Source organism: Amblyomma americanum, chromosome 11 (assembly GCF_052857255.1).
Source record: "Amblyomma americanum isolate KBUSLIRL-KWMA chromosome 11, ASM5285725v1, whole genome shotgun sequence".
Taxonomy (NCBI): domain Eukaryota; kingdom Metazoa; phylum Arthropoda; class Arachnida; order Ixodida; family Ixodidae; genus Amblyomma; species Amblyomma americanum.
The window spans coordinates 119,730,979-120,307,694 of record NC_135507.1 but is presented as its reverse complement, the minus strand read 5'-3'; the positions used below and the strand labels follow the sequence as shown (position 1 = coordinate 120,307,694).

The following is a 576,716-nucleotide window of genomic DNA, read 5'->3' as shown; positions in this document are numbered from 1 at the left end:
GTTTGTACATTTGGAGGTGAACTTACAGTTAATCGCATTTTATTTTCACGCTCGCAACTGGAAAAGCAAAGGAAAGCGTGCTTTTCTTCATTCTATAACCAATGTATCCCTTTTCACCCAGCACTGCTCTCAGGTGAAAATGCAATTGTCGACATGTCCGGCGTTTTTAGATTTTTAACAGAAGTTGGTGTTCTTAAAAAGATTTAAAACATGACCCAGTGCTTCGCCGATGCACCTCAGCCACTTTTTCATCCCCAAGAAAAGGGCTGAGGTTTTGTATTGATTGTTTGGGGGCCTCGAGTCCTTGCACAGCCAAGGACGGCTGACGAGGTTACCCGACCTCCTTTGAAACTTTCAATAATAGCTATGTATCAATATTGTTTTTATCTCAATACTAGGTAGAAGGAAATAACTTTTTCAGCTCTCCACACCGCCAAATTTTATATATTTCTAAAAATGTCCAGAAAACAAAACTTTATACCTTGAGCTTGGCGCATGATAGCCTTAATTGCTTATGCGCCATTAAACCCAACACAACAACATCATCAGCCTGACGGCGTCAACAGTAGGGCAAAGGCCTCTCCGATACCTCTCAAATTTATCCTTTCCTCTGCCGGCTGCGGCCACCTTATCCCCGCGAAGTTCTTTGTCTCATCGGCCCATATAACTTTCTGCCGCCCACTGCTGCGCTTCCCTTTTCTTGGTATGCAGTCCGTTACCCTTAACGACAATTGGTTACCCTGCGTTCGCATCATATGCCCTGCCCAAGCCCATTTTTTCTTTTTGATTTCGACTAGAATTTCATTAACCCTCGTTTCTTCCCTGACCAAATCTCCCTTTTACCTGTCCCTTGACAGTGCACAATTAGTATCGCGATAGCGTTAAGTAGGTGATGACACAAAAAATTCGGTGTCGGCGGGTTCTTTGATCGTAAGCGAAGAATCTACCAAAAATCCTTGACGAAGGAGCCTAGGAGGCAAGTGGGCCAGCTAGACCGCGTGACCTTGTGTCGTCATCACAACCTGACCACCAGATTGTAGGCAAACTGCCCCCCCCCCCCCCCCATGGTAGGTGGTAGTGCAATTAATGATTGGTCGCTCGGGAGAGGGAAGCTGGGTGGCACACAGACCACCGGTGGCAGCACCTGCCATCCCAGGGCAGTGGCGCATAGCTTGACCACTGCACCAGGAGTGGTGTGAGGAGTTTCAGGAACCTATGAATGTACAGTACAGAATGACCAATTCAGCATATGCTGCAAATTAACCCATTGCATATATGCAAATGAACCACATCATACCCTTAAGGAGGAGCTTAAGTGTCCTCCCTTAATTTTTCTTTCCTGTCCATAGCTCACTGCGTTGTCCTCAATTTGAGGTTAACCCTTTTCGTTGGCCTCCAGGCTTCAGCCCCAAATGTGAGTACCGGTAAGATAGCGCTGTTATATACTTTTTTGTTTAGAGATACTGAAAGGCGCTTTTATAGAAATAAGGCTTCTTTTTTTACAGCTACTGCTTTTGAAAGCCCATTCCCTGCGTTTCGCACCGTTGTACGTAGTAGTGTGTAACCTGAGGGTGATTGCCGCTGGTGCCACTCGGAGCGAGGCTACCATAGAAGGGGGTGGGTATGACGGAGGTGGGTATAGAAGGAGGTGGGTATATAGTGGGTATCAAGATGAATTGCTGGGCACGTTGGTGAGACATTCTGTGGGAAAAACAGGGGCAATAAACACAGGGCTAAGAAATACAGACAGACCCAAGCGCTTGAGTCTGTCTCCTACGAACCGCAAAAAATTTGAGCAAAGAATGGACAGAAAGTCGCAGTGGTCCTTTACGTTCACCAGTTCTCACACACACTTAAGTGAGTTGCGCGCAGAGTGGGAGTACGTGTGATGTTTAGTGCCCCATGCAAACTGCAGCGCCTGTGTAAAAGGGTAAACGCGTATGGCCCCCGAAGGGTTGTATGCCGCCAAAGGCATGAAAAGCATTTTGTTGATTGCTGTACCCACGAAGCTTATGAAGTGTCCTTTTCTTGCGGAGCCTCGTATGTTGGTCAGACGGGGCGCTGTAAAAATGATCGCCTCAGGGAGCACGTTTCATCCTTGGAGGACATTGTGACCAAAAGCAACCTGGTCGAACACTACAAATCGTGTGAGAACTGCGTCCCCTTTTTGTACCAGTGCAAGATTCTCAGATGCTACCCTGAGCAACGCACTAGGGAAATCTATGAAGCCCTTGTCATCGCGCGCAAGGGATCTTCATGTGCCAGCAAACCTGTTTCGTTATCATGCCACGAGCTGAACTTCCTTTACTGAGACTGACGTGCTTGGTGCCGTTGCCTTTCGTTGTTGTTTTTTTCTTTTCCGCGCCGGCGCATCAGTCATTTCTTCCGTGTATATATTTCGCTGGTAAATACAAGGGGGGTGGTACTGCGCACAAAAAGACAAGGACAAGAAGATAACACAATATGGTATTTACCATGATTGACCGACTAGCCCAACAACCTACGCTCTTAAAATATATTTCGCTCTCGCACTAAATAAACTCTGTTGTTAGTCATCATCATCATCGTCATTTATTATCCCTTAAGGGCCCTGGGTTGGGCGTTACATAAGGAGAGGGGGTAACAAGTACAGTATTTACGTGGTCATATAATTATAAAGCGAAATAAAAGGCAGAGAGGCAAGTAACGTTAAAGCGCTCGAGTCTGTCGGTCTTTCTTAGTCCTGTGTTTTTTGAGCTGTTTTCCTACAGAATGTCTCTCAAACTTGCCCAATAATACACCTTGATGCTATTGACTTTATTTCTGCACGTGGGGGAGCAAGTATGGAAGCAGCAGATGCCATATCTTGAAGCACTGTAGCCCAGGGCGTGCGCTATTAGCTTTTGCAGCGAATGCTACATTGGCCAAGAACTCGCAGTTTCGCCGTGCTCGCATTCCAGCTGTGGTCGCACCGCACCACGTGAGCAGCCTCGTGACCAACCACGTGACGAACCACGTGACAACAACTAGCCAAACAACGAGACTAACCTGGACTTGCAATCATGATGAACCAGGGCTAACCAAGCTACGCCTTAGCTTTCGCTACTTATATCCTGGCATAGCCGAGCTAAGCCACTGCAATTTTTTTCTAACTGACAAAGGCATCAACTGTTTTGTGTTGTAGAGCAGGCGTGCGGTGCAGCGAATTCTCTTACACTCATGCGCCATGTGTGTATTCCAAGACAGGTCATTATATATTTATATCAATGCCGAGGTATTTCAACACAAGGGACGCAGATAACAGGAGAACAAGAACAAGGTTAACAATTATATGCATGAAAAAAAAAAATGGAGCAATCTGGCAGCACTGTTCTGTGAGGGTTGTGAAAACAAACAAGCCCCGTTTTAGCGGGGCTAATTTGTATTAAATTGGAATCACACCAATCGGATAGCCTAATAGCATCATCGTGAAGCTTTGAAACGGCAGTGAAACAATTTACATCATTTGAAACAAGCAACGTATCGTCAGCACAATGATGCAGCTGAGAACAGGAGATAACATTGCACACATCATTAACATTAAAGTTGAAAAGAAGAGGAGCTGAAATTAAACCTTGAAATTAAAGCCATTCATCTCTGCGGTCTTACTATACTTAAGGCTAAGGATAATGCTGAAAAGGTCAGCTTCAGTCAACACAGGAAGAAAGAGAGATGGCAATACTTGACAAGGTGGCAGAGTTGTGCGGGCATTTACCACTTTGATGCGCTGTTCTGTTGAAAAATATTTGTTAAAGCTTATGTTAAGGAGGGCGTTATAGATCTAAAGTTACGCTCACTTGAATCCATCATAGGCAAGCGTTGGTTTCCTCGGAGCTTGTAGACTGTAGACCACGTCTTGACCATAATATTCCGCGAATCGTGAAATCTGTTTGCGAAGAATTTTTTTTCCATAGGCGAATTAATGCAGTAATTCTGTTTTTCACTGTACGAAATTTTTTCTGATCTTTTCGTTTTCGTTGCTTGGCGTCATTTTTGCCTTAGAGCTTCCTTTTATTTAATCAGCGATAGCACGTCGGCCGTGAGCCACTGATAAGCGGCGTTGCGTTTTTTATGATTACTTTCTTTTTACCCTCTTCTTTGAAGCCTTTGAACGTTAAGACAAAGCTGTCGTAGGCTACGAGTATGCTGTTATAAGGTATGAAAAAATCCCAGTCAAAAGAGGCTATTTTCTCATCGACTCGAATCTTATCAAGAATTGTGATACCATACTTTGCAAACCCGACTTTCAGTCGCCGCCGTTCGTCATGTGACATACAGTAAAATAGTGGTCTGCAATCTTTTGTATGATGATAGCGGCTGTGGCAGAAGAAAGATTCGATGCACAAATATTGATGTCATCAATACAAGCACTGGTCAGGTTGTCGTTGATAAATTCTTCTCTTGTTGGCTTCTAAATAAGGGCTTCAATACCGGAACCTTGAAGCATGAAGAAGTAATTTGCAGCAGCAGATCGCTCTCGTTTAAGTAGATTCGTTTAGATATCCTATTATACACAAGTAAGCGACAGTGTACTTGTCTGTAATGGCATCACGCAACTCTTTAACAAAAGTAGGCGAACTCTAGTGGTGGACGGCAAACAATTAGCGAATGGGATGATATATTGCTAACCCTGACCTCAAATGCTAAAGCTTCTGCAGCAGTAAAATTGGCGTTGACCGCAGGAACAGACATATATTAGTTAAAATAACCACCAATGCCGCCGCCTTTGCTACTTTTACGCGTGACAAGATAATGCGAAAATTTACGAAGCTGGAAATTATTTGTACAGTCGTCACAAACATTTATTTCGGTAAATGCAAATAAATCTATAGCATCGATGAGATTCTGAGCGAATATTTTAAACTGGTAACAGTGTTTTCTAATACTACGATCGTTAACGTGCAAAATGGTGACTCAGCCACTGGGTTCTGGTTGGAATGTCTGAGCAAACGTTTCTAAATCCGGAAATGACGCCATTTGAACTGAACAGCTCTTGTCATATTATCGATATCTGATAGTGAAATGATTTTCAAGAGTGAAGCGAGCTCTGTCTTCTTAGTAAAAATATCATTTGAAGAACTTTTCTTTTGCCATTTTCTTTTCGCAAAAACTAAAAACCAATTTTCAGTACTTTCACTAAAAGTTAGCTACACACGTGTCAGATTCTCATTCAAAAAATTTATCCGTTATTTCATCTGCATTTCTCAGGTCTTTGAGCTTGTTTCTTGCTTGCAACCATCTTTCTCGTATAAGTCGATAGGAGAACTGAACTAGCACAAGTGGAAACTTCGTCTACCGCGATGAGAGACGATGAATGGCTTTTATGTCATTCTCAGAATGGTAAAGAATTTTTAGCTTTTCCATGTTGCATGATCGACTATGTTGTTAGAGAGTGTTCACGTTAGACTGCACACAATTGATCTTTTCTGCTTGTTCGGTTACAGTTGCCTTCAGACGCACGATCTTTTTGTTCTGTTCTTTCGTTGCTCGTGAGTTTTCATTACATATTTGAAGCCGCTTGTGGTACTCATCTGCAATGAATTCCAAAGAAGTCTGGAACTCCGTGGTTTTAGTCTGAAGACCCTGGACAGTTAGCCTAAACGTTTCCACTTGCGCAGGTAGCATAAGAAGACTACCAGTGCTTGTCTTCAGACCCAGCAGGCACGTTGAGTTCCGCCTCGAGAGCAGCTAGCTTATCAACTATTTCTGTTGATTCGGTCTGTGACCGGGCGCCACTGACCGATGGCAAAAGAGAGTTCGCACGACATGCCCGACAGCGCCACTTTTCTCGTTTACCGACACCCATAGACACAAAGGTGGTTTCCGCAATGACAGAAAAATCTTCAGTGAGACGAAATCCCATGCGACAATCAGAGCAAAACATGTGCTTGTCATAAATGGAAATGGCATTGTTACAGAGCCACAGCTCTTGAAACAGTGCCAATGGGTGTTATTAGGAAGATTAAATAATTTTTAAACATAGGATTTTTCAAGCAAAAATATTGCTTTTGCGGCATGGTATTGCCCGGCTTAGCGGACGCCAGAAAACCGGTGAATCATCTTAACTACTCAGATGGTTAAATAACATCCAGTAATTTACTTTTTAACTATTAGAGTTCGGCGTCTAGTTTCAATCAGAGATTTGTAGCCGCCCTTTAGTATCCGCCATATCTGTTTTTGAAATTTCTAAAACGCGGTAACCATCGCCGCTGTGGCTCGACAAAATTTGGCTTTTGCGACTAGTTACCTGAACTGGAGGGGATGACTTGCCTTCTTGCTTCCTAAACAGTGTGTATTTCCGCACGACGCAGCCAAATGCAGTTGCGTTTTTCAAATTCCAAAAACTGATATCGTGGTTACCACCGGACCGACCACGCTGCCTCAGTGGTTAAGGCGCTCGTCTTCTGAGCCGAAGTACCCGGGTGCGAACTCGACCTCGGCGGCCGCGTTTCAATGGAGTCGAAATGCACAACACGCCGTTGTGCGGTGCAATGTCAGTGAATGTTAAAATAACCAGTTGGTGGAAATTATTCCGGAGACCTCCACTACGGCACCTCTTTCTTCCTTTCTTCTTTTACTCCCTCCTTTATCCTTTCTCTTATGGCGCGGTTCAGGTCTCCGCCAATATTGTGAGAGTTACAAGCGCCATTTTCTTTTCGCAAAAACTAAAAACCAATTTTCAGTACTTTCACTAAAAGTTAGCTACACACCTCCAATTGAAACTAAGACGCCTAACTCTAGTAGTTTAAAGGGCAATTATTGAAAATTAGTTACCCGTCTTAGTAGTGACGATTAACGGTTTTCTGACATCCGTCAACACTGGCAAGGCCATGCCGCGAAAGGAATACTTTAGGAGCGTTAGCTCTTCCTACTCGCATTCGACAATTACTTGTCAGTCCGAGATTTCAAGATGACGGATCATGTAATGAAACTGCTGTAGCATCGTGCAAAATATGTCCACCCATCATGTGAGCGCGTGTGCAGAAGCCGAGCTGGCTCGGCGGGCGGTTTACGCAAGTGCTGGCGTCCACTATATATATGTACCATCTTCGCTCAGTGGCCTGCGGCGCCGGTGTGCACCGGGTTCCGACGGTATCACCAACTAAATGCTGCATAATCTCCCCCTAGAGCTCAGGAAGGGGCTCCTAAACTTCATCAATCGAGTTTGGCAGACTGGCGATGTTCCTCCGTCATGGAAGGCGGCATATGTAGTTCCACTACTGAAGTTTGGCAAAGATATGACGGACCTTTCCTCGTATCGACCTGTGTCATTGATCTCCTGTGTAGCTAAGTTGATGCAGAAGCTGGTAAATGAACGCTAATCGTGGTAGCTTGAGGACAGCAAGGCACTGCCAACATGTATGACAGGATTCCGCCGAGGCCTTAGTTCCCAAGATAGCGTCTTAGACTTGGTGAGTCACTTTGAACACCAGAGAGCTTTCGGCCTTTCCACCTTAGTCATTCTTCTTGACGTTGCAAAAGCTTTTGACAACGTGCTTCAGAGCTCAATTCTGAACAGTTTGCAAGGCATGGGCATACAGGGCCATATGTTCAGATTCATTTGCACACTTATCAGTGATCATGCGGTTCGTGTACGGTTAGAGAGTACCTAAAGCTCCGAAAGGGTTCTATCACGAGGTGTGATTCAAAGAAGTGTTTTTCTCCACGCTCTTTAACGTCGTAATGGCTGGCCTTCCAGATTCGCTGCAAAAAAGAGTTGCAGGCAAGTGCGTACGTCAATATATGATGAGGACATCCGTATTTGGATTACTGGCTACCAACACAAGCGATTAGTCCTGATAGCTTGACAGGCTGCACTTTCGGCACAAGCTTACCTTCACGTTGTGGGATTGTCTCTATCAGAGAGGAAACCATCCTTCTTCAAAAGCCCAACTTCATGAAGCGCTGGTAGTCTGTCGCATAATGCATCAATTACCTTTAATTTCCCCTTCGGCATCACAGCTTAAATGTCCCGAACTTTTCCATAGAGAGGGCCTAAGAAGAGCCATTGGAGTTCCTCAGGCGGCTGCGAACAAGGCAGTACTTCATGAGTCTCTATCGAAACCTCTTAGCCTTGTCGCTTCTCAGAGACGGTAGCTGGACAATCCCTTCTCCAGTGGCTCTACAAGAGTAGCGGTGAAGCGTGTGTGCACTTCGCTAAGTCTTCTGCTTCATCGCAGGGCACATCCGGTCCAACGCCCGTGCGATCATCGGCTTTCCAGATACCAGGAGGCGTAATCGCTGGCTACGTACGCCTGCTACTTGCTGCTTCGTCTGCGCCTGCGTAGTCGTCTTCGACTGGACCCTACAAAAGGAGCCCGTTCATCCCCACAGCCTTCACTTGGCAGTAGCGGTGAAGCGTGTGTGCACTTCGCTAAGTCTTCTGCTTCATCGCAGGGCACATCCGGTCCAACGCCCGTGCGATCATCGGCTTTCCAGATACCAGGAGGCGTAATCGCTGGCTACGTACGCCTGCTACTTGCTGCTTCGTCTGCGCCTGCGTAGTCGTCTTCGACTGGACCCTACAAAAGGAGCCCCTTCATCCCCACAGCCTTCACTTGGCAGTAGCGGTGAAGCGTGTGTGCACTTCGCTAAGTCTTCTGCTTCATCGCAGGTTAGTGCTAAAAAAAAAATTTTTACACTTCCACTGGACTACTGTTCTACGCTTCGTCGCTGCTGCCAATCTAGAAACCGCTCATTACGAGTCAAGTTACGGGTTTACAGTGCATTGTTTCCATTTCGTGTTTCTGTGTGCCGGTCTTTCTCTTTTTTTTTTGGTTTTGTGCAAAGAAACTAGCCACCTTGATCATGAGTAAAGAAATAGGCAAACTAAAGGAAGACATGAGAACTGAATTGGCTAAATTAAAGGAGGAACTGAAACAAGAAGTCAAAGCTTTTCGTAAGTCCCTTGAACGAGACTTGCGAAGTGAAATCCGAGAACTGAAAAATGAGCAGAAAAATATAACCCAGAGTATGGAATTCACACATCAAACGATTGAGGACCTGGAAAAAAAGCTGGACGATGAGGCAGCAAAAAATACGAAGCTAAGAGTTGCAAATGAAGCTCTCCACACAAAGTGTTCATCCCTGGAAATCAAAATAGACGATCTCGAATACAGGCTTGTTCAGTCTGAGCAATATTCCAGAAAAAGCAACCTCGAAATTCAAGGCGTAATCAAGAAGGAAACTGAATCACTCCCCGAAATACTGTCCCACATTGGCAGCTTGATAAGTGAGCCTATTGAGGAAAGCGACATTGACATCTGCCATCGCGTCCCGACAAAGAAAAACGTCAACAAGACCAACATCGTCGTCCAGTTTAGATCACGAGCGAAGCGTGATGCTGTTTTGAGAAAGGCTAGGAAGGAACGGTTCACAAACACTGACCGTGGTTTCGAAGATACAACCCCAGTTTATGTAAATGAACATCTTTGCCCAGCGCTAAAAAAGCTTCTTGGAATGACCGTGAAAAGGAAATACGAACACAGCTGGAAATCAGTTTGGACGAACAACGGAAAGATTTTCGCGAAGCAAGCAGATAATACGCCTATCATTCAGATAGCGAGGGAGTGTGATGTCGAGAAGATTGTTTCCAGGCAGATAGGCGACACATCGGCTCGTAACGAGAGTGGGCAGGAATGATGACTCCACAAAGCCAGAACATAAGTTGCACAATGAATTATCAAGAGCTCGCTTTACCTACCGAAGTCAAATGTGATTTCCCCTTGTGCGAATCTGTTATTCATATAAACGCCCGCTCAGTTGGTAATAAGGAGGATGATATTGCTCTGCTTTTGGATCAGTTTCGCTTCAAAGTTGACATTCTTATGATTTCTGAGACATGGTATTCAACTGATTGTAAAATGGTAAATATATATGGCTACGATAATTTTTTTCTTAATCGTCCAGTAAGACGAGGTGGTGGCGTGGCAGTTCTTGTCAAGAAAACAAAGAATTGTTGCCTGGTGTCGGATTTTAGCACTGTAACGGATGACTATGAAATCGTGACCGTCAAAACTAGGAGCGATGTCATCTCTGTGCTATATCGCCCTCCGAGTGGTAATATTGCACGCTTTATGGAATTTTATGAATCTTTTTTGGACTATGTTTGTGATAATAACCTTCGCCTGATCTGCGCTGGAGATATTAATATTAACATGCTTGAAGAATGCAATTCTGTTTTCGAGTTTAATGACATTTTGGTTTCATCTGGTTTCAAAAATTTAATAATCACGCCAACTGGTATCACAAGAACTACATCATCAGTACTTGACCTCCTTGTAACTAATATCGATACCACTGTTTACTATTCTGGCACTATTGCGTCCGACATAAGTGATCATTGTCCAGTTTTCATGGCATATTCTACCCACTCACCCAAATCTATCAAACAAAAACAGTCCTTTATTGCTCAGCACATCACCCAGAATGGTTTACAGGCATTTCAGCAGGACATTCTTTCACAAGACTGGTCACCTGTGACCAATAAAATGGATGTTAACGATGCCTATAATGAATTCATTACACATTTTGTGTGTGTGTACGCTAGGCATTTTCCATTGAAGATGCACAAACCTTCAAAAAAAGCCAGGAAACCATGGGTAACTCGTGACCATTTAAAGAAAATTACAAACAAAAACCGCCTCTACCATTCTTTCTTGAAGACACGCTTAGAAACAACCTTAAAAGAATTTAAGAAAGTCAGAAACGAAGTGAACAGTGAACTTAGACGGGCAAAGTGTGCATATTACGAGCATCTGTTTGCACATGTTGCCCGGCAGAGCCCAGACATTGCTTGGAAGGCTATGAACGACGTCCTCGGTCGTGAGAGCAAAAATTATATGCCAGATACTGTAATGGTAGATGGTAATGAATTACGGGACAAAGCTCTAGTAGAACACTTCAATCATCAGTTTGTAAACGCTGCTGCCGCATGTAATGGCACCCCCTCCACAAATTCGCACCATAGTGTTGTCACTGAAACCATATTCCTCCAGCCAACTGATGAATCTGAGATATACAGTACTTTTATGTGCCTGCGGAACAGTAAAGCATTAGATATTCACGACCTGCAGATAAGACCGGTTAAGTACGTTTTACCGATAATTAGTCCTGTACTTGCACATATCTTTAATTTAATTCTAGAGTCTGGAACCTTTCCTGAGCAAATGAAAACAGCCAGAGTATCTGTTATTTTTAAAGGTGGCGAACGTAACTTGTCCACTAACTACCGCCCGATATCTGTGCTGCCTATCTTCTCCAAGGGAATTGAAAAAATCATTTTCACTCGGATAACACAATTTTTCGATAAAGAAAACGTTATCACAGCTGCACAATACGGATTTAGGAAAGGCAGATCAACGGAATCAGCTTTGTTAGCACTTAAAGAAAATATCTTGCAGAATATTGAAAATAATTTGTTAACTGCTGCCCTTTTTATAGATTTCAGCAAGGCATTTGATTGCTTACATCATAAAGTACTCCTTAGTAAGCTGCAGTCATATGGCATTCGCGGTAATTGTTTGGCCCTGCTGGAGTCCTACCTCAGCCACAGGACTCAGTGTGTATATGTAAACGGTTATATGTCCTCCCTCCTACCAATTACTCACGGCGTTCCACAAGGTAGCATATTAGGACCGTTATTATTCAATAGTTATATAAATGATCTTGTAAACATAGATACCACAGTTCAATTTATAATATATGCTGACGACAGTACCATACTTATTCCCGAGTACAATGTGGACCGACTAATAATAAAATGCAATGAAGTCCTCCAGAAGTTATCCATATTGTCTCAGCTCAACGTAATTAAAATAAATACAATGAAAACAAAAGCAATGATATTCCGTGCCCGAAATAAACCTGTTGAAATACATCAGTCTATTGATTTTCAGTGCCATAACATCGAAATTGTGGACGTTCATAAAATCCTCGGTGTACATTTTTCTCAGAACTTAAGCTGGGATGCACACACTCACTATCTTAGGAAAAAACTATCCTCAGTTGCAGGCATGATATCGCGTTGTCGGAGACTGCTTCCAGTAAAAGCTAAACTTCAAGTCTATAATGCTTTATTCAATTCCTATTTAAATTACTGTTCGTTGGTATGGGCCACAACAACAAAGACAAACTTAGACAAACTCCATTTGTTACAAAAGAAGGTTATCCGCTACATTCGAAATATCGATCCAACAGCCAGTACTAAAGATGCGTTTGTTTCCTTTAACATCATAAGGGTTGATAACTTATACAAATATCGATTACTCCAAACATTCTTTTTTTCCTCTACTGAAGTCAAGAACTTACTCTCATCTCTGGCATTTTTAACACTACGTAGCACAGATATACACACAAGAAGTAAAGATGTCTGGGAAATCCCCCACTTCCGCACTTATTATAAACATCAATCATTAGCACATAACCTGCCATCAATGCTTAATATGTACCAAAACACAACTCGTCTGAATCCCAAGAAATTCCGCACGTACTTCATAACATTGTGAACCACATTTGATGTTATACTTAGTTTTTTTCTACTGTGCTTCCTTTGTTTACAATTTCGTACTGTTATTTATGTCAACTTGTACTATTTTTAACTATTTTTAGCTCATTTTGGCGAATATGATGCATTACATACTGTATTATGTTGCCGCAACAAGTTTTGCGTATGGTGTACATTGCTTTATATTCACATTATTTTTTTTCTCAACTTCACTGTTTCTGCCATGTAACGGTCTCCTGGGCCTCGTCAAGCTGCTCACCCAGCTTTTAGCCCAGGAGACCATTCCAGTTCTTCCTGGGAAAAATAAAGAATGATTGATTGATTGATTGATTGATTGATATGAGTCGAAGGCCTACTTGGCACTTCATGCTCTTAGCGGTTTAGGCCTTAATGTTCGAAGACAAAGGAAACGGTCGAAACCCGCTGATCATTTTCGACCCTCGACTGTAAGCTCACAATTCCCCGTGTGAGCGCTATGCGCAGCTCTCCTTTGGCAGCAATGCTTTTGCTTGTACTTGAACATTTTGAAACAGAGTATGCCCACCACTTTCAAACTTTCACAGATGGTTCTGTGGGCAAGGTCAAACAAGCTAGCTCAACGGCTTTTTACATTCCTTCTTTGGACTGTAAGTTGTCTGTACGCTTTACTGTTGTCGTATCCTCTAAAACGGCCCAAAGCGTTGCTATTGAGCCGGCTTTACGGAATCTAGGGTCTTGTTCGGCTCAACCTGTTGTCATCCTGATTCAAAATCTGCCCTTCAGAGGTTAGAGCGCGGTTTCCCTACTGATGCCTTGTCTATAAGCTCTCTACGCTTGGTGCAGAATCTGCACAGCGGAGGCTTTACTCTATACTTCCAATGGGTTTTACTCTATACTTCCAATGGATTAGATATAAATACAGATTCAAGAATAATAGCGCTAATATGATAAAATGAATGACCTGGGAGCTGAACATGTCTTGATAGGGGCAGGTTTGGGAGGGATTTAACATGCGTTCTGCGGTTATTGAAGCGTAATCTCAAGGGGGTTTCTGTCTGGCCTACATACTGAAGATTACATATGGTACACTGGAGCAGGTAAATGCCGTTCGCACTATCGCAGGTGAAGTCACCCTGAATTTTTAAATGAAAGTTAGAACCCGTACTGCTAACGCTCTGAGACGTATTCATATGCGGACAAACTTTACAGCGGCTCTTGTTGCAAGGGTGACAGCCTGTGGGTTGCGGAGCAGTAGTTTTTGAAGAAGTTAGTATGTCCCGTAGATTTCTAGATCTTCTCTAAACAGCCCTTGGTGGCTCTACAAATATTTCCTTCAGGCGACAAATTTGCATTAGAATATTATAGGGCTTTATTAAGATTGCCGAAACTTTTGGTGCGGATGCAGAATGAGTGAGGACAAGGTTGGTATTCGAGTAGGAAGTATCTGGTTTTTCTTTCGCGAGTAGAATCCTTCGGGATTGTGTATCTGCGAACTCTATGGCGTCATCGATCAGCTGAAGGGGGTAATTTTGTTTAATGAGCGCGCTACGAAGTGTGGCGCCGTTGCTTTTAAAGTCAGATTGTTTCGAGCATATACGTTTGAACCGAAGTGTTTGACTGTAGGGGATGCTGGTTTTAACATGTTTGACATGGCTACTATCAAAGTGCAAATATTGTCGGTCAGTAGGTTTTCGGTACACCGTTGTAGTCAATCGGTCTTCGTGAAGCGAAACTGTGATCAAGAAAATTCACTTTACATCTAGATTACGTATGGGAAAATGAGATGGAATGATGCAGGTTGTTGAAATCGGCTATAAATATAAGCAGCTCAGCTTCGCCATAGGGCCAAACAAGAAATATGTCATCAATGTAACGCCTATAGTAAAATAATACTAATGGCCGTCTTTTCAACATAATCACTCTTGTTCATTACAACCACAGCTCCATCCTTGTTAGCAGGCTTAATGATGATTTCATTATCACATGCTAACTGTTCCATTGCTTTAGTTTCTGGAGCTGAAAGATTACGGTGGAAAGGTGCTTTACTCTTGTACAGTTGTAGAATATCTTTTTGCACCAATATGCAACTCTAGGCACTTGTCCCGCTGTGTTGGGGGAGCCCAGTACTTGTAAGACGGCAATGAATTTCGCGGGGCGTTAGAGTTTGTCGTAAAAAAAAAATCTCTAAGGCGCAGGTTGCGGACAAAATTGTCCAAATATTTCAGCAGCTGGAACTCGCTGTAGCCGCCTACAGAGGGGCAAAAGCTAAGGCCACGGGACAACACGTTGTTTTCTTCCAAGGTTTATTTGTACACAGAGATTTATAACGGCCGAATTATCTTGAATATTATGTTCTTTGTTGATGGCGGGCACTTCCGAGAAAGCAGAGGGGCAATCTGCGGCTGTTGAATGAGAACCGAATTCATAACCATTAAGTTGTTGCTGGGGAAAAGAGCCCTTCACGTAGTCACGAAGTAACTTTCTTGTTTTTACGGCGCTAAGTTTATTTAGATTTTGGTTTCATATTTTTCTAATGCAGCTGATTCTACACAACCGAGTTTTTAATGAGAGCTCATTAGGTGCTCTTTGTTAACAAGCACTTTCATGGAAGAAGCATAATGGTCTAAGACAACACTGGTTAGTTCAAGTGAAGCGGTCATTAATATTGTGTTCCACTTTGTTTTATTTCTGACGGACCTTTCACGTAGAGCTGGTTTTACGGTTAACCGAGGGCCCTTCGAGGCGATTGAAGCTACCAAGTAGGTGCTAAGGGTTGAAAGGTGCTAATTATGACGAATACGTTTTTCAGCAAGCCACTATTTTCGCAGCCCATTCTGGTCTCCGTACTGCAGTCACCGCTTCATGACATCTGGTAAAGGTGCTGGGTAGCCTTCCATGTTCCGGATGCGCCCTTGAATTCGTGACACCAGCCTTCTGCACATCGCACCGGAGGACACGCCAGCAGTTGATCGAGCCAGCAGACGTCTTCAGGGAGAGAAGCCTGAGTTCGGGGCCTAGCCGGACTGCATCTAACCACGAAAATACGCTGCTACGAGCACCAAATCCTCGCCAAAGCTGTCGACCCCGATCATACTGCAACAGCCGCGGGTGCCGCCAACATTCAATGAACCCCTAGGCTAAGACTCCGAAGAATAGTCTGACCAATTTGAGCGCGTGGCATCATAAAACAAGTGCGATGATGCGGGAAAAATCGGACACGTATTTTTCTCACTGGAAGGCTCAGTAAGTACTTGGTACAAAAACCAAAAGTCATCCCTAACGACATGGAAGATATTCAAGAAGGAGCTTAAAAGTTAATCAACATTGCAGCGAGGAAAAAAAGACTCGAACGACTCCTCCAGTCTAGATTCAAGCTTCCAAACAAGCCAGTCCACGGTTACGTTGAAGATATGAAGCGTCTCTTTCGCCGCGCTGACCCCGAGATGAGCGAGGAAAAGAAAGTTAGCTTTTAATGCTAGGCGTAAAAGAACAACTCTTTGCCAGCCTCGGCCGCCAACCGCCAAAGACCGTCGATGAATTCATGCAAGAAGCCTGCACGATCAAGAAGATCCTCGACGTCCGGGCTGGGCCGTACAGCCGCCCTTCCTCTTTCTGTGCACTCCGTCCGGACACGACGACAAACACGAGCGACAACCAACCGGAAGTTATCAACGAAATCGTCCGCGAAAAGCTTCTCCGGTTACTGCCAACCTCACCGCAGCCCCAAGCAGCGACTCCCATGGATATGGTACAGGTAGAAGTGCAACAGGCACTTGGCACCCCGACGGCAACAGAACCCCAGGCCATGAACTACGCCGCTGCAGTACACACTCCGCAGCCCCAACAACAACCCCTACGCCCTCTCTGACATAAAAAACTTGTTCCCGATCACCACCTCTCTGCCCCCGCCCTGCCCAGCCTATGAGCGACGCTGAAGCCCCAGGACATGCGACGCCTGGAGGACTTCCGACAACCGGCCGTTATGCTTCCATTGAGGTAAGGCCGGCCATATTCTTCGCCACTGCCCGTACAGACGCATCGGTCTTGGAGGATTTGCTGCTAACGCCCCACGACCAGGCTTTGGCCAACGTCCGCAGGAAATCGAGGAGCACCTGCGTCGAGAGGAGTACGCACCGAACCGCATTTCGCGATCACCATTGTCGTCAACACCGCGCTCTGCGTCGTCACGCCGCAGCTACTCAGCCGCGCTACGAGGAAGATCTCCCAGCCCCCGTAGGGGAAACAAAGGACAGCAACCTCTGGAGGTGAGGTTGTTCCCGATTGAAACACCTAAGATTCTCCAACGAGCATGCCGCACGAAGACGCCGCCCCCGACACGCCGACGCCGAATAAAATGACAACATCGACTACGACGCGAACAGCCTTCAGAACAACGCCGCTACCGAGAAAAGCTTCTACGACACGCTCTACACACAATTCTCATACCCGACGCCCAGGACGACGTGACGGACGAGAGCCAGGCCGTACGAAGTAGAAGTAGTTATCGACGGCCGGAAAGTTACCGCTCTAGTCGACACAATAGCCGATTACTCGGTGATGAATGGAACATTCGCTGCGCAGCTGAGTAAAATCACGATCACTAGGGACGGCCCACGAATTCGTACCGCAGGGGTCCACCTTATTACGCCATCAAGACGATGCTCAGCGCGATTGAATGTCAAAGGACATAGCTATCTTAAGACCTTCAGTTTCCTATGGCAATGTTCCAGCGAAGTGATCTTGGGCAAGTATTTTCTTACCGAGCATCAGGCGAACATCGACCTGCGATCCAAACTGATCACGCTTACGTTGGATGAGGCCATCCCTTCGATGAGAGCTCTGGAAAATCACGTTGCCCTGAGTATCCTGGTAGAAGAAGGGAGCATCGCACTCCGTTCAAGCGTTATCGTGACCAAGAAGTACTTGCAACTGGGCTTGTTGGTGCATATTCGTGAAAGACATAAGAGCGCAAACTGGCAACACGGACAAGGAAGGGAACAGGACGAGCGCTCGTCCTGTTCCCTTCCTTGTCCGTGTTGCCAGTTTGCGCTCTTATGTTTTTCACGATTATCGTGACCGTAGGCGCCAAGAAAGCCATTAACGCTGAAGCCATCATCGAGGGGTGCATGCAGTTGCTTCTAGACCGAGGAATCAGCATCGCAAGAGGTATCGCACATTTCTGCAATAGCTATCGTTACCGTGACCAAGAAGTACTTGCAACTGGGCTTGTTGGTGCATATTCGTGAAAGACATAAGAGCGCAAACTGGCAACACGGACAAGGAAGGGAACAGGACGAGCGCTCGTCCTGTTCCCTTCCTTGTCCGTGTTGCCAGTTTGCGCTCTTATGTCTTTCACGATTATCGTGACCGTAGGCGCCACGAAAGCCATTAACGCTCAAGCTATCATCGAGGGAAACATACAGTTGCTTCTAGACCGAGGAATCAGCATCGCAAGAGGTATCGCACATTTCTGCAATAGCTATGCAGAAGTACTGCTGACTAACTTCAGCGCAGAATACGGGCACATTAACAGAGGAACGACGAATACTTTTGTCGGCGAAATATCCGACGTACGTGCCTCCTTCACCCTCTCCGACCCATCTGCAGAAGATTCGCCTGACCAAGAGAACTTGCACAATTTCGACATCAACCCAGCACTGCACCGGAACAGACAAGACCAGATCCGCAATCTGCTTCAAAGTTACAGTGAGTGTTTTTCGTCATCGCCGAAGGTCCGACAGACGCCAATTGCCAAACATCGCAATATGACCGATCACCATGCCCGACCTCTCTGTTAAAGCCCCTACCGCGTGTCGCCGCGTGAACGACAAGACATCCTGTACCAAGTGGAAGAAGTGCTACGCTACGGCGTCCTCCAGTCTTCAAACACCTCATGGGCGGCACCCGTTGCTTTAGTCAGAAATACGGCGCACTTCGATTCTGAGTTGATTACCGCTGCTTGAACAACATAACAAAGAAGGATGTCTACCTCCTCCCCTGCATCGACGACTCACTGAACCGCCTCTGCAATGCAAAGCATTCCTCACCAATAGACCTCAATAGCGGCTATTGGTAAATTGAGGTCGATAAAAAGATCGCGAGAAGACGGCATTCATCACTCCGGATGGGCTCTTTGAGTTCAAGGTGATGCGATTTGGTCTCTGTCCCGCACTAGGGATGCTTCAGCGAGTAATGGATACAGTGCTGGCAGGCCTAAAGTCAAAAATATGTCTGGTATACTTAGATGACGCCGTTGTCATCGCCTCGAACTTTGAAGAGCACCTCAAAAGACTTCGAACAGTACTAAAGGCAATCAGGTCGTCTGGCCGAACCTTGAAAGCAGGGAAGTGCCACTTTGCCTACGAAGAGCTGCAGTTTCTAGGCCACATTGTTGGCAAGGAGGGAGTACGCCTAGACCCGCTGAAAACAGCTGCTATGGAACAGTTTTCACCGCCGGCCAATTAGAAAGCAGAGCGCAGATTTCTCGCACTGTGCGCATATTACCGGCGATTTGTGAAAAACTTTTCGCGCATCGCCGATCCCCTGACCCAACTGACGAAGGCAGACGTGCCGTTTAAATGGGAAGCGCCGCAAGCAGAAGCCTTCAAGGAACTTCAGCGTCGTTTACACTACCCACCGATCCTCGCGCAATTTGATCAAAATGCCGATACTGAAGTTCATACCGACGCAAGCAACGTGTCACATATATTAGGGAGACTAAATAAAATTTAAAGCAAAAAGGTCTGAAGAAGACGACGCGAATTAACCGAAGAATAAAGAAGAGGAAGAAGAAGCATTCGGTGAGGTGGAGGAAGATGATTGGTGGAGAAGCATTCGGTGAGGTGGAGAGAGATGTTTAGTGGAGAAGAGAAGAAGACGACGACAAGGCATACGTGGACTAACACCGAGGCTATAAAAGGGCGAGTGAGAGCGAGGCCTAGGGGGAACAGCAGAGAAGCGGAGGCTCCGGCGGGTCAGGGACACTTTGGCTGGAAGAGAGCGACGCCGGCTACTGCTCCGGTGAGCTGGCGTTCTACGACATCGCATCGTGGACCTCCTGCCGTGCCTGAGCCCGTTCCGGGGAGTCAGTAGAGGACGCTACCACCTGCTACGGCCAGGGGTGTCTCCAGCGCTGTTGCTACCCACGCCAACAACACCGGCATCATCTCCACGGGCGCTTGGACCTGGAGCTTATACGACGCAGCCAGAGACGCCGCCACCAAAGCCAACACCGGCATCATCTCCACGGGCGCTTGGACCTGGAGCTTGTACGACGCAGCCAGCGACGCCAGCCCGAGCACGTCGAACACCGCCAGCGACACCAGCCCAAGCACGGCGAACGCCGCCTTGACGCCGCCTACTGGATCCATACAACGCCGTAGCCACACCGAACCAACCGTGAGCACGATCGCCGACCGCTAATAGTAGAACATAGTAGTAGACGCTAGTTGCAATGTGTCCGGGTCGTGTGTATTTATAGTCTTTGTGTTTTGTGTTAGTTTTGTTAGTTTTGTGTTCAAGTGTGTGTGTCACGTAGGGTGTATTAAATGTGCGTTTGTATAGGTACACCCGTCGCCTAGTCCATTCTTTCGGTCCGAGTGTTCTACGGAGTGATAAGTGACAAAGATAAGTGGCGAGCCTGTGCCAGGATACATTTCCTTTTTCTTTTTTTTGCTTTGTCTCGAATTTTTCCGATCTCTCGACGGCAGAAAGGATGGATTTGGCAAGAACGCTAGAACTGGCGCTCATGCTAGGGTTAAGCAACGAAGAGGCGATGCATCTCTATGAGGAGGAGGGAAAGAGGCAGAGAGAGGAAAGGGCGCAAGCACGCGCAGACACGCGCAAGGCAGAAGAGCGAGAAGAGAAAAGAGCTCGTGAATCAGAAGAGCGCGAGGCGAAAAGAGCTCGCGAAGCAGAAGGGCGCGAGGCGAAAAGAGCTCGCGGGGCAGAAGAGCGAGAAGAGAAAAGAGCTCGCGAGGCAGAGATAAGAGCTCGCGAGGCGGAAGAGGGAGATGTGAAGAGAACTCGGGAGGCAGAAGAACAGGAGAAAAGGAGGATAGAACGGGAGAAGGAGTTTATTTTGTGGAAACAGGCGCATGTCGCGGGAGGATATGAGAAGATCACGGACAATGATCAGCGTTCCTTAGCGGGTACAGAATCTCCTAGACCATCCAGAGTTTGCCCACGGAAGCTGATGGCTCATTTTGATGACAAGAGAGATGATTTGGATGCATATCAAAAACGAATCGAGCGGATAGCTTTGGGGCAAGGCTGGGAGCGCAGTGAATGGGCCACGGCTTTGAGCATGTGTTTAGTCGGAGAGGCGCTGAATGTGTTTGGAAGGATGCCTGCTGCTGATTCCATGGACTACGAGAAAGTCAAAAAGGCACTCCTCCAAAGATTCAGGCTTACGGCAGAGGGTTTTCGTGACAGATTTCGCACCGCAAAACCTGAGGATTCGGAAACCGCTAAGCAGTTTTCCTGCAGGCTATCCAACTATTTTGATAGGTGGCTTGATATGTCAAACACAGAAAAGAGTTTTGAAGGGGTGCGTGACAAGCTGGTCACAGAGCAATTTTTAGCGTGTTGCAGCTCAAAGCTGGCGCTATTCCTGAAGGAAAGAAAGTTGTGTTCATTAGAAGAGTTCGCCGACACTGCAGACCAATTCCTCGAGGCTCAAGGGCTAAGAAATTTGAGTAAGGCAAAGAAGGCCCTAGAGACAGATGCGGCAAAACCAAGAACTTATGGCGGTGCGTCTAAGGCGCCAGTGAGGTGTTTTCTCTGCGGCAAGGTGGGACACCGTGCAGCTGACTGTCGGACTAGTAGCGCTGCCCAGAAAACACAGGTTGTGTGTCAAGGTTGTAAGAGGAGGGGTCATACTTTGGATGAGTGCCGATACAGAACGCAGGACCGAGCTGCATGAGTTGTCGTCTCAAAGGTAGAACGTGTCACGGCATCCGAAGTTCCATCGCTGAAAGGAGAGGAAACGCCGCTAGAAAATGAGGCAGTGAGTGGAACACCCAAGTCGAAAGACGCAATGCCAGTGGTGGTTGGGCAAATAGGGGACCGTCCTATATTGGTTCTTAGAGACAGCGGAGCTAATACAGTCTTGGTTCGTAGAAGCCTGGTGAAGGACGATGATCTTACAGGGGAAGCGTCGGCCGTCACTCTGGTAGAATAAGGTACCTTCCTGAACTCAGGATTTTAGTGTCCACGCCATATTATACTGGGCAGGTAGTGGCAAAATGCGTAGACCTACCCATCTACGATCTCATCTTGGGGAACATTACGGGTGCAAGAGGTGTCGAATACCCCGATCCCGAGTGGAGGATGCTCGACGTTGAGGAACATCCAAAGGAGGAAAGGCCTGCGACAGCTCAGACGGGTGCAGTCAGTTTCTCGTCGGCAGTGGAGACAAGAGCATGCGACAGCCCGAGCAACGCAGCGTCCGCTCTTTACTTCTAGTGCGATGTGCTTGAGCTTAACACCGGGAGAAATTGCAATTAGGCAAAAAGAAGACCCGAGCCTGAAGACCTGCTTAAAAGAGTCGGGGAAAAAGTGAAAAGAAAGAAGAGTCGCACGTCCTTCGAATATCGATTGGTAAATGGTCTTCTTCACAGGAAGTGCATATTTAGTTCAGGAAGGCGGGTCCAACATCTGGTGTTACCGAGAGATATGCGAGAGGCCGTGCTGCGCTTAGGACATGACGCCATTATGGCCGGACACCAAGGTGTTCAAAAAACTGCGTCTAGGATCACCGAGGAGTTCTTTTGGCCAGGGGTTCAGAGTGACGTTAAGCGCTTTGTTCGCTCATGTAATGTGTGCCAGTGCACAGTTCCGAAGGGAAGAGTTGGTCCCGTACCTCTGGGCAAGATGCCAGCCATCGACCTACCGTTTCAGCGAGTGGTGGTTGGCATTGTGGGGCCAATCTCTCCAGTATCCGCCAAAGGCAATAGATATGTGCTTACTCTCGTGGACGTGGCCACTCGTTATCCTGACGCTATTCCACTGAGAACTATTGACAGTATCCAAGTGGCGGAGGGTCTCGTGGAAATGTTTTCGCGTTATGGGTTCCCGAGGAAAATTTTGAGTGACCGGGGCTCGAACTTCACATCGGAACTAATGAAGGAGGTTAACCGCCTTTTGTCAGTGAGGCGATTACTGACAACGCCTTACCATCCCATGTGTAACGGGCTTGTAGAGCGGTTCGACGGCACCCTCAAAAACATGATCAAGAAAATGTGCCAGGAGAGACCTACTGATTGGGATAGATATCTCCCAGCTCTTTTGTTCGCTTACCGCGAAGTACCATAAACGAGTATTGGTTTCTCGCCGTTCGAGATGTTATATGGGAGAAACGTTAGGAGCGCACTTGCAGCACTCAAAGAGCTGTGGGCTAATAAAAAGATTGCATCAGATCTCAAGACAACATACACGTACGTTCTTGAGTTGCGGGACAGGTTAAAGGAAACATGCAGGCTTGCACACCAAGGCCTGGAAAGGCGCGCCAACGCCATAAGGGATACTATGAAAAGAGCGCCGTTCACAGGAATCTGAATCCGGGCGACAGGGTTCTCGTCCTGCTACCCACGGACCATAATAAGTTACTGATGCAATGGAAGGGCCCGTACCTTGTGACGCGGAAGAAAAGAAAAAGGATATGGATTATGAATTCCCGATAGATGACACTAAGGAGGTTTTCCCTATAAATATGTTGAAGAAATACGAAGAAAGGGGTCCCGTACCGTACGTGCTTAAGGTAGCATGCTCGGTAGTGGCCGAGAACACAGATCATCTATCCGAGGTGCCTTCTTGCAGTGGGAAGAAAAACGCAGGAGGGTAGGAGGTACTGAAGAAGCCCAATTTGAATGCAGATAAAGGATTACAGCTCTACTCCAAATCAAGAGGGAGATATTTTCGGATGGGCCAGACAAAGCGGAGGTAATATGTTACAAATTAGACTTGTATAGAGATACAGCTAACTGAACAGCTCTAGGTATCTCTGGCATGTGTCTTGTTGTTGTGTTAATGTATCTCTAGGATTTATCTTGTGGTTGTTGTTTCTGTTGTTGGTGTTATGTGATTATACAAGGGAGTGTGTTGTGGACACGAACATGTTTATTAAGGACTCTGTGCGGACAGTGGCAGCGGTGTGTTAGTGTTCTGGAAACGCAATTTGGTGTGCTGTGTTAGTGGTGTGCGTTTGGTGTGTGCTGGACATCTGCGGTGTGGTGTGTGCTGGGTTCAGAATCGCCACACAAGATGGTCGGTTGGCTGGATGGCTTGAAGATGATGATGTCGTGAGCAGTTTTTCATGGAGAAACTCTTGAGAAAGGGGGCCCTTGTCACATATATTATGTAGCCTAAATTAAATTTAAAGCAAAAAGGTGTGAAGAAGACGACGCGAATTAACCGAAGAATAAAGAAGAGGAATAAGAAGCATTCGGTGAGGTGGAGGGAGATGATTGGTGGAGAAGCATTCGGTGAGGTGGAGAGAGATGATTGGTGGAGAAGAGAAGACGACGACAAGGCATACGTGGACTAACACCGAGGCTATAAAAGGGCGAGTGAGAGCGAGGCCCGGTGGGGAACAGCAGAAGAGGAGGCTCCGGCGGGTCAAGGACACTTTGACTGGAAGAGTGCGACGCCGGCTACTGCTCCGGTGAGCTGGCGTTCTACGACATCGCATCGTGGACCTCCTGCCGTGCCTGAGCCCGTTCCGGGAAGTCAACAGAGGACGCTACCACCTGCTACGGCCAGGGGTGTCTCCAGGGCTGTTGCCACCCACGCCAACAACACCGGCATCATCTGCACGGGCGCTTGGACCTGGAGCTTATACGACGCAGCCAGCGACGCCGCCACCAAAGCCAACACCGGCATCATCTCCACGGGCGCTTGGACCTGGAGCTTGTACGACGCAGCCAGCGACGCCAGCCCGAGCACGTCGAACACCGCCAGCGACGCCAGCCCAAGCACGGCGAACGCCGCCTCGACGCCGCCTACTGGATCCATACAACGCCGCAGCCACACCGAACCAACCGTGAGCACGAACGCCGACCGCTAATAGTAGAACATAATAGTAGACGCTAGTAGCAATGTGTCCGGGTCGTGTGTATTTATAGTCTTTGTGTTTTGTGTTAGTTTTGTTAGTTTTGTGTTCCAGTGTGTGTGTCGCGTAGGGTGTATTAAATGTGCGTCTGTGTGGGTACACCCATCGCCTAGTCCATTCTTTCCGTCCGAGTGTTCTCCGGAGAGATGCGTGACACAACGTGGGACTAGGCGCCCTCCTCGTTCTAAAAGGCGACGGGCTGGAGAAAGTCATCGCATGCGCTAGCCGTTCCCGTTCCAACACAGAGGCTAACTACTCGACGACTGAGAAGGAGTGCCTTGCCATCATCTGGTCTACGTCGAAATTACGCCTCAACCGGTATGGACGACCGTTCAAGGTAGTCAGCGATGACCACGCACTGTGTTGGTGTGCCAGTTTGAAGGACCCCTCAGGCCGCCTCGCTCGATGGAGTTTGCACCCCCAGAAGTTTGACGTCACCGTCGTTTACAAGTCGGGACGCAAACGCGCTGATGCCGATTGCCTCTCACTAACGCATGTAGATGCACCGCCGCCGGATGACGATGAGGATGCCTTGCTGTGATCCATCAGCCCCATTTTGCACAACAACGCTCAGACCCCGACCTAAAACGCCTCATATAGTACTTGGAAGGCAAGGTTTCTTCACCAACGCCTTATTCATTTCTGAACATTCATTTCTTGCCCCACCTTGCAGGGTAGGAAATCGGTTTATTCTTCCGGTTAACCTCTCTGCCTTTCGTTCTCCTCTTCTTCCTCCTCCAGCATGAATACGAGCGCATTATTCGCATTCGAACTGTAATTACTCTACAAAGGTAAGAGAAAGGCAAATTTTTTTCTTCGTCCTCTCGACAGGTTATTCTTGTCACGAATTTTCGACTTCCGTGCAGAAGTAAAAAGAGAGTTGACTCTTATGTTCAAACTGCATATTTCCTTTTATTTTGGAGCTACCTGCATCGTGAAACCAAGGCTGGAGAATGACATAGAACACTACGCGGCTCCTGTTATGCAAGCTTAATGCAGGTTAAGGAATTCTTGAAATCTGCGGCCAGATTTGAACGGGAAATTCCCGTCCCAAAGCTATCTACACGCAGCCGTTCACTGTAAACACTTCGTTCCTCAACGATCGAATGAGAGGGGGAGAATCGTGCGTGCAGGCGGTCAATGACAAAACGAAGACGCCACGAGTTCCCTTCAATTTCTCTTTTTTTTCGGAGTCCCCTTGCCACCCACAGACAGTGAAATGGTTATTCCAGTCCGCTTCGGCGCCCACAAAATCGATCCTCGATATTTTATATTGACCCTACCGACGAGTAAATTCAGAGAACGTGCACTCACTCGACAGCTCCTTAATGTAAGCCTAGGGCGGTCATGGCGGACATGACCGCGGTGGTCATATCTGTCTTATCTCCTGATCATTCAAAACAAATGACTAAAAACGGCTGGATGACGTCCGTGGACAGCCATCCGACAGTGAATCCGCTGCTTTTATTGGCTCGTCACATTTGCATCGCATTGGACAGCAAATAAAACGCATAACGCAAACTTCTGCCCAGTATCTATGGGCTTTGCATCAAATTTTATTTCGTATGCCTGCAATCTGCGGCGCATCTAACAAATGGCTGTTGAGCTTTACCCTGTATCATCACGCTCAATTTCGCATATTATGGCGCAGTTGACGGCTGTTTCAATATCTGAAATAAGATTGCGTGTTTAACAAGCCCAAAGCTGTAAGCAAGGCTGCAGGGTGTGTTATTCATTATTTGTCAAAGCCCAAATTGAAAACTGCTCTAAGTCCAGGAAGCGAGAATCGATTGCCTCAACAAGTTGAGAGCGCCGTCAAGAATTGTTGGGCAAACTCTGTTGTGTTTGCTAACTATTGCTCGTCTATCTTTGGCGCCTTGTTGTGCTATGACACGGTTTTGCTGCCCTAGTCGTGTATTCTTCCGCTGTTTTGTGGAAGATCGCTTAAACTGCATTCCACATGCATCACAATATACGCTTTGTGCTAAAACTATCTGCCTGTGTCCTAACTGTGTTTATTGCGGAGTGTGCAGGCTATCTTAAACGGTAAGTACAAACAACCGTTTAAACACGACAGCGTTAAGGGCCTCGTGTCGCAGAAAAGCTGGGGTCTTCGTCGGCGTCGGAGGCATTAGCCGTGAGCGAAAAATCGAAGAAGCATTAATAAGTAAAAGGGAGCAGGAAATTCGTCGACTCGGGGAATCGAACTAGGGCCTCCGGAGTGCGCGACGAGCACGCCAACCACTCCGCCACGCCAGTTCAATGGTTTGGAATGAACGAAGACGCTCATATTGAATTCGGCGTTGTCTTGGAAGGGCGCTTTAGAGGCATGTACTGTGGTGTATGTTAGAAATTATGAGTATCGAAATTACAGAAGTCGCAGTTGAGCGAGGAGCAAAGTAAGTTTCCGCTACTTTTCCTCTTCGCTTGGCGCGCACGTGGCGCCATCAGGCGGCGCCCACTAAAACCACTCCCTCCTTCTGCTCCTCGCAATGTAGCGCCTCCCGCTCGTCAGCAATCACGCGGTGAGCGGCGAACGCAGCGCACATGGAAGGCGCGTTCACGACGAAGCTTGCGGCTTGGTGCCCGTTCGTTCGGCACGGAGGCTATGCTGGCGTTCGTGGAACCGAGTTTGTCAAGAACGATGTGCCGACGAACTACGACTGCGACTTGAGTACCGCGCTTTTCGGCGGTTATGAGAACTCCGAGGGATCTATGAATGTAGAGAATGACCTTATGCATATGTGGGAATTAACCCTTTATGCTGTGGTGTCATGCCTTCAAGGCGGAGCTTGAGTGTCCCCTCCGATTTTTATTATTGCACTGAAGCAACTACATGCTCTTTGTTGCCCTGCGTTGCAAATGGACCCAGGACTAGCTTAGTAGAAACATTCGTGGCAATGTATATGCATGTGTGGCGAACGGAGGAAAAGGCCCGCAAAACCCGCTCAGGCAACTTGCAGTGCTCACTATGCTCGCGGGCAACAAACATCGCCAGCTTTGCTGTGTATGTTGTTCTCAATGCCATCCTTTTCAGCACGATTGATTGTCGTAGCGGCGGCGGACATTGTGAGATTCACGCACATTAAGCGGAACAGTGCGTGCAGCATACAATCATCGCTTCTCTTCTACCGCCTGGCATGCACTTTGTCGTCAGAGTGCTTGAAATCACTTTCAGTATGAGGCCGTGGTAATGCGCCCTGTTAATTCTGTCGCACTTGCAAAAAGCTGCGGACGGGCCGGTCACCAAATAGCTGCACGCGGTGACAGCCAGACGCGGCGAGAGTTGCAGCGTGTTTGCAATGCCGATTGCCTGAGCGGCGTCCAGCGTGGCGGCGCCCCTCATTTGGGTTAAGCGGCGTGAGGGCATTAGCGCCACCGGGCGGGCCCCATTTGCTCCCACTGGCAGCTGCTCTCCGTGGAGCCAGACGCGCACTCCAGCTTCGAGGATGCTACAGCCCGGAGCGAATAGCGTAGCCCCATAGAAGCAGTCTGCCTTTTCTCTGCGCTCGGCTTCTATTGAGCTTTCCAATGCGTGGCTGCAGTTTGGATAATGTTACACGACACACACCAGTTTTCGTATCTGGTGTTTCGCGCAAAATGTTCTGCAAGTTTTAAAAATGGGCTTTTTGAGTTAGAAGAGCGCTTTTTTGATGCAGCACTGTAAGCGGTGCAGCGCATCCGAATACAGCTAATATATGCTAATTTGCAGCCGACTGTTCGCAGCTCACGCATTGTTGTTTCATTTTCATAGGCTCTGACAATTTCGAGAAGCAAGCTACCAAGCGACGACACGAAGATTGTGGCGCTCCAAGCTGATAGCTGGTCATCGGACCACCTGCCGAGCTGCCTCGTGGCTACAGCCTGATCGCCTTCCATCGCGCAGGCGATCTGCGCCCCTACCCAGGCAGAAGCGGCTGACATCGCACGCAGCGCCCTCCACTCAGTCGCCTACAAAAGGGATCGTCCACAAGCACCGAACGGGATTTGCAGCCGACTGTTCGCAGCTCACGCATTGTTGTTTCATTTTCATAGGCTCTGACAATTTCGAGAAGCAAGCGACCAAGCGACGACACGAAGATTGTGGCGCTCCAAGCTGATAGCTGGTCATCGGACCACCTGCCGAGCTGCCTCGTGGCTACAGCCTGATCGCCTTCCATCGCGCAGGCGATCTGCGCCCCTACCCAGGCAGAAGCGGCTGACATCGCACGCAGCGCCCTCCACTCAGTCGCCTACAAAAGGGATCGTCCACAAGCACCGAACAGGATTTGCAGCCGACTGTTCGCAGCTCACGCATTGTTGTTTCATTTTCATAGGTGAGTGGGTTGTGACAACAGCTTCTTCCACTTCGGTACTGTTTAGGCTGCAAATCCCGAGTGTCGTTTGATTCACCATGGGCATTGATCTGTGTACTTACCGTGCGCGGATAGGCCGCTTTGTAGCGCATGGCCATTTTGCCAGTGGTTGTTCGCCAATATGGCTTAGGCCTGCCTTGGCTACTAGTTGCTGGCGCATGGGTGGACGCTGTTCCTTGGTTTTGTTTTGTATTGCTCATTTGATACTCTGCGCTGGCGACGTAGAGACCAACCCAGGCCCGGATAAGGTGGACCAAGTTCTCGCGCTTCTTAAAGAGTTAACGTTGTCAAATGAAAAATTTCAGAAAGACGCTTCAAACAAACTAAAGGATATTCAAACGAGCGTCACTGACATCAAAAGGCGACTCAGTGGTGTCGAAGAGCGACTAAAAGCAGTTGATAACCTGTGTCATGACGTCAGCACCGTTAACTCAGTCGTTCAGGAATCGCAAGAGCAGCTGAAGATCATAGAAACTAAACAGTTGGAGCAGGCCAATCTGGTTGTTGATGACCTAAATAACCGTATGCGCAGAAATAACCTAATATTTAAGGGAATCCCGGAAGAACCAAAAGAAACATGGGTTGACACTGAACGCATCATCAACCAGTTCGTGTTAACTAAGCTAGGCTTCAATGCAGGCGAAATAGAGCGAGCCCACAGAATAGGTCGACCTAAAGCAGGTCACATCCGACCAATTGTCGTGAAATTTCTGAATTTTAAAGACAAGAGCATCATTTTAAGAAATGCTTCCAAATTGAAGGACCTGCAGAAGCCACGCGTGTGGATTGAAGAAGATTTCTCGGCCCGTATGCAGCTCATCAGGAAAAAACTCAGAGATTTCGTTCGCGAAGCACGTAAGCCTAACGAAAAATATACTGTGGTCTACGATAAACTCCTTCTTGGAAGCAAATGTTACACCCTTGATTCATCACAAAATAAAGTAACCTGTCTTTCAACGCGCAATGAAGCCGAAGTATGTCGCCTGAGTGCGCAACCTACTGTTGGCGCACGAGGGGACGAAACAAACCAGAATGATTGACACAGTCATGCTAATCAAGGTGATTCCTTGTCACTCCTGTTGTGCAACTTTCGAAGCATGTTTCACAAACAAGACCAGCTATGTGCATTTATTGAGGCTTGTTCTGTAGATATTGTTCTTGGGACAGAAACTTGGCTTACACCCGATATTGGGGACAACGAGCTGTCGCTCTCTAGAAATTTTACTATATTTAGAAATAATAGGGTGGGCGCACGGGGAGGCGGTGTTGTAGTTGCCGTGCAATCTAATCTATGTGCTCGCGTTGTTGACACACAGTCAAATATTGAAATTTTGTGGATTTCACTTCAGGTCTGTCCCTCTGTGACTTGCGCAGTCGGAGTCTGTTACCGTCCGCCTGATGCTACTTCTGAATTCATCGAGAGTCTTAATCATTCCCTAACTTTAATCCAAGACAAGTATCCAACTTCACCTATAATACTTGCTGGCGATTTTAACTACCCCACAATAAATTGGCAGAGGTGTACGCCCCTAGGTTGCGCAAAGAAGAGCGAATGCAAGGAATTTCTCGATGTTCTTTGTTCATTTGATCTGCATCAAATAGTTTGCAAACCAACACGTGGAAAAGCTATTCTAGATCTAGTCCTCACAACCAATCCGGAAAATATGCTTGTTCACGTCCTTGAATGTATTAGCGACCACAACGCAGTACACTGTGAATACCAATTACAAAGTAGTAAACCAGAAAAGGCAACGAAATCAATTTACGATTACTCCCGTGCAAATATCGACGCGATTCTTACAGAGCTGTCATATTTTTCTGTGTGGTTCTTGGAAACCATGGCTTATCGCAATACAAATGATAACTGGCTCGCTATCCGAAGGAAGCTTATTGAACTGAAACAAAAGCACGTTCCCAAAATTAGAATAACGTCATCAACACAGAGCACATGGTTCACGTCCCAAGTGAAGAGAGCAATAAATAAAAAGAAACGCCTTTACTCTAAAGCTAAGTTGTCCCACTCAGATGGTGATTGGCAGCGATACCAAGAACAATCAAATAAATGTAAAGCTGAAATTGAAGCATCTAAAGACAAGTTTTTTAACGGTGACATCGTCAGCATGATAATGAACAATCCGAAAAAGTTTTGGAAAGTAATTAACCCTAAACACTCTTCTCAATCCACTATACCAATCGTTAATAACGGTGTGCTACTCTCACCATCTGAAGCTGCGACTGAATTAAACTCGTTTTTCAGCTCTGTATTCACATACGAAAATCCAATTCCACCTGACCTTACGTTTCCTTCAATTGACTCATCTATGAATGATCTCATAATTACATCAGAGGGAATAGAATCGGCCATCGATCGACTTTCTAATAACTCAGCGCCAGGTCCAGACGGCATCTGCGCAAAGATGCTTAAAATGACTAAACCTATATTATCTCCCGTATTAGCCACCCTTTTCCAGCAATCAATAGATACAGGAATCGTACCAGATGACTGGAAGGTCGGTCGTATCACTCCCATTTACAAATCAGGTGACCGTTCAGTGCCCTCAAACTATAGACCTATATCCTTAACTAGTATTCCATGTAAATTACTTGAGCATATCATATCTTCCACAGTTATGAAATATTTATCTGAACATAACTTCTTTTCTAACAATCAACATGGATTTCAGAAAGGACGCTCTTGTGAAACACAGCTTTTTGAACTTATAACTGATCTTCATCAAGCTGTTCACGATTCCATAATAATCGATGCTATATTTATTGACTTCAAGAAAGCATTCGATAAAGTTCCCCATTCTCGCTTAATGACGAAACTTAGCCGGCTTAACATACATGAAAAAATTGTTAATTGGATCTCAAGTTTTTTAACCGATCGCTACCAATTTGTTTCCGTAAATGATCACTTTTCCGCTTTAGCACAAGTTAAATCTGGCGTTCCCCAGGGATCCGTACTTGGCCCAATCTTATTCTTAATTTACATTAATGACATCAGTAACAACCTGACCTCAACAGTTCGATTGTTTGCAGATGACTGCGTGCTTTACAGACAAATTATTACCTCTGAAGACGCTAATATTTTACAGGCCGACCTAAACAAAATTTCACTTTGGTGCGAGCAATGGCAAATGGAAATTAATGTTTCTAAAACAAAAACTATGACATTTACCAGAGCCAGTAACGTTCACTTAAGTTCATATTTTATGAACAGCATATGCATAGAGAATGTGTATACATTAAAATATTTGGGAGTCCATTTAACTTCTAACCTTACATGGAATGATCACATTGATGAAATAATTTCGAAAGCAAATAAAACACTTGGTTTCATTAGGCGAAATTTATATTTAGCAAATCAGTCAACTAAATTATTAGCTTACACAGCTCTAGTTCGCTCAAAGATTGAATACGCTTCCATAATATGGAATCCAAATCAGACTTACCTAATAAACAAGCTGGAATCTTTACAAAATAAAGCAGCACGCTTCATCACTAAAACATACTCTAGAACATCCAGCATCACGGCTATCAAAAAGTCCCTCCAATTACCGTCTCTAGAAACACGACGACTGTTAGCACTACTTTCCCACTTCCACAGATTGTATCATGTCCCGTCATCCTTTACAGCATCCCATATCAAACCCCCACAAAAAATTTTCCCCCGCCTCGACCATCCCTTCAAAGTGCGTCCCATGTTTGCGCGTACGAATCTCCTGCGACAATCACCGCTCTTTCTAGCTACTCATCACTGGAATAAGCTGCCAAAAGAAATTGCTTCTATACGTGATCATGACTCATTTGTAAGTAATTTGAAACGCAGTTTTACGCATGATGGGTAAAAGCAGAATTTTATGCCTTTGACGCATTGTAAGTGTATCTACATGCTTTGTACGGAGTGTTGTTGTTGTTCTTTTTTTTTTGTATGCATGTATGCAATTCTCTCTCCTTTTTTTCTTATATTTTCTTGTTGTATTCGGTGATCCTTACCGCGATGTTCTATATTGCCTTGCCCCCCCCCCCCTAATTGTGTTTGAAATATCCTGTTGTTAACCCCCCCCCCCCCCCCCCCCCTATGTAATGCCCATAAGGGCCTTTAGGGTATCTGAATAAAAAAACTGTGTCTCCTGATATACTGAATAATTGCGGCCCACCGTAAATAATACCCATATCATCTCTTAGAATTGCGAAAGCACTTTTACCGCCGATGCTGTCGCCGAATAAATTTTTGCTATTCCCAAGACATACGCGAGCTGCAGAGGTTCCTTTGTCTTCAAGCTTTTCGAAAGGGCGAGTACTTTGACACCATGTGGTCAAAATTAATTGGCCCGCAGCGCCAAGGGTAATCGCGTTTTATAAATTTTTAAAAGTGATATGGTTGTTAGTTACGGTAAACATGCATATCAGTAAACAAGGTGATTAACCAATTTGGGACCACTATACACTTCGAAAATTACAGCTACAATTCCATTTATTTATAATTGAGAAATGAGTATTTCTTTTTCAGTAGATCGCAATTCCATCAGCAAGCAGACAGGCAATACTCCTAAATCAAGCAGGCGCGTTCTTAGCGCTCCGAAGAGTATACGTCTACGATCAACTATTGGCAAACTGCATTCCCGCCAACCGCCCAGGTAAGCGCTTCGTAAACTTGTTCTCCTGGTTACAATAATCAATATTTCATGAAAACTCTTTCTATATAGCTTCAAGAAGAGTGTGAGTAAACTCTGAGTGTTGTGAAAGATACATACCTTTCAATCTTTTTGTGCAATATAAGAGTAAACCTTACTGTACCATCTGTTGTACGCCGGTACTTCGTGTGTGCACAATGGCAGTCGCTCTTCCAGGCAGCCAATACTATGAATCCGGATGCTTTCTTCGGCAAGAAACCGTTCTGTCGACTCAGCGAAGCACTAGAGGCTGCAGCAGATATTGCACAGAATGCTGCAGAAGACGTTGCTGTGGTCATGATTCCTTCAGACCCATCAGCAGAAACAGATGAAGAGAAAGGCAACGAGGAGTGCTATGCCAGTGAATGACGTTTTTGGCAAGAACTGCTTTTCTGTTTAGTGTTTTAGGGTGGCAGCATTTACTTAGGCGCCTTGTGTATTCTACGTGTTCGGCGTCAATGACCGCGACACCAAGAAATCACTATTTTTGTTTGTTATTTTCATCCGTAGTAGCTTCTACGGTATGTAGTGGGTCTGAAGCGGGGAGGATCGGACAGGGCTGGGAATGCACTTAGGTTGGTGATCCAGTGAGGGAAGGGAGGCAATGTGCACTGTGAATGTTTGTATCAGTTTGCGCAGATGTCTCCGAGTGTTCTGCGATTCACCATCGAAGTGCAGTTCACCCCGCGCGGAAGCAGGTCCTTTGCGTGATTCTTACCGATGTTATTGCTTCTTGTTTTGAGCGAAACAGACTATTAGGCATTGACTTCGAAGCCGTGTAAATCCTGTACACCAAACCTTTTTTTTTTCATGCAAGCTCGAAGTTCATTGGTGTCGCAATGACGAAGAAGATGACGAGTGCGCTCTTGCGTTGAAGCGCGCAAGGGTTCCTGCCGTGAACTGGACCAGGGATCAACCGGAGTATAGCTGGGAGAATTCAACTGACGGGGCAGCGGAGCGCAATGCGATGTTGAGATCTCTCTGGAGCGGTTATACCCCAGTCAAATATTCAGCACCATTCTTGATGGCTAAATACTCCCTCATATAATAATACAAACTGGCAACTATGCAAAGCAAAAAAAATGAGCACGGTTTTTCTCTCGATTTGGATGATCTGAAGAGGTTCATCGGTATTCTTTTATTGCCTTGCTACCATAGCCTCCCATGTCAGAGGCTTTATCGGTGCGTTGATGAAGATTTTGGAGTGCCATATGTAGCTAATTGCATGGGTCGAAATCGGTTTATTAAGATTTAAAAAATTTGCACCTAGCCAATAATGACTTGATTGGGGAGACGACTCGTCGGATGTTCAAGATACGTCCCCTCGTGAACCTACTGAACGAGCGTTTTGAGCAGCATGGTATCTTTCGCCGAAACATTTCTTTAGACGAGTCTATGACAAAATATTCTGCACACCATCCTTCCAAACAATTTATACGTGGCAAGCCAGTTCGTTTTGGGTACAAGAGCTCGATGATGTGAAGTTTTGACGGCTACTATTATGCTTTGGTACCTACTGTGGAAAATCTGCAAACTCAGGTAAGAATCTGCTGGGAACTCACGTTGTTCTCTCTCTGCTTGGGCAACTTCTGATCCTAGTGACCACATTATCTTTTTCGGCAATTTTTTTTTCCAGGTAGGAATCTCCTCGTTACTCTGCGTTACAAGGGGTTTAGGACAACAGGCACTCTTTGCGAGATCAGGCATACGAATTCCCCTCTTCCAACTAAAAAAGAGATGAAAAAAGCAAAGAGGACAATTTTTTCATTCTTTCGACCGCGTCGGTAAGATTCTTCTCGTAAAGTGGAAAGACAGCATGTGTTTAACGATGGCTACGAGCTACGATGACATTTAACCCATGTCCTTTGTAAAGCGGTGGTCGTCTGCTGTGCACGAAAGGGGGAAAATTCCGCAGCCAAAACTGTTTAGCAGCTACAACAGTGGCATTAGAGGCGTAGACCTCTTATAAGGATCAAGCCGTAAACAACTATAGAGTTGGCATTCTTAGCAAAAAGTGGTGGCGGCCTTTGTTTACACGAATGCGAAACGTAACCGTGGTGAATGCCTGGAAAATTCATCAAGTGGTTGCAGACGAGCCAATCGTCCTCTTTGCGTTTCTGAGAATTATCACGCCGTATTGCCTGCGTCTCGGCAGAAAACATAACACCACCCGCAAACGGCCAGCCTCGATTGTAGATGACATTGTTCTTGCAGGGGAGTCGACTTTCCAAACAAAGTAGTAAAGCAACCGCGATGCCAATATTGCCACAAGAAGTCGGCATGCGCATGTGTGGGGTGCAGTATAACGCTTTCTTTAAAATATAAATACTTCAACAAGTTTCATGCGTCTAAGTAACAAAATGGAGCAAGTGTTTGTTTTGCAATGAGAAGAAACCAGCTTACTATAAAAACTACACCTCTGTAACTTTTGCAGGAATAAACATATTTTCTTGATACTCACTCAATTTCATCTCCCCACTAATGAGACATTGTGCAGAAAAATTAAGAGAATTCGTCGCATACATTTTTCTTAGTTCCTAATGGGTTAACAGAAATTTGCGCTGCCTTTTCGATCCGACCTACAACGAAGCAATGTGGATGTTAAAGGTGTTTAATCGTTGAAGAGTTAAATAATCAATATTAGTAAACCAGCCTACTAGTTAGCACGTCTTAGCTGTATTGTGATATGCTACACCGGTGACAATGGTATGCAGAAAAAGGCACTCGTCTTAATCAAAAAGCCTACTAATAAACTTTGCATTATGGGGAAACACATGCTAGAGAGAGGATTTAGAGGTTCAATGACATCTGCTGTAGAATTTTGTTCTGAGGAAAACCTGTATTCACAGGTCTTTCTGCATATGCGGATATTGTTTGCAGGAGCAGAAGATGAATTTGTTGTTGAGAAAAATCGCCATCATCAACGTTATCAGCCTGAGTACACCCTCTGCAGGGCAAAGGGTTCTCCAATATATCTCCAATTAACCCTGTCCTTTGCAAGCTGCTACCACCATATCTCCGCAAATTTGTTCATCCCAGCCACCCACCTAACTTTCTCCCGCCCTCTGCTACGCTTGCGATAATTTGGAATCTACGCTGTTCCTATTTTGCCATCTTGCCTTCCCATTACGTGCGCTGCCCAAGCCCATTTCTACCTCTTGACTAGGACTAGGATATCATAAACCCGCATTTCTTCTCTCATCCCCTCTGCCCGCTAATATTCTCTTAACACTACACCTGTAATTTTTCTTTCCATAGATCATTGCGCTGTCCTTAACTTACGCTGAACGCTTTTTGTTAGGCTCCACTTTTCTGTCCCGTAGGTGACTATCGGTAAGAAACAGCTATTGCATACTGTTATCTTTATGGATATTGGTTAACTGCCATTCATGATCAGAGAGAACCTACCATGTGCGCTCACCCCATTTTTATTATTCTATTTATTTCACTCTCATGATGAGGATCGGCGGTCACTACCTGCCCTAAGTAGACCTTTACCACTTCCAGCACCTCACTGCCAATCGGGAGCTCCTCTTCCCTTGCAACACTGTTGAGCTTTACTTTGGTTTTCTTCATGTTCATTTTTAGACCCACCGTACTGCTCTGTCTCTATAACTCACTGATCGTGCTTTGCAGTTCACCCCCGAATGTCTTAACCAGGCAATTTCTTCAGCGAATCGCTGATTACAAAGGTATTCTGCACTATCTCTTATCTCCAACTGTTCCCGGTTCAAGCCTCGAAATACCTAATTTAAATAGATCGTGTCTCCCTTCTTGACAAGATTTCTTATAAAATTTATTCCTGATTTTATGACGGACTATGGCAGCTGTGCGGTCGCTATAGATAACTGCCAGTATCATCAGCAAAGTCTTTTCTACACACTGATTCCGCAATGCCTGCATGACTGCTGCGGTTTCCACTGAGTCAAATGCTTTATCATAATCAATGAAGGCTATATAAACGGGTTGGATATATTGTGCGAGTATGCTCTATTGTGGAGTAGCCTTTACGAATGCCCGCATGACCTTTTTTTTTTATCTTTTCGGTTGTCGCGATTCTATTAAGCATTTCCTAAGTAAATACCTTGTAATCAACGGACAGTAAGCAGATCAGTCTAATTTGTCTAGTCCTTGTCGTCCACTTTCATATGAATTCAGATATTACCGTTCTTCCAAGTTTCTGGTACGAGATATGAGAAGGCATTGCGTACACAGGACGGCTATTGTTTTTTACTAGAATCTTCCCTCCGTCCTTCAGCAGATATGCTGTTACCTGATCCTTTCCAGCTGCTTTCTCCCTTTGTCTTGCTGCTAAGCCTTTCTATACTTTCTCTTTCGTTGCTGGCTGGATGCACCATTGCTGTCTCCTGCTGCCTCAATCATTAACGTTCTGATTACGTTGACGACTGTATAGATTTGTGTAAAACTCTCCGGCTACTTTTACTATCTTATCCATATTGCCAATGTCATTGCCCTCTTTGTGTCTTAACGCGTATGCGTATCGTTTTTATCTATGCCTAGTTTCCTCTTCGTCGCTTTTAGGCTACCTGCGTTCTTTGGAGAATGCTCATCAGTTCAGCAGCCGAGCGATATAACCACCGGGCCACCACGGCGGCCTAAAGTTTATTTCACTTTTTAGTCTTTGTATTGAGGCTCTCCGTCGTGCATTTCTGTTCTGTTATTGGCGGAAAAGGTATCCATAATCCGCAAATAATTTCTCTCTGAAAAGTCTGATATTTCCCCCCCCTTTTATTCTTCCAGCTTATGCCATGGTCGGCAAGCGCCTAGCCTCCGGCCTACCTTTTCCTACATTCCCATTAAATTCGCCCATCAGTATAGTGTACTGTGATTTTACTTTGCTCATTGCCGATTCCACGTCTTCATAGAAGCTTTCAACGATCTGGTCGTCGTTGTTGGACGTAGGTTCGTAGGCCTGCTACACCTCAAGCTTGTGCCTCTTATTAATGTTATTTACGATAGCTGCCACCCCTCCTTAATATTGTAGAACTCCTGTATGTTGCCTATATATCCTGATTGATGAGGAATCCCACACCTAGTTCTCGTCTGTACGCAATCTATCCACTATGCCCCACTGGTTAATAATATTGTGGCGACACACTCTGCGCACATTTCGCGCAGCCTCCACCTTGTTATCATCAGGCCCAGCGTAACACGGCCACACGCTGGACTGCGTTGCTGAAAAGACACAGCGCCGCCGCTGCGTTACCCGAGGCATGCGTCACCGACGGTGGCTAAAAAAACAAGCTGCCCGGCTGGGAAGAGCGCTAGCCTACCTTCCGCTACCGAGACGAGCGTAGTGTCGGTATGCTCGTCCGCTGCCAAAGGCAATCGAATAAACCCTTGTTACGTTTTTATGTTGGGGTTCGTCCTTCTACAGAATGCCATCCTACATCTGGTGACCCGGACGCCGGCATCCTTCCACATCTGGTGACCCGTCAAGCCGCAGCTTCTCCCTCAGCTGCGTTCCTGGATGGCTTACTGGCAGGACCCAACCCACGATCCGCCGCTTCCGGCGTTCCGTCCTCAAGACATCGGCGGGTGGTTCACTCAGTTCGAGGCTGCGCTGTACCTGAGTGACATCACCATCCAGCCGTTCAAACACGCAGACCTCTGCGATATCCTCCCGAAAGACCTGTTGCGCCGAATCTCCTGCCCTCCCTTGGGCAGCCGCCCGTACGACGAGTTGCGCGCTGCCATTATGGCGGAATTCGGCGTCTCCTACCACCCGCTGCCGCTCTACGACACTGCAGACCCGCTGTCGCCGCCGCGAGCAGCTGTCCCAGCCTCGATCTCTGACCCGACCGTCCCTCTTCAAGACACACAAGAGGCACATTCGGCGCTCCCGGCACCCCCGGACCTCCCTTCGTCATCGGCTCCCCCGGCGCCGCCAGCCCTGCCGGCGTCTCCTGCCCTCCTGTAGCCTCGGCCCTCCCGGCAGCCTCGGCACCCTGCGCCCACAGCCATCCTCGCGGTCTCGGCTCTCTCGGCAGCCCCGGCCCTCTCGGCGGCCCCGGCTCTCCCGGTGCCTACGGCTCACTCGGCGGCCCCGGCCCCGGCTCACTCGGGGGCCCCGGCTCTACCAGCGGTCTAGATTCTCCCGGCAGCTTCGCCACTTCAGGCGCCTCCGAAAGCCGCTACCTCGCCGGCGTCCTCCTACGTGCACGGCTCGGCGCCAGTGGCAAGGGCGCCACTCGTGCGGCCGCCCATTACGCTCTAGCCAATCGTTCCAAGGTTGGCTGTGAGTGCGTCCCAGCGGCCCCATGCAGTCCACCACAGCAACTCCTTTGCCTAGAATCTCGCTGCGTCTGCCGTAGCCGCCCCTCTGGGTACCGGGCAGCTCGGCCCGGCATCATCTGCGCTAATCTGGCGACCCGCAACACACCTCGCACCCTCTGCTGCCCCACCCCTCATGCGCAGGCCGTCAGCTGCTGCACCTCAACCACCGACACTGGGTCCACTTCGCAGGCTGACCCATCTTCACCTGCCACTCCACGTCCCTCAATGCCCCATGAAACCTCGGCCGCAGTGCCATAGCCAGAGTCACCCGCCTGAGCCGCGTCTTCGGACCCTGGACGGCCCGCACGACTCTTGACAGATTCGACTGATCGAACGTTTCCACCGAGAGTTCAATGCTGCCACCATGTGCCAACCGGACTCAAACTGGCTCGAAGGCATCCCTGTGCTGCCCTAGGTCCTCGCGCAACCTTCAAGCCGAACATTCAGGCTGCACCCACTGGCGTCCACCCACGACCTCCGACATAGCAGCCTGCTTCTGTCACTACACGCTATGGACGTCGGGTACGCCGCACAGATTTTTACAAACACTGAGGGCTCCCCACTCCGCGGGGTGGAGACAGGGCGACACTATCTGCGCTCATTTCCGCGCAGCCTCCACCTTGTTATCATCCGGCCCAGTGTAACACGGCCACACGCTGGACCGCATTCCCGATAAAACCCAGCACCACCGCTGCGTCCCGACGGCGGCTACAAAAACAGGCTGCCCGGCTGGGAAGAGCGCTAGCCTAACTTCCGCTACCGACACGAGCGTAGCGTCAGTATGCTCGTCCACTGCCTTCGGCAATCGAATAAACTCTTCTTACGCTTTTGTGTTGGGATTCGACTTTCTACCTAATGGCATCCCACAGTATAATAGGTTCTAGCGTTACAATTTTCCAGGTTCCGTTTCCAATGATGGCTAGTCCAAAGTCAGATTCTTAGCACCCTCCGCTGCGACTGGTCTGACAGCTAAATATGTGCAGTTCTTCGCAGCCGCTGGGGACTGAGGGCCGATGGTTAATTGGTTTGTTCATAAAAGGTTGCGGCCAAGTACTGCACCAAGGTGGGCAGATCGTGCTCTGGTGATTGAGTGCGTTGTCGGTTGTGCTCAGAGAGATCAGGCTGCACCCCAAGCCTGGTTACGTAATTCCATCCACACGCAGAGATTTTTTTTTTCAAACCCGGTGGAGAACTTCGAGCCCAAGTATTCGAACCCCGGTCCTCTTGCACGCGTGGCGGATGCTCTACATCTATGCCATGGTTTCACTGTTGGCGGAAAAATGTATATTTACGTCCACTTTTTGCATAGAAATTAAAATAAACGTAAACAGTACATTTTTTTTCTACACCTCCCTTCAAGCTCCTGGCGTCAAGTCCAAAAATCTCTGTCAGCTACATTCTGGACCCAATAGCGACGGAGCTCACCCTTAGGGGTTTGCCGAAACAACTGTCTTTAAGTCGCCACAGATTTCGTTTGCAAAGAACCGATAGTGAATACGCCTGTATCTTTTTTTTTACTTTTAAAGCATGTTAAGGTTCATTAACGGCGAAAAGAGCATATGCTTTACTAGAAAGCGATCATCTTTCCTCACGGGCATGCATTGATGAGCTTTTTGTGCCCAAGTTTTCCTTTTACACGCAATGTACTGTGCACAACTATCTATAAAGCAAGCCCGAGGCTTCTTCTGTTAAAGGGCTGGACCTAACTGTCATTCCTTTGCTTCATGTGAATCTTGTACCGTTCGTCTTGCAAATGGGTTAGTTTTTGTGCCATTTATAGTCAACGCATAATTAATATTTCGTGAAACAGTGAATAGTTTAGCACGTCGGCCGCCAATTGTGCTCAGACCACATGTTCTAACATAGTTTTCTTTTCACAGTTTCAAGCGTTTTGTGCTGCTTCGAAAGAACAAAGATATTTACGATCCTTTCGATGTTTACATGACAAGTCGCGGCCTTTTATTTTGCTATTTTCGTCAATTATGATATATGTGCTAAATTTTGCACATTGAGAAATTACCATTTTGCCCTTGAAAGCAAACTAATTGCCGTTGTTAAGGCCCGAATATACTGCTAAGGTGGAAAAATATCTTATTTCCATGGAAAGAAAACGGCTAACAAGGAGTTGAAAGTACAGAACGGAGGACATTTCTTAAAGGGTTCGTACCCTGGGAAAACGCACAATGCACTGCGCTGCCTCTTCCCATCCCGCGCGGTTTTCTCCATTGAACAGGCCGACTTTAAGTCACACGCGAGGATTCCTTCGTGCACGCTTTCTCTCATACCGCAGCGGACAATAGACAATGTGAGATAATCCATAACAGCTACACAGACGGGACAGAGAAGAGAGGGCACAACACAGAGCGCTGACTCACAACTAAAACGTTTATTTGCCGCCAGCCAGTATAAATACTGCCCTGGTGGCCGGGAAAGATGCAAGCACGCTTGACTTGCGTGAAATTCAAAATCGCCAGTACATCAGACACGTGTCAACAGGTAAGAGTCATACGTGGGAAATATCACCGCTACAGCAGGCACAAAATTTGCATTCAGAATCAAGGTAACGGTTTTCTTTATCTGACAGTGCTACAGAGGGAGTACTGATACATTGGTCTGAGGTATTAGCTATCAGGTGGGCTTCTACTATTTCTCTAGCTAGCGAGTCTCGGTTCTTTGCTATCGCAGAGCATGTATTGTAGAGTGGAACACAAACTTTTGAGTCGTCATCGTCTTCGTCGTCTTCGTCATCTTTGCAGTGTCTGAATGTTTTGCTACGTGGCCAGTGATGGCGACACGAGAGACATTGTACTCGTGCTCCTTCACTCTTTCGTTAACAAATCGGCCAGTTTGGCCGATGTAACACTTGCCACATGACACAGGCAGAGATTAAACAACTCCTTGCTGGCAAGGCACGAATTGTTCCTCATGCCTTATCAAGCAGCTGGATGGTTTTCTTTCCACTGCATTTACTTTTCTGGCCAGGCTAGACAGTCGCTTAGGCGCCGAGAAGACCACTTCAAAGCCAGCATGTTTCCCAATTCTTTCTAAGTTGTGCGACACTTGGTGCAGATATGGTACCATGGCAATCCTTTTCTTTTCCTCTTGTCTCGCTTCACCTATCCTTTCAAATCCGAGCTTTTTATTTAGTTTTTCTGCTACGGATCTTAAAACGTCTGCATGGTACCCAGCCTTTGTCAGGCGGAAAAGTTGGTTACAGAAGCTGTGCTCCAACTTGTGCACACAAGATTTTCCTAACATCGTTATAAAGCACAGTATAAGCGATGGCTCTCTTCACCAGCTTTGAATGAGCTGATAAAAAAGGCAAAATAGTCTTTGCAGCACGGGGCTATAAAGCCCGGCAAACATGAGATGAAGGGAAATGAAGCGAAAGATTTAAAAAACCTAATAAAATCATTCACTGGTACATCGTGTGTTAAAATCAATGTATTAAGGCACTCTGAGAATACCGAAAAAACATCATCCAACTGCTGCTCGAAATTGAGGTTGTCACAGTCTAAAAACACGAAGTAGTCGTCCACAAACCTAAAATTGCGACAAACACTCGACCTGTAAAAACGCTCTTTCAACATTCTGTCGTGTGCAGCTAGGAACACATCGCTAAGAAAAGGTGCTAAGCACGAACAAATACAAGTTCCCTCTTTTTGAATAAACATCTCGCCTTCCCATTCGGCAAACGTCGAGACAAGATAGAGTGAAAGCAATTCGAGGAAGCCGCCAGTGGAAATTCCGCAATCATTTTGAAACGCTATAGCACCAAGGTGGTCAATGAGGTCATTTACAGATGACAGAATTTCTGCGTGAGGCAGGGTGTAGCACTGATCCTTAACATCAACTGAATAAACACGGAGCTTCTCATTCTAGTTGACTTTCAAGAAATAGATCATGTCGTCCGAGTTACTTATTTTAAAAGGATCATCAATTAACCAAACATTCAGTTTCTTCTGCAGGAATTTGGCTACATGGTGCTGCCATGTTCCAATTTCGGAGACTATTAAGCGGAACGGCCACTCTGGTTTATGGGTGTTTCGCTGTGAAAAACAATTCCAACAAGGATTTAGAGCTGCTGTTTATCTTACTTGACAGCGTATTTAAGTTCAGCTTATTGGCGAGTTTTTTTTTGCCTTGCTCCTGACCTTGGCAAATGAAACATCATCGCGTTTGTCAAACACAGCAAGAACAGCTTCCGATGCTTTTGACATATACACATTCCTGTCCAGAACAATGAAACCTCCGTCCTTGTCAGCAATAAGGAGCGATAATGAGTTATCTTTCAACCAGCTAAATATCTTCTGCAGAGGTAGCTTCTTCCCTGACGATCAATACCTTGTTAACACGTCTAGGCCTTCAGAAATACATCTTGAGAAAACGAAGCAGCACGAAAAAACGGGGACGAAAAAGACACACATACGACAGGACGAATGCTGCACTTCCAACTGATTTTTATTGAGAATACCAAGCTTAAGTACAGCGCTACTATCGCCTCGTGGTAATCAACCGCAATGATTCAAAAAACGCCATTTCATTATCAAGAAGAGACAAGGAAGCGGTGCTGACACACTGACCACCTGCTTTTCTGATGTGATATGCTTCAGAAATACATCGGTCCACCTCAGTTTTGTCTGCCTGCTTAGCAACTTGCCTAACCATGGCCAAAAGTTTAGGTCTCGATCTCTTTGGCTCCACTGCAAACTTGGGCACCAGGCTCAGGACTTTCCTGACGTACGCAGGAAACGGGACGCTCTAAGTGGTGTAGATCTGTTGTGCGGCAGGTGCATCCTTCTTCGGCAGCAGCGCACGAAGGCCGGAAAGCGCTTGCTGTCAAAGGAACTCTGTGGTGCGGTCTATACACCATGACAGCTGATGCTATTGGCGGCTTGAGTGGACCGGCCCCACGGATAGCTGCTTCCGAAGCTTGAGATGCTCCCTGTACACTCGCACCCGTTGCTGCCATTCCGCTCTGAGCAACTTGCGCAGTCTTCTTCCGTGGCCGGCACAAGGCTGAACACCACCACCCAAAAAAACCAAGACTCCGGGCGGGAGGACTTTCTTACAGATGCAAAAACCGAGCCTTCTTGCTGTGCACGACGCAGCAGCGATGACAGGCACAAACCGAATAGGGTCATTGTCACAAACAAAAGAGACCTTTGTACGAGAAATGAAGTTAGACAATACCATTTGTAGCGCGAGTTGGTGCTCAGGATAATCCATAACAGCGCGACAGACGGGACAGAGAAAAATATAAAAGCATAATATATGCAGATGATATCACAGTGCTGGTTTCAGGCAAGGACCTTTCGGAAAAAATAGATCTAGCAGATACTTTCTGTTATGGGCTTCAGGAATGGTGCCATATAAATAGATTAATTCTGAATGAATCTAAAACATTATGCATTATTTTCCGCACACCAGGAATCCCAATTACACCACCTGAGAATATTCACTTAGGGCTCTACTGCATATAATCAGCAAAACATATAAAAACACTGGAAGAATCTTTTCTGAAAATAAGACTTGCAACGAACACATTAAGAGGATTTCATTGAAGTTATGCAGGTCGTAGGTATGTTGAACCGATGTCGCCAAATTCTTCCCAGTAACAATAAAAAACCTTTATACAACGCTCTATTCAATTCACAAATATACTACTGCGCCTTAGTGTGAGCAAACACCTGCGGAACTAACATTACCAAATTTTATTACTCCAGAGGAAAGAAATCTGTGCAATAGAAAAGAAATCTAGGCGTGAACATACACAACCACTTTTCCGAAAACACAAGGTTATGACAGCAATTAATATTTACACACACAAGTTCCTATGTGCCTACATAAAAGCAGTGCTAGTAAGATCAGAAACAATTTTAAATTTAGGACGTACACCATACAAAAAATACAAAAACCTACTCTTTTCGGTACCAGCCACAATGGTTTGTTCCCTTTTCGCGTACTGGCTACGGCACCGAAAGAAGTAGGCAGTCATTACCATCCATTTTAAATGATTTCGACTTCCTGAGCGTGGATGTCATTAAAATCCCGCATAGACACATCGCCAACCTCTTTGTCGGGTGAACCATGTTGGTGTTGTTTTTCATGTTCGTTTTCCCTTTCTGTTTCAGTCTTTCAGTGCTATTTCATCATCTCTGTGTTGTGCACATGTGTAACAATGAATCCTTTTTTTCCTTTTGCCTCTTCGTTTTACATGTGCAGTTGTACTTCAAGAAAGGCCTGTGAAAAAAAAACAATAGTGCTTCAGATGTGCACTGTATTCCTCGCCATTGCTCCTGATGTAAAGGTGACTGGAGCGCCGTCAAGCTCCCGATAGAGCAGCCTTTTCTCCAGCCACCTATTTTCGCTCCTCTGTATTCAGTGGCGAAAATAAACGTGACTATTATTATTATTTTTATTATTATCAGATGGGCTTCTACGATTTCTTTGGCTAGCGAGTAGCGGTTTTTTGCTATCACAGAGCATTTATAGTAGATTCGAATACAGGCTTTTGAGTCGTCATCGTCTTCCTCGTCTTTGTCATATTTCCAGTGTCTGCAATGTTTTGCTACGTGGCCTGTGATGGCGACACGAGAGACATTGTATTCGTACTCCTTCAATCTTTCGTTAACACATCGGCCAGTTTCGCCGATGTAACACTAGCTACATGACACAGGCAGATAAAAAACAACTCCTTCCTGGCAAGGCACGAATTGTTTCGCGTGCCTTATCAAGCAGCTGCCTGGTTTTCTTTTGTTGTGTGTTAACGAAAAATTGAAGGAGCGCGAATATAATCTCTCTCGTGTCGCCACCACAGGCCACGTCGCAAAACATTGCAGACACTGAAAAGATGAGAAAGACGACGAAGACGATGACGACTCAAAAGTTTCTGTTCCACTCTACAATAAATGCTCTGTGATAGCAAAGAACCGTGACTCGCTGGCTGGAGAAATAGTGGAAGCCCACCTGATAGCTAAGACATCAGACCAATGTATGAGTACTCCCTCTTTAGCACTGTCAGATAAGGAAAACCGTTGCCTTGATTGTGAATGCTAACATGTGGATGCAAATTTTGTGCCTGCTGTAGTGGTGATATTTCCCACGTATGGCTCTTACCTGTTGACACGTGCCTCATGTACTGGCGATTTTGAATTTCAAGCAATTCAAGCGTGTTTGCATCTTTCCCGGCCACCAGGGCAGTATTTATACTGGCTGGCGGCCAATAAACATTTTAGTTGTAAGTCAGTGCTCTGTGTTGTGTCCGCTCTTCTCTGTCCCGTCTTTCGCACTGTTACGAACTATCGTGAGCACCAACTCGCCGAACAAATGGTACTGTCCAGCCAATGTGAGGCAACAGCTTTTTCACGAAGGGACTCCTGCGGCACCATCTGCAGCCGGCTGCAGTCCTCTCGCACCGTCCTCTATTACATGCCGTCTTTGTGGTGCTGTTAAACTTCGCTCCAATTTGCGCGGTTTTCGTTGACCATATTCGGAATAAGGCATTTGCCTTACGGCTGGTGTGCTGGGTGGTTGTCACTTCCTCGCCGTCTATGCGAGACAGTCACTAAAAGTGACTCCACAGGCCAGCGCTCAGAAAGAAGTTAATTACTTACCATCGAGACCTCGAGCATTTTAAAGCCCGCGTACCGAGCGTGGAGGGTACCACAATTTGATATGTGAAGCTGATTTAAGTTTGAACTTCGTGTAGGAGGAACGCTTTGCCATGTGTGCGTTATAAAAATTGCGCCGCAGAATCTTTTGAAATGAATGCACGCGTGAAGGCTACTTGGTGCATGGTACTGGTATACCATGATAGTAAACATTTGCGTGTCTATTTATTTTTTTCGCCTTCCTGTGATTGGTTACCAGTAGAAAAAATTATAGGTTTTCTAAGCACCATTAACAGGTTGTAAACAAACGCGTACGATGTGCATGTGAGTGGTTTGGAGCCATGTCTGCATGCATGTACGCAATACAATGACCTGCACTGCTTAAGCATTTGCAAGCGCCTGCCTCCTATCATGCGCGGCGCTGAATCCTGCATTTATTTTCAAATACTGTATTTGCACCATAGCGCATATTACCCCCTATCCCTATTATTTCTTACTATCACTACGCCCTTTCTTCCCTCTCCCTGTCCTCTCCCTCTCCTTTTATCCCGCTAGCCGCAGCTCAGATGCTTCAGCTTTCGATGGCAGATGCTGAGGCTATAGCAACATATTTTCCTTCCATTGTTATTTTATTAACAAATAGCCGCTAACAACATAACAATACCCTATGCTGCCACAGGAGCGCTAAACCTTGCCGTTTTAGATAATAACAATAAAATAAACTTCAGCAAAGCCTTCAGCGGATGCAAAGACGAGCACTGAGGCGATCCATCCCTTGGCTCGAAGAGGGAGAGCTGAGCGGTTATCCGCTACATGAAGCACGATCACGTCTTCACGCCTCAATGGATAACACTAGCGTTCTCACATGTCCCTGGAAGCTTTCGCCGAACCATAGTGCCGTCTTCCCACTCCTTTACAACCGTATCAGCCGAAACACTGCCTTTCGGAACCGAATCATCAGGCGCACAAGCCGTCGCGACGAGGCGAGCGCCGAGCAGTCAGGAGGAGTGATATGGCGGCGTGATCACGTGACCAAAGATGGGAGCCCCCATGATACGGCGCTGTAAAGCGTCTATGGCTGGATCTCCTCAATTTTTGACTAAGCAAGCTTTATTAATTAATATTATTAATGCTATTCAAAATGATGGCTTTTTTGCATCACTCATAATACACAATGCCGCCGGCCGGGAGAAATTCTTCCACTTCGAGAGCCTGAAGAAGCCACAGGCCTCCGCACTGGCAACATTTGGTGTTAATGAATTATTGAAAAATTGCTATTAAGATTTGCACAGGTCTTGTTTGTTTTTGTTCACTGTGTCCTATTACCCATATGTTAATTTTATTAGATGTAATTTGCTGCTTTTCTCTTATGTATTTTTGCCCCTCCTGTTTGGACCTATCTTAGGTCTCCAGTATACTGTAAATAAAAATAAATGAAAATTCACGTGTACTTTAGTATGCTTATGAGCGGAAATGCGAAAGCCTGTCCTTGTCCTTTTCTTTTTCTCTTCATTCTCATTTCTTATTCTTATTTGCGTATTTTTCTTTTATTTACATTGTTTGTTCTTTATTTCACATTTATTTTTATTATTTGTTTTTGGCATTTATTTAAATTTTGGTTTTTATTCCTTTCTGTTTTTAATTTTCATTCATTGTTCTATCTGTTTTTCTGTAATGTAATCATTTCATTTGAAAGGTAGAGCGGATGATTCTTGCACACGTTTCCTGCGGACATGTCTTGCACGCACTCATAAGCCAAGAAAGGCTTTCGCCTTAAAGACATTGCACATATACATAAAAAATAGCAATCACTGAAAGGTTGGTGAATACGACGACGGAAACAGGAATGCATTACATTTCAAGGCGCAATGTTACAACGTAAGCGAATTTCTTGTTGGGGTATTTGGCAATTGATCATTGTAATTTAAAGGCGTCAAAACCACACATTCACACGCACGAGAGAAGAGAACGGGACAGAGCGCTGCTCACAATTCGTTTAACTAAGAATTGTGAATGGCGCTCTGTCCCGTTCTTTTCTCTCTCTCGTGTGTGTGTGTGTGCGTGTGCGACTGCGAGTGTGTGTGTGTGTGTGTGTGTGTGTGTGTGTGTGTGTGTGTGTGTGTGTGTGTGTGTGTGTGTGTGTGTGTGTGTGTGTGTGTGTGTGTGTGTGTGTGTGTGTGTGTGTGTGTGTGTGTGTGTGTGTGTGTGTGTGTGTGTGTGTGTGTGTGTATGTGTGTGTATGTGTGTTTCGCGCCTTTAAATAGCAATGAACAATGTTACAAAGGACAGAGGATGAATTACAGTCATTCAAATATAGAGACATCACCTTACAAAGTTTACGGTCAGCATGAACAAACATAGAAAGTATTATACAACTGTGGTGAAAAAAGCGACAGGAAAACTTGGCTCAAATATGAAAGCAGAAGTGTTTCCCAAGGATTTATTTCACGTAGCGAACGTACTGTGCAACGAGTGTCAGTAGGCATGATTATTTGGAGCCAAGTGGTGGACTAAGCCAGTTCTCCCAGTACTCGGAGCGTATTTATCTAGGTTTAAATCACAAAGTCTTTTTCGGCGCCTTGGATGTGCCGGCACTCCCAAAGCTTGTGCTTATTGTTTTGATGTGCACTGCAGTGTGTGAAAGTTGTTTCCCATGGTGTCATGGGTCGTAGTCTTATGGGCAGAGGTAGGGAAGTCAATGATATATACCTGATTACTGCAATGAAACTACAAAATCTAGAACATTAACGGTTCTAGTTTATGATCTTTTATATATTTCTTCTCTAGGTATTTAGTAGTGTCTAATTTTCTGGAAAGTATTGGGAGCGCATTGGTTGTTTTTATTGCTCAAAGTATTTGATACTTATATTGACGTTCTCCCACATGTCCCTGATTCCATCATCGCTCAGTGTGTCGCGTGTTATTTGTGGCAGAGTGAAATTTTTTGCGTCCTAACTGGCGAAAAAAACTGGTATCGTTTTCATCTCACGTTTATACTAATTGCATAGGCCACCCCTATTTATAGCAATCATTGATTACGAGAAAGCACTTCACTCAGTGCAAACCTCAGCACTCGTGCAGGCATTGAAGAATCAGGGTGCAGAAGAATTGTACGCGAAAATACTGGAAGAATGACTGAGTGCGACAGATGTACACCGAACAACAGGCTCACTTGGGCATGTCCTGTCCCGGCAGCGTTGAGAAAACGTTTGCCCACGTATACCTGTTCCACTACTCAATGTTCCCATGCTTACCTGAGGTGCGCACCGCACTTAAGGACAAGAACTCTACATTTCGTCTGGCCACAGTGTCGGCAATGTCGTGCTCTGCGGTGAAGAGGAGTTAAGAGACGGCGCAACTTGCAGTGCGACAGCTTAACTTCAAAAATTCTTTTTTAACTTCAAACAAAAATGATCTATATAAACATTTCATAAATGAAAGGAAATGAATTTCTCTACGTAACCCGCTATGTTTTAAGTTTTACTTGAACCACCTCAGGGTGAAATTAACGAGTGTTTTTGCTTTAAAGCGCACTTTTTGCAACTTCAGTATTTTTTTTTTGCCTCGATGTACGCAGTTTCATCACGTGTTACATTTGTTATCGGTACTAGACATCTGGAAAAACAAAACGATTTTGTCACAATTTTCGCGATAAAGTTCGTATTTAAAACAAAAAACCGCACAAATATTACATTTAACATACTTTTTTCGATTTTTCTAAACTATTTATGCCGTATGAAGCTGATTGCTCTGAATTATACCGAAAGCCAGAATCTGCAAATGTCAACGAAAAAATTGCGAAGTGTTTTCTAAAGATCTTAATTTTTTTCTTGATTGTTGAGCAGTGCCTCGTTCCTCGCTTTTTCTAAATATCCAAACTGCCCTCACCTCACAAGTAATTTTTTTTTCGGCAAAAATATTTCATGCTTTTATTACGCGTTATTAAGGTAAGTTTCCATGGTTTTTTTTTTAACCATTGGAGATGATCGACCGCAACGTCTGGGACGTTTCGCGTGGAATGACCCAACTAAGTTGATTTAGGCACCTTCGTCTCTCGGTGCCTGGGTAGCTGCGAAGTGGCAATACAAACCGTGCAAATGACGGCGGGGGAGGTCCTCAATTGGCGAATTTTTGTGTGATCGGTGTGTTGCAAGTACTCGTTTCCTTAACGTGGCTGCCGGCTGAGCTGTGGCGTGGAGAAACTCGTGTTGGCCATTTTTTATTTTGTATGGACAGTGTAATTATATTTGGCCAGGCTCATCGACTGTTGATCTTTAACGGTAAGAGACTGGCTTCCAACAGAAGAGAAGCGTAGCAAGCGCGGCTGATGATTTATTTATTTATTTATTTATTTATTTATTTATTTATTTATTTATTTATTTATTTATTTATTTATTTATTGCAACCTGAAAGGCGCCATTAAAGGAGTTTTGCATGAGGAAGTGCAGTTCAGCGCAAATGGCTGATTCGTTAGATGACCTGAATGATGGTGGGTCGGAATGAAGTACTACGGCGTTGGGCAAGTCATTCCAGTCCTTCGCAGTACCGATAAAAATGATGACAGATGAGCACATGTTCGGGCAGGGGGAGGGTAAACGGCCTTCTGGTGGGTCGTGTGGCTAGAGATGCGGTGGACAAGGCTAATAAGAGAGTTAATCATGGGGTGATAGCAAAACTTATGAAAAAGGCATAATCTTGCAATAGCACGGCGGCCTGCTGAGTATGTCAGATGAGCATAACTTTTTAGTTCAGAGACACTTCTATAATTGAAACAGGTTGAAATGAATAATATTGCTGCGGGGTTCTGTGTTGCTTCCAGTAAGTTAGAAAGTTTACTTTGATAGGTGTTCCATGCTCGTATTCCTATTTCGTGCGAATGAAGGTTATATAAGCTAATAACTTTGCTGATGGGGGTGCTAGGTGAAGGGTTCGGCAAAAATAACCGAGAACGCGATTAGCATCGTTAATAATCTGCAGTCAATGCAGAGCCAATGCTGCTCAACGCAGACCGCAGTCAATGCAGAGTGGACGGCTTTCCTTGGAGAGGATTACTCCAGCACTGACCGGCAAGCGAGCAACTGTTTTCATTCCGTAGGCATGCAGGGCGGCAGATGAAGACAAACAAGGCTTCGTTCCAATATTGCCATAGGCATAGACGGCAGAGTGGTTTAAAATGAGAATCGGTATGGCGGAGATCTCAAAAAAATTTTATGCGAACTTGCGTCGACAAGGAGCAAATATTTCGGGAGCGGCCTGCGAGTGCCCTCCGTTGTTATTTACAGAACAAAAATCTTGGTCTAAGTCAAGTTCCATTTAAACATCGCAGCAGACTGGCGAGATCTGGTGCCTGAAAAGTGAGAGCAATTTCGACCTGCTTAGAAAATGCGCCTGATCATGATTGTTGGGCAGCGCTTTGGGCTAACCACCGCGTATATTCGTAGGGATTTGGATGCAGTGATGTGCAATGGTTGCGTGCGCGATAAGAAGAGATGCTGCGTGGCTGCCGAGTGTTCCTCTGTAATCACTCTCTTGTGGCGAAAAAGGAAATGAGCATGGCTGTCGACTGGCGTGCTTACGCCGAATACGAAGTAGGAGCGCTAGCAGTTCGGTTTTCACATCATGCAGTTTCAGTGTTCAGGTAAAGTGTTTACGGATGGTAGTGGATTGACATTATTCAAAGATCCCTGGGAGTCTTGCCACCCCCTAAAGCGCCCGAGTCGGGCCGCTCATGAGAACCCATGACGAGTGTTGGTTGTTTAAGACAGCAGGACGGTGGCCATGGAAGTTGTAATCCGCTAAAGAATGTGTAACACCTCACCTGCCGAAGGAACTAGCCCCGAAAATGGACGGCGCTCTATAGTGTCGCGCATATCCTCGGCCGTCGTTGGCTGAGCATCACGATCAGCGGGGGTGCTAGGCCGCCACGAGTTGGAGGGCCGCAGTGGTGGGCGTTGAATGTGTCGGGCGTGAGCCGGCCTGGCGCCGCCGCTGGTGCAGATATTGGAGGTAGTAGCAAAGCTCCTTGCACAGTGGGATAGAATTCGAGTGATGCGCCACTATACCTTTTATGGTAGGTGCTGCCATCGGTAGGATTTCGGTTGGTTGTGCTGGGCTGTGATCCAGGTTGCTCAGCCTCGCATGCTTAATTGAGCTGCCACCTGACACGATGGCCAGGTTAAGAGCCTGCCACAAAACCGGCTTCAGACAGACACACACACAAAAACTAAATGCGAGGAATGGCCTTTGGAAGTGCTAGCGCACTAATACTTTGTTGCCCACTTCTTATGTTACGGGGCTTAGCAGTGATTGCTGTCCCTACCCCCACCATCCTTCACTGCACGTGCTCTGCACACACAATTGATGGCGAATGGGAGAGCGAAAGGAAAACTTCTATTAACATTTAAGATCCGCCTCATGCATATGACGCAACGCTGTTCACGGGTCCGGGCAGCGACCTGGGTTCCTATTTGCGCATCAGTTTGGTGACCCGGTCAATCTCTACTTTCATAGATCGCGGGGGTCCACATACCCCCTCTTTGGAGCAGTGATGCCGCGGTTAAGCGAGGCGCTGCTGCCCTGGATGGTGGATGCTTCAAACATAGCCACCGGTGGGTCTTTCGAGTCCCGGGTTAGGCAGTAAGGGCAACCTCTACGACCAATCTATAACTTAACTGCCATCTGCCACGGTGGGACGGTTGTGATGACGTCACAAGGTCACGTGACGTAGGTGGCAAGTAGGCCACCTGCTTTTTCGCTCGCAACCCCGTAACATGAACTGGAAGCTGCTACTGGCACTTATATGGATGCGGCGTTGGTTCCCGTCGTCCCCTTTTCGTAAAAGCGACGCCCAGTAGAATCTGGCACGAACTTCTCTATTTTATTTGAACTGCGACAAAAGCCTATTGATGGACGCGTAGTTATTGCTATTAACCTTAAAAATGTTCACATGGCGTTTTCTTTCTTTCTTTCTTTCCTTCTTTCTTCCTTTCTTTCTTTCTTTCTTTCTTTCTTTCTTTCTTTCTTTCTTTCTTTCTTTCTTTCTTTCTTTCTTTATTGTTTCCTTAGACACAGTCTAAGAGGGGGTCGAGGCTAAAGGCGTCCACGCATCGGCATCGGCACTGGTTCCCGGAGTACAGCCGTTCGCGTGAAAAGGTGGTTTTACCTTTGCTCCTGCCTAAAAGCTGCCGTGCCTGATTTACGCGACAAATGCCTGCTGACTTTGTTTTGCTTAACCTTAGGAAGCTTTTTTCGGTGGTAGGGATTTTTAGAAAGCGTATGTAGAGGTTCAACACACCTAGACTGAAGTTTCCTCGAGAGTGGCGACAGGGAAAACGGGAATAATCTTTACGAAGTTGGTTGCCACGTGTAGGGCCTAACTTCTGGAAAACTAGATTAGGTCTTTTGTGCTCTTCGCCTTTCGTAACAGCATTTTCATTCACTTGGAGACGGATAAGGTCTGCATAGCCCCATGCGTTTCTTTTCGGTCTTTTTTCTGTGTATCCGAGCGAAAATGTTCGGAGTCATGGTTAACATTTCAGGTTCCTTTTTTTTTCTTCCTACTACATCAGCATAAAGCGAAACCACTCGCCTAGAAAAGCAATATCTGGGAGGCCATATGATTAGTTTGTGCTATAATGATTGCTTTTTTAAGGGGAGGACGAAGGTAGAACAACAAAAGGAAAGCAAGAAGGAATTTCCGTGATTAAATTCTACTTCAAACTTCGGTAACCCTGGGCAGAACCAAATCACGTCAGAGCTGGTGTCAGACTTTTCTGTAGCACTTTTTTGGGGACTGAGCTGGTCGTTTATCTTGTTATTACATTACTACTTTTATCTTTCTTGGCGCTTGATTGGCTCGTTTGTTCCCGCTACAGTTCTGCGGTAAATTGTATTCTCTTCTTATATTTCTTCCATCAGCGCCCGATTACTTTACGAGTCATGGTCAAAAGCCGCTACAGCTCTTAAATTCTCATTTTTTCTCAACTTCATCCTCCGGAAAGAAAATAAGTTTTTCCTCTTGCTGCTCTCAACATTATTTCTTTTTCATGAAAAAAACCAGCTCAGTAAAGGGCACTTAGCTTTATTTTTGATGATTACTTGTGCCTAATTTCTGTTCCTTATGATTTTCTCTGCACTGCCATGTTTCGCTCGTTGACCTCTTCTGCAGCTCCACTGAACTGTAGCTCGTCTCTGATATTTAAAAAGAAAAAAAATTGCCCGATGGCAGTGGTCGAACAGAAAAGATTCCGGTCCATTAACGATAAGCAGAGAGCCCGGAGAATTCCTTCCTTAAATTTGTCCTTTTTTTTATCAACGAGTGATCCGAGTGAAGTTCTCCTCTTCCAGTTTTCGGACAGCTATTTTTTTTTTTGCTTTCAGACTTCCTGATGTGCTCATTCAGTGTTTTTGGAAGATTATTTACAACTTCGCGGGGTGCCTTCTTTACGGCAGTACATCGCCGAGTACCATCACAGTTAAAGTAGAAAGTGAAACCGTGAATTATAGTGGGTACTCCATGTGAATGTCAGAAATAAGGGATAGAGAACATTAATTTCCGCAAAAAGGGTTCACAGAGCATAACGCAAAATTACAATCAAGCGGCTCTACTTTAAAGAGATTCGCACAGCTTGCCGGACAGACCATTTTCTTTTAAAGCGAGCACACTTTTTCAAAAGAAAGTGATGGTGCATAGAAAAACACACTAAAAGGCCAAAAAATAGAATTTCCTGTTGGGCCAATAAAATAATAATGAAGAAAAATTATAACATTTCCGCAGAGCAGCATGGTAGGTCTTAAAATTAACATGCACAAAACCGAAATAATGTTCAATAGTCTCGCAAGGGAAAAGATCTTCAAAACCGGTAGCGAGCTTATGAAGTGGTAAGGGAATACGTTACTTAGGGCAGGACGTGGCGGCTGATCTGGATCAAGAGAAGGAAATAACTAAAAGAATAAGAATGCGGTGGAGCGCTTATCGCAGGTTCTCTCACATCATGAATGGCAGTTTACCAATATCTCTGAAGAGAAAAGTGTAAAACAGCTGTATGTTACCCGCATTCACCTACGGGACATAAAAGTGGAAGCTAACGAAAAGGGTTCAGCTCAAGTTAAGGACAACACAGCGAGCCATGGAAAGGAAAATTATAGGTATAACGTTAAAGAAACGGCACGGGCAAAATGGGTGAGGGAACAAACGCGGATTAATGATATCCTAGACGAAATAAAGAGGAAGAAATGGGCTTGGGCAGGGCTTGTAATGCGAACGCAAGATAACCGCTGATCCTTAAGGGTTACGGAGTGGATCGATTCAAAGAGAAGGCAAGCGTTGCAGGGGGCGGCAGAAAGTTAGGTAGGCGGATGAGATTAAGAAGTTTGCTGGGATGCGGTGGCCGCAGCTGGCAAAGCAAACGATTAATTGGAGAGACATGGCAGAGGCCTTTGCTTCTGCAGTGGGCGTAGTCAGGCAGGTGATGATAGTGATGATGATGATGATGGCGTCCTCAACTAAGCACAAGATTTCTCAGAACTGTGATCCAGCTAGCTCGCAAAGCAGTGTTACATTAGCAATAAACCCTTCTCTTGTTTCTTCATTCCAGTGATCTTCGTCGTCGCGTATTCTTGGTGTATTAGGGCGCGTTTTACTCCACAGAATATTTAGAATGCATATGCAGTGCTTTGAAAGTGTAAAGCAACTGGATTACTCCTTCTGCGTGTTCTCCACTTTTTAAAGAGTGAAGTGCTCTCACAAGTCCTATCGCCATGATCGGCCAGTTGCCCCAGAGGACTATTTCAGACTATCACAGGCTGTAGATGCTGTGGATGCTGTGTTTGACTGCTAAAATTTTCCCGAATGAGAGCAAATTCAAAAGCAAAGAAACTGTTTAATAGGCTCAGTCTGACAGGGATTGTGACCCGCATCGACAAGAGTGAGAATTTGTCCTTACAAGTGTTTTTTGCTGCGAAGACGCACAAGACAGAGTGCCGTTGCAGGGTCATAGTGCCGGAACGTGGAACGTGGCAAAAGAGCATTGGAATCTTCTTGCAGGCTGAGCAAGCTGAGCAACCAGCTGAGCAAGCTTACTGTAGATGACCCGTTCCTAATCAGAAATTCAAATGAAATTTCTAACTATCTGAATTCAATAGATGGAAATTCAGTGACGGCGTTTTCAATTGACATAAAGGATTTGTTTTATTCACTCCCGCATGACAGATTAATGTCGTGCGTAGGAACGTGTGTCGATAAGACAGGAGCTGTTACATTCCAGAATGAGTGGGGTATAGATGTTTGCGGCTTTTTGGAACTATTGCACCTTTATCTGACATCTACATGAGTAGAATGGGGAAATAACACGTTTCTCCAAAAACAAGGTGTGTGTGTGTGTATAGGCTCATGTAATGCGCCCTTGTTGAGCGATATATTTTTGGCTGAGTGTGACAATGTGTTGTTAGCACGTCTGGGCGGCTGCCATGTTGTAAACTTGGCGCGATATCTAGACGGCTTTCTAATTATAGTATAAAAGACAGGCCGACCTGTTGACGAAACAATCGGGACTATTGTAAGAATATTCGAAGAGTGTTTAAACCCCCTAACTTTGACCGATGAACTGCCTCTGGATGAGAGCATCCGTTTTTTAAATCCAACAGATACAACCATACCTTTTGGATTTATGATCCCAGGGAAAGAAGCCACTTCTTCCGTACGATTCGGCACACTCAAAATTAGTGAAAAGGGGTACTGCAAAGCTTTGCTTTCCTAATGCATTGAACAGGTCGTGTTTTCACACAGTTGAGGAAAGCCTAATGAAACAAACTGCCCGTCTTGGCGCGGCTGGCCACCCCAGTGATTTGCTAGTGTCCCTGGCGGAAAGTATTCTGGAAGAGAAAAAGGCGCAAGGTCTAACGTGTACCAATCAACAAAAGGGAGAAAGAGATGAGAAACAAAAAGTTGTGGTCATCCCTTATATGCATATGATCTCGCACAACCTTAAGCAAATCGCCAAGAAGGCCACTGTAAAGGTGGTGTTTTCAGCCCCAGTAAAACTTATTAAACTGCTATGCGACAAATCCAATGAAACAGCCGCGTCCTGGATGCAAAATCAACCATCAGAATCATTTTGTTGCATGTGATCAGGGCGTTCTTTATGAGATTAAGTTACCGTGTTGAAACAGATACATCGGCCAGACCGGTCGTTGTCTGAACAAAAGGTTACTCGAGCATAATAACAATGTAAGTTCCACTGCTTCATCAGGATTTCTGGCAAAGCATTGCCACCGTTGTAATCACAAACCTGTCTGCATACCCAAACTTCACGGCTGCAAAATCCTGTCACGAAACAAGTGCACAATAACGAGAGACATCATCAAGGCCAGGGCGATAGCACAAGCAAGGGATTCAAGCGTCAGCATCTCGTCTATTCTTATTTCAGAAAAAGAGATGGAATTCTTGGATTTGCGAAGTCAAGCGGTGATTATCCGCCTTTTATGTGGAATTTTGTATGCTTTTATTTGGTATGCTCGTGTGCTGTGCTGTGTATATTCCGACATGCTTCTCAATCAAATTTCAGTTCCTACTTCAGCGCTTGTCCCCTTCTCTCTGTCTGTGTTTCCTTGAGCGCTGTCATTTCATTAAGATGCGAAACCAACTAGCCCAGTCTGCCGATTTATGAGGGGTGTGCCAGATCCTGATTTCGGTTAAACAGCTTTGGCATGCCGTTATAACGGAAGGCCTGCTGTGGCGAGGAGCCTAAGTTATCGGTTTTATTAGAGGCATGCCTGTAACACGACGCCTGCTCAAAATGAAGAAGTTGTCGCATGTCGCAAATATGTCTTGCCTTCTGAGCCCATTGAAACGTGTCTGTGCTTTTCATATGATTGAGATTATAGGCTAGAAAAGCTGCTCTTATAAAAGCAGCTTGCGCTCATCTCGCCGACGGAACGGAAATGCCTAAATCTGAAAATAGGTCAACACCTGGAGACGTGGAAGAAATTATGCTGGTAATGTCTTGGTTCTCTTTTCTATTAATTTTGTGCCCCTTAGGTTTGTATTACCAGTTAAAAGCTCAACAAAAAATTTTCTCTCGCGACAACAGATCTTCTGTGTTGTTTTTTCTATGAATTTGCAGTAAAATAAGCTTTTTGTAGTAACTTGAGAATATTGCATAGTCCCTACAGAAAAGTAGTAGAAAAATTTACAGTAGTACAGCAAACTACTACAAAACAACAGAAAACTTTGCCGTTACGACAAAACTTTTTCGTTGTTTTTTTTGTTATGGTTGTGCAATTTTTCTGGACCGGGTATAATGAAATCTCAGAAATATTAGTTGACCAATGACTTTAGCTCACCGGGAACTGCATTTCGTTAGTCCGCTATAAAATATGCAGCGCCTCTGAATTAGACTTTGTGTGGTCCTATTATTCGTGTACTTCATTTTGCGTAAACTTTGAATTAGTTTTATGGGGTTTACCGGACCAAACGCCTCAGGCTATGAGGGATGCGGTGCTGTAGAGATCCGGACGATTTCAACCACCCGGGGGCCGCCGCGGTGGTTAAGTAGTCATGGCGCTCGGCTGCTGGCCGAAAATACGCGGCTTCGATCCCGGCCGCGGCGGTCGAATTTCGATGGAGGCGATATTCCAGAGGCCCGTGTATTGTGCGATGTCAGTGCACGTCAATGAACCCCAGGTGGTCGAAATTTCCGAAGCCCTTCACTACGGCGTCCCTCATTGCCTCATAAACCATAAAAACCAATGAACCACTCATGGTTCTTTAATATGCATTGACACGGCACAGTACACGGGCCTTTAGTATCAGCATACATCGAAATGCGACTGCCGTGGCCAGGATTGAACCTGAGTATTTAGCGTCAGTAGCCGAGCACGCTGACCGCTGAGCGACCCTGTAAAATTGGCTTTTGAGGAAGGACAATGGCGCAGTATGTACGTATCTCATCAGTGGACACCTGAACCTGGAATGCAATTCAGCGTTTGGCCGTGTTACGCTGGGCCGGATGATAACAAGGTAAAGGCTGTGCGGAAATGTGCGCAGAGTGTGTCGCCACATCACACCCCTGCGGAGTGGACAGCCCTCAGGGCGTGTAAAAATCTGTGCAAGCGTACCCGACGTTCTGTAGTGACAGAAGCAGGCTGCGATGTGGGGGGGTCGTGGATGGACGCCTGTTGGTGCACTGGTATTTCCTGGTTCGTCGATGTAGATCTAGGCTGGCTTCAGCCGCTCGATAGAGACGCGGAAGTTGTTCCCGTTAACGCAGAGGGTCAAGGTTTTGTCGTTGCGACGGAGAACTGGGTAGGGGCCGCTGTAAAGTGGCTGAAAAAGCCTGCGGATGGTGTCTTCGCGGAGAAAACTGTGCGTGCACGTTGCCAGATCCTTGAAGACGAGAGGGGCTGTCTTACAGTGGTGAGCTGCAGGTGACGGGCGGAGGGCAGCGATGGTGCGTCGGAGCCGGGCGACAAAATCGGTGGGATCTGACGTCGCGGTTGTGGACGGCAGTGCAGCAAGAAATTCGCCTGGGAGACGGAGTGGTTCCCCGTAGACGAGCTCTGCGGGTGTAGCCTTAATGTCCGGCCTGAGGGTGGCGCGAAGACCTAGGGCGACGGCTGGGATGGCTTCGAGCCAGGTTGAGTCAGGATGGCACATGATGGATGCTCTGAACTGTCGGTGAAAACGCTAAATCATCCTGTTGGCGCACGGGTGGTAGCTGGTGGTCCTCGAGCGCTCGAACACGATGGTCAGCCCGAGGTGCCTGAAAAAGTGCTATGCGAACTGTCGTCTCTGGTCGGTGGTGGCGCGGCGAGGGGGCCCGAAGCGAGCAATCCAACCGGCGAAGAAGGCCAAGGCGACGTCTTCCGCGGTGATTCCCTTGAGGGGCCATGCCTCAGGCCATCGAGTATACCGATCGATGTCGGTGAGGCAGTAGCGATAGGGTCCAGCTTTAGGAAAGGGCCATATGATATCATTGAGGACGTGTTGAAACCGACCAGAGGGCTGGGGAAATTCTCCGAGCGGTGAAGTTACATGCCTGGTGAATTTAGCGCGCTGGCATTGAATGCAGGAGCGCGCCCAGGTGCGGCAATCCCGCTGCATGGAGGGCCAGGCATAGCTGTCGGCCAGAGGCGTGTAGAGGAGCGTATGCAGGGATGGCTGAGATTATGCAGCTAGCTGAAGAGGCGACGGCCCACATAGGGGATTAGCAAAGAATTGGGGGGGGGGGGGCAGAGATAGTTTTTCAGATAAATATTTCCTGGACGAAAATAAAATGACTGATGAAGAAGGAAGAAGAAAACAAAGAGGAACAGCGAAATGAACAACCAACCCAATTCCCAACCGATTTCTTAACCGAACGGTCATGTTTCTTTTGTCATGAGCTGAGCACGTGCATTTTTCCTTCGCCATCTTTTTGCGCAGCAAGTTGAATTTGTTTTTCTTGATGGCGAGGTTGCGGTATGTATGTGTCTGTATTTCTGTAATAAACGCCAGTTGATAGTGTATGTGTGGTGTTCTCGTTCCGTGCTGTGTCAGCGCTGTTCCCAAAAATGATCGTAAATCAACAAGCCCTACTCTCCACTCTTCTGAACCCCAGGTGGTCAAAATTATTCCGAAGCCCTCCACTACAGCCCATATGTATCCATTTCGTCTTTTACCCCCCGCTTTCCTTCTTCCCCGGTGCCCATCGTGAAGTGAGACACCGTGCTGTGCCCTTTCCTTTTCTCACAAACCACAACTTTTATGCAACAGTATTTTCAATTTAGTGCGACAGTACCAACAAAAACATTCTGATAAAAATAACTCGATTACATACATAGGCACATATAAAGTAACAAAATTATTTTGGCCGGTGAATTTAAGCTTCCGGAGCTAGACTGGAACTCCGAAATTGCGAGACCACTGCATAGTAATGCTCTGTCAGTAGTTATATTCACATCTAACATTAATCAGCTCATCCGCACAATCACTCGCTTTCGAGGTCTTTCCTGCTCGATACTTGATCTGGTTTTCGTTAATGACTTTTTTTCATCCCCAGCAGATATTAAAATACTGGAAGGATTGTCGTACCATAAATTTGTGTCATGTACACTTCCTTTCGCTGTTTTTTTTTAAATCAAAATGTGACAGAACAGAGATACTAGCACTTGAGAAGGCAAATGATGCAGCCATTATGACATATCTTGTTCAAGGATACCCGTGCTTCTTCTTTAAAATGTGCTGTGATGAATCCTTAACCGTTGATTAGATATGGATGCAGTTTAGGGCCGTATCAGATATTGCATTGATAACTGCAACCATATCATAACAAAACACACTAAGAAGCAGAATCCACGCATTACACGCGAAGCCTTTCAAATAAAAAGTAAACTCCAACGACTAAGGAAATCGAATAAGATAGATTTAATTCCGGACTATCGCTTTCGTCTGCAGACCCGAACCCTGCATTAAAAAGTAAAATAAAGCCTGCTAAACTACTCAAGTACCACGCTGAGTGGGTTCATTAATACCTCGGCTCAAAAGTTCTGGAGGCGTATAAGTTCACAACGCCCCAGCCGCAAGACCAAATGCACTGAAGAAATAGATGCAGACACCTTTAACAGACACTTCCAGTCAGTGTTTCCATGTGACAATGGCTCTAATAACATCCCCACTGTAAATGCGTGTAAAAACCTACTGACAGATTCTCCACCAATATCCTAAGAGGGAGGGTGTAGGATGTTGTTAAACATAGGATGTTGTTAAACCAGATGGAATTCCCAACCGATTTCTTAAACGGTATGCGGAGCACATAAATAAATACATGTGCCTAATATATAAAAAATCAATAGACGAATGTTGTCTTCCTGCTGAGTGGAAATTCTCAAAAGTTATCCCAGTGCATAAGTCGGCCAATATTTCATCTACAGCAAATTATCGACTCTTATCCCTTACATTCACATGTTGCAATTTACTTGAGCACAATATTTTAAAATTTTGAGAAATTTCTTTGAAGCCAATGGGATACTCCACATAAACCAACACGGATTTTGTTGTGGCTTGTCGAAAACTATAAAACAAGTATAAATTCTTCATGATTTTACACATTGTCTAAAATACAGTCCCTAATTGATGCCATTTTCTTAGGTTTATCTAAAGCCTTTCTTCGCGACTCTCATGTGAAACTCAAATATAAGCTAATAAATATATTTGGCGTTGCACCCTTGGTACTGTGGACATATATTTATTGCTGTGGTGGCTATAAATTTGTGCGATATCGCCGCTATACCTCTGTGGCCCCTTATTTTAAAATAGGGTTATGTGACGTCCGAGGTAAAGGATTTTATATCACATAAAAAACCAGCAATGACATTTTTCCATCAAAATGTTCGATCGCTCCCAAATAAGACAGTTGAACTGACCATGTTAATACATATCTTCGGAATACCGATTACAGTCATAATGTTAACCGAAACTTGGTTAACACCCACATCACAATTGTTCCTGTTTTCTGGTTATCAGTCGTTCTTCTGTAGTCGACAGGATAAGCGAGGAGGCGGTGTAGCGCTTTTGCTCAAAGATATTGTTGCTGAACCAGTCGACGATTTCACTGGTATAACTTCTGATTATGAAGTTCTAACACTACAAAACCGTACAAACTTGTTCTCTGTTGTGTAGAGGCCACACTCAGGCGATGCCACCCGCTTTCTTGGTTTCGTTGAAAAGATTTTCAGTTACGCAACTGAAGAAAAAATGAATATAGTTTTAGGAGGTGACGTCAATATAAACATGCTGTCATCTTCTCCGCTGCAAAAGGATTTCCAGACTAATTACAAATTGCGGTTTTTCAAATACAATTTCGACAGCAACACCCGTGACTGTTGACTGCGCCTCCTTATGAGATGTTATATCAAACATAAATATTCATTAATTTGAGGCCGACGTTCTGTACACTGATATCAGTGACCATCTAGGTATCATTTTACTCGTGAGTAAAATAAATCATGTGACTAAGAAAACTAAGGAAGCAGTTTATGTTCAGTCAATCACCCCATCAAATCTGGAGGTTTTTCACCATGCCATTGCTCAGCAAATTTGGGATAGCGTTTATCGTGCACAAGACAGCGACTCTGCATATTCCGCTTTTATTAATATTGTGAGCCACCGCTTGCACAGGTGGCTTTTATTCAGGAACAGCCGGGCACACCGCACGCGCTCCCCGGAGCCCAGGCAAGCGACGATGATGATGATGGGGATATACAGATGAAAGAGGTGAAAGTTCGCGCAAAGCGCTCACACAAATAGTTCCCCGGCAGGAAAGCGGCCATCCTGGCCGCGGATTAAATAGAAGAGGGGCGACGGGTGTAGAGTTTCATCCGCGATGCATGAACCACTTCTTGAGAGCGGCGACGGCGGTCGATGACGGGGTGCGAGGGAACAACGGCGTAGTTGACCGGAGATGTTTGCTGGACGACAAGATAAGGTCCGATAAAGTCCAGGCATGCGGACGGCTGTCCAGAGGAGGACCTCATCTCCGGGTCGGAAGGAGACCGTTCGGTGGTGCAGGTCATAGCGGTGTTTGCGGTCTTGCTGAGTGGCTTCGGTGTTGACGCGGGCGAGGTGGCGACAATATGCCATCCGAGAAGCGAACTCTTCGCCCACAGACGCATACGGAGATGCGGGAGCAGAAAAGAAAGCGATATCGAACAATGAGGATGCGACACGGCCATAAACCAAGAACCAGGGCTGTAGCCAGTGGTGTGTTGAACTGCGGAATTGTAGGCAAAGGTGACAAAGGGCAAAATGTCCCAGTTCTTATGGTCAGGCCAAATGTACAGAGATATCATGTCAGACAGGGTACGGTGAAAGCGCTCGATGAGACCGTTGGTTTGAGGATGGTAGCTAGAACATGTCTTGTGGACAGTGTTGGTTGCGCGGAGGACCTCTTCAAGCACATGGGACAAAAATGTCTTCCCACGGTCGCTGATCAAAAAGAGGAGCACCATGGCGCAACACTATCGCATGCAAGAAAAAGTCGGCGACTTCAGAAGCGGCACCGGAGTGAAGCTGGGATGTTTCAGCATACCGCGTCAGGTGGTCAATGGCGGTGACAACCCAACGGTGGCCAGCTGGCGTAAGGGGAAAGGGACCAAACAAGTCAATGGCGACGGTGTCGAAAGGCACGGATGGGCAAGGAAGAGGCTGTAGGAGGCCGGCAGGAACGGATGTTGACCGCTCGCGAAGCTGGAAAGACGCACAGGAGGATATGTATTTGGCGACACTTGTAGAGAGCCCAGGCCAGAAGTATCGGCTCTTGATACGGTCATACATCTTCAGGTGACCCAAATGACCGGCAGAGGAGTCGTCGTGGTAAGCCTGCAAAACTTGAAGACGAAGGAAGCGAGGCACAACGGGAACCCACCGGTGACCCGTAGGGTGGTAGGTGTAGCGGTAGAGTGTGCCGTGCTGAAATTTGAACTGGTGAAGCTGGAGGCGCGAGCGACTGTTGGGTGCCGATGATTGGCCTCGGAGACGATCGATGATAGTACGGCAGATCAGCCAGCTGATGAGAGGGCAAATCGGCGTGGACGTCGACTGGTGCAACAACAATGGGTACACAATCCAGAGGGAGGTCGGACGCCTGAGGTGAAGGGCACGTTGTTCAGGGGGCCGCAGCGTGAGTCCAGGAGTCAGGCAACAGGCATCGAGAAAGGGCGTCAGCGTCGAGGTGTTTTCTCCCGGATTTGTAGGTGATAGTGAAGGTGTACTCCTGAAGACGTAGCACCCAGCGACCCAAACGGCCGGACAAGTTCTTCAGTGTCGACAGCCAACAGAGCGCGTGATAATCGGTGACAATGGCGAAGTGACGGTCGTACAAGAAGGGGCGAAATTTCTGGATTGCCCAAACAACGGCGAGACACTCTTGCTCTGTTATGGTTTAGTTACGCTCAGCTGTAGTAAGAGAACGGCTGGCGTAAGCTACAACCTGCTCTTGGTTGGCATCGTTGCGTTGTAAGAGAACAGCGCCAAGGCCTGGTCCACTGTCGTCGGTATGGAGAATGGTGGGGGCTGCCTCATCAAAATGGCGAAGCACAGGCGTTGAAGTGAGCGCCTGCTTGAAGGCTTGAAAGGCCTCTTCGCATTCAGTGGACCACAGATAAAGCGTCTCAGAAGTCAATAGTTTATGGAGGGGGGACACTATGGATGCAAAGTTACGTATGAAAGGTCAGAAGTAGGGCGCTAAGACCAGGAAGCTGCGAAGTTCTTTCAGGCTCTGGGGGCGAGGAAAACTGAGGACAGCGGCAATGTTTTCAGGATCGGGTCGCATTCCGGCCTTACTAACGATGTGGCCGATTACTTTGATGCTTTTGCTGGCAAAGTGTCACTTTTTGGTATTTAATTGAAGACCGGCTTTCGCAAGGCACGTGAGAACTGCGTTGAGACGGTGCAAGTGCTGGGAGAATTCGGACGAAAAGATGATAATGTCGTCCAGATAGCAAAAGGCAGATCTTCCATTTCATGCCCCGTAGCACGGTGTCAATCATGCGCTCAAATGTGGCCGGGGCATTGCACAGTCCGAAAGGCATCGCATTGAATTCGTAAAGACCGTCCGGGGTAACAAATGCGGTCTTCTCCTTGTCTGATTCGTGCATGGGGATGTGCCAATAGCCCGAGCGGAGGTCGAGGGTTGAAAAGTACTCAGCGCCTTGGAGGCAGTCCAACGCGTCGTGGATGCGAGGAAGCGGGTAGACATCTTTATGGGTTATCTTGTTAAGGGCACGGTAATCCACACAGAAACGAATTGAGCCATTTTTATTGCGGACGAGAACAACAGCAGATTACCAGGAGCTTGTAGACGGTCGAATGATGTGGCGCGAAAGCATGTCTGCAACCTGGTCCTCAATGATCTTGCGCTCAGATGCGGAAACGCGGTACGGACGGCGCCGTACAATATAGCTGAGCCGTCCGTCTCTATGCGATGGGACGTTACAGAAGTCTGGCCTAAAGCGGACGTGCACACATAAAAGGAGTTCTGGTGGGTCATAAGAACTTCTAGTAAGGCTGTCGACTGCTCAGACATAAGGTCAGCGCTGATGGCGGCTGCGAGCGCAGAGGAAGAACACGGCGGAGCGGGAGGATCAGCTGGTAGCACAGCACATGAAATCGGGTCGGTGTCGATAGGGACAGGTTTACCCTCGAACCGGAAAACAATATTAGCGCCTTTGGGTAGTAACATGGACTGGCTGGTAGTGTTCAGCGCCGTGATGACCGCGCAACCACGGACGAAAGATGCGAGGCAAAAGGCAAAAGCGATGCCTTGGGAGGTCCAGCGTGGCGAAGGCATGACTAAGGCATCGCCGTCAAAAGCGAAGTCTAAAGTTGCAAGGATGAGCTGTTCACGGCCAGGGGGCAGGGCGAAGTCGACAGCAGCGACCACACGTGGTGGCGAACAGTCAGACCAGGGTGCCGTCTGGATCTGCTATGTGGATGAGGCGGTCGTTGAAAGAGATGAGGGCAGAAGACGACGACAAAAAGTCCCGCCCCAGGATTATCGGATGAACGCAGGATGGGAGGATAACGAATTCAATGTGATAGCGCTGGTTAGCGATGAAAACACGCACAGTGCATTGGCCAGTGGGGTGGATGAGCGTGCCGTTGGCTCCACGGAGAGGCGAACCGGTGTATGGAGTTGTGACTTTGCGCAGACGGGAACACAGGGCAAGGTGAATGACGGAGAAAGCGGCACCCGTGTCTATGAGAGCTTGAGTCCACACCCCTTCAACACACACTGTCAACATATTCGACGGGCGCTAAGGAGGAATTTTAGAGTTCGCACGGCAAGCAGCTTTCCCTCCAAAAACTGCTTCGTTTAGTTTTCCGGGCTAGGAGCGAAGGGCTGCGATGCGGGACGAAGGGGCGATGAGCGGCGAAAAGGGGAAGGGAAGCGGCGGCGGCGAGTAGAACGGGAGGACCGAGTGATATCCTGGGAGTTTGGAGGCGAGGGGGAGCGACGGTAAATTTGGGAGAACGGCGAGGTGGAAGTATCAGCTGGCGCACAGGTGCACGTTCGAAAGCAGCATAACCGCGTCGTTCATCTTGCTGTCGCCGGCGACAGACGAGTGAGACAAGACCGCGGATCCCGCAGTAGTAGCAAGTAGGACGGGGAGTACGCCAGGCTGGAGCATAAGGCGTTGCTGGAGGACACGGAGACACGGCAGCCACGTGATCGCCGACAGGCGTGGGAGTAGACGTAGGGACCGGGGCGGGTGGCCTCGAGGCAATGTCGGCATAGGTGGGCGGGCGAGAAGGTGTCTGAGGGGTGGCAGGGGCTACGGCGCAGGTGAAAGCGGCCAGCTCATCTTTGATGACGCTCCGCAAGTCAGGTGTAGCAGGCGCGATATTAAAGGTGGGAGGGCCGAGAGAGGTGGGCTGCCCGTAGAGTTCCTCGCGTATCAGAGCACGGATGACGGAACGGAGGTTCCCATCGACGAGGACGCTGCCACCACTGGGGTCTGGCTGAAGGCGGCATGACTGCAGCTCATCCAGGCGCTGGCATGTGGAGGTAATGGCAGATACGCTGGAGGGGTTCTGGGCTATCAACGCGTTGAAAGCAACGGTCCCAATGCCCTTAACAATGTGCCGAACGCGCTCCGACTCAGGCATGTCAGCACTAACGCGGCGGCAAAGAGCAAGAACGTCCTCGATGTAAGAGGTGTAGGACTCCCCAGGCTGCTGAAGCCGCGCGGCAAGCTTCTTCTTGGCTAGCTCAGAGCGGCCTGTCGGCGTGCCGAAAATTTGCCGCAGCTGCTGTGTGAATGTAGGCCAGTCGGCGATGTCATCTTCGTGATTAAGAAACAACGTCTTTGCGACGTCAGTCAAGTAAAAGACAACATTCAGCAGCTTGTGGGAGTCATCCCACCGGTTGAACGTACTGACCCTGGTGTAGTTGTCGAGCCAGTCGTCGACGTCGTCGCCACGAAGTCCGGCGAAGACCTGAGGGTCGCGTTGACGGCTGGTGATGGTCCAGGCTGGGGCAGCCGCAGCAGCCGGGGAAGGCGGCGGGGTGAGCGCGTTCCGTTGCCTTCCTCCATACCTGAGGGCCGCAGACGCAAAAGACGGCCTGATTGAAGCTCCAGGGAGAGCGAAAGACGGGTCCGAAGCGAGAGGTAGGGGATACGAATAGCACCTCCGCCACTTGTGAGCCACCGCTTGCACAGGCGTCTTTTATTCGGGAACAGCCGGGCACACAGCGCGCGCTCCCCGGAGTTCAGGCAAGCGACGATGATGATGATGGGGATATACAGATGAAAGAGGTGAAAGTTCGCGCAAAGCGCTCACAATATTTTTAAACCATTATATAATGCACAATTTACACGCAAAGTAATGATGAGGCCATCTAAAGCGCGGAAACCTTGGCTGACCCGTGAGCTTCTTGACATGATTAAAAAAAAGCATGTTTATATGCCAAATTTGTTAAATCTAGGGATGAAGCCTTGCTTAAGAAGTTTAAGAAATATAGAAACAGTTTAACAAATAAACTTAGTGCTGCCAAAGATGCTTATTTTTTAGGAATATTTAGTGACCCTGCTAACCAACGAAGTGACGTACTTTGGCGCAAATTGAATGCGTTGTTGCAGCCTATTTCCTACTCAGCTATTCCTGATATATTGGAACATGATGGGCAGCAAATTTCCAGAGATGCAGTGCCAAATGCATTTAATGAAGTCTTTACTCTAGCACCGCAACAGGACGTAGAACCCAGCTTCACTAACTATGCTCAGTTTCTTCCAGTAAACAGGAATGGAGCATCACTTTTCCTTGCTCCAACTACCTCTCGTGAAGTTTTTTCATGTATCAGAGCTACAAGCAATAGCAAGTCACTAGATGCCGACGGTATCCAGATTCGTCCTGTAAAGCATGTGCTCGATATTATAAGCCCTAGTTCTCGCCCATGCTTATAACATAATATTATCAACAGGTGCCTTTACTAAGAGAATGCAAATTACCCGCGTTATTCCCATCTTCAAGCGCGGTGATAAAACTGCATTAAATAATTATCAGCCTATATCAATAGTTCCACTATTTTCCAAGGGCATTGAGAAATTTATGCGTGTGCGATTACTGTCATTCATAACCGTCACCATTTGAATGCATCTGACTTTCAACATGGTTTTAGAAAGCACCGCTCTACGAAAACAGACGTGTTGAGCCAAAAAGAAATAATTTTAGACGCATTCAGCAGTAAGCATATGGCACTAGGCATGCACATAAATTTCTCTAAGGCTTTTGGTTTAATTAATCATTCCATCCTTCTTAACAAATTAGAAATGTATGGTGTACGTGGAACCGCCCACTCGCTTTTGACATCTTATCTGTCTCACAAGTCACAGTTCGTAGGTGCCAATAATGCAATATCTTCAAGAAAGCCAGTTACCACTGGTGTGCCGCAAGGAAGCATTTTGGGCCCACTTTTATTTTTGATTTACATAAATGGCATTGTATGCTGCACAGATAAAGCTAAATTCGTTTCGTATGCCGATGACACAACCCTTTTTATTACAGGCAACGTGGAAACAGATACAGAAATAAACCCAAATAAGACGCTGTCTGACTTAGAACGCTAGTCCGCAATAAACTGCTTAAAAACAACCCTAAGAAAACAAAAAGTAACCTTGTACACGCTTAGAGTTAAGTTGTTGACAACTAATATGAATTTGTCTCTGGGCAGCGAACAGTTCGAGATAATCGATTCCGTTAATATCCTTGGGGTGCGTTATTCAAAGCACCTTACCTGGAATGAGCATGTTGATCACCTCCAATCAAAACTGTTATCTGCCATTGATGTCATTGCTCGTCTGCGTCGTATTCCCCCGACGAAGGTAACGCTAATGTTGTACAATGCTCTGGTGGTATCTGTCATGCAGTACTGCATCATGTTGTGGGGCACAACTGGTGTGAGAAACCTTCAAAAACTACATTTGCTACAAGAAAGAACTGTGCGTTACGTAGCTGATGTCCATTATACGTACTCCACACAACTACTTTATTCTAAATATGAAATTCTTCCTGTATTTTGTTTTTATAATTATAGGTTGATGTTGTGCTACAAAAGTTTCGTAAAATTTGGCATTGATGATACAATTCATCTGGCGAAACTCCGAGAGAATACAAATATTCGTCAGACCCGACATAAAGAAATATGGTTCGTACCCACCCCGAGAACCTCCTATGATGAACAATCTTTATCTTGTACATTACCTTCGCTGTTAAACTTATCAGAGCGACAAAATTTTGATCCCTCCAGAAACCGAAACTCTCGCATTAAACGTTTTCGTCAACTTATTTATTTGCATGACTAGACCATGCCTTTTGATTCTCCTAATTTATTCACCACTGTTGCCTATGTGTGTTGATTATTTGCATTACCTTTTTTTGTCTGATTGCTTTCCGTGTTGTTTCACTCTGTATTACCTGTTGCTTTGTGATGCTTTTTTTATTTCTTGTGGTTGACTGGCCGTCATGTTGCTGTCATGCCAACTTGCAAGGGGTCGGGACCTTGTCAAGCTATCCGAGCTTTTAGTACCGTACTCCTCCTTTTCTAAAGAAATAAAATTGATTGATTGATTGATTGATTGATTGATTGATTGATTGATTGATTGATTGATTGATTGATTGATTGATTGAATTAGTTCCGGTGCTTTCAGGAGGCCCTCAAGGCACAGTTGTTGCTCCGCTGTTTTTCTTACTCTATACAAACGACATACCAAACGATAATGCAGTGAAAATATGGCTGTTCCCTGACGATTGCGTGCTGTAAAATGAACAAAAGGAGGCTATTGAACAGGTAAAACTGAACAACGCAGAAGAAAAAGCGCAGAGTGGTGCAAAAAATGGCACATGACAATTAATTTAGACAAAACACTTTCTATGTCGATTATAAGAGAAACTTGTAAATCAGAGTATGCCTACTCGGTGCATAATAGTAATGTACAAAGTATCACTGCATATCGGTACTTGTGTGTTCTGATCACTTCTGACTTAAATTGGACTGCACATGTTCAAAGCATCACCGGTAAAACAATGACCAAGTTGCTCTTCCTTAAAAGGGCCCTGCGGAATTCACATGTAGTATGAAACACCTAGCTTATGGCACGCTCATACGAAGTCTTGGAATACCCAAGAAGCCGCGGTGGCTGAGTGGTTACGGCGCTCGGCTGCCGGCCCGAAAGATGCGGGTTCGATCTTGGCAGCGGCGGTCGATTTTCGATGTAGGCGAAATTCTAGAGGTCCATGTACTGTGCGATGTCAGTGCATGTTAATGAACCCCAGGTGGTCGAAATTTCCGGAGCCCTTCACTACGGCGTCTCTCATAGTTTGAGTCGCTTTGGGACGTTAAACCCCCATAAACCAAACCATCTTGGAATACCCCAACATAGCCTGGTTCTCTTACACAAAAGATAACATTAGAACACTCGAAGTGGTGCAAGAAAACGCTGGGCGCTTCATCTTCAACTGCTATCGCGGTACACATTCACCCACAGAACTTTTGGAATCAGCAGGCCTTCACATGCTGTCGAGCCGTGCTAAGTTACAGTCTCAAATTGTTTTATTTGTTACTTGACAACTCATCAATGATGTCCTCTGCAGACTTTATTCCTATTAACCATTCAAGACCTACTCGCCACAAACATGCACTCACCCTTGCATTATGAGTGTGCGTTAGAGAACCCCAGGTGGTCACTGTTATCCGGAGCCCTTCACTACAGCGTTCCTCATAGACTGAGTCGCTTTCGGACGTTAAACCCCATGAAACCAAAACTGCTATATAGAGTATAAAAAACGTAAAATTACACTTTTGAGCATAATTTTGGAGCGGTCACTGAAGCACCAGACTGTCTTCACTGCCTTTTAAAAATTATATGCGCCATTTATCTTACTGCCCAAAACCAGTTCCGCAATATAATGTTATTCCGTATATAATTACCACAATTCCATCAATAGAACAGCAACGCACAGTATTTTTAAATGAGAGGATTTTTTACAAAGTGAATTGGACTAGGTTTTGTTGCTATCTGTGACTGCGACTGGAATTTCAGACTTCTCGAGGGCTACACTTCTCGCAGTCCTAGTGATTTTCGTGATCCGTATTATTTTATTCAATGCACTCCTGGCTTCATATAATTAGCAGCTCGCCAAGTGGCAAGATACACGATCATTTTAACTTTCTAGTCACTACTTGACAATTCGTAATAAAACGTAAATCGTTGGTGCTTTTGAAATATTGCCACGTTGTGGAGACGGCACTCTTAAATACAGCAAAAAGGTCTTAAAAAACTGTTTATTCCGCACATCTACGCCCAAAATAAACTCAATCAATCGGCGGCGGCAAAATATATTTTAATCTCTTATAAGATAATAATATTATAATATCTCTGAATGAAGAAAATATTTTCGAGCACGTTTTGAAGAAAGTGGCTTCAGCATTGCAATGGTACCTGCAGTGCTTCCGAAATATGCATCGGAATCAAAATTCCGATGCACGCACAGCGAAAGGGCAACATTAACGGCTAAAGCAGATGTCCATAGTTGAAAAATATGCAACCCAACAAAAGATGGCTTATTCCACAACAGGAATTATCAAAAGAAAGAACTCACATCGTCCAGTCATGCGGAAAGCTATAATCTTCTAGTTTTCCCCGTGAGACAGAGTTAAATGCCGCTTTATTTGATTTCTTTTATTTAGCTGTAAAGCACGTTTACAAACCTGTTTACCCGAGATTGTCCTTTCGGGGACTTGCTCAGTTGCATGCAGTTCTCCAGCATCAGTGCTAGAGACCAGGGGACAGGAAGCGAGTGGCCTCTAAACAAAAAGGAAAGAAAATTGTTTTGGGAAAGAAGTGGCTGGCCCCTACACGATAAAACAGGCGCCGTTCATTTATTCTGAGGAGAGAAGCATGAAATTGCTTTGGCTGTTGATTTTCTCTCTTTTCTATTTTCTTCCCTCATTGAAAGCATCAAAATTCCTTTCTTCCTTCCTTCCTTTTTATTATTATCTTAATAGAAACCACTTACTTTTCTTCCTTTCTGCCGCTTTTGTCGCTTCCCCTCTATTTCTTTCTATTTGTGTTGGGCAATAATAATAACAAAAATGCATCAGTGCGTTGTTCTGAAGGAATTGAGCAAGAAGCATTAGCTCATGAAACAAGAGGAACAAGAGGCCGGCCTGAGTGTACCAGATGAGAACATGCAGCCGAGAGATTATTCCAAAAGCAACGGTAAAGGCGGCAAAAGTACACAGTCTACGTAGAAATCAATGAAAGAAAACGCCTGAACTGCTGAAAAACTGGAGTGTAGAGCTAGCTCGGGCACACAACGACTCGCACGACTACATGCGCCGTGCAATTTCTGGCGCAACCAAGTGTTAGGCTTGAAGGAAGGAGGGCGACAGGAACAAAAAGCACCCTGGAAAGAAAATTTGGATGTCCGATAGCAACAGCCATAAAAGGCGACAAGACCCGCGAACCTTGATCGCTCGGCGGGTGTACGCAAGAAGCGTGTTGCCTGCTCTGGGTGCCCTCATGATGAATGCGAGGCAATTTTCGAGTCGCTCGAGCAAAGTACTCAGACCTGTTTCCACACATGAAAGCTGCCAGTGCTCATTTCCAGCATCGGGAGTGACCGGTCGTTTTCGCGGGCAAACAGGGCGATATTAGAGAGGCATGGGGGGCGCTTCTTTTTACCTTAAGTTTTGGCTTTTCACTCGCATGATTTTGCACAGCCATCCGCGAAGTTCCCGTCATGCGGCATTCGCTTTTCTTGCTTCCACACTTGCCTTGAGGGAGTTTCTCTTGCCCTCCCTTGAAGAAGCGCTTGCCCAAAAGCAAAAATGTGAGACGTAGAACACGCACGTATTTAACGCAATAGCGTCAAGGGTCCCGTGTCGAAGAAAAGCCGGTGTCGCCGTCGTCGGTGTGCTTGGCACTGAGCGAAAAACTCAATGAATTAAAACATAGCTAGCGGTTTAGCACGGAGCAGTGGGGAGTATCATGAAATAGCCCTAGATCCGAACGGCACTTAACGTCCTCATTTGTAGAAAGCATTTGGCATAGAAGCCTTTATACGAAAGGCATTCAGTACGATGGCCTTCAACCTAAAGGCTCATACACTGAAGCAATTTACCTTCAAGTCCTTCAACCAGGTGCACCGTTCAGCCAACCTTCACCAAGGTGAACGCCTGCCAGGTGTACGCACATGGCAGGTTGCCCACAACCCGGTAAGCAGGTGGGCCGCCTGCCAGAAAGCAGACTTGAGGGGCCGTCACACGTATACCCGAAATCAGAAAATGCACATAGTAGTCACATCAAATTATTCTGGAGAAAAAGCATTTTTGAATGCGAAAGAGTATATTTTAACATTTCACATTATTCAATATATACGCAGATCTCCCGTCCACGACCTTCCATTTTTTTCCAGCTATAAACGCTTTATTTCGACCGTCAAAAGCGTTACCCATTTATTTTCTATGCCAGTCTTAACTGCTTCGTACGAGGGATGGAAGGAGCGCTGTATTGAGCGATCTATGGATCATTACCTTCAATATTTCCATATTGCCGCGAATATTTGCAGTGTTTGTTCTTTCTTCAAATCTTGCGCCACACCAATTTATCGCTTTGTTTGCCACGCAAGACTGGACTAGATTTATCTCGATGGATGGCAGCCAGGCAGAGCTGATTCTACGTTGTTCCGGAATGTTATAGTAACTTTGTACGCTTTATCTTGAAAGTTCGCTATCAGATTTAAATTGAGCACGGCCGACAGCGGCGGGCATTCTGTTCGACGACCGCCGAGCACGATTGTCGCTTCGCCGCCGACGTATGATTCAGTTCATTGTCGGCGCAAATCAGCCCAATAAACAGTTTTCTTTTAGAAGACCTTTTGTCCGTTTTCATCGCTCCTTCGACTGCCGTCACCACTACGTCACATCTGGTGGAGGTGATGGATAGCCTTCCATGTTCCGGACGCCCCCTTCAAGTCGTGACGCCAGCCCTCAGCGCTACGCACCCGAGGACGAGCCAACAGCTCAGCGAGCCAGCCGACGTATTCAGGGAGAGGAGCCTGAGTTCGGGACCCTGCCGGACCGCACCAGACAGCGAAAAGACCCCGCTACGAGCCCCGCAACCTAGCCGAAGATGTCGACACCGATCATATTGCAGCAACCGCGGGTGCCGCCAAATTTCAATGAATCCCTAGGCGAAGACCCCGAAGAATGGTTGGAACAATTTGAGCTCATGGCGTCATTCAACAAGTGGGATGATGCGGCAAAAATTGGACATTTTTCTCATTGGATGGCTCCGCCCACACGTGGTACGAAAGCCCCGAGTCGTCCCTTACGACATGGGAGTTATTCAAGAGAGAAATATTGAAGGCATTCGCCAGTGTCGTGAGGAAAGAAAGAGCCAAACGACTCCTCGAGTCCAGGATCCAGCTTCCGAATGAGCCCTTTCGTGGTTACGCCGAGGAGATGAAGTGCCTATTTCGCCGCGCCGACCACGAGGTGACCGAGGAAAAGAAAGTTCAATTATTAATGCGCGGCGTAAAAGAACAACTCTTTGCCAGCCTTGTCCGCCAGCCGCCAAAAACAGTCTACGAATTCATGCAAGAAGCCTGCACGATTGAGAAGACCCTCGACTTCCGAGCTCGGCAGTACAATCGCCCTTCCTCTGCCTGCGCAATCCGTTCGGACACGACGGCCACCACCAGCGACAGCTTCCGGGATATCTGCGAAATCTTCCTAGAGGAGCTACGCCGATTACTGCCATCCTCCCCACAGCCACAAGCATCGACTCTGATGGATGTGGTACGGGAAGAAGTGCAACAGGCACTTGGCACCCCGACGGACACAGAACCACAGGCCATGTCCTACGCCACTGCAGTAAGGACTCCTCAGCCCCAACGACAACCCCTGCATCCTGTCTCACATGAACAACTTGTTCCCGAATGCCACCTCTCTGCCCCCGCCTGCCCAGCCTACGATTGACGCTCAAGCCCCGGAAAATGCGACGCCTAGAGGTCTTGCGACAACCGGCCATTGTGCTTCCATTGCGGTAAGGCCGGCCATATTCTTCATCACTTCCCTTACCGGCGTATCGGTCTCCAAGGATTTGCCGCTAACGCCCCACGATCACGCTTCGGACAACGTCCGCGGGAAATCGACGAGTACCTGCGTCAAGAGGAGTACTTGCCGAACCACTTTTCGCGCTCACCATCGCCGTCAACCTCGCGCTTTGCGCCGCCACGCCGCAGATACGCAGCCATGGTACGAGGAAGGTCTCCCAGCCCCCGTAGGGGAAACTAAAGGCAGCAACCTCTAAAGGCGAGGTTGCTCACGAGCGAAACGCCGAAGATCATCCACCGACCACACCCCATGAAGACGCTGCACCCGCGAAGCCGCATGAAGAACCGACACTCGCTGCACCGACGCCGCACACAATGAGAACCCCGACCACGACGCAAACTGCCTTCAAAACGACGACGCCACCTAGAAAAGCTTCCACCACACGTTACACCCGCGACTCGCATACGCGACGAATCCGTGACCCGAAGCCGAGAGCGACATGCAATGCAAGAGCCAGGACTTCCGAGTTAGAAGTGACTATCGACGGTCGGAAAATTACCGCTGTAGTCGACACAGGAGCCGATAACTCGGTGATGAATGGAAAGTCACACCTTACGACGGCCCACAAATTCGCACCGCAGGAGGCTACCTCATTACGCCATCAGGACGATGCACAGCGCGAGTGACTGTCAAAGGACATACCTATCCTGCGACCTTTGTTGTGCTACCGCAATGCTCCCGAGAAATGATCTTGGGTGTGGATTTTCTTAATGAGCATCACGCGATCATCGACCTGCTATCCAAGCTGATCACGCTTTCCACGGACGAAGACCTCGCTTCGATGAAACCTCGGTAGCATCACGTTGCCCTGAGTGTCCTAGAGGAAGAACTGAGCGTCCCACCCCGATCAAGCATTATCGTGACCATAGGCGCCACGAAAGCTATTAACGCTGAAGCCATCATCGAGGGGAACATGCAGTTGCTTCTAGACCGAGGAATCAGCATCGCAAGAATCATCGCACATTTCCGCAATGGCCATGTCGAAGTACTGCTGACTAACTTCAGCGAAGAATACCGGCACATTAACAGAGGAACGACGATTACTTTCTTCGACGAAATATCTGACGTACAAGAATCATTCGCCCTCTCCGGCCCCTCCGCAGAAGATTCGCCTGACCAAGAGAACTCGCCCACTTTCGACATCAACTCAGCTCTGCCCGGAACAGACTTGACCAGATCCGCAATCTGCTTCGAAGCTACAGTGAGTGTTTTTTGAAATCGCCGAAGGTCCGAGAAACGCCAATTGAAAAGCATCGCATTAAAATGGACCAACACGTCCAAACTCTCCGTCAAAGCCCCTACCATGTGTCACCGCGAGAACGACAACCCATCCGGGACCAAGTCGAAGAAATGCTTCGCGACGACGTCATCCAGCCTTCAAACAGCCCATGGGCGGCACCGGTTGTTCTAGTGAGAAAGAACGACGGCTCACTTCGATTCTGCGCTGATTACCGCCGCTTGGACAACATAACAAAGAAGGACGTCTACCCCCTCCCCCGCATCGACGACACACTGGACCGCCTCTGCAACGCCAAATATTTCTCATCGATGGACCTCAAGAGCGGCTACTGGCAAATTGAGGTCGACGAAAGAGATCGCGAGAAGACAGCATTCATCACTCCGGATGGGCTGTTTGAGTTCAAGGTGATGCCATTTGGTCTCTGTTTCATACCAGCGACGTTTCAGCGAGTAATGGATACAGTGCTGGCAGGCATTAAGTGGAAAATTTGTCTGGTGTATTAAGATGACGTCGTTGTCGAACAGTACTAGACGCCATCAAGTCGTCTAGCCTAACCTTGAAAGCAGAGAAGTGCCACTTTGCCTACGAAGAGCTACTATTTCTATAGCCACATTGTTGGCAAGGAGGGCGTACGCCCAGACCCGCTGAAAACAGCTGCTATTGAACAGTTTTCACCGCCGGTCGATAAGAAAGCACTGCGCAGATCTCTCGGACTGTGCGCATCTTACCGACGATTTGTGAAAAACTTTTCGCGCATCGCCGAGCCCCTGACCCTACTGAAGAAGGCAGACGTGCCGTTTAATTGGAAAGCGCCTTCAGGAGTGCCTTGCCTTCATCTGGGCTACGTCAAAATTCCACCCCTACCTGTAAGTACGACCGTTCAAGGTTGTCAGCGATCACCACGCGCTGTGCTGGCTTGCCAATTTGAAGAACCCCTCTGGCCGACTCGCTCTATGAAGTCTGAGTCACCAGGAGTTTGACGTCACCATCTTTTACATGTCCGGACGCAAGCACTCTGACGCCGATTGCCTCCCACGAGCCCCTGTAGATACACCGCCGACGGACGATGATGAGGACGCCTTCCTGGGACCCATTAGCCCCAGCTCTTTTGCTCAGGAGCAACGCTCGGACGCGACCTAAAACGCCTCATCGAGTACCTGGAAGGCAAGGTTGCTTCACCCTCCGCTTCATTCAAGCGAGGACTGTCTTCCTTCTGTGTACACAATGATGTCCTTGTGAAGAACTTTGCAGCGAGCAAAACAGCCTACATCCTTGTTGTACACGCTTGTCTCCGCGAAGGAGTTCTGTACGCTTCACACGACCAGTCGAAAGCTGGGCATCTCGATTTTATTCGCACCCTCCGGATGCATTCATGACAAGTATCACTGGCCCCGACTGTCTGCCGACGTCACACATTATGTGAAAATCTTCCGAGATTGTCAGCGACGAAAGACTCCTCCCACACGAACAGCAGGATTTCTGATCCCCATTGAACCTCCCTCAAGTCCCTTTCAGCAGACCGGCATGGACTTGCTTGGCCCTTCCCCAACGTCAACGTCTGGCAGAACTTTTTGCTGGGCTAGTTGGTCCATTCTGACAATAGTGAAAACAGCGCTAAAGAAGAAGCCGGAAGGCGAAACGAGGAAGTGACAGGAAAGAGCGCTGACTGACAACTGAATTTATTGAGCGAAACTCGCGCAATATATAGGAAGGCAGTGGCAAAGATAGTCAGATGCAGTCAACGTCACATGATGCAAAGAGCCAAAAAGCGATAAAAAACAAAACAAGGTGATAAAGCCAACAGTGAACTGAATCTCAAAAGGGGTGGTAATTAAAAGGAAACTACACTCAATGACTATACACAGTTAATGTCCCATGGTGTAAAGAGCCATAAAAGCGATAAAACCACAACAGGGTGAAAAGGCTAAAAGTCCGCAGAAACCCAAAGGGATGGTAACAAAAACTACATGTTGACTTAAACAGTTATTGTCACAAGGTGTAAAGAGCCATAAAAACGATAAAACATACATAGCAGATAATAAGGGTAAAACCGATAAAAAACTGAAGAAATGGAATTGTGGAAAGAATAAAAATTGACAGAATGTAACAACGTAAGGCTAAAAAATCCACAGACCTTAACAAAAAACGATGCAACAGTGACACTCAACGATTGAAACACGCGTAGTTAACAATAAAAATTTTAGCAATGTTGTTCCAAAAAGGCAAGTTCACTTCCGTACAAGGATTTAGACGCGCCACTGACACATTCCAAGCCCTTTCTTTTTATAAAGAAAGCTTCCTTCAATTCCCGGGCTACACTGTCTCTACTCCTATCAAGAACTACAGTTTCGCGTAAACGAGGCATGCATTTACACTCCTTGCAATGAAGCGCTAGATTAGAGCCAGTGCCTTTTTCAAGTGAGCGCTCATGTTCCCTTAAACGTTCGTTCAAGCACCTTCCAGTTTGTCCAATATAAACTTTGTCGCATGTAAGCGGTATCTGGTAAATCGCCCCTACCCTACACGTGACGAACATGTTGGCATGCTTTACGCCACAGGTTTGCTGTCTCGGCTTTTCGTTATTTATCCTGTGACACAACGTAGCTAGCTTGCAAGGGGCAGAAAAGACTACGGGAATCTCATATTTATTCGCAACCTTTTTCAAATTATGTGCTACCCGGTGGGAATACGGGATAACGGCTGGCCTCACCCTCCTATTGCTTTCCTGAGTAACTTTATTCTCCTTGCCTTTAACTTTTTGAAGCAGAGTTTCAGTCACTGCCGAAATCACAGTCTGCGGAAAACCTGCCTGCAGTAACCGTGCGGTCAGCAGTTGGAAGCTCTCTTGCATGCAATGCTCGCATGATTTTGTTAGTGCAGATCCTAATCCGGATGTGGCTATGGCTCGCTTAACTGTTTTTGAGTGAGCTGACTCGTAGGACAACAGCTCTTTTTGACTTCGAGGCTTGTACATCCAACAGTATCTATCTCGTACCAAGGATAGTTCCAAGTCCAAAAACTGTAACTTGTTGTTCTGAGGAAATTCACAAGTGAATTCCAAACCATGGCTCAGTTCATTAAATGTATCTAGAATTTCATTTACAGTGGCTCTATAAGCTGGTGCGTCTTGCTTGGCTAACACAACTAAAAAATCATCGACATACCTGAGAACCTTTAAAACTTTGCTCTTGTCGAACCTATCGTCCAGATTTTTGTCAACTGCTGCGAGAAAAATATTACTTAACACTGGCGCTACACAGGACCCTATACAAATTCCTTTCTTCTGTATGTACACCTGATTGTCAAACTCGACCACAGTAGCACTAAGATAGAATTCCAACAAAGAAAGAAAACTCTCCATTGAGATACCCGCTGAATTTTGAAACAACACACCTTTCTGTTCAATGCAAGACTGAACAGCTGAGAACAACTCTTTGTGTGGAATGGAATAGAAAAGGTCCTTGGCATCTACCGAAAACATGTTTCCAATGCTTTGCAGGATTGAAAGAAAGCTATAATTTCCGTCGAGTTCTTCGTACCGAAGGGATCATCAACGACAAGAGAGTTTAAATGCCTTAACAGGTATTGGCTAATAAGCCTTTGGTAAGTGTAGCGCTCACTAACAATACACCGGAACGGAACCTCCTCTTTGTGAGTCTTTACAGAAAAAAACATGCTAAGAGTCTTTTCTCTGCACTTACTTATAGTGTTTGCCAACTGCACCAGTTCCAAGTTATTGCAGAGGGCAAGCCGGCGCAAGTCAGCCCAAAGAACACTTTCCTTTTAGAAGACCTTTTGTCTGTTTTCATCGCTCCTTCGACTACCGGCCCTCACCACTACGTGACAATATTACCCTGCAATTTCTCAAATATCAAATTTTTGTCTAAAAATGTTGAACATGGCTACTGCACTAATAAAATCCAGCTGCAAAGAAAATTGCGTTAGCTTGGGATTTGGTGGGAATTGCACCAAGGATCTTCCGATTGCGAGATAGATGCGCTACCCATAAGGCACGAATCCTGCTTTCTTCATTGCATGGGAGCACAACACTGCCAGGCTTGTAGCCTTACTTAACCAGGCCGCATCCCGCAAAGCAGTAATACACAGTCACTGCAGCATCCTGCTATCACTCTGCCAGCACGTCAAAATTCCGGGATACACGCACATGCATCGAGTAAAGGCAGCAAGACAGCTGTTCGATCCTGTGTAGCACGTACCCCCCGCAGCAAAGCAGACTGGTTTCTGAACATCGACGTGGCGGCTGTCCTTAGCGAGCTATCATGCGGCTTTCCACAGACTAAGCAGGCCCATGAGCACAAAACGACCACATGGAACCTCGAAACCTTCCACTTCAGGCATAATTATTATAGTATTGGACATGAAGCCAATTCCCTTTGTTGTAGGTCCGTTGAAGAATGTCTCAAAAGAAGATTGCATCACGAAAATGCACAAAGCAATGATTCGTAGTCTCTGGCTGCTGACACAAGCTACTTTTCACTGAACATGGCACGAATGCATCCTCAGCATGAAGCCACGCCTTGATATGTATGGGCGGCGTGTGAGGTTCAAAAGATCTTTACGGCCGATTGAGCGCACATCCGTGGCCCCCTCTTCAATACACTGTTGTCTAAATAGCCGAGGTAAGGTAACCAATACATCGGTAAAGGAAATAACATCTGAACCATAACCATAACTCAAAGGAAAAACGTACAGTGAGTAAATGGACCGTGTTGCCAACTTCCTTAATAAGACCCCACAAAGGCCCCTCACCACTATGACCCGCGGACGCAAACAGATTAGGCAAATATGCACTTAATCGTTTTTTAAGCAATGGTTTCCCGTTTTAAGAAGGAAATACCTTGAATAGGCTGAATGACAAACAAATGCTAAAGAACAGCTGCACCAGATTCCGGTGAGAGGAACAAATTTTCTCGAAGCATAGGCTACCACTGAGAGCACCACACAAAAGTGGCAAAAATTATATGCATAGCGGGTACTTTTATTTCTTCTACAATACAGGACTTGCATTACATATATTAGCTTCATAACCAATAAGGTATTGCATACTTATGCTTCTGCATACACAGACATCTGCATACCCATTCAACTCTGTCGTGTGAGAGACAAGATTTCAGAATCCCAGTGAGGCTTAATATTCTGATACTGATGCTAGGGAACGCTCAAATACTGTATAACACGAAAACGACATCTGGCATAGATTCATTAAAGCTATTGTGTTCTGCCCTTCAAGCGGAACTTCAATATCCCCTCAAGTTTTTTTTTTCAAATCAAATGAAATCAAATTCATTTAAACATCACAATGGTACATATGCAATGCTGTGGGTGAAGGCACAAAGCCTTCTTGAGGCTTGTCGAAACCTACATCCTACTGCGTGAAACATGGCAGAAACAGCAGTGATGAACACATATTTAGGAAAGAGCACAAAACGGTGACGAAACTTCGGTGGAAAAAATGCTTTAAAAAGAATTTTTAAAATTGATATCTTCAAAAAAATGAATAATCGGTGCAATCTGTTTTCACAATAATGATGTACATTCCGAGTTAAGGGTGGTTGGTAAAGAGTATTTTAACATTTGTCGTCCGTAATTTGTTCGGGTGCGAAGTACTACACAGCTGCCAGCGTTAGCCGTGTTGTATAGACTGGTTCGTAATGTTAATGATGCAGGGTCTTTGAGATATGTGTCATTTTTCGATATGTCGGCGCAGTAGCGTTAGGCAAGTACTGATTTTTGCAAGGCGCTAACAAGTATATGGTTTAATTGATCGAAGTTCGCCTTTGCATGAGCGTCAAATTTACCTTTGACAATGATGCGTATTGCCTTTTTTCTATAATCTAAGCAGAATACTAATGTTTGCGCAGTAGTGCCCCAAATTAGGAAGCAGTAACTCTAGGTGGAAAACAATAATGAGTAATAGAGTAAGAATTTACTGCTTTGAGGCAAAAGAAACCGTAATCGCGACATCACGCAGACTGCGCGAGCAACCTAGGAGAGAATGTGGCTAATGTGCGAGTTCCAACCACCATATCGCGGAAAACAACTCTTTAGCTTTTTACTTGTATTTCAGAGGAGCCAGTATATATGTTGATATGTGCATGTATGATATTCTTTCTTGTATATGAATTAAAGGGGTGTGATTGGAGCCACAAATCGGAAAAAAACGTACTGTAATTTCCGCCCTATTAGCATTTTGCGCAAAAGTAGTTTTAAAGTTGAGGTGTAGAATGCAGAGTTTATGTATATATCAAAAGTACCATTAGCGCGATTAATAACGTGATTAATGTTTAGACGTCATGTTTAATTCTTTGTTATGCGTACACCCAAGCATGTATAGGGTGTCAGTGTATCAAAACGTGATCCATTAAGATATTCAAGACGACTGGTGTTGGAACTCTGACGTATTCGTATTTCTTCAGATTTTGCAACATTTGGCTCCTTTAGTGACTCAACACGCTAGTAAAATGTTATGTCTAAGTCTCATTGAAGGGTTGAGCTTCACTATCATTTCTATATTTCTCGGAACACTGCACAGGTATCGGCGAATAAATCGCTGAGTAAAGGTGCAAAATGAGACTTATCATTCGTTTATAATGCTACCCAAAAGTTCAGATAATTTAAACAGCCCGTCCGAACTCACTGAAAGAGACAGAGCAGCATGCTCTGTCTGTAAATGTTCCGAAACCCGTGCACCTTAGAGGCGACATTGTTTTGTTCTGTTCGATTTTTTAAGGTTGTGCTTCTATTATTCGTTACATTTCACGTGATTTCAAATGGCGGATGATTTTAAAAGTAAATAACCTGCGTGAAATTCGTCTACTTCAGAAACCCATCATATGGTACACAAGGCTTTCGGAGCTACTTCCGTGATCCACGGCAAGATGCTTTTCTGGTACAAAAGCTTCAAAGAGGGCCGCACGTCTGTCGACGGCGGTCAGCGTTCAGGACCACAGCCAAAAACAATAATACCGAAAACAATAGAAGTCTCTCCCCCCTGACTATCCCCGGTGTGATTGACGTTGCAGCAAAGCCATACCGAACCGCTCTGGGAGAATTTCGTGGACAAACGCCCACATAAGTGGGAGAGCACCAATTGGCTGCTCCATAATGACAGTCCGCCCACTGACTGATCACTAAACTGTAATGCAGGAATGCATTTAACGGTTACATTTTCAACTCCGACTGACTTTATTTTTTCGTTCTTTTTATGGTCCCACAATAGTTTTAGTCCGTCATGGTTCCGTCCACCAAGGCTACAGGTCATTTTTAAGTGCCCTACTGAGGCTCAGGGGAATTTCAAAAATTCTCGTGTGTTGTTGTATTGCTTCAAATATCGTCAAGTGGAGAGGTACTAATTGCGAATGAGATTGCGAAGGCACAAGATTTTTAGTGTGGTAAAGTTTCTAGCGCGTGCGCCTCGGAGCGATTGCCGCCGCGGCGTGGCACACAGCCGTCCAAAACAAAAATCGCGGTGGTGGCGCCAGACGGCGCCACTTCTCCGCGAGGTACCTCTGGACCAATGAGCGCGCGTGCACTGGTTGCTCAAAATTCTGTAACCAGCTCCGGCGCTCGTGCGTGAACGACCATTTTCGTTCTGAATATCCCACTCGACAACTGCGAACTGTGCTGCTAAGACGCTATGACCTCATGCCGTAACTCGCCGTCCGGTGCAACAGCACAGAGCACGCACTTGTTTAAAATTAAGTTTCCCCACAAACTGTACTTTGTTTATGGCACCAGAAAGTGGATCAGCACGCATAATTCCTATAATGAAATAGTCTAGGCGCAGCACCGATTAGACCGCTAATTTTTCGCCCGTTCCTGGCTTTCAAAACCATCGAAAGGCTTTCGCACGGGCCCCATCCACTTCATCTTCTACCGTGACTTTTTATTTCATCTTTCAATAAAATGGAAGCCTAAAAGGCGTCGGTTTAACAGAGCAATGAGGTCCAGTCGATGTTTGGAATCATGCGAGAAATGCTTGGATCGGTTTCTGCATGCTCAAGGTGGCCACTTCGAAGGAAAGATGGGCCCTAAGCGGAAGCATAAGGTATTTTTTAAAAATTGTGCTGGATATCAGTGGAGATTATTAGTGAATATTTTATAGCCTAAAGGGAAGCTGAAACGGTTTTCCAATTCCATTAAACGCTGCGGATCGGAAGTCGGGACCTTGGAAGCTATGATTACCAATTTTTCCTCGATTCTGTTCGCAAAAACTGTTGTAATCATTCACAAATACCCGCTGCCGACACGCCCTAGTTGCTTCCGGAAGCGCCATGTTGGGAGACGGCAACAAAGGAGTACTGGCGGAAGTTACGCCATTCCCGGAGAGTCGGCCGGCAGTCCTGTTCTGGTTGATTCTTTGCGGCCCGCGCTTTGGGGAACAACACTATCTACTGCCAGTGCCGTTTGCTTTGCCTAGTTCAGGTTTTCTGTGTAATGCTTGCAGCCTGTATATAAACAAGTCTTGGCATGGTCCTTCTTTCGAACTGCGCTCAGCACACAGCGTGGTAGAATCCGTCGGTTGTTCTCCTCTAGCCTCTTCCACCTTAACCACGCAAGCTGGCAGTACACAGCATACTGAAACTGCCTGCACAAGATATGTTTATTGCACCAATATTTCTCTTTTGCTTATAATACTTTCTTACCTGTTTGTAAACTTTCTGCCTTATGCATGCCGCTGGTTCACATCCATGCTGAGTTAAAGCCACTTCCAGCACTGCCTTACGAGGTACATGGTCTCTTTTTCAGCGCGTTACGCAGTGAGCACCTTTTTGCTTTTTTCCCAAGTCCTTGCACTTCCTGGCAGCTCAAGCAATCCTCTTAATCTTTCATCAGCGCGAAGCACATGCAGCTGCATCTAACTGAACAAAAACAAATGTTGCCATTGCTTGGAAGACATTGAAATAACAAGCGTTAGCCGTTGGGTTTACTAAACAAAGAAAGCGAAGAACGCGCCTCTCGTCTAGAGAAACGGAATGTATTACCATTTGAAACGGGGTGGATTGCCACCATCCTCAGCTATGCGCGCACGCACGCCGTCGAGCGAAGCGATCCCCTCCTAGAGCCATTTATCACAGAAATTACGGTGTACGTCTACCCGTAGTCGAGTTACACCCCCTCAAAATACGTCCCAAACGGAATTTGCAGCGTTTGGGGGGTCAATGTGGGCCTAGAATTCGGCTTGCGGTGCGATATGGTAACGCTTCACTTAGTAATTGCACGTATACAATGTCTATCTATTATTTAGTTGTGATGTTATTTCTATACCATAACCCATAGGGTTTCATTTGCCTACAAAATTCGCTACACAACTGTCCCCAGATGGGTTCCCCTTGTTGCCGGAGTATATATATAGCGGAACGAATGTATACACGAATGGAGGACCGGTAACGGGACAATTTTTGATTAGTGTGGGAAAGGGATGGGAGTACACAACTAATTTCAATGGCAGCCATCTTGGATTTCAGAAACGGAAACTACGCTGCCTTTTTGTCCGCTGACGTCATACATAGTTCCACCTCTACCATATTGTACCCTGACGTCATCATTGGCACGAGGCAGGTAGTTGTTTCTACAATGCTATTGTAGATGGCACTACAAGTCTCAATGCGAGATGTGCTCGTTTCTAGTTGCTTCCACAGATTGCGCTGTGATCTCTGGATGTTTGGAGACCCCACTAAATCTCGAAACGTGATGAGTAAGAGCTAACGCTCTTAAAACTGATTAAACAAACCTAGTATACTTGAGCAATGCAAACATTTGCATTCATGAACGCCTGGTCATGGCTGATGATCGGCGGTACGCATATATTTCCCACAAGTAATTCTGCTGGTTATCTCGATACGCAACAGCAGTAACTATATATCTCGCAGCACACTAGTTTTGATGAGCCGCACTGCGAGCTCCGAAACGCAGCCATAATTATTGTTCAAAGCGTGTTCAGCACGGAAGGAAAAAAATAACCTACGGGATATGTGCAGAAGTTTCGTGGTTTAACCGTAGCTCGATCATGCAACGGAAGGAATAGCGCACACGAGAGCTTCCTCCGTTTCTCGTCTCTTCGAGCTGCAGTGCAGCAGTGAACCTTCTCCAACTCGTCCAGTTTCGCTTTCTTTTGTAGTTCTAAAACGTCTTCGGGTGTAATTAAGCGGGTCACTTTCAATAAATCAACACAAATTCTTTACATCGCGCGACTTGTGCAAGCATGCTGCCGATTTGAATTCGATCATATTTATAGGCGTTACAAAAAGTTGGTTGTCCTGCTTTTATGCAGAAGCGATGCAGAACAACGCTTCGACGCGATTTCATTTTTTTTGCCCCTACGGTTTCATTTTTATGCCCCTACTTGCCCCTACGCAAAAAATATGCACGCGCATGCACCTCCGCCAAACATACGTATCAGTCGAGATTTCCAGCACATGAAAATGTCACGGCTTGACTCTCGCTGCCGGCGCACTCCACCGCGTCGCCGGCTCCGTTGTTTTCTGAAGCTGGTGATCAATGGCTCGAACATGTACTCTGAGAGTCCGAACTGTGCAACGCTCCACTAATTATTCATAATTTCCAAGACGTAGTTCTTAAGCCAGCCGAAGCAACGCGCTACGCAGCAACGCCGTCGGTGCTGCCCGGAAATCCTAGTGGATGAAGTCACGACGTACTCTGCCAATCGCGGGCAGCAGCGGCGTTTGCTCGGCAACCTGAGGCCGTGGGGCGCGTTTTCTTGTAACAAACAGCTTTTTGCGTTTATTTCCGCCCTTTTTGAATGAGATATTTTTTAGCAGCAGACTAAAATCAGTAAAATTCCACAGGGAACTAATTTTTTTTTCGAAGAGTGCTTCAGATTCCATTTAAAATTAATTGATCAGGAAGCAGAAGAAAAAACAACAACATCCCACCTGTTGGATCCAAACCCAAGACCTCCGAATTGCGCGTCCGGTGCTCTACCAACTGAGCTACGGCGAATGCTCTCACTGTATATCTATCTATCTAAAGTCTTAAGTGATACACTTTGTATATATATACTGTTACTACCAGGGGTTTATTCAGATCATGAAGAGACGATGCCTAGTCTGTTTGGTCGGCATCGCTGAGTACGCAGAAGAGGAGGAGAACGAGGTGGTTGGTTGCGTCTCGTGCTCCGCAAGCGGACCCAGCTGGTTTCGGTCCCCCGTTGTGCTCTGAGTAAACCCCTGGTCGTAACTATATACTCGTATAACCGACGGCTTAAAATAGTCTGCTGTGTTTCGCCAGATTAAATCGTTATTAAGAAGGAGCTGTAATCATTAGTTTATGCATGCTGTGTGCGATTAATGGGAGAACCTGCAATCACCAATTGGACATAATGGTCAACTGTACACAGTAGCAATAGCAGTTTGTGACATAACTTGTCAACAGACTTTGAAATATCTAGGACTATGACGTCTGCGTATGAATAGTTACGAATAGCAGTGATCTTATGCGTGAAAACTAAAAGCTGGGTTTCATGGAAAGCGGTTTTTTGCACCCTTGCTGAGAGGAACGGATAATTTGGTTGACTAAAGTGTAAGGTTGCCCTGACTCTATTAGCGATTACCTAATAAATACCTTGTAGGCAACGTACAGTTGCCTAAAAGGCCTGTAATTTTTCAAGTCCTTGGCGTCTCCTTTCGTATAAATTAAGGTTATGTTTTCGTTCTTCCAAGCTTCTGGCACGGCCGAGGTCTTATAGTATTTCGTATACAGGGTGGCTAGTTGTTCTACCACAATCTCCCCTCCGTCCTTCGACAGATCTGCTGTTACCTGATCCTCACCAAATGATCAGGCGGCCTTTCCTAAAGGATATTCTACAATAGATCATATTCACACTTTGAATTAGCCCCTCTATATAGCCTTTATTGATTACGAGGAAACATTTGAATCAGTGGAAGCCTCATCAGTCACACAAGTATTGCGTAAGCAGGGTATAGAAGAGCCTTAGGTGAAAATACTGGACGACTCCAGAGAAGGTGAAGCAGGGGATTCATCTTCGGGGAACCAGTATAGCCCACACCTCCACCAGGATGTTACAACCGGGGGTTTATTCAGACCACAACAGGCGATTGAAACGAGCTGGGGTCCGCTTGCCGAGCGCGAGACGCATCCACTTCCGTCTCCTCATTTTCTATGTAGTCGGCAGGAGATGACCTGCACATCATAATCAATGAGTTTGACAGACCGACCAGACCGGTGGATCTAAAATCTACACTCAGAAAACCAAAATAATTTTCAACAATCTAGCAAGGGAACAACAGTTCACAATTCGCAGCGAGGTGCTGGAAGTGGTAAAGGAATACTTCTATACTTACGGCAGGTATGGATAGATGATCCCGATCATGAGAGTTAGATAAGTAGAAGGTGGAGAATGGGGTGGAGCTCCTATGGCAGGTTCGGGGCAGAAACGTGGAGCCTAACGAATAGGGTTCAGCTTAAGTCAAGGACAACACAGCGAGTCATGGAAAGAAAAATGATAAGTGTAACGTTAAGAGACCGGAAGCGGGCAGAGTGGGTGAGGGAACAAAAGCGTGTTAATGAGAAGTACTTTGATTTGGTCTCGTTGGTTCATACCTCTAAATGATGTTGGCGCCTGTCCTGTTGTGTTCTTGTGCCTCTATCGTCCTTGTTGCTTTCGCGCCGTCCTGACATCACTTAAATAATGTTAATGACATCCTGGTCAAGATAAAGAGGAATAAATGGGTCTTGGGCCGGTCATGTGATTCGAAGGCAAGACATTCGCTGGTCCTTAAGGGTAACGAAGTGAATTCCAAGAGAAGGCAAGCGTAGCAGGGGGCGGCAGAAGGTTAGGTGGGAGGATGAGATTAGGAAGGTTGCAGTCATAGGGTAGGTGCAGCTGGCAAATGACTGGGTTAATTGGAGAGACATGGGAGAAGCCTTTGCCCTGCAGTGGGTGTAGTCAGGCTGATGATGATGATGATGTTGAGTGGAACTAAAAAATGAAATCGCCCGTCAAGTTAGAAAAAATCATATGCTCTGAAATATTACAAGGGATGCACGCAGACCCAACCTGTGATAACTCCCAGACACGCGGATCCCGCGGCCCAGGATACTTAACGCTCCTGCGGGGCGATCGTGAGGCGCCCAGCATCTGACCATGTCCATTAAAGCCGAATATCTGTTCTGAAGTGATATTCTCAATTCTTCTTCTTTTCCTCTTACCAATAACTCGTTAACGGACTTCCGTTCCCTCTTCAAGTCTAAACTAATTCACGATCTCACCTTCCCGTTGTCGCTACAACGCAGTTTCCAAGGATTTCCACATCCTGCACGATGCCAGGGTGAGTGCAAAGGGGGGGGGGGCGGCAATGCTTCCACCCAAAGCACCGTGTCCACAAGCCATATCGACTGGGGATGGCGCACGTTCTGGCTGCCGAAAAGAAGTTATTAATGTGAAAGCACTTATGTCCCAATGTCATAAACGCTTGCGCCAATCGACGTGCAAGGCGCGAAATTTGGTCACAGAACACAGGTGCGCGAGGTCACAACGCAGGTGTAGTCATGAATTGCGAAATGTAACTTATCGGAATCATGACTCATAGTTATTGTGCAACCTAGCACGGCTCAGCAATTTCCAAGTAACGTCAAGTAAGATATGTAGAAAGAGATAGAGAGAAAGACAGAAAGGCAGGGAGGTTAACTAGGCAGCGCCCAGCATGCTACCCTACACGTCGTGGGAAGGGGAATGGAGGGAGAGATAGAAAGAGGAGAGAACAAAGGCAGATGATCACTTTTGCACATGTCCGTTGGCCGTTAATTGAAGGGTACACAGGGCACACACTGATAGCTCGCAATCTTGCACTCACCCCTGAGTCCTTCAAGAACTTGACAAGTGCCTTCAAAGCTGTCCTCTTCGATGAAGGCTTACTCCAAGGACCCAGAACCTTGGCTTCAGTAAGGGGCCGAGGATCTAAACGGCGGAGTGTTGCAGCCAGGAGCGCACGCTCACGCTGAAACCTAGGGCGATTACAAAGGTGTTCTATAGTTTCGTCGCACCCAAAAATCTCACACGCAGGAGAGTCTGACATTCCGATTAAGTGGGAGTAGGAATTTGTGAACGCCACTCCCAGCCACAGGCGACACAACAGCGTAGCATCGCAGCGGGAGAGGCCGGACGGAGGACTGAGTTGGAGTAAGGGGTCTAGGCGGTGCAGACTGCATGTGGAGCTGTTAGTAGAAGACCATGACGCTATAAGCTCTCTTCGGCCAAGCATTCGCAGATGTCTTACCGCGTCGGCTCTTGTCAACAGTATCTGGACAATGTTGGCACTGCCGTGAGCCGCTCGAGCTGCAGCGTCAGCTGCGTCGTTTCCAACAATGCCAGAGTGTCCCGGTATCTACTGGAAGACGATGTCATGACCCTCTTCCTGCGCCTGGTGTTGGAGATGTCTTAATTCAGCTACGAGTTGATCGTGAACGCCATGGCGTAAAGCAGAATCAAGATACTGTAAGGCTGCTTTTCAGCCACAGAACACAGCCCATTTGTGGGGTGTTTGTGCGCCGATGTACTGCACAGCCGTACGAAGTGCGACCAATTCTGATCCGGTAGAGGTTGTCCGATGAGGAGTATGCTGCTTAATACTGGTCTGTCTCGCAGGAATGACCACTGCGTAGGTTGAACTTGTACCTGAGACCTAACCATCTGTACACAAATGAGTGCGGTTACTATATACGGCGTGGAGTAGGCAGATTGTCAACTGTTTAATGGCCGGTGCGAGAAGTTCGATTTTTTTGTTATCCCCGGAATTGTAAGGTGCACGCATGGCACCCGCAGACACTACAGCGCAGAGATGGGCCGTGCTGCCGCTGTGAACTGTGATGGGATGGACGACTGGTGGGCTGCTATAATCTTTGAGAACGCTGCGTGTGGTCTTTGATTCGCCACTGACACAAGGTGGTGCTGGGAATCCTTGTTAGATGCCGTATGTGGGTCCGCAGGGTGTCAAGGGTTATATACGTAAAGAGTGGGCAGTCCTGGGCGATTGCAATGGTAGCAACTGTTGATGCGCTGCGAGGGAGACCCAGGCATGTGCGAAGAGCCTGACCTTGTATAGCTTGGAGGGCACGCAAATTCGTCTTGCATTTGTTTGAAAGCACTGGAGCACTATGTCGCAAAAATCCCAAAAAGAGTGCTCTGTAGAGTTGCAGCATTGATAGAATCGACAATCCCCATGATTTTCCGCCAAGAAATCTGAGCAGGTGTGTGATAGAGATTAGTTTTTTCTTTACAATGCTGCAATGCGGGCTCCATAGTAAGTTCCGATCTGTAACAATTCCTAAAAAAAAAGATGAGATGCACGATAGGCAGTGACATGGCCGTCAAAAGTTAGCAGATAACGAGTCATACTTTTTCGCGTAAATTCCACTATAGCGCACTTCTCGGCTGACACGCTCAGACATTGCTCTCGGAGATAGGAAGAAGTTATGGTTGCTGCCCTCTGAAGTATTGCTCGCACCTGGAGACGCGTCACAGAGGAGGCCCAGATGCAAATCTCATCGGCATACATAGAGATATGGACGGTATTAGGCAGGTTCGCCTGGAGTCTTATAAGTTTTAGATTAAACAAAATAGGACTGAGTACTCCGTCCTGGGGCACGCCCCGGTAGGTCAATGCCCGGGTTTGGAGCCATCTTCACACGTAATAAAAAAGGACCTTTTGGTCAGATGGCTTCGGATCCACCTATACACCTGTCCACTGATTCCAACAGCCTCTAGCGCATCAAGGATGGCTCCAAGTGTCACGTTATCGTATGCACCTTTGATATCAAGGAAAAGTGCTTCTGGCGTTTCTGTTGCATGCTGTGGACACGAGATCAATGACTTTGTCAATAGAGGAGCGACCCCGTCGGAAACTGGTCATGGCATTAGGATACATGTTAGTGTGCTCAAGGTACCACACAAGATGCGCCCGGAGCATCCTTTTCATGACTTTTCCCACACAACTGGCCAAAGCTATTGGCCTGTATGATGGCAGGTCGAGCGTGGATTTCCCTTATTTTAGTAATGGTATCATGCGACTGGATTTCCACTGGGGAGGGAAAACTCCCTCTTGCCGCGAGTGGTTTAAAGGCTGAGTGGCTCTCTAGACGCGTCGTGGCGAAGGTGGTTCAGCGCAGCATATTTAATGCCGTCTGGACCTGGTGCAGACGAACGCTTAAATTCTGTAAGGGCAGCATCAAGTTGCTCGAGAGTAAAAACAACATCCATCGCTGAATCCCGTGATGCAGGAGGAACACGCTGGGAACCCGAGGTAGTCACTGCACCCGCGATCTTCCTGCAGAAGTCAGTTTTAACTTCAATATGTGACGGTTTTGATGTAGAGCCAACGCATAGAAAGGCTGTCTTTGCTGTGGAAGCGTTCGAAGCCCCCGCACTGTCCGCCAAATGAGAGACATTTGCTTTCGAGGATCCAGAAATTGACAGAATACTTCTAGCGCTGTTCCGCCAGCGTGTCCATTCGTCGCTTGATTTTCCTCTGCACACGACGCGCCTCTCTCAGGTCCCTTACGCATTTGGTCCGCCTGTAACGTCTTTCTGGACGCCGACGAATAGCACGCAGGCGGTCTAATTCTGCATCACATTTTTTGCGCATTCTAGTTGACGTGAGGAAACCTCTAGCAGCCTTCATTGCTGTTGCTATAATGTCCTCCTAACGGGAAGTGCGGGCTTCTTTGCACGCCTTTTTCATTCGGGTTTTAAATGTCGTCCAACCAATGTGCGCGTGCTTAGCTGGGCCGGACGCCCAAAGACCTGGAATTTTTTTCATTTCATTTCATTTCATTTATTTACCTTAAAGGCCCCTTTCGGGGTATTACATAAGGGGTGGGGTAATCAAAAATTGGTACGTTTTTTCACGTTGACATATGAAGTTCAATATTAGCGTTGAAGAGTGACGGGCAGGTGATAGCAGCAGCGGAGTGGGAGAGGCCGTTCCAGTCTGACGCGGCTCGTGGAAAGAAAGAGGTGGAGAAGGTTACAGTACGGGCACGTGGACGAGTAACTTGAAGGGGGTGACCAGTGCGATGTGATATGCGCGGCGGAGGTGCGCAGATGTATGGTTCAAGGCCAAGTGAGCTGTAATAAAATATATGAAAAAGAGATAGGGTTGCGACGCGACGACGGCAAGAAAGACTTCGTAAGTTGGACAGTGATTTCAGGGATGTCACACTGACCTCGTATGAATATTGGGAGTGAATGAAACGGGCGACGCGATTTTGCATGGCTTCAAGTGCATCGATTAGATATGCTTGATGGGGGCTCCAAATGGGGGATGCGTATTCTAGTTTTGGTCTTACCAATGATGTGTAAGCGAGTAATTTGACCTCTTTTGTTGCGTGACGTAAATGGCGCTTCAGATAGCCAAGGGTTCTGTTTGCAGATGAAATAACATTAGTAACATGCTCCCGCCAAGTTAGATCATGACACACAGTGATACCTAAGTATTTGTATGAATGAATGTCCATATTGGATTGTTAGAAATTCTATAGGAAAAGGACAACGGATTAAGTCTGCGGTGAAACGAAATAAGCTTGCATTTGTTATGGTTAAGTGTCATTAGCCAATCATCGCACCATTTTTCAATGCGGTTAAGATCATCCTAAAGGGCTTTTTGGTCGGAAGTGTTAGTTATTGAGTGGTAGATAACGCAGTCGTCGGCGAATAAACGGATATTGCATGATAGGTGCTCTGGCAAGTCATTTATGTATATTAAGAAGAAAATGGGACCTAGGACCGAGCCCTGAGGTACGCCTGAGGTTACGGGGGCAGAAGGGGATGACTGGTTGTTAACAGCAACTGAGTGAAAGCGACACGTTGGAAATGCTTCAATCCATTTTAAGATGTTAGGATGCAAGTTCAGCTGCGAAAGTTTTAGCATCAAACGTCGGTGAGCAACCTTGTCGAAGGCTTTAGCAAAGTCTAAAAAAATTGCGTCAGTCTGGATATTTAAGTCGAGGTTCGCATGCAGATCGTGAAGAAAGAGTGCTAATTGTGTGTTACAGGAATAGTTTTTGCGAAATTCATGTTGTGCAGGATGAAAGAATTTGTTACCATCCAGGAACTGCATGATTTCTGAGTAGATGATATGCTCCATGATTTTACACGACACACTTGTGAGCGAGATAGGACGGTAATTTAATGGTGAATTTTTGTTACCGGATTTGTAGACTGGAACGACCTTTCCCTTCTTCCAATCATCAGGTATGGTGCCTGTGGAAAGTGACTGAGCAAACAGTAACAATAAACATTCGGCAGAAATGCACTTTGTGTTTTTTAAAAGTTTAGAGTTTATTTCGTCCATGCCTGCTGCAGATGAAAGTTTAATTTTATCTATTAAGGACATTATTCCATTAGCAGAAACATTGGTTACAGGCATGGTGTGCGGAATGGTTGTAGGCAGAATCTCGAGGTAGGTGGCTATGTGGTCACTCCCGTGGGTCTCCACATCACAAAAAGCACTGGACACGCCAGCGCAGAGACCGCGAAACTAGCGTCAGGTTTAGCCAACTGCTGTATGAACTGCCTCGCAGGTTTGTCGGGCTGCCGTCATTCATTACGTAAAGTTCAGTTTCTGAAGCAAATAAGGCCAAATTCCTCCCTCTGGCGTTAACTATAGGACCTTCCCACAGTTGGTGATGGGCGTGGAAATCTCCGCTAATAATCCAAGGAGCCCGGGTTTCCTCCATAATTGCCTTCAACCTCTCGCAGTCCAATTGAGAGGAGGGGGAGACATGCGCCGCAACCAGTGTGAACTCTTTGGATCCTTTTTCGACTATGAAACACACGTACTTATTGTGATTGCGGGGTTGAACTGGGCAGCAAACGTACGTTATGTCGGTGCGGATGTAGACCTGAACTTTGCTGCACTCCCCGCATGTCGGAGCAAATAAGGGCTCGTACACGGAAAGCCTGATTACTTGGGATAAGTTCGGTTCACAGATGACTTATATCGGCAAGTACTTGTTGAAAACATATTGCCGAGAACTTACGATTCGAGACTTTAGGCCTCTTGCGTTCCACTGGAAGACCGCAGCGCCACTGACTTCCTCACGAAACGTGGGAAGCTGGGCAGCCATTCTGTTTTAAAGATCTTATAGTGCTGGAACCAGAGAGTCCAGAACCAGTAAGACGCTTCGGGCGGTTGACGATTGCGGGGCCTGTATCAGAGGGCGAATGGCGTAGACTACCGTCCTGAGGAGCACGATAGCTTGGCGATCTCGCTCTGGGAGCCCTTCTCTAACGACAGGTGAGCTCGCCGATGGGAGCTTGCGCTGAGGAGACTCAGCAGGACGCAACGGCGGAAGCGCTGGCCAAGCATCCGCACACGAAGAGGTCTGATTATCCTTGGCGATATTTCACGGACTGGACACACTTGTACGTGGCGGCACGGGAGGAGGTTGAGAAGGAGGCGCCGTGGGCGCGTCGGTGTGGCTGATTTTCAATAGACTTTCTTGAGTTCTTCTTGCGGCGAGAACGCCTTTTCAGAACAGTCACGGCAGCTTCATGGTGCGGTGAATTGTCCCGAACCATTTGCTTCAGAACGGCACGCTCGTTTTTTAAACGGGGACCATTCTTAGATGAGGCGTCAAGAGGCCCGTTGCAGTTGGAACACTTAAGCACTTATGCATTACAGGAATCAGCGCTGTGAGCTCCGGTACAACGCAGACACACTCTCGTGTTGTCGCAGACTGCGCTCACATGACCCAGTTTCAAACATTTGTGACATTGCAGGGGTTTCGGAATAAATGGCCGCAGGTCATGACGGAAATGGCCCACCTTCACGTGTGATGTAAGGCTGTCACCTTGGTACAAAATCTTCACACAACGGCAATTGCAGAGACGTGATAACCGTGGAAATACGGTGCCTTCATTTACCGGCTTCACTTGTATGGGCAAATCATTTCGCGTGATAGCCTCGTCAACATCGTAGATTATGCCGGAAGAGGACTCATTCCCGCCGAGTGGGATATCAGTATGTACTGATAAACCGCCGAGCTCAGTTATGGCCCGCAGTGGTTCCAGCGCCGCCGCATGGCCTGTATCAACGGCTACGTTGTCATTCCGCGCATTCACTCGAACGCATTTGATTTCGTTAGGCACGAGGGCCTCGAGTTCTACAGAGACGACTTGCCTGTTAAGCCGCCTCATGCTGTCGGTTGGCTGCACAGGAAGGACGAGGATAGTGTGGGCCGGTGTGTTGCCACCAGTGGACTCATTGGATGACGATCCGGCTCTTAGCCGTCTTCTCTTGGTTCTCCAGCTGATGTAAGTCTCAAAGCCGTCCTCACTGCTGGCCTCGCTGAGGTACTCGATGGCGTCATCGCTGTCGGGGTCGCTCGGACGGCTGCACCGCTTCCTCGACGAGCTCGAGGAGGAGGCCGCCAGGCCATTCGGATGCCCCGGAAGGTTTAGATCCATCGCCGTATGACGGAGGATGGCGTCCCCACAGTATACACGCAAAAACAAAGAAAAAAGCTGGAGACTGACTGAAAACGTTCCACGAGGATGCACTTCGAAGATATGTAGAGTTTGTACTAGGTATCCATTGTCATGCTTTGCCATGATAGTAATGACTCATTAGTCATAGTCATTGTGCAACACGGCATGACTCAGAAGTTCAGTGTCTTCGCATTCTCAAATGTAACCAGTCTAAATAGTCTGCCGAATTTTTTCCTTGCTTGCACCTGCAATCATTAACGAATCAAAAAACAAGTTGAAAACTGTGCTGAGCTATAGAAATGGAACCTCTGTCTTCGTATGCTCCGTGCGGCCTATATTTATCATCATCAACCTGACTACACCCACTGCAGAGCTAAAGCCTCTCCCATGTCTCTCCAATTAACTCTGTCCTTTGCGAGCTGCGGCCACCATATCCCCGCAAACTTCTTAAACCTCATCCGCCCGCCTAACTTTCTGCTGACGCCTGCTGCGCTTACCTTCTCTTGGAATCCACTCCGTCTCCCTTGAGGATCCATGTTCACACGTATTTGAAGCGCCTAACATAGCTGTTTTTAGGATCCCGCACAGGATCCGGAACGATGTTTTATGAGTTAGCAGTACAACGCCCATTATTTCTCATGGTGTCCAGCGTTGGCATGTTTTTGACGTATGAAGCCTGGGATGGCAAATCGCAAAGTGGAGCGAGGGAAGTCCCCTCATATGTAAAGGAAAGGGGGGAATAGAGGTTACCCTATTAAAAATTCTTTATAATAAAATAAAATGTTATGATTTAACAAGATAATAAAATAATTGGCCTTTAAGGCTCACATTTATTGAGACCAGAAATATTTCAAATGTATTAAAACATCCAATACGTGTTTTGTTCTCGGTGAGTGTTGATAATACAGATGATCGATGTGCGCAACACATTAGAACATTAGACGAACCACGTACACGAGAAAAACACAAGGACAGGCGCAACACCTACAACTACTTTATTATTCTGAAACCAAAGCATATATATACATTTTGCCACACCTGCGCAAGCGAACAAAAATAAAAACCCAGTCATGTGAGATTACTGGCAACGACGCGGGCACAAAAACTTCAATTCTGCTGAGTAAAGTATATGGAAGTAACGGTGACGCATCCTTCAGCTTTTTTCTTAATATGGAATGCTTTGAGAGCCAGCCGCGCATGTTCATTTCTGCTCCTGCCCAGAATCGCCGTCTCTTGGAATCGTGGTGCACAATTGCTGCAGCTAATAATGCGCGACACAAGATGTGTCACTTTTATTCCTTACAATTAGCACATGCTCCCTGAGTCGCTCATTTATGCAGCGCCCTGTTTGCCCGATATGTACGTCTTTCCAAACGAGAGTGGGAAAGCATGCACGACTCCGGTGGTGCAAGGGACGAAGACTGTCCCATGCCTGATTCGGCAGCCATGCCTTCCATCACCGCACGTGCGGGAGCACGGCTTGGAAAGCTTGTTCGAGGCAGAAAACTCCAGAGGGACTCCATGCCTGCTAGCTACTCTCTTGAGCTGTTGGGAGACCTTGCATATGCAAGGCATCACCACTGGCCTGTAAATTTCTTATTCGGCCGCCCTCTATTCTTTTGCGCTCTGGCTTTATGCTTCCGGATCAGGGCCTCAGCCACAGCTGTCAAAGGCGACACAGGGTAACGTGCTGCCAAAATCCGGGGCGCCTGATCATCAAAACTTGTTTGCAATTTATGCACATACGATTTTTTGAGGGCCGATTCCATACATGAAGATGCTATGCCCCTTTTCACGATCTTTGAGTGAGCAGACTTAAAAGGCGAGAGTTCCTTCTTTGCTCGTGGTAGGTATTCCCAGCATGACTCTTGGCTTGCTTCATGTGTCACACTCTCGAGTTCTTTTGCAACATTTTAAAAACTTTCTAAGGCTGGTGCAAAGAAATGCGTTAGCGTTAGAACGCCCATAGTCACCACGAATGCACAAGTGGCTTATAATAAGAAATTCCGTTATTTGGCGTGAGCAATATGCCTCGCACATTTGGAGAGATATGGAGAGATATGGTTAATTGGAGATATATGGGAGAGGCCTTCATCCTGCAGTGGACGTAGTTAAAGCCCCTCCATGACGTTTTCTGCCGACCAGGTTTAATAGCACCAACTTCCCCTCCATCACTGCTCTTCCTCCTCACATAGCTTTTCAACTTCCAGTTTTGAGCGGAAGGAAGCGTTGCCATTTTGCTTCTCGGTTCTCCGGGCGAGTCTGTGGCGGCGTTGCATCGCTGCTATTTTCATCCATCGCCATATTTCTGTTTGGGTGCTATTTTTTCAAACAGTGTCGGAAAAAGAAGCACATCTATCGCGCTAGTGGTTCTTGTTCCTATGGGATGATTACACCGTGTGAAAAGCGTCGAAATTTCAGAGCGTTCAAGCCACGAAGTTCAACGACGCCGAGGGACAGGGATCACAGCTGCTCCTTGCTGATGCTGCGGTGCGCCTTCGCACCTCGCTGATAACACCGGCGTTCTCCAATTATGTGCCTGCATCGCAGACCTGTATTCTGTGGATGAACGTCTCGGCAAAACGGTGTGCGCGATCGTGATTAACCTGTGCGACGGATAACGACTTGACTGATTCTGATGTCTGGAGGAGAGTAGAATTTTTTTGTCTTGCCTGGACCTATGCTGCTACATCGATATTACACATTTGTTTCAGGTACGGCAGCAAAACGTATTTCGCTGCCAGCTCAAGCCACTGACGTCGTGCTACTCTGCTAGTTGTTCATCAGTTTGCTCGAGTGAGGGCGCGGACCGAGCTTACGCCCAGCGCGAAACAAGTCGGTTGGTATTTTAGAGACTGAGAAACAGCGTAGCAGCGTGATCACTCAAGGTTTGCTCGAACGTTGAAGTGCGCTACACCAAGGCGATTGAAGTTCCTAGCCGAACCGACATTTTTTCCTCCCTCCGAGCAGATACAAAATGGACGCCGACTTCCGACAAAAAAACGGAACTGGAAAATCCATATGCGGATACGAAAATAAGGCAGCGGTGCACTTCAAAGTTTGGCGTTACTTAAAAATGCGCCAGCGACAATAAAGGGCCTCTAGACGTAGGCTGAAGAGAATGAATCACTTGGGAATTGGGTGCTTCTCACACTAACACTGAATACTGCATCATGAGGGGAGATTTATATGTAAGGCTGATTGTGAATAAAATCGACGAGGAAGGAATAAGTAGTATTAGGAGCGGCCACAACTCGTTCATCGCAATGTTAGGGTCTAGGGGGAAGAGTGAAGCTGGACCACAAGAACCTCGGAATTCGGTAAGTTAATAAGAATCGTTTGATGACCTACTCAGAAGCTGTAGAAAAGTGTAAACGATAAGGCGAAAATGTATCAAGTACGGAAGGCAGCAATGTGGGCTAGTTGGTTGTACATTTGGTTTCAATAACGCGCTACACACTAACAAAACGACAACTGGAATGGGGGAGACAGGACAAGCGCGCTTGTCACAGGACAAGATCGCGCTTGTACTGTGTCCCCCGTTCCAGTTGTCGTTTTGTTAGTGTGCAGCGCGTTATTCAAACCAAAAGTATCAAGTACGTGTGATGAAGTTCTGTATGTATTTCAGAACGGCATATTTGGCAACGAAAAGGTCCTGGTGAGGCAACAAGAGGCAAAATTGATGGCTTGAAGAGGATGTTAACGATGCAATATCAAGCTGGCAAGCAGCTTACAGGGCATACTGAAAAAAAAGCACGAAAGCAGACCATTACCAGGAATGAAGACAAATAGGGCGAGCAGAGAACGCAGATGAGCCGTGCCCAAAATATGGTCCAGGAAAAGGTTAAGGCTATAACTGTATCGCAGATATTCGAAGGAGGAATAAGAAGACTCGCAGAAAGTTCTGGAGCCATCTGAGGGCACTTGGTTCAAATGCCGTAGAAACGCGTTGCCACGCGTGTACATGATGACGTAACTTATTGGGAAATGAAACGGTCGCGAGATCTATTCGCGAAAAGACAGGGGAGTCTTTTAAAGTGTGTAACGGTGCCAGCTGTACGCTGCTTGAAGCAGGCTACTACCAGAAAAGGCTTTTGGTACAAACATATACGAGTTAGTCTGCAGAAAAGCGCATAAAAGGACTCTGTGCACGCAGTAAGAGGTTTGAACAAAATGCCAATGACACTAATTGCATTGCTTGATAAGGAAACAAGAAAGGCTTCGCATGATGCTTTGAGGGAAGCACTGAAAACTAATGAAACCTCAGCAAGCTGGCAAGAGAGTGGAATGAGCCTGTTATACAAAGGCAAACGTGAAAATGGCCGCATTACGTCCTAAATTCATCTAACGGTGACAGCGATATTGTATAGAATAGCTGAAAGCCATCAAGGTTTAGCTGGTGGGTTGGGCTGAAGAAGGGGAGGTATTGTGAGAGCTTTAGAACAGCTTCAGGCAACATCGCAAATTAGACAGCTTGTTCGCAGTCACCCAATGCATCCAAATCGCTGCAAGTGAACAGCGACCACTATAGATGGATGTTTGGATGCCCAAAGACTTTAGCACAGCGTAAACCATACCCTGTTGCGGAAAAAGTTGCGAAAAGAAGGTTTGTGAAGAAAACATTGTTTATTGAAAAAGGTAGAAGGGCAAGACTGTTGCATTGAAATGGCAATGAATGTTTGCAAGAGTTGTCGTTAGAAACGAAGTTAGACAGGGGTGTCCTGTAACGCCACTCCCATTTCTCGTCTACATCAAAGAGGTTCAACGTAAGTTAGAATTCAGCTGAATACGATTTTCTGGGTTTGCTGGGATTGCTGGGATCAGAAATCACTCTACAGAAGACAAGCTGGAAAACGCTGAATCATATATACCGATGGTATCGTGCTTTTAGCAAATCTTCAAGACTTCGCAGACATTTTCGGAAAAGAGGCGACGCCTCTAGGACTGAAATTTATCTCAGAAAAATCTGTAGTCAAGGTTTAAAGCGATGAGCCCGGAATACCACGCTACAGAACTTCCAGTTTTTAGCTAGGGTGTACAAGCATATTAGCATATGGACAAGTGATGGCAGAGGCTACAGGCGAGGCGATAGGCAGGAAATAAGACAGCAAGCGAGAGAAACGCAGTTGGTCTGGAGGACTGTGCAATTGAAAGATTTTACAATTATATGTTATTGGGGGGATCTGGGAAGACGCAATTTGAGTGGGCTTGACGTTTGCAAAAGCTCTGGTGCACTTGTGATCTGTTCTAACTTCTGCTGGTGTAATAAAGACGGGTCCAGTCGGTAGGCTGTCCTTGAAGGCACATAAAAACACTGATAATAAGGCAGTTCAAGGTGATATGGAGTGCACAACATTCGACGCGCGTGATGCGGAAAGAGAGGTGCAGTGTGAAGAACGTTTGAGGGAGGTGAATGAGAAACAAAAGGTGGAAAACTCATTCAACTGCTCATACCTATGGAGTATCGAAACCACATCGAGAAGAACAACTACATGGCTTCGTAATAAATGTAAATCTCAAAGGAAAGAAAACAACAGAATGACAACTGTCTCACAGAAAGTACGATCGTCCGAAAATACTCATCACAAAAAAAAATATTGCTGGAAAAGCAGATGTTGGAGCGCTACAGGGCGGCTAAGGCGAACATTAAACGAGAACACTTTTTTGACAAATTCCAAAGGGAATGGTTTGCTTTTCGTTGAGAGGACCGGTTGCTTGGTGACGAAATGTACCGGCGAAAATTTCACACCGCGGATAATATTTTCTGCTTTTGTATGCAAGACAGAGAAACAATGGAACGCTTTCTTAACCAATATATGGCCCTATAACCCTCCGTGCACGATACCGCTGCGCGAATCTGAGGTCAGCTTGGTTTCGAAACAGCCAGGGCGTTATCAGTTATCAGAATGTAGAAACAAGTAAAATGCTACTAAAGGATTTGTAGAAAAGTGGGGAGCTGTTTAGAAATTGGAAGCGAATTGGCAGATAATACGAAGATATTTGACGAGTATAAATATTAATTTATGATTAGGTGGCACTTTTCACCATCCCTATAACACGGAGATATTAATATAAATGTATGTAAGTACACATATATCCATTTATGCGTCGGTCCGTAAGTCCACCGCACGACCGACTGTATAGGTCGTGGTCCATCCATACAGCCATATCTCCATCCAGAACCCTCTCTGCCGACAAGGCAAAGCAGGCATTTTCTTGTGGCTATGAAAGGTTGACTGAACTTCATCATCATCATCAGCCTGACTATTACCACTGCAGGGCAAAGCCTTCTCTCATATCTCTCTAATTATCCCTGTCTTTTGCCAGCTGCGGCAACCCTATGCTTGCACATTACTCAATCTCATCCGCCGACCTACCTTTCTGCCACCCGTTGCTACGCTTACCTTCTACGCTTGCCACAAGGCGGTGCTGCGAACGGTCCCAAATCTTTCGAGCGTTGTCGGAAACTGGTGGGAAACGGCAGCTTTTTCGAAGAGCATTGCTCGCCTGGCTCCAGAGGCTTTGCGATTGAGGTGCATCGAGGAATGTATGGATGTGCTGATGAACACTGACAACGTGAAAAGAAACAGTGGCAACACGATAGAGGTCATGCACTTCCTGATGAAAATAGTCTCAGGTTTATAACGAATGATAAGGAGGCCTGTCGAGAGGGTTCCTTTGCCTAGAAGGCGTCCGAAACGCTCGAGAACATCATTGAGGTGACCTTTGATGGACCCATGGTAAAGAGGGAGGCAGTGGTGCTTCTGCTCGCCATGAGCCAAAAAAAAATCTGAATAAATAACATTGAATAAATTATGAGATCAGTACCGCACCTGCATTGGAGGAATGCGTAAGCATTGAAGCTTCCTCGCCCATCTTTGCCTGTCTTTGCCTAAATTGATCAAGTTCCATCATCGCCCCTTTTGAGTTTTCAAACTTGGCACTACGCTTCGTTTTAAAATTTGGCGCAACGGTTCGCTCCGACCACACTTGCTATTTTTCAAATTTAGCGCTACGCTTTAGCTCCGCCCACTTCCGGCGTTTTCAAATTTGGTGCCACTTTTGTCCGGCCCCGCCCATTGTGGACATATTTGCCTGTAACTATATAACTAATTAGCACCACATGCACCTCATGACTTCCCCTGCGAGATTTTTTGATGCTTAATGTAATGCAACCATTCTTTTTCTTTAAACTCCATTCGTTCGAAAGTTATTGTGATGACAAGTACGTGATGACACAAAACCGCAAACAGCCATACAATGCTTACGCACCAATAAGCAGAAGGGGACGCGCCTCGAGGTATTTTTCAACGTCAAAACGCATAAGCTGGGAATTGCTATCCGCCCCATCGTTTCCGGACGTGACACACGGCAGCATGCTGTGTCGGGCTACCAAACGACACTTCTTGCGCCGCTGGAGGTGCATGACCGTTTTTTTGTACACACTTCTGAAGTACTGACGGATTGAATATGCAGGAAATTTCATATTCTTCAGCATTGATGTGGTAGACCTATATTATTCCTTTTTGACACCGCTAATTGTTGAACGCTATGAATGGGTTCATTACCCAAGATAATGATGAATATGCCTTTATCGAAAAATGCGAACTGTGTGTTGAAAGGCTTTCAACGATTCAATCGTTTTACTTGTCGACGACCCTGGCTGAATAGCAGGGAAAGTCATATGCGCCAGCATGCGGTGTTTGCATCGCATCCAGTGTTCCAGCAATTCTGTCCAACGTCTTGCTTAGCAGTGTTTGCTGAGGCGTAAACTATGCGTCAGATGATTTGGTCATTCGTATTTTTAGGTGCATAGATGATTACCTGGTTGTCACGCATGCAGGCAGCTTGCAAGGAAGGCTGATTGATGTATTCGAGGTTTTCAAAGAATACAGACGCAGCCTCAAGTTCACAACCGATGTTCCCAGTGACAGTCCGCTTGAGTTTTTAGATCTGGATCTGTTTCTTGAATGTGAACATTTTTATTGGTGTTATCACTGGAGGTGTGCTAAACCTTTGATGAAGTTTTGATCCGATCACTCCAAGGTAATTAAAGACGGCATAGCACTATCTTGCCTGAGCTGCGCTCTCAAAAAGCATTGTGTCTAGAGGACTGCTCACAGCATTGGACGCAAGTCTACAGGTTATGCGCTAATGGTTACTTGCTCAAATTATTTCTAGAGCTTCAGAAAAGCTCATTGATAGTGTGAAGTGTGGTCAGGCCAATGTGCAAAAGAAAAGACCGTCCTTTGTCATTTATGCACATGGCATGTCGCATGACCTTAAGAAGGTTGCGGGAGATACGATGCCGATGTCGACTTTTCCGCTCCTAGCAATCCGAGTGCTATGTGCAAACAGGTCATGCAAGAAAAAAAATGAAGGGTGGCTTCCAGTCAAGACATGTGTTTTCCCACGTTCCTTGTGAAGAATTCGTTATATACCGAATTCCCTTCACGTGTGGTGCCGTTTACGTCTGACAATTAGGGCTATGCCTGACGATGGGGCGAAGGGGGCATGAAAATGCAAGAAAAATGACCCTCTTTGCCACGTTGCTGCTCAGTGAACTAAGTAAGCTGCAAGCATGAAAGGAGGCAAGAATTAAAGTTTGAAAGTGGCCGCCGGGTTCCTAGCACAAAGTTCTGTTGCGAAACCTGCAAATGTGCACTGATCTACAGAAAGACACAGTGCATTTCCGTCACAAGAACAGGGTGACGCGCGAAATTATGGAAGCATTTTACCCCCATAAACACGGCCTAAAATGAGTCAGCAATCCTTCTCCAGCACTAAATGACAAGAAAATAGGATATCTTGCCTTTCACTTGACATACATACCATATTTTTTTTTTTGGCTGAGCTTCCAACCCTGCTTTTAATATCTGCTTGGTACATATTCGTATACCAAACTCACTGTATATATCACTGCATATATCTACCTTTCCGTCTTTAAGTATGATGATGATGATGTTGAGATTTTTTTTTTGGCGCAATGGTATCCAGGGCCGAAGAGTGCCAAGAACAAGGTTTTAGGTTAGCTCAGACTACAATATGTTCAGATGTTAATATCAGCGCCGGGTGTGTAGGGCCAAAGGGTAGGACGTGCTTGATTATAGTGTGCCTTTAGGGTGTATAAGTTCGAGAGGAAGGCCGTCCTTCAATAAATGCATCTGTTAGTGGGCGCTGTCCCGCCGTTCTTGCGCTGCTCCCCTGCAATGAATGCATAATTCGCTTAAATTTAATCTTAACTCGTAATGCATATGACATGAGGTGCACATTCAGTATCGCTGTCCAAACTCGTTTTTCTGAAGACTGGTTTTTGCCGCTGCATTGCCGTGAACGAACGTGTCCAGAAACGTGATGGTCGGACTACTTTTTAGCTAATTATAAGCTGTACTCCGCTACATGATTAGATTCCACATTCACGAGAAAAGCACTGAAGAGGAGAAACAGTAATAAATTTTACCCAGCGTGTTATCTCAACGTCTCAACCGTGTCCAGTAGTCGCAATCCATTTAGTCGCTGCTCTCTGAGATAGCTGGAGAGTGGATACGGCGTGCGATGCACATTCACTATCGATGTCCTGGTGCAGAGTCCTCATTGTTGTCTTCGCATTTCGCTCACATCTAAACTACTGTTCATTAGTATGGGGTACTGCTGCACGAACGAGTCTGAAAAAACTTGTTGTTCTTGAAAACAGGGCCCTCAGAATTGTTCATAACCTGCCACATAGATTCTCAACTAAAAACTTATTTTCCAGGCACACGATTATTAATGTTTTCAACCTGTATGCTTATAAACTATTGCGCACCTATAAAGTAGAACAAAGAAGATGCATAACAAATATATCTGACTTAGCCCCGATTCAGTTATTTCAGTGCACATACCCACGCCGTCGCAAACCACACTGTGTAGTACCTGTAGTGAGAACAAACTATGGACGCCAAATGGTAACATTTCAACTTCCCTCAGTTCTGACCTCCTCGACTACTTTATTTTTGAAGCCACATTTTCCTAGTATTCATACTTTGAAGATTTTTGTTGCTCTTCTTACAATCTTTATAACAGCGCTCTTTGTTTCTTTTTTGTTGCTTTTCTTGTTATTGCTTTAACCCTTATTGATTTTCTACACACATTGGTGATTGTGTTGTTTTTGTTGTCACAGTGAAGTGCCGTCGCATGCCACTGCCCACTTGCTGTACGGGGGTGGGGACCTTGTCAAGCGTTAACCGCTTTTATCCCCATCCCCTCCAACACTGCATGGTGATGGAAATAAACTATTATTAATATTATTATTATTATTATTATTATTATTATTATTATTATTATTATTATTATTATTATTATTATTATTATTATTATTATTATTATTATTATTATTATTATTATTATTATTATTATATGCTCTCCATATGCTTGCCGCTTTTGGAATATGCGTCTGTTGTTTGGAACGGCACTTGCCAGTCGAACTGTGAAAAAATCGACAGAGTTCAGCTAAAGTTTTTACGCATATTTCAACATCGGTTCATCGGTTTCTTGCAAAACTTCCAGCTCTCGTCCCAGACGGAGTAACTCACTGCAGCTTCCTTCTCTTAGCTGCCGTCGCGTGAGGGCAGATATAATTTTCTTGTATAAACTTCTTCATGGTCACTTTCTATGCCCTCAGCTCCTAGCGCGTATCCTTTTGCGTGTACCGCGAAAGAGCATAAGGGAATTCAGACCATTCCAAGTTTCTGCGCTCCTGCACTCCCTCTCCCCTCTGGACAGAATGCAAAAGTTGTTTAATTCTCTTTGTCCTCACCTAGATATATTTGAAAATTCTCTCCCTTCCTTTATATTGGATGTCCGTGACGTTCCACTTTGAGCACTCTTTTTCTCATACATAACTTCCCCTTTCATGCATTTTGTCTTTACTACACTTGTGCGTTTGCACCGGTATTATATTGTTTTTTTCTCTCCTTAATTGTTCATCACGTGTACTTGTTTTCATTAATATTATTTCTTTAATACTGTATACTCACGCCTGATTGTCTGTAACGCGTTCACTAATTACGTTTCTTATTGTGTATGATTGTATTTCTAGCTTGTATTTCAGAGATTTCTTATTCGTTCTTATGAGTATTGGCTTTATTCTTGTTTGTATTTTGCTATATGCTGTACTTGGCTGTTATCGGTCGTTCATTCTCTTTGTTTATTGTTTCATTAGTTATTTATATGTCTGTTGCCTGTTCTAGCTGTTTTCATTTACCGCTGTTCTCGCTGTTTTCTTGTTTTCGCTTTTTTGCTTCATGCTTGCTGTCACGCCTAGTTTATGTGTCTTTTTTTTCTATCGCCTTGACTGCTGCATTACCTCCCCTGAGTGTCTTCCTTTGTAGTGAAATAAATTTACATTTTGTGCGTGTGAATGGTGTACCAGCACCAAGACCTATGGGTTGTTCCTGGGCACCGAAAAATAAAGATTGATTATTATTATTATTATTATTAATAATAATAATAATAATAATAATAATAATAATAATAATAATAATAATAATAATAATAATAATAATAATAATAATAATAATAATAATAATAATAATAATAATAATATTGTTATAATAATGTCGCTGACGGCTTTGCTCAACACTTTTCCTCCGTGTACAAATCTCCACGTTGCGACTCCGTGTGCCTTCCAGCAGGCGCACATAATTCCGTTCTTCTCGACGAGAAGTTAGTAAGTGAGAGTCTTAAGTGTTTGAAACCATCTTTGTCCCCTGGACCTGATGGCATTCCAGCCGCCATAATAAAAGCCTTCAATAGTACCTTCGTCCCAGTTTTAACCACGATATTTAATAACTGTTTGAAAAATTCTGCCTTTCCCCGCGTGTGGAAAACGGCGCGTGTTTTCCCTGTCTTCAAATCAGGAAACAAATCTGATGTTTCGAACTACCGCCCCATTTCTCTTCTTTGTGCAACCTCTAAGCTTTTTGAATTAGCTTTACACAAAGTACTTTCCTTCCACCTCAAAAATGTAATCATTCATAATCAGCATGGTTTCATAAAAGGTCGTTCTACTACAACTAACCTTGTGACTTTTATGACGTATACATCAGCTGAAGTCCTTCAGAGGAGTCAGGTAGACGCTGTGTACTGCGATTTGAGCAAAGCTTTCGACGTTGTTACTCACTCATTACTTCTTCAAAAGCTTCTGCTGTTTGAGATCGACGTTTCAATTGTAGCCCTCCTACGCAACTATCTTCTTGATCGGTCCTGCTTTGTCAGTGTAAATGGACAGACCTCATTTGTTTACACTCCAACCAGCGGAGTTCCTCAGGGCTCGATATTAGGCCCGCTTCTGTTCTCTGTTTTTATCAATGACGTTTCCTCCGTGGTCAAAAACTCCTCATTTCTACTTTATGCGGACGATATAAAAATGTTCAAGGCAATACATACTCTTCACGATTGCTTGTCATTGCAATCTGACATATCCGCCTTCTCTGATTGGTGCTTGAAGAATGGGCTCACTCTCAATTCATCTAAAACCAAGGTTGTCTCATTTACGCGTAAAACGCACAGTCTTCTCTACTCTTATTCTGTGAATGGTAGGCCGCTGCCCAGGGTTGATGAAATTAATGACCTCGGCGTACTTTTCGACCGTAGCCTCAGCTTCTCCTCTCATACAAAACGCATTGCTCTACGGGCTATGCGTACACTCGGCTTCATCTGTAGGCTTTCGAGAGAGTTTCGATCCCCACTTCCTTTCTTAAAGCTCTACCTCTCCATATGCTTGCCGCTTTTGGAATATGCGTCTGTTGTTTGGAACGGCACTTGCCAGTCGAACTGTGAAAAAATCGATAGAGTTCAGCTAAAGTTTTTACGCATATTTCAACATCGGTTTTCTTGCAAAACTTCCAGCTCTCGTCCCAGACGGAGTAACTCACTGCAGCTTCCTTCTCTTAGCTGCCGTCGCGTGAGGGCAGATATAATTTTCTTGTATAAACTTCTTCATGGTCACATTCTATGCCCTCAGCTCCTAGCGCGTATCCTTTTGCGTGTACCGCGAAAGAGCATAAGGGAATTCAGACCATTCCAAGTTTCTGCGCTCCTACACTCCCTCTCCCCTCTGGACAGAATGCAAAAGTTGTTTAATTCTCTTTGTCCTCACCTTGATATATTCGAAAATTCTCTCCCTTCCTTTATATTGGATGTCCGTGACGTTCCACTTTGAGCACTCTTTTTCTCATACATAACTTCCCCTTTCATGCATTTTGTCTTTACTACACTTGTGCGTTTGCACCGGTATTATATTGCTTTTTTCTCTCCTTAATTGTTCATCACGTGTACTTGTTGTCATTAATATTATTTCTTTAATACTGTATACTCACGCCTGATTGTCTGTAACGCGTTCACTAATTACGTTTCTTATTGTGTATGATTGTATTTCTAGTTTGTATTTCAGAGGTTTCATATTCGTTCATATTAGTATTGGCTTTATTCTTGTTTGTATTTTGCTATATGCTGTACTTGGCTGTTATCGGTCGTTCATTCTCTTTGTTTATTGTTTCATTAGTTATTTATATGTCTGTTGCCTGTTCTAGCTGTTTTCATTTACCGCTGTTTTCGCCTTTTTTGCTTCATGCTTGCTGTCACGCCTAGTTTATATGTCTTTTTTTTTTTCTATCGCCTTGACTGCTGCATTACCTCCCCTGAGTGTCTTCCTTTGTAGTGAAATACATTTACATTTTGTGCGTGTGAATGGTGTACCAGCACCAAGACCTTTGGGTTGTTCCTGGGCACCGAAAAATAAAGATTGATTGATTGATTGATTGATTGATTGATTGATTATTATTATTATTATTATTATTATTATTATTATTATTATTATTATTATTATTATTATTATTATTATTATTATTATTATTATTATTATTATTATTATTATTATTATTATTATATAAGTGAAGGAACTTGGCAGAGAAAGTAGTGGTCGGTCCACTTTAAATACAATAAAGGGTTCTCCACTTCCGATGTAGGTTCCGCGTTCAAGAAAACTTCAGCCCGGAAGTAGATTAGATTTTTCAGGCGCAAGGCACTCTGCCGCACCCATTTTAGTTCATCAAATAGTGTCCCTGCTGAGTCCGGTATTGTCACGTAAGCTAAGTCTAGAACTTCTACGTTATAAACACATGAACTGCAATAAGTAATTGTTGCATTTAAAAATACAGTGACATCATTTGGTCATTACAAAACCCGAGAAAGAAGACATACGGGTTTTTAAAAGCTTTATTCTAACATTCCATGTGTGTAGCCACAACGCCGATCGAGGAATTCTAAAATCAGAACTCGCCGTAGTTATATACGATCCTTGATTTCGCACCGTAATCTTACGCCATAAGTTCAAAAATACAATGTTGATTTTGTAATATAGTTGTAGCAGGCCAGCACGATCCCAGTGCAGGCAACTGACGCAGTGGAGAAAGACGGTTTTGTCCAGTGCGCGAAACCTGCCTGCTGAACCGCCTTTCTGAACTAACTCAACGTCGCGCTGCCTCCGCTTGGATCGCTGCCTTGCTGCTGCCTTCTGGTTTTCGCCCAGAACTCCCGAGCTCGCTTACATTTGATGGAGGTGCGACTGGGTCCCCTTCCTGGAACTTCGTAACATAACCTTGCCGCCGCCGCCCACTATGCCTGACGAGCCCAGACACACCGCACCCACCACTCACGCTACCGTCATCTGTTCCAGTACTACACGGCAGCGCAACCCCATACTCTTCCGCCGCCACGCCGTTGAAGACGTCGACGACTGGCTCTCCATGTATGACAGCGTGAGCCGCTATAATATCTAAGACGACTTCTTTAAACTGCCGTGTGTCATCTTCTACCTGGCGGATGTTGCCCATCAATCGATCGTTCCGAAACCACGACGCGATCCTTCCGACTTCATCGGCGTTTAAGACTGCCTAGGCGAACGCATTTGGCCGGCCTGCCGCACGTAAGCTTCGTGCCGAACAACGGCTCCGTGGTCACGCCCAGCAAACCAGCGAGACATTCACTCGCTACATCAAGGACTTTGTGGATCTGTGCCACCGTCTCAACCCGTCGATGTCCGAAGCAGAAAAATTCACCGCATCATAAAGGGCATCGAGGACGACGCCTTCTAGATGCTGTTGGCGGAAAATCCTTAGACCGTTGCCAAGGTGACTGCCCTTTGCCTCAGGTATGACCAACTGCGTCGGCAACCCTGTGGAGCCCCTCGCTGGTTTGCCGTCTGGCCGTCTGAACTGAAGGATTTCATTCGTGAAGAGGTTGCCCGCCAGCAGTCCCTCCTGTCATCTCCCAGCCTCCCCCCCCATTGGGTTGCTCCGTCAATCCACCGAGTCATACAAGAGCAGATCACTGAGGCGATTCCCCCAACTTCGCCTGTCCGGCAGACGAGTGCGGCGCTCACGTCCTCAGAGGTGATTCCTCCTTCACCTACCACGCAGGTGAGTGCGTCGCTCACGTACGCATAAGCTCTGGAACAACCGCGGCGCTCTCCCATCCCTGCCACCTACGCTTCTCTGAGCGCCTATTCTTCTCGTTCCCCAACATTTACTGGACTGTCGCCGCCACCTCCTCGATTGGTGCCTGGGCTCACTCTCCCGCTCTTAACCCGTGGCGCACATCGGATAACCGCCCCATCTGCTACGCCTGTGGTATGCCAGGACACGTGGCCAGGCAGTGCCGCCAGCAGCTGCCTATGCCTTACTTTCGGGCTCCTGCAGGCCCATACGGCTACGATGCACCAGCGCCAGCATTCTCTGACCCTCCTCCGGTGTTTCCCTCCTGGGACCATATCTCTTGCGCCACACGCCGGTCACCTTCGCCTCGCCGCAGATCACTTTTTCCCATGATCCTTCAACCCTATTAGCTGCTGAGGAAAACTAAGAGCAACAGAGCCAACGGCAAGCTGCCTGTGCATTCATCGCCTTGTCTCCGCTTTATGACCCACCTCCGTGCGCCGTCTCTCTGCACTCCGCCAAACTAATCGTCGCTGCCAACCCCAAAATTCTTCTGTTCCCATCCGCCCTCGTGCCTGTGTCTTCTACTTCTGCAGCTGATTGCACATTTCATTCTTCATCACCTCATCCTTCCCCCTGGCGCACGCAAGGAATTTCTTAGTGAGCATGACTGCGTCTTTCTTTCGGAAGTCGTCGAGACAGTACTCAAGCAATTTCAAATTAGTCATCGCACTACCTTCACTTACCATCCCCAAACCAATGGCTTAGTTGAGCGTTTGGATCTCACTCTAGCAGACATGCTAAGTATGTGAACCGCCACCATTCTAATTGTGAGAGAATCCTTCCCTTTTTTTGCATACACGTACAATACCGCCATGACAGCTACCACCGGGATTTCATCCTTTTTCCTTCTCTACTGTCGGGACCCTACGTACGCATTGGACACAATTTTCCCTTACCGCCCTGACTCTTCCGAGTCCATACCACTTTCTGAAGCTGCTGAGTACGCAAGCAGTGCCGCCAGCTTTCCCGTTACCCTCCTCCACCCCTGTCCTCTGCCCGAAACTTCTATCTAGCTATAACGGGCTCTATACCGCGTCATTGAGCAAACTTCTCCGGTCGACTACCTCGTCGAGCCGCTTGCCCCCTCATCGGATCAGCGTCCTCATGGGTGTGAAATTGTCCATGCCAACCGCCGAAAGCCTTACTACGACCTCCAGGTTGTCTGCTCGCTCTGAGTCGCCAGGATGGCTCTTTTTTGCCGGAGGGTAATTGCAATATAGCAGGCCAGCATGGTCCCAGTGCAGGCAACTGCCGAAGAGAAAATGGTGGTTGTGGCCAATGCGTGAGGCCTCTCTGCTGAACCGCCTTTTTGAACTAACTCGACGTCGCGCTGACTCCGCCTTGATCGCTGCCTTACCGCTGCCTTCTGGTCTTCGCCCAGAACTCCCGACCCGCTTTACAATTTCTTTTAGGTATTATTTTATTCCTCATGTTGCACCTAAATAACGACCGCCCGGTGGGCAGCCAACATGCACATACCGCAGCGACGAATATTTCATGTGTCTTAAGAGAATTTTTTAAAAATTTAGAAACGCCTTTCAAGCAAACTTTGATACAGCAGTCAAAGAGGTGAGATTTTACAGTAAATTTCCTCTGGTGCTAAGCAGCAGTCCTGTGTTGTGCGTTGTTTCTCCTCTTGGAGGTGGCGGGTGGTGGGGGGGGGGGGGGGGGGGGGGGAGCTTGAAACCAGGCACATCGACCAACTTGCTGCAACAAAATCAGTGTTGCTGAAAACACATTTCATGACACAAGTTCATTTCTCTTCCATTTCTAGCTTTAGTAACGTATGTAGGCGGGCTAGTCGGCTCTTATGTTAACTTGTGAAACTATTGGCGCTACACTGACACACACGCGCACGCACACACACACACACGCAAACACACGCCAACAAGCACAGAAGGCTTGTGTTTTTATTGTACGCGTGTCAATGTAGCGCCTTGTTTCGCAAGTAAACATGTCTAGCTTGTTTGATTTAAGGCTCACTGCAAGCGGTATTTCTCTCGGAAGGTCAGACAACAAACAAATCAGGTTTTAAGTCTAGGCAGAGCTTTGTAATTGGCTTATGCTCACCATTGCTAACCGTTTTTTTAAACAACATTTGAGCATCTCTGTCCACAAAATCGTGGGGGTTGAATTGGCTTATCGTTTTATTTTTAGAGCTCTTCATTTGGTACACACGAAGGGTTATGTGATCCGCGAGCAGACGTTTCAGATATCAGGTTTTATGCTGAGGAAAGTGCTATTTTTATTTTGCAGCAGAGCCTTTGTTTGTCTCAATTATTTTTTTCACCTCGCTTTTGGTCGGTAGCAAAAGCATTGGGAGCCAGGAAAATGAGATAAGTCGGCGGTAATTTGCAAGGTGCGCCCCGAAATTAAAGCGAAGCTTGATTCGAGGGACCGCACAACAGTTATAAAAAATGAAAATGAGGCGAGGTGGTCTGCATGGCGTGGAAGTTATTCACTCTGTAAGGAAATGGCACTGAAGCGAGAAAGCCATTAGTTAAGTCCGGAGTTCAGCGAAGAAACCCTTCACGATGCTACTGAACAGCTTTCGGCAATGGCGCTGTGCGCAGGTGGCAACCTAATTGTGGGCAAGCGCGCTTTTATACTTTTCGCTCGTGATTTCAGGCGTCGGTTGCGCTTGAAGGGGTCTTGGTAAAAACTGAGTGCGGTGCCCCCAATTGTGATTAAGCCAGGAATTGATAAAGATGCTATGGCGATTCTTGATTTATACCTTGTAAGTATGATGCTTTAGGCTGCAATTATTTCGCTCCAAATGGCCTTAAGTGGGTTCGATTACCGCGGTTTCTGCAGTGCGTCTACTTTAGATTTCCTTACGCTACGACGCGAAGAATAGTATAGGCAGGTGAGTGAAAAAAAAAGAGGAGCTTGAATATTAATCTAAGGAGTCAATAAACGGGGCACAATTTTGAAATGTGGGGATGCCCGTGTAACAATATGGAGGGTGGGTATTCCTTCATTGCGGCAGAAAGGATATTCCATGCAGCTATCAGGTGAGCATAATTTCCCCCTTCCCCATTTGGCTGCAAAATGGTAAGAACCAAAACCAAACTACAAGGATTTCGACCTCGCGTACTGGTCCGAGCAGTTTAATCTGCAGAAGTTGCCCAAAGCTCCCGATGTGCGAAGTTAGTGGTTTGATCATTGATGTAAAACGTGTAGTTGTAGTAACTTCGCACACCTTATCTGGAATGTTCGCTATGAGCTTTCAAATTGAGCAGGGTCGAGACGGAGGGCATTCTGTTCGAGTGCCGCCGAGCACGTCTCTTGCTATGCCGCCGCCAGGCTCTTTTTGGGTGCAAGTCAGCCTAAGAAAGAGCTTCGTTTGAAAGCCCTTTTCGTTGTCTTCCAGCAAGCCTTACTGCCGTCACCACTACGTGACAGTGATGGGGCCGGTCATATCTTGCGAATTTTTCTATCACCTGAGCAATAATGTGAATGTGGTCTGTTGTGTATCCATTACGAAAAGCTGCCTGATCGTTGGTTTTTGTAAGTCTATGTTTGTCCCGACTCTATTGTCGATTAGCTTAGTAAATGCATTATACGAAACGAACAGCAAGCTGATCGGCCTGTATTTTTGCAAGTCCTTGGCGTCTCCCTTCTTATGAATTAAGATGATGCGAGCATACTTTCAAGCTTTTGGTACAGCCGAGGTCAGAAGTCATTGCGTATACAGGGTTGCCAGTGTTTTCTAGCACAATCTCTCCTCCGTCCTTCAACAGATCGCTGTTACCCGAACCTCCCCAGCTGTTCTTCCGCTTTCAATTGCTCCTAAAGCTCTTTTTCTCTTTCGTTACTGGCGGGATGTCTCAGTGCACTGTGCAACTGGTTGCCTCTTTAAAGTACTGATTACACTGGCTACTTTATAGATATGTGTAGACTTCCTCGACTTCTGTAGCTATCTTATCCATATTACTAATGGCATTGCTTACCTTATCTGTTAACGCGCACTTCTGATTTTCCCACGCCTGCTTTCCGCTTCACAACATTTAGGCTACCTACATTCCTTAGAGCATGCGCGATTCACTCCACAACAATACTCCTAATACGCTAATGCTAACAGGCGCCAGAAATTGCGCGGCGGAATGAAATGCCGTTATGGTGCTTCATTTTACTCATACAAATGCTCAATGTGTGCGAGTATGCACTGGCGTAGTATTTCGTGCAGTGTACTTCAGATACTGATTGGTATTTTGTATTTTCTAAGAGTAGGCGCTGTCGCGTCTACTCCTAAGGCGAAGCTTAAGTATTATGCAAATATTTTTGTCGAGTAAATATTAACAATTTCATGCATATTTCCTCATAAAACAGCGCTACGGACACAGGACAGCGAAGAAAAGGACGCACACTGCGCTGAATTTCAACTGGCTTTTAAAGGGAACATTATGCTTGCAGTTAAAGAAAAACATCAAGCTTTAAAGCATGCGCACGGTCAAACAATTACAGGTATATGCACTTTTCACATCTAAAAATTGTCTCGCGGACGCACGTGTGACTACTTTTCTAGTTCGTTCCTGGTTAACAAGCCCATTTCTTTGGATGCCAATGCTACGGATGAATGACTAACACATCCAATTCTTTTCCTTAAAATATGGAAAGCTTCCGCCTCTTCTCTAGTTTTCAGTCGTTGTGTACAAACAAGACTTCATTGGCAACAAAGAACGGTGCACACTGGCACTAGAAATAATGCTTTGCCAGGTTTGCAGACTTCATTTTGAAAGAATTTAGGTCCTGCAACAGCCTTACATTGATGCACCTGCCTGTCTGTCCTATATACCTACGGCCACAGGACAAATGATGCTCGCATGCTCGCATGATGGCAATGCTCGCATGATTGCACGCAAGAGAGCTTCCAACCGCAGACCGCACGGCTACTGCAGGCAGGTTTTCCACAGACTGTGATTTCGGCAGTGACTGAAACTCTGCTTCAAAAAGTTAAAGGCAAGGAGAAGAAAGTTACTCAGGAAAGCAATAGGAGGGTGAGGCCAGCCGTTATCCCGTATTCCCACCGGGTAGCACATAATTTGAAAAAGGTTGCGAATAAATATGAGATTCCCGTAGTCTTTTCTGCCCCTTGCAAGCTAGCTACGTTGTGTCACAGGCTAAATAACGATAAGCCGAGACAGCAAACCTGTGGCGTAAAGCATGCCAACATGTTCGTCAGGTGTAGGGTAGGGGTGATTTACCAGATACCGCTTACATGCGACAAAGTTTATATTGGACAAACTGGAAGGTGCTTGAACGAACGTTTAAGGAACATGAGCGCTCACTTGAAAAAGGCACTGGCTCTAATCTAGCGCTTCATTGCAAGGAGTGTAAATGCAAGCCTCGTTTACGCGAAACTGTAGTTCTTGGTAGGAGTAGAGACAGTGTAGCCCGAGAATTGAAGGAAGCTTTCTTTATAAAAAGAAAGGGCTTGGAATGTGTCAGTGACGCGTCTAAATCCTTATACGGAAGTGAACTTGCCTTTTTGGAACAACATTGCTAAAATTTTTATTGTTAACTACGCGTGTTTCAATCGTTGAGTGTCACTGTTGCATCGTTTTTTTGTTAAGGCCTGTGAATTTTTTAGCCTTACGTTGCTACATTCTGTCAATTTTTATTCTTTCCACAATTCCATTTCTTTAGTTTTTTATCGGTTTTACTCTTTTTATCAGCTATGGATGTTTTATCGGTTTTTATGGCTCTTTACACCTTGTGACATTAACTGTTTAAGTCAACATGTAGTTTTTATTACCATCCCTTTGAGTTTCTGCGGACTTTTAGCCTTTTCACCCTGGTGTGGTTTTATCGCTTTTATGGCTCTTTACACCATGTGACATTAACTGTGTATAGTCATTGAGTGTAGTTTCCTTTTTGTCACCACCCCTTTTGAGATTCAGTTCACTGTTGGCTTTATCACTTTGTTTTGTTTTTTATCACTTTTTTGGCTCTTTGCATCATGTGACGTTGACTGCATCTGACTATCTTTGCCACTGCCTTCCTATATATTGCGCGAGTTTCGCTCAATAAATTCAGTTGTCAGTCAGCGCTCTTTCCTGTCACTTCCTCGTTTCGCCTTCCGGCTTCTTCTTTAGCGCTGTTTTCACTATTGTTAGCTACCAAGACATCAACGAGGCATTCCTCGGAAATATAAGATTAGGAAAGAAGGGCTTCCGACTTGCAGGCTGGGGCAGGGGTGCGACTTAGGCGGCGACCGTTTGTAGGCGCCGACAATGGCGGCCGGGTTTTCCCGTGCGTGCCGCATTCTTGGGGCAAAACTATCCCCGAGCATCGGCTGGCGAAGAGGTCGTTTTGTTGACTGGAACCAGAAGTCCAGCGGCAGGGCACATCGGATCTCCGTGCGCCTGCAGCGGAAGGTGACGAGAGCGTGCGGCTGCAACCGCTCGTGACGCTGGCAGGATCTCGAAGAGACTCTCAACGGCTCTGCGGAGTCCCGCCTATCTTTCGAGGTGGCGCTCCCGTCGCTGTCTCCGCTTCCCCCATGAGGGAGACTTCCTTCCTCGCAATGCCGGTGCTACCCTGACGCACGATGATGAAAGCAGTGAAGAGAGACAAAAACGACAAAGAGATGAATTGCGAAGTGAGAAACTGAGAGCGAAACTGAAAATTCATGCTCAGTCAAATTGCATGCACGACCAAGGGCTTACTTCCGGGACAAGGCCACTTTCGATGTCTTCACGTTTAGGCGATGTCTCCACGATCGATGTCTTCACGTTCGATGTATTCACGATCGATGCGCAATCCAGCCTATATAGTTTCTCGGTAATACATAGAGGCATAACTAGCGCCACGGTTTACGCGAGCGTCTTAAAGAGCACTTCATCTATCACAAGAATGACGGGAAGACGAGATTTAGTGTTTGGCTTTGCTAGTGTTGCCCCCGAAAACGTACACCGTCCCTTATGATCGTAGCTGATCTGCGCGCAGATGAAATCATTTAGAATTGAACGCTTTTCTCTCGTTCAAAACATGCAACGGAGATGAAAGTTGTGTGTTAGGCTCGTATGGAACCTTGCCCAGCATTTCTTCGAGGCTTGCTTCGAGAGTGGCCTTGCTGTGAAATCTGAATCCATTTCTTGCGCCCAACAGCCACATTGCGAAACCTCCTCTCGCATTCCGGCGCCCCTCTGTTGTGGATGGATTGCCGCTTTGCCAGCTTTCCCTCCATGCAACGCTGAGAAACTATGATGCGTGCAGCCGCCTCGTTTAGGTGGAATGTTCTGGCCATTGTCCGAGATTTGAACAGCGTTAAGCAGCTCGTGTCGCAGAACAGCCAGTGTCGGCGTTGTCGGCGCTGTAACACTAAACACGACAATCTCCAAATGAAAAAAATCTTCTGGAGATACGGGCAATTGCAGTAATGTCTTTCAGAATGCGAGGCAAGCACGCGCAAAACATGCTTCGAAGGCTTGTTGGTTCGAACTGAACTAAAAGTGGACCTAGCGACAGCTTTGTGATCTTTGGCTTCGTCAAGTGTCTTTGTGTACTGATGCGTTCAGGAATAATTATGGGGATGCAAATTTTGATGTGGAACCCGATAGAAATCGCGTTGTACTTTATAAAGCATTCCAAATGACTGACATGACCACTAGCAACGCCGCGCCATCTAAGTTGTGCGATTAGCGAGCGCTGAGGTACGATAGGTGGTGTTTTAACCGTGTTCGGTTTGAGTTTGTACTTATGGGGTTCTACGTTCCAAAGCGACTCAGGCTATGAGGGACGCCATAGTGGAGGGTTTCGGTAATTTCGGCGATCTGGGGTTCTTTAACGTGCACTGACATCAGACAGGGACTGTGGACTTGAATTTCAAGGACTGGCAGGCAAAATCTTCTAACATGTCAACTGGTCCAAACACGGATCCTGGAGATAACACGACGACTTCGCCCATGCGAGCGGTAGCGTGGATACAACCCTTCGCGATCTCTTCGGGCTTCAGACGGGCACGCAGCGGAGATCGGACCTGTGTGCGTCATGTTTTGGGCGGGGGTCAACCATTGCAATGTCCCAGAACCCGTACCACACGAGCGCCTGTAATGAACGCATCTGTGTGTTGTTGTGGTCAACTAACCGACGGCAACGGAGACGCAGACCTCCACTGCGGCCTGTCTTTTTCTCTTTTCTCTTTCACTACAAGCTTCCTCACTTCCCTGACGGCGTGGTTAAGGTGTCCACCGATATGTGAGACAGAAAGTGTTGTGTTGAAAGAGGTAGGTCCCTGGGTGGCTCAAGAGCAAGAGAGGCGAATGAGAATTTTTCATTTTGAAGTGAAAAGCTTCAGTACGCTACCTAAAGAGGTTATCGCGTAGGCTGGAGAATGACCTTAAACGACCTTCAGCCCAACCACGTTAATCGTGTATGATGATATTTGGCCGTTATGGTGTCGAACCCTTGACCCTGACCTCGACAATGACCTTTAGTTGACTTCTGGCCTTGAGTTGACGTCTGACGTTTCACAGTGGGTGACCTTTGGGTTCACCTTTTACCTTAAGAACATCCGATGGCGTGATGTGTAGCCACGTGATGACATCCGAGGGGGGTATCGTAAGACTATGTGATGCCACGTCATAGCCACGTGGTGATGTGGGTATATATATAGCGGCTGTCGCGAGCGTGTAGTGGAGCTGCCGTGGACGAGCCTGAGACACTTAGCAAGTGCCCTTGCTTTTCGCTAAATTCCAGGGTTAGCCAAGTTAAGATACTAGCAATTGGTGTTTTATCCGCGCGCTCCTTCATACCCAGTTCGGAATTACATCTACAATTTCTATGGCATTCTCGCAAAGGCACAAAAATTAAGTCACCAGCATATATAAGCCTTAACACCGTCTTTCACGGAAGCTAACTGATAATCATCAGCCTGACTACGCCCACTGCAGAAGCAAAGGTCTCTCCCATGTCTCTCCAATTAATCCTTTGCTTTGCCAGCTGCGGCCACCGTATCCCAGCAAACTTCTTAATCTCCTCCGCCCATCTAACTTTCTGCCGCCCCCTGGTACGCTTGCCTTTTGTTGGAATCCACTGCGTTACCGTTAAGAACCAACGGTTATCATGCCTTCGAATTGCACTACTTCAAAGTAAACTAGTTCTAGGTCAAACACGCACTATCCCGTCCAAAATATTACGAGACGTGTGTTCTTGGAAAGAACTTTATTGAACATCTAGCTGGCATCCCATCCGCGCAGTGTTTGCGCCAACAGATAAGATATATTTCCCTACCCTACCTGGACACATTTCAGGTGAATTAATCACGTGACTGTGTCGAAAATTATTGTCTGCGGTACACTCGCGTCCCCTGAACTTTTGATCGCGACAGTAAAAACAGGCAAAAACTTTATTGCCTGAAGCGATTGTACACAGTCGTAATTTTGCAAACATTCTGTGCATGCGTTCTAAAAAAATATCAATATTTTCCGCTCTCTTTTTTCTCGGTTAGTTTGCACCGTGTTGCGCTGTGCCTTACATTTCAAGCATTGTGCATCACTTGTAGAGCGTTATTGAATGTGCGCTTTTTTATATACCCTCCCTGTGTGGGCTGCTGCAGGTCCGCAGTATTATGCAATAAAAAAATGAAACATTTTTGCTTCTAACGTATACATTCCTCCTCCTCACGCTAAAAACTATACTTTCGAGACAGCGCTTCATTCCATGCTTTCTTTCTGCGTGATTGGTTACTTTCCGCACATGATAAGGTAAAATTACGACCTCGGCTTCTTAAAGTTATGACTCGGTGCAACATAACTTTTCAACCCTGAGTGCATGCTGCGCAAATGCACTGACGTCCTGAATTTACGTTTTTGACGGCCACTTCAATTCTGTATTTTTTTTCGTACCTTTTGACCTATTTCTTTTCCTCCTCACAGTGCAAGAAACTCATCCGTAATGCTCTTTTAGGGTCAGATTACGCAACTGTGACAAATTATGTCACAACTTGTTTTCAGTGACGTCAAAATGACGACACGATGAGACGACACCACGTGACGAAACGAGGAATCAGCCAATTAAAGCAGGGCGGCGCCCCGATAGCATTCGAGGGACCGTCTGCTTATTTTTTGTAAAAAGAAATAAGAAATAAGCAACGATAAAAACAACAAATATTTTATGTTGCCAAACCATTGTGTTTGAAGTCGAAAATAATAAGCAACACAAAAAGTGTTCGAAGTTGTGCTAATAAATTGGCTGGTGGGTAACATTTGCTGCCGCGGGGATGCGCTGACGGCGGTAAAACGTCAAGCCGATTTGCACGAAAGCAGCCGATTCTATGCCGTGTTTATTTTTACGCGGCGTCTGAAGTCAAGCTACTGTGCAGTTGACCGAAGTGCGCAGATTAATTTGAACGAATGCCGGGAAGCCTACCTGCCTGCCGAGCGAACTTGCAAGAAGCGCTTGGTACGAAATCGTATAAGACAACTTGTTGAAGCCTATGTTGTTCGGCTCTTTCGATCGATGACAAAAACGCCAAAAGGTGAGGTGTTGCAGTATGTGGCGGGTGGTTGTCTGTTTCTTTTCCCTTGTGAAACAGAAGACTACCACAAAGTGCCATTTGCTGGGAAAAATAAAGTGCTTTGCCAGCATAAGCGTATTTTATTTATATATCTGTGGCACAGAGGTGACCGCGGGAACCCACCCCTTCTGCGCACTAACTTTACAAACTGCGTCCAACACCCGCTGTACGCATTTGCTCACCGCCGGTTGTGCGATGCAGACGTGCGCCTCATTACCAACGGCAGCTTGAAAACCGCCGGTAGCAAATAACCGCAGTCCACACAGCACCTGCCGCCGCACCGACATCGCACTCGCACGCAAACCTCCCAGTTCATCGGCGAGTTTGTCGCACAGCCTCTCCACAGTCTCCTTCTCCAGTCCAAAAAGGCGTCGAAACAGCTCGTCCGTCAAGTCAAGCGTAGTCAAACGCGTATTCGTGCGCCCTCCTTCGCCGTTGCTCGCGCTGGCGCAGCCGGCTCAGTCGTATCGCCACGTACACCGCCGCCATTTTCTGTCACAAAGACAATGGTCAAGTTGACGGCCTCAAAACTGTGACAAAAAACTGTCAGATAGCGGCTGCATAATTAGGTGTGCAACGTCATCACTTCTGCCACATCCATGACGTCATCTGCAGCCGTCCATGATGCAAAAAAGCAATATGGCCGCCGGCCACGACCGACCAATAGGAGCGAGGCTTATTGACACCTTTGTGACAAGTTGTTGACAATTTTCCTAATTGACAGTTACGTAATCTGGCCCCTCGTTAGCCACCTCACCATTTCCCTACCTCTGCAGAGCCTCGTATGCAGCGGCCAATATTTTTTTCACTCGCAAAATGAATTACGCCGTTCACAACGCTGTTTTAACTAATCTAGCTTTCACGGTCACCAAGAAACCGCAGCTGCTACCACCTTCGCTGTGGAGAAGTTTTTCCTTGCCGCGTAACCGGATTGCACATTCTGTTTTAATATCGCACTTCGCTCTTTGTTACCTTCAAACTTCTTATGCTTTCCGCCAGATTTCTAACCATACACTGACAGGAAACAACTGTATTTGTCAGTTTACCACACCTCCGTAGGGACACGTATCCAACACCAATCCAACTTTAGCGACTGAGCTGCTGTACCGGTGAGGGCAACGAGCCCTACCCGCGGATTTAGGATGAAATGCTTGTGATGCTGGGTCAGAAATTGCACCAAAAACGACCCTAAGGTGGGCTGCCGTCTGTTCAAAGCGTAAGAAGGTGCACATATTGCCATGTATAGCGAAATTCCATCAGCACTTAGTGGGGTCTGTGCGCTCCTGATAAGATAACGGCCCAAACTTTTGCATCAAATAACATAATAAAAGCAAAAAAAACTTTTTGGGTAGTCACACGTATGTAATGTGAATATTCGAGCGTTCGCTTAAATGTGAGCGCAAAACATTTTTTAGCAGGTATGTTTAGTACTGGAAGTTTCTTTTAATATAAAGTAGCGATGACGACGTTGTGACTGGTAAAGTTGTTATATGCTGAATGTTTTGGATTAAATCATATTTTAACCTTATCTCCTTAATCACCTGCAATTATCCTGTGATACTGCCTCAGGCGGAAGAATTCGCTCGGTGGAACAAGGACCATGTGCAGAATTGCTCAACCGCCTTGGGGCAATGCACGAGGAATCACAAAGCTACTCGACTCAGTATTCTGGCAACCAGTTAGTTTAGCAAGAAGACTGGCTCAGGGATGGCGCACAAGTCCGCACAGGCCCGTCGCCAGGCGACAATTGCTTTCTCATGAAGCTGGCCGCCCAAACCTCAAAATTTCTGTAGCAGCTTAATCGCATGAACGTTCAAGAGAAAAGTGGTCTCTCTAAGCGCGGGTTCCTGTTTGCGTTCGCATTTTATTTTCTCAGTGCTAATTTCTAGGCCTCCCTCCTGGGGTCCTCTTATTCCAAAGGGCCATTCATCATCGACGCTTTCGCAGAGGCGCGCACAGCCAAGGTAGCGGGCCCCGCGATTTTGTGGCAGCGGGTTGATGTGGCGCCAGTTTTCCCAGAAAGCGGAGTATTGTGAGCGAAGTAGAATGCACTGCGCTTCTGAAGTACTCAAGAATGAAGCCAACAGTCACCGAACCAAGGGAATGTTTTTGTCTTTTTATATATATTGTGGTTGTGAGCAAGAAGAAATCAATGCGTAATTATTTTATTGCTGAAAGATATTTCATTAGAAAGTAGAAGAAAAAACCGCCACCTGCCGCCGGTGGTATCTAAGTCCACGACCTGCGAATTTCACGTCTGGTACTTCACCAAATAAGCTACGCTGGCCACTGCCTGATTTACTTTCAGAGCTCTTTAGGTTCGAAACCCACCGCCAGGTGCTCACTGGATGTGCACAGCCGCTCTCCTAGTGGAGACCGGTTCTCTCAGGGGGCGGAGGCCCTGGGGAGGCTCGCATATCGCGCAGCGCCCTCCCGGACACTAACCCTGTTTCAAACAGGAGCCTCAAAATGGGCCACAAAGAGTTTTACCGCACAAAGCGGATTTCGGTCCCTCGAGGATATACTTTGCATCGACGGCGGGTTCAGTGACTAAAGACCATTGACCAAGCATTCTACCCTAAAGAGTTGAGCACATGGCCGGGAGAATCTCGTCACCATTAGAAAACCGGAGGGTACTCGGACGTGGTTAGCGAATACGTCTACTTAGAACAGGTAGAGCAGAACAGACCCGGATCACGAGAGTGAAATAACTAAAAGAATAAAAATGGGTGCAGCGCAGTTGGCACGTTTTCTGGGATCACGATTGGCAGTCTACCAAAACCCTTCAAGGGAAATGTATATAACAGTGCTTTCTTACCGGCACTCACCTATAGGGCTGAAACGTGGAGGCTAACGAAAAAGCTTCAGTCTAAGTTGAGGACAACGCAGCGAGCTGTGGAAGGATAAATGGTAGGTGTAATGTTAAGAAACCGCAAGAGTGGGTCAGGGAAGAAACGCGAGTTAATGGCATCTTAGTCTCAATCAAGAAAACAAATGGGGTTGAGCAGGGCATGTAATCCAAAATGCAAGATAACCGCTCGCCCTTAAGAATAGCCGACTGGACTCCGAGAGAAGACAGAGAAGACAGCAGGGACGGCAGAAAGTTAGGTGGAATGATGAAGTTAAGACGTTTGCGGGGATATGATTACTGCAGCTTGCACTGGACAGGGTTAACTGTAGAGGTGCGAGAGCGGCCTTTGTACTGCAGAGGGCGCAACCAGATAGATGATGTTGGTGACTGTTTATTGAATAGAGTGAAGCGAAACAAGAGCGGCACTTATCCAATAACTGTCGTCTGATAATGCTGCGAGTGCGTTATCACGAAGTGGGTTGTGGACAAAGGCACATTGCAGGAGAATGAGCGCACAGCTTGTTTAAAGATTTCAATGTCTGCTTATGCATGACAAGCCTACACACTGTAACAGCGAGACGACCGCAGGTAAACAACCAGCCGTGGCTCTTCCGGCAGCTCTTTCCCCATGAAGCCTAAAATGGACCATTAATTGTTATGGTGCTCTCGCTTCAGTTTCACATAAAATAATAAAAAAGGGAAACAACAGCGCAAGAGTGAAAATAAGTTATTCTGGTGAAACCATACCGAACGGAGCCATCGTGGTCTACTGTTCGCGCCTTCGAAGCGAGTGGCGGCGGCCCTAGCGGCTGCGTAGTTTCATGACCATTAGGTGTATGGAAGGACCCTGGTAGAACTGCTAGCTTGGGGTCATCATCATCAACGTTCATACGCAGCAAGACAAGGGCATCTCCCACTAATGCCCAATTACATCGGCGCTTCCCTGTCGCGGCTACGTATGCCTTCGAACTTCCCAACCTGATCGATTCGCGTAATCACTCTTCGCCTCTGACTGCGCTTCGCTTCTCTTCGAGGCACTCAATCGATCCGACAGTTGGCCAGTTACGTGTTTGTCATAATGTATCTGGTCAAATTCGCCTTTCGGGCTGTCAAGTTAGGCTGCATTATCTATGCGTTTTCCTAATAGGAAGCACATAGCCTTCGTCCTGAGAGTTAACGTTGCCTTCTTATTTCCTCACCATCCCTCGATACACCTTCTGTACTCGTAATTCAAGCTTTCTGCATACTTTTGGTTTGGATCACATAGGCAAACTTGGCATAGAGAACCGGTTAATAGGCAGCCTTAGAATACTACGTACCGCGTTACCGTTACTGCAGTAACGGGAGCCCGCCCGCCGCAAGTGCACCCGCCTGATTGGTCTGATGCGTCATGCGTCCGCGCAGCTGTCGGGTACCTGGCGCCGTCTGGGGCTTTCAAGGCGACTTGCCCATGCGCACTGACGGTGCGTGGATTCTGGCACACCACCGACGGTAACGGTGACATGGTACACGGTATGCTAAAGGTGCCTAATTTTTTGCTTTCGAAAAGGCGACGAAGCTTGCGTTCATAACATAGCAGTAACTGCCCAATATGCCATCTACCGAATTTTCCTCAACCTGATTTATCTACTGTTCAGAACCTGAGTGTACTACAGCGCAATTGTCGTACAAAATAGCATTTTCGTCGGGCCTTATCGAGCGTACAAATTATTTTAGTCATTATTTTAACACTACAGTCTTCCTTTTTTTTCTTCACTTCCTGACTCATATCATGTTGTTCTCTTGCTTTTAGTATAAAAGTAATTTTTGTGCGTCTAGATCGCTCCTTAGCTTTTCCCCGTACATGATTACGTACGTCAATCGGGAATTCCACCAGTTTTCCAGAAAAGGGCAAATACGGGCTGGTTGGTACATTTCTGAAGAACTGGATAAAACAGCTCTTCGGAAGGTGAGACAACACAAGGACGAACACCAGCGCTGCCTAACAACCAAATGGTTTATTGTTACCTCTCAGGCAGCATGTAAATGGAATGGCATGAGTAAAAACAACGAAAAACATGAAAAAAAGATACCGCACAACCACACAACCTGACTGAAAAAAGGCGCGTCACTGATTAAGACACGCATGTTCCTTAGGTAATACATTTATTGACGGGCTGCTGATACAGGTGTTACCTAGATTTTTTATATGATAGGCCTCCGAAATGTGCCTCGGGGTCTCATTTTTATATAGGGCGATGATAGCGGTCCGATTGAGATGCACCTCGTAATCTTTACACTCTGCGCAATGCAATATAAGATGGTTTCTGCCTGACTTGTTCTCTATATTTTTGCGTGTTCACGTAGTCGATCGTTTATGCAGCGTCCCGCCTCACCGATGTAGAAATTACCACATGAGATCGGGGTCTCGTAAACAACACCAACACGACAGTTGACAAATTTCGGCTTATGCTACATCTGGAAGGCTTTTTTTCTGCTTCCAGCCTCGTTTACACGTTTGCACAATGTGCTAAATTTATTCCTGGCAGAAAAAACAACCGGCCTAATGGCTTCTTTCCTCAATGTTTTCTTTGGATTGTGCGAAAATTTTTGCACATACGGGAGGCACGCTGTTTTCTTTCTTTCTGCCTGCCTGCACCGCATCAGTGCGCTTGCTCTTTCGCTGACTACATTCAGCAAGCAAGGACTCAGCACCACTCGACGCAATCTGCTTTGGGTATCCCGCTGTAGATAGCCCATTCACCTGTGCGTAGAAACTGCCTTTTGTCTGATGCACACGTGATCTTTGCAGTGCGGATCTTAGGTGTGTCTTGGCGATACCGCGGCGAGTATGCCCAACAAACCTGGTTGTTAGAACCGCGGTCCAGGAAGAGCCTTCTCTCTTTCCGGTCGGCTCACTCCAATATTGTTAAGCGCGGTATCGGCAAGACACACCTAAGAGCCGCACTGCAAAGATTATGAATGCATCAGACAAAGTTGCTGTGCCCTGCATTCTGAAGCGCAAAGTGGATGTGTAAGCAAAATTCCTCCGTCCTCTACAATGAACTGCGAAAGTGGCAGTTGGCGCAAAGTTCCTCTGCCCTCCACCGTGGACAAGAAAAGTGGCTGTGGAAGAACAGCTCCCCTGCACTCAACCATGGACCGCGAAAGTGGCTGTCGAGGAAAAGTTCCTCCACCCTAGACCGCGAAAGTGCCTGTCGAAGAAAAGTTCCTTAACCTTGCACTGTGGACCACAAAACTGGCCCTTCAGGCAAAGTTACTGCACCTTCCACAATAGACACCAAAAGTGGCTGTTGAGGCGAAATTATTCCACCCTGAACCGTGCACACCGGAAGTGGCTCCCGAAGCAAGTTTCCTACACACTACAGCAACAGACTGTAAAAGTGGCTATTGAGACAAAGTGCCTCCGCCATTGAGCGCGAAACTGGCTGTCGAGGCAAAGTGCTTCCGCCCCCACTGTGGACAGCGAGAGTAGCTGGCAAGGCAAAGCTACCGTCCCTCCACAGCGCTGCAAAAGTAGCTGTCGAGGATATTCCCTACTCTCCACCATGGGCCACAAAAGTGGCTGTCGAGGATAAATGCTTCCCCCTCCACAACGCACTGAAAAAGTGCCTGTCGAGGAATAGTGCCTAAACCCTCCTCCGTGGACCATGAAAGTGGCTGGCGGGAGATAGTTCCTCCAACCTCCACAATGCACCACAAAGTGGGTGTCGAAGCAATGTTCCTCCCTCCCCTGTACATTGCAAAAATTGCCTGCCGAGGCAAAGTTCTTCTGCCCGCCACAGTGAACCACGAAAGTGACTCTCGAGGCAAAGTTCCTCCAGCCTTCACCGTGGAACGCAAAAGTAGGCGGTCGAGGCTATGTTCCTCCACCCTCCACTATGAACTGTAAAAGTGGCTGTCGAGGCAAAGTGCTGCCGCCCTCCACCGGGAAGCACGGAAGTTGCTGTCGAGGCAAAGTTACACCCTCTATCGTGGACCGCAAAAGTGGCTGTTGAGGCTAAGCCCCCCCCCCCCCCCCGAATGTGCACTGCAAAAGTGGCTGTCGAGGCTAAGTGCCTCGGCCCTCCATCGTGGATCGTAATATTTGCTGTTGAGGCCAAGTTCCACCGCCCTCCACCTTGGACTGCAAAAGTAGCTGTCGAAGCAAAGTTCCTCCACCATTTTTAGAGGAACGCAAATGTGGCTGTCCAAGCAAAGTGCGTACGCCCACCACCGTGGACCGCAAAAGTAGCTGTCTAAACAAAGCTCCTCCACCCCGTACCGTGAAGTGCAAGAGTGGTTGTCGGTGCAAAATTAGACCGTCCCCCACAAAGGACCACAAAAGTGGCTGTTTAGGCAAAGTTCCTATGCCCTTCACCGTGGGCAGCAAAAGTGGCTGCGGATGCAATGCCCTTCTTCCCAACCGTGGACCTCTTGCAAAAGTGGCTGCCGAGGCAATGTTCCTCCACGCCTGAGCCCTGAACTGCCAAAGTGCCTGTCAAGGCAAATTCCCTCTACCCAGCATAGTGGACCGAGAAAGTGGCTGTTGAGCAAAGTTCCTTAACCGTTCTCCGTGGACCGCAAAAGTGGCTGCCCAGGAAAAGTTCTTCCGCCTTCCACTGAGAACTGCAAAATTGTCTATCGCGGCAAAGTTGCTCCGCCGTCCACTGTGGACAACCGACATGGCTACGGAGGCAAGTGCCTCCGCCCTCCAATTGTGACGCCAAAAGTGGCTGCCAAAGTAAAACTCCACTGCCCTCAACCGTAGACGGCAAACTTGGCTTGCGAGGCAAACTTCCTCCAGCCTCCAAAATTGACCACAAAAGTGGCTTTCGAGGCAAAGTTCGTCTGGCCTCCACAATGGACCACATAACTGGCTGTCGACGCAAAGTTCCTCTATCCTCCACGAAAGACGGCAAAAGTGGCTGTGTAGGCAGAGTTCCTAGCCTCCACTATGAACTTAAGAAGTGGATACCGAGGCAAACTTCCCCCACCCTCCACCATGCAAAGCAGATGTGGCTGTCGAGGAAATGTTCCTCCACCCTCCATCGTTGACCGCAAGTATCTATCGCGGCAGTGTTGCTGCGCACTCCAGCGCTGACTGCAAAAAGAGTCTGTAGAGGCAAAGTTCCTCCGCCCTTTACAATGAACCGGGAAAATTGCCGGCGAAGCAAATTTCTTCCGCCCTCCACGCTGTACCACAAATCTGCCTGTGTAAGCAAAGCTCCTCCTTCCTTCACAATAGAGCGAAAAATTGGCTGTCGTAGCAAAGTTCGTCCGCTCTCTTCAATGGACTCCAAAGTGGCTCTCGAGGGACCGTCATGTCTATGCCCTACGCCATTAATTGTATAGGTGTCGTCGTACTTTCTGCAGCCCCCAAATGGGCCGAGAATTTTTCTTGGCTCTCGTGCACCCCACCCCATCGCATTCACAACTCCACGGAACGCGACAACACGCCTGGTCAGGGACCTTTACGCAGGTAACAATTGTTCTCAAAGCAGTGTTTGTGTAGATTCCAGGCAGGACACCACCGGTGGCGGTGCGAAACTTTTGGCGAGCACCAGGAACAGCCTCGGGGCATTGGACACCGGACTGTTTTCCCCGGCAGCAGGAACAGCCTTGCAAGGCACCGCTGTGTCTGCTCTTCGAGAGGTTAGTATAGCGCCCACGGCCTCCCTTGGCTCGGCGTATAGGGCTGCGAGGGCCGAGGACACATCAGCCTGCGTCATTCCGGTGCGAGTGAGTGCATTCGAGTGCAAGAGTTCCGTGCAATCCGGCAACTTGTTGGCTGATGATGCGGAGGGTATGGGCGAGATGTAGCAAGAGGACTAGATAAAAGACGAGCGAGCAGCACACGGGGCAATCAGCGCGGATGCGCTGCCTGTGCAATCGTGGTCCCGGCGCCGACCAGCCGCAAGCGAGACGTTCATGGATAGCGCTCAGCGGGAGGGCCTCCTTCCTGAATCCGGCGCGGCGGTCTGAAGGTACCAGGCGTGTGCGGCTGGAAGACCACCGCCATCCCATCATTTCTGTAACGCTGAGGCTTGAGTATCTTTACAAGGTTTGATGAGCGGCGAGCGCCCCGTGTGTTTCATGTGAATGTCCTCGCATTGGGCTGTTATTGGCAGAGCAACCAGGTTACCTTTTATAATTTCATCCCAGGTGTGTGAATGTAGTTGCGTCGGTAGCAGCGTAGCGTGGCGTTGCAGGAACCGTCGGTATTTCCCCTCCGTTGTGGTGTTGGGAAGTTCGAATGGTATTATGGTGTTAGGCTTTAGTGTGCTGGAACTGCTGTGTGGGGTCATTGGATTTGTACATTTTAGTGTTCTATTGTAAGGTTGTAACAAACGGTGTTTTCTGATTCTTGTGATAATACTCGTCGGATGAAACTCTTGTTCGCGAACACCCTGGAGAGGGAGGATCGATCTGACTTAAGCTAATTACTTAAAAAATTACACATCTTGGTGAAAAGGTTTCTTCAGGTACAGTGTATGCACAGTTTTGCTGGACTCTATAGCTGCACTACATATAAAAGGAACCAAGCAATTTTTCTCTTGAAAATATGCGATATATTTATTCTAGCTGCATTTTTAGAGTGGCGTTACCGCTTTCGTTTACATGCCGATGTCTAAATTTGCTCGAAACGGCTGAAAGTCAAATATCTATGGGGACACTTAATTATCGTTACCTGCGGCAATGGGATAACATAGCGCCTCTGTGCAGAGGATATTGTTACACATATGGGCGCAACCTGCACTTGGGCACATCTTCCACAGCAGGCAAACGTCCTGCTTCTGCATCCATGACAAAGGAGCGCTTGGCACTTCTGCACCTGGCCGAACATAGCCTGCAAACTGCAGTGATCTTTGTCGGGCGGTTGGCATTTTAAACAAACTGAGATATTATCTCCCGGCGTCCGTAAAGCGGCAAATATACTATTCATTAATACATTCCCGTTTAAGCTACAGCTCCCTTGTGTGGTTAACGACGACGCAGACAAATCGAGATTCCCTCCTTGCAATTCAAAAGCGGGCATTACGAGCTGTTGGGAAAATACAGTTATTGCGCAGCTGCCGGACTTTGTTTAGGTCTTATGGAATATTAGAAATAAGTAAACTGCACACATACAAACTATGTCTCGAAATATTACGCCAGTACAAACTAGACAAAAAAACCTTCGAAACCACCTATCACACTAAACTTAGCACATACGAACTTCGAAAACAATGTATGGAAACACCTCGTGTACGCACAAATTATGGTTTTCAGAGGTTAGGATGGCAAATTCCTGACTTAATTAACCAATACCCTATTATTCTGGATACTGCACGCACTACCCCCTCTATACGAAAATACAAAATGTTAATTAAAGCAATGCTCATAAATGAACCTTAAAGATAAAAACTTAACGTATACCTATCACTAGTGTATGTTTTGTAAATATTGCTATGGTCGAATTCTGGTTAATGTATGCTGTGTGTGTTTTGTAAAGCCAGTGTTTTGTAAAGATGTCTTAATATATTGTGTAAAAATACTGAAAGTGTGTTCTATTATGTAATGCTCTTCTTGATTTTGTGTAGCCGGTGGTGCCGCCTGTCATCCGGGTGGCGTGGCCTCGTCAGGCAATCTATGCCTTTTGCCACGTCACCCTGGACAACCTCTTCGTTGTCTGAAATAAATTCTGAATGAATGAATGAAAACTGCCTCCTCGCCCACCGCGAAACTCCTCTCATCACATCACGCCCCTCTCAGACAATTGAAATTAAGTATCGGAAGGCGGTGACACTTTTACGTTGATGAGGTCTTTATTCGCACTGAAATAAAAGATTGCCGTAACTGTCACAGAAAGAACTAACTGCTTTTTCCAAAACATTGCTCAGTAGTGCGTGTGAGCAAAACTAAACAGCTGTGTAACGAATATTCTGGAGCAGGTATTCAAGTAGCAGGGAAACAACAAAAACTGCCCATTTCGATTATCTTTATTTTTGTGTTCTAGCCTTTATCAAACACACCTTTTTTCCGTAATTCGAAATATTTTTCCAAACCCGGTATGACGACAAACTGAAGAATAAAAAAAACATTTTTTTTTTCATTAATGACGCTCGACACGGAACAGGAATCAATAGGGTAGGACAACTGCCTACAACAGCGTCACATACAATACACTCCCACATGAACAACGAAATCCGTAAAACAGATACTGCCAATGTCAGCCACAACAGCCTGAAGGCAGACATGCGGGGGCGTAGTCATGCAGCAAATGTACTCACAGTGCTAAAAAAAACCTATGCTTTCTACAAGGGCCTGCACAGCGTACTATTAAGGGGAAACGAATTATCACGTGAGGCACTAAATTACCCAGACCAGGAGCTTCCCTTCACGCCCTCAATGGCCTTCGACACTACACAACACGACGTCCCCGCTGCAGCTGCCTACCGTCTGACAGAGAAGGTCACAGGGGCAGCGGAAAACGAGTCAACAGGAAAGCAGCTCTTGCAGCTTGCTCTGCTAGCGGCACCGCTTTAACGAAGAAGAAAAGCAGGCAATGGTTTCAACGCAGAAAAAAAGTTGCTCACTTCAGTCGGGCATTATGGCCGTCGAAGTACGGTACACCTAGCTTAAGATTATTGTTTTCGGCCAAGAGACGTCAGTGAAAACACTTCGTCCAAAATATCATTAAGGCGGTGTCACTGTTAAACCTCACAGAGGTCGTATTGACATAGAGTAAAAGAACGGCACTACACAGGTGAACACATTTAGATTCACTACTGTTTGTAATAAAACAGGAAGATGAGTTTGTGGTATACAGGCATCAATTAGCCTAGAAGTATCAGGCTGGATTTCACGAGCAGGCGCGTTTGAGCAATCATTTCGCTTCTAAAGTTCACCACGGCACACTGCATGTAGCCCACGTTTACGCAGTATTAAACAACGAAACTATCATAGAACCTAAAAAACCATCTTTGCCTTTTCCTGGCGTCCAGACAACGCTGAAGTATGCTTTTAAATGGGAAATACTATGTGGCTCTTTTCGGCCCCGGCAATTAAGAGTGCTGTAAAAATGGCAGCTCAAGAAAAAAAAAACAATGTTAATGTTGTCCGTAGGTATTGTGCCTGAACTCCACGATGTGCAGATGACAGCAGCTAATGAATGCATAGATTTATGAGCTGCTTTATTATTTATTCTGCGGTCTCCAATGGTCCTGAATCCTCTATTTGGCATCATAAGCGAGTAACAGGTCATGTCAGACTATGGCTGGACATATTTTTCAGTGAAAAGTACGCGTTGTGGCATGTTGCATGGCACGAATTCGAATTCTTGCAACAGGCTTGTAGGTTATTAACATTTTAGAATTATATACTAGCTTCGGCAAGCGTCCAATACACCAATCAGTGATGTAGGTCTAAATGTAAAACTGTCATCATAAGTAACCTCCATTATTCACGCACTGCCTGCAATACATGATCATGACTAAGCGAATAATGTGAATAACATGAGAACTCTCCCGAAATCACTCGCCACAAATACGGAGATCAACCCTTTACGAGCGAAGTCAATGTACACTGGTGATAACCTTTGCCGTGTACATGCGAATGCGTCATTTTCAATTCTATCGCGAACAATATCGCGATACTCAAGAGAACATCGCTGGTATCAAGAAAACATGCGTGTCAGATGACGTGGTACTGAACCAGATGACGCGGAAGTGCATCAATGACGTTGTACACGGCAAAAACACGCGCAGCCGTAGTCACGGAAACGGCGATTGCCACTGTACGTACAAGAAAACGACGATCCCAACTGCACAGTTTGTACACCTAGGACAGCGCAGAAGAGGCACATCTATCTCTTGTGCTGTGGATGCCTAAAACGAGCAAATTATTGAGCGTGAAAAGACAAATTATGAAAAAGAAATCATCGTACAATTTTCCAGTAAATCTATCACTTTTCAAGCAATAGTAGCTGTTACACTGAAACGTGTGTTCGTTACCGTCATTTCGGAACTTCACTGCCACGATGTCACATGCCACAGCGATCAGCAAGACGAACGATGACATCGCATCTTGGAGTTGACGCAGTCAGAGTCAATTTCTCAAGCCGTGGGTTCCCACACAGAGCGCACCCCGGTAACCCTTACAGAAAGCGTTCATAGCGCACAGTCGCACAGAAGCACAACATCTGACATCATATCTGACAGCAAAGTATCACTTTGAGAGCAGCCTCAGAGAGAAATGATCACTCTATTGGCGACGAAGGTAGGACACATAGGCACGGTGTTGCATAGTTTGACAATTCTGTTGGTTCAAAACGCTTGACTCGTTCAGAAATCATACACCCAAATGAGAGAACGAAACAGGTTATACAACTGGAGAGATAGCTTCTTTTTCGATAGTAAGGTGCACATGTCCTTTTACTTTTAGGGGTTCTAAGTTCGCTTCCTGCGGGCGTGGACTACACCTTTACACTTAGTTCAGCGGTACACGCTCATAATGACTAGCGCGCGATGGCCCCAGTCCACTCCGCAAATGGATGCAAATAATAACAGACGGCATCATTCTCAGGTGAGTTACAGCGAAATTTGCAGATATCTGTAAAATGTTCATTTTGAAGAAATAACACAACGCAGGGCTCGGGCCCAGCACATTCACCTTGCTATGCAGCCCCATCACTGCACATTGAAACCACGATGGTGAGCAGTCAGCTAGATGACACCAATATCTTCGAAGGTTTCGCTGCACAATAGTGCTATCCAATGTTTTTAGCACAGTGGCTAAAGTAGGTTTAAGAAATAGAACGCAAAGCTTAACCGTTTCAGCACTTGGCAAGTGCTCGAACCTATCATTCTGCTCGAACCTATCGAAACTTTGCATGCTCTATATAAGAGTGTATTCTGTTGAATAAAAGGAAGGATAAAAACTGAAATAATTTCACAGACGTTCTCAGATCTTCTCTTTACAGAAACTTGCACTCCTGCATCGACGCCCGCACGGCGATGGGTCAGGTATCACGCCGAGAAATGCGCGTCTTCTACAGCACAGGCGTCCAGTGTGCTGCTTGATGATTGAAACTCGTGCGGTGCGATAGCAGATACAGCACGCCAGCGCATTTCCAGTGGTTATCTGAGAGAAAAACGGAACGAAGCAAGCAATAACGTGACCGCCTATGAAAAAAGGCACGGAAGCATTATAGAATAAAAAGGAAACAAATATTTAAAATATGAAAGCTATATATCACTGCCCTCTTCACGCGGAAGGGTACTGACAGAGAGGCCTTCTAGCCAGTCTCTAGGGTGAAATAATCTCGATCCACCACTTCAGTCAAGTAGTACGCCCGGCTACACATCACTCCAGGTAGAGTCCGTGCCTCCAGAAGCCCAAGGAGACGAAGAGTCCTTGCAGACCGGGCTACCACCAGGCAGACTGCGTACAGACTGAGGTCTAGTGAGTCGACGCCTCAACTTGGCCATGTTGTCTGTGATGAGCTGGTTCTTTGGGTCCAAAGATAGGGCTACCTGGTAATGGCGGAAGGCAGCCGAGTAGTCACCCTGCGAGAACGCAGAAAAAGATGCGCATTCTCTGTAGGTAATTTCGAGAGACTTCCCACCTATACACGTAATTAGTTTTGCTCTCAAGCAGTTCTGTTCTCGCTCTTTGTGGTTTGAAACGAACCGAGAATAGGAACAGCGCCAACAGCCAAAGATCGTGGACGAAATTAGATTTCCCCAACTTTGACGCGGGCTGCATTTCAGCTACAGCAGCACGAGTGTTGGCCGGCAGTCCACCACCGGCAGAACTGGTAGCGCTCATCTGGACACCCGCGCACCAAGGGTTGAGGGGAAACGAGAAAGCGCACGCACTGGCCCGAGGATTAGCTACTTTCCGGGATCCCAGTGGCGTCTTGTGCACAACCCCTTCCCCCTCGCGCGATGAGGAGCTCCTACAGTTCGAAGACGACCTTAACACGTATCAGGAAATCCTAAACCATTACAAATTAGGCCGAGCGGTACTTCCAAAAGCAAGTAATCAGCTAACCAAAAACGAAGAGGTTGCGTGGCGCAAGCTCCAAACCGGAGTATTCCCTAACCCTCAGCTTTATAGCAAGTGGCACCCTGAGATTTTCAGCCCCAGGTGCAAACGTTGCGACGGCATAGCGGACATGATCCATATGGTATGGACATGTCCGAGCTTTGGACAACTTGACCGAACAGATGAGTCCTGGGAGGCACTGCTTCACAACGAGGACGAAACTAAACAACGTGAAGTCATCCGTCTCGCCCTTGCCGCTGCTGAGATCCAAGAGATCCCGGTCGACGGCTGAGGGGGAGGACATGGCTGGGACCGAGCGGCGCCTCGGATACCCATCATCCTTTTGACGGGTGCTAATAAATGTTATTTCTCTCTCTCTCTCTCTTCCCCAACTTCTTTGAGGTCTACGATTTATGCCACTTTCGTCTGTACCTAAATGGATGCGGATGACGACAGTGGTGCTGCGCAGGCGATGAAAACGTTCAAAACTTCATTTTTCTGCTGGAATACTGCTCATTTCCTGTGGTGGCATCTTAATCTTCAGTGGGAAAGAAAAAAATAATTTACAGACGTGAGGTTACATTTTCCTGTATATTTTAGTGTGGGATATATGTGGGAAAACTTCATATTATCTGCATAATATTAGTAGACCGCCGGAACCACATGATAAACTATATCGCAGATTGGTTGTTCTGCCAAAGCTATCTTAAAAACCAGTATGCGATTGAAGACGACATATACATATTTGTACCCTGCTGCGTACGAGAAATGCGGGCGCAAGTAGAGAAATAATCTATGAACAAAGGCGTCTGCATTAGTGGAAAGTATTATACTTCGCGATTCGATGGAAATAAATGCATAAGCTATAGTTCATGGCCTATCTTGTATGCAGAAGTTGGGTGGAATGAAAAATGCAGAATATAATCCGGTAAACGTCTTTCATTCGCTTTATTTTCTCGGATGTATGCTACATAAATAGCGTAGGGGAAAAAGGAATAGAAAATAAGTTCGATTTGCACAGTTATGCCAGGTATAATTATGTGCGCTAGCGCTGGGAGACCATTGTTTTGAAATGTTTATCGCCCACTTGCCAGCTAGGTCGTATGATCATGTGACGTCATAACAACCTGGCAGAAACATGCTTGTCTGCGCGTGTCAATGCAGGTAACCGAAAACCCGGTGCGCAGCCAGCCGCAAAGCAGGCTTCACACAAACACTAAATGCGGGCAATGGCCACTATAAGTGTTAGCGAACTAAATCTTGCAAAGTAAACATCCCTAAAAGAGAGCGAAAATAATAAGGCGCTTCAATTGAAAGTAATAAGACGGTTCAATTCCATTTAACCGAAGAACACAATCCCGAAGGTACCTTTATATTTTATCTGCGGGATCACTGATGCAGGACTGATATAGAAGTATTAACGTTCCAGAGCTGTGTATCGGCCATGAGGGATACAATACTGAAGGACTCTAGGTAATTTCTGACAATCTGAACTGCTTTATCGTTCACTGACACGGCACAGGAGACGGGTATTAGAATTTCGCCTCGAAAAAATACAGCTGCCGCAGCTGGGATTTCATCCCGCGACGTTGATCTCAGGAGCTGAACATGATAACTACTGTGAAATCACAGACGGCTCTAATGAGAACACGAAGGTATAACAAGCGAAAGCAAATTGTCCCACGGCAGTATTCGCAAGTGTTACTTCGAGGCTGCTTTGCTTCCGGTAAATGGTGATTCTCGTCCAGGCAGTTTAGAAGAGGAAGGGACATTTTACGGTTGGAAGAGAGGACCGTTGTCCAACGCCCAGAGCAATAGAGGGTGTTGTTTTAATAGCCAGAACGATGGATGTCTGTCCGTTGTCAACCGTTCCTTTGCGAGGTCATCCAGCTGCCCTTCATTGCCCTTACCTTCAAGTGCCTGATCACAGCAAGGTTCAGATGCGCATGCGCTTGGTCCGGGTCGAGCTCAATAGCCACCTGGTAGCTCTAGAGGAGTAGAAATAGAGACATCCACAGTCACTATCGCAGATTACGACCTCAAAAAACGAGCAGTTTGTTTTCAGAAATGAGCGAAATCAAGAACCTAAAGTTAAGTAAAATAATAACGCCAGGGCAAGAAACTTCATAAATCTTTTTTTTTTATATTGACAAGAAAAGGTGGCCGCATTGCAAAGAAAACTTCCACACAAATCCTACTTCATATAAAAAGCCAGATAGGCCTAGGCGATGTACCGATCACAACTACCTAATCTAATTGTGAATTTTTGCTCGTCAGTTTGAGCCTCATAGATTGTAGTGTTTGGCGCATGGTTTCACTTAATCCTTCTCCGGAGTTACTTTACAATTGGCTGAGTAGTATATGAAGAGATCACCTCACAACCATGAAGCCGACGGTTATCAATAAAGAAATCAATGAATCAGACACTCGTCAGATAGTCAGTAAGTCAGTCAGTCAGTCAGTCAGTTAATCAATCAATCAATCAATCAATCAATCAATCAATCAATCAATCAATCAATCCATCCATCCATCCATCCATCCATCCATCCATCAATCAATCAATCAATCAATCAATCAATCAGTGTATATCTAACTGAGGAAAACGCTAGCAGTTCAAGCCAGCCAAAGCCTCACTGGGCTTGCATGTCAGCGCATCAGAGAAAGCGCAAAGTCGCGTAGCTTTACATTCATAAATAGAGTAAACAACTAAATATCCATAATACATTTTAGCAGAGTTGGTTACGTACTTTCATATTAACAGCACAAAGATGGTACAAACGAAGAAAAGGATCCAACCGCGCTGTTTCGTCCTCGTCTTCTTTTGTGCTGTCTTTGCGCTGTTAACATAGAACTAAGAGGCAAAAACAAAAATAAATTAGGACTTATTGAAAAGCAAACAGGACAAAGACGAAGACCGGAGCAGAAGAAACACAGGACGAGCGCTGACAGAGCAGGACCGAAACAAAAATAAAAAATTCATCAATCTTCAAAGCTAACCAGTAGAAAACAGATATATCAATCCATTATCCAACCAACATTGTATTACGAGCCGCAGGCAATTAAAAGCACAAGAAATATGACCATTAAGGGGCTGACGAGACAAAAGAGGCGAGTAATTAAGCGCAGCGAAAATTCCAAAATTATTAAAATAAAGGTCAGGTGAGAACAAATGGCCGTAATAGTTTCTTTCTTTATAAATTATAATGTTAACAAAAGGATCATAAGCCCTGTTGCCAAAGAAGCTAGGATGCTCCTCTGCTACATCAAACTTTAAAGTATTTATTTGGGCTAGTTGGTGTTTGATTACTAAATTTATTATTACCAGTGAAATGGGAGACGTAGTTGGGAAACGACCTGACTTCCGGTTATCCTGTCGTTTGGTGTCCTATCTGCGTCTACTATTTCCCCACTACTCATGAATTTAACATCGTACAGCGCCACAGAATAAATTTTAGATCCCAAACACAGTCAACTTTACTTTTCGGCTCCAGAAGTGGGATAATCAGAAAAGAAGGCTGTCATGTAAGTGGTTATGATATTCAAAGGCCTGATATTCAAATTTGTTTGCTTGTGATGGTGAAACATTGTAGCGCCCCTGATAAGACATAATGAGTGTCATGATTGTGCTTTAGCTCAATTCGCTGCACAATTATCTCCCAGTATTATTTCCGCAAACAAAATTTGAATTAACATGGGAAACAAAGTTTTTGGAGCAAACTACGGTCAGATCTACAATTTTTTAATTGAAAACCACCAAATGCAGAGGGTACCTGCTGGTATTGACGAAATTATTAGCAAAATGTTTCAATACGTATTGAAATAGAGTTGTTCTAGCTTGTATGTAAAGTATGTACCACCTAGCTGATAGAATAGCGGTATTCTTTAGGCGGATAAGAAACATCGCCTTCTCTTCAGCTCTTGTTTAGGAGGATTTGGCTTATTTGAAAAAAAAAAAAACTGAAATAACGTTCGCCACGATGAAGATCTTTTTTTACCTCATGATCCTTACCATTCGTATCACTGCCCTACAGTCGAAAAGTATTTTTATTCCATTTGGCTGCTTTACGAAATCTTTGAACAACACTGTGCCAAGAAAGAGGGTTCTACAGATTTTAGAAGAGATGTTAATATTGTAATCTTATGAGCAGTTTTTAGCTTTAATGACTGCTCATTTAACGACGGGAAACTAAAAAAAGGACCTGAAATAGCAATAACAACGCATATTTGAAGCAGCGTACGTTCTGGCCTATTTAACAAAATGCAAGTATGTTTCAAGCCACCGCGCTGGCTCAGTGCATGGTTATGGCGCTCGGCCGCTGACCCGAAAGACGGCCGCTGTGACCGAGCTGCCACAGCTATGGGCATTCGCCGTATCAAGTGTGACGAAGATGAAGAAGGAACGCCCAGCGAAACGGAGCGGCGAAAAACTGACTGCAATTCGACTAAGCAAGTTCCACTCGGCCAGCTGTAGCTATCCCGTCACTCCCGTCATTTTGTGAGTGTGCCTCATAGTCAGGGCCAAAGGAATATTTCCTCTACGGCAGCGCTGTAGCGGCAGTGGAGATAGCCAAAGGCATGCTTGCGGAGACGAAGTCACACCACGGGTTCACGGGGGAGGTGTGCTTTCGTTCGGTGCCTGTGCACTCCGGCTCAGTAAAAACAACTCCAATAAACTGTCACCGCAGTTTGATTGTAAGTGAGCAAACTATAATTTACCAGTGAGAATGCGCGCCGCGAGTGTTTCTGCACAGTTGGAGCGCAGCGGCACGGTGGATCGAGCGCCGGTACCCGCGGCTCGACACGCATCTCTCCCTGCAGTACGCCCGCTCGCGTAGCCCGCTCCAAATGCTGTTAGCCCTTCACACCCAACAAGTAGATTGTTTTAATTATTTAAATCATGCGGGTCTGCCTCTCAGCTACAAAACCAAATATTTTATCGACGGTGGCGATGACCAAGACGACGGGCGGGTTTCGTGAGATGCACTCGTGAGAAACCGTAGACAAACCGCAAACGGCTTTGGGGGGCTCTGGTTGGCCAGTCGCGTGGGGGACTTCAGGGCGACGAGCGAAATTTTCTGTGGGTGCAGATCCGAGCGACCCGGCAAGCGACACATGCATTTTGCTTCGCGCGACGGCGTCGCTCGTCGCTTGCCGCCGTCGCCTTCGCGTGAGTTTTAGCGTACAGGGAGTCCAGGCTTTACGTTGTGCGTTTAAAAATTCAAACTGCAAAAAATCAGTCTCCCACGTACGAGCTTCCACCACTCACCCGCCCGCATGCCTCCCCCTCACCTCCATCTGCGCGTGTGCATTAGTGGCCGCGGTAAGCGATCACATTAGACATTTTATTTTACACTTGCCGTATTATTAATGTTTATTTTGCTATCGATGACTTATTTTACACTTGGATTATCATTATTTTCTATTTTCTATATCAGTTATATTCTGTTACAGGTAGAGTATTGTTAGTTTTTAATTATGTTATCTCACAGTTGTTCTATTTCCGCAGTGGACTCCTGCGCAAGGCTTCCCTGTATACGCATACCCGTATAGTACACGGGCGTTCTCGCACTCATTCTCTAACCTGGGTGACAGTCTCCGAAGCCGGGTTACTAGCCCGTGCAGCTGCCCAACACAGTCGCGTAACGACTTACCCATACAAAAAAGTCCTATGGGCGTCTATAGAAAAAGCTATGTCCGTCTATGGCCTTTTATGAACGTCTATAAGCACCCACAGAGGTGCTCATTGCCAGCTATTGAAAAATCTATGCCACTAAAGCTATAGCTTTGGAACCATACAATTGTCTTAAGCTCTCTACAGAAAAATATATCAGCCTGTATAGACAGCTATAGACATAAATAGGAAAGGTCTATAGCTATTTGGGCCAAAATTCTATAGCTGGCCATAGGACATTTTTGTATGGGTAGCCACTGCGCCACCTCGAAAAGTAACTAATAATAGTTAAGGACACCTTATATCTGTGCAAGGTCCAGCGATAAGCACTTAAAAGCTCCTTGGCAGGCGTGGCAGGTTTATAAGCCAAGAGGTGGGGGTGCGAATAAATGGTCTCAGATATACCCCGGTTAGAGCCGCTCTGTAGTCTTCGTGAATTTTAGAATGACGAAGCCAGACTCATGCTGGTTGATTACGACAGTGTCTTATGTACATAGTGTTTTGTGTGTTTTTGTTGAGTGTTTTTTTTTTGGTTAAATGTTATGAGCCAAAGCCAGGCAATAAAGAAAAAATATACCCCGGTTAAGTGGTTAAGTGACGCACGACTGGCCTGCCATGGCAGGTGCTCCCAGCGGTGGGCTTTGTGCGACCCAGGTTGCTCTTCCCGAGCGACCAATCATTAATGTAACTGCCACCTGCCACGATGGGCAGTTTGCTCATTATCCGCTGGCCAGGTTGTGATGACGCTGCCAGGTCACGTGACCTAGGTGGCCCACCTGCCTCGTAGGTTGCTCTTTGGCCATGCACCACCTGCCAGAGTAATGTCCGCGATTTTTCGCGCACAACGCCTACAGCGGATTTTCTGGTGAAAGACGGCCTTTAACACAATCGCGTTAAAAACTGGAGGGCGGAAAAATTTTGGTGGTGGTTTAGCTCTGGTTAAACCTGGAGTGACGCGATAGCTACAGCTGGCCGAGTGGAACTTGCTCAGTTGAATTGCAAAATCAGTCTTTCGCCGCTCCGTTTCGCTGGGCGTTCCTTTTTCATCTTCGTCCCCCTTGACACGGCGCATACGCACAGCTGTGAGCGCTATGGCAACGCTGCGCCGCCACACCGTGGCTGAGCCACCACGCTGTCACGTGGGTGGTCACGTGGTGTGGAGCAGCTGCCGGCGGCGCGGCGCCGCGGCTGATCACGTGGCTCATCACCTGGTTGGTCACGTGACCGTCCACGTGACCAGCGGCGCGCCGGCGAAACCGAGCTGCCACAGCTGCGCGCATGCGTCGTGTCAAGTGGGAACAATAAGAAGGAGCGCCCAGCGAAACGGAGCGGCGAAAGACTGACTTTGCAATTCACCTGAACAAGTTCTGCTCGGTCAGCTGTAGCTATCCTGTCACTCCAGGTTTAATCAGAGCTAAACCACCACCAATTTTTTGTTCCATTTAACAGCGTTTGGTAGTTATTTAGTCTTTATGTTGAAAGTTCACCGTAAGAAAACGAGTTTTGTTTCATAAATGACGTTTTCTTTGTTATAGTGGTTTCGTGCACAGCCAAATGCGGCCAGTCGCGGTGGACGTGTACAGCTCGTATGCTATAGCACTTTAAGTGCCAAGAATAAAAGTTTTCCGGGTGTGCGATTCAGCACATCGGTATCGTGCGAACAGAGCCGTGCTAAAGTACACGGTTGTGCTGGAGTAGGCATCGTCAGTTGGAGGAACATAATGCGGAGGCAGGCGATATCTATCCACAGGTTTGCGGTATACATGCGAAGCTTTTTGTTAGTAACGCTGCAGGAAATTTATCACCCTATGTATGAACACAATTTATGCATCACACTATCGATTAATTTGTTCAATCCCCAAGGCGTTAAAAAAATACACTTAGTGATACGGTCCTGCGTGAGATTGTTTTATTGGCACAACAGACGCATTTGCAAACGCACCAAGTGTAGTATTGTTGTGCCCGGACAACCAGCCCGGATTCCAAATATACAAGATGCAAAATTTCTCCTGTGAAAAGCCTTGGACAAGCCCGGTGCTGCGCCGCAAGGCTAGCGCGCCCTAACGCTCCCTTGACAAGCAAAGAAGCTGCGCCGCCATGCAGCGGCGTCCTATGGAGAAGCATCGGCGAGCGACATGTTCAAACGTGCAGCGAATTGCTAGACAGCCAGGCGCCGGTTCCCCTTTCCCCCTGGGGTCACCGCGCGCGGCAAACTTGAAGCGGGCGGCCAGCGCGGTCGCTGGTTGGACCTCTCGGACGGCTGTCAAGTGCTGGATTTTTATTGGTCCGTTTGAGTGACGACTGTTTATCGGGGCTATTTAAGCGCCAGCGCTGCCGCCTGGAGAGGACTCCGGACTCCGTTCTACCGAGCCCGTTCTGAGTGTGCCGCTCCCGAGTGCAGTGTGATGTGTGACGCGTTGGAGCCTCGCCGGACGTCACCGTGCGAGCACAGTCGCGTTTGCTGCTAGCTCTCGGCCCCTGTGCCGATCTCGTCCTGTATAATGCTCTGTACATAAGAAAGTGGCACCTGAAGAAAGTGGCACAACGGCACGGCGTGACGGCAGTTTTCTCAGCACCCTGTAAGCTGTCTGGTTTATGTTCACGTATCGAGATGGCCAGTGAGGAAGCCCAAGAGCTGCACTGTGAAGCATGCCAACAAGTTCGTTGCTTGTTCGACTCGTGTCGTTTACAAGTTACCCCTATCATGTGGTAGAGTGTACACGGGCCAAATTGGCAGATGCGTAAATGACCGGGCACGAGAACATAACAATTCCCTGAGAAATTTATCTGATCAGAATAATCTCCCACGTCACTGCAGGAGTTGCAAAGACTGCGTTCCAGCTTTTAACAACATGTCAGTCATCGGAAAAGGAAAAAACAGGGAGGAGAGGGAAATCCTGGAGGCCTACCATATTAGGTTGCAAGGCAGTGACACATGCGTCAGTGCACCGTCTTTATATCTCACTGACAAGGAATTTAGATTCCTGAGCAAAAGTGTACGAGTGCAAGGTTGACAGGCAAATTATGTGTTTTTTGTGCTTTTGTGCTTTTTGTTTGTTTTTTGTTTGCCAATTATGGTGCGTGCATCCTCTCCTAGGTGATTCGACACATTGTTTTTTTGTCTTTTAGGGGTTTTTGTGAGCCTGATACGCATGCGTCGTTTGGTGACCCAGGACGTTTCTCGATTAAACTTCAGTTGTCAGTCCAGCGTTGTCCTGTCTCCTTCTTCTCCTGGTGTCCCGTTCTTTCGCTGGTGAAGTTATGTATAATGTATAAAATCCCTTTTGTCGTTCTCACCGACGCCTGACTCGGAGTCTTCGCTACTGACTAAAGAGCTGGCTACGCTATGTCGCAAAACGAGTGGCGAGCGTTCCGGGACCACCTCAAAGTCACAGCAGTATACGCGGTCTGCTCGAGATGGCGTGAAAGCGGTATTTTTGTCAAGAATTACACTCCTCGGAAGCCGAGCCTCAGCATGGGAGGCAAGTTTGTACGGATGGAAAAAAAAAAAACGGAGAATACACAGAACACCGTCCCTCAAGCACGGATAGTGAAACTACTGAACCAGCACTGCACGGTCACGCCACCAAGCTTATCAATATCTATTTGACTTGTCGCAAAAGCAAGTTCTTTAGGACGGAACATATATTTCACCTTCATTACACTGATCAGCAGTGTACATCACTAAATACACCCTCATAATGGAGCAATTAGTCATTAGAGTCCCCCCCCCCCCCCCCCCCCCCCCCCAAGCATATAGCCATACATCTTTCATGTAAGTTTCGTGTGTAAACAAAAATTCCCCCGTGTTCGAAGACAGGAGGATCGCCTCACTGGGGCAGTCGCTCTACCGACTGAGCTTATCGAGACAGCAAGCATATGGTAGGGTGACAACGAATGAATCAGTAAGTACGCTATTCGTCGAATGTTTAGGGTAACCCGCAAGGTGGAGTGAATTTGTAATAAAAAGGATATTACTCATTCGCTTCCACCGAAGGGTAGCCTTACGGCTTAAATGGAAGGATATACAGCTTTCACAGAAATTTCGAGTTATTCATCATTTCGCTCACGCCCTACCATAAGCTACGTGACGGCAAGCCGGTAAGGACAGGACTATATGAAAGGTAGCGATGGAATGATTTAATGGCGGTGTGCCTAGCGCGAGCATTCCGTGCCGCGCCACTGCTCACTTTTTCGTGTTCTATAGTCGGTGACACTACCCGGGGCTGCCAAGCGATCGTCCCGATCGCGTGAACTAGGAGAACGGCAGTGAAGATGAAACGCAGGCTGTGACGATGGGCTTGACAGGAGGGATGAACACAGAAGAGAAGAAGATGCGGGGCTTGCCGTCACGACGAGAGAGATGAGCATAGGATGAGCGCTGGTGCAGGAAGCTTCCGGGCAGTAGGTAGGTAACCTTGAGCCGACGGCCGAGGCCCATGAACACACCAAACGGCATGGGCAGGGGCTGTGTTCGAACGTGTTGGCGGCGTCTAGGGTCGACGGGGTCATAGGTGCGAGTTACGGCGTCGTCAAGTTGTGTCTTCTGGACGGGGCTTGGGTGAACGGCGTGGTCGGTTCTGGTCTGTCGGGCTGGGGCACAGCCGGCCGGTGCGGACAGGAACACAGGACCGACGACTACGGCAGATGCAGGACGCCGAAGCTCCAGAACCAGGGTGGAGATCAGTGACCCGCACCTCACACCAAATGTTACGTGACGCCAAGCCGGTGAGGACAGGACTACATGATAGATGGCGATGGAAGGATCTAATGGCGGTGGGCCTAGCGCGAGTGTTGTTGTTGTTGTTACCCTCATACAATGGCACATGCGCGAGTGCTCCGTGCCGCGCCGCTGCCCGCTTTGTCGTCTTCTAGTCCATGACAATATGCTAGCCATCCCGGCTAGCTCACTCGGTATAGCGACTACCCCGTTGAGGTTGCGGTCCCCGGTTCAAACGCCGGACTTGGGCGAATTTTTTAATACGAAATTTTTTGTGTGTGCGGTATAGATTTCATTGTGGGCAGTAAAGCGCGAAATAGACGATAGAAAAAGTAGAAGACAACACAGACAAGCGCTGTTTCGGCTGCTTCCACTGTTTTCTATATTTAGCCCGAAACAAAACGCGGACAAAAGTAGAATACGGCACAGATGATCGCGGATCGGTCAAAACCACTTGTGCACGAAAACGTGCAACTGCAACTCACCGCTCGGCGTTACTGTACGCGATCAAAATTCAAATAGAAAACTGAACAGCCGGAAAGGCCCCGCTTAAGTCTTGAAATTTGATGCATTAACATACAATTTATCTAACCGCAGCACACCATCATGGCGGACCATCGGCAGCATATATTACCTGCGCCGACAAGTTGAGGTCCCCCAAGTCCTTCAAGATGTCGCCGTGATCACTGTGAATCCTCGCGCACGAGCTGTCATCCACGGAGCACAACTTCAGAGCTTTCAGGATGTAGTCTATTGCCTGCGGGATGGCAACACAGCAAGGCAGTACTGCTCAGTAACAAGTATCTGGCGAGTGATGACAAAAAATAAACGAGTTGCCATTCCGACAAAGCACCAGTCAAAGAGGCAGGACCAGCAGGTTAACGCTGCGTCGCAAACGTATCGTGGAAGCGAAAGTAGCACATTTGTGATTTCAGAGCCCACCTGGACCGTGCGGTTGGTGTGGTTGCATAGCAGTGCCGCTGTGTGGAGGGCTTCTCGATGGGTGTCGTTTCTGTGGATGATTTCAAGGAGAAGGCCTTCGGCTGCACGGAAGCTCCGGAGGCGAATGAGCAATTGCGCCTTGGAAGAGGAGTCAGAGACGACCGTTAGAACTAATGCTCACCCAATTCGAAGCATTTTTTCTCACAAATTTTAAGCGGAATTTTAAGTGTTAGGACTAGAGAGTTCTGCGGAATAATAGGATGTTCCTCGCGTTCTTTTAATTAATATAATTAAAATTAGCTTGATAAGGTTGGGCATTTTGATTTATTCTCCAAGCCTATAAAAGTGTACTAAATAGTTTGAAGCGCTTACATTTACAAATAATGCTCTGAATACCCAAAACAGCCTTCTAATGAACAAACGGGCCTTAATGAACTGAAAGAAAATCATGCATTAAGATTGCTTCCCCAGACTATAAGTGCTTGCCGGAATTCCTACAGAACACTTGGCCTTATGTTTCGTATTCAAGCGTTTGTTTTTTTATTCATGTCAGTTTCTCGGTAGTGTGGCTTTTGGCGCTTGTTGGTTAAGAGTTTGAAATATACTGTAGCAGCAGAGTACGAAGACACAATAAATGAGTCGAACACCACGAGCGCTACTCGAGGGCCATTTTTGTTTGTCGACGGCCATTGTTTGAGGAGCAGACGAACGACATATATGGCGTTAACACGATATCAGACTCTTTTTCAAGAGATGACTTGAAGATTCTGGGGTGATTGATGGTGGACACTCAAGGCCGAATACCATTGCAATCTAAGGCTGGTGCACGAAAACTGTTACTGGTAGGGGCTGTTTACATTTTCGTAGTGATTCATACGCTGTGAGGGAGGCTGTAGTGGACACCTTGGGATCAGTGTGGACTACTTTTGGAATTTTTAACCTGCGCAAAAACAGCCCAGCAGATGGGCGTTTTCGCATTCACCCATCATCGAAATGCGGCTGCGATTCGGTCCTCAGACATTGGCATGAGCAGCCTAAACTAAAAACCACTGAGCAACAGCGGCCGGTTGTTCTACGGAAGAGACTGATGACATTCGTCGGTAGGGGCCTGATCGGAGCCGAGTCAGGGTGGTCAGTATGTGAAATGCAATGCCCGCGTGCGAGGTGCGTATCGTAAAGTATCGATTGTCAGAAAATTTTGAATTTTACTGAATTATTCAAGCTGATTTCGAAAATTACAGAGATCAAACGTCAAAACTACCATGTAATGGTCCTGTAACCATGATTTCTAAATACCAGAAACGAAGACTCATTAATGCTGAGACCACTGCGAGCACTGAAAGACTTCTTCAGCCAAAATGTAGCGAAGGCGACCAGGAAGGTAGGAGGGAAATCTGTGACCATGGGTGGCATCATTAGAGTTCTCAGGCCCTTTTAGTCTGTGCACGAATATAGAAAAAATGAATGCCGATGAAACAAGCGAACAAAGTTTTAAAACTCGCTTTCCTGGCTTTGTGCCACACAGCAGGAAACGCGCTAGCAAGGAAGTCTAGAGCACCCTTTCTACAGTACATTTTTCACACATGTAGACTGAACAGGTTGCCGCATAACTTCAGCAAACACACAATTCCTTGCCTTCAATGCGCGTAAACAAAATATCTTAGTTAAGTTAGCCGCCGTGGTGGCTCAGTGGTAATGGCGCTCGGCTGCTGACCCGAAAGACGCGGGTTCGATCCCGGCCGCGGCGGTCGAAATTCGATGGCGGCGAAATTATAGAGTACCGTCTATTGTGCGATTTTAGTGCACGTTAAAGAACCCCAAGTGTTCTAAATTTCCGGAGACCATCACCACGGCGTCCCTCATAGCCTCAGTCGCTTTGAGTCGTTAAACCCCCATAAATTAAGCCAAACCTTAGTTAAGTTATCTCTTGCGCAGCACAATTTATAGCAAAAATAATCAGACTCTCGGTTTTGAGAAACGGCGTTCGAGTAGAATCATATTTTTCGTGGTGTTGGTAAGGTTAGCAAGGTTGAACTCCCACTCTCAAAGGTGTATTGGCTAACAACAGACCGCCGAGCAGCAGAAGGGTGCGAAACATTTCTTCCCGCCTCATAAAACCTCTTTATTACTGTCGGTAATGACTTCAGGCGTCACCGAACCGCACAACCGCTGCGGCAACGCTTACGTGGTGCACTCTGGTGTCGAGGTGGTGCGGGAAAAGACGCTGCGCTTCCTCGTACAGGTCCCGTGCTTCGTCCAGGCGGCCAGCGTTGATGTAGAAGACGGCCAGGTTGTCCATCACCTGCGGATGTGGCTCCACCGCCAGTGCCCTGGGGCGAAACCGTTGTCACAACAGCCATCCCCTCCAACCATGCTGCGGCCACTCGCAAAACGGTATACTCCGCCATTGATCTCTGTCCTGCTGGAACCGCCGCTACCCTGCCCTGGTCTTGGCCAAGTTTGTCACCCCTTGGATTATGCTCCCTTCCCTCAAAACATCGTCGGTTGCCTGTGGTCCTCATTTTATGTGCGGCCCAAATAACATCTCACGACTTTTCGCTGGCATTCAAGCCACGCTACACACCAAGAGAACTTAATTGCTTCAACCATGTGTAAAGCACGCACTATAGATCTAAAAGCAGAGGGCACGGGCTCCAAACAGATGCTTATTGCAAACGCGTCGTTGACGTGACGGCTGAAGGCGGCAGCCGAAACATTGAGAGTAAACTGCTGCTTCTCGCTCTTACCGAATGCTACTTAGGTGCATGCGCACGCACACACAAAGGAAACAAAAAAAAACCACATGCACTCGCTGAGACTCGAGCCAACGTCCTCTGAAGATCGCATACGGTGCTCTATCAACTAACATACAGCGGCGGCGGCCAAATTTTCAGCTTTAGCTGATGTTTATATTACTTCTAGCCAATTTCCATATACATACCAGGTGTTTCAGGGAAGACTATGTAATTTGTAAGTAAAAGTGTAATGAAAATATGGCTTTTGCAGAGTAGTATTACCGGACTGGCGAACACTGGATAGCCAGTGAATTGTCTTAACTTGTAAGCAGGCTAACAAATTTCTGATAATTAACTTTTTAACTATCACAATTACGCAAGGGTTTTAAATTCGAAATTTCTATCCCGGCGATAGTATTAGCAATATCATCTTTTAGACTTCCCAGAATGCAATCATCCTCGGCACTGCGCCTCAACAAAATTTGTCTACATAATACCAAAATATACGGGCTTTCGGAAATTATGCAGACAAAGCATTCTTTCTTGTGCACGTAACCAGTCAAAAAGCCAAATTTTGTCGAGCCACAGCGCAGAGGGTAATCGTGCTTTCGAAGTTATAAAAACTGATATGGCTATTACTGACAGCCGGCTACAATACTGTTATTGCAGCCAAGTGCCTATCGGCAATAGCTAAAAAGTTAACTATGAGAATTTAGTTGATCAAGTTAACACATAATTCGTCTGTTTTTAGACGTCTGCCGAGACTGGTGTCACTATGCCGCGAAAACCTCTTTACCAGAAAAACTATTTTTTATTAGTGCCCGGCTTCCCTAAAACACCTGGTGCGTGCGTGCGTGCGTGCGTGCGTGCGTGCGTGTGTGTGTGTGTGTGTGTGTGTGTGTGTGTGTGTGTGTGTGTGTGTGTGTGTGTGTGTGTGTGTGTGTGTGTGTGTGTGTGTGTGTGTGTGTGTGTGTGTGTGTGTGTGTGTGTGTGTGTGTGTGCGTGCGTGCGTGTGTGCGTGCGTGTGTATGTGCGTGTGCGCGCGCGCGCGCGCGCGCGGGTGGGTGGGTGTGTGTCTTTACATCCTCGCCACTCGTACCACACGGTCTCTTCATTCTCACTCGCATGTTGTAACATTGAAATGTAGATTTGTGCGCGATAAAGCACCGTTGTTACACCGCACCCCGTCTCGTGCATTATGGTTCCCAGCAAAACGATGGAAATTTCAAAGTCGATGCGCATAGCACGGAGGGTTAAGTAACTCATCCATGCCCACGCTCGGCTCACTAAATACGCATTCTTTCCTTCCAACTGATGTCTCTTAGGTTCGTTTCAAGGTGAAGCTGTTCGTGAGATAACAATAGGCCCCGGCATCATCATCGTCCTCTGGTCTCCAGTCTTAGTACGGGCATTTCTTTTTGAAGCCCAAGCTTTACTACTCTCCTCCGTACCTTCTTCGCAGTGTGCGCGAGTTTGACCTTGAACCGAGGAGAAACCGCGTGACAGCTATCACGTTGCTCAGCCGCCGCTTCCGAAACCGAGCGCTCGCCTGTGTTTCTCTAGGCTGTCGGCATTCATTGTGTTCATAGGCGCTGGCGCTGCAACGTCAATCCCTCAACTCCGTTGATATTGAGGAAAGGAAGGACGCATAACTGGCTCCCTGGGTCAGTGGGCCGCTCAATCGCGCTTTGAGGTACGTGGCGGTGGTGAGAGATAGGGATGGGGCCTGCTTGCATTAGCGCTGACAACGTTGTGCCAGACACGCTGCACTGCAGCAGTAGGCCGTAGCGTTCATTGGGTGACCAACCTCTCTCGATCAGCCATTAACTGCCACCTGCCAGGGTGGCAAGGTGGGCGGGCTGCCTATCCAGTGTGCGGAACGCACTCAACGTTACAGGCGCCAAGCGGCGTCTACTTGCCCGATGCACCACAGCTTTAGCTCTCTAACTTTGCTCCGCAATAGTGGTACCGCCGCTAATTATTTCCTTAGAAAAACTAAAACGCCAGTTCTGGGCTGATTTGGTGGTTTTCTCTTCCCAGTCACGGTCTTTACCTGAACTTTGAAAATCTTAAACACGTGCACTCAGATGACTTATGTAACTTTTACCCAACTTATTGTTTAAAGATACAACAGCAGTATCTTACTGGCACTCACCTACGGGGGCAGGAACGTGGAGGCTAACGAAAAGAGCACCTAAATTTCAGGGCAACGCAGCGAGCTAGGGAAAGGAAAATGATAGCTGTAACTTTAAGACACCGGAAGCGGCCAGAGTGAGTGAGGGAAGAGACGCGGGTTAATGACATCCTAGTCGAAATCAAGATGAATAAATGGGCCTGGGCAGGGAAAGTACTGCGATGGCAAGATAACTGCTGGTCCTTAAGGGTAACGGAGTTTATGCCAAGCGAAGGCAAGCGTAAGAGGGGACGGCAGAAGGTTAGGTGGCCGGATGAGATTAGGAAGCTTGCAGGCATAGGGTGGGCGCCGCTGGTAAAGGACAGGGTTAATTGGAGAGACATGGGAGAGGACTTCCCTACAGTGGGCGTGGACAGGCTGATGATGATGATGTCTGTACTCATGTGTCATGTCCTAATTTACCATGATGTGTTACTGTGCTTCTTTCACTGCATCATTCAATTGAATTACACGGTTGCATGTGCACAGCAGCCAAGGGAGGCGCGGCCCCCGTCAGGCAAGCCTTCTGTCGTATCGCCCAAGGCATTTCTCTAACCGAATGTTTTTAATAACACTTGTTGCTGGGCTAGCTGGTGACACATACTTGGATAAAAAGGTTGTGCAAAAAAGGCTACCACAGGAGGAAGGCACCACGAACACGAACGCTACACAAACAAGAAGAATGTGTTTAAAGAAAGAAAGGAAGTAAGAAAGAAAGAAAGGAAAGAAGAAAGCAGAAAAGAAAGAAGGAAAGAAAGGAAGAGAGAGAGAAAGGAAGAAAGAAAGAAAGAAAGTAGGAAAGAAAGAAAGAAAGAAAGAAGGAAAGGAAGAAAGTAAGAAGGGAACCGCCATAAAATCTACGACAATTTACACACGGCGGAAATACAACAAAGTGCAGGCAAATCACGTTAGAAGTAGCACTATATGATATCACGCGGGTCTGGTTAGTCGCCCGAGACAAGATAACGCTATTCGTATTTTAGATTGCTGTCCCCTTCACTGCGCACTTGTGCCTATCTGATGGCGCTGCCAACTTCCTAGGTCACTCTATCTGAGAGGACCAGCTGTTTCTGAATTTATTGGTTCTACTGTGTCAACCTGGAAATGCCGAGAGGAGTGAGTACCGTTTGTACAGGCTCTCTGCCTGCCTGTTGAGTTTCATGCTACGAAGACTCCTGGCGGCGTTCAGCAGGGCCACCGTGTGGTTGGGCTGGAGATCGAGGGCCCGCTGGTACTGCGTCATGGCCTCCTCCATGCGTCCTGCGCAGTCAGAACGGCACTGCCCTGAAGGAAAGTCGACTCGGAATTTCTAGTGGCGCTCCTTTTTCTAACGAACGCCGGTCAACTGAAGCAAAAGCAGAAACGATAGAAAGCCTGCTTTGCCACGCCTTCACTGACCTCTTGCCTGCTGGTGATTACATACGTGGTACTGAAATAGCTGAAGAGCCCAACATCGGCTGGCCTTATTCTGTGTCGCTTTGAGATGAGGGAATGTGTCTCTGCATGGAACAAAGTAATAAATACGCGTCTAGGGAACTGTGACGATTCCCCAAGGCAGCAGACGCCAAGGACACCGCAGGCGCCTTCTCAGCGGCACCCAGCTGCACGGGGAAAAAGGGAGAGGGAGAAGATAATAAACGCACCCCCGCTTTTCAAGGAGAGGAGCCAGTCTGACTCCCGCCAGCAACGTGTGCTGTCGTTTTACGGGGCGCTCTTCCCGCGCCCTCGTTAGGGCACGTCGGTGACCCGTTCCGGCATTCGCTTCTATGCTCATCCCCTTACAATACTATAACAGGAACAAAGAAACTTTTCACAACCCAAGTAAGCCGACTCAGTGAATGCGTCGAGGAGAACGTAAAGCGAGCGAGGCACCACTCCCTCCCTAACTAATAGCTTCACCGAAGCTCAAACCAGGCGCCGTTTGAGTAAATGGCGCAAACTAATCCACGATAGCGTAGCACCCAGCAGCATACAGTGCGGCAGCCGAATTTATGCACCTTTTGAAAAAAAAAATGGCACATTTGCATCAATTTCTCAAGACCATCCCTAGCATAATCACTATTTAAAAAAAACCAACTAAATCTGTTAATAAATAATACCTCTACCCTTCCCCAAGCTTTTCACAAGCCGCAGTGCTGTGCTCTTACTGTACTCATACTTTACTCGTGCTTTTCATAACCTTCCTTGCACCCTCATTTGTGCAACCTTTCCACCAACGATTGTTGCCCAAATATTTACATCTATACAGTGTGTTCAAAATGAGACTTTGCTGATTTTTGAAAAAAAACGTGAAGCGCAGTACGCTAATGCCGCTTCGAACGTTGGTAAAGTGGCCAGGCGGACACAAATCGGGTTAATAATTGCCCCATAAATTGAGTAATTAACGCAAATTCATTTTATTAGCTTTTATTGACTGAAGTTAGCGTGTAAGTTTGTATTTAGAAATTGGAGGCAGTTGCTTTCGAGGGCTTTTCTATTTTGTACCATTGTAGTAACGCGTCTGTGTCCTGAGATGCGGACGTTTAAAATTTCGTCCAAGTTCGTCTAATTACGCATGCGACACAGCGGCTATAAGAGTGAATCACCTCCCTCGTGTGACGCAGCTGTTGCGTATGGCACTCCGCCTTGCAAGAGTGTGCAGCGAGCGGCATCGCGTCTTTCTACCGGCTGTAGAAGCGATCGCTTTTAGAAATAGCTCTCCCTTGTCGCCGACCCAACAGTTCATTGGCTTCGATCGCCGAGAAGGACAACGCGGGCCCAGAACGAAAAGTCATCTGCGTCGCCACTAGCTGCACACTCTTCAAGACGGCGTGCCATACGCAACAGCTGTGTCGCACGAGGGAGATGTTTCACGTTGAGAGCGGCTGTCTCGCATGCATGCGTAATTATACGAACTGGGGCGAAATTTAGGCGTGCGCATCTCACGGGCGCGTTACCAAAATTGTACAAAATGGATTAGCCCTCGAAAGCAACTGGCTCCAAGTTCTCAATATAAACATGATCGATAACTTCAGCGAATCAAAAATTAATTAATGAATTTTAGTTGATTACTGAACTTAGGGGAAAAATTATTACCCAAATTTGTGTCCGCCTGGCCGCATTACCAATGTCAAAAAGCGGCATCAGCATACGTCGTTTAACATTAAAAAAATCAGTAAAATCTTAATTTTGAACACGCTGTATGAAAGATAACCTTACGAACCGCCCTGATATCGACCATCTGGACGCTCTTATCACCAAATACTTTTCGAGTCCCGCTCGCCACAGCACAAGCTCCGCCCTCTCAATCTTCCATTTTGAATTCGCGAAGGGACTGCTCACTTGTGGCAGTTCTCGAAGTGATGCGCAGCGCTGTGCAGACCAAGGTCTTTCTAGTGGGCGCCCAAGCAAGCCTTGTCCCAAGCTGCTTCCCTCTTGCAAGCGGCAATGAAAATACATTTACCGATTACGTTTTCGCTGGTGGCTTTCACGGCTGATCGGAAAGTAGGTTGCCGTTTCTTTCTATTGATCCGCCCAAATATCTCAACAGTTCTCATCCTCATTCCTTTCGACAACACGAGAACACCACCAGTTAGCCTCCATAGCAATACGGTCTTATTAACGGTATAAAAGAAAAAAAACTGGATTTCAGTTTGCGTACCCTGTAAACGCCTGCAGGTTCTCCGCGTGTAAGAAGTGCTAGGCAGTTATATCGTAATCTTAAATAACAAAATTACCGGTATGATTCGTATTACGCACGCAGGAATGTATGCGTCCTGTTCGATGTTTCAGCATATGCACAGACATTTTATCACACTCGAAAAGAGAAACGCGGACACGCACGTGTGAGTGCGATAGTGGCATGTGCGGGGGAGGCTACGAACTGGCGCTCGAAAGGAAGAGAGAACGCATAACAAAGAAAGACGCTCAGCGCATACCGAAACAACTGTAAGCATAGCGCGCGACCTTCGTCTTCCTGTACATATACATAATCAAGGCTCATGTTAGTCTTCGAAGGAGTGGCCGCCATTCTGGCGAGTGGGAATAGAGCTCGCCGAGCCCTGCCTCACACAATATAGGCTTCAAGGCGCACTCACTTCCCCCGACAGCTGAGCATAAGCACGTCACTCACGTTCGCCTAAATATAAGCGCGGGCGCTGCTTGGTGCTTCACAAAGCCACGGAAGAGCTTCAATAACACTTCGGTTGGGCCTAGTTGGCGCATGGTGATAATACAGATGATCAATGTGCGCAAAACATTAGACGAACCACGCACACGGGAGAATCACAAGGACTGGCGCCAGTCCATGTGATTCTCCCGTGTAGGTGGTTCGTCTAATGTTCTACGCACATTGATCATCTGTATCATCACCACGGATCCGTGCGACTGTGTATATCTCACGTGGTGGTGACTGCAATCCGGGGAGCAGAACGACCGCGAAAATTGTGTCTAAAGAAAACTCTTTATTTTAGCTGACTTGCGCCCACTGAATCACTCGGCGGCGGCGTAGCGACAAACCTGCTCGGCGGTCGTCGAACAGAATGCCCACCGCTGTCGGCCGTGCTCAATTTAAAGCTGATAGCGAACTTTCGAGATAAAGCGTACAAAGTTACTAGAACATTCTCGAACAACGTAGAATCAGCTTCGCCTGGGTGCGATCAATCCAGATAAATCTGGTCGCGTTTCTCATCGCAAACTAAAGCGATAAAGCGGCGTGCCGGCAGCTTTAAAGAATGAACAAACACTGGAAAGATTCGCGGCAAAACTCTTCCCTCAAAGAAGCATCCACTCGATGCTTTAAAACATAGTTTGATTTGAAACAGCGCAAGGCCGAAAGCCAAAGAAGAGAGCCGAGAAAGAAACGGACGACACGGCTCTCTTCTTTGGCTTTCGGCCTTGCGCTGTTTCAAATCAAACTATGAATAACCAACTCGCCCATCAGCTTGTGCTTTAAAACATAAGACGGGAAACAAAATGGATTGGGAAAAATATACACCGAGTCTAGAGACGCTGCGTTCTTAACAGTTAGCGTTTATAATAGAGCTTCAGACGGACAACATGGACAAATTCTGATCGTACGCAGAGTCGCTGGAATTCAATCATAACGCCAGAGATGACTAATCATAATTCAGTTCACCTAGCCGACGAAGAACCTTCTATGGGCCGAAATAGCGGCGCAAAAAGCTTTTCACTCAATCCGCGGTAGCGAATGGGCGTCCAAACCCAGACTCAATCTCCTGGCTTGTATTCCGCATTGCGTCTTCGTAGGTTGTAGCGTCTGGCGTCGGTCCGCTGCTGGTCTTTGATTAGTAATCGGGCAAGCCTTCGCGCTGCTTCTGCGCGTTGAAGGTAGGCGGCGACATCGACGTTCTCTTCTTCTGTAATGTTGGGCAGCATGACGTCTAGCGTGGTCTTGGCCTCCCTGCCATGGACGAGCCTAAAAGGCGTCATCTGTGTGGTCTCCAGCACTGCGGTGTTGTAGAAGACGACGTTAGGCAGGATAACGTCCCAGGTCTTGTGTTCGGCATCGACATATATAGCGAGCATGTCGGCTATGGTTTTGTTTAGGCGCTCGGTCAGCCCGTTGGTCTGCGGATGGTATGTAGTTGTCCTGCGGTGGCTGGTTTGGCTGTAACGCAGGATGGCTTGCGTCAGTTCCGCCGTGAATGCTATTTTTCTGTCCGTGATGAGCACATCGAGGGTGCCATGTCGCAGGAGAATGCACTTCACGAAAAATTTGGCAACTTCTGCTGCTGTTCCGTACGGGAGGGCTTTTGCCTCAGCGTAATGGGTCATGTAGTCGGTCGCTATGATGATCCACTTATTCCCAGACGTTGACTTTGGGAAAAGACCAAGCAAGTCCACGCATATCTGCTAAAAAAGCCTTGAGGGCGGTTTATTAGACTTCAGAAATCATGCTGGTCGGGTGGGAGGGGTGCTTCGCCGCTGAAAATCTCGGCAGGTTTTCACATAATGTGCTGTATGAGGTGAAGTTGGGCTGGTCGGTTCATAGTTGATGCGAATAAACACTGCGCGAAGTCGACGGGACAAGGCAAGACACAAAGACGCACACACAAAGCGCAGAACTTGCAACTTATTTTCTTTTTCGAACACAGGGCTCTTATAAAGGCAAACAGCATGACAATCAACGTACATGCGCAGCAGAAAAGGAACAGCGAGCGCAGAGCGACGGCAGTATCAAGAGAGCCACATGTGATTAGGACCCCCGGAAAGCCCGGATATGACTATCTAAGAAATCAATCTCCTTTCTTGATATAGAAATCGAAGGCGAGCTAACACAGTTGTAACCCGTTTTAAAGACTATGTAAGCCTCGATAACCTCCCTTTCTGTTTTTGTTTTTTCCTGAGCAAGGAATTTTGTCCCTTCCAGATAAGGACAACCGGTTCTGCTGTCCCAGTTCTTCCAGCTCAGGGGTAGATTACTGCCTGTGCCGGTGCGTAGGGACCACGTGTGCTCCACAGAGCGCTCATTAAAACAACAGCCCGTTTGACACATATAGGCCCGTCCGCACGAACGAGGAATTTTGTAGATTACTTTTGAAATGTACTTAGTGAACTTGGTCTGGTGGTCCTTCCTGCAAGTGGTGGTTTTTTTTTTATTCTGGTCAATAAAGGACACATTTTTTCCAGTTTGCATGGCACCAAAAAAAAAAAAAACAACAACGCGGAAATCAAAAACCGAAAGAGAAGTTATCGAGGCGTTCTTCATCTCAAAAAATGGTGACCACAGTGGTAGTTCGCCTTCGATTTCTCTATCAAGAAAAGAGATTGATTTCTTACATGGTCATATCCGGGCTTTCCGGGGGTCGTAATCACATGTGGCTCTCTTGATACTGTCGTCGCCCAGCGCTCGCTGTTCCTTTTTTGCTGCGCATGCCCCTTCTTCGTCATGCTGTTTACTTTTATAAGCGAAATGTTGTCGAAAAAGAAGCTAAGTCGAAACTTCTGCGTTTCGTGTGTGCGTCTTTGTGTCTCTCCTTGTCCCATCGAGTTCGCGCAGTTTATATTCGCATCAATGTAACGTGCGACATCGGCAGACAGTCGGGGCCAGTAATACTTGTCTTGAATGCAGTGAAGAGTGCGAGAAAACCCAAGATGTCCAGCTGTCGGCTGGTCGTGTGAAGCCTGTAGAACTTCTTTGCGGAGACTTGCAGGTACAACAAAGAGGCAGGATGTTTTATTCGCAGTCAGGTTCTTTTTCACGAGGACATCATCATGTACACAGAAGTAAGAAAGCCCTCGTTTGAATGAGGCGAGGGGTGAAGATACCTTGCCTTTCAAATACTCGATGAGGCGTTTTATGTCGGGGTCTGAGCGTTCCTGCTGGGCAAAAAAGCTGGGGCTGATGGGTCCCAGGAAGGCGTCCTCGTCGTCGTCCGGCGGCGGCGCATCTCCAGGGGCTCGTGAGAGGCAATCGGCGTCAGAGTGCTTGCGTCCGGACTTTTAAACGACGGTGACGCCGAACTCCTGGATACGCAGAGTCCATCGAGCGAGTCGGCCAGAGGGGTCCTTCAAATTGGCAAGCCAGCACAGCCCGTGGTGATCGCTGACCACCTTGAACGGTCGGCAGTACAGGTAGGAGCGCAATTTTGACGTAGACCAGATGATGGCAAGGCATTCCGTATCAGTTGTAGAATAGTTAGCCCCGGTCTTAGAAAGGGAACGGCTAGCGTATGCGATGATTTTCTCCAGCCCGTCACTTTTTTGAACGAGAACGGCGCCTAGTCCCACGCTGCTTGCGTCGGTATGAACTTCAGTATCGGCGTTTTCATCAAAATGCGCAAGGATCGGTGGGGACTGTAAACGACGCTGAAGTTCCTTGAAGGCTTCTGCTTGCGGCGCTTCCCATTTAAACGGCACGTCTGCCTTCGTCAGTTGGGTCAGGGGCTCGGCGAAACGCGAAAAGTTTTTCGAAAATCGTTGGAAATATGCGCACAGTCCGAGGAATCTGCGCACAGCTTTCTTATCGGCCGGCGGTGGAAACTGTTCAATTGCAGCTGTTTTCTGCGGCTATGGGCGCACTAACTCTTTGCTAACGATGTGCCCAAAAAACAGCAGTTCTTCACAGGCAAAGTGGCTCTTCTCTGCTTTCAAAGCTAGGCCGGACGACTTGATGGCGTCTAGTACTGTTCGAAGTCTTTTGAGGTGCTCTTCAAAGTTCGAGGCGAAGACAACGACGTCATCTAGATACACCAGATACACCAGGCCTGCCAGCACCGCTACCATTACTCGCTGAAAAGTCGCTGGTACGGAACAGAGACCGAACGGCATGACCTTGAAGTCGAAAAGGCCATCCGGAGTAATGAATGCGGTCTTCTCGCGATCTCTTTGATCAACCTCATTTTGCCAGTAGCCCCTCTTCAGGTCCAGCGATGAGAAATACTTGGCATTGCAGAGCCGGTCCAGCGTATCAGTGATGCGGGGGGGGGGGGGGGGGGGGGGTAGACGTTTTTCTTCGTTATGTTGTTCAAGCGGCGGTAACCAACGCCAGAATCGAAGTGGGCTGTCTTTCTCATTCACTAGAACAACTGCTGCCGCCCAGGGACTCTTCGGTGGCTGAATGACGTCAACGTGAAGCATTTCTTCCATTTGGTCCCAGAGGACTTGTTTTTCTCGCGGTGGCACACGGCAGGGGCTCTGGCGGAGAGGTCGGGCGTGCTGGTCGGTTGTAAAGCGATGCTTGGCAATTGGCGTTTGCCGGACCGTCGGCGATGACGAAAAACACTCGCTGTAGCTTCGAAGAAGACTGCGTATCCAGTCCTCTTTGCTCAGGTTTAGGGCTGGGTTGATGCCGAAAGCGGGCCAGTCGTCTTGGTCAGTTGAATCGTCTGCAGATGGGTCGGAGCGGGCGAATGAGTCTCGTACGTCGGATATTTCGCCCAAGAAAGCAATAGTCGTCCCTCTGTTAATGTGTCGGTATTCTTCGCTGAAGTTAGCAGTACTTCAGCTTGACCGTTGCAGAGATGTGCGATGCCTCTTGCGATGCTGATTCCTCGCTCTAGAAGCAACGCCGTGTTCTCCTCGATGAGAGCTTCTACGTTCTTGGCATCCGTGGCTCCTATAGTGAACATGACGCCCGATTTAGGTGGAATGCTCACTTCCTCCTTTAGGACACTTAGAGCAGCATGCTGCTACATGGTTGTCACCGAAGGGATGGCTTCGTCCGTCGAAAGCGTGATGAGCTTGGATTGCAGGTCGATGATCGCCTGATGCTCAAGAAGGATTTCCATGCCCAAGATCGTTTTAAGGAGCGTTGCGGTAGCACAACAAAGGACGCAGGATAGGTATGTCCTTTGACGGTCACCCGCGCAGCGCATTGCCGCGATGATGTAAAGAAGTGGCCTCCGGCGGTGCGAATTTTCGGGCCGTCCCAGCGGTCGTAACTTTCCTCAACTGTGCGGCGAATGTTCCAATCATCACAGAATAAGCGGCGTTTGTGACAACTAGAGCAGCAACTTTACGGCCGTCGATAGTCACATCTAAGTCGGAGGTCCAGGCTCTTGCATTGCATGTCGCTCTCGGCGTCGGGTCACGGCTTCGGCGCGTATGCGAGTCGCGGGTGGGGAGTGTGGTCGAAGCTTTTCTAGGTGTCGGTGTCGTTTTGAAAGCATTTCGCGTCGTGGTCGGGGTTGTCATTTCCTGCGGCGTCGGTGCAGCGAGTGCAGCTTCTTCATGCGGCGTAGCGATTGGAGCGTCTTCATGGGGCGTGGTCGGTGCAGGATCTTCGGCGTTGCGCTCATGAGCAACCTCACCTCCAGAGGTTGCTCTTTAGTTTCCGCTACAAAGGCAGGAAGAATTTCCTCGTACTGCGGCTGCGTAGCTGCGGCGTGGCGACGCAAAGCGCGAGGTTGACGGCGATGGTGAGCGCGAAAGGTGGTTCGCGTGTACTCGTCTATTTCCTGCGGACGCTGCTCGAAACGTAGTCGCAGGGCGTCAACGGCAAATCCCCGAAGACCGACACGTCGGTACGGGCCGTTACGGAGGATATGACCCGCCACACCGCAATGGAAGCACCACGGCCGGCTGTCGGAAGTCCTCCAGGCGTCGCATTTCATGGGGCTTGAGCGCCGCTCGTAGTCTGGGCGGGCGGGGGCAGGGAGGTGGCGTTCGGGAATAAGTTGTTCATGTCGGAGAGGACGTAGGGGTTGTCGTTGGGGCTTAGGAGTGCATACTGCAGTGCCGTAGGTCATGCACTGGGGTTCTGTGGCCGTCGGGGTGCCAAGTGCCTGTTGCACTTCTTCCCGTACCACATCCATCAGATTCACTGCTTGTGGCTGTGGGGAGGATGGCAGTAATCGGCGTAGCTCCTCTCGGACGATTTCGCGGATAACTTCCCGCAAGCTGTCGCTGGTTGTGGCCGTCGTGTCCGATTGGATTGCACAGGCAGAGGAAGGGCGATTGTAGTGCCGAGCTCGGACGTCGAGTTTATTCTCAATCGTGCAGGCTTCATGCATGAATTCCTCGACTGTTTTTGGCGGCTGGCGGACGAGGCTGCCAAAGAGTTTTTCTTTTACGCCGCGCATTAAAAACTGAACTTTCTTTTCCTCGGACATCTCGGGGTCGGCGCGGCGAAATAGGCGCTTCATCTCCTCGACGTAACCGCGGACGGGCTCATTCGGAAGCTGGATCCTGCACTCGAGGAGTCGTTCGGCTCTTTCTTTCCTCACGACACTGGTGAATACCTTCAAAAGTTCTTTCTTGAATAGCTGCCATGCCGATAGGAACGACGTGCAGTTTTCGTACCACGTACGTGCTGAGCCCTGCAGTGAGAAAAATATATGTGCAATTTTCGCAGCAACATCAAACTTGTTGAATGATGCCACGCGCTCAAATTGGTCCAACCATTCTTTGTGGTCTTCGCCAAGGGATCCATTGAAAGTTGGCAGATCCTGCGGCTGTTGCAGTATGATCTGTGTCGACATCTTTGGCGAGGTTGCGCTGCTCGTAGTGGCGTCTTTTCGTTGTCAGGTGCGGTGCGGCAGAGTCCCGAACTCAGGGTCCTCTCCCTGGAGACGTCGGCTGGCTCGGTGAGCTGGTGGCTCGTCCACCGGTGCTTAGTGCAGAGGGCTAGTGTCACGACTTGAAGGGGGCGTCCGAAACATGGAAGGCTACCCAAGAGCTCCACCAGATGTCACGTAGTGGTGACTGCAATCCGGGGAGCATAACGACAAAGAAAATGGCATCTAAACAAAACTCTTTATTTGGGCTGACTTGCACCCACAATAAACTTAATCACTAGGCGGCAGCGTAGCAACAAGCGTGCTTGGCGGTCGTCGAAAAGAATGCCCGCTGCTCTCGGGCAGGCTCAATTTAAAACAGATAGCGAACATTCGAGAAAAAGCGTGCAGAGGTTCTAGAACACTCTGGAACAACGTAGAATCAGCTTCGGCTGGATGCGAGCAATCGAGATAAATCTGTTCGCGTCTTTCATCGCAAACAAAGCGATAAAGCGGCGTGCCACAAGTTTTGAAGAATGAACAAACAAACACTGCAATGATTCGTGGCAGTATCGACGATGACGGGTCGAGTCGGATCACTCTGGAGAGCCCGGGCGCCGAGAACTATGTCTAACCATGCCTAACCAAGCGTTCGCTCCGTATAACCAAGTTCAGCCGAGTTAAAACTCAGCCATTTTTTTTCTCTCATAAGGTACATTTTAAATTGTTATTTGCTTTCCTCCGTCTTGTTTGCTGCACACGAATACAAAAAGAGTTTTAAGCTATGCTGTTACTGTTACTGTAGCACGCTTATCGAAAGCTGACTATTACATGAGCAAGCGCGCTTTGCACAAATTTCTATTACCTTCCTTCCAGATGACAGGGAGGTATCTATTACTGCAGCAATCCGTTCAGTGGACGTGGTTTATTATTTTAAATGCTTTTTTTCGCACATATTTCTTTCAGCTCCATTCTGCCTGCACGCGGATTTTATAGTGGATAAGTTGGAGATAGCCATTTCGTCGTGGTGCGGACGGATAGACGCCAGAAGGATGAACTAGCGAACGACCAAAAATGTGCGAACGAAGGTGGCTAGAAATGTAGCAGTTAAATTCATTCATGCCTTAAAAACCTGTGTTGCGCGTTGCCACTCTATTTCTCTATTCCCGTATTCTACACCATTTCAGTTATCAGAGCCTCACTATCACTCCCCTCATCCCAGTCGAATCCTTTATACGGAAGACAATATGTCGCACTAAGCCAAAAGCAGTACGCCACCACTAACCGCTTCCCCGAGCTGACGCTAAAAACAAACTACCCAAACTTATGGAACTCGTCCCTTCACCCAAGTTGCACTCCGTATGATACATCATAAGGACTAAGAATTCCTCAACCTGTAGGCCTAGCCCTTCCCCTTCAGTTCATTCTTCCACTACAACACCTGCGATGAAATACTCTCTTAGAAAATCATAAACCCTTATTCGGAAGGCACATTGTAGCACTAAAACAACAGCAGTGCGCACCACTGACCGCTTCACCGAGCTAATGCTAACCAATACAATCCCTCAACTTATGAAACTCGTCTCCCCCCCCCCCCAAGTTACACACCTAATAATATAAGGACTAAGAATTCAGTCCGTTGGCCTTGCCCTTCCCCTTCAGTTCATTCGTCCAATACAATACCTCTGATGAAACAATCTCTTAGAAATTCATGACGATCGCTTTCCCAATGACGTAGCTCCACACGCCACCCTCTCCATCGGGTAAAGCACATCACCTGTTCCCCCTCACCATCGGGTTAAGGGCATCACTCTCAGCATCGGGTAAAGCACATCACCAGCATGTTTCTTCCTGCAAATGTCTTTATCCTCCGAACATAACACTCTTTTCGCGAAGCGGAAAAACGAAACGACAACAAGCAGCGCGGTTGGGCTCTTGCCCGGAGAACGTATTGTACATTTTCAGAGATTATGCCGACCTGCCGCCGTCAAGTCTCGGTAGTTTTGACATACCAGTACGCTACCAGAGTACTTCTTCAGACTCTCACTAGCACGGTATCACCGTGACGACTGGCTAATCATGCAAGCATTTTCAGGAGCGAACGCCCCGTACATTTGGCTCGAGGTTATGTTATCGAGTTCCATGAGATGAGATGAGGTACGCCCTCCACTGCCTCCACACCCACAGCCTTTCTGATTCCCTCCCCTTCTACCTATCTAGACATCTTGGCTGCACTCTCCCTCGCTTTCTACATATGCGGTAGTGATCTGGAAACGTTAGGCTGACTTTCCTACCACCTCCTAAAGGCCCCCCTCCTTATCTTGCTCCATTTAACGACACTTCTTGCACTACTTTCGTTCCCCAGACGCTGTACCGTCTACGAGGAGCCAGGTTACAAAATGTCTATTGGCCACATGCACGTCCAACCTCACCAGCGTAGTTTCTGAGTGTCCAAAAGGCCGGTGCGTTGCACGATAATGCACAAAAAGGAAGACAAGTATTCTAATTGCCGAGACGCAGCCCTGGCTAATAATCGATTGATTTATTGGCACAGCTACAAAAGTATCAGAAAAAACCAGTTTAAAATTCCGGGGAAACTAAAGCTCCGCATTATGGGTATGACTTGATATTTAACGCTGCTGACTGATTGTGTGAGCTGGTGGTATTCATTGAGACATGAGTACGCCATTGATATTCACAAAACCATGAGCATTGCTTTCAAAATTGACTTTGTCATCCCCGTTGTCGTCCGAGTTTTTCATTTCATGCGTTACACTTCTCACTCTGGATTGTACTGAAAAGTACGCTTAGTTGCATTTGATTACCTTTTATAACAATTCAGGTTCAGCTGCGACTTTCCATGAAGTCAGCACTGATGTTTTTCGGGCGTCTTTGTGCTCCTGGGTGAGGTGCGTGGGGGCCGTCAAGGCGCAAACCATCTACATAAACAGTTGGCCATGTAAAATGTGTAGCGTGATCTATCTACCAATTTTCACCCGTCTGCTAATGTTAACAACTTCACTAACTTGCAGAACGTTTAACTGCGTTGTGGCAACGACGGTGCGCCTGAGTCATCCGTCATGTTGAGCGTGTACCGGGCTGAGGGGACAAGGTTGAATTTGGAGGTCCGGTTTTGCCTTTTTGTATACTTGTAATAGAAAGTAACTTACTAGTGCGACACACACAAACAGCTTTCGATGAACTAAAGCGCTCAATACCGATATCACGATTCGGATGCTGTGTTTGCAGCGCATTCTTATCGTTGATTCCTTCCTTTTGAGCGAAGCGCTGCGTAGAGAAAAGAACAGATACCTCAGTGCTTGCGTCACACACTTCGAAAGCTAAAAAAAATGCAGAGGACACTTACATAAGCGCCGCTGTAAGGGTACGACGTGACAGCGCAGTGGGTTAATTACCATATATGCAGAACGTGGTTCTCTACTTTATATTCATAGATCTCCGGGAGTCCTCATACCTTCCCTGGCGCAGTGATGCATGCACCATTGATCTGCGATGGCAGGTGCTCTGAGGGGTGGACGTTGTGCATGCCAGGTTGCTCTTCCAGAGCTACCATTCATTAAGTTGATAGCCAGCTGCCAAGGTGGGCAGTTTGCTCACTATGCAGCGGGCAGGTTGTGACGACGCCTCAAGGTCACGTGACTTACGTAATCAGCCTGCCTCCCAGGTTGCTCTCCGTGGACCACCTGTCCCAGCCATGCCGGCGACATTAAAGTGAAACTTTAGTGCCCTATAAAGGAGCCAATTAACCCTCAGCTCTCAGCCCACAGCGGCAGTGGAGCAACTGACGAAGGCGGCGGTCAGACCTGTGACGCAGCGGAGGGTGCTAAGAATATCTGGCTCCGGACAGGCCAGCGTTGCAAACCTGACCTGGCAACTTTTAACGATAGTACCGTATCTAGTGAGGCTAGCCTAGCAGTGCTGCTTGACGAACTAGCGGGCATAAAATGGGATGTCATAGGGCTTAGTGAAGTTAGGAGGACAGGTGAGGTGTATACAGTACTAACGGGCTGGCACATACTGCGCAATCACGAATTAGTGGTTAGACGAGAAATGGGTAAGGGATTCAAAAATCAGCATATAGGTGACAACGTAAAGGAGTTCAATAGTATTAAAGAGAGGGTGTCAGCCATTGTTATTAACATCATTAGAAGGTACAAGCTGAAGGTGAAGCAGGCTTACGCGCCTACACCCAGCCATGATGACCAGATCGCTGAAAGCTACTATGAAGACTTTGTATCGGCAATAAAAAAAGTAAAATCACAGTACACTGTATTAATCGGTGACTTGAATGCGAAGTTGGGAATGAAGCAGGCTGGCGACCAGGCGGTAGGCGACTATTGGATCGGTTCTAGAAATATCAGGGAGAGTTATTAGTAGAGCATTGCGGGTCATAACTACATTCTTCTTATATAAACGAGCCAACAGGAAGTTGACCTGGAAGAGCCCCAATTGTGAGACTAAATGTGAAATAGATTTCAAACTATGCGCTCACCCTGGATAAGTGCAGTATATGGAGGTCGATGGAAACGTGCCATGTAGCGACCACAGAATGGTAACGTCTCGAATTAGCCTAGATTTGAAGAGGGAACGGAAGAAACTAGGGAAGTGGAAGGCCATTAACTCATTAGCAGTAAGTGGGAAGGTAGACGAATTTAGGATTTCACTGCAGAACAGATATTCGGCTTTAACGGAGGAAGACGATCTTAGTGTTCAAACAATGTATGATAATCTCATTGCTATCATTACGAACTGCGCCGTAGAAGGAGTAAGTAAGATAGTTCTTCAGGATACCGGCAAGCATTCTCAGGAGACGACAGATCTTATATTAAGAAAGGCCAAAGCATGAGGGCCTCTAGCCCTAGATACATAATAGAAATAGCTGACCAATCGCACTTAATAAATAAGCCCAAGGTAGCCGACATAAGGAAGTTTAATATGGAGAGAATCGAGCATGCTATAAAGAACGGAGGTAGCCTAAAAGCGGCGAGGAGCAAACTAGGCATGGGTAAATACAAGATGAGGCGTTAAGAGACGACAAAGAGGGCAATGTCATTAGCAATATTGTTAAGATAGTTAATGTAGCCGAAGAGTTTAACACAAATCTATACAGCAGCCAATGTAATCAGAAAGTTAATGAGAGAGACAGTAGCGAACAGCAATGCGTCATCCCGTCAGTAACTAAAGAGAAAGTACAAAAAGCCGTAGGAGCAATGTAAAGGGGAAAACCAGCTGGGGAGGATCAGGTAACAGCAGATCTCTTGAAGGATGGAGGGGAGATTGTGCTAGAGAAACTAGCCACCTTGTATACGCAATGCCTTGTGCCCTAGACTGTACCAGAATCTTGGAAGAATGTCAACATTACCTTAATTTATAAGGAAGCAGACGTTTCCGACTAGAAAAATTACAGATCGACTACCTTACTGTCCGTTGCCTACACGATATTTACTAAGGTAGTCACTATCAGAGTCAGGGCAACCTTAAACTCCAATCAACCAAATGACCAGGCAGGCTTTCGTAAAGGATATTTCACAATAGATCATATTCGCGCTATCAACCAGGTGATAGAGAAATACGCGGTATATAATCAACCCCTATGTGTATTCTATATTGATTACGAGAAAGCATTTGAGTCAGTAAAAACCTAGGCAATCATACATGCATTGCGGAATCGGGGTGTAGAAGAACCTCATGCCAAAATACTGGAAGACATCTGTAGCAACTCCACAACTACCATAGTCCTTCAAGAAGTTAGCGATAAAATTCCAATAAGGAAGGGCCTCAGGCTATTCCCCGCCTGTTTACAGGAGGTTTTCCGAGTGCTGAATTGGGAACAGCTAGGGATAAGAGGTAATGAAGAATACCTGAATAATCTGCCATTCACTTATGACATTCCATTGTTGAATGACTGAGGACATGAATGGCAAAACATTATAAATGAATTAGACACGCAGAGTAAAACGATGGGCCTAAAATTAACATGCAGAAAACCAAAGTAATGTTGAGCAGTCTAGGGAGTAAACAGCAGTTCACAATTGGTAGCGAGGTGCTGGAAGTGGAAAAGGGATATGTCTACTTAAAGCAAGTAGTAACCGCTGGCCAGGATCATAAAGGGAAATAACTAGAAGAATAAGAATGGGCTGGAGCTCATATGGCAGGTTTTCTTACACCATGAATAGTGGCTTAGCAATATCCCTCAAGAGAACAGCATACAACAGCTGTATCTTACCAGTACTCACCTAGGGGGCAGAAACGTGGAGATTTATGAAAACGGTTCAGCTGAAGTTAAGGGCAACGCAGTGAGCCATAGAAAGAAAAATGATAGGTGTAACGTTAAGAAACCGGATGTGGGCAGAGTGGGTGAGGGAACAAACGCGGGTTAATGACATCCTAGTCAAAATCAAGAGGAAGAAATAGGCTTGGGCAGGGCATGTAATGCGAAGGCCCGAAAACCGCTTGTACTTAGGGGAAACGGAGTGGATTCCAAGAGAAGAGAAGCGTAGCAGGGGGCGGCAGAAAGTTAGGTGGGCGTATGAGATTAGGAAGTTTGCAGGCGTAGGGTGGGCGCAGCTGGCAAAGAATATGGTTAATTGTAGAAAGATGGGAGAGGCCTTTGCCCTGCGGTGGGCGTAGTCATGCTGATGATGATTTACTGGCCTAGAGGCGCCGATTTTTCCGTGGGCTGCAGTTTGACCTTTGATGTCCTTGGTGGGCCGCTGCGATAGCAACACAACCCGTGACCTCACCGCGCCACCGAGCTGAGGCTTCACCGCCGCTGTGCCTGGGTTCCACAGCCGCGGAACAGCTGCTGTATGACCACGTGATCTAGCCGAGTAGGCGCGGCTTGGCGCCTGTAACGTTGAGTTCGTTCCGCACACTGGATATGCAGCACGCCCATACTGCAAGCCTGGCAGATGGCAGTTAATGGTTGATCGCGAGAGGTTGGTCACCCCATGAAACCTGCGGCCTATTGCTGCCGCGCCGCCTGTCTGCCACAACGTTGTCAGCACTAATGCACGTATCCAACATCGCTCTCTCATCACCGCCACGTAGCTCGAAGCCCTATTAAGGCATCCACTGGCCCAGCGAACCATTTATGCGCCCTTCCTGTCCCCAAAATCATGGGCGTCTAGTCCGTTCTCAACGCCAAAGATAATGACCACAATGAAAGACGACAAGTTTAGCTCTGTATATCTTTGGATTAGTTGAGCTAGTCCACATTCATATTTTTCACTCACAACGTCGACACCGGATTTTGTGGTGCACGGGATCTTTAACGCAGCCGCGTTAAAATGTTTACCAGTGCTGGCCAAGCCTCAAAACTCGGGGAACTCTTTGTTGCTGAGCTCTTGTTATGCTACTAGTGTTTCTTAGGGCAACACGAGAGGCAACATGTGCAACCAGAAAAAAAATATCGCAACAAGAAATGGACAATAAATGTCGCGCTGACTTCAACTGATGATTTTCTTCCATTGAGCTGGATAAAATAAGCGGGAGAAGGGTTTGCGAACAAAAACAAGACCAAAAAGGCGCTGAGAATTTTTTGAAACGGTCAAGGCGCAATAGCCACTGAAAAAGGATGCGAAGAAAAATGACAACAAGACTAAATGTCTACACTGAGGAACAAGGATCATATAAACAACGCCAAAAGCGGGAAATGATTTAAAGGCTATGAACGTATAGGGACACGGGAACGCTGTTCCGGTGGTAGAAACTGTAAAAACAGCTCTCAGTGTAAAAGGCAAATGAAGACCTCTTCTTCTTGCGATAAGAGTAAGGCTATCGTTAGATTAGGAGAGCCCTGTGGACATGAAAGTATCGTGCTGCAAGCGACGTACGCATAACTACTAGGGAAAGCCGAGAAAAAAAAACTGCAGTGGCTAAATTTATTTTAAAGTTTGTTTGCTGGAGGAGAACATAATTGACTGCTGGGTGCCTCAGGCCTGAGAAGTGGGCATGGTTAAAAGTAAAGGCTTGGCCATCGACGTTGGGCAGGCCTTTTCGTTTAAAGAAAAAACCTTGAAAACAAAATTACCGCAGAGCGCGCTAAGGACAAACGGCAGCTGCCTCCAGAGTCATTTTTACGTTGCGTAATTTTGGCAGCTGGTTATGATAGCGTGACTTGGAAAATGAACAGACTTTTTCCTCTGGGTATCCAGTCTCCACACAGCATAAAACACAACTGAAGCAAGAGAAGGAGAGTGGTGATGACATCCTTACAGTGCCAACTACTGAAGAGTAGCTCTGCTCCGGAATAAAGAGCCATTATCATTCTGCGTCAACCAGGCGTGCAATTCACACTGTTGGAAAACGAAAAAAGAAACAGCATATTTCGCTCACATGCTTCTTGTAACCATGCGAAGAAATTTGCCATTGAAGGAAACGAAAGCCTGTCTTGCCGATTTTCTGGGAATGCATTATCTTGCGTGCACGTTAGGTGTATTGCATACATGTGTGCTAGAGTCTGGTGTAGTAAATCGAAAACAATTAAGCTACTTTTAGCCCCAAGAGGTGCCATAAAGTTTTAACATCACAAGACTATTGACTCTGGGCTGCACTGTTGAAGATAAGCCCCCTGTGCTTCGAAGATGTTGACAAGTTACTAGCAATAAGGTTCGCCGTGGAATCCTTCGTGTCTTTTTGTTATGCGCGGCACACAAGAAAGAGAGCCAGCCCCCCAAAATTTATGAACACTTCTAGTGTGGATGCAAAATGAAAATTAAAAGAGCAAATTCACGCAACGGAACCCTTTGCTTGTCTTGTCTTCCTTAATTAACGGCAGTACGGCTCCCCTCGTAGTCGGTAATACCCATGTCAGGCTTGTTAATTTTTCTTACAATTTTTCTTACACATCATCTCAACCGCAAGGCGGCAGGGCAGATGACGGAGCAGTTTTGTAGAGCGTAAATTAAAAATTTGAGTATTTAAAGTTGTACATTTACCGCAGCGGTGGCCTAGTGGTTTGAGCATCCGCCTCGCATGCGGGAGGTGCGGGGTTCGATCCCCAGTGCCTCCGGGTACCCACCGGTGATACAATGGGTCAAAGCTTTCCCCTGCCTGGTGCTCGGCTTCTTTGGGGTGAAATGCTTGAGAAATGGGTCTTTGACCCAACCTTGTGAAATGAAAACAACTTTCTGCCATGCCGTGACATCAGCTGAGGTAAAAAAAATGAATATGCCAGTGTATCAATATGCTCCACCCGCTTCTCGCATAGGCGTTTTCGGATAGGATGAAGTGTAGGAGCAGAGGATATTATAAAAGCTGTTACAATGGTGAACTATACGTGCCTTAATTGCTAAAAGAACTGCGTTATCAGGCTAAGGAACGGTTAGGAAAAGAGGTGCATAAAAGGCTACGCGGCACGGCCAATCATAACGCAATGCCAAAGAACGGGGGCAACCTGGATGGACAGTATGCCGATGTCTGCACTGGACGTACTAAAATCCATGACAGAACAAAGCTTCCCGGTTAAGCTGAAGCACCAATCTTCAGTTTTGCAGAGAAAGGAATCGATCGATAAATTTTCTGCATTGCCATTACATTCCAAATGTCCAAGCATGCGGAGACAAGAGTGCTGCCCTTATTATTGATAGGAATATTACTGGGGCTACTCGTAGCATTTTAGAAGAATTTCTGCAAAAACAGGACCGCTCAAACTAATAGTAACAACTGTTGTTTCCCAAGATAACGCCACAAAAAGAAAGAAAACTTGCGATACAAAAGTAACTGTTTTTACTTTTTAAAGGTATTTTCGTTTCACTTATCCCCGCCCCCCCCCCCCCCCCCCCCCCCCCCCAGTTTCCTTCGGCGAACTATAGAAAGCTCAAAAACTGGGTGTTTTGGGGCGTTGCTAGAATGTTCTTAACATTATTCGCCAATTGTTCCACCAATTAGGACATTAAATTCACATGTGGCCATACAATTGTTTTTTTCACCTAAAAATCACCCCCCCCCACCCCTTAATATTACTGCATATCAACATCAGTTGATAGTCAGTGCTTGTTTCGTGTTATTTTGTCCTTGTGTAGCGCTCTTTTTCCTTAAACTTATCACTCTTAACACCTAGCCCTCAAAAACATCCAGTTAAAGTAAATAACTGACCAACTTAGCTTTGAACCAAACCTTTCGGACATATTCATTCTAGAGATGCGTTTGGAATTACGGCAATTTAGAGGTCACGTCATACGCAAAAGTTGATTGTAATCCATGTGTTTCTATCTCAGAAGAATGGTGAGTTGGGCGAGTTGGATGTAGTTCATTTTGGCGGTAAAATTCAGCGCGAACGTACGAAGGACACAAAAAGAGAACAAAACAAGCGCTGTCTCGCAACTAATTTTTATGAAGAAAGAACGCAAAAATATAACCATATACAGAAAAACGACCTAGGTGCGATAGGTACGAAGTATACAGATAGCGACGAGGGCACTATCACCTCCAACGTTCAAAAACCCGAATGCACTGCGTCACAGATAAAAAAAGGTGGTACATCAAGAGGCATCCAAAAAACCTATCTCACTTTCATATAACGCGACCGAGAGAGTGCTGACACAGACATCTTTTTTTCTTTTCGATGAAATATGCCTCCATTATCTCACGAGTGCGCTGGTCGCGATGCCGGTACAACAATGTATTTTTTTTTATATGAGCTTTGCATACCTTTTTTATTTTTCTTAGTGCACTCTGCACAGTGTTGAGCGATGATTGAACGAATGGTGTGTGAAGAAAGGTTATCGTGTTCCATGAGCCGAACGTTCACGCATCGCCCCGTTTGTCCAATATACACTTTTTTGCAAGAGCGCGGTATCTCATAGACAACACCGCAAACAGAACCTAAAAATGGGCAGCGGTGACACGCTATGCACACGAACGGGCTGACGTTACGCCGTCTATCCTACTCTACTTTTTGTCATGGCACAAAGGCATTGCACTTTAAACGGTGCTGTGCACACGACGTCAACCCCAAACGTCTTCCCAACATTTCCAAGGTTGTGCGACATGCGATGGACATACGGAATTGCCACGGTTTTCTTCTTTCTTCTTTGTTCTCCCTCCTCACTGCTCTTCGTGCTGCCGGAACGACCAGCCTTTACCGTGGAGAGGAGCTTCTCACACGCTCTTGATGTGACCGAGTCTGGAAACCCTGCGGCTGCAAGCCTTTGTACTTGAAAGAACACACTTTCTGGAACGCTATGCACACAAGACTTGTCAAGTGCGGAGCGTAAACACGAGAGAGCGATACTATAATCTTAACCAGCTTGGAGTGCCCTGACGAAAAGTTCAATATCGGCTTCTTGGAGCTAGGTTTGTTCACCCAACACGCATGCCCCTCCTTGAACCTGAGCCTGAGGTCGAGAAACTGGAGCTCGTCGTTCGCAGGTGCTTCTAATGTGAACTTAAGGCCCATGGCATTCTCTTTGAAAACCTTGAAGACGTCTACAGTACGCCTCGCCTGTCCATCCTTTTCAACCAGTGCAAGGAAATCATCCACATACCTCCAAATGATGGCTCAGGTTCAAGGAGGGGTATGCGTGATGGGTGAACCAACCGAGGTCCAAGAAGCCGATACTGGACTTTTCTTCAGGGCACTCCAAGTTGGTTAAGATTATAGTATCGCTCTCTCGTGTTTTTGCGCTCCGCACTTGACAAGTCTTGTGTGCATAGCGTTCCAGAAAGTGTGTTCTTTCAAGTACAAAGGCTTGCAGCCGCAGGGTTTCCAGACTCGGTCACATCAAGAGCGTGTGAGAAGCTCCTCTCCACGGTAAAGGATGGTCGTTCCGGGAGCACGAAGAAAGAAGAAAGAAGAAAACCGTGGCAATTCCGTATGTTCATCGCATGTCGCACAACCTTAGGAATGTTGGGAAGACGTTTGGGGTTGACGTCGTGTGCACAGCACCGTGTAAAGTGCAATGCCTTTGTGCCATGACAAAATGTAGAGTAGGATAGACGGCGTAACGTCAGCCCGTTCGTGTGCATAGCGTGTAACCGCTCCCCATTTTTAGGTTCTGTTTGCGGTGTTGTCTATAAGATACCGCTCTTTTGCAAAAAAGTGTATATTGGACAAACCGGGCGATGCTTCAACGTTCGGATCATGGAACACGATAACCTTTCTTCACACACCGTTCGTTCAAGCATCGCTCAACACTGTGCAGAGTGCACTAAGAAAAATAAAGAAAGGTATGCAAAGCTCATATAAAAAAAAACCACATTGTTGTACCGGCATCGCGACCAGCGCACTCGTGAGATAATGAAGGCATATTTCATCGAAAAGAAAAAAGATGTCTGTGTCAGCACTCCCTCGGTCGCGTTATATGAAAGTGAGATAGGTTTTTAGATAGGTTTTTTTGGATGCCTCTTGATGTACCACTTTTTTTTTATCTGTGACGCAGTGCATTCGGGTTTTTGAAGTTTGGAGGTGATAGTGTCCTCGCCGCTATCTGTGTACTTCGTACCTTTCGCGCCTAGGTCGTTTTTCAGTATATGTATATATTTTTGCGTTCTTTCTTCATAAAACTTAGTTGCGAGACAGTGCTTGTTTTGTCCTCTTTCTGTGTCCTTCACCCGTTCGCGCTGAATTTTACCGCCAAAATGTTTCTATCTCCTTCCGATATGGTTTCTATATCTCTTACATCTAGTTTAGAAATTTCATAAGTTGCAGAGATATTCAAACATACCTTTAATATAACATTCCCAATCTTCTCAGCAGTACTCGGGGCAGATTCTAGAAATATTTTCATGAAGATAAAACAAGACCCTCCAATATCTACACGGAGGAAAAACCCGCTAAAGCTAACTTCAACCAATATCTCCTGAAATTAGTGTCTACAAAAGATAACGGCACTTTTTCCGATCGTTGAACCACAAATGGGTCATGCGTCGGCCCTCTCTACCAAAAAAATAATTGATTTCTTAACCTTCTGCTAAACCAAACACATAGAACAAAAGTGGTCCAGATGACACGCGCAGAGAGTTTCCTAGATAAGCCCAGTGCTGCAGCAGATAATTTGGCATAATTTTGTAGGTCTTTCTTAAACTCGAAGTTTCCAGACGATTGAGAAAAAGCAAATGTCCAGCCTGTTCACAAATCCGGAAATACAAGCTCACCCTCTAACTATATAGACGCTTATTTCGCTTACGATTGCGTAGAGTAAAATTATTGAGCGCATTATTTCAAAACACGTAACACAGTTTCTAGAGAGCGAAACGTTATTTCCTCATGAACAAGGTTTCCGTCATGGCTTATCAGTTATAACTGAGGTAACAAAGGGGGCCTCCGCGGTGCCTCAGTGGTTATATGGCGCTCGGCTGCTGACCCAAAACACGCAGGTTCGATTCCGGCCGCGGCGGTCGCATTTCGATGAAGGCGAAATGCTAGGGGCCCGTGTACTGTGCCATGTAAGTGCATGTTAAATAACCCCAGGTGGTGGAAATTACCCGCAACCCCTCACTACTGTGTCCCTCATAGCCTGAGGCACTTTAGGACGTTAAACCCCCATAAATAATAAGGTAACAAAGGTTATGCACGATTTCACACTTGGAACATCAACTGCTGTCAAACAGATATACTGCTCGACCTTTCTCAAGCATTTCGCAGAGTTACCCACTGCAAACCAACAGTGGAAATTTCGACACAACGCTGCATTATCAGTGATGTCTCAGTGCTGCGGTGCATTGCATATCTATAAACCAACCGTTCAAAATTCGTAGCTTTTGAATACGCCCAATTAAGGCCGGTTGCCCTTATGTCAGGAGAGCTCCAAGGATCAGTCATAAAACAAGTGTTCATTTCGTCGTCATCAATCACATTAGCAGTGATAATGACTGCAACACGATACGTTTCACCACTCATTGCTTTTTGCGCAACAAAAAAACGATTAAAACACCGCGAAGACCACCTCATGATGAGCAGCTCTTTTAGCATACTTGCTAAATGGTGTGCCACATGGCTTATGACAATAAACAAAAAATAAGTTTCCATGATATTAAAAAAAAAAAAGTTGGCTAAAATAGTCAACGGCCCAGTTATACCATCGTCGTGAGAAGCTGGCTGGATGCGGCAGGTCCTTCGCGCTGCCGTTTCTTGCGCGATCGCTCCAGCGCGGCCCTCTCGCACGATCCTCGTCCGAGACCGCAGTCACGGAGGTTGAAGGTCCACCCTCTACGCGCTGTCGCCGATCTCGCCCTCGCCACCGTTCTTAGGTCTTCAGGTACGGCAGCTTTAGGTTCCTCGCCCGGCGGCAAGCGCAACTGGGTCTTGTCGACGGCGAGCGTCACAAGTGCGAGGGCGACAAGCGTCCTTTTCATTTATTAACGCGAAAACATTATACACCTCATGCGAAGGAAAGCCTGTCACCGGAAGATGACCGCGAAATGTGTCCACAGGAAGTAGTACCTCTCATGTGAACTCATTCGAAAAAAAGCAATTCGCCGGCTTAGGGGTTCAAACGCAGGCCCTCTCCGTTCGACGTGGGCACGCAACGCATATCCCACAAAGAGTTTTTTTTTTTTGTCCAACATAGTATTTATTACAATGGTGCAATTTTTTATATACATTTGCTATCTACAAGCATTAAGAAAACGCTGCAAAAATTAATGCGCCTAACCAACGAAGCATCAGAAAACAGTTAATGCAGAGCACTTCGCTCATATATTATAATACGACACATGAAGCAAAAAAGAAATAAAAAAGGCAATGAACAGAACTGCACTGTGAGTGAGCGCCACACCAGTTCAAACTCGGTTTGGGGATACAATTCTGTTAGGTGTACAATCACTGTACTGAAACGGCAAACCAAACACTCTACAGACTGAAAACACGTATTTTGAGCAGTGGGAGGCGCTGCTGACCACCGATAACCTGGACGACCAACGGCCCCTCATACAAGAGGTCCGCAGGGCAGCTCAAGCCAGTGGAGCCCTAGAATAAAATCCCCGCCCAGAAGCTCGCCCAACTCCCCTTCGTTTTAATAGTTTTTCCTTTTCCTGACCACCTGGGGATCTTTAACGTGCACTGACGTCGCACAGCACACGGGCACCTTAGCGTTTCGCCTCCATCAAAAAGCAGCCGGGGTTCGAAGCCAGGAACTTCAAATCAGTAACCGAGCGCGCTAACCACTCAGACACCGCGGCGGATGGAGAAGGAACGTGCTTCGCATTGTTTGTAGGCACCGCTATCCTACATTATGCGGTTTGCACTTGACAGGAAGGCTTCGAATGACGTCAACCCTTTTCGAAGCAGCTGTGAACGTAATGTTTACCGGAACGCGTAGTTGTAATAGTCGGCACTGCGCGTCGGAATATTCGTTACCTTTCGGCGCGGTTTGGTTGTCCACCGAGATATGTGAGGCAGGCGTCATTTCTTTTCTTTAAAACCAATTTTCATTTCATTTTCCTTGACTGACGGCGCGGTTCGGGCGTCAACCAAAATATTTGTTTAATGATTCATTTATTTATATATTTGTTTATTTAAAATACTGCCGCGCCATTCAAGGGGCTATAGCCGAAGTGCGCACATAACAAACGGTTACAATTCCGCGCACCAAAGGATACATGACAAGGATTACAAATATAAACGCTGCACACAACACCATACAACGCTATATTACGACTCAATTGCTGTCGCGAATTGGTAGCGCGTCCCCTACTTTCCGAATGGGAACGCTATCGCATGGAGGTTCGAACAAGAGAACAAAGTGATCAAGCAAAACAAAACGAAGCCGTATTTATAATTTAAAGGAAAGAGGGCCAATAAGAAATGGAAACGAAAACTAGAAAAACACACACTCAACACATGCACAAGACTACACAATAAAGGAGAGAGTTCACCCGGTACTGAGCGTCCCAGGTGGAGCGGGGATGCCTTGTAGACAGGATGGAACGCTGGTTGATGAACTGCGACGTGTCGCTGGCGTTGCGTCGACGGAAGCGGCGAAAGAGAGCCATGTGGTATTAGGAGAGGAGAAAACTGCAGGAAGACGCCAGTTGTCTCCAGCCAACAGCCCGAAGAACTTGGCAGCAGCAGGAAAACCGTAGCCAGGTCTCGTCGACGGCGTCACGAAACGCCGGAGGCTTCAAACAGGCTATCCAAGAGTGCCTTTCGGCAGCACGGACCCTCAGTTCGTCGGCTGTCATCTCCACGCTTGAATGACACGATCTCCGCTGCGCTGTCTTCCTTTACATCTCAGTATTCTGACACGTCACCTCTCCGCTACTCGTGCTCGCAACGCTCCCTGCCGTCCTCGCCTCGCACACACCATTCGCACGCGCACATGCGCAACGTTGGGCTGGAACGCGCAGCGCTCCGCTGTCCGACGCACCACTGTCGACAATTTGGAAAAACTAGTGCGTAGTATATGGACACTTTTAGAGAAACGGGCAAGAGATCGGTGACCCGGCAAAGACAACCAAAAGTTTTACTAAGGTCAGTGAGAAGTTTTGAAATATGTGCGTTCTATGATAAATGTTCATTAAACCAGACACCAAGAAACTTCTGAGTTGTTACCTGTTGCAGTTTTGTGTTGGCATATATTAGGTTAAGTGTGCAATGAACAGAGGTATTAATAGGTCTGAAAATTATGCACCTTGTTTTTGACAAGTTTTAACAGAACTTATTCGCCTGCGTCCAAGCGTATAACTTTACCAAATAAGCGTTCATGATAGTTTCTAATTCCGGCAGGGTACGTAATGTGAAATAAATATTTGAATCGTCCGCATACATAACCAAATCTGGAGAATCAGGTATGTTACAGATGTTGTTTATGTCCAATAAAAACAAAAGTGGACCTAATATAGACCACTGCGGAACCCCTTAGGTAATGCACAAACGGTTAGAAACAAAATTAATCGATTTAATGTATTGTATTCTATTACTTAAGTAACTTTTCAGCAGGTTTAGAGCTATTCCGCATATCCCGCAGCTGTTCAGTTTTCTCAAAAGAATTTCATGCTGTACGCAGTCAAAAGTTTTCCGAGGTCTTAGGACAGACCAAGCGTGTGTGCTCTGGATTCAATGTTGTCAATGATCATTTCTTTAACGGCAAGTAAAGCTTGCTCAGGCGATTTATTTTTCAAAAAGTCATACTGAGAGGGGTTAATAATGTTATGAATGCTAAAGAACTTTTCTAATCTGCTACTAATGGCTCCATCAAATACCTTCGATAACACTGATAACACGGAGATGGGACAATATTTCGTGCTTTCATTTCTATTTCCTCCTTTAGATATAGGACAAACACAAGAAATCTCAAGTTCATCTGGGAACACACCACTTGTGAACATCAGTTTTATAATATACGCTGGAACCTCACATTAATGTACACATATTTCAACGGTATTGCTTTGATGTCGTCATGGCCTGCTGAGACATTGTTTTTTATTTTCGCAATGTAGGTAGCTACTTCTTCTGGGATCACAGTCAGCAACGAAATAGAGTTAGGTAAAGTGATATTGAGGTTGCATATGGGGGCGATCGAGAGAACTTGATCTAATGTAGGCTTGCCAGCTTCAATGAAGAAGTGGTTTATGGTGTTAGCTAATTGAGCTCCGCTAGCTTGGGAATTAGGTGCAGTGATTTCTGAGTTGTGCATGCACTTGTGTTTGTTAAATAGTTCGTTTATCTAACTCAATACTTTCTTGCGGTCATTATAAATTCTGGAGAACCGTTTTGTATAGTAAGCTGTTTTTGCAGACTTGAGGTCTTTATTTAGTTTAATCCTAAATTTTCTGAACTCTCTAAAAAGGGCTGCATCACGAGTACGTACAAAGTCATGATACATTTTATTTTTAATACGTATCCTGTTATTTAAAACTTTATCAACCCACGGCTTTCTAGATTTTCGGAAGTTGTGTTTTACCTCGATTGCAGGAAACGCAGCATTAAAACATTCCATGAACTTGGCAAGAAAAGCTGTATATGCAGCGCTGGCTTCAGATATGCTGTATACGTTCTCCCAACACATATTCTGAATAAGGGTAATAAATTTGGCGAGATTTTCATCGGAAATAACACTAGTTACCCTCTAGGCATTTTTGAATATTGACTTAATGCATTCCAGAGGATGAAAACAAAAACTCTGGATGTGGTCACTGATCTCAGAACATAACAGGCCATACTCCGTTTCTGGAGACATCATTGTCGTGACACAAACATGCAGAGGGGATGCTGTAGCAACGCTAATTCTAGTAGGTATGTTTATAGGATTTAAACAACCATAAGATGCTATAAGGTTATTAAATTCGTGCGTACTGTGATCATCGTGCATGAGGTTAATGTTAATATCACCCATTATTACAGGAGGTAACCGGGAATTAACGAGGTTCAAGAGTAAGCTTTTAAGAAACTTGAAAAAGCATAGTTTGTTCCCTACGGGAGGTCTCTGTACAACAGCTACAAGAACACTGGACAGTGATACGGCAAAACACTCAACATTTGAGTTTGTTACAGAAATTTCGTTTAACACACACTGTGGATAACAACTATTTACATAGACGGCAAGACCACCACCTCTCATATTCGAACGAAGGATGCCATGCTACCAGGAATTTTTGAAGTGAAGGTGATCCACATGTGTTGTAAGCCATGTTTCGGTAAACAAAAGCACATCAAACGGTCGGGTTATTAACCCAAGAAACATATCTAGACAGTCGAGTTTGTTCTCCAAACTGCAGACATTATTATGCATAGCAGAGAACATTTCTGTGAGAGGAGTAAGCTTATTGTTAAAGCAAGAAGCATCACAAAGAATACAGTGGTGCGGGCAATCCATGTCAACGACTGGCTAGTCACCAGCTGACAAAGATGTGGATGCCTACTCGGTCATTTTACTGAGGTCAGATCGTGCATAAATTTTTATTCTTTCAGATGTTTCATCCCAGCGTGGGAAAATTTTGCCTCCGTTAGTCCAAACAAATTTCCAGCCTCCTTCCTTCTTACGGGAAATGGTTGCTCCCTGCAGTTGTTTGTTGCCGTAAGTCAAGTGTTCGTTGACTTAAATGCGCCCGCTATCAATGAGACAAAGGTCCTTGTTAGTTAGTGCTTTCTAGCCTTAGAAAGAAATGCATGGCGCTTATCTTGGCCGGCAAAGCAGACCAAAATGTTGGTTTCGCCTTTCATACTTGTGGGAATTCTGTGACACGTGTCTAAGTCGGGGATAGAAACTTGTTCATTGATGGCCTCGAAAAGTTTCTCAATTACTTCTCTGGGTTCAATACCTGACTTCACACCTTTGATTTCTAGGTTGTTTAGGTGGCTGTATTGTTCACGTTCTTCCGTTTCTTGAGCCAAGCGTTCGTTTTCAGCTCGAAGGTTTTTATTGCAGCTTATAAGATCACGAGTCATTAGGTTTCCTGTGTGTCGTCTCTTTGCCACTTAAAGCTTGTTTTTTTTGTGAATCTTTGAGTTCGACAAATTCTCTCCCTTGCGTTCCGCAAAAGTTGGGTGTCAGACGACTAACCTCTTTTGTAACTTGGTAGCTGGTTTTTGCCTATATCTTTCCATGCTCAGTCGAGGGTATATCCTGAGGAACCGGAACCACTATCTCCACACGTTCGAAGGATGTCTGGGAGCCCGCGCAAGAAGTGCCCATTAGTGAGAGTAGAATGATTTCTAGCATAAACGACTGCTACTATGCTTGTTTTCCTCAGTTAAAATTATTCGTTACGAATCTGCATACAAGGGTCTATCAAATATTTATTGTTTAGTTCATTTTCGTTTGCTGTTTTGTAATCTGTCTTTTATAACTCTGAACTTCGTACTGTACTGACTGCCCATCTGCTGCGATCTCGTAATGAAACTAGCGTTATGGTAAAAATCAACAAAACAAAAATCGTTTCATGTATTCTTAGCCTGGTACAGTGTCCCTAAATTTCGGCTTGTCGTATGCGTTGTTCCTATGGTCTGTGCAGATTATGTGTGTTCCACACGGTATCCATATGAGCCATACAGAAAGAAAGCAGAACTACTGGAATGGTCACATGGAATGATTCTCCAGTAGACCACGCTTGTGTCATAGCAACACAGCGTATGTTACAAGTGTCTCGAAGGCAGGCGCGCTTGACAGCATGGCTGCACTCACCGAGGGTCTGAAGGAACGTCCCGTAGTTGTTGCGGGCGTCGGCGCTCCGGTCGTCGCTGCGCAGAGCCAGCCGGTGGAGCCTTTCGGCTTCGGCTGCCTTTCCCTCGTCAGCGGCTAACACCGCTAGCGAAGAGTACGCCTCACAGAACTCTGGGTCGAGATCAACCGCTCGCTCCAGCAGGGTGCGGGCAATCTTTCTCTGGCCGTGCTTGCTGCAAAGAAAATTCCCCCTTTCTCCTTTCCGCTTTTCTCTTATTTATCTTCTCAAAAATTCGCCACTATCGCTCTTAACGTACGGTGTACAGGATCGTCCACTCCTGGCTTGGGCACGCAGGCGGTGTGGCAGCGTTCTTCGGATGGCCAGTAAGTCCACGCATCGAAGAACTCTAGTTTGGGCTAGTTGGTTCATAATTCACAAAGAAAACGGCGCGAAAAAGGGAGAAAAAAGAGAAACAAACACGACAGGACTAGCGCCAACTTACAACTGAATTTTATTTCGTGTAAAACCTGCCTTTTTGTAAGCCAACACGACATAACAACCGTGCAATTCACGCATTCGCAAAGTCACGAAGCCAAAACACGCCAAACAATAGATCAATGAAAGAGATCTAATACATGAAGCACGATTAGTAACCACGTAGACATTTTATCGCGGCAATCCGGAAGAAAAACCCGAATGACGTGAAAAAAATGTAACAAACAGCTCTACAGAAGTATGAAAGTCAGACGATCATGACCATGCAAACCCTTAACAACCGAAAACTATACAACCGCATGAGGAGTGATGCCAGATGACCAAAACGAAACTTGCAAAAAAGTGTGTAATGAAGATTTAAGACCAAAGCTGCGCCAAAGGTAAAAAAAAAAGAGGCCAAAGGCGTGATGAGTGCAAAAACCTTTAACCAGAACCGGTCAACCAGCAGCCATGTGAATGATATCCGATGACCAACAAGAAACATGAAGAAAGTGAAAAAAGTGGAAAAGTGAATAAGAGGTTCGGACCAAAGTATGCGTCAAAGGCATAAAATACGAACAGGAATCCGCGCAAGCAACGGCGCACCGTTAGAAGAATCGAAGGGAGTGCACGACAAAACGAAAAACCTGCAAAAATCTTTCTAACAAAGTGAACTCATCGTCGCTAAGCGTAATGGATGGCTTGCTGATGCATTTGTTTCCTTCTTGCCTAATATGAAGCAAGAAGTTGAAGCAAGGTCCTCGAACCTAAGACCCAGTTACGCGCAACCATGTGGCGGTAATATCGTACATCCACAAGGTTTCGCACAAACTTAAGAAGGTAGTAGGCAGATATAATGTTCTGGTCGCATTCTCAGCCCCATGCAAACTGTCCAGGCTTTGCGCCACGAATAACCGAGAAAAACAACCGGCTTGTACTGTCAAGCAGCAAAACAAGTTCACACATTGCAGAACTCGGGTTGTTTAACAGATTCCCTTGCGCTGTGGGCTCATCTACATTGGCCAAACAGGTCGGTGTTGTGTTTCAACGAGCGTGCCAGCGAGCACTGCCGAAATCTGCGGAATAATGGACGAAGCTTCCTAGTGTATCACTGCAAAGCTGGCAGGAATTGCTGTCCCTAGTTGGACAAAACTATCTTCTTAAGGAGTGGAAAGGACAGATTCGAGAGAGAGGTGGTGGAAGTCTATTATATCAGGAAAAAAGGGAGCAGATGCGTCAGCCATTCATTATGCTTAGCGACGATGAGTTCACTTTGCTAGAAGGATTTTGTAGGTGTATCGTTTTGTCGTGCACTCCCTTCGATTCTTTCTAACGGTGCGTCGTTGATTGCGTGGATTCCTGTTCGCATTTTATGCCTTTGACGCACACTTTGGTCCGAGCCTTCTTTTCACTTTTCCACTTTTTCACTTTTTCCATGTTTTTTGTTGGTCATCGCGTATCATTCAGAGGGTTGCTGGCTGACGGGTTCTGGTTTTTAAACGCTTTTGGCCTCATCACGCCGTTCGCCTTTTTTTACCTTTGACGCGGCTTTGACCTTACATCTTCGTTCTGTACTTTTTTCCACGTTTCTTGTTGGTCATCTGGCATCACCCCTGATGCGATTGTATAGTTTTGGTTTGTTGAGGGTTTGCGTGGTCATGATCGTTTGATTTTCATACTTGTGTAGAGCTGCTTGTTATATTTTTTTGTCACGTCGTTTGGGTTTTTCTTCCGGATGGCCACGATAAAATATGTTACGTGGTTACTAATCGTGCTTCATGTATTAGATCTCTTTCAGTGATCTGTTGTGCGGCATGTGTTGGCTTGGTGACTTCGCGAATGCGTGATTGCATGGTTGTAACAGCGTCTTGGCTTACAAAAAGGCAGGTGTTACGCGAAATAAAATTCAGTTGTAAGTTGCCGCTGGTCCTGTCTTTTTTGTTTCTCTTTTGTCCCAGTTTTTCACGCCGTTTTCTTTGTGCATCGAAGAAAAGTACCGCAGGCGTACAGGGACTTAGACCTCGTGCTTCTCGCTGTCTGCCACTTTGCTTTGATGCACACGTGCAACAGACCCACTGGGGCTCTGAAGAGGGCAGCCATGCCGCTCGCGTGTTAAAGATAGGAGTGGTCGATCACGTACAAATTACATGACCAAATTTCGCTGCACTTTTTTTTTGGTGGGGAGTTAACGCGTGTAATTGCATAGATTGGGGCATGTGTTATGCGGGAAGGGAAAGCAAAGAAATAAATATTGAGCTCGTCTTTATACAGGTGACCGATTAAACTTCATCGGGTGACAAAAGGCCTTTAAACAAGCGCTAGCTATAAAGAAGCTATAAAAATGTATGCCAGTTTTGTGTTAAGCTATGCATCACAGAAGCATGCGAATCAGTATTAAAGGAGCCCTGAACCACTTGTTTGTGAATCCCGAGAAGCCTCTTCAAGACTGCGAGGAACTTCATAAGTAATGCTGTCGTCGCCCACTAGCATCATGGCTAACGTGCTTTTTCTATGCCACGTGGGGTCACACAACTGTTTTTCCGAGCCTTTCACCCCAAAGAAGCTGAGCTCATGGTCGCTGATGGTCATCATCTGTTTAAGTACGTCAATTTGTGCCCTCTTTGAATCCAGTCCTTTGCCCATAAAAACTCGTTATCTTCTTTTGGCCTCAGATGCAATGCGGATGCTTATTTCTTCTTGATATGATAAGATAAGAAGGATATGATTAACTCCTGTTTCTTTCCTCACCCTCTCTGCTCTCCTCCTGACTCTAAACGGCACACACTTTTCGTCTCCATTGCTCGTTCTCAGCGGTCCTCAATTTAATTGCCAGTACTCGTTGCCCTGAGGACCGACGTCCGCACATCTCACATAGCAGGCGGATATCAAAACATCTAAGCCACCGCAGGAGTGGATAAACAGGAGCATAGAAATTAAATGTGCTTAGAATTTGCATTTTCCTCAAATGCAATTCCATTATCTGTGCGGCTTCGCTTTGCTCTTCCTAGAACATTGCGTCGATTACGACGGATGCTGCTAGGGCCGCTGCCGGAGCTACCTTGCTGCGACTGATCTCTTGAGCCACTGCGCCGTTTAGTGCGGTTCTGACGCCTCCAACGCCGCCACAGTATGACGCACTGGGAATGAGGGGCCCGATGCAAAGGACGACGACATTAAGCAAAGGTGTTCACGATGGCACAGTCTAACCGGCAAATTTCATTACTCGCAGAGCTGAAGAAGTGTCTTAGAATGCCTTCAAAACGATAGTGATCTCGGTAAAAGTGAATTGCGCAGCATATATTTCTTATATTTTTATTCACACATAAAGAAGCTGACGAGTTATACGGCACAATGCAGGTGCGCTCTACCTGACTATGCCCTTACACACGTGCATTGCTCAGCGAAAGCACATAAAAATTGCAATAGAGATATATGATGCAACCACAAACCAACAAATTATTTAATACCTACTCATTTTTGCCTGTTTCTACTAGCTGCCGCGCATGAAAGCTGAACGCTGTAACGATAAATCGCTGCTGTGGGTCATAATTCGTAATCCATTAGTGTTGGGAAAGCAGTGAAAAGCCTACCTGTATATGTTGGCAAGGTTGAAGTGTGCGCCTGGGTGGTTTGGGTTAATGCGCAGTGCGTGGCGGAAGTGATGCTCGGCCTCTTCCGCTGACGTCAAGACAGTGCCCAGGTTGTTGTGTGCGCTAGCATGCTCCGGCCAGAGCCTGCGCAAGAGCGGAGCGCAAATTCAGCAAGTGTGAATCGTGTATACTTCGAGCTCGTAAGGCGAACTCGCATGCGGTCTGCAAGGAGAAGCCGAAGTGGAAAATATGCGTGGGTCTTTGCGCAGATGTCTCGACCTTCAGGCAAAGTTAATTTTGCTGCAAATCCACGCACGGTGCAGAAGTTAGAGTACTGAAAGAGTTTAAAATCAAGTGACATATATTCGGCCCAGGAACAAAGAAAAAGAGCTCTTGCTGCCATGGGCACAAAAAAAAAAAAAGACACAATCTGTACTTCATATGAAAATGATTATATTAAAGAAGGTCAACATACAAGCTCCAACAGATTAATAACATTATTTGGTGAGGCGTATAGTAGAATTTAATCATTATTTTCGCTATTCCAGCAACCAAGAAACGCTCCAATGAGCTCGGTCTGTAGCAAAAGATACAACGGCAGTTGAGACTCACAACCGAAATAGGACCCCTACCAACATCGCATTGAGGGCGGAGGTAACCATATCCTTGTGAATTCTTTATTCCAAGCTCGTGTAATTCCATAGTAGCGCAAGACTGTAGTCCCTGACGCATGCCGATAGTCACTACGGCTGCCCGAACAGGGGTGCAAACCTTACGAATAAACTTCCGCACCAAAGATGACGCCTTTGAAATTCCTGTGTTCCGGTTGTGGTTGCTTTCAACCGTATACACCTACGCACTTGAGACTTTTCGCAAATTTCCTTGGCTTAAGAAGTCATTCTTTGAAGTCAAAACAACTGTTATAATTCTGTGAAGAAAATAATACTTTCGGTATTTTCGGTGCCTGTGAGCAGTATACAGCCAATATTTTTCTAGAATTGACTTTTTTTTCAATTCCTGGATAAAATTGTGCGCCACACGCTTTTCACGCCAGTTGATGGGCTGCTCTTAAATTTCTTCAGTTAGGTTACCAACTTATCCAACTTCGAATCCTGACTCCACAGTTTTATAGACTAATGACAAAGTGGTATCACATGCGGGGTTTAACGTCCCGAGGCTGCTCCAGAGCTATGACCGAGACCGTTGTGCAGGGCTCCAGACAAAGGTACACCACGTGGGGCTATTAAGCTAGCTTTGAAACCGCACTGCGCATGGCTGTTTTTGCATTCTGTTCCAGTCCAAATACGGCCGGCGTGGCCGGCTTCACCTGGATGCTTGGGCTCAGCCGTTGTCCCTTTTCCACCGCGGCGGAGGAGTGATTTGAAGAAATTCAAAGAGATTCGAAGACAGCCTTTCCCCTGGTGTTTGATCGCCTAACTTGGACAGCATATGTTTCTCCTGAGAAAGAAATATTATTAGTGACCAGGCACTATTCCGATGGGTAAACCCTGAGCGAGACCTTGCGATGCTAGTGGCTAGCGCAAAGTCAAAGAAATAAATCAAATTATCTGGGACTCGAACCCGCGGTGGCGAGAACAAGTAAGCTTCATTGGCCACTGCACCAGAGCACTAAGCTATCGCCGCAGCCGAACACGCCTCCTTGTAAAATGCAACACACTCTCGCGCTGTGCATTTCACATCGCATTCATCACCAAATACTGCTGTCAAACTCATATTCGCGTTCTGAGCTATGCGTCCGCAGTGACAGAGAGATGTGCGCTGCATACGTTGGCGTAGACAACGTTGTGGCAGAAACACGGCACTAGAGCAATAGGCGTTGGCGTTCACAACATTGCCGCAGAAACCCGACACTGGAGCATAGGCCAGCGGCTTACATTGGTTAAATTGACATTAAGAATGCAAAAGTTTAAGACGCGCATAACTGGCTCCCTGGGTCAGTGGACACCTCACTCGCTCTTTCCGGTACGTGGCATGGTGTCCACCTGAAAAACTGTGCTTACGCACAATATTTCGTGCTTCGCAATGCGTCAGCCATTTCAGTTTTTCAGTTTTTCACAGCCGTTATCCCAATCATGCTAATATCAGCCAGGTCATATCTAATCTAGGGTCACGTTCGGCACAACTGATCTCCAATTAAGCCTGTGCACCAACCACACATTCCTATGCCAAGAAAAAAAAAATATCTCGCAACCTTGACCGCCCACCAACTCCCAGGCCGTCTGCCAGACATATGCATCCGGGCTACTCACTCCCCATGCGCAGCACATAGTGAAGAATTTGCCTCATCACAGCACACTCCCCATTGTACGCATCGCCTGGGTTCCATCATCCAGCCATGCGTCCCATCATTGCAACGAGCACCCACACGCGTTTGGTTCAGAACCTACAAGCCGGTCACCAGGCGATAAGCAGTCGCACCAGATCGACGCACTACCGGTAGATCCACTCACATACTCGCACATCCTCGAATACTAAAGACTCCACCGAAGGACAGTTCCTCAACCTCAGCCATCCCGCTCAAGAGCAGACGCCACGGCACGGTGATAGCTCCAGATGAATTGCTTCCCTAACCTCCACCAAAAGCATATCTACTTGTCACAATACCCCTCTCATTGCCCATCATTGAATACCGCCCCCCCCCCCCCCCCCCTGGCAACCACCTCTACCGCACCCTAATGCCTCATCATGCGAAGCTGTTGTGCCTATCTCTAGCATGCGCGATCAGCAACGGCTGATTGCGTAGGCCCGCAGGATAGCAGAAGCAATCAAAGTCCTGGATTGAGGACTCCACCCACAAGGACTGATCTCCCAGTCCCCTTTTCCAAACAAAAATTTTATAGACCGCCACCCGTGGCTTCGTTAGTCCATCATCAGTAATTTTCCTGATTGCCCTAGCTGAATACCGCTAACCTACTTTTAACCTTACGCAGGGTAAAGTTTGCTAGTTTTCTTTTCAGCCACAGTATTTTAGCACATGTATATGCTTTAGTCCAATCTGCCCTTCATTTCCGTCCTAATAAATACCCCTCTGATTTTTCATTCCACAGCTATCACCTCTTTTGTAAATCTAGCTTCTTGGTTTGCCTTAGTCCAGCTTCATGTTTTGGCTCTATACGGAAAAACACTTGCAAGCTACATTGCTGGCTCAGTGGTTAGAGCGCTCGGCTACTGATCCGGAGTACCCGGGTTCGGAGTACCCGGGCGGCAGCGTTTCGATTGAGGCTAAACGCAAAAGACGCCCGTGTGCTGTGCGATGTCAGTGAAAGGTACCCAGTCGGTCAAAAATATTCCGGAGCCTTCCACTACGGCACCTCTTCGTTCCTTTCTTCTTTCACTTCTTCCTTTATCCATCCCCTTACGGGGCGTTTCAGGTGTCCGCCGACATGTGAGATAGATACTTCGCCATTTCCTTGCTCCAAAAAACAATCTTCATTTTTTACTTTGTTGCATATAGTTTTTCTCTGTAGGGTCTCTTAGATACTGGTCATTATGAAAAAATGGCTGTAAAAATGCAAGCTAAAGCTATACTAATTTTTCGGACGTTTTCTTTTATTAACGTCTTGTTGTCTACTAACTAATTTGCTAAAAGGTACTGCCGTGCTGCTTTTGGTACCAGTGAACTGGTGTTCTTTAAACATAGTACTCAAAAATATCCTCTTTTGCTTCTTAGGTAAATATATTAAGATACCGATCCAGTATGCTAGCGATGTAATATTTCGCTTTATTCAAGTGAATTTCTCAGATATTCTACGCCATCTAAGTAGCCTGGCCGATGAACTGGATTTTGTTGAGGCCTTCTTCTTTCTTCTGAAAAAGGCATTTTAATGCTGCGTGTTTACAAGTTGTGAATAAGCACAAAATAAACTCTGCCACGCGGCAGGACAGCTTTCTCCATTATGGCATTTCTTGCTTTTTTCTTGAGCACTGTGGCCACAAAAGCTAGCATTCCAAATGGCCTAAAGGAATAAACGAAGCACCAGCCGCTCTCTGTATCTAAGTTAAAACAAACAACAATGCACTTCTCAAGAGTAAGTGGACAATGACAGAGTAAGTATTACAGGCAATACATCAATATTAATGAGATCAGGAAACTTCATCGCCCGACGCTTTCCCCCACATCTTGCCAAAGCCAAATTATGAATTGCTTTTAATCGTACTCCGTTGCTAGCCGGTAGTGCTTGATGGCCAGATCAGTATTTCCCAGGTCCTTCTGCAGGTTGGCATAGTTGTAATGCATTTTCGCATTGCCTGGAAGGTCCTGGATACCCGACCTGCGTTTGGAGAAGGCGGCCGTTAGCTATTATAAAGCACAGCTCCTCCTTCTCTCAGAGCGAGACATTGGACACATGAACTGGAAGGTCAAGGCAAAATAAGTGGGTTTTTCACCGGAAGCATATTTGCATGCAGCCTACGGCATCTGCGCTGAAAAAACGAACTATAGTTGAGGGTTCGACGGAACCCCGTCTGGCGAGGGAAATTCAGCATATCTAAAAACGAACACTCGCCAAAGTCATATCAGAAAAAACGTAAAAGCATTGATGTTTCGGCACCACTACGGGTGCCTTGTTCACAACAGGATGCAAACAACCAACGTTCTCGCCGAACAACAGCAAAACACGGGCCACTTGATTGGAATTCTGCGCGCATACTTGAGAAACAAAAATCGTTATCTACTCGCCTGCTTAAGAAATCCCTTCCCATGCAAATGACAAGCCAAGCGATTAACAGGACATAGGGCAATCTACTCGAAATATACATCCGCATGATACGCGATATTTTTCCTACATAAGCAGCAGCCCATCTCGTTTTCATCCTGTTGTGAACATATATACATCCGCATGATACGCGATATTTTTCCTACATAAGCAACAGCCCATCTCGTTTTCATCCTGTTGTGAACATATATACATCCGCATGATACGCGATATTTTTCCTACATAAGCAGCAGCCCATCTCGTTTTCATCCTGTTGTGAACATATATACATCCGCATGATACGCGATATTTTTCCTACATAAGCAGCAGCCCATCTCGTTTTCATCCTGTTGTGAACATATATACATCCGCATGATACGCGATATTTTTCCTACATAAGCAGCAGCCCATCTCGTTTTCATCCTGTTGTGAACATATATACATCCGCATGATACGCGATATTTTTCCTACATAAGCAACAGCCCATCTCGTTTTCATCCTGTTGTGAACATATATACATCCGCATGATACGCGATATTTTTCCTACATAAGCAGCAGCCCATCTCGTTTTCATCCTGTTGTGAACATATATACATCCGCATGATACGCGATATTTTTCCTACATAAGCAGCAGCCCATCTCGTTTTCATCCTGTTGTGAACATATATACATCCGCATGATACGCGATATTTTTCCTACATAAGCAACAGCCCATCTCGTTTTCATCCTGTTGTGAACATATATACATCCGCATGATACGCGATATTTTTCCTACATAAGCAGCAGCCCATCTCGTTTTCATCCTGTTGTGAACATATATACATCCGCATGATACGCGATATTTTTCCTACATAAGCAGCAGCCCATCTCGTTTTCATCCTGTTGTGAACATATATACATCCGCATGATACGCGATATTTTTCCTACATAAGCAGCAGCCCATCTCGTTTTCATCCTGTTGTGAACATATATACATCCGCATGATACGCGATATTTTTCCTACATAAGCAACAGCCCATCTCGTTTTCATCCTGTTGTGAACATATATACATCCGCATGATACGCGATATTTTTCCTACATAAGCAGCAGCCCATCTCGTTTTCATCCTGTTGTGAACATATATACATCCGCATGATACGCGATATTTTTCCTACATAAGCAGCAGCCCATCTCGTTTTCATCCTGTTGTGAACATATATACATCCGCATGATACGCGATATTTTTCCTACATAAGCAGCAGCCCATCTCGTTTTCATCCTGTTGTGAACATATATACATCCGCATGATACGCGATATTTTTCCTACATAAGCAACAGCCCATCTCGTTTTCATCCTGTTGTGAACATATATACATCCGCATGATACGCGATATTTTTCCTACATAAGCAGCAGCCCATCTCGTTTTCATCCTGTTGTGAACATATATACATCCGCATGATACGCGATATTTTTCCTACATAAGCAACAGCCCATCTCGTTTTCATCCTGTTGTGAACATATATACATCCGCATGATACGCGATATTTTTCCTACATAAGCAGCAGCCCATCTCGTTTTCATCCTGTTGTGAACATATATACATCCGCATGATACGCGATATTTTTCCTACATAAGCAACAGCCCATCTCGTTTTCATCCTGTTGTGAACATATATACATCCGCATGATACGCGATATTTTTCCTACATAAGCAGCAGCCCATCTCGTTTTCATCCTGTTGTGAACATATATACATCCGCATGATACGCGATATTTTTCCTACATAAGCAACAGCCCATCTCGTTTTCATCCTGTTGTGAACATATATACATCCGCATGATACGCGATATTTTTCCTACATAAGCAGCAGCCCATCTCGTTTTCATCCTGTTGTGAACATATATACATCCGCATGATACGCGATATTTTTCCTACATAAGCAACAGCCCATCTCGTTTTCATCCTGTTGTGAACAAGGCACCCGTAGTGCTGGCGAAACGTCAATGCTTTTACGTTTTTCTTAAATGACTTTGGCGAGTCTTCGCTTCTGGATATGCCAAGAACAAACTAGTATAAATCCTAAATTTCTTTCAAACACCCGCTCTAAACAACAAAATGCTGTAAGGGTTTACTCCCTGTCGTATAATACCACCTACGTCGGCCGAAGAGTGGGCGTGCTAAGGATAGGCCCTGTGCTCTTATGGTATGCGAATAGTGCAGTCTTGGACCCGGAATTCTAATGTTTAAGCCATGCTACGATGTGGAAAAACGTTAACCCCACGTACACAGATGCACTTTTGTTCCACATTAACAAACGTAAAACGTTCGGCAGTTCCTTTGGTTACTTTACTAAAATGTTTCGCGCATGACATAATTGTATTTCGTTCTTCTCGCGTAAATGCGCCAAGCCGATGGCACGAGGGCAGATAACAGACTGAACGCATCTTCTCAAGCTGCAAGAAACACTTACTCGAACAGGGTCTCCCGGGAGGCCCACACTCTATTTCGGTCCCAGGTTCTGGCGGCGAACAGGAGGACAAGGGTGCTACAGGCGACCAAGCTACAGCGCCTGGCCACTGCGAACTCCTTCGACTGTAGGCGGCATAGACCTTCTCCCACGAGCAGGCACACCCCGATGCTGGGGAGACAGAGATATGGGCGCAGCTGATGAGAATGATGTAGTAGCACATTTGTTTAACGGCGATTTCAAATCATACATAGCCATGCCAGATATCTCATCACTCCCTTCTCTCCATCAGCTTTATATCCCCTCATCCCTTTCCCCTAGTGCAGGGTACCAAACTGGTTTCATCCATCGGTTAACCTCCCCGCCTTTCCACTTCCTCCTCCTCCTCTTTCTCCTTATTGCAAAAACAATGGTAGCCATGCGAGCTAATGATGGTAACAACAGCGCGTAAAAAGACGGGACCAAGAAGGAATAGTTACATGAGTACGATGTGTGGGCATCATCATACGCTGCGGTTTTGACTGAATATTTTTTTTGCGGAGAGCTCGCGCATGTTTGCGAGTCCCCGCAATACGAAGACAGTGTTTTCTGTGAGAAATCGATCACTTATCGTAGCACCACAGGTGCAGCTAACAGGAAGATGTTGTGAAAGAGACAGCGTTGTTACTTTTTATCAGAATCAGGGAATTGAAAGTGAGCGCTAGTTGAGCACCGTTTGTCCACCTTTAATCGCCCTTACCGTCGAAGCACGCAATGTGGGTGCGCTGGTCATTGCGGAGATTCAGAAAAACGGAAAAAATAACGAGCAGAAGCAATTATGAAAAAGAAACGAAAGGTATGCAGGCCTGAGGCGCGTGGATAGGAAGAAAGGCGTTATGATTGCATGGTTTATGGTGGCGTAGGTTTAAAGCAAAGAGTAGACAACTGGTGTTATTATTAATTGCATTAGAGAATACTTGAAGTTCATAAATCAAAGAGTAGCAAACAATGGCAAGTTATCAAGGGAACGTATTGTATATTGTGGTGGACCTCAAGGGTCAGCCCTGGGACCTTTGTTGGTTTTCATTTTTATGAATCACATTTCGTTTGGTATTTCACTAATGTTCGTCAGTTTGCCGACTATTCCTTGTTGTACTGGGCCATTGACTTCTCCGAATGACTGCGTTGTATTATAGGATGACATGAGTAAGATAGCCGAATGGTGCGGGAAATGCGGTATGTGTATTAACTTGAAAAAATCAGTACACATGCGTGTCACAAAAACGAAAATACCGCACGAATTCTTTGCGAAATTAACAGAACACAACTGTCTTCAGCACCTAAGTAGAGTTGCTTTGGTGTATATCTAACCTCTAACCTAAGTTCACGACGTGATATCGACTACGTAACTAGTTGCTTTGGTGTATATCTAACCTCTAACCTAAGTTCACGACGTGATATCGACTACGTAACTAGAAAGGCCTGTCACTTTCTGTGGTTTTTAAGGAGTAATACAAAACATTTTCCTTCAGCAGTAAACAGGAACATTTTAAGCCTAACGCTCACTTAGTTCTGGTATATGCTTCCCCTATATGGACCCTTGGTATTAAACATATATAAATAAACTATAGAGGGTACAAAGTTTAGGTATTCGAAATGTCTTTAATTATTTTACCAGGAATTTCAGTGTTTCATGCGCGAGACACTCTCTGGGATGGCTGTCACTAGAAAGATGCAGATATATGAGATTATGATTTTTTCGTAGCGTTACCATAATAAGACTGGCATATACCGTGGCTTCTATATTCATGAACCGCACTATGTTTCGCTGCTGCGTGATGATTCATTAAAAGTAAATGAAACTGACATCTGCAAGTATTCTTTTTTTCCAATATCTAAAAAAGCTTGCAAAAGGCTCTCTCGAGAGATATCGATAGTTATGTCAAATGATTTATTCCCTCCTTTTTGAAAATCCTTTGCTCATGCCCTATAGTCATCATCTGCCGCGATGCATTCTCTGGCATCACTTTTTTTCCTGTTTATATATGTATTATATTCTTCCCCCTGTAATGTCATTTGTAGCCCTGTGAGCATTAAAATAAATAAATAACTCAATTTCCAACACTTAAAAATCTGCCCATACAGTTCTAGGTAAACACGGTTTATAAGCAGGCCTCAGCCTGTCGATACCAAACTTGCTTGAAGAGCAGCAGGTAATGCGTCTCTTTATCTTATCAAAATTGCCGATTGGGCGAGTTGGTGGGACATGATTCAAAATGACCAGCGCGGAAACAGACGGGGACACGAGAAGAAAAAAAAAACACTGACGACAGGACGGGAGCGGTGTGTCTGTTTCCGCGCTGGTCATTTCGAAACTTTATCTGACAAGACGCGTTAACGTGCATCACATCCCGTGGTGTGCCTTTCTTATTCGATCTGTAGGCTGGCCGTTGGTAAAATGGCACCCGTAATCAGTGCAGCAGAAATGCCTTGAAATGTGTGTTGCGTCTGGAATAAATTCTGTTTTAATTCAAATAAGTGAAAACTAACCAGCACCCTCCCCTCTAAAATCTGTTACCCATATCAGTACGAACGCATTTGAGTACTCGTACCGGCAAGCGATACATTTTAATAATAATAATTGGTTTTTTGGGGAAAGGAAATGGCGCAGTATCTGTCTCATATATCATTGGACACCTGAACCGCGCCATAAGGGAAGGGGAAAGGAGGGAGTGAAAGACGAAAGGAAGAAAGAGGTGCCGCAGTGGAGGGCTCCGGGATAATTTCGACCACCTGGGGATCTTTAACGTGCACTAACATCGCACAGCACACGGGCGCCTTAGAGTTTTTCCTCCATAAAAACGCAGCCGCCGCGGTCGGGTTCGAACCCGGGAACTCCAGATCAGTAGTCGAGCGCCCTAACCACTGAGCCACCGCGGCGGGTAATACATTTTGCCAAGTCTCATTATTATGGACTTCACTTAATACCACCTTATGAAATTAAATGCGGGTTTCTGGATAGGACCATAAGGAGTGTCAAAAAATCGCCGTCATGTATGTTTACACAAATAAAGTCGCGAGCTCAGGTCAGCACCAACTTCCACGAGTCAGCCTCGAATCACGTTACTCATCCACGTCCATGGTCAGCCATGGCAATAGCCCTTGAACTGCTTTTCATACGCGAACCCATGAGTGCCTATGGAAGCTAGAGGCAGGCCAGCCGCGCTTCTGTGCCGGTCTGAGTACGGAAAAAAAGCATGCAACCGTTGTAGTCTACGTCCACAGCGACGATTCTGGTGAATTCTCTTTTGTTTCTGTCGCCAGTTGAGATAAAATTTTTACAAGATGCCACACCGGCTGATATTATAAAGGCACAAAAAAGAACTACCATCTGTGCCCCATCTCTTTTTGTCCTGAGAGGCAAAACGGCGTGTGGTAGTCCGCAGTGTGAACGTGGAACCAGTATAAAGCCGTATACCCATTCCTTGAGAAACTATGCGTGCTTTTGAATTTTACATGCGCATCAAGAACTCGTTTATTCCATACATTCAATGCACATTATAATGAAAGTGGGAGTTCGTAGGATTTCCCTTCAGATTTCCGCTCAGCACTTGAAGCCGCGAAGCGTGTCCAACACGTACCTGGGAATGTAGAGAACCCTCTCTGCTACGACGAAGCCGACGGTCACGAACATATTGGACGCCGGCAAGAAGGGCAGCACGGTCAGCAGAAGCGGCACCAAGGAACCAGGAGATTCCTGGACACTGCGGTCCTCGGCGCTGAATGCGTCGGCCCCGTGCCTCTGCCCGACAGGAGACGGAGCAAAACGGAAATGCACAGGAAAGCTTAGGCAAATGTTGGCTCTGCGCCCGTGAAGAAACTACGGGTACGCGTGTCCACTAATATACCTCCGAAACTGAGACGTTCCTTTCGTCATCATCAGCAGCTGCAGCTTAAATTACGTTCGCGGCAGAAGAAAGGCCTATGGCTTATGTCCTATCCGGATGCACTATTAAGAAAGACGCATGGCCTTCAGGAGAATGTTCCCTATAATATTATAAATCACAGGGCACATTTGAGGGAGCACCATCCTAAAATAAAGAGGCCACATAGAAATTGATAATGGCGTGGTCGTTGCTGATTTGAACTATACATTTATTTTATAATTAGAGAGGTAGGCCTTGTGTTTAGGGCGTGGTTTCATATTTAAAAAAGTCGCTTCAGACATTCCCTTATGGTAATTCCTCTGCCGGTATTTTCTTTTCAAAGCAAGCTCGTCGTTACTGGTGACACATGGACTTGAAGTCGAGCGCAATTACGCTGCGCAAAGCGGGAAGAAAACAGAAAAACCACGCATCCTCTTTCGTGAACCGACGATGTGTCGCTTCTTGGGCTTCTTCCTGTTCCGCTTTGTAGGAGAAAGCAGGATCGTTGCACTACAAATATTAAAATTCGACGTATGGAAATCATCACTGATATATAGATATCACCGTCATTACCCCGCGTATTTGGTTATCAAGCACTGTAACGTGATGCGAGAAAAGAGCATAAAATGATAGCGAAGCTCGTGTGATATCTTTTTCCTACAAAACGAAGCCCATAAAGCACAGTCGTATCAGCGCTTCAAAAAAGCAGTATTCCCAAGAAAAATACATCTATTTCATGAGAGTAGCACTTGCTATGTGATATTCGAATGCTTCAATCTTACCACAACTGAACAAGCAACTGCACTCAGCCGGTATTTCGTTACAAGACTTTAGTCGAAGACTCGGTCGTTTCGGCTCGTCTCCTTCAGTGCCAAACTTCAGAATAGCCCGACAATGGCATATCTGCGTCTGGTCGTAACGCGAGCCCTGTAGCTTGAATTACTCGCAGCCTTGCCCTCTAGCCTCTCCGAACGCGGCGCCCCAGCTGTGTGACCGCTTCCTCGCGCCCTCGGCAACACCTGCCAACCGCTGCTGCGGAACACGTCGTGTTTGTGGTCCCCGCCGTGCCGCGGGTGAGCGTGACCGGGAGAAATTGCTCGCCGGAAAATTGGATCGGCAAACCTCGGTGTCCGCCCCCTCGATTCTTCTTCGAGCGCAGTGCGCAGAACCGCCCCACCCCCCCGCGCCCGCAGTTCTCTTTCTGGCAGGCGCATTCGCTGTACGACCGTGTTCTCCGCAACTCGGGCTAAGCAGGCCGGTGCCCCTCTCCTGCTGCACACGTACACCCAAACTCCTTATTCCTGGTTCGGTAAAAACATCCAAGCACGCAAGGTCACGTGCACGGTAGGGGCACGTACGACAAAGGCGAACCGCGTGCTCGCCAAAGCGCTTGCCGGCAGCGGTCGCAGGTCACGACAGCGGACCGCAACTTGGACTTCTGTTTCGATTCCACTATTGGATTATAAACGTTTAAAACTATTCGGCAAAATGCACTGGGCAACATGACGCTGCACACAAACGCTGAAAATAAAAGACAGCAGAGAGTTCCGCTTAGGCAGATGTTTTCAACTTCACTTTTCTCTCTGCAATATATGGCATCGTGCCAGATTCTTGTGTTGCTTTACTTTTTTATATTACAAATGTTTGCCTCAGACCAGACGGCGACCCAAAGGCTGTGTTATCTCCTTCTAAAAGCCTCAGATAGAGTAAAATGTGAATGCATTCCAACATTTTAGAGCAAAGGCTTGAATCAACGAAGCTCCGACAGGCATAAAGATCAGGATTTAAAAGCGCCTTAAAAGAAACTAAGAAAACCACATCTCGCAAAATGGCCAAATTTTTTTTTCTCAAAAGCAAATTCATGTAGGTGATCGGATATTTTCATAAATAACCAGCTAAAGACATTTAGTGCTACGAAGTCCCAGTGCTGCCACATATAAATTGTCAGACGTAAATAACTAGGCGCACTAAATTTCAAGTGTAGAAAAGCTTGCGAGGAAAGTGTACAGGTAAATACCCAACTCAAATGATGCAAAAATCATTGGGTTGATTTGAAATCTATCACGACACGCAAAGTCAAGCTTCAGAAATTTTCAGAAGCTATCCACAGCAGAAGCTTCACGACGCATCAAATGGATTCATGGATTCATGAACAGCGGCTTCTCTACCCCTGTGGCAAGTCAGATAGGCAAATTATGCGCCTGCAGCCAGTGCGCGCAGCCCATTCGAAGATTGTCGTGATTCCTACAGGTAACGGGACAGTGAGTAGTGATAACGGTAGTGGTAACGGGATAATGAGTAGTGAGGAGTTAGTAGTGAGGAGTTACCGACAATGCTACTCCCAGAGGTCGAAAGCGACACAACAACTTAGCAGTTATGACATCAAGAACCACTCAACAAGAACTAGTGATTAAAATGGAACACGCTCTTTTTGTGTTACGTATGCCTGCTGCAGCTTTCATTCCACGCTACGCCAACTTTTATTCTACGTCAGCGGAGGAAGCCGAGGACATTTTGATTTGAGTTGTCTCCACTAAACGCGCTGCGCATTCGCAAAATCCATAAATAACGTAGGCTAGTGGTTTATTTCCTTATTCAGGGAACTGCGCCGCGGGCTTAAGGTTGAACACGGTACAAGGTTTAACACAAAGCACAGAATTCCAAGGGACAGGGATAGAGAATTGAAATAATGATAGATCGATTAATTATTGCGTTCTGATGACAAAGAGGCTCCCTTTAGCGAAAATGAAGCGTATGTAAACGCCGCTTACCGTGTGTGCTGTTCTTCTTCTCTTGCACATGTCATTTCGCACAAGAGAAAAAAGCTGATACGAATACCCAACTCCCGCAATTTATAGCCTTGGCGTTTAAGATATTAGATACAGGTGCCGCCAGAACCAGCTTTTTTCGGAAGTAAAGGCATGCAAACTCGCAACATTTGTTTCTTCTTTCGGAACATGAAGCTGACGTGCACTGTCGTTGCCTTCCACACGGTGATGACGAATTCGCTTTTGCACTTTACTCCAGATGTGTGAAAAGAAAGGCGGAAAAATTTCTAAAGGATATCGAAATTTCAATAGGCAGTCATTTCGCTTTTGATTTTTACAATAACGAAATCTGAGGGCAGTTCTTACGAGTGCCCCTTCATCATTGATTAACACACGAAAGAAACTTACGCTGTCCTTTTTGAGCGGTGTGAGGAGAGCCCGCCAGGCTAGCGCCGTCAGTGCTGCTAACAGTGCTAGAGTGGCCAGATTCCGGGGGTCCAGCGGCGACAGCACCAGAGGGATGCTACCCATCTGCCAGTCGTAGGACAGTATTCGCGGGTAGATGGCAAGCCAGGCATTGAAGGCACACAGGTAGCTGTATGTCATAACCCTACAGTTTTGCAGCAGAGGGGAGAAAAACATCGTGTAATGAGTCAAGTCGATTGCGGCATCTCATTTCTGCGGAACAACTGCGATGTGGGGAGCGCAAGCAAGCGGATTCAGCTGACAGGACGAGGCTGGTACTGTGCACAAGTGACACAGCAACGCGGAACCTGACATGGTATAAGTCTTCTGATTTGGAGAAGAAATAAAACCAGTACAGAAGTGCGCATCTCATCGCAGCCATGGGGCAGTAAAATCAAACACTCATCTTTTGCAACAAAACGTGTAAAAGATTGCTTGTGAAAATTCTAGCAATAATCAAGGAATGTAAATTTATAAACAAAAGAAGTAATCAACACGCACGAAATATCAATTATTTCGCAGAAAGTTCGGTTTATAGCGAAGAGTACAAGTTATGAGCCTTGAGGCAGGTGTCAATAAGTGTAATGCAGCCGCAAAGGTCCGCCTAATCATCGAGCGGCCCTTGAGTATGCAGAGAAATTGACACCTTTTTTTTCTTCCTGCGCTGTAGACATTGAAGCTAATTTTCCGGACAGGCTATGCTTGAGATATGGGGCCAGATTATCAGCAAAATTGTTTGTGTCAACGTAACTCCGAGATATTTGAAGGCGGAAACAGCTCTAAGATTTCAAGCATGTCTTCTGGAGATAAAGATCGTAATTATGAGCTTGTTTTTTCCCAGACTGCAACAGCTTTTGTTACAGAGATATGCGTACGAGCCCGTCCCAAAACTAATGCTTAAGTTCGGCATAACTTCTTTATTATTGCTATGGATACAACAATGACCATCGTTCTGTAGTTGTGCTGCCGTGCCCCACTTTGATTTTTGCTGCTTTTGCACCAATGTCTCTCTCGCTCTCTGGAGTTGTGGAGCTGAATCCTGGCCCTGATACCAAGACAATTTTGAAAGACTTATGTGATGGCCAAAAGGCAATGCAGGCTGAACAATTCGATTTGGGCAGACGACTTGTAGCGGTTTAAAGAGCTTAAAGGCTGTTAAAGACCACGCTTGTATTATTAAAACTGGCAAAGACAGGGAATTCCCTTGATGACACCCTCCAGAAACAAAATGAAAAATAATTGCTTTGGAAGACAGAAGCAGAAGGAATAATCTAATGGCGTTTGGAATTAAATAAGGCGAAGAGGAAACTATTCAAGATCTCAAAAACAAAGTTATTACATGTGTCTTTTTAGACAAATTAGGCGTCACAGTGGAAGCCGTAGAAAGAATTCACAGATTCTGAGGGCAACAAACCAAGAAGCCTCGACCGGTTATTCTAAAGCTGTACGACTATAGGGAAAAGCAAGAACTCTATAGGAGCTGTAATAAACTAACAGGCACTGGTATTTCTATTGGCGATAACTTTAGCAAAGAAACACAAAATAAACGCAAACACCTCTGGGATGCTGCCAAGAAAGATTGAGACAAAGGGCAAAACGTGCGACTTGAATATGATAAACTGGTTATAAATGGCGAGGTTTTCTTCTGGGATGAGCCCAGGGAGCGCCGAGTTAAATTTAGCGGTACCAGAAAACGTCCCCTTATGCAGAAACAGGAATTACCTCTAGCAAACCAGACACTACCCTCCTTCCGGCTGATAAATCTGGACTCTAGGAGCTTGGCCAATAAAACCGGTGATTTGGAGTACTTATTACTTAATTATGATCCACACGTAGTTACCGTCAGTGAAACCTGGTTACGCCCGCAAATAGGAGATAGAGAGCTGGTACCTCCAGGCTACAGGATAGTTCTTAACGACCGGGAAACTCGAGGCGGGGCGTCGCAATAATCATAAAAGAAGGAATTCAGTTCTCACCCGTCCACGGCATCCGAGATCACGAAAGTGTGTGATGCCAGAAAAATTTAGATGAAACTTTTTATCTTGTAGCAGCGCTCTATAGGCCACCAAATGCACCAGTTCCGTACCTAGAAAATTGGCAGCGTTATCTAGAGCACGTGAAGCCGAGAAAGTATAAGCTGGTTGTTTCCGGAGATTTATAATTTAGCGGTCATTGACAGGAATACTTTGACAAATAACTCGAGAGAACTTCGGAAAAAAGTGAATTGCGCCCGGATATTGTCCTTAATAACGACTTAACACAGGTGGTGAATGAGAATACACGTGTAACAGGCACTGCTAAATCAACGTTGGACTTGGTGCTCCTAGGCGGGCGGATCGACAACTGTGAAGTAAATGTCGAAGAGGGTATGTCCGATCACAAACTCGTTTTTGCACAGATAACTACACAGCCTGGATTTGAAAGGCTAAAAGAGAGAGTCATTCATGTACCTGATTTTGACAAAGCGGATGATACCAGTATTATCGACCACCTATCCTTTTGCTTGAACAGTTTTTAAAAGAAGAAGGTGACGTCATTAGCATGCGGTTCAGATTCAAGGACATAGACTTCCACTGTTTTAGCTCATACGTTACCAAAAAAAAAAAGCGAAAGGAGAGAACAAACGTAAGCCGTGGATTTCATGTAATATCATCCATTTAAAACGAAGACATAATCGACAAAGAAGGAAAGTGCCAGGAAATTGTAGTTTAATCTCTCATTTATGAACCCTTTTACGTCAAATGCTAAGAGAAGCAAGAACAAGGTAGTATAATGATACATTAACTAATTACATGAAATCTGCCCCCATCGATTTTGGCTTCACTTGTCACAGAGGAATAAAACTCTTATAGCATTGTTATCGGTGATCAGGTGATTACCGATTCTTCTGCGATTGCGACCGCTCATAATAGGTTTTTTCAGCCTGTGTTTACCGCCCCAGCAATGACCACTGTGTCTTCGAATGAATGGTCACAAATACAAGAAACAACAATGCCTGATATTGAATTATTTTACGAAGGAGTGTTATCTCTTGCGCTAAATATAAACGAAAAAAAAGTCTGTCGGACCGGACAGCATACCAAACGTCTTTTTGCGCAGGCATCAGGAATGGGCAACCCATTATCTTATCATTATACTCAAAACCTCACTCGAGCAGAAACATGTTCCAAATGACTGTCTTACCGCTAAAGTAGTCCCAGTACACAAAACTGGAAACCGGCAGGTAGTTGAAAATTACAGGCCAATCTCTTTAACTTGCATTTGTTTCAAACTTCTGGAGCAGATAATATAAAAAAGTCGATACAAATTTCGAATCAACAAAAGCTTTTTTTCAAAATCAGCATGGTTTTCGGCAACAGTTGTAAACTGTAAATTAACTAGTAGATACAGTTAATGACTTCGCGAAGGCTCTGAACGACAAGAAACAAATCGACGCAATATGCCTTGGCCTTTCGAAGGCTTTCGACAGAGTCACACACAGTGATTTAATTAACAAATTACTACTAATTAGTATTATACATAAAGGTGCGCACTGGATATCAGCTTATCTAAGAGGAAGATCTCAATTTGTCGAAATCAATGGTAGTAAATCAGAATGATTAAGCGTGACCTCTGGTGTACCTCAGGTGTCCTTCTTGGGTCCCGTTTTATTTTTAACCTGTATTAACGACATTGCTTCCGATATTAATAAAGACGTTACAGCGAGACTTCGCTGACGTCTGCCTGCTCTACTGTGGTATAAATAATACAGATACTCAAAAAGCGCTTAATGATGCTCTCTCAGCTGTATAAAAATTGTGCCAAGGCTGGAAAATGAAAATCAATGAAGACAAAAAATAGTTTTGCGCGTCACGAACAGGACGACCCATGCCCATGAGTACTGGTATATGCTTATTTCTACCGCAATAACCATAATAGAAACGCTTAAATACCGGAGACTCCTCATTGCTAGGGGGCTAAGCTGGAAAAATCACGTACTTTTTCAGCCGCTAAAAAAAAAAAAAAACTCTGGTTTTGGCGCTGAAGATTAAAACTGGCCTCACAATCTGCCAAGTAACACTTGTTGCTTGGCTAGTTGGTGCATTGTTCTATGTACAAACATTAGCGCAAAATAAGACACCTTTCTTGTGAATGCGTCTTGTCCACCTTTCTTGTGAATGTGTCTTATTTTGCGCTAACCTTTGTACATAGAACAATCTGCCAAGTTAGCTACCTATTTAACTTGTGTGCGACCAACATTAGAGTGTGTCTGCATTATATGGGATCCTGTAGAAAGTGGTTTAATAAACAAAGTTGGAAATGTGCAAAGAAGAGCAGCTCGATTTATAATGTCCAGATATACGCGTACTGATTCTGTAACAGAGATGCTGCATCTCAATTTGACACCTCTAGCCGAATGTCGCCGAATGTCGCCGAATGACCAGACTCAAAATTTTTATTTCACGTCTCACGAAATTCTTTCCGCATCAATAGTTCCAATTACTTGGTCGCAAAACAACTTACACATCTGAGAGAAAGTAATGAATACTGATATCAAACCCCCGAACCCATGCATTAATCTGTACGCTAATTCTTACTTTCCGAAGACGGTAGGAGAATGGAATGATTTATCAGAATCTATCTTGCAGTCCAGCACATTAACAGCGTTTGAAAAAGCTATCTCCATTTCGCACAAAAAAGTTTTTTCAATGTCATACGCCTAACCACTTGGGGATTACATCTCGCCTAAGGTGAAGGCCGGAAATGTAGAAATGTTTTTCTTTTTTCTTTTCTGTGTGAAATACCTGTTTTTAAAGTCAACATTTATTAACATTGCTCCTGTAGAAAAAGAAAAACATTAGGCTGCAAGAAACGTTATTGTGTAGATTACGATGACTTTGTATTTTCGTATTTTTTTATATTCAAAAGAAAACATGTTACTCCTCAAGTGTCACACCCCACCACTGTAACGACCCTACGGCTAACTGTATTTGCAAATAAATAAAATGAAGTGACATATATTCATAAAATTTTACACGTCTCATTATTAGCTCTTCCAAGATAATCAAAAAAATGTTTACTGCATAAATACTAATCTATTTTATGCAGAAGCAGGGGTAGTCAATTGTTTCTTGACAAAAGACCGACGCACACATGCACTGGACGCTACTACATGATCACGGAGATGACACAATCGACAAGTGCAAAGAACTGAGATAGACGAAAAAAATTAAAGAAAGGGAACCTATAGTTGAAGACAAACCACTCAATGTAAGACCATCAATAGTGATGCGTATTGAGGGGACGAACTGATTCGAATGGAAAGGCTAGTTAGTTACAAATGGTGAGCTTGCTGCACAACTGTACGGCGGTCCATATAGCTTAGCCAGATTGGCAGTCTTACCTAGGTTTGCTTAACCGCAGTTATCCAGCTTAACTGACGTTATCACGAATCGTTGTTCGCCGTTGTGACACAGCTGTCCAAAGACTTTGGTCACGACAGCCTCAGTTACCGAACGTATCTGATGTTACCGCGAATCGTGGCTCGCCGTTGCGACACAGCTGGCCACCGTTCTCGGTTACGGTAACTTGACTGCAAAAAAAAAAAAAACGAAGTGATGCGGTGATCATCAGAGCGAAGCTGCATTTGAAAATATCCTAGCTACCTACAACGCAGTGCCTGGAGGTAGGAAGAGCCGTCCGACGGTGCCGCCCGGTGGAGCGTGTTTTCCATCGGTATCTGTTCTTTTGCCTTTTTTTTTTGTCAGCGCTATAGTTACCACGTCGAACTGCCCCCACCTCCGCGCTTCCCGCAAGCAGCCCGCGCCAAGCCAACACCTTCTCCAATAACACGATCTGCCGAGATAGTTGGTTTCGATCCATATAAATGAGCAGCGCGAACACAAACAGAAAAAAGATGCAGATAGGACAGAGCTCTGACCTATCTGCATATTTTTCCTGATTGTAATAAGTGACAAATTACTATTTGACATCCACCCGAGCGTAGCCATACGGCTACCAAGGAAAGCTACACAGCTTTCTCTAAAACTTCATAGTTAAACAAAAATTCCTCCTGCTCCGGGTTTCGAACCGAGGACCACCGCTTTACCCAACCGAGCTAACCGGGACGGCACGCTTACGGTAGGGCGAGAGGGAACTGATCAATAACTAGAAATTGGAGCAGTGTTGGTCAAATGTAGGAAGGAAGGAAGGAAGGAAGGAAGGCCTCAGACGTTGCTGGCACATACCCACTACGGGGGAGTGGCCAAGACACAGGCGGTTAATTACTGGATACAGGAAAATTTTGACGGGAAAAGGAGTGGTAATAGTATGTAGTCTGATAGATTGGAAGAGGGAAGGAAAGGGGTCCAGTTAACTTGGAGATCAAAGACGGGACAATTGCTTTATGTGCATAATAGTACACAATGCCTGTAATGTTGCAATATCGTACTGACTGAGGGCGGGAAAATGAAATTAGAATGGGAGTCGCTGCGTTTCTTGAAGAAAATTTTGCACAGCAGAGCGCACACTCCTGTCGCTTCCTCCAAGCAAAGAAGCGCCAATGGAAAGAACAACCGCGGAAGACACAGGCAAGCCCAGTTGATGAAATGGAATTTGCAAAAGACGATTCCTCAAATGACAAAAGCGGCGGCAGAACAGGAGGAAGTGATCTATTGTCTCAGGTTCGGCACAAAAAGGGCACAGTGGGGAAGCTGCCAGGCCAGATCTGTGAAGGTAGAAATTTAGAAGGGGAACCCGGCAACGCAAGCGCGTGAAAGAGACCCCTAGTCTGCGTGAGCGCCAGTCTTTGCTACTCCAAGGATGCAGAAGATGCTGATATTCGGGAGTTGATGTAAGAGTCGAGGCAGCAAATTCCTGAAATATTGTGTAGCTGCGAAACCTCACCGCAGCTGTATATGCACACGATGGCAGGACAGCAACAATTGGGCCGCTAAGAGAGGCTCTTGCTAAGGAATCTGCAACCTCATTTAAGTGAAAGCCCATGTCACCGCGTACCCAAAGCAACCTTCCCGAATTTAGATGGAGCGGAATCAGGAACTTAAAGAGGCGTAATGGCCGAGAGTCAGTGGGTGAGGATAAGGATGAGCAAATGGACAGAGAGTCTGTCATAACCACGACCTGGGAAACGGTAGATTCTAATTTTCGTAAGGCTAAGATTACTGCTAGTAATTCAGCCAGAAAAATTGGAGTGAAGTCAGGAAGACGGAGAGAAAAAGACCAATCCAGTGAAGGCGAAAAAATTCCCACACCTGCCTTTTCGCGATCCTGCGAGGCATCGGTAGCAATAAGAACATGAGAGGGAAAGGACCTTAGGTGGTCCTGCAATAGGCCCTGAAGAAGAGGGATGGGCTGCAGCTTTGCATTCGGTGGGAAAATGTCATCGAATTCAATCTGGACAGATGAGGAGTTGTTATATATTTGACGGACATCTGTGAAATGAATATTTATGCGATCAAGGAGGGACTGCACGTAACATATCTGCGGGGTATGAAATCGAGACCAGGCAGCACTAAAAAAGGCGGATGGTTGACTAAGAAATATTATACTGGAAGCGTGAAGAGGTGAGTCGCACAATTTTAAAAATGTTTGAACTGTTAAAAGGCCAAACCTAGCTGATAACGAAGGCATTCGCGCCTCAAGGTGCAGAACAGCATTGGCGACATACTTTGGAAGCCCCAGACAAAGGCGCAACGCCTCACGCTCCAAAAGCACAAGAGGGCGAAGTTTATAGGCAGGAGCTCCTGAGAATAAAACACACCCGGACTCCAAAATTGGGCGGACGTACATTTTATAAATCATCAGAAGTGTATGCCTTCTCATGCCTGACCTAGCATTACAAAGCCTGCGCAGGATGCCAATGGCCCGAACTCCTTTTGCAGAAACTTGCTCAATGTGTACCCGCCAGGAGAGAGTAGAGTCGTATATTACACCGAGATACTTCACCGTCTGAATTTGAGGTATTATGTTATTTCTATAGACCAGGCAGATATTTACTGGAACAGAAACTGGATATACTAACAATGCGCATTTCTTCACATTAAGGGACAGATGAATTCTTCCTAGCCAGTTGTCAAGAACATTGAGGTAATTTTGCAGGGTTTGATAAAGAGTGTGAATGTCACCTGCTGATGCAAAAAATGCAATATCGTCGGCGTACACATAAGTTTTCACATTTTGAATGCATGGAATTGAGCTTAGAAAAATGTTAAAAAGAACAGGTGAGAGAACTGATCCTTGCGGAACACCTCTTGTCTGTGGAAATCTACTTGAGGAAACACCATTTTGGCAGCAGTAAAATTCTCTATTTTCCAAAAAAACAGAAATCCAGGCTACAAAATAGCTTGGGAAGTTGAGTTCCTGTAATCTTAGTAATAGATTCGAGTGCTCCACGCTATCGTATGCTTTAGTGACATCCAAGGTGACAAGCGCAGCAAACTTTTTTCTATTGCGAGCTAATTTAATACGACTCTCAAGGTCAGTATGAGCACGCCAAATTGAACAACCTGGCCTGAAACCAATTTGGCATGGATTCAATACAGCATTTTCTGAAATGAATGACATGACACGGCTGAGAAGGACCCTTTCCACCAATTTCACAAGGTTCGATGTTAACGAAATCGGGCGCATATTGTCTAAAGTTAAGCCCTCCCCTTGCTTTTTAAGCAATGGAACTATTTCAGCAAGACGCCACTCATGCGGTATCCAAGGACCTTTAATAGAATGGTTAATTAGAGCCAACAGGTCGGCAGGAGGTTCATTGAACAATATTTTGATCATAGATGAAGTGACCTTATCGGGGCCAGGAGCCGCTGGGGATAAGCGCAGAACAATTTGCGACAGCTCAGGCATAGAGACCTCAGTGAAATCACTTGAGGTGCATGTGAATATAGTAGGAGAAGGTAAAGCAGATTTAAAGCGAAGCTCTAGGCCACACGCAATATCCTCTAAGGCCTTTGCGATGTCAGCAGGGGACTGAACAAAGGATTCAATGTTGGCAGCCGGAGGAATCACCTTGTTGCGCCTCATGAAATTAAACAAAACTCGTTTATTTCCTGATTGGGAAAGGAAATCATAATGATTTGTATTATACTCCTCCTTTGCACGGGCGACAGTGCGCTTAAATGTTGCTGCAACATACTTATAACCCAGCCAATTTTTTTGGGCATTGATTGATGAGAAGTTTCTTCCAAGCTGCTTTCCGTCGTCTATATGCACGCGTGCACTCAGCATTCCACCAATTGCTCGCGATTGCACCCTTTGTTCTCTTAAGCAAAAATTCAGACTTTTGCCTTGCATGGTCCAGTACTGAGCATAGATGTGCAGCCTTGCTTTCGGCACTTCTCTGAGCGCGAGTGTCTGAAGTGATTTGGAGGGCTGATTTTAGCGTGTCTTTAAAGCAATTGTAATTTATTAACGTGCGCTGGTGTCGCTCATGAAGAGTTAATTTACACGCAAACTTGAAACTAATCGGTAGATGATCACTGTTTGTTGCACAGTCAACAGGCTCCCAAGACATAACAGAGACTCCTGGGGAGGAAAAAGTTAAATCCAAGGCAGAGCAGCATTGACTGCGAACAAACATAGGCAATCCGGAATTGTTGCAGATCAAGTTGTTGCCAGAAGCCCAATCAAATAGTCTAGAACCAAAGCTGTCTGTTTTAAACCGCCAAGTCACATGGTGCGAATTGAAGTCGCCAAGTAATAGAACCTGAGATCGGCTACTAGACATGAGTGAGTCAAGGGGCCGAGTGTCACGCACACCAGACGGGAAATATGCTTTAGCTACCGTAAAGGGCTGTTGACCTGGGACACTGAGGTCGACCGCAAGGATTTCACATTCATTGTCCGCATATTGAAAAGAAATGCATGCCCTGTGGCAAAACTTTGTAGATATGAGCACTAACAACCCTCCCCCTCGTGATGACCGGTCAAGCCGGAACGGATGGTAATCCTTGAGATGATAATTGAAATTTGAAGTTACCCATGTTTCCTGTAAAGCAACTAAATCTGGTAGAAGCTGATTGCATAGGCAATTTAAATCTGTTGAAGCGGGGAATATAGATCGACAATTCCACTGGAGTACAATTAAGAAACCTATCTTGGCGGAAGTGCCGCAGCCGCGACTGCATTTTCTAGAATCCCGGTCTTAGCGTTTTGACTTGCGTTGCTTTTCTATATCTTTGACTGGGGGCAAGATGGACCTGCAATATTCAGAGGAGACCCACTTCGTTTCTGGGCGCGGAGATCAGACTCCATATCCATACAATCCATAGAGGATGCGTCCATAACGCTATGCGAAGGAGAGGCCTGAGAGGTCTTTTGTTGCTCACATTGTTTTTGGCCCTGTGGAGCGGAATCGATTACTACAGAAGGAGGGGTAGCTTCCGAAGCCAAAGAAGACAAGAGCGGAGCGGTGGACGCCTGCAGATTGGTCATCTGAGCAGCTATGACCTGCGAAATGCACGTGGACACGGTTTCCATAATGCGATCCATTGCATTTGCCACAGCTTTCTCAACTGCCGCTGTAATAGCCTGGGACCAACTAGAATCCATTATGGGTAGACATTTGGCGGCCACACTAGAGTAGGCTAAGGCTCTCTCCTTGACTGCGGCAAAAGCCTCTCTCCGCGTGCATCTGCGCTTGTCTATAAGCTCGCTCGAGCACCTGAACTTCTCGTGCTCGTGCAGGACAGTCAGGCGAATCAGCAGGGTGAGCACCGCTACACAAACAACATTTCTCTTGCTGTTCAGGACATTCCTCTCTGCAATGACGTTCGATCCCCACAGGCACAGCAGCGTAAGGCCGATTTGCAGGCTTTGCCGCTGTGGCCAAATCGCCAGCAGTTTTGACACTGAAGGGGCCGAGAGTTAAAGGCATCTACTCGAAAAACCAATGGCCACACCTTAATCTCTGACGGGCAAAATATTCCTGCAAATGTGGCAATGACGGACTCCGTAGGAAATTTTTCTCCGTCAACCATCCTGCTGCATCGATGGACAGCAATCACTCCCGCAGGCGAGAGGTTCTCAAGCGTTTCCGCAGGGCTCAATCAAGAGTCGACCCCTCGGACCAAGCCCTTGGAACATGCTAGATGAGGCGGAATGAATGCGCTCACCGGGTGGTTGGCAAATGACGTACACTTCAGCAGGTCTTCAATACAGGCTTTATCCGGCGACTTGCACAAAATACCACCCCTGCCGAACTGCCGGACGTCGGTAATGTGCATGAAATGCTGCGATGTGGACCTAAGAGCCGCCTGCACGGCCTCCGGGTTGTTCAGTCGGATAGCGCCGCCATCGGAAGGCACTAATGCGACTGGAATGCTTGAAACACCGCTGCGGAAAAAGAGATCAATTGGGAGCTGGTCTTTAGGAAGAGATGCCGACGAAGGGGAAAACCCCTGGCCAGGAGAAGAAGTAGACATTAAGCTCTAGTCCCGCACCCAATCACCCCAGAGCAGGAGCAAACAGGTACAGACAAAAAGGAGAAATTTAGCAAGCTAGAGCAACACCGCCAGGTACTTAGCCACTGCCCCGCAGCTGTATATGTTGGGGGTTCCAGGGTACCTCTTCTTCATTTCTTCTTTCAGTCCCTCCTTTATCCCTTCCCTTACGGCGCGGTTCAGGTGTCCAACGATATATGAGACAGATACTGCGCCATTTCCTCCCCCCCCCCCACCAAAAAAAAACCAATTATATTATATATAATACTCTACTCCACCATGGGGGTGCCCCCAAGGGTAGAGTTGTAATAAGGGAGTAATTACCCATTGCCATTAACCCAAGCGCATCCATACGGTTACAAAGGAAAGCTATACAGCTTTCTCAGAAGGTTCGTAGTGAAAGAAAAAAATGATCCGGAAACGAAGAAGTAATCCAGGGAAGGGTGTCCCAACACTTCTCCAAGGCCTGAGAGGTTCAACGCCCAGCGATCAGCACAGAAAGTCATAGTGACGCTCGTCTTGGGATGACAAGGATGTAATTGTGCTTGGTTTTCATGAAAGTGGCAGTGCCGTTACCGACGAGGGGTACATTGAGACAATTGAGAAGCTTACACTGTAAAAAGTGCACCATAAGGGTGCACTTCTCTGTCTTTTTTTTTTCGAGAAGTGTGCCATGAGGCATAAGTTGAAAAAGGAAAGGGGGGGAAGGAATGCACGGGATTGAAAGTTAAAAGAAGGAGTGAAGAACCGTTGCGCTGAGGTAGTCGCAGAGGTTGTTAATGAAACGGTTGTCCATTGTCCACTTCACGAAGTCGCTTTCGCGGTTCCACCGCAGGCCCACCTCCCTGAGAAGCCGTTTTCTAATAGCAGCCGTCGCTGGGCACGTCCACAAGTGCCGCACATCACATATGTCCGGTGCAGCGCTACAGTGAGGGCAGCCGTCAGATAGTGGCAGATCTTTGGCAAGCCACCGATGACGGACAGATGGTGTCAGAGCCGCCCCTGCCCGAATCCGGCGCACAGATACCTCCTCCTGCCGAGTAAGACTACTGGGGGAGAGGGTGCGAACACGGAGGAATTAGAGCGCGTGTTCGCTGGCGCAGAACTTCGGAATCGGAAACGTGGGACAGGAACGGATCTGGGGGCAGAAGGGAAGGTGGCGGATCGTCTAATGTATGAAGATGAGTCATAGCTTTCGCTTGAATGTTATGTGGATCCTGAGCATGGCCGCGAATCCAGTGTATGCGCACAGGACATGGATACTTTGCGCAGAGCCCATGAATAGATTGTGAAATCTGGAACGTTCGTCGAACAGCCTTAAGCTGTTTAAGGGCGGCGCGGGAGTCGGTGTAAATGTGAACTGTATTGAATGTTGGAACGAGCGGAAGGGAAGCAATGGCATTGTAAATGGCTTGAAGTTCCAATGCCAGGGGAGTGCACGTATCCGCAGTATACGTCGCGCGAGAGTTGAGATGCGGATGAGATGGACTATACACAGCAGTAACTCCCCTCTCTGCAGAATGAGATGCATCCGTGTATAATATGCACCCTTCAGGCAGATACGCTGCTGATACCGACGGGGAAACAATGGGACGATTGTCAGTGAGCTGGCAATAGGACCACGGTGGAAGTGTCTTTAAACGATGAAGTTTGATAGACTGTTTTCGAGCTCTATTTGCCACCCGTTGGTCGATGATTTCACTGAGTGTATTAAGTTGGGCGAACTCCTGTAGCACAGGTATGGGTGTTAAACGAGGCAGGTATGTTATGACGCGCATAGCCTCACGATTGATAGCTTCAAGGGAGTCCCACTGTCTGCGGGTGAGACGCTGAAATTGAGCCTGATATACTATCCGTGGCTGAAGGATAGAGCGCACAAGCTGGCGGGCCGTATGAGCACGTGCGCCACCAGAGCGCATAGCTATGCGACGAATCAGACCTAGAGTAGCGTGAGCCGATTTACGGGTGGCTGTCAGCCACGGGGTGCCAGTCCCAGATGTATGGAGGAGAAGACCAAGAATACGAACAGTTTCTACCTGAGGAATCAGAGAATTATGTACCGTAAAATTTAAAGGGGGAGCTTTCCGTAAGGCGGCTTTATTTCCAATTCGAATGAAACATGATTTTGTAGGAGAGAGTGTTAGACCCAGAGGTGGGAGGCGAGATGTCAATACATCCAGCGCGTGTTGAAGGACCGACTGATGAATAGACGCATCTGGATGACAGCACCACATGGTGATATCATCGGTATATGCAAGCACGCGGATAGAAGGGATGGTCTCTAGGGCTCGAACAAGAGGAATTAAAGCCACATTAAATAATGTGGGGACGAGAAAGGAGCCCTGCGGCACTCCTGTATTGGAAGTGAAATTACCAAAGGGCTTTCCGTGGACACGCACGCTGAAGGTTCGATTTGCTAAAAAGGCGTGAATGGAGAGGAGGAACCGGTGAGGGAGACCAAGAGTTTGAAGGGAGGCAAGAATGGCAGAGTGAAGGATGTTATCATATGCCTTTGTTATGTCTGTGGCGATTACGGTTCGTATAAGGTGACTCTGTGGAGAGTGGTCAAGCACGTCAGCAGCCAAAGTAGCAAGGCCGTCCTCCGTTCCAATTTGTGGGCGGAAACCAATTTGGGAATCTGGGTAACAAACATGGGATTCCAGCCACCATGATAAGCATGCGGCTAGAATGTTTTCATAAAGCTTGCAGATGGTAGGGGTAAGGGAAATTGGATGAAGAGCCGAGAGAGATGCTGGAGGCTGACCTGACTTGGGTATTGGAACCACAATAGAATGCTTCCAGTCTCCCGGCATGACGCCAGAAAGCCACACTTCGTTAAAAGTATCAAGTAGCGTTTCCAAAGCCCTCCCTTCCAAGTTACGGAATAAGGAGTTAGGTATGCCGTCGTGCCCGCGAGTAGTAGTAGTTTTTAAACGGTCAATGGAGGCCAGCAGCTCTGCCATGGTGAGGTCAGAAGTAATCCCATCGGGGGGCTCTGTTACCGATAAGTAAGGTGGAGACGTAGCGGTGCAGTCATGGTTTGGAAAAAATTGACGGGCCGCTTGTTGTGCAAATGTGTCCTCATCCACATTGAGCGCGAGGCGAATGCTCTCTGTGTAATCTGCAAGCTGAGAAGGGCGCTCCATGGCGTGAAACACTCTCCAAAGATGTCGATTGCCCTGCGTAGAGGACAGGCGGGCACACCATGCAGCCCAGCGTTGCCTGCCTAGCCGCTTTGCGTAGCGCCGCGCCCGTGCGGTAGCGCGGTGAAGAGTAGGAAGAGCCGAAGGGTCATCGGGGTGACGAGTAGCGTAAAGATCCGCCTGGCGACGAAGAGCCCACAGATTCAAGAGATGTATGTCCGGGTTTGGGTCGTCTTCATTTACAGTAGTGGTAATAGTGTGAGTAGCGAGAACAGCAGATAGAGTAGACAATGCTGAAGAGGTGTTGAATGTAGATAAATGATTGTCTGCGCGTACAGAGTCCCATGATGTTATTCGTACAGTGCGGCGTATTTTCCGTAGACGCGTAGGCGTGAGGGAGATAAAAATAGGGCTGTGATCGCTACCCCAAGTATCAGAATCAACAGCCCAACGAGGGTTACCGGGGCCTAACCACCAAGTCAAATCAGGTGAATGCGGGCCACCTCGTGGGCGGGTAGAAGTATTCGGGTGGTTTAAAAGTTGAAAGGAATGATCCGAAAAGCTCCCTTGGATGTGTGAACCCCTTGAGGAATCCGATGGGTAACCCCACGCAGTGTGTGCGCCGTTGAAGTCACCACCAACTAGAATAGGGATACCCGAGTTGGTAGAACGTAGAAAACGAACCCATCCCAGATTGGGAGATGCGGAGCCAGGACGACTATAAAAAGAAACTAGAATAAGGGGTGTGCGTGCAGGTTTTACGAGAAGGGCGACAACCTCTTGACGTGTGTTGCACCACCGTGAAAGGTCGAGCTGTGTGTGCGGAACTGAACTGTGAATATAAATTGCAGATTTACCTGGGCTGAGGGAGGAGGCGGTGCAACGGCGATCAGGGATAGATGGTGAATGGTATGCGCAGAAACCTGAAAGGCGTGGGAGTGCATTATGCTCTTGCAGTAGGAACGCCCATGCCCTCAGCTTTCCGTCGCGAAGGCGGATGTTCACTTCAGAGGCCTTATTAGCGAATCCTCGACAGTTCCACTGCACCACCACCGATGATGATGCGCTATCCATGACGAGGCCGAAGAGCTTCCACGATGAGGGATGTCACCTGCTTCATCAGCGCTAATATCTTATCCACTGTCGGGGTAGTCACGGCTAACAGGTGGTCGGCACCTGATTGTGGGCCAGTGCTTAGCCTAGGCGATTCCTCTGATGATTGCTCCCGAGTTATGAGAATTCTTCGAGAGGATTGAGAACGACGGTGTTCCCGGCGCTGGGTGAATTCGTCTAGTCGGCGGCGAGCCTCCGCGATTGCATTGTCTAAAGCTGTGTCTCCATCTGTGGTATCCACACGTGATGGATGCACTGGACGTTTTGGCGTACCATTTGATCCGGGAAGGTGAGCCGCTTGTGCATATGTACGCTGGTGAGGAGACGTATGGTGAGCAGCAGGCTCAGATAAAGGAAGTTCAGGGAAGTCGTTGTCGTCACATGCGAGAGCTGCAAAGCGATTACTTGTAGGAACATCCATTTTTGCAGGTGACTTGTGAAACTTCTTCGCTTGCTTCTTCTTTGGACAAGCGGGGGAGCGAATGTCATGGTCCGGCGATTTACACAGGGCACAATGAGCTGTTGGTTCATTCATGTCGGCCACAGCTGCTGGATTAGGGCAGGTATTTTGCATATGTCCTTCTTTGTGGCAGTGATAGCAAAAAATACGACGAGGTCGGAAGGGCTGTGGTTTGACGATCGCACCGTAGTAGGTAAGGTACTTCGGGAGAGTCAACGGGCCTTGCAGGATGAGCAAGTATGAGCCCCGGCGACCCATAGGCCTTGCTTGCAGTACAACATGAGTTGAGCAGCGAATATTTGCGCGCACCTCCTCGGGAGGGCTCGTGCTGTCGACATGATAAACCATGCAGCGGAGTGTGTCAGGACCAGATGCAAAATATATTTGCACCGGGACATGCTTGCTGTCATCCAGGGGGATCCGCGTAACTGCGCAAAGTTTCTGGGCGTCCATCAAGGATGACAAGTTTACCGTGTTGGTGTTTGATGGGCGATGGACGACAAACCCGCAGTAGTTCGAAGAGCCAAGGGCATGGTCAATTGTGGCTTGAACATTCCGGTCAGGGATGGCAGTCATATCAAAGCGCAATGTAGGCTTGATGGTAACGCGGAACGAGTTCGCAGCAGGCGGAAGAGAGCCTTGACTCACGGGAGGCATCTGTGGAGGAGGCTCAGACGCTGGTGACGGCCCTTGGTGGGAATACTGAACTGGCGCAACGGGCACAGTTTCTTGAGGGAGTGCCACGGGCACGGAGGCGGTAGAGCAGTCCATGTCACAGGCCAAAGTCGTAGCATCGGAAGACGGCGCAGGCTGGAGGCCCAGAGGCGCTGACGATTGCGTGGACGTGGAGGCTGCGTCAGATGGCAACACAGCGGGCATCCGCGTAGCCGTCGTCGACAACGCAGAATCCATGCAGACGCGTAGCGCGGCCTCGCTCGGCAGCGCCGAGCTAAGCCTAGCTTGCCCCTGAGGGTTCCGGTTGGGTTTTCTCACTTGAGAATGCGCCGGCCGTGCCGGGAATTTCTCTGCAGGGGCGTCGTCAGAATTCGGTCTCACGGAGGGCACTGTCCGACCCACGCCACACGCGAGAAGACAGCGAAGAGCGAAAACACAGACCCAGAAGCAGACACACCTATAACACACACCTATAACACACACCTTCCCAAAAGTTGTAAAGTATGGTTGTCACACGCGTACCTTGGGAGAGTGATAGTTACAGTTGCGCCCTACTGCGTTTTGCTTCTGCAGTTTCATAGGTTTTAATTGTTTTAAAAGCCGCTGGTGAGTTTTTTTTTTGCACGCCCTCTTAGAGGGAAGCTGAGCAATCCCTACGAAATGGTGTTGACGACCTAACTTCGCGCAAGAGTTGCGGCATTCCCAGGTATACGACTATGATACCAAGATGCGTTTTTCAGGCATGTATGAACTTTTTGCGACGGAGTTGCATTTACGATGTCTGCATTATGTTATCAGCGTGATTTGTCTGAACATATCTGAAGAAGAAAAAAGAGCTAGCATAAGGAGGCGTGGATTCAGCATCTGCCACGTATTTATGCGAGAGAAACACAAGCAAGTATAAGCGTCAGATGAATGATTCAGACAAAACTACTGAAGTGACAGAGTTCAACACCGAAAAGTGAAACGCCACGCACAATACTTACTTGCCTATACGCGCACACTATCCCCACGTTCATGTATGTCATTTGAGCGCACACTCATTTGGGGTCAGTGATGTGTAGCAGTAAAGCTAAAATAAGTTAGTTAATTATCACATTATGGTGGCACAAATCAAAGCCAGAGCTGCACGCACCAAACCCGCAGCTGTCATTTAATGGGAAGCGGCAATAATTCACATCATTTTAAAAACAGGCCTGACTGAACAGGGCAAATCTGTTCAAATACTATGAGAGCACCCGTGTGCCCTTACTTATATTTACGCCCGAAAGAGCTCCTAAACTCTTACACCCGTGCAAATCGAAACGGTGCCTAGGTACATTATCAGCGCTGACATGCTGAGCGCACCTTAAAAAGAAAAAAAAACAAGAGAAAATACCTCTGTGAAAAGGGTGCCTTCATTAGTGCTACTCCTTTAAGGGTGCAAACTTTGTAACTCTGTAGAGAAGCCCTAAAAAGGAAGAGACTGGATAAGAATGTGAAAAGAAACCATATTTACCGAGGCAATACCCGACAGCATACATATTAGAAAGCAAATCAGGTGATCGAGAAATTAGGAAGTTTGGTGGCCCCCATCCACTGCACAGCCGAGGCCTGGCGCCCTCGGCATTTATATGTTCGACCCAGTGACAAATAGCCTTGTAATGGTGCAGTGGTTTGACGGCACTAACGATATGAAATCGGCCGTGAGGAAGTAGGTGCCGAACCGCACACCTGCATTTTTCAAAGAGGACTGAGAGCTGACTTCCACTTTGGCGCTAATGTACCACTTGTGAAGGAAACTGCATAGCGTATTTTTGATGAACAGCGCAAGGGACGAGGACGGAGACAGAAAAGGACAGACACAGCGCTGTGTCTAAGTAGACAATGGTTCCTTGCGCTGCTCATAAAACAAGATCAACCAACTAACCTCAACTTTTTCTCTTGTGTGCATAGAGGACTACCTTTGTGTTGAGAGCGTGCACAGACTCTCGCCTCTCTTCTCACCGCATCGTCACCTATCGCGACCCTCATTCTTCTCTTACTCCCCTTCCATTATGCAGAATAGCAGGGCATATATCAATCTTTCTGGCCGTCCTCTTTGCCTTCGTTTGATTAAATTCTTTCTTTCTCTCTCTCTTTGTATTGATAAAGATTTGCTCTACAAACATATACAGTATGAACGAGGTGTATCAGTTAATAAAAGAAAGATAGAGTAACTTTTACATTACTTTTCGTACAACCGTAGTAAGATGAGCTGTTCCTGAGCTTCTCTTGGTGAGTACAGTATTTCATTTGTTCCGCAGTAGAATTGGCTACTCATGAAAATGATAAGCTTGTGTCTTCAGAGTGTATGAAAACTATGCGTTATTCACTAATGTTCAGTTTGTCATTTATGCAAATGTTCATCAATGAACAGCCAAGAATAATGCTTTAGAGAGATAGCCCTCCAGAGATCTGAGAAACAACATAGATAGGCGTTTAAGTGTCGTTGGTGCTGTCGGCATTCCACGTAAATATGCAAAAGCCCCCTAAATTTCAACAAAAACTGCAATGCTCAAGTTTCATTGTATGGGCGTCATGATCAATTCGGTTGAACGCCTTTGAGCAGTCGATAATACCTTTTACAGCACGTTGTATTCGCGATAAAAAGAGTGTAAGATTTTTTCCTTCATCTGCACTAATAACATGAAGTTTTGCATAGAACGTTTCTATATCAGCAATAATTTTCTGGCCCGCCCCGTGAAACACTTCCGCTGCTTTTGATGCGCGCGCAATCTCGCTTTTGCTAATACGTCTTGTTATACAGAGAACATCACTAGTAGAACTTCTAGGTCTATTATTTCCTGTGTAAATTGGCCAGCAAAAGCAATGCTTTTCTGCAAAGCGAATTGACAGCCTGGTTGATCAACAAGAAGATTTCATTTCGGTCGCCGTGCATGCCTCTTGAATGTGTGGCAGGAAGGTAACGCTGCCCCCGACACACAAACTTTGGCTGCACCAACACGTAGTACCACTTCGAACCACTGAACGAGAACGAAACGAAAATGCACTGTTCATTTATTCATTTATGTTCACCTACTACAGCCCCACATTACGGTACCCCATGAGGCAACAAAAAATCATGAAGTGCGAACAAGTAAGTCTTAAGCAGCCGTATTCAACAAATCGTTTAAAAAAAGAAAGGCCGCCGCCATCTGGAAGACGTTGAAGTAACGATCGTTAGCTGTTTGGTTCACTAGATGAAGAAAGCGAAGAAGAACGCGCCGCTCGTGTCGAGAAACGGAAAGTAATACGCTATGAAACGGGGTGGATTGCCACCATGCTAGGCTACGCGTGCACGCACGCCGCCTAGCGCATGGATGGATGGATGGATACGGCTGAACCCTTTAAATCGGGCGGTGGCTCAAGACACCTAGCCATGACTTATGAAATTTTACTCTTCTCTTTATTTTAGCCACCAATCCGATAACCTTCGCTTGGTTACTTCTACCCATTTAAAATCTACTTTCCCTTCACTGTCGTTAAACCCCAATGCCATGGATAAATCAGCCCCACTGCTTTCCACTGTAGGGTGAAGCCCTTTACAGAAAAGTATCAAGTGTTCAGCCGTTTCTTCCTCCTCTCCGCACGCAACGCACAACGTGTCTATCTCATGGTACCTGGCTCTATATATCTTTCTCATAACTCCCGTCCTGGCCTCAAACAACAAAGAGCTTCCCCAGCAATTATCATAGATATTTTCTTTGGCAATTTCCTGCTTAAAATTCCTGTATGTGTCCAGCAACGATCACCGCCTAGCGCCATCTATCAAAGAAACTACGATGCACGTCTATTCACAGTAAGTTTTATGGTAGTAGGCAGTTTCCAAAAGTGCTGAGGCCACAGACTTTGAAGGTTTTTTGAGCAGAAAGGTTTACTTCTTTTGTTCTGTGACGCTCAGCGAACTTAGTGCTTTTGGAGATATTCATCAAGGAAGGGTACATTAGTCAAGTTTCTTACTGCATGGAAGCAATAAGAAACTTGACTGAAGTAGCAGCATACATACGTAAGCAACTTGAAGAGATAGGAAATATAGACGCCTAGCCAAAGGGAACAATTCCTGCTTGAAAATTTCGCCCAGAAACGTAAAAACATTTTTGCTCCAGAGAATCATGCGTTTTAGGGGTGCTGTACTGACTACAAATATTAGTGTAGCGCCTCATTCCATATGCGTCTGCAGTTTTCACCCAACAACTGCTGTTATTTTTTTTAAATGCATCGTTTTCTTGCTAAGCGGAAATCCCCGTGGCATAAAAGAATCCTTGACCTCGATCTAATCGCGCAAAAGAAGGTGTTTATATATAGCGAAGTTTCATTCGAGTTAACATTGGGAAATTGGTTTAATAGGCAATCTACGATCATTCATAAATATGCTGAGGTTAAGCTGCATTTTTTCTGTGTTTCGAATTTACATGGCAGTCAGATCTGTGCATTATTTCATCATGCCATCTCAATTCTTTCCCGATTTCAAAACGCTTCTCATACAAACGCCCCGTGTAAATATGCTATAGACTGTGTACCTGGTCAGCAGTGGTAGTGAAGGAGATGTTAACCCGATTATGTGCGTAAGAAAGGTTGTTTATGTGGATATTGAAATTATACCCTAGGGCCTTCGAATGAGCTATTCAAGGATGAGTGCAAGTTGTAGTGGCAGCTACCTTAGAGGAGAGCAGAATCTATGCATTAGATCAAAAGGAGCTTATGTTTCCCAAAGTGTTTCATTTATGCATTCAATAATCAATTTTTAAAAATCTTTGAATATTTCACTAGGCGGCACCAACAGAGGATATTTATTTGAAACCCACTGCAGTCAAAGCATCATCAGAATAGATTGGATTGGTCAATTCCAAGAGAGAAGAACGCATAAGTGACACCATAACATAAAAAATGAATGCTAAAGCAAGTTGAAGATCGAAATGCGTGCTGTGCACTACTGAGAAATTCCTATTGAGCGATGGATAGTTGTTTGCTTGACCTTAAAGGCAGTTTCTTTTCCCTCACAGCGAAAATATATTAGATTAATGTTCATAAGCATGAAAAATTAAAACACGGAATACTTTCACAAGCGCGCACCTCGTAATATTTTCTGCCTTGCAGTGCTCTCAAATATGACATCTTAGAATACACTTGATAACCATAAGGAAGTGGCATATGCAATACGCAAACTGTGCGAACAAACGCTCCTCTTCTTTAGCGTTACCGTCATCGTTCTCAAACCTGGAAGTAATGCTTTACTGCTAGGCTCTTTTTTATTCCCGTTTGAATGCATGCAACACAGACAGTCCTACACGGCGATTTAGTCTAGGTTAATTCAAAGCATCAAAGAAAAAAGGTGTTCATATAATACTACGGTCCTGAACAGAAATGTGACCAGTGTCCAGTTTTTAAAACGCGGACTATTTTCTTCCCCTCTGCATCAACGTCCAAGGATGCTTATGTAAATATGACTGATTCAATCTGAGCGCATTCACTGCACCTATGCGCACGATTAATTCCTGCACTGCCTTCGTTACAGTCGTTAGCGCGTTCCTTGCTAAAATACTCGCTACCTCCTTTGATGCATGTCTTCTCACCTCGTGAAAAAGTGAGGAGAGAAAGAGGCCGGGTTGTCCATTTCTGAGAACTCTGGCAGGTTTCCGTGCAGTATCCAAAGCCTGAAGGTCAGCAGCACAACTAACTGCAGGAAAAGGATGTAAGAGTAAATATTAGACACCACACATCTAAACTTAGGAGGCAAAAAATACAGATCCAAGCGGTTTTTGAAAGGGCTGGTTGGAACGTGAGTTCTTTGCAATGCAGCTTGAAGTTCTTTCGTAGCAGCTAACTTATGCATGCTTCACAGGAACTCTTTTGGAAGCAGAAAATTACCTGTAATAGAGGAGGACGCTCCTGACTAATACGTTTCCCTGCGATGTAGTTCTGCATCACCGCGAAGTTTTGTCCCTGATTCGAAAATTCAGAAGGAATTCAATAAATCTTGCCTAGTCAGTGGATTAGAGACAGTGCAACACTACTCTCCCCAGTTGCTTTGGGAAGAGGGCATCAACATAATTTTTGGTTTTTCCTTCTATTTTGTACGGCTGTATTTATAAAAAAAAATCAGTTCACCTGGCTGGTACGCCGTGTAAATTTAACACCCAGGACAAAATTCAAAAGTACCTATTTCAGAACTACTTGAAGAAAGAAGTAAAAATGGTTTGAATAATGAGGTTGGTGTGCTTAATGGGCGTCCGAATTGAAATCTGTAGGATCACGTGAACTGCACATAAAGGTACGGGATTGCTGTTACTGGCCCTTGCTTATGTTGTAGGAGGGCAGTTGCAATAGACTCCTATCTTGTAATCCAGGTTTTGACGGAACGCTGTCTCGTCAGGTAATAGCATGGTTGAACAAGTCTTGGGTCACTGGCCAATTGAAAAAACAGTTGATGTTTCGGGACCTCGACGGGTTCCTTTTTCACAAATCTCAATAACAAACAAGGAACCCGTAGGACTTCCGAAACGTCAATTGAATGTTTTTTTGACAATTGGCCAGTGACCCAAGACTTGTTCAGACTCCTATCTTACAACTGAATCACCGCCGACGGCCTACTTCCTTGAAGAAAACTGATCATCTGGCCACACTCGCTAGCGTGTCAAATTTCTTGAGAAGCATCGTGCTCTTACGGCTTATGAGAAAAGGGATTCTCCCAGTGTCTGCCGCCTATCTTGCCTCCCCACCCGAAAACTAGGTGTTAGTCGCAGCGAACTCTGCAATGTTATAGCTTCTTTCATGTCGCATACGGGCACAGCGCTCAGAATTTCTGAAACCCCTACGGCGGCCACAGTCCGATACAAAATTTACAAATGACGCATATCTTCAACCCAGAGCTACTAAGGAAATTCTGCAAAATTTTCCAAGAATTCAGGAATACTGCGCAGCACTTCGAGCAGAAAAATACTGCAACCCAATTAGAATATTGATCGCACAACGATGACGGCTATTCCAAGCCAGCTAGGAAATAAAGAATCAACCTAAAGCGGCGCACACGTGGGCTTCACCGCACGAAGCTGTTGTTGTGCTTCGAGACGTGTCCTCGAATGCGCGGCCGGTCGAAGCGAAATTAGGGCCTAATTCCGCACCTCTCACCGCGCCCGGAATCGATCGGTGAGCCGCCGTCCTGTATGCTTCTCTCCCGGACGTGAGATAAGGCAGACTCGAACAACGCTTTGTGTTTTCTTTGTATACTTCCAGACAATACGCTTGCCTTCCGGAAAAATTTCACATCTCAGTGCCTTGGCAGTGACTCTAGCTTATTTCGTTGCCACATCATCGTTCTTGATTTCTTGCCACGCTTGAATGATTTAAGAAATGGCGTAGTGCTCTCCAATAAAGTGTGTACGAAATTCGCCTCCACAACCGGTGCTGCTCTGAGCACCGCCAAAAGTCGTAATCTCTAACTTGAACCTAAATGCCTGCAACGTTATGTAGGAAACTGGGCCACGTTTTCAGTTGGCAACGCTTCTGTTTTTGGACATTTGAAGCGCCTCATCGCGAATTATTTAATTTTTTTTGTTTCTTAGTGAAACAAGTCGGTTTCGTAAAAGACTTTATAACAGCAATAGCGGCAATCCAAAAGCGGAGCTCGAATGTGTGGCCACTGGCTGCACCTCACCTGACATAGTAACGACGTCATTTATATCGCTGCTAAAACAATAGGAAGCGCGTTTAGTGACTAGAAAATTGTAATACATAGAGCGACGCCGTCCACATATATGCAAAGCCCGCAAATAAGAGACGACAATTTCTGTTCTGCACGCAGAGCACGAAAAATCTTCGTACTGGAAGGAGCGGCCTCCCCTGCGAAAATCGGCTGAACTGAGGTAAATAAAATGGATAAATCGAAAACTGATCAGTGCAGGTACAAACCGTCACACAGCACCGTACATTGATAGAGGGGATAAAAGCAAAGAAGGCGTCACTAAGGAAAAGCTGAATTTCGGCCTACATCAATAGTTTACCGATTTCTAATGACGTGAACGGTTATTAACTTAAAGCACAGCTTCTCGAAATTTAAATAATTATATCGGTACCTCCAGCTCTTTTCGCAGGTGCATAGGGGGGCGTATAAGGCATTTTCTTGAGCGCGGTACATTGACAATAGGTTACACCGGCTTTCATTCCCAAAATGATGCTCAAAAAGACCTTTTAGGTCACGACGTCCCGAGTTTTTTTCATGTGACGGGATACGGCATCACGTATTTAAACCCAAGCGTCCGAACAATAAATCCGTATTTTGCTTTTGGAGAAAGATAAACATGGCCAGAAAAAGTCCTAAAACCCATGATTATTGAGAGCGAATATGGCCTGAAGTTCTCTTCACTGTCTATTTAGAAAGCTCTCAAGAGACGCGGCTTTAGGGGCCTTGCAGGGGATCTCAGCCAATCGCACCGATACGAATCTCAAGCCGATGTGATTCACTTTCTTATGTTGCTCCTCCGTGAGAAGTAAGCGAAAATATATACTTACTATTGCTGTCAGCGTCAGTAACTGGAAGTCCCGAACGCTTCTCCGTGATATCTCTTGAATGTAAATACGGCAGTAGCTCCTGTGAGAGATAAAATTGAGAAGCAAAATTTCAATGAGCCGTATAATGCAGCGGCTTTCATAAATCAATGTATTGGTTATGAAATTACTCATGCAAAGGTACCTCTCCCATCACTCATGCTTTAAGAGCCCATTTAAACTCACTAAGGTGGTAGTCTAGGCGTGTTGATGATTCATGATGGTAATTTACAGCGCAAAGAAAGACGAGGACACGAAGAAGGCACTTGGAACACACGAGCGCTGACTTGCAACAACTTATTTCAAACCTCGGCGCCAGTATATAGCTGAAAAAAAAACAGGGAAACTTAACGCATGCGCAGTAGGCGACGCAATCACACGTTGACGTAAGCATATCAACTCCTTACTGTTTTTCAGCTATATATACTGATTCGAGGTTCAAAATAAGCTGTTGCAAGTGAGCGCCCGTGTGTTCCATGTCTCTTCCTTGTGCCCTCGTTTAAAAAAAAGGGGGGGCTTAAAACCTAGCAAGCAGCCGGCAGTAAGACTTACAGAGGGCAAGCCACTTGTCTAGAACACATTCTTGGCATGTTTCGGGTTTAACAGGTGATATCTAGCGGTAACACTGATTAAAAATGGGTGTGGAAGTAAGCACGCGCATCCAAATTCGAAGGTCGGTCGGTCGGTCGGTTCTTCGTTGTTCCGGAATGTTCTAGTAACTTTGCACCCTTTATCTAGAATGTTCGCTATCAGCTTTAAATTGAGCACGGCCGAGAGCGGCGGGCATTCTGTTCGACGACCGCCGAGCACGCTTGTTCCTACGCAGCCGCCGAGTGATTCAGTCGATTGTGGGCTCAAGTCAGCCACAATTAGGAGTTTTGTTTAGACACCATTTTCGCAGCCTTTCTGCTCTCCGGACAGTCACCACTCCGTGACAATACTGTCACGGCGTTGGTGACGAGGCAGGGACCCGGCAAGGGAGGTCTCGGCAGCACTGAAATACACACCGACGCCAGCAACATGGACCTCGGCGCGGATCTCGTGAAACGCCAGGATGGCGTTGAACGATTCATCGCTTATGCAAGCCGCGCATTGTCACGCGCAGAGATTAAGTATTCCACGACAGAAAAAGAATGCCTCGCGATTATTTGGGGAGCTGCGAAATTTCGCCCCTGTCTTTATGATCGCCCTTTCAAAGTGGTCACTGAACACGACTCTTTGTGTTGGTTGGCCAACCTGCGTGACCCATCCGGACGCTTGGCGCGATGGAGCCTTCGACTGCAGGAGTTCGGCCTCACCATTTTCTATAAGTCCGGACATAAGCGTGAAGACGCCGACAGCCTCTCTCGTGCGCCTGTCGAACTCGCATCAACTGACACGGACGACATCAGTTTCATTGGGGCTATCCATTCTTCTGATTTTTCAACCCAGCAGCGCGCCGATCAAGTGTTCTGACCCCTCATCGGTTATCTGGAAGGTTGGCCACCCAACATTCCTAAATCTTTTTCTCGACACCTGTCGTCGTTTTCCCTGTAACGAGGCGTGCTCTATAAGAAGAACCCTGGTTCCAGTTCGCGAGCGTACCTCCTTGTCGTGCCGACAACACTTGAAGAGGAAATACTTTCTGCGTGCCACGACGAACCAACCTCTGGCCATTTGGGATACTCTCGTACGCTTTCAAGAATACCCCAGCTGTTCTCTGGCCCCAAACTTCCACTTTTGTAAAACGCTATGTGCAGAGCTGTCGGCCGTGTCAGCACCGTAAGGCCCCGGCCGCCAAGCCTCCGGGGCTCCTCCAACCTACTGCACCAGAACCTGCCCCATTCGACGAGGTCGGCATGGACGTTCTCGGCCCTTTCCCTTTGTCCTCGCGTGGCAACCGAGGCGTTGCCACGAGGGCGAAAACGGGGGCGAAATAGACATACATACGAAAGGACGAATGTAGCATTCGTCCTGTCGTATGTGTGTCTATTTCGCCCACGTTTTTTCGCCCTGCTTCGTTTTCTCAAGACCAGGCTTGGGTATGGATATCTGTTCGTCGGCGGGGCTTGTCCGAAAATCTCATTTGCCGCTATTTCGGTATTACAAAGTCTTGCGGCGCATCAGCGACGTTAATTACGAGGTACTACCGGACGCCGCACTTTCACAGCAGAGAAGCCGTCGACGACTGTCCCGTCCAGAGATCGCCCATGTTCTACGCATGAAGGCGTATTTTGCACGGTGATCCCCAAGATACTTCGAGCCTTTCTCGTATGCTTGAGTGTGCTTGTGTATGCTTGTGTTCGCGCGCTCTTCTGCGCACGTTTTTAAAAAGGGGAGGAATGCCAGGTGGCGCTGAGGCAAAATGGTGTTGACGCTTCACTGATTTCAACTCGTAGCTGTCTGTGGTGTAAATTACCGCGTGGAACAGAAAGAGCCCTATTTGGCACACTGTAGCCGTCTAGAAAGCAGCCATTTCACTGTAAAACGTACTCTCATCGGCACAGTGAACTTTACAGCAGCGGTCGCGCCAGTGCAGCAGCCTTCCTCGCCCTTCTGTCGATTCCAAGGGTTTGCGCAGGAATAAGTACGACCAAGCCACGTGACGCGGAGTTACCACGTACCGAAGGGAATCGCCAAACGGATTTTCAGGCGTCAATGCCCCCCCCCCCCCCCCCTATCGTTGTCTGTCCCTCTGCGAAATCTGTCATATTAAAGCTGACGGTCAAATGACGTCAACTCGATAAGAAACAATACCCTTGAGCATGGCGGGTTTCGAACCACAACCTTTCCATTCCTCAGCCGAGCGTGCTAACGACTACACTACTTCCTGCCAATTTTTTATTCTTTATAGCATGAAAATAGTGCCGAACATAAAAGTGTAAGCACGCTTACGCCACAAAACACCAGACCACCCAACGCCTGTATGAACACTCCTTCAAAAACATCAAATGTCTGGGAGGCACACACATGCATCCACATATCGGAGCCAGCTAGGCGGCTCTTGCAGGGTAGCATATACTACTCGCACCAAAGCGCATTGTTCACGAAACAAAGATTTCGACGACCGTGGTGATTCGGCGTGGCGGTCCATCAGGCGGCTCTTCCAGAGACTAAATAGTCCTAGCAACATAAATAGATCATATGGCACAGTACTGTTTTTCCTCTGCGGGTAAAAAACGAATACTGTAGGGTGTGATGTCAATGTTCTTCTTAATTGTTTGTTGTAAAATGTCCCAGAAGAAGATAGCATCAATGCACAGAACAAAACAATGGTCAATTGTCTCTGGTGTATTGCACAGGCGACAATTCACCGTCCATGGCGCAAGCATCTCCTTAGCATGAAGCCATGCCTTCACAGGCAGCGTTGATGTGTGCAGCTTAAAAAAGAATGTTTTCGCGGGAGAAGAGAGAGAGGGTTTATTGATAGGAAAGGCAGAGAGGTTGGCCTGAAAAATAAATATCTGGCCTGCTACTCTGCTCTGGGGGACGGGAAGAGGAGATAAAAGAAGGTCACGATGGGGGACGATGATGATGGGAGGAGGCAGATGAAAAACTACTTAAAAAAAAAACACTTTCTGACATCACAAACGCGAGACAAGGTGCGTGTTGCTCAAAAAGCGTGAGAGCGCTCGCGTTGCCTTTACAGTTCTAAAACTATCTGGCCAAGCGCCGAGGATCAAATCCTCAGAGAGGAGCAATGTGTCTATAGGCTTCAGAGCAGATGCGAGTATGAGTCTTTCACGTGCATACGCTGGACACGCCACTAAAACATGTTCTATAGTCTCTAACACGCCACATGTGGTACATTCCGGGGAGTCCGCTTTTCCTATTAAGTGCAAGTATTTGCGCGTGAATGCTACGTTTAAACGTAGTCTGCGGATAACGCATGCAATAGGGCGAGGTATTCCGCGAGGAACTGAAAAGGCATTGTCGGATCTAGCCGTTTAAGGCGGATGTGGCGGGTGTCTGGCAGGGCCCAGTACCTAGCCGTCGCCCTGCTCATCCATTCCGAAAGGAGACAAGTTGTGTCCACTATAGAGAACGGTACAGCTGTACGCAGGCCACTGCTAAGGCGCTCCTTGCTTCAGCGTCGGCGGTCTCATTTCCATCGAGTCCGCAGTGTTCGGGGATCCACTGAAACACTATACGGTGGCCGTTTCCCTGAGAAAATGATACGAGACTAATGATATCAAGAGCCAGAGCTTGGTAGGCTGTGTGGCGTAGGAAGCATCCTAAAATGTGTAGCGCAGGTTTACAGTCGGTGAAAATGCACCACTCATGAGGCGGTTCTCCGCAGATGTGGCGAATCGATTCCCGAAGGCCCACAAGCTCTGGAGCGGTTGCAGTAGACTTGTGTTCCAAAATGAATCTGCGGGTCGTCTGTTGTGCAGGGATTGCGAAAGCTGCTGTTGATGCATTTGGAGACGCAGATCCATCCGTGTAGACGTGCACACATTTGTGGTATTCTGACCAGATGTAGGCAAGTGCGAGTTGCTTCAGTCCGCTAACCGGCATCGCAGACTTGTTGATTATGCCAGGGACATGCAGGCAGACTGAAGGCTGAGCCATTACCCATGGGGGCTGCAAGGAATGATGGAAGCGCAGTGCGCGTGCAAAACTGCTGTCCGGTCGCTCATCAAAAATCTTCGTCAGCGGGTGACAGCGGTGCCGTGTAAGCGCACGTAAATATACACGATGTGGTTCGTGTGACAGGTAGACCGATATTGGGCAAGCACGAGATTCCTCAATCGTGCCTTTGTTCGAGGCACAACGTGGTAATCCGAGGCATATCTTGAGCGCCTGTGCTTGGACACTCTCTAATGTCCGCAAGCAGGAAATACTCATGTTAGAGAGTACAGGAAGGCTGTAACAAATGTAGCCAATAAAGAGAGTATATTAAAGTCGAAGCAAGGAGCTCTCCTTTGGGCCCCATTTAATGCCTGCCACAAAGCGAAGCACATGGCAAAAAAGAGTGAATCTTTTCTTTAGCATGTTTATATGCCTCGACCATGACAGATCGCGGTCAATGATAATGCCTGGAAAATCTGTGGTGGGAGACGTATGGTATTGCAACCCCTTGAAGAGTTACCGGGTAGTGGAAGACAGACTTGCGCGTGAATGCGACCACAGCACATTTTTCAGCTGTCAAGTGCAAACCCTGAGGCAGTAGGTACCTTGAAGTAGATGACACAGCACGTTGTAATCTCGCACGCATTTGCGGACGTGTCGATCCCGACGCCCAGATGCAGATATCATCAGCATAGGCACTGATGTGAATGTTAGTGGGAAGTTCATTCACCAGTCCAATCAATGCCACGTTAAATAGGGTTGGGCTAAGAACTCCTCCCTGAGGAACTCCACGGCAAACCTGATGACGGGTAGTCTCCCCATCAGGCGTAGATATGTAAACAGACCGGCCGTTGAGGTAGCTCCCAATCCACGAATACATCCGGCCGCCAACGCCAATGTCGTCAAGGGCATCAAGGATGGCGTCATGAAGTACATTATCGTAGGCCCCTTTGATGTCCAAGAAGACAGCAGCAACGAGTCGGCGACAAGTTTTTTATGTTCCACTGTCGATATGAGGTCGATTACGCTGTCAATCGAAGAACGTTCCCTCCGGAACCCGGTCATCATATCCGGACAGAGAGCATTCTGCTCTAAAAACCATTCGAGCCGCGCCAGCACCATTTGCTCCATAACTTTGCCGACGCAGCTTGTTAGTGCGACTGGCCGGTATGAGGTAAGCTCATAATGAGGATTGCCAGGCTTCAAAAGTGCAACCAGGCGGCTGATCTTCCAGTGTTCTGGAACGATTCCGGAAGCCCATGTATCATTGTAGTAACTGAGCAGCACAGTTCTGCATTCCATGCCAAGGTGAGAGAGGGACGCGTACAAAATCCCGTCAGTACCAGGTGCAGATGGACGCCTACACGAGGAAAGAGCAGCTTCTAGTTCAGGCATCGTGAATAGCATGTCGTAGTGGTCATCTGGTGAAGGTGGTACAAAAGCCTCCAAACTGGTTGATGGTACCATAGTTGTGCCCACAACCATTTTGCAGAATTCTGCTACCTCTACATTATTACGGCGTTGGTAAATAGACAGGGCATGGAAAGGATCGCGGGAGAAGAATTGCACATTCGCCTAACACGTTTTAAAAAAGCGGAGTCAAGGAACTCCAGAAAAGGTTTCCGATACAACAGTACACGGAACAAATACTCTGTAAGTGTCTGGGTCATCTGCCTTCTGGAGTCTAAAGGCAGTCTAAAGAAAAGCGCACAGTGAGGAAATTGAAGGTGACAGCAACATCCTTAAGGAATCCCAATAAAAGCCCCTCACGACTGTGTCCCATCGGTGCGAATAGGAATGGCAAATGAGCCTAATAAGCATGGCTAATAAAAAAGGGTAGTTTGAAGATTTAAAAAAAAGCGAGACAAGCTGATGCACGAATAAGTGAACAAGGCCGTTTCCACCGGACTCTAGAGAAAGAAATAGGTTATCGCGACGCATAGGTTCCCATTGGGAACACCATACGAATGTAGCGAATACTCTGTGCATCACCTGCACTTTCTTCCTCGCACAGTGCAGAACGTGCAGCACATAGGCAAGCTTTGCAAATAAAAAATGTTGCAGACTTGAGCAAACATTGATAGTTCCCTACCCATCCAAGCCTGGGTTAGTCGCCTCATGGAGACTATCTGACAATTCCAGTAGGTGCCACTGTTGCGAATTTGGTGAAGAGGAACCCGTAGGTAGTGAAGGGGCCCGCAGTCCCAGCTTATGCGACTATAATGACTTGGCGTTGTGCCCCAATGGCCCAGCCAAAACCCCTTCGATTTATTTAGATTATGAGCCGCACCTGATACCTCGCAAAACTGTTCAGTCAAATGCAATGCCTCAAGCACACACTTTCTGTTAGAACAAAAGAGGGCGACCTCATCTGCATAGGATAAAATCTTAATTTCAGACTGCGCCAAGGAGAAACCGCGGATAGATCTGCAGTTAAGAATACTGAGGCAAAGGGGTTCAAGATATAGGGCAAACAACAAAGGCGATAAGGGACAGCCTTGGCGAACAGATAATTTCAGTGGAATAGGTTCGATTAGCTCTTGGTTAACATTTAGCCTTGTATAGAACTCCTTATAGCACATTCGTATGCCCCAAAGCAAAATATATTGAATATTTGCATGCTCTAAGGCCGCAAACAAGAAATAGTGACGAACTTTATCAAATACCTTGGCAAGGTCAATCTGAATTAGAGCTACTTGTCCGATCTCATCTGATACTGTCTCCATTACTGAACGTGCAATATGAATATGGGTTTGGATGCTGCGGCCTGTGATACCGGAGACCTGATGCGTGCCTATTAAGTGAGCGACAACTAGCTGCAGACGATTGCAAAGAACCTTTCCAAAAAGTTTGTAATCTACATTACAAAGGAAAATTGGACGATATCGCTCACCTGTTTTCAACCGATTTGAATCTGCGCTTTTTGGGATTATTGTAGTATGCCCAGAATAGAAATCGGGGGCCAGAAAACCAACACCGTAAGAAGCCTGGAAAACCTCCATCAAGACAGGTGTCAGGCAAGTGGGAAATGTTTTGTAGAACTCGCTAGTAATGCCATCTTGCGCAGGAGATTTCTCAGCCTTCAGGTCAGAAATGGCAGATTTAATTTCGTCCAAAGTGATAGGCCCCTGACAATAGTGAAAACAGCGCTAAAGAAGAAGCCGGAAGGCGAAACGAGGAAGTGACAGGAAAGAGCGCTGACTGACAACTGAATTCATTGAGCGAAACTCGCGCAATATATAGGAAGGCAGTGGCAAATATAGTCAGATGCAGTCAACGTCACATGATGCAAAGAGCCAAAAAGCGATAAAAAACAAAACAAGGGCTGTTTTCACTATTGTCAGAATGGACCAACTAGTCCAGCAAAAAGTTCTGCTTGATAGGCCCCTCCACCACAGCACGCTGCTCATCGTCAAGTCAGGGCAATGCTTCGAATAAGTGACTGTAATCTGATTTCACGTTTGTGCCCACACAACCACCCAACAGCTTCCGATAATAGTGAAAGAAAGCCTCAATAATACCAGGATCATCCCTGTATGTGCAACCGCCATACTGAATTTCGAATATTTCTTTAGCTAGGGCAGTCTGCCTTTCATCACACAGGGCCCGACGGGATGGTTGCTCATTTAGAAATCTACAGTTCCTAGATCTTATCAAGGCTCCTTTGTATCTTTCGGTCTCAAATTGCAGAAGCTCTGCTTTTACGGCAGTGATATCTTCTATATAGGCACCTGGGCTAATCCCCTCTAACTCATGTCGCTCAACTAAAGTGTGGCCGAGCTCTCGAAGGTGATATCTCTTCAAAAACGCGATTCTTGCTGAGGCTTCAATAGCAATGTTTTTCGTTTCTTCCTGTTTCTTCCTGCCAAGCCATATGTAGTTCTCCTTGTCTGGACATCATTGTTTTTCTCTGCCCATACCATTTTTTTTTATTTCCACATGTCTGTAGACCCTCCTTTGAATCCAGGCAGGGAGGGCAGAAAAATACATTCACTCAATACAAGGGCAGCAACATCGTAAAACACCGAACAATAAAATTGTCTAATGTAATACATTAAGTTATTTATTCAATTTATGTTTTTTAAAGGGCATATTTCCAAATAAAATGCAGGTGGCTAAAGTAGTAGTTATTTACAAGAAAGGTGACAAGAACTCCCTTGGAAATTACAGACCTATTTCTTTGCTCCCTGTCTTTTCTAAAGGCTTAGAAAAGCTTATCTTCTCTCGACTGCAAATATTCATAGAAAAAAATGATATTATAACAGGATGGCAGTTTGGATTTCGGAAGAATAAATCCACTGAGCTTGCGCTTCTTCACGAGAAAGAATATATCCTAAACAGTTTTGAAAAGAAACATATCGTGCTAGCTACCTTCGTAGATTTCAAAAAAGCATTTGATTCTCTAAATCACGAACTGCTGATTAGAAAGCTTGAAATGTATGGAATTAGAGGTCTTCCTCTGCAACTTTTACACTCTTATCTTTCTAATCGTGCACAATATACAACCATTAATGGTATTGAGTCTTCTTTAAAGAATATAAAATGTGGAGTGCCGCAGGGTAGCATATTGGGGCCTTTGCTCTTCAACTTATTTATTAACGACATAGTAAACATCACCGACCAAGCATCGTTTTTTATTTATGCAGACGACACAAGTATTTTCCTCTCAACGAATGAATGCGATTCCCTGATAGACAAAGGAAACAATATTTTATGCCAACTAAACACCTGGACAGAACTAAATGGGTTAAAAATAAATCTGAATAAAAGCAAGGCTGTTATCTTCCGACCAAGGAATAAACTTCTGCATACAAATAAAAAGCTACTACTTAATTCAGAGGAGATTGAGATAGTAGAAAAATTTAAAACACTTGGAGTCGTCTTTCACGAAACAATGTCATGGGACCATCATGTAGATACTATCTTGCCTAAACTCGCTCGAGTCGTAGGACACCTATATCGCCTGAAAACAATGCTTCCTTCGAGGATCCAGGAGCTCATATACAAATCGTTGTTTTTGTCCCATTTAAATTATTGTCACCTTGTCTGGGGCATGACCACTCTGAATAATCTAGACAAAATTTATCTACTTCAAAAGAAAGCGATAAGGTGCATATTCCAGCTTAGTTTCAACCAGCATACAAACCAGTACTTTGAAGATGCATGTATTATGAAAATTTTTGACATCTATAGTTTTCAACTGCTTTCGAGATATAAGAAGGAGCTACTTCGTCATACTGATTATTTGGGGAGACTGGCCTCCCTAACGCCGAGCGAGAAGCTGTATAACACTAGACAACACTCCCCGTGGCAGACTAAAACTCCAAGAACAAACTACGGATTACAAATGATTGCCTTCCAGTTGCCTAAACACCTAAACACGTTACATCATAAAAATATTGACATAATTAGTACGCCGATCCGTGACCTTTGTAAACATTTCCTGTGTTTCAAAAATTAGTCTGCTTTTATAATCTTTTCATTTTTCCTTTTTATTCAGTGTTTGCATCAAAAGTTTGTAGTACTAATTTTGTTATTGTGATACTGTTGCATAATATGTATTCTTTGTTCCGCTGATGCCTTTGTATATGTAGGGGCCGAGGGCTCGTCAAGCCTTGCTGGCTTTTTTCCTCGGCCCTTTTCATCGTTGTGATGAATAAATCTCTATTATTATTATTATTATATATCTAAAATAGCTCACAGAGTGCCTTGTCAAAATCAACAGCCGATATCACTCGTAGACGCAGGGCGTTCCATTCGTCAATCGTTCGCGGATAAAAAACAAGATTTAAAAGTGTTAGTATGCGCGAAGTATGATGCTAAAGTGGGATATATTTCTAGCGTGAGGAGGCCAGAGATTGTTTGTGGAAAGGCGTTGGAACAGACGGATGCCTCCCAAACGCCCTCCTGTGTCTTCAGTATTTACTACTCACAAACGACTGTGTACTTAATCCACATCTTAACCACACATCAGTGACAAAAGCAGCAACACCGCGATAAAGGCTTTCGCCTCAAAGCACTTTAGGTCAACAAAGTGGCCCCCGGAATTTTTTACTCCTTGAATAGGCAGGCTACATAAGCAGCGGTGTTCAGGTGGAACCTACACTTGACAGCAGTGATCGCTGCAGTTATGTAGCCTTGGTGACTGTAGTGTAGCTTTCACAGGCTGGTAGTCCCTATCGCTTGAGCCTTTTCTGTAGACGCCGCTTTTTCTGCCGCACCACTGTTGCCGTTATGATATGGGACATGACTATTAGTAGTTTTTAAGTCTGTATAAGCATGCAAACAAATGCTGAACTCGCACACGACGCGATCCCGGTGAGGAAACACATTGAATAATGGCGGGGCAGTTGCACCCTCTTTACCAGTTTAGTATTCGAGTCGATTAACGGAAATGAAGCGGCACTTTAGAAAGAAAATAAAGAACTCTCAAAGCGAATCGTTGAGTTAGAGCGATTCTCAAGGCTCAGTAACGTGGAAAATAAAGGCGCGCCTTCCACGCAGTGGGAAACTGTGCTGCAGTTCTTTAGTGAATTCGCTACAAAGTTAGTTGCCCTATTCCCAGAAAGGAAGGAAACCGACAAAGTGATTCGCTTTTCTCACCATTAAAAAAAGGCTGATTTCGCAGCAAAGAAAGGCCTGACAAATAATAGGATCGGATTCACTGCTTATGAAAACCAGCCAATTGTAATCAATGACCCTCTCACACGAGAAAACCAACGTCTTTTTGGAAATGATGATGGTGTCTTTTAATGTCGCAAAGTCACCTTTGCCCAAAGAGCTCCTTGGCCCAAGACTTTTTATCTACAAAAGGTGTGATCAGAGGCCCAATTCCCAAGCACTTCACCCCAAACAAGCCGAGCACCAAGCCAAGGGAATGTTTGTGTTGCTTGTATCACGGGTGGGTACCCAGTAGCATTGAGGATAGAACCCCCAATCACAGCCACAAAAAGGAGAAGTAAAGACAATTCCTATGGGTCAACAATTACCGATTAAGCATATTTGACTACAACGCACATAAAAAAGTAACAATGACCGAAAGCGTAGACACCGCAAAGCGCTGACTGCAACTAGTTTATTGCCACGCAAACACACTTGCAAATTTAAATTTGACGGATATCTGAGAGCACAAGAAACACCAAAAGCAAGGCGATACATAAAACATCTCGTTGATAGCCGCGGATAATCTCATGCGATACTGAACAAAAACTAAAAACAATACTTCACTCCAAACGGACCGAGCTGAGAAAGTCAACGCGTGAACCGAAAGCCTTAACACAGCTGTTCCTGGGTGACTCTGCCCAAGAGAAGGAACTCCATGTCACTTAATAATACCGACGGCGTGCTGTCGTAATTCTTTTTTGTAATTTCGCCAGCTTCGACTATATCCCGCGTAGTCTTCTCGACTCACCTGCGCAAAATTGCGGTCTGCTCTAAGAAAGGCTCGTGTTCCTTGCAGCGTTCGCAGTCGTGGCAATGTACTACGCCTAGGTGTCTAGAGGCATCAGCGACGTTTGTGCTGTGCTCACTGAGCCTCTTATTTACGCATATGCCAGTGTGACCATTGTAGGCTCGGCCAAAGGACAAGAGAATCGAGTGGACAACCTTTTGTGTGGATGTAACAAATCATCGCTGGTGTGTACGCCTTGTTTTGGGTTGTTTTTTTTTCTGTGCGCGCTTACGCGTCAAGTTGTACATTTGCAGGCACTGGCAATGAACTAGTTGCAGTCAGCGCATCGTGGTTTCCACTCTTTCGGTCCCCGCTCTCTTATTGTGCGCTGTAATCAAATAGACATGCGTAGCCAACTATTCCACTAGGTCGTCCTGACCAAAGCAGCAGAGAGGCCAGGAAGGCTATCGAGAGTCACGTGTATCGTATTTCCAGCTTCAGTGACCTTGGAAACTTCAGATTAACCTGTTCCCACACCTATCATTTTTCCCCATTATTTGCATGTGCTGCAGCTTGCTTATGATGAGTTGGAACAGCTTCCTCAATTTGTATTTTCCCACGAATCTAAACAACCGCTGGTTATCTACCCACTACAATGATGTAGTTAATTTTTTAACAGCTCTTAGTCGTAACTTCATCTGGTTATGTCTATCTCAGACGTGTTTATCAATAGTCGACAAGTGACTATTTGCCTTCCACCATCATCGTACAGAGTACGGCCATCGTAGCGATAATCGCAATGACGAATTACCCATCTTCACTACTTGGCACTGTCTACTGGTAATGGCACTGACTGCTCATCGCTGTTACATCACATTTTGCACTCATAAGTAGAGATTGGAGTGGATATAACTGGATCATTCATTTTTTTTACAATATTGAGGTAAATCACACCCCTGACATTACAGTATTTGATTATGAATCCGGTTTATCTTTTACGGGTAAATATGAGCAGGACGTAGAAAAGAGAGCTACTATTACCAGTCTCAGCTGTCTATCTCGCACCAGAAGGAGAGCTTACAACTAAACACTCCGAAATACTTTATAATTTTCAAACCCGCTAACAAAGTTGTTAAATAAAGAATCATACCTAAATTCAGAATAAAATATTTTAAGCAAAAATTTTTATGGTGTGCATTATTTACTATTTGCCTTGCATTCCACACACTAAGAATCTTCTAACCTCCTACTCTCTTTATGAGGGCTGTATCAGCCGTAGAAATCTCCTTATCCCACTATCACTGAAAAACTTTATAACACCTGATTTTACTCAGGACTACTTTCGCAACGTTAGTATGAGGCACTATGATCAAATGAATTACAACAGACTGCGTTGATGCAAAAACGCTTTCTAAGTGAATCTGAGAATTATATAGACACAACATGTTACCTCCCAAACCAGCCAGTTCTTTTTCGATACTATTGATTACCGGCTAACAATGTATATTGCTCTAAACATTGCAGTTGATGCGGAAAAAAGCTTCCACACACTGCACGCACTGCACAGAACATGTACACGCAAAACAAGAATGGTCAGAACTAATTATGGGACAAAGACTCTTATTTATCAAGCAATAAATTTACTTAACCATCAAAAATGCTACATCGATCTTAAGCTACCATTTCAGCCCTTAAAATTACTTGGTTGTCATCATCATCATCATCAGCCTGACTACGCCCACTGCAGAAGCAAAGGCCTCTCCCATGTCTCTCCAATTAACCCTATCCTTTGCCAGCTGCGCCCACCCTATGCCTGCAAACTTCCTAATCTCATCCGCCCACCTAACCTTCTGCCGCCCCCTGTTACGCTTACTTTCTCTTGGAATTCACTCCGTTACTCTTAAGGACCAGCGGTTATCTTGCCTTCGCAATACATGCCCTGCCCAAGCTCATTTCTTCCTCTCGATTTCGACCAGGATGTCCTTAACACGCGTTTGTTCCCTCACCCACTCTTCGCGCTACGCGTTACACCTATCATTTTTCTTTACATGGCTCGCCGTGTTGTCCTTAACTTAAGCAGAATCCTTTTCGTTAGCCTCCACGTTTCTGCCCCGTAGGAGAGTACCGGTAAGATACAGCTGTTGTACACTTTTCTCTTGACGGATATTGGTAACCTGCTATCCTTTATCTGAGAGAACCTGCCATATGCGCTCCACCCCATTCTTATCCTTGTAGTTATTTCCCTTTCATGATCTGGATCAGCTGTCACCACCTGGCCTAAGTAGACGTATTCTTTTACCACTTCCAGTACTTCCCTGCCAGTTGTGAACTGCAGTTCTCTTGCTAAACTGTTCAACAATACTTAGGTTTTCTGCATGTTAATTTTTAGACCCACAGTTCTGCTCTCTATGTCGAACTCATTGATTATGATTCGCAGTTCATCTCCTTACTGAGTGAATCAGCACGGCAATGTCATCAGCGAATCGCGGATTATTTAGGTATTCACTCTTAACTCTTACCTCCGACAAAGCCGCAGTGGTGGCTCAGTGCTTATGGCGCTCGACTGCTGACCCAAAGACGCGGGTTCGATCCCGGCCGCGGTGGTCGAATTTCGATGGAGGCGAAATTCTAGAGTCCCGTGTACTGTGGAATGTCAGCGTACGTTATGAACCTCAGGAGGCCGAAATTTTAGGAGTCCTTCACTACGGCGTCCCTTAAAGCCTGAGTCGTTTTGGGACGTTAAACCCCCATAAACATAAGCATGTTATCCCCAACTGTTCCCAATTCAGGCCTCGGAGTACCTCCTGTAAGCCTCTAAGAAAATTCCCTATATAGTTTATATTAAATTAATTGGCAAGGTTTGGAATTATTCAAAACAGCGAAATGTGAACTCTATACAGTACATTTACTGTCTCCATTTCTTCCGATGCTACGCGTTTTGTAGGCATAGAGTATTGCGAAATGCCAGCAATATTGCTTAAAAGAGAACTGTACGTTCCTCTCTTCGTCCTGTGCTCGCGCTGTTCCCCTTTAAGAAACGTTAAACCAACTAACCCGCAACAACATCCTCGTAGACAGTAATATTAGAGGCAAAACGCATATTACCGAGCGCATTCAGAAGCATCACAGATCTTTTTCATCATGTCGGATTTTCCAGCCTCAACTGCAGCGACATAAGAATATAGCGCCTCCGTGTAGAGTCCTTTGGGTTATATAGTAGCGATTAATTTCTTTACACCTACCTGGAGTGTGACCATGTCTTGAATTTACCAGTACATCTTTTGCTGTTGTGCACGGCAAAGAGGTTTGCAATGAGCCGTCTTGAGGCGGAGGAACGAAGCGGAGTCGCCGTTATAAAAGAAAAGTTGAAGGAAGGCATTCTTTCTAATTCACGCGGCCCTGCGCAATGGTATGGACAGGTGAGTGGCACGCCTGCAAGCAGTATTATACAGCCGTTTTTTCCTTGCCAAGAGAAGATCTTTCAAAGAGGTTTGATGGGGCGCATGCCAGTTCGGCGTTGCAGTGTCTCAAATAATTATGCTGCTGGCAATAAACGCATTTCCGCTTCATTGTTGCACATTTGTAAATAAGTATTCGTGTTGAATGTTCGTTTTAAAATTTCTTGTTCCCTCGCTCCCGCTTGTATTGCGTTTTTAGTTCAGTTTGAAACACAGGGCGTTTGTTCGGAGAGACAGCAGGTTGTACACTCCAAGGCGAGATAACGGCCTTGTAAAGATTTTTCCTGTTTTTCATTCAAATTGCGCATCTGCCAGATTGCGTGTATAAAAACATGACAACCGCAACGGCCGCCGATTTCCTAAGCCGACTGGCTTATCGATTGGCCTCGTAAGAAAGGAGAAAAGTAAACAAGACTCCTTCGGCGAATGTGGGGGAGGGGGGTCATTTCTGGAACACGACAGCTTGCACACGTGTCCGTGTTTGATAAGAAAAATCGGGGAAAAATAAAGGAGTGAAAACAAAAAAAAAAGATGGAACGTTAGAAAGCTTTCGGTTTTTGAACGAATGCACAGCACGACGAGCTCGCTAAGGAAGGAAATTGCACTGGGGTGAGCACGAACGAGAATGAGTGCCTTCTAAAAACAGACGCTAAATCAGACTCTCTATTCGCCTAGCAGTGGGGCAACCAGCAAATGAGCTTCCTTCGCGAGTCGAGCTTTTTATATGCTCCCTCTGTTAAGGTTTTTCCGTGTACTCTTGAGGTTCTTTTGTTTTTTGCACAAGTCTTGTATTGTAGCAACTTTCATAAATCTTTTTTGTCTAAAGTGGCATGCGTAACTTGCTCGCAGTTACTTCATTTATATGTGCAATGTTCATCTTTCAACGGGATTTATTTTCTCTGCTTACCTATAATTTTGATGCAAGGGAGCAGTCCAGTTTTTTATACGCAGACGCTACTTTCAGCCGCAGTTGCCACTTTCAGCTCTTCGAGTGGTACTTTTGTCAGGAGGGGAAATAAGCTCGGTCACACAACAGGTGCACACATCAAAGAGCCGAAGGACAGCAGAAACTTACAACTAGCCATGTTCATGCTGTCGACGCTTCACCGCCCACGACGTTGGAAACTACCCCGGGTGCGTCCTTCCGTGAATCGATGCGCTTCGCTGACTTTTCCCTCCTGCGTGCACTTGAGAAGGCCCTCGTGGAGTCTGCCTAAAACGGCAAACCTCAAGCGAAGAACCAGTGCTAATCACCGTGTTTCGAATTCTGTCTTTGAAGAAAAAAGGCACAATGCGCCGAAGGCCCGATACCAATATATTTTGACCACGAGGAACTCTTTGTGATAAACGTCGTGCCTCTTTTCAAAACGGGCAAAAACCAAGTCGCACAGAAGAGATGCTAGGCATGAGGCTATCAGGCGGGTATCTGTACTTCGAAAGCACCGGTGTGGCGCACAAAAGCTCATCTCAGAGAGAACGTCATATAGGGGGGGGGGGGGGGGGGCAAGGTTTGGTAACGCTGATTCTGCACGCGTTCTGAAAGCTGACTACGCACAAGGAATCTATACCATTGTTCACCGACTGTCGTAGAGGGGATGGTGGAAAATTATAGCGCATGTCATTGCCGTAGAACAATATGGCATCCAGTCTTAAAGGTGCACTAAAGACAATCTGAACTCCTCTTTTTACCGCGGGAACTCGATCTACACGTTCCGAGCATACTTAGAAACTTCCATTTCATTTCCTTTCATTTTATTACCTTAAAGGCCACAAAAGAGGGGTGTTACATAAGGGGTGGCAACAATTAAAAGCACAGATTCACAATAACAGGAAAGTTTTTACATTTTCAGCGAAAAGACTAGGGAAAGTGATGATGGCAACGTTGTTTGGAAGGCCGTTCCAGTCTGCGGCTGCACGGAGGAAAGAAGGAATCGGAAAAAGTGACGGTGCGTGAGCGTGGACGGGCAACTTGTAGGTGATGGCTGGTGCGATGAGATATGCGCGCTGGGAGAAGAATATAAGGAGCGATGTGCATGGGGCTGTTGAAGAATCTGTGAAATAAAGACAGGTGGCAATGCGACGGCGGAGCGATAAGGGTCATAATCCGGATGCTGTTTTTAAGGAGGAAACGCTGATGTCATAAGAGTGCGATGAATGAATGAAGCAAGCAGCGCGATTTTGAACAGATTCGAGGGCATTGATGAGGTAAGCTTGATGAGGATTCCAAATGGGCGATGCAAATTCTAGTTTGGATCTGACGAATGATGTGTAAGCTAATAACTTTACATGTTGGGGAGCATGGTGAAGATGGCGCTTGAGGAAACCTAGCGTCTTGTTTGCTGACGATATTATGTTAGTAGCATGCAAGCTCCAAGAAAGATCGCTGGAAATTGTTATGCCTAGGTACTTGTATGACTGAAATAATTGTCCGGGAACTTCTGATATTTCGTAAGAGAAAATTAGAGGATTACGGCGGCGGCTGATGGACAAAAGATTACATTTACGTGGGTTAAGTTCCATTAGCCACTGATTACACCACTCCTGAACAGCATTTAGATGTTACGTTTGAAGGCAGTTCATTAATGTATATGAGAAACAGTAGTGGGCCAAACACAGATCCCTGTGGAACGCCCGACGTTACTAGGAGTGAGTTAGAGTTCTTATTGTTAACGGAGACAAACTGCGAATGATTAGTTAAAAACTCCTCAAACCACTTCAAAATATGGGGGTGCAAATTTAATTGGGAAAGTTTTATCAGCAGGCGTTTATGGGGTACTTTATCAAAGGCTTTCGCAAAATCTAAAAATACGATGTCAGTCTGCAGATTACAATCAAGGTTAGCATGCAGATCATGAATGAACGTAGCAAGTTGGGTCTCGCCGGAATAACCCATGCGAAACCCGTGCTGAGCAGGTTGAAAAAAGTTGTTCGAATCAAGGAATGCCATGATATGGGCATAGATGACGTGTTCCATGATTTTGCAGGGGTTGTTGTCCGGAGCAGCCGGTTTCGATACATTAAAATGGATTAAACTTCCCGGCCCCCCCCCCTTTTTTTTTAAATTCAGCGCTGGAGTTAGGAGGACTCAACCAACGCGAGGAGTGCCTTTCAGACAGTCCAGTGGCGGCTTGCCGCTCTGCCATCGGCGGAGTGATACGTAAGACAAAGAGTAGACGCGTGTCTTTATTTGCGCGGACCTAATTTTCGGCTATGCTATCTGCAACTTAAGCTATTTGTTCATAGAAACCTTAACCGAACAAATAAGAGTGAAAGCGAGCCGCCACGGGTCTGGCTGAAAGGCACTCCACTACTTTTTTGACTCCTCGTACCCTCAGCGTTGAGTTAAAAAAAAAGGCGGGATCCGAGGCGTTTAATACGATTTAATTAGGGAAATCGGCCGCACCGAACAATAATTTGAAGTTTCTAGGAATGCTCGGAAGGTGTAGATTAAGTTCCCGCGATAGAAAAACGAGTTCGTGTTCCTGTTTAATGCACCTTTAAGACGTTATGCCCTAAGGAAAAATGAGACAGTCCTCGGCGTCTTGACTAAGAATGAATCATAAACCAATAGTGATGAAAAATTCTTCAGCACCTAGACCGCCACATCATGCTGCCAGGTGCCTCTTTCGGCAAGCGCTAACCGTAGACAGCTGGGCTAGTCGCTGGTTTCTAACGCAATGACTTGGAACGGTGAATGAGGCTTTCGCGTATCGGTCAAGGGAAAGGTGCGGGCCCACCACCTACCCTATACCTGCATTTGCTGTAAATTACTCGAGCATGTTATCGCTTCTCACATTTACTGCCATCTGGAACTTAACTCTTTCTTTTTTCCTAATCAGCACGGCTTCCGAAAAGGTTTTTCTTGTGACACCCAACTGCTAGAATTTACGACTGACTTGCATTTCAACATGGATGCTAACCTTCAAACTGACTGTATCTTTTTAGATTTTGCTAAAGCCTTCGACCGTGTTGCACATTCCCGCTTGTTCTCAAAATTGTCTGCTCTGTGCCTAGATTCTTTAACACTGTCATGGCTACGTAACTTTCTTTCATTTCGCCAGCAGTTCACTACAGTTAACAATTTCACCTCCCCACTCAGTGATGTAGAGTCTGGCGTACCCCAAGGTAGTGTTCTTGGCCCCTTATTGTTTCTAATATACATTAACGACTTGCCAACAGACATATCTTCTTCTATACGCCTCTTTGCTGACGACTGCATCATTTACCGGCCCATTAATTATATGCATGATCACCTTGCCCTCCAAACTGACCTGAACTTAATTTCAAATTGGTGCAGTAAATGGCAAATGATGCTCAACTCATCTAAATGCAAGGTCATCTCTTTCACCCGCAAGCGTACTAATTCTAATTTCTCGTACTCCATTGAAGGTACCGCAGTGTCTCGGGCATCATCTTATAAGTATTTAGGTATTCACCTCACAGATAATCTTTCATGGGCAACACACATTCAATCCATCTGTGCCAAAGCTTCAAGATCACTTGGGTACCTGCGCCGGAACTTGCGAAACGCCCCTAATAACGTGAGAAAAGTCGCTTACTTAACAATCGTGCGTCCTCAACTAGAATTTGCTTCACCTATGTGGTCCCCTTATCAAAATTACCTGATCAACATGCTTGAATCCGTACAAAATAGAGCCGCTCGTTTCATCACACAAAAGTACCACCCCCAGTCCAGTATCACTAAGATTAAACTTGATATCTCCCTCGAACCATTACATATTCGTCGCTCCATCGCTCTTTTATGCTTACTTCATAAATATCGTCATAGCACCAGGCCATCTCCCTTGCCCCTCGAAGAGCCTTCACGCATTTCACGCCGCCTACATAATCAGTATAGCATTACACGCATTTACGGAAGAACCTTAGCATTCAATTCATCTGCACTTCCGCGTGCCATTATTCTTTGGAATGATCTTCCCAACTGTATCGCATCTATCGGGAACCACCAATCATTTCAAGACCAACTGCACCAACATTTTCTTTAACGACATTGTGTCTTGTTTCAGGTTGTTCTGTGTCCTTGGTCCCCTTTTCTTCTCGTTGGTATTTTACAAAGTTTTGGTTTCTTGTGCAATTTCAGCCATCTGTATGTTTTTTATGACTACTGCTTTTTCCTTTTGATGCCTATTGGGCACTTGCGATGCATTCTTGCTACTAATTTAATTTTTGTTGCTCGCGATGATGTATGTCTTTTAGTTACGTTTTGCCCTGTATATTTATAATTGTGTTTAATTTTTGCCTTGTATCACGCGTTGTTTTTAATTTATTCTTCCTATTTGCTTAATCTATTGTTTTGCCCCCCTTACTCAATGCCCTTCTGGGCCCTGTAAGGTATTTTGAATAAATAAATAAATCCCATGGCTAAACTGCAGCACTGGCAGAGGAAGAGACCTCCTCAGCCAATCGGGAGAGCGCGTTAAACTTTTTGCTCCACACATAGTCGTCTGCGTGTCGTCTGCTCGCGGCGCACAGAGATATGCTTAGAAAAGAGTAAAAATCGACGCTGTGTACTTACCATAAGCGAATGCAGGCTTAGGTACGCTAAAGGTCAGCATTTTGAGGGCGTTACGCAATTTCTCACATTCACACTCACATTCACATTCATGAGACCGAAAGCGGGCCGAGTGGGTGAGGGAACAAACACAGGTTAATGAAATCCTATTCGAAATCAAGAGGAAGGCTTGAACAGGGCATGTAGTACGAAAGCGAGATAACCGCTGGTCATTAAGGGTAACAGAGCGGATTCCAAGAAAAGGCAAGTGTAGCAGGAGGCGACATAAAGTTAGGTGGGCGGATGAAAGTAAGAAGTTTGCGGGCATACGGTGGGCGCAGCTGGCAAAGGCCAAGGATAATTGGAGAGATATGGGAGAGGCTTTTGCCCTGCAGTGGGCGTAGTCAGGCTGATGATGATTACGATGGAAATGAAGACGCAACGATAGGAAGGACGGACGCAAGTACGGACGGATGGATGGATGGATGGATGGAGGGAGGGAGGGAGGGAGGGAGGGAGGGAGGGAGGGAGGGAGGGAGGGATGGATGGATGGATGGATGGATGGATGGATGGAGGGAGGGAGGGAGGGAGGGAGGGAGGGAGGGAGGGAGGGATGGATGGATGGATGGACGGATGGATGGATGGATGGATGGACGGACGGACGGACGGACGGATGGACGCATGGATGGATGGATGGATGGATGGATGGATGGATGGATGGATGGATGGATGGATGGATGGATGGATGGATGGATGGATGGATGGATGGATGGATGGATGGATGGATGGATGGATGGATGGATGGACCCCTTAAATCAGGCGGTGGCTCAAGCCACCTAGCCATGACTCGTTCAGCTTAGTGCGCCGTCTATTGTTCAAACGGGAAGCATGTTTGTCAACAAAACCGACCATCTTCTTAGTATTCGAAGCGGTAGAATCGTCACTGCAAATAAAAAATAAAGCAAGTTTATCGCTCATACGTTCTGCAGCAGGCGAGATGAAGCGAAAGTCATTTGATTAATTTTATGGCCAGTGAACGACTGAAAACGGCAGGGACAACGACGAATTCAGTCCGAGGCGAGGGGACCTGATACTAATGGCGCCGCCTATGTGGAAAAGATGCTTCTGAGCACGCAAGAGTCACGTACGATCAAGTCGGCAAATGGCCTACCGCGAGAATATGTTAACATGCGATATGAATAGCGCATGGCGCATGCGCACTTTAAAGCACGCTGTCCCATATTCTCGTATGCTTATTTTATACTGGCACTACATTTCGCGGCGTGAGAATGTTCTCGGTGCACTCATCGCAGCTTTAGTAGTGCTGCGGTGGGATATAGTATAGCTTCTGTATGAAGTTTTGTAGGGGAATCCCGCTCTCGGTGACTGGCAGCAGTACTTGTGCGACGTTTTGCCAATATCGACGCCATTGTGTGAGTTCATAGCAAGAGGGTAAGCGTGTAAAATTCTATGACTTTCAAGGCGCCAGTGCGCGCCCGCTTATTGGTCCCGTCGCAGAAGGCACGCGCCCAAAACGCCAGAGCGTGGCGCCAGTTGGCCCCCGCACCCCGATTCTTGCTCGGAGATGCGCGTCCCGTGTGCCTGCGCGCACGCGCTGGCAGCTTCTCTGGCCTGGCACCGCCTGGTGTGCCAACAATTTCACTTGGGATTGTGAGTGCCTGCTTTCGTAAAGAGCGATAATTTAAACCATTAGTATTTCATCCAGCTGAAATCGATGATGTCGTCAAGTAACTGCAAGAAACAGGGAACGATGATTCTGAACCCCCTTCGAGGAGCACGTTGTGCACTTATGCAGGTCGTAGAAGCACGGCTTTGGACGTACGGAAACAGCACAACAAAAACTTGCAAAAAAAGAGCTGATAAATGCATTCCTTCATTGAAAAATTCTCAATGTTTGGAAGATGCGTCGGCCAGTTAAGCTCACCTCTCCCTAAAATCTGACTTAAAAGTTTTAAAAACTAGGTTCAAAAATTTTTTAGGAAATAAAAGGACTAAGTGTGAGGACGCCAGAAGATGGAACAACAGAAAAGAAGGGAAAGCCGCCGCGGTGGATGACTGGTTATGGCGATCGGCTGTTTGCCCGAAAGACGAGGGTTCGATCCCTGCTGCGGCGGTTACATTTCGATGGAGGCGAAATGCCAGAGGCTCGTGTGCTGTGCGATGTCAGTGCTCGTTAAAGAACCCCAGGTGGTCGAAATTATCCGGAACCTTCCAGTGCGGCATCTTTCACAGCCTGAGTCGCTTTGGGACGTTAAACCACCATAAGCCAATAAAGTATAAAAGAAGAGATAGAAGAAGGAAAGGTTTCGACGTGTTTCGGCGTACTTACACAACCTGAACACCGGAACAGGACTAATATAAGACTAGAAGATAAAGTACCGAATGCAGCACACGTAAACAAAGAGTGAGCACTGAGTGGCAAAGTATAGAATGACATATAAAAGTTACACTAACAACTCTGCCGACTGCATGCCGCCAAAATATCCGCCCTTTTTAGTGGAAGTCACAACATGAAGGTGGCTGCAAGCGAAGTAAACGAAGTCAAAATGCGAATTACCTCGAAACGTCTCCAGGCTACCTTAAGAAGCAGTTTTAAAATTCGAATACAAATATCACCTTACAACCACGGAGGAAACAATTGAGCAAAAGACTTCACTTTACATGTTAGCTCGCATGTCAACGCAAAAACTAACGAAACTCGACGTTCTCGAGCAAGCTACCTCGTTAGGACTGCTGAAAGAGATTTAATATTAATAATCCCAGAAAAAATTTTTAAACCGCTCTTTAGACAAGTATACAGGCCTACGGGCTCTGTCAACTTTACCAAAATCTTCGCTGCTATGCTTGTTTTCTTGATGTTGATTTTCGCCTCAGGAAAAATAATCGCTTCGTTTACGCGCGTTGCCCCGGGCTACGCTCGGCGGTCGGTACAGAATTCACAGCTCTGAGTGTTGCACCTTGCGATTTGATGATTATTTGTTTGTTTCTTTTACTCCAATGCTTTCTTCTTGTTTCGTGGCACTTTGCGCTCCTCGAAAAGCATAACGGATTCCAGGTTTAGCAGCACGGTGCAGAAGAAAGTTCCAGATTATTACGACGGGAGGCCTGGTGACGGAGACTGCAAGCAGGAGCCGTCGCCGTTTTTGCAATGATTAGTGCCTTCCTGCTCAAGTTCGGATAATCATCGGGTTTCCTTCAAGAGTTCGTCAACAGCAGTTATTACAACTGGCATGACTTCTTCAGGAGAAAGTAAGAAAAGTGTGCCCACAAACAAGTAACAAACCCGGGTACACAAGTGACGCTCATGATGAAAGCCTTGCTTTGGTCTTCTTTTGATTACCTATATATGTATGTGCATGTTTTTGGAATAAACCTCAGTTGCGAGTTAGCGCTTGTCCTTGTGATTTTTTTTTGTTGGCTTAGTCCTCCTGTTTCTGCGTAATTTTTTCCAGTATGCATATAATAAACCCGAATTTTTCCTTCCCGATATACTGGCTGTTCAAGAAGAATCGAAGGAGAGGGCTGGCTTGCTCATGTTGAACGGTACGACGAAGCAGTGCTGACGGACGGGACGGAAGAGGAGACAGCGCGTGTGTCTCTCTCTCTCTTCTTCCGTCCCGTCCATCAGCGCTGCTTCGTCGTACCGTTCAAGATGGGTTTAGGTTTATGGGGTTTAACTTCCCAAAGTGACTCAGGCTATGAGGGACGCCATAGTGAAGGGCTCGAGGAATTTCGACCACCTGGGGTTCTTTCACGTGCACTGACATCGCACAGCACACGGGCCTCTAGAATTTCGCCTCCATCGAAATTTGACCGCCACGGCCGGGATCGAACCCGCGTCTTTCGGGCCGGCAGCCGAGCGCCATAACCACTAAGCCACCGCGGCGGCTCGTACCGTTCAAGAAGAATTCACGCCATATCAAAGCGATTGATGCGGAAGGGAAGGCTTTACCAAGCCGGCACCAATTTCGTGAGCGCATTTACTCGTGGCGCCCTCTTTTATTTATACATATATTTATTACAGATACCTGCAGTGCCCGAAGGCGTTATTGCAGGGGTGGGGGGGGGGGGGGGGAACACAATAACATCTGCTCGTTTGGTCGAAAGTACAGAGGATAACAAAATTATAATACAAATACTACTACAAAAATATACAACTAAAAAAAATACAAAATACAACTAATAATGGATGAGGAAAAACATGGCCTGAAGGAGAACAACCGCGCCCCGTAAAAACAATGACACTAATGAAATGAAAAGACACGCGCAAGAGAACTGCGCACCACGTCCCACATCAGATAAGAATGCGCGGAATTGACCTCCCGTGCAGCACTCAGTGATGCCGGCAGGCAGCCTGTTCCACTCATTGATCGTCCGTGGAAAGTACCGAGGCTTTGTAAATGTCTGTGCTACATTTAATCTCTCGGGTCTTCCACTGATGATCAAGTCGTGTAGAAAAAAAAAGTGAGGTTGAAGCAGGTACCGGTCTTTGTCAAAGGTCAGCTTTCCAAAATAAATACGATGCATGATTTGCAACCTCAAATGTTTCCTACGGTTAGCTAAAGATCCCCAACCAAGGTGGTTTTTAAGAGACGTGACACTATAGTTGAGAAGCTGTTATATTGAACACAAATCTCCCAGCATTATTCTGGAGCAGCTCGAGCATGTCACATAAGTAAGCAAACTGGGGGTCCCATACAGGGCAGGCATATTCAAGAATTGGTCGTATGTAAGTGGAATACAGGAGTTGCTTGACATTAGACTGCGCTTTATTGAAATTTCGTTTTAAGAAATTAAGCAGTCTGCTGGCTTTGGGTGTGATATACTCGCCTCGTCCACGTTAGGTTAGATGTAAAATAGACACCAAGATACTTATATTCAAGTACTTTTTGCAAGGGAACATTATTAAATGAAGCAACTTGTTTGTAAAGGGGAACGCTTTCGAGTGAAAGAGATAAATTGGCATTTTGTAGCGTTCGAAGACATTTGCCATTCTGAGCTCCAGCACTGGATGGAATCCAAGTTTTGCTGCAGTTTTAACGCATCAGAACTTTCCACAACATGGTAAACGACACAGACGTCCGCATATAGGCGAGCTTTGCAGGTGAAATCCAAAACTATATCATTGATATAAATCAGAAAAAGAAGAGGTCCAAGAACAGACCCCTGCGGTACACCTGAGGAAATATTTACATAATCTGAGTGTGAACCATTAATCAGAACACCCTGCATGCGGCCCTGAAGATACGAATGAAGCCAATCGATGACAGTGGGGTGCAGACCAAGACAACTTGACTTATGCAATAATATTAAATGAGGTACAGAGTCGAAGGCTTTCTTAAAATCTAGAAATACGCAATCTATTTGACAGCCACGCTCAAAGGAAGAGAACAAATCTTTAATAAACTCAAGCAACTGAGTAGTACAGGAAAAACCTGACCTAAAGCCATGCTGGACTTCTGTAAAATGCTCATGAGATTCAAGGTGTTTTATGACTGCGCTATATATTATGTGCTCCAACGTTTTACAGCACACATATGTTAAAGAAGTCGGTCGATAATTAACAACAGAGCTTTTTGAGCCACTTTTATGCACTGGTAGCACATTAGCATTTTTCAAGTCATTTGGCAGAGACGCCGAGTTAAGAGATGCTCGGAACAAGATCACTAAGTAATGAGAGATTTCATTCGCGCATGACTTTAAAACAAAGTTAGGAACACCATCAGGACCACCGGCAGAAGATGAATGAATGCAGTACTGCAAGCTAGCGCGTGCTCCAGCGATATCTGCCGCCCTCTATGCGCAGTTACGGAAACCAGTGCCACAGCGCAAGAGACTGGCAATTTAACACGCGGGAATGAAGTCTGCTTGTGACATTTTTCAATATTTAATGCGGTAGCACGGGGGGCGGGGGGGGGGGGGGGGGGGGGTCACTAGAAAAAAAAATGAACCTGGTTTAGCTCTGGTTAAACCTGGAGTGACGCGATAGCTATAGCTGGCCGAGTGGAACTCGCTCAACTGAATTGCAAAGTCAATCTTTCGCAGCTGCGTTTCGCTGGGCGTTCCTTCTTCATCTTCGTCCCACTTGACACAGCGCATGCGCACAGCTGTGGCAGCTCGGTTTCGCCGTCGCGCCGCGCCGCCGGCAGCAGTAGCTGCTACGCACCACGTGGCTGGTCACGTGACCAACCAGGTCACGAGCCACGTGATCAGCCACGGCGCCGCGCCGCTTGCAGTTGCTCCACATCACTTGACGAACTCCGTGACAGCGTGGTGGCGCAGTCACAGGGTGGCGGCGCAGCCACGCTGAAGGCTCGAAAATGCTACCGTAATGTAGCTACCGCTAAAAAAGCCGTGACTGGTCATGTTGAATCCTCGGAGTAACTCTGGTAAGCTCAGAGGAGCACCCCGCCAGATGTGGCCAGTGGGATGGGGGCACTGCACCGGTGGCAGCCAAGTGCACAGAGGGTGTGAAGGTAAAGAGCGAGAAATGCGGTCGGGTGCACATGTAGGTGACAGAAAGAACAGGCGAAGGAACAAGTTTCCGGAGGAGTGGCTAGCCCAATATTCAGGGCAAACCCGGCTATGTTTTCCAGTATTATTCGGCCTTGGTATAAGCTCCCATAGGTTGCATTCACAGATACTCTGCTATCCAAAATATCTGTCACAATCTGTTCTGCAGTACAGATTCACAAACTGGAGACTGATGCTGCATTGCACTTTGACTGCACACTCCCACGAAATGCTAAAATATTGCCTGAAAATGTGTTAAACGGGCATAAATAGGAGTTTTGGGATAGCCTGGGTGACCTCGCCGGTGAACGGAACTCGTTTCCATGCGTGCGATTCCCTGACGTCAGCGGAATTTCTTCGAACACATTATCCGGGAGCAGCAACGTGCGAGCACCTTTCTACGCATGATCTGCTGGGAGCGCCACCACATGAATGGGCTGCATATACCCTTCCCAGGAATTGCATCGGCAGTGGGCTCGGCGGCACTACTAGCATGCGGTGCGCTAATCCTTTCGTCTTCATTGTGCAGGTGAGCAGGCGTTTTGGCAAATGCTTCCGCTCTAGCGAGCGTTTCTTGGTAGTGCTGCCGTGCCCGCAGCTGTGTCTTGAAGTGTTTGATGTTGCTGTATTCCTGTGCAAACTCCTCCTGTTATCAGGGGACGTCGAAAAAAATCCCGGCCCTGAAATGGCACAAATCGCTAAACAACTGAAGGATATTGCGGAAGATATTAAAGAAATAAAGGAAAAACGGCTAACAGACATCGAAAACAAGTTAGATGCCATAACACTTCTAGAAACTAAAGTGCAGTCTTGTCAAACTGAGATTTCTCGCATGAATCACGTAATAGAATCACTGGAAAAAAAGATAGATGATCTTGAGAACAGAAGCAGGAGATCAAACTTAATTGTTTATGGACTACCAGAAGATGAAGAAGAATCAACCGAAACTCTGGAGCAGGCTGTCAACAAAAGTATCGTTCAAGATACCCTAAAGCTCGATCCAGTTGCCTTTGAACGTATTCACCGGTTAGGCAGGCCGCAGGCTAATAAGAATAGACCGGTAATTTTTAAACTCCTGGATGCCCGTAACAAGTCAGCCATACTGAAGCAAGGTTTTAAACTTAAAGACACGAAATATGCCATTGGGGAAGATTTCTCTCCGAGAATTCGAGAAATCAGAAAAAAACTGTGGAACAGTCCCAAAGAAAATCGACAAAAAGGGGACAAAGTTTCGCTTGCCTTCGACAAATTATTTATAAACAGCTGCGCCTTTGTTTGGGATCATGAAACGAACGACAAAGTTCCGCTGAAAAAAAACGAAGAGCAGGAGGAGACAGTCGAAAAAAGGAGCCCACCAACGACACGGGGAAGAGCACGATTAAAGCACTGACCATCATAAATGTAAACGCAAGGAGCATAGCAAACAAAGTAGAATCTTTAGAAAACTTATTAATTGATCGGGAACCTGATATTGTCGCCGTCACGGAGACTTGGCTTTCACCAGAAATTTCGAGTCATGAAATAGCACCACCCAACTACTCAGTCATTCGGAAAGACCGAGACTCCCGTGGCGGTGGTGTGGCTCTCTTGATAAAGAAAACCCTGCCGTTTGTTATGCTCCCTGATGTGTCCGGTGCTGAAAGCGTATTCTGCAGACTTCTCTGCAACAATACTACTGTCTGTGTAGGCTGTTTGTATAGGAGTCCCTCTTCAGGAGATGAGTGCATTTCTGTCATTCATGACTTCAACAATATGCTTGCAGCACTAGAATCATTCTCATGGGTGACTTTAACCTTCCGGACGTGGACTGGATAACTATGCAACACACATCATCTTCAGAAGCTCTTTTTGACTTAATGCTCTCCTTTAATCTCCACCAAATTATCCTAGAACCAACGCGCAAGCAAGGATCAGCAAACAATATACTCGATCTTATACTAATCAGTGATCACTTTCCAGTACACCAAGCGCAGACAGAAATCATCGAAGGCATCTCTGATCACAACATACCATTATGTTTGTTACCTCTAGACTGCTCAATACAAAAACGATCCGATGTAAAGACAACACTGAACTTCGATAAGGCTGATAATGCCAGCATATTAACCTACCTCGCACATGAATTTGAAGCATTCAATGAAATGGTCTCCGACCCCTCAATCAATATTAACAGGGTTTGGCTTCATTATAAGACTATGGTTTCACACTGCATAACTAATCATGTTCCACTAAAAACTAAGCGTCCACAAAGAAACAGTCCATGGGTAACAAGGGATGTTATCCACGCTAAACGTCATGTGAAAAGGTTGCGTATTTCTATCAAAAATCATGGTTCATGTGCTTCTAAAACTACAAAACTAGCGTGCGCAATCGCGAAGTTCAGAGAGATAGGCAAACGGGCCAAGAAACACTACTTTAATGTAACACTGCCTAACTTTCTGACAAACAACCCGCATAGATTTTGGAACCATTTCCGTCCAACTAAGAACCCGTTATCCGACTTGTCTCCAGAAGATAGAGCTAACAATGCTAATGCGTACAACACGTTTTTTCACTCAAGTTTCACAAAAGATGACGGTAATCTCCCGGACTTTTACGGCAATCAAACATCACGCATTGACCCTTTAATCATATCAGATGCCGGCATTTTTAATTTATTACTCACGCTTGACCCTAAGAAATCACCCGGACCAGACAATATCCCAAACGATTTCTTGAAACGATACGCAGAATGGTGCAGCAGATACTTGGGTCTAATATTTCGTAAATCTCTCGAGTCATCAACTTTACCGGACGACTGGAAGAAGGCAAAGATTATACCAATACACAAAACAGGAGACACCACATTACCATCGAACTATAGACCAATATCTCTCACCAGCACGGCTTGCAAGATGCTCGAGCATATCATCCTTCAACACCTAACAAACTTCCTTGATACACACAATCTGTTATCTCCAAACCAACATGGATTCCGTCATGGGCTATCAACCGTCACACAGCTTACAGAGGTTGTGCATGACCTTGCATTCGCCATCAATAACTGTAGCCAGACTGACATTATATTATTGGACTTTTCTAAAGCATTCGATCGCGTCTGCCACAACAAATTAATAGCAAAGTTACGGGGTGCCATCGGGGATGGGGAAATTTTAGATTGGATTTCAGATTACTTATCAAACCGGACACAATTCGTACTGTTTCAGAACATGGAATCTGCGACAGTATCCGTCATATCAGGTGTACCTCAAGGATCTGTGTTGGGGCCACTGTTATTTTTAATTTTCATCAACGACATAACCAACAATATCGATTCTAACATCAAACTCTTCGCCGATGACTGCATTATCTATAAAACAATTAACAGCTACGAAGAACACATTTCACTCAGCGATTCATTGAACAAAATAACCGAATGGTGCAAAACATGGCAAATGACGGTAAACACGACTAAATCTGTTTGCATGACGGTAACAAAAAAAAAAGGCAACCTTATGATTTTCCGTACTTTGTTAATGGCAGAATACTGACGAAAGTTCACCAGCATAAGTACTTAGGCATCACACTAACTTCTGACCTCAGATGGGACGCGCACATTGCTAGCATAACCTCGAAAGCATTGCGCAAACTATTTTTTCTTCGAAGATGTCTGCGCCTTGCACCCACATCGACAAAGCTTCTCGGATATACTACTTTCGTTCGACCAGTTTTAGAATACGCTAACACAGTTTGGTTCCCCATTCAGTGACTAATGTAACAAAACTAGAAAAAGTACAGCGTAAAGCATTGCGGTTTATACACAACAAATATAAGCGCACAGATTCACCAACTAACCTCGCGGCTATTTCGGGTTTAGAGACGCTATCATCAAGAGCGCAACAAGCACGACTAAAATTTTTATTTCACCTGATGCACAACTACTACAAGATAGACGTATCAAAATACATATCTTTCTCGCAATCACGCCCGTCGAGGCATAAACACGCAGCCGCGATAACAGAATACTCATGCCATAACGACACGTTCATGTATTCGTACTTTCCCCTCGTGATCAGAGAATGGAATCGCCTTGATCCCTCAATCATAACTGCAACCACATTATCTCAGTTCACGTCACGGATAGAATCATTATCAATTAACGAATAAAGCAGTTTCACTGACATACTCAACCGCCTCTCATCACTTCATTAGATTGTTAATTAATTGTGAAGAAAGTCTTATTTTTTCCGCTGCTGTGTTCCCATGTGCTCTAATTGAATTCCTTATGGCAATGCTCTACCCGGCTCCTAGACATGTATTTTTCTTTTTCCTTGCTCATGTTTACCTTTTCTTGTATTTTTCCTGTTCCTTTCTGTTCACGTGTGTTTGATTTGTATTCCAAAGTGCACGGCTCAAATTTTTATCATGTTTGTCATTTTTGTTCGCCCACCTGCTATGGTCCCTGATGGGACTGGCAGTATTGTAAATAAATAAATAAATAAATAAATAAATAAAGTCATTACACTTGCTGACAGCCTTTCTGTCCTGACTGCGATCGAAACCTCGAGGGACGATCTTTTTAACCGTCACCTAAGTTTTTTCACCCCACCTCAGGTCAAAGAATTGCAGTTTCACAGGGTACCTGTAATTTTCGGCAATGGTGGTAATGTGAAAGCGTGGTTTTTTAGCAAAGTCTGCGCTTTGCAGACCATTGGTGCAAACACTGCTCATTTGAGAGTAGGCCGCTTTCAACCTTTCCTGCAGCTGCACTCCTTTGATCATGAGGTTTTCTTTGCTCCAGCGCATTTACAGCATTAGGCATTCCCTTGGAGTGTCCGCTTATGCGAGACACGGCAAAGTAAGGTTGTCATTGACCCTCTTGTGGTGGAGAATACCACGATTAAATTTTTTTGTGTCTTTCGGGGTTCTCAGTGACCAGTCGTTTTGAATGAAGCGGTGAAATTGAGTCACTCTATCACTTTCTTCTATCCTGTCGGCGGTTTGCTTCTCCACGAAGAGCTTATCTAAAAATTCCTCTCGCTCGATTAGGGCTTCTTCTTTCTATTCCAGCTTTTCTCTCCTTTGGGGCAAGCGCCAGGGTTATGACCTAAAGCCAGTGTGCGATTAACTTCATAATTACATCACGAGTCAGGGAGATTCATGTGTTAGTGAAAATTTTCAAATTAGTTCCTTTCACAAAAACTACCATTCGCGTCTACCTTATTTGCGTCAGTATGTCACTTTTATTTCACTGCTCAAGACACCCTGACCAATCTCTGAGGCCAACAACAGCTACGTGCAGTGCTGAAAACGATAAATCATGAATGCAGCCGGTCCTGCGACAGATTCCGGAGCCGAAGGACGTGCACTAAGAGCTGAAGAGCAAAGCAAGAGAAGAGAGCGCAAACTTGAGTCAACCGATCGAGCGGATACCGCGAGGCTGCAAGCCAAAGAATACCGGCGTAGACTGTATACCCTTACAAGACGCGATGCGCTAACACATGAAGAGCGAGAAATGCGAATAACGAGAAAGAAAAGCACGAATAATAAAGTCGCCGGAGGAACTTGCAGTCGCGATGCGTGTACAAGTGGCATCAGAGATCTCCGAGCAGGTGGAAGAACGGCGACTCCAGTCGCAATGAGCAGCCCAAGCAGCTCATCGCAGGAGTAGAGCCGACGAACCACTGCAAGAACACTTAAGTGCAATTCGAATTTTCAGGTTTATAAAAACCTAAACAGGGTAAAGCGTGCTAGCGCAACTAAGTCTCATTTAACTTAGCCAGGTCAATCAGGAACATTTTTTTCATTGTTTACGATAATGTCCAAAAGATGTCAAGTTAGATGAAGCGTTTGATAAAGTGCATCAAGAGTCGTCTTCAAACCAGATACGCGTTCGAACTTGGGCTGGCACGTGCAAGTGGCCGCGTGCTCTTGGATCAGTACCGCATTATGCGCGGGGAAAATGGATTGAGACAAGGATTTTGAAAGCATAAAGCAAAATTCTATTAAAAAGGGGGTACCAGCGAATACAAAGACGCTTACACACAAAAAAAGAGACGTTAGTCACGGAATTGCAACTGTGCTTTAATGAAGCATACAATCGCTGCACAAAACAAGCGATGCATCCGCATTTTCAACTACTCACATGACACGCCCAATGATGACACTTTTCACCGTCCTTATCTAGTGTCTAGGTAGGCAAGTTCTTTGTTCGTTAAAAACAGCGACGTATTGCACTTTTCATTATCTTTCTGATTGCTAATATGAAAGGCTTCTGAGATTTCCTGCTTCCCCCCCCCCCCCCCCCCCATATCTAATCCTTCCCCTCCTAAAATGAAGACACACTCGAAGAACGGGAGTTTTTTTCTTCACTTTTTGCTGCTGCTGAATGAAGAGCCAAATGCCTGCCTGGGTTTCATCCTCCGCCTGCCTGTCTACTCTATATACACTTTTCCACAGACCAGCGGAATGCGCTTAAGACCAGTCTTGCACTCGACGAAGTGTTTCACATGCTAGATCTTACATACCCCTTTATTCCTCCCCTACAGTTTCCAATTCTTGCACACCGCCCCGCCAGTTTGCAATGTGCGGAAAACAATCCGTTTGCATTTTGCCTTCCCGCCACCTTCTTAATATTTTGGGGGACTTAATAATGGTACGGCATTAGTTCTTTGCCTAAACCAATGTCAGTGGCTTGCGGCTTTCAAGACCCCTTACTTACCGCAACCCGGCTTCAGCAACAGCTCAAATGAACGAAAACTGAAAACCCACTACCATCAACCTCTAGACGTGCTACGTCAGGCTACACGTCACCCTGCGGAAGCAGCTCTTCTTCACTGCGTCCAGAACGAGTCCCGTCGCTGCGGCCCTCGTGACCCGCTTTGAATGACTAGTTTCGTATAGCATCATTGGTTTCTGTCCGGGGTGAAACTATCCAGCAAACGTGCTCATTGGCATGAAAGGTGAGCGTGAGTATTCCAATTTCAGGGTCTCACTACTGCTAAATTGTATGTTTCACGAAAAAAGGTCGCTTAAAAAGGAAGATAAATGTCAGCATTATGGTGTGAATAATTATATTGGCATCAATCATAAGAAAAGTCTCCGATTCTTCATCAGGTGGTGCCATCTGAATATACTGGCGCGCGAAAATCTCTTGAAGCAGGAAGCAGCTTATCTGCTGATATAGGAAGGCCTTTTCCCGGCAGTGGGCGCAGTCAGGCTGATGATGATGATGATGATGATGATGATGATGATGATGATGATGTAGAGAGTAGCATTCTTAATAGTTATTGTTTGAAAGAAGACCAGCGCCTAGGATGTAGATGCTAAATATATTGTGAATGGTTTCAGATGCTTAATGCGAACTCAAATGGCTCGCGTGAATTTATGATCGGTGGAGACGCCTCAGCGGTGAGGGATTAAAGCTCATATCAAGCGTGATACTTTCGGTTTACTCGTGGTCTGGCTGTAGTGTACATCTGTAAGCATTCATAATTCAGCTACCTACACAGCAAGTAAAATGCAAAAAAAGCTCAGATTTATGGCACACAAAAGAAGAAATACTCGTCTTTTCGCCCGCGCCATTTTACAATAAGTGAAATACCTAGCAGATGCTAAATTAATATATTTATTTATTTATTTACACATACTGCAGCCCCTGTTGGGGCTATTCAGGAGTGGGATTACAAATTCACACAAAAACGGCAGGGTCCCCCAAACGCACAAAAACACACGCGCACTCACGCACACGCACATACGCAAACACACACACACACACACACGAACGCACGCAAACACACACACACGCACGCACACACACACGCACGCATGCACACACACACGCAGAGAAATCTTAATCTAACGTATAACTGGATATAAAATAATCTTGAAGCACAGTTGACTTGCCCTGTTTATTGTTTTACATCCTGATATTTTAACCATAGTCGTTTTCTGCAATCCGTAAAAATTTTTTTACCGCCGCAGGCTAGAAAAGCCAATAATGCCGCTCCTGCTAGTAAGCGCGCGGCTCAGCAATCCCAGATTAAAAAGTAAAAGAAAGCTCGACTTGACACACAAGAAACACGCCGCGTAGACCGCAGGCCTCGCTATAACATAAAGCGGCCTCGGGGGAACAGAGCTGCAGAGGTCTATAAAACTGCAGTCCGGTATTGAATTTCTCCCTCGTCGGCGGCTCTCTGCTCCTCGCTCACTGAGGTCCAGTGGCAGCCCTAAACGTTTTGCCTCGGGTTTCGGCAGTGAATGGCCGCCACCCTAAGTGGAAAGCACTAGCGCACATTTTCAGCCATCCTCCAGAAATCACTGCTCACGGGGCCTTCGTGTTCATAGTGTCCTCGTTCTCTTGCAAACATCAGCTGAGCAATCGCGTTTATCCCCGCCTAAATGAAATAGTTGGGATAATCTCAATAGCCTTCACCTTAATGGCTAGGCTAGTATTTAGCGCAAGTGTTCTGACGCAGCTCTGCGTTTATCATTGAAATTTTTTTCCATGTGACCAATAGGCCGATTTCATTATAGCAGTGGCGCTGCGCCAGCGCTGCCGCGATGGACTCTGGGAATCACGGAACTACGGCCGGTGACCGCGTCGGCGTGGTGCGTTGCAAGCGCGCGTAAAGCATTTCTATTTGCATCGCTACACAACGTTTCTCTGCCTTAACGCTGCATTTGCGGGACAAGCAGCTTCCGCTGAGGGGCGTCATGTGCTCCGACACGTGCGCCAAGAGCGCCTCGGATTTGTTATTTTTCTCGGAAATAAGAAAAGTTCCCCAAACTCGAGCGTAGACATAAGAGTGATGGAAGAAGTCCTGTTCAGCCCGTTCACGCGTCTTGTCCCTGTTGATCTGCGTACAATGGCAAATGGTGAATTTCCAACTCGTTAAGCTCTGAAACGCCCTTAACGCGCCGTTAAGCTTTGTCGGACGCACTTAGATTGCCACTGAATAGGCGGTCGGGTGCACCTTCGCTCTGCTTTGTCAAGCCGTTTTTACGGCAATTTCTGCCCGATACTGCCTTAAGGGTGAATAAGAGCTCGAATTTTACGGGTCATATTCAGGAGCCCGCGTGTACCAGAAGAACGTGCTCACTCGCTGTATCTCAAGCTGCCCCAGTAGCGATGCTGCTTTCACTATTTCGTGGAATGGCAAAAGCCTGGGTATAAAACCATGGAAATGTGGAATAATTCCTATTATTTTGTAGCCTCAATAAAACGTCTTTCTCGGCGAGTTGGTCTTTGTGACTTTTAGCCAACACAACCAGTTTTGAGTCAGTTTATTTGCGTGTGTATGTGCGTATCGTCTTTCTTTGAACTTTATATAAGATTGGTATTTGCTGCACGTCAGGTTTTGGCCATACGTGATATATCCGCTTTAACAACAAGCGCTTTATACACGAATATCAACTCCGTCTTGCAAAGCATTTTTAACAATATAAAAAGCGCCAAGTTGTGCTCACTCATCAGTCAACGTGTTCAGGCGCGTACTGAGAGAATAGCTAGAGTGAGTCGCACTGGAGGGACCCTAGCAGCAAATAATATATTATCCTATAAAAATTATGAGTGTTAGAACAACCCGCTCAAAAATCAACCTATTAGTCTCACAATTAAAAGCATACAAAACGCTGAACTCTAACGTAGAGCCTCACCCGCCTAATCTCACCGATTTCATCCCCTTTTTCCCATTTTACACTGAACTCGCGCTTTTGTAGCAACTTGATTTAGGAAAACAGCATAGATAGCTCGCACTTCTAAGAAGCTTGGTAGCCGCTAAGCTACCAAGTCCTTCGTAAGCATGTTTCTACTTTTATTTTGAATAAAAAACAACCGCGAGGCTATATTTAAACAAAGCGCACAATGAAGAAATAAAGACAACAAACAGTGAGTACAAGGCTAGGAATGCCTAAACTGTTGTAACGAAAATTACAGGACAAAATGAGGTGGAAAAAAAAATTACAGCCGATTTACCTCGCTTGGCCAAATGCGAAGTATGTGCGCAAGCATGTCGCGTTTCATTTCGCCTTGGGTTCGAGGCTAAGGCTTCAAGGACAGGCTTGAGGCAAAGACCGGCGAAATCCGTGACTGGGGACACTGGTGGTAGCACGCTATAAAATATGCGGAACGCTTAACGCACCTAAGTGGGCAGTGCGATAGCGGCGTGTCCTGAAACAAATGCGCACGGATGGATGTTGGTGAAGACGACGAGACGAAACGCACAACGCAAGAAAGTGGCCGATAAACACGGCAGCTTATCAACTGCGGCGATAGCATATATTGCTCTCGTGCAGTGGCTAGCGAGGCTGATCTGCTCGCGCCGCCGCTGGTTCGAAGCCCAGTCGTGGCCATATGTATCTTATTTCTGCAGGCCTTGCTGACTTTTATTCTTCCGGAAATTAATTGGAGTAGCCAAACATCTCTGTTTGACGTTGTTGCTAACCCCATTGCCGATACTGTGCACCTTGTGCAAACTCTTAACTCATTTTACTCGTGAAAGTGGGCACTCCCGTTCTAGCCCACCCTAGTGTATCTACCTACGCCGTTTTAGTAAAGGTTGGTATTTATAATTAATGGTGACTTACCATTGCGCATAGGGAAACAAGAAGACCGCAAGAAACGACGCTATCGTAGTGTGAAAAACCTTTCTCAAGCAGATGACCGAGCTATTTTGGACACCCTCTGGCATTTCAGTGATAATTCAATTCTTTCTTTATTTTCCCTTCTTGAGAGAAGGAGACAGGACTAAAAGCCGCGACAGCGGCTTGACTTGGGTCCTGCCCCGTTGCAAATTGGCACACATACAGATACGGCTCTCGTACAAGTGTATAAGAGAAAAGAAACAAAGCAGAAGAAAAACAAAAAAAAGCAAACCACAAGTTTCACATGCTGAATTAGTCACTAAGCATACATCAAGAAATGAAACATGTAGTGATGTGAAATCTATGTAGTGATGTGAAATCTTTGTGAAGATATTAATGACGGCTGTTCAGTTCTGCACTTATAACCATGTACCGAACAAACGCGCCCAAACTTACACGAAAAAAAAACGTGCAAGAAACGACAAATCATTCAAGTCCATCGCAAGATAAAACATGCCAAGCGTAGCGGTCATCTCAATAGCACTCATCACCCCTTACGAACTGAGCTAACCTCTAAACTATGCGAAGAGAAGACTGAATGCTTCAATCACCCGCTCTGGGGCTTTTTAAAAAAAGTGCCCGTAAAATTTCGGGCGACACCTAATTGAGATGAAGGTGGTACATAGTTTAGGGGAGTTTTAACGTCCCAAAGCGTTTCAGGCTATGAGGGACGCCGTAGTGAAGGGCTCCGGAAATTTCGACCACCTCGGGTTTATTAATGTGCACTGGCATCGCATAGTACACCTGTCCCTAGAATTTCGCCTCCATCGATATTTGACCACCATGGTCGGGATCCAACCCACGTCTTTCAGGTCAGCAGCAGAGTTCTATAGCCACTGAGCCGCTAGCTCAGTGAAATGACATGAAGAACGAACCAAATGACATATCTGTCAACAACTATATCACCAGCGACACGACAACCATTGGTGACTATTTCAATCAGTATCTTTAGTTTATTTTAGCAGCGATGTGCAATGAAGTCACGATTAATTATTCTCGTCCTCATCTGTCACCCGATCTCCTAAGGTACGAAGGTGTTCTTACTCTTCTATTTGTCTTAAAGTTGAATACCTCCGGAGGACCTGATAACATGCATATTGTATTCCAACACCGCTAAGTGGAATCCGTCGCTGATATTGTACCTGATATTTTTGTTCGATTTATCACTGAAATATACTGCGTTCTTCCCGCCGACTGTCGAATAGCCCGGGCGATTCCTGTTTTCAAGAAAGGTTACCGTCGATGTTAGCAATTATCGCCCAATTTCTTTAACGTCGGCCACGTGTAGACTAATGGATCATGCATTATACAAATTCACAGTCGAATATGCCAATGAAAAAAGTTTCCTTGTTTTCAGGACAGACTCTGGAGAGGTTTCTCGACGATCACTCAGATGGTAACCATAATTCTGAAGTGGCACCTTCGCTGGATAAGGGCGGAGAAATATATATTTCTTGACATCAGTAAAGCATTTGACCGCGTCTCACACAGCAAACTAATCTTAAAGCTACAAAACGTTGGTCTTAAAGTGCACATTGTGAAATGAATTCAAGCCTACCTTTCTAACCGAAAACAGCTTGTACACGTCAATGGATGACGTCTAGAAGTCTACCTGTTGGCTCAGTGGTCCCCCAAGGAAGTGTCTTTGTACCAGCTTTACATTTAATATATATTAATGATATTGTTGCCTAAGTTGACGTCGCATCCATCAGTAAAAGTCTGCATATCGATGACTGCGTTCTTTTTAACTCTATTCGTTGTACCTCTCAGCACACCTCTTTAAAAAACGTACGCTGAAAACAAATTCGTCACAAGAAAACATGGATCAGTTAAAAAAGATTACTAAATATATGAATGCTTCGATCAAAGAGGCTAAATGTGCCTACTTTCAGTCTTTCGACATGCGTATCCGAGATCGCCCTAAAGAGTTTTGGCAGTATGTTAAAAGAAACAGAAAGGATAAATTGTCTCCCCACCACTCGATCATAGCGGAATTATCGTTCATGATAATCTGGGGAAAGCCAAGTGCTTTAACACGTTTTTCAACTCGGTGTTTCCTGCTGCAGTCAACCACAGCCCTGCCGATTTTCGCCCGGACTTTATCAGTGCCGAACCTATGGCGAACATTGATTTCGACCAGCGAGGAATTGTGTCGCTCTTAGAACGCTTAAATGAAAACAGTGCCAGCGGACCAGACGGCTCACCCATGGTACTGCTCTCTTCTTACGCTCTTTCTTTATCAATGTACTTTCAAATTCTTTTCACTAAGTCATTACAGGACGGCTCTTTGCCTGATGAATGGAAACTTGCAAATGTTACACCTATTGTGAGACTGTGGACCAAGCGAGCTCTTTATTCCCGCTGGCAAATATGGCGGCCACTTCTCAAAAGACGAAGATGCGAGATGATGAATATTCACAGATGAAGACGAGGGTCACGCACTGTGCTCACACTTTCTCCCCCTATGGGCGAAAGCGACCGTCCCGGGCGCACGTTAGAGGGAAGTAGGGCGACGGGTGAAGTGCTTTAAGCGCCACACATGAACAATCTCTTCACCGCGACAACGCCGGTCATGGGCAGGATGGACAGGAGCAACTCACGGGGGGCGTTTGTTCGAGTACAGTGTGCGGACCAATAAAGCGGCTGAGAAATTTTTCGCACAATCCGGGGGTACGCACAGGAGTTCACAGCAACACTTCATCACCAGGGAAGAAATGCACTCCACGGTGTTTGAAGTCATAGGTTGTTTTCCGGGACGCTTGGCAGGCGTCAGTGTTCAGGCGGGCAATGGTGCGACAGTAGGCAAGACGGGAAGTAAATTCGTCATAGGAAAGGCCGGAAGAGGTTGTGGGGGCAGAGAAGAAAGATGCTTCGAGAGTGAAGGTAGGGGTGCGAGCGAACACAAGCAAAAAAGGGGAGAAACTGGTTGTTCGTTGCACGGCAGTATTGTAGGCAAAGGTTACAAAGGGGAGCATGGCGTCCCAGTTGGTGTGGGCGGGGTGAATGTACATAGACAGCATACCTGACAAGGTGCGGTGAAACCGTTCGGTGAGCCCATTGGTCTGGGGGTGATAGGCTGAAGTTGTTTTATGGGCGGTCCGGGAAGCATGAAGAACTTCGGCAAGGATGCTGGAGAGGAATGACTTGCCGCGATCACTGATAAGGACACGTGGGGCTCCATGGCGCAGAAGAATGGCCTTGAGGAAGAATTGGGCCATTTCGGAGGCAGAGCCAGACGGAACGGGGGCTGTTTCAGCGTACCGTGTTAAGTGGTCGACGGCTGTGACGATCCAGCGGTTGCCCGATGAGGTTAGTGGCAAGGGACCGTACAAGTGGATACCAACGACTTCGAAGGGTAAGAAAGGACAGGGAAGAAGTAGAAGGCCAGCAGGAGGAGACGTGGAGCGTTTGCGGCGTTAGCAAGGGATGCAAGATGCAATATATTTGGCGACAGAGGTGGAGAGACCAGGCCAAAAAAAACGGCGCTTTATACAGTCATATGTTTTCTGGAATCCTAAGTGGCCGGCCACGCGGTCGTCATGAAGCGCCTGCAAAACCTCACGGCGAAGAGAATGGGGAATGACAGGCACCCAGGCGTGACCCAGGGGGCTATGATTGTGCCAAAGAAGGGTGCCTTCAACCAGCTTGAAACAGTTGAGTTGGCGTCGGAGGCGGGCATTTGGAGGCCGCATAGCACCACTCAGACGTTCAATGAGAGTCCGGCAGTAAGGGTCGGCCCGCTGTGCTGAAGCGAGATCGCCGAGAGCGGGAGCGGGCAGCAGATCAATGGCTGCGGCCGTCGAGGCGTGGGTAGCGATGGAATTAGTAGTTGGGAGCGATGAAGCAACAGGAGGAGAGCACAGAGGTTCTGCGGAGGCGAGGGAGCAACGAGAGAGCGCATTGGCGTCTTTGGGTTTTTTTCTCGATTTGTAGTTGACTGTGAAATCATACTCCTGGAGGCGGAGAATCCAGCGGCCGAGGCGCCCAGACAAGTTCTGTGACGACAACCAGCACAGCGCATGATGATCAGTTACAATGGTGAACTGGCGACCGTACAAATAGGGGCGAAATTTCTGAACGGCCCAGACAACTGCAAGACACTCTTGTTCAGTGATCGTGTAGTTCTGCTCCGCTGCAGTCAGGGTACGACTTGCGTAAGCAATCACGCGCTCAGCCGAAGATTGCTGGCGCTGCAGAAGAACAGCACCAATGCCGTGTCCACTGGCGTCAGTGTGCAAAATCGTTGTAGCGCTGACATCAAAATGAGCCAGTATCGGATCAGATGTGAGAGCCTGCTTTAGAGAAGTAAAGGCGGCCTCGCAGGCCTCAGACCAAACGAAGGGCGTGCTGACTCCAAGAAGCTAATGCAAAGGTGCGGCGATGGATGCGAAACCTCGGATGAAACGACGAAAGTATGAGGCGATTCCTAGAAAACTGCGCAGGTCTTTAATCCGTGTGGGGCGGGGAAAATGCAGTACGGCAGCAACTTTATCAGGATCTGGTTTTATGCCTCTGCAACTAACGACGTGTCCGAGAAGTTTGATAGAAGTGGAAGCAAAGCAACACTTCTTTGTATTTAACTGAAGTCCGGCCGCGGAAAGAGCACTTAGAACTTCATCGAGGCGGGCGAGGTGCTCAGAAAAAGTCGAGGACAAAATTACGATGTCGTCCAGGTAGCAGAGGCAAGTTTTCCATTTCAGCCCGCGGAGTACGGTGTCAATCATGCGTTCGAACGTGGCCGGAGCATTGCACAAGCCGAACGGCATAACGTTAAATTCATATAAGCACCTTGGAGACAGTCGACGGCGTCGTCAATCCGAGGAAGTGGATAAACATCCTTTCGAGTGATCTTAATGAGGGCGCGATGGTCGACACAAAAGCGTACGGAACCATCCTTCTTTTGTACCAGCACGACTGGTGAGGACCAAGGACTTGAAGAAGGTCGTATGATGCGGCGCTTGAGTAGGTCGGTGACAGTATCGTGAATAATTTTTCGTTCACTAGAAAACACACGATACGGGCGGCGGCGAATGATGCGCGAACCGTCAGTGTGGATGCGATGCGTAGCCGCCGATGTTTGGCCCAAAATTTTCGACTGGGTATCGAAAGAAGCGGCATGTTTGTTCAAGAGGGAAAGCAATTCTGCTTTTTGAGCAGGCGTGAGATCGTCGCTGATAGTAGCGGAAATAGCTGCCGGAGAAGAAGGATGGGACGAAATGGCGAAGCTGGATGGTGGCGAGGAAAGAACGGTGACAGGTTGAATGGTAGACACAGAAGCCACTTTAGTACCAGCGCGCAGAAGAATGGGCTCCGACGTAGTATTGAGCGCAGTCAGAAGGGCAGTCCCATTGACGAAGCGAAGAAGGGATGCGACGAGGAGAATGCCCCTGGAGAGAAGACTGGGCACGGCTGTGGCGAAAACGTCCCCAGCATGGACGTAAGCAGAAGCAACTGAGATGACATCTTCGGAGCCGGGATAAAGCACATGGTCCGCGGTGTTGATCAAGTGATGAGATGGGATTGCAGGAACGTCAGAAGAATCGGAGTCAGCAACTTCCAGAGTAGGAGGGCAACATGTAATGACAGCTTGCGCGGAGTGGAGGAAATCCCAGCCGAGGATGAGAGGGTGAGCACAGGATGGAAGTACAGCGAACTCGATGTGGTGCAGGATGCCGTTGATAAGGACGCGTGCTGTACACAGACCGGAAGGATGCATGGATTCTTCATTAGCAGCACGGAGAGAAGGACCCTAGTAAGGAGTGCGCACTTTACGAAGATGGGAACACAAAGCAGAACTGATGACGGAAACAGCCGCGCCGGTGTCAATCAATGCGTCTACAATACTGCCTTCAACATTAACAGCTAACAAGTTCGACGGAAGCGTAGGAGGAATTGAAGGGTGGGCGAGTGGTGCAGCTTTACCTCCGGAAACTGCACAATTTAGTTCTCCGTATTGCGACCAGGTGCCTGAGAGGCTGGACGTAGAGGCGATGAAGAGCGCCGGAACGGTGACGGGGAGCGGCGGCGCGACGAGCGGACAATCGGCGAGCGGTCAGGAGAGGTCGATGGAGAGAAGAAGCGGGGAGGATCGTTGGGGTGAAACGTTGGCCGGTAAGGAAACGATGAGTATGTGTTGTCGTGATGAGAAGTATTGGAGGCAAAAGTAGGGCGGTAACCACGCGATGAGTAGGTTTCGACGTTGCGAACGGTACCAAACTGGTTACGCTCGTCGCGCTGACGCCGACGACAAACGCGGGCAACATGTCCACGAATTCCGCAGTAGTAGCAGATAGGGCGAGGCGAAGGCGGTCGCCAAACCGTTGGGTACATTGCGGGCTGCTGGGATAAGGAGGCGACAGTCGGCTGTAGGGGCGGCGAATGTGAGGCATAGACGGGAGGAGCAGGAGACGCAGCGACCTGGGCATACGTGGGCGCACAAAGAGGCACAGATGGTTCGGACGCCACGGGACGAGTGACAGAAGCGAGCTCGTCCTTGATTAGATCACGCAATGGCGAGGTCGGAGGCCGGTGCTGATGGGAATCCAGCGGCGGTAATGTGGAGCCGTGCAGCTCCTCGCGGATGATGGAGTGGATGAGAGAGCGCAAGTCCACATCAGTGGAAAGGCGGGGGTCCCAGGCGTCTTGCAAGCGGAGGGATTGGAGGTCGTAAAGACGGTGACATGTGGTGCGGATATCGTTGACTGAGGTAGGGTTTTGGCCAGCCAGCGTGGTAAAAGCAAAGGAGCCGATGCCTTTAAGAATGTGACGGACCCGATCGTACTCGGACATGGCGCTGTTGACACGTCGACCCAGGCTCAAGACATCTTTAATGTAAGACGTGTAAGATTCGCCGGGCAGCTGGGCACGCGCATCTAACTTTTGTTTGTAGATGGCCGGGCTGGCACCAACAGTGCCAAAAATTTGCCGAAGCTGCGATGTAAAGTGGGTTCAGTCCGGGATGGTATCTTTATGGTTGACGAACCAAGTCTTAGCCACGGCGGTTAAATAGAATGGCACGTGGAGAAGCTTCATGGCAGAGTCCCGGCGATTGTAGGCACTGACCTGATTGTACTGACCGAGCCAGTCCTCGACGTCATCACCACGGAGACCCGCAAATGTAGGAGGTTCGCGCTGAAGGGTCGTGACGGTCCATGTCGGGTGTCCAGGTGACATAGGAGCAGCGGGGGCGTTGGAGTCAGGGTGGCGGGCGGAGGGATCAGCAGGTAGGGGTAGCACACCTGCTGAGGCACCGGCAAGGCCTCCGGAAGCGTCACGGCGTTGTTGGTCGACGGTTTCCATCTACGGAGATGGTCCGACCAGGTGACGACCGGAACGGAGCTGCAGTGTGGCGACGGAGAGGACGCGGGATCTAGAGCAGCCTCCACCACTTGTGAGACTGTGGACCAAGCGAGCTCTTTATTCCCGCTGGCAAATATGGCGGCCACTCCTCAAAAGACGAAGATGCGCGATGATGATGAATATTCACAGATGAAGACGAGGGTCACGCACTGTGCTCACACTATACATAAATCGGCACCTACGAATGTTGTTTCAAATTATCGACCAGTGTCTTTGACCAGTGTGACGTGTAAACTTTTTGAACATGTGCTTTTTACTAATATTATGGATCTTCTTAGTGCACACTCATTATTAAATACCCGACAGCATGGCTTTCCTAGTGGTTACTCATGTATTACCCAGCTAAAAGAAATTTTTCATGGCCTGTCAAGTGCATTAGATAAAGGCAATTCTGTCGACTGTATACTTCTGGATTTTAGGAAGGTCTTTGACGGTGTAACACGTTGCTTATTAACACAAAAATTATCATGGTACAACATAAATGAAAACGTTATTAGATGGATAAAGGAATATTTGAGCATCAGGCGTCAGTGTGTTGTTTTCAGCGGTAAGGAGTCGCATGAGGTTCCTGTAACATCAGGGGTGCCACAGGGATCCGTCTTGGGCCTTTTATTGTTCATAATTTACATGAATGACATCTTTTCAAGTATTTCTTCATTTATGCGTCTTTTTGCGGATGATTGTGTATTGTATAGAATCATTAACAATCAGAGTGACCGCAATGAATTACAGCCGGACTTGTGTAAAGTAGTCCAGTGATGTGAAAATTGGGGAATGCATGTTAATTTACAAAAATCTGTTCATATGTATTTCATTAAAAAGAAGGTTCCCCACATTTCACTTATAGCATTAGTAATAGTAAACTGCTTTCAGCGTTGGGATTTAAATATCTTGGTGTATACTTAACCAGTGCATTGTTTTGGCGCCGTAACGCGGATTTTGTTACTGCCAAAGCCTGCCGCCTTTTGGGCTTCCTGCGACGTAATGCAAAACTTTTTCCTTTAAAGACAAAAGAACTACTATATAATACAAATGTTAGAAGCATACTTGAATATCATTGCACAGTCTGGGACCCGAAATCTTTGCTTAACATTTAAAAGCTAGAAAGAGTTCAGGATTTGGCCGTTCGATTTGTTTTTAATAAACTTTCGAAAAGCTTTCGATAAGGTTTCGCACAAGAAATTACTCCATAAACTCAGTTTTGTTATAAATAATAAACAGATATTAACATGGATACAATCGTAACTATCTGATCGCCGTCAGTTTGTCGAATTGCATAAAACCTGCTCCAATTACGTTCCTGTCGATTCTGGCGTTCCCCAAGGATCCGTCCTCGGCCCCCTACTGTTTTTATTGTTTATTAATGATATTGTTAAATACCTGTCAGTACGTGTTAAGTTATATGCGGACGACTGCGTGCTGTATGAGAAAATGAGTTCGACTGATGATCAAATTAGGCTGAATAATGATTTTGCAGAAAGAGTTTCTTGTTGTGAGAAGTGGCAAATGTCAATTAAGTTTGAAAAAACCATATTTATAAAAATAACACTTAAAAAGAACACTCTGCTATATTACTACACTGCTAATAATAATTTTCTTCATGAAATTACAGAATATAAGTATCTAGGTCTATGGATCTCTGATAACCTCTCTTGGACCAAGCATGTCGACTACGTTTCAGCAAACGCTCTCCGAAAGCTTTTTTTCTTACGACGCTCGCTTAAGCTAGCAACACGCCTCCTTGCCTACAACACTACAACACTATTATCTGAACAATCTTAGAATATGCAGTAATTATCTGGGACCCTTTTACAAAGGTAAACATAAATAAACTTGAAAGAATCCAAAAAAAAGCAGTAAGGTTTATATATAACACTTACGGGCGAGCATCAATCAGTGACCTCCTCAAAAAAAGCGGTTTACCCTCTATTCCTAACAGAAATCGCATATGTCGCTTAAAGTTTTTCTATCAATTAATTAATAATAATTTCAAAGTTGACACTTCCAATATCGTTACTTATTCCTCGGGGTACCAAACTAGAAATCGCCATTCTCTTTCCATAACACCATTAAATTCGCGAGTTAATTGTTTTAAATATTCATTTTTTCCAAGGACCATCACCGATTGGAATAACCTCACGAATGATGTTGTCAGGCAGACATTACATTCATTTCCAGAGCATTTCCACTGATTGTTGTTAATTGACCTTGTCGCTGTATTTTCTTGTTAAATTTATATGTGCAAGTCTGTTTTGTTTGTAATTCTGTATATTAACACAATGTTCCCACCTGCTATGATCTTGTGTACAAGACCGCAGTATTCATAAATAAAACTTTGGGCGATATTTCAGTGTAACGAGCGCTAAAAAGCTTTGGGTTGGGACACACGTCAACAACGTAGGATAGTTCTGCGTTTAAAATTGTTTCATAATATATTTCAATCAAGAACTATAATTGAGAGAAAAAAATATAAACTCAACCCTGATTATGTGTCTTTACGGATAGATCATTCATTTAAAGAATACACATGCCGGACTGCCCTTTCTAAAATGTCATTTTTCCCCAACACAATTTCAGAATGGAACAAGCTGCCCGAGGAAGTAGTGTCCATAGGATCAAATGATTCATTTTTTTCAATGCTGTGAGAGTTTCTTTATTTTTTATGTATAATAATTCCGTGTTCTTTCTATCTGAATGTTATCCTTTTTTTGTAACCACCTACACGCGCTGGTATCTGTGTAGTTTTTCTTTCTAAGCCCCCTTACCCCCCCCCCCCCCCCCCCTGTAATGCCACACAATGGCGCTGTGGGTATGATGATAAATAAATAAAATAAATAAATAACGTTAAAGATGTACTCCAGTAGTGCAAACTTTGGTTGATGGAATTAAAAAATAAAAAATCGGTCCTCCATCGTGTAGGAAGGAAACTCCGTTTCACTTTTCGTACAAAATCGTCGAATGTCCGATAGTTCAGGTCGATGAATACAAATACCTAGGTGCAACGATAAATAGTGACTTAAGCTAGACATGGCCGATTAACAAAATTTGCGCAACAGCCCTTCAAAAATTAGACAGCCCCTTCACATGGTAAGCTACTTGTGTGCAATATGTGAGACCAAAGCTGGAATAGGGTTTTATGGCACGGGACCCTTACCTGTAATAACACGTGAATAAGGTAGAAATGGTCCAGCGAAAAGCCGTTCGTTGCACACAGTTAATACCGCACACAAGATGCACCCTCATTTCTCATGACGGCAAACATGACAGTCTGCGGTCCCTGCTACTGCTATACAATCACCAACTAGGTATCGATTCGGAGTGGAGTGGAATAACTTTACTGCTCTAAAGGTTGATAGTCTTTTTAGCGGCTTGCTCCGTCTTCTTTGGGGTCTGCAGATATGGTTGGTGCTCCTAATCCAGGGCTCTACTTGCTTCGGCTGCCCTTTTGAGCTGGTCAGCTTAGCTTCCAATTCCTCCGCACTAGGGTTTTCTATTATTGGTACCGCGTCGATTTTCTGTTCGTTGCCGAACTGCTCATTTTCTGTCCAATCGGGCCCGTTGATTCATCCACTTGTCGTTCGTCAAACTCGACACACTCATGTTTACAACCTGTAGCCATCCATTGCACGTACTAACAGTTTTAAGAACATGTTTCGCCGGCGCACTACCCCCCTCTGAAACGCGCTACCAATATAAGTCGTTGCTGCTGTTGATGCAAATCCATTTCAAGAACGTACACGGAAAGCATTGTCTTGAATGGCCCGTTTGATGATTTCTTCCTATTTTTGTTACTGTTCTTGCTCCAGTGCAATACTGTTCGTTTTATTTTGTTGCTTGCTCATGGAAACCCTGCCTTGAACTTATGAATTTTATCATGTAGAGCCCCCCCCCCCCCCCCCTTCTGCTGTAGTCTTCGATGTCTGCAGCATGTTTTAAATAAATACATAATTAAATAAACAGACAACGGTTTTTTCCCCCAAACTGGAAGCTTTGATGCCAGAGCATTAAAGATATAAACACTCTCTGAGGACGTTAAATCGCGTGCATCGCTGTGCGTCGAAATGTTACTCTGGCAACATGAACGACAGTAACGGCATCCGAGTTTTCGTCGTCGCGTGCAACATTTTTAACAGAACAGTTCGGGTAACAAGACCACAGTCACCGTCGCGGTCACCCCACTTCAGGCATAAAGTACAAATACTCTCAGCACTGCACTTGTTGCGGTTAGCTCTGCACTCCTCGAAACTCCGTAGTGCCGCCTCGGTTTCCTTCAGCTGAACACAATAAATTTCAATCAAGTCACCAAGTAGATTGAGATGACGTGCAGACGACACCAAGAAAAAATGCAACCAACGATGGCGCTTGCCTGCATCCGTGAAGCTAACGCATTTGCAACGGGCTTTGTGAAATTGGTCTATTCGGCCCGAAACGTGGAGATTTGTGACCCATTCAGTTATGCCAAAAGCAGCGCGTTTGTCGTCTTCATCAACTAAAGCGTAAATATATGTGCACTGCAGGACAACCAGACTTCTAATGGTTGTCCAGTAAGCGCATTTTGCGCCACTTGCGACCACGCTGGCTCCGCAAATTTTTTAATGCTTTACAAAGAGGAACGTAGGGCTGGTTGGTGCAGGATGTTGGAGCGAAAAGCAGCGCTTACACGAGGGAGAGCAGAATGGGGACACAACGTTAACAAACAACGTTTTATTTCACGTTCGCCATTTATGCAGATGTTACAGCGAACGCTATAAAAAATTCTTGTACATCGACTTTTCAAAAGAAAGAAACGGGAAACCTCTACAGTAGGAAATTCTCAGCATTGGTGGATGTCAGTAATTGTAAAGAAACATGCTCACTTGCAATCGGATCACATAAATTTGACTAATTAACTTTTTAAATAACGAAGATTGGCGGTTATTGCCAATGACCGGTTTGCAGCCACGGAGAAGACGATGGCGTATCAGTTTTTAAAGGGAAGAAAAGGTCAATTTGCAAACCCATGCAGCGCGAGAAAACATCGCGCTTTTGTGCGTACGAAACCAGAATTCAGCGCATGAGTACAGGAAATCTGGGGCAAAAGCGAAATACGCTGATGACGTGTTCCAAAGACTTCGGCGCCAAGTTCGAAGCGTGCGCGTTAATTGTCGCGACTAGGAAGCCTCGACTCTCAGCTTACACTGCGGGTGCCCTTACATCCTCTGCTTCCTCACTCGGCGCAACAAAAAGGCTAGTCGTCAGAAACTACGCGGCCGTAGATTCTGAGAGCCCTGCTAAGTCTTGCCTGCAGTTTTTTTTCCCGCATTTTTTTCTCTGCCGCTTTTAATATGACTATCAGTCCCGTCAGATGTGAGACATCTACATCCTTTCATTTTGTTTCCACGTTAAGGTACAGTTCGTGTATAATCGCTACTGCTTCTGTATATCAGAAAACAAGGACGGAGCAATAAATATCTTTAAGCGACAGTTAAAAAAACCCAGAAGATAAAAACTGGATTAGTTCAATGGAAAAGAAGATTTTAGAACTACATAGAAATTGCAAAAGGTTTGGTTTATGGGGGTTTAACGTCCGAATGCGACTCAGGCTATGAGGGACGCCGTACTGGAGGGCTGCACGTGATCGCTACCACCCGGTGTTCTTTAACGTGCACTACATTGCAGAGTACACGCGTCTCTAGAAATCGAAATGCGACCGCCGCGGCCGAGATTGAACCCGCGTTTTTCGGGTCAACAGCCGAGCACCATAAACCCTGAGCCACAGCGGCGACTAGGCATTGGAAGAAGGCAGATCAGAAAGGAATCCTTCCATGGTAAGTCAAGAGGTAGTGCTCTACTTTCTCAAACTAGATCAGGGGGCTTGGAACGCGAAGCTACAAAAAGAAATTTAACCCAGAACATGGCACATGTGCCGTGTGTGGTGAATCTGTAAAGGTGCACTAAAGAGGAATCTGAACTCGTCTTTTTACCGCGGGAACTTTATCTACACTTTCCGGGCATCCTTAGAAACTTCGTATGTCCTGTGCGGCCGATCTCCTTAATTATATCGGACTGAACGTCCCTGCACCCACCTTTGTTTTTTAACTCAAAGCGGTAGGTAGGAGGAGTCAACCAACGCGTGGAGTGCCTTCAGCCAGTCCAGTGGCGGCTTCGCTTTCGCTCTAATCTTGTTTTTTAGGTTTCCGTGAACAAGCAATTTAAGTCACAGACAATATAGCCGTAAATTAGGCCCACAGAACAAAAATACACGTGTGCTCTTTGATTTTCGTATCACTCCGCCGATGGCAGAGCGGCAAGCCGCCACGGGAGTGGCATACGCGTTGGCTGACTCCTCCTACCTACCGCGTTGAGTTAAAAAAAAGTCAGGAGCCGGGAGGTTTAATCCGATTTACTTCGTACAATCGGCCACACAGGACAGCAATTCGAAGTTTCTAAGAATGCCCGGAACGCGTATATATAGTTCCCGCTTTAAAAAGGCGAGTTCAGATTCCCCTTTAGTGCACCTTTAACATATGATTGCCTTATGTAGGAATGGGGTGGTATCCATCCGGATGTCGATGCAGGCACACTCACTCTCGTTGTTGCCCTACTATTTAAAGATAGCATTAACCGAAGCGGTGGCCTGGTGGTAGAGCATCCGCCTCGCATTCGGGAGGTGCTGGGCTCGATCCCCAGTGCCGCCGGGCACCCACCGGTTTCTAATGGGTACAAGATTTCCCCCGGCCTGGTGTTCGGCTTCTCTGGGTGAGATGCTTGGGAAAAGGGTCTTGACCATAGTTGCTCTGACGGATCAGCGATAAGTTCCGCCGTCAACAACGTTAAATCCGCCTCGTGCGGTAGAAGCCGATTTTGTGGCCCTTTTTTTCGTACACTGTTGGAGGGCTAACATTTGCTTTGTAAACTTGTTGGAAACTGCAATTTCTGCAGTACTGTGAAAACTAACGGCCTTTCGCAAGCAAAACGAAAACTGATGACATTCTTAGTTTGCATCCTACGTGGTTTAACGCACATGAGAGGTTAACGCGACTACGAAACCATCAGAGAGTACCTTTCGGTGTTGAAACCTGTCTAAGTGTACTCACAGGGAGAACACTGATCGAAATTTTGCATCAAGACAAGAAAATGGTGCATTCGGCGCGAATAAATGCACTTTCAAGATACCTGGCCCAGGTTGCAGAATACTTTTTTGCGGAACTTTTCCTATTCTTTAAACATAAAAAAAGACACGTGAGTGTAATATTACCGCTTCTGCTTGGTCACACTTTTTTATTTAATTATGAATACTGTCAACCCTCATTTGAGGGTAATTACAGGGAGGGAAAGTGAACAGAAAAAAAATGCATATATAACCATGAATGAACAAGCTTCTTTGAGCATACAATACAAGAGAGCATTGAAACGCAACACAGTTCACACCACTGTAGAACCACTTGCTATACAAAAAGTAATATTGGACAATCAGTTACGCCCCCATCTACAAGAATCCCATGCCTAGACGGAATCCCAAAGTGCATTCAAGAATGCCGCTACACCTGTAGACTCAGCAACGTGAGCGGGCAGTTTATTCCAGTGCTCAATAGCATCCGGAAAGAATGAGCAGCGAAAGACGTTAGTTCGTGTCAAGTATGGCCGAATCGCTTTGTGGTGGTTAAGGCGGGAGCTTAGTCTACCTGTAGGCTGCAGATATTTTTCTTTATTGATGTTAATTTCTCCGTGAATTATTTGGTAAAGTATTTTTAATCTCTGCTTTTTACGTCTTTTTTCTAATGTTTCTAGACTACATGAGTTTAACATCTCCGTTACCGAATCTGTTGTCCTGTATTTTGAACAAATGAATCTCGCTGCACGTCTTTGAATCTTTTCTATTTCCATTGAAAGAATCTTCTGCCGAGGAGACCATACTACAGATGCATATTCAAGGGAAGGCCGTATGAGAGATTTGTATGCTAAAAGTTTGACATCTTTCGTTGCTCTCCCCAACTTTCCTCTTAGAAAACACAGTTTTCTGTGTGCCACCGCACAAACATTTTCGACATGATTGTGCCAACTTAGGTTGTGAGAAATTGACACCCCCAGATACTTGAATGTACTAACACTAACCAAATCGTGACCTGCAATACTGTACTGAAAAGAAATTATATTTCGTTTGTTAGTTATATGGGTAAATGTGGTCTTATTGAAGTTGATTTTTATTTCCCATTTCTCACACCAAAGTGCAAAAGCCTGCAGGTTTTGGGTAATGTTAATCTGATCTTCACATGTGACAGGTGCATAAATGAGGCAATCATCCGCAAATAGTTTCAGTTTAACAGAATTTCCAACAGCACATACTACGTCATTGATATAAACTAGAAATAGCAATGGCCCCAGCACAGAACCCTGTGGTACAGCAGAATACACATCCAAAAAGCGAGACTCACAATTGTCAACACGCACCGCCTGTTTGCGTTTCGCCAAGTACGCTTCTATCCATCTAAGGATGTCTCCATTAATGCCAGCCCTTCGCACTTTCAGGAGTAATTTGTCATGAGGAACCTTATCAAAGGCTTTTTCAAAATCTACACAAATAACATCAATCTGTCCCCGGTCATCTATAGCTTTAGAAAGGTCATGTATTGTCTCAATTAACTGTGTCACCGTTGAAAACCCTCGACGGAAGCCATGCTGACATTCAGAAAGTAGTCCGTTTGTTTCCAAAAAAATGATAATATGTTTCGCAATAACATGTTCCATTACCTTACAGCAGATTGAAGTAAGTGACCAGGGGAACACGCTCTTGACACATTTTCTTCATGTTCCACCACCACTATACGAATATGCCCTTCAGGCACGCTTTGGCCGAGCTCCTGCTCGTATACCATAGTGAATGAGTGGATGGGATTCTTTAGACTAATTTATATGCTGAACTACCGGTCTCGGCTTGTGGTGATGCTTTCAACAAAACATTTGTGATGCCCACGGTTACTTATTCATCTCTTACGCTCAGATTTACTGATTCACTGCAGGCTACCAGCTGCCCTGTGAATAGAAAGCGTTGAATGATGATTCCAGTGCACGAATATGATGACGTTCACACAGCTGTAAATTTCTGAGCAACGTGATCAGCATCGACCGTAAGAAATTAATTTTACCAACTCATTTATTCGAATGCCGTCACCTCGCCGACTGCGATATTCTTTCTTTGCAGTCAGTCAAGGAGTTTGAAGGTTGTCATTCTAGTAAAACTCAAGTATTTCATTTAGAATGTTTTTGTGGGCGTCGATAATTTCACAGTCGATGATTGCTTATCTACTTCTTGGTAAAGTATTCGACATCATTTGTCATAAACTTGTAATATATACGCTAAGTAAGCTTAGCAGCCATACAGTGATAAGAAATTATGAAAAATAAGTTAAGAACGGGTCAGCTTAAGAAAACCTTCGCGATTACGTTTAGAATTTTTCAGTTCAAATTGCAGTTCATAGTCAAAAACCACCGTTAAGATGCCCGTTTTTTCTAAACCATATCATTTCTTGTGAGAATATAACGTGGCTTATAAGTCTCTTTGCGGAAGATTGCCTGAAGCTGAAAACTATATAGCTTAAATAATATTTATATTCTAGGGTGTGACCGTAATAACATTCGTGATTAAGACAACTCAAGGTAAATGAAAATCACCAGCAACCTGTCACAATACAGTCATATTTAATGCTAAGATAGTAGTGGTGATAGATGATTAGTTCACCTTGTCATGACTTTTACCCTTAAGCAAACATTCAGTTCCAGATAAAATTTGCATATTCAACTGTGAGTAATCTCATTAAGTTAATTATTATTGCTCTAGATTAAACAAGTCAGCCTGGATGTTCTATTTTGACAGCACACCCAGTTTGGCAATTGTCACACTGATGAAAAAAAGTAAGGCTATATGTTCTCGACACTTGAACGCGTTCTCACGATCCAGCCACGCGCAGCAACACTGGACAAAAGCGTTTTCAACGCGAAAGAGTTTATGATCGCAAAGTTTCCATATTGTCACGGAGAGCCCACAGAGCGTTAGCAGAAAGGGCACATATAAGGGCACGCCAGGGCTTGCAGAGCACACAAACTCAGCTAACCAACGCTGAAGAAGAAGACGAAGACCTAGTGGGTGGATACGTGCCCGCTTCTAGATCTGTGTTTTCGCGTTTGTCGCCTGTTTTCTCGCGTGTGGCGTGGGTGAGAGAGAGCCCTCCGTGAGAAGGAATGCTGAAGACGTCTCTGCTGAGAAATTTTCGGCAAGTTGGGCTCATTATCAAGTGAAAAAACCCAACCGGAACCCTCAGGCGAAACCTGGGGTTAGCTCGGCGATGCGGAGCGAGTCCGCGCTACGCGTCTGCATGGATTCTGCGTAGTCGACGATACCTACGCGGGTGCCCAATGTGTTGCCACCTGACGCAGCCTCTACGTCCACGAAATCTTCAGCGCCTCCGGGCCTCCAGCCTGCGCCGTCTTCCGATGCGATGACTTTGGCCTGTGACATGGACCGCTGCACCGCCTTCGCGCCTGTGACACTCCCCTCGCGCAGTTTCAGTATTCCCACCAAGGGCCGTCGCCAGCGTCTGCCATCTCCACAGAGGCCTCCCGTGAGCCAAGCCTCGCGTCCACCTGCTGCTAGCTCGTTCCGCGTCCCCATCAAGATTACATTGCGCTTTGATATGAGAGTTGACCACGTGCTTGGCTCTTCGAACTACTGCGGGTTTGTCGTCCATCGCCCATCGAACACCATCACGGTAAACTTGCCATCCTTGATGGACGCCCAGAAAATATGCACATTTACGCGGATCCCCCTGGATGACAGCAAACATGTCCCGGTGCAAATATATTTTGCATCTGGTCCTGACACCCTCCGCTGCATGGTTTATCATGTCGACAGCACGAGCCCTCTCGAGGAGGTGTGCGCTAATATTCGCTGCTCAACTCCCGTAGTACTGCAAGCACGGCCTATGGGGCGTCGGGGCTCATACCTGCTCATCCTGCAAGGGCCGTTGACTCTCCCGGAGTACCTTACGCACTACGGTGCGATCGTCAAACCGCAGCCCTTCCGACCTCGTCTTATTTTTTCTTATCACTGCCATAAAGAAGGACATATGCAAAATACCTGCCCTAATCATGCACTTGTGGCCGACATGAATGAACCAACAGTTTCTTGTGCCCTGTGCAAATCGCCGGACCATGACATTCGCTCCCCCGCTTGTCCAAAGGAGAAGCAAGCGAAGAAGTTTCACAAGTCGCCTGCAAAATGGATGTTCCTACAAGTAATCGCTTTGCAGCTCTCACATGTGACGACAACGACTTCCCTGAACTCCCTTTATCTGAGCCTGCTGCTCACCATACGTCTCCTCACCAGCGTACATATGCACAAGCGGCTCACCTTCCCGGATCAAATGGTACGCCAAAACGACCAGTGCATCCATCACATGTGGATACCACACATGAAGACACAGGTTTAGACAATGCCATCGCTGAGGCTCGCCGCCGTTTAAACGAACTCTGAGTACCCAGCGTCGTTCTCACTCCACTCGAAGAAATCTAATAACTCGGGAGCAACCATCACAAGAATCACCTCGAGTAAGCACCGGGCCACAATCAGGTGCCGACCACCTGTTAGCCGTAACTACCCCGACAGTGGAGAAGATATTAGCGCTCATGAAGCAGATGCCATCCCTGATCATAAAAGCTCTTCGGCCTCGTCATGGATAGCGCATCATCTATGGTGGAGCAATGGAACTGTTGAGGCTTCGATAATAAAGCCTCTGAAGAGAACATCAGCCTTCGCGACAGAAAACTGAAGGCATGAGCTTTCGTACTACCACACCATAATTTACTTTCACACCTTTCAGGGTTCTGCGCATAACATTTACCATCTATGCCTGATCGCCGTTACATCGCCTCCTCCCTCGGCCAAGGTAAATCTACAATTTAGATTCACAGTTCAGTTCCGCATACGCAGCTCGACCTTCGACGGCGGTGCAACGCCCGTAAAGAGGTTGTCGCCCTTGTTGTTAAACCTGCACACACACACCTTATTCTAGTTTTTGTTTTATGGACGTCCTGGCTCCGCACCACCCAATCTTAGCTGGGTTTGTTTTATACGTTCTACCAACTTGGGTATCCCTATTCTAGTTGGTGGAGACGAACGGCGCGCTCACTTCGTGTGGTTATCCGTCGAATTCCTTCGGATGCCGCATCCAAGGCAGGTTTTAAGATAATTTCTTTCAACTTTTAAACCAACCGAGCTTTTAAACCACCTCTACCCGCCACGAGGTGGCCCGTATTCACCTGATTTGACTTGGTGGTCAGGCACCGGTAACCCTCGTTGGGCTGTTGATTCAAATGCCTGAAGTAGTGATCACAGCCCTACTTTTATCTCCCGCACTCCCACTCGTCTACGGATAATACGCCGCAGTGTACGCATAAAATCCTGAGACTGTGCACGCGCAGAAAATAGGTTTTCTGTATTTAACCCGTCTTCAGCACCGTCTACTCTATCTGCTGTTTTCCCGACTCACACTTTCCACTACTCTAAATGAAGACAACCCAAACCCGGATACACACCTCCTGAATCTGTGGGCTCTAGGGCGCCGGGCGGTTCTTTATGCAACTCGCCACCCTCATGAACCATCGGCTCTTCCCACTCTTCATCGCGCTACCGCACATGCGCGGCGTTCTGCAAAGCGTTATGCAGGCAACGCTGGGCTGCATGGTGTGCCCGCCTGTCTTCTACGCAGGGCAGGCGACATCTTAGTGAGTGTTTCACGCCATGGAGCGCCCATCTCAGGTTGCAGATTACACAGAGAGCCTTGGCCTCGCCCTGAATGTGAATGAGGATACATTTGCGCAACAAGCGGCCCGTCAGTTTTTCCACGCCACGACTGCACCTCTGCGTCTCCCCCTGACTTATTTGTTACAGAGCGCTCTGATGGGATTACTTCTGACCTCACCATGGAAGAGCTGCTCGCCACCATTGAACGCCTAAAAACAGCCACTACTCTCGGGCTCGGCTGCACACCTAACTCCTTATTCCGTAACTTGGAAGGGACTGCTTTGCAAACCCCACTTGATATTTTCAACGAAGAATGGCACTCTAGCGTCATGCCGGGAGAGTGCAAGCATTCTGTTGTGGTTCCAATACTCAAGTAAAGTCAGCCTCCAGTATCTCTCTCGGCCCTTCGTCCAATTTTCTTCACGCGTATACCATCTGCAAGCATTATGAAAACATTCTCGCCGCATGCTTGTCGTGGTGGCTAAAATCCCATGATTGTTACCCAGATTGTCAAATTGGTTTCCGCCCACAAATTGGAACGGAGGATGGCCTTGCTAATTTGGCTGCTGACGTGCTTGACCACTCTCCGCAGAGTCACTTTATTCGAACCGTGATCGCTACATACGTAACAAAGGCATATGATAACATCCTTCACTCTGCCATTCTTCCCTCCCTTCAAGCTCTTGGTCTCCCTCACCGGTTTCTCCTCTCTATTCACGCCTTTTTAGCAAATCGAACCTTCAGTGGGCGTGTTTACGGAAAGCCCTTTGGTAACAAGTTCCAATATAGTTGTGCGCCAGGGCTCCGTTCTCGCCTCCACATTATTTAATGTGACTTTTATTCTTGTTCGAGCCCTAAGACCATCTGTTCTATCCGTGTGCTTGCGTATGCCGATAATATAACCTTGTGGCGCTTTCATCCAGATACGTCTGTCCATCAGTCGGTCATCCAGCACAAGCTGGATGTATTGACATCTCACCTCCGACCTCTGGGTCTAACACTCTCTCCTACTAAATCATGTTTCATTCGCAATGGAAATAAAACCGGCTTACAGAAAGCTCCCCCATTAAAGGCGAAAGCCTTTAAAGGCTCATACTCGCGTCTGTTCGTTACATTTTAGGTCACGTGACATCACGTGATTTCTCTGCCATGCTCGCGCCAGCTGATGTTCTCCTTTCTCGCGAAATAATTTCAAGCGCGGAAAATTCAAACCAGTGCACTGACTCGCAAACGGCTCATTCTCAAACTGTTTGTGTTCTTGGCATTCTCCTTCATACATCTGGGACTGGCACCCCGTGGCTGACAGCCACCCGTAAATCGGCTCACTCTACTCTAGGTCTGATTCGTCGCACAGCTATGCGCTCTGGTGGAGCACGTGCTCATACGGCCCGCCAGTTTGTGCTCTCTATCCTTCAGCCACGGATCAGGCACAATTTCAACGTCTCACCCGCAGACAGCGGGACTCCCTTGAAGCTATCGATCGTGAGGCTATGCACGCCATAAAATATCTGCCTCGTTTAACACCAATACCTGTGCTACAAGTGTTCGCCCAACTTAATACACTGAGTGAACTCATCGACCAACGGGTGGCAAACAGAGCTCGAAAACAGTCTCTCCAACTTCATCGTTTAATTACACTTCCTCCGTGGACATACTGCCAGCTCCCAGAAAATCGCCCCACTGCTTTCCAGTCGGTATTAGCCGCGTATCTGCCTGAAAGGTGCACATTGTGCACAGATGCATCACATACTGCAGAGAAGGGAGTTACTGCTGAGTATAGTCCCTCCAATCCGCATCTCAACTCTCGCGCGACGTATACCGCGGATACGTGCACTCGCCAGGCATTGGAACTTCAAGCCAATTATAATGTCATTGCTTCCTTTCCGCTCGTTCCCACTTTCAATACAGTTCATATTTACACCAACTCCCTCGCCGCCCTTAAACAGCATAAGGCTGTTCGACGCACATTCCAAATTACAAAATTCATGTGTTCATCGCAAAGTACCCATGTCCTGTGCGCATCCAGTGGATTCGCGGCCATGCTCAGGATCCACATAACATTCAAACGGATGCTATGACTCATCTTCACACATCAGACTACCCGCTACATTCCCCTCTTCCCCGAGATCCGTTCCTGCCCCATGTTTCCGATTCCGAAGTTCTGCGCCAGCGAACACGCGCTCCACTTCCTCCGTGTTCGCACCCTCTCCCCCGCAGTCTTACTCGACAGGAGGAAGTATCCGTGCTCCGGATTCGGGCAGGGGCGGCTCTGACACCGACTGCCCGTCATCAATGGCGTGCAAAAGACCTGCCAGCAACTGACAGGTGCCGTCACTGTGGCGCTGCACCGGACATTTGTGATGTGCGGCACTTGTGGACGTGCCCAGCGACGACTGCTATAAGAAAACGGCCCCTCAGGGAGGTGGGCCTGCGGTGGAACCGCGAGCGTGACTACGTGAAGTGGACTATGACCAATCATTTCATCGGCAACCTCTGCGACTACCTCAGCGCGACGGGACTTCACTGCTTCTTTGAACCTTCTATCTCCCGCATTCGTTCCCCTTTTTTAAACTTATGCCCCATGTCACACTTTTCGATTAAAAAAAATGAAAAAAAACACGCACGAGCCAGGGAAGACGAGGAAGACCAGAGGGTACTGTCGCACCGCACGGCAGCGCTAGTAAATGGCCAACACCATTATATAGTAAGATTTCACAATAACAAGCTATGTATCCACAGATCTACCCGCTGCAAGCGTGCATTTGTTTGCTATTAACGGCTTTTCTATCGTCAAGAGAGCTTCCCATTGGTTCTGTATGACCGTTTTAACAACTTAATGCGAGCAATGAAAAACTGAAAGATTTTGCTACGCATCAGAAAAGTGAAGCATTAGCTTTAATTATCCATAACGGTACTTTAAAATATTCCGATATTCAATATTTTTGTTCCAGAAAGGTGGACTTGAGGTTTCCGCGAAATACATTCTATTAACGAGGGGCACAAACAAGCTAACCGCACAGCTCGTCAATATCTCAGCCAGTATGCCCAGCTGCGCAACAAACCAATACATTGACCTTTCGTTCCAAATATTACCTCGGAATGGAATCAGCTATCTTCTTGCATCATGCCTCTTTGAAGCCTTGAGCCTTAAACTGTCCGATTTTGATTCATATAAAGCAATTCCCCAGCCACCTGCTGAACAATAGCTATCCAAGTTCTCTATAACATCTTCCTCATGTTTTATAATATTCCGCTATTTCTGTTTACAAGCAGTGGGATTATTGTGTGTATATATCCCTCACTTTTCCAAGATGCTTTGAGTTTGCAACTCCAGTAACTAAAACCTCTACCGATGTTTCCTACTCAAACAAGTACTTTCTGGCCCTATCTCATACAGCGCTCCGTTACATCAAAAAAGAAAACTGCTCCCTCATTAGTTCCTTCATGTCGCTTCGTTGTGTTATCTTGTACAAGACTATCAACTTAGTAAAAAGGTGTTAGATTGCGGCCGGTACGGCCTAAAAATTGAGGGACACGCACGCGGTTACAAGCGGTAAGATGCAACGTACCATTGCCTGTGACGGTGGTGATGGCACTGCGGTGTTCGATGAAGGACCTGGGTGCGCAGGACAAGCGTGCGGACTCGCAGAGCCATGCACAGCGGCAGCACGGTGATGCCCTGCTCCTTGGCGAGGAGGGCGCAGGCCGACAGCAGTCCGCAGGCAGAAAGCCACTTGGTTTGACCTCTCCTTCCAAGGGCGTCCATTGACATCCTGCACATTTTACAACAGGAATTTGGGATTTGGGGGGCACTAGGCCTTTAAGCGTATCAAAACGATAGCGTTCATGGGTCGCGGGTATGGGTGTGTTGCGTATATATATATATATATATATATATATATATATATATATATATATATATATATATATATATATATATATATATATATATATATATATATATATATATATATATGGCAGACAAGCCAAATGAAATGAGGGGCTCGTTTGACAACCATATTAAGGAAGCCAACAGTCAACGAAACCAATGTGCATAGGGGAATGTTTTCTATTTTTTTCTTTTTTAATTTCTAATGCCAATCAATTGGTTTTAAAGAAAATTAGTTATAAACCAGCAGAAAAAAAAACCATGCCGCCGATGGGATCCGAACCCACGACCTCCGAATATCGCGTCCTGTGCTCTTACCAACTGAGCTACGGCGACGGCTGTCCAATCTGCTGCTTTCGTGGGTATTTATGTTTTGCTTGTAAGCGAACCTTGAGAGTGCTCACCAGCGCCACCCTCGTCCATAGCGGTGGACGTAGCACGTCCTGTAATATCGCAAGTGTGACGTAGAACGTCATCTAACGGCGAGGGCGGAAACTGTGCGAGAGCCCTCTGATGCTACCTATGGCATCAAGACTGCCAGAACCGAGACCCCCGTTAAGCTATTAGCAGACAAGGCAAATGAAATGAGGGGCTCCTTTGACAAACATATTTAGAAAGCCGACAGTCAACGAAACCAATGTGCATAGGGGAATGTTTTTGTATTTTTTTATTTGTAATGCCAATCAATTGGTTTTAAAGAAAAGTACTTATAAACCAGCAGAAAAACAACCATGCTGCCGGTGGGATCCGAACCCACGACCTCCGAATATCGTGTCCCGTGCTCTTACCAACTGAGCTACGGCGACGGCTGTCCAATCTGCTGCTTTCGTGGGTATTTATGTTTTGCTTGTAAGCGAACCTTGAGAGTGTTCACCAGCGCCACCCTCGTCCATAGCGGTGGACGTAGCACGTCCTGTAATACCGCAAGTGTGACGCAGAACGTCATCTAACGGCGAGGGCGGAAACTGTGCGACAGCCCTCTTATGCTACCTATGGCATCAAGACTGCCAGAACCGAGACCCCCGTTAAGCTATTAGCAGACAAGGCAAATGAAATGAGGGGCTCGTTTGACAAACATTTTAAGGAAGCCAATAGTCAACGAAACCAATGTGCATAGGGGAATGTTTTCTATATTTTTTTAATTTCTAATGCCAATAAATTGGTTTTAAAGAAGATTGCTTATAAACCAGGAGAAAAAACAACCATGCCACCGGTGGGATCCGAACCCACGACCTCCGAATATCGCGTCCGGTGCTCTTACCAACTGAGCTACGGCGACGGCTGTCCAACCTGCCGCTTTCGTGGGTATTTATGTTTTGCTTGCAAGCGAACCTTGAGAGTGTTCACCAGCGCCACCATCGTCCGTAGCGGTGGACGTAGCACGTCCTGTAATACCGCAAGTGTGACGTAGAACGTCATCAAACGGCGAGGGCGGAAACTGTGCGAGAGCCCTCTTATGCTACCTATGGCATCAAGACTGCCAGAACCGAGACCCCCGTTAAGCTATTAGCAGACCAGGCAAATGAAATGAGGGGCTCGTTTGACAAACATATTAAGGAAGCCAACAGTCAACGAAACCAATGTGCATAGGGGAATGTTTTCTATATATATTTTTTTAAATTTCTAATGCCAATCAACCGCTTTTAAAGAAAATTATATTAAACCAGCAGAAAAAACAACCATGCCGCCGGTAGGATCCGAAACCACAACCTCCGAATATCGCGTCCGGTGCTCTTACCAACTGAGCTACGGCGACGGCTGTCCAATATGCTGCATTCGTGGGTATTTATGTTTTGCTTGTAAGCGAACCTTGAGAGTGTTCACCAGCGCCACCCTCGTCCATAGCGGTGGACGTAGCACGTCCTGTAATACCGCAAGTGTGACGTAGAACGTCGTCTAACGGCGAGGGCGGAATATATAAATAAATAAATATATTCATTTATTTATTATTCAGGCACCTACAGCGCCCGCTGAGGGCATTTTTGTAGGAGGGGATACAATTGAAAAGCATACATCATCATGCATATGACACTGGGTTAATAACAAACAAACAGACAATAAAAATACAAGGCATTCCAATACTGAGCAAACTGATAACAAAATAATCTTGAAAGCAAGTCATACGTAAATGGCATATTGAAACATGAACAAGCGTATAAAACGAAAATTCGAAAACGACAAACAACACAGCAAACACACAAAAAATGGTCAATTCAACAAAAGGTGTGAGAGAGCAATTTCAGAAGGAGATTGTGGGGCTAAGACAACTTCATCTGGCAATTTATTCCAATCATGCACTGTTTTGGGAAAAATGAGTTTTTTAAAGGCATTTGTACGGCACTGGTATTCTTTAACCTTTAAATGATGATCTAAACGGGAGGACATATTGCTGGGAGCTTTCATGTATGAATCTTTGGACAAACCTGTTGCGCCTATAAAGATAATCAAAAATAGCTTAAGTCCAAGGTAATTGCATCTGCCTTGCAAAGAGGCCATTGAAAATTTTGCACATCTGAGAGGAGCTTTTTGGTAAAATCATAGTTTGCGCACACAAACCCTGCTGCTCATTTTTGAATTCGTTCAAGTTCGCTGATAAGTGTTTTTGTTTCAGGGTCCCAAGTTGCACAACCATAACCTAAAATGGGACGCACATTAGTCAAGATAAGGTTCTCGGCTTTCCATGTGGTCCGCGTATGAGAACCTCTTCAGATTTTAGCAGCTCGCTTGCACCATGTGGAGCTACTTTAAGCAGTCGCAACCTGTGCCTTCTCCTTGGGCCATCTTTCGGAGTCGCACGGGGCCACACATACGCGGCTAGAGGGGTATAGACGCCAACAATTGGCGGACATTTCCCTTCTTTTGTTATTCCTCCACCATTCTTTTTTCTCGGTTTTCCTCCCTCTCTCTTGTTCTTTCAAAGTTGCCACGTGCCCGCCCAGCCCGGCTTCCCCCTTTCAGCTCGTGTGTGTGTGTGTGTGTGTGTGTGTGTGTGTGTGTGTGTGTGTGTGTGTGTGTGTGTGTGTGTGTGTGTGTGTGTGTGTGTGTGTGTGTGTGTGTGTGTGTGTGTGTGTGTGTGTGTGTGTGCGCGTGCGTGCGCGTGCGTGCGTGCGTGCGTGTGTGTGTGTGTGTGTGTGTGTGTGTGTGTGTGTGTGTGTGTGTGTGTGTGTGTGTGTGTGTGTGTGTGTGTGTGTGTGTGTGTGTGTGTGTGTGTGTGTGTGTGTGTGTGTGTGTGCGTGCGTGCGTGCGTGCGTGCGTGCGTGCGTGCAGTGAGATCATGCGTACGCGACGCGTCGCCTTGCATCCCTATCATGGCGTAGGTGTCTCTGCTGTGTTCAGCCCTTCCCCTTTTTTTCTTTATTTTTGTTTATTTCTCTTCTTTTCTAAGCCCTCTGAGTGCCAAGCCCCATGCTATAAAAACACGCGCCAATGCACTGTATGGTCACTCTAGAAAAAGATCGGTCCTCCGATCGAAACGTCGAGTAAAATAAAAATGTTTCCTTAAATGAAGCGTATACTTCTCTTTCTCTCTCTCCACACACACACACACACACACACACACACACACACACACACACACACACACACACACACACACACACACACACACACACACACACACACACATATATATATATATATATATATATATATATATATATATATATATATATATATATACACGTATAATAGTGCGGCTGGGCGGCACACAAACAATATCATTGGTTAAAACACAAACGCATACAGTGCGTACAAGAAACACAAAGATACATCTCGGAAAGGAAAGGGCACTCAGCGAGAAAATTGCTCTATAAATGTAGAATGGGTACAACATAAAAATGATAAGAGTCATGATACATATGCAAAATAATACACGAAATCAGATTTTTCCTCATTTTTTCCCTTCCCTCTTCCCCTTGAAGCGCAGAAAGAAAATATGTCCATGAGCAATATTTCATTTACTTCATATGCTCACCTCTCTTAATGACGTTCCAGTGACTCTGCCACTATTACGTTCCACTAATGACGTTCCAGTGACTTTGCCAGTATTTTAATAGCTTTTCATTTCACAGCTCCACGAGGGGCAATCGCCACCCTCTCTACAAATCCGGCTCTTTTGAACACACAGGCGACGACGCCAACAACGAAGGGTTCTCCACTTTGTTTGTATGAACAGAAATAAAACATTGTACGCGAAACCTTAAGTGTCAGCATCTCAACGCGATTGCAATAAATACCGCATACATATGCAGCTCTGCAAAACTGAAATTGAAGCCGCGAAGGGCAAGTTTCATAAGAGTGACCTTTGACATCTGTTAAAGAACAATCCTAAAAAAATTTGGTGACCTGTTATTTCAGATTATACGGTTCAAATTCCTCAGTGTCAATAACTAAAGGAAAGCTCCTTACCTCCCATGAGGTAGCAGATGAATTTAACCAATTTTTTTCCTGAGTGTTGACTGATAAGAGCCCTTTACCTACTGACCTGTGATTTCCAAAGCTGCATTCAACTATGGCCGACATAACTGTCACGCCAGAAGGTGTATCCTCTGCCACAGACCGTCTACCCGCTAACTCTGCACCCGGCTTCGATGGGATATGTCCTAAATTACTCAAAGGAGCAAAGCCTGCTATATGCCCCATCTTAGCTTCTAATTTTCAGAAATACATTGATACGGCCTTTGTTCCAAATGACTGTAAAACTGCGCGTGTCATACTCGTTTTCAAATCTGGCGATGCTTTTAAACCATCAAATTGCAGACCCATTTCGTTAACCAACATCAACTGGAAATTGCTAGAGCACGTAATCTCATCTGCCATCAAGGATTATCTGCTGAAGCAAAACTTCTTTTTTTTGCAAATCAGCACGGCTTCTTACACGGTCGATCTTGCGAAACACAGCTGTTTGAACTGATCACAGACCTTCATGACGCTGATCATGCTTACTCTAAAATAGACGCCGTATTTTTAGATTTCTCCAAAGCATTCGATACAGTCCCAAACATATGTGTAATAAAAAAAACCTGAAAATCTGAACGTAATTTATAAGGTTATTTCTGGATAAGGAGTTTTTTGGCCAAATGGTATCAATCAATCTTTGTTAATGGAAATTCACCGTCCCTCTCCCCCGTTAAATCTGGAGTACCGCATAAGTAATAACCTAAATTCCACGGTCAGATTATTTGCAGATGATTGCGTGATATACATACAGATTACTGATCCTTCCGACTGAACTCATCTACAATCGGACCTTAACAAGATTAATGATTGGTGCACACAATGCCAAATGAAAATTAACATCTCAAGAACAAAAGCTTTAGATTTACCACAATATATAGCGCCAAACCTTGAAATTACACTTTCAACAGTGTGCGCGTAGAATCGGCACCTATCATAGAATATCTAGGGGTGCATTAAGCAGCAGGCCTCTCATGGAACAGTCACATCGATACTGTTATTCCCAAGGTTTCCAAAACACTCGGCTTCCTCGACGTAACCTGCGTTTAGCTAATCTAGACACAAGGCTGTTAGCATACACTACATTCCTGTGCTCGAAATTGGATTACGCCTCTTTGATCTGGAACCCCCAACAAGCATACCTAGCAACAAAATTGGAATTTCTGCACAATAACACCACCCGGTTCATATATAAGGTCTAGTCGCGATCAGCGAGTGTAACTAAATTAAAAAAGTTCTCAAGTTACATCTTCTCGAAAAACCGAGGATATTTTGCATACTGTCATTTTTCTACAAATCATATCAGTCATTCCTCCTTTGCTTTGAACCATATCAAGATGGCTCATCGGCTATTCCCTCGCATTAAAAGCCAACTGAAAGTCGAACCCTTTTTAGCTGGAATTAATCTCTTCTTACATTCGATTCTCCTCCTCGCCATCCGTCACTGGAATCTACTCCATGACACCATTGCATCTGTCAATTATTACGGAGCGTTTCTAGCCGCCCTAGAAAGGTACTTCGAGCTGCAGCCTTCATCCTTCAATTCTTCTTTTTTGTATTTTTGTTCAAGCACTGCTTTCCAAAAAACTTTAATGCTTGTTGCAATGCGTCTTTATATTTTGAGAGTTTGATGTGCTTTTCAACATAGTGTACTTATCGCAATTTTCGTTGCATTGTTTTTGCTGTTGTTCCGCCTATGTATTGCTCCCCCGGGCCTTTAGTGCACTTGAATAAATAAATAAATAAATAAATAAATAAATAAATAAATAAATAAATAAATAAATAAATAAATAAATAAATAAACAGGACCCTTTACGCTACCGCGTTAAAAAAGTGTCTGAGAATCGCGGTTCCGTGAAAAGCTGTGTTTGTGCTTGCGTACGGGATCTTCGATATTTCTTAATGTCAATCTTTACACCGGCAGCTAATAATGCTATCGTAGTGAGTGAAATATAAGCGTTCTTATGGGGGAAAATCTTCACGCGCGAGCTATCATATCGGCGTGCAGGCGCCGTTTCGGCACTGCACGGTAGCAACAGGTCATAGGTTCGGTTCATAGGTTCGGTCATAGGTTCGGTCATAGGAACAGGTCATAGGTTCGGGTAATGTGACTGCTCTCCGCCAACGAAATCACAGGTAGTCTGTCAGAGAGAAAGGCTAGGACTGCGCGAATGGGACAGGACCGGTGAGACAAGAACGAAAACGACAAACACATGCGCAGACTTCACACTCTTTATTCGAGAACAAAAATCACACGCTACATAAGCGATAAAACTTTGCGAATAGCCATCACTGTCATTCACAGCAGACCTGGTAAAATATAGAGCAGTGTGATCAAACGTTTACGTTGCGGAAGGGCTGTACATCAGGGGAAGCTGTATACTTCAGACCCGGAAATATTGTTTTATCTGGTTTTATGCTCACCTGGGCACTTGTGCTTCGTTGATTTTCATAATGTCATGGTTGTTTTTCCATTCCATTCTTTTACCTGGTTTTATTTTTTACCTTTACTCTTTTTCTTGGTTGTTTCCATGCTCTCATGCTGGTTTTCTTTATGTCGCAGGATGATTTTATTACCTTTTCATCCTTTTTTTATTCCTGTTGTCTGTAGGGTCACCTGCCCTGTCACTCTGCGCGTTTTTCGCCTCATCTTTACTCACGTTGATTGTTAGGTTCCTTTATTGTTTTTTTAATAGCTTTCTTGCCTAGAACTTTCTGGGAACACGCTGAGTAGATGCTCTCTGGTCTATAGGCCCTTCCGCAAACTAAATGTTTGAACAATGTGGTGTAGATTATATCAGGTTCTATGTGAATTACAGAGATCGGTTCATTGCTTATCTGGCGTTTGCTTTTTGGTCTTGAATAAACAGTTGGAAGTCTGCTTCTGTGTTGTCGCTTTCGTTCCTCTTTCTCCTGTCCTGTCCTATTAGCGCAGTCCTACCTTTTTCTGAAATGGACAAATTAGCCCGGAATAACGTTCTAGGTCTGTCGGAGCGCTGGCATAGCTTCCTTGCGGTCGCCGCAGATGGCCTGTGGACTGCTATCACGGGACCCAAGATGGTGGTCACCCGACCCTATTGGCGCGCAGATGATCAGTTGGAGAAACGCCACCTACAGTCAAGGCGTATACAGCCTGCCTTCTTGCCCGGTTGCCGTTTGGGTGCCTCGCAGGCGACTGCCCAATCGTGCGCGTCGCAGGGCCGTTTTGGAATTTTGGATCTCGCTAAATTTAAACCAACCTGAGTCATAAGCTTACCTTAGCCGGCCCTTTTTTTTTTGTTCTCCGTCTCGTAGACCTTATAATGTTTGAAGCGCATTCATTGATAGGAAATCATCCGACGCGTCCCCGGCTTAAATTTTCTAGCATGATTTAATTCTCATTGGACACCCTAAGGAGGGCAAAGAACAGTGAAGCATATTTTCGAGTATGATGTAGCTGAAAAATCCGGCGGGAACGCGCAAATGATAATGCAGTGTGAAGAAAATTCGGCAGAGACACTTAAAGACAGCTTACGTGTGGGAATTCCAAATGATGTCTTGGGCGCAAGACGTGGACGTTTGTTTAGGGCCTGAGAAGTGAGTTTATTTCAGGGGATGAGTTTTTATTCTTTTTTTATTATCTCAGTATGACACCAGCCACCCACAAAGGCAAAAGGGATGTATATAATGAAAAGCAAAGTAAAAGGCATGTATGCAAGTAAACAGCAAGTATATTGGTGTCAGCCAAAAATAATCATGGCAAAAGTGATGTTCCAGATTGACTTGTCAAATTTCCTTATTCCTTCAAATTCGACGGCTGCCACACCGGAGATTTAAATTTACCATGGCGTGAATTCAACTATTTAATTGCATGATATGGTGATCGGTCGCTAAGAGACGACGTGAGTTTTTGTGAGCCACACAAACGATCCACAACCTCCCTGTAAAACCTGTAGCGGTGAAACACTTAGCGAGGTCAACTTTCGCAATGACGACGAAATAATCCGTTGAGTTTTTGAAAGCATTTTGACGTATTTTCTTTTCAGCACTACCGATGCATCTGCATATCACGTAAAAGAAAACTCTGACCCCTCGCTTACGTTCAATATTCTTCACCTGTGTAGAAAACTCTGACTTTCAATTCTCTTGACCGGGACGAAGGAAGAATGTTTGTTCTAAAGCAACTACTACCATAAGCACAAGTTGCACGTTAACGATAGTATCAACTACCATTTGCATAAGTCTTCGTAGCTCACGGAAATCCACTCACCACTCTCTAAAAAATGGCAATTATGGTTCTGGACTGTTCATTCCGAACAATTACTACTATAGCGGCTGCGACGCAGACAACATTTGCATCTGTGATCAATCATCATGCTGCAATCGCTGTTAAACAAAAAAATGCGATGTTATGATTACTGCTGCCTCCTAAAATTGTAGTTTTCGGTCTCTGAGACAAGAAATGCGGACTTCAATGCTTGAAATTGGTACTTCTGTTCAGACAAAAACGGTGGACGCATTTTGAAAGTGCTCAGCAAAAATCACCGCGGAGGTTAGACGTGAAGCTTTTAACCACATGTGCAGCCATCTTAAAAGAACTGGCCTGAGAACGAACACTGCGCCGACATTGCTAATATGAATGCAATTAGCTGAGGTTACCCTGCGAAAAGCGGACAAAATCATATTTCCAGTGTCGTTCGAGAGTAAAAAAACGTCGAATTCATCAGAGAGGACACAAACAACTGCTTCTTTGTACAAAATTTTCTGTCGCACTTTTTCCATATATGAGTCAACAGCCACGCTAGGAAAATAGAGAAGATACTCTCAATAAATATCTCTCCTATGTTATCTTCTAATCCTGAAAGCGGATCGTAAGGACAAAACTATCTCTGCCGTTTTGCTAGACTGGCTTATAGACTCCTGCTAAGGCCTCCCGTTTGTTATCTTTAGGAGCTTACTGATGTTTTTCAGTATTGCGCGACAATTTTTCAGAATAATGAAAACGCCAAGTTCATTACAGCGCTTCGCGCCTCAATTAATTCTTGCTGGTATGCAAACAATGCCTGTGCACTCACATGTAATGCGCTAACGATTCAATTTCACAGCCAGAGATCCGCGCGGAGATTGGAAAAAAAATTGTTTGCGAAACTTTCGCTCGTCGCGCACGCGGGGATCACTGCGAAGCCTGAGCGGGTGTTTCGGTCGAAGCCCCTGTGCAAACAGTTTGCAATGAAGAGCGGATTTGATTATGACAAGGCTCTCTCCAGCAAACGAAATTACGGGAACGGCATGTGGGGCGCGCAGGAGACACACTGGCGGGACTATTTCCCAAACATTGGATAACGTCCGTAATGAAAAATTCCCGGCACGATTGAAACGCCTGAGCCAGCTCAAAGGGGGCACTGTTCAACACAGTGGACTCACAATGCGAGTGGATGTCGGCAGCGGTTACGCGTGCAATAAAAGTTACCAAATTTAGGAGTGTTGCAAGTATAGCCATCCGGCTGCTTCAATTGTACATTCAAAACTTTACTGCAGAGATCTTGTGCAAGTTCTACGTTTCTCATGTAGCGGGAATGCCATCCACATTCACCATTTAAATCGGCGTCGGTGAGTACTTACATGCGAAAAAGTTGCAGGCACGCGCACTTATATTTTCACTCAAAGTTATGGTTATACGCGCGAAACGGGCACGTCTGAGGCGTGAACTTCGTTTTGAGTATCACGTGACTCGAAATACGCAATGTCTTCCTCCACCCAAGCGTGACGCTGGTCAAAGAAACCAGTATTCGCTTCATTTTACGCGCGATGGTAGATTCCACGCGTGAGGAGCGGAAAACTCCCGCTAAGGAAAAACCCGCGTTGCCAATCTCGCGTCACCTCATCACGCATATAGATATCCTGATACACATCCCCAAAGGAGACGTGCGACGCGGCGGTTGCTCACTTCTGATTTGCTGCTGCTACTTACGCTTCCTTTCATTCATTCTTTACATGCGAAGGCATTCATAGGTGGCGCTCGCTTCAGTGCGTTTGCCGGGAAAACGTCGTTTGATGCTAGAGCCCTTGTAGCCATTGGTCGCAGCAGGCTCTATTGAGCGGCCTCGTTTCAAGTCTGTGCTCTGTTGCGTGCTCTGCCGGAGAAGCAACAATGACGCGAGTACGCTAAAATCGATTGATCTGCGTGGTGTGCCGCGCAGTAGGTGCAAGAACACCGAGTGCGACTGCCCAGAGTTTACAAGGGGCGCGGCGCAGTTCGCTACGAGCTGTGGGCGCTCACGGTCGTTCGGAATATCTAGATAAGCTAATTATTTCTTCATTTCTTTGCTTAAAATAGCCTTTAGAGCGATTTTCCGAACAGCTACGTTTCCGGGGTAATGTGTAGGAGACTTCGCCGGATAAGGTGCGCAGTAAACCACCAGACAAGATACGCAGATTGCGACGAAGGTGCAATTTATCATTTCCCTGTCGCATGCCGTAAATGTTATATTGGACAGACAGGCAGGTGCGTCAATGAAAGAGCTAGAGAACACGCAAATTCATTAGGAGCAACTGCCACATCAGGTTTCCTGGCTCTCCATTGCCGCCAGCCTAAGCACCCATGCACGGCCAACCTCGCCAACATCTCGATCCTTGGAAGAAAAAAAGATAGGCTGGCCAGGGAAATCATCGAAGCTGTAGCCATCCACAAGAAAGGAAAGTACTGCGTAAGCACCCCGTCAATTGCACTTTCAACCAAAGAAAAAACGTTCCTCCATGGTGTTTGCCCTGTCCCATGAACCGGCCAAATTATACGCCCGTCCTGTTGGGCACCGTGTTTGTGCTTTTTGTTGTTTTTTTATCTCCCACATCATGTTTTAGGTTTCTAGCCCTGTTTTAGTCGTGCTATTGTTGGCATTTTGGTTTTAATTCAACTTTAGGTTTTTAGCCCTGTGTTAGCCGTGTTAGTGTTGGCATTTTTTTGGTTTTTATTCAACTCTCGTCTCAGCTGAAGGCGAAGTAGCTTTTCATGATTTCGCAGCCTCATGTCCATCTTCATGTTAAACTTCTAGCTTTTTTCTGGCGTGATTGCCTGGCGTTTTTTTTCATTCATATATTCTTTCAGGGGTTTCGTGTTTTGTTTTTATGACGCGGCTTTCGCTCTTTCACTGTCTTTGTTGTGGCCTAGATCTTATCCTGTGACTACTCTTAGAACTGATTCTCGATCATGCTTTTGTTCCCATCACGTGCGCACAGTTTTGCAACGCGGCCTAAGATTGTGGGGGGCTCAGTGATTTCGCTTTCCCGGTAACGGCTGTTTCGCCATCTGTTCTAAGGATTGTTGTTACATTTGCCTTTGGTGCGGCCTTCTTTCGCTATGCGCTTTGCCTTCTCTACATCCCTCTCTCCACCTTTACCACTGTATATATTTCCGCGCGCTCCGCGCCTTTTCATTAAATCTGTTAGTCAGCAGTGTGTTCCGTGTTCCACGTGTCTCTCTTTGTTTGTGTCCCAAAGTTCATGCTGGGCCAAATCATGGATTCATACCAACTGGCCCAGAAAAATGCCATGATGAAAACGGGGGCTCTTGTGATCGCGCTTCCTTCCTGCTGTGGAATTCGGCGAAGTGGGGCATGGGGAGGATTCCATGAAGACCACCGCGAAGGTGGGTGAGCCCTCTGGGGGAGACGTGACTGTAGGACTGCCGGAGGGAACGACGACAATATCGTCCCCACGTGTTCGAACAGGAATGCCGGAAGCAGCGACGATAGCGTCCCCACGTGTTCAACAGGAATGCCAGCGACGACCATAAGCGTATTCGTTCCGGTCCTCGCCACGACGAAGTGCGATATCATGTGGTCCCCTTCAGTCACGCTGGATTTGAACAATTGCCCGAGTGCCACACCTACGAAAGAGCCTCTGCGTTCCGGTCACCAGTACCATAGCCTCCTTTATACTTTCTGTGCCTGTCAACTCCGCGCTCCGCGGCCGTCGTCGCCGCTCCTCCTCCTTTGAGAAGTTACGCCGCTGGCTGCCGAGAGATGGCGACAGCGACGTTGGGGCACCCACAGCCTGCCCACAGCAGCCCGGATAGCCGCGTGCCACGTGCTGTTGCTCTGTCGTCGTTACGTGGGCTTTTTGGCAGTGTGCGAGGTCTTACTTCCACTTTTCTGTGCCTTCCGATGCCGCAGGAATACAGCATTGCACCAAGTGGTGAGTGCCAGCTTTGATTTATCCTTCCGGCTATCGCTGCGTAGTGTTCAGCTGCATTAAGGCTTGTGAAAAATAGTGGCGGCACAAAAAACTGCGTTTATCACGCGTCAGTACTGCAATAGTAATTCGGGATGTGCACGTGTTTTTTTTTTTTGGACTGCAAATGCTCCTTTTTGTATTATTTTTAATAAAAATTCCACTACCACCAATGCTAATTGCTTCTCTACCTAGCTCGTCTGCGTAGTATGTTGGATGTGCTCCTGCGCATTTTTTTTTACAACATACGCTAATTGTGAAATTTTGTGAAAAAATAGAAACAGAAGATTTACCTATTGTTATGGTGGCTACTTTAAAGTGAGCTTAACCGAACGATGGAAAGCTATATTAGTTTAAAATGTTGTCAACTCAATCGTTGTGTCCCTCTCTTGCATCGGAAACCGCCAAACTCGTATTCAGCCGCATTGAGGCCTGTGAAAAATAACGACAGCACCATAAACTGTTTATTACGCGCCAGTAAGGCAATAATATTAAATGTGCACTAGTATTCTTTGGTCTGCGGTGCTAATTTCTTCCCTGGTTAGCTCGTCTGTGTGGTATGCTACATATGCTCCAGGGCAGTATTTTTTTTTGCAATGTATCGGCTAATTGTGAAATTCTTTGATAAAATAAAAACACAAGCTTTACCTATTATGACCATTGCTTTGGAGTGAGCGAAACCGAAAGATGCAACGCGTATGTTTGTTTTCCTTGTTTTTCAAGTTAGAAAAAAAATTGTTTGCAGGACGCGATGAATCAATTAATGTAACAGCTGATACCGAAATTGTTCTTCTTACAGCTCCCAATGGCATACTGCTGCGTACCATTGTGCCGGTCGGACAGTAAAAAGAAGGAGCCCGGCGTTTCTTTTCATGAGATCCCCGTCGAAGCTGCACAGCGTGAGCAATGGCTGAAAGCAATACGAAGAGATGACTGGGTACCTAACTGCACTTCCAACTATTCAAGGGTATGCAGCAAACATTTCAAAATCTCTGACTTCGCAGAGGGCAAACGGCGCCGTCTGAAAAAGGGAGTTGTACCATCAGTGTTCAGTGACTACCCGTCGTACTTGCAACCTCGAGTATTGAAGGAGAGGCACAGTGTAAGCGGAAGAAAAAGAGCAGCTTTTCAGCCCCACCATAGCCAAGATGAGCCAGCGAAAAAACTCATGAAGCATGACGAAAGCACGAACGTGGAAATGCCGGCGTCTGATGCTGACAGTGAGGTCTCTGAAGCCGCTCCAACTACAAGTGTCAACTATTTTGAAGTGACGCAACACCAATCAAGAGCCACTTGTACAAAGCATGAAGAAGAACTTGTCCGCGCCGACAAAACAACGCAAGCTGACATCAGATGTTCCTACTGGCTGGCAGTGGAAAGAATCAAGTGGAAGAGGAAGGAGAGAGACTTAAAAAAGCAAATAGAGAGGCTTCGCACCACGGTAGATAAATATAAAATGGAGCTGAAAAGGCTTAAAGAAGACAGTAATTTTGGAGATATAACATATATCCGGGAACAAGCGGAAGAAAAAAGCATTGCTGCAGTTTTCCTGCTCAACCAAGTTGTCAATTTCAAGCGAAAAATGCCAACATGGTCTGAAGATGTAGTGCGACACTGCATTGTACTTAGACATCTTTCTACAAAGGCCTATGAGCACGTCCGAAAGGAAAAATTGTTGAAGCTTCCAAGTAGGAACACACTACAAAACTTCATTGGAAGTACCTCTGGAGAGACAGGTTTTAGTCGCTTGGTACAAGCCCGGCTGAAAGCAGAGCTTGACAAGCTTGAATCGCCGCAGTCCAGAGTATGTTCTCTCATCGTCGACGAGATGCGAATAAAGCCAAGGTTGCAGTACAACAAGCAGCAAGATAGCTTCGTAGGCCATGTGGACATGGGTGTGGCCACCGATCTTGACAGTGCGCCGGTACTGGCAAATTCCTTGCTTTGTTTTGTAGTTAACGGCCTGTCTACTTCATACAGAATACCAGCATCGTACTTTTTTACGAAAGGACTGAATGGCGCACAGCTGTCCAAATTGATGCGATATGTTCTCACTAAGGTTGAAGAGGCAGGCTTCAAGGTGGTGCGCCTTGTGAGCGACAACCATAAAGTAAACGTGAGTGCCATGAAGGACCTCTGCGGCGGATTCCTCACGTACAGGATACAGCATCCGTGTAATCCTGATCGGCTGCTTTTTTTAAGCTTTGATTATTGCCACGTCTTGAAAAACATCCGCTCTCAGTTCCTTGCACGCGACCTTGGAAAGAAAGGCGAGGTTTCGTCATCTCACTTGAAGAAACTCTACGAGATGCAGAAAGATTGGATTGTAAAACCTGTGAGGAGCCTAACCAGAAAACATGTTTTTCCGAACAATATTGAAAAAATGAACGTCAAACGAGCTGTCGAAGTTTTTTCTCCAGGCGTTACATCTGCTCTGGAGTTTTTGAAAGAGCACGCAGGACAAAGCTGCCATTCATCATTTGCCTATGCGGGACCCACAATACTCTTTATGAAGAACATCCATCAGTGGTTCCTACTGCACGACACCAGCAACAAGTACCAACATATCGAGCAAAATTTCCCTGACGTCAGGCACTTTGACGACAAAAATGATTCTAGGCTGGAATGGCTGGAAGTTACATTTCCGCTATATATCGACCAACTGAAGAAAGATGCAACTTATCCTCGTGCCTTTTTCACAGCCGAAACGTACGAGGCCCTTCTGCTCACAACATACTCGACTGCTTGCTGCATTCGCTATCTGTTAGCTGAGGAGAAGTTCTGTTTTGTACTAACGCGGAAATTCAGCAGTGACCCGATTGAAGCGCTGTTTGGAACCCTGAGGCGGTCACTGGGATGCAACGACCAACTTGACGTGCGGTCAGTACTCTCAGGACTAGAAAAAGTCTTGAAGACGGGAATTGCCGCGACATCTGAACACAGCAACGTGCTATATCATGAGAGTCACCACAGCACTGGACTTAGGACTGCAGGGCTATGTGCACTTGGGAGGATCGATGAGCTTCCAAAGGCTGCTTTGGAAATCTTGGGACGCTTAGACGTGCAGCATGTCCCTGCTTCTCTACCTACATTGCAGCTGTCGGCCACGTTCTATGTAGGTGGCTACATTGCTCGTGTGATAAGTGAACATATGGAATGTGAGCAGTGCTGTTTACTCACAACCAAGCCACCTACTGGTAACCCACTCGAGCAGTTCACGCGAGAACAGGACCGTGGTGGGCTGCTTTACCCATCTGACGAATTACTCTATGTCTTAGACACGCTGCGGCTGTTTGTGGAGACAAGCTTAAAAGAAAACCCACGACTTGAAAATCCACTGAAGAACCTGACAGATGCAGCTGTAATCAAGGCTGCTGAAGTGCCCTTTCAGTGACAGCAGTCACCGTGAACATTTTTCTCTACTTGTGGCAACTAGATTCATCAGACCGCTGCTGGTGAACTACGCCTGTTCGATAACAGACAAGAATGATTTGTATAAGCCGCTGTTTCGGCAGAAGCCACTCTCACGAAAAGTAATGAAGCTGTAAAAGTAGCTACTCTTGTAGCACAGCGGCTGTTGTGAAATGTGTAAATAAATGTTGGTGCCTTTCTTCTTAAGTTTTGTTTTAGCGCAGCGTAGACTAGCATTGTAACTGTACTATAACCACTTACGCTAGCGGAGCAGTCATGTAGTTTTTCGAGCCATGCCCACGTATCTTGAAACTGCCTTACATAACATGTCATAGCGTTGGTGTTACTGGCTAACAACTAACGTGATCACTTGTTATGCTTAGAGGATGTCTGCTTTACGAGTAAATATAACGAGTTTGTACGATTCATGCTTAGTAGCAGTTATCCCGCGAGCGAATAACAGCGCTCCCATCCTCGCGCCGGCATTCGCACCAGTGCGCCTCGACACCTACGTCAGTGGCGCCCTCAGCAGCGGGAGCGGCAGCGCCGCGCAACTTTACCCGACGGCGCCGCTGTATGGTTCGCGCGGCGCGTTGACAGGCACAGAAAGTATAAAGGAGGCTATGCCAGTACAAGCTCTTTCGACACCTGTGGGGAGACAGCCTGCATTCCTGTGTCATGCAGGTGCCCTCTGGACGCACGTGCGCGACCACCTGGAAGCCGCGTGGACGACAACGTGACCGGGTCCTGTTCCCTTTCCCTCGACCGAGCTGCGAAGAAACATCAGGACCGCCCTGTAATGGGTAATACTATCAGTGCCACCGCGTGATTGGACATCATTCTTCGAACTGTATTCCCCAGCTAGGGATCTGGGGAATACGAAGAGTATTTAAGGAGCTGCTGGTTTGATGCCAGAAGAGCCCCCTTCTTGAGAGGTATCAGAGACTCCCGACTCCTAAGAAGCTCTCTTTACTGAGAAGCACTCTCAGTTGCCCGTACTTGTACATAGTGTAAATAGTCCTTGTATAAAGTTTTCCTAGTTTTCTTCCTCCGATCGTCCTCGTCTCTTCTCCGGCCCAGTCACGCTACCTGAATCCCAACAGGCCGCAAACAAAACGGAGACGCAGAAAGAAAACAACTGACCCCTTTTCTTCATGAACAGCTGCCAAATAGCCCAACTTTTCATTCTGTTATTCTCTAATAACTCTTATCCCCAGCTGTTCCTTATCCTGACCTCTGAAAACATTCTTCTCCTGCCGACAGGCTGTGAATAGCATTGGATAGCTCATGTCTCCTTGCCTCACACATTTTCTTCTGGAAATTTATTGCTGACTGTACAGAGGACTATGGTAGCTGTGCAGACCTTATAGATATCTTGTAGTATTTCTAAATAAGGTATTTCTACGCCCTGATTCCGCAATGCCTGCATGACTGCTGACGTTTCGACTGAGTCATAATTTCTCGCAATCTATGAGGACTATATATGAGGTTGGGAATATTCTACGCATTTCTTTATCCTCTGATTCATAATTTGAAAATGATCTATTGTCAAGTATCCTTCACCAAAGCCTGCTTGATCATTTGGTTCATAAAAGTCTGACGTTGTCCTGACTTATCCATGTTGCTAATGACATTGCCCTATTTCTGTCTTTACGCATACATCTGATTTCTGGCTTTGTCTAGTTTTCCCTTCACCGCTTTTAGTCTAGCTGTGTTCTTTAGAACATGCTCCATTCTCGCCATATTAAACTTCCTTATGTCAGTTACCTTCCTAATATTTATTAGCTTTAAACTATGCCACTTCTATATTGTCTGTGGAGTTTGATACTTTCATGTTTTGACGTTTCTTAATCACATCTTTTGGTATCCTGATATAGCCTGACACTATCTTGTCGAACCGTCGTATCGCCTACTTATACTGTGCACTCTATAGTGGTAGCTGTGAGATTATCGTTCAAAGCTTCAATATTAAGGCCGTCCTGCTTAGCTAGAGCAGAAAAATGACAATGTTTAGTACTTTCGAATCAATGCGAAAGCACGGGTGAGTGCGGAAAGGACAACGATGAACGGGCAGTGCCGCGGACGGAACGCTCGCGCTCCTCGCACATAGACTCGGCAAGAGACGGTTTTGCAAGGCGCTGAAGCTCCTCATTAGTGCTTTTGCCTATATGTGTGTTCTGCATCGATATCCTGAATTTCTCTGCTTTCCCTCTTACCGCTAACTCAATAATGGGTTTCCGCGTCACTGTTTTTTTCTGTTCTCTCTTCAAATCTAGGCTATTTCGAGACCTTATCATTCTGTGGTCGCTACACAGCAACTTTCCGACAACCTACACATCCTGCACAATGCCAGGGCGAGCGCATACCATGAAGTGCATTTCATTTTTAGTCTCACCATTTGGGCTCTTCCACGTCCACTTCCTGTTCTCTCGTTTCCGGAGGAAGGTACTCATGATCCGTAAAGAAGTATTTATTTTTGCAAACTCTACTAATTACTCCATCTGAGTTCTAAAGCATATGCCATTGTCACTTACCGCAGGGTCTCCAGCCTGCTTTTTGTCTACCTTTGCATTCATACGCCCATCAGCACAGCATATGGTGATTTTACTTTGCGCATTGCCGATTCCACGTCATCAACGAAGCTTTCAGCGACCTCGTCATCATGGCTGGATCTAGGCGCGTAGGCCTGCACCACATTCAGCTTGTACTGAACCTCCAATTAAGACTTATTACAACAAGTGCCACCCTCTCGTTAATATTATAGAATTCCTCTACGTTGCCAGCTACCTCCTGAATGATGGCGAATCACAGACCTTGTTCTCGTCTGTCCGCTAATCCACAATAGCATAGTACGTGCTTGCCCTTTATCACTATATACGCCTCGGCTGTCGTCCTAATCTCACTAAGCCCCATGACATCCCATTTAATATTCGCTAGTTCCTCGAACAGCACTGCTAGACTGGCTTCACTGGAAAAGGTTCTAGCCATAAACGTGGCCGTGTTCGCTTTCCCATGGCGGCCTGCCATCGCAATGTGCAACAAATACGGACATCACGCTCATCATGGCACTGTATAATTACGTGCTTACGCAGTTCACCCTTTCTTTCGCGCTCCATGACTGTTTGAAATTAGGGCGTGTTCGCTCATCATGTTAGGATGAGCAATGCCGAACACGAGCTCTGGCATCCTTTTGTTACGCTGAGAGCGCGTTCGCTAACGATATTTGAAACCTCTTCTGTGATTTTTGCGAGTATTCTAGGCAGACAAGCAGGTCGCATCACTTTGTCCTGTCTGTCTTTCTCCGTGCCTGTACCAAGTTTAAGCTGGCCCATGCAAACGCAGTCGCACCAACTAGCTCGGAAATTTTTCATTCCGCATCACATTGTCTCTCGCTCCATTCCTCCTTTCTTTCTCGGTCCCGTCTGGTGCACTGTTTCCATGCAAAGAATGTACCAACTAGCCCGGCTTACTCCTTTGTTGGACTCAAGTGTCGGCCTTTGGGTTGCAGTTGTAGGTTATAACCATCTGAATAACCCAAGTAAAAACAACGACACCTCGGCTGGCATGATCACGTACGATTCTGAACAGATAGGCTGTAAGAACATAGTGAATGCGGGATCAGGCCTCGCAGTCACCGAGAGCCGGACGTCCATTTTTGGGCTTTGCCCAGGCTCAGGTCAGCCGGAACGACTCTGAGGGCCGTAGTTTGGAGACTCATGGTCTAGTGTGTGCTGCGTGTCAACACCAATGACTAAACAATAATAACTATAATGAAGAAAATAATCATTCCGCCGTGCTCCGTGCTTTGCAAGGCTGTTGGCTTCCCTCGTATGTGTCTCATAAAGATCGCTTTTTCTCCCTTCTCTTGTCTGCTCAATAGCTCAACGAGGACATCGGTTCTGGCAGTCTATGTGTCATAGGTATCATAGAGAGGGTCCTAGCACAGCTTCCGCCCGCGCTGCTCGATCATGTTTCATGTCACACTCGTGGTAATACAGGACTTACCACGTCTGCCGCTAGGGATAACGGTGGCGCTGGTGGAGAGACTCTCAAGCATAGGTTGCAGGAAAACAAATACTCCCGAAAGCAGAATATTGGACAGCCGTCACCGTAGCACAGTTGGTAGAGCTACGCGTACGAAATTCGGAAACCGTGGGTTCGGATCCTGCAGGCGGCATGTGGTTGTTTTCGTTTACCAGCATTGCAATCACTTATAAATTATCTTTAAGAACACGCCTCTAGAACTGGTAGCTAGGGTTATTCATTCTTCCCGCCCTGCCGCGGAGACCGAAAAGGAGAGATCTATTGCCTAAGGCATAGACGCTGTGAACCGCTAAGAGTGTGCAAATTCTAGCATTTCTGTTAGCTGCGCAGTTTCATATCTCAAGGAACATTCGCTATGCATTTTGTTGGACGATAAAGGGGAAGGATTTGCTGTCTCCCCTAAAGGCTTTTCTGCCTCAAAAACAGCTTGGTTTTAAACCGAAAGATTGAAGCACTTGTCACCTCTGCGAAGAAAAAAGTGCAGCAGTTATGCTCCAAGCAAAACTTAAATTCCCTTCTAGAACGTATTGACTACAGGGAGAACAGCACTCTGCGGAAGTTCTGTTCAGCTAAATCTCATGAATCTGTCTGCCCCTCCACGTTATTATGTAACAAAAAGGTACGTGGAAAAATTCAATTTCTCTGTTTCTCAAGGCCCATTTTGAAATGTTTCATTGGGATGACCTGTTCCGGATCAAAAGTTCATAAGAAGTTATTGATTTTCTTGTAGATCAGAAACATTAGGAACTTGTGGCCTTTTTCATAGATGTTAAAGAACATTATTAATCTGTTCCTAAAGACAAATTACTTCAGTGGGTTGAAGAAAGCATAGATCACTACGGTGGCATCGCTTTCCAGAATACTTCCAGCGTATCAGTGCAAGGTTTCTTTAACCTGCTTTAAATGTATCTGCCCTCAAGGTTTGGGCCAGGGAAGAACACATCTTGCTACAAAAAAGTGGAGTACCAGTAGGATCACGTATCGCACCCATCCTAAGCGACATATTCCTTGTATCCACTCACAGGATGTCGCTGCTCTTTTTCTTGATTCCTCTGTGGTGAACTCGTTTCAATACGTCGATGACTGTTTGGACCTCATAAACATTCACAATCAGTCCTTTCACTCAGCAGTACGCGCGGTTCTGAAGAATTTCTGCACGGCCATATCCCCTCTGGTTTTCACACATGAATTGCCCGAAAATCGGTCTATCCGTTTCCTTGACATCAACCTGCAATTACATGCACAACGCACTTGTTGGACATATGAACCCCGCAGCAAGAAGGCCGTCCTTTCCCACCATTCAGCACACTAAGAATTCGTGAAATGAGCCGTAGCTACACTGTGTTTTTCCAACGCTCTCAAAATATTTTGTCTACACAGCATGCAATCCAGCATTGAAAAACAATGCAACCGCCTGTCAGAAGCAGGCTACCCTTCATATATTTTGCTTTAAGTCACCCAAAAGCTGCAAAAGCAAAAAAAAAATGAAGTAGATAAGACCGATGTCACTCAGGAAAGAAAAAAGGGGCAGGAAGTCACCGTCATCCCGCATTGCCACTCTCCTATACAATCTTAAATATATTATGAATCGTGCCAAAGTTAAGCTACTCTTTTCCGCACTTGAAAAACTACCTAAGATATGCAACCGCTTCAACCCACGTCCAAAGCTGTATCTTGCCGGTACTCTCCTACGGGGCAGAGACGTGAAGGCTAACGAAAAGGGTTCAGCTCAAGTCAAGGACAACGCAGCGAGTTATGGAAAGAAAAATTATCGGTGTAACGGTAAGAGGCCGGAAACGTGCAGAGTGGGTGAGGGAACAAACGCGTGTAAATGACATCGTAGCCGAAATCAAGAAAAGGAAATGGCGCAGGCAGGTCATGTAATCCGAAGGCAAGATAACTGCTGCTCCTTAAGGGTAACGGAGTGATTTCAAAGAGAAGGTAAGCGTAACAAGGCGACAGAGCGTTAGGTGGCCGGATGAGATTTAGAAGATTGCAGGCATAGGGTGGGCGCAGCTGTCAAAGCAAAGGATTAAATGGAGAGACATGAGAGAGGCCTTTGCCCTGCAGTGCATTCAGGCTGATGATGATGACAAAGAAGTGATTTATGAAATTCCCCTGAAATGTGACCAAAATTACATTGGGCAAACCGGCAGATGGCTGAATGAATCACAAATGTGATGTGAAGACTAGTGTGATAGGCCATCTAGCAGCCCATTCCAAAGCATGCAACAGATGGCATCGAGATTTTGAGCAATGCGAAGTCACAGGTTCGGATGCTGATCCGAACCTGTGACTCTTTTAGCTCATCACAGGAGCGACTAAGGGCCACAAAATATTATCACATAAGAGAACATGTGTCGGTGCGCCATCAGTGTTTTTATCCGACAAAGAATGCTGTTTGTTTCAGCTAAGAGATTAAGCCTTTGTGACAATAGGTTTTCTTGAATTATTCCGCATTTCCCAGCTTTGTGCTTTTCTCAATGCTCTCTTGTTTGTTGCTCATCCTACCTATAAAAGTGGGCTTCTTCGCTGCAAATCGCCAGCTGACAGTCAGCGCTCGTGTGTTGTCTTTTCCTTACTCTCGGCGTTGTAAGTTTGGGAAACAAAACACTTACCGGAAAGGATGAAGCAGCAAAAAGGTGAAGTCTAAGTGAGCGAAGCGCAGCGGCCGAGCACTGCGAGGCATGTGACCACAGGACAGAGTTTGACAGGACCACTGTGCTCAGTACCAAGCCAAATCCGCCCAAAAAGCTGCTGCTTCAGTCACAGCACGTTCAGTGGACGCCGGGAAGTATGAATCGCTCCCTCGAAACCTTTTCCTATTCTTAGAGCCCCAGTTCAAATTCAATTACCTGGCGGTCAACTGCATGCGTGTTTAAAGCCAAATTGCAACTCGCCCGCAGATGCACCTTGACGAAGAAACCGAGCAAGGTTACGAAACGCCGTGTTTTGTTACGAGAACTTGGCGCTCACTTCTCACTTAAATTGTCATCCTGAACCGGACACACCTCTGTCGAACGTTTCTATTTTAATCGTGTAGCTGTTGTTAGTGACCAGGCACCAACGGTTGGAAAAACAAGATGCCGCATATGAAGAACTTTGATGCTTTCTTGCCCGGACGCGTCGAACCTAACAATATATCATCACGCCTCTTAGGCAGCCCTGGCCGCTCCTGTGCTGTGGAGAGGGACACATGCCTGAGGCTCTGCAGGGGTTCCGTGAGCATGTCAAGCGCGTGCCATGCTGGAAGGAATATCGCAGAGGCATCACAACGTCGTATACAACAATGGGCTCTTTCCAATAGTCTGTCCGCACGCGTGTAATCGTGCCGCTGATGGGTTACGAAACGATTAGTACAGAGGCCTGTAGTGTACCGCGTTGCGTGCAAAAAAGAAGACGCAGACGCAGCCACGCAAGCTGTCTCTCCGTCTGATGGGATCACAATGCCTGGACTGATCGCTGTCAACACTTCACGCAAATCTCGGCACAAAAAAGGCCGCCACCGTCTGGAAGGCGTTAGAGTAACGAGCGTGAGCTTTATTGGTCATGCGTAAAACGAAAGTCTTTCCGCATCCAGCGAGGCCAGTGAAGAAAACCCTGAGCGGTTCGGAAAAATAACAACTTTTCCACGTAGCTCAGCGATCGACGCCTAGCGCCATCTATCAGAGAAATTACGATGCACGTCTACTTGTTGTCGAGTCAAACCCCCTTGATATACGTCCCAAACGGAATTCGCTTCGTTTGGGGGTCAAGTTGGGCCTAAAATTCGGCTTGCGGTGCGATATGGTAACGCTTCAATTAGTAATTGCATGTACACAATGTTTACCTATCATTTAATTGTGGTTGTATTTCTATATCGCAACCTCTAGGGCTTTATTTGCCTAGAAATTCGGTACACAACAGTCCCCGGATGGGTGCCCCTTGTTGTCGTAGTATACAAAGCGGAACGAATGCATACACTGTAGATGGCGCTGCAAGTCTCAATGTGAGATGTGCTGTTTTATAGCTGTCGCCACAGGTGGCGCTGTGATCTCAGGGTGGTAGCAAACCCCACGGAATCTCGAAATGTGATGAGTGAGTGCTAAAGTTTTTTAAAGATACCTTAACTCTCGCAAAGAAATGAAATCATAGCCGAAAGTAGAAGCTATGTTCCTTCCTTCGGCAATTGTGACACGCACCTCATTCGCGGAGAAATCGAAGGAACCGTGTCGTGCTTCAGCCGTACCTCTTTGGCAGAAAGCCCTAGAGATCGCATTAGGGACAAGCTCTGCATGCAGCCACTCTGCGGAATATGCTTCGAGCAGAGTAGGCTTGTTTTCGTCGGCTTTAAATTGTTCCTTTCCAGAGCAGTGACCCTCTGCACTGCGAGCTATTGATCTTGAGGTAGATAGTGGAAGACGACAAAGTCGCGGCCCTAGTTCTTCGTGCACCCAAACGCAGAGCAATGCCTCGTGTCGAACCTGGTGTTCAAAGCCTGCTGGCGCGTTCTGTACTTCCACAAGCGCACGCAACACAGCAAAAGCTCGCTCGTGTGGCTCGAAAGTGGCCCCGGCTCCACAACGTGACTCCACGTGGGCCGACATGGACGAATTTCCCTCTCCGCTGTTTTCTACTCCTGAGCTTTCGCGGGACGCCGGGTAACTGAACGCAGCACTTTCAATTGGTGATTCACCTCGTGCTTTAGCCAAAATCGAAAGAATAACTTCGCTGACGTGATCAACAAGCAAACTACTTTAGAACCCCAGAAGGTTAGTAGATTCGAAAACGGCCACAGTATCCCTTTAACGAAAGGCGCCGAGTATCCTGTTCTGATGCATATAAAGACAACGTGTTAGAGCACAGAGCGCATAGTCAGCAGCAGTTCCATCCCAATTCAGCCTCCACCTGTGCACTATCAGGATGTCTCACACGTATAGAGCACACGGCTGTGAGCAACGGCGGTGTGATTAGTACACCAGCGGTGTTTAAGTAGAGGAAGACTCACATGAGTGTACTTTAAACTGTCAGAAAGAGCGCACATAAGACGTGGACGATGAAAAGGAATACTTATAGACAATACGGGTGTTGTCTACCAGCGACTGTCTTTTCCGTGAGTGTGGCCTTTCATCATCCGTGCCTTCTTTGAGCTGTTTCTAACAGTTCATCAAGAACCGACTAGCCCTAACCAGAATTTTAATTGATTTTAAAAGGTATTTATTTATTTGATACGGCCAACTGCCTCTTGGCAGATCAGGCAGGAATGGGCACCACGAGACAAATCAAGTAGTATGCACTTCAAATCAACGAAAGAAAAGTGTGAGTGACAGCTAGCCGTGACAAAACAGCAAAACCTTGATGACGCGAACGGTGACATCATGAACAAAAGAAGCGCACCAATGAGCCGCACAAGCTAAATAAAGGAAATAGTGAGATAAATAAGAAAGATAACAGAAGAATAGCAAGGCACAAAGATTTTACTGCAGACGCAAAGGATTTAACAGAAGACATACTCGCGATTTCTTGCGGTACGGCAGTCCACTCTGGTATGGTTCTGGGCAAGAACGAGAAGCGTTAAGTGTTAGTTTTATTCTCTGGCATCACAATTGTTTGGCTATGCTTGCCTCTTATTTTCCTTGATTTATTAAAATTCATGTATATGTCGAATGTCATGTACACTTGATTGTTGACGATATTACAAACGTTTCTAGACGACATAGTTTACGCCGAAATTCTAAAGTTGGGAGTCCAGATCGTGTTCTAAGGTCCAGCTCCAGAAGCTCGTCTACTGTATAGATTACAATTAAATATAAAAACTCTCTTTTGTACGCTTTAGGTTTAACTTACATCGGTCTTTGCGGAGGATCCCGACAACATAACCTTATTCCAGCAATGGTCTAAAATGCGTGATGTAGGCAGCAGGTTTTATACTAGTGCAATGTTTGAGATGGTGTTTAAGAATCCATGGCCTTCTTAGCGACGCCGATACGAAATATTGAACATGAGAACTCCAAGTCAGCTTGGCGTCAATTACTACACTTAGAGATTTAAATTTATACACCCGCCTAATTTCTGCAGTGTTAATTTTGTATGTACAGGGTCGCCTACTCTTAGAATATCGATCCGTGCTGCCGGCGTTCCGCGGGGCGCCTCTGGCGGGCGCCGGAGAAACTAGACAGCTTTAGTTGTGCGTACGCAAAGCGCTACGGCGCTGCGTACGTTACGCTGTCCGCTCCGAAGTGCAGTTTTAGCTGGCCGTGCCGTAGCGTCCCTCAAGAGCCCGCGTAAACAGTAGCGCCATCTAGTGGCAAGATGTCAAAGCACATCAACGCTCGGTTGAAGAAAATTTCATCCATGATTACTGATAACCAAGGTGAGTGCATTGGGAGCCTTTTTTTTGCTCCAAGAAGAAAAACTATCCAAACCAAAGAAGATGTAAGAACCGGCTAAAAGCCAGAAAACTGCTTCGCCAGGTGTCGTTGCTGTGAGGAAAACCCACTGCATTGAATTAGGCCTAGGAGCTTGAAAATCTCCAAATTATCTGAAAAAACAGGGGCTAGTTATCGCTCATACCGCTGCGTGTTGGCAAGAGTAGGCGAAATAAAAGCGAACCGCTACCATATGAGCGAGCTATTGCGCCGGAGAATCTAGCGGCGGCATGCATTTATTCCGAAGCGGGCGAGTAGGGCGCCGCCATGTTGTCAACGTTAACGTACGCATGCCACGCAAGCGCCGCAGCGCAAACTCCGCTGGCTAGCGTACGCACGCAAGACGTAAGGCTTGCGCTTGCGTTCTGCGCATGCGCGCTACCGTCACCGCAAACTCCTTGCGTACGCTAAGCCGTTGCGTACTCATAGCTAAAACTAGAGACATTTAGTATAGCGTATGAGCGCTTGCGTACGCTATACGCAAGCATTTAGCGGGAGGTAACAGAGGAGGTCGCACGACCACATTTAGTTTATCTTATGCCAACCTGAACGCAACGATAGCGTAGGTTGCAGTGGCGCCATCTAGTGTTAAATTGTGAAAATATGTTGCGACAAAGTTTTTTTCTATTTAGCCAAGGCATGGCCAAGGTTATCCAAGTCGCATCACGCAGATAGCCGGTTGCGTGGCCAAATGGTTCGTGCTCTGCACAGTGGAGGTAGGGCCCCACTTTTTAGGTAACCGAACCGTGCGAGGTTCTTAATAACGTCATGGCGCGTACTAACATCCTTTCGGACCCCTACTGCCTAGCGTTTTTAAGCTGGGACGACATCGAAGCCGTGATGATGCGCGAGCGTGAACAGCAACGCTGACTCTATGCATCCAGGCGCGGCCTGCTGAGTTTCCTTTAAGAATCCAAATCAAGGCAATCTACACTCGGTTCTGCCTTGTTAGGGTTAAGAGCTGCGGAATCGTTACACAGAATCGAAAATTGGGCAAGTTTATCCCTCTTCCTTTATGCTGTTGGCAAGACGAGGCAAAGCGAATATCACGTGTGCCGTTTAAAGGCAATGAATATGCCTAAAAACCCAATAACATTGACGAATTCTCTCCGAAGCGGGAGACGTGGGCCCCGCCATCTTGAAAACGCTATTTTTCCTAGCGTACGCAAGAGCACGCACGCTAAATTCGAGAAATAGCGTACGTAACGCGCACGTACGCTAAACCTCGGTTTGGAATAGCGTTTAGCGCATGCGCAGTACGAAGCACGCTATTTTATAGCGTACGCTATGCCTTTGCGTATGTCTGCGTACGCTATACTAAATGTCTCTACTGTCTACAATTGTGCGCAGGAGCAGCAAGAGCCGTAAACTGGGCTTCGCGCGTCGTCTGCTACAGTGCAGGCGTTTCGCTTTGTTTTCAGCACGCACGAGCGGCTTCTGTGAAGCAGTCCGGCTCTTTAGGCCACTTTCGTAAAAGCGGCGCTTTATTGTAGTGGCTAAAAGATGTTCAAAGCGTAGCTCCACTTGCAGCTCCCGTAGAGAGGTCGTTGGGTTGTCCGCCACAGCAGATACTACCTCTTTGTCTTCTTCTTCTGTCACCCTGCGACGAGGCTGCCGAGGGGCATCCTGAAGCCGGCCTTCATTCCACTGCGCTTTAATTATTCTGTTCAGTGTGTGAATTGCACGATGAGTTTGCGCCGCAAATCGTTGCTGCGAGTATCCCCTCAGACAAAAATCCACAGTTAGCCGCGTTTCGTCCTCCCGCACATCGGTTTAGTGCAGCCCACGAGCAGAAATCATTGAAGTTACCACACGCACCTGTGCTCTCGATCTAGACAGAGGGAAATCACATTTTGGGTCGCAGTTGCGATAAGGCAACATCCTTGTAATATCAGTCGTCGAATGACTCGAGAAAGTAGTTGCACTCGCCGGCAGAGATCGGGGCAACCTGACCATTTTCGTCTATAGGTAAACTTCGTCGTGGAAATTTAACAACCAGTAAGTTGCAACGTCACTGTACACGGAGAAAAAAAAATTTTTATCGCTCATCCAAAAGCCTTGATGAAACGGTTTGTGGTAGATTGAAAGGCGGCTGATTAAATTGTCCACATACCCGATTCAAGAGGTCCTGCTTCGATACGCCAGCCACACTTGAAATTTTGCGGGAACACAGAACGGCATCCTTTTGCTACGCGACCTGTGAACTGCAATAAATATCTGCTTAGAAACTGCTTAAAGCCATTAGAAGATGAAGATTGAGGTCCTGGCAAACCTTACGTATTGTTTTCAAATGCTGATGAGTCTACCTGGCCGCCTAACTTAATCTGTACGAATCTAAAATAGGAGAATGAAAATGTAGCTGCACCTCTACTACGATTAGCCAGCTACGGCTAATTTTCCTTGCGCCGCGATTTCAGCAGATAAAAGAAGTCGTTTGCTAACATTTTTTATTTATTTATTTATTTATTTATTTATTTATTTATTTATTTATTTATTTATTGTACTCTCAGGGACAAAGGCATTACAGAGGGGAGTGGGTTAATTAGGATAAATAACAATGATATAGAATACAGTGAAAATAGGTATTACAAAATAAATTTCCTCCAGAATAAAACAAATAACAACATTCAGAAAACGTAAATAGTACAAAAACAATGTATAAAATACAGTGGAAACAGATATAGCACACAATCAACTTTCTTCAGAATAAGCAATATTAGCTACAGCGTTGTGAAAGATTTTATTATCAGCAATGGCTGTATATTGGGGGGAAGGCGGTTCCATTCCACAATGTGCGGGGAAGATATGACTGAAAAGAAAATTTGGTGTGGCATGTTGGTTTGCCAACGTTGTGCCGGTGATCGATGCGACGTGAAATGTATTCGGGGATGACATGAAATAGTCGTGAAGCGCAACGTGATGATATAGCTTGTGAAATAGTGTTAGGCGAAAAATTTTGCGGCGAGATTGTAACGGTGGGAGTGCCACGTTAGATTTCATGGTTATGATGCTTGCCGTACGGTTGTAATTTGAAAAAAAAAATGAAGCGAACGGAATTATTTTGGACTAATTCCAAGGAATATACGAGGTTTTCATGCGTAGGGTCCCATATTGATGCTGCGTGTTCTAGTTTAGGACGTATGAGTGTTTGATAGAGTATAAGTTTGAGGGCAGAGAAATTGCGACGTAAGTATCCTAACATGCGGTTAGTGTTATTAATCACGTAGTCAATATGAATACACCATGTTAAGTTTTGAGAGATATGAATTCCTAGGTACTTGTATGTTTTTACCCAATCAAGAGGAGTGCCATCAAGATAATATGAAGGAAAAGAGTTAGATGTCAGGGAAACACGCAAAGTTTTACATTTATTAGCGTTTAATTCCATATTCCATGTAGTGCACCAGTTTCACACCAAATTAAGGTCTGACTGGAGAGTGTCAGTATTGTTGACGTTATTAATTTCCCGAAATATTACACAATCATCAGCCAAAAGGTGAATATTAGAAGATATGGCAGAAGGAAGGTCATTGATATAGATTAAGAATAGGAGTGGTTAAAGGACCGATCCCTGTGGAACGCCAGATAGCACGTTAGCAATAGGTAAATTAGTGTTATTAACATGCACAAATTGCCAATGGTCTAGAAGGAAAGATTTAATCCATTGGAAGACGTTAGGATAGAGATTAGGATTAAGATGGCTTATTACCCGCTGGTCAGCAAGACAACAAAGATTTAAATTATTTGCTGACCCTAGTGCTGCTGCAGTAGTAAAAAGCTCCGACTATTAGGTGCCGTGCATTTTCTCCCCAGTATTCTTATCTGTAGGTATCAAATCAACCAGGCTGGCAGACGACATTGCTACTGTTGCTGCAACAGGAAAAAACCAGCCGATAGGCTTTTTAGCAGCCTTTTGCTTAGTCAGAGGCGTTTCACCGATCGGCGTTACGCGGACGCAGTGTTAAAATTGAACCCCACTTCACCGAAATACCGGCCGCACTGTAGCAGACTACGCGCGAAGCCCCGCCTACGGCTCTCGCTGCTCCTGCGCAGTGGTTTATCCGGCGCCCGCCAGAGGCGCCCCGCGGAGCGCCGGCAATACGGAGCGACACTCTAACGACGCTGTACAAACTAGTGGTGTTTTCTTTCTTGTTATCATGTGTGCATTTTGAGGAATTTAAGCTCATGCACCAAGACTGACGCCAAATATTAATTGCAGAGAGGTAATCATTTCGAGTACTCTGCTCATGCAGTGATTGAATATTGTGGTGCACAATGCGACCATCGGCGAAACCATAGAATCGCACCGGGCACTCAAAGGGACCGCGGACTATGCACTAGTTAAAGGAGGGTTCAGACACGTGAAAGAAAAAATAACGCTATTTCGTCCACTTTTACCACTTCGCTGAAACATTTATCACTACTAACCGTTTCAAACAACTGGCGCACAGTTAGCCGCCTAGCATATTTTAACGGACCGAGCACACCATGAATCAGTATTCTCGAGAACGTGTCAATCATTCCTTGTAAAGTGTTACCCAAATTTTAAAATGTCCTGCCATGTGGCTGATCTCAAAACATAGCACCGGTATCGGTGCACATTATGACTGAAAATGTATTTTGCGCGCAGCAACGGAGCTGGAGCACGCGAAGGTCTAACATCTAACTGTCTAAAAAGAAGCCCCTCATTTCCATTCTCTCTTCCGCGCACGGCTATGTAAAGAAAGTCGCAATAACTTCAGGTAAAAAAAAAAACAACTTCTCAACACGTTGCTCTTGCGGAGACTGTGGGCTCAGATCCCACCAGAGGCATTTGGTTGTCTTTTTTTCTCCTACTTTCTACTCAAATACTTTTCAGCCATAAGATAATTGCACTATTAATTTCCCACTGATCAACACCAAAAATTAAAGAAAGAGCATCTTCTATGCACGGCTTGGTTTCGGTGACTGTTGGCTTTCTTCATTTATATATTATAAGGAGCCGCCCAGTTCAATGCCCTTTTCTGCTCAATCGAAAAACAGAGATTGCTGTGAATTTCATTGCCACCCTCTCGTGTATACGAAGAGTCTCCTTTATGTGTACGCTCCCTCGGCAACTCTTAAATTTAAAACGACAGAAATCGTTCTCAACGTGCAATGTGCGCTCTCTTAACATTTTTGACCTTATTTTCACAGTCTGCACTTCATATTAAAAGATGCTTAGCACGCCTCTGGTTGTAGAACTGTATGGTTGCAGGGAACTTAGTATAATATTCTCTTAACCGAATGGCTTCCCAATATCAGGATGTTCCATCAAAACTAGGCGTCGAAATATGCCTATAAAAAAAGTGTAATAGCTTTTTCGAGCAGTCACTCCCATGAGAATTCATGAAACAAAAAAGCCAGTCCGGTCGGGAATATAGCACACGAAGTTCCGAAGTGGCGTAGGAACACCATCTAGATCCGTTCAGCAGCGGCAGGCGTAGCGCTTGCGCATGGCTTTCTTTTTTTCCTATGTTGCTATTTTCACGCTATTCTTACTCCCCTCTAGGCGTCAACTGGTTCTGTCGTGTCCCACGCTACAATGACGACGCCAGGTAGAAGCACACAGCCTCCCACGAAGCGAGAACGCGAGCAGCACAAAGACTCGTGCGAACCGTTCGGCACCGATCCCTGGAGACCATTAGCAGGATTGCCAGCAGGCCAAAATCCAAAGCGCTGTCGCTGTCGTCTGAATGGCGGAGTTCGTAGGGAGCCCCGCACCCTCGCAGGTTGACAACGTAACGAGGCAGGCAGTAGTCTTTCTGGTGAGGCACTGACGCGCCCTCTTTCTCTGGTAACTCCACATATCACCGCGTTGTCACTCGCAGAAAGGCTACTACCAATAACTCATGAGGAAGAGACAAGTCGAAATCATTCTCAGACAGAGAGGATGTCCGTCTCTCCAGTTTTCATTTCACGATAGCACTCCAGTAGCATTCCGGCACATTTCCTGAGCATTGTTTATATAAAGAATATCCATCCTCGGATGCCCTTGCTGTTTGACTTCGCACGAGGCGTTGCCAATTAACCTCTCGGAGTAGCAGGAAGAACACAAACATACCTGGGGATCAGGCCGGGAAGGTATCGGCGTGCAACTGAAAAGTTCTCTCAGTTCCCTCTCGCTAAAGTATTTATTGCATGCATTGGTGTAAGCAACCTTGTGTCCACCTATAGTGAAAAGGCCCCACTTCTGTTGGCAACCCATGCAAAGCGCCTTCGCTTCTCGCCTTTCGCCCCCTTCTTTCAACCGAACGCCTTCCCTTTTCCTCATGCTCTTTCTGGGGACGAAGCGCCGCGGTGAAAGAGGCACTGACAGCTCTCTCTGCATAGTAAAACCAAATATCCAGCCTGGTAGCGGGCCAGCTGCGGTCTACAGAGGAATCCACGTGCTCAGAGCGCTAGAAGCGTCTGCGTGAAAGTATGGGTGAGGTCCCACAACGCAAAAGTAACGGAAATTTTTCTTGTTTTACTTTACATATTTATGCGGTTGCCTAAATGTCTTGCTTTGTATTGGACCGGACACTAGCCATGTAGGCTATCGGTCCAAATATTTGGTACAAATTTTCCTTGGATTATGAAATAAAGCTTCGTTTCATTTGGTTTGACCTATGTCAGAAATCTCATCATTCGCGTCTGTCGCCCTTAACGCCTATGTTCGTTCTGCTCCTTCTTCGCGTTCCCGTGGCCGACACAGAAGACCAGGAAGCGTCTTCACTAAAGAGGCATTGTCGTCGTTCCACAGCTATATTAGAATAGAGTACCAGCTTCAATAGTGAATAAATCAGCGAGATCGCAGCAAATTGATACCAATCAAAGTGCACCAATCTCTAAGCTGATGTCAAAATAATTCGGAAATTAAATTCGTGCATTCAACGCAAGAACATCCCACAATACTTTCTGAATAGGTGCAGTATGCAGTCGAAGCACGCATATCACTTTAGCAAGACCGATTCAAAAAGTACAGATAGTACCTCATAAATGACCTCTCCCTAAAATCTGAAATGATCGATAAGCTAGAGTGATAGAACGACGTTCTAAAACAATCGGCGACTCAGTGCAAGCACCAGAACATCAACCAACAAACCTATAAACTCGGACGTGGTAGCAATGCCTATCTCTCAATCGAGAGCAAAGATCCTGCGGTGAGAAGGCTGCTCATGCCAAATTGTGGGAGTAAGGAATATAGGAAGAACACAGCACCAATTTTTTTAGAGAAATAAAGCTCAGTAATGGATCGCGTGATTTCTCCCACCTCCTGCTGCAAATTCACGCCATTTCCTCATCTTACACTTATGCTCATTCCGGAGCCTTCCTCTGCATTCTTTAGCTATGGTTTATTTTGTTTTCCTTTTTTGTTCTTATAGCTGGACGGAGCTATCAGCAATTTCCCACCGTCCTTCGGCGATTTCAGGTCAGCTTGTACACGATTGTAGCATACCTGTTCGGCACAGCAGCTGCACATAACATCAGAGTTTCTGACAACAACACAGACCTTATTTTTGGTGAGCACCTCTTTGCGGCTTCATCATCTACTGATGAGCATCATGAAAATACTACTTTTGTTTTTGTGCTTTTTAGGTGACTGTCAGCGCGACTCATGAGTTTTAAGCAGCACAATAAGCTAAAATATGACGCGCTAGCGAAGTAGTTGTTTTAGGAAGAAAGGAGAATTCTTTTGTCTGAAATTCCCGCCCTCTTTCTGCGCCAGTAGCCTGCACGTAGAAAAAAAATTAATTACAGCGAACGCTATTGCAACATACTTGTGTAATCTTGGTGCATAGGTGGATGTTATCCTCTCAAGCGCTGCTTGCCATTTATGTTCTGAGAAATTTTTTTCCTAAATGATCTATACAGGCTTCAGAAAGTCATTTAGTCAAGTCTAACACAAAAAGTTTAGAGAAAATTGATCCTAAGAAGTTTTGGAACACAGCTTATCCGAAAAACTCTAGTGAGGTTCCTGTTCTTTCAAACTTAAGCGGCAGCCCCCTACCTACAGAAAGTTGTGCTGAACAATTCAACAGCCACTTCACAGAGATTTTATGGACGAATTGCTTTTTTAAAATCCACTACTGTTTCCTAAGACCGTTATCCATGTTCCGTTTTCACCCATTCCCATATCAGACCTTGGAGAGGCTTGTATAAATGAAAGCCCACCCCAAGACACACGCTCAGGGCGCGACAGTATCAGCGCGAAACTGTTAAAGATAACCTGGAAGCACGCAGCTTTTCCTCTCGCTCTAGCTTTCCTACCACTCGATGCCACTTCTGTGCAGGGAGATTGGAAGTCTGCTTATGTAATCCCGGTTTTAAAATTTGGAGACAGATCCATCTCTAAGCACTAAAAGCCCACTTCACTGAACTCAATATGTGGCAAGATACTAGGACACGTAATATACACCCGCATTATGACTAATCTTAACCAGAAAAAAAATGCTTCATAACATCCAACATGACTTCCGTAAAAATTTGTCGCGTCAGGCACAGTTATTTGAGTTAATAACGGACGTTCACCAAGCATTCGACTATTCTCCGTACATTGACTTCATACTGATTGATTTTTCGAAAGGTTTAGATCGCGTACCTCATATCCCCCTACTAACAAATATGCGCAAACTTTCGGTTTCATCAATATAATGCGCCATGGATTAAAGCGTTTTTAAACAGTCGCTTTCTGACAGTTACGCAAGGGAATTTCGTATCGAGACGCACAGACTTAGCTGCCGGAGTCCCTTAGGGTTCGTTATCTTATTGACTTCACGTCTAACATAACATCAACAATAGGATTACTTGCAGATGATTCTGCAGTTTATAGAGTAATGCCTAAGCATTTTGGCATCAATTCTTCATAGATTGACCTCGACGCGGCAACTGAATAGTGCGGCAGATGGCAGATGGTGGTTAAGGCAGATAAAACTTAACAGCTCAACTTTAATTCCATGACTAAAACCAGGCCTAATGCGTACACACTAAATAGCAATGCAACTAAAACTTTTACGGCAAAAAGCGTGTTCACGAGTTATTCGAACGACATGCAGAATTGTTTGCGAAGAAGAGGGCACCGAGCTAAAATTCGTGTAACTGCTACATTTCAGCAAATTTTACCCCGTCTCGTCACAATTGCCACACATCCAGCATGAGTGCTCATCCAGAGAATGTGAGCTTTTGAAACTGAAATCACTAAAGCATGCTCATAATGTTTTAAGGACCTCATCAATAAGCATTCATGCATCGTAAATGCTTCAAAAATTCATGCTTCATAAGCTTTATAAGCATAAGCATAAGCGTCGTGTTCCACAAGATGGACGCAGTATTTATGTTGTCATTTTACCGATTCCATATTGACCAAAAGTCGGCTTGTCTATAATCGATTTTATACATACATGCATACTTGGCTCCACTTTAGCTTTGAAGATTTATTTCTTGCTTTCCGCTAACTAAATAAGTAAACATCTACTTGTGAGAACCATACTTTAACCAATTTGTCACAATAATGACCAATTAGGTACCCTCCGGCAGATTTTCTATTCATTTTTAGTAAAAATAATCTATTTGAACGTTAATCACTACAGTCAGAAACTCTAGTCAGCGAACACTTCAGCAAGGCCGAATATTTTTTATGACTGGTGTAAAGATGTTTTTCGCTCCAGATGGCGTCATAGCTCTCTTAAACATGAACTCGACTCAAGTAATAAACTGACGCTTGCCGACACCGACGTCACCAAACCGGTGTGACACAGCAAGAGGTCGATTACTGACAGGTTTTTTTTTCCAGAGAAAGCTGCAAAGGGAACTCGAGAATGGAGAACAGCAGCGCCGAAAAACACACACACACAACGATAAAGGAAACGGCGTAGGAGAAGCGCTTCCTACGTCGTTTCCTTTCTCGAGTACAATGAACCATCTAGCCGAAATAGAAGTTCTTCTAAACTGTAAAGGGAACCTTTCCCTGTTCTGTGGCATGGCAGTCGGCCTAAGACGATGCCAGGCTGATTGGAAAGCACGCATTGACGTCACGCATAATATCCCTGCAATGTCAATCAACCCATAATAAGGCAATGTGCCGCTTAGAGGTCGGAACACACTGACGTCATGTGAACTATACTGCAGAAAAATAAAAATAATAATGAATATTATCCGAAATAGTAGTTGTACCCGTAATTATCTCGATGCTGATGACGGACCTAACGGTGCGGACAAGGTGGACATCCCACGGGGAGCAAACGGAGAAGAGAGAGAGCTTTGCATGCTACGCGATGGGTAAAGCGACAGGTGAATATCAAGTAACTGTAGATTTATTGATTTATTCAGTATATCTACAGCACCCAAAGGAATTATCGTAGGAGGGTAATTACATCAGAAGCACAGAAACAGTTTATGAACACAACAAAGAGAGCATAGTAAATGAAAAACAAACAAGCAATAAAAGCAGTAGTGGCGTATATAGATACACCTTAACCAACCTTCAGTTTAGCCTATGAGAGAAATAAGCATCAAAAGAGAACGACACTTTCTAAAGCAGCATTGACGTTCGGACTTGTAAAAACTTCATTCGGCAACATATTCCAATTATTTATTGAATTGGGAGAACAGGACTATTTAAGGGTATTAACCTCATACTTATAACTTCGAACATTCATGGTATTGTTCCTCCTTCATGAAGCATAGTGAGGCTTCTTTAAGGAGACGGTTATATCGATTCTGGTTTTATTGTTGTAGATATCGTGCAAGAACTTTAAACTCAATGCTTATTTTCGATGGGATAACAGTTCTCACCCCAACGACTCTCGAAGTTCGGAGCTGCTGACATAGGAATTGTACCTACCAGGTAAAACTGCCGCGACGCGCTGCTGGTCTCTCTCTAATTTGTCCTTTGAAATATTCGTGGACGAATTCCAAGCCATGCATTCAAATTAAAGAATTGGTCTAAAATTTGTGACATACAATGCTTCTTTTAGGGATGAAGTTATGTGTTTGAAATTTCATTCAAAGAGGCAGAAAAGGCGAGAGGATTCGGAGGCTATAGTGCCGACATGCGCAGTCCAATCCAATGTCGCTGTTAACATGAAACCGAGAAACTTGACGTTGTCCTATGTGTGTACAAGAGATTCATTCAAAAAGTATAGCCGCTGTATACCTTCAGTTTTTTTGTAAATTGCATGCGGCAATATTTGGCTACGTTGGGAGTCATTTTGTACTTTTCGCATCAACGCCTCAGCTTATTTGGATCAGACTGCACTATAAGGGTATCATTTGCGCTCGTGAAAGGATGGTAAACAGCACAGTCACCAGTTTACAGTCTAACAAGGGAACACAGATCACTCGGTAGATAATTCACAAAAACTATAAATAACAATGGTCAGAGCACTGAGCCTTGCGGCACGCCCGATAAGACATCAACAGATTGCGAAGTGACACCGTTTATAAGCACTTGTAGCTTTCATTCATATAAATGGTCTCGAATCTAACCGAGAATATTAGAAGGGGTACTTAAATATGGTAACTTAGATAAAATCGTGGAATGCGAAATCACATCGAAAGCCTTGCGCAAGTTATGAAAAACCACGTCTATTTGAACACCGCTATCTATACCTGCTGCAATATCATGTATGAATTGGTTTGGTTTATGCGGATTCAACGTCTCGAAAAGCCTAAAGGCATGAGGGACGCTGCAGTGAAAGGCTCCGACAATATCGACCACCCGGGGTTCTTTAATGAGCACTGACATCGCAAAGCACACGGGTCTCTAGAATTTCGCTTCCATCGAAATACCATCGCCGCGGAGGGATCGGACCTGCCTTTTTTGGGTTAGCAGCTGAGCACCATGACCAGTGACCCACTGCGGCGGCATGTATGTATGAATTCCGAGAGCTCATTATCCGGATCAGCTTTGACTACCTACCCTAAGTAGACCAATTCGTTTTAACACTTCCAGCACCTCGCTGGAAATTGTGAACTGCTGATGCCTTGCTAGACTGTTGAACATTACATTGATTTTCTGCGTGTTAATTCTTACACCCAGAGCCTTTCTAACTCATTGATCATGATTTGCAGTTCACCTCCAGAGTGACTCAGCAAAGGCAATGTCATCAGCAAATCGCTGATTATTTAGGTATTCTCCATTAACGCTTATTCTCAACTGTTCCCAATTCAGGCCTCGCAATACGTCCTGTAAACAGGCGTTGAATAGCACTGGCGAGATCATGTCTTTGCCCGACACCCTTCATTATTGTAATTTTATTGCTGACTTTATGGAGGACTATGGTAGCTTTACAGTTGCATATATATATATCTTCCAGTATTTTGACATCAGGCACTTCTACACCGTGATTACACAGTACCTGTATAACTGCTGAGGTTTCCACTGAGTCGATTGCTTTCTCGTAATAAACAAAGGGTGTATATAGGGGTTGGTTATATTTTGCGCATTTCTCTATCACCTGATTGATAGTGTGAATATAATCTTTTGTGGATGCGAATATTCTTTACGAAAGCCTGCCTGATCATTTGTTTGATTAAATTCAAAAGACAGACAAGGAGAGACATTGGAGAGGACTTTGCCCTGCCGTGGGTGTAGTCAGGCTGATGATGGTGATGATGATAATGATGTTGATGAAATAAAAACGTCTTTAGTCATTCGGGCATATCTTAACCAGGGTAAAAAAGAGGCACTTGATAGGGTATTGGGAAAATTGGGAGGACGCTTAATCTTTTGCCTTAAGAGTAAAAGCGCCCAGTGCATTTTCCTCCTTTCCCACTTTTTATTCCTTTTTTCTTATTTCTCACTTATTACTAATCCGCAACTGCATTACCGATCACGCTACTCGATTACAATCACAATTACCAAACTCATTTTGCTGAGTGAACAAAACATGGTCGATGCATTTATTGGGTATTTTGTGCATCGAGACTTAAGCGCAATATCATACAGATCTTATTCTGATTCAGGGCCAGAAAATCTGGATAGTTTTTTGTTAGAGCCTACCGATGCAAATAAGGTATGTTCTACTTTCCTGAACCTAAAGAACTCTCACAGCTGCGACTATGATGGTGTGCACATTAAGCAGATTAAGTGCTTAATCGATATTTTTGGTCCAGTCCTGTCGTATCTCTTTAACTTGTGCATTTCTTCGGGCGTATTTCCGCTCAAAATGCAAGTCGCACGTGTCATCCCTGTCTTTGAGAAAGGCGACAGTCCCGACGTTACCAACTACAGGCCTATATCTCATATCTCCTAGTATTTGCTAAGGGTTTGGCAAAGATTCTGTTCAAGCGATTACGCTCGTTCTGCGATGAACACAATGTTAAAACAAAAGCACAGTATGGTTTCAGAAAACGTATAACTCAACAGAACTTGCCCTCTTAGATAAAAAGATAACATATTACAATAACTTGATGGTAAACGGTAGGTTGCTGGCATTTTCATGGATTTCGCTCAGGCGTTCGACTACATTTGACATTCAATTTTGCTTGAAACGTTAAACTATTACGGCATCCGTGGTCTTCCCTTGAACTTAATAAAAAGTTATCTTTCCATTACAACACAGTTTGTTTCCGTGAACGACTTGATATCCAGCAAAAAACAAATTATTGCGGGTGTGGCGCAAGGAAGCATCCTCTGTCCATGACTTTTTAATCTATATATGAATGGCGTCACCAGTATTAGCCCCCGTCTTAAACTAGTCGTATACACGGATGATACAAGCATCTTTGCCTTATCACATTGTGAAGGTGACTTAATAGCGGAAGCAAATAGTGTGCTAGAAAAACTTGATACCAGGACTACTGCCAACCACCCAAAAACGAACACTGGAAAAACAAAGGCGGTAATTTTTAATTCCAAGGGCAGACGAATTACTAATGACCATGATGCTGTCATCTAAAAAAATTGAAAAACAGATATTGTTCTATTTGTTAAAGTGCTCAGCGTTTATTTTTAACACAATCTGCAATCGGACGATCATGTGCATAACTTATTGCAGAAGTCAAGCTCTGTCTCCGGAATGCTTAGTCACGAACGTTATTCATTTCCAGAATGAGTCAAACTAGTGATCTTAAATGCTTCATTTGTGTCCTCCCTACATTACTGCTATTTATTCTGGGGCACCACTACGGCGACAAATTTAAACAGGGAGTTAAATATAAAAAAAATGGCGGTGGTTCAGCTTTGGATAAACCTGGTGTGAAGCGATACCTATAGCTGGCGGAGTGGAACTTGCTGAGTTGAATTGCAAAGTCGGTCTTTCACCGCTCCGTTTCGCTGAGCGTTCCTTCTTCATCTTGGTCCCACTTGACGCGGAGCATGAGCACAGCTGTGGCAGCTCGGTTTCGCCGGCGCAGTAGCTGCTCTGCACCACGTGGCTAGTCACGTGACGAGCCACGGGATGAGCCACGGCGCCGCGCCGCCGGCAGCTGCTCCACACCACGTGATCGCGTGGCAGCGCCGCCAAGCTGAAGGCTCGAAATGCTACCGTAATTTAGCTATCGCTACAAAAGAGTTTTGCGGGTTGTTGCAAATATAAATACACAGAACCTTCTGCCCGTCTTTTTAAACAACTTAATGTAACCAGACCACCCGATTTATACCACCATATGTTGTCTCGCCAGTACTATTTCAGTGCAAAACGCTCTATCTCTCTTTTTTCAAACATAGCAGGCTTATGACAAAATATTACGGCGTACCCCACAAGAAGCACAAAATATTGGAAAGTTCCGAAATGTACTAACTGCGGTAGACTAATGCTACAAAATGCGTTACCAAGGCTACTAAACGAATACAATAGGTTAGGCATTGATATTATGAAATTAACCATCTCTCAGTTTAAACAGCGATTCAAATCCTGATTGCATATTGCGGAACGATTTTATTCTTTGTGTGTATATGTGTGTGTTTAGAACCTTCTGTGTTATTTGTTACACTTGAGCATGCTTACGCGCTAATAATTTGATCTTCTTTGTTATCACCAGGATGTAATAATTTTTTTCATTATCGCTTTGTGCCTTCTGCTGCCACTGTATTGTTGGGAGCCAGGGGTTTGCTTTTTAAGGGTTCCCAATGGACGTGGGGACCAGTCCAAGAGCAAGCGCTGTCGTACGTCAAAGACGTTATCTCTTCGACGCGCGTCATGGCTAACTATACTGCAAAGTACCCTACGATTCTTTCCGCTGACGCGTCATCATTCGGTTTGGGGGCCGTACTGATGCAAGTTCAACCAAGCAATGAAAGAAGCCCTGTTGCATTGACGTCACGCTCGTTGACGCCTGCCGAAACCAGATACTCTCAGATTGAGAAGGAAGCATTGGCAATGGCTTGGGCGGCAGAATGATTCGAAGGGTACATAAAAGGTCTTGAAATTTTTTTTGAAACCGACCACAAACCACTTGTAACGTCGTTGGGAAAATCACTTTTAGATGTTTTGCCGCCTCGTATTCAGCGCTTTCGCATGAGGGTCATGCGGATCAGCTTTTCGGTTGTGCATGTCCCGGGTTAGAGCCTCGTTACTGCAGATGTGTTGTCTAGAGCCCCGATTCAGGGAAAACAAATTGATGCTCATGCGCTGAATGTTAACGAAGTCGGCAAGTTCGTTTCTGGCTGTTTGACAAATGCCGTCGAGGCGAGCCTTTTTGAACGAGTCAAACCTGAACAAGCAGCCGATGAAGTCTGTCAAGCTCTTATAAAGTTCAGCCGGGAAGGCTGGCCAACGTTCTCATCTCTGTCAATGCTCTTGCGTCCATACTTGCAGGAAAGCGCAACGCTGACAATCGCTGAAGGCGTGCTACCCAAAGGTGTGCGGCTGGTGATCCCACAAAAATTACGCGCAGAGGCCTTGATGCGCTTGCACGAGAGTCACCAAGGAATTGAAAAATGCAGAGCTCGAGCCAGAGAGTCCGTATGGTGGCCGGGGTTTAGTTGCCATCTGAGAGCTTTGGTGACCGATTGCCCAGTGTGCACGGAGCAGAGGGAACAAAAGTCGGAACCGATGATTCCGACAACCACTCCACAGCGTTCTTGGCAAAATCTAGGCTTTGATATCTGCCATATTGCGGGAAAGCGGTATTTGGTGGTCGTAGATTGTATTTCTAGATACCCAGAGATAGTCTTGCTATCTTCGACAAAAAGTTCCGCTGTCATGCACCTCAAAAGTTTCTTTGCAAGACATGACATACCAGAGGTTGTCATGTCGGATAATGGAACACAATTTGTATCTCGGGAATTTCAGTCGTTTGCTCACGAGTATGGCTTTCGCACTGTGACGACGAGCCCCAGGCACCGCCAGGCAAATGGGGAAATAGAAAGGATGGTCCAAACAATTAAACGGCTGATTATAAAAGTTACGGACCCCTATCTTTCGCTGCCAGCGTACAGGGACACACCAGGGCCACTTGGAAAAAGCCCTGCAAAGCTTCTGATGGGCAGGCGGCTACGCACAACAGTTCCTCTCCCTCCCAAGAGCCTTCTTCCCCAGAGGGTGAGCCTGAAGAAGTTCAGAGATCGCGATGTAACCATCCGACCGCGGCAGCGTAGGTACTTCGATAGTCGTCATACGGCTCTTCTGCTGCCAGTCCTCAAACCAGGAGCGGAAGTATGGGTGACAGACTGCAAAGTGAAAGCGCGAGTCTTGCGTCTTGCACAACGTCCGAAGTCGTATGTAGTTAGAACTTCTACTGGTGTAGCTCTAGAAAGAAATTCCTGGCTCGCTTTGTTTCCCAGCAGAATGACTACGAGGAAGAAGGAGTCAGCGATGAGTTTCCGCAGGCACATGATAGTCCGGTAGAAATGGAACGGGAAACTAATCCATCCACTAGCAAGGCACCTGCCGATCCATCTAATACACCCTTGCCACGAACTCACCCTCCCGGATATAGAATGCGGTTTGGCCACCATGTCCGACCGCGAGACCGATATGGGTTCAGTAACTGACTGTTATTTTGTTTTGAGCACTGGTTGCTTCCATTAAAACTTTTCATGTTTTGTTGGCCGCAGTGCTAAGTTTCGTGGCAAATGCCGGTGTGTCTTTTCACAAAAAGGGGAGATGTGCTGATAGCGCCTATGCCGCGTGTCATGTGTCTTCGTTATCGGGCGCTCTCGCCGTGATGGCTGAAACGTTCTGTCCGTGACGTCAGTTGTCACATGAGTGCTTTCTATATAGATATGCTGCTTGCGGGAAATAAAGGTTGCCGTTGTTATCGTGCCCGGCGTCGGAGTCAGGCTCAGTTCCTTCTTGCCCGCTGCCCGGCTGCGCTCGGCGTCCGGCAAGGGCCGCAACACCACACAGGTGGTTCAGGGAAGGTGATCACTCGTGTTTAAAAATAGGGTTTCTGACGTTAACAGAAGCTTTTTCCGGCATATTAATGTCACCGATGGCGAACGTAAAAAAAAAAACAGGCGAATCGTCTTAACTAGCTAAGTGATTGACCAAATTCTAATAGTTAACTTTTTAACTATTACCAATAGGCACATGTAAGCAATTAGAGATTTGTAGCCGGCCGTTAACAATAGCCATGTCAGTGTTTAGAATTTCGAAAATGCCACTACTCTCGCCGCTATGGCACGACAAAATTTGGCTACATTGTGCTAAAATACATACACTTTAGAAAAGTATGCGGGCAAACCTACCAGTGGTAGTAACTATACACGAAATAGCCAAATTTTGTCGTGCCACAGCGGCGACAGAAATGGCATTTTCAAATCCTAACAACTGATATGGCTATTAAAAATGGCCGGCTACAAATCCCTAATTGCAGTCAAGTGCCTACTGGTAATAGTTGAAAAGTTTACTATTAAAATTTAGTTAATCGTTTAGCTAGTTAAGATGATTCGCCTGTTTTTTAACGTCCGCCAACACTTATATTACTGTGCCGCAAATTGCTTCTCGTTACCTTAAAAACCTTGTTTCTAAAAATTAGTGATCACCTTCCCTGAAACACCTGCTACATACTTCAGCGCGTTGGCTAGGTGCCCCGCTAAAGCACTTTAGCCAAAAACTTGAAAAGCCAGACCTGCGCGAATCTACTTTTGTGAAAGTGTGCATCGGCTGTATCAATCCAAAAAGAGGTGGCGGAAATTTCCAAGTGGTTCCCAAGAGTAAAGCCCTTGTTACATCTGAGTGAACTTTAATGAGACAAAGCCAACCTCTGGCTGACTGATCCTAAAATTGTAAATGCTCTTTATATATATATATATATATATATATATATATATATATATATATATATATATATATATATATATATATATATATATATATATATATATATATATATATATATATATATATATATATATATATATATATATTGTGTTCAGCGTGCTCTTTTTGATTTTCCTTGTTGCTATGTATAGTTTGTATAGTTTGCCTATGAGTCGCGTGACCGCCCGGCCCGCTGAGAGCCGGGGTTAGATCCCCTTTGCAGACTAGGAGACTATTTTCTTTCTCAGTATTGAGGGATTTTTTTCAATCCCAGAATATAAAAGCTGATTGTGACGTAGTGCAAGTCATGCACACGCGCCTAGCCGGACAGAAGCAGCCCCCATTTCTGTTATCTAACCGCTTGCCTATAAAACCGCTCGCCTTCTTCAATAAAGCGTCATTCATGCACCATGCTTCGTCGTGTCCACATGGTGTCAGAAGTGGCCGGTTAGCGATCGCGCAACGCAACCGGGCAACGTAACCGACGGCAGAAGCACGGCAATCCGGGAGGCCCGGGTAGTTTCATCGGACCAGAGCCATGACAGACGCCGAGCAGCACCGCGCCCAGCCTGCCGCCCCCGTCACTTCGCTGCTGCCACCACCGAAGGCCCTGGATACAACGGGAGACGTCTGGTATAGCTGGGAAGCATGGAAGCAAGAGTTCGAGCTCTTCTCAACTGCAACCTACCTGGACCAACAACCGAAAAAGGTACAGGCAGCCACTTTTCTCATCAGTATTGGAGAAGACGCACGCAAAACGTACAGCACTTTCGTATTTGATGCTGGAGAGGATAAAAGCGACATTGCTGTACTGAAGCGAAAGTTTGAAGCGTTCTACAAACCAGCACTAAACCTAGCTTATCACGAGTTTCGATTTGGAAAGCGTGACCAAAAGGAAGGCGAACATTTTAACGATTGGTTAACGGAGCTGCGTGTACTAGCAAAAAGCTGTGAATTCGGTGAGCTGGAAGAACGCATGCTAAGAAGCAGAATCATTCTGGGAATGAGAGACAAGAAGCTTCAAGAAACGCTTCTTTCTGAAAATGCTTCCTTGGCCAAAACTGTTGAAATGTGTCGAGCTCGGGAACACGGCAAAGAGCAAAGTGAAGAAATACACTCCAGCAAGAACTGTCAAGTGGAGGTCAATGCGGTCCTCCAAATGAAAAGTCGCTGTAACAAATGTGCTCGTGTTCACAACAGTGAAACATGCCCTGCAAAGGGACGCACGTGCTTAAAATGTGGCAAAAGAAATCATTTTGCAGCTGCGTGCAAAACGAAGAGCGCTAACCTCTGCGTGAAAGAGCAAAAAGTGGCGTCACTGGAAGCGAATTCAGACGGACAGGCAGATAATTTCTGGTTGCAAACTTTATCGCCAAGCAGCAAGAAAGAAGACCGCTGGACTGCAATCGTGAAAATAGCAGAAACGCCCGTTGCCTGCAAGCTTGATACAGGAGCCAATTGCTCGGTCATATCACGCAGCCAGCTGCAGAAGATAACTCAAAAGCAACCCGAAAACTGCGCTGTCGTGCTGAACACATTTTTTGGCTTTCAGAAAAAAGCAACGAAACGTAGTCACCTTCATGTGACCGGACCCGAGGGAACATTTGAAACGACATTCTTCGTAATGGAAGACGACATACCCGTGACTCTTAGCGGCTCAGTTGCCGAGAAGCTAGGCTTGATTCGCCGAATTACTTCACTGGAGCACCAAGAGCTGTACGACGTAGTCAAGCCGTATGAAGACGTCTTCTCCGGATTAGGCGAGCTCAAGGGTGTCGTCTACCACTTGAAGCTCAAGCCAGGTTCCCAAGGAGTGGTCAAAGCAGCACGCCGGATTCCGTTCGCACTCGAGGACAGAGTAAAAGCGGAACTGGACCGCATGGAAGCAGCCGGAGTAGTTTCCAAGGTGACCGAGCCAACCGAGTGGTCCAGCCACATGGTTACCGTCATAAAGAACGACAAGGTACGCATATGTCTCGATCCATCTGATTTGAACAAAGCGCTGCTGAGGGAACATTATCCTATGCCAACGCTAGAAGACATTGAACCGTCTCTGTGTGGAGCACAATACTTTTCGACTTTGGATGCCGCTACGGGATTTTTGCAGATAAAACTGGATGAGGAAAGCTCCAGAATTTGCACAATGAGCACTCCGTACGGTCGTTACAGGTTCCTACGTATGCCTTTCGGCATTTCTTCGGCTCCCGAAATATTTCAGCGCGCCATGCACAAAGTACTAGAATGTCTCACTGGCACAGCAGTCGTAATGGACGACATTCTAGTCCGGGGTCGCACTAAAGAAGAGCATGACGCAAATCTTGTCAATGTGCTGACAAGATGTCAGGAGCACAACTTGACATTGAACAAAACAAAGTGTAACTTCTTGCAGGAATCCGTCAAGTACCAAGGCCACGTGTTGACGCGCGACGGGTTGAGCCTGGATCCAGGGAGACTGGAAGATATTTTCCACGTGCAGGCCCCTTGCAACCGGAAAGAGCTACAGACATTCTTGGGTATGGTGAACTTCGTTTCCCGCTTCATTCCTAATATGTCAACGCTCACAGCATCGCTCCGAGAACTTTTAAAAAAGAATGCTGCATGGGTTTGGGAAGACAGACATCAAAAAGCTTTGAAGCACTGCGCGAAGCACTAGCAACGGCTCCCATATTGGCATATTACCAGAAGGGCAAACCAATTACCCTATCTGTAGACGCCAGCCAAAACGGAATTGGCGCTGTGATAATGCAGGATGGACACCCCTTAGCTTACTCATCTCGCTCGCTGACAGAAGCACAGCAAAGGTACGCGCAGATAGAGAAAGAGATGCTAGCAATCGTCCACGGCTGTGAAAAATTCAAGGACTACATTTTCGGGCAGCCAGAAGTCATTGTGGAATCTGATCACAAGCCGCTCGAAATGATTTTCAAGAAGCCATTATGCCAGTGCCCTCTCCGCCTGCAGCGTATGCGTCTAAACCTACAAAAATACCATATAGATGTCAAGTATACTCCGGGAAAACAGCTGTTCATCGCTGACGCGTTATCACGTTTTCCTAATAAAGCACAGCTCGTAGAACATTGCGCGCATTTCCACGTTAACACTATCGCTTGTCTTCAAGCTTCAGACAGGCGCCTGGAGCAAGTTCTGCGGGAGACGGACCGTGACCCAAGCATGGTGAAACTTCGCCAGTATGCAAGCACAGCGTGGCCCATTGACGAGGCTGACGTCACTACCGAGCTACGCAGCTACTGGAACTTCCGCGACGAGCTGCATACTGAATCCGGCCTTGTGTTCCGGAGCAATCGCCTTATCATTCCTGCCAGACTGCGCAGTGAGGTACTGGCTTCTCTTCATGCTGCGCACACAGGAGCAGAAAAAATGAAGGCACGCGCCCGAACCGTTGTCTTCTGGCCAAGTATAAACAGCGATATTGAGGAAGTCGCTCAACGCTGTCAAACATGCCAAAAGTACAAATCAAGAAATGCGCGACTACCGCTGTTAAGTCACGAGATACCAACTCTGCCCTGGGAGTCAATAGGAGCTGATATTTGTCATCACAACGGTGCCGAGTACTTAGTCGTTGTTGACTTCTACTCTTTCTTTTTTGAAATCAGGCTTGTGCAAGCGCCGTCAGCCAACAAGGTTATTGCAGCATGCAATGACATCTTCGCAACACATGGCTTCCCAAGGCGACTTTGCACAGACAACGGACCACCCTTCAGTAGCCAACAGTTCAAGGATTACGCCGATAAGATTGGCCTGCAACACGTCCGGTCTAGTCCGTACTATCCCCGCTCGAATGGAATGGCAGAAAGAGCAGTACAGGAAGCTAAGAAGCTGTTAAGGCGGTTCCGTTTCGGCAGCACTGAGTTTTGTGCCGCATTGCTTGAGTGTCGAAATTCACCTCGGGACTCTTCTCTGAAGTCCCCTGTGCAGAGGCTCATGGGCCGACAGACAAGAACGCTGCTTCCTGTACCAACCAGCCACCTACAGCCACAAACAGTGCCACCCAAGACCGTGCGACGAAGGCTAGAAGACATCAGGAGCAAGCAACGCTGCTTCTACAACAGAGGTACACGGCCTCTTCCAGAGCTTCGCACTGGCTCGACCGCAACTATGTACAATGTGCCCTCAAGATCATGGTCTCCTGTCACGGTCGTACAGCGGGCTGAGACTCCTCGTGCCTACATCGTCAAAACGGAAGAGGGTCAACAGTTTCAGCGCACAAGAGAACACCTCAATCCGGCTCCTCCTCCCTCGTCTCCAGACCACAAGACTCCCGCGCCGCTGCCAGCTATGGGAGTCCCAGACACTACAGGGACATCCGAATCTACACAACTCCGCAGGAGTGAACGGAAGCGCCAACCACCACGAAGATACCCGGCGCCTGAGTTCTGAAACTCTACTTGATTCGACGATTAAAAAAAAAAGAGAGAGAGGGGAGATGTGACGTAGTGCAAGTCATGCACACGCGCCTAGCCGGACAGAAGCAGCCCCCATTTCTGTTATCTAACCGCTTGCCTATATAACCGCTCGCCTTCTTCAATAAAGCGTCATTCATGCACCATGCTTCGTCGTGTCCACATTGATGTTGTTACCAATGTAGTGCTAAAGGTTGTTTCCAATGTAGGTAATAAAAGCGCGTAGAGAAAAACAAGTTATAGACATGTTGAACAACTGAGGATTGGGCGAGTTGGTGGTGATGCATTGTATTAAAAACTAGCGCTCAAAAAACAGACAGAGGAGGAGACGATACACACGGAAGGCGCTGAACATACAACTCAGCTGTAGTAAGTTCAGCGCCTTCCGTGCGCCTTCCTTCAATAATAAATTGTGTGCAAGAGAAGGCATAGTAGTTAACAAATTACGATTAAAATTCAAGCTACCGAGACTGCAGAAACTATTCAGCTTCTATGGTAATAGTCACTGAGAGGGCTCGAATTACTGTTTTATTTGAAACATTTCACAAAGTGCACAAAAAATTTGTATTTTCTCAAATTATGCTTCAACACTTCTCATTGGCTAATGTGCGAGACTCTGCATTGTCGAACCATTGATCATACTGCACCTGGCACCACAGTTCACAACGACGCCCGGCCACTCCACTTGCGGAGATGACATCTGTCAACAGAGTGCTGCCATTTCTTCCCTGTCTTGTCTTCGTTGTTCCGCAAGCTCAAAAGCAGTCTTTGCGTGTCAAAAAGCGGTGGCAGCCGACGAAATGGCACGAGACATCAGAATGAAAATACAAGCGTGATTTTACTTTGACTGATTGTGGAGGTGTTCTTTTGAGCAGCCTCCCTTTTTAAGTTGAGGCAGACCTTCTGCATTGCGGAAATTCATTTCAAGAAGAGTAAGCCGTATGAAATGTTTCCATGAGCTGAGTATTCTGCGCTATTCTTCCATAGCAACCAAATGCATCAGGCTAAATCAGAATACAATTACAAAAGAGTTTTCACTAAAAGTTATTGCAGAAACATGCAGGCACATTAAATGTTTTCCTCAGCAGTTATTCCCAGCCAAAAAATTACGAACGCGGAAAAAACGGAAAAGGCCACTTCCCAGCATTGATACTGCAAGTCCCAAAACAAGACTTATCAAAATCGGCATTATGATATATGACTTCTTAAGAAGACTCTAAAAAGAGACAACTTAAAATCCTGACATACAACAAATGTGCCCTGAATGTTAAAAAAGGCACAAAAAGTAACTTGCTTGTGTGCCCCAAGTTTCGTCCTAAAATGTTATGCTCATTAAATTTTGGTAACACGTCCAGTATTTTTACACGGAAGAGTCTTAATTTTCTTTTAGCGTAACTGCTAGAGCTACAGTAATTCTGTTTAAACGAGAGACCTTGGCTTCTTATGAAGATCATCAGTTTAGATTTCTTACGCTGCCAATGCACCAGGGACCTCAAAAAAAAGTGCACAAAACTTACACTTCTTGTCATTAGATAAGGATGGAAGTTCTTGTTTTGTCGAGATCTTCAACATCTTCATGAGTCTCTGTGCGAAGTTGGCTACTTGAGCGTATTAGAGCATATCAGCACGCTATGCGGTATAAAAAAACACAGGGAAGAAATTGAAAAATCCTACATAAAGCTGAGGTGATCGTTAGAGCGTTTCCTTGATCTGTTGCCTCTTGAAATTCCGCTGTCGAGGACATAATTACTGTCATTCAAAAAATACGGGCTTTTTTGCCAAATTATTGAACACCATCGCGAAAACTAAGCCAAGATCACCAAAACGGAGCTTTGGACACTTAAATCTTTGAAATGTGAAAAATATTCTCATCCTGCAGAGGTCAATACACGACGTTACCGTATGTACACAATAAGCGAAAAAACGCAACTTAAAAAAATAGGACAAATTCAGCAACCTCATTGTGAGGCCTTATGAGACGTTATTGGGATAAAATATGTTATTTCGCTCAAATATATCAAGGATCGAAAGAACATATATTGTCCGAGCGCGCGACCTTTGAGAACGTGAAACAGGCAAACTACAATTTTCTTTATCTTCTTCTTTTCTTCGGGCTCTTCTTTCTGCAAACCCATTCCAACACACTTCACTGCGCGTAAAATAGGCTTGTGGGCGATAAAACATGCGGGAAAGGCCTGACACTACAAGTGACGGAAAAGTGGCACGAACAGAAAGATTTGCATTTCTACACCCTGCGACAGTTCCGTCGACCTGGTTTGCGAGCGGTCGGTGAAATGGTTCTTGCCTGCGGAGCAGCAGCCAGACCATTCATGTTCCTCTATATTTACACCGGAAAGCTCTAATGGTAGGAACTGAGTGTTCACTTGTTCTGTTACCGCCAAGAGGTGCTTTTACATCGGGTCAGAATAGCACCGATTCGGCGAAACGTTCCCTTGTCATCTGTCGGTCCTTTGTGCTCAGGAACCGGTGCACAGTGAACTAGGCTGAAGTTTAATACTTTGGTCTAGTTGGTGAAAAGGACGCTCTAAGCACGACTTAGCCCATAAATAAAAAAAAAAACGTGAGTAAGCCTTCTCTATCGCACTCTCTTTTACAGGCATGGTATGCTGCCCAAGCCTACAGTAGACATCATCACTAACATACAGGATACCTACGGTTGGAAACGACAATAAATTCTCTCTTTAAAACAGGCGAACTTCTAGTCGTTACGATGATTAAAATCGATGTTTCAACTTTCTATAGTTGGTAGCCAAACTATCTCCGGTGCCGCGTTTAGAAGCATCCTCCCATTGCTAACTGCATTAGGTTGGCATGCATTGCAGAGGCAATATACCAACGTTCCCAAAAGTGTACTTTCCGTAAATTTAGTGATCAAAGTATATATTATACTCAGGGATTTGATCACTGTATCCTGTTCGATGTGCGATAGAGAACGCCTTACTCCTTTTTTGCTCCCCATATAAGCAAATTCGTGTTTTGTGCGTACACTTCGAAAACTGGGGCGCAAGAAACACGACACCGAACAAACAACCAATCTGTGCCTTCTCGCCGTTGTCTGTCTTCTGCGCTGAACTATTCGCGGTCTTCGTTTCTTGAGTTTCAGTTTCAGTTTATTTCACAACACAAATGCACCAGATCGACAAACGATATGTGGTGAGGAGAGCGGGAAAAAAGCTGCACGTGATGCAGGTTAACCAGAACCCCCCCCCCCCCCCCCCCCGCCGCCCTTTAAAGTTGGCAAGCAGAAACAGCAAAACGACTCTGTAACAACAGAATTTGCATAGCATGTTCAAGACATTTCATCACTTAGTAGGAAAAGAACAAGTTAGAGGAAGAAAAAAAAGCAGGATGAAAATGAAATAAGGCTAAACAATCTTTTACCTCAACTAAACATGGCATGCAAGATAGTTCTTTATAGTAAACGGAGATCGTCTAAAGTATGTTTGAACTCATTAAGTTTACGCGGAAGACTGTACTGCAGCATCTGCAGACGTTCTCTCGAACGGGAGGAAGGTACAGTCTTTGCAAAATGTATACAGCCCAAGAGGTCTGCTTCTGTGGGCTGCCACACAGCTCCCCTTGCATACTCAGGGATCCTAATCTTACGACAGGGGGAGGAACTTCAGTCCTCAACCCTCCCAAGCATAGGACTGTCAAATGTGCTTAAGAGCCCCGCTGCTGAGAATGTACTTACCAGAGCTCATTAATCCCTGTGGAGCGGGAAAAACATTTTCTTTCATCACTAAAGGTCATTTTCATAGCACCGCACTGTCTGCAGACACAACGCTTCGTTGTACGTGAGACACCTGCCATTTCCTGCCTGAGTACAAAAGGGCTCCATCAGAGGCTTAAGCACGAAAGCCTAATCTGGCTGCATATAGGCCTAGAAGAAATCAACGGAAAGTTCATTTGAAGGAAAAAGCTTATAAACGGCAAGATTACAAGAATGTTGACTATAACGTCTGCATTAGCTATCGAAAGCCGTTTGGAAAAGAGTCATCTCTTTGATCCGAACCTAGCGCTCGTGGTGTCTCAGTCACTCTCTTCGTGTGGTTGTGTTTTTTGTGCGCTTGTACGTCTTTGCCTATCATTCTGCGCATTTGATTTGTTATTGTTCATTTTTCGGTTTTCGCGCTGAAGGAACGATTCAGCATGCCTTAAAGTTTGGGCATGTTTCTTTCTTGTTGGCGCTTCATAGACAAAATCGTATTTTGCGCGACGTAAAACCATCATGACCATCCAACCGGCACTCTTAAAAATATGCTTTATTCTGGTGGCTGTAAAACTTGAAATTTAACCATAAACTTTTAATAACTGCACATCGGTAGGGAAATTCCTGTATTTGCCAATCGGGTAGACTGAGACAGTGTACAGAACTGCGTCAGAAAAAAGTCGCTTAACACGCATTCGTAGGCTAGTTAGTTGGACCTGCTTGCAAAACAGCATAATGAACACACAAACGAAAGAAAAGATGCACGCAATACAGCGCTCCAGGTGTCATCCTTAATTTTCTCTGCTCTCTACATGCATAGTGCCCTGCAGTTTTTGAGCACAAATAGCGGACTTGCCGTACTGCATTTCTAATAAGGCCTACAGAAACGCGATCAATTACTGTGATTACCAGTTTACAGCCAACGGAGTATATACCGTATGTTTAAAGTTTATATTGTACGTTTCACGGATTATCTACCGGTACGGACAATAGAGGATTTTTTGAATACCGCCAAATATGGCATAAAATTCGTGACGCTTTTTCTATTAAGAGGTTTTGTGATACTTGTGCTTGCTGACCTAGGTCCGGCGGGCTTTGTACAGGCTGCGAACAATGTGCTGAAAAACATTTATTCAGCGTTAAAAGCTCAGTCCTGCGGACGATACACCATGTGCAGACCGTAAACCGGAAATCGCGGTATATTCTCTTGTTTCGGAAAAACAGCGCAGCCTATCGAATAGTCCTTTAAATGAGGTCGCGCATCCAAATCTGCCACTTGCAGTCAGCGCAGATGGTGCTCATAAGCTCGCTCCTGCTGACAGACACGGTATGTGTTACGCATCTCGCGCACCATGCCCTGAACCATGGCACAACACTGATGCCATAGTTATCAAACACCGAGGTGGAGATGTAAGTACGTGATCTTGTCGGAACAGCGCGCCCAATGCCGGGATGAGAAGAGCATTGTATTCGCGGAGAAGAACGAGCTTTCAAGCAGCGGCGGCTTCTCGATTGGTGAACGTGTACGCACTGGGCGAGACAGCAGCGGCGAGAGGGGGAATTTTGCAGCTGCGTCTGCTGTGCGCCAGACCGCTCTCCGAAATCTTGAAAATAAGTGAACGTAAGATTGGGACATAAGATGTCATACGCACTTTTCCTCCACAGTTAGGCCAATGTGGAGAGAGCTACGCGTTCCGCTGCTCGATTTTCATCATACACTCGCAGAAAAAGCAAATTGACCCCGGAAGGTGGTTAAAAGTTTTATTTGTTGCAATGAGCATAGCAGTAACGAAATACTCTGCAGGTAAATGTCGAGATCTGTACACGGTGTTTTTGGACATCTAACTTTATGATTGCAGCGGTATTCAGTTCTGCAATAAAACTCACTGTACAGGCCCAATTCAATTTGAACCCCCCTCCCACCCGTGCTCCGTAATTTCCCCCACGTACTACACAGAGAGCGGAGGACTCCAGGGACATGAACTCGAGGGATGCTCTTGGATAACTGCTGCAGTTTTTCAACTCCCATTGCCCCTGCATGCACAGTGCTTGACTCACCTGTGGTAGCAGAGGAAGGAGAGGAGGAAGAAGAGGCAGCACAGCACGTCGGCGCGGCCCACAATGCTGGACACCTGTGGCAGGGAATGTGCGACGAATCAGGTTTGTGAGTGGCTTCAACACTTCTTCGCTGCAACCGCTACACTGCTTCGTTAACCGCACCGAAAATTTTTCAGGCTATTTAAATGTTTTTTTTTAAACCGATTTCTTACTCTATCGTCTTGCATTCATTCCCCTTTTACTTTGGACATATGAGCCTTGAGCCTTCATTTGCCTTTAAATCAGTATAATAATTTTTCTTTGGCACTCATCTCCAAAAGCTTTCAAATCCCATCGGGTGGTCATGTGCCATTTTTGGAACAAGCCAACGACAGCGCCTGCGAAGAAAGTTCTACCAGAGTGGATCATATTCAAAGCCGGATGGCACGATACAAACGTGCGGAATACAAAACGGAATCTAATCGAGATCCAGCAATATTTCTAAGCATTATGAACAAAGTTAGTTGTGGGTTAGGGCTAGTCCGCAACACACGCTTGTCAGAATAAGCGCAGAAAACACGCACGAATGAATACAAGAGACAAGCGCTTGTATGTCGATACGATGGAGCACAAATTATTCGCGCTCCATCATGAAATCATAAAATATTCATTCTGTTGAAAAATATTACTTCTGTGTGAGGAATTCTCTTCTGTTGCCTCTGTTCGCCTCTGTATTTTACAATTAATGACCGCCTCACCGTTTCGCCATTGCATGACTCTTATTCATACGAAATGGGTGCCATGAATTTAAAATTAACAAAATCATTGGATTAAATCCCCCAAACACGTCGTAAAAAGAAAAATGTGAGCGCACATGTGAGCTATGCGAATTACTGTGTCCGATAATATCACGCATAAATTACAGACAGTCGATCATCATTTTTTATTTCTATTTATTTTATTTTTATTTCGATATACTGTCAACCACAATCTGTGTTTTTACAGGAGTGGGCGCACTTTAAAAAATACACAACTTCCCGATAAAACAGTTGTAGAACAGTAAGCAGGTGTACAATGAAACTGATGGGTCTAGTTAAAGCAAGACAAGAACAAACAAATTCAAGGTAATCAGTTATACAGAACAAAGTATATATCACCAACATTTTAACAATATTTAGTCAGTTTTGTGGCAGCATATTAAGTTCGGTAAGCGCCAAAAATTTGAGGACTGTCGGCTGCATCACAATCGAAGCGTCAAGGGCATTCCATTCGCGCACTGCTCGCGGAAAAAAAAAGGAAAAATAGAATTTGTTATTGCAACAAAAAAATTCTTTAAGTGTGAGAGGACGTTTGCGGCGGGTGATTCTTGAGTGGCTTATATTGAGGAAGTCTTCAGAGATAAGCTTAAATGAATTGTGGAGAAGTAAGTATAGAAATTTCAAGCGGTGCAGTTTTGATCAGATAGATAAAGGCTGAAGTCCTGCGCGATGCAAAAGCTCACTAGGTGAATCTGTGCGTCTGTATTATTTATAGATAAATCGCGCAGCTTGTCGCTGCACACTTTCCAGTGCGGCTACACTAGTACCTGTAAAGAGAATCATGTAATGTTAGCATATTCTAATACCAGGCGTATAAGTGTAGTGTATGCCACAAGCTTCATTTCAGGAGGCGAGTTTTTCAAGGCACGTTTGAGGAAAAACAGCTTGTTCATTGCCTTATTTGCTACATGCTGAACGTGCGTTTTCCAGTTGAGGTCGGATGAGATAAGGATGCCCAGATATCAGTATTCCGTGTTGTCTTTGTTAATGACCATACTCCAATCATGACACAACTGACAAACTTTATGCAAAGCGCTATTTAATTTCATCTGGTCAGTCTGATGTTTAATTTCATGATAAAGAACGCAATCGTCTGCAAACACTGTCATTTGTACTTCATTTTGGTTAGTTATATCATTAATAAATAGCAAATATAAAAGAGGCGCCAGTACAGATCCTTGGGGTACACCAGATACCACGGGAATAATGTCGGAGGTATGTCCGCCGAATCGGACAAGTTGGCAATGTTCAGACAAAAAACTGCTGATCCATTGTGTGACGGGACCATCACCAATTAAATGCTTGAGTTTGTACATCAATTTTTGGTGCGACACTCGGTCGAACGCTTTGGAAAAGTCAAGGTAAATTATATCAAATTGCGACTGATTGTTAATACCTTGCGCAAGATCATGCACGAATTCAACACGTTGTGTTATAGTGGATAGCCCATTTCTAAAACCGTGCTGGCAAGGGTGAATTAGCTTTTTAGCTTCCACGTATTGAGTCATAAATTTTAGGATAATGTGTTCCAGGATTTTCTCTCATGTACATGTCAGAGATATGGGTAGATAATTATTCGGGGCGTGTTTATCACCTGATCTGTGGACAAGGATTACTTTGGCGATTTTCCATTCAGAGGGAACACAACATTCACGAATTGATTTTTGGAAAAGAAGACAAAGATATTTGCTACAAGGCTCGGCATAACGTTTCAGAAAACCATTAGGATTGTCATCTGGGCTGCTACTTTTAATTCCATCAGCATTTAGAAGAAAGGATAGCACACCAGCCTCAGAAATTGTAGGCGTACCAACGAGATGCTCGTGGCCATATAGTTGTGGCGCAATCTGGCCAACGTGGTTTTTATCAACAGTGAAGACCGATTGAGAATATTTGTTGAACGAATCTGCTTTAAGTTTGCCGTTCAGAGATGACATGGGAAGACTTATCTTTTGCTTTCTGCTCAAGTAACGCCAAAATTTGCTTGGTGCAGTTTTAATAAAGTTTTGTAATGTAGTGTTGCAGAAATGTTCTTTTATATTTCGAGTTGCATGTTTAAGTTGCCTATTTGTATTGTCATGACAGCTCAGTTCGTCTGTGTTGTTCTGTTCGACCGCTGCTTCACTAAACAACAGAGGCGTCGTACTCAGTGCTGGCTACTCTAATATTACTGTTTATCTACGAAAAGGTGCTGAAGTGAGGTTAAGCTAACAGAACTAATTAAACAAAACACCACTTACAACCGGACATGTCTGCTTGACGCAGACACACGCGCCCGCATGGAGTGACTTTGTCGCTGGTTCGCGGTCGAGTCGCAGAAGCACCGAAGAGCGAATATACTATTACCGAGGTCATTAGATAGCAATAATAATAAAAATTTAATAAAAATAAAACTTTATTTCCTCCTTCCAGTACAAATGCGGGCTTGCCAAAGCTTTAGAAGGCTTGAGTGGCAGTGCCCAGCAGCAGACAGCATACAAATCATGCACCGAGCAGACAAGTTGAGAAAAAAAAAAGTATGTGTGAAGAAAAATGGAGTCACAAAACGCGAATGCAACATACGCAAAAAAGGAGAGAAAACAAAAACGTGTAATACCATAGCATCAGAACAGAATACTGGAATTACAACGTAATTTCGCAAGACAAGCTTTCCCAATCTTATTTTGGAATTAGCAGAAAATATTTCTTTGTGTAACCAGTTAAGAACAGAAGGAACATAATGTTTTCGAAGACGCCCGCCATAACGGGTTCGCACTCTAGGCACGAGAAAACGATCGCGAGTTCGCAGATCTTTAACGGGAATATATGGTGTACAAAAATCGCTTATCCAGATGTGTTTAAAAACTACTACTGTTTCGAAAAAAAAAGATGAGAAAAAGTCAAGCATATGTAAAAGTTCAAAAACGCTACTGTCTTGATCTCGTGCCCTACCATGTAATACAGATTTAATGGTAGATTTCAGTACGCTGTTGACCTTCTTTCGCCAAAAGGCAGAGCAGAAATAAAAGCAGCAAATACCATGGCGTAACACAATGTAGGCTAAGGCGTATACTTTTTGATTGCGTACATACATATGGCAAAGGGTCTTAACAGACTTCAGAAAACATGCAACTTTCCGGAGCAGAGAACAGACAAAACAAAAATAGGTATTCCAAGACATGTCGGAACCGAAGAAGTGTTTGACCGTTGACACAGGCATGATTGATGGACATCTGCAATCAGCACAATTTTGTCTGTGCAAACGAATTGACACATAATTAGAAAGTCGCTTTAGATAATTGTGAAAAAATACGATTTGTGTTTTTATTGTCAACAGTAATTAAGTTATTGCCGAACCATTCCATAAATAACTCGCTGTCGTGTTGGATAAGAGATAATGTTGTCTTATAGTCCTTGTATCTAGCAACTAAGAGCGTGTCATCCGCGTATTGAAAGACACGGCACAGTTTGGAGACAGACCAAATCAATGACATAAATTACAAAAAAATACGTGCAAGTAGAGATCCTTGAGGAACACCGGATTTAATCTGCAGAAGGCAACTTTTATGTTTACCTTATACAACGAGCTGTGAACAATTGGATAGATAGTTAACAAGAAGAGACAGAAACGGACCCCTAAACCTTTTATTGTGGAGTTTATCTGACAACAAAACATGATTAACCGAGTCAAACGTCGTGGACACGTCCAAAAATAAAGCACAAGCAAATTCATTTTCTTCATTGCAGCTGTTTAAAAGATCACATAGTTCATCAAGCGCGTTCAGTGTACCACAACCCTTATTAAACCCGAACTGATTGCCAGAGAACACGTCATGAGCTTCAAGAAAATTGATCATCACCGTCGAAATGTGTTTTTATAAAACAAGCGCAATGCATAGTAGGATCGAAATACCACGATAATTTTCAAATTTTTCAACTTTATTTTTTACTTAATTCTTATAGATAGGGATAACCGTCGCCTTCTTTAAGCCCTCAGGTAGTATTCGGCTGGAAATTATACAATTGATAATTGCGAGCAGAACATGCTTTATTCGTTCAGAATTTCTGAAAAGGGTAGCGACTGAGATACCGTCCAACCCTGGAGTCTATCGCCTGCTAAAGCCAGAAAGAATGCAGCGTAGGTTACCTTGAGTGCAAGGCGGCAGAAATGCTGATTGAAGCACAGATTGCAAGCTGCGAGATGGTAGAATGCGAACTTTGCTTAACATGAAAGGATGGATCCCCTTCCTTCTTACGCAAGTAAATGTGACCGTTCTTAACCCGCAAAAAATCGTAGGCCTCTGCATTAGCTGCAGTGCGTGAAGCCAAAAAAAGTTCTCTGTGGCTTTTTGAAAGGTGATCGGCGAAGAACAACTTGGAGTGTTCATTGCTTCGATCTAAGCATCGCAGTTTTGACCGAGCAAGCAGCCACTTATCTCAAATGCTGACGCCTGAAAATCTTACTAGAACGGGATCAGGACCATTCCTACGAGGGGCAAGCCTATGCAAAGCCACCACCTTATACTGTGAGAAGGAATCAATTGCAAGCTCGACACTGAAATCCTTCAGGACTTCCATGAGGTTCTCGTCCGGGTTTGTGGGCAGGCGATGTATCTCTAGGTTGGACAGCCTGCTGTATTGTTCTGATTCATTCAAATCGTATTGTAGTTTCAGGATAGCATAGAACTGGGAAGTAACACGCGTTTCTAGTGTCTGCACATGGATGGTCCGCGCATCAATGGTCTCATCTCGAGCCAGGGAATGAGCCAGAAGCGAGTCATAGTTTTTAGAAAGACTATCAGGAGGTGACTGAACTTCATTCATCACACATTTCACAGATTCGGCTTCAACGTATACAATGTTTATCGTTTTGCACTCCGTTTGATGATGGTGAGCTTGATATTAAGAGAAAATAATACGCTGAAGCGAGTGTGCCAAACAGCAGTGGTGAATTCGTTAAAAGGCAAGATATGTGTAAAACAAGTTTGTCCATTGTTCCTCGTATTGAATTGACAGCAGAAGGCTCGCTTCACAGCACAGTCAAGTGAAATTAAATGCTGCAAGTTCAATTACGCATTAAACGCTCTTGTCAGCCTGTGAAAATAGAGAAGTAATGGAAAAGGCAACTGAGCCCAAGCGCGCAGGCTTTCAGGTTGCGAGAAATGAGTAACGAGAAACCTAACGCCGTTCCCATGTCGCCTGCACTAATCCTTCGCTGAGCATAAGCCGTTAACCCTTATTCGAAGGAGAGCTTAGCACGGGCTCCACCAAATCATGCAGTTTTCATCATGCTTCGTTCCAGCAGATCAGTAAGTATACTGGAGGTGCCGACTACGGTCTAGTTCTTTTTCCTTTTTTATAAAGACCAGACCGTAAGATGGAAAATAAATTGACTCATCCAAGGCTATCCTAAGGATCACACCCCATTTGGCAGCATTAATTGCAAGATATTACTTTGAGCAAATAAGTAGGATCCAGATACAATGTGAATAAAGGAGAATTGACATGAGAAAACAAGGACATCACAAAGACGACAGGACGGGCGCCAACATCGAACTGAATTTATTGGGAGAAAAGCACCACTTTTTAACCACGCGAGGAAACGCCAAAATAAAAGGGATTTAGGGATAATTCTAGGGTGAGATAAACCTGCCAAAAACAACAATAACAAAAGTAAAAATCAAAACTAGGGCATCGACCCGTTCAAAAAGCTGAATTCTTTGTCAGATAGTAACAGAAACGGCTTGTTCACCCAATTAGGGTACCTTTGCTTGATTAAATACGCCTCAAATATTCCTCTTTAAAATCCGCCTTCTGACCTGCCTATGAATCTCGTGTTTACGAAAATCAGACAGCAACTGCAACTTTTGCAACGCACTGCCATGTGGCAACCATAGCCATTCTTTACCAGTAACTTATGCTGCCTCGCTCTGTCTTTATAGCTCATGCCTGTTTGGCCGATTTATTCGCGGCCAGAGCTTAGAGGTACCACGTACACGACATAAGCCGGGCACTCAGAAAGAGAAATCGGATGATTCTTTCGGTATTGCCTGTCTTTGTTGGTGCATGTATACGCGCGATAGCTTGCTGGGAGCAGATATCAAAACATTGGCTTTAGTGCTGTTGGCACTTGTTTGAGATTGATTGAAAGACAGTGGACATACGAATTAAACAACGAAAATGCTTTGTTTTCTCTTTATTTGTCCATTTCACCCTAATCAGCCGCCAATGTTGCCAAGATTTTCTGGAGAAGGTTCTCGCAGATAACGACAATCATATGTTCTGGGCACCCTACTCAGCCTATACGTTTGGTTCCACATCAAACATCTGCGCAATCTTTCCTTTTTCACTTTTTTTTTCTGCCAAATGAAATCAGTTAGAAACTGGCGCCAATCCTGTCTTGTGTTGTCTTCTTCTTATCGCGCCAGTTTGCTTTTTATGTACAGTCTTGGAATTTTGCTCTAATGTTTCGTGTAGCAGATGATTCATAACATAAGTGAAGCAGGACGCTTCTCTGCTACAGGAGGAAACCTTATTCGGTCCTTAATAGTGCCGTAATGGGGCTGTTGGGCGGCTGAAGCGAAAATCCCTTGGCCTTGCAACATTTGACCAAGACTGTACACTAATAATATTTTAGTTCTGTTCAACCGCGCACATCTGGCGACCCGTCACATGCCGCGCTATTAATGCAGATCTTCGCTTATCAGTTACACCTCGCTGATAGCGGACTGGCACTGAGAACAGATACGGAACTCACGGCTTCCGTGTGCACGGGGTGCGCGGCGAAGAGCGCAGCGGACACGGCCGCCTGAAAAGCCGGCATCCGCAGGACGCTGCGAGCAACGACAGCCACCAGTACCGAGCATGCGCAGTGCAGGGCCACGTTCACCCCATGGTAGCCGCGGACGCGGCGACCACCGATGAGGAAGTTTGCCCTGCGAGAGAAAACATTGGCTTATCAATCGGGGGCATCGAATGCATTTCCATGCATCGTCAAGCTCCAAATCAGGCACTTGAATGATTGATCGGTTCATCGATTCATTTTTATTCGTGCAGACAAAAATAAACGAGAAGCAAGACAGCGACACCTCTGCTGCCAAATATCCAGAGCATTCCGTAAAATGAGCACAACTTCAGGAGCGGCCTGCGGCCCCTGATTAATGACATTTTCTTTACGATGCCCTCCTCCTCCATCCCCAGCACTTGGTAGGGATAGACCACTTCGCCTTCGGCAGTGCAAGCGACATGGTGGGCGCGCATGGCTGCACACATCCGGGAATCTTGCATACGCCCCGACCACGAGTATCAGAATGTGTAGTGTGCAGACGCGGCTCAGACAAATAGCCAACTTTACACAAATCCGAATTCGTTATCGAAATTTTCAGTACAGGATACACAGTTATACTCAAAATAACAGCATAGCCAGAATATTACTTACTTCGCCGAGCGCATGCGCGTGGCTCATATGTACAAAAGGGAGTAAATCTTCCAGCATGCCGATGCGCATTCAAACGAAGCCTTCTTTTTGTAGCGTAAAATACCTATCAGTTATTCGCTTTGTCTCACCTTTCCCCCGCCAAACAAAAAGAGAGATAAAATTCCTTTTTTTTTCAGTCGATAGTTCTGCCGCTCATGAAAGTAACCAGAAACGTCATCATCATCATCATCATCATCATTTCATCATCATTTATTATACCCTTAAAGGCCTCTGTTGAGGTATTACATAAGGGGGGGGGGGACAAAGCAAATGCAACTAAGAATAATACGTTAATACAACAAAACATAATGCAATACAATAAAATGAAAAACGATACATCACAATACAACGTTGGTCAATAATGAAGGGCACAAGGCTGACTACGCCTACTGCCTGACTACGCCTACTGCAGCCTGACTACGCCTACTGCAGGACAAAGGCCTCTCACAAATGACAATATTGTTGTTAGTGTTATCTAGTTACGGCGCTCCAGTGCGTTGAACTAGAAGTGCAGATGACACGTGAAGAGTAACGTCCTGCAAGATCATTTCTTCAGAGTACGTGAGCTCGGGCAGGCTTTTCTGACACTATCAACAGACAAAGGCGGTGAAGCTAATTTGGCCCGGTGTGCGCAATCGCCAGACCCAGAGAATGATGACTTCAATGGCATTCTTTAACAGCTATCAGCCTCTTCTTTAAAATAAGCAGCTGCGAGCTAAATTCAAGAAAAGGTTTCTTTTGGTTTATGGAGGTTTAACGTCCCAAAGCGGCTCAGGCTATGAGAGACGCCGTAGTGAAGGGCTCCGTAAATTTCGACCACCTGAGGTTGTTTAACGTGCACTGACATCGCACAGCACACGGGCCTCTAGAATTTCGCCTTCATTGAAATTCGACCCCCGTGGCCGGGATCGAACCCGCGCCTTTCGGGCCAGCAGCCGAGCGCCAAAACCACTCGGCCACCGCGGCGGCTCACTCAAGAAAAAGGATCCTGAAAGTGAAGAACAAAACGAGCTCAGAACCATCGCACACTCGTTGGAACATTCTTTAGGCTCGATTCACAATTTATTTGTAAAAAATGCTACCTAATAAATGGGGGGGACGGAAGCGGCTGGAAGCAATACTGCAAAATAATATACCACGAAATCACAAGAACGTAGCAATAATGTTAAACTATAAACACTTTAACTGGTATGGTCAGTCAAAGACAAGTAAGTTACAACTCATGAATAAACAACTTTGACCTGACGTTAACCTGTATATACAGCAAAAGTGTGATTTGTAAAATAAACAGAAAACCACGGCAAACAAAACATCGTAGGTAAACATAAATATGGCAGAAAACTGACGTGGATATACAGTATTCACTTGATAACATTACAACCATACAACAAGAAATACAGCGTAATCATCTGGTTAATGAAACTACACTAGGCACTTAGAGAATTATGCTCTGAGAAGAAATACACTACTGCCGTAGTTTTGAATAATTAAAAAAAACACTGCTGTCTGCACTGTATTTTGTTACGATCAACACGCAAGTGTGACGCCACTGCACTCCGATTGACATAACTCCTAACCAGTTTATCCGAGTGCGATTTCCCTTGCACGCATATTTTAGGAGGAGGCTTTGAAATCTCTAAAAATGGCCAAAAAAGTGAATTTTGATTATTTCTTCACCGGCTCGTCCGTCTAACTTTTCATGCTTACGAAAAGTTTCATTGCTTAAAACTACAAGGAAGTATTGTAAAAAAAATTGCTTCGTGAAGAAAAAAGGTTAGTACTGCGCATATGAGACACGATAAGAAAACAGGAACAAAAGCGACAACACAGGCGCAGACTTCCAACTGTTTATTTGAGACCGATAGGCAAACGCTATATAAGGCAAGAATCTAGGCGCACAACCATCGCTGTCATTCACAAAAGATCTGATTAAAATCTAGACAACATTGATCAAATTTTTACTTTGCAGAAGGGCCGATAAACCACACAGCACTCAGTCAGCATGTACTCAAACACTCCATGTCAAGAAAATGAATAAAAAGTAGTAAGGAACCTAACAATCAACCGAAGTAAAGAGGGTGAAAAATACATGAAGTGAAAATGCAGGTGACCGAACAGGCAACAAGAGTAAAACAACTATGCAAACGCGATAAAATCATGGTGTGACATATGGAAAAACCGGCATGTGAGCATGGAAGCAACAAAGAACACGTGGAAAGATGAAGATTAAAAGCAGGTAAAATAGTGATATGAGGTATGGAAAAACAAGCATGACATGAAAGCCAACAAACGACAAGTGTAAAGTTTGCTTTGGTTTATGGGGGTCTAACATCCCAAAGCAACTCGGGCTATGAGAGACGCCGTAGTGAACCGCTCCGGAAATTTCGACCACCTGGGGTTCTTTAATGTGCACTGATATCGCACAGTACACGGGCCTCCAGAATTTTGCCTCCATCGAAATTCGACCTCCGCGGCCGGGATCGAACCCGTGTCTTTCGGGCCGGCAGCCGAGCGCCGTAACCACTCAGCCACCGCGGCGGCTAAAGTGTAAAGACGAGGATAAAACCAGACAAAACTAAATTTCCCGCTTTGAGGTGCATGTATCTTAACAAATTTCGGACAGAAGTTAAACAGTTATACGTGGCCTTCTAAAACGTGATTTCACTCAGTGAAAGCGAAATATACGGAGTGCTGACACATTTTTCACAATTTTTTACGATGTGATAGGCTTCGAACACCTCCATTTCCGTCTTATCTCTTGATTTAAACAAAAAGGTAGTGTTGCGCAAAACTGGGTTGCAAGGCACTTTTTTCTTTTCCTTTTTTGTAAGAACTGCAGTTCTGTAAGAACTTTAAGAACTTTGCAGTTCTTACAATGCTGCGCCAAATGACGTCCCAGATTGTTCTTCACTGCAAAGTTGTGTTCGCGTGTCCGTTCATTAAAACACCTACCAGTCTGCCTAATGTAAACTCTACCGCATGTGAGGGGAATTTTGTAAACAAGGCCCGAATCGCACTTTGTGAACTTCTTTTCGTGATTGGTATAGCCTTGCGGCCTGGTTCTCTTTTCTGTCGACATCAAAGGGTAGACGCTGCTCAGCTTAATCGGTGCAGAAAAAAACATCCTGACACCATATCGGTTCACCACTTTTTTGATGTTGTGGGATGCCCGGTGTATGTAAGGCATCGCCTGAAGTGGCTTTGCCTTGTCCTTTTCATTTTTTTTTTACGGCCTTTGAGCTTCTGTAATAAGCTTTCACACGCTGCGGTGATTAGGTCGGGCGGATAACCAGCTGCGCGGAAACGTTGAACTTGCTGGCTAGAGTTTTCTTCTATTTTGTGGTTGCATTATTTTTCTAGGGCAGAATGGCAGGCTGAGATAACGTTAACACGTTTTACGAGCTTAGAATGTGCGCTTCCAAACGGCAGTGGGTTCTTTTTGGGTCTCGGACTGTATGACCAGCAGATGTGTTTAGAGGCAAATTCGAGTGTAAGATCAAGGTACTGCAGTCTGTTGTTGTTAGCTAACTCGTGGGTGAAGATTAATCCCTGAAAGGAGGTGTCAGATATAATTAGAATGTCAGTGACGACCTCATCAACGTTATCTTCTGGGGACATGTTAAGTATAACTAGGTAATCTTCAACGTACCGGAAAACACGCGAAAGCCTGTCACCGGACAATCTTTCTTGAAGACGCTGGTCATTAACTGACAGGTAAATATCGCAGCGGACAGGGGCTACAGATGACCCTATGCAAATTCCAGCTTTTCGCAGAAAAAGTTTGCCTTTAAACTCAATGACAGTGGAGCTAAGGTAAAATTTTAACAACTGTAGGAAATGCTCCGTGGTGACCCCTGCCTCATTCTGAAAACCTATTTCCCCGCCTTCTTGTGCTTTTTGGCGAATTGCATCAAACAGGCCATCATGTGGTACAGAAAGAAAAAAAAAGGTCTTGAATGTCAATTGAGAAACCAGTAGCGGCTTTCAGCAGGTTTTGACCCAAATACGCCACCACTTCAGTTGAGCTCCGAACGAGAAACGGGTCTTTTCCAACTACCGTTTTCAGATTACGCTGTAGTTACTCCCCAATCGTCCTTTGCCAAGTTTCTTCTTCAGAAACTATGGTTCGTAAAGGACACTCCGGTTTATGCGTTTTCCCACTGACGAATACTTGCAGAATACCAGTTTCGTTCTTCTTTACTTTCGTGGCTAAAGTTTCAAGGTTCATGCTCTGCAGTAGCTTGAGCGGAAACCATTTTTGTACTGTAAGAACTGTAAAGAGAAGAGTGAGTGCAAGAAAAAAGTGCCTTACAACCCAGTTTTGCGCAACATTACCTTTTTGTTTAAATCAAGAAATAAGATGGAAACGGAGGTGGTCGAGGCCTGTCATATCGTAAAAATTCGTGAAAAATGTGTCAGCACTCCGTCTATTTCGCTTTTACTGTGTGGAATCACGTCTTTAGAAGCCTACCTACTCTTTCACTTCTGTCCTAATTTGGTTAAGATGTATGTACCTCAAAGCCGGAAATGTAGTTTTATCTGGTTTTATCCGCACCTTTACACTTGTTCTTTGTTGGCTCCCATGTCATGCTTGTTTTCCATACCTCATCCCAGACTTTTACCTGCTTTTAATCTTCACCTTTACACTTGTTCTTTGTTGTTCCCATGCTCTCAAGGCGGTTTTTCCATACGTCACACCACGATTTTCTCGCGTTTGCATAGTTGTTTTACTCTTGTTTGTTTGGTAACCTGTATTGTCACTTCGCGTATATTTCTCCCTCTTTACTCAGGTTGATCGTTAGGTTCCTTACTTCATTTTAATCATTTTCTTAACATGCAGTGTCTGTTGACATGCTGACTGAGTGCTGCGTGGTTTATCGGCCCTTCTGCAACGTAAAAATAAGATTAATGTTGTCTAGACTTTAATCAGGTCTTTTTTGTGAATGACAGCTATGGTTGTGCGCCTAGGTTCAAGCCATATATAGCGTTTGCCTTTGGGTTTCAAATAAACAGTTGGAAGTCTGCGCCTGTGTTGTTTTTCTTCCTGTTCTCCTGTAGTGTCTCATTCGCGCAGTACTAACCTTTCTTTCTGCCATGAACCAACTAGCCCGCAAGATCGTTCTACTGCTTCGTGAAGTGCGGTGGCAGCGTATTGCGGGCAAGCGTTCGACCAATGGACGTTTTTCTCCTCGATACATAACATGCGGAGGAGATTTCTTCCCCACTGTTTTACTTATTCTGACTCCGTTTGTTTGGTTCCATTCCTGGGATCAGGTTGCAAATCGAGAAAATGTATATGTTTCAATGTTCAGTTTTTCAATTTCTTGTATAAAACTTTCTTCTCACTTAGATACGTCAGCCCACATGACTAGGCAAAATTTCAAGACAGAAATTTGTGCTTTCAGAAAAAAACAAAAACTTTCAATATTGTGTTGTCCTCCATAGCACGACACTAGAAACGCAATGAATGTTGAACCAGGCTTCTGCCATATTTTCTTATCTATGCATCCTTTTCACAAAATTGAGGGCAAAATATATCACCATTATTATCACCGCCATTATCAGCCTGACTACACCCACTGCAGGGCAGAGGCTGCTCCCATGTCTCTCCAATTAACCAGGCCTGTCCCCTGCCAGCTGCATCCACCCTATACCTGTGAACTTCTTAATCTCATCCGCCGACCTAACCTTCTGCCGCCCCCTGCTACGCTTGCCTTCTCTAGGAATCCACTCCGTTACCCATAAGGACCGGCATTTATCTTGCCTTCGAACTACATTTCCTGCCCACGCCCAATTCTTCCCCTTGATTTCGACTCGGATGTCATTAGCTCACGTTTGTTTCCTCACCCACTCTTCCCGCTTCCGGTCGCTTAATGTTACACCTTTCATTTTTCTTTCATCTAAACTTTTTATGATGCAGAAAGCTTCTATTATCTTCGTCGTGCGCTTGTCCCGCGCTTTCCCAAGCACAACGGTTTTATTAAAGAGGGGTTGACATTTGCATTTTGCGCAACGCTTACGCAAGTCTTCGGGTGCATTAGGGCCTAAAATATTTTTATGTTCGAAAGGCGGATGTTCTAACAATGGCCGGTCTGACCAATGTAGAACTTATTGCGGGAAAGAGGGATCCTGTAGACTGTCTGAGTTCTACACGGTATGAACCTGGATTTGTGATTAACGTGACAGTTGTGAACACTTTTACCAACTTCTGCCTTTTTACGAACCAAGGCGCAAACACAAATGGCCGTCTCACATCGTTTCGTTTTGCAACATTTCGCAACCCGGGTGCGAAACGATGAATATAGGGCAGGATTGTCGGCCTTATACAGCTCGTCATGCCAACTTTTTTTTCCCCTCAATTTCTTTTACCCATCGCAGATGCTTGTCAACACTACTGGTAACCACTGACAACCCCTGCATTCATCAGTCTATTCACTTGCTCAAGGAAACTCATCCCCGTCTGGTGTACACACGATGTGTGAAGGGCCGAGCGCAGACAGGAAGAGACTATTGCATCCTTAACAATTTTTTAGTGTCCAGAATTGTAATGAATCAAAGCCTTGCTTGATGTAGGCTGGTAACACCAGCAAATATGCTCGTTACAGAAATGGAGGGCTAAATAAAGGAAATGTAGGGAGTCTTCAGCAGACAGTTCAAAAACGAAGTTAGGGCCTTGTCCAGATTATTTAAATGGCCTCAAAACATCAACAGCAAACTGGTTGAAACGTTCAGAAGCTGCAATCGCTAAATAATCATCAACATAATGAAAAATTGTCAAAGACAGGTGGTCCAAATTCTGCTTCATTTTTCTGTCAATTTGGCTGAGGAAAATGTCACAAAGAACCGGCGCCACACGTGAACCAATACAAATTCCGGATTTCTGCAAAACAAAGACGAATTGCAGCATACAAAGGTTGGTTTAAGATGAAACGAGATTAATGTTTCAAAAATTTCACGCGGATGCCAAAGTGATTTCTTGACCTCCGTTTTCTGCTACTCTTGAATACAATTAATTTTGTTGTTTATTTTGTTGTTGTAATATGCCCTTTCCCTCTGAAATGTACTGTATACCCTAAAGGTATGATAAAAAAGTAAAGATAAACAAATAAAAAACACCGGCCGTATACCGGCGTGCAGCCTGGCTACTAGGACCTTGCAGTTAATTTCAAGACTCCACCTAATCTCGCTAACGCCTTGGGCGTGCATATGTGTTGTCCTTTTCGCTCTTGCACTGTCGTCGCTAAGCCGCAGCTTTTTCAATCACGCCTTAGGCTACAATATCTTGCTCAAGTCCAGCTTTCTCGGGCAAAATTTTTGAAATTTCGAAAATTGTAAGACACTGTAATGGAAAGATTGAAGATTGCGGTGCATTGTTCTGATATGAAGCAAAACCTTTACAATAAAGGATTTCCAGCGATCGCGTCAGTTAAGACTGGCATAGAAAACCAATTGGGAATGGTTTAGACGATAGCAAAAACTTGAATAGAAAAAAGATACCAGACTGCCGTCGGGTGATCTGCGGATATATAGATAGTTATAGTAAAATCTTACATTGTACTAAAAATTTCATTCATAAATTGTTTCCCGCTCAAAACTGCCTTTGTCCGGAATTGCTGGCTATGATTTAGAGATGAAGCACAACTGGTCATCGTGGTACTTATCGAGAAATCCGAAAAACAAAACATTTCCGCAACAAGTACACGTTTCCTGGGATCATTAAAGCCATGCATTCGCTACCAGTACATCACCGCTATTGCAGGATTCCAGTATTTTAGACCAGATAGGCAATTTCAGGTAGTGACGCGGTATCATTCTTCGCAATGCGTGTACACTGGCTCGCAATGTTCTTACTGCCCGAGGTTAAACTCTAAAGCACCAAACAGGTGGCTTGAGGAATCGCGGGCGTCGCAATGATTTGTTAAAGGCATGTCCAGGTTGCTTTTCAAGGGAGCATTCCAGTTTTTTAATAATCGTTTATGCAAGTGTACAACGCATCGTTTAATCTGCGGTGAGATATATAGCAACGTCCTTTGTTTTTGTTGAGCCCAATAAGCAATAACTCATTGGCCTATAAGGAAATATTTATCTTTGCTTCGCTTTCAAGGCAACTGAATATCGCGTCGGGAGATAGCAGCCGTGGTTTGTTGAACGAGTGTTTTCGTGCAGCGCTTTTATTTCATGCGTCTGCGGCACGTTCCCCGCGCTCTGGAATAGTGCAGAAGTTGAAGTTGTTGCTAGGTGTTGACGTCTTCAGGGAAGTTCTGAGCTGTAGATGAATGGAAGACTTCAATAACGCAGGGCAAAACTCCTTGGTGAGAGCATCCACGTTTGCGAACGCGTCATTAGTTAGCCAGCGCCAATCGTGGAAGGCAAGCAGCAGCTAATGTACGGATATCCTTCTGTCGTTTGCCACCCACAGAACTTCTTGAATCCTAAGCCCCGGGTAGAATTTACACCAAAGAGCTTGTATATATGTAAACAGGATGGGTGAAGTGAGGAGAGGCGAATAAAAAAAATCTCCGGCTGCCTGAGTTCAAGCACGCAGAGGTGCGGCAAATCGTCCGTATCGACACGATGGCTTCGACGCCCTTGAGGTATTCTCCGCTATAAAAAGTCGTAAAGCATGAGGAAAATTTGGTGTAATGGGATGCTGTTATAATCCAGCTGTTTTATTCTGTGCGGCATACAACGAAAGACGCTGGTCACGGAGGAAGAGTTGAACGGCGCGAAGAGCACACCTGCGTTGCCAACGCCGTCGGAAGAGAAGACAGCTACGCAGAAAGAACAAGAAAGAAAGTCTGTACGCTCGGAGGCGACGAGCAGAACAGGAGGTATCATCTAGCGTTGTTTATTTGCGCCTTAAAGGCGATCACGTGGGAGATCGACAAATGAAGAGTCAAGCCATAATATAGGAAACTTTCTAAACTAAACACGATTGCCTTCCTGCGTCAGGGCAATAAAATAAGGAACCGAATGAGAACACGAAAGGACGGGTCAAAAATAACGCACACCAGCCAAGGTTCCGGAAACTGCCGCGAACCATAAACCTCTATAAAGCGCCAGGCCAGGTTCTGCGAATGCGCTATGCAGTTCGTGTAGATTATAATAAAATAATAAATACTTTACGGAGACTCTTTCCCAAAAGAAAAAAGAAACAAACGAAGAGTGCGTTAAACGACAGAAAAGTAACAAATAAAATATGTGCATTGCCAAACCGCGCATTAACACCGGCGAAATAATCCAACAGTACAAGCCCCGCCTCTCAAAGAAAAGAAATTACGCATAGCACATTCAATTTTTGTTGCTTAAAACATGCGGAATTTCATGTTGCCAAGAAGCTAGAAAATCTACCAGTGGCAATTGTTATTTAAAATCGGTCGATGTTCAAACGGACTCTAGATTTCATCGCAGTTTAATTCTCGGCTCGCAGAGCTCCTTGCAGCTGACGCTGCTGACCATCGTTCTTCCAGTTTCTGTTCTGATAGTTTGCGCTGTTCCTGTTCGTCTTGCAAAGTTTTCTTTTCTTTCTACCCAGTCTCGTCGTGATGCACACGTGAAGAGTGAAATTGAAGGTTGAGAGTCAAGCAGAACTACTTATTAGCGACTTTCTTTCCAACCCATTGCTCCAGCAATGAAAATGCACGCCTCTCCTTTCAAAGCAGCACTAATACTGAACTGGTACATATTTATACTCATCGGGAGATGTTTGGATTCACGACCTAATAGTCCTGTTTGGGTAGGGAGCAAGTGTTGGCGATTGCGTTATTCTGGCTAGCAAGCAACGTTTCCATACGGGCGTATGGTAACAACGCCGATATACGGTGGTGTTAGAAGAAATAAAAAAATTAATTTGTTCGATACTAATCAGAAGCCTTCCCCTGCGGACAGCTCAGAGCCCATAATCACTAAATCGACTACGTACCTTTTTTTTTTTGCAAAATGCCACAGCGGCCCCTTCGTCCTCCGCCTTGTGACGCATCACGTTGGTTTTCTTCTGCACATTTCATCGAATTCCTCGATATTGCCGGAGCCTGCTGTACAGGCGCGTTCTTAGCTCTGAAGGGCGGTTGCTCGCTCACTCATATAATCGAAAAAGGGCCGAGGGCTGGGACTGACCGGGGCACCCTTTAAGCGCGCCCTCGAGGCCATCGATTAATTCCGGCGCACAAGCTATAAACGATCACGGGCCACTTATTGGAAGTCGTCCTTTTGCTGCCTCGGGAACACGTTCCCTTAAAAAACCGATGGTCTCCATGTTTTTATCTTTATCTTTTATTTCGTGATTTTTGTGTAATTGTTTCTTCAAAACATAGCGCAAAAATAGACACGGACGACACATAGCGCCGGTCCTGCCCACATCTGTGTCGTCCGTGTCCTTCTTGCACTATGTTTAAAAAAAAAAAAACTTACCAACTAGCCCAAACCAAGCTACAATTCTTTGTTGGCTGTTTTTCCCGCTCTTGCTTTAATTTTTATTTACTTTTCCTTTATTTGCGACACACTTCCTTTCAGCATATAAAAGGCCAATACATGCGATGGACAACGCTTTACATTGTACACTTGTGGTGTTGGCATGCAGAATTTGGTGATTAATAATTCACTTCAAAAGAGTCTACGGACTTCGAAGCGAATAAATAAATGGGAAATAATATTACACGTTCTACAGCACACAGTGTTTTATGCAGTTGTTCTAGTAAATGGAAGCAATGCTCGCCTAAACCCCTATTATCTATTTCTTGTGTTATTTTCTGTTAGTACCACCTTTGTCCGTAAAGTTCCCAGACCGAGTCGACTTTAAAAAAAAATGCGTTTAACTTCAAATAATTTGTGCAGCACCCCTTCGAAATAGTCTCCCTTGCAGCATATACACAGCTTCTAACGCTTCTTGAGGTCGTAGAAACAGTTGGAAAAGCTTCTTTTGGCAGGCATGTCAGCTCATTTGTCGCGGCGTTTTGAATAGCCTCCACGCTGCCGATACAGCGACCTTTGGATCTCTCTTCACACGAGGAAACAGGAAAAAATCGCATGGGGAGAGGTCAGGCGAGTATGGCGGATGGCGAAGCACAGTAATTCTGTGCTTGGAGAGAAATTTTGTCACGCTGAAAGCACTGTGCGGTCTTGCGTTATCGTGGAGAAGGCTGCATTGTCCAGGTTCCCATAAGTCGGGGTGACGGCGTCGCAGTGCATCACGGCAGTGTTGGAGCACGCGGATATAAAACTCCTGATTCACCGTCTGCCCTTGTGGGACGAACTTATGGTGTATGACACCTCTCGCATCGAAAAAAAAAACGATCAGAATCGTCTTTGTTTTGGTCTTCTGTCGCCGCGCCTTTCCCGACTCCAGAGAGCTTGTGGACCACCATTCGGCGCTTTGCCTCGTTGTTTGAGGACCGTATTGAAAACACCATGTTTCGTCTTCAGCAATGATCTGTCGACGAATGCAGCATCCTTCTCTGCCTCGAAGAGCAAATCACTGCTGACTGATGCCCGCGTGTCCTTCTGGTCCTGTGTGTCCCTCACACAGGACCAAGTATGCGGACCAAGTGCGGCACAAGTATGACATTCAGGTTTCGTTTCGCCAAGTTCTCACGCAAAACTTGGTGGCATGTTGTCTTACTAATGTCGAGTGCATCTGATAGCATACGGACTGTAATGTTTCGGTCTTGCGGTACGATTTCCCTGATCCGAAACACGTTGTTTTCATTCCGTGAGGTTGAAGGGCGCCCCTGCCTTGTGTCGTCTTCCATCGACGTTCTCCTCGTAACGAACCTCTTGTGCAACTCGAAAACTCGTGCCCGCGATAATGCCTTGTTGCCGTAAGCGTCACGAAGGAGCTCATACGTCTGTGTGGCTGTCTTGCCAAGCTTCACACAGAATTTTATGTTTACACGCTGTTCGAGGTGGACGTCCATCTCTCCACATTCACTCCCAGTAGAATGCGCAAAGGACTAGTGACAACGTATTTTTCTACTTGTAGTGCCATCTAGCGGCTGTCACAGCAATTAACATAAATAGCTCAGGTTAGCCCGAAAACATTGCGCTACACATACGCACTAATAGTTGTTTGGGGGAATCATTTCTAGAAAAAAAAATAAATGAGCTTCAAAATTTTACGGACAAAGGTTGTATGAAAGCTATTCAAAGATACAGTTGCAAAGGCACGTGAGGTTTATGGTCCCTAACCTGCCCCTGAGCAGTGAAAGACATCCTACCAGAGGGTGGTGAAGTAAAAAACATTTTGGCCACTTAGGTTTCTCTACTGTGGGCTGTTATATCAGCCCTCAGTCGTTTTTAGACTTCACCGGGATAAATGTCCCCACAGTCTTCCCATCACTTGTTAAACAAAAGTCATATGCTCCAGTCATCAAGTTATGTATAAGCCATGCCACCAACAACGCCATAAAAAGGATGCCCTCAGGCGAGACGTGAACACCAAATCATGTCCACGAAGTACTAAATCGGAGGTCGAAGAAAAACGCATTATTACATGAAAAGGAGGTGAGATGCAGACACGTCCTCTAAATTCCTCGTGGCTGTAGCATAAAATCTCATAAAAGAAGCCCAGTTCTTGTAGAGGTACCTTCTAGTAAGGGAATTCCGCTGCTTAGATTTTTCACGGTGTGTTTCATTGCGAGAATTGCCCCCTCCGCTAGGTCCAACTAGAGCTACGTCATTTAAAGCTGAATAAATCAAATACATCACTTTTCAGAAAAACAGCATCATCACCTACTACCTCGTGTGTTGGCTTTGGGGCTATAGCATTCGGAGGAGGAGACTAGATTCATGAGATCGTATTCCACCTAAGGCAGCTGCACTTCGACTGAGGTAAAATGCAAAAACCTCGCGTGCGCTGTCCTATGTCTGTTAAAGTTAAAAAATCCACAGGTGGACCAAAGCAATCTGGAGCCTTAAACTACGGCGTCTCTGGAGGTGTGCAGGTTTATCGGCCCGAAGCGATGCATAGGCTCTGAGAGATGTTGCACTGTATGGCTCCGGATTAACTTAAACAACTTGAGGATTTTAAGCACGCAGAGCGCGACACAGTCTTAACATACCATACCATACCATACCATACCATACCATACCATACCATACCATACCATACCATACAATACCATACCATGCCACACCACACCACACCAGATCAAAACATACGATACCGTACCATGTTATCCCATGCTGTACTGTAGCGTAATCTTTTCTCTACAAAGTAATCTTGCATAAGGCGAGTTTAAAAATACGGAAGCTTGTGTGCATCGTAAATTGTACACTTTGAGCGTAGGGATTATCTTTTTATTCTACGTTTTATTATATCTACATTACAGGCATATCATGAATTGGTCTATTTTTATATACCACACTCCTCACAGATCTCCAGGGGGAAATTATTTCGATTGTGCGAAGAACTTCGCAAATCCCAAAGTCAGCCATAGGAACTCGATTACGTAAACACCAGGACAGCCAAGTGGCAAGGTTGACTGTGCGGCAATCAAGCCCATAAATATATATAGAAGAGGAAGTCAGGAATGGTGCATAATCTTCGCCGACTAATCAAAACCTTGCTGTTGGGTGCTTAGTGTAAATTCGCAGGGAGTTGAAAACACCAGCGATGTGTTGTCCGGGCGAATGAAAGTGTATGGCAAGCGCGTTTTCCTTCAATCTATGACAAAAATGCTAGCTCAATACAAAATAAGTGCTGCAATTTTCTAAATGTTAGACATGCGCTGCACTGCCACTTTTTTAGCGTCGCTTTAGAAATGCATCTATACAACAAGGCCGCATCCCTTGCAACTTGAGCGACGTTTGTGCATGACCAGATGGCTAGATGGATAACACATTTAGTTTGAAGCTTTTCTTCGGGGAAACAAAATCCTTCAACACTTCTGCGTTGCCTGGTGCCATGAAAAGTTGGAATGATTTCTCTGCCAAACGTGATTTCATATTTAACCACCAATCATTCCACAAGGAGGTGCTGAATGATTTTAAATATCACTGAGTTAGCAAGCGCATTACACCATTTGTGAATAATTTTTTTTTATTATTACGATTCAATGCCAACATCAATATGTGAGTGTTGGGAAACAACGTAGCCTATTTATAACTTATATCCTTGGTTTAGCTTCAAGCTGTAAAATTCCTGTTGCAATTTCATATCCATTATTAACGTGTAACTCTTTTACTCAGTGGCGATGCCGGCATATAAAGTATTATAGATGAATATTCAATGAAGAGAATTGCAGCCATCTTTGTGAAACAAGAATAGTTTGTAACCTTCGCCTCATGATAAAGCAGAAAGTTTTTAGAAGTGGTATTATGCTACCGGTCGTATGATAATTATGCTTTTTGAAGGTAAGCCTGTAGCATATCAGTCGCGGTGGATTTCTGAGTGCCATTTAAGTAAGCATGCTACAGTTCTCAAACGAGCATGCTCTGCTTGCGAAGACTCTGTGGTCTTCTGAGCGGAAATAAGAAGGAAATAAGCACAAAACTCAAGCGCAGTGACGTGAGCAAACCATCTTGCTGGATGAATTGGATCATTCTTGCTTGATAATCTAGTGCAAGAAAAGGCCGTAACATGAGAGAAGGGAAACGCATAAGCGCTTGTATTTATTATGCCGTCTCGCTTGCATTTCTTTGTCGTTAATTGCTTTTATATTTACACAAAAAGCGCCGAAATATGTTTGGTCTCAAGAGAGACAATGAATCCAAGGTTGGTTCCCTAGTAATGGGTTGGTGACTGACGGTGTCGTTAATACGGAACAGATTTCGAGAGATAGACGCCCACAGATACTGGCGTCCGAGTGAGTTTTAGCTATGCGCCTTACGGCTATTGGCGTTTTACAATATTGCTGTTCGTAATGCAGCAGGCATTTCGCACTAGCTAAGTTACTTTACCTTATCATCAAGTGTTCACTGAAAGCAACGAACACCTCTCAATTGATTTGAAAACAAGTAGGAAGCTGGAGTACCTCCGATTGGCCGACTTTTCCGCTTCACTCAAGCATACATGTTTTCAGAGGTAGCTTCGAAAAGCTAGCTGTAAAACACGGATGGTGCGTTGAAATGCTCAGAATTTAACAATGCCCAAATAAAAATACGCACGAAATACAACCGAAGAAGCTATCGTGCAGATCATATTACAGAAACCTCGGAAAAAGACTTGGGGTTCCGCAAAGCAAAGCTACCACGATGAAAAGATGGCAAGGACCACATTTTTTAGAATTGTGCTTGTGTGCACTACAGAACAGCACACTCAGGCGATGCCGCTCACGTTGCAAAGCAAGCGACAGCCGTCGCTCACTGTGCTCTCCGCCAACAGAGGCTGCAACCCCGCCGCTGCTTACCTCAGCACCCGCACCGAGTGTCCGCTCAACAGCTTGGGCGACGGCCTCCATGCTTGCTGATTTTGCCAAGAGTGGAATTATCAGATGCCCCAGCGAACAGCTTCATCGCGATGGGCTCAGCTCTCTAGAAAAAGCAGCTAAAAAATAGGGAAACGATGGACGTGACAGCTAGCGTTAGTGCTTTTCTAGATTGTTTGTGTTAATCCCGAACTCTGCGAAGAGTCGCGTGGATGTCAGTCAGCTGTCCAGATGCTGCACCTAACTGCAGTGTCAAGCAGATATAAAGTAAGGCTGCACAACGGCAGGCGAAGTCGTTTCCTCATGAGCGGCACGTCTCAGACGTTTCAGGTGTTGTGTTACGCTGAGCAGCGCAGTTGGTGTCCAGTGTCGAAGTCCTCTATGTCGCCGCACAGTCGCCGCCAGACGCGTCCCGCTCTTGAACACTAGATTTCAGCGCTGCATAACCAGCCTCACATCGCGAGGCGGGAAAAAAATGTCAGTAAGTGAATATGAACTAAAATGTTGGTGGGGATGAACGTCTGAGTTGACATCACGCTGAGATCTTTTTCTTTCCTTCAACTACGAATTTTTTGTGCTAGTTATATAGCTTTCCGTTATAGCCGAATGGCTGAGCATGGGTGAATGCTAATGAAAACTTACTACCATATTACAAATCTAATCCACCTTGTGAAGTCTTGTCAACATTAACTGAATTCGTAAACTGGTTATTGAGAATAAAGAGAACCGAACTGGGCAATACAGAAATTTTGTGTAATAGACATCCTCCCGCGAGCGACTTTACCCACGAAAGTAAAATCATTTCTGAGTACAAAGTACAACGAGCACGAACCCATTCGTGCATGCTGTCGTTTTCTTTATTCATCTTTTCAGCCCAGTTCACTGCACCGATAGTGCACCTCTACAGTTAGTTTTTTCACTTTATTTATTTATTTTATTTATATATCCATTTATAGATACAGCGATAAATTACAAGATCATATCAGGGTGGGTATAAATCAAGTATACAAGCATACAAACACTGAAATTCATAACTATTGCAGGCGTTATTCAAACATCATTAAATACTTTTGGGTAACAATATCGTTATATAGGTTATTCCAGTGAGTAATTGCCCTCGGGAAAGAAGAGTACTTAAAACAGTTATTTCACGCGTTCAAAAGTGTTGTTGTTAAAACCTGCCTTCGTGTCTTGTTAAAACCTGAGGAGTAACTAAAAATTTCGCAAGTATTAACTTTATCATGACTATCGACCAGCTGAAAAAGAAACTTCAATCGGCAGACACGAATGCGCACAGTCACTAGGGGCAATCTATTTTGTTTCAAGAGCTCGCTGACAGATGTACGGCCGTATGAATTGTAAAGAAAACCTAACCCAAGTAACACTTACTGCTGGGCTAGTTGGTGCATAGTTCTATGTACAAACGTTAGCGCAAAATAAGACACATTCACAAGAAAGGTGGACAAGACAACGCGCTACTGACAACTTGTTTTTTTAATGACAGAAACACATAATATATAGGTTCACCGTCACACCACCTATCAGCTGCAGCAAACGTCAGAAAGCTGAATAGGGTCATAAAAGCGATAAAAGACACACTAAACACATGACTTAGTTAAAAACGATAAGATCGGGGAAATAACATTAAAAGGCAAGACACGTGGTGTAAAGGGCCAAAGAAACACGACTGAATGGGATCTGAAACGATGAAGACAAAACCAAAATGCATTAAAGCCGTAAAAAAACCAGAAAGAGCACGTGAGACAAGAAAAACATCTACAAGCCTTAGTGCACTGATCCCTTCAGATTACACTGGGAAAAACCACAGCACCTGTACACGTGTTCGTATCAGGAAAACTTTTCCAAAAAGGCTTCTTTGCTTTTGTACAAGAAGATAGAAGCATCGCTAACGGCACTCATGCCCGTTTTCCTAGTTAAAAGGTTCCTTTTAATTCGTGGGACACTCGATCACGGCCTGTACCTAAAACTACAGCTTTTCTTTTCAAGAATGGGCCCTAAGGTGCTTTGTTCACAGTTCTTAAAGTGAAAAGGCAGAACAGAACCTGTTCCCGTCCCCATCGAACGCTCATGTCCCCTCATCCTTTATCAACCTTTCATTTATTCAACGCCCCGTCTATCCAATATACACTTTTCCACACACAAGTGGGATCATATAAACAACTTCTTCATTGCATTCTACGTACCTACGGGTATGCCTGGTTCCGCAGGTTTTCTCTCTTTTTTTTCTGAGTTTACACGAGAACATAATGAGGCCAGCTTACAGGGAGCAGAGAATGCAACCGGAACTTTGAATTTAGATGCAACTTTTTTCAGGTTATGGGCAACGCGGTGGGAGTAGGGCACCACTTCTGTCTAATTCTACCCTCAACGGGCATAGGCTGCTTACGTTCCACGCTTTTTATGCTGTAAAGAAGGGACTCTACCACACTAGTCAGGACAGACTGCGTGAAGCCTTACCATCTGCAACTGGAAGCCCCTTTCCATGGTATGACAACAGGATTTCGCAATGGCAGCGTTTAAACCAGGCGTGGCAATGGCTCGCTTCACTGCCATAGAGTGTGCCGATTCATATAACAAAAAAACCTTTCTGGGCACGAGGAAGTTACATCCTGCATAATTTTTCTTTGGTTATGAAAAGTTCCAAGTCTAAAAATTGCAGTTTATCACTTTCAGGTAGCTCCTGTGTAAATTCTAACCCTTCTCCGTTCACACTAAAAATTCCTAGAATCTCGTTAAGTGTGTCTAAGTAGGACTGTGTGTCCTGTGTTTTTAGTAGGATTTAAAAATCGTCGACGTATCTGAAAACTCTCATTACCCTATCCTTGTCCATGTGCTCATTCACACTTCGATCAATCATTGAAAGGAAAATATTGCTCAGAACCGAGGCCACACACGAGCCAATACAATTCCATTTCTTCTGTATAAGCGATCCACTTTCAAAATGTAAATTGTGGCATTAGGGTAAAATTCTAACGAAGTCATGAAATTTCCAACTGACACACGAGCTGCGTTTTGAAAAGATGTACTCCCCTCCCCCTTTCCTCAATGCATGCTTGAACGGCTGTGAACAATTTCTTATGGGTAATAGAATAGAAAAGATTTTGGCATCAACAGAAAAGAAATACCCAATTTTCCGATTATCGTCAAGAAATTTAATTATATCCAAAGAGTTTGTTGCGAAAGGATCAGTGACCCCGAGCTGGTTAAGATGCTTCAACAGGAACTGACTAACAAGGCGTTGCCAAGATCCCATTTCACTTACAATACAACGCAATGATACACCTTCTTTGTGAGTCTTAGCTGTAAAAAACATGCTAAGAGTTTTTCCCTTACAGTCAATTATAGACATTGCTAACCTTTGCCGCTCCAATTTGCTGCAGAGAGCGATGGCTCTTGACTTAGCCTTCACGGGCTTGAGTTCAGTCTGTTTAAAGTTTTTTTTTCAACTGCACGGCACGCTTCTTTATTATATACCTTCTTTGACACCACCACAACAACACTCTTCTTGTCGGCATGCAGCAGACGAATGTCGATCTCTTTGAATTATTTCACCACTTTGTTGACCTTAGACCCGTATCCTCTGGCTCTGTTGGAAGCCGTTCTGGCTAGCGCGTCCACTCCTTCCAGCAGGCATCGCTCACGATCTTCCGGCGGTGCCTTCCCCGCCACTCGCCTATTCACAGACAGGAGCTCATGAGCCACTGTAGTTGGCTCAAGAGTGAACTTCGGTCCTTTTTCCAAGACCTTGAAGACTTCCTCCGGGAGTGCATCACCCAGCACCTTCAGAGAGCCGCTACTTGCCTTCTTCCTTCCCGGAGCTCTTGATGAGTTGATCAAGAATTGACGCCAAAGGAATTATGTGGTCTGTGCTGCTAGCTTCTTATGTGCCTGGAATTTTCGTTCTGCTATCCATTCAGGGTCTTGTCTATGGCAGACGACACTAAGCCCGGACCTCAGGATTATGCACAGACGTTTAACGTGCCCGAAGGAAGGACGGACTGCGCCGAAAAGAGCAATGATCTCACCGGGTATGAATCCCTTCTTGTTGCAGAACGTTATTGGTCTAGCGCGGCAGGCAAATACTCCAGACAAGCTTAAAGAAGAACACTTAACAATACAACGAGGCCAGCTTTCCCGCACCGAAGCAGGAAGGGCAAAACTTGATCGCCTAGGACTAGGCATCGAGCTGTCACCACTAGATACTAAGACAGAAATACCTAAACACATCGCTCAGGGAATACTACTCACTTCGCTACCTAAGAAAATGAATGCTGCTCAACACGTGGGAAGAAGGAAAGCTAGAGCAAAAACTCAACACAGAATGTACAGCCAACATGAACAAACGGTATATGCACATGCCGCAGAATACCAACAGAAACAACCGTTCGCACTAGCGGCGGTGGACACGCAATGCAGCCTAGTAGTCTCCGGCACTAATAAAACGAGAGCCTCAGAAACGGAAGAACAGGCGGCTATCGCCCTTGGCATCACCAAAACCAACGCCGATATTATACTGAGCGACTCTAAATTCCCCATAGGCATTTATGCGAGGGGCCGAATTTCTCAGGCAGCAATGAACATATTGCGTCAAACAAAAAAACAGACAGAATTATTGAGTTGGTATGGATCCCGGCTCACTCGGGGAACGCTGATAACGAAGCGGCACACATCAAAGCTCGAATATTCCTCAGCCCAGCAGGGGACGCGATAGTTACTGAGAGTTTATCAACGGACGGCCTAACATCATATCACGACATTAGTAATCATTTTAAAATAGAAAGGAGAATCTTCCCCCAACCAGACAAAACCTTAGATAAGGAGCACGAGAACACCTGGAGGCGACTCCAGGCGCGATCCTTGCTCCTTACTATCAAAATCCTATCCCAGTGATTACGAGAAGGAATGTACACCATGTGGCGAAATAGCCACTTACGATCACATATTGGGGAACTGTGAAGAGGAGTCGCCACCGGAATCTCTAATACAGGTTCCTAGTCTCAAGTATTGGGAGGCTGTGTTGGTGAGCTCAGACCTGAGCCATTGAATGGGCTACTCAGGTCGCTGTCAGCCGTCGACTGATAGCCACCAAGCACGGATCATCTGCATTTTGCCTTCCGAGGAAATAAATGTTTTGCAAACCAAACTGATGGCTCACTAACACCTGTTCTCGTTCTTACAGATATGATGGGCCTCTGACACCTCCCATGGTAATTGATTTGGAGGCCGAAACGAAATTGTGATTTGCATTAACTATAGCGCTTCGGTAGATCTGAAATATAGAGTTTTTCAACGATAGCTTATGCTCCTGCAGCCGTGCAGTAATTCATGGGCCAGTTCGACCGACTTATGAACTTCCACAGGAGGGTGGAATTTTTTAGATCACCTCTTTTCAGAATTGACATACTGGCTTGCATGGTTCACTGCACATCCACTAGCCCTGCCACACACATCACTATCACAGCGTGTGCCGACTACAGCACAGATTTTGGCTACTTTTTTCGGGGCCGAAAATAGCACATTGATACCGTGCCTGTTACCGACATTCTTTAGTTTATGAGAGAAGCGATGAAAATAAGTAAGAAGCGCAACTTTTTCTTTTCCTTTCCTTCTTCAGCAATCGCGGCTTATAACCTCTTGGTATCCAATTTTCTTGAGCACCTTATCGCAGGCAAGGGATAAGACGTCTTCAGGAAAATCAGCCATTCTTAAACTGCAAACTTTTTGACTGATCCAAGGTATGATTCATTGAGTAAATACATCAACTGTGCAAAGATGTTCCAAGACATGCCACAGTAATGCGGGATTTCACGATTTTGGATTTTCCTTACTGATAATTTAAAAGCGGCTTCACCGACCTCTCGGAATACTTCAAGTACACATGATCCTGCTGAAAACGAAGTTTAATATCTAGGAACCAGAAACAGTCATCGGCAGTCGTTTCGAAATTGAACGCAAGTCCGAATCCACTTTCTTCAAAAAATTTCTACTGTATCCACTACCCGCCTGGTAAAATAAAGTCTGTGTAGAACACTACATAGCCGTCCACGTACCTAAAGACCTTTTTAAAAGTATCCTCAATTTTTCATCAGCGCACGTACGACATTAAAAGGGAATATATTGTTCAGTAATGGAGCTAATTTTTAACCAATGCACACGCCAGTTTTTTGAAGAAACAGGCAGCCATCCCATCCAGAAACGTTAGAACCAAATAAAAAGACATCAGCTCCATAAAAGAAGCTACCTATATGCCAAAAGAATTAACAAAGAGTTCTTCATTGTTATCTGTGATGCAGTCGCTAACATGTTCCTACGGAATGGCAGGCTGGAGCGAGTAGAAAAGGTCTTTGACGTCTATGCTGAACAAGCAGAAAGCAGGATGCGCTGGGGTTCTGGTGTCTAAGGTGATCTACAGAAGCCAATCAATTTGATGTCTGAAATCGATCTTCCAATGCCAGGGCCCTTAATTGCTTTTACAAGTAGTCCGACACAATATATTGCCAAGTCAACCGTTCAGTAACATTCCGCACTGTGGAATGCGTAGATGCTATGAAAAGAACTAGAGTGGGTAAAAAAACGCAAATGTTGTTTGAAGCTTCTAGCGGATTTTCTTGATTCTAACGAGCTGAGGGTAGTCTTTTCGAACAAAGAGTGATTCTTTATTCTTTTCCCTGAGGTGCTATTGAATGAAAAAGCTGATCGTGCGATGAGATAAAGTTTCAGGCGTTTTAAGATCAAAGCTACGAAAGCAAAGCAGCGGTTGTTACAGCTATTGTCTAGTTTGAATCTAGAGCAGCTGTGCTCTGGCGTGAATAATGCTTAAGGCTTGCGCGGTTTGGGACCCGCATACAAAACTGAATATTGAGGAGCTGGAGCGCGTCCAGAAACGGGCTGCTAGGTTTGTGTCCGCCGATTACAATTTCCAAAAAAGTTCTTCTGGTTTGCGCGAGAAGTTGGGATGGCCGTTACTTGAAAACAGGCGCAAATATTTGAGACTCTCTTTGTTTTATAATGTGCTTAATAATAAAACTGGAATTCCAAAAGAGAAATACATTAATGAACCCAGCTACATTTCCGCCCGCACTGACCACCCACTTAAGGTGCGCGAGTACAATTGCCGTATAAACGTAATCAAATATAGTTTTTTCCCACGAACAGTGCATGATTGGAACTGTCTCCCTTCGCGGGTCGCTACCGCTCCTCCTACATTGTTTCTGACCGATTTGCAAAGCCACCTGTCAATATAAGTGCAATAATTCTTGTCCGAGTGTATTATGTTTTAAGCAGTGCTGTATTTTAAAATGTATCTTTTTTTGTGTGTATGTGTGTGTTTAGGGTATGTTTGCCTTTCTACAATGGTTTTTATTTTGTTTGTTTGTTTGTTTTTGCTTCCGTGTGCATGGGTTTATTGTATTTTCTGTGTAGACCGCATCATTTGCCTAATTTATTATGTACTAGATGTTTGTTCTTATTTATGATGTTACCCCCTACAATAATGCCCCAATGAGGGCGCTGTAGGTACTGTGTATAAAAAAATAAAAAAATAAAAGCTTGAAGTCTTTTCGGCCAAAACGTATTAGATGCATCTTCCATTCCGCACCATTGTTAGTCAGCGGTCGACTTGGTGTTATGTTGTGTCGGGCTACTTGCGAAAGCGCTTAGGGGGAGTGGCTTTAGAGGACTCATTTCAGAAGCAAAAATTTTTGGCTGTTGCTGATTACCTTAGTCACCAGAACCCTGGCAGTCAGTGCGTTCAGCATTGACGTCAAAGACGTTTTATACTCGCTCCAGCAGGATACTCTGTTGAGATAGTGTTTGTGACTGCATCACAGATGATAACGATGAAGAACGCTCTGTTAATGCCTGTGGTATATCGGTCGCTTCTTTTTTCGAGGTGTTATCTTTTAATTTGCTTCTACCTTTGTTGAATGCGCTAGCTGTCTGTTTTTTTAGAAAATTGGAGTGTGCATGGGTTGAAAAGTAGCTCCAATATTTAACAATATTTTCTTTTTCAGGGTTGATAGGTGCATTGATAAAACCTCGAGCAGCCTTTCGAAAAAGAAATTCAGGTACCTGGAAGATTATCTGGTATTTGTAGACAGACCTGATTTTACCAAGAGCCTTGTGGTTGTAGTCAAATTTTTTTAAGATAGTGGGTGTGGACTTGCGGCGTTCACCTTTGAGGCACCCACCGATGACTGTTTGCAGTTCCTAGACATTAAACTCCGTTTTCAGCACGATCACGTGTGCTTGAAGTATTCCCCGAGGTCGGTGAAGCCACGCGTAAATTTTCAGTCAACTAGCTCAAGAGGAATTTAATAGTGAAGGGGGCGTCGAAATGTAAAATTCCCGTGTTCACGCTTCGGTTCAGAAGTTGTTCAAAGACAAACTAGTTTCAAAGCAATCTACAATGATGATTTACAACTAAATCTTTAACCCACATTTAAAATTTTGCCAGTTAGTAAGGGGTACTCCAACATTCACTAACCTTGAACGCATTGAACGCAACTCTGAAAGAAGCTCTGTACTTTACTAATATTAGGCCTGTGTTAGAATACGTGTGCGTAGCGTGGGGCCCGTTCATAAATGTTCTTGAAGACAACATAGAGCGCGTTAAGAAAAAAAGCTGCAAGATTTGTTACAGGCGTCTATAATACGGCATTAGAGGTTTGCAAATCACAGAAAGTGTAGGGTGGAAGCTGCTGTCCGCAAGCAGAAAGGAGTTCAGATTAAAGTTCTTACATATTAATAGCGATAGCACAGGTATCGAAAATAGCATTTATTTAATAGAGATACTACTGGCGCTAGTTGGAAATACACCCTTAAGGGTATTTATGAACCCTAGCAAAATACGCAAAGGAATGACACACAGGACGAAGTGATTCGTCCCGTGAGTTCGTCCTTTTTCGTATTTTGCTAGCGCTCACCAATACCCTCAATGACATGTTTAAAAAACCACATTAGTAGTCCATGAGACCAAACAATACCAAATAAATCAGGGAATATCCAAGTCACATAAATGTATTTAAATTTTGATTCTCTCCACGAACAGAGGAATGGAATTCGCTCCTGGATGAAACAGCGTCTGAACCCGATTTTTCATCTGCCAAAAAGAGCATCACATCAATCTGACTTAATTCATACTTCCAGTGTTCTGCTTTTTGAATTATGTAACAGGTTGTGAAATTTAATGCCTTGCTTCTTGTTCTGTGTGCTGTCCTCCGCTTCTAGTTAATAGATGTCTGTATTTTTGTTTTATAACCTATTTGTTGCTTTTGTTCATGCTATTCTCTTTAACTTTTTTGTTTTCAAGTAACCCCCCCTCCCCCCCCCCTATGATAATTCCCAGAGAGCGCAGTAGGTATTTTAAATTTTGAAAATTGTAATAAAGGAAGTATCTCCGACACGCGTATAATTCTTCGTACCGACAATCGAGTGCAGCTTTCTTTAGTCGTTCCAGAGTGATTAAAGCAAATGTCGTCTATAAATATCGCAGTAGCGTAATCTTTAAAACAGAAATTAGGAACAATATGACCAACCTCAGGAAAATAGCCAAACTAAGGATGAAAGCATGGGGTTATCCAACAAGACGTGGCGGGGAATGGATAATGCCAGCACCTCGACTGAACCTAGGGAAAGAATGCCTTCATTACACTCCTCCATTTCTTCTTAACAGTTATGCTCTTATTAATTTCGATTTGTTTTCCTGTCGCGCCGAGAACTTTGCACCATGTATTTAACTAACATGGCTTAAGTTTACTTATGTGTATCTGTTGCTATTTTGTACGCTCTTTGGCGATTCCTTAATGTATTTGTCTTAGTTTTAAAATTGTGTACCTTTCAGTGCTGCCTACTTGGTGAACATTGGGTTTGTAGACTCGCCAAGCTGCTCATTGGCAGCTTTTTCGAGAGCCCCTTCATCGGTATTGTAAGAGAAAAATTTATTTATTGATTGATTGGCTGGTTAACTAATTGATTGATTGACTGACTAATTGATTTATTAATTGATTGATTGGCTGATTGATGGGTTGATTTATTGGTTGATTGATTGATTGATATGACGCTGTGATCGAGTGCATCTTCTGCTAGTCTTTTTTACAAAAATGTTTTGTGAGTCAGTGCTGGACAAGTGAGCTTCCACCCTACCTGCATTTTTTAGGTGTGAGGTTGCAATTTAATGCGGCGTTTTAAACGTTGCGAACGGGTATTAGCGCGAGAGGAAAGTGAATAGCAGGAAATTAATTGCGCTTGATGAAGCCAGTACTAAAAATCAGAACCTTGCAACTGTACCATTTTTCGCTCTGTTCTGCCGCTGCGATCAGCATGGAGTTGATGTTTTGCTTACAGGCAGCGAGCAAATTGAACTTTGGACGGACGGATGGTGGTACATTCTTGGCAAACTCGAGCATAGTCTTGTAGCTCCAGCGTTCAAAATTTTAGGGCATCCTAGACCTTTCACAACAGATGTTGTTTATTATTAAAATTAAGTGTCTATGTTTAGATATGCACATTAGAGCTTTAAAAAACAGAACCTGTTTGCTCAATTTCCGACTCTAGAGGCACTCAACTAAAGCTCAAATTCAAATAAGTCTACTCTGCGGCCCTGACTACCGCCCGCCAGACTCGGGTGACCCGTCCGACTGCGCTGAAAAAAAAAACCCCGACTTCTCCCCTAATCGCCGGCCCAAACATGTCTGAAGCAATTGCCAATGTCGCCAGATTGGCATATCTGATTATCATGCACGAGCAAGAGCCGTCAGTGAGCAAGAGTATTATTTTCCTACAACCACAAATAACGCGCTTAGCGCCTAGTCACTGAACACATATACATATCGTTATTTTGAGGTCGTTTCTATTCCAGAAATTCAGCGTAAGTCGAAAGTCAAGGCGATCGAACACACAGCCGTTTCTCCACAGAAATGCGTATGACGTCTAACTGTAGAGGGACGTGCAGTCGCTTCGCCGGTTGTAACGATAGGCCCCGCACCTCTTAGATTCTATCTTAACTCTCGGCAATCCTGCACTGCTCAAGAAATAAGTAATTATACGAAGACTCCCGCTACCTTCCAATGTACCGCAACCAAATTAGATGAAAATAGGAAGAAAGCTCCGCCGTAGTACGCACTTCATTCCGAACGCACCGAGTCCCTGTGTGTTCACGATGCGAGTTCGGCTTCCAAGGAGCTAATCATTACCACTGGTGGACCACTACACTTCCCTGCGCTGACAATTGAAAGGGGGGGGGGGGGGGGGTAACTGTCAGAAATATTTGATGCCAGCAGCCACTGAAATACGGAAGCGTAGGAGAGTACTTTTTGATTTTCATTTGTGATGTCGGTCAATGAAAAATTAGTAGTGCAATCACTTTTGCGTGAAAGACGATCGCTAAGAATTTAAGAGAAAAACAACCCGATGCTGCCAGCAAGATCCACACCCTCTACCTTCGTATACCTCATACGGTGCTCTGGTAACTGAGGTACGGTGCCGGCTGTCCAACTTCGTGCTTCTCTCTACTTTTACGCCTTAGTCGTGTGTCAGCCGCATTTTTTCGCGCAGGGGTTCATCGTTTTTCTTCTTTATCGGCTTTTCCTGCGCTTGTATGGTGCCGCCATTTATGTTCGAATCTCTCCACTTCACTTTACCTTTAAGCAATTAGCTCTTAAGGATCTTCACCTTTAACATCGTCTTGCCACGTCTGATGGAAGGTCCTTCCAGCCTACACCCACCAACTTCGAGTTTGAGCCCTTTCTTCCCTATGTATTGGTCGGCCCTTATGATTACTTACCCAAATTATTGGTGCCTTTCTTGTTTAATTTTTCGCTCATTATTTGTGACTGACTGTCCGCGGTGTGTAGTTCTTCCGGACTCCGTCCTATTTCCTCGTCGATAAGAACGGAAGACTGGGCGAGTTGGTAGGGATTCATGTTTAACTGCGCAAAAAAAAAAAAACGAAGACAGAGAACAAGAAGGCACGACATGGGCGCAGCTCACACGGGCGCGACACGTGGCGCAAGAAGGGACGTGCCTTCTTGTTCTCTGTCTTGGTTTTTTGCGCAATTAAACACTGATCTCCAGGCCTCCCGCTATGCTTTAGAGCCCCCGTTGGTCTTTGAACACAATGCGATCGCTATCTCCATGTCGGAAGTCCTCGGGAAGGCTGTGTCATATTTACTCATGAATGTAAACTGCGAAAAACTCATAAAATAAGTGCAGCTGCTTCACGCCAATTTCGACATGTCGTGAGGTAAATATTCTCTTTGAACAACTTTTGAGCCAGAAGGTGAACGCGAGAATTTTTCGCTTCGACGCCGTCTTCAGTAGAAAACTTTATTTACGGTTAGTTGACGCAATTTTGGGGAAACCTAGTCAATACAACATTAGACGAGCAATAGATAAAATAGATAAAATGTAGCACAACTCGATGCAAGAAAAGGAGCCTGTCCCGCATTCTGCTCTAAGGCGTGTTTTGTTACACCCAACTCCTCACCAAAGGGACTCTGCTTACAGGAAATCGAACATGAAATACGTTGGTGCAGTTATGGCTACAAAAACTGAAATTTTTGTGCCTCCCTCTACAGATGTCGAATATGACATGTATCCCAACTCAAACTAGCGACGGAGAAGACCCTCATGAACCAAACCCACCTTAGTTCAATCCTCTTTCGTCACCAGAGGAACGTGGCAGCTACCTACCGCTGAGGACGTGCTACTCTAACAAAGACCGCACAGAAGCCCGGGACGCAGTCTTTGAACGTCTGCATAAGCAGCCTAGCACGTCGAAAGTGCGTCCGTGCATAGTAAAAAGCCCGAAAACCCTGTCTCATGGCAAAGGAAATACCTAGCAATAAAGACCGAGTACACCCGCGTGTTTTTCAGCGCGATGCAACCAAACAATGGCGACGACGTCGCCACGGGGGGTTATCGGGAGAAAAGGGACGGGTGCGAAGTGACGGCGCCGTGTCGGGAAACATTTCCCGCACTGAACAACCGGGCACAATACACAGCCCGAGAGTGGGAGCAAATAGTCTAGAGCACAAAGCCAGAGTGGCGAAGCCGACGACGCCGTGTCAAGCGTCAGAACTGATCGCCCGGGTGCCACGGGTGACCTTAATGGGATGGAGGTTCGCTCCGGCGAGCGCGCAGAAAAATTTATACGGCGTAGTCGCTCGCGTCGCTGTCACGTAGGGATGACACTTTTCTGACAGGCGACGCATCGCCGAGTCGTTTCATTTTTCTGCATGATTTGGTAAATTTAGTTGCTTCCGATGTATTACTGTGCACGAATGCTTTGGTGGCTGAAAACAGCTGGCATTGCCTAAAAATGTGAAAACAATGCAGATTCCACCAGTGCCGAAGCCGAAGCTGTTAAGCAGGAGATTAAGAGAACCCCGATAAAGTCAAGAACAATCTCCTTATAATGCCTGCAAAGCGCCCTGCAAGAGGAGCGTGAGGCGCAGTCTCGAAAGAGTAATTTCAATCCGGCACCATTTAATTGCTTCAAAGCAATGATAGTTCACACATTGAATTTCCGCATTTGTATGTAATTGGCGCAATTCTCGCTGTCATAATGTATTGTATGCTTCTGTAATCAGGCATATAAATGTGCCTGAGAATAACTTAAGGATGCGACAGAGGTGATCGCTTTTCCGGAAGAAACCATTATGCAGTCGCACTCTCGTCCGTTCGTCATACATCTTGTGATTCGCTCTAGAGACTGCAGTACGAAACACGCCCTTTGTTACTGTATTAAACAGCGAACAAAATTCGATACCTATAAGGGATTAAGAGCGCTTTGGGTTTGTAACTTGCGCCTCATTCTGAATAAAACAGCGCGTACTCGATGGGGATAAAAAAAAGACACACAAGGACAGGGGCTCACATTCCACAAAGGTTAATTGCTCGGGCCATGGAAACAAAAAGGTGAGACTCACAAACAGTAAAAAATTAAGTAAATAAATAAAATTAAGAAAATACGAAGACGAAACGGATTCACTTATAGATTCCGACAATCAATCTGAGGAAAACGACAACAGCATATTCACTCGCCTCCAGCTAAAAACTCATTTGTTTCCTGATGGTGCCAACGAAAGGCTGCTGACGCAAGAGTCCTTTCATCACCATATCTGAGTACTTGCCTTCCACTTTTGTTTGCTTGAAGGACGGGTGGCCAGTTTTACTTTTACAGTCTCGGCGATGTATACCTAGATGTTTCATTGCATTGTTGAAAAGGAATCTTGCCCTCTCGCTCACGTACTAGTTGCCGCAGAATGGCAGAATGGTGTATAAAGCGCCTTATTGACATCCCACGAAGCGATTCTCGAGCTTTATGGTCAGCGGTAACTATTTACAAATCTTGCCTAGCTTTCCAGGAGCAGAGAATGCCATTTTAACATCTACCCGATTTGCTTGTTTTTTACTATGTCTGCGAAGGTTGAATCTGGGTTTTCTCAAGGGATCAGCAGCCGGTTGTTCCTTTTTATTTTTGCTTAAACTTGCAAAGATAAATTCGCATACAGGGACAAGCAGCTGGTTGAGATAATCTTACTGCGCAAGACGATCAGTTTAGGGGTCCAAACTAACTGGCATCGAGTGAATACTGGATTTACTGAGTACGTTTTTATAGCGCGACTTAGCCATGACACATTTCATCAGCTCCACCAATGTCACGTTGCGTCGAAATAATAGACATGGGTTTTTAACTGGACAATAAAATCGTCAGCGAAATGAAAGAACTGCAGTACCTCTCACTTGTCCAATTGACGTTAAAGTCTTCTATCTTTATGAGGAGTTAACAGACCACTAAGAACAGGTGCTACGCATCACCCGATACGAGCCTCTTGCTTCGGCAAGTTAATTTTATCATCGCAGGAAGTGAAAGCGTTTGAAGTTCTTCTAAAAATCCTCCAGCGGAGAGCCCTGCCTCATTTCGGAATGCAATTATACCATGCTCGTTATTGCAATCTTTAATAACATAGGCCCTTTAGGTCAAACCAGCAGGCCATGAGTCCTTTCCTGTTTCATTGGTATTGTAATACAATGCTCATTTGCCCTCCCTCCTTTTCCTCTATGTGATTTTATTTTTCTGCTCCTCACATAAACGTTGGAATTACTACCCTTCTTTGTTGTTTCTGCGCTGCGGAGTGTACTGAGAGCTCGCGCTCGCCAGCATTGCCAACACAGTATTATATATATATATATATATATATATATATATATATATATATATATATATATATATATATATATATATATATATATATATATATATATTAACCAGACATAAATAATTATGAAAGTAAGAACGCTCCACTTCCACTCCCGTAACTTGACGGTGAAGACCGGGAATAAATGGGCAAATCACCTTATCGATCCCACCGGTGGAGCGTTAGGCTATTATGCTGGTCTCGAACAAGGTTTTGTGAAATGTGAACACTACCAGGAGCAAATTTTCAACTACACAAAAAACTAACGTTGGTCTTTTCTCACACGCCTCTCTGCGTCCCTGTTTATAGAAAGGCTGTCACGACCCAACCTGAGATATCCCAAAACGAGAATAACAGATTTTTAGATTTATACAGAATTCTTATACACCCTCTTCTATTACCTTTTTACTGTGGCGTCTTTGAAAGTAGATGAGAGGCAGGGAGATGTCCAGGAGCGACCATCTCTATGCATCTCAAGGCTGAGCTCTTTACTCCAGCGCGCTGTCTTGGAACTTTGAAAACGATGTCCGTATTCTACGTCTAGGAATGCGCTCGTAAAAGCCTACGTACCCGCCAATCTGTCCACATTGCTTGTATCATTTTTCAGGCTACATCTAATATATACAGCACAGAGTGTAGAATGAACGCCAGAAGCATGAACGGGCGTCCAGCCTGGAACACAGTAAGCTGAATGACCGTTGGGGGGATGAAAGTTGCTAAGGTGGGACCCTCGGCAAGCTTGATCAAAGAAGAGGAAAAAGAGTTTCAAGAAGTGAATGAATGTAAAGAAGGAAGAGGCAGGCACCGGAAAAAAGAGGACCACAGCTTGCGCCTAAAGCCGTCTGTTACGGAGGCCTCATCATGACGGTGCCGGCAACGCCCTCCGCAACGTCGAGACCGAACCCAGAAATCCCCTTTTTCCCCGGCACTTCCCCCCCCTCCCCCCGGAATTTCCTTCCCTATGGTCCCCGGGGATACTTGCTCACAAGCTCCGTCGCGGCCGCAGATGACGTGCAATGCGTGCCCATGGGAGAAGCCTGGGGCCGCCGGGCGATCGACGCGAGATAAAGATGAATGATCGGTTACGGGGATTTAGAGGCCGCTTCCAGGCTCTGCTGTCATGCCGCTTTTGTTCTTTGCAGTTTTTTCTTCTCGTCTTCTCGGATAGCTCGCGAAGCAGGCTGGCGGCTGCGATGAAACTCTTATCGCGAGGGGAACCACAATTATATCATGAAGCACCGCGATCATTGCTTGCAAGTACTGAGGTCTCTGTACCTGGGAGCACACATCACAAGTGTCATGCAAACATAAGTTTCGATAAAATTTGTGCCGAAGACACAGGGCCCATTGTTATGTTGCGTAGAGATTGCATCCTCACGCTATGTTAGAACACAGTATCAAGTGATGCGATGGCCTCAAACACGCTTACCGGTGGCAGTGGGCGATGCGCCACGCATGAAATGGCCCTAGGCTACTGCGCTCTTGTTTTGAAGCCCTTCTAATTGATTCGCCTTCAAGGCTTATCTGCCACCCTCTACCTTTGGCGGCATTTCGCTTTTCATGAATTTAATAATTTTCTTCATCCTATTACAGAGGTTGCTTTTGTCCAATTTAAAATGTTACCTTAAGGCTAGCGTTTAATTTGCGCTTTCTCACGCCCTAGGTCCAGCTGTGACATAAGCCCGCGCCGAATCACAAAATGGTTGCCACCAACTTAAAAATTCTGAAGACTTCTCACTGGATTAGTTAAAATATAGGAATCATATTAATAGCAGTATCGTTTGTTTCCAGTGCAAAAGTGCAAATGTGGGCCTGTCGAAGACTCAAAGCGCTCGAGTGGCAGAGCCCGGCAGCAGGGAACACAACAGGCATATACTGCCACAAAACCAGACACCGCCAACAATGAAAAAAAAAACTTCGTATTGCCGGAAATATTTCCAATATTTGTTCGTTTTTCAAATCTGCCGCCACAACAACTTATCGCTTTCTTTTCGACGCAAGACGCGACTGGATTTATCTCGATTGATCGCAGCCAGGCAGAGCTGATTCTACGTTGTTCCAGAATGTTCTAGTAACTTTGCACACTTTATCTCGAAAGTTCGCTATCAGCTTTAAATTGAGCACGGCCGACAGCGGCGGGCATTCTGTTCGACGACCGCCGAGCACGCTTGTCGCTTCGCCGCCGCCGAGTGATTCAGTCCATTTTGGGTGCAAGTTAGCCCAATAAACAGTTTTCTTTGAGAAGACCCTTTCGTTCGCCTTCATCGCTGCTTCGACTGCCGTCACCACTACGTGACATCTGGTGGAGGTGCTGGGTTGCCTTCCATGTTCCGGACGCCCCCTTCAAGTCGTGAAGCCAGGCCTCAGCGCTTCGTACCCGAGGACGAGCCAGCAGCTCAGCGAGCCAGCCGACGTCTCCATGGAGAAGAGCCTGAGTTCGGGAAACTGCCGGACCGCACCAGACAGCGAAAAGACGCTGCTACGAGCACCGCAATCTCGCCGAAGATGTCGACACCGATCATACTACAGCAGCCTCGGGTGCGCCAACTTTCAATCGATCCCTAGGCGAAGACCCTGAAGAATGGTTGGATCAATTTGAGCGCGTGGCGTCATTCAACAAGTGCTATGATGCGGCAAAAACTGGACACGTGTTCTTCTCATTGGATGGCTCCGCACGCACGTGGTACGAAAACTACGAGTCGTCCCTTACGACATGGGAGCTATTCAAGAGAGAACTATTTAAGGTATTAACCAGTGTCGAGAGGAAAGAAAGGGCCGAACGACTCCTCGAGTCCAGGATCCAGCTTCCGAATGAGCCCGTCCGCGGTTACGTCGAGGAGATGAAGCGCCTATTTCGTCGCGCCGACCCCGGGATGACCAAGGAAAAGAAAGTTCAGTTTTTAATGCGCGGCGTAAAAGAACAACTCTTTGGCAGCCTCGTCCGCCAGCCGCCAAAAACAGTAGAGGAATTCGTGCAAGAAGCCTGCACAATTGAGAAGACCCTCGACGTCCGAGCTCGGCAGTACAACCGCCGTTCCTCTGCCTGTGCAATCAGTTCGGACACGCCGGCCACCACCAGCGACAGCTTGCGGGAAGTTATCCGCGAAATCGTCCGAGAGGAGCTACGCCGATTACTGCCATCTTCCCCACAGCCACAAGCAGCGACTCTGATGGACGTGGTACGGGAAGAAGTGCAACAGGCACCCCGACGGCCGCAGTACCCTAGGCGATGACCTACGCCGCTGCAGTAAGGACTGCTCAGCCCCAACGACAAACCCCACGTCCTCCCCGAGATGAGCCACTTGTTCCACAACGCCGCCTCCCAACCGCCGCCCGCCCAGCCTATGACCGACGCTCAAGCCCCAGGAAATGCGACGCCTAGAGGGCTTCCGACAACCGGCCGTTGTGCTTCCATTGCGGTGAGGCCGGCCATATTCTTCGTCACTGCCCGTACCGACGTATCGGTCTTCGAGGATTTGCCGTTAACGCCCCTCGACCACGCTTCGGACAACGTTCGCAGGAAATCGATGTGTATCTGCGTCGAGAAGAGTACACGCCGAACCGCTTTTCGCGCTCACCATCGCCGTAAACCTCGCGCTTTGCGTCGCCACGCCGCAGCTACGCAGCCGCGGTACGAGGAAGGTCTCCCAGCCCCCGTAAGGGAAACTAAGGGCAGCAACCTCTGGAGGTGAGGTTGCTCAAGAGCGAAACGCCGAAGATCATCCAACGACCACGCCCCATGAAGACGCTGCACCCGCGACGCCGCACGAAGAACCGGCACTCGCTGCACCGACTCCGCACACAATGAGAACCCCGACCACGTCGCAGGCTGCCTTGAAAACGACGCCGCCACCCAGAAGAGCTTCGACCACACGCCCCACCCGCGACTCGCATACGCGACGAAGCCGTAACCCGACGCCGAGAGCGACATGCAATGCAAGAGTCAGGACCTCCGACTTAGAAGTGACTATCGACGGCCGGAAGTTACCGCTCTAGTCGACACAGGAGCCGATTACTCGGTGATGAATGGAAGATTCGCTGCGCAGCTGAGAAGTCACAACGGCTTGGGACGGCCCACAAATTCGCAGCGCAGGGGTCCACCTCGTTACGCCATCAGGACGATGCACAGCGCGAGTGACTGTCAAAGGACATACCTATCCTGCGACATTTGTTGTGATACCGCAATGCTCCCACGAAGTGATCTTGGGTATGGATTTCCTTAATGAGCATCAGGCGATCATCGACCTGCGATCCAAGCTGATCACGCTTTCGACGCACGAAGCCATAGCTTCGATAAAAATGGCCTGGCTTAGCTTATGGTTAAGCCTAGGATGCGAAGCATACGTCGCTTGGCAAGCCGTACTTCTCGTTCTTCTCCCGTTTCCGTGGCTCTTTGTAACTTGCGCTTTGCGGTCTGGCGAGCCGCCCTCTCCCTGGCCGACATCTCGCTGCTCAACTGACTCAACGAGTGCGTCGCCTTTTATACAATTGCGTTACGTCAGTCTCTCCTAGCGGTAGGAGCGGGAGTTAGGCCGCCGGCGGAGGCTGCGCGTCCGCAAGCGAGCCCACGAGTTGAGCCCCAGTTTTCACAGCTTTTGTGACGTCATATCACGTGGTGCGCCGATGTAGGTCAAGTGGTAGCTACGCGGCCGCGCGCGGCGCAGCAAGGAAGAGCTCGGTTGTGCGCCTAGTATGCTTCGCATAAAACTGGGGAAAATCACGTTGCCCTGAGTGTTCTGCAGGAAGAAGTGAGCGTCCCACCCCGATCAAGCGTTATCGTGACCGTAGGCGCCACGAAAGCCATTAACGCTGAAGTCATCATCGAGGGGAACATGCAGTTGCTTCTAGACCGAGGAATCACCATCGCAAGAGGCATCGCACATTTCCACAATGGCCAGGCCGAAGTACTGCTGACTAACTTCAGCGAAGAATACCGGCACATTAACAGAGGAACGACGATTGCTTTCTTCGACGAAATATCTGACGTATGAGATTCCTTCGCCCTCTCCGACCTTTCCGCAGAAGATACGCCTGACCAAGAGAACTCGCCCACTTTCGACATCAACCCAGCCCTGCACCGGAACAGATAAGACCAGATCAGCAATCTGCTTCAAAGCTACTGTGAGTGTTTTTCGACATCGCCGAAGGTGCGACAGACGCCAATTGCCAAGCATCGCATTATAACGGATCAACACGTCCGACCTCTCCGTGAAAGCCCCTACCGTGTGTCACCGCGAGAACGACAAGCCATCCGGGACCAAGTCGAAGAAATGCTTCGCGACGACGTCATCCAGCCTGCAAACAGCCCATGGGCGGCACCGGTTGTACTAGTGAGAAAGAAAGACGGCGCACTTCGATTCTGCGTGGATTACCGCCGCTTGAACAACATAACAAAGAAGGACGTCTACCCCCTCCCCCGCATCGACGACACACTGGACCGCCTATGCAACGCCAAATATTTCTCATCGATGGACCTCAATAGCGGCTACTGGCAAATTGAGGTCGACAAAAGAGATCGCGAGAAGACAGCATTCATAACTCCGGATGGGCTGTTTGAGTTCAAGGTGATGCCATTTGGTCTCTGTTCCGCACCAGCGACGTTTCAGCGAGTAATGGATACAGTGCTGGCAGGCCTGAAGTGGCAAATTTGTCTGGTATATTTAGATGACGTCGTTGTCTTCGCCTCTAACCTTGAAAAGCACCTCAAAAGACTTCGAACAGTACTAGACGCAATTAAGTCGTCTGGCCTAACCTTGAAAGCAGAGAAATGCCACTTTGCCTACGAAGAGCTGCTGTTTCTAGGCCACATCGTTAGCAAGGAAGGAGTACGCCCAAACCCGCAGAAATCAGCTGCTATTGAACAGTTTCCACCGCCGGCCGATAATAAAGCAGTGCGCAGATTTCTCGGACTGTGCACATATTACCGACGATTTGTGAAAAAGTCATCGCCGAGCCCCTGATCCAACCGACGAAGGCAGACGTGCCATTTAAATGGGATGCGCCGCAAGCAGAAGCCTTGAAGGAACTTCAGCGTCGTTTACAGTCCCCATCGATCCTTGCACATTTTGATGAAAACGCCGATACTGAAGTTCATACCGACGCAAGCAGCGTGGGCCTAGGCGCCGTCCTCGTTCAAAAAAGCGACAGGCTCGAGAAAGTCATCGCATACGCTAGCCGTTCCCTTTCCAAGGCCGAGGCTAACTGTTCGACAACTGAGAAGAAGTGCCTTGCCATAATCTGGGCTACGTCGAAATTCCGCCCCTACCTTTACGGACGACCGTTCAAAGTGGTCAGCGACCACCACGCGCTGTGCTGGCTTGCCAATTTGAAGGACCCCTCTGGCCGACTCGCTCGATGGAGTCTGCGTCTCCAGGAGTTTGACGTCACCGTCGTTTACAAGTCCGGACACAAGCACTCTGACACCGATTGCCTTTCACGAGCCCCTGTAGATGCACCGCCGCCGGACGACGATGAGAACGCCTTCCTGGGACCCATCAGCCCCAGCTCATTTGCTCAGCAGCAACGCTCGGACCCCGACCTAAAAGGCCTCATCGAGTACCTGGAAGGCAAGGTTTCTTCACCCCCCGCTTCATTCAAGCGAGGACTGTCTTCCTTCTGTGTGCAGAATTAGGTCCTTGTGAATTAGAACTTTACAGCGAACAAAATATCTAACCTCTTTGTTGTACCTACTTGTCTCCGCGAAGAAGTTCTACAGGCTTCACAAGACGATCTCGGGTTTACTCGCACCCTCCGCCGCATTCAAGACAAGTACTACTGGTCCAGACTGTCTGCCGATGTCGCACACTACGTGAAAACCTGCCGAGATTGTCAGCGACGAAAGACTCCTCCCACACGACCAGCAGGATTTCTGAACCCCATTGAACCTCCCTCAAGGCCCTTTCAGCAGATTGGCATGGACTTTCTTGGCCCTATTCCAACGTCAACATCTGGAAATAAGTGGATCATCATAGCGACCGACTACCTGACCTGCTACGCCGAGGCGAAAGCACTACCGAACAGAACAGCAGCAGAAGTCGCCAAATTTTTCGCGGAGTATTATTCTTCGACACGGCGCCCCCGATGTGCTCATCATGGACAGTGGAACGGCATTCACGGCGGAACTAACGGAAGCCATCCTGCGCTACAGCCAAACGAGCCACCGGAGGACAACTGCATACTATCCGCAGACCAATGGACTGACCGAGCGCCTGAACAAAAACATCGCCGATATGTTCGCCATGTATGTCGATGCCGAACACAAAACCTGGGATGTCATCCTGCTTTACGTCGTCTTCGCCTACAACACCGCAGTGCAGGAGACCACCCAGATGACGCCTTTTATACTCGTCCATGGCAGGGAGGCCACGACCACGCTAGACGCCATGCTGCCCAACGTTACAGAAGAAGGGAACGTCGACGTTGCCGCCTACCTTCAACGCGCAGAAGAAGCTCGAAGGCTTGCCCGATTACGGATCAAAGATCAGCAGCGGTCCGACGCCAGACGCTACAACCTAGGAGGACGCAACGCGGAATACAAGCCAGGAGACCAAGTCTGGGTGTGGACGCCCATTCGCCGCCGTGGATTGAGTGAAAAGCTTTTGCGCCGCTATTGCGGCCCGTACAAGGTTCTTCGTCGGCTAGGTGAACTGGATTATGAAGTCATCCCTGACGCAATGATTGCATTCCAGCGACGCCGCGTACGACCAGAAGTTGTCCATGTATCCCGTCTGAAGCCGTATTATGCGCGATAAAGGCCGTTGCATTTCCATGCTCTATTTTCGCAAGATCCGTTTTTTTCTCTTACTAGTCGCATTATTTGTTTTAATGCATCGGGTCGATGCTTCTTTGAGGGGGGAGTAATGCCGCGAATATTTGCAATGCTTGTTCGTTTTTCAAATCTGCCGCCACACCACCTTATCGCTTTCTTTTCGACGCAAGACGCGACTAGGTTTATCTCGATTGATCGCAGCCAGGCAGAGCTGATTCTACGTTGTTCCGGAATGTTCTAGTAACTTTGCACGCTTTATCTCGAAAGTTCGCTATCGGCTTTAAATTGAGCACGGCCGACAGAGGCGGACATTCTGTTCGACGACCGCCGAGCACGCTTGTCGCTTCGCCGCCGCCGAGTGATTCAGTCCATTTTGGGTGCAAGACAGCCCAATAAACCGTTTTCTTTTAGAAGACCCTTTCGTTCGTCTTCATCACTGCTTCGAATGCCGTCACCACTACGGGACAGTATAAACACAGATAAAAAGACGGTCGATATGCAAAGTTAGGCCAAAGGTGAATTAGGTGCGGTAGCAGTTTGGTTTTCCTTTCGGGTTCCGGGGTTCAGATCTAGTCCTCACGGATGGCAGTTGTTCGGATGGCGATAATGCTTTCATGTCCGTATATGCTGAATTGGTCATTCTCTCCAGTCATTGATGCTTGGGAGTCTTCCAACCACTAATGGCGCAGTGGTGCAGCGGTCAAGCGATGCGCCACTTCCCTTCTAAGGCAGCTGCTGGCGTCGGTGGGAGTTAGGTTGCTTGGGTTGGGTTGCGACCCAGGTTGCGCTTCCAGAGCTGCCTCTCATGATTAAATGAGCTGCCACTTGAGACGGTGGGAATGTTGCTAGGTATGTATGTATATAGGAAGGGAAATTAGGGGCTCGTTATATCAACACCACACATTTAACAAAAATTGCCTATGATCCTTGGTTTCTGTGGATGTTGGCTTCCCTCACACACATATGTGTATATACACCTGGAGAGGTTTCCCACCACTCGGTGGGCAGAATCATTGCTAAATCATGAGGAATTGCCTTTGCTTGACTATGAAAACCCACGAACTCCGGTCTTTTTATCGTGCGCTGTGATTAGCTGAACATATAAAAAATGAACTCGCATAATCCTATCGCCTAGCGACCAGATCTGTACACTGGAATAGACGACAATGTTTGCAGGAATGACCCAAATTTTTCGCATATAGATTAAACAATATAGGCGAAGTACGGATAACTGCGGAACACCGAACCTTAGTTCGTTCAAAGAACTTTTTACCCAGAGCAGCGATTTTTGAACGTTCAAAAAGATAGTTAAAAAGGCACCGAAAAGGTATTCTTAAGTCATGGTTCTGAAGTTTTCCAGATAACACGGAATCGATGTCCATGTAATGTGCGTGAGTGTGGGAATATCACCACATCAAGGACATAGATCTGCGTATAATGCTGGGTGAATGCGGTGTAGGTGGTAGAGATTGGGGAAAGTTTGTGTTTGGATGCGCTTTAGGTGGTAGGAGTCCTCCGGGGAAAGTTTCTTATGTGGCGGGGGGTAGAGACACCTATTTAGGCGGGGTTCTCTAGGCGGGTTGAAAAATGGGTTGAGAGGTGGTAGAGAGTAGGGTCAGTGTGCCCCGCTCGGCTGGTATAATCCCTAGCTAGGCCATCTGCCCTAATATTGCTATCGAGACCTGCATGTCCTGGGACCCAGTTGATGACATGATCATACTGGAGATGGCTGCCGAGAACGCAGAGAGCCGTGCGTGGGACACGTCCACTCGTATAGGCTCTGCAGACGGCTTGGGAGTCTGTAAAAATGTGGGTGCCGTGCTGTTGGGTGTCGCGCATTTTGATGGCGATTGCTATTGCAATGGCTTCTGCGGCCACCTGATCTGGTGGCGTGAAGAACGCCCCAAGATAACGGGTGTTGGCGTGATTGGCAGTAGGCAAGCATATCTGTGGGATTCTGCATAGGAAGCCACATCCTCGTACACAGCTGAGGTATCTTGGCAGCTTTGCCTACGGAGGCTGCGAAGACTGGCCTGACGGCGGGAAGCCTGTGACTCGTGGTTTATGTGACCACAAGAGGAACACATACACTCATATGAAGAGAGTGCAGGATTTATGGCTCTGCAAACTCACTTAATATGCCGGAAAACCATGAATATAGGTGCATATTTGCCCACAAACGATATGCAGCACTGAGTGAATCTGCAATAATTCGTAATAATAATAATAATGACTGCTGCTGCAGGTGATGAAGGCTCGAGCCACGTTGGCTGTTACACCACCTTTAGCAGGCACCGAGGTTGTCCGACACTGGGGCATCGCCCGCGAGGGTCGCAGCGGGGTTTACGGAGCTTCTCCCAAGCGAACACCCCTAATGAAAGCAGGGCGAAAGACCAGGGGCCGCTTGTTCCCATTTTTACCGGTGGGTGTCCGGCGGCGGGTTTCGAACCGACCACTCCCGCAGCCAAGACGGGCGCCCAACCCACTAGGCCAAGGCTGCGGTCACGAGGCGGATTTAACGTTGTTGTCGGCGGAACTTATCGCTGATCCGTCGGAGCAGCTGTGGTCAAGACCCTTTTCCCAAGCATTTCACCCTGAAGAGCCGAGCACCAGGCAGGGGGAAATCTTGTACCCGTTAAAAACCGGTGGGTACCCGGCGGCACTGGGGATTCAGTCATTCAGTTTTTATTTTTCTCTTGGACAGAGAAGGAGACAGGACTAAAAGCTCGTAAGCTTGACAGAGGTCCTGCCCCCTTTATCAACTTGGCAGTACAGTACACAGGCAGAGATTTTCAATTTTTCAAATAAACACTGAAAGAAAATAACAAAACACTTTGTACAAAAGCAGCGCTATGCATTCCAGCACAAACATATGTATTAGAAAAACAAATAACTGGTCATGGGGAAACGAAAAAAATAATAACAGGTATAGGTTTATCTGAGTGCAATATTAATCGCTTAATAACATCACTTGAATGCTGAAAGGGGTCAAACAATTCATTGTTTAATTTATTTCATAATACTGGAACAGTATAAGAAAGAGACTGCTCGGTATAATATGCCATAGGCGTCGGCACTAACCAAATTTCTTTATGTCTAGTCCGCAGGATATGCGTATTTTTCTCAAGTTTTGCCAGATAACTAATATAATGTTCATCACTTTGTGAGGAGGGTTTATATATCATTAAATGACTATAATTGTTTAAAGTATAGATTGGCAGGATTTCACATTTTAAAAACAAGTCATGTGTGGGGGAACAATAAGGAACACCAGCAATGCATCTTACAGCTCTTTTTTGAAGAAGGCGAAGCTTGGATAAATTTGTGACACCCGTAGTGCCCCAAACGGTACAACAATATTGTAAAAGAGAAAGAACTAATGAGTTGTATAGCAATAGCCTAACTTTGACAGGAAGAGTACCGCACAGCCGCAACATGACACCGACAGCTGAAGACACTTTTGATCTGATATAGTCAACATGATCATTATAAGTCAAATTCTTTGAGAATATAACGCCAAGGTTTTTAACAGGATCTACAATTTCAACAATATCAGAGCTTAAGAACACGCTCAACGGTCTAGAAATTATTTTTCCTTTTGGAAAGTACAATATTATTTTTGTCTTTTTAGAATTAATCTTCAAACAATTTGATTTTGCCCATGTATTTAATGCACTCAGTGTTTTGGTTGCTTTCTCTTCAATGTCACTTTCTGATCTCCCGGTTATGAACACCGAAGTGTCATCAGCGTAGGATACAATCTTTCCATCAGTTACACATTGCACAATATCATTTATATAGATTAAAAATAAGAGCGGTCCCAGTATACTTGCTAACATTCACAGCGCAAGACGAACACGGACACGAGGGGAGACACCACAAAGCGCCGACTTCAACAAAAGTTTATTGCTGTGCGAGCGACTATATATGGTGTACAGCGGACATGCGCAGCAACGAAAAGGTACAATCATGAGCATCTGGTAGCGGCGCCACATCGCAAGCGAACACATCATTTTCTGCACACGACAAAAAAAGGAAAAAACAAAAAGCTAAAAACCTAAAAAGCAGTACGCGCACAAGAACGTCGAAGCCATAATACTCATCCCGAAATTCGCAAGATGTGACGCTCCTTATCACTTAACAGCAATGATGGAGTGCTGACACAGTGATCCCTTTTTTTTTGCAATCTCTGCAGCCTCAGCAATCTCCCTGGCTGTTTTGCTTATGTACTTGTGAAGGATGGTGGTTCCTCCCAAAGAAGGACCACGTTCCTTGCACTGTTGGCAATCACGGCAGTGTATGCCGAGATGACGAGATGCCCCGATGAAGCTGTTGTTATGTTCCATGAGCCTCTCGTTGAGGCACCTGCCTGTTTGGCCAATGTAGGCTCGTCCGCAGGGCAATGGAATCGAGTACACCACGTTTCTCGCGCACTTCACAAATGGCTGCCTGTGCCTAACAGCGCAGGAGTTGCTGACAGAGACGGCGGAATTCACCTTTTTGCATAGTTTAGAGAGTTTCTCAGGTGCGGAAAAGACCACATGAACTCCTGCTCTTTTTTCCTATTTTTTTGAGCTGGTGGGCGATGGTGTGCATGTACGGCAATACCGTCATATTCTTTCTCCAATCTCTGTCAGCTCCGTCCTGGTTACGAACCACTTCCCTGCTCTCTTTGAGCAAGCTCTCTGCAACCGCTAACAAGAGTGTGCTTGGATAGCCAGAGCTGTTCAACCTGGTCACCTGGTTAAGGAACGCAGACTCCAGTCTATGCTCGCACGATTTCTCGAGAGCACTGCAAAAGCATGACTTAACAATCGCACGTTTCACTAGTTTTGAGTGGGCTGAACCAAAAGGAAGAACAGGTTTGTTTCCTCGCGGTTCATAAGCCCAGCACACATGGTTAGCAGAAAAATAAATACCCAAGTCAAGAAATCTGATGAATCTGTTCACAGCCAGTTCATGCGTCAAGATTAGTGGTTGAAGGCATTCAGAAAACAAAGACAGAACACTAAACAAGTTTGCCTGATTGGACATATCTTCTGTGCCGGTGAAAACGAGAAAATCATCCACATATCTGAAGATGCCAACAACACTGGACCCTTCACTTCTACGCTTCAATTCTCGGTCCCGCTCCGCTAGAAAAATGTCGCTCAAAACCGGAGCAACGCAGGAGCCAATGCATATTCCGTTTTTTTGAGTGACGATGGTGCCTTCCCAAACTGCGAATGTTGACTTAAGGTAAGTTGAAAGCAATTCCAGGAAATTATCGACAGATAAACCACTACTGTTTTGAAACGGAATCACCCCATGTCTGTCTATGCAGTTCCTTACACTGGTCAGTAGGCTGTCCTGCGGGATCGAATAATAAAGGTCTTTAATGTCGACTGAGAAAGCCGACAGGTTCGCCTTGGGCCTGTCCTTAAGAAATCGGATCACCTCGTCAGAGTTCTTCACCTTGAAAGGGTCGTCAACGGTAAGAGAATTTAAATTTTGCTGCAGAAACCTTGCAAGCGACTTCTGCCAAGTTCCATTTTCAGAGATAATTACCCGCAGAGGGCAGTCCACTTTATGAGTTTTTGCAGCAAAGAAAAGGTCCAAGCTTACCTTTTCCGCCTTGTCTATGGATTTAACAAGCTTATATAAATTCATGGAGCTGCATAACCTTTTTGCCGCACTCTTTAGACGCTCTAGACGTACGTCATTTCTTGTATCGAACACAGAGTACACAGCTTCCTCTGCTTTCGCTTTATACATGACCTCCGAAAGCACCACAAAGCCCCCTTCCTTGTCGGCGGTAAGGAGTGCTAAGGAATTATCCCGCAAATAAGAGACAGTTCTCTGGATGGGCAATCTATGAGGCTGGATTTTACACCGAGATATAACATCTACACCCTCCGAGAGGCATCTCCCATCCTCCGACCCAGAGGCAAGACTTGACACCTGCCTCACCATGGCCAAACGTTCCGCGGTTGTCTTCCTTGGCTCCACAGCGAACTTGGGTCCGCAGCTGAGCACTTGTCGCACATAAGACGGTAGCTGGATATCACCGACGATGTGGACAGTATTCCCGTGAACCGGCACCCTTGGTGGAAGCATCCTGCGAAGCGAAGGAAGCGCTTGTTGCCATAGAAATTCCGTTGTCCTGTCAACTTCGAGGGAGAGTCTCCGCCAACGGAAAGCAGCGCTCGCAGGGCTCACGCCTGAGGCAGACCACAACCGAAGATGGTCTTTGAGGAGACGGGCTTGTCGCCGACAAGGAAGGGGGCTTTGTGGTGCTTTCGGAGGTCATGTATAAAGCGAAAGCAGAGGAAGCTGTGTAGTCTGTGTTCGATACAAGAAATGACGTACGTCTAGAGCGTGTAAAGAGTGCGGCAAAAAGGTTATGCAGCTCCATGAATTTATATAAGCTTGTTAAATCCATAGACAAGGCGGAAAAGGTAAGCTTGGACCTTTTCTTTGCTGCAAAAACTCATAAAGTGGACTGCCCTCTGCGGGTAATTATCTCTGAAAATGGAACTTGGCAGAAGTCGCTTGCAAGGTTTCTGCAGCAAAATTTAAATTCTCTTACCGTTGACGACCCTTTCAAGGTGAAGAACTCTGACGAGGTGATCCGATTTCTTAAGGACAGGCCCAAGGCGAACCTGTCGGCTTTCTCAGTCGACATTAATGACCTTTATTATTCGATCCCGCAGGACAGCCTACTGACCAGTGTAAGGAACTGCATAGACAGACATGGGGTGATTCCGTTTCAAAACAGTAGTGGTTTATCTGTCGATAATTTCCTGGAATTGCTTTCAACTTACCTTAAGTCAACATTCGCAGTTTGGGAAGGCACCATCGTCACTCAAAAAAACGGAATATGCATTGGCTCCTGCGTTGCTCCGGTTTTGAGCGACATTTTTCTAGCGGAGCGGGACCGAGAATTGAAGCGTAGAAGTGAAGGGTCCAGTGTTGTTGGCATCTTCAGATATGTGGATGATTTTCTCGTATTCACCGGCACAGAAGATATGTCCAATCAGGCAAACTTGTTTAGTGTTCTGTCTTTGTTTTCTGAATGCCTTCAACCACTAATCTTGACGCATGAACTGGCTGTGAACAGATTCATCAAATTTCTTGACTTGGGTATTTATTTTTCTGCTAACCATGTGTGCTGGGCTTATGAACCGCGAGGAAACAAACCTGTTCTTCCTTTTGGTTCAGCCCACTCAAAACTAGTGAAACGTGCGATTGTTAAGTCATGCTTTTGCAGTGCTCTCGAGAAATCGTGCGAGCATAGACTGGAGTCTGCGTTCCTTAACCAGGTGACCAGGTTGAACAGCTCTGGCTATCCAAGCACACTCTTGTTAGCGGTTGCAGAGAGCTTGCTCAAAGAGAGCAGGGAAGTGGTTCGTAACCAGGACGGAGCTGACAGAGATTGGAGAAAGAATATGACGGTATTGCCGTACATGCACACCATCGCCCACCAGCTCAAAAAAATAGGAAAAAGAGCAGGAGTTCATGTGGTCTTTTCCGCACCTGAGAAACTCTCTAAACTATGCAAAAAGGTGAATTCCGCCGTCTCTGTCAGCAACTCCTGCGCTGTTAGGCACAGGCAGCCATTTGTGAAGTGCGCGAGAAACGTGGTGTACTCGATTCCATTGCCCTGCGGACGAGCCTACATTGGCCAAACAGGCAGGTGCCTCAACGAGAGGCTCATGGAACATAACAACAGCTTCATCGGGGCATCTCGTCATCTCGGCATACACTGCCGTGATTGCCAACAGTGCAAGGAACGTGGTCCTTCTTTGGGAGGTACCACCATCCTTCACAAGTACATAAGCAAAACAGCCAGGGAGATTGCTGAGGCTGCAGAGATTGCAAAAAAAAAGGGATCACTGTGTCAGCACTCCATCATTGCTGTTAAGTGATAAGGAGCGTCACATCTTGCGAATTTCGGAATGAGTATTATGGCTTCGACGTTCTTGTGCGCGTACTGCTTTTTAGGTTTTTAGCTTTTTGTTTTTTCCTTTTTTTTGTCGTGTGCAGAAAATGATGTGTTCGCTTGCGATGTGGCGCCGCTACCAGATGCTCATGAATGATTGTAACTTTTCGTTGCTGCGCATGTCCGCTGTACACCATATATAGTCGCTCGCACAGCAATAAACTTTTGTTGAAGTCGGCGCTTTGTGGTGTCTCCCCTCGTGTCCGTGTTCGTCTTGCGCTGTGAATGTTAGCATGAAGTACCAACTCGCCCAGCAACTGATTTTAAACCAGTATACTTCCTTGGGGGACTCCTGCATAAATATTTTGTATTGAGGAAAACGAATTTTTGAAGTCAACATATTGTGTTCTGTTCGACAAATACGATTTCATAAGATTGTGAGCTTTTCCTCGGACACCATAGCTTGCCAGTTTATGTAGTAAGACTTTGTGGTTTATCAAGCCAAAGGCCTTAGTAAAATCTATATATATGTCTGCACCTATTTCCTTATTTTGAAACATATCTATAATGATTTCTTTTTGAGTCAGTAATGCTGTTTCAGTGGATCGATTATTTCGAAACCCGTGCTGAAAGTCAAGGAGCAGGTTATGTTTTTCAAAGAAAGATAGTACCCTACTATGCATTAATTTTTCTATACCCTTCGAGAACACTGGCAGTATAGAAATTGGACGATAGTTACGAATCAAATTCTTGTCGCCGCTTTTAAAAACCGGTATCACTCGAGCCATTTTTATTTATTTATTTATTTATTTATTTATTTATTTATTTATTTATTTAAATACCCTAAAGGCCCAAGTGGGCATTACAGAGGGGTGGGGGGGGGGGGAGGGCATGAAAACAACACAATACAGATTATTGGCACACAGTAGTTAACAAATACAAAGAATAACTATATATACAAATTGCAAGTACATATCACTGCAGTCGCTGAAGGATACATAGGTTGAGCGTATAAGACTTAGTGCTTCAACAATACTGAAAATATCACGGTGAATTTTGTAGGCCAAGGTGCGATGAAAGTTTTGTTTGGAAATGTGATAGCTCAGTTTCAGAAACTATGTCAGCCGGTAACTAGTTCCACTCTGCCATAGATAATAGTAAGGGTGATGTTTGATATTTCAGTGTTCGTGCGAAGATGGGTTGCACTTTGTGGGAATGATCAGACCGGGATGAAACATGATGGGCAGGGGCGATGCGATCAGCTGTGAACGGGGAGCCATCGTAGTACAAGGAATGAAAAAACGATAAACGAGAGAACTTGCGTCGAGTGATAAGGTCGGGAATACTGATAGTTTGCTTCAATAATGACACACTTTCATACGGTGAGTATGAAGAAAGGATGAACCTCACAGCTTTATTTTGCACAGACTCAAGACGGTTAATTAATGAAACACTACTTGGACTCCATATTAAAGATGCATATTCTAAAGCTGACCTTATGAGTGTAGTATACGCGCGAAGCTTTGTCTCGGGGTTGGCAAGATGTAGACGACGTTTGATGAGTCCCAGTTTCTTAAATGCTTTGTTTGTGATGTGATTTATGTGGGTGTTCCAGCTGAAATCAGCACTAAGATAAACACCTAGGTACTTAAAACAATCCGTTCTTTCAACTGTATTCTCATTAATTGTGTAGACATTAGAAGGTATATTAGTGCGAATGGAAAAGGTCATCAACATTGTTTTTTTGATATTAATTTCCATCTGCCATAGCTGGCACCCTTCATTTAGGTGCACTAAGTCGGTCTGTAGAATAACTGCATCAAGGGGGGCGACTATCCTTCTATAGATTACGCAGTCGTCAGCGAACAGTCGCACGTTAGATGATATGTTAGATGCTATGTCATTAATGTAAATTAAAAATAGTAATGGCCCTAAAACGGATCCCTGTGGGACTCCCGATATGACTCGTGAACTGCTCGATGAATACTCTTTAATTTTGACGCTTTGGGAGCGATTACTTAGGAATTCTCCGATTCTACGGATGATATCGCGGTGCAGTTGTAGGTTGTTAATTTTCTTCATTAGTCTTATGTGGGGAGCGCGATCGAAAGCTTTTGAAAAATCTATAAATATGGCATCAGTATATATTAATTCGTGTACCGATTCATGAAGATCTGTTAAGAGCTCAAATAGCTGTGTTTGACAGGACGTTTTTTACCTAAAGCCATGCTGGTTAGCAATAAGCAAGTTATTGGCGTTTAGGTGGGCCATTATGTTTGAATAGAGGATATCTTCAAGCAACTTGCAACAAATCGATGTTAGTGATATGGGGCGATAATTTTCCGGTGACGTGCTATCACCGGATTTAAAAACTGGGCTGACGTTTGCGGTTTTCCAGTCATCGGGAATGCATCCTGTATCTAAAGACTGCTGAAATATTAAAATTAGTAAGGCAGCCGACACGTGCGCGGTAAGTTTGGTATTGATACCGTCTGGACCAGGGCTACAATTAAGTGGAAGTCGCTCAATAGCTCGGGCAACACCAGCTGCGCTAATGATGATTGGTTCTGATGGATGAAGCACTCACGGTTGTTGAGGTTGACGGTAATTAAAAGGCACTGATTCGGTTGTAAAGGTGTCTGTAAAATGCTTGTTGAATAGGTCAGGCATTGCCTCTGGAGGTGCCACACGTCCGTCCGCATCTTTCAATACTGGTATCTCATGGCTGCCGTTAGGGTTTATCACTTGCCAGAATTTTGCAGGGTTGGTTCTTAACAAGTCGGGTAAAGTGTGGTTAAAAAATTTGTTTTTAGCCTTCTTTATGGCGATTTTGGTCGTAGCAGATACGTCTTTGTACTGTTGCCACGCGCTGTCAGAGTTAACTTCCTTAGCTCTGCGGTACACTTTTTTCTTTTTGTTTAGACACTTCTTAACATCTTTTGTGAACCAGGGGGAGTCAGTTCTTGTTTTGACGTGTAATTTTGGGATGCAGGCATGCTCGATTTCCTTCAACTTATCGCGAAATAACAACCAATTTTCGTTTGCCGTGCGAGTTACAAAGGTGGTTTGAAAAATATGTGCAAAGTCTTTTAGCATGCGGTTTATTTTTTCATGATCGCATTTCGGGTAGTTTAGGATGCATTTGGTCGTAATATGCTTGGCAGGAGCGTACATGGGTACTAAACTGTGGACGAATCTGTGATTTGTTATCTCTTCGAGTACTTAGGTGCGGGAATGAGTAGGAAGGTTTGTAAATAACAGATCTAGAACGTGATCACCTCGGGTGGGCTCCTGTACCAGCTGAGTTAAATGAAACGCTGTCATTGTATCAAGCCGGCGGGAACATTCATGGCGATTCGATCCGGAAGTGACAGATGACGTTTTCCAGTTAATAGCGGAATAATTGAAGTCGCCTCCTAACAGTACAATGCTTTGAGGGTATGTAGCGAAAATGTATTCTAGTGCATCCTGCAGGTGATCGACAAAATCGGGAAGACTGTTTGGAGGCCGGTAGCATGCACCTATGACATATGTGACACCTTTGAGCCGAACCATGACCCACAGCAGCTCAAGACACGTTTCAAAGGCGACGGGACATGGCTGACAATCGCTCCGTATGGCGATCATTACGCCCCCTCCCCTACCCTCTTTCCTGTCTTTTCGAAAAACAGTTAGGTCCACAGGAAGTGATAGTTCGCTGTTGGAAACGTCGGGCGTTAGCCATGTCTCGGTGCCAAGAATGATGTCTGGAGAGCACGTAAAAATTATGCCTTTCACGGTGTCAAGTTTGGGAACAATACTGCGGAAGTTTGCAAGAAGCACAGAAATTTCTCGAAGCTTGCCGGATGACCACTTGCTTTGAGTTTCCGGTCATTTAGGACTGCGCGCTTCTTGTTCGAGTACCTTCACAACTTGTTACAAAGCGGGTCATATTTGTAGGTTGCACCACGCAACTGCAGCTTATTAAACCGAATAGTAAATCGCTCATTTTCCTCCCGAATACTTTTTGCATAATCCCTCAGTTTTTTTCGTTGTAGTTGGATTTTGGGTGAAAAGTCTTCTTCCAACCACATTTTGGGCACGACATCTTTTAAGTTGAATGCATTCCGTAGTACTTCTTCCTTTACCTTGAATTTTGGGAACTTGATGATTGGACGCTTGTAATCATCGCGACGCCGGCCGATGCGGTGGGCTCGTTCAATGTCGTTTGCATCGAGTTTAACTTTTAGGTGGGTGGAAATGAATTCCAGTATTTTGCTTTCGGTATTTTCATACTCTTCGCCTTCTGTTTCAGGCATGCCCTTTACCAACAGGTTGTTTCGCCTCATTCTATTGTTAAGATCGTCAACTACATTTCCAAGATCATTGCTTGTGCTTGCAACTACAGATTTGACTTCAGTAATCGCCCCATGAACAGAACAGACATTTTCCTTAATGCCGGACACGCCACCCATATTCTGCTGAATGACATCAATCCGTGATTTAATGTCAACAACATCGCGCTTGATTTGTTCCAACGTGGCTGTCGTAGCCTTGAAATTTTGGTCGTTATCAGCAACGAAGTCTTTCAGCAAGATAAGAACGTCCTCTACCTTTCCAGGTCCAGGATTGGCCTCAATGTCTCCAGCAGAAAGGAGGAGCAGCGCTAAGCATACAGATGCTAGTACATAAGAAGGTCGTGGTAAAAGAGCTTGAAGTAGCGCGGAAACGGTATTTCTTTGGACGGTTAATGCACTGCAGCGATGTGAAGATGGTAGAAAGGTGCCAATGCGAGCGCGGTACGTGTTCACATCAGTGCCCATTTTGCAAGGTGCGTTTACAAGTTGCAAACATCCAATAGACCAGAACGGGATCAGCGGCCACAATGTACTAACACATATAGCTACAAAGAAAAAGACAGAACCCTACCTACAACAAAGCAGGAGCAACTTAACACGTGCCACCAGTGGCCGCAGATCCCAAGGGTCCGGGGGCTGTCCGTTCCTTTTATGTATCCAGGTGGCGCGGTCAGCAGTGATGACGTCACGGAGACGACGGCAGCGCCGCTGTCACCACCAAGGGCTAGTATGCAGGTCGATAAGGCGCACATTGCTGAACTGATGTGCTGCTGACTGGCAGCGGCAAAGGCGATGACGTACTCGGCAGGAGCTGGATACCTACAACAAAGCAGGAGCAACTTAACACGTGCCACCAGCGGCCGCAGATCCCCTGAAGTGCCTTTGGAAATACAGCGGTGGATAATATGAGATTGTAAATGTGAGTAACAGCGGGGCATATTAGGTGAAGAACATGTTTAATGGGCGCTATTTGGAGACCAGTTGCATCTACTGACTTGCTATTTTTAATATTACTTATGCACGAGAAAACTTCTGTTTAGTTCGTGGGCGCAGCGAAAAGGGATGATGGACAGCTGCTTCCCTTCATGAATTCAATATAATTTTGGCTGCACTCTACCTGAGTCTGAGATGCTTGTAAGATAAAGAAATTGTTGAAAGCATCAGCTAAGAAGGTCCCATATATTCGTTTACCTTCATGCTGAAACTTTTCGGAAGTATCACGGGTATTTTGTTGCAGTAAGCAATTCAGTTTTCGCCAGATTAAATCCGATCGCTGTTCTTCAGGGCTCCAAAATACATTTGTGAAATAGGCGTCTCGAGCCATTCTTAGTTTTGATGTCAGATCATTTCTGTAATTTTTGAATTGCCGAAGCAACTCTTCATCTTTTGATTGTGCAAACTGTGCGTACAATCGGTTCTTATGCTTGATCATTTGGAACAAGTCGGACGTTATCCAAGGTTTCCGTGCTTTTGATGACGTGGCTGTCTTTCTTAGTGGAAAATGTGCATCATATATAGCCTTGAATGTAGTGATGAAGTTAAGGTAAGCGGCATCACTACTATCTTCCTCAAAAACGTGGTTCCAGGTCTGTTGGCTAATCGCAGCAAGAAAGGATTCAAGATTTTCTTTCGTTATAAATTGTGCATAAATTATTTGCCTTTTGTAATTAACATGTGCAGCTTTATCAGCAATCATGACGATTCTAAGATGATCACTAATTTCGGTATATACTACGTCTTCAGTTACTAAATTACTGTCAACATTTTTAATGAATACGTCTAATAAAGATTCACTTTCTAAAGTCACTCGCGGCGGCACTGGGGATCGAACCCAGCACCTCCCGAAGTGTCAATGACGCACGCTTTAGAAGACACGTTTTCGAAGTTTCACGAGCTAACGTATTTTCATATCATACAAGAACCTTGATCTCATGAATGAGTGGCTGACAACCGCACGAAGTGCATTGTGATTTTGATGGTACGCATTATTCCTTTTTAACTGGGGCTGGAAGAAAAAGTCGGCTGAGTCCGCCTTTCTCTAGCCAAAAAAGGAATTATTTGACTGAACGTAGCTATGAAAAAGCTAACAGTACGGTTTTTTTTACAAGTATTACCAAGGCACCTGGCCTATTAAATAAAAAAATTGGATGACGCTTAAGCTTCGCCTTTTTAAGAGGGAGACGTGACAGCGTATTGCCGCGTTGCCAAAGAGTTCACGGAACGCTATCGCCCGTTCGGCGCGCGGCGCGACGCGTGGCCAGTTGGACAATTTAAAAAAGGACGCCTGTCTCCATATCTCGGTGTACACACGAACTGGGACGAAAGGAAGAAAAAGGAAATGAAAATAGGTTTTAAGGAACGGAAATGACGCCTGTCTCACATTTCTCGCTGGACACCCGGACCACGCGGTTAGTGAAGGAAAAAAAATGGCAGTGGTTTAGCTCCGCTATGCCAGGATATATGTAGCGAAAGCAAGTGTGGAACTCCGTGTTTGGCCTTGTTCACATCTTACACAACGTATGGAGCATAGGCATAAACGTCCAGTATGACCTGTAGGCCCATGTTTGATTTCAGCACCGAGGCTATCCAGGGATTGAAGGGGTCGCTTAACTCTTACGCCTATTCTCTAGGCTAACGGCATGTTGTTAGCCAAACGTATTAGCCAAACGTATACAGTTAGTTATGGGCATCCTGGTTGGCCCCCACCAGACGTGTGGAATTCAAGGGCGGACCATCTTCACGAATGTTCATGTCACTCGAAGTATACTTGAATGCTGTGATGCTGAGTTTAGAATAGTAGCAATGTTGCAGATTGATTTAGAGAAGGCCTTTGACCGTGTATGTCATGACATTCTTTTTAATATCCTCGAGCATGACTGTGTTGGGGAAGTAACTTTAAAAGGGGTTAAAATGGCTTATAGTAACTGTACCACGAATCTTGTTGTTACCCGAAAGCTCACAGACAGAATTGCCGTGAAAGCACCCGTGCGGCCAGGCTGTCCATTGTCACCGCTACTGTTCGCTCTGTACCTAGAGCCACTTTGTCGGAATGTAATAAAATACAGCTCTATTCGTGGGTTAGAATTAGAAGCATGTGAAATTAAAGTACTGGCTTATGCCGATGATGTGGCAATTTTTCGTAGCGACCACAGCAGCATAGAACATGCGATGCCGATTACTCGCAGGTTTTCTGATGTAACCAATAGCGTTGTTAAACTGTACACATGTGCGGGCCTTTGGCATGGGAACTGGATATCAGTGCCATAGTTTCATGCAAGTGTAAAATGGGCACATGTCCCTTCCAAGTACCTAGGTGTTCCTCTTGACAAGTATCGAGATACCGATGACTTTTGGCAGGAGAAATTTCAAGAACTGTCCACGCGTACACAGAAATGGTCGGGAAAGGAGCTGTCTATATTCGCGCGCGCAAACATATGTATTGTATATGTGGTATAAAAGCTATGCTATTGTTGCACGTCCTTTCGTGCTCTCGACTTAAAATTAAAAAAAATTCATCGTCTCTTCGCTGTTCTTGTTTGGCAGTCCTCACGGGAGAGGACTAAACGTGATAATTTATTTCTGCGTTTGAAAAAAGGGGGTCTTTCTTTGCCACACTTGTAGCTGAGGCAGGTGGTGTCAAGATTTATGTTTCTTTGACATCAACGCGGCCCTTTCCTGCGGACTTTTATTCAAGTGACGCTTTCTTCGGCTTTGCCGAACTGTGTTATTTCCAATGTAGACGGGATGCGATACAATGCAAATAGATTTTTGAAAGAAGTGGTGTTTGCCTTCCGGTTTCTAAAGGCTCGATTCAGTTTGGAATACCTTTCAAATGTCCCGCGTAAGACATTGCTAAAAGATTTGCTTGACTGTGTCTTTCCTGAGCCAATACATCGATCTCTGTATAGTGGAGGCCAGGGAGGAAATGTTTTAAAAAGAGTAAGGAAAATGGTGGTGCCAGCGTGTGCGAAGACGTTTTTCTTCAAGTTACACACTGGTACGTTGCCGTCTAAAACATGGATTGAGGAAAACGGATGGGGTGCTGACTGCTTGTTACGTCACAAACCAGAGTCAATAGAACACGTCTTTAATGATTGCTGGGATGCGGTGCTCTTTTGGGACGTGCTACAGCGTACAATAAAGAATGACTTACCCTTGACGCCGTATGTGATACGATTCCTGGACGTTGAGCCGGATCTTTTTAAATACGATGTAATTTTCCTTCTTGGCCTGCACAGCATTTGGAGACGCAGGATGGCTGTACGACACTGCGATGAAGATGCGCGGTCTGTCCGAGATTACTTCGAAGAAAACATATTTAAGCTGCGTGAAGTGTGCAATAAGCTATGTTTTAGAGATGAAGTTATCGAATTTATGGGAGAATTGTGCTCTCTGAAACAGTTTTGATTTTCTCACGTGAGTGAGACGCATTTCCGCTCTTGATGTTTGAGAATGTAGCGCAGAACATGTTTGTGATCTGTTGTAAACTGTCCAATTAGGCAATAAAGACAAAAAGAGCTGGCGTGGAGGAGTGGTTAGCATGCTCGTCTCACACTCCGCAGGCCGTGGTTCGATTCCCCAACTCGACCTATTTCCTACTAGGTTTTATTTGTTAATGCTTCTGGAATTTTTCGCTCACTGGCAACGCCACTGACGCCGACGACTTTTCTGCGACACAAGGCCCTTAACGCTGTCGCGTTGAAGTATTGTGTTCCGCAGATGGCAAGCATATGGTGTTCGAGGATGTTGACTTGGCTCGTTCTCTTTTTATCTTACCGAACGGAATGAAATTGTTTTTGTTGATAAAACTACATTCATGAATATATCCTTCATTGTGGTGTTCCCCAAAGCAGACTTCCAGGCCCTTCCCTGCTTAATTTTTATGTTAGTGTCCTAATAAAAAAGGTGGTGAATCCTATTAGCTTTTATACGCCGACGGCAATAACCCTTTTTGAAATTAAGGAGTAGTAATTACTTATTGACATGCAGCCAAGAGCAGTCATACGGCTACAAAGAAAAGCTATATATATTTTACTTTCTTAAGCTACTAAGTACACGTGAAAGCGGTAAGCTTTCTTTTGTAGCCGTATGGCTGCGCTAGGGTGCATGTTAATGAGTAATTACCCCAGTATTACAAAATGTACTTCACTTTTGCGGATTCCTCTAAACATATTACAAAAGATTCCTTTATGAGTGGCTTTTGTCTTCAAGAACTGCAAAACAAAGTTAATCTTATTCTCAGCGCGTTGCAGACAAGTTCCATTCTGAATTGGCTAACGATAAATATTCTGAAATGAAAAGTTGTGCTATTTCGACCAACAAACTATATTATGACATCGGCTTATGATTGGCAACAACTGCATACACTTAGTATACAGCTTTCGGTCACGTGGCATTGTCATGAATTGAGTTATGAGATCATGAGATGAACGAGCATGTAAATTACGTTGGTTAAAAACTATCCCGTCAGTAAATTTTTGATGGTCCGCTGGGTTCTTCAAAAGGGCTCAGAGCCTTCTAAACGTGGATGATACGGCGATTTTTAAACAAGATGGGCATTTGGAGAAGGTAAGAGGAGGATTATATTTACATAAATATACAAGGGCACACTGGGAGTTATGAAGCAAAGGGACACAGACAATCTGCACAAACTGTAACTTAATGGGAAATTCTCACATACAGAAAACGCTCTACATGCCCTCGCTTATGGAGCAAAAGTTAAAGCCTAGTTACTTATAGAAGTACGTGCCAAGCACTGAGACCTCACCCAGACTGATGTCTAATGTGCTTTTCTGGCATTTTTGTTTTTCACCGATAAAGAAGTCAGGGCGCTCATGTTTCAAGCGGTCAAACCTTCGATAACAAATGAAGTTTTAATATAAAGTGGCCACAGCCCCTGAAGGTTGGGCACAACCTCAAACCTAGGGCTTGGGTAAAAAGGAAAAGAAACAACAGGAAAACAACCGCAGTACCATCTCCTCGCGGGAATCCCTGCCCTTACAGCTTGATCTTTCACTCTCCCCTTTGCCCGCCGCACCTGCGTGTCACTTCTAGAAGGATGGCGAGTTCTGGCTTACTGAGAGGGCGAGCATTTTCCTGGCTCACTGTGGAAGTGTCGTGTGGGGAGGCAGGAAACGAATCTCGCAACGCTTCGGTGCTGGCAAGAAAGCCGGAAAGCGAAACGGCCAATTGCGAAACTCTTCGTAGGTTCGCATGTTTCAGCGGAAATAGTATAGGGATCCGCCCCCGTGGGAACGCCAGATCGGATCGAGCGGCGCTGCCTGCCGCCTACTATCCTCAGCACGTGCCACGCGTGCATCCTTGGCGCGCTGGCGGATGCGCGCGCTTAACAATGCTAGGAGCCCTCGGTCGCCTTAGCGAAGCTCTTAAGGTGACAATGACTTCCGCGCCTTTGTGTAAGCCAGCGGGGGACGCTCGGGTGGAGAATTCCGATAACTCTCCGCGTAGACCGGAGGTGTACACAGGCCTCAAGGTGAAATAATGAAAAATGTAACGAGGTCACAATAAAGCGCGGCCTTACACCGTCAGTTGGCTTGCTCTCAAGATGCCGATCCCGGTTTCCGACGTGGCTAAAACTATCATTTATGATGAGTTACTTCACTCTCGCTTATATTAATGCCATCTGGTTTGGGGAACAACACAAAAATAAACCTCATTAAATTATTTCCATCAAAAAAATGAAATGAGGCATATGGCTATAATTAGTATCACAACACACTCTCCCCTTTTTTTCTTAAATATAAAATAATATCAATTAGAAATACATACCAATATCGATTAATGTATAATCAGATTTTTACCTCCTCTAGTGGCTGCATTTTTTAAATCATTTGCCAAACAAATTGAAATATAAAGTTGTTTTACAAGATACAGAGAACAATGAGCTGTCACCAGTAATAGAACTATAGAAATGAGACACTACACTTTCCAGTGCTTACCATCTTAACCAAACAAATCCTATGCAACACGAATATACCCACCTTACGCCCTTAAAACTGAAACTCCAATTTGTATAGGGAAAAATGCAGAAGTGTATATTCTATAATCTTTTTCTTTGCATATACTGCAAGTGCAAGAATAATTTTTGCGTATTTTTGTATTAATTTATGCAGCGTCTACTTTCATTTCCTGTCTCTCGCCGTGCTTGTGCTTAGCAGCCTCGTACCTGACCACGTGCTGTATGCATGTCGATGGGTGGGGCCTCACACATTCTTAAGCTGTTGCTTTGCTGCTTTTTGTGTGAGGTCCCTTTTCCTTGATCATAGAACGATGATAAAGTATTACCGAGAAAAAACTACATGCGCAAGGTCATGACATTTACAGAAAGTCCTGTTTCTCATTTCCAGGAAATTCCACATGTTAACAGGGTTCAAAAAATCACCCCCACGGAGCAGACACCGTTCGCTTATGCATGTCCTCTTCCACTCTCTGTTTCTTGTTATCTTTCTAAGTCAATGTGGGAGTAAAGGCTGGATACCTGGATTGGAATCCTGAACACCACTGCCATTTATTTGCGCAGCAAACTTTATGAAAGTTGTGACGAAACAAGGAGTTGCAAGGAGATATTTTAAAGGTAAAATATCGCAGCACAGACGTGCATTTGGCAAAGCAAAGAACACACGACACACATTAACGCGGCTGACAAATGGTTATTCTTGCTCAAGTTCGAGCGCGAGGTAGCGCTCGGGGTAGCGCTCGCAACTGAAAATTTATTCCTGAAAGTACAGCCGCATCTGTGTTGCTTATAGTGCTTTTTGCTCTCTGCTGGTTGGCAAATTTCTTGGTGACGATTGCTTAGGTGTTCTTTTTCTACTTTCATTCATTGCGTGGTATTGCTATTAATGCCTATACTTTCACGAATAATTTTTGAGTTCATAGTTAGCGCTCGTCCTCGTGTTTTTTTGTCCTCTCGTCGTCTTCGCGGAGACCAGGCATGTGGCATTATGCACCCCTCTTCTGTCTAACCCAGTTTTTCGGCTTGGTCATGCCGGAGGGGACTATGAGCATGACAACCGTCATCAAGAGCCTGATGACCTCATGACCCTGGCTACGTGCGTCACGCCTAAAGCACCGCTTCAGCATGAGACCTCACCGGACATACCATTAACTAGCCGACTGCAAGCATTGCACTTCAGAGGGCTCGGCAGAACGGGCAGCGGCATGTGGCTTTACCCACCCTTCTCATGTCTAACCCGGGTGGTGCCTGCTATTGTACCGTTAAAATTGATTGTCGTGGTATCCTGGTTCTGTCTTGACCCCAACAGTGCATTCGTATCATATGTGATGTTTACCTAATGTGCGAGTTGTTGTTTGACGATGTACAACTAAATTATGGCCCCGAGACACTCTGACAGTATGAGCACGCTAGAGTTGTTGAAGCAACTTATTTTGAAACAGTAAAAATTGACAGAACAAATGCCAGCATTAAAGACGCATAACGCGGAGATGAAAAAATATTATGCGAATTCACCCAACAGCTCGATCTTTAAAAGACCAATCAGCCCACGTTGAAGACTTCGAATGCACAGCCATCTTCCTGCGCGAAATATCGATTTGGAGGACGGAAGTGGGCGTTCTAATTTGGCTGTCTTTGGATTATAAAAAGACAGCGGTGATAGTGAATCTGTCCTTGAAAGGAAAGTTATTCCTGATGTTTTTCAAGAGAAGCTTGGTAGAACATGTAACTAAGTAGCCAGAATCCACCGTATCGGCAGAGCTGGAAAAAAGTGACCAGTCACATTGTTCTTCCAGTACTGTAATAAAAAGCAAAAAGTAATTCGGAATCTCGACAAGCGTAAAGGAACCGAAGTTCCTTTACAAAATGGCTATCGCGCGACACACTCAGAATAAGGAAGTCTTTATGGGATTGTGCGAAAACCAATAGATACCAAGGCAAGAAGCCCAATCTACTGCACGGGAAACTAAAAATGGATGAGGCAAGTTTTTACGTGCGATGAGGTAAGCAATTGCAGAATCAAGATATGTAATGAGCAGAGTAAGGAGTGACTCGGCACGCCCCTCACAGATAAAAATGACATCGTTACGCAATTTAGCCACTGCTTTCACAATGTCTTTGAAACGTCATGCACTGCGGCTTCTTTATTTGATATTAAGACCTGTCGTTGCTGAATTGGTCTTAAACCTGGTAACTACAGCGTCGCCAGGCCCTGATAAATTTCCGAACGGTTTCTTGCGCTGGTATGCCGAAGGGCTTTCCCAGTTTCTGATTGTCATTTTCCGCGCGTCTCTTCCATGAGCTGTAAATTCTTCAGAGTGGAAAATTGCACGTGTTATTCCTGCTCTTGAGAAAGCGGACGCCTCACTGATATTGAATTATTACCCGATATCGCTCACTTCTGCCTGTTGCAAATTACTGGAACACTTCATCGCCAAGTAGATCATCGTTTTTTTAGGACGACAACAAAATCCTGCATTCCGCTTACCAGGAGAAGGCAACTTTTGAAAACTTCGTTGGAAAACTCATAAAACAGGGAAAGGCGGGCTAGATGGTGGTTCCTGCTTGAACGCATACTCTACGTGCGAAACACAAGGAACGAAGAGATTACCATTGTCGCCACTGCCGTAATTCCACGCCTCGGTACCGCGAAACAAGAAATTTGAAACGTTCGCGTCCAGAATTAGCAGAGAGATTTACAAAGCTTACTGCATAAACAAAGAATTTGGCTTGTGCGTCAGCAAAACGTCAGTCTCGCTAACCAAAAAATGAGTTCTCTCGATGGAAATCAGTGCCACACACAAATGCATGCTAGTCCTTTGTGATTGTTGTTGGTTAATTTTTGAGGTGCGATTGTGACGAACGTATGAATGATACGTGTCTCCATCCTGCTCCGTCCTGCCTGTTTCCTTCTTCGTCCAATGCCGTTTGCGCGGTAAAACATGCGTCAATTTAAAAAAGCGTCTCGCGGAATTCGAGCTCCACCGAGCACAACGCGATAGATGCATTGCCGATGTATTCGCCCGCTCTCCTATATGCGTATGTGGTAAGCTGCAAACTTCAAGCTGGGATTTTCATTCGCGCTTCTCTTCAAAATGTGGTCAGAAGAACAAAGTGCGTTTATGAAATTCGTGCTGGGATCATTACCCTTTGATTCGTGTCGGTTCAACATCCCCAAAACAACTATTGCTTCGATCTGCATGGTATCAGTACTTCGAAAGTCATGGCCGCACAAGTGCACGATGGCTTTGAATATCAGGTACGTAGAATTTTGGCAGCAGGATTTCTTTAGCCAAGATCCTTCTTTAGGTACAGAAAATTGGAGTGCGACTAAAAAGTTGTGTTCACAAAATGACAAACGTCAAAATAGTAGTATCTTTTTTGGCCATATAATACAACATGTCCTAGTGCGTGGTAAGGCTAAAGGAGGAAGACGAGGCAAGCCTCCTGACGAAGCCTACATCTGCAATAATACACCGAACATGGTGGCCAATTGGACGAAAAAACACACACTTTGAAAACAATCAACAAAGGTTATGGCAATAGCAATAGAGAAAACTGCTTAACGATGAAAAATATACCGTGCAACATTTGGCAGTAAACGCAAAAGCACTTTTGGCTAGAAAAGGAAACAACGCACAAGACTAAGTGTGCAGAGTTAGCTGAAATTCATACAGGAGGAAAAAGAACCTTTAGTTCTTTCTTAAACCCGGACACACTATGACTACCTACCGCAATTTTTACAAGAGACTGATGAGCATTACACAATATAACAATTTGGTTATCTATAGCACATTTTCCATAGTTTGTTTAGGTCTAGCAGTAGAAAGGGCAACAGCAAGTAAACCATACCTAACATTTCTTGAATTATAAGCACTTCGGAAAGAACTGCAATTATGCTTTACTTTATTAATAATGTGAACAGCCAAACTCAAATTGTAGGAATGAAAGAAATTGCGAACATGAAATCTTTCGAAAAGATTTTCTTCCACAACTGGGTTTCAACATAATGAACGTACAGCTCTTGTCTGAAGTGAAAACAATTTATAAGAATCGGTTTTATTGCATGTTCCCCAAACGAGGTTGCAGTACACAAGGTGGGAATGAACAAGTGCAAAGTATAATTGTCTTCTAACCTGTAGTGGAAGCAGATGCCTAACGCAATAGATAACGCAAACAGACCTGGCCATTTTTAGTCTAACGCTGTTGACATGATCTGTCTACCCCATATCACACCTAGAAACCAGCAACTGTGACCTTACTCGATGTTCAGGTCATTAAAAGCTAATTTGACGTGATGATCTAATGGTGTGTTTTTTTAATACAAGAGCATAAACATTATTTTGTTGACGTTTAACTGAAGTTGGTTAACACAGAACCAAACTGCTAACTCGTTAAGCCAGGCAATAGATTGCTGTTCAGGACTGGAGCCAGAAAAAATGACATTAGTATCGTCGGCATACATCACAGTCTTAGAGACACCGAAATTTACCGTACCAAAAATAGAATTTGCATCGTGAATATGAGTGTACTGATTTCGTGCAGTTAGGTAGCTCTCCAAAAGTGCATTTTCAACTCCTCAGATTCCATAACACTCTAATTTATAGAGTAGTACTGAATGGTTCACAGAATCGAAGGCTTTGCACAAATCAAGAAAAATTGTTGCAGAGAAAGCCTATTCTCAAAATGATTAATTAGTGAGTATTAATACCTAACAGAGCTGATTGGGTTGATTTGCCGGCCTGAATACAATTCTGTTGGGGGCAGATTAGATGCTTAGTTTGTAAGAAGTTATTTATTCGCATGAAGAGTACACGCTCAACTAATTTTGAAAGCAGGGGAAATACTGAAATAGGACGATAACTGTTCGAGCCATTTTTGTTGACACCTTTGAATAGCGCGGTAACACGTGCGACTTTTAATTTGCTAGGGAATACACCAGAGAGCAGCATTCTATTACAAATATGCGTAAGGGGACCAGGGATAATATTAACAGCACATTTGATCAGAAAAACAGAAACTTGATCGTCCCCAGGTAAGCACGTGTTTCTAAGAGCAATAATGACAGAAACAACTTCATTCACTGAAGTGGGGGACAAAAATATAGAAACAGCACTCCAGGAGGACAAATATGAGTCTACAGTCCACGTTAAGTGGCAGCTAACTGAATATTGGTATGCTGCGGCAGCTAAAAGTGTTCGTTGATTATTTGCAAGTGATATTCCGGCATAATTCACCCCATCGCTATTTAGCTCAGATGGAAGATCATTTTTCTTCTTCCCTATGATGGCGTTAGTACCTTGTCAAAGTAATTTAGGGTTGTGTAGTGAAGACGAGCACTTATTAATATAGAAAAGAGATTTAGCCTTCTTTTATTCCGAGTTTAATTTGTTACAAAACTTCTTAAACTTAATTAAATCATCCGGGCATCGCGTTTCTAAAACACGAGCGAACATTCTATTCTTTTGTTTAATTTTCTTCAAAAGCTCTCCTGACATCCATTCTTTTCTAGCCTTTCTGTGTTTCTTGATAGTTTTGGTTGAAAACGCAGCGTTTTAACATTCAAGCAGTTTCTTTATAAATATATCATAGGCACGGGACGAGTCATCTTCACGATATACATTTACCCAATTAATTGTAGACATCAAGTGACAAAATCGGGAGGTGTTTTTTTTTCATCATGACTTCACCGCGCGCGTACCGGAGTATTCGATTTCATCGTCTCGGGAAAAAGTGAGAAGAAAGGCAAGTGGTCACTAATTCCAGAAGAAAAAACACCTGATATACAGCTATCGGGTGGGAAATTAGTGAAACACAAATCAATTAATGTTTCAGTGTGTAATGATATACGAGTACACAATTCAACAATACTGTCGCAACCGGGAGACATCATTTCATTTAAACTGATCTTCAATGGGTTATCCTTCAAGAAGTTAATATTGAAGTCAACTAACACAATGCTACGCAACTTGTTTGTGTTTCAAAATTTCAGAAACGAATCAATGAACCAAACGAAGTTGAAATTACCTTCAGGAGGCGATACACAACCATTATATTGACTCTTTTGAAGCAATGCTGACAGTTTCAAAGTCAGTGCAAACAAGTGAATAATTCGACAATATATCAAAAGACAGACAATTTTAGACACATAAATATACACCACCACACCACCATCATACTTTCCTTCCATCTCGGAATATAGAAATACATTTCAAGCCCAGATAGCCCAGATAGATTTCAAGCCCAGGAAGTGTAAAATAAGGAAGAAGGTGGTGAAGCGCAATGGAAAAGGAGAGCAAAGTGCGAGAGAGAAAATTAAAGCTGCCAAGTATGAATAACTAAAAAGCCGTAATAAAGAAACTGTGTAAAGGCAGCATTCAAAATTGAAAAACAATGTCCAGCTCACACTTTAGCAATATAATTGTATGATTTTAATACATGTGAATAATGCCTCGCGATGCTTCTGTGATTAGTGTTAGGCTGCAGACCTGAAAGATGTGCTTTGGATTCCGGCCACGGCTGCCGCATTTTTATGGATGCGAAGCGCTAAAGACCGGTGTACTGTGTGATGCAAGTGCACGTTAAAGAACCACAGACAGTCAATATTATCTGCAGCCCTGCGCCCCTTATAACTCGATTTGCTTTGGGGCGTTAAAACCCATAACACCATAAACCACATTTTCTTTAAACTAACCCGCAGCGCCAAAGAATGGGTAGGTGAGCAAATGAAAAGTAACTAGCGGGCTTATTCCGGAGTATTTGGCGGCCATACGATCGGCGTATGGTATCAGGCCGTTTATTCAAAAGTGTTATGACACTCGGAAAAAACGAGCTGCTCATATTGGGGGTGTGAGCGCTTATGTGCGTGACGGGATGAATGTGGCTTAGAGGGGACGTCGTTTTTGAGGGAGGTTTGACCAACGAATGTTTTTTACCAGCTATGAGAGAAAGGAAGGAAAAGACAGATGCGAAATTACGCACCGAGTTGCGAGAGTTGGAAGGCGGAGTATTCGCTTTAGCAAAACCCCTGTAGTATTCAATGTCGATGTGATAAAGCGGATGGCATGGTTTTAATTGGCTTCTAGGTCCGAGGCGAAGTATTCTTCAAGCAAGCGAGATGTATAACACGAAGTCATAGTTCGGACGGAAGAACGTTATGTATGCTGCCTGTTGAACTTCAGCTGATGTAGATTTTACATTGCGACGGATAGAGTAGTTAAAGTTTGCGCAATACTTTGAAGTACACAGCTTTAATGTGTGTCTTTAGTGCTAACGATGGCTTAATGTCCAGTTTTAGGCACTTATAACTTGACTTTGTGGTAATCAGAAATGATTTATTCTGAATAGTGTCTGTTGTCCATAAGAGGGCGTTTTTGAAAGAAAAAAAAATGAGCGATTTGCACTAGTTTCCATTCAGAGGCAGTATCCATTTCTCGCACCACGCTGCGACAGAGGTCACGCCCTGTTAGAGGCTGATGATGCGGCTCTAAATGACGCATTGATTTGGAAATATAATTAAATATCAGCTGAGAAGTATATGGTAAACATGCGAATAAAAGGGGGGGGGGGGCGTAAATCCTCCACGTTGCGGAAAAAAGATGCTGCGTTCTTAAGGGATATGAGAACTGCTTCCGCCCTTTTAGGAAGTGATCTAGCCAGGAGAGCAGGCTTTGCTGAATTCCAAGTGAGCAGAGTTTATAAGAAAGATGATTGCGGAGTACAGACAAATGGTTTTAAACAGCATTTTGCCTCAATTGAAACGCTGCCGGTGCGGCCGGGATCGATCTCCCGACCTCGGGCTCGGGAGTTGAGCACCCTAAGCACTGAGCCATTTCGGCGGTGAAAAATTAAGTCAACAAAAAACACCATAGACAAAAACTTTTCACTTTCCATAACCTCTTACGTCGCCAACTGATTAAAAATGTGTATTTACGACAGCTGCATCCCATTTGAACTGATAAAACGCACTACTTCCGCTTGAGTGACCGCTGTAGACGAACCAACTAAAGTAGAGTCTGGTCAAAGGCGCAGTTTTAGGACAATTGGTGCTTTTACTTTGAGGTGATGGCGATGAAAACTGTGTTTATCGAAGAACTAGACGACGATAAAAACTGCTCAGTGGTTTTTTTGTCACGCGGTTCGTCTTGGAACAGAGCTTCCATTACTCTGAGGGCCCTGCAGCACTTGAACTCACTGCTAGAACTTTATTCTTTTCTTGCAGGCCACAAATGTTGCTTATTACCATTGGTTGCGAGACCATTCTTTCGTCACGGAAAACGGCATGGGGCGCACTGATGAGAAACAATCAAAGAGATGCAGTCATAGTTATCGTGTGGGCAGGAGAGGCGGAGGTGGTATTTTCTCTTCGGTAACGACAAGAATCATCAGACTCTTGGGTTCCGAGACTGCCGTGCTGTCTCAGGAAGCGACAATAGGCGCATTCTGAGGAAACCGAACGAAGCCATTAGGGAGGGCGCGACCAAATAACTTGCTCATCTTCCGTTTGCCTGCTCTACGTTTGGTATGTACGGAGCGAAATAAAAAAAAATTGTAGAAGTATATTGCGTTTCGCACGGTACAATAGAAAAAGCCGCCCAACGTGCTTGCGGCCATTCATTCACGACTGTGCACTTCAAATGCAGAACACTCAGGATTTACTGGCCTTCAGCGCTTTGCTTATGCAGAACTCTCCAGTTTGGCTGAAATGGACGCCGCTGCAGTGAGCGAAAGGTAATGGTATAACGTTGGCCGCCACGCACGACGAATTATTGAGGATACTCGCTCGAATCTACTGTGCTTAAAGGGTAACTGCGCCACTTTTCGACGATGCAGAGTACTAACGGATTAAAATTGAAATTATGTGTAGGTACAGCACAAGTTTTTTTTTTTTTTTTTCGCTAGCATCTAAAATAAAGTAATCGACGATTAAATTGCAGGTTTCTCCTAAGAGCGGCGCAGGACTACGGGGAAGCTTGGTGTGATGTCATGGACGGTAAGATTTCTTATTTCCGCTGCAGCGAACCACACCCTATCGTGCGTCGTTGGATGCTGCCAAATAACCGCTTGCTTTGCCCTGCCTTCAGTGCCGGTGGTTTCATCCTACCAGAGTAATTATTTATGCGCTAGAAATATAGGGGTACCATATGCTAATTGATGATGATTATAGTGAATTTTTATGGCGCTAGGACATCTGCGGCCAAAGAGCCATTGCACAAGGTATTTTTTATTTGCTGAAGGTGGGGTCGAAGACCCATTTCCCAAACATTTCACCCTATATAAGCCGAGCACCAGGCCAGGGGAGAGCTTGTGCCCATTGTATCACCGGTAGATGCCCGGCGGCACTGGGGGATCGAACCCCGCACCTCCCGCATGCGAGGCAGATGCTCAGACCACTAGGCCACCGCTGCAGTGTCCAATGTGCTACTTGGTCATGCGCCCTGGCCATCGAAACGTCGCATGGTTTACTTGCGAGTTTCACACTTTCAGCCCACTTCGTTAAACAACCGTTTCGGGATATAGCAGTTAAATTCGGGGTACCACCGCACAAGGCGTTATGTATGGCTAAGTGCATGAACCAGAGTAAGAAATGGGCGTGAAATTCTCGTGACATTGCTTGTTCAAACATCGATCTCTCCGCGTTGCTATAAGCAGCACCCGCGACGCATGTAACATGTCACACGCAGCTCCAAGTACCGGAAGGCACCCGCCGAACCGGGCGTGCCCCAAAGCGATACTCGTGCGGCATACGCACACTGCGATCAAATACGCCAATAAAGCTGGATCACGCAAAATAAGTGTCACTACAAGTGTACAGCACCTGTTGAAAAAAAAAGTGGTGTTTTTTCCTCCTTTCACCCGGTTCTCATTACTGTGCGGGGTTTGAATTTCGTGCATGTTTGTTCTGATTACGTGAGAGCCATCATTTTGAAATAATGAAATGCCAACTTGTTCATTTTTGTTCTCTTTCCCTTTCCCAGAAGATGTTTACACAAGAACTCCCGCCAGCTATCTACGTCTTCTTGATAGCGCAGTATCTGTAAACAAGAAAATAAAAGCGCCCGAGGTATTATAAGCTTAAGATGATAAGTAAGAATAGCCAGGTTTGGTTTGGTTTATGGGGGTTTAACGTCCCAAAGCGACTCAGGCTATGAGGGACACCGTAGTGAAGGTCTGCGAAAATTTCAACCGCTTGGGGTTCTTTAACGTGCACTGACATCGTACAGTACACGGGCCTCTAAATTTCGCCTCTATAGAGATTCGACCTCCGCGGCCGAGATCGAAACCGCGTCTTTCGGGTCAGCAGCCGAACGCCATAAGCACTGAGCCACTGAGGCGGCCGAGAATAGCCAGGTAGAGTATAAAAAGGAAACAGCCGAAAGCAGGACAGAAGCAGCAGCCAGGCTCGGGTAATGAAACGCGCGTCCTGCGCGACATGCCGTCGCCTATCAGTTCATTGCTATTGAGAAAACGGCAACAGCAGTGTGAACCGTACGCCTTAAGAGTGGACCACTGAGAAGTTTTTACCCTAAATAACGCTTGGCAGAGAATGCGAAAGAGGTAGTACAGCCGTCCACAGATCTGTCGATAGTGCCCTGGGGAGTATAACCTCGTCATTTACCAGTAGTCTCGGGCCCAAAACGAAAGCGCATCACGCATGCACTTTGCCATGGATTGTGTTTACTCCTCGTGTCCTTAAAACGTTTACTAGGGCCCACTACGGGGCGGCTACCATCATAAATGCGCAACAGAGCGTCCCGCTCGAGCGCTCTAGACAGGAGTGCGGATGACTGTACTGCTTGAAAGAGAGGTAATGCGCAGCAGAGATTTATCATTCTATGCCGTTCGGCGCGTCCTCAAGTACCACCTTGAACATAACAGAACACGTTATCCATGGCGCACTTTGGCGAAGCACTGTCTGCGCCTCTAAAATGAAATCAAAATCAACTTCCTCTCAATGCAAGGTACGCTTATTTCTTAAAGTATTTGGTTGTTTTTTTCTGCGCAACAACAAAAAAATAGGTCACTACATTCCATTCATGAGCAAATTATCTTTGTTTCTGTTCCATTTCACGAGTACTAAACAACTATGCAGCGAATTAAGATTACGAAAACTGGCACTGGCATTTTCGCCCGCAGTAAATACCGTAAGCTGGAAAACGACATCAGACATAGTTCACTTCGTCTTGCACCTTTTTATTCTGAAGAGTGGGAACATCCTTCCTGTTTTACAATGCCAGGACTGCCACAAATCTCTCATTCTCATCGCTATCTTTAAGCGTCTTTCTCGGTTCGCGCAATACTCCCTCCACTCTTCGTGCCGTCCTTTCTCAGTTCTGGGCATCGCACGTGCCTCGTCCCATGATTGATGTCGCAGCGAAAAGCGCTGTCCTCTTGGAACTTAAATTTATGCTGCTCGCTCCGTTTACGGCCGAAACGGAAGCCTGCCTTTCTACTCTACACAAGGCGAGAGGGGAGCCTTAAACTCGGAAGTTATACGCAGGAGCAGGGAAGCCGTATAAGAAGGAAAAACGCAAGAACGATGACGGGATTTCACCTGCCCGAGAGAGAGACCCACCAACACGGCAGCCCCGTTTTGTGGCTTGGCGGGCACAAAGGGCCTCCTCACCGTACGCCCCTTCCACCCTTCGGGCCACCGATTCTTTGGTGGCGCCCGCAAGGGCAGGAAGTGAGAAGGGGCCTTATTCCGGCAAGGCACCGGCGCTGCTCTAGACCCTGGAAACTGAGGCGTATTTGCAATTCATATCGGGGGGAAAAAAACGGAGGTACTATTGCCTGGATCCCTCGTGCGTATATTGGCCGCGGGAGGGCGCCTTGGAGTTTCGCGCAGGTTGAGCCAGCCTCAGCGGAGCGCTCGACTCTCAACTGCTGGCCTTTTAAGCGCCAGCGACTCCTACTTCACCCGGCTTCTTTTTCCGCCGCTTAAGACTTTCTCTCTCTCTCTCTCTCTCTGCCGCTTACGCTAAGAAGTGCTTTCCGTTTCCCGAGCTCAGAGCGGACGAGACTCGTTTCGTTGGAGGAACGCAGCTACGCTTTAATTTGGCGCTCATTCAGACTTCTATGAAATAAATGGCTGACGGAAACTCATCCATCTCTGTCCGGACTTTCCTTTTCTGACAGCCGAACCAAACGTCTATTTTTCGCGAAATGGCAGTATTCTGGCCTGAAAAGGCGACGCAACCAGCCAAATTTGGAGCCGACAGTCGGATGCAACTGAACAACGAAGCGGCTGAAACCTCTAAAAAAGGTCGCCCCAAGCCAATGGCGCTGCTCAATTTTCATGACGCCATGGTTATTCCGATTATGGCGTGACGAACCCCCTTTGATCTGCAACCTAGTGCGATATCACACTAGCGGGACCAAGAGCTCATGAGAATAAGCCGACGGCTTCCTTTGAGGAAATTAGCCGCTTTGTTCATGCGTTGTATCTGCGTCTAGTGGTCACCAGAAGTTCCCACTGTGTGCTCTTCTAAATGTATCCCAGTTATTTTAGTATATGGTCACGGCTGTGCAGATCACCACAGCGAGGCGTCGCATTTTCGAAATCACTATCCGTATCTGGCTTGCACAAATTGCAGTGAAACTGATAAATGATATGAGGTGGTAAACATTTGATGAACACGTAGCAAAAAGCAGAGTAAAACATAAAAAAACAGTTTAGGCAAACGGAGAACGAATGATACCTGGCGAATTATTTTACCCCTGTATTTCGCAGCATGGTTTTAATGCTACGTAGAGGAAAGCACCTGGATGCTTCGCCAATGAATATGACTGCCAAGAGGAAAAAAACTACAAAGTACCGACGTCTCCTCCACACAAAAATTATGACGCTCAATAAATATTCAGTGGTAAAAAATAATCCAAGACAATCCGAAGTTTGTCTAATGGACGCCTAAAGTTAATATTATGAAGAAAATACTTTTTCCGCAACTGCAGGCAAACGCTTCGCTTTCCGACAATGTAGCTGAGTGCTTGAGGGCGAAATGTTGTGGGCAAATGTTAGATATCGCAAACGATATTTGTTACTGGCGCTTGGTTGACAAGAAAATTAGGAGTATTTACATTCAATGTTACTGCTGTCATGAGTAATTGAGGCCAGCCTAAATATCCGAGATGCTCGTGCCCGCATAAATTCTCAAGGTGTGGTCAGTTTTCAAAAAAGTGCGTCCAAGTAAGACAAGTTCATGGGATTGGCGGAGAAGCGCAAGAGAGTGGAATGGCTAGGACGAAGACACTGGCATACTGAACTCAATTGTCACTCTCTCGATACAATAGGGATCATAATAACTACCAGCCTGTATAGGATAAAATGAAGCGTATTCGGCTTTCTATTGAGATACAAAGAAATACCACTGTTTCACATTACCGTTTCTTAACAGAGACCGTTTTTTAAATTAAATTCACTAGATCTTTAAAAACAGACGCGCGTACCTTTCGATGAATGATTACTTCAAACTAGCAGAATATCGAACGAAATACGGCTTTAAAAAGCACTGTCAAACATGGCAAGAGATACGCCCATTGCCAAGTGTCTAGTACGTGGATGTAAAACAAACGTAGAGGCAGCTGGCCCTGACATCCTTGGCAATGCGATTATTAAAATATTTTGCAAAACGCTATTGGCAGCAGCTCCTCGTCACAACAAAGCGAGAAATCCTAGAGATATGACCAGCAAAAAAGGTGTAATCCCGATGAGATTAGCGAAAAGGAAATTGCTTTTTGTGCATAGGCACATATACTTAGCTTCATTGGGCAGTATGTCTCTGAAATAATTTTCCTTTGTCCGATAAGCGGTCAGAGACACCTCGTGCAGAATTCAGGTATTGACAGTTTCGCATCTCTATTACCGTGATTTCAAGGCGAGGTGCCACGAAGACACGCCCGTAAATGAGGTTCCGGATTAACTTCGGTGCTATCATCGAAAATTCGCGAAAAGCACCTCGAGTCGTCTTTGCTGCCACTGCGGGGCGCATGGCTTGGAACATAGAAAACGGCGCGTTGACGTCATCCGTCAAGTAACAAGGAAAGAGATTGATTGACCCAGTGGCTGTAGAACAGAACGTGATAGGTAGATAGGCTCAGCGGCACTGGCTGGGTGCTGTCCCAAATTTCTGGTAATGAGCGCTGGTGTTAAGAACTGAATGACTACCACAGGTTAAGTGGATATTCATTAATAAAGTCGACTTGATATGTTCCGAAATTAAACACATTCCTGCTGCTGTGAGCTGGGCGGATTGACACTTGGATCACATAGGGTAAATAAGGTAAATGCTTTTTAGGCAATATGAAGACGAACCTTACTACCTTACTAACTAAGACAACATAAAGACGAACCTACTAACTTCTTTAATCGGGCCGCCGCGGTGCCTCAGTGGTTATAGCATTCGGCTGCTGACCCGGAAGACGCAGGTTCGATGCCGGCCGCGGCGGTCTCGTGGAGAAATGCTAGAGGCACGTGTACTGTGCTATGTCAGTGCACGTTAAAGAACCCCAGGTGGCCCTTTAACGCCAGCAATACCTTTTCCCATTGCAAGGGCGAACAGTCTGGTGATATACGGTGCTAAATGCAAGATGTCACTGTTCTTCAACTGCAATGTCGGGCGCCCAGTTCAGTGGCGCATGAAGGGCCCCAAGAGTGCACTGTTCGCTTTGCAGTGATATGATGCATGATCTGTCTGAGCTGTCTAGGCGACGAACCAGATGTGTCTTATCTGCAAACGAGATGTGGCACGCCGCATGGATGTATTGAGGCAGACAGGCACACAAGTTTTTTTTTCTTTTTCCAGTACTCTCATGCATTCTCGAAGCTGTCGCACGTAATCATGATTCCTCCAAGTAGCAGGGCCACGCGCGGCAAATCTTATAGTTATAACGCGTCCCTCCTGATAAACAAAAAAAGGATATGCCTATATACGGGCCACTATAAACTCAAGTCGAAAAAAAAATTCGCGAGAGGACGGTCTATAATGCGAATGTTAAGCGTCAGCAGGCGCCACGGTGTAGAGGCCGTGGAGGAACGGAGGAATGTCGCAAAACGGGTTTGAGTCTGAAAGAATGTGGGAGGCTGCAGGTATGGCGTGAGTAGTGCGGTAAATTTAGTGTGTTCGGTGTCCCTGACCACTTCTCTTGATGTGAAGATCGAGAGGTATCCACATGTAAAGGCGGTTACTGCAGGAAAGCGCGGGGTTCTTGTAGGCGTAGGATCGGTTTATCTGCGTACGGCCTGCGCCCCAAAACTGGAGTAACGTAAGTTGACATGTTAGCTGCAAACATAAAAAAGGTCTCCCGACAAAGTCAACCGCACACGCTTCATCGCCCCTCGTGCGCTGTCCAAGTGGCTGCGCGTCATGATAAATAAAGAACAGCGACCGTCGCGCCTAGAGCTGCATCCCTCCAGCTTGTTCAACGGAAGCAAGGAAAACGACAAGGCTGCAAGTACAAAAGCACGCGCATGCACGTAACAATATCTTGGGTCTAGAAATGCATTGTAGATTGCAGGGCGATGCAGTTCTCCCAGATTTGCCGCCTGCCGCGTGCCCTGAATAACCTTGTCCCCGGTTGTAGATAGCAAGCATGTCGGCAACAGTCTTATTAAGGCACGCTGTGAAGCCATCGGTATGCATATGGTGAGCAGTGGTCGTTCGATGTATGTTGAAACGGAAGTGCAAAATAACTCGCTTAATTTGACAATATGCGAAATGCGCAACGCCGTCTCTAATCAATCCAGGAACTAGGCCAGCCATGTTGGTTAGGTCGAAGAAACTAAACCACTGCCCGGCGATGGTTAAAGACGACTGCGCTTTTTGTGAAAGATGAAATGCCGATGGACTGCAGCGCTACGTAATGCATTCTCGTATGATACCACTATGCGTGCGACAACACGGTATACTTGCATTCACACAGTGGAACGACTAACACTGGCACTGACAGGAAGGTAGACACTACAGTGCGCTTTATGGCGTCTCCCTGTCAGTGTCCGTGCTCGCTGTCGCGCTGCGCGAAGGCATGAAGTACCAACTAGCCCAACAATTTTTTAGTTCTCTTTGCTCTCTCCTTCTAAGGATCATTCTGACAGTGCTATCTGTAGCCGCGTGCGTGGCCAGGTTACTCGGCTTCTACATCCGTCGCTGCATGCTTCCTCCGCATCTGCTGGAGACGTTCGGTGTCTATTCTTCCAAAGAATCCACATAACTAGATTGTGCAAAGTCTTGCGCACCGAATGGGAATCACAAGCCCGGCTGTACAGAAACTCAGCCTTTACGCACGCTTCGGTGTGAACTCGGCTAGTGCTGCGTACCGTTGGCGGCAACTTTCCAGTGAAATCGACCTGAGAACGGATTTCCTTTGGCAACAATTGCTGCCGACGAAAACCACAGCGCGTTGTGCTGTGTCCCTGTCAATGTCTGAGCCTTGCGTCACTCTGTCTGAATGTACGATGTTGTAAGAATGAAATACAAACTAGCCCAGTAATTTGCTTTGAACAAAATATACGTTTCGGCTTCTCGTTCACTATTTTGCTGTTCTGCGCTTGAATGTTTAATGGCATCAAATGCAATGCGAGGTATGGTACGTAAGCGCTTGTTTGCAGCTTTCTGTTGCTGCGCTGCTTTATAAGTGATTTGTTTTCAAAATCAGGATGAACGCTATACTACTTGCTCTCTGTGATCAGAAAAGGAGCCGATTTATTTCATTTAGAAACACTCCGGCTGACCGTAGTCGGTCGAACGTAAATACATCGAGAAGCACTTCTATGAAATAGATGGGGCAGATTTTCTAGTTGGCGTATACCAGTGGACTTGCTGAAGCATGCAGACTGGCCGTAAAGAACTGCTTTCATAAATTCACCGCAAATCAGGGCCATGCGCCCTAAGTGCGCCTCAGCTACAAACCCCGATCGGTCAAGGCGGGGCGTACTACACTAAATCAAAAACCCAGAGCCAAATACAGATTAGTTCTCTATATGTTTGGTTGTCGAGTTCCATTCTTGCGTAGTTATTTTTAAGAACACTAGCAAGGCTCCCTTGACTGTGCAGTTGTAGTAAGGTTCCAGGCACTCTTTTCCGCTTATAGCGTGCCGGATGCTATACGTGCAAATTCTTCCTTGTGATGTAAATTACGCATATATAAAAACCGATGTGCGAATGTATCATTTCTTCGGGCTTCCTGCAATCCATATCCACGTGATGTAAGTTTGTTCTAAAAATGAATAATATAATATAGCCGTTTTATCGTTTTTGAGGGATGCGTTTAATTTTCTCAAGATACGACAATGTGCCGAAAACATTTGAAACAACCCGAATTTATCGGTACGGCGAGCGGCACCAGCTATCTTCGCGACAAAGCCATTCCGTATTTAACAGCTCTGGAAGCCAGACTATTAAGTGTCGAAAGCCCCATAGCATGCGAAGTTCAAACCTACACACACTGCTAGACTAGCATAGAGAGAGAAAGAGAAAGAACAACTTGCTTAGCCAATTGAGGGCTGGGAGTTAGTAAGGCGGGCTGAGTGTGGCCCCCATATCAGGCATATCAAGCTCATACAGAAAATTTATACTTCAAGCTCTTTCTCTAGTAAAGCACGCTTTTCATGGCAGCAGGCAAGGTCGCTACAGCATCGTTAATAGGAAATCTTAAAAAAACTTGGCCTTTGCTTGCAACATTTCAAAACAATACATGGCTGCTTTTTTTTGTTAGCAACTACTGTTAAAAGTGCGCTTTCTGCTCGCCTCCCGTAAAATGAGGCGCTAGAAGCTAGCGACAATCAACACTGGGAACTGCGCCGAGCTTTTAACAGATGTGCATCGAAGATTAAAGTTAAAAGGACGACAATACACAGTTGTCCTGCAGTCGTGTGTGATCATACAGCTGCGCGCGCAATAGCTAACGCCAGCGCGCAGGAACGTTTCCAGGCCCAACGAAGTTGCTCCATGCCAAAGCATTCTTGCACGCAGAACAAAACTTTACCAGGCTAAAGTTTGCCCTCTTGAAAATAAGACAGCGATGATGACGCGCGACGCTTGAGCCGATGCGTAAATACGCGCACTATAACGACAACAGCCCAGAGTTCGAGTTTTCTACGTACTTCCAAGCGCCGATTCCTGCCATCTTCACCGCATACTTGAAGCCAAGTAGAAGACGCGGCAGAAGCATGCTGGCGCTGACGAAACGACAAGAAAGAACCTAAATTTGGTGGCGAATGATCCACGTAGGAGGCACCTCGGCTGAAGCCCGGATTTTCAAGTTCTGTTTTGAAGACTTCATGAAAGTTTCACCGATATTGCGAAGGCGCTAGAAAACTAGGCACCTGTTCGACCAAACCAAGGTTACAAGCGGAAGCTGCAAGGGCAGTGTTGCCAGACACCGAAAGCAGTTTCGCATAGTGCCTATTAAGTCGTAAACACATTTCTGTCCACGACGACCATTTCTGGAACACCATTCTGCGGTAGGGTTGTGCTCGATGAGAAATTTTGCAACTTGGGCTGCAATACCGTTCGGCCGGGCTTTAGATTTGCTGTAACTGTTAGTCAATCAGACGGCACTATTACCTACTTTCGAGAACTTTAGAAATAAGGCGCACAAAGCGCCTACGACAGTATCAAATAACGTCAGGGCATGTATCGGCACCATTGTGAGAAGAAACTTTTTTTGTGACAGAAAGGAACAGGACGATGGCTTTTAATAAAAAAGAACCGGTCCTTCGCACTTGGACTCTTCACTACGCACGCTAATGGACAAAAATAAAACAACAGAACAAAAGCTGAACTCGTTCATCAGGTATCCACCCAAACCAGCCCGCCAAGAATCTTTCACGCGTAAGCAGTTAAGCGCGGCTAAAAACAATCCTCATAAAATCTCATAACGCATAGCTCATAGCTACAATTTGATGAGAATGAAAATACAACTCTCGCCTCGGTCGCCATCACAATGTAGCTGTTCCGGCAGGCAACGCTAGCTCATTCTCAATGTCGTTTGTTCCCAAGACATCACGTGACTGGAACTATCTTCCCGCATCGACAGTAACCACAGCTAATGGCAAATAACATTCTTTCCGCTATTTCTTGCGAAATTTAACTCGCTAGAAATGCGTAACTGTTTAATTCATGACCTGTAATTATGTTTATCGTGCATCTTTATTCTTGTATGTGGTCGTTGTATTAACCCACTCCCTACTATAATGCTTTGGCCCTGAGAGCAAATTTAAATAAATAAATAAAATGTTGCCAGTAGTTTTGAACACCAAAAACTCTAAACTTCAGCTAGTGTATGAAATTTCCAAAAAACCCGGTCTCATTCACATGCACTGGCAGAAAATGGGAGCTTGTGTCCTTGTTTTTGAAGTGTTTAGCTGTGTATGTCTCGCTAAGTTCACGTGTCCTCCGTTCGTTCGCCTGCACATGATATCGGCTGCCCTGAGGTGTCGCTGAACCTGACCATGCATAACAATCATTTTCCCCTGGCTAGCAACGACTTGGTCTGCACTCATTCGCCGCGCGCCTAACAGAAGTTCTACTGTGAACCAGTTGGGCGGTTACGCTTCACGAAAGAATCAGATAAGGCACGATCGAAAGTGGGTGCACAGAATTAACTCGGCCTGTCTTGTGTATTATAGCCTGGCACTGGCGGCGTTCACTCAGGTACACGCAGAGCACGAAAAGAATAGTGCTGCCAGGGAGACCTGTACCCGTGCAAGAAAAAAAAGTACAGCCGGTGGCACCAACAAAAACAAATGGCGCCTTTGAAGAGAGATGAGATACCGCTACAGGCCTCCCGCTGGAAATCGAAAATGGGAAAGCGCCGCGGCAGTCACAAAAGAAAAAAAAGCATTAACGGCACGCAGTGCGGAGCCAATAGTCGAAGCGTTTATCCGCTCCAAATGGAAGCCTGGAGACAGACGGCTGTTTCCAGCAGAAAATATCACTTTGTCGACAGCAACGGACCAATCATTCATAAATATTGATGTATAATCATGCTGTTTCGGGCGCGGGAAGATACATAGCTTATAGAGTGGTGCGTATCGAATAGGGTCTCATTTGAAACTTTTTTATCTTTCAGTTTCATTTCAGAAGCTTTTCACATACGAGTGCTGTTTCATATGCCGTTGGCATGAGCGGACACGGCGGATACCGGAGGTTGCTTTGAGCCCGTATTGAATGTTAAGTGGTTCCATGGCGATATTTTGCTTTCTTATAACAATTCCTCTAAGATTGTATGATACGTGCATCAGATATGAAGCAGAAAGACGATTTGCGGTTGAATCTTGAAAAGCTTCCAAATTTGGCGTGGTATTTACCGACAGTGATATGGTCATGCCCCTGAGGTGGACAATTGTTAGTGCGAACGATTAAATAAAATGCCGCGGCAATACTTGTCTGCCGATGGTGATGCTGAACAAAGTTTCGAGAAAATAGTATTTGTGTTCCGATGTTCTTTGCTTTCACTTATTGTAGATTCCATTGAGCTAAACCTCGATCCTTACAAACAAAACCGAGATGATCAGCGTCTAGGAGATCGAAGGCTGTTTCTGTACCATATGAGGACCAGTAAACAGCCTCCAGTGAAATTCGCATGAAATGACCCTTCGACTGAAAAGATCTTGCTGTTGAAAAAGGTATTTGCGCATGTGAAACACTGAAGCGTCAGTTTTTGCATCCTCCACTCACTAAATCCTTTTCGTAGGCACAGCAGGAAGAGAAGGGTAACTGCTCTACGTGTCTATAAAGATTCACTTTAGTGTTACGGCTCACACTTTACATCGGACTCATGAAAGTAACGCAAGTTGAAGAAGGAGCTTTATGTTGAATTAAAAATTCACATCATTACGAAAAATTTTTATTTCCCTCCAAGCGCATTTTCCAAGTCAGCCAAATAATTAGCGAAGGAAAACAAAATGCTATTGGTTGTGTCTCGTTTGCGGACCTTCCCTTTTGCCTGTGATGTTCATCGAGGCTGTACAGGTGTGTTCATCATAAAGGCTCCCCAGTGAACCGATTTCTATAAGTTGGCAGGGTGCTTTGTATTAAACATGACACGTTGGTTATTGTTTACACGGAGCGATCTTCCTTGATTTTGTTTTTATTCAAATCTGGTCTGCATCATTTCTATTCATTTGGTTTCGACTTCCATTCCAAAAGAGAATGAGCAGTTGAACAATAATTTAATGATTGCTTTCGTAGTGGCCAATTTATTCATTCGTTCATTCATTGATTTTTATATAATTACTTTGCTCTATCCGTAAATGGGCCAGTCAGTAAGCCAGTCATGATTTCTCGCAATGATGCAGACGAAGTGGCGATTTTTTAGGTAGAAAGGATAAAACGCTCGCAGAAGACGTCATGCCACAGGGCAGGTGGGCTAACTTTCAGACATCTGCAGTGTGGACTTCGTACCTACATGAAAAATGGCGCGTTGAGACACTAAATCACTAAGTGAATCCCTTCGCATGAGAAGTAAGCCAAATGTATTGTGGGCAGAAAGCGATAACACCTAAATGAATAGTTTTGAAGCTGCAGAAGTTGCGATCTGAATTTCCTAGGCTATATTAACTTGCATCTTCTTTAAGAGACTTACTTTACACAGTAACGCACTGTTTTGTGCTGAACTGTATTTTTCAATGACACGTCGTGTAACTGAGCAATGCACCGAAATAAGCACAACGATGGGTCAACAGGCTGAAAGTATTGCTTGTTTCGCTCTTTCGTATTTGCTGGTTGCCTGTGCTGATATCGGGGCTTACAGATGGCTGGCAACATAATATTGGAACTGTGGTGTGGGATAGACGGTCTGTCAACGGCAAAATAGCAGGACAAAAATGGTTCAGAATATGGCCTCGTACGTCAGGCTTCGAAGGGCTGCGCGCAGCACCAGAAACAGGGCGAAGCGCGTCTCTACACTGTATGAAAAGCGTTTCCAGTTTTATCGAACGAAAAAATACAATGTATTAAGCAAGACCAAGGTATTTCCAGAGAAAGTAAAGCGGCGAAGCTCAGACGAGGCGGGTGCTTCCGTGTTGGCCCCGATGCATCGAGCCGAGCGTCCAAGTGCGCCCGGACAAACGTTTCCCGCTTCCGACATCGCCGTCAGAACTAAAAACACGGCTTACTTTGCGGAAATGAATTTTGTCGAGGCCCGAACAACGATAAAAATATGACGAAAACAGATTTCAGTGCTCCATTCCGTTTCTCAGGAAAATGTCCCCTCACATAATGAAATTTCCTTTTCACGTATCTAAAATGCAAAGTTCGGAAACGTGTCGGTTTTAAACTTTCAATCAGCTGTTGTATTTAACCCTACCGTAAACACTCTCTAAGCCTCAGAGCCGCACAAAATGTACAGCAAAATATGGCAAATTATAAATAAAAGTTCAGATATTACACAATGGAAAAACAAAAGGCAGCTACACGCAACACAGACATCTTAATGTTTTTCTTCCAAATGTATCTGTACACTTGTATCTCCATGACGAGCGGGACATCAAGCTTTGCAAACCAAATAAAGATGAGCACATTGTTCTTGCAGCAGCCATCATCATTGCAGTACAAACGGGTCGAATAAATGCAGCCGCCGCCGAACTCTTCTTCAAGGGGAAAAGATGAGCATAAGGCGCATGAACGTGGAAAAATACTCGCATACGTCTTAATTTGAAGACCATAACTGCCCATGGTTTGACTTATTGGGATCAGCAGCTGCTCCAAAACAGCGTCCAGGCCAGCAAATGTATTCACGTGCTGTAATATAAAAAACTCTGCAGATCTTCACTCCGTTGAAGCATATTGATGCGTAAATGCAGTGGCGAGAGTTTTTGCGTGAGATTTTCGACGAGCGCAAATGAAGAACAGCTGAGTACCCTTGCGGTTGGCAGTGTATGCCGCGAAACACAGCGAGATGTGAACGAAGTTAACGTTGCCAGTTTCCTTTTATCTCAACCCCTTACGTAATGCTTTCTTTAGTCGGTCCCTTCAGAGTTATGGACAAGCAGGTAACAACCCACCGGCAAACAGACTGCTATTGTGCCTTGGCCAACTACTCAAATCCTTCACAGAGTATCCGAGAGCTTTACGAAACGTTTGACACACTCTTACGACAGCCCGCGGTGACTCCGCCGCACCACAACGCCGCAATAATAAGGAACGAGCTAGGATAAACTAACGCAACGCTGTCAAAGATCAAAACAAAGTAAGCACTTGTAACGCGACTTTCATCGACAGCTTCGGCGGACTGCACTGCTGAATCTTCGCGCCTACGTAGTTCTGGCTCGGTGTCGGCGGCACGTCGATCTGGATCTTTTCCTTAAATAATAAATTTTCTATAGACTGTATGTAGTCTTTCTATTTTCTCTCCACTAGCCTCTCCCATGTCACTCCATTAAGCTTGTCATTTTCCTTAAATAATAAATTTGCTATAGACTGTATGTAGTATTTCTATTTTCTCTCCACTAGTCTCAAGAATTTGTTTATAGAAAGACAGAGTGACCAGCTAGTCCGGAAATTATGAAAGCTTGCCACATATGGATCTGTCCAGATCAGTGTGTGGCAGATCCTGCCCTCTGTTACGATGGCAGACTGTGAATACAATTTTTTAGTCTCCGCCGCGCAAGGTTATTGATGAAGTGCTTTTGTGCTAATTTCCTTTTCCCGAGCGATGAGTGACACGTGCTGCGTGCGTTTCTTTTTAGACTTTCACTCGTGCTCCCGAGGGGACCCGTTTCTTTCATGTTTTTCATCATACTATGTATAAACTGCGTGCATTCAGCAATAAACCTCAGTCCAGTCACGAGTTAGCGCTTGTCTGCGTCATCTTGTCCCTTTCGTGTTTTCTTTCCGCTATGTTCTACGTGAAGAAAATTTAAGTCTTATTGACAAAAGTCTATGGCCTGTTGAAAAGATGGTTTTGTACGTGTGTCGTCTTTTCAACACGCCGCACGTCTGCGGGCCCTTGAGTCGCTGTTACGTGCTTCTTCCCGATTACGACGCTCCTTCGGGGCAGCATCCATGGTTGCCTACAGCCGACGTTCACTAGTCGGACAATACACGCAAATTATGCTGCGAATGTAAGCGCAATCTGGTTGTCCGAAATGCGTTCAACCAGTGGCGGGGACTAATGCTGTCCTTGTCCTTATTGCTCAGCGCGTTTTATAAAACTGATCGTCTCGCTTACTCGCCGCTCTGCGAGCGCGTGCATCTGCAAATCGTAATGGCCGTTTCACTGCCTGCTGGCCAATGGGCCGAGCTTCTGACCTCTCGTTCTCCTCGGCGTGCACTGCCTGTTCTTTGGCCTTCTTCGCAGTGTCGCCACCTGTTGGCCATTTCTATCTCTTCTCTTTCATGACACCCAGAAGATACACCGAGCACGCTGTGATCCCAGAAAACACGTATTAACAGCAGTCGATAGAAAATCTGGAATCCATTGGAACAAATGAGCTGGTTTACCTGTCTCAGTGCAAGCAGATAGCTAAAAAACTAAACAACAGACGTAAATGCTTTTCAGTTTTCATGCTTCCACAGTGGGATTGTGTATTAACCAGGCATCTTTGAAATATTTGGTAATAAAAGCAGCCTGCTTGAAATCGCATGTTTTCGGGGGAATTCCAGATGCGCTGGTGCTTGGCCTTCTCTTTTTCAGTTGCGCTGTTTTATCCAGTTTTTCGGGACAATACCTGCTGAGTTGTGCCTATATTGCAGTCAGACAAGTAGGTGTGTAAATCTAAGACACCATCAATCCGGCAGCAGAGAACTGTTCCCAATATAACCACTCCATCAAACAGCGTTCAAGGAATAGATGGCCAAACCGCACAGCTTTATCATACACGTACTTTGGCTTCCGCACATGCCACTCTTTCGCTTCCTTTTGTTCTCTAAATTAAGCAGTGGACATGGTCCGTTCAGCTGCTTTCCAGAATTGAGAGGCCTCCGCCATCCGTCGCTTTCTTAGTTGGACAGCGCCCTCCATTTCCTCCGCTGCATCCAGCCGCTTTGTTTTTCCAGAGCCCGGCAGTGGACTCAACCTCCCTCGTTGCTTTCGCTCTTAGACGCTCCATAGCTCTCTCAGGCTCTTCAGTGGCATTATCAATTGTTCGCCGCACAGACAAAATGCATGAAAGCAGAAGAAGGCGAAGATTTCAGACATCTAACACGTGAAGCTACTCTCTACAACGCCCAGTTAGAGAGCCTCTGTTATCTTCACCGCTTATTCGAGTCGCGCTCGGGGTCGTTATCTCATAAGGTTTTTTTTTTCTGTTTTACAAAGAGGTATTGGAGATAGGCAGGTGGACTCGAACACTTCGATATCAAAATTAATTCTCAAATGGCATCCGATTTTCTGACGCCATTACCCTGCTAAACAACATAAGGGACAGCACAACAAGACTGTTTCTTCGGCTAATTGGTTCCTCAATATTTCGACGAAAATGTAAGCGCAAAAGAAGACGGGGACGAGCGAGCACTTTGTCCTGCGTCTCTGGAAGCGCTTTGTCTTGTGTCTCTGTGACGCTGGAAGGTCGGCGCACCTCCGCCGGCCCCGCCTCCAAAGGAGAGCTTCTTGAGCAGCCGGAGATACGCTACTTATTGGCCGCGACCATGGTAGCTGCGTGACGTCTGAAAGAATCTAACGAATAGCCATCTCCCAACGTTTATACGTAGATGCGAGCTACGGAGGAGGGTGCGAGTATGAAAAAGTCGTCGGGAAGGGCCTGCCAACTTTCGCGCGTGATTGTGGGTTCTCTGCTGCTTGTAGAAATGTATTCATTGGCTCAGGTGTTCATGACAACACAATGCAGTGATTGAGCAAGTTGATGTCTCCTCGGAAGGTGTTTCAGAGCCCCTTTAAGTAACTGGTTACTAATCAAATAAGCTATATTCTCGATTCTCCTCTCAACAACTCCAACATGGTGTTCAAATAGAGCGCCAAATTTTAAAATTAGGTCTTCATGGCTACCATCTGTGGCCCCTACTGTCTTACCACCTGTGGTGTAATTAGCAATTATTGGATGCCGTTCAGCACCATACGGTGGTCTGCCAGCTATATCGAGTACCTCTCTCCGCGACTTGCTGCTTACCAGTCTCTTGCCAGAACGCGTTTACTAATCCACCTGCGCTCTCTACCAGATGACGCGAACACCATGACAGGCTGTTGTAAACACGGCCGATGGAATACGGAGTTCCAGCCCTGTCAGTTATTAACTTTAACGGTTATCATACCACAAAAATTATCGGTTGAGAGAGATGACATTGTGAAGCTAAAAAGAAATGGGTAACTCGTGCGGATCTGCTATAGGCCAGACTGGGTAAATCGTAAGGAGTAAAATCGAGATGCAGCAAAACAAGCTGTCGTGTCTGCACAGGACGCGCCTCAGTTGCACTCGTTCAGTCGAAGCGGCAGCAAGTGGGATCCTGACGCCCCTCTGCACTGCCGCTGTCTCATGGCTTGCAGTTCGTTTTTGTCCTTGCTATTTTCTTCGTTCTTTTTTTTTTACAACGAACTTAGAGCCGAGCTAATGCTGTTTCTTTGGGTTGCGTGCTCTCTTGGCAGCCGTGGAGACGCGCAACAGCAGCAATCGGCAGATCGATGCTCGGTTGCTCCTCGTCCGTACACAGCACGCCACGCCTGACGCAGCCGCTCTTCCCTGATTGCTCGCTGCAGTCCGCTTGCAAGCCCGGAAGATTGCCGCATTACCGGTCTGCTGCAGTGCGTGCGTCTCTTGCAACGACCGCAGGAGAGTCTACGCCGCTGCGAGTGCTCAAAGGGATTAGCGCGTCGAGACAGAAGCCTCGTTAAGGAGGCGCGCTCACTGCGGCAGGCAGGGCGAGAGATCGCGCCCCCCGCCACCTCTCCTGGCCAGAAAAAGCAACACACACAAACACACCGCTGAAGACCATTTCCGGATAGAGCCCACTGTGAAACTGGTAAGCTAGCTAAAACGCAAACGTTTCCCCAGATGGTTTACGGAAAAGCCGATTTGTGATCTATGAAATACAGGCCAGGGTTAGCTGTAGGTGAAAGGGACAGACTTCTGTCCTTTATCGGACCTAGTTGAGCTGATCATGAAAAAGATGATGACGAAGAAAATGCCGAAATAGCAGGGCAATTATTCATCTTTGCGACACATCACAGTTAAACGTGCTTACCACGATTAGATTACCGAAGATTATCGATCACCTACCTAATGCACTTCTGTCTGAAAGCGACAGAAGGAATTACATAGCCATACTTGATTAGAGGTCTACAGGACATGCATGCACGTTGCCTGCACTTTTACCCTTCCTGTTTAGCCCTCTCATACTGAACACTGTGTCTGTTAGCTTGCTGACCGTATTCGGCATGATGCCAGAGTATTACATCGTTCAAAAATTTCCAATTTAGGCGCACAAAATAGCGCACTGTGTAGGCTGCAGCTACAGTGAAGTAGAATAAACAGTGGAGCAGGCGTGGGTCCTCGCGTGTCCTCAGCTGTATCGCCAGTTGCTGCCCGCTTTCAGGAGAGTCCGATAGCAGTGCCGCCAGAAACGGCCGGATTACCGCGGCGTTTGAGTGGTCACATTTTTGGCCTAAAACACTGTCGGACTACGGGCTTCGCAACCGAAAGGAATTTTTTTTGTTGTAATATGCACTTGGCACGCGGCACACAGCAAGTTATCAATTCCGTTTGCAGACGAACTCAGCAACGCCATTGCAAAATATTAAGGATTAGGCGACTGCAGCGCCACCGCTTCGTTCGCCACTCGGCGTTCCATGCGCAGTCTCTCCCGTACGCTACACTGTCTCTTCTAGTACAATGTACTTCCTGAATTCTTCCTACTACCGCGGCTGCGTAACGTCTATATTTTCTACGGGTAGGCTGGCTGTCCTCTTTTTTTCCCTTCCCGCCCTCTTCTCTAATTTTATTCCCGCTAACCGCAGCTCAGGTGATTCCGATTTCGATGGCTGATGCCGCCACTATCAACATCTTTTCCTTCCATTGGAATACGATTAAAAGAACCTCTAATAATAATAACAGGCTGGATTGGCATCCAGTAGTCGAAGTATCTGCCTTTTGCAAGCTCGCCACATCAGCCGGGCATTGCAAATTTCTCACCAGTGTGGCCATGCGGTATCGTTCACGATGTAGGTTTGGCCGACCTTCAAGAAAACGCGGTAAAAATGCCGGGAATTGGCGGGATGACCAGATACAGCCCCTGTCACTGCCACATTTTCGCTGTTGAGGTGCTTGCAAAGTGCGAGAGTGTTCTGAGAAAGCACTTCATTTTCCTAACTGGTCGGTGCAAGCCGCGCAGAGAAGGACGTCTTCCGGCAACAGTTGACCCTGCGCTTGGTTTCAGAAAATAAGACGATGGCGGATGTAGCGGCCAATAACGCACCAGGTTGGAGCAGGGCATCATGCGCTGCAAGCCAGTCTGCAGTGGCTTTGCTGTAATCCCGTTCTCATTTATAATCACCGTATTACGAGGCCTGCAGGCAGGCTGGCGGTCGTCTGTCATTCGCCCTAAAGAACATTAAAAACAGCTTCTTAGCCAGGGGCTGCATTCCTGGACCCTTCAATTGTTGTCCGCTTCTCCTCTCGCTTTAATATTCTCGCAGCACGGCACCGACCTGAAGCGCCAAGCAGGGACTCGTGTGTTTTATGTGTCTGTTCTGTTACTTGCGCTAGTATTCCACATTGGAAGTGGCAGTTAGCTTTTCAATCAGCAAAACAATTTTCAAGAAATGTTACAAAAAAAAACAATAAAAGTTCGTCAAGCTTTCTCGGGTAGTTACTGGTTCTAGTTCTACGTTAAGCAGTGTTACTGCGCGAAATAATTCATGCGGTTGTGTTCAGATATGAAGTCATATGTAGAAACTGCCTTAGAGAATGACATCAAGCCTCCACGGTGGCTCAGTCAGTAGTCATGGCGCTCGGCTGCTAACCCGAAACACGCGGGTTCAATCCCGGCCTCAGCGGTTGAATTTCGATGGAGGCGAAATTCTAGAGTCCCATGTACTGTGCGATGTTAGTGCACGTTAAACAACCCTAGATGGTAGAAATTTTCAGAACCTCCCCTACGGCGTCCCTCAAGCCAGAGTCGCTTTGGGACTTTAAAGACCCATAAACCAAACCGAACCATACTGACATCAAGAGAGTCCACACGCCTAGCACTAGGTGGACTCGGGTAACCTCTTGCAACACCTGGGCAAACATTCTCCGGAGGAAAACATAGACGCACTAAAGCATTCCGTTCGAGATGCGCAGTGCCGTTGCATGCCCTTCAAAATGCTTAGCGGACCATACGACTTGGCTACTTAAGTGAGTTCACAAGCCATAGAGGTCAATCAAGGCATTGATCTTCTTGTGAATGGCGACGGCTTGTGAAGCCAACAAGCTGCAATCTCGCGTGAAGTAAGTTCCTGAAAGTACCGCAATTGCTCGGTACAGGAATATATTAAGCATTTATTATGATATCACACGATGAATTAATGAAGGCTACAAAAAACACTTCCTCTATTTTAAAATATTTATTTTTGAAGTAAATTTTCTCACTCCACCTCTCTATATTCACATCATTGATAACAGGAGAGTTGAAGGAAACTTCTGGGCCCTTATTATCCCTGCCATGAGAAATGTCGCCGAACAAGGTAAAGTTGGAAAACAATGAACCCTAGTAGTTCAAAGTGTGCATTGAAACAAAAGAAGAACATGAATATTATGGGAATATTATGACAGTAGGTTAAAAGGCGATCGCGATTTTCAACACCTTCTGTTCAAAATGCCAACTCAAAAATACGGTGGCAAGAGAAACCGTCTCATGTTTATAGTATTTCTCGTTAGGCATTTCACTAATTGTGCTCAGGGGTGATTCCTAGAGAGGTTCTTTTTTCCCTTAATTTGCGGCTCTCCAGTGGAGGCTGGTAACGTAGCGAAATACGATGGAGCAATCAGCTAGTTGGAATAACAAGGCACACAAAAGTTCCGGCGTGAGCAATGCCCCTGTGACAGTCAGCAGCGCGGAAGAAATGTGACGGCGTGACTGGAACCTGGTGCAGGCAACAACGACCCCGCGACAACTACGATGAGGATGGCCAGGCTTCCGTAACACGTGCCGCAGGCCGTAGTGCCGTGTTATCCGCCGCTTAAGCCACCATAACAACCGCCGTGGCGTAAAGCTCATCCCTCACACAAAACAATATTAATAAAATGCGGTAGTCATTGACGCTGTTTATTCCGAGAAGTCAGTGCGCGCGAAATATCCGGATTAACCAGGCAACTGAAGAAAGGAGCAGAAAAGTGCATTATCAATTAAGTATTCTAAGAGGAAAAATAACGGACTGCGGGGAAATCGCGGCTCAGGCTACACTGAGGCCGCGAAGTCCCTCTTAACCTTGGCATTGTATCAAATTCACGAATTTTTCCGCCTCATGGCCAGTGGCCATAAAAACAATCGAGCATCGGCTGCGGAAATGTCCTTTCAACAGTTACCAGGGTTTTATTTGCGCATGTTTTGCGTAAGCGATACAAAGAACGCGCTCTAGAATAGTGCTTAAAATAATTTCTTCATGCCTGGTTAGTATTTTAATTTATTTCATTAAAAAAGGACAGCATGGCGAGAAAAAAATATGCCGCTAGTGTAGTGAGAACAAAGGAATGCACGACGGAGCCGAGTGTGTAGTGTTTTCTTGTATGTTCGCGCAGCGCTAGTTGGAAATAAGGAGCTAAAGAAGCAGCTCGAAAGAAACATGAAGATCACGCAGAAACGTTTATAAGCGGCGATACGTAAAACCGGAGTCGGTATCGGCTGGTACCATTGCTATGAGCAAGTAAAAAAAAAAGAATTGAGGTCATCAAGTCAGTTTTTTTTTTTTCTTAATGTTGAGAAGGGCACGCGAAGAACGCTTTCGCGGAGCTGATTTCAGATCGGCTTATCGATCTTGGAGGAAGAGGTCAGAAAGGCCGCGGCGGGTAAGATTCGAGACCTTTTTGACATCTATGGCGATCACTTAGGCGGCATCAATGCGTTTCTCGTGCGTACGTATAAAAGACAACAAGGAAATTTCTCCTCCTGCGTTCCTCTCGAGTGAACTACTTTAAACCCTCACTGTGTTTCAAAAAATTACGGCATGGATACTTACATCTTCGAATCAGGGTATTCCGTGCTTTTGTCAAATCATCTATTTGCACATCCATTAGGGCTTCTGCAGGTATTACAAGCCGGCTCCCTGAATTAACAGCGAGGAGAAATAGTTAAAGCGGAAAAATCACCTAGAATACAAAGCTGGAAATATGTTGATAGACGCCCTAATAGTGTGTTTCGACAAACGGGCAGGACTGCAGGGTCACGGGGTGCGCGTGTAGAAAACGCATCAGTTCTTTATTCTTGTACGGCGTACGCCGTCCTGTGTGTGTACCGGTTATAAGTGGAAGCTCTTTCTTTCAATATAGCCGAAAATGAGGAGACAGACTTGTGTCATCCGCAAGCCCTTTTTGATACGGTGCCTAGCCTATATGTAGTGCAGATGTACATGCATGCCTGCTTCTTAAGGCCCATTGCAGGCTCCCGGTTTGGGTGTGCAAGGACAGCTTTAAACGCGCAATAAAAATTAGAATGGCCATTACACCGATGGTAAAGAGGAAAATGGACGGTAGCAGGCATGCGGTAATGACAAGATGCATCAGGCACCGGATGGCCGTACTGGGCCCCTGGTTGGGCCCTTCTCCCACCATATCCCTCGCCTTCGTGACTGCACAACTTTTCACAACTGTCACTACATTTCAGGAAAGTTAGAGTAAGGCGCAAGGCACGGGCTGTAAGCACGGTGTGGTCACGTGATCACACGTATGGGATGCCTGTCCTGCCCCCCCACTTTGCTCCTGCCTTTCTCTTGTGAGCGACAATTGCGCTTTGCCCGGGAATCTTCGTCCTAAGATCAAGCGCTGCAAGGTATTGTTAATTCTCAGCTTGAATAGCGCAAACACGGTCGCTCTGGAAACAGCGCCACCAAGTACACTTTCGTTCTGCTAAAGCTTTGCTTCAGAGATGGAGTGGAGGATGTGCACACTACGTCTGCTTCTAAATGGCCACTTCAAGATTTAAATGAAGGCGCTTTAAGCGACCTTGACATACTTATGCCCACCCTTTCTTTTAGATGAAAAACCAACGAACACTCCTTTCAAGCATAAGTTCCAGTTCACGATGACGTGAAACGGATGAGGTGAAGCCATGATCAACTGCAGCCACAACATTTTATACCACCGCTAGCTAAGCGACGAGAAATCAGAACCAGCTTTCAGATGATCCCAAAATTCACGACTTTTGCGAAACCATAATGAATGGAATATATTTTGAGTCAAGCCCAATATTTTCCTTAAGATCTACACAAGGCGTCTCTGGCATCGAAACTAAAACGCAAGCCGACGCCGGTGACACGCGCCCTTCGTATCTTAAGAGTGCGATCGCATTTTCATGTGCACGTTGTGGGTAATCTAGCCGCTACCTTGCTGCTACAAGCATTTGCGGAGCCTGCTGCAGCCTAGAAACCTCTCCAAGACTTGGTAAGTCGCTATGAGGAGCACGATATTACAGGCGAACTGGAATAACTAAACTCACCATTAGGCACTTGTGCACCCCGACATCATCTCACCTGAAAGTTAGCACAGTGAGGGGTCTGTACGACTTGTGGCTCCGAGCGTCGGTCATGGGTCTTCCCCAAAAGTCATTCATCCAGAACGAAGAAGGTTCTTTTGACTGCGGTGGACTTTCACCAGTGACGTCAGGGTTTCCCACCACCGCCACCATGTCGTCGTGCACGAAATCGCCGTCGAGTGAATTTAGGTAAAATAGCACGGACACAACACCGGCAAATACAACGGGAAACCATGCTTTGCCACTCGAACACCAATGCCTGCCCACCGACTCACCGAGGCCCCCTAATGTACAGCTGCTCACAGAACCATGTCGCTTGTACTCCCGCTGCTGAAGATGCTGGTTATGCTGAAACGAAGTCGTCGCTTCTTCGTCACCTCCATTCGTAATAGCACGTTTCCAGTAAACACGGGTCCTCAACACCACAGAAGCACACACTAGGCTCAGAGAGTCGACTAAAGCGCGCACGACACCGACGCCCTGGGCTGCGCGGTCACGACTACCCCTGAACGCGGATGCGTCCGCATGAATTGCACTCCTCGTCGAAGCTGTCGTCGCCGTTGGCGAAGTGTCGTCCGCCGTCTCCAGGTAGCCGTGGAGGACGGCAGATTCCGTGCCTGCCCCGATCCAGCCTCCGCATCCCATGCTGACAACCCGGCCGCTTACAGTCTGTTCACTCGGCGGCTGGTTGCAGTGGTTTATGAAAATCAGCCGTGCTCATTGAGGACGGCCCACCTTACGCCGAGGACAACCACAATTTTTCCTCCTCGGTGCAAATACAGCAGCCACTAAATGCTTCGGGAAATTCAAACTGTAGCTTCTGACATCCAGCACTAAGTTGTCTACCCTGTTTGATAATATCCAGCTCCCGCTCAGTTGACGACTCGAAGACTAGTTCAGAAAGCCGACTGCACAGCGCATTCAGGCTACAATCGTTAATGACACGCTCGTGTATACCAGGAGTTCGGGGCCACACTGAAGTCTTCAGCCACGAAACTACAGTCGGTTATTACGCACAATACACAAGCGATGAAATCCGTCTTCGAACACGTGGAGGGGACAGCGACTCGGCGGCGTTGCGTTCCACTCTTCCGCACGTGCGAGCGGCGACATCCACATGTCGTTCCATGCACGCGCGGTGGGGATAACACCACACGATCGCTTTCGTCGGACTTGCTGACTGCACAATTGTGAGCATAAATTATAGCGAAGCCGATGCCTTGAACACCGCGTTCGTGCAGCCGGCGCGCATTAGCAGAAAGTAAACTTCGGCCAGAGCCCGTACAGCCGGCACACTCGCGGTGCCCGTTCGACGGGCGAGATCCCGGCGCCGGGCCACCAGCATGCAGTGGCGATTGGCGTCGTGCGGCGTCGGAGCGCCGAGGGGCATCGGTACTGGTGGCGCTGCGGAGGGCCCGGCGCCCGGCGAGCTGACGTCGGCGCTCCTACGAGCGCACTTTGGAGAAGGTAGAGGAGGAGGAGGAGGAGGAGGAAGAGAATGAAGGCCTCCGCTCTTGGCTACCACGTGCACTTGGTGTGTTTATGGTTGACTCCCTTCGCGCGCTCCGTGAGGTTGCGCCATCTATGGAGCGATTGGGCACTGACAAGCGGGGCAGGTGAGCGGGGATATGGGAAGCAAGAGCACTCTGCTCAAACGAAGCAGCGCAGGATTAGAACGTTCTTGCGGGCTAGTTGGTGGCTCATTGCAGAAAAAAAGGTTAGTATTGCGCGAATGAGACACGACAGGAGAACAGGAACAAAAGCGACAACACAGGCGCAGACTTCCAGCTGTTTATTCGATACCGAAAGGCAAACGCTATATAAGGGATGAACTAGGCGCATAACCATCACTGTCATTCACACAAGTCCTGATTAAAATCTAGACCTCATTGATCAAAATCGTTGCATAAGGGCCGATAAACCACAGAGCACCTAGTCAGCATGTTCTCAGACACACCATATAAAGAAATAGATTAAAAAGAAGTAAGGAACCTAACAATCAACCTGAGTAAAGAGTGTGAGAAATACGCGAAGTCACAATGCAGGTGACCGAATAGACAACAAGAGCAAAACTATGAATAACGCGATAAATTCATGGTGTGACACATGGAAAAATCAGCATGCGAGCATGGAAACAACAAAGAACAGGAGTAAAAGTGAAAATTAAAAACCAGGTAAAAGAGTGGAATGAGGTATGGGAAAACAAGCATGATATGGACGCCAGCAAAGAACAAGTGCAAAGGTGAGCATAGAACCAGATAAAACTACATTTCCGGCCTTCAGGTACTTACATGTTAGGAACAGAATTAGGACTAAAGTGATACAATTATACGTGCCTTCTAAAAACGTGATTTCACTCGGTGAAAGCGATTTAGACGGAGTGCTGACAGATTTTTCATCATTTTTTACGATGTGATAGGCTTCGACCGCCTCCATCTCCGTCTTATCTCTTGATTTAAACAAAAAGGTAGTGTTGCGCAAAACTGAGTTGCAAGGCACTTTTTTCTTGCCATTACCCTTCCCTTTACAGGTCTCACAATGATGTGCCAGATGACCTCCCATATTGTTATTCACTGCCAAGTTATGTTCGCGTTCCCATTCATTAAAACACCTACCGGTCTGCCCAATGCCAACTCTACCGCATGTGAGGGGAATTTTGCAGACAAGGCCCGAATGGCACTTCGTGATCTTCTTTTCGTGAATGATATAGCATTGCGGCCTGGTTCTCTTTGCTGTTGGCATCCAAGGACAGATGCTGCTCAGCTTAATCGGTGCGGAAAAAACCATCCTGACACCATATCGGTTCGCCACTTTTTTTATGTTGCGGGATGCCCGGTGTAAGGCATCATTGTCCTTTTCATTCTTTTTACAGCCTTCGAGCTTCTGTAATAAGCTTTCACAGGCTGCGGCGATGAGGTGGGGCGGATAGCCAGCTGCGCGGATACGTTGAACTTCTGGCTAAAGCTTTCTTCTATTTTGTGGTTGCATGATTTTTCCAGGGCAGACTGGCAGGGCAAGATTACGTTGGGACGTTTTACAAGCTTAGAATGTGCGCTTCCAAACGGCAGTGGGTTCTTTTTGGGTCTCGGACTGTATGACCAGCAGATTTGTTTAGAGGCAAATTCGAGTGTAAGATCAAGGTACTGCAGTCTGTTGTCAATAGCTAACTCATGGATGAAGATTAAGCTCTGGGAGGAGGTGTCAGATATCCCTAGAATGTCGGTCGCCACCTCATCAACGTTATCTTCTGAGGACAAGTTAAGTATAACTAGGTAATCATAGGTAAAACCTTGTCACTGGGCAATGCGCTGGTCAACCGCTGACAAAGCGCCTGTGTTGTTATGTTTGTTCCTGTTCTCCTGTCGTGTCTCATTCGCGCAGTACTAACCATTTTCAGCGCAGGATGCCGTGCTGTTTACAAGCGATGTAGGTCGGCGCACCTTAGAGAGCATTCTTCAGCACAGTTATCGTGAACTAGAATATTGGTCTTCTAATTCACTATAAGCCCAGCGGTCAGTATCGTTGAATGTGACGGGGCCAGCAAAGGTGTACATAGAAGATCTGGCACATACGTTCGACGGCGTTGCAAAAATGCATGAAGTTAATATTATCAACCGCCGCCTTCAGTTCATGTCCACCGCCTGTTTTGTTGATGAGGCCAATTCTCGGACAAAGCAGCAGCAATTAGGGCAAATTAATGCAAGAAGGAGCTGGAGGAGGAAAGGCAGGGAGGTTAACCTGGCGAATAACCGGTTAAAACAAAGTTGAAGTGAAAATTTAAGGCTCTCTCAGCAATCAGAAGAACTTGTTACATCTTCTCCAGGGGTGCCCGAATATTCTCAATTTTCGACATTGAATCTAATGTCATTACAGTCGATTCACTGAATGAATCAAGAAGTGCAGATTCAAAAATACTCGAAACTGATTAAATCCGATCTCAAGTGTGGGAAAAGTTTTCTAGCGGCAGTCAAGAAGTTGGAACAAGGAACGCCGCACGTCGGCTGCTTCACAAACAGGATCCACTCCCTCGTCGCAAAGTATGCTTCAGCCATTGGTCTTCGTGTTCGGCGACACGTTGCGGTTCATTTGTGTACCGGCCTTTAAGATACTCAGAGATATGGCCCTCAGTGATGTGCAGCAAGGGAGTGTTCTGCCAGGACTCATGTTCTGCTCGTCCCTCTCCTCAACCAACATGTTGCCCTAGTTCGTACGCCGTCGTCAGTCGAAGAAGATAAATTTGCGAAACGCATTAAATGATGGCCAATGAGATAACATGCTGACATCGTGTTGTGTGCCTCTTAGTGAAGTTAACTCGGTGAGTCACAGCGCTGGCGCTATCACTTCCCTCTTTAGAATGAATATTATTTTTATACGAATATTCGCACAAGTAGCGAATAATGATGCAAACATTCGTTTAGTGTCTGACTCGGTTGCTTCATTATTCGTTTCATTTATGACAAAACTATTTGTATTCAATTCGGCTTCAAAAAGGTACTCTTCGCAGACCTTTCTAGCCTAAAGTAGTCTGTTCGCATAATGACAAATCTAGTTTTTAGATAGTGCTCGTTTCATTCCGCGTGGCTTTTCGATCCTTGAAATATTTTTCGCCTTTCAATTTTCGAAATTCCTCTATTACCATTCTTTTCGTGCTAAATTCACCGCTCTATTCGAAAACGTTTACATGGCCTTCACCACTCCGGCCGAGTGAGTGAAATCATCCGTTATTGTAGAGCTTACTTCTCTGACACCTGTATTCTGAGACACATCTCGACAGCGTTTGCATGGGCGAGCCTGAAGGGCGAGACGAACGCAACTTTTGGCATCGTGCAAACTTCGCTTCCAACTTTATTCAGTAGGCGAACATGAATTTTGTCAGACGTTGAAACCGTGACGCCCGCGTCAACGACGGCGCCTGCTCTTCCGCATCATCCCCTTCCTCTGCAGTGGCAGCGAAGCTCACGGCGAAGTCCATACTTAGCGCTACAAGAGGAGCACTGGAGGAGCCGTGTGAAGCTAGAATATGTAGTAACACAGAAAATAAATCAGGCTGAACACTAACTATTGGTTTCCTCTAACAGTTTACAGAGGCCTTTCTATGATGATTTATTTTTATCTATTTACAACAGACTCCGAACGTCATACAGTCCAAGCAGGATGAGCAAAAGCTAGTAGAAAAGACTACTCTTATTTCAAACAAACAACAACACACTTCAATGAAATAGAGTGGCTACTCATAAGACCTGGAGATAGGTGGAGCGTCACAAACATGATTAAAAGGATGAAAATACAAAACGTCGGCAAGAGCATTTCCACATTTTTCGTATTCGAGCATACTTTAAGGTAAGGATTTGCAATCCATTGTAGCTCGCGGTAAATATGAACTTTTGTATTGGTTTGGTTTGTCTGTAGAAAAAAGCGGGATGAGGTGTATTTATGCTTGTGGCGGGTTTTCGGGGTTACCGAGAACGTGACACAAGGCTCTCGTGAGGTAGTGACCGTAGATCCGGATCACGAGTGAAATAGCTAAAAGAATAAGAATGAGGTGGAGCGCAGTTGGCAGGCTTTCACGGACCATGAATGGCCGTTACATAATATCCCCCAAGAGAAAAGTTTACAGCAGCTGTGTTTTACCAGTACTCATTATGGGGCAGAAACGTGGAATATAAACACAGGCGTTCAACTCAACTTACGGACAGCGCAGCGAGATATGAAAGAAAAATGGTCGGTCTAACGTTAAGGACACTTGGAGGGCAGAGTGTGTCAGGAGAGAAACGCGGGTTAACGACATCCCAGTCGACATCAAGAGGAAGAAATGGAGTTAGGCAGGGCATGTAATGCGAAGGCAAGATATCCGCTGGTCATTAAAGGGGCTCTAATAAAGTTGCGGTATACCTGGGATGTTAAAGGACGCCACTTCACGAATATCTCCAGCATTTTTTTATGCGTTTCATAGAAGCTCCATTATTTGTTTTCAAAATCTGAATTTATTCCTCTCCGCGCCATTCCATCTCTTCTCGAAACTTTCTGCATGATGAAAGGCCGGCGCTCCTCCACTGGCCAGGAAACGGAGCTTCCTGACCCGACACAGAGACGCGGATTACTGGCCGCGGCCATGATATACCTGCCTGACGTCTTTAAGAATCGAACCAATAGCCATCTCCTAATAGAATTATGCAGAAACATGCGACAGATGGGAGTGCGAGCATGAAAAAGTCGCCGGAATGGGCTTGCCAACTTTATGTGGGTTCTGCTATGGGTTCTGTGCTGCATGTAGAAATCTGTTATTCGTCCTAGGTGTCCATTACAACACCGTTCTGTATTGAGCGACTTGATGTGCTCTCTTCGGAAGATGTTTTGGTTTGGTTTCCTTTGTAGGGGTTTAACGTCCCAAAGCGACTCAGGCTATGAGGGACGCCGTAGTGAAGGGCTCCGGAAATTTAGACCACCTGGAGTTCTTTAACGTGCACTGACATCGCAGAGTACAGGGCCCTCTAGAATTTCGCCCCCATCGAAATGCGACCGCCGCGGCCGGCATCGAACCCCTGTATTACGGGTCGGTAGCCGAGTGCCAGAACCACTGAGCCTCCGCAGCGGCCTGAAGATGTTTCAGAGCCCCTTTAAGGGTAACGGAGTGGATTCTAGGAGAAGGCAAGCGTAGCAAGGGGCGGCAGAAAGTTAGGTGGGCGGACAAGATTAAGAACATTTGTGGGATACGGTGGCCGCAGCTGGCAAATGACCGGGTTAATTGGAGAGACATAGGCGACGCCTTCGCCCTGAAGTTTGCGTAGTCAGACTGCTGGCGCTGTTTGCTGATGCTAAGCGAGTGAAGAAAGATCAGTCAAGAAATTTCACGTTTTGTTTGGAGGGGCTGCATTTGATTGGCGGCCATAGAGCAGACGGAGTGCCAGTATTTTGGAAATTTATTGTAAATAAAATGCACTAGTGTGCATCTTTGTGCTCTTTGAAGTTAAAAAAAATCTTTCGTTGTGTGTGCATCCCTATATCTCCTTATTCCGGTTATGGCCTACTTAATACTATACACGCCAATTTTTAACGGTGCTGGGTGTTCCATTGAGTTTATGCCTCAAAAGGACAAAATTTCTTCTTGCGTGACGTTGTAGAATGATATAGTAAGTACAATTAAGTTGGTAGTTAATTGTAGCACATCGTATTTCAACCAAATAACATGAGAAAGATGGTTGTAGGTAAACGAGTTTTGGTTAATAGGAGGTACGTGGCAGCTATGGCGAAGAGGTTGAGCATCTGCCTCGCGCGCAAGAGGACCGGCGCTCGAATCCCGCTGCCGCAGAATTATCCACCAGATTAAAATGAAGTCCTCGTTTCGATGCAATTCCATATTCACGGTATATGCTTTGCTGCATATTTGGTCCTGGGGTGCGGCCTGATCTCGGTGACCAGTACCGGCAACGCACTCCCTCACCAGAACCTGGTGTAGTACTTGGCCACAACCTCCCAGATGACTAAACTAATTGACCCTCAGCCCTCAGTCCTCAGCGGCGGCCGTTAAAGTTCCGTACCTGTTACGCAGCGCAGGGCGCTAAAAATCACTGGCTCCGGACAGGCTGCCATTAGAATATGAATCTGAAAACATTTAACGCTAGAACCTTATCCATAGAGGCTATAGTCTTGCAGTGCTGTTCGAGGAACTAGGGGGTATTAAATGGGTTGTCATGTACCTTAATGCGATAAGGAGGACAGATGAGGCGTATACAGTGCTAAGAGGTGGTTATGTACTGTGCTACTGTGCATTAGTGCAAAGACGAAACCTAGGTGTGGGATTCCTCATCAAACAGGGAAATAGTTGCAACATAGAGGAACTCTATAGTATTAACTAGGTGGTGGCATTATCGTAATTAGGCTTACATAAGGTAAAAAATGCACATGGTACAAGCTTACTCGCCTACATTAGGCCATGAGGACCAAATTGTCAAAACCTTCTACCAAGCCGTGGATTCGGCAATAAGTAAAAACACAGTACACCGTACTCGTGCGACGACTTCAATGGCAGTGTAGGAAAGAAGCAGGCTGGACACAAGGCAGTATTCTACTATGGCATAGGCTCTGGGAAAAAGCAGAAGTTATTCGCAGAGTCCTCAGAGAGAAATAATTTGCGGATCATGAATGCCTTCTTGCGGAAACGAGAAAACAGGATGCGGAAATGGACGAGCCCCATGGTGAGACTAAAAACGAAATTGACTTCGTACTATGCGCTCACCCTAGAATTGTGCAGGATCTGGAGGTGGTCCGAAAGGCGCAGTTTAGAGACCATAGAATGGTTAGGTCTCGAATTAGCATAGACTTGAAAGGAGAATGGAAGAAACTAGCGAAGTGTAACAACCATTAACGAGTTAGCTGTAAGCGAGAAAGTAGAGTGATTCAGGATATTACTCCAGTACAGATTATTGGCTTTAACTGACTACGGCCTTAATTTTGGCTTTAAATGACGAAGTCCTTAACGAACCTTAATGTTCAAGCTATGGGCGATAATCTCATAGCTATCTTTACGGAATGCGCAGCAGAGGTCGGCAGTAGGACGGTTCTTCAGGATACTGACAAGCTCTCTGAGGAGAAGACAGATCTGATTAAGAAAAGGCAAAGTTGAAAGCAAGAAACCGCATAGAGAAATTATAACCGACAGAGCTATCAAAGTTCATCCATAAGCGCAAGGTAATTGATGTAAGTGAAGCCTAATGTGAATGTAATCGAGCATGCTCTAAAAAACGGAGGTAGTTTAAAGCAGTGAAGACAAAACTAGGCATAGGCAAAAATAAGATGTATGCGTTAAGAGACAAAGAGGGAAATTTCCCCACCGACAAATCTATATGGTACCCAATGGAATCAGGATGTAAATGAGATAAGTAGTATCATACAGCAATGGGACATCCCGCTAGTAATGAAAGAGGAAGTGAAGAAAGCCTTAAGAACGATTCTGAGGGGGTACGCAGCTGGTGAGGGTAAGCAAACAGCATATCTGTTGAAACACGGAGGGGAGATTGTGCTGGAAAAACCTGCCACCCTGTATACGCAATGCCTTATGACAGCGGCCATACCGGAAGCTTGAACAAACATTGACATACTACTAATACATAACAAGGAGATGTCAAGGACTTGAAAAATTCCAGACCGATGAGCTTACTGTCTGTTATCTACAAGAAGTTTGCTCATGTTATGGCTGCTAGAGTCAAGACAACTTGTGACTTCAATCATCCAAATGATCATGCTTGCTTTCGTAAAGAAGACTCGATAATAGACCATCCTGGCACTATCAATCAGATGATAGAAAAATGCGAAAAGTCTAACCAACCCCTACTTTTAGCATTTTTTGATTAGAAAAAACCGTTTGACTCAGTCGAAGCACCAGCAGTCATGCACGCATTGTGGCATCAGGGTGTAAAAGAGCCTTACGTGAAAATACTGGAAGATATCTATACTCTTAAATAATAAATATGGGAAAAAAGCTGGAAGATATTTACCATAGTCCACTACAAAATCAGGCAATAAAATTGCAATAAGTAAGGGTATCAGGCAGCGAGACACGATACCGCAAATGCTATTCACCGCCTTTTGACAAGAGGTATGCAGCGGCCTAGATTGGAAATAGTTGGCGATAAGAATTAATCGAGAACAACGTAGTAATCTGAGATTCCCAGACGACATTGCGTTGCTAACTCAGGAGATGAGCTCTAAAGCATGATAAGTGATTTAGATAGGGACATGGGAACGGTGGGTCTAAAAATTAATCTGCAGGGAAGCCAAAGTAACGTTCAGCAGTCTCGCAAGAGAACAACGGTTCATAATTGGTAACGAGCTGCTGTAAGTGGTAAGGATATACGTCTGCTTAAGGCAGGTAGTGGCCCCAGATCCGAATCACGAGAGCGAAATAACTAGACGAATAAAAATGGGGTGTAGCGCATATGGCAAGTTCTATCAGATCGTGAATGCCAGTTTACCAATATCCCTCAAGAGCAAAGTAAACAGCTGCATCTTACAGGCACTCGCCTAAAGGCAGAAACATGGAGGATAACAGAAAGGTTTCATTTTAACTTATTGACCACTTAGCAAATAATGAAATTTTAGATGAGCAATTTAGATGAGTAGAGGGGAATAAGAAATTTGCGGGAAGAGGACTGCCGCAGCTGGCACAGGCAGGGGTTAATTACAGAGCTATGTGTGAAGCCTATGCCCTGCAGAGGCGTAGTCAGGCCGGCGATGGTGATGATAGTAGCGCAATTAAATTTCAGCTAAATTTTCTTTCTTGTTATGCGCATATTAACCTTGTTTAAACATCAGTCAGAATTTCCTTTGTCGCAGTAGTAGATAGCATCGTTAAGTGCAGTATTTAGTAACCCTTGATCAAAAGGTGGGAGGATCAGTTTCTAAGGCACGCAGTCATCAGGAAAGTACTAATGCAAATATTCGAATTAATAGCACAAGCTCTATCATTCACATAAATTTACAGCAATAAGGGGATAAGTACACACGCCTGGGGTACACCACAAGAGAGGAACAGCTGAAGACAAAGCATCATCAACGTCTTCAAATCATGTACGATGTTTTAAATAGGCGGAAATTCATTTAAAAGGGCTATAAAAGCGCAATTTCAGCTTGTGAAGCATTTTCATTGTGCGGAACCTTCTGAAAGTGCACACTAAGATTAAGAGAAAATGTGTTTACATGTCCCGATTTATAAAAAAAAGTGCTAATAAAATTGCGAAAAACCTTAGCAACTTGTGTTGTAGTTCAATGCCCTTTTCTGAAACCATCCTGGTAGGGGCTTAGACATTCGTTAATCTTTAATACGTGAAGAATAGGACCAGCTATACTATGCTGCAGCAACTTACAAGTGGAACATAGTCAAATGGGAAGTTCTTCACACAACCGGTCTCCTTCCTTATAAACAATAGCAACGCTAGCAGTAAGCCAGTCATCATTCCTCACTGTTAAAGTAGTCAGTAGTAGTCGTTTTTATTCGCTTCTTATGTATTGAAGCATTCCTAGCAAAACACTAAATCTTTTCTGAGCCTCCTATAAAGCATGGTTTTTCATCAGCGCAGGGGACAAAGGACGTGACAAGTGCACAGACACGGCGCTGAACTTACAACTGGTTTATTGAGGTAATTTTCACTACTTAAATACAGTGGCAACCAAATCTCAAATGAAAAGACAGATACACAAAACAGATTGACGAAAATGATAATTCCTGAGCACAGGTCTACAGTGGCACAAGACCAGCTGCGCACGTTTTTCTATTCTCATCAAGGAAACGTAGTTCTTTATCAGACAGAGCTATTGAGGCAACGCTTACGCATTCATCTTTGAATTTATGGATTTCATGAGCTTCAATGATATCACGAGTGATTTTTGTGGTATTATCTGACAGCACTCGACACTGAGTGAAAACAGGATAACACGGCAGTTTTTTGTTCTTTTTTCTTTCCTCTGTGCAGTCTCTGCAATGAATGCCACGGTGACGGGAAGCGGTGCCGCTCACGTTGTTGTTGTGTTCCCGCAACCGGTCGTTGAGGCAACGACCAGTTTGCCCGGTGTAGTGCTTGCCACATGTAAGCGGAAACCTGTACACAACATTGCTGCTACATGGTATAAAACCTTTTTGGTGTTTCTTATCGCAGCCAACCATCATTTCATTGCTGCTGTTTACAATATGGCAGAGTTTGGAGAGCTTATCGGGCGCGGAAAAAACAACGTTTACATCGGCACGCGCTCCCACCCTTTTCAGATTGTGTGAAATGCGGTGTAGATAAGGAATAACCACATACTTTCTTTTTTCTTCCTTGGGCCTTTCAGTGGAATCTCTGTGGCCTGAATTATTGATTTCTCTTAACACGCTCTCTGATGTTGCAATCAGAAGGTCGGAAGGGTATCCTGCTGTTTGTAAGCGTACCACCTGATTTTGATAGCTGTCTTGCATCGCATGATGGCATGATTTTTCTAGGTCATTTCTTAAACACAACTTTGCGATGCCGCACTTTACAAGCTTAGAATGTGCAGAAGCGAAAGGTGTGAGAGGCTTCTGGCATCGTGGCTCGTAACGCCAGCACACATGGCTATTGTTGAGGCATATGGCAAGATCTAAAAAACGTAACTTTCCTTCAGAAGGCGTTTCATGCGTCAAAACAAGAGGGTCAAGACAGGTGTGAAAAATTGATAAAACTTTCGAGACCGAGGCCTCTGCGTCAGTAACTGCACATGTCATAAAAACTAAAAAATCATCTACAAACCTAAAAACACGAGCCACGCTTTCGTCTAGTGGACTGTCAAGGAGCCTGTCATGGTGCGCGAGATAAATGTCGCTCAGTATCGGAGCTATGAATGAACCAATGCAGACGCCATTGCTCTGGAGGTAAACAGATTCATTCCAGGTGGAAAATGTCGAGTTAAGGTAAAAAGTAAGGAGTTCCAAGAAGTTGCTACTGCTGATGCCTGCAGAATTCTGGAAAGCTACCACACCAAAGGAATCAATGCATTCTTCAACGCTTGCCAGGAGTTTCTTTTGCGGAAGGGAATAATATAAATCTTTTATATCGATAGAGCAGGCCGAAAAGCCTTTCCCTGGGTTTTCTTGCAAGAAAGCGATTACTTGGTTAGAACTCTTCACCTGAAAAGGGTCGTCAATGGTTAAGAGTTTCAGCTTGTCTTGCAAAAATAACGCGACAGACTTTTGCCATGTGCCATCCTCGGTGACTATTGCTCGAAGTGGGCAGTCCAGCTTGTGAGTTTTGGCTGTGAAGAATATCTTTAAGCAGGACCCCTTGCTTTTCTCTATACACTTGGCTAGGGATTCCAAATTCATTTGTGCACACATTTTCCGTGCTCGGGCTTTCACTTTACTTAGATCGACATCGCTTCTCTGCCGGAAAGTTGAACTGATAGCATTTTCTGCTTTCGATAAGTAGAGCGCTTTTGGCATCACAGCAAAACCTCTCTCTTTATCAGCCTGTAATAGGGTCAGAGAGTTGTTCTTTAAAAACGAAACGGTGAATTTGATTGGAATTCTACGCATGGTAGGTTTACACTTTGTCAAAATGTCCACTCCATCTGAAACACATCGGTCCACTTCAGGAGCCGCTGCTAGGCTGGAAACTTGTCTCATCATCGCAAGAAGTTCCGGTGCCGATCGCCTGGGTTCCACGGCGAACTTTGCACCTCGTCTAAGGACGTCTTGCACTTGTTCCGGCAAGGACACTTCACCGTACGTGTGGATCGGACTGAAGCTTTCCTTATGCGTCTTCTTAGTGATAGCTCGAAGCTGCGGCAGCGCGCATTGCCATAAGAATTCTGTAGTCCTGTCTGCCGTCTGAGACCACAGCCGCCATTCAAGTGCACCACGAGCTGAAGATGTGCCGCTGTGTGCTCTCAGGAGCAGCCATTCTCTGTAGAGGCTAGCTTGCCTACGCCACTCTGATCGCAAGATCTTGCAGACTCTGATCGCAACAGGCATCAGAGTCAACAAAGAGGCATCAAAGTGTCCTTGCCGGAACAAGTGCAAGACGTCTTTAGACGAGGACCAAAGTTCGCCGTGGAACCCAGGCGATCGGCACCGGAACTTCTTGCGATGGTGAGACAAGTTTCCAGCCTAGCAGCGGCTCCTGAAGTGGACCGATGTGTTTCAGATGGAGTGGACATTTTGACAAAGTGTAAACCTACCAGGTGGATAATTCCAATCAAATTCACCGTTTCGTTTTTAAAGAACAACTCTCTGACCCTATTACAGGCTGATAAAGAGGGAGGTTTTGCTGTGATGCCAAAAGCGCTCTACTTATCGAAAGCAGAAAATGCTATCAGTTCAACTTTCCGGCAGAGAAGCGATGTCGTTCTAAGTAAAGTGAAAGCCCGAGCACGGAAAATGTGTGCACAAATGAATTTGGAATCCCTGGCCAAGTGTATAGAGAAAAGCAAGGGGTCCTGCTTAAAGATATTCTTCACAGCCAAAACTCACAAGCTGGACTGCCCACTTCGAGCAATAGTCACCGAGGATGGCACATGGCAAAAGTCTGTCGCGTTATTTTTGCAAGACAAGCTGAAACTCTTAACCATTGACGACCCTTTTCAGGTGAAGAGTTCTAACCAAGTAATCGCTTTCTTGCAAGAAAACCCAGGGAAAGGCTTTTCGGCCTGCTCTATCGATATAAAAGATTTATATTATTCCCTTCCGCAAAAGAAACTCTTGGCAAGCGTTGAAGAATGCATTGATTCCTTTGATGTGGTAGCTTTCCAGAATTCTGCAGGCATCAGCAAGAGCAACTTCTTGGAACTCCTTACTTTTTACCTTAACTCGACATTTTCCACCTGGAATGAATCTGTTTACCTCCAGAGCAATGGCGGCTGCATTGGTTCATGCATAGCTCCATTACTGAGCGACATTTATCTCGCGCACCATGACAGGCTCCTTGATAGTCAACTAGACGAAAGCGTGGCTCGTGTTTTTAGGTTTGTAGATGATTTTTTAGTTTTTATGACATGTGAAGTTACTGACGCAGAGGCCTCGGTCTCGAAAGTTTTATCAATTTTTCACACCTGTCTTGACCCTCTTGTTTTGACGCATGAAACGCCTTCTGAAGGAAAGTTACGTTTTTCATATCTTGCCATATGCCTCAACAATAGCCATGTGTGCTGGCGTTACGAGCCACGATGCCAGAAGCCTCTCACACCTTTCGCTTCTGCACATTCTAAGCTTGTAAAGTGCGGAATCGCAAAGTTGTGTTTAAGAAATGCCCTAGAAAAATCATGCCATCATGCAATGCAAGACAGCTATCAAAATCAGGTGGTACGCTTACAAGAAGCAGGATACCATTCCGACCTTCTGATTGCAATATCACAGAGCCTGTTAAGAGAAATCATTAATTCAGGCCACAGAGATTCCACTGAAAGGCCCCAGGAAGAAAAAAGAAAGTATGTGGTTATTCCTTATCTACACCGCATTTCACACAATCTGAAAAGGGTGGGAGCGCGTGCCGATGTAAACGTTGTTTTTTCCGCGCCCGATCAGCTCTCCAAACTCTGCCATATTGTAAACAGCAGCAATGAAATGATGGTTGGCTGCGATAAGAAACACCAAAAAGGTTTTGTACCATGTAGCAGCAATGTTGTGTACAGGTTTCCGCTTACATGTGGCAAGCACTACACCGGGCAAACTGGTCGTTGCCTCAACGACCGGTTGCGGGAACACAACAACAACGTGAGCGGCACCGCTTCCCGTCACCGTGGCATTCATTGCAGAGACTGCACAGAGGAAAGAAAAAAGAACAAAAAACTGCCGTGTTATCCTGTTTTCACTCAGTGTCAAGTGCTGTCAGATAATAGAACAAAAATCACTCGTGAAATCATTGAAGCTCATGAAATCCATAAATTCAAAGATGAATGCGTAAGTGTTGCCTCAATAGCTTTGTCTGATAAAGAACTACGTTTTCTTGATGAGAATAGAAAAACGTGCGCAGCTGGTCTTGTGCCACTGTAGACCTGTGCTCAGGAATTATCATTTTCGTCAATCTGTTTTGTGTATCTGTCTTTTCATTTGAGATTGGTTGCCACTGTATTTAAATAGTGAAAATCACCTCAATAAACCAGTTGTAAGTTCAGCGCCGTGTCTGTGCACTTGTCACGTCCTTTGTCCCCTGCGCTGGTGAAAAACCATGTCACACCAACTTGCCCAAGCTTCTACATTATCCTATAAAGCAAACGTTGGGTCCTCAGCTCTATAGACAGATCACATGCTTAAGGCGTACTAGCAGCCATTAATATTAAGAAATGCGGTTCCTAAAGCAGAGTAGATAATTACCAATCTTCACTACCCTATATATTTAACGCTCTTGTGAATGTAATAGTGAATATCCATTTTAGAGCACCTAAAGAACGCGATATCCGGGCTAGTTGGTTTCGATCCACATGTATTAGCAGCGCGAACACGATCAGGAAAAAGATTCAGATAAGAAACAGTGCTGAACAAGAAATATTCGTGAATAACATGATCAGCAGAGCTGCATCTTTTTTCTTATCGTATTCGCGCTACTGATACATACAGTGCGCCTGGATATTGTTAAGAGTACAAGACTTCACGATGGGCAGGGTCCATTTAGAGGTCCTGTGTTGGCTGCGAGTCGCATGAGGGCCAAGCGCGAGAGGGAACCAGGATCGGTTGTTAATTATGGGTAGGATTAGCCTTGCAATTACTCTTCCAGAAACTGCTGCTCAGTCGCGACATTTGCGTGTTAAATATTATCGACAATTTTGGGCACACATCTGTGCCTGTCCTTTTCCGTACGCATATGTATCTTCAACGTGTTGGCATTACTTCTACTTTCAACCCGTGTAGCCGAAACCCGTGGAGAGATTTATGGAGTCCCACAAGGATGTCTGAGCTTCAAGTGTGGGGTGAGAGAGTGTGCGCTTTTTTTGGAACGGTGACCAGTTATGATGAGGTGCGCCGTCTTGTCGGTCTCGTCACTGAGGCGGATAGTAACGAAGTAGGGCGCATCGAAGGGCGCCGACAGCCCCTGGTGAAAGCCGCGCTCCGTGCGTGGCCTCCACAGCCAGATCACTTTGTCCGGAGAGTAGGTGACGCGTCGACGGCGCTCATCGTAGCGTGCTTCGGAGCACTATTGCTAAGCTACAGGTAGCAGGCACGCGGTACTCCGAGCTGCTTCGGGAAGACAGAGGGTCTCTGCGATGCAGTGCTGGTCATTGGCGTACAAATGCAATATGGTGTCCAGGGTGTAGCGCGATATCCTGATGTTGAAAGCGTACGTGATAAACGAAGTCCTATGGACGTGCTCTTGTGATCTGAAGTCAAAAACGTCGAAACCTGTAAAGGCGTTCGGTTGTGATTCGTAAGGCGTGAAGAGGCGGAAATTAGTTGTTCACAGACGTAGGAGCCCCTCCTGGACATTTGTAATCAGCTGAAGACCTCTGTCGCTTATCACAACTCACAGTGGTGCATGGCATAAAAGTGGCCTTTTCACACTAAAGAGTAAGAATATCGGCGCACACAACGTTCCAGCGTCTGCCAACTAAAGACATCGAAAACGGATATAGCAAATCTAAGTCTAATTGCTGGAATGGAGCGCTTGGAGGTGTCACGGGGTGCAGCAGGCAAGTTGTGGCGGTCAAAAAGCAAATGTAGCTCTGACATTGGATGCAATTGGCCATGTACCGTTCAGTCGCGGATGCCATTTTCGGCCTGTAAAATCGCCCTCGTTAACGGCAGACTGCTCGAGCTGATCCGAGATGACCACGCGTGGGGTCGTTGGGCAGGGAGCGTAAAACAATCGGACAAAGGCGTTTGGGAACCACGAGCAGGAATCGTGAGTCCTCAGCAGAGTAGTTTTTTCCACAGGGAACCGTCTTGTGCATATACAAAGGCTCAGCAGCCCTATGGCTCAGCAGCCCAGTGGTCAAGAAAGGCTTGAGACCGGGTTTGTTTTGATATTCAGCTTGAAAGAAGTGAACCTCCAGAAATTCAGGCGCGAGAATTTGTTGTTGTAATTGTTCAAACTATCAACGACACACTCAGGAGTGGCAAGCGCTAGTCGAGAAAGGCAGTCTACGTCAGCGTGTCGTGGACCAATCTTACACAGAACCAGCAAGTTATAACCTTTCAGGCGAAGTGCCCAGCGCGCCAGGCGACCACTGATATCTTGTTCCTTTGTAAAGGTGTTGGAACAGGTTTTTTCCTAGAAACTCCCAGAATCTTTCTGGAAAATAAATTTAAATTGAATTGAAGGTTGACCAGCCTGCATAGATAGTGATAGTCCGTTACGGTGGTGAATCCTTGCCGTACGAGTGTAAACGGAACCGCTAGACGGCAAGGGTCAATGGAAGACATTCTTGTTGGATGGCCCTTTATTTCTGCTCTGGCTTGCCTAGTGAACAGTTTTCGCATGGAATAACATGATCTTGCTCATCGCAGCGCTTCAGCTGCATGGACAACACCAATGACAACCACCTCTTGAACCTACTCAAACTTCGGTTAGCGCGTAAGAATCAAAGTACTGGGGGATAGGATGTGACGTCAAGAGGAAGTTCAGCTCACGAAAGGACGTCGTACTCGACAGCCCAGTCAAAAGGAGCGTTTTTTTTCTCTAGAAGACACGTCAGCGGGTAGGCAATCTCAGTGAATACGAGAGTCAAAGAGTGTAGTTAAGAACGCTTAATTAACTTCCTAGGGGGTTTCCCACAGATTTTCTTATTCAGCACAGTTCTGTGTAGAAGAGTTAAATCGCTAATTCACTAATGCTGTTTTCTTACTACGCAGCTCCTACTCTCCGATCTTCATTGGGCCAGTGGTGGCGCTGTGGCCCTCTTAACCATTTAATGGCCGGCGTCCTGAATTTGCGACATCTGGCGAAAGCGTGTTCTCACTAGCCAGCGCAGTGTGGTAAAGTTGCTTGGCATCACTGTGAGTGACGTGTTGGCAGAAAAAGAGGTTGTGAAAGCGTGACTTTCCGCGTGCGTCCAACAATTTTCATTGTGAAGAGCAAGCGCTAAAACATTACTCCATCTCACTAGCTATTTGCAGCACTGCCAAAGCTAAGGTGAGGGCAGTGGCGACATTATGACGCCGAAAAATGTAGTGCCAGCATAAAATGGGCATACGGGTTACCGTACATTAAACAAAATAGCGTGCACCGTAGTGTATCATCGGAGGCAAAACTAACAGACACCTCCTCCAAGTTCCACTCCACGCCACTCTGTGTTTGGGCGCCACCTGACAAAATACTTCTGGTGTCAAAACCGGTGCCGTGTGTCCCTTTCGGCACCAGAAGTGCTTTGTCAGGTGGCGCCCCCATGCAGAGTGGCACTGTCCGGAATTTCGAGGAGGGGTGTGTTACTTTTGCCCCCCATGGTAGATGTGCCATACTCAATTTTAAGTCGGCTCCCTACCGTACCGTGGTGTTACATATACTATTTCCTAATGAACCTACCTGTCGCAAATCTGTTGATCATTGAAGTTATTTCTCTCTATCTCTTGAGTTTAGCCTCAGTGGCCCTTCCATGCGCTAAAATATAACTTCCAAAATGGTGGCGCCCTTGGAAATTGTACCGTCGCTTCAGACTGGACTTTACTGGCATTTTCAGTACGCTCATTGCCCAAAAAAAGGGCCCCCGGGCTTTGCCTTGACCTCATCTCACCTATAAATAAAAACGTATGCTTGATGAATGTCCTTTTTTTTTAGAGTTACGATTGGGCCGTTTCTACACCTGAAAAGGAGCGTCGATTTGTTGACAGAAATGTCGCGTTCTAATAACGTGATGCCGCCACTAGGCAGCGCTTATGCGTTGCGCATTCGTTAGCATACGCTCAACCAAATGCGCGAATGTGACAAAACGTGTAATGTCCCGCGACATTCTTTCGGTTAAGGTACACACGCGTGTATGCGCTTGCGGTACGTAGACAGCGTCGAATTGTGTTCTTTTCTGACCATATCCGTGTGCGCCGTGAAGAAACACCACAGAGACGACGTTTTTTTTAAATTTCATTTCATTCATTAACACCTTCAGGGCCGTTTGGCATTACAGAAGGGAGGGATTAAAAAAGTAACACATTAAACAAATGCAAGCTGAGCAACAAAAAAAGGCAAGTTGTTCGGCGCTTCATTATACAATGTTAGCTAGTGCATTTTTAGAACGATGATGGTCTTCTATGGCGGCGATAAGTCCGCGAAGGCGGTTCCAATCCTGTGAAGTGCGGGGAATAAAACTGTGGGAACAAGCATCAGTGCGTCAAGAAATAATAGCAACTTTGCGAGAGTGGTCAATTCGGGCAGAACGATAGGACGGATTAGAGATTGCTTCATTGCGGAGGTGGCTGTTACGGAAGTATATTTTGAGAAAAAGGCAAAGGCGAGAATTATAGCGGCGAGAGGGAATTGAGACGGTAGACTTAAGGATGTTTCATAGTAGAGATACTGGCAGTCCGATTTTAGTTATGAAGAATGAATCGAGTAGAAATATTCTGAACAAGTTCGAGGGAGTTATTTAACACAGCTCGAGTCCCATACAGAGGAGGCATACTCAAGTTTAGTGCAGACCAATGTTTTGTAAATGAGCAATTTTAGAGATACGAGGGCAGAAGAAAAATTACATCGCAGATATCCGAGCATTCGATTGGCTTTAGATATTATATGGTTAATATGAAAGGATCATGTTAGGTCTGGCGTAACATGTACGCCAAGGTAGCGGTGAGATCTTACTGACACGAGGATAGTGTTAAGAATGTAAGCAGCTGGACTTGACGTTCTACGGCATACGCGCAAGACTCTACATTTATTGATATTAAGTGACATGAGCCAGTGACTGCACCAATCCAAAAAAGCGCCAAAATCAGTTTGTAAAGTGTTAACATCCTGGTCACTAGTAATTTCTTTGAGCACAACACAGTCATCGGCAAATGGATACATGTCAGAAGTAACGTGCTGGGGTGAGCAATTAATGTAGATTAAGAAAAGAAGGGGACCCGAAACCGAGCATTGAGGCACTCCAGAGTTGACCGCGCTAGAAGATGAAGTAGGATCGTTACAATATACAAACTCAGAACGATGACGAACAAGTGTTCTAGCCACGCAATAATTTTGGGGTCAAGGTTAAGTTGCGCTAATTTTAAGAGCAGTGGTTTGCGGAAAACTTTGTCGAATGCCTTGACAAAATCTAAGAAAAAGCAATCGGCAAAGGAGTGTCGGTCAAGGATTACGTGGAGGCTATGCGTAAAGTTAAATAGTTGCGTTTCACAAGACAATGTTTTTCGGAAGCCGCGTTGTGAGTGTGAAAAAAAGCGAATTTGAATCCAGGAAGTGCAAAATTTTCGAGTAAAGAATGTGCTCTAAGATTAGGCATGGGATACTGGTAAGTGATTTTGGGCGGTTAATATATGGGGAAGCGGTACTACCGGATTTATGACGTGGAACCAGCTTCCCAACTCGCCAGTCGTCAGGACTTTCACCTGTATCAATGCACTGTTGAAAAATTAATAACAAACACACCGAAGAGTAAACCATTGTACCCTTCAGAAACCTGGCGTTAATAAGGTCGACACCTGGACTTGCAGACAGGTTCAAAGACTCAATTATGTTCTCGATACCACAACTATTAATAACAACTGAATGCATTGGCAAATAAATGTAGATGGGCGGATTCGGTAAAAATGACCAATCGCAAGAGAGAAAATTCTTGCAAAATATATTATTCAAAATGGTTGGAGATTCAGACTCAGCTATAGGAGCTCCGCTAGAATCAGTTAATGTTATTGATCTCTTTGAAGAAGGATTAACAACGCGCAAAAATTTTTAGGGCTATCACTGAGCATGCGTGGTAGTGTTGCTTTCATGAAGTAAGTTTTTTCTGATTAGCTGAAGAGATCTCTAGCTTCAATAGTGCTCCAAGGAACTTATGACATGGAGTATAGAATGGGGACAAAAAGAACGGAGGGCGGAGAGTGCCTCTTCAAGTTTTCGCACTGCCTTCTTCACAGTAGGCAATACCAGCTAGCCCGGTAGCGTGCCCTCGAAAACAATTCCTCGTCTCACATTTTCTAGAAAATACTACCAGGAAAATTGGAATAAGCTTGATAAAATGGCATTTATTATCTTTGGGCCTTCGACTTTCTTCGAGGCCTTCGATTCCGTCTTTCACCCTGTTTGGAGTAGCTGCACGAAATCCCCGAAGTCTAATATTGGAGGTCCGCCTTTTTCACTAGGTCTCTCTGCACATGCTCGCTTCTGTCCAGATTCCCTGGTTGAAAACGAACTGCCAGGTCCTACTGCTCAAGCGCAGTTCTTGGGAGCGACAGATGGCGAAAACTCTCAAGCACACACTCGCCAGGCACAGTGCGTGTAACCGGATCGCGCCTGTGTCTGACACGCGAGTTCATTTATCAGCCAATCTTCGGCCACTGCCCGCGTTCTCAAAAAGGCGGATTGGCTGCTTACTTATGATAGACCAGATTTTAATAGCACTAAAGAATTTTGATATTTTCTCTTGAATGCTCGTACATTAATTAGCAATGCGTCGAGGTTTGACTCCTTCATAATTTGGGTATAAAGTGTAAGTCCGCAGACAAGACACCGTCACGTTTTCGCACTTGAAAACAATAACCAGCGGAGTAACGCAGAAATTAACTTCCAGCGACTCTTCAGCCAGAAAAATCTTTCCGAAAGCGAGGAGTTGTGCTGTGGAACCACTGTAACGTTATTGAGGATTCAGAATGCGAAGCATAAAAGAGGGTTTCGCGCCTACTGGTGTGTCTGTGCAGTGTGTGCATGGCGCATGATGAATAGGCACACACAAACGCAATTAGCTTGTAGGGATGAGATGGAAATGCGTATATGAGTGTTTCGTGTCCCATAAACCGCAATTGGCCAGGAGATATAACACGGATCCATACAGGAAACATTTGTCGAAGCCTCTATTTTTCGGTCGGAAAATATTTAATAGGTTCGTGCTGGATGCGTTCTTGAGACGAAAAACATCATTCGCCTCAATGTATAAATAATTCCCTCACTTTACACCCTTTGCACCTTATCATGGAATTGTATGATCGAAAAGAGGTTTTCTGCAAAAGCAATGCACCGGGGCCACTGCGAAGGACGTGCGGAGAGTACCCGTAGCGGTTGGCACTGTGCAAATGCCGTCTGAATCATTTTCTGCTTTGCTTATCGTACACTGCACAAATGAAAGGTAATAACTTTCAAACTAATGCAACTGATGTGAGAATTCATCATCAGCCTTACTACGCCCACTGCAGGACAAAGGCCTCCCCATGTCCCGCAATGAACCCGGTGCTTTTTCAGCTGCGCCCACGCTATCCCCGCAGACTTCTTGATCTCATCCGCCCACCTAACTTCCGGCCGCCCCTTTGCTACGCTTTCCTTCTCTTGGTATCCTGTCCTTTACCCTTAGCGATCATCCGTTATCTTCCCTTTCCTTTACATGCCCTGCCCAAGCCCACTTCTTCCTCTTGATTTCGACTAGGATGTCATTAACCCGCGTTTGTTCCCTCACCCACTCTGCCTGCTTCCGGTCTCTTAACGTTACACCTATAATTTTTCTTTCCATGGCCCACTGCGTCGTCTGCAACTTAAGTTGAACCTTTTTCGGTAGCTTCCATGTTTCTGTCCCGTAAGTTACAGCTGAGATATAATTTTTCACTTGAGGTAGATTAATGAACGGCCTTTGAAGGGAATTTGAAGTTCCCAAATTTGCTAGCATGCGGTGGCTGCGACTGACGCATAAGTCTAACTGTGTGTATTTCGAAGAAGGCTTACTCTTTCATTCGTCGTAAGATGGGTAATAATGAGTAGACAACGTGAGCGCTGGGGCTGCTTCTTTTTTTTTATGTTCAACCTAGGGCGTTGTCTGCAGTACAGATCGTGATTACTCTGATTGCGGATGAAACTTACATTATGGCATCAAACTGTTCAATAAAATACGAGGGGGCACTTGAAATTCGCCCTGAGGATAACGCGGCGTTAACTGGTCCCTTCAGCAGCCTGGTCTGTTCTTTGCGTATCGCTTCGGCGACACGCTCAGTTTCTACTTTTACTTTACATTCGTAGATCTTGGAGACTCCTAAAACCAGCCCTGGCGCGGTGGTACAGCGGTTAAGAAATGCGCCACTACCTCGGCAGGTAGATGACAAAAACGCAGCCACCGATGGGGCTTGTGAGAGTCAGGTTGCTCTCCGCGAGCCATCTCTCCCGCCCAGTCATTAAATTAATTGGCACTTTGCTCAGAATGCGGTAGGCAGTTTGCCACCTGCCACGATGGGCATAAAGTGATGACGTCACAATGTCACGTTACCTAGCTGCTTTTTAGCTCACAATGCCGACAGCGGTGACGCTGGATTTTCTGCTTAACGAAGCTTTAACTCTCTGGCGTTAGTAAGCGTCCTTAGGTAAAGAAACGCAGGTGGGCTCAAATAGATCTAAATTTTCGTTTGGAAGAGCTGGTCACCGTTCATGTTGACTTAAGCGCGAAACACAAAAGGACGATAGGCATAATTAAAGATAGACAAAAAAAACAATAGAAACAATAGACAGTGCATCCAAGCGCCGTCCCCTGTCGTTTTTTATGTCTATCGTCCTCATGATTTTTGCTCTGTGAAGTAAACATGAAATAAATTGGTGCGCAGCCTTCCGCTACGGCGTCCCTCATAGCTCTGGTGTGATCCCATGACGTCAAACACCTCATGCAGTACCATGCAGTAGCATGCAGTAGTACCTTGCGGTACCGTATACCACACAATTCAGTGCAATACCATGAAAATACGCTGTTCTGTTCAGCGTACTACATTACTTCTTTTCATGAAGGCGAGCATAGTACAGGGCTTGCGAAGCAATCTCTGCTCACGCCAAAGGCGAGTCACTCTTTTACCGGCAGCCATTTCAGCGTCCGAGACGCTAACAACGCCTCCTGCTTTGACTGCGGCCCAGCACGACAACGCGGCAGGTACGACGGGGAAGCGAACGCCCAGGCAGAGAAGTCCGGAAGCTCGTTACCGAACCGCAGACCCCAGCGAAGAAGTGAATGCAGCCAGAGCGAAACGAGCACGAAGCGCTCCTCTTTTCCCCCTCTAACTGCACAGCTGCGGGTGACGCTCCGGGCTCGTTAGCGTGCGTAGCTCATCCCGACTGAGGCGCACGGACTGTCTTTTCAGCTGCTGACTCAATTAGGGGCGACACGGTTCCCCTCCCGAGGAGACGACACAGCTCCCGCTACCTGTACGAACCCAAGTGTGCGGACGTATATGCTGACCTGAGTTTACGCTTGGCACTTTTTTTTATACCCGAGCAGTTTGGCTTGGCGCAGGAAACCAGGTTTTTAGGACTCCCAACACGGCTGGTGAAGCACCTGTCTATTCGACTAAAATTTGCGCTGCCCTCTAATGTTTCAAGCCTGTCTATTCTCCTAATTTGCACTGCACGCATTGCTCGTTATAAACTGGTGTTCTGTTCTCTTCGATAAACTCGCTTGAAGAATGGGTTATATTGTGCTTTGAAGTGCAGTAAAGCCGCGCCGTTGGAAAAATAATCACAGCAAAATATTCGCAATTCTTGAAGAATCACGTATTTAACTTAAAAAAATAAAAATGGCAATGAATTTATGCGTTGCTTATTCTTGGCTCTTGAAAGCCGTTACGCCAATTTACGTGCAAAATGTGCAATTTTCCCCAGAGGTTATTCTATATGTGGTACTGGCTTTCCAATAATGTCGATTTCCTAAGAAAATGCATGAAAAATGCAAATAAATAAACACTTAAGAAGTTCAAACTTTTCAGAAAATACAAAATGAGCGAAGAGAAACCTGGTTGGTTATTGTAAGAAAAAGTTCTAGATGAATGTTAACAGAGAGAAAGAGAAAAGTGGTGGACACGAACAGCCATTGATCACGGTTAAGACCAGAAAAACGACATAAAAACCGGCAGGCCATATAATTGGCAAAACACACAAACCGCAGTTCATTAACGCCTCCAATTCGCTAACAAATGATGGGAAGCTCTAGAGAGGGTCGCATTAGGAGAATGATTGGGAAAATTGATCGGTTGCAGGTGGCAGCGTCTGTATGCACCTTGCGTAGCCGAAATCACAATAACAATGAACACTATGAATTACAGAGCAGTGTGTAAAACCTGTATATGTATAAGTTCAGCCCCATTGCGCCCATGATGTCTCTGTATTAATGCTTGACGTAACATAATGCTCATATCAGTGAAGCCAACAATCTGTCAAACCGAAAAAAAGTGTTTAGTGGAGCGTTTATAATCGAACCCGCTTTAGATGCTATGTGAAGTTTTCGGCATAGCAATGTATCTATACCCAGGAGTGATTTATTTCGTTAACACAATTTTGAGATCTTTCGTTGCACCAAGCAGGATGCTGTTTTTTTAATTGTAAGACTTGGCATGTGGCATAAAGAGAGGCTGTCGTTAAGCTAGAGTATATATATATATATATATATATATATATATATATATATATATATATATATATATATATATATATATATATATATATATATATATATATATATATATATATTTTTATGAAGGGGGCCAACAGTCACCGAAACCAAGGTGCATAGGGAAACGTTAATTTTTTTTTTTTTTTTTTTTTAAATGTGGTATGCTTATGAGTGGGATAATAATACTTAGATTAATAAATTGCTTAAAGAAAATTACTTATAAAGCAGCAGAAAAAACAACCATGCCGCCGGTGGGATCCGAACCCACGACCTCCGAATATCGCGTCCGGTGCTCTTACCAACTGAGCTACGGCGACGGCTGTCCAATCTGCTGCTCTCGTGGGTATTTATGTTTACTAGGTGTAAGCGAGCCTTGAGAGTGTTCACCAGCGCCACACTCTCAAGGCTCGCTTACACCTAGTAAACATAAATACCCACGAGAGCAGCAGATTGGACAGCCGTCGCCGTAGCTCAGTTGGTAAGAGCACCGGACGCGATATTCGGAGGTCGTGGGTTCGGATCCCACCGGCGGCATGGTTGTTTTTTTCTGCTGCTTTATAAGTAATTTTCTTTAAGCAATTTATTAATCTAAGTATTATTATCCCACTCATAAGCATACCACATTTAAAAAAAAAAAAAAAAAAAAAAATTAACGTTTCCCTATGCACCTTGGTTTCGGTGACTGTTGGCCCCCTTCATAAAAATTTGTCAAACGGGCCCCTCATTTCCTTTAACTTGTCTGCTAATATATATATATATATATATATATATATATATATATATATATACCAAAAGTGAGCTCTGGCAGCTGATTTGGTCAATATAGTATAAAATCACCAAAAATTGAAGAAACCTTACAGGATTTAATTCTCGAAGTTTCGGCTGGAGGACCAGCCTTTTTCGAGAAAGGCTGGTCCTCCAGACGAAACGTGAATTAAATCCTGTTATGTTTCTTCAATTTTTGGTGATTTTATATATATATATATATATATATATATATATATATATATATATATATATATATATATATATATATATATATATATATATATATATATATATATATATATATAGGCCGTTGGGCATGTTCTCTTCCAAAACCCTGAGCAGGCTCCTGCTCCCAGTGTTGTCCGTTAGCCACAAGGAAAGCTAGTCATCCCGGTAGCTGTAAGTCCAACTTCCAGTAATCGTCGTCTTCTTGAGTCCAGCTTTCCTAAGCACGTCCACAAAAGGTGCCGAAGATTCACCTCAGCGGCCTGCGTGGAATATTTGGGACATGTGCTGGACACCGCGTCTTCCTGAGAGCGGTAAGGGCCGTCCCAGATACCTCTTCCAATCTCGTTAAGCTATGCTGGAGGGAGTAAGTCCACGGAGGAATTAGGGCATGCACGTGTACTTCTCCTCAGAGAGGACGACAAGGAAAAGGTGCTTTTCAGAAGAACTAATGAATTTAGTAGATAGTGTTTCTCAAAACAGCTTTATAGCGCGTCCCCCCGCTGATTTCAAGCAGGCATATTTTTGCAGACAAACTAATCTAAAGTATTTTCCTGTATTTCCAGCCGTTATATGCATATTCTCAAGTTTGATTTATTATAGAATATGTTGTGTGCTTATTTTAGAAATTCTTAAAATTCTGTGTAAACTTATTATAATTATTGTGAAACTCTACAAAATGTTAGAAATGCCTGTAAAAAAATCAAACCTTGTTTCCTGCAAGAAAATAAAAAAACGGGTTTATAGGGGCCTGAAAATACCAGTTACAAGAATATGTACTTATTTCAAAAGGAAATGCCTAGCAGTGCTAAACTGGGTTAAATGCAGTGTTGATCAGATTGAGAAATTGGTTTCGTAATCATTTATCTTTCGAGTTGTCTTTATAGACAGCAAGAGGAAAGAAAACAACGTGCCGCCACTGGGGTCGGAAGAAAAGTCCTTCGCATTTCTCGTCTGTTGTTGTACTGATTTGCGGCAGTGCATGTCTAACCTTAATTTTACTAGCCGAGTCAATTTTCGTTGCGTACAACCTCCCATTGACAGTGTTCACAAGCTACAACCAACGAGCAGAGGTTCGGACGTGGAATGCCTTGTCGCACCGAAAGTTTGACGTCGAAGCTTACTGAATGGAGGCGTCAGGGAATCAAGACTGCGAGAACCAGCATTCTTGCTATTACCGTCACGCGAAAGAAATAACGGAGCTGTGTTGAAAAATGTGCGAGTTGGTGGAAAAGCGGTCGTTCCATGTCCTCCTCCTTGCTGCGTGCTGTTTGCCACTTAATCTGTTACGAAAAAGAGGTGAGGGCCTCGTTAGGAAACGTTTACAAAAAAAAATACCGGGCCGCTTAATTCAAATTAGTTGATCACATCACAACATCAGGTATTTTCCTTGCTCCTCTCGTCTGTTTTTATTTAATTATATACTTTGCGGTAAATTTTCTTGTTCATTAAAGGTTCTTTGTTCAACCATGCTGAACAAACTGCTTAGCAATTTTGAGCTGCTCTTTGCCGAGTAATATAGAGTCATTTTCAGTTTTCCTGGATCATTCTGAGTCGTAGCCCAGGGTTTGACCAAAGTTCGTCTGGTCAGGTATTAGACACAAAAGTATTACAGTCACTGACCAAGTCAAAGTAAAAACAAATTGACGTTTCGGAACACGTACGGGTTTCTGGTTCACAATGAGGCTAATATGAGAAGAGGTCGAAACTTAAATACGTAGAATATGACGTAATGATTGTATGTACACCTGTGGCATCGTTCCTTCCGGTTGATAGTATCAGACATCATTTGGAGGAATGTTTGGATGAAGACCCACAAACCAATCGTTCCGTTGCGGCCCACCGTGGATTTCAGCAGGTCACCACTTTGCAGCCTTTCCAATTACCACACATTGTAATAAGCCCTTTGGCCGGAAAAACCGCAACACATGTGGCCAACTCCTGCGACTTTGTTGAAAAGGTACGCAGCGTACAACTGGACGAAGAAGATATAATGGTGTCCTTCGACGTCACGTCACTGTTCATCAGCGCGCCGGTCAGCCTGGCCGTCTCAAAGTGCGTAGAGCTTTTGCAGAGGGACACCGCTCTCGCTGAACGCACTGCTTTTGACGTCCCAGACCTTTCTAATTTACTTTGGTTCTGCCTCAGCAATACGAATTTTACATATTGCTCGAAGTTTTACTCGCAGACACAGGGCACTGCCATGGGCGCCTCCAGTTCTGTAAAGACAGCAAATGTTGTAATGGACGCATTAGAAACGGAAGTCCTCAGTAAATTCACACCGCAACCGAAGCTTTTTTACCGCTACGTAGATGATTGTTTGTGCATTCTTTACAAAGAGGACGTCTCCCGGTTACTGCAACAATTGAATTCATTAGAGCATTTCACGGTCGAAAATGAACAAGAAGGCATTCTCCCGTTCCTCGACGTATTTGTACAACGCAAGGGCGATGGACTCTCCTTCAAAGTGTACCGGAAACCAACGCACACAGGAAAGTACCTTGACTTCAATTCAAATAACCCGGTTGCGCACAACATATTCGTTGTGTCGTAAATGGTGACGCGTGCAGCACGAATCAGGAAAGAAAAAGATTTGCAAGCCGCACTTCAAATGATACGCCGAGAGCTTTCGTCGAACGGCTATTCGTCCATCTTGTGGAAAGGATCCAAAAACACATCTTGCAACTGAGCTCTTCCAATCGTAAGGTTTTCACGACAACTGCGGGAGTTCCGCATGTACGTGGTGTAATGGGACCGACAGGCGCAGCGCAGCGAAGAAGCGGACGAGTTCAAGCGGGACAACGAAGAAGCAGACGAAGTGCAGCTGGGTTTTTTCGAACGACGCCTGTGAGTGTGCCCGTTGTGTCGCCGGACAACCAAGACCAACCGACCTGTGCTTCAAATAAACGCCTTGACACTTGGTGGAGGTGCCTCGGTTCCCGTCCCGGTCCTCATCCTGGAACTTCGAAGTGGAACGCTCCTCGTCTCCGCCACAATTGCCGGAAGATCCGAGTGAACCATCGCAGCCCCTCCCTGCCACCGTACTCTGTCACGGGGTGCAGCGCCAGCGTGACCCTTCTCCTTTTAGTGGCACCGATGACCAAGACGTCGACGATTGGCTGGCCTCCTATGAGCGCATCAGCACTTACAATCGGTGGGACGATTCCGTCAAACTTAGCAACGTCCTATTCTATCTAACGGACGTTGCCAACCTATGGTTTCGCAACCATGAGGCCGACCTTCCCACCTGGTCGTCCTTTCAAACAAGCTTCGCCGACGTTTTCGGCCGCCCCGCCGTCCGGAAGCTTCGCGCCGAGCAACGTCTTCGTGCTCGATCTCAGCTCCCTTCCGAGACGTTCACCAGCTACATCGAGGACATCGTTGACCTGTGCAAGCGTGTCAACCCCTCCATGTCCGAAGGGGATAAAGTCAACCACATACTTAAAGGCATAGCCGATGACGCTTTCCAGATGCTGCTGGCGAAGAACCCCACCTCCGTCGCCACCGTCATCCAGCTGTGCCAAAGCTTCGACGAACTCCGCAAGCAACGCGCATCTACGCGGCAGTCCGGCGCGCCTGCGGGGGGTCTTGCTGGCTTGGCCCTTGGTGGCTCGTCTGCTGAGCAGTCCCTGTTCATGCAGCAGGTTAAAGACTTCATCCGCGAAGAGGTCGCTCGCCAGCTTTCTCTGCTGCATCACCTTCTCGACCCCGTTTGCCCTCCGCACGACCTGGCGCCATCTTTCACGCCCACAATCCGTCGTGTTATTCAGGAGCAGGTCGCTGCTGTTCTGCCATCCAGTCCCCCACCTCCTCCTGTGGCAGCGCCGCTCACCTATGCTGAAGCAGTCACCGGTACAAGGCGCTCGCCCACCTCTGCCGCCTACCCTAGCAGCCCGGCCTTTTATGCTCCACCGCCGTCTATACCCCCGCCGCAGGTCCCGGTTCGTCGACCCCGCCGAAACCCTACGAACCCTTGGCGTACCGAGGACAATCGACCGATATGCTATTCCTGCGGTCTTCCGGGCCATGTCGCACGCTTTTGCCGTCAGCGATCTCCTCGTTCTGGCGATTTCATGCGCAATTTCCGGCACGATTCCGGGCCGCCCTTGCCTAATGTCTCTTCTGCCTCCTCTACACATCGCTCCCAGTACACTACTCGTCGCTCGCCTTCCCCTCGTCGACGTTCCCTTTCTCCGATGCTCCGCCGCCCGGACCCTCTCCCAGAGGAAAACTGACTGCCGCAGTTCAGGAGGCAAGAACTGCGTGTTTTGCCAACTTTTTAAGTCCTCCGTGTTCTCCTGCTAACGTGATTGAGGTGTCTGTTGAAGGCGTCCCCGTTCTCGCGCTCGTCGACACGGGTGCTGCAGTGTCAGTAATTAGTGATGCTCTTCGCCGCAAACTTCGTAAGGTGACAACGCCGCTGTCTGACTTTTCACTACGTACGGCCACCTCTCAGCGCATCCACCCCATCGCAGCCTGCACGGTCCGCGTTACTATCAACGACGTCGCCTATACCATCGAGTTTGTTGTGCTGACCGCCTGCTCTCACGATGTCATCCTCGGCTGCGATTTCCTCTCGACCCACCGTGCAGTGATTGATTGTGCCCGTGCGGAACTTGAGCTTTCTCCCCTGTGTGATGTTTCGTTGTGTGACCTACCTGTGCGCTCCGCTAAGCTTCTTGTAGCTGCCGACACCGACATACCTCCCTCCTCTTCAGCCCTCGTTCCGCTCCGCCCCGACTCTTTCCTCAGCGGCCCTGTTCTTTTCACACCTACCGCAGCACCCACTCGCCATCAGCGCCTCCTCATTCCATTCGCCGTTGTCTCGATTTCCGATGGCCACTGCGCCATCTATGTCACCAACCCATTTTCTTACCCGTCGTTTGTTCTTCGCGGCGAATGCCTCGGCTCTATTGAAGAACTGGACCCTGCTCTTGCTTCCGAGTTCTCCGATACCCGTGCCTGCTCCCCAGTTACTGCCTTAGCCTGTTGTGCGACAGCGCCCGATCCGATTTCCATCGACGTCTTTCGTCGTAACATCGCTCCCGACCTTCCGTCCGCTTACCGTGACCAACTCTTGGAACTTCTCTGCCCATTCCGCAACTCTTTCGACCTTTCCCAGCCCTCCTTGGGGCGCGCATTGGCCGTCTCTCACACAATTGACACTGGTACCCACGCTCCCTTGCGTCAGCGACCGTACCGAGTCTCGCCGAGCGAGCGCCGCGTCATCCGTGACAATGTTGACGACATGCTTCGGCGCGGCATAATACAGCCTTCTCACAGCCCTTGGGCCTCTCCTGTTGTCTTGGTGACGAAAAAAGATGGCTCCATCAGGTTCTGTGTGGACTACCGCCGTCTCAACAGGATCACACGCAAGGATGTTTATCCTCTACCCCGAATCGACGACGCACTGGATTGCTTGCAGGGAGCGGAGTATTTTTCATCCCTCGACTTACGCTCCGGCTACTGGCAGGTCCCGATGGCGGCGAACGACAGGCCGAAAACCGCTTTCGTCACCCCAGACGGCTTGTATGAGTTCAATGTGATGCCATTCGGCCTCTGCAATGCTCCAGCCACATTCGAAAGGATGATGGACACTATTCTCAGTGGCCTGAAATGGGAAACTTGTCTGTGTTACTTAGATGACATTGTCGTTTTTTCCAAAGATTTTCCTTCCCATCTGCACCGCCTTCAGCGCGTACTCACTAGCCTTACTGACGCCGGCCTCCAACTAAACTTGAAAAAATGTTACTTCGGTGCAACGCAGCTCACAATATTAGGCCATGTCATCTCCAAAGACGGCGTTCTTCCTGACCCTGCCAAACTTCGCGCCGTCGCTGACTTCCCCAAACCAACCACCTTAAAAGAACTTCGCAGTTTTATAGGCTTATGCTCATATTTTCGCCGCTTCATCCGAAATTTCGCCAGTATCATCGCCCCTTTAACGCAGCTTCTTGCCGGCAGCCCGAACCTTTCGTCTTGGTCCCCCGCCTGCGATACCGCGTTCAGCACTTTACGTCGCCTGCTGGTCTCTCCCCCCATCCTTCGCCATTTTGATCCCGCCTGTCCGACAGAAGTTCACACTGACGCGAGCGGTGTGGGCTTGGGCGCAGTTCTTGCCCAGCGAAAGCCTGGGTATCCGGAATACGTCGTCGCTTACGCCAGCCGCGCCCTCACCAAGGCGGAATCAAACTATTCTGTTACAGAAAAAGAATGTCTCGCCATCATTTGGTTAATTGCCAAGTTCCGCCCTTACATTTACGGCCGGCCCTTCTATGTCGTCACAAACCACCACGCCCTATGCTGGCTATCCTCCCTCAAAGATCCTTCTGGCCGACTCGCCCGCTGGGCTTTACGTCTCCAGGAGTTTGATATACACGTCATTTATCGCTCCGGCCGCAAGCACTCGGACGCCGACGCCCTTTCTCGTTCACCACTCCCATGCGAGTCAACCTCTGCCCTCGTCTGTGCCTACGAATTCTCTTCGTTCAACATCCCTGATATGCTCTCCGAACAATTGAAGGATCCTTGGATCACCTCGCTGCTAAACTTCCTGAACACTCCCTCGCCGCATCCTTCGACCCGGACCCTTCGCCGCCAAGCCCACCACTTCGCCGTTCGTGATGGCCTCTTATACCGCCGTAATTACCTCCCCGACGGCCGGAAGTGGCTGTTGGTCATCCCTCGACACCTCCGTGCTACAATCTGTGCCTCTTTTCACTCCGCTCCACAATGCGGCCACGCCGGTGTACTGAAAACATATGCTCGCCTTCGTCAGCGATTCTACTGGCGAGGTATGTACCGCTACATACGTCAGTCCATTCGGTCATGCATCGCCTGCCAACGTCGCAAGAAACCTCCCCACCCCACCGCCGCTCCTTTGCAGCCGTTACCTTGCCCTGGCCGTCCCTTTGACCGCGTCGGCATTGATCTTTATGGCCCGCTTCCAACTACTTCGGCTAATAATCGGTGGATCATCGTTGCCGTTGACCATCTCACCCGTTACGTCGAAACGTCGGCTCTCAAATCTGCTACCGCAAACGATGTCGCCCACTTCATTCTACACAGTCTTGTTCTTCGTCACGGCGCCCCGAAAGAACTTCTGAGTGACCGCGGCCGTGTTTTTCTCTCGGACGCCGTTGCGGCCCTGCTCAAGCAATGCCAAATCGTTCATCGCTACACCAGCGCCTATCACCCCCAGACCAACGGCATGACTGAGCGGTTCAACCGCACTCTGAGTGACATGCTCGCCATGTACGTTGACACCGCCCACTCCAACTGGGATCAAGTCCTCCCGTTCGTCACGTACGCGTATAACACAGCTACTCAGACAACAACGGGGTTTTCTCCTTTCTTCCTCTTATATGGCCGGGAGCCTACATCCACCATGGACACCATCCTTCCTTATCACCCTGACCCTTCCGAGACCACCTTACTCTCCGAAGCTCACCTGTATGCCGAAGAATGCCGGCAACTTGCCCGCTCTTTCACCACACAGCAACAATGGGATCAGAAGCACCGTCGGGATTCCCCGGACCCTCCAGCGTCATACCCATCTGGCGCCCTCGTTTGGCTCTGGGTGCCTTCCTCCACTCCCGGCCTCGCCACGAAACTACTGTCTCGCTTTCACGGACCTTACCGGGTTGTCCACCAAACTTCTCCGGTGACTTATATCGTTGAGCCGCTCGTTCCCTCTTCGGACCACCGTCGCCGTGGGCGCGAAACTGTGCACGTTGAGCGCCTCAAGCCTTACTATGACCCGCCCATCCTCTCCTCTCCGTAAGTCGCCAGGATGGCTCCTTTTTCGGAGGGAGAGTAATTGTAATGGGACCGACAGGCGCAGCGCAGCGAAGAAGCGGACGAGTTCAAGCGGGACAACGAAGAAGCAGACGAAGTGCAGCTGGGTTTTTCGAACGACGCCTGTGAGTGTGCCCGTTGTGTCGCCGGACAACCAAGACCAACCGACCTGTGCTTCAAATAAACGCCTTGACAGTGGTATAAACGAAGCTTTACCCGTATTTTCGCGAAGTATAACCTACGCATCAGACACGTGCCTTCCAGCAAACTTCTAAGTATGCTGGTGAAAGTTAAGGAGCCCCTGCCAGATAACTGCTTTCCCGGCGTTGTCTACCGAATCCCGTGCAGTGATTGTAACCAGGTTTATATAGGCGAAACAGGCAAATTCCCCAGAACAATTAAAGAGCAACAGCGCGATGTCGAAAACCACAAAGTGGCTTCTAATGCGATTTCCGAGCACGCGCACGATAAAACCGTCATATCGACTGGGACAACGCTACAATCATATCCAAAGAGCGGAACTTGACGACACGCCTTTTGCTTGAGCCATCATTCATCCAAACGACGCCTGATACTATGAACCGGAAGGCAGGGACGATGCCACCCGTGTACATAGTCATTATGTCATTTTCTGGGTATTTAAGTTTCGAGCTCTTTCAATTTTAGCCTCATTGTGAAGAAGGAACCCGTGCGGATTCCGAAACGTCAAATTGTTTTTACTTTGACTTGGTCAGTGACTGTAATACTTTTTCTTCATTCTTAGTCGTCGCAACTTTTCCAAGTAATTCCTAGTATGTACAGGCTTAGATTAATATTCCTACGCAATAAAGACTAATTGTGAGCAATATAGTCGGGCACCAACGGCTCCTGTGAAGCTGCCAAGATTCTCCGCACTCAGGTCAACACTCCTCCAAACCTTCCACACATTTTAAACCCACATGGCGTTATAAACTCCTCACTACAAGGCTCAAAAGAGACGACTCCTGCGGTTGGGGAACTTTTGGCAAGCAGTTTACATACACAAGAGGAACATATACCGTATACACTCGACAAAAAGGCACACTTTTTAGCGTTTGTCATATGGGCAGCTCGCGACAACGCCGCGAAGGCCAGAGGTAGCTGACTAGGCAAGTGAGGGTCCCAGCCCGACATCATTGGGAAATGTAATCACTGCTTGGAAGTACCGTCGTTCGTTATTAAGCCCGACCAGGCACCTTGAACCAGCGTGGAAGAAGTGTCGGTGAATGCGAATGTCTCATGGCGACGCGTTTGACAGAGAGCTCTTTGAAAATATGGCGTATTTCCTTTAACGAATCAAAGCACTACCGACCACGCCTTTGTCGCGTCTCTATCTTGCATCTTTTTTTGCTACACATTGCCTGTTTTTGTCATGGTAACGTTGTCTGGCCACTCGCCGCCGCCCCCCTGAGTTCAGTAGCCCCGCGTTTGAGAAACAATCAAGAGTTTTAGCCTTGACGCCTTATCGGAAATGCGCAAAGCCATATGTTAAACGCCTTTTTTTAAAGTGCTGCATTTTTTTTCATTTTTGTTTCTACACTGGCAGCGCCTTGCTAAGACACCCACGGTGTGCTATTCTTGTATCCTCGGGATAAGCGAAACAGGCCGTGCTATGCCGAGGAATTTTCTCCCAGGATTCCGGCCTTAATGAACCAGCAGCGCCCGTTAATTAAGATGAACGACAATGGCACTTGTTCGATAATCCTCGAAGCTTGAGAAGCCAGCAGCACGGCGTAGCTTTGCCGTTCTCAGTGCCGCCATCTTGCCTAAGACAGGCGCTGAAACAAGGCGAAAACTAGGTGCTTTTTACTTCCCCTTAAGCATCACCGAAAAGCGTAAGGCATTATTTCCGACAGCGAGACTGACAATTTGCAGCAATGCCTATAATCGCTATCATCAGCCAGGTTGCGTTCGCTACGAGACAAATGGCGGACCCTGCAGTGCATCATGTGTGCCCCCAAGGCTACCCTTCTCCTTCCCTGTCTTCGTTTGTTTTCGCATCCTAGTCTCCAAATATGCCCTGCGCCCCTTACTATGATTTGTTTCGCACCAAATCTCGTTCTTAGCGCTTAAAAATAGTTGTTAATTCTCCTAATTGCATTCCCCCCTCTATATAGTGTTCTTTATTGCAGCTATGACAGCAGTAACTCGGGAGGGCTCTGTTTCAACAGGGCAGAAAACTGAGATAGTTGGTGTTCGTTCATTATGATAAATCCAGGCGCCTGGATTTATCATAGTGCTCTGTTTTACGTTGGTTTTTTTCTGCATCGTTTACTTCTACCCTTACCTCTTATTTCTTCGATCTCGACGCTGCTTTTTGCATCTCTCATTTTACATCGCTGGCATTACCTTACAAAAATCAGTGTATTGTTTTAGGGATCGTTTCGTGGACTTCCGTCAACACAATCAATAACATGGCAACAAAATGGCCATACACCTTATTGTTGCCAAATTATTGCCTAGTGGCACCCTTTTTTGCTGACCACCTGTTGAAATATGTTGAGAAGTTGTCCTTTTGTTGATGCGCACAAAAAGATAATCTTATTTATCTCCTGTTCAACCGTTGTTGAGTTGAGAAGTTGTAGTCATTTTGTTGACGCACACATAGAGGAAGTCAATCCGGCTGGAAGGACATATATGCAAATGCAGTTTGTGGCACACGTACCTGCATATACTTCAAGACGTACGGGAAAAAAATGTTAAAATTTGTTTTATTCCAAAATCATAGCAGGTGCCCGACTAGAGCCCAAAAAAATGAAAATTACAAAAATAAACTAATTAACTGCTATATGTTGCAGCAGGTGAATGTAACTGCCGGCCCATTACAGTAGAACCCCGTTGTTACGTTCTTCACTGCTGTATTTTCCCGGCTGTTACGTTTTTATTTCCCGGTCCTGTGAGAAATGTATGAACGGGGTTCCATGTAATAAGGCATGTCAGGTATCCTACGAAGTTATTTTTCACATAGACCTATCTGGCGTTGATGTGGCCGGCCCATTTGTGAGGCGAGCCAGGTGCCTCAGAAGGCTATTCTTGATGTGGCCTGCACTGGCATCCGGAAACTTACTGCATGTAAAGCCTGAAAACAGATATAGCAAACTGATGTTGAAGATGTAAAAAAAATCTTATGCCGAAGCACTTGACGTGTGGTATCACTCTCACATTTCTGCAACATTCATATATGCCTTTGCCAAATTGACTCATCCTATCCTTATCTTAAGTACAGTAACTCTTGTTGGCTCCATAAAGCTATAAGCAATGATATAATGAATCCAGCCATATCCCTCTCAAATGCGCAATATGAAGCTATTGCTAATAGAGGCAGATAAAAATAAGTTACTTCAGGCAGCCTTAACTGATATGTGTCAGAATAGTGGGAGCAGTCTTTTTGTATGCGCACATGAAATCTGCAATTTCAAGGCATTCAGCAGCTACTTTATTTAAACATGCATGACTTTTCTCATTCTTTCCTATTCTTTTCTTTCTTTACATACCATTTGGTTAATGGTTTATGGGGGTTTAAAGTCCCAAAGCGAGACTGGCATTGAGAGACGCCGCAGTGAAGGAATCCGAAGATTTCGACCACTTGGAGTTCTTTAATGTGGGCTTTTAGAATTTCGCCTCCACCGAAATTCGACCGCTGCGGCTAGGATCGAACCAGCGTATTTTGGGCCAGCAGCCAAGCGCCGTAACCACTCAGCCACCGCGGCGGCCGCAAACCATTTGGTGAGGTCTTGCTAAATGCTTTGTGTTAGGTGCGCGCGAATATAAGAAAATCGGTTTGATTTGGTTTGTTTGATGGGGTGTATTGTCCCAAAGCGAGTCAGGCTATGAGAGACGCCGCAGTGACGGGATCCGGAAATTTCGACCACCTGTCGTTCTTTAATGTGCACTGCCATCGCACAGCACACGGGCCTCTAGAATTTTGGCTCCATCAAAATTAGACCGCCACAACCAGGATCGAACCTGCGTCTTTCGGGTCAGCGGCCGAGCACCATAACCACTGAGCCATTGCGGTGGACCTATGAAAAAATCTCGAACAAGTCAAATGGTGTATTTTGGAAATTATTCGAACCGAATCGAATTGGTTATGAACTTTTGAACACTTATCGAACAACTGGCGTAATGTTTAAATAAGGCTCTGCATGGTATATTTCCTCGATGACAATTCTTTCAATGAATAGGACACACACTGGTGCTGCGTACCATCCTGCGGTGATCAATATCGGCGCGACTAAGGGTCCAGTGCCAATACATGGTCCATTCGTGCTGCAGCATTCGAAATGCTCATACATGGCCTCTAAGACGCGACAACGCAGCAAGGCTTCGGGAAGTTCAGTAGCCATGGAGGCCATGGCTCATATATGTTTTCGCCCCTCTCATGCCCTTAGCTGCGCCTCTAGTTTATTCTCTGTCGTTATCAAGAAGAAAATAATTTTTGTACATGCATAATTTGACGTTCATATAGTTAACATAATCAATCCGTGTTGCGGCCCCTTAGTAGAGATCAATACATGTTGCGTAATTTAACAGCTATAGCTTTAACTACATAAGTTAACATCGCACGGCAGCGCCGCCACTATCACATCAATGTTTAACACTATTCTTCCATTTTGTACGATTATTTGAAAAAGTAGCAAATATTGGCACAAATATTCTATTCGTATTCAACTCAGTAGGTCAGCTACACTACTCATGTTCAATTAAAAAAGTACTATCCGTGCACGTCTAGTTTGCATTCCTGTTTTCTTTGCAAAAAAAAAAAATCTCAAGTGCTTCCAACCTAAGATGTTGAATTCTTTTACTCTCAGCAATAGGAGTTATAGATTCTAAATTAGCAGTTTGGATTTGTAAAAAGTATTTTAGATGGCTGCCTACATAAAGATATGTCTGAAGAGGGCACTTACATATTATTGCTTAGACCTTCTCCTGGTCCAGAGCCCCGCGTTTAAAGTGTGTACGTGTGTTCTGCTGCCCAAGGAGAGAGCTGCCCTGCAGCTCCTCAGGCGAAAACAGATGGCAGAACAGTGCCCACGCATATTTCCCAGGCCCGCTCTTCAAATGATTGAACAGCTCGAGTACCCACTTGCCAGCCAGCACACCACCACCAAGACAAACCTGCAAAGACAAACCATGTTACACCTTTGTAACAAAAGCTTTCGCAAGGCAGCAAAGAGAAGAGAACAGAGTTTTAGGGAATGCCCTGTTTTACAGTGACCACACAGAAACTGCTACGTAATGAAACATGCTCCTGTTTTTGGGTTGTGCCATAAGAGAGAGCATAATTGATGTATTTATTTAAAATACTGCTAGTCTCAATATGAGACCGTAGGAAGTGGGCAATCAGTAAAATACAAAGTTCAATACAATAAAGAGAAATTGCTTCCTGCCAATCAACAGAAAGAGAACATTGAATATAAATGTTATATAACTACTAGTAGGCAGGTTACCAAAGAATACCTTAAAAATTTAGAACCGCAGAAAAAAAAAAGAAAACAAGTACAGCAGCAGTCATTCTTGCTAGTAAGCATGCTAGAAAAATAAGGTAACGGGTCACAATAGTCCACGCAACCATCCGTAAAAATAGCATATCAATTAACGGCAACAAGTAATGGCTGCGCAGTCATCTGGTAGAATGTAGTACTATGTCCACGTAGTACTATGTCCACTTTACTGATTTTTGTTGGATTCTATTCATGAGGTGAAGGGAGTTAGTGATAGGGAGTACCCACTAGTAATCAATGGATTGAGTTAATTCCATTCGCTGATGGCTAAAGGAAAGAAGGAATGCTTGGGAATGTTGGTTTGACATGATTATTCTGTGAGCGTATGCGTAGGCTTGTGCCGGGATTGCAGTAATTGTCAGAATGATGCATATTTAGACACATTTACGCTATAGCTGTTGTGTAATAATTAGGTATAAAAAGTTCAGGCGAGATTCTTTTGCACTAGGTGATAGTGATGGAAGACCAGATGAAGCGGTAATATCGGTAGGGAAATCAGAGGGTTTGTATTTGTTATGAATGAACCTTACAGCTTTTCTTTGCACTCTCTCAAGCCGAGTGACGTTAGTGATTGATTGCGGGAACCAAAGAGTGCTTGTGTGTTGTAAAATTAGTCTTACAATGGTAGTGTAGACAAAAAAGCTTGGTATTTTGAGGGGCTACACGTAAGCATCTTCTAAGGAAGAACAGCTTTCGGAAGGCGGCGGAATATAAACATAGCCCAAAATATAAATAATCCAAATATTAATAACAAAAAAGCGTCAAACGCGATAAACAGGTCATCACAGAAGCCTAACTTGCATCCAGTGATTATGTAGCAAAATAGACAAAAAAATTAGGAGCACATTTCGAGGTAAGAGTAGCCCAAGAACAATAAAGTTGAAATGAAATGAGACAGTAGTAGCACTGAGCTCGCATTTGAAGGCGTATGGCAAGAAAAAAAAAAGAGCGCTCAAAGCTAGACATGACATGACCTCCAAACCAATTTAGCAAAAGAAAAAAAACTCGCCGCGGTGGCTCAAATGTTAAGGCGCTCGTCTACTGAGCCGGAGTACCCAGGTTCGAACTCAACCTTGGTGGCTGCGTTTCGATGGAGGCGAAATGCAAAGGCGCCCGTGTGCTGAGCGATGTCAGTGCACTTTAAAGATGCCCATGTGGTCGAAATTATTCTGGACCCCTCCACTACAGCACTTGTTTCTTCCTTTCTTCTTTCAGTCCCTCCTTTATCCCTTCCCTGACAGCAGAGTTCAATACACGGGGGAAGTAAATTAATGCAGTGGCCTTCAGAACGAAACATGATGCGCTTAGTCACATCAAGATGCAGAGGCAAGCAAGAATAGACAGTAAAGCATGGCGCAAGTACCCCTGCGACCTGGTGTTTCCAAAATGGCGTGCATTTTACAAGCCGAGTTGAATAATTTTTACCACTACGCCGTTTTTCACTACGCCCACTGCTGCTAGGAACATGAAAAAAGGGGTCATGTTATGCCTGTCTTTTTCCGGTTTGCCTTCCTTTTTTTCTTTTCTATTTTTATGTACGGGAAATATAAGCCATATATTTTGGTGAACTGCTAATGTAAACAGCTGAGAGTGCAGCATGCATCAATATGCTTCTTTCAAACTTTGTTTATTTATGATATCAGGTAGCATTCCGAAAGGTGAGTCAAACAGATCACTATAAGCTCCTAATTTCCTGTAAGTATATGTTAGCAAGCATATTCACTGACCTTTCACGGTGTCATCACCAAGCAAGTGAAATGGCAAAACAAACTCCAAAAATCACCAAGAACGTTTTATGGTGAACATTCGCATTTTTCATTTAGCACTTTTAGCTTTTTTGCGCACAGGCTAAAATTGAACTGATCGTGATGTAGTTTTCAGCAGACGGTGCTTATTTTGCACTCAGGCCTTGAGGCAGTAAAAATATTGCAACTTCAATGAGAGGCCGCAGAAGAGCTTTCAAGAGAAGCTGACAGCAGAGGGAGTAGGAGGAAGACTAAATGTTCAATTAATGTTTCATTTTTGAGGCGTATTCGTAGCTGCACTGTAACACAATTCATATTTTTTGACCCAGTGAAATAAGCCGCCTTTGCTGGAGCAGTCTCTGAGGAGTGCCATGGGAAACCGGCATTACAGCAGAAGGATGGCGTGGTTATGCTTCTGCTATTGTTTTAGGAGTGTCATGTGAGATGGGTACTAGAGAAAAAAGGATAAAAGCATTGTCCTCATGCTGTAATATGACCTTAAAATGCTGCCCTGTAGCCTATTACTTCATATTGGTATTTTTTAAAGCCTGGCTGCATTAAAGGTGCTCGCTAGTGACTCGAGAACAGCTGGCGAGAGAAATAGAGAGGAAGAGAGAAAGTGGCTGTGCTGAGGCTATGCCGGTGTGCTCGTTGTTGCTGTGTAGCCTTGGAGCTGAGCGGCCAGCTCTGGACTCACTCGTGGTGAGAGGGTGCAGGCTTCCCCTTTTCTTCCACCCTTTTAATTGCACTGTCAACTTTGTATTTTTCTCCATCTCGGCTTTAAGAAAACGTGTTAATGATTCTTGCTAACAATCACCGCGAAATTTTAAAAAAGACAGAAGAAATGGTCCGACCACCACTGACAAAAAAAATAAAATTGTTTGCTTGCTTTGGATTCATACACTCCCTAAATTCTAGTAGGGGGGGGGGGGCTCAAATTCCTCGTTAGTAGGGGTTCTGAGGCCAGCCGCGACGCCTCTGAATTCAAATACTGCTTCATAATGAACATGAAACTGCCACTATCTGATGATGACCTATTGAGAAGAGACACACGTTATTTTGAATACGGGAATGCCCATACATGCCGTCAGCATTCTGGTCCAAAGCAGACATTGCAACACACTAATTTCAACACAGACGTGAAAAAAACAGATCTTAGAAAACTCAATACATACTTGTTCTCTGCAATGTACGCTGAACGGGCACCAACAAGAACACCCCCCAATCTGGACAGTGAGACATCCTCTTCGATGAAGCTCTTTTCAGACCTCTGTATACTGAACAGCGGGCACTTCGCCTGCCTACCATTATATATTCCAGCTCTGTATTGTTGCATACGCAATGCTTGGCACTTCCTGGTAATTATTTGTATTGCTGGCATTTCATACAGGCACAAGAAAATGTTTAAGCGGCCAAACTTCAAATACATAGCGCCATTTTCTCACACTAGTTTTTATGATAATCTCTGCACACTTAGGTTATTCATAACCACTTAATTTGAAAGGGCTACAAAGTGCTCTTTTTCAAGGGCTACCTCTTCGCCAACATTTAACAGTGATTTTTATTCACGGCCGCATGCAACTAAAAGAACTTTACAGCTGCAGGCAACGTTACCAATGTTACACAGGTGATCGAACAGCCAGCTTCCTTGTTGGTGTACCGCTGCGACAACCTTGGCTGCGACGCGTCGCTCAATTCACTCAGTCATTTGCATGCCTTGACGCGTCACCCCTTTGCACGCTCTGCTTGACAGCTGGCGTAATCGGCTCGTAGAGGTGTGTTATAACCTTAAGACGCCACATCAAATCACAATAAAGACGCAGATACGCGTAGCGAATAACACAACGCTAAACAGACCGAGCGGCGCACGCTATCGGCAGTCCGCAACGGGCCAACAGTGGCGTCAAAAAACACGCGTGCAGGCAGCGCACAATGAGGTGGCACGCCGAATAATGAACAAGAAGTCGGCCAACCACCTTAACGAAAACCCAAAACATAGTCACACTGTTCGCTGGGCCAGCGCCATGCAGGGCGATATCCAATTGCCACGTTTACATTAATTATGGACTCCTACGCGTACCTGGCATTTAGCGAGCGCATCTATGCACACACCACGGCGTTCGCGTCGCAACGCATACATTGCGACCACTGACACACCAACACGTTGATGATTCGATGGGAAATGCGCTTTGCTGCCGCGGAAACAAGCAGTGAACCACGCGCAATGCCGAAGGAAAGCTAATAGGAAAGAGCTGTAGGCTTTCGTAAGATGGACCGGAGTCGCCTTTGTGCTCGCTCCTTTATTTTCGCGGTCGAAAACTGTGCGCATTCCAGCGCTACACCATGGGTTTCACCTGGAAACGAAAACTCGACGGCTTGCAGTAACCGCTTTCTTCTCTTGCTTCGCGGCAAGACAAAAGCTGCAGCGGCTTCCACGGTTGAAGTCAAGCGTATTGTCAAGATGAAACGGCTCTACGCTTATCGGCGTGATCGCTCTTTGACAAAGCACAGAGTCGATCACACTTGTTTAGAGCGCTCAAGAGGTGTTGTCCGGGGAAAATAGGTTTTTGGTTTGGTTTATATAGGTTTAACGTCCCAAAGCGACTCAGGCTATGAGAGACGCCGTAGTGAAGGTCTCCGGAAATTTCGACCACCTGGGGTTCTTTAATCTGTCATTATCTCTTACTTGGCTATAACACAGTTCAGCATAATGCAGCGACTAACACAAAGCGGTGGGCACAAAAGATATAGAGCTTTTAACTATATTGCCTCTAAGTTACATCTTGCATTTTGAAATGTGCAAGGACCTTCTTTGGGTTTTTGTGATATGACTGAATTTTTATTTACTTTGCACCTATGAACAAAAGAGCATTGAAATATACTTTATAGCTAACAGAATTACATGCTCAAGGAAAGCTTTTTCGAAATCGCCTAACTAAATGTCACACTTCCAAGTTGCTTTTTTATACATGATGCATGATCCCACCTCATCCTTTTCAAGAATCAGGAAGATATTGATAATCTTTCCCAAGGGAAAATAACAGGCCTGTCTCAGCCTACTTGAGTACTAACAAAAGGTTTTTATATTTTAAGGCATTGCTCCTTGAATACCTAATTCAAATATATATTCGGCTTAGTTTACCCATACTATGCTTATGTAATTCAACGCGCGCTTAAAACTCACCTTTTGACTAGGTAAATATAAATATTCTGAACACTCACTGAGTTTTGTTAGCAGCATTGGCAGTGTTGATAAAGTTGAGTATAAATTTTGTCGACACCTGTCAAATGTATTCAATAGCATCAACTTTGTTGACAAGGTAAGAATAAAATTTGTTGACAACCGTTGATTGAGTCAGTGGCACTGGCAGTGCTGGCTAAGTTTAATATATATTTTATGCACTACTGTTGACTATAGTAAACAAGCATTGCGTTTTTGTTGACGAGTTGTTGATTAAATAAGATGTTAACAGTTGGTCAACGAAATGGCGATGCTGATTTTTATAAGGGTTGTCTGATTTGCGGCGTTACCGTCGGCATCTGCGTTTGAGCACCCCTTCATCTTACCGTCTCGTGCAGCACGGGATCGGTCATGTGACACAATATATCACAAGCAGCTGCCATGTTCAAACGCGTTAATAAGAGAGAGAAAACTAAAAGAACTTTATTGTAGCGCGCTTTAGTAAGAAACCGCGATCATGCGCACAGTTTTTGTTGGTTTCAAAGTTCAGCCCCGCAGGTGCAGACGACCGCGACACTGCAGTCATGCAGTTTCCTATGCTCTTAGATGATTTCAAACAAGCCGGAAATGATAGCAGCCCAGCATTTGCGCAACAGTATTTGCATCCCAACATTGATTTGCTGCTGATTGCTCTCGCGTAATTTCGCTGAGAAGCGACCACTTTGACTAGTACATATGTGCACCTCAACTACTTTCAGTTTGAATCAATGATTTTTTTAACTTGTAATTATTTGCCAATAATGCGGCATTCATAACGGAATGAGGCTGCAGAAGAGCCTTATTAAAAGTACTGGAAGAAGTCTAGCAGGTTTTATGAAAGCCCGTCAAAACTTTTTAAAATAGGTTTTTTCAGCTGCAGAATTTGCGATAGAGAAATACTAGTGCTGCCGTACATCAGAATACAAGAGAATTACGTCAACTGTATAAGATATTACCTAAATCTGAATCGTTACCATATATGTTTTATCACAAGGTGCCTGACAGCAGTTTGTAGCTATCCGTTAGTGTTACCGATATCAGTAAATGGCATTCCGAGCCCTTGCCGATGTGTCTGAATAAACCTGGGCTATTTCTCTCACCGCTGGAAACCCGCGCGCCAGCGGACAGCACAACGCGACGCAGTTGCGCTCGCCACTGTTCTACTCAAGCGCGGGCGGGGCACTGCGAACGCATCTTTATTCGAGCTGAGAGCTCGCCGGCAACTTGGTGCAAACCGAAACACAGCTGGAGCGGCGTAGAGGTGCGTGACTGCAGCGTTGCGATCGCTTTGAGTACAAAGCCTAGCGTCAGTTAAGCGATCGAACGTTGTGTTTAATTGTGGCTCAAATGGAATTTAATGCTAAAATTCTCGCGCGCATATAACGTGATTTCTGTGTGTACGGCACATCGCATTTGCCAAGATAACGTCGTTGCTGAGCACTGGCGGGCGACAGCCTGAGGCATGCGCACGGGCCGGTGCTGTTCACGGGTACGGCAGAGACACGTAGCTATGAAGGATTTTTCTAACCAAAAAACTCGAAAATAGTTTTGGCCCAGTTAACTGCAGGGACATTTGAAAGCCCATTTGTGAAAATCAATTTCAGCGCAGCGGTCGGCTAAAATGCCTGCGAGGCGCCATCAATCCGACCGCTATAGCCATGCAGTCGCGCTGCTTTGGCGACAAGTTATTACAGCTATGTAACTGTTCATCTCATTTCGAGATAATTTTGAACGTCTCGTGCATCTTTCGCGAAAACTAGTGCTACTGACGAAGGCGCTCTAGCGTAGGATCGGATCACATCGCCTCTCGTGGTTCGGTTCAGGCGCGATAACTTTTATAACCTCTATGGAGATCTGTAAAACGAAAAGAATATTTGACTGATTTAAGAGTGCGTGTCTATTTCTTGGGGATGAATATGGAAATACCAATTTGTGACTTAAGCAGTATGCCTTGGCGCTGCGGTCGCCCGATGGGACTACTGGGGAAAAACTTGGGGACTGAAAAGTAGGCTTAGAGCCCATAGGAATACACGGAAGCAAGAGTTTTCAAACTACTTTTCTGATTCCACAGTGAAACTAAGACGTCGTACCTTAGTGAAGAACAACCACGCTCATCCTGGAACTGGTTCTGAAAGTATGAAGCATCATTTCGAAGGCAAAGTATGTTTCAAACACATACGCACTTGAGTGACTCCCTGCTCACGGAACGGGAGCACAGACCTGAGAAACACATGTGCGCAAAACTTCCAGAAGTATTTTTTTTTCGCTTAGTGGCCATAAAGACATCGGTTCGTTTGCTCTTGAGTACTATGAGGAAGAATGTGACAAAGTATGGCACGTAATTTCAAACTTAATTTTGCAAAGCCCCATGATAACTTATGTGTTCCGCTTAAGTTAAGGACAAAGCAGCGCGCAATGGAAAGAAAAATGGTAGGCGTAACGATAAAAGACCGGAAGCGGGCAGAGTGGGTGAGGGAACAAATGCGGCTTAATGACATCCTAGTCGAAATCAAGGAAAAGAAATGGGCCTGGGCAGGGCATGTAGCGTGAAGGCAAGATAACCGCTGGTCCTTAAGGGTAACGGAGTGGATTCCAGGAGGAGGTAAGCGTAGGAGGGGGGTCAGAAGGTTAGGTGGGCGGATGAAATTAGGAAGTATTGTCGGGATACGGTCGGAGCAGCTAGCATAGAACAGGGCGGATTGGCCAGACATAGGAGAGGCCTTTGCCCTGCAGTGAATATAGTGAGGATGATTATGATGATGATGATAAATATGTGTTGTAAAGCCATACATACGACGAAAAGGCGCTCTATCCGCTGGGTGTTTCCCAGAATCGTGCAACCTTCCCTGCCTTTAAAGATATCACAGTGAATATAACAAAGAAAGCATGCATCGTGCGAGAGTGCAGTGGAACCATGGCAGTTGAGTCATCTACAATAACACACATCTCTTCTAATGCCGCAATGATTGTGATATAGTGATTTGCCGCTGGTGTGATTTTAAGACATTGCAGAATCATCCTGTGCTTTTCGTCTTGCATGTCGTAGTGTTTTACGACATTTATAATCAATTTAGGCGCCAGTCAGGCAAACGGTTTGCAATGTAGCTGTTTTTGCAGAATTTCCCAGCCTCGCCAAGTGCATACGTTTTCTTAGCAGTCTGCTGTTTATCTAAAACATTGTTCTCATTTTGCCATTTACAGCTGCTTTCTTTGAAACAGCATCGGCCTGTGTGAATGAGTCAGAGACAAAATTCACAGCTGCTGCTTGTTTGTCATATGAAGGAATTTTGATTTCTGTTAACTTTAGCTATCCTAATATCATACATCTTTAATGCATGGTATGTTGACCATGGAGGCAAAAAATCTAGGAGGGAGCATCACGTTACATTTTTGGAGCCCTGTCATAAAAATATAAAGCAGGGCATCATAGGAAAGACGCTTTCACTCACAAGACAGCGGTAGCTCCTAGCCAGGGTTCGCTTTCGCTCGCTGCGGATAACGCCTCCGCTAGAAATTTGAGACGCGCCTCGGGCGCAGCCCATGGAACCTGAGACCACCTCCGTACGATTTCCGCCGGTGCATGCACGTTCACTAAAAAGCACTACGAATCAAGCCTTGACTTGTAGCTTGGCAACTATGAAGGGCCAAATTGCCAAGATTAATTGTGCAAAAAGGCCCTAGGCGCGAGAAGGCAGCTGCGTCAGAGGAGGATGGCTTGCGAAGGGTGAGCGCGTGAAGTCACGCTTCCTTCTATTTTTTTCTCGATTGTATTTACTTTTTAGAGGAATCGCTGCGTAATATGAACTGGTGACAAATGTGCGGTTTTTATGTAAAATGCAGACTCTCGCACCATTCGTGCCGTTAACCAAAGAAAAGGCGGAGCTCGTCCAGCACTTGTTCTTATGCTTCGAGGGAAGATTATTTCTCCGCGGGCTCACCGCTGCGATTATCAGAAGTGTCATAATAGAAGAATTACTAATATTAAGCATAATATACTTTAAGATTGCAAACAGATAGATATGCATAAGCGGTGCAAGGCCGCAATGTGGGCTAGTTGGTTGTACATTTGATGGGAATAACGCGCTACACGCGAAAAAAAAAAAACAACTGAAACGAAGGGCAAAGGTCAAGCGCGCACTAACAACTAAGATTTATTCTGGTACGAGGGCACATAAAGACATTTCATGCATATACTTAAAACAATCAATTCAGTGCCACAGGCTGTGTCGGCCACTCATTCGCTTCTTGATTAGATCCAACTATCACATGAATTGATTATTTTGAGCATCTTTGATAGTTGAACTATTTATTATTTATGTAGTTATTATTTTGATAGTTGGAACTAATCAAGAAGCGAAGGAGTGGGCGATACTGCCGATGGCAATTAATTGAATGTTTTCAACATGTGCATGAAATGTGCTTATGTGCCCTCGTACCAGAATAAATCTTAGTTGTTAGTGCGCGCTTGTCCCGTCTACATCGTTTCAGTCATCGTTTTCCTTTTATGTAACACGTTATTGCCATTAAATAGATATCTATCTTCGAATTGTTCTTACTGACAGTTCCAGCATAACATTCGAAGCATTCTTGAAGCATGTTTACAATGCTGCGCAAGCAAGAATTTCTTGTTTTAATTAGCACTCAAAAATTAGAACTTACTTCAAGTATACTGCAATTTTCTTGTTAAGAGCACCATATTATCAATGAAAGCAAGTATGACGCGGTTCTTCTTCCAAATTTTACTCATAACAGTGTTTCTTTCACGGCATTAAGGAATTGTTTCGCTAAAGTTTCTTGTGTTTTTGTATGAATGTTTTTTGCTTTGATGACATTTTTTCCGGCATTTCTTTACTGGTGTGGTTTGCACTTCAATAATTTGTTTTTTAAGTGGGAGCTTTAAACCTCCCGTTGAAAAAGCGGCGTGTGTGTTGTGTCGAGAAACGCACCAGTAGCTCTGTCGGGAAACCGACGTCATATCGTATTGGCTGAACGTTGAGTGCATCGATGGCTAGCACCGCTTTCAGGGTGAAGACAGCGCTCTCGGCGGGGACATGTTGGGTCCCACACTCCCGTTCGGCTCCATTGAGCGCTATGGGGCGGCGGGCCGTTTCGAAAAGAAAACTGCATCTTAGCGGCAGCGTGGATTTCAGGGCATTTGCATTCTACCAAGACAGAGTGGTACCAAATTTTGTTTAAACAGTGAATCAGAGTTAGTTACATTAAAGTACCCCATCTTTCGCAGCTAATCTGCCGATAAAGTTGGCGCCTTGTGAACAGTAGGTGCGCTCATGTGTGTTGGTTCTCTTCTGTCCCGTTGCTTTCGCGCTGTGTTCCTTCATAATAGCATTCTTTGAACTTGCGTAGCATATTCCACTGCAATCTCTGGACCCGGATACTCTACACTTCGATTGTTTTTCCAACAATCATGAACTTATTTCGAGCTGCAGTTGCATATTCGCCAAAGATAGCCATTCAGGCAGCTTCTCGTTCACTATGCAATCAAGTGCGAGAAGATACCTTTCATGGCTGCTGATTTCAGTAATTATATATGAGGACGCAAAGTTAAGTTGTCGATTATACCTCCGTCCTCAGCAGAAAGTGTTCTGGAAAGCAAGCATTTCTCATGCCTTACTTCGCGCAGTTTGGAGTTAAAGGTGTACTAAAGAGAATTCTGAGCTCCTCTATATCTATTTACGTATTAAATCGAATTGCCTATTAAATGGAATTACCTATTAAATCCGATTTACCTGTTAAATCGAAGTAATCTTCCCGGCTCCCACCTTTCTTTAACTCACCTACGAAAGTTGGAGGAGTCAAACAACGCGTGGAGTGCCTCTCAACCAGTCACGCGGCGGCTTGCCGCTCTGATATCGGCGGAGTGATAAGTAAAGCAAGGAGTCCACGCGCATTTTAGTTTCCATTGACCTAATTTGCGGGTATGTTGTCTGCGACTGAAACCGTTCATTCTAGAAAACCTAAAACAAAATAAAACTTAAATTGACTACCTGGAAAGCACTCCACATGGTGGTTGACTACTCGCACTTAGTTCAAAAAAAAAAAAACGACGGGAGCCGGAGCGTTTAGTTAGCTCCAATAGGAAAATCAGTCACAGAAGACAATAATTCAGAGCTTCTAACAATTTTCGGAACGTGTAGATTGTTTCCGCGGTAAATTTACGAAGTCACAGTTTTCATTAGTGCACCTTTACTTCTTGGTACAGCTGTCTCGTTTGACCTGCGATTGCCACTTCTTTATGCGCGCGCTGTCACGCAAAACAAAATAGTCGGTGCCCTTTTCTAGGGTGGGCAGGATCACTGGGAATACAGCAGTCCATAATAGCTTGACCTCTGACTACTGTATCACACATACCTTTCTAGCACAGCATGGCAAAAAAAAAAACAGACGAAGGAGTACGGCGGCAAAAACGCTGACCATGGCAAGCATTTGCGGTATGGTCCCCTCAGGAGGGACGGCAAATTTTGGTCCTTTGCTGAATATTTCAAGGGCGGGACAGGGCAGCGGATCGATGTCACTGCTGTGCACCTTTCTTGAGGCACCAGCTCTTCAACTACGCTGTACCGACCTGGTTTAGCGGCGAGTTGAGCACGAAGGCGCCGCAATGTGGCTTTCCAGATGGCTTCGGTGGGCTGGACAACTGTGCAGCACGGCACGGTCAACAAAAGACCTCCCTTCCCTTCGAAGTCGTGGTGTCGGCACTGAGACGTGTGCGGAGGTAATCCCTGTATACATGGGCTCGGCGACACCATTCGGCTTTTGCTGTCTTGCAGCGACGTCTTCCGTGGCTAAAAGAGGGTATGAAGCCTCTTAATAAGGCCACAGCGTCGGGAGGTAAAAACGGTTTGCGGAGACAAAAGGGCATTGCCCGTGCCTCAATAACAAGTCCTTGCCTTGTCTGATTAAGAAAACACATGACTGAATTGTCCACATTGAGGCCTTACGTTCAAAACAACAAAATCAGTATAATTCTATAGAATTCTGTGACCCTGATATAGTCTACACTATCACTATCATAAAAGGCCAAATAATCGCTGCTTTTTCAGTCAAGCCGGTTAATGGGAAACACAGCAGCCCGCCAATTATTTTCGATGGTCGTGTAGTCCGAGCGAGTGTATCATGCATAAAATACACTCAAAATTGCCAGAACATTACGGCCACGAGTGATAACAAACTATACAAGCACTTTCTAGGTCCAATTCAGACGCATTATTACAGTCGCCACGTGGCCGCACAGCAACCATACAACACCTACAAATATGCTCTTTAGATTGCCCGTTCGCGCTTAAGGAAGCATTCCAGATTTTATTTAGGTGTTTCAGTGAAGCTGCCGATATCACCGCACTTTTATCGTCGATGTCAGATTCTTTCTCTACTGCTTGGTTCTACTTGTCTGCTTGCGCAATGAAAAAAACACAGATACACAAAATGGTGACAATGAGAATTCCTGAGCACAGGGCTACAGTGGCGCAAGACCAGCAGCGCACGTTCTTCTATTACCATCAAGAAAACGCAGTTCTTTTGCAGACAGAGCTATTGAGGTAACACTTACGCATTCATCTTTGAATCTATGGATTTCATGGGCTTCAATGATTTCACGACTGCTTTTATGTTTGATTATCTTACAGCACGCGGCACTGACTGAAAATTAGATAACACGGCGCTTTCTTGTTCTCTTTTCTTTCCCGTGCAATCTCTGCAATGAATGCCAAGGTGACGGGATGCGGTGTTACTCATGTTGTTGTTGTGTTTACCGCAACCGGTCGTTGAGGCAACGACCAGTTTGTCCCCTGTAGTGCTTGCCACATGATAGCGGAAACCTGTAAATAACATTGTTGTTACATGTTACAAATCCTTTTGATGTTTCTTATCGCAGCCTACCATCCTTTCATTGCTGCTGTTTACAATATGGCAGAGTTTGGAGAGCTTATCGCGCGGAGAAAAACATTTACATTCGCGTGGATCCACCCTTTTGAGATTATGTGAAATGTGGTGTAGATGAGGAATAACCACACACTTCCTTTTCCCTTCCTCGTGCTTTTCAGGGACTTCAATTCGGCCTGAATTTATGATCTCTCTTAACAGGTTCTCTGATACAGCAATCAGAAGGTCGGAAGGGTATCCTGCTTCCAGTAGTGAGCGTGCCACCTGATTTTGATAGCTGCCTTCCATCACATGATGGCATGCTGTTTCTGGGGCATTTCGGAAACTGAACTTTTCGATGCCGCGCTTAACAAGCTTAAAATGTGCAGAAGCAAAAGGTGTGAGAGGCTTCTAGCATCGTGGCTCGTATAGCCAGCACACATCGCTGTCGCTGAGGCACATAGACGTAACTTTCTTTCAGAAGGCTTCTCATGCGTCAAAACAAACGGGTCAAGACAGGTGTGAAGAATTGATAAAACTTTCGAGAATGAGGCCTCTGCGTCACTATCTGCACAAGTCATCAAAACTAAAAACACGAGCCACGCTTTCATCTAGTTGTCTGTCAAGGAGGCTTTCAAGGTCCGCGAGATAAATGTCGCTTAATATTGGAGCTATGCATCAACCAATGAAAACGCAATTTATCTGGAGGTAAACAGAATCATTCCAGGTGGGACACGTCGAGTTAAGATATAAAGTAAGGAGTTCCAAGAAGTTCCTATTGCTGGTGCCTGCAGAATTCTGGAAGGCTACCGCACCAAAGGAACCAACGTGTTTTTCAAAGCATGCCAGCAGTTTCTTTTGCGAAAGGGAGTCATATAAATCTTTTATATCGATAGAACAGGCCGAGAATCCTTTCCCTGAGTTTTCTTGCAAGTAGTTGATTACATAGTGAGAACACTTCACCTGAAAAGGGTCGTCAATGGGTAAGAGTTTCAGCTTGTCTTGCAAGAATAACGCGACAGACTTTTCAGGAAAGCTTCAGTCCGGTCCACATCCATGGTGAAGTGTCCTTGCCGAAACAAGTACCAGATATTCTTAGACGAGACCAAAGTTCGCCGTTGAACCTAGGTGATCGGCACCGGAGCTTCTTACGATGGTGAGACAAGTTTCCAGCCTAGCAGCGGCTCCTGAAGTGGACCGATGTGTTTCAGACGGTAAAAGTGTAAACCTACCGAGTGGAAAATTCCAATAAAATTCACCGTTTCATTCTTTAAGAGCAACTCGCTGGCCCTGTTCCAGGCTGATAAAGAAGGAGGTTTTGCTGTGATGCCAAAAGGGCTTTAGTTATCGAAAGCAGAAAATGCTGTTAACTCAACTTTCCGGAAGAGAAGCGGTGTCGCACTAAGTGAAGGCCCGAACACAGAAAATGTGTGCAGAATTGAACTTAGAAACACTAGCCAAGTGTATAGAGAAAGGCAGGGGGTCATGTTTGAAAATATTTTTCACAGCAAAAACGCGCAAGCCTGATTGCCCTCTTCGAGCAATAGCTACCGAGGATGGCACATGACAAAATCTGTCGCGTTAATCTTGAAAGACAAGCTCAAAATCTTACCCAATGAAGACCCTTTTCAGGTGAAGAGTTCTAACAAAGTATTCGATTTCTTGCAAGAAAACCCAGGAAAAGGCTTTTCGGCCTGCTCTATCGATATAAAAGATTTCTATTATTTAATTTCGCAAAAGAAACTGCTGGCAGCCGTTCAAAATGCATTGGTGCGGCATACTTCCAAAATTCTGCAGACATCAGCAAGAGCAACTTCTTGGAAATCCTTACCTTATATCTTAACTCGACGTGTTCTACCTGGAATGAATCTATTTACCTCCAGAGAAATGGCGTTTCTATTGGTGCATGTATAGCTTCGATACTGAGTGACATTTATCTCGCGCACCATGACAGGCTCCTAGACAGTCAACTAGATGAAAGCGTGGCTCGTGTTTTTAGATTTTGCGATGATTTTTTAGTTTTGACGACATGTGAAGATATTGACCGAGAGGCCTCGTTCTCGAAAATTTTATCATTTTTTCACACCAGTCTTGACCCTCTTGTTTTGACGCATAAAACGCCTTCTGAAAGAAAGTTACGTTTTTTAGATCTTGCCATGTGCCTCACCAATAGCCATGTGTGCTGGCAATACGAGCCACGATGCCAGAAGCCCCTCACGCCTTTCGCTTCTGCACACTCTAAGCTTGTAAAGCGCGGCATCGAAAAGTTGGGTTTCCGAAATGCCCTAGAAAAAGCATGCCATCATGTGAGGCAAGACAGCTATCAAAATCAGGTGGCGGGCTTACAGGCAGCAGGATACCGTTCGTACCTTCTGGTTGCTGTTTCAGAGAACCTGTTAAAAGAGATCATAATTCAGGCTGCAGTGACGCCACTGAAAGGCACAAGGAAGAAAAAAGAATGTGGTTATTAATTATCTATACCGCATTTCACATAATCTCAAAAGGGTGGGCTCGCGTGCCAATATAAATGATGTTTTTTCCTCTCCCGATAACCTCTCAAAACTCTGCCACATTGTAAACAACAGTAATGCAAAGATGGTAAGCAGTGGTAAGAAACACCGAAAAGGTGTTGTACAATGTAGCAAAAACATTGTGTATAGATTTCCGCTATCATGTGGCAAGCACTACACAGGACAAACTGGTAGTTGCCTCAATGACCGTTTGCGGGAACACAATAACAACGTGAGCAACACCGCATCCCGTCACCTTGGCACTCATTGCAGAGATTGCACAGAGGAAAGCAAAAAGAACAAGAAAGCACTGTGTTATCCAATTTTCAGTCAGTGCCGCGTGCTGTCAGATAATCGAACAAAAAAGCAGTCGTGAAATCATTGAAGCGCATGTAATACATAGATTAAAAGGTGAATGCGTAAGTGTGCATCAATAGCTCTGTCTGCAAGGAACTGCGTTTTCTTGATGATAACAGAAAAACGTGCAAAGCTGGTCTTGCCCCGCTTTAGCCCTGTGCTCAGGAATTGTCATTCTTGCCATTTTGTGTATGTGTATTTTGTGAATCTCTGTTTTTTCACGTGAGATTGGTTGCTACTGTATTTAAGAAGGGAAAATCACCTCAGTAAAACCAGTTTAAGTTCAGCGGTCTGCCTGTGCACTTGTCTCGGCCTTTTGTTCCTTGCGCTGCTGAAAAAGAATGCCAGACCAACGTGCCCAAGCTACAGTAGCTGTCTTTTCATAGCTTTCGCAACCGTTCTTAAAAAATGACAACGACACCTCTGGCCTAATAATGCATTGAGGTTTTTCGCATACGCTCACAAATACAAGCGCTGAAAAGCAGCCACTCTGAGTACCGCCAGCAGCATTTGCTTGCATGTCGAAGCTGATTGAATATCAGGGAGGATTTCGCTAAGTGGTTTAGCACGGCCAAATAGTCGTAGCAGCAGTCGGGCCCCGTTTTATATTTTCTTGGACAGACGGGCTCGGCTTCTTCGCGTGTGACAAACGATCTTAAAAATTTAAGTCAAGTCCACACCCACAGATAGAGCGCAACACGGGAAATTTCAGCCTTTAACATAACGCGGTCTATAGTCCGAAAAATACTATAATCCCTTATTAACAACCGTCGAAATATGGTGCATGTCAACACCTACATTATTAATTTGATGTTTTTAGAAGTATTTCCGAAAGTATAGCAGACTGGCAATAAGAGCGAATATTCATTAGCAGCCACCCAAGCGCAGGCATCATCATCATTAGCCTTTGTGCGTTCACTGGAGGGCAAAAGTGTCGCCGGTATCTCTCCGATCAAACCGGTCCTGTGCCAGCTGAGGCCACCTCATCCCCGCAAACTTCCTACAAAGCGGACACGTACATGTACCACCTTTGCCAGAGGTAAGCAAGCAACATCGACAGCAGCGGCACGGCTCCTAAAGGGAGCAGAGCGGCGGGGCAGACTCGCGGCTGTGTGGCGGCTCGGCGGTCACCGGCGCTGGTCACCATGAGCTATCCAGCGGCGACTGTAACCTGATTGACGTAAGCTGGTCCTTTTTTTATGATGAGCACAAACCGGGTGTCTATACCCGTTTCAAACATCAAGTGCAACGCTGTGAAAGCTACGGAAGCAGTCCGCAAAAAAATGAGAGGTGTATCACTCCGCGCTGTTTTGTGGCCGTGTGTGCAAGAGCGAATTTCAATACAATGTCTATCAGCTGTATCGCGAAAGAATCTTTATAAGGACCAGTGTGATGTCTTTCTTCCCGTCCCATTGTACAGGTCGTTGTACTGTGCAGGTTCATTGTAGACAGTTCTAAAATGAGTGAAAAGCATGGTTGTATTAGGTGGAGTTAAAAGTTTCTTTTTTAAGCTCCATACGAACACTCTTGAAGTCAAGACATATCTAGAAGAAAACGACTTCTTTGTAGCTTGAGGAAATCATTGTTTCATATGCCGAATAGCGGAAACGATTGGAAACGTCTTCTTAGATTGTTGGGAAGCCTTTTTCTTTTGGGACATTCTACAACGCACGATTAAAAAAGACTTTCCGGTGGATGCTTTCGGAATCGGATATTTGCCTGTTGACAATGAAGACGGGGTTCCTTTCGACATGATCATGATATTGGGTCTTTACAGTATTTGGTGATCCAGGATGGCAGTCAGACATGCGGACATTGACGCGAGGCCGATAAGAGAGTATTTTCGTGAATATGTTGGAAGCGTTATTCAAAGCCCCAAGATAAAAGACCCATTGCGTGAGTGGCTTCCGAGAATGGAAGGTTTGTTATACATGCCCGAATTTTAATCTGTTTACGTAACCCCAAGTGCAGGTGACGTAGTTTTAGCATCTGTGTTGTGTTGTTCGCGTGGATTGGTTTGTAAAGGACGTGCTGAAGTCGGCAATAAAGAAAAAAAGTTCTGTGGCCGTGTGCTCTAAATAACGCTGTACGGTAGTTTTTTTTTTTTCGCATGCGCACGCTTCCTTGCGACCATGCGCACGGGCGCGTGAGGGCGCGTTGCGGATGAGGTGTTTTACGATCAAGTTTGCTGCATGCGACCGAGCGGACGACTCCGGCGTTCTGATAGGCGCGCTCGTCAGTGCCGCCCGTGCGGCAGCACAGGCATGTGCCGTAGCAAAACACGAAGATATCTTGCCATACGAATACCCGCACAGTGATATTGTGGCTCACACGATATATGTTTAGCTGTGAGATTTTTCGTAGCAGGCAAAACCGCGATCGGCTGTGATAGCCATGAATCTCGGCGCGGCCGATTCTGACGTCCGCGAACGAAGTCGCAGCAAACTTTGCAACACCGCAGGGGAGGTTGCGGGAAACGATTAAAGTTTGCGCTATTCCCACTTCACAAAGTGAAAAAAGGCATCACACCGCGATCGTGACAAAATTCGTTCGCCGTTAGTCGGCTAGACTCCGCTGAAGACCACCCATATATGCAACCGTTCTAACTACGATATAAGATTTTTCCCTTCTAATATTTGAAGAGTGCCCCATTGAAAGTTACGCTATACCCTAAAGTGCAATAACGATTTTAGAACGACGACGCGATTCGTATCGCGAATTCTCGGAGCCAAAGATACGGGACTAGAACAAGCTATAGGTTAGCAGTACATATTCGATCGTTTGTAATTATAACAGGGAAATTCACATAGCTGACATCAAGCACAGGTTAAATCACCAGTTATTCAATCTAGCACACTGCAGTCTTTTTGCATGTATTATAATTTTCTTTATTTTGTGGCTTTTTCATTAATCCATGCTCACTTTAGTTGTCATTCATAAACGTTGGTTGTCACTGTCAAGTTGTTTAAACAGGCCTCCTTAAGTCTCCCCACTTAACTGTTTTTGCAAAAGACACTTATCTAATCATCGACATAAGAAGTGTGTGTCTGAATTATGCATGTGTTAAAAATTCCATATTTTATCCCACTGCAGTCGAATGCGAACCCAAATGCACGAGAAAATTACGACATTCCTAGTAATTTGGAATATGCAAAATCAGTTGCAACTGCAGCAGTTTTTCATTTCAAAGAAGTGTGACCGTGCAACAGTATTGATTTCTCTCCGTAATTTTATCCGGTCCGCTATAAAAGCCAAGATTGAAATAGCACATCGTGGTGACAATTAAAGAGACCAAGCCATCTATCAATGTGCTGAAATGCATGGCTTTGTTTTTTGCACAGTGACAGCAGGCAACCAGTTTTATTTTAGCAGTCATCCCTTAGCTCATGTGGCTATGAGAATTGCACAAGTTTGAATGGTGTAGTGCAAACAAGCCTGGAGAGTTGTGCTCAGAGCCAGTCAGTGGTGACAGATGCAGAAACAAGCTGGCATGTTGTCTGTACAGCTCCAATAAATTCTGAAAGTTCCCATGTGAGTGAAAACAAAGAGATTGCTTAGTGCTTAGTAAAACAACATACATGCCTTTCACCTTCAGTGTAAACATAACATGATGTGGGAGTTGATAATCTGGCTTACATCTGGACGGCTCCTGCTTGAGGTTGGGAAAGAATATTTTATATTCAGGCAAACAGGATGCACTGACCATGCATAGTTGTTATCTCAAGCAGAATTTGTAAAACTATATTTACAAGGTGAAAATTATGTTGTTGCAAACTACAATGAAGTAAAAAAAAAGGTTATAAGTGTCTTTAGGGCATACATGCCTATATCCTCTCATACAGCTTTACAGTAAGATTTAGGACTTTTTTCTGACCAGAAAAAAAATGAGGGATAGTAACAGTGATTCTGGTTCCCAAAACAGCAGATAAAAGTTTGCATTGTCTGTACCACTTGTCATGTATAAACTTTTGGAACGTGCTAGCTGTTGTTATTAGCAACATATTCTGGAAAGTAACGCTTATTTCGTTGCCATCTTGGTTTTCAAACTGCCAGTTTCCTATAGGCATACCTTGTTAAAATGGCTTGTTGTTAACCTAACTGCTTGAAGATCTTTGCCTAGGCTATGCCTAGTTTTCGGCTTCATACAGGGAGTTGATGTGAATTTAAACAGTCCTAGAAGGGCTTCATGTATTTGGCGAACAAATGTGTTGTTTTGTGGCCTCGTTTTTCAAAATTATTCACCAAAATGATATTTCTCATAAGGGCCTTATATGAAAACTCGTGTTAGTAATATAAGAAAAACGGTAACTCTAAAAATAAATTAATATTGAGTGCAGGTTTGTGCGTTTCCATGCGTTTCACTGCAGTCAATGTAAGAAAGTCACATTCTCACACAAAATTCACAGCTGCTGTAATCTGACTCCATTCATGACGACAGAACTGTATGTGAAATTTAGCTTTATTATAGGGAAGAAGGAGGCACCCTTTTATATACTGTAAATACTGGCCCCATAACATACCTGGCTGGCTATTTCAGACAAGGATAAGGATCAAGTGTCCCACGAACATAAAAGTCACATAAGTAAACATAGGCACCTAGCATTTTAACTACATCACCCAATGGAAGCCTTTGTGTTGCTTTGCATGAAACAGGGTAGGATACAAGCAGAAAGGAAATACTGATACATATCAGCTCGTAATGGAGACTGGTATGACTGACAGTAAATACTATTGATACAGTCCTATTAACATTGGCAAATAGGCAATTCTCGAGCTCAGACGGTTGTTCTGGAGGGTAGGAATGCTGGTATTGATAGTGGGATGGCAGACATATAGCAATCAATGAAGACTAATTACACAAAACAGTGATAGGAAGGTCATTAATGAGTTTAAGAAAAAGGGAAGGGCCAAGTACGATACCTCTGGGGTTGCCCGAGATTCCAAAAAAAGAAAGGCAGGATGAGCAAGACTTAGCATGGGCCAACTGCTGATAGCTGGCTAGGATTACTTAAATCCCACTCAGAACAGTACGAAGGCGTTATTCAATAAAGAATTTTATCGCATGCTTTCTCAAAGAGACTAAGGTGCGAACGTATGTCACGAAGAACGAAAAGTTGGCTGGCTATCACAGGAATGTTTTTAACAAGCATACCGATTTGGAAGGAACAATTTATTGAGCAACAATAATTCAGCAGTGTGAGAGCTAGTACATAGCGTTTTTCACCATTAGGAACCAATGCTAATAATAGAAATGATGCAATGATTCGGTGCTTGTGACATTATCAAAACTAAAAAAATTTACCACATTCTTCTGTATGCAGTCATGCCTCTTTAATATCCACCCTGTAATTGATGGCTTAAATTATGAACAGTTTTTCTGGGGATGAAACTTTAAATACCATAACATGGAAATTTGCTGTTTGGACAAATTACATGGTTTAAATGGACAAAGCCAATTGGGACCCGCATATTTTTGTCTTGTATAATGGACTGCAATATACTATAACATATACTATAACATAGCGCAAGGACTATAACATAGCGCAAGCACTTTTCTTTCTGGTGTCAAAATCATTGGCACTGAAAGGCTCGGCGACTCATTTCCTGGCGCACTTTTTTCACTAAACAAATTAACCAATTAAGCTGCTCGCTGCCTGTATAACGTTTTTTGTTATAAGCTAACATATGTTTACTTGCAACACTAATTTAATGTTCTTTTATAAAGAGCACACGTCAAGAAGAAAAAAAGAACTCGAGTTAAAGCATGTCGGGCACGAGGAGAACTTGGTACAGGTGCAAAGCAGGGAATCTGTAAATACAATCCAAGCAGTAAGGAAATTAGTTGAAATTAAATGTGATCTCAACCTCGACAGGTCGACAGCTGCACCGGCACTGCAGGGCTTTCAGAAACGCCACAACGTCAGCATTGCAGTGCCAACCACAGTGCAATAGCGCATAGCACATTTTGAAAAATAAAAATAAACCTTGTTAACGTGGTTTTGGCGATATACACAAATATGGCCCTGTCACGGCCATACGACAAACGTGAACAGATGTGTGTCCACAGAAACCTACAGCTGAGCATTGTGGAAGGTGCAAACAAGCATCTACATTCAAGCAAACAAATTTAGAAATACCGCAAATTCAAAGCGCCATGTCTGTGCACTTGTCACGTCCTTTGTCCCCTGCGCTGCTGAAAAACCATGTCTCGCCAACTTGCCCAAGCTTCTACAGTATCAAAGAAGGAGAAGGAAACCTAGAAAGCATTCTGCATCTCTGACAAATACATTCTCGTATGCCCACCATCGCCTTCATCCAGCAGGCAAATAATGTTCATTGCAGGCAGTCGCAGGTAAATGAGCACATCAGATGCATGTGCATTGATGACATATGCTTCGAAAGGCTTCGAGAATGTCCTACACAAGCTGGTGCTGCTTACCTAGGAAGCGCTAGTTAACAACTGTTCGGCACGAATAAAGCCGAGTTGTAAAGCACCTCGGCGACAGCAGTGTAGTGAAAGCAACAATGAATATGGGATCAGGTGCTGATTCAAAGAGTACAGTTTCCATCCCGATTGTCGTGGCTCACAGAGCACATCGAGATCGCTGCGTTTTACCAATAGCCATGGCAACCACGATAATGGACTTAATATTGCAAGCTTTTGTCAAAAATCTACCTTCGCTCCACGCTGCCAAGCAAAAAATGAATTGTAATCACAGCAGTTTACTGAAAATGCTTTCCATTTTTAATCACAATTTGATTTAAGGAAAACTCTAAGTACAGTTATGATCCCGAACCAAAGTGTTGATATTAATAAGGCACAATTGTATATGGGCTGACTGCTTTCAGAAGCGTAAGCTTCTGCTGTGGTCTTTTTTTTTTCTTTTTTGGCATCAGATAAAATGAAATGCTCATGAACAAGAGCTGCACTAGTGGGCCCATATTTGAGACTTCTGCATTGGGAAACACCGGTGAATGAGTTGCGACAATGGTTCGTACATAAGTGTTCCTGACGTGGTGATATGTTACAACCCAAACTTAACACTACTGCTTTGGCTCAAACCATGATAACATGCAGGGGAAGCTGGATTTATTCAATTCGTTACGGAAATATTTATTGCACATATGGGCCAGCGCAACCGGCAGGAGATAATAAAAAATGACGCTCCATATGTGAGAGCTGCTATGCACACCGATGTTTTCACGCAGATCTCACAGTGCCGCCAGCATACGATCGCAAACCAGCCACTCATAGTCGCAAATTGCACACTATGGAGCACAATGCCGCAGAATGCTCTCAGCGCTTCTGCAGTCCCGGCAGAAAACCGCTCAACGGCCGTGGAGTCGAGGTCGTTCCGCATACGCAAAACCCAAGTTTCAGAATGGTGGCGTCGCACTCACGGCGGTTGTCTAACAAAGTACACACGAACTACGATCGATATCAGTGATGGCTACGCCGAAGCACAACGATTTGTGCTCGCGATCACTGCAGCCGCTGCAACGAAAGCGACTCGCTGCAGAGCACGAAGTTCATTTCGTCACGTCGCACTCCCGGCAGTTCTCAAACTCAGTACACATGCGTGCCCCTGAACCAGGATCTGCTGTAGCCTGTACAGTTCTAAGTTCCGTTCAGTACTCGGAAAACAAGGCTTGCGTAGTAAGCTTCTCAAGCGTAATTATACTTTCAGGCAATATCAATGACTGGCGCAAAAGCACTCGTTCCGAATGCATTCAATTTCACTACACTGACACTTGCCACTGCCCTGTGAAGTTTGCTGTATGCAAAGGAAATCCACCCTGGGGAGCTGCTTCTCGCTGCTGTTCGTGAATATCGTCACGCGAATGAACAACACTTGAAACTATCATAAACGGCTCCAAATAAACACACCGCGAAAACCGGCACTGTTACGTCTGGCGTAGACAGCGTAGGCAGGTCGGTCAACTCAGTGTTGACGACGACAAAACAACTTGGGGGAAACTGCCGCTTGCCGCTGTTGCACACGGTCACGCTCGAAGTCGCTGTCAACACTCGTATTAGTCACATGCGGCCAATATCATGTGTTTCTCGGCACAGCTACCACCTACTAGGCCTAGTTTCTCACTCCGGTTCGCTGGCGGCAATTTTGCTGAGGAGACGCGGCCTCGCACCGCTGCGCTGGCACGTCACGGGAAAGCAGCCAATAGCGTGATGCGACCATCCGCTCGTGCGGAAAAAAGTTGCAGTTGAACTAACTTGTGCGCACAGGCGGATGCGTTCACGCGCTCCATTGTTCGGCCCTTGCGCAGCCCTTGCGCACTGTCGCAACGACGCGTGCGCAGGCGGAAAAACAAAAAGTAATCCTAAAGCGCCCTTAACGCGTCGCTCCGGATAATCGACATGCAACTTGGGGGTGCGTGGGTTCAAATCCCTCATGCTGAAACTTTTTTTTGGCATTTTTTTTCATCGCAAGTTGCATTACTAAATTCAAATTCAAATAAAAATCTTTATTTATCCAAGAAAACACAATAAAAGTGTGTCCAGCACTGTTTAGACCCATAGCCGTAGGCTAGTTATGGGTCCAAAAAATTTAAATTCTATAATGCAGACACTTCGTGACATGCACAATAAGAACTTGGAAGAGTGGAAAGAGGGCTATATACATAAGAGAAATCACAAAAGAAAGTAAAACAAGGAACAGTCGCTTCAATTCAAAAACATCGTGCATGTCCAATGACAATAATAAATCGGATGCGAACTGCAGACTGATGTACTTTACCACGTTTAATGCATGCGCTGAAAGAATTTTTAGCTGTAAGTGCAAAATTTTAAGCGTATTTTATTTCTTGTGGTGGTGGTGGTAAAAACATTTATTAATTATAGAGAGAGGTGTTGGGGTCCGTGACCTGAAGGGTCACGTCCTTACAACCACTAGGTGGGGATGCCTAGTCAGGCACCCCATTGGCGGTTGCCGCAGCCCGGGCACGCTGCTTTAAGGCCCTTTGGGCCTGGAGGGTGCAGCAGCCGGACAGGGTCGCCTCCCAGTCCTCTCGGGTGGGGTTTGGGATAGGGGGTAGGGATGGGGTCTGCTGGCAGGCCCACACCATGTGGTAGGTGTCCGACACCTCCCCACAGTGTGAGCACCGCCCGTCGAATTGAGGATTGAAATGCTTTAGAGTTGCCGGGCACAGCATCGTGTTAGTGAGCAGGCGCAGGAGTACCCGCTCGTTGGCCTTCCCCAGCCCTTTGCAAGGAGTGGGAAGAGTTTGGTGGGTGGATTTGTAGTAATCGCATATTTCCTTAAAAGTGTAAACCGGATTGAAATCGGAGTCCTGGTCACCGTCGGGTCCCGAGGGAAACGCCCGGAGAGAGAGCGCGCGGGCGGCGGCGTCGGCTGCTTCGTTTCCGTGGAGGCCTTGGTGACCTGGAGCCCAAATAATAGATCGGTGCGCAGGATCGGAGTCTCTGCTACAATTTTGATAGATGCGATAAGCCAGGGGAGTAGCCCACCCTTGCTCGACGTTTCGACAAGCCCCTCGCGAGTCGGTGATTATGTATTTGGAGGAGGAGTCGGAGGCTGCCAGGGCGATGGCGACCTTTTCTGCGTGAATTGCTGACTGGGCCTTGAAAGTAAGGGCGTCTACTGTTTTGCCCTCGTGGACGACCGCGGCCGTGTACCATCCCTTGGGGTCCGGGCCGGAGGCGTCCACGTAGAAGACTCCTGGTTTATTCCCAAAATGGCGGTCCAAGGCTTCCGCCCGCGCCTGGCGCCTGCCATTATGGTCCTCTTTGGGCATGTTGGTGGGAAGGGGCCGCACGTGGAGGGTGCGTCTCCAGTGTACGGGAAGGCGGCATCTCTCTCTGAATTGGGTGTGCTGGATGTGAAGTCGGGCTAGATGGCGGCGACCCGACCCTGTCTTTGTGAGACGAGTGTATTGGTTGGTGAGCTGGGCCTCCCGAAGCTCCCTGAAAGTGTTCACCATCCCCAGTCCCATGAGGTGGCTGGTAGAGGTAGAGACCGGGAGGTCCAGCGCGCGTTTCATGATTTTGCGGAGGATGACCTCGAGAGCATCCTCTTCCTGTTTCCGCAGGTGGAGGTAGGGAGTCGAATACAAGATTCGACTGGTCACGAATGCGTTCGCCAGCCGTAAGGCGTCTTTGCATGGTAACCCACCACGCTTGTTGGAAACCCGGCGGACCATGCGGCCCACCTGGTCCCCCACCTGCCGGAGCTTGGCGAGTGTTGTGTCGCAACGTCGCTGGTTGTGTATGAAGAGTCCGAGGACTCTGATTTCTTTGGATTCGTTAATGGGGCCGCTTTGCAGGGAAAGATTGATTTGTGTCGAGCATGTGCGCGAGGGGCGCAGATGCACGAATTCTGATTTCTGCGGGGAGCATTGCAGACCACAGTCCCGGGCATAGCGGTCCACTATGCTGGCGGCCGTTTGCAGGCTGGTCTCCATGTCCCCTAGGCATCCTTGCGTAGCCCAGAGGGTGATGTCGTCGGCGTACAGCGCGTGCTGGACCTCTTCGACGGCACCCAGCAGGGCAGGTAGGCGCATCATGGCTATGTTGAATAGCAGAGGGGACAGCACCGCGCCTTGTGGAGTCCCCCTCGTGCCGAGCAGGAAAGGTCCATGCTCTTGGTCCTGTATTTTGATGTATGATAGTCTCTCCGTGAGAAATTGCTTCACGTAATTGAAGGTATTGATGCCGCAGTGAGTTTGACTCAAGTGTGTGAGTATGACCTCGTGAGTTACATTGTCGAACGCTCCTTTCAGGTCGAGCGCGAGGACAATTTTGTCGTTTTGGGGATATGTGATGGGGTTCAAGATTTCGCGGTCGAGTTGGAGCAGGACATCCTGTGCGGATCTGTGTGGGCGAAATCCAAACATGGTGTCCGCGAAGGTGTTTTGTTGTTCGAGGTATTCGGACAGCCGATCCCGTACCATCGTCTCCATCAATTTGCCCACACACGAGGTGAGAGAGATGGGGCGGAGGTTGTCCGTGTCGATTGGTTTCCCGGCCTTCGGGATGAAGGTGACAAGGGCCGTCTTCCAGTCAATGGGGAGGGGGTTTCCCCCGTCCAGATCGCATTAATGTATTCTAGAAGGCACTGGTACGCGGAATCAGGAAGGTTCGCCAAAAGTTTGACGGTAACCTTGTCCCGGCCCGGCGCGGTGCCCCTCTTCATTATGGCCAGACTGGCCCGCAGATCGTGAAGCTGGAAAGGCTTGTCGAACTCCGAGTTTTCCCTGCCCGCGTAGGAAAAGGCCGATGTGCGGCCGTCCTGAGTTGTGCACAGGTAGCGATCCCGGAGTGCCTGTGCCAACTGCGTTGTGTTTCCTTGGAATGAGTGCATGGCTTTGTGTAGTTGCTTGTGCGTTTCTGTGCGGGTCTGCGTTGGGTTGATGAGGGCTCGGAAGAGCCGCCATGTGTTGCGGCTCGACATTTGCCTAGCCGCCGTGTTGCAGCGTTCCACCCAGTTGGAGTCAGCGAGTTGGGCCGCGTACTCTGCTGCCTGCCGGGTGAGGTCCGCAATGCGCGCTTTGAGCTTCTTGTTGTGTTTCTGGCGCTTCCAGCGGCGCGTAAGGCCGCGGCGCGCTTGCCAGAGGTGGAGGAGGTGGTTGTCCACGTCCGTGACTGCCTCTGTGAGCTGTATCTGCTTCTCGTGGGAGCGAAGGTGCGATATGACTAACTGGGACCAATTCGTGTAGCCTTGCTTTGTGATGTTCGTGTTGGCGTCGGATGGGAAATTTTGGCGAAAGGTGGTCCAATTCGGGATGTGTGCTTGTGTGGTGGGGCGCTTGAGGGGCGTGTATAAACAGTGGTGTTGAGGATGCAGTGGTCGCTGCCGAGGGTTTCTTCGGTGTTGATCCAGTCAGCGTGTCTTATGTTGCGAGTGAAGGTGAGGTCCGGGCATGTGTCTCGGGTCACCGAGTTGCCTGCGCGCGTAGGAAATGCCGGGTCAGTGTGGAGGGTGAGCCCCAGTGTGGACGCCAACTCCGCCAGCATGCGTCCGCGCAATTCCTCCTTACGATAGCCCCATAGCTGGCTAGGGGCGTTGAAGTCGCCCACAATCAGCAGGGGGTCGCGACCCGCCTCTTTAAGTGCACGGCTAAAGAGGTACGCGAAGGTCACTCGCTTTAGTTTCGGGGAGCAGTATACATTAAGTACGTGTAGGGGAGGATCCGACCGTCGAAGGGGAAGGATCCTTACCATGGCGTATGAGTACGGTATATTGAGATCGAGGTCAATTTCGGAGGCGGTGTACGACTTGTGTACGAGGAGACACGACGAGGGGTCTCGCTGGAACGTCGTGTAATTAGTCAACTGGGCTGCCGTTTCTGGCTCCTGGAGGGCGACCACGGCGGGCAAAGCCTCGAAACTTTCTAGGTAGAGACGCAGGTTCGCGCGTTTCTGCCGGGCCTTGAAGCCTCTACAATTCCATTGCATTACGGTTACCAATTTGTGTTTTTTTGGGAGGAGGGGAACGCTTGTTAGGTCGTCCTGCCATCATTAGCAATGGAGGTGTCAGATGGGGGCTGATGGGACTCCGACCCAGAGCCAGCACCGGGTTGGGGTGCGGGGTTGGAGTTCACCGAATCCGTGTCTCTGGGAGTGCCGATAATTTTCTTGTGCCTGTTGAAGGCTCGGATCCCCTCGAACCGCCGGCTCGTTCGGGTGGTGGTGGATTTCATGCACCGGCTGATAGCTGCAGGGACCGATGCCGAGCATTTGGTCTCCATGCAGCTCATCGCCGTTTCTAGCATTTTCTGGAAATGGGAGGTGAGACGCGCCTCCATTGCGGCCATTGCCGACTCGAACGCGGGCGGCACTTCGGGAACTCGGGATACCCGTCGCAGCAGCTAGCTTTTCCTCTAAATTTTGAATTTTGGTGAGCAAGTGCCCGATCTGTGCTCTTAGCTGCTCATTTTGTCTGCGGCTTTCGACATCAATGCCGTAAGCCGAGGAGGGGGAAGAGGGTGAAGAGGAGGGAGGGGAGGAGGCGACCTCTGCCCAGCTGCTCACCTGAGTGTGTTGCTGCTGCGCCGGGGCGCGGGCTCCGGCAGCGCCACTTGGTTTGAGGGCGGGGAAGTGCTTGGCGTCGTCTCCGCTACGGGGCGGTGGTGGCGCCTGCTTATTCTTCTTCATTTTCTTCTTTCGCTTCTTTTTTCCCGTTGACTTCACTCCGGGAGAGGAGGAGGCCGCGTTGATGTCTCCCTCGCGCGAGCCGGTGGCGTGATTGCCGCGTACCGCGCCGCCATTGGCTTCGTCGACGGGGGCACCTTGCCTGTTTCCAGGCGCTGGCTTCTCGGTTACCCCATGTTGGGAGGGCTTGGCTCCGGCAAGATGAAGTCTGCGGAATTTTGCCTTACAATCTTTCGAGCCTGTGGGGTGGGCTAGTCCACAGATTGCACAGGACGGGTTGCACTCGTGTGGCGCACGGCCGTCCTGCGTCACAGTCACAGTTTGGCCGCAAAGGCCGCACTTGGGCGAGTTAGGCGTGGGGCAAATGTCCGCGCGGTGTCCCACAGTACCGCACTTCACACAGGCCGGCACAGTGCGCTTGTATTCTCGGACGGGGGTGAGTTCCCCGTTGTAGTGGACGTACCGCGGGACCACCTTTCCAACAAAGGTGATCACCGCGATGGATGATTGTCCGAGGCGGCGAATGTTGGCAATCTGGCCGTCTCGCCAGGCAATTTGGGCGGTGAGCGTTGCGCTGGTTTCTTCGTCGGCGATGCCTCCGATGACGCCGCGGCACACGTCCCCGGTTTGTTTCAAATGCCCGTGTACGGGCAGGGTGCCTTTGGTTGTCGACAACTTGAATTCGCCGAGCAGGCGATCGGCAAGGTGTGGATTCCGTGCGCCCACAACGAGCAGATTCTGCTCCCAGGCGGGGACGATATTTAGAACGTGCTCGGCAGTAGAAATACCGAGGTGCGAGTTCAGGGCTTTGCCCAACTCACCACGTCGGAACGTATTCCGTAGGTCGGCGGTGACCCTGGGCTTGATTATGACCACGTAGTCTTCAGGGTGCATCTGTGGCATTGGGCGGGGTTTCCACTGACGCGACTGGGCTTGTTTTGTACGCGATGAGGCAGGCCCGTGCGTGAGGGCTTGCTGCTTGGCTTGGGACGCCGCCGATGTGGCAGCCGCCGTGTTGGAGCCGGCTCTCCCGCGCCGGTTGACAAGTTGAAAGAGCTCCTCGTGCTCGAAACGTGCAGGTTCCGCGGGAGCTTCAGGTTGAGGTGCCGAAACAGTCGTCCAGGCCATTTCGGCAGGGTCGTAGCCCCTTAGAGGGGCTTGGGAAGCCATCTTGAGATGCGGCGAGGGTGTCGCCGCCACGGGAGCGACGCAGCCGTTAGGCCTAGCGCCCGCTCCTCGTAGCAAAGTGACAATCTCCCCTCGCAAAGCGAAAATGGGCCCACCTGATGAAATTTGGTGTCTCCAGAGTCCTGGTGATGTTAGGGACTCACTCGATCAAATTTCAAGAGAGGCAGAATTGATGCGCCGAAAGAAATAGCGACACTTGACGGAGCCGATATGGCATGCGTCCGCTCGCGTTCCTTCGACCCGTGATGTCCCCATTTCTTGTGGAAGAGTATTCCATATCTGAACGTCAATGAAAGAGAGCCGTCGTTCGCCATAAACGTTGTGCGTGGGCGGTAGACTAAAGTTGCCTATTGCTGCATTTCGTGTAGTACGCGATGACGTATAGAAGAGGGACATGGAAGGGGTGGTTGTTTCTAACGATACTATTCGCGACAGTGGCTGTATTTAGGAGCTGTAGTGAATCGAAGGGTAATATCCGTAGGTGGAGGAATAATGGGTTGCTGGGGTGCTCCTGCTTAGAATGCGTTATGATTCGTAATGATCGTTTCTGGACTTTCCTGATTGGCTGGAGATAACTATCGTAAGTTCATACCCATGATTCCAGACATTATGAGAAATGAATGTGGATAAAGGAGAAATATAAAAAACGTAATGTATTTTTGTCAAAAAAGTCTCGTGCTTGAAGCAGTTTGTTGCACCCCGTGCCACCTTTGCCGCCACTACGAATGAATGGTTTTGCCAGTGCAAGTGTCTATCAAAGATTACGCCAAGATATTTAAAACAAGGTGTATATTCTAGTAGGGAGTTGTCAATACTAATGTTTATAGAGTTAGCATCTACTTGTTTTCTACGGGAGTGAAATATATTAAATTTTGTTTTCTTGACATTTACAGTAAGCTTGTTGGCTAAAAACCATTGAAAGACGTTTGCAAAATCTACGTTTGCTTTGGACTGTATTTCCTCGATGCTATTGCTTGTAATTATTATAGCGGTGTCATCTGCATACATCAGCATTTCTCCAAATTTTAATACACGTGGTAGGTCAGAAACGTATATTGAAAAAAGCATTGGTCTCAAAACAGACCGTTGGGGCACGCCTGTATGAATACGTTGTGGTGACGATGAGACGTTATTTATGACAACTGTCTGATGACGTTCATTGAAGTAACTAGAAAACAAATCGAAAATCCGTTCCCTAAAACCGTAGTGCTTTAGCTTGTACAGAAGGATGGAATGGTCGACCGTATCGAAATCCTTTTTTAAATCGAGAAAGACTACAGCTACAAGTTTGTTATCATTTAAAGCACAGTTTATAATGTGAGCTAAACACTGCACCGCTGATGACGTTGAATGGTTTAGCCTAAAATCATGTTGCTGTGGGAAAATTATGTTTTATTTCTGTGTAAAGCCATTGATTCTATTCGCAAGGAGTTTGTCGAAAAGTATATTAATGGCACTGAGCACGGATATCGGTCGATAACTAGAAGGGCTTGAGCGATTACCGTCCTTGCATATTGGGACAACTCGGGCTGTTTTTAGCGACGTTTTGTACGTAGCGGTTTGAAGTGAGTGATGGAAAACGTGGCATAATATTGGACTCTGAATATCAATATTTTCTTTCAACATACGTACTGTAATTTTATCTATACCTGCAGCTTTATTACTATCCATAGTTGATAATGCTGAATGTATTTCGTTAAGTTCAATGCCATCCATACGAAATGAGTTTGAGAGCGGGCTTGGTAAGAAAGAGTTTATATCTGTGTTATTTACGTTGGTGCCTAAAGATGTTCTAATGGTAGCAAAATATGAATTAAAGCTGTTTAGTTTACAACATTCTGATCAACCACTTTAGGAAACGTCTGTTTGTGTGGCTTGCCTATTACACTGTTCACGATTTCCCAGAGTTTTTTAGAGTTACCGGAGCTCTGTTCGATTAAACGTGCATAGTATTCTATTTTTGCGTATACGCATAACTTCCACGGATTTATTGCGTATAATTTTGTACTGACCCAAATAATAGCTGCTATCTTTATGCTATCTTTATGATACCAAAAGTATTTCTGCTGCAATACTACCAAAATCTTCTCCGTCATCCGGGGTGAGACGGGCACTTGATATAACTTCCACGGATTTATTGCGTATAATTTTGTACTGACCCAAACAATAGCGGCTATCTTTTTGCTATCTTTATGATACCAAATGTCTTTCTGCTGCAATACTGCCAAAATCTTCTCCGTCATCCGGGGTTTGACGGGCACCTGATATGAGCGAACCGACGTCTTAGTACTGCTGCTAGTTTTAACGCAAGTCAGAGTGTCAATTAGATTGGAGAATTCAATGTCGACGTCATCATGGTATATGGTACTAGTTTCGATTAACTGGATATTTGATCTCTGCAAAGCTGTGTCAATCCTCGTACCTACTTTGACGTGCTTTAATTTCGGTTTTATGACGTTTTCGAACGTTACGTAGGTGGGGAGATGATCTGAGATGGGTTGGTTGCACACCACAACAATAATATTCGAGGTTATATTAGTTAAAACATGATCAATGAGAGTTGCGGATGTACTTGTTATTCTAGTGGGGACAGTGATTAGATTTTGAACATTAAAGGACTCTAGCAGATACGTGTAGTCACTATGGTTTGTATGACTTGTGTCTATGTTAACGTCACCACTACATAACCGGACCTTTGTGTCGTGACACTACAGTAAAAAATATAGATTCAAGTTTTTGAAGAAATAAAGCTACGGCTGAATTAAGTGGTCGATACACGACACCTATGATAACAGAGTTGTTCAGTCTGATAAATAAGGCTTCTATATTACACGTGCTGCAGGAGACATTGGGCAATGCTGAGTATGTGCGACTGTTATGAACAAAAAGGGCTACACCACCACCACGCGAGAGTGAATCACGAGGATAAGAAATTGTGAGATAATCAGGAATAACAACATATTCACCTTTATTGAGCCAAGTTTAAGATATTGAAATGACATCATAATGTTTTTGGTACTGAAAAAGATAAGCAAGAAGCAAATTCAAGTTCCTTCTTATACTGCGTATATTGCTGAGGAAAATGTGCAAGCTACTATTGTCACTCTTCGTGAACGTCATGTCGCTGCCATGAGGTAGCTGCGGCTATGAATAAGTTACTAGACAATTTTTAAATGATCATCTTCACATGTCACATGGACGACTTTCGAATTGTCTGCTTTCCTCGCCAGGATTTTGCCATTTGAAACCTAGGCAAATTTCCAACCCTTTTCTTTTTTCAATTGGACTTTCTTGCCTAGCAAGATTTTATTTTCAGGGCAGAGGTGGTCATTCACAAAGATTGGATCGTTATCCTCAAAGCCAAGCATCTTTGTGTTCAATCGGTTTTCCTTGGCTGCTTGAAAGAATTTGTCCTGCGCACACCTTGAGTTGAACTTCACGATTATGTTTGGCAGCCCTGATCCTTTAACCGGAACTCTATGCGCGTAACTCTACGCGTGACTTGAATGAAAAATCTCGTTTTGTTCAGAATCGCTTGAATATTGTGCCGCGTTCTGAAATGAACTGCATGCATCTGTTCGTTTGATGCATACCGCGTTAATGTGAGCTGTCCGAAATCTGTTTTCACTGAGCTCTCACCGGCTTTTTGTCAGCAGTGGCGGTTTTATTCCCGATTCTGCAGCACAGTGACTATACTTTGCGAGAGATTTGTGTGAAAAGATGACGTTCATTCGTCAGGTTTAATTAATTAGCACAGTGGTGAGTGCTCCGCCGTGCCCTGATTAACAAGTGGCCGTTTGCAACTTTCGATTTTGCTGTTGCCGAGGAACCCACTCCTTTGTGAGCCTCTCTTAAGGAACCTGGCATGTTATGAATTGTTCCGTGCAACCAGTTAGCGGCGGATTCAGTTTTCGCCAAAAAAGTCTGGGACCGACTTTGGCGCTGTGCTGCAGAGTAGCCCAAAGGACTTGGCGAGAGCAATTATTTTTTACGGCTCGTAAAATTCAGAAGGAAGATGTCTGTTAATTTAGAAAGCTGGTTTATCATACATGAGCGCAGAAAACATATTCTAGACTTCTTAATCGCCTATTTTCTGACTGTATATATGCATCATTCTTGTGCATATCTGCAATAGTTTTGTTTTTGTTAAGATATTTTTCGTCCTTAAGCAAAGCGCATTTTCCTTTGTCATTGAAAACAGAGCTCTATAACTTGGCTATGATATGCGGCAGACGAGCAGCATATTTAAACTAATGGGTCAAATTATTTATTTACACACCACCCCAATATGGCCTGTTTTCCCGTGCTAAGTGCTAACTTTAGAACATAGTCTTGATTCACAAAGTGACAGAAAATAGTACTGCCTCGAGACTTACAGATTTGTTGTCGTGCGCAAATGTATATGAATGCAGTACAGAGGCAGGTCATCTTGTCCCGATTTCCCTACTCTCCTAGAAGAGCAGAAGCTGCCCAGGCAGGATTTTCACGCAGCCAGGCAAAAAAAGTTCTGAGCTGTGGGAGCGCCAAGTAAGAATGCAGTAAAAGTTGTACAACGCTATGAAGAAATATTTCGAAAGAGCACATATTAAATGAGACAGGACAATAAAGAATGTTCACCCCGCGGTGTTTGCGAGAAATGGTTTATTCTGGAAACAGCCTGTGGCATGGATAACAGTGCATATACAAATTAAAGGACACGTGCAGTGGAGGACACCAACACACAATCAGTAAAGTGCTCCAAAATTGACAAATAAAATGCGCAGGCTATAGAACAACATTACTTCATACAACGAGAACATGACCAATGTCTAGACAGGGTTAAAAAAATAGTGCATTTTCAGTCAACAAAATCAAACTCCTGGTACATGTACTAACAAAGACATGAGTCGAAACAAATTCACACTGAACCGAGCAAGAGACAACTTGCAATCATTCACACCCCCAACAATTAAGGGCAAAACATGCAGTACTGGCTGCCTCAACACTGGCACTGCAGCATTGCATAACATTGCATAACATAACGAAGTTCTATCCGTAATTGCTAATTTAAACACGACCGGCCCCGGCGTCGACAATATCCATGGAAAGCATGTGAAAAGTATCCGATCACTGCTTGCACCAGTCCTCAGCCACATCTGCAATCTCGTTTTTAAATGTGCCAGTTATCCCAAGCAGCGAAAGATAGCGAAAATAATACCGGTCTTCAAAAAAGGTGATCCAGCTCTGCCGAATAATTATCGACCAATTGCAATTCTTCCCTTTTTTGACAGGCTTTTAGAAAAATTAATTTAATTAAGGTTGTCAAGTTATATTTAAAAATTTCCCATCTTGACACGGCTTTCGCCGCGGTCTACCTACAGATACTGCCATAGCGTCTCTCATAGATTACGTTAGGCTGGCTATTGATAAAGGAATGTCCTCAGGAGCAGTATACATAGATTTTAGTAAAGCATTTGATTCCATCGATCACTCTATCTTGTTTCACAAACTGGAATCATACGGTATCACTGGACCTCCACTAATGCTCCTGAAGAGCTTTCTCTGCGACCGAGAGCACATAGTCACTATTAACGATCACGCATCTAACATAGCTGTAATTAACAAGGCTGTTCCACAAGGTTCTATTCTATGCTCTGTATTGTTTTTACTTTACATTAATGATCTACCGTCCTCTTTAAAGAATTGCAATAGTATACTGTACGCAGATGACTCTACCATGATATCATCGCTCCAGGACATTAATCAGCTCATACATAAGTTACAATATGACCTTAATTCTCTTGTGCGCTGGTGCCACATTAACCGCCTGTCTGTAAACGTCACTAAGACATGTTTTCAGATTTTTCATCCCCCTCAAAAGCTATTGCCCATTACACCACTACTATCGCTCAATTCTGCCTCTATTTCGTCACAAGATCGAGTTTCATTTCTGGGTGTTATCATTGACCCTCACATAAAATTCCATCATCTTGTAGCTGAATCGTGCAAGAAAATTTCGTATGGGTTACGCGCACTGATTAAAGCCCGAAGCTATTTCCCAATCCAAACTTTATTATCCCTTTACTACAGATTCATCCACAGCCACTTAAACTACGGTATCTCATCTTGGGGTAATACCTATCATATTGTCACTGAGAAACGGTTGGCGTAAGCAGGGCTGGTTTACTTGCTTTAATTAGACGCGCAAGATGTTGGAACGCGCAAGGCAGCAGGCAGCACGAGAGATGAAGAAGACGAAGCATCTAGCCCCGAGATGGCTCAAGGCTTGCCAACTGCCAGGAAATGCAGTTTAGCCGCTGTATGGCGCCACTCGAGTAGTTAGTGGCGTAGCAATATTCATCTCTGGCCTTTAATAAAACTGCAAAAGCAAGCCATGCGCATCATAACCTATACCTCTGGAATGCCACCCTCACGCATTTTATTCATAGATTTAAACGTTCTACCTATCTCGGTCCTTTATTTTTAAAATATTGGTATCCTTTTCTTTAAGATTCTGCATCATCAGATCCCGCTAAGCATATTTTCACACGGCACGCTCATAAGCAACATCGTCACACGTTTTGCGCTGCGTAATAACTTTTTACTACCTAAGATCAGAACTAACTACAAAAAACAATGCCTTAATTTTTCATCCATATCATTTTGGAACTCTTTGAACTTGGACATCAAACAAACTAACACGCTTTCATTGTTCAAACGCAAATTAAAGCTTTTCCTTCTTAATATGTCATTTTCTTCTTTTTTGCTATTGATCCTATGTTCGCGACATCTGTGAGTGTTTTATTGTACATTCTCCTGCATTATATTGTTAATTTTTAAATATTTCAATAACTCATATTTCACTTTGTATTCATTCTCTGCGTCGCTAATTAATGTGTTGTGTATTTCTTATCTTGTTGCTTATTGAAATTTATTGTCATGGGAGGTCCCGCCCGCTGTCTTGTACCATGGGACCTCTCGCTATATACGTTTGTAATCTTTTTTTTGAATGCACTAATAAACTTTCAACTTTAACTTCAACTTCAACACCAAACCAGGACCTCCTTTACAGCGCATGAAGATCAGACACCCATGCATACCATACCCAACCCTCACACACAAAATGAGGCCCATTCTTAGGGGTGTGGGAATGTTCAAAATTTTTGGACTAAAAAATTGAATAAATGTCTTTTAAATTAGTCGAATGAATCAAACAGTACATGTTCAAAATTAATTAAACGAATCGAATTTGCTCTCAGATTTTCAGATACTTTTGTAATAATTGACACAACGCTTGATTAAGCTGCACTGTATTTATTGCACTGAATCTCCCAAAAACTGCACACAATGACGACGTGTAACACTATTGATATACTACTTGGAAAATGTACTATTTGCACTCCCTTACAAATTCTACTTCTATACAGACACTATTAACGCGACCACGTACCACCACCACCCCACCACCACGTCCTTCACATCCTCCTCAACACCTACACTACAAGTAACTGCCTGATACAATTTGGTGCTAAGGAGCATGTGCTTTTACCCACATGCAAACACAAGAGTGATCACAGCATGCCGATAAGTCCTCTCCCTTTTCTCGGTAGACTGATCAACATACACCCACATGCACACATATTTTCTCTTTTCCACCCAAACACCCACAAAGGTGATCACAGCATGTTGATGAGTCATCTCTCCTCAGTAGCATGTGTATAACACATCCATTCGAGGTCAAACAAGTTCCTCGCTGCAACTTAAATCTTCATCACTGAAATGAGAACAGGAGTTGTACGAGTCAGAAATGCTGAAGACAACCGGTTGAATTTCAGCGTCAACAATCATATCGCGTTGCCATGCTTCAGCCTCAACTTCCTCCACATGAACAGAACAGTTTTGCTAGTTTTCCCGGCTTACATACGCCAGTGCTTCCAGCAGAAGCTTTTCCTCTTCAGCCAAAGTGAAACACTTTTTGCGACTTGCGATGTTTCCCTTCGCCTGGCTGCAGGCAAGTTAAGTGGGATTGAACTCGCAGTGGTACGGTGGCAAACGAAGCAGTTCGTGGCCATGGGTAGCTTCCAGGGTGTCGATGCGGTACACAACGCTGGGTGTCTTTACCATTTGAGAAAGCTCCAGCATTTCGGCGCTCACCATGTCCTGTGACCACTGAACACCTTTCTTTGTGAGCCAAAGCTGAATATCATCTTTGCGCGTAGACTTGGTAGGTGCTTTTTAAAGAGCCACGCTATGGTACAGAGCATTGTCCATGGCGACAATGCTATTGGCCGGAAAGTTTGGCAAAAGCTTGTCGGTGAACCACTTCTCAAAGTCTCTGCCAACCATCTCAGAGCGGTAGTCTGCGTGTTTTCCCTTCTTTGCTCTGAAGAAGTCAGCAGCGGCTTGCACGAATTCTGTTTCACTCCTCCCAGCATGTACAAGGATCAAATGGGCTCCTTTGCCCGACGGAGCAGCCAATCCCGTTGTTAAACCTTTCAGGAAGGCATCCTGAGATGACCTCACAGACTTGTCCTGCCAGACGTATTTTTGTGTGCACAAGTTAATGCTTCTAAGTACACAAACGCACTGCAGCATGTATGTAGGCAATGCATTGAAACAAGCCCACTGCTGACTACTGTCTGACAAACCGCCGCTCAAAGACAATCGAGAAAAAGTATTATCTCGGCTTTATTGCTCCCTTGTTCGGGCTTATATTTCGCGCCCAGGCGAAATTTGGTAGCCAGTTTATAATCACTGTATGTTTGCATGGGGTACTTGACTAATTCGGCAACATTTAAAATGTCTTCACTTGCGGCGACTGCGCACAAAAATTGCCAACGTTCGCAGCGCCAGACACTCGCACCACCGGAGCAACGGGCAGCGTACAGTGCGCGTTCATTCGTTCCTACGGTGACGACGAGATGGCAGTACCCATTGCAATGCTACGACATTTTTGGCAGTTTTGTTGTTTTTGATTGCCGCACCAATTAGGATTTAGCGATTAAATCTGACCCATGCAGACACGTGCCCCGCCCAAACGTAGCGCAAAACTGGCCATGAAACGTCACCTCTACGAAAAGGTCGGCAACAGCAATGTGGTCAAGACGATTTCTTTTAAATGTGTTATTCTGAAGCAACACTCACTGTTACGACTACTAGGTTGCAACGCTAACATCAAGCTCTATATGAAGCCAGTCCAAACATGCTGCGTAAGAGAATAAGCAAGGAATGACTCGTATCTGCCCTGTCTTCGGAATTCCTTTATCGCCCGCAGGTACCTGCGACGCCAGGCAATGCTGTCACTACGCTCGATCAGCGCAAGGTTCAGTTTTATTTTTTTCAAATGTGAATCCGACGTCCTACAAAAACCTTCACAACGTCGTTTTCTTGAAGTTCGGCAGGGCGTCGTCCTCATTGCAGCCTTTAGCACACTGTCCAGTGTTGGGACTACCCTCTTCGCGTACATACCGTGCACTTTCAGGCGGATGGCATGGACTGTGAAGCTGTCATTCTTGTCTTTTCGCGAGCTTGAATTCCACGTCACGAGGTCTTTTCTTCGGAGACGCCAAAGGCCCACACAGATGCTCCGCCTTGATTTTGGCAACGGTACGGGAAGGTACTCCGGCATCCTTGCTCGCAGCACTCAGTGCTTCCAGAACAGACTTCTCCGGGAAACGGGTCCTGGTACGGGAGTACACATTTGCAATTACTTGCTTGGCATGCCTTGACAGCTTGGATGTGCGAACCTTCGAGGAAATGCGTACAGGAGAGGTGGCTGCGGCCGCTGTGCTGGACACCATCTGCTCAAAAGTGAAAGGGAGCCGGAAAAGTAAACATGGCGGCCAGGGTCGCGGGAACAGCTAAAACGTGAAATGGAAAAAGACGAGAAACGCAAAATACAAAATCACAGATGTCGATCGATTCGGCCGAAATAAGAGCGTTTTTTGTCACGCTGATGACAAATGTATTATCTACGAAGCCCGCCGGCAAAGCATTCGTTATTGTTCGCTGACCGCAAGCAACGCACTATTTTGTGACGCGGATGCAGGCAGCGCAAAAGAGAGCGCTAGGTTTGGCAGCGTTGCACATGATGTTTGAAACGGAGTATAGTGCGGCGTGCAATTTGACGCCTCAAGATCGCTGTGTTGTTGATGACAATGACAGTGAATTTTTATGGCGCAAGGGCATGTGCGGACAAAGAACGAGATGGCACAAGGTATTTTTTGTTTTGCTGAAGGTGGGGTCGAAGGCCAATTTCCGAAGCACTTCCCGCACTGAGATAGCCACCTAAGAGCGGACAAAAAGAATAGTTCTGCAGTCCTGACGCCGAGTGCCAGATTCAATTCTCCACAGAACGCAGGCTTTAGGCTCGCAACATCGTGTTGCGCGCAAAGAAAGGGCCGTGAATACTGTCCAGATGAGTCACGTGCATTTTATGGTTGGGAAGGAAAAGTTTTTCTTTTCGTTTGTTTGGAAAAAAAAAAGATTGCCCATACGCCAATGCAAAACAGAATTATAATATTTTAAAGCATTACACACTTCATGCGGCTCGTAACCATGGGCGGAAATACGAAAAAGGAAAAGGTAGCGAAAAGTGCAATTTAAAGGGCCTAAAGTTTTCCCCATTTCTCTATATACATGGGCCGCGTGAAACGGCAGGACGGAAGAGAAGGGGCCGCAGTAGATGTTTCAGTGAATTTTTGAGATCCGTATCCCCTTTTAATTTGTGGACTTTCCATAAGTGCAAAATAGCACATCTTTGCACAATTGTTTAGGCGACAGTAGGGGCGTACTAAGAGAAGAGTGAGCTTTGCTCAGTAGCACTTCGCTCCCAAGCCGTGGAGCGACACGCCGCACTTGGTACCAACCCAATTACTTTTAACGCGAAAGCGTTAAGAAGCTCGTGTCGCAGAAAAGCCGGTGTTGTCGGCGGCGTTGGCCGTGAGTGAAAAATGGCGCATCTCGATGGACGCCTGAACCGCGCCGTAAGGGAAGGAATTTTCCTCTCCTTACGGCGCTGTACGCTTGTCCAGCGAGAATTGTGAGACAGGCGTCATATGTTTTCCTTAAAACGAATTTTCATTTCATTTTCCTTCCCTTACGGCCCGGTTCGGGTGTTCACCGAGTCATGTGAGACAGGCGTTCTTTCCTTAAATTGTCCAACGGGCCACGCGTCGCACCGAACGGGCGTTGGCGTTCCGTGCACCCCTTGGCAACATTGCGAACGCTCTCGCTTCTCACTCTTAAAGAGGAAGCTTAAGCGTCGTACAAATTTTTTATCATACAAGGAAGGAGCGCGAAGGCGCAGGCTTACGACAGCCAGGTTGCATTCGCAGCCGGATAGAGTGGGCTAGCGACCACAACACTGTTGCTCGGCCGCGAGCCCGCTGCCGCCGCCGGTCGGCCTGCTGGGTAACTTTTGGCGAAGGCAGTACTCCTAGTTACTGCCCTCATGTCCGAGGGCTACTTATTGCAGACCATTATACGTAGTGGCACCGGCTGGGACACTTTATTTTTTGGTTCTTTTATTATCCCGCAGTAATTTTTTGTAAACGTAACCAACCAGAACACCCTTATGGTTAACATCCCTGCCTTGCCTCTTCTTCTCTCTCTCTCTTTTTTATTCTCGCAGCGGGTGGTTAGCCCGCTGATCGGCCTAAGCCAGCGTGTCTTGCCTCCGTTCCTCTTTGTTGTAAACAAGGCACGGAAGAAGGCTATTACGGGAGGATCTTATATACTATTTCGTGGTGAAGTAACCCCACACAAGTTTCTCGGGTAGTTTTTGAAGAAAATCTCACTTGGTTCTCACATATTGAAGAAATACGAACAGATATTTGGTTTTCACATCTGCAGTATTGTATTCTTGTATGGGCCAGAACAAAACGAACGTTAAAAACTTGCTTTTCCTTAAAGAAAGAGTGCTGAGAGTAATAGAAACTACCCATACCGAACACATTCTGCCCCGCTCTTTGAAATACATCACATTTTAACGATTGTGAATATCATGAACAAGGAACTGGCATTAAACGTATACTACGAAGTGAAACCTGATCCGGCTGCATTCTTTCATGCATTCTTTTTTGAGATATCATGACCATAACCTTCGACACTGGATCTGTAAAAAAGAATATGTAGGTACAAACTCTCAGACGAACGCGGCGGCTGCGTTTTTATGGAGGAAAAACGCTAAGGCGCCCGTGTGCTGTGCGATGTCAGTGCACGTTAAAGATCCGCAGGTGGTCAAAATTATTCCGGAGCCCTCCACTGCGGCACCTCTTCTCCCTTTCTTCTTTCACTCCCTGCTTTATCCCTTCCCTTAGGGCGCGGTTCAGGTGTCCTAAGATACATGAGACAGATACTGCGCCATTTCCTTTCATCAAAAACCAATTATTATTATTATTTAACAAGCTGATCTCCTAAATAAATACCCTGATATAGAAACAACACAGGACAGTGCTTCTATGCGGGATTTCAGCAAAATGATTTCTGCTTTTTCCTCCTTGCCCTAAATAAAGGCTGTTCGCTACGAGCAGAATCTGAACGATATTGTTCTTTTGCTCCCACTTGGTAAAAAAATCCACTTCTTTTCCTCTCCTTGGTTAAACATACCTTTCTTTTTTTTGGACTCCCCGTCTTGTTTTAAATATTGTGTATTTTTATACAGTGCCTTTTAGCCATATCTGTTCTTCATGTTGTTTTTCTACAATTTACAGTTTTTTCACTCATCTGTGTTACATTTATATGTGCTTATGCTTTAGGCTTTCTGTGTAAAATTCATATGGATTAATGTGGTTATGAATTCTGTGTAAAAATTTCTCATTGCTCTGAGTGTAAGAATGAAAAAGGGGTGCACTTCGTCAGGCAACATTGCCTTCTCGTCGCCGCCTCGGCAACCAAGGGTGCTTTGAAAATAAAACTGAAACTTTGTTCTGCGTTTTGGCTGGAATCCATCTTTCTCACCCAGAGGCCTCGGTTAGGGCAGCCCAGAAGCTAAAAAGCAGTTCTGACGAGTCAAACGAGTCAAGCAGTTAACAGGGTGTACATGCTCTCTCATCACAACGCCTCTGAGACGATGTCACGCGGCTCTAACATCCGAAGCATCGGCGAACGCTCTAACACGCTTCAGGGAGCGGAGCCCAACAGGGGGGGGGGGGGGGGGGGGGAGGTATTGTGAAGCTTTTTGGGCGTTTCATGAAACGCAGCGTTTGCTTCACATCGCCCTAGAAACAACAGCACCACTTGACGCCTGCGGTGGAATTAGAGCAGGTGAAAAAAGGTGAAAATCAGGACATTGAGATACGCAAGGTGGTTTGCGGGTCAGTGTGCCTTGAAGGCTCTTACGTGTAGCCCTGGGAATAACTTTGCCTTCACCCGTTTTCTCGTTACGCCCCAGCCTATTGTTCGCGGCTGCGTTATTAGTGAGTGTACCCAAACTTTACGTTAGGGCATAGGTCTTTGGAGCTTCGTCAATTTTGATTAAAAATAGCTTCGCAGCCCCGCAGCAAAGTTCTTCCATATGAAGAGCACCCGCGGCACGAAATTTCTTCCGGTGGTTTGGGTCTTTCCTCCTCCTATTTCGCGCACCATTCCTGCAAGATCTCGCTACCTTTTAGCGCCTGATACAGCGCACATACTTTAAGGAATATCGGGCCGAGCGGCACGTACCGTGTGCTGGGAACAGGAACGTGGATGAAACCTAAAATTTATACTTGTATTCAAAATTCACACAAACCCATAAGTACCGCAGATGCGCTACAGTGAAAAAATTTTACTCGAATGGAAAAAGCCATTACCAAGCAGTAGAAGGTGCTTCCCCTAAGACTTTATAAAATTGTTAAAAGTAGGCTTTCTAGCTTAGAAGAGAGCTTGTTACAGCATAGCATTGTCAGCTCTGTAGTACATCAGAATACAGCCAAGAGGCGCTATCTAGCAGGCTAGTTAACTAATACTGAAGAGTCAACTTTTTAACCTTTACTATTTGGGCTGCCTAATTGTTGAGGTGCTTGTAGCCGCTAGCATTATCCATATCAGTTTTAGAATTCAGAAAATGCGGTTACTTTCGGCACCGTGTCTTAGTAAATTTTGGCCATCTCGATGAGTTACATCCACTGAAGAGGTTGCTTTGGCTGCAAGCTTCTCGAAAGCGCATGTAAATTGGCGCGATGTAGCCAAAATTTGATGTGCCACAGCGCCGCGGGTAATCATGCTTTCAAAATTACAAGAACTGACATGGATATTAGTTACGATGGGCTACACGACACCATATTATTAAGGAGCCTAGAAGGAATAGTTAAAAAGGTAATCATTCAGTATTAGTTAACCATCCTTCGAGTTAGAACTTATTAGCTGTATTCTGATGTACTACACCGTTGACAATGTTATGCGGCAAAAAGCACTCTTGAAAATCAAAAAGTCTATTTTTAAAATTTGCGTTCTTAGTTGAAACACCCTGTATAGGTGCCAGCTATGGTGCACAGCTCCAACGTGGACACGTTGTTCTATAGGCAACGAAGAGAAGCGCATACCTTAAGCTTGGAGCGTGAAGAAAGGCACTGCGGGGATAGCAACTGCTTTGCTAACATGGGCGTTGCACAAGTGAGCTGCGCTGTGCCTTTATGTGCATGCGCAGACGATCTGATAGGAAGAGAGCCACGCAGAAATGACAGGGGAAGTATAGGAAGGTTGCTACTACGGGAACCGTCTAGAACGTGCTTACCGCAGAAGGAGGAGGATGTTGCGAGACCATTGCAAAGCTTCACCGGAGGGTGCTTACCGTCGGAAAAGGGAGGGAGAGTGTGGCGAGAGCGCAGGAACGTAGCACGGTCCATCTGCTGCAGCAGCTGTGAAACGCGCCGCCCGAGAAGAGGGTATTCTGTGGCAGCGCGGGCCTAGAGCGGAGGGCTGCAGTGGAGAGCTAGTCGAAGAGCTTAAACTAAAAAGCCAGACTTCATCTCTCTGATCGTATACGCTCAAATCCCTCAGTGCTGAGACAAACCCTTCTCCACTGTGTTACCAACAGGCCGCGTGTATGATCGTGTTCTCCATGCCATCGACCGTGGGATGCTTTCTGGTTAGCGGTCGGGATCATCGCTCGGTAGCCACGGCCCATGTCACTGATTTGGGAGGCTGAAAAGCGGCCACCGGTGCGGCGCTATCTACCGCACCACACCTGCGGCCATTTAATCATAGTAACACTATCCGTCATATTGTTGTGCAAGTTGTCCAACGCAGATGTCCAGCGTTCAGTAGTGTTCTTCATGTTGTGCACTGATAGATAGCTTTGCCGTCAGAAATATATTTCATTTTATTTATAAATCTTCACTCTTCAATCAATCTTTATTAGGAAATTGAAAAATCTCATATAGCACGGTAATTGTTCACATCCGGAAGAACAGCAAAGATCAAAAATTGCGCAGAGATATTTATCAGTCCGGATACATCAAGAGAACATGAGAGCTACAAGAAGCTGAGGAAAGCTCACAAGAAAAATCAGTTACAGATAAATTATATTTGCAAATACTTTTTGAAAGTCATAGTTTTGTTAAAGAGATTTCATATTAGCAAATGGAACACTTCGGTGAATGTTATACAATTAACAAGAGTGTTTTGTTGCCTTAACTTTGACGTACTGCAATAAAATTTAGACCTCATGGTTCTCGGTCTAATAGAATTCAACTAAAACCCTCCAAATACAGGCGTTCATTCAATAGTATGAAAATAATTGAAATATATATTATTTACCTCCAACTTGTCCTTAAAATCCCTAATTCTCGGTCGAGTACCTTCGATAGAAAATCAGTAAATAAATAAATCAATCAAAGAGCATTTATTTCACCAACAGAGTGTACAGGTGGTGAAAAAGGGCGGCGGAGAAGAAGCTGCAAGTTTCACAGCTTGACAAAAGCCCTGTTGCCCCTCGAGCAGTGACAAGCCATATTACATGTGAAAAACGCACATGCACACACACTGATATCAAAAGAAAAAGCATGTAATCGATGCTGATCAAGGGTTACAAAGATAATAATACCACTCAGATCTGTCATTTATAACATATGCTGTAACAGAAGACTGTCGGAATAGCACATGGTTATCAAAGATGTAAATCTTGGAAGGCAGATGCATGTAGAACACACGAGACACAGAAAAACACGATTGAACGTATAATTTATTATTTCATTCATTTTTTTCTGGGGAATTGTGACGCATATTAACTACAAGAATAATTTTGCTCTGTTAATACATGGTGCGTAAACATTGGAACGATAACTATGAATACCAGCGACATGATGTGACACCAGCGTGAATAGAACGAGTAACAAAACGCGACTCCGAGGCTCGGTGCGGGGATCGTCAGATCTCGTTGCTGACGCATTGATCTACTACATTTGAAAGCCGATGCCAGCACGACCAACGTCTGATGTCGTCGAAATGCAACCGGTTGGCTTTGAACGCGGATGGCTTGCAGGAAATTCCGACAGGTCGTCTGCGAGTCCGAGATGATTACGAGGAATTCTTCTCAGACGCAGGGGCCAGAGAAGCTGATCTGTTCGCACTGGCCTATGAGCACGTAAGTGCTTAGCACCTAAACGAAAAACATGTAAGCAGAAAGAAAGCGGTAACAACAAACGAAACACGCTTGGCGTCAGAAGTTTACGGGGCGTGCGAGTTGTGTAAATGTGAATTTTGTAGAAGGCATCTAATTACCTTGAATTATAAAACCTGCATATTGGGCTTTAGAGTGGGAACTCTACAGAGCCCCTTAATTTTCGGGAACTTGCCAGGTTAGCCGGAAATAAGGTTTTTCGGTGACAGTGCCACACAGGCTTTTGACGCCGGGCGCACGCGGTGGGCTTAGGCAAGTTCTGAAGAATCCAACAACTGCCCCAGGATTATCTGTGAAAGAAAACGATTGCAGGGCTACAAGAAGAGAAAGACAGGAGTCATTTAAAATGAAGTATTAGATCTGCGCAAGTGGGCCTGAGTCGCGTGCCTACTGCGTCCGATTATATTATATTTTGAGCCAGTAAAATCTTTTTAGACCCATTTCACTGAATACAGAAATACATAAGGCTGTAATATAAACCTTCTTGTTCTTTCGAATCGAAAGGAAGAACTACACAGTCAAGGTGCTGTTAAAGTTTTAGAATTTACACAGTGGTAACTGCGAAAATGGAAGACAGCTTTCACGACATCGAACTAGCTTCGTATCTCTAGGAACATTTGGACAGCGTACTGCAATTTTACAGGGAATATTTCCTATAGACAAGGAGGCCGGAGGCTAGTGCAGTGGGATCTGAAAACGATCGCTTTTACTCTACTTGTTTGTCACCGAGTGCGCGTTCGCAGGTGTTTTCTTCTCTTCCCTGTACGTTTCAATCTTCCAGAAACTTAAAAAAAACTCCGCTGTTAATTTTCAGCCTACTTTGTTTCCCATACGCCCCGTGTGGATCACCGTTCTCGTGTGTAATTTTATGAAATTTTTTAGCACTCTGTCCTCAATACCTGCCCTTTGTTCGGTTCGATCAACTTCAAAGAGAATGGATAAATGAAATCCCTCGTTCTGTTTCTTTTGGACACCCTGTTTCCGTGGATATCCTTGTTTGCTAGATTTTCTGTATATCGAACATTTCCTCCAACCAAGACTTTTTCTTTTACAACATGAGACCTCCTTTCAAGTCTTCTGCCTGAAGTGCACTAAGGAAAGGCCATTGTTCTCTATTCTGCCATCTCCTTAAGCCTTGTCACTTCAAATGTTGCTTCCTGCTTCCTCCGTTTAGAGTGGCTAGCCAAGCCATGGAGCGCAACTATAAGCCATGGAGCGTGATTATAAGGTCAAATTGTGTGCCATTTATTTCCTGGTCCATGTTTTCGGAAGAGACTTTAAATCAAGTTATTTCGCCATCAGTTCTCGTTTTCAGAGCGGGGAACAAGGAGGGTAGGTACTTACCTCCCCAGAAGCTTGAAGGGCCGATCGTCCCTTCGCTAGCAGTGCATTGCACGGCATGTTGCCGCTTTAAACTTGACTCGCAAGCCTTACCAATGTAAATAGATAGCACCGTTCTCTTTAAGGGGTTTTTTGTTGTTCTCGGGGTAATTACGATTCGCTTAACACATTCTTGTCAAACTTAACGCAGAACCCGAGGATGCATTTAACGGTGGTAAAGAGTGATGAATGTTAAGGCATAAACAAAGGAAGGCGCCGTTACTGACTCACTCTACGTGTTTTTTCACGTTGCGTGGGCACCACGATTAGTAGCAATAATTGTGACCAACATTTCCATGCGTCACCAATGCGCACAAACCGTGCAGAGTGAGATAAATTGGAAAGTAATCCAGCTGAGAAATCCGGTAATGTGAATTTAATACCGACATTATAGCTTAGCTGATTCGCTAAAGATTAAAATATAATCTGGTGCGCTGTATCACCCGCGGTGACTGGTGCTTAACTGCCGCTCAGAAAGAGATGATGCGTGCCCGCTAAGCAGAAGTCGGCTCCGCTCTAGTGAAGTTGTCAATCGTGTTGTGCATTGTGCGGCATAGTAGTGCACAGGTGCTGCAGAAATATTGCAAATGGCATGCAATATTAGCGAATAAAATTATTATCATTGCTTTTACTTCATGTATCGTTGAATGTATATATGTAGGCTGACTGTGAATGGGCCAATTACACTGCGAACCAATAAATCTCAGCCATTACTGAAAGAAATTAACATCTTCCACAAAGCCACCTTGTAGTGAGTTTTGACGGTATACCTGTACATATTAGCTCGTTGTATCAGACCGTAGAGTGTGCATTGCGCGGATGGTCGCGCGTTGTGTTAGAAGTGGTCATCTATCTAAGCACAAGGTACGATAAGGTACCCCACGGAAAATTAATCCACAAGCTCGAGTGCACTGCTCGTCAGTCAAATATTATATCATGGATCCAAGCGTACCTCCGACACAGGAAGCAGTCCGTATAAATTAATAAATGTTCTTCAAGTGTCCGTCAGGTAACTTCGGGCGTACCGCAAGGCAGCGTATTAGGACAGCTTTTATTTTTTATCTATATTAATGATATAGTAGACGAAATCCCCGATGATGTGCATGTTATTTTATTTGCGGATGACTGTGTCATATTTAAAAAAATAGCTTCACGAAATGATCACGCATGCCTACAGAAGTCACTTGTTGCATTTTCAAATTGGTGTAAACTTTAGGGCATAGAATTAAATGTACACAAAACAGTCTTACTGCGAGTAACACGAAAAAAGTAACCTAGTATATTTTCTTATGTTCTAAACGGCACAAAAATAACTGATGTTGAACAATACAAATACATAGGCGTCACATTCACTAACAGATGCTCCTGGTCAGACCATATTTCCCTTATATGTTCAGCGGCATTGCGCAAATTATGGTCCTTGAAAAGGAAACTTAAAAAGGCACCGGTAAAGACCAAAATGTTAGCATATAACACATTCGTGCGATTGAAACTTAAATATGCAGAGGTTGTATAGGATCCTCATACCAAAAAGGACATCATGAATTTGGAATGTGTACAAAGGAAGACCGTTAGATTTAACTTTGGAAAATATAAAAGAGAGGATTCCCCGTCCTTACTAATGCTTAGAAATAAAATCACTTCACTAGAACACATGCGTAAAGTTAGTCGTCTCCAGTTTTTACATAACATCATAAATGCAAAAATAGGACTTCAAATTCCTCATTATGTAACGGCTCTTAATGCACGAAAAACAAGACATAGAGACAACTTTTCCCTTACGCCATTATTTGCTAAAACAAAATCTCACATGAATAGTTTTTATCCACGTACTATAAACGAATGGAATTCTCTCCCTGTTGATGTACTTCAATCAGGAAACTTCACAAAGGCGTTGGAAAACTATTTGTCACATAAAATAACACAACCATAAGCAGTATTTTCACTATTTTTCTCGTTTTTATGTGAAATTTCCTGTATTTTGTTATGTTTAATGCCCGATTGTTGTTTGGCACAGCGTCTTTATCCACATATAAATTCAAATGTGCGATTCTTTTTGTTGTAATTACTGTGCTAAGGCAAGTATTTAAATTTTTGTAACATGGCTATGGGCTGCATCATTTTCATGCACTGTTTATATATGCATTTTTTGTCACCCTTGTTGCATTGTCCTTACCTTGTCAACTGTATTGCCCCTCCTGCATAAGCCAGTATGTTGGCCTGCAGTCTTAATAAATAAAAAATAAATTAAATCTTCCAAACTTGCTTTGTAAATCTTTCCATTTTAATGTGCAGCCATCGCAGTGTAATTTAACACAGACAACGAATGATTCCAGCGTCTACAGTGAAGAGTTTCACAGAAGCTACTCTGGTCAAGACGGCACATGATTTATCTCGCTCCTCTCTCTGTGTACTTACGCAGAACGCGCGTTTCGTGAAACTTTGTATTACAGCTTTTGCATTTATTGCAGTGTAATGGCAAATTGCTGCCTGCTCCGGTCTTTATTTAATTTGCGTGTGCACGCAGGCGGTCATTGAGGCAACGGCCTGTCTGACCGACGTACGTGCGGGCACGGGTTAGCGGAATATCATAAACGACTCCGATCTTGCAGTCAACAAAGCGAGTTTCAAGTTATTTTGACGCATGACATCTTTTTCTTTTCTTTCTCGTTCACTTTTCGGCAAAACCCGCCCAGCTTGTTTGGTGCTGAAAACATGACTCGGATGCCAGCGTAGTTCCCAGCCTTCTGTAGCCGATGCGAAACAGAATGCACGTATGGAATTGTGACTGTCTTCTTTTCGTCATCCTTTGAATGGTCGCGCTTTAATTTTCTTTTCCAGAATTCTACCAGGAGCACCTCTTCCAGATCCATGAGGAAGGTCATAAGAAAACCTGCAATAATAATAATTGTTTTTTTGGGGAAAGGAAAGGGCGCAGTATCAGTCTCATATATCGTTGGATACCTGAACGGCGCCATAAGGGAAGGAATAAAGGAGGAAGTGAAAGAAGAAAGGAAGAAAGAGATGCCGTAGTGGAGGGCTCCGGAATAATTTCGACCACCTGGAGATCTTTAACGTACACTGGCATCGCACAGCACACGGGCGCCTTAATGTTTTGCCTCCATAAAAACGCCGCCGCCGCGGTCGGGTACGAACCCGGGTACTCCGGATCCGTAGCCCGATTCCAGCCTCCTGTTCTGGGATGCAAAGCTGGAACCAATTTGATGAAGGCGTGATCTTTTGAGTGCATCTCTCATTGCTGCTATATGCCGATACTGCGTTTATATATCTTTGATTGCGCACACTCGAAAGGTATAGGACATTTTTTTAGAGCACACCATTTATGCTGGAGGTACGCACCCCGCTCCTTTTCTACAAAAAAACAATTTTCAAATGAGATTAAGAAGTGTGCTTGGGTAGTGTGGCCGCAGCTGAAATGAAAATAAAAATTGTTTCTTTGGGGGGGGGGGGAAGGAAATGGCGCAGTATCTGTCTTACATATCGGCCGACACCTGAACCGCGCCGTAAAGGAAGGGATAAAGGTGGGAGTGAGAAAAGAAAGGAACAAAGAGATGCCGTAGTAGAGGGCTCCGAAATAATTTCGGCCACTTGGGGATGCAGGCGAGACGCTAAGGTGGCCGTGTGCTGTGCGATGTCACTCCGCGTTAAAGGCTCAGGAGAGTGATGTGAGGAGGTCATTGCCCTGCAGTGAACGTATAGGGAGGCTGATGAAGCAGACAGATTCTTTTTTCGTTCGAAATGGTACCACCGCAGCCTGGCGCACTTACATACCTACGACCTTGGGCACAGCAGCGGAACGGCATAGCAACTAAATATCGCGGCGGGTACACATTAGAAAAAGGCCCTTGGCAACCGAAGGTATGCTTTGTGCTTCTAACGCACAGTAATAATTATGTTTGTACACAGAAAACATAGTTTAACCGTTGTGTTAGATATGAAGACGCCGGGGTTTTTATTAACGTAAGTAAAAGCTCGCAGCAAGCTGCGCAGATATCGTCGACATAATTGATAACCAGCATTTTCGTTCTGCACTAGCTAACATTGTCTAACAGGAGGATGATAATACTTGTTCTGTAATATGCATTGTATATATTTATGTATTTTTGTTTTCGAACCACTCCCCTCTTAAATGCCTTTGGCCCTGAGGGTTCAATAAATGAAATGAAATGAAAAAGTGATTCATCAAAGTACTTGTGCGTAGTGTCGATTCCTCATCTTTCACAAATTTTCCAAAAAGAACGACGTGCAATCAGGCTCCAATGAAACGTCAACAGCGCCAGTGACCAAAAGGCATTATTTCGTCTGTCTACATCAGCTAATCAATATAGCCAGCGCGGTGTCAGCAAAGTTTACCTAAATAGGTCGCCAAGGAGTGTCTCACTTCAGAGTACAAAAATAAAACATGCGCTTTTCCTGTTTCCATTAGCCCTGGTGGTATATGAGGGATAAATACAAAGTGAAGTCACTGAAACCCCCCGCACACTCACTGAATAATCAAAAAGAAAACGTGTGCTGCGGCTCGGAATCGAACCGGGGCCGTCACCGTTTTATGCGGAGACGCTACCACTCCGCCACGACGCCTATGCCTCCAACCAAGAATAAAAGCGCATCTAGTGAATGCACCTTTCTGATGCAGAAGTCCCCGCGCTTTCGCTACGTCTATCCTGGCCTAACAGAGCTAGGCCATCAGCATTTTTTTTCTTAACTGCCTTGTACCTTGTCTCCCGTCCCTAATAAATGATCTCCGTTAAGTAGTTTGAAGTCGACTGGCACAGCCGGGAATGTTTCGCCGGGCAAGCGTGCGAATACACAAGTGCTGCCTTGTACGATCACCGACCATCATGCCATCATAGTTTTTCATCGACCGTGGCGATCATCTGACAAGCCTTAACAGGTTCCTAGCCCTTCAAGTGGCACTTGGAGTTCCTCTGCTTTTCGGCGCTTGTAAATCGAGGCGCGTCCAAAACAAAACCACGAAGCAGGCAGAGCTCACAGACACGAACCGCCATAACAAACTGAAACTCTCCTGGCCACCTGTGGCGCCACCAAGCATCGGTTTTCTTTGCCTACAACATTCGGGTTGTCTTTTGTCTGTCTTCCTTGTGTAACAAAAGTGCACTATCGGTTTCAAAACAAAACTTACTTCAATATTGAACCGCGCAACCTTCCTTTGTCAGCCTGAGAGGTTCGAGGCGTCCATGGAGTAAAAAAAATTCCTCCAAGGTGGCGTCTCTTCTCCTATGACGTCATCACGCTTGTACTTGCGAGATTGGGAATCACGCTCATGCAGAGATTCGGACGCCAGGCAGCCGGAGCGAGCGGACGCATGTTCGATGAGCTCCGTCGAACACGGCCGCTCTAGCCCAAGTTTGGACCGTCAAAGCACAAATCATCGTTGGAATCAACTATCAGCGTGACAAGGAGTCTAGGGGGACCGCAACTCTCGAAGGTAGGCACGCGATCTGCCTATTTCTCGGTGGCCACGCGGGATTGTTAGGCCTAATCGCTCGGCCTACTTGTAGGCCCAGCAGAGGAGAGACATTCTCGGCGGCGTTTGCCGCAAAGGAACATGAATAGCTCGATGGAATGTGTGGAGGGGGAAACCATCGACCCTGTAGAACTGAAGACAGGGATGTGGTTCACCAAGAAAAAGGGCCGCGTGGTGCCCCTCGGAGATGAAACCCGGGCCGCTACCAGGGATGGGGAGGAGCGGCAGACTACAGGACATAAGGCCGCCATCGGAAGGAGACTGGCGGCAAAGTCAGTGGAAAGACATGCAGTACGGATGCCCAAGGACGCCGAGAAAATAATAATACGCCCCCGAGGCGGAGTCAACCGCCTTATAAAAGGAGGAATGATCGAGCTCGCAGAATCAATTGCCCGCGCCGCCGGCATCGAGCCTAAGGACGCTGAGGATGACATCTTCTCGGCAAACGTAAAACAACAATCCATACTAATCGCCACAACCAGTGAAGAGCGTGGAAAAAGATACTCGATTTTACGCACCGTCCTTTACGACAACGAAACCATCGAGGTAACGGCGTACCCCACCATGCCTGAAGACTGTGGCACGGGAGTTGTGCACGACGTCCCACTGCACTACTCCAATGAAGAGCTCCTGGAGCGTATACGCAGGAGAAAGGAAAACCCTACAGTACATGGCGTTCGAAGACTGGGAGCGGCCTCTAAGTCAATACTGATCCTATTCGAGGACCAGAAGGTGCCGCGCTGGGTATATCTATCTCCCTTCGCACAAAGATGCGTCTTATACAAGAAGAAGTATGAGGTCTGCCTCGCGTGCGGCCGCATGGGACATCGAGAAGACGTCTGCCCGGACCCGACGAATAGGAAGTGCCGAGGGTGCGGCATAGAAAACCCTAAAGATGACCACCAATGCGAGCCGAAGTGTCAGCTCTGCGGAAAAGGACACCTTCTCGGCGACAAACGCTGCCGGGAAATATATATAGGGCCCCATATATCTCTAAAAAGAGACAATGGGAGAGGAAGCTGGACCAGCACGACCAACAAAAAATGACCGATACACCACGGGCCGGCGAACGCGAGGGCCGCTCGAGAGCCAAGAAGGGTGACGAAGAATCCCGAACACCGGGAAGAAGATCCAGATCCAATAGCAAGGACTACAACCATTTCACAGCCAAGGAGGGAGACTTCCCAAGGCTGGAGGAAAGAGCAACCGCCAACTCCATGCGCCGCCGCTCGAGCTCCGGTACCAGGAGCCGATCCAGCTCAGGGCGAAGGCGCTCTAGCTCGAGAACCTCGGCTGACTCCTCCTCCACGGCCAGCAGTCCCGGGCGCTTCACACGGGACCCCAAGGCGCCATGGGGGCCACCTGCAAGCAGACGCGGTTCGAGTGGAGATCGAAAATCGGTAAGCTTCACAGCCAGCAGTCCCCAGGTAAATAGAGAGGCAGATGAGAGAATCGAAAAGCTAGAAAAAGAGAATCAAGAACTCAAGAGCATGCTCCGCACGCTCACTGCAGAGATCCAAAATCTAAAAATGGGAAAGAGTACCCCTCCTTCTCCACCGAGGAACCAATCGGAACCCCAAAAACAGGCACAGAAACAGACGCCTTCTCTCCCGCCTGCGAAGGCAGTAATCGCGCGCCCCGAGCCGAGGGACAACGAAAAGGAGAAAATGACTACTGAAACAATCAGGCCACCCCCGCAAAAACGCAAAGGGGATGAGACGGACCCGCTGGTGGCACTCGAAAGTAGAGTAGAAAAGAAACTAGAGGCTAGAGATGCTAAGTACGAAGCAAGATTCGAAAGAATCGAGACCCTCCTCACCCAACTAATGGGTGCAATGAATCAAATACAGACGAAACTCGCGCAATTCACTGCCGTGCAGAACGCCTTCAACGAGAGGCTAACTACATTAGGAAAGACGGTTACTCAAATACAGCAAAATGGACAGGCGCAGCAAAAATGAACACTCTCTGGTGTGGCAATGGAACTGCCGCGGTTTCCAACGCAAGCGAGCGCTCTTGCAGCAGCACTTAGAGCAGATTGAAGAAAAACCTTTAGCTATAGCCCTTCAGGAAACGGGAAAGGGACCACTAAAATTATCGGGATATTAAGCGTTCCACAGTGACCGAGGAGAAAAATCTCGCGTCTCCACGCTAGTTAAAAGACATATAGCGGTAGTCGAGCATGAGGTCAACTCACGGGATATCGAAGCCGTATTAGTAGAAATTATCACCGGTCGCAAAGACAAGGCTAGACTCTTCATCTTAAACGTGTACAGCACCCCCAGCAAAGAAAGGCACGTTTCCGCGCCCTCTTCCGCAAGGCGATTAGAGCAGCTGGAAACAACACACTCATAATCTTAGGGGACTTCAATGCCGCCCACCAAGAATGGGGCTACAATAGACACGATCCCAAGGGCAGACAACTATGGGAGGACATACACGAACTTGGCCTCACCCTCCTGACGGACCCTAACTGCCCGTCCAGAGTGGGAAACAGCGTCTGTGCAGACACCACCCCGGATCTCACCCTTGGGAAAAACACGAGAGACGCGGCCTGGAAAAACACGGCTCAAAATTTAGGCAGCGACCACTTTATTCTGGCTCTCACCCTCAGCAAGGGCGTCAAAACACGTCGCCTCAAAAAACCCAAGATCACTGATTGGGAAATGTTCAGGCAAATTAGAGAAAATGGTGAATCGGAAGGCGATATCCAAAACATAGAGCAACGGGCGGAGGAACTTAGGCAACAAGTCGAGAGGGCAACCACGACCCTGCGAGAAGACGATGCGCCAGCGACGGTTGATAGCAAACTCCTTCACATGTGGGAAGCGAAATGCGGCATAGAGAAACGCCTCCGGTCACAAAGATGCAACAGGAACCTTAGAAGAAGGATAGCAAGGCACAACAAAGAGATTGAGGATTACGCAGCAAAACTCTGCGAACAAAATTGGTGCAATAGATGTGACGAGATGGAAGGGAACATGAGTCTAGCTAATACGTGGAGTCTACTCAGACACCTGCTTGACCCTGATACTTCGAAAACCCAATCGGGCATAAGACTTACGAAAGCCAGGCACACGTTTGAGGGCTCGGACAGAGAACTCATGGCAAAATTAATTAATATGTACATAGGAGATACAAAAACCTCACTCCTGCCGGAGTACGAAGGACCCCCAAACGAGGCCCTAGACGCGCCGATCACGGACGCGGAGGTTCGCGCCGAAATATTAGGCCTAAAAACAAAGTGGGCCCCTGGTCCAGATGGCATTACAAACAAGGTCCTCCGAAACTTGGACAATAATTCCATCCGCATTCTCACCAAATACATGAACATCGTATGGGACAGAGGCCGCTTCCCACAACAGTGCAAGACGGCAAACGTGATTTTAATACCGAAGCCGGGCAAACCCCCTAAGCTAGAAAACTTACGGCCAATCTCTCTAACATCCTGTATTGGGAAATTGATGGAACGGGTAGTCCAAACGCGCCTAACGCGTTTCATGGAGCTCAACGATCTGTGGCCGCACGAAATGGTAGGGTTCCGACCCGGCCTGTGCACACAAGATGTAATGCTCCGCTTGAGACACGACATCATAGAAAATAGCACCAAGGACGCGAGGGTAATATTAGGTCTCGACCTGACGAAGGCCTTCGATAACGTAAAACACGCGGCAATCCTCTCTGGCCTCCGAGAGCTGGGGGTCGGAAACAAAACGTACGGCTACATAAAGGACCTCCTGTCGGGTAGAACGATAAAAATAAGGTTTCAGGACATTGAATCCCCCACCGTCAAACTAGGTAGTAGGGGTACGCCGCAGGGTTCAGTACTGTCCCCATTCCTCTTTAATGTTGCCATGCGAAATCTCCCGGCAGAATTGAGAAAAGTGGAAAACTTGAAATTCAGCATGTACGCGGACGACGTCAACCTATGGGTCACCCAGGGCAGCGACGCGAACATCGAGGAGCGCTTACAAACGGCAGCAGACACCGTAGTGTCCTATGCGGCTGAAAGGGGCCTCTCGTGCGCTCCCCAAAAATCGGAGCTCTTTATCTACAATCCGAAGGCGCTCAGGCACAAACACCAGATAAACATCAACATAACAGTAGAGGGCCAAACAGTGCCAAAAGTCGAGCAGATTAGGATCCTGGGGCTATTTCTACAAGCGGATGGGTACAATGATACAACGATAAAGAAATTGAGTGCGTACGCCACGCAAGTCATCGGTCTGTTCAGGAGAATCGCACTCAAGGGTCGAGGCCTTAAAGAACGAAGCCTCCTGAAACTAATGCAGGCTTACATCACTAGCCGCATATGCTACGCCACACCATTCCTAAACATCAGATCGGACGAAAAGCAGAAAATAGACGCACTCATCAGACGATGCGTGAAGAGGGCTCTGGGACTCCCCATCTCGACCTCTACTGAACGCCTCCTCGAAATGGGTGTGCACAATAATTGGACGGAGCTAGCGGAGGCTGTGCGCATGGCACAACTGGAAAGATTAAGCAAATCTACCACGGGCAGAACCATCCTTTGCTGGGTGGGGCTGCAGTGGGACATGCCAACACGCGGACATTCCACGAGGATGCCGCGAACACATAACAGTGCCCCCGCTACCTAAAAACATGCACCCCACATACAACGGGGAGAGGAGACGGAAGAGGGCCGAGACTCTCGCAAAAAACGCGGACAAAATAGGGCCGAAAGGAGTCGCCTACGTGGACGCGGCTAGCGGAAAGTTGGGGGCGGCGGTGGCTGCGGTCGTTGACGGCCGCGGCGTACCCGTCGCCGCCGCTTCCGTTAGAAGTCGAAACATAGACACGGCCGAAGAAGTTGCAATAGCGCTCGCTTGCGTTGGCACGGAAGCCAGTACGATCATTAGCGACAGCAAAACAGCTGTCTGGAACTTTGGAAAAGGGAGGGTCTCGAAGGAGGCAGTCAAAATCTTGGAAAAGGGAAAACTCGATAGACGAGTTCGAATAATTTGGACCCCCGCGCACGAATCCGTCCCCGGCAACGAGGCGGCGCACGAGCTAGCCCGAGCACTCTACTTCCGGGCAGCCGCAGAGCCGCCTGGTTGCGAAGGGATTTAAGAGAGGCTGCAGACATACAAAGAGATCATAGAGCACTATAGACTTGGTAGACGGTCCCTGCCACCACCGGACCGAGCGCTAACAAACAGGGAGGCAGTCGCATGGCGGCGCCTGCAAGCTGGGAACTTCCCGAACCCCGTCTGGCTCTACCACACGCAAGTGGAGGAAAGAGCCGACGATAAATGCGCGACATGTGGAGAGAGGGGTACTTTAGACCACATAATCTGGCAATGCCCTGGTTCCCCGGGCGCCAAGGAGAACATAAGAAGTAGAGAAGCCTGGGAACTGATGCTGCGAAGCGAGTCCCTCGCCCACCAGCAGCAAGCCATCCGCCTGGCGGCTAAAGCCGCGAAGAAACACTGTCGCTTCGCCTGTCTTTAGTCGCGGAGACCCCGGCACCCGTTCTCCAGGCCTGCATGCCGGGGATGGGGAGTAGGGGGTCTCCTACATCGGTGGAAAATAAAGTTCTTACTCACTCACTCACTTGCGAGATTGGCCTATGGCGGCGATACCTGTATTTTGGTTCTTGCTATTTTCTACCTTACAAGAGCTTTGTTTTCAGTAAGAGTGGCGTTTTTGTAATCAGGAGCTGGTATTCTAACGATACAAGCCAACTTCAATTCCTCCTCAGTGTCCCTTTAAGAGTGGAACGCGACAGCATGTTGCAGCTGTGCCAGGGAGTCCACGGAGCGCCATTGCCCGTTCGGTGCGACGCCTTGCCCGTCAGACAAGTCGCTGTGCTACGTACGGTGAAACGGACGCGCGGAGCGCAAACCACACAGAAGCGTTGCCAGGCGCCTTGCCGAAACGCGCAGACTCAAGTTGCAGTCGTAGTTCGTCGGCACATCGTTCTAGACAAACCCGATGCCACGAACGCCAGCATAGCTTCCGCACCGAATGAACGGGCAGCAAGCCGCAAGCTTGGTGGTGAACGCGCTTTTGGATGTGCGCTGCGTTGTTAGCCGCTCATCGCGTGATTCCTGCGTGCCCGCACGGCACCACTGCGCCCGAACGAGACAAGCGGGAGGCGCTGCCGTCGCGCGCTATCTGTTGGGGCAGTTGCGTACATTGCGAGGAGAAGGAGAGAGAGGAGGGATTTTTTCTTACGGCCAGCGCCGCCGACGCCGACGACACCGGCTTTTCTGCGACACAGGGCCCTTAAGGCTGTCGCGTTAAAACGAAGAGGTGCCGTAGTGGAGGGCTCCGTAATAATTTCGACCAGCTAAGGATCTTTAAATAAGGTGGCAGTCTTGGCATGTTGGTGCTTCATGATGGAAATGTACAGCGCAAATGAAGGCCAGGACACAAGGAAGACACATATTAGAGGCAACAACAACATGGAACACACGAGTGCAGCGCTCGTGTGTTCCATGTGTCTTCCTTGTGTCCTCGTCTTTATTTTGGCTGTAGATTTCCATCATGGATCTTTAACGTGACATCGCACAGCACACCGCACCTTTTGCATTTCGGCTCCATCGAAACGCGGCTGCCGCGGCCGGCTTCACACCTGCAGGGAACTTGGGCTCATTGAGCCATCGCGGCGGGTAAGCACTTTACGCGATAACTTCATTTTTGGCGTCACGCTAGTGGCCCTTTACTAGCCGTGGGAACATACCCGTCTTGCCGACATAGACCTAGCTGCAGCCGCGACAACGGATCCGGTAAACAATAACACTGGAGTCGGCATCTGCAGGAGGAACAAGCTTTTATTTTTCGTATGACAAAAACGTTAAGGATAAGATTTAGACAGGCGCGTGGGCGCTCTCGCCGGCGCTAGGTGGCTAGTCCATGCTTCTTGTCGACCTCCAAGGTCCAACCCACTGCCCGGAGTTGTGCTTCAAGGTCACGGCTGAGCAACGCAGTCCCCCAGGGAATTCGGTTTGAGATCTGGAGGATTAGAGGGGCATAGTTTTCTGGCCACTCGAATGCCATGTGACTGAAGCTTGCTTTAGAGTGATTGCAGAGATTCCAGCAGCAATTACAGTTTGTCGGATACATCAGTGAGTAAAAAGGCGGCCCTTGAGGTTCACAAGCATGTTCCGAAGCTTGGAGGTTGGCACGGGCCAAATGCGCAAGTGAAACTTCGCAAACATGCGGGAGATAGCTTCGCTAATCCGGCGAACATAAGGAATGCCTGTGTTGGCGGGAAAAAAACCTTCGCAGCTCTGTATGGTTGCAATACTTTCTTTTCAATTCTTGCTACACAGTGCTCACGGTCGCCACTTCTGGAAAGTTTCCGCCGCGCCAACTTGAGCTCGGACTGCAGGCGGTCTTGTTTTTTTTTTTTGTGCGGATCCGCGTTGCACACGTCAAAAGGGACGAAGTGTACGGATTCTTTGGAGCCATAGGATGACTGGAGTTGAAATAATAGTAGCTCACTCTGTGTGTAGGCTTGCTGTATACGGCAAAGGTCAGATGGTTCCCTTTTCAGTACAGGGGACGTCTAGGAACGACAGACAGTTTCTTTTTTATCTTTTTCATTATTTCGCACTTTTTACAATAGCTCATCAAATATGAAAGTTCATTGCTGTTTTCTAGATTATTTCTGTGTTCTTGCAACCTTTTTTTTGAGCACCGTCCTGTCTGCCCAATGTACCGGGCTCCGCAGGAGAGTGGAATCTGGTACACAACCCCTTTGCCACAAGCGACGATCTTGTGTCTGTGCGCGGTGCCACAACCTTTCGTTTTTTTAGACGGTTCCCTCTCCCTTTGGATCGCCGGACATACCTGCTTTAGTTGGATGGGAGCTGATATTGCTACATTAACTTCATACCAACTTGCCACATTTTTCAGCCCATGGTGATGCGATTTGGTAAGGAAGAACAGCAACTTTTTTCTTCTGTTTTTCTTTTTGGTTGTCACGTGTCTTCTGGGTGTCCTGCTGTTTCACCCACTTGAGCAAACGAGAGCAGGCTCTGTTATCGTGCAACTTTGGTAGCCGGCAAGCCTAATCCTGGAGAGCTGAAACTAGAAATTGTTGCTGAGAGCATGGTGACAGGATTTTGTAATGGAATTACGAAGGCAGGAACTGACAATGCCGTTTTTAACAATTTTTGAATGAATTGAATGGGAACTATGGAGCGGTTTGGTTTATCTAGGGTTGTATTTCCAGCAGACATGATCGGGACCGAACTGCAGGCGCAAATACAAGAACTGCAACTCATCATCGGATGGTGCCTCAATGGTGAAATACAGCCCTGATCCACATTCTCTGAATACCTTCAAAATGTCAGGCATGCGCGATGCGAAACGATCACGGTCGGTAAACACCAGGTAGTGGTCCGCATACCTCACGGTCTTGAGGTGCAGTACCGATAGTTCCCTCTCGAGGTCCCTATCTGCGTACATCAGGAAAATTTCTCTAAGGACCGGGGCGACACTTGACCCGATACACACTCCTGCCTTCTGTGAATAAAGTTCCCCTGCCAACCCACGCGAGAAATATTGGAATCCTACTATATCAGTCAAGAGCCAATGTGTGTCAGCAACCCGTCAGTTACTCTCAATGACAAAGAGATAGCTTTTCTTGGTGGCCTTTGAGCGTCGCGTGCTTCTCTGCCTCATCATTTACCTCTTTTAGCCTATCATGTGATGTACTATGTGTATGTTTCTCCCTTTATAAGCACCAGGTGTTGCTAATAAAACATTAGTTGAGAGTCAGCGCTCGTCCCGTGTCCTTCTTGTTCTTGTCCGTCGTTCGCGCTGTTTTACAAAAGATGCAAATAACCTGAGCTTCATCACGTTCACTTCTTGTAAAAGATTAGAGGCATGTTCTTTTCGTAAATTTCAAAAGTAGCCATCAATGAAGTCGTTGCATTTCTTGGATCCTGGTGTCAACCCGGCGAGGGCTTTAGGTTTAGCTTCCAGAGCCTCCATGACCGGATTGGCATCTGTAAGAGAAACGAAAGCGCCCATAGTGGTACAGTCTGTTTGCTTGTATATTTTAGAGCGGTAGGAAAATTTCTTGTTGCTGGGGAAAAAGTGCAGTAAAGTACGTGCCACTGTGTCACACGGCGTGCGTTTGGCAAGAGCAGGTTTCCTTAGCGAACTATCTTCCAATGTGCTCAGGGCCAGATGAAATGGCACAGAGGCGAACAAAGATACGACATTGAACGACACCAGAATATCCTCTGCGTTCAATTTCAAGTTTCGGGAGTACCCGGGTTCGCACCCGGCCGCGGCGGCCGCGTTTCGATGGAGGCGAAAGGCGAAGGCGCCCCTGTGCTGTGCGATGTCAGTGCACGTGAAAGATCCGCAGGAGGTCGAAATTATTCCGGAGCCCTCCACTGCGGCACTTATTTCTTGCTTTCTTCTTTCACTCCATTCTTTATCCCTTCCCTTACGACACGGTTTTGGAGTCCGCCGAGATATTTGAGGCAATTACTGCTCCATTTCCTTCCTACTGCGCTCCGAGGACCCGGCCAAGCAAGCCATCGCCACAGGCCGGGCTGCCAGCGTTATGAGCTTCCGGGACATGAACGTTTGAGGCCCAAGGACCTGCGCGTACTAAACTCCCCTGTATGTAATAAAGTTTCCACCACCACCTCCCTTTCCTCAAAACCAATCTTGTCTTATGTTCTTTTCAGCAAAGGACGCGGAATTTTGCACGCGTGTTCCGTATTTTCCGGGTAAGGAGCTGAGTACTGCGTGCAGAAATTCTGTTAGCTTAAGTAGTGGAGACCTGGTGGCGTCTAATATAGGTCGCCATGTTTTGAAGCGAAAAGCTTCACTAGGCTAGTCAACACCGCGCTTCGCGTGAGCCGGCGTATGTCGGAGCACTAGTGACGTCACGCACGGCGCAGGTGGCCGCCGCCGACTCCGTTGCCTGACCTTTCGCCCTGCCGCGCGTGACGTCATGCGCGGCGCAGGTGGCCACTGCCGCGCGCTATGCGTCATCGTTTGACGTTCGCCGCACGCCCGTGTTCATCGCGGAGGCCGACTATTAACCGCTTGCCAGAGAATAGGTGTGCGTATTCAACATGGAAGGACAATAGAGTGATAATACCAATGCAGAAGCGCTACCATGGGAGTTGGATAAAAAGGAGCAAAGAAATGAAATGCTGAAAGCTTAACGAGCGTCCGAGACACCAGAACAACGAGAAGAACGTCTCGCTAAACGACGCAGCAAAGCCGAATCTGAAACCACAGAAGTACGAGAGGCCCGTCTCGCTAAACAGCGTGAAAAGGAAGCTGAACAGCGACGTTCGGCCATGTCAGCTGAGAGAAGACAAGATGGTGAAAGTTCGGGAATTGCTGAGGAGTTGCGAAGGAAGAATGATAAGGCCAGAGCCAAACGAGCTAGTGAAACACCAGAGCTAAATCATAGGCTAAATCATAAAGCATAGCCATAAGCTAAACCATAAGCATCACCGAAGGCTTAATCTTAGCTATGCCCCAGCCAATTTTTTAGTTTAATTTTGTCGTAACCCCAAAAAAAGCTGAATTTTTACGACCTGTGGCGTTAATCGTTTTACTCAATGAGATCTTCCGGCAATATCTAACCATTTATCGTCAATTACCCATTTCAGTATCTTTAATAAAGCCGCCAGCAGTTCCATCCACACGCTGCAAGAAAGGTTATTTGCACACTTTTTTCTTGAAGATAAAAAATTGATAACCGAGGCGCCATGCATCCTCTGAAAGTTTGTTTCTCCAGCAGGTCCTGTAAACATCTGATTCTTACAAAATAAAATTCCGCTGCAGCCTACAGCCCTGTTTCATTTGAAGAGACCATTGGGCAACGCAACAAAAGTGATCGCTATTGCCTGCGTTTGAAGCCTACAGTGTTTCTTTCCTTCTTACATTCAGCCCATTTTTAGGACGTAGTCAGCAGTACGTCCATGGGCCACACGTACATACTTTGCAAGTATGCTGAAATCCTCCAACCGCAACGGAGCGTCTCTACTGTCAGAGGACTGCCATAATCGTTGCGCGCACGAGCCCCACCTTGGTCTAGCTGTCGGTGACAGCACACTGCTGAAAACCAAAATGCCCTCTAGTGTGGCCCAGTGGGGCGTCACGCATTTAGCCTCTAACCCCGTACCCATTGTGAAAGCACCCCCCCTCCCCTCCACTTTATTCCTGTGTACTTTTTTACCGCCGGCCAATAAGACACAGACACGGGAACGGGAGCGAGGGAGCGGCAGATGTGCGGGGGGAAACGTGGCCAGGAGAGTTTAGGGGAAGAGAGTTGGGCAGAGATTGGGTACCGTATTTATTCGCTGGTACCTGGTGTGTCTGAATCGAACAGCAGCATTTAGCGACATGGCGGTCGCAGGTTTGCCGGTCTCTTTATGTGCGATCAAAGCACACAATGCTTGTTTGCTAACTAATGTGTGCAATCGGAGATGTTTTTCGCCCCAGGCCCCCACATGAGCTTATCCATTTGGTTCGCGCTTTCAGATACCAATGATAAAATACGCAATTTTCATCAGCAATATATTCCGCAAACTTCTCTTACTGGAAGAATTTCCGAGCGTTTTTAACAAAAAGTGTGTTTTACAATGCAATCGTTGTCGTATTTGCAATTTTAATTAATTAATTAATTAAAAGCAGTGTGTTCCGTGTTCCATGTGTCTCTCTTCGTTTGTGTCCCAAAGTTCATGCTGGCCCAAATCATGTGCGGCAGTGGAGGGCACCTGAATGATTTTGGCCGCCTGGGGATCTTTAATATGCACTGGAATCGTATGGAGCATATGGTCGCCTCTTGCGCTTCGTGTACATCGAAACGCGGCCGCTGCTGCCGGGTTCGAATCCGGCAACTCCGGTTCAGTAGCACGCGCCCTAATCACCGAGCCATCGCGGCGGGCCAGATTCGAGCATGAGCAGCTGGGAGTCGTTGCTCCTCAGCCCGTGGGGGTGAGAATGGTGGCTGTAGAGTGGAAGACGGGAGGGGGTGGACGGGGGTCGCGGAGTGCCGACCACTCCGCAGTTCGGCTTTTCGGTTTTCTTCTTCTGAAACGCAAAAAAGCGAGACAACGGTTGGGATCGTCGCGCGACGTCACTGAATGGACGGGTGGATAAGCAAACCTCGCGCATCGTGTGCGCGGGTTATTTCACTACGGAGGATGCGGACGCGGCATTTTCAGCGGTCGGTGTTTTTTTCCCCACCCGGGCGCCATTCGACACAGTGGGCATGAAACGGCTCTGAGTCACGCGAACAGGGCGTCCTTTCAGTTGCTCCATTTTCCTTTTAACTTTCCTCTCCATCGCCACCGCAGTTCCGAAGGGCAGCGGGGGCGTCTCCCGGGTACACTACAAGCGTTTCTTGGGACAACGCCGAAGAGCAAGAAAAAATCACTGGCGCGGGCAGACGGGCTTAGGTGGTATGCGGAGCGTCATCTCGTGAAACTGCGAGTAGTCATCCCCACACCCGGCCTGCTCTCTTGGTGTGTCGCTTTTATTGCTCCTTGACCCCGAAGCCCCCCCCCCCCCCCCCCGCTTTTTTTTATTGCAGATTGATTTCGAGTGACAGCAGTGATCGTCGCAGTCGGCCGAGATCAATGGTTCGCGCAGTAAGAGAGGAACTGTATATTTCAGCCTTATAAGAAAGCTCCATTTGATGGAGGTAAATAGCATTGCTCACGAATACTGACATTTGTGTTTGTTGGCACAGCACGTTGGAAAAATATAGTGCAAAGGACGACGGACGTAGAAAGAACAGATACCGCAACCGCTGGCTCGCCACTGATAGTCTCTTCACAGAATGCATAGTAAATAGGGGTCCTTCCTGAAAGGCAGTTTTTGTATCTACACGCGCCTCATTGATTTCTTCTACTTTGTTGTTTCGTGAGTGTATATTTGTTCGACATTTGTCATTCTTACTTAACAATCTAAACGGAAACAAAATTGCCCGCAGTTAACGCTTGAACGTTTTTCTGGGTAGGCAGAAATCCAAAATATAAGCACAGTTACTTTTTTTTATTTCATTTTCATTTATTTTCTTCTTAAGGGCCCGAGGGCATTACATAAGGGGGGGGGGGGGGGCGAATTAACATGATGTACAAAATCTTGAACGTGGAAAAATGTGAAGAGCAAAATACAAAATACAATGAAGGCAAGCAAAAACAAAAGCAAGGAAAAAATACAGTAAAAAATGCAGACATACATCTAAGTCAAATAACAGCAAACAAGCAAGCGCAAAAGAAAATTACACCAAGGCGCAGAAATGGAACTAAACTAAGTAACAAAAGAGTACAAAGGGGACAGTCTATTCAGGATGGCTGAAGTTTTAGTTTATTGCGGAATTGTTTTCTGTCTGTGCATTCGGCTATGTTTTCGGGTAAGGAATTCCATAAGACTATTGCATGGGGGAAAAAGGAGGTACTCATTGCAAGGGTACGGGTGGAAATTCGTGCTAGAGACTGGCTGTGGCTTAAACGGGAAGATCTTCTTAGTGGTGTTGTTAGTAGCTCATGTCTGGACCGTGGGTGATAATAGAATGTGTGAAGAAGGCACAAACGAGATATGATGCGGCGTGATGCGAGGGACGGCAAGTCGAAGTCTCTTTTCATTGAGGTGACGCTGGAATTTCTTGAACAGTTCGAGGTGATAAATCGTGCTGCGCGGTTTTGAATGGCTTTGAGATTAGCGGCGAGGTATGATTGTGACGGTTTCCAGATGGCTGATGCGTATTCAAGCTTTGGTCTGACGAATGTGAGATATGCTAGTTTTTTAATGTCTGAGGATGAGTCGGAGAGACTACGCCGCATGTAGCCGAGAACGCGTGAGGCTTTGGAGCAAATGGTTTCAATATGTGTAACCCATGATAGCGATGGTGTCATGTGCAGGCCAAGATATTTGTATGATGATGTGTAAGCAACGGGTGTAGAGTTGAGGTACTAGGTTGTCTTAATCTGGTTGCGAAGGCGGAAAAATGTCATGACTTTACATTTGGTCGTGTTTAAAGGCATGAGCCATGTTTCACACCAAAGTGAGATAGCATTTAGGTCTTGTTGGAGGGTGCACGTGTCGTCTTGGTTAGTTATGGCGCGGTATACGATGCAATCATCGGCGAACAACCTTAGTTTAGATTTGACGTTAGAGGGCAGATCATTGATGTAGATTAAGAACAGTAATGGGGACAACACGGCGCCCTGAGGAACACCGGATGTCACGCTCGAGAGAGGAGATGTGTAATTGTTAGCGCATGTGCACTGAACACGTCCTTTCAAGTAGTGCTCTAACCATGATAACAGTTTTGTGTTAAACCAAGGCCGGACAACTTTAGCAACAAGTGATTATGAGGGACACGATCAAACGCCTTCGAAAAATCTAAAAAGATGGAATCGATCTGGTAATGGTCATCCATGTACTGCAATATATCATGGGTAAATTCGGCTAGTTGCGTTTCGCATGAATATAGTTTCCTGAAACCATGCTGTTGAGGATAGAAGAAGTTAATTGATTCAAGGTGTGCCATAAGGTTAGATGCTATAATGTGTTCAAAGAGTTTTGAAGGAATACTAGTCAGGGATATTGGGCGATAGTTAAATGGGCTTGAACGGTCACCTGATTTAAAAACCGGTATTATTCGGGCTTTTTTCCAGTCGTCAGGTATGTTCCCAGAGTCCAGTGATTGGGAAAAGATTAGGCAGAGTATGCGGCTCGACAATGATGCGGTGTTTTTTAACAATTTGCTGTTGATTTCGTCGCAGCCACCTGATACTGACAGCGGAAGTGAGCTAATGAGGTTTGATATGCCCTGTGCATTAATTTCTATTTCTGTCATGGGGTGCGAACGAATGATAGGTGTGTGATTGACAGGGGTGATGTTAGCGGGCGTGAAAACAGAAACAAAGTAGTCGTTTAGTGCGGATGCGCATTTCTCAGGGTCAAGAGTGTCGCCACCGGGATCTGCGAGTTCGATTTGGCTAGGACGGGATTTGTTCGATAGAAGACGCCATAATTTGTTCGGGTTGGATCTCAGAATTAAAAGCAAGTCAGATGTTTGGAATTTCTTCTTAGCCTCAGTTTGCTCCTTTAGGTACTGTTTTACGCATAAGTGGTACTGGTTTCATTTTTCAGGATTGTTATTCTCCTTTGCAGTCCTGTAAAGTCGTTTTTTTTCGATTTAGTAGTGATTTGAGGCGTTTATTAAACCAGGGGTTGTTATTGTCAGATTTTACCAGAATTGTAGAAATGTATTGGTTTTTTAAGTTGACTAATGTGTTCTTAAACAACTCCCAATTAACATGTCTTTTACCTGATATTCCAGACCTTGTTCTCCATTATTTGTTCTGACTTTTTTATTTCTGTGTTCGGGATTAAGGATATCATATTGCGCCATGACAGGTGTGTAAATACGGTGGAGTTTCTTTTTACATAATCGCTCCGCCAGTATCCATGAATAGACTTTGTTTGCTGGTAAAACATCAAATCTGGGAAAAAGTGGTTGCGTTGACAACAATCTAATAGGCCGGTGTGGTTCACAAAATTGTGGAGGGCACGTTTTTGTAGCAGTTGTAACCTATCATAGTTCCTTTTTGTCGTTGTTCCCCAGACCAGAATGATATACAAAAGTTTGGAATAGAACAGGGAGTAATATAGTGATTGCTTTAGCCAAATAGGTAGAAGAGAGGCTATTTTTCTAATACATCCAAGAGACTTCGCGTGTTCGGAGAGCCGGTGATTGACATGAGGGGTCCAAGACAACACTTCACTAAACCGTACCCCAAAAAAATTTTGCACACTTGTTCTAATTTTTTCCTCCGTACTATAAGTTAATCATTTTTTATGCATATTGATTGGCTTAAATATCATTTTCTTCGCTTTTACTGCATTCAGCTAAAGTTTGTTTTGTTGTAACCATGTGGATAAATCGTTTATATACAGGTTGGCCGAATGTTCAATGCAGTGTTCTACCTGTAAAGAATAAACTAATGTCGTCTGCAACATGGTTATTGTGTGTGTTCTGTGTAATTCCGTAATGTGAGTCACATATAAAAGGAAAATTAACGGGCCTAATATCAGACCTTGCTTGACACCTAGTTTAATGCCAAGTTGTTTTGAAGAAGTACTGTCTATTTTTACAAACTGACGCCGAAACGATAAAAAGCTGTTGATAGGGTCCAATGTGTTTGCCTCGTATTCCATAGCGATCTAATTTTATAGCTAAGACTTCGTGATCGACGGAATCAAAAATTTTGCGCACATAGAGAAATATTCCTTAGGTGAACAACTAGCCAGTCACTATGTGTGAAGAACTGATCTTTATAATAATAATTGGTTTTTTGGGGAAAGGAAATTGCACAGTATTTGTCTCATATATCGTTGGACACCTGAGCCGTGCCGTAAGGGAAATGATAGAGGAGGGAGTGAAAGAAGAAAGGGGTGCCGTAGTGGAGGGCTCCGAAATAATTTCGACCACCTGGGGATCTTTAACGTGCACTGACATCGCACAGCACACGGGCGCCTTAGCGTTTTTGCCGCCGCGGTCGGGTTCGAACCCGGGAACTCCAGATCAGTAGTCGAGTTACCTAACCACTGAGCCACCGCACCGGGTGAACTGATCTTCAAATTTCTGATTATTTGCTGCTTGGCGGTAAGAAGAGTGTCCTGAGTTGTCTTACTTTTCTGAAAACTATAGTGCGAGTGAGACGATATTTGATGCTTGGTTAGATATTTTGACACCTGGTTATTGAATGACAATTCGTAAATCTTAGAAAACATCGGTAGCAAAGACTCGGATTGGCCGGTAATTCGTAATATCATCAGTTCTACTTCCTTTCTGTATTGGAATTACTTTGGCCAGCTTTAGTTTATCTGGGAAGACTCCAGTAGAAAACGTGAGACTAATGAGTTAGGGTAGGACAGGGCTGATTATTAATGATACTCGCTTTACAGTTTCAGCTTTAACTTCATCATACCGACTTGCGACATTTTTTTAAATGTATTATAAGAACATTGAGTTCTCTATTGGTAACGGCTTGCAATACGAATGAATTTACTTGACGAGAAGGCCAGTAGTTCCCACTTTGTTGAACAGATGGCTGGGGTACAGCTGCAATAATTAAATATTCGTTGATTTCATCTGCTAGCGTCTCGCCTCCTATGGAGTCATTGATTACTATTTGGTCATAACTATTTGGTCATAACGAACATAACTCTTGGGTTATGTTCGTTATGACCTCTTGACCCCTCTAGGCAAGCGAACAACCCTTGAAGTAGCTCTTTTGGAAGCAGTCACATAAGAAATCTTCAATTTGTTGCAACATTCTCAGTACAGATATTCCTAGTTTCTGCTGTAAACTCTATTTCATGCCTCAAAGTAGGCGTTCCGTAGAACTAGCAAACTAGCAGAAAAAATGAAAAGGCCAATATTCTAGGTGCAATTATAATCGGTCAAATTGTTGTTCGAGTGATGTTATCGTGAAGAAAAGATAATTGCAGAGATTCAGACAAACCAGGCAAAACCAACGACACTAAAAGGCCGGTCCATTCTAGAGAAGAAAAAAGTAGGTAATTGTCCAAAAGAAACAAAGTGGGCACAAACATACTCTCCTTGCGCTGAACTATCTTTTCTGAGACCGATCCTAATTGCCTCCATGGTGCAAGAATCAAAGATGCCGCCACCACCGATCAGAGAAAATATCGAACAAGGGCCATGAACTTTGCCAGTTTGCGAGCAGAAAAGTGCCCCAAATTTTCTAGCCGTGAGCAGGGCAGCAAGATCCTAGAGTCTTCTGCGGAGAAACGAACTAGAACGCAAAATTTAGGTTCGGAGAGCGCTCGAATTTGAGGCTAGTACCTCAATCTAAGCGCGGCCTCTTGTCGAAAAACACTGGAGAGCTACTCCCGACAGCAAACAAATCTGCTGAGCGCGTTCATTGCAGGCTCTTTGAAGATAGTAGAGACGTCAGAACTGGTCACTTCCTCCTTCCACCCGTTGTTTGATGTCTTTTTAAGCGACCAAAAATTACTTTTCTTACTTTCCTCTATATGAATGAGCCACCTGCAACATATATTGTCACGAAGTGGTGACTGCAATCCGAGGAGCAAAACGACAGCGAACATGGCGTCTAAAGAAATCCTTATTTGGGGCTGACTTGCACCCAAAATGGACTGAATCACTCGGCGGTGGCGTAGCAACAATCGTGCTCCGCGGTCGTCGAACAGAATGCCCGCCGCTGTCGGCCGTGCTCAATTTAAAGCCGAAGCGAACTTTCTAGATAAAGCGTTAAAAGTTACAACATTCTGAAACAACATAGAATCATCTCTGTCTCCTGCGATCAATCGAGATAAATCTAGTCGCGTCTTTCGTCACAAACAAAGCGATAAAGCGGCGTGGCTGCAGATTTGAAGAATGAACAAACACTGCAATGATTCGCGGCATTACTCCCGTCTCAAAGGAGAATCGACCCAATGCATTGAAACAAATAATGCGACTAGTAACAAATAAGACGGATTTTGTGACAATAGAGTGTGGAGATGCAGCGTCCTTTAGCGCGCATAATAGGGCTTCAGACGGACGACATGGAAAATTTCTGGTCGTACGCGGTGTCGCTGGGAGGCAGTCGTTGCTGCAACGTCTGGCATCGGTCCGCTGGTGATCTTTGATCCGTAATCGGGCAAGCGTTCGAGCTTCTTCTGCGCGTTGTAGATACGCGACGACGTCGACGTTATCTTCTGTAACGTTGGGCAGCATGGCGTCTAGCGTGGTCGTCGCCTCCCTGCCATGGACGAGCCTAAAAGGCGTCATCTGGGTTGTCTCCTGCACTGCGGTGTTGTAGGCGAAGACGACGTAAGGCAGGATGACATCCCAGGTTTTGTGTTCGGCATCGACATACATGGCGAGCATATCGGCGATGGTTTTGTTCAGGCGCTCGGTCAGTCCGTTGGTCTGCGGATGGTATGCAGTTGTCCTCCGGTGGCTGGTTTGGCTGTAGCGCAGTATGGCTTGCGTTAGTTCCGCCGTGAACGCTGTTCCTCTGTCCGTGATGAGCATCTCGGGGGCGCCGTGTCGCAAAAGAACGCACTCCACGAAAAATTAGGCTAATTCTGCTGTTGTTCCGTTCGGCAGGGCTTTCTCCTCGGCGTAGCGGGTAAGGTAGCCGGTCGCTATGATGATCCAATTATTTCTAGACATTGACTTTAGAAAAGGGCCAAGCAAGTCCATGCCGATCTGTTGAAAGGGCGTTGAGGGAGGTTCAATGGGGTTCAGAAATTCTGCTGGTGGTGTGGGAGGAGTCTTTCGGCGCTGATAATCTCGGCAGGTTTTCACATAGTGTGCGACATCGGCAGACTGTCGGGGCCAGTAATACATGTCTTGAATGCGGCGGAGGGTGCGAGAAAACCTGAGGTGTCCAGCTGTCAGCTCGTCGTGTGAAGCGTGCAGAAATTCTTCGCGGAGACAAGCGTGTACAACAAGGAGGTAGGCTGTTTTGCTCGCTGCGAAGTTCTTATTCACAACAACATCGTTCTGTACACAGAAGGAAGACAGTCCCCGCTCGAATGAAGCGGGGGGTAAAGAAACCTTGCCTTTCAGGTACTCGATGAGGCGTTTTAGGTCGGGGTCCGAGCGTTGCTGCTGTGCAAAAGAGCTGGAACTGATGGGTCCCAGGAAGGCGTCCTCATCGTCGTCCGGCGGTGGTGTATCTACAGGGGCCGATGAGAGTCAATCGGCGTCAGAGTGCTTGCGTCCGGACTTGTAAACGACGGTGACGTCGAACTCCTGAAGACGCAGACTCCATCGAGCGAGTCGGCCAGAGGGGTCCTTCATATTTGTAAGCCTGCACAACGCGTGGTGATCACCGGCAGCCTTGAACGGTCGTCCGTACAGGTAGGGGCAGAATTTCGACGTAGGCCAGATGATGGCAGGGCACTCCTTCTCAGTTGTCGAATACTTAGCCTCGGCCTCGGAAAGGGAACGGCTAGCGTACGCGAAGATTTTCTCCAGCCTGTCGCTTCCTTGAACGCGCACGGCGCCTAGGCCCACGCTATTTGCGTCGGTATGAACTTCAGTATCGGCGGTTTCATTAAAGTGTGCAAGGATCGGTGGGGACTGTAAACGACGCTGAAGTTCTTCGAAGGGTTCTCTTTGCGACGCTTCCCATTTAAATGGTACGTTTGCCTTCCTCAGTTGGGTCAGGGGCTCGGCGATGCGCGAAAACTTTTTCACAAATCGTCGGTAATATGCGCACTGTCCGAGAAATCTGCGCACTGCTTTTTTATCGGCAGGCGCTCGAAACTATTCAATAGCAGCTCTTTTCCGCGGGTCTGGGCGTACTCCCTTCTTGCTATCGATGTGGCCTAGAAACAGTAGGGCTTCGTAGGCAAAGTTGCACTTCTGTGCTTTCAAGGTTAGGCCAGACGGCTTGATGGCGTCTAGTATTGGTTGGTCGAAGTCTTTTCAGGTGCTGTTCAAAGTTCGAGGCGAAGACAACGGTCATCTACATATACCACACAAATTTGCCACTTAGGGCCTGCCAGCACTGTATCTATTACTCGCTGAAACGTCGCTGGTGCGGAACAGAGATCACATGGCCTCACCTTGAACTCAGAGCCCATCCGAAGTGATGAATTCTGTCTTCTCGCGATCTCTTTCGTCGACCTCAACTTCCCAGTAGCCGCTCTTGAGTTCCATCGATGAGAAATACTTGGCGTTGCATAGTCGGTCCAGTGTGTCGTCGATGCCGGGGAGGGGGCAGACGTCCTTCTTTGTTATGCTGTTCAAGCGGCGGTAATCAACACAGAGTCGAAGTGTGCCGTCTTTCTTTGTCACCAGAACAACCGGTGCCGCCCATGGGCTATTTGAAGGCTGGATGACGGGGTACCAAGTTCCTGCTGCATTTCTTCCCGTGCCACATCCATCAGAGTCGCTGCTTGCGGCTGTGGGGTGGATGGCAGCAGTCGGCGTAGCCCCTCTCGGACGATTTCACTGATAACATCCCGCAAGTTGTCGCTGGTGGTGACTGTCGTGTCCGAACGGATTGCACAGGCAGAGGAAGGGCGATTGTACTGCCGAGCTCGGACGTCGAGGGTCTTCTCAATCATGCAGGCTTCTTGCATGAATTCCTCTACGGTTTTGGGCGGCTGGCGGGCGAGGCTGCCAAAGAGTTGTTCTTTTACGCCGCGCATTAAAAACTGCACTTTGTTTTTCTCGGCCATCTCGGGGCCGGCGCGGCGAAATAGGCGCTTCATCTCTTTGACGTAACCACGGACGGGCTCATTCGGAAGCTGGATTCTGGACTCAAGGAGTCGTTCGGCTCTTTCTTTCCTCATGACACTGGTGAATACGTTCAATAGTTCTCTCTTGAATAGCTCCCATGTCGTTCGGGACGACTCGTGGTTTTTGTACCACGTGCGTGCGGAGCCATCCAATGAGAAAAATACATGTCCAATTTATGCCGCATCATCCCATTTGTTCAATGATGCCACGCGCTCAAATCGGTTCAAACCAGTTTTCGGGGTCTTCGCCTAGGGATCCATTGAAAGTTGGCGGCACCCGCGGTTGCTGCAGTATGATCGGTGTAGAAATCTTCGACGAGGTTGCGGTGCTCGTAGCAGCGTCTTTTCGCTGTCTGGTGCGGTCCGGCAGTTTCCCGAACTCAGGCTCCTCTCCCTGGATACGTCAGCTAGCTCGCTGAGCTGCTGGCTCGTCGTCGAGTGTGGAGTGCTGAGGGCTGGCGTCACGACCTGAAGGGGGCGTCCAGAACATGGAAGGCTATCCGGCACCTCGACAGATGTCAGGAAGTGGCGACTGCAATCCAAGGAGCAGAACGACAGCAAACATGGCGTCTAAACAAAACTTTATTTGGGGCTGACTTGCACCCACAATGGACTGAATCACTTGGCGGTGTTGTAGGAACAAACGTGCTCGGCGGTCGTCGAACAGAATGCCCGCCGCTGTCGGCCGTGCTCAATTTAAAGCTGATAGCGAACTTTCGAGATAAATTTCGTTTGAAACAGGTCAGCGCTAAAAAAGACAAACACGGCGAGAGAACGACGACACAAGGGATGAGCGCTACTAACAACTGATTTTATTTTTCGCTTCAGGGAAAGTATTTAAAGCCTTGTCACATCATATCATGCACACAGCCAGGGGCGTCAACATTTTTTCATATCAAAAAAGTTAAGATATATATCTTAACACAGCAAGCCACAAAGAGCCAGTAATCGACAGCGTGAATAACAGAAAAGGAAAAAAGGAAGAAACAAACAGGACTAATAAAAAAAAATAATCAGTTAATTTTTTTTTTAAACGCGTCTCAAGAAATGCCCGCTCCGCAGAGAACAACGTTATTGAGGCATCGCTCACACGCTGATCTCGTTTTTTGTTTATGTGGAAAGCTTCCAGCAAGACTCTGGATGTTCTGCTTGCGCTTCGGCCTAGAACCTTAGCCTCGTTAAATCGTGGCACACGTTTGCACTCCAGAACATGCGAACTACTCCAGAACATGCGAAACTAGGTTCGCCAGCTTGTCTTTTACCCTCAAGTTTTTTGCATGTTCCCTTAAACGATCGTTAAGGCAACGCCCCGTTTGCCCGACATAGCACCTTCCGCAGGAAAGGGGGATCATATACACCACCCCTAGAGCACATCCGACATAGGCTACTTCATGTTTAGTTTTGCATCCACGCTCACGTTCCCCGCAAATGCGCGGGCACAGCTTAACCAACTAGCCCAGCACCAAGTTTTGCTAAACTATATTTCGAGATAAAGTGTGCAAAGTTTCTAGGACATTGTGGAACAACGTACAATCAGCTCTGCTGGTTGCGATCCGTCGAGATAAATCTAGTCGCGTCTTGCGTCACAAACAAAGCGATAATGCGACGTGGCAGCAGATTTGAGGAATGAACAAACACTGCAAAGATTCGCGGTAATATGAACGGCTATAATTTGGTTTTCGGCTTTTGGGGCACGTTAGTTTCTTTCCACAAAATATGTTGCGAAAACGCAATTACAAACGTCATTGAATTGCCATGAACTTGTGGTAACGCCAGCAAGTACAAGTTGCAACTTGCAACTTTTCTGCCCGGCGAGGAGAGAGATAACATATCAAAACATTCTCCATCTCAGCAGTAGGACCTGATAAGATGAGCGAAGAAAAAGCAGGTGCGTTAATTACGAATGATAACACTAATAGGAAGCGAAAACACCAACTTTATTGAGCACGGATAGCAGTTTCAGGAGTTAGAATTGAAAAAGAATCGGATATGAATCTTGCCCCGGCAAACAATCTTTCTAATATTCAATGAGAGGTTCCAAAATGACGTATGGAAAAGACGGTCGTCCCTGGCGACAGTTCTGATATTTATACCGGAGAAAATATTAAGAAAAGAGAATATAAAATATCCCCACACGCGTCAACGATAAAAGGTAAATATTGAGGACAACGCATCCGCCTGTGGAAAGAAAGATGATAGGTGAAATGTAAAGAGACAGGGGGGGTGTAGAGTGGGCGAGGGAACAAAGGCAGGTTACTGATATCCTAGTTGAAATCAAGAGGAAGAAATTTGAGTGGACAGGGTATATAATGCGAAGGCATTATATCCGATGGTGCTTAAGGGTAACGGAACCCGGCCGACGGCCGGATTGGAACCCTAACGCTCCGGCTCAATAGTCGAGCGCCCTAACCACTGTGGCACCGCGGCGGGTGCAAAGTATACCAAGAAATGTATTTCAGGCACGGGGTTCTTCAGCTTCGAACACGTAATAGTCACGACTGTCATCGTGCTTACAGCGGCCACCGTCATTGACGCTCCTGGGCAGGAAAACAAGGGTGGTCGACATTGTTGCGTCAGCTCGAACGCCTCTAGTCGGCGTCACCACGGACACTGGCACGAGTTCCTGCTATCTGTTTGCGAATGTTACTCGAAATATGGATTACTGACCATCTGCAATAGCTTTGTCTCGTCGTTGGCGACAATAAAAAGCTGCTGTAGACCGCCGAGAGGAGCACACAGTTTTCACAAAACGAAAAATTGTAGGTTACAGTGGTCGTTTTCAGTGGCAACAGCAGGAACATCCACATCTTTTGTTCAAAGTCCCATTGCAAGAAATAAATTAACAGATTTGAAAGCCGGAATCTAAACGGGGAATATTGAGAAAAATGCTGATTTGAGGGGTTTCTTATCTACATGCACAGTGCAATGTTCTGTGTTCAACGGGGACAAACGAAGCAAAAGCACTTGTGTTAATCTTTTCCTACTGGAAAGAGTGTTCATCGCAGCGGTGCGTGATATTCATCTTTCGAATATGCACACAGCTCAAAACATCATCGTTTTCGATTGGTCCCATCTCGCCTCTGCGAGAAAGTGCCATCCTTACGTTATATCTGTTTTCTAGAAATGATACAGCTGCTGGTGCTTTCATGCCTGGGACAGCAAGCCAATGTTCTGATGAGTGCACCCTCATAAGAATCAGATCGAGTCAGGTTTCTGGCACTACAGGGATGCGTCTTATCTTAACAGCCAAGCTGTATGTGGCATTTGGCGGTGGTAAATAGGGTAGCCGATATCCGGCATGTCTCATTTGAGAATTTTAGCGCTCACCTGCTGGTCATCGAGAACGTTATCAGAGCGCGCTGAGAGCAAGGATCTCCGAAAAAAGTGTTACCGCCAGTCATAAGATGCAGGTTGGCTTGGGGCTTTGGGGGTTTTTATGCGGGTACTGGCTTCAGAGGTGGGAGAGTGAATGCTGTTGTGCCGCCTACGTCGGACAGTCCGAGGCCGAAGGTTTGCAGTTTTTATGTAAATTGTTTAATAGCCTATTCTTATTCCGCGCCACCAGCTCGCCGCAAGGCCCACGTCGGCCGAACAGGCCTTTGTGTCAATGAAATAAAAACGGAACATCGCAATCATTTATTAGGGTCATCTGTCGTAACCTTGCCAGCTCATTGACGCAAACGTAACAATAAAAATAAATGCTCGCCTATGTTCGAAGAGACCACACTTTTTAGAAAAACGCCGAAAAACGTTAACCCATGAAATACAGGAAGCTGCGAGGTTTTTAGGCTCATTGGCGGCTGTGAAATTTTTTAATTTTTTTGTAATTTTATCCGACTGAAATTATAAATTGTGTGCCTCGTATAACATCTTTGTACTGCTGCGAGCTGCTGAAAAGTTAAACCGCATGCAGTGAGGTCATTGGAGTGTTGATAGTGCTCATGTGCTTGATAGAGTTCATGAGCTTTGCATGCAGAACATTGCATGCAGAAGCTCTGCCCAGTGCCCCTAACAATGGACAAAGTTTTAGGCCCCTTAGCCTGCTTCAGGCAACAGAGACTTGCAATGAACTTTCTTTTTACATATTTAAAAGACATTGGACATCTCGATAAGCTCTAAATTCACTTGCAGGTTACCTTCATGCATTCTTCTTGCAGTGAACTTCGTCAGCCCATTTGTCAGACTATGCACTCCATCATTCCATAGGTTACATCAATACTCGCCACTGCATCCTTCGTACCCATTTCATGGCTGCATTTTATCTTCGTTTTTTTTCCTTCCACCTCTTCACGCTGCTCTCCTTCTGTCTTTATCTCCCAAATTCCCCTCCCTACGCAGAGTAGCATGCCAGCGATATTGAAACGCCGGCTAAATTCTCTGTTTTTTCATTAAAGAGTCTCTCTCTCTCTCTTCTTTATAAGATATAGCCACCTTTTTACTGTGCGTTTTACGTCACGCATGCGTACGATAATTTTGCATCCTGCGTGAGTAGAACGCAGAGGTGCTTTACTTCCTTCGTACTTCACACTTACGAAGAGCGCGCACTGTTTTAGCTTTACCTACACTAAAATTCCAATGCTTAGTAGCATCACGCCAAGGTTGAATAGATTTGCAGTAAGATAGAAATTACTCATTTACATCGACCGAAAAACAGCCCTGCGGCCGGAAAAGAAATGTGTGCAGAGTTCCAAGAAATTTCGCAGGTGAAGCAAAATTGTCCATGTCTGGAGATCGAGACTGGGACCACCGCCTATACAGGGCAGTCACTCAAGGAAGTAAGCTAAGCAGGGCGTCTAGCAGGTCGTGGGGTGATACCGTATCGATGAATAACTCGAAGTGTTAGTCTCTGTATAAAGGGGTTGGGACATCATATTTTTAGGCTATAGTAAGCTTGTTATGGACTTCTTCTGTATGTAAGGTCACCCATGGCAAAATATTGGACTCAACAAGAGCTTAAAAAATATTTAAATTGAGCTCCAAAGAGTCCCTAAGTGCTCTTTCTCACGATCGATGCCCATCGCTAGCGCTACAGGTGGTGACGTAGAGCCCTGGGAACGATATCAGTGAGTAGCAGTGACATCACAACATAGTAACGTGACGTACTATGAACGGCGACGCGCGACATCGGCGAGGCGCTGCTTCGGCGACTCAGCGGTCGGTGTGCTGATCGGCTCATGTGCCGTCGCTGACGCATCAGCCGGCATCTCATATCGGTGGCAGAGCGAAACCTTCCCGTGGATGAGACGATGACTCTCTTGCTTGCACCTTCTCCGTAATACAAATATGCGAAACGAGCGACTACATTTGATATGCTCACCATTCGGCTCACCTGCATTACGAATAGGCCTAGCGAGTCCGCCGGGTTCGTATGTGCGATGTCCGCAAATACAAATGGTCATCTAGCGTAGTTTTGACAAAAGTGACCTGAAATCGAGGATCGTTTACGTCTTAGGATGGAAATATATCAAGCGGGAAGCGCCGCTGCTCGGCGGTGTGACCAAGTCTGTCGGTCAATGCTGTAGGCGCCCGCGGCGGCAGCTGCAGTCGTCGGCGTCGCTTGAGGGCAACAAATTCAGCCTTTTTGTTTTTCTCAAATGAGTGCCGAACATACCTGTAGATAAACCAATTCAAATTCAAGTACTTTACACATAGAAAAAAAAGCAAAAAAGCAGTTTCAACAAGTCAGAAACGCCGGTCCTACGCGTTGTCAACAACCTGGCTATGAAGCATTCCCCAGGCTGGTGCTCGCATTCTTCGGTGATTCTTGCAAAGCTATCGCACTGCGCAAACAAGTAAACCCGCAACTGGAGCAAAAGAGATCAGCTTGCTTAACCTAAGTAGAAAGCAGCTTGCAATTCTTGTGGAACTAACGCGCAGTTGGTGCCTGTATACAGATGCAGATATGTAAACAAAAGTAGCGCCGAGGTGCAGTCGTCGTAATGGACGCATTCCTGGGCCCGGATTACGGAACTGGCTCCGACCACTCTACAATTGAGAGCGCTCTAAAATACCCGCTCCTATTGGTCGCCGGCGCCATTTTGAAAAGTTGCGTCACGGGAAGCTGCAATGGCGTCACGGACAAGGAAGAACTCATGACGTTGCACACCTAATTATGCCTGCGGTTTTAGACCGTTTTTTGTGACCGCGAAGAGTCGGTCTAAAGGGTTTTAGAGGGAAAATGGCGGCGGCGGCGTCTGCTATTTATTGGTGGCGGAGACGGCAACGTCGGCGCCAGCAACGATGAAGGACGGTGTACGAGGACGCGTATGACTTGCCGGACGAGCTGTTCCGTCGGATATTTCGACTCGATAAGGAGAAAGTGGAGTGGTTGTGCGGCGAACTTGCAGACGAACTGCGAGGCGTACGGACGAGCGCTTTGTCGGTGCGGCGGCAGGTGCTGTGCGCTCTCCATTTTTTTGCCTCCGGGGGCTTTCAAGTGTGTGTCGGCAACGAGCAGACCGTCGGCCTCGCACAACCGACGGTGAGCAAGTGCGTGCGGCGTGTGGCTGAGGCCATCTGCAAAGTCGGCGCACAGAAGGGATGGGTGCGTGGGTGCGTTTCCCTGCGCACCCCGAGGAAAAAGCGGCAGCGAAGGCGACCTTCATTCCCCGCGGCACCATCCCCGGCGTCGTCGGCTGCCTCGACGGCACGCTGATTGCCACAAAAACACCGCGGGGAGAACCAGCAAACCAGGCAGCATTGTGGAGCCGCAAAGGATACTACGCGGTGAACACCTCGATCGTGAGTAGTCTGGTTTTCTGACCGCATGGGTTCGAAAGTCGAGACCTCGACAATGGAATTTCACGTCCAAGATTGTCTGCCTGGGTTTCTCGCAGATCTGCGACGCAAACATGAAGATCTTTGCGGTCGACCCTCGCTGCCCGAACTCTTGTCACGATGCCTTTTCTTGGGGCTACTCACGGCTGCGTCGAAAAGTGGAGCACGGGCTGCTGGAGGATGAGAGTTTATTCTGGGTAAGCAGCCTGTTGATCATCGGGCCACTTCGACAGCACGTATTAAGCTACAGCAGTGGCTCATACCTAAATGAGGCGGGTTATAACATGCATGACATGCAACAGTACGATGTATCGTATTTATATTTGTGTATTTACTGTTACTGCTGATGCAGAGGCACAAGAAACATTGTTATAAAGTGAATCGTATTTCAAGCGTAAAACACCAAAGCCAAAGAGGTGTGCACATCGTTATTGTCGTGTAGGAGGTCACAGTACATCATTAACCTAGAAGGCTGTGCTTACAGAGGTTCCCCTTCGTCATGAATCTTCTGCATGCCGATGAATTCTGGTTCAGCATACTGGTTTTGAGCTGCTTGGTATGAATCATTTATTAGATAGGCAACAACACACTTCACCGCACGTTTTGGTCGTGCAGGAGACAGTGGATATCCACTGGAGCCGTGGCTACTCACACCAGTGTCAGGGCATCCTGGTGCAAACACTGCAGAAGGGCAGTACAACGCAGCACATACCTCAATGCGATGTGTCGTGGAACGCTGCATTGGTGTTCTCAAAAACCGCTTCCGGTGCCTTCAAAGGTACCGGACACTCCACTACGAGCCGGATCGGGCGGTGGTCATCATTGCAGCGTATGCTGCGTTGCACAACATCTGTCTTGAAGAAGCCCTGACTGCAGACGAAAACTACACTGCTGATGACCCTGACAACAATGGGCCACCTCTGCTTGCCGGGTCCTTGGCGGCGACAGGATCCCGCATGACCTACCTCCGTGGTAGAGCTATGCGAGACCGTATCATTGGCCTCTTTGGCACAACCCGTCCACAGAGGCAAGCACACCTGCAGATGGTGCGGCAACAGCAGCAGCGGCAGCAGGAGCGGCAGCAGCAGCATCACCGGCAGTAAGCCCTACACCATCTGGCAGCTGTGGCAGCAGTGACTCACCGCGCTGGCGTGGCGAGTTGTCGCAGCCACTCTTGCTACGGGCAGTGCCATTGCCCAGTGTTAGTGCGTGAGCCCCTGTGTGATATGATGCCCTTGGCCACCGGTAGCCACATTCCAACTTTTGTAAATTACTTTTTCTTACGTGTGCTTGAAAGCCTTCAGTGGCAAGATATGAAGTGCACACACCAACTGCTGCTCCACCGACAGTGGTCACCAGTATGCCTTTCAGTGCATCAGCAAGCTTGCCGCACAGCTACTGCACTTTCTCCTTCTCAAGTCAAAACATACGCCGAAACAGCTCGTCCAACAAGTGAAATGCATCCTTGTACACCGTCTTTCGGCGTTGCTTACGTCGACCTGCCCATTTAGGCAAACAGTTGCTTGCGGTCACTATGTGTTTGATGACTGTGCACGAGGAAAAAGTGTGGTGTGGAGACTGCTAGGCACCAGTAAAGCTTTTGTTTTTGCACCACGTTTATTCATTGGTCACAATTATTTTTTTCGCCACAGCTGTTCATACCAGTTTCCCAAATGTAACACACAGCAGGGAAACAAAAGCATGTAGCATCAACAGTGATTTGTATATGCCTTGTCGACTGATGCGCAGAGATGGCACAAGAACAGTTGTATCTTACATTGCGGTCAAATGGGCGAGTTGGCTGTACATATTTAAGGCCAACAGTGCGAAAGACATAGGCGGAAAGCAGAGGAAACACAGGATGAGCGCTCGTCCTATGTTTTCTTTGCTTTCCGTCTAAGTATTGCGCGCTGTTTGCCCTTAAAAAAAGCTTCATCTTGACTGCCAGCTTGAATGCTAATAATCACAGGTTTGGCATGTTGTACATACTTGTAGGTCGGATGTAGCCCTGGTTCGCACTTCGCTGAAACACATTACATAACTGGTGGAATGCACAGCAAGTGCTACACAATACATTGCTCTTCGTAGATTTTACTCGACTAAAAAACCATGTTACGTGTACAAGACACACGAGTATCACTGACGATGATGCCAACATGGCTGCGTTTGAAGTTGTAAAGGGACCCACAAACGAGAGCCATTAAGATTGTTGCATCATACGTTTAAAGGCGGAGCTCAAGCGTCCCCCAATTTTTTTTTGCCTGCATTCAACACCAGTTCAGAAGTGACTAGGACGAATGCTGGCAAGCCTCATTTTTCCTCGGGTCTATTGAGGATAGAACATGTTACAATGCACACAATGGACACTGCACGGAAAAGCAGGAAAAGTAATGCGAAATAAAACGACTCAGGAACATGCGAACAAATTTAACAGGCACAAAATTGAAATGTTCAAAATGTATCCAGAATACCCATATTATGATGCCCTTCATAACTACAGTCACTTCAGAGCAACTTTGCCCCACATATTGCACTTGCCCACATATTGAAATGAAAGAAAACAACCACTAGAAATTGCACCTTGTGCACCTGCCACAGCTGCTGGTAAATATTTGAAAGGAATGGAAAATAAAAGAGTATAGGAGGTTTCCACACCTGGCAGAGCTTAAATTACATAACTGCAAGAAAATAAACAGTGCGAAGCATCCGGGCCTGCATAGCTTACAAGAAATAAAAACGTGATGCTGTGGCACAAGGCATAGATGATCTTGAATAAATACAAAAACAGAAACCTGACAGAAAAGAAAATAATGTAAATAAAAATAAACAGGCAAAACAGAAATTTTAACATGCAAACTAAAAATAGTTCAATGAGTCTGCACCTGACAGAGAAGTAAAAAATGTTCTTGAATAAATATAAACATATGCAGCTGTTATTTTATAAATATAAAACATGCAAAAAAACAAATAAAAATGAACAATTCAATGTGGTGCAGGTGGCTCACGCTGCTCTTGTAAGTTCAATGTGATGCAGGTGGCTCAAGCTGCTTTTGTAAGATTAGCGTCAGTAGGTTCACATTCCGGATGAGCAGCTCTTGCTGCCAATTTGACGCCTGCACAGCATCTGTCACCTCCCGTATGGCCTGCATGTAAAAATACTTCCAATTACAAATTATTACTGACTACCAATATTGAGATATCGCTTAAGTTTTATGTAAAATGTCAGGTGCTAGAGATATTTTGGACAAAGTATGGTTGCAGAAGACTCGTGTCAATTTCATAAACTCAGTTGTCCCAACCACCTCCCACAAGAGGCGTCAAAACAGAAGAAGAGGTGCTCAAAAGAGAGCACTGATATTTATGCTTCAGATGACGGCTTCGACTCTGCAAAGTGCAGTGTGCGCAGCGAGTACACACCTCCAGCATGCTCTGCTGAAAAGCAGCGTCCTGGCGATTCCGGGCCTCGGTAAGGGAATCCAAATGATGCGATTCATACAGCGTCTGGCGCAGCACCTCGTTGGCCCCATCGTCTCGCCGTCCCTTCCCAAAAAGGCTAGGCGTGGCGCGGTGAGGGCTGCAGTGGGGGCTCTGGTGTGTGCTGCTGTGAGGGCTGCGGCGAGGGCACCGGTGTAGCAGTCGGGAAAGAAAATGCGCTCATCACTTGGTGGAATCAGCAAGACATTTGGTACAACGTGTTAGAGGAGTTGACATAAATATACAGGACAGCAATCTTGGGCAGCATTGTTGTACATATTTCATGTGCACATTTGCTAGACTGCTAGGAGATATCACAGCCTCACTGCAAAAGAAATAAACATTCTGCACTGTGTGGCAAAGCCAGAGAGAGATAGTTTTGTGTATACTGTATAATCACTACCGTATTTTGGCTACTGCTGCAAATGCTGCCAGAGAGTATAGTGCTATTACTTTCAAGCAGCTGCCAGAAAGGGTAGTATGGAGCTTGAATTATGGCAAGCCAACTCACGGTCTGTGGGGCTCAGTGTGTCTTGTCGGCAACTTGCTGAGGCTCCCTGTTCATCTCCTCTGCTGTAACAGGGTAAAAGGTGCGGCTGATTGGTACTGGAAAACCATGAAACTAAAAGAGCACTAGCAAAAGAGAAGCAATCAATAATGCTCAACCACCTGTCTATGCATTCCAGCACCTCCGCCGAGACTAAAATACACCACAGATGGAATAAACAGTGCTAGTAAGGCGCAAGGCACAGACATCATGTTTTTAAACGGCCGACCCCTCGTTGTTGAGAATCGACGCAAGCTGGTTCTACAGCTCGCGCTTTTCAACAGCTGTGTATGAGTTTGTTAGGTCGGCAGAGGCCCGAGCGAAGAGCGGACGGCTCTCTATAGACTCTATTATGATTTGCTCTTGCTCGCTCGGCATTCTTCGTGCTGGCGCCATTTCGAGACTATAATTTCCTCTTAGAGAATTGCAGCAGCGAACACAGCGGGGAAAACAAACAGGCAATAGTTTCTGTTCCGCTTTTCGAAAGCAGGGAATAACAGGAAAAACATTTGCTCTGAGTTCGGGCTAATATGTTTTTACAGGAACATATGCGTGTGCTGCGCTGCAGCAACTTATAGCACAGCCAAGAACAAACGAAAACAAGCAAAGTTGTTAGTGTGCGCCCAACCGCCTTGCTTGGTTCTTGCTTCTTCCCAACTGAATCATTTTTGCCAGACGTTTATGAGGCCAAAAAAATTATTTTATCCAACAAGCCTTGCTTCGGGGACGTCTTGTATTTCCTAAAGCAAAAGATACAAAACCAAAATCATATGCTTGGCATATGGCATCTTTAAACCAATAGCACAGGCTCACCTCAAGTTGTCTTCGCCGATTTTCGAGCCCGACGTTTCGTGCAGGTTCTTTTCTGGAGGCCCATGGCCTTCACTGGCTTCGATAATTGTTATCCGCGCACTTTGGACAACCAAGTAGAACCTTGATTTCAGACGACGCGTAAAAAACCAGGAACTGGCCGTGGGATCAGCTGTTTTCTTGAAGGCCGCCATGTTCACAGTTTACATCTGCCAGCGCGCCCTCATGGCAACAAAAGTTACCCACGAAAGCAGTTATTTGCAAAGGTGAATGTTCTTGTTTTGCTTCATGGCAGTGAGAGTGAAATACACTTTTATGAAAGAATAAAACAATGTTTATTTTATTCACTGCGTGTTCTTGTAAAAAAGTTAGCATACGGCCCCTTGCCGTGCAAATAGGCCTTTTGTCGTGCAAATAAACCCTTCCGGGGCGGCACCCTACCAGTCATTGGTTGATTCCGCGTTCCGTCACGCCTTGACGTCTCGCCTTGTCGTCATGCAGTCGTCATTTTCACGTAACGCTCTACAACTTAAGAGCGAGTTCCGTAATTCGGGCCCTGGAAGAGTTACACACCCGTGAAGTTAAATGAGAACCATGTACTATTGTGTGTGGAAGCATTCATTTAGCGAACACATGGACTGTCTGCTTAACAAGCAGCAGATATCGTGATCAGCAGCCACGAGACCCTGAGCATGTCTCGCAGAGCGGCTGCGCGTGCGACTCTAAGTGAAGACAGAGACGGGTATTGGTCGCTAGGAAAGGCGAGGCATCGTGTCGCTTTAATGTGTCAGCAATGGGCCACCGACGCAGACGTCCGTCGAGCATCGAAGTCGGCGTGACAAAGCGAAATACAACGCAGAAACCACGTTGGCATACACGGTATGGCGATTGAGATCGGCCGAAGCGAGCCGCTTGGTTTCAGGACTCTAGTGTCGTCACTCGTTCGCTTGGCTTTTCTCAGCACATCGCAGTGCCGACCAATTTTGTCAGCATATGATTTCGAAAGGCGCTGCTATGCACAGCATGTGTACGAGAGCAGACGACGCAGCAATTCGTGCGTCACAACTTTTGGGGCCCATGTGACCAGGGTTGCTGCTCTTCCCTGATCGTGACATCGCAGCACACGCCGGCGCTCAGAAACCGAAATCGAAATCGCTCAGTATAAATAATGCAATTATAAATTATTTACCGCAGGTTTATGAATTGCGCAGCGTGTATCACGCGTCCTGCGGTAATGCAAAAAAGACGAACTGCGCAACAAGAACACGGACGAAAGGGAGGCAGACACACACTAACGCAGACGAGGGACGTGTCTGCCTCCCTTTCGTCCGTGTTCTTGTTGCGCAGTTCGTCTTTTTTGCATTATGATCAACCAACTAGCCCGACAAGTCCTGTTGCGGTAATACGCAACGTTTGAAGCAAAGAACACGCGAACCAAAAATTTTGGGGCCTCCATCTCTTTAAGGGAACACCCTAAGTAAGTAGTTTTGGCATAGCAGAGTTATTACTCATTTTATTCCACATAACAGTGCCCCTATTTCTAAAAAGAAAAGGGTTTTCAATAATTCTGCACTTCAATTTGTAGCTCTATGATTGGTTTTGGCTGGATGCTAATGAGTAACAACCCTGTAATTAAGGATACACACTATCTTGGAGGATTCCTCTTCTTTCCTCCTAATTTCTATGGCTACAGCGCGACGAACGGGACATGGAAGAAGGAACACTCAGGGACACAACACAGCGCTTTTTTTTGTATTGCACAACACCCGACAGTTTCCTTTTTCCATATCCGGTTCGTCATGCTGTAGTCATAGAATACCGTCGCCAATTCGCCCAACAACTTACGTCCTCCTATATGCTTTTCCGCATACACCCCGCCCTGTGCCCAGCGTCCACATTCCCACGCTACTCTTGCCCATATTCTCCTTGAATGCCCTACGGACCCTCCCCCGCGGCGCCCGGAGCTCCTGACCACGTGGGAGGAATGGGAGCTCTTACTGCGCTCGAGGGACGTGGCCAGGAAGAAGATCGCCACTGACCGGGCCGCCCACGTCATGGAACTCCTTAGACTCACGAATGTATAGTGCAATGCAGTCGTGCGGAGAACCATGGACCTACGTGTTCCAAATCCATTGGTCGTTAAAGTAACCTCTCTCTCTCTCTCTCTCCCATTCACTCAACTAACACCATCCCTCCTTCGAGTTGTTAAAATCCGCCTACTCTCTAAACTGTTTGGCCAAAGTAGATCGCGGTACCTTTTCAGTTTCCATATGCAGCTCAAATTATTGTCAATATAAGCATCTATGTACCATTATGTTCCAGGAAGTGGCGAAAAACACTCCAACCGAGGCTTCAGAGCATTCACTGAGCACGCACATCAAATAGGGCGATGTTGAATACATTTTTGTAGAAGTAAACAAAACAAAAAGGAGATAAAAAGAATAAGGCACGTCTGACACTATGGCCGAAAATAAACCTTACGAAACACAGGCAGCAAAACGCGCCCTTCATCAAAATGGAAGAACAGGCAAGACAATGTTTTAGTACGCGCAAATGAACAATAGAATACGGTGAGCAAGAAAGACCAGCGAACAAATAAAACTGTTAGTTGGAAGAGCAACATTCCATCCTTTTTATTTGTCCGAATGCGTGAAACAGCGCAGATGTTATCAGCGCTCATGTGACCTGTATGTTTGTGCATTTTTACAGGGGATAGCAATTTATAATCGTATCAAATTTTTCTCGCAATGCTAGGTGCAGTAATATAAAAATGCTCCTATGCAATTTTCTTCAGTATTTAGAACAATAAAAAAGGGGTGCCCTTTCAAATAACCCTATAATCCCCTGCACCTTCCCCAAATACCTGCGGTTGTCTTGTGTTTCACGGCCGCCAGCGAAGTCACCCTCCGTGTACCTCTCCTGCCTCTTTGCAATGGCAGTAGCCAATCTGTGGCGATGACATGCGCGCAAATACCCTCGGGAGAACCGGGAAGCCGACTGATGGGCTCGTCAGCAACAAAGCCGAGCGGGAATACCCCTCGCGTCGCAACAGTTTCCCGTCGCCTCAGCGCCATGCCGACGGGAGGCGCCTAATAGAAAATCGATGTGCACAAACTCGAGGCGCTTCCATATCGCTCTGCCTTCCTAGAGAGACAAATGTTGTTATGAGAGTGCTCTCGCCATC

At 46.0% G+C, this 576,716-nt stretch overlaps 2 protein-coding genes and 2 pseudogenes across 2 annotated transcripts; 2 read left to right on the top strand and 2 right to left on the bottom strand.

Moving 5' to 3' along the window:
• The first annotated feature begins 33,834 nt into the window (after window positions 1–33,834).
• Window positions 33,835–39,586, top strand: LOC144109874 (uncharacterized; annotated as a pseudogene).
• A 96,705-nt stretch (window positions 39,587–136,291) lies between these two features.
• Window positions 136,292–448,261, bottom strand: LOC144111525 (protein O-mannosyl-transferase TMTC1-like). The gene is made up of 18 exons (XM_077644851.1): window positions 446,863–448,261; window positions 355,939–356,116; window positions 348,406–348,479; window positions 293,140–293,343; window positions 231,330–231,408; window positions 228,395–228,498; window positions 205,909–206,110; window positions 202,448–202,608; window positions 198,831–198,998; window positions 195,844–195,957; window positions 191,666–191,809; window positions 187,622–187,833; window positions 157,722–157,857; window positions 153,875–154,019; window positions 151,690–151,827; window positions 151,382–151,504; window positions 142,267–142,344; window positions 136,292–139,875 (listed from the first exon to the last, which is right to left on the bottom strand). Exons 1-18 carry the CDS (start codon window positions 447,507–447,509, stop codon window positions 139,666–139,668), a joined length of 3,117 nt encoding a protein of 1,038 aa, XP_077500977.1. The 5' UTR covers window positions 447,510–448,261; the 3' UTR covers window positions 136,292–139,665.
• On the top strand, window positions 336,181–336,923 carry LOC144110864 (uncharacterized; annotated as a pseudogene).
• A 123,452-nt stretch (window positions 448,262–571,713) lies between the features above and the next one.
• On the bottom strand, window positions 571,714–572,412 carry LOC144109873 (uncharacterized). The gene is made up of 3 exons (XM_077642643.1): window positions 572,391–572,412; window positions 572,119–572,354; window positions 571,714–571,844 (listed from the first exon to the last, which is right to left on the bottom strand). Exons 1-3 carry the CDS (start codon window positions 572,410–572,412, stop codon window positions 571,722–571,724), a joined length of 381 nt encoding a protein of 126 aa, XP_077498769.1. The 3' UTR covers window positions 571,714–571,721.
• Between the last annotated feature and the right edge of the window lie 4,304 nt (window positions 572,413–576,716).

What these genes read in the sequence shown, in the direction of transcription:
- LOC144109873 (XM_077642643.1), bottom strand. Translation starts at nt 572,412, where the DNA reads ATGTCAACTCCTCTAACACGTT. An exon ending in GTCAACTCCTCTAACACGTT is followed by an intron (nt 572,355 to 572,390) that starts GTACCAAATGTC and finishes CCAAGTGATGAG; the next exon opens with CGCATTTTCTTTCCCGACTG. An exon ending in TTCAGCAGAGCATGCTGGAG is followed by an intron (nt 571,845 to 572,118) that starts GTGTGTACTCGC and finishes TTTTACATGCAG; the next exon opens with GCCATACGGGAGGTGACAGA.
- LOC144111525 (XM_077644851.1), bottom strand. Translation starts at nt 447,509, where the DNA reads ATGGGATGCGGAGGCTGGATCGGGGCAGGCACGGAATCTGCCGTCCTC. An exon ending in GCAGAGAGCCTGTACAAACG is followed by an intron (nt 154,020 to 157,721) that starts GTACTCACTCCT and finishes GTTTCGCCCCAG; the next exon opens with GGCACTGGCGGTGGAGCCAC. An exon ending in ACCTCAACTTGTCGGCGCAG is followed by an intron (nt 142,345 to 151,381) that starts GTAATATATGCT and finishes CTACTCCTCTAG; the next exon opens with AGCTACCAGGTGGCTATTGA.